We start from the raw sequence: 506,983 nt of genomic DNA on the forward strand, positions 1-506,983 counted from the left end.
ATGGCCCTCTGATTTTTTTCAAGTTCTGATTTACTACATGCTGAGTAAATAATCTTTTATGTTAAAGCCAATCACACAGAAAGTATAAAAATTACATGCAGAACCAAGGGATTTTCATACTGAAAACTGACATAATATGTACCGAGAACGCTGTAGAAAACCCAATTCAACATTTTTGCCTCTTCCTTTAAACTTAGGTACTGTGCTCAGTGATGAATAAGTAAAGATGACTGACACAGTTGGTACTTTCTGGGAGCTTCTATGTGGAAAGGCATAAAAATAATGTCATTTAAATATAAGTAATTTATTATAGGCTTTCACTGAATCCTGGCTGATCTAAGATGAAGAAGTAAGTAAATTGAAATCAGGAAACACAACATAGGAAGAAGATATTTAAGCTAAATTTTGCAAAATGAGTAGAAAAGTGTCATCTAAAATAAGCCCAGGGTATTCCAGAAATAGAGAAGCTCACACATATATTAAATATTACAATTTTTTAATCCTACATCCATTTTTCATTTGTTCCTCCTCAAAATTCTGATTTTTTTTAGATATTCACCCCATTTCCACATTGTGTTATGGGAATCTGAACTCACACACATCTCCAGAAGTGGGCTGAATTGGTCTAAGGATAATCAAATGAAAATGTGACCCAGTTCTGATCAATAAAATGAAAACAAGGTTTAGTGAGTGAGTTTATTCTTCCCACCACCCGCCCCCACCCCCCCCCCCCCCACCAGGATGATCTTGAACTCCTGGGCTCAGGGGATCCTCTTGCTTCAGCCTTTCAAAGTTCTGGGATTACAGGCACAAGCGACTATACCCAGTCCTGTGTAGTGCATTTTCTAAAAATGCTTTTCATTTTCCAAGTGAATATAAAAGAAAAAATAATCACATTTGTTACTCCAGAAATTGTTACATTTAGATACAATGTTTGAAATTTACACAGCATCTTGCCACCCATCTAAAATTAAAGCTAATACTGAAATTAACCAAACTGAGAATGGAAAAATGCTAGTTCCTTGATGATAGCTTTGAGGGCTGAATCAACCAATGTTGAAGCAAACCTATCTCTGGACCACTTTTATATAATAAAGTAAGTGTTCCTATTGTTTAAGCCAATTTTAAGCATAATTTACATTAGCTGTGGCTAAAATAATCCTAAATAGGGCAATGAATAAAGACATGTTAGTCTTCACTTTGTTGGTCCTGAGGAAAGCAAGTAGAAAGGTAGAGTCCTTGAGGGGAAGTAGTTGAAGAGGGATCAGCATGCAAGAGGCTTTGTGCTTGATGCTTACAGAGTTGTGAGCTTATGTAAGCCATGTGTAATCTTCAAAAGTTTTAAGTTTCAGATTGAAATAAAAAATAGGCAGAGTAATTAATCTTAGGGGGAAGACAGAGTACAAAATAGAAATCACCACAATAATCTGTGCACAAGAAGAGAAAGACCAAACTTAGCCAGTAGGGGCAAAGAAAGAAGGAGGGGACATATTTCAGGGACATTTTAAAAGGAGAGTCAGTTAGACCTGGGGCCAGTTAAACTTCAGGTAAAAGACAAAAACAAATGATGCATAAGTTAAAGTAAAATTCAGAGACCAAGTTAGACTTAGAAAATGGCAGCTTCAAATAATTATAAGGTGTTAAACAATTTTTAAAAATATATCTTTAATGGTCCAAATCCTGAGTGGCTTAATTTGTATTTCTTAAGCATTATGAGCCCAAGTACTTACTGAATCCATAACCGTTGATTTGTGCAATGGCGGGACCTTATCACATGGGCTGCTAATCATCCCCCAGTTCTGGCATTTTAAAATATTTCATTGAGTTCTGGCTTGCAGTTTCTGATTGGAAATCCTTTCTGGCTCTTTCATTTTGCTCTAATATATATATATTTTAAAATTTTCTCTAGCTGTCTTCAATATTTTCACTTTATTCTTGGTTTTAGAAACTTGACTATAGTATCTCTAGGTGACTTTTTTTGTTTGTTTTTATTCCTATTGGATTTCTATTGGCCTATTGAATATGTGGTTTGTTTTCTTTTAAGAATTTTGGGGAATTTTGAGCCTTTACCTCTTCAAATATTTTTTTCTGCCGTGTGCTGCTGTATCTTATATTTCTAGGAGTTAAATTACACATCTGCTAGAACACACAACACTGAGATTTCTCCATGGCACCTCTTTTTTTTTTTTTTTTTTTACTATTTTTTTTTATTACTCTGTGTTTTGTCTTGGATACTCTCTAGTGACCTATCTTAAAGTTCACTGATTCTTTCTTCAGGCCCTAGTCTGCTCACAAACTTACAAGAGGAATTTTTCTTGTTTAATATTGTGTTTTCTTTTTTGGCATTTACATTTAAATATTTTTATGGTTTTCTTTTTTTCTGATAAAATTTCCATAGTTTATATGTATTATCTACTTTTTCTACTGGAACCTTTAGCATATTAATTATAAGTATTTTAAAGATGCTGCCTCATAGTTCCCAAATCTGGGTCTGTTCAGTCTGGCTCTATTGACTAGTTTTCTTTTAAAAATGGGTCATTTTTTTCCCTTTTTTTTTGTGTTCCCACAATTTTTTAATGCATGTGAAATAGCACGCACAGAAGAACAGAAGAGTAGGGACTGAGGTACCATAGCATATTTGACCAGAATTGTGCAAGCCTCTTCTCATGAATTCTCAACTCATGAATAGTTGACTTTAGTTAGGTTTTTTTGTTGCTATCTTTAACTTTGATGAAACAGTCTCCAAATTCTTCAGGTGACTGGTTGCAGTTACCTTGTGCTTAGTATGGTACCTGGAGAGCCAATGGATGTTTTTCTCAGTATCTTTGCTCCACACTAGGATTTCCACAGTCCCTGGATATCTGCATCTCAGAGAGGACCTCTGCTTAGGCTCTTACCTCTCCCAAAGCAGTAGACTGTTATTCCTTGTTATTCCATGCTAAAGTCGTCATGGGGTTACCTATGGGGATCTCTTGGTTCTACTGGTACAGCATCAGCCTCAGGTAGGATCTATATGATTGGAACCTGTGTGTAGAGCTTTATGAGTATTCTGACTCCTGCTCTCCCAAAGCAGTCAAACTTCCTCATATCTATGGCAGATATTCAAAAGAAGAGAGCTTTCTTCCCCTCCTGCAGAAAGAGCGGACACTTCCTTATTACTGGTATGAGGTCCTGAACCCAGAAGGATTTTGTACTCCCTCCTATGACCAGACAGGCAGCTTTTGTGTCTAACTCTTTCTAAGGATCAGTGGGCCTTTACCTAGTTCCTAGGGATGGGAAGAAGTGTCGTTACCTCCTGCCAGAAGTAAATAGATGTTGCTCCTACTCCTCTCCCGGAAGTGATGAAGGTGAGAGAATTTGCTGACTCCTTCCAATAAAGATTTTGATTTATGAGAGAAAGATTCAATGAAGTGGGTGGCGTTTCACACCTGTTGTCTAATGGCAGCCTTTGACCTCCTCCTCATTAGACAACCAGGAAGAGAGAGCCCTCTCATTTCTTACTGTATCTCCAGTCATTTCTATGAGTACCTGATGGAGGCTCATGGAAAAGCTGGTACTAATTTCCTGAGTTATACACAAATAATGTCAATAAAAGGTATCTGTCTATCTATTCTGTGGAGATCTAAATGATATGAGAGGACAGGAGAGGTAGGAGAGGTGGCTCACACCTGTAATCCCAGCACTTTGAGAGTCTGAAGCAGGAGGGTTGCTTGAGGCCAGGAGTTCGAGACCACCCTGGGCAACATAGTGAGACTGTATCTCTACAAAAATAAAAAGTAAAAAGTGAGCCAGGTATGTTGGTGTTGACCTGTAGTCCTAGGTACTTGGGAGACTGAGTTGGTAGGATTGATTAAGCCAAGGTCAAGGCTGCGGTGAGCTATGATAGCACCAAGCACTACTGCACTCCAGCCTGGGTGACAGAATGAGACCCTGTCTCAAAATAAGTAAACACATAAATTAATAACATGTGAATCCCTTAATTGAGGTCATTTTGTTTCAGAATATAAATAAGAGTTTAGCAGAATATTATGTGAAAAAAAAATGATGTAGGTTTAGATGTAGATGTATATAAATAGATAAATATAAATAGGTTAATGTATATAATAGGTATATACAGTTTTTAACAAGTTCATTTGTGTGCTAAATTAGGCAAAAGTTAGTAAATATACTATTTTATCAAGCTGATTAGATTTCACAGTGAGGAGTTGTAATCAATGTCAATACACAATAAGAACACCCTTTCTCTTTTTGAATTAATATGATCAAAAACTCAGTTGAAATTCAGCAATCCCTGTGTCGCCTGCTCCCAGTGATCCTTTCATGTCATATCAGATAATTTCTAGCATCATGCTAAGGACTGAAAGCAAAAAATGCACTATCTAGATCTTATATGAGTAATCGTTCAATTTTATTTTTTTTAAACCAAAGACTTGTAAAACTTTTTGACCAATATCTCTGGTCAAACTTTTCTATGTCCTAAAACTTCTCTCTCTCAGGAATTTAAAATATCCAGGTATAGACTGTCCAGAAAGTAGATACACTCTCAAATTTGTAAGATCACAGCACTATTTCCTGGCAATCTTTTGACAAAATATATTCAGATAATGGTACATGTGTTTCAACTCCAGTAAGTTTCACATTTCTCATCAGCCTAATTGATTAAATAAATTGCTTCTATGCTCCTACCACATATGTGGCATTTTTGCTAAACATTAGTAATAGAGCTTTGAGCAAGATAGTAAAGTTTATCTGCTTATGAATTCCAAGATCTAATGAGTAAGATAATCATTAAATAGATAATCATACAATTATTTAATTATGATAGTCATGAGTGTAACAAAAGATTAGTACAAAATAATTTTCAGAGCAAGCTGTGGTCATGTAATAGAAGGGTATATTAGTTGAAAGAGAGAAAGAGAAGATATCTCCTATTCCCTATGTTCTTTCAGAATTAGATAGCAGGAGGCATAGCATAGAGAGAGCTATATCTTCAGTCACTGAGGGAGACTCCTGTTAACCTATTTTTAATATTTTCCTAGTTGAAGAATTGTTTACGGAAGAATAGATGGAAGTGTTTTCCTGGACCCAGGAAGTATCATAAGTGTCATTAAAATTATCATTTATGGAAGTAAAAAATGATTTATTCTACTCTTGGAAATAAGTAGTAAAAAAACAAAACGCCATCTGGCATTCTTCCAGTTTGCCAACAAAGTAGTCAAATTAACTAAAATGAGTCTCTCAGTTAGTAATTTTGAATAAATCACTGCTCACAGAAGTCCAAATATAAGTGGATTATTTATAAAGCAGCTCAACTAAAGAACCGATTAAACATGTTAAAGGAAATGAATCAGAAAACAAAGCGTTGTTCTGTTTGTTTGTATGTGTGTTTTAATATTGAAGCTTTTTAGATACATTTCTCTCTCTCTCTCTCTCGCTCACTTTCTCTTTCTCCCTCTCTATATATATGTAAATATATATACACATATGAACCACACACACACAAATCCGTTGTGTTAGCTGTATGTGCTCTAAAAGGTAATTAACATAACCATTATTCTATCTTTTAGCGTTATTATCCAGGCTATCCAAAACACATGTCAGAGACAAATTAAGGCAAGCAGAGACCCTGAAAGGTATCTCAGTAAACTGCTTCTGCCTTGCTTCACACACTACTATAACATTTCTCTTTTGTTCTTTAGTAAAACTGCCCAACTTTTTAGGACAAAATATTTTACACTTTCAAGACTTCTCAATGTCTACTACAAGAAATCAAAGGAAAAATGATCAGCCATTTCAAATGGGTATAATGTGTAGCCATACACTACTTCTCTTGTGTACTTTTACCTTTACTTCTAAATTTCTCTTCCTGGAAATTACTTATCTGATTACTGGATAAGTGGTTTAACTCACCCTGGTTAACTTATCCAGAAGGTTTTATAGGGTCCTATAGAACTATATAATTGTGCCACTAGTATGTACTGTCTAGGAATGATAGATCAAAGTGAATACTAGGTCCAGACATTATTACAGAATTTTTATAAAACATCTTCAATCCTTCAAATTATGCTAGGCAACAGAGAGCAAGTGTCTTCATTGTAAAGATGACAAATAGAAATATTTGAGAAAGCTGAATAAATTACTTTTGGCCACACAGTGTAGAAAAAAGAAGAAAGCCACATGTCAAATACAAGACCTCAAAACAAAATCTCAAAGAATGAAAAAGGGTATTAATTGCATGAAACAGTAAGTGTGGGTTTCTATTTTTTAAAAAGCACTCAAATCTCTAATTAGTCCCATTTTTATACAACAGAACTTCTAAAATCTATCAAAAGTGATTTTTCCAGAAAGAACATAGACTATTAATTTTTTAAAATGCATTTGAAGTGAATAAGTGGTAGAGAATGTAATGTTAAGAATAAGAGGGAGGGCAAAAATTGGGGGAATATTTTGTTTGCTTGCTTAATTAGATTTAGAATGAAGAGAGTGGCAACTTTGAATGAGACAGGGAATGCACTAAGAAATAAGAGAGACTTGAGCTCTGGTCTGCAGCTCCCAGCAAGACCAATGCAGAAGGCAGGTGATTTTTGCATTTCCCACTGAGATACCTGATTCACCTCAGTGGGACTGGTTAGACGGTGGGTGCAGCCCATAGAGGGTGAGCAGAAGCAGGCTGGGGCATCACCTCACCTGGGAAGTACAAGAGGCTGGGGACCTCCTTCCCCTAGCCAAGGGAAGCTGTGAGGGACTGTGCTATCTGGCCCAGATACTACGCTTTTGCCATGGCTTTGGTACCTGCAGACCAGGAGATTCCCTTGTGTGCCTGTACCACTAGGGCCCTGGGTTTCAAGCACAAAACTGGGTGGCTGTTTGGGCAGACACTGGTCTAGCTGCAGGAGTTTTTTTTCATGCCCCATTAGCGCCTGGAGCCCCAGTGAGACAGCACTGTTCACTCCCCTGGAAAGGTGGCTGAAGCCAGGAACACAAGAGGTCTCGCTCAGTGAGTCCCACTCCCACAGAGCCCAGCAAGCTGAGAACCACTGGCTTGAAATTCTCGTGGCCAGCACAGCAGTCTGAAGTTGACCTGGGACACTCAAGCTTGGGGAGGGGCGTCCACCATCACTGAGGCTTGAGTAGGCTCTTTGCCCCTCCCAGTATTGAGGAAGCTGGGAAGTTTCAACCGGGTGACTCACCACACTGCAGCAAAGAGTCTGTGGCCAGACTGCCTCTCTAGATTCCTCCTGATTGGGCAGGGCATCTCTGAAAGAAAGGCAGCAGTCCAAGTCAGGGGCTTATAGATAAAACTCCCATCTCCCTGGGACAGAGCACCTGAGGGAAGGGCACAGCTTCAGCAGACTTAAACATTCCTGCCTGCTGGCTCTGAAGAGGGCAGCAGATCTCCCAGCACAATACTCGAGCTCTCCTAAGGGTTAGACTGCCTCCTCAAATGGGTCCCTGACCCCCATGCCTTCTGACTGGGACACACCTCCCAACAGGCGTCATCTGACACCTCATACAGGAGAGCTCCAGTTGGAATCAGGCAGGTGTGCCTCTGTGATGAAGCTTCCAGAGGAAGGAGCAGGCAGCCATCTTCGCTGTTCTGCAGCCTCCACTGGTGATACCCAGGCAAACAGCACCTGGAATGGACCTCCAGCAAATTCCAGCAGACCTGCAGAAGAGAGGCCTGACTCTTAAAAGGAAAACTAACAAACAGAAAGTAATAACGTCAACATCAAGAAAAAGGATGCCCACACCAATACCCCATCCAAAGGTCATCAACATCAAAGAACAAAGGTAAATAAATAAATGAAGGTGAGGAAAATCCACCTTCAAAAATCCACCTGCAAAGAGGCTGAAAATTCCAACAACCAAAATGCCTCTTCTCCTCCAAGTGATCACAACTCCTCTCCAGTAAGGGCACAAAACTGGACAGAAAATGAGTTTTACAAATTGACAGAATTAGGCTTGAGAAGGTGGGTAATAACAAACTCTCCCAAGCTAAAGGAGCATGTTCTAATTCAACGCAAGGAAGCTAAGAACCTTGATAAAAGGTTACAGGAACTTCTAACTAGAATAACCAGTTTAGAGAAGGACATAAATGACCTGATGGAGCTGAAAAACACAGCATGAGAACTTTGTGCAGCATACACAAGTATCAATAGCGAATCAATCAAGCAGAAGAAAGGATATCAGAAATTGAAGATTAACTTCATGAAAACAGTGGATCTCTCTGCAGACGCCCTACAAGCCAGAAAAGAGTGGGGGACAATATTCGACATTCTTAAAGAAAAGAATTTTCAACCCAGAATTTCATATCCAGCCAAACTAAGCTTCATAAGTGAGGAGAAATAAAATCCTTTCAAGACAAGCAAATGCTGAGGGATTTTGTCACCACAAGGCCTTCCTTATAAGAGCTCCTGAAGGAAGCACTAAATATGGAAAGCACTAAATATGGAAGCACTAAATACCGGCAAACTGGTACCATCCACTGCAAAAACATACCAACATATAAAGATCAACTAAACTATGAAGAAACAGCATCAACTAATGTGCTAAATAACCAGCTACCATCAGGATAACAGAATCAAACTCACACATAACAATATTAACCTCAAATGTAACTGGGCTAAATGCCCCAATTAAAAGATACAGACTGGCAAATTGGATAAAAAGTCAAGACCCATTAGTGTGCTGTATTCGGGAGACTCATCTCACGTGCAAAGACACACATAGGCTCAAAATAAAGGGATGGAGGAAGATTTATCAAGCAAATGGAAAGCAAAAAAATGCGGGAGCTGCAATCCTAGTCTCTGATAAAACAGACTTTAAATCAACAAAGATCAAAAGAGACAAAGAAGGGCATTACATAATAGTAAAGGGATCAATGCAACCAGAAGAGCTAACTATACTAAATATATATGCATCCAATACAGGAGCACCCAAATTCATAAAACAAGTTCTTAGAGAGCTACATAGAGACTTCGACTCCCACACAATAATAGTGGGAGATTTTAACACCTCACTGTCAATATTAGACAGATAAACGAGACAACAAATTAACAAGGATATTCAGGACTTGAACTCAGCTCTGGACCAAGAAGACCTAATAAACATCTGCAGAACTCTCCATCCCAAATCAACAGAATATGCATTCTTCTCAGCACCACATAGCACTTATTCTAAAATTGACCACATAATTGGAAGTAAAACACTCCTTAGCAAATGCAAAAGAATGGAAATCATAACAAACAGTATCTCAGATCACAGTGCAATCAAATTAGAACTGAGGATTAAGAAACTCACTCAAAACTGCACAACTACATGGAAACTGAACAACCTGGTCCTGATTGACTACTGGATAATCAAATTAAGGGAGAAATAAATAAGTTTTATGAAACCAATGAGAACAAAGACACAATGTACCAGAATCTCTGGGACACAGCTAAAGCAGTGTTAAGAGGGAAATTTATAGCACTAAATGCCCACATCAGAAAGCAGGAAAGATCTAAATTGACACCCTAACATCATAATTAAAAGAAATTGAGAAGACAAGAAATAACTGACATCAGAGCAGAACTGAAAGAGATAGAGACATGAAAAACCCTTCAAAAAAATCAATGAATCCAGGAGCTGGTTTTTTGAAAAGACTAACAAAATAGATAGACCACTAGCCAGACTAATAAAGAAGAAAAGAGAGAAGAATCAAATACAGACACTTCTCAAAAGAAGACATTTATGCAGCCAAAAAACACATGAAAAAATGCTCACCATCACTGGCCATCAGAGAAATGCAAATCAAAAACACAATGAGATACCATCTCACACCAGTTAGAATGGCAATCATTAAAAAGTCAGGAAACAGCAGGTGCTGGAGAGGATGTGGAGAAATAGGAACACTTTTAAACTGTTGGTGGGACTGTAAACTAGTGCAACCATTGTGGAAGACAGTGTGGTGATTCCTCAAGGATCTATAATTAGAAATACCATTTGACCCAGCCATCCCATTACTGTGTATATACCCAAAGGACTATAAATCACGCTGCTATAGACACATGCACACCTATATTTATTGCGGCACTATTCACAATAGCAAAGACTTAGAACCAACCCAAATGTCCTACAATGATAGACTGGATTAAGAAAATGTGGCACATATACACCATGGAATACTATGCAGCCATAAAAAATGATGAGTTCATGTCCTTTGTAGGGACATGGATGAAATTGGAAATCATCATTCTCAGCAAACTATTGCAAGGACAAAACACCAACCACCGCCATGTTCTCACTCACAGGTGGGAATTGAACAATGAGAACACATGGACACAGGAAGGGGAACATCACACTCTGGGGACTGTTGTGGGGTGGGGGGAGGGGGGAGGGATAGCATTAGGAGATATACCTAATGCTAAATGACGAGTTAATGGGTGCAGCACACCAGCATGGCACATGTATACATACATAACTAACCTGCACATTGTGTACATGTACCCTAAAACTTAAAGTATAATAATAATAAAATAAAAAAAATTATGAAGGGGATATCACCACTGATCCAGCAGAAATACAAACTACCATCAGAGAATACTATAAGCAGCTCTGTGCAAATAAACTAGAAAATCTAGAAGAAACTGATGAATTCCTGGACACATACACCCTCCCAAAACTAAACCAGGAAAAAGTTGACTCTGTGAGTAGACCAATAACAAGTTCTGAAATTGAGGCAGTAATTAATAGCCTACCAACAAAAAAAAGTCCAAGACTAGATGGAGTCACAGCTGAATTCGACCAGAGGTATGAAGAGGAGCTGATACCATTCCTTCTGAAACTATTTCAAACAATGGAAAAAGAGGGACTCCTCCCTAACTCATTTTATGAGGCCAACATCATCCTGATACAAAAACCTGGCAGAAACACAACAAAAAAAGAAAATTTCAGGCCAATATATCTGATGAACATCAATGCAAAAATCCTCAACAGAACACTGGCAACACGAATCCAGCAGCACATCAAAAAGCTTATCCACCATGGTCAAGTCAGCTTCATCCCTGGGATGCAAGTCTGGTTCAACATAAGCAAATCAGTAAACATAACCCATGACATAAGCAGAACCAATGACAAAAACAACATGATTATCTCAACAGATGCATAAAAGGCCTTCAGTAAAATTCAACACTGCTTCATACTTAAAACACTCAATAAACTAGGTATTGAGGGAACGTATCTCAAAATAATCAGAGCTATTTATGACAAACTCATAGCCAATATCATGCTGAAAGGGCAAAAGCTGGAAGTATTCCCTTGGAAACCATCAGAAGACCCTCTCTCACAACTCCTATTCAACACAGTATTGAAAGTTTTGGCCAGGGCAATCAGGCAAGAGAAAGAAATAAAGTGTATTCAAATAGGAAGAGAGGGAGTCAAATTGTCTCTGTTTGTAGATAACATAATTGTATATTTAGAAAACCCAATTGTCTCAGCCTAAAAACTCCTTAAGCTGATAAGAAACTTCAGCAAAGTCTCAGGATACAAAATCAATGTACAAAAACCACAAGCATTTCTATACAAATAATAGACAGAGAGCCAAATCATGAGCAAACTCCCATTCACAATTGCTACAAAGAAAATAAAATACCTAGGAACACAACTTACAAGGGATGTGAAGGACCTTTTCAAGGAGAACTACAAACCACTGCTCAAGAAAATAAGAGAGGACACAAACAAATAGAAAAATATTCCATGCTCATGGATAGGAAGAATCAATATCAAGAAAACGTCCATACTGCCCAAAGTAATTTATAGATTCAATGCTATTCCCATTAAGCTACCTTTGTCTTTCTTCACAGAATTGGAAAAAACTACTTTAAGTTTCATATGGACCCGAAAAAGGGCCTGTATAGAGAAGACAATCCTAAACAAAAAGAACAAACCTGGAGGCATCATGCTACCTGACTTCAAACTATACGGCAAGGCTACAGCAACCAAAACAGCATGGTACTGGTACCAAAACAGATATATAGACCAATGGAACAGAACAGAGGCCTCAGAAATAACACCATACATCCACAGCCATCTGATCTTCGACAAACCTGACAAAAACAAGCAATAGGGAAAGGATTTCCTATTTATTAAATGGTGCTGGAAAAACTGGCTAGTCATATGCAGAAAACTGAAACTGGACCCCTTTCTTACACCTTATAAAAAAATTAACTCAAGATGGATTAAAGACTTAAACAAAAAACATAAAAGCATAAAATACTTAGAAGAAAACCTAGGCAATACCAGTCAGGGTATACGCATGGGCAAAGACTCCGTGACAAAAACACCAAAAGCAATGGCAATACAAGCCAAAATTGACAAAAGGGATCTAATTAAACTAAAGAGCTTCTGCACAGCAAAAGAAACGATCATCATTTCTAAAGAATGGGAGAAAATTTTTGCAATCTATCCATCTGACAAAGGGCTAATATCCAGAATCTACAAGGAACTTAAACAAATTTACAAGAAAAAAAAGCCATCAAAAAGTGGGCAAAGGATATGAACAGACACTTATCAAAAGAAAACATTTATGCAGCCAACAAATATGTGAAAAAAAGCTCGTCATCAGCGGTCATTAGAGAAATGCAAATCAAACCCACATTGAGATACCATCTCACACCAGTTAAAATGGTGATCATTAAAAAGTCAGGAAATAACAGATGCTGCAGAGGATGTGGAGAAATAGGAATGATTTCATACGGTTGGTGGGAGTTTAAATTAGTTCAACCATTGTGGAAGACAGTGTGGTGATTCCTCAAGGATCTAGGACTAGAAATACTATTTGACCCAGCAATTTCATTAATGGGTACATATCCAAAGGATTATAAATGATTCTACTATAAAGAGACATGCACACATATGCTTATTGCAGCACTACTTACAATAGCAAAGACTTGGAACCAACCCAAATGCCCATCAATGACAGGCTGGATGAAGAAAATGTGGCACATATCCACCATGGAATACTATGCAGTCATAAAAAAGAATGAGTTCATGTCCTTTGCAGAGACATGGATGAAGCTGGAAACCATCATTCTCAGCAAACTAACACAGGAACAGAAAACCAAACACCACATATTCTCACTCATAAGTGGGAGTTGAACAAGAAGAACACATGGACACAAGGAGGGGAACATCACACACCGAGGCCTGTTTGGGGGGTGGGGGACAAGGGGAAGGAAAGCATTAGGACAAATACCTAAGGCATGCGGGGCTTAAAACCTCGATGGCGGGTTGATGGGTGCAGCAAACCACCATGGCACATGTATAACTATGTAACACACCTGCACATTCTGCACATGTATCCCAGAACTTCAAATATAATTAAAAAGTTTAAAAAAAAAGTTGCTTTGGAAATGAGAAAAGACAGTATGTACATTTAGGACAAATTGGGAATAGTTCTTAAAGAATGTGGAGAAAATAAAAAGATATTTTTTAGTAATTCATAAAACAAAATTTGTATCTTAGACAGAGAGAAAGGGCAATAATATGATATGTGGTAAGAAACTGATACCTAAGGAAGAGTGAGAGAGTTCATAGTGGAGTATGTAACATATGGCAGAAGCAATAGTGGCCAGGTTTGATGACACACTACAATACAGTCACACATACTTCTGAAGTTTTCAAGGGAGAAAAGGACAGAAATATGTAAATATAGAAAATGTTTCAATCCAAAAATTGATTCCTGTTCAGATAGAACCTGCAAATCTGCTAGTAATTATCCCAGTCTTATATAAACTAGTTATAAAACATCTGTAAACTGCTGTTAAATATTCATCTTAAAATTCATAACGAACCTCTAGGCACTTTATAAAAGGGTCATCATGGTATACAACAATACACAGAGCTGATGAATACTTACATGACAGGGAAAATAGCACTGGTGACGATTCTAAGTGCTTATATCCATAAAAATTTAGACAGAACTTTGTCAAATGTACTGCCATTTTAAGAGCAGTGTGCTACTGCAAATCCTCAAATTAAAATGCCAGACATTTAGCAGCAATTATCTAATGGATTTTCACTTCCATGGATTTATTCCAAATTTTTTATTTCTAAATGAAAAATGTGTAGCATGATTTCTCTCTGGGAGCATGTGTGAAGTGGAGGCCCCCGCTGTTTTGCTTCTTTGAGCAGAGCTCAGAGAAAAGCATTTCACAGGATGATACTGAAGAGAAGGTGGAAGTGTGCGTGACTATCACTTGTTGTCACCTGAGTTGGATTTTATGTTTTAGCTGTGCTGAATAATACATGAATGGAATATAATGCATGTTAATATTCCTATGAAAGGCCCTTACTCTGCAAATGTTCTAGGTGCATTTCAAGCTAAATTAACTGCCAACCCCCTCCTTTCTATTCTCAAGCAGAAAGCCTACAAATTGAAATTAGTATTATGTTGTATATAAACCACACATTCAAGTCCATGGATTTTTTTCCTTATTAATATTAGAAGCCTCCTATACTGACAAAATAACTTGATTTTCTATTTTTAAGAGAAATAGGTAATAGCAAAATTATAAACTCTTATTTGTCCTATATCTTAGCAAGAAAAAGATGAAGTGTTAAACTTAGGAACCGTGTTAGTTTGAGGGGGGAGGGATAGCATCAGGAGATATACCTAATGCTAGATGACGAGTTAGTGGGTGCAGCGCACCAGCATGGCACATGTATACATATGTAACTAACCTGCACAATGTGCACATGTACTCTAAAACTTAAAGTATAATAAAAAAAAATTAAAAAAAAAAAACAAACTTAGGAACCGTGTTAGTTTGAATTCCCCAGAAAACCAAGCTGGAAGCGAGAAAGAATGCACTAATGCTTTCCTTGGATGATGTAAACCCAGGCCAGAAAGAATGTGGAAAAGGGGAAGTGAGGCATTGGAAGATGTGAAGCCATGTGCAGGTACATGCTACCACCCTGGCCGTTGCTTTACAATAAGCCATGAACAACGGCATAGCAGGTCATTTGGCAGAGATATCCATTTGGCCTGAGAGTCATCCACGAGAGAGAGAGAAGTAATGCAATGTGTCTCTCTGAGCCCGTCATTCTTCTGTTTCATGTTTGAAATTTGCATCATTGGGAAGTAACTTCCTTCCACTTCCATGCAGCAGTATTGGGCCCTTTCAGCTCCTGTTCCAGACATCAGTCCTCATGCTGTGTAGTGTGTTGTTTCATCCAAATCCAGAAGTGAAAGGTAACAGAATCTCTGAGCATGTGCCTGGCTACCATGGCCACCTGGGGACCATCTAACAAGGACATCCAAACACTCTTAGAAGAATGACTGGTCAGCTCCAGATAGTGAAAGCTTTGGGGCCCAGAGGAGGCAACACTGACAAATTGCAGGGACCCATTAAAGGTTAGAATCTCCACCCCATTTCAAGGATAGACTCTCTTCTGCAAAATAATAGGCTGGAAGAGCAGAGACAAAGGACACTCTCCTGAAACAATGCTGCAGGGCACATGAAACAAGTAGCTGAGGTGGTGCCATAAGCCACAGGAAGTACGTAAGATTTTAGTCTAATATGAGGACCAGTGAATTACAAACACAAACATTCATTGGCAATAATGAAGACTTGTACTGGTGAGTGAACAAACATAAGTAAAAATGCTTTCTGAATCAGCAATGAAAATAATAAGTAATATGCTAACTCTTATTTGATTTTTTGGAGTGACTGGTTTGGAGTTGTTATGTTTGTTTTACCTCTTGTCGTACACAAGGTTGATTGAAATGTTTAATATAAGAAATTATGATCAAGTATAGAAAGTAACTGTTACCTCGTGGAAAATGATAAAGTAATTCAACTACAGCATAACTAGCTTCTACTTCATATGAGATAGTAAAAACTGGATAGTCACTAGAGAAAACCGCTGTTATGAAAATTCTTTCATTTTCATCATTCAACAAATCTGTGTTGAAATAAAAAATCTGCCAGATTAAATATTTCACAGAATCCTTTAAGAAGTATTGCCACCATGTTGAGATTTTACTTCCATGCAGAAAGTTAGTTTTGTCTTCTCTAGTTGTATATCTCTCCAGAGATAAAGTTAGGAATGGAAAATTTTGTAAAAGCCTCACTTGACTGGCTCTATATTAAGCTAATATATTTAGCACTTTCAAAATGTATGTCTGTTATTCTACTATAACATTTTAGAGGCAGAGAAAAGAACTCTCAGAAAGTAGACAATATATCATAAAAAGTTCTAACAGTTGAGCCTCGTTATTTGCAGATTCCACATTTGTGAATTCATCTACTCATTAAAATGTACTTTAAAAAAATCAATCTATGGGGCATGTTCACAGTCATTAATGGACATATACAGAATGGCCAAAAAATTAAATTGCCTGATGTTGTGTGTTTCTGGAGAGGGATGAATGAGACACTCTGCCTTCTTATTTTAGCTTTCATACTATAATCTATTTAGTGCCACATTTTTTACATTTTTTGTGGGTATTTTTTTGGTATTGTGCTGTTTAAAATGACCCTGAAGCATAGAGCTGAACTGCTGGTTAGTGTTATAAATGAAAGACTGTGATGTGCCTTATGGAGAAGCCATGTTAGATAAGATCCATCCAGCCATGACTTACAGTGCTGTTGACTCTGAGGTTGTTAATACATCAGTAATATATATTAAATAAGATATCTTTAAACAGAAACACACACAAAACAAGGTTATGTATTAACGAGTTGAGAAAAATATTGCAACCAGAGGTTCACAGGAACGAACCCTGACTTTCTTCTTTCTTTGTTCATTATTCACTAATTCAGTGTCCTTGATGACTTTACAGAAAAATCTTCCATGTATAATGATAATGAACTATATTTGGAAAAGAAAAACAATCAAGAACCACATTAAGGTTATTCTAAACTCTATTTGAATCGAAAGAGAAGACTTGATTTGGGGCAAGCTCTGACACTGACAAATGCAGAATAACAGGGAGCTAAACTTCTGTAAATTCTATTATTCTTTTGCTCCCTTCATTACAAAGAGTTCTTTTGCTAACCGACAGAAAATTCTAAGAATAATCATGGGGCATGGGGGTCCAACAAGTGGCGTCCTTAGATTCAAAAGTAATTGAGAGCTGAGCATAGTAGCTCATGCCTGTAATACCAGTGCTTTGGGAGGCCAAGGTTGGAGGATTGTTTGAGGCCAGGAGTGTGAGACCAGCCTGGGCAATGGAGTGAGATGCCACCTCCACAAAAAAAAAAAAAAAAAAAAAAAAAAAGCCAGTCCTGGTGGCACAAGCCTGTAGTCCAACCTACATGGGAGGCTGAGGCAGAAGGAGTGCTTGAGTCCAGGAGTTTGAGGTTGCTATGATTGCACCACTGCACTCCAGTCTGGGTAACAGAGCAAAACCCTTTCTCAAAAACAAACAAACAAACAACAACAACAACAAAAAGTAATTGAGATAAACATAGGCATCAAACGGAATTCTAAAAGTTAGCATTGTTACTGACAAAAGCTACATAGAAGGACACACACTAGATGCACAGCTAAATGGGCTTTCTGATACTAAACTCCATATTTAAATACAATCAGCCATCCAGGCACAGGCAACACTGACAAATTGCAGGGACCCATTAAAGGTTAGAATCTCCGCCCTATTTCAAGGATAGACTCTCTTCTGCAAAATAATAGGCTGGAAGAGCAGAGACAAAGGATGCTCTCCTGAAACAAAATGAGCAAAGAGTGAAAGTCAGAGGAAAACACTGAGATAAAAGTGCATTCATCAAACAGATAATTCACTCTCTCCCCTGGAGAAGAATGAATGCTGCAGTGTGCTAGGAGTGTTATTCTTCCATGTGGAAGCAGGAAATGAAGGAGAGGCGGGCTCTTATTACACTCTAATAGATAATATTCTAGAGCCATTTCATTGCACTGTAAAAACAAATCATTAAACAAAATTCTGATTGTACAGTGGTACATACAAGTCTACTGACCTCTATAGGAAAAGCTTGCAACCACCACAGAAAGAATGATCATTTAGAAATTTTAAAATTTAAGTGTCTTAAAATGCCAAGTCCTAAGTTCATCTTGATAAATCGGATTAATAGGCTAGCTTTCATTATCATAGGCTGAAGAATTTATCCATTTATAGAAATTAATATTATTATACTTTAAATCTCTCTGAGAATGCATGGTATACCATCAGTAACTGTCATCTAAATGGAATGAGGGCTTGTCTATTTAAACTGACTAGAAATACATTCTAGAAGGAAGTTATTCTTTGTTTCAATCACTAAATTTTATAAGGTCACAGCATGAAAAAAAGCTATAGCTGGGCACTTGTGGCTTTTAAACTCCAGTTATTATCCTTGTCCCCAGTCACAATCACTGTCCCCAGTAGTTTCAGGCTACATTTTAACTGATGTTCCATCTATGTATTTAATTAATTAATAGAATAAATCCTTTGCTGATTAGTAAGATAAGTGTCTTTGCATATGACTGTAATTGCACCCACCCCACTTACACACCTTTTCTTTCTTTGACTGCTTCAGCCATGTCCTGGTTTAAAACTTCCTAAACTGAACTATCAGTGAGTTGATCATGTGCATAAACTTTTATCAAATTAGATGTTCCACAGAAATTTTTAAGAGTTCTGTTTATTATCTCTCATATTAAATTAAATGTTAACTGTTTTGGTTAACAATCCAACATACTAGGAAACAGAGATAACTCTGTAAAAGTAACAGAAAACTGGATAGAAAAATGTTTTTAGTTACTAACTTACAATTTAAAGTATGATAAAGTAATTGCTGCATAATAATTAAACTCCTGCTTCTTTAACACTGTCCAAGGAATAAATATAAGACACTAAGATATAAACCTTCTCTTTGTTATAAGATAGAGTTAAGAAGACAGGACCACATTATAGTTCATGTTGCTCCTCTGAAAAATAAAAGGAAAACAATAGCCTAGACACAGACTAGGGCTACTCTATTGTATTGACATCAACCATGTTCACTTGATATTCATGAGAACTTAAGTTAATCCAGATCTTTAATATGGCACCTAGCATCACAGAGATTATAAGGCAATATCCTGGGCTCAGGTATTGGAGAGTGGAGAAATTAGTAGTTGATGTTATTTCCTTTTTGTTCAGATCATCTCAATATTAGATTTTTTTTTTTTTTTCTTAAGTGTCAGGTGTATTAAAACAAACAAAAAAACACCTCTCAATTAAAATTGAAATAGATGGAAAGGTCCAATGAGATTTTGATAATTTAGCCCAGAATACCATTTGTGATGCTCATTGCTTGTTTTTTTCTTTGTTTTATTATACTTTAAGTTCTAGTATACATGTGCACAACATGCAGATTTGTTACATATGTATACAGGTGCCATGTTGGTGTGCTGCACCCATTAACTCGTCATTTACATTAGTTATATCTCCTAATGCTATCCCTCCCCACTCCCACCACCCCACGACAGGCCCTGGTGTGTGATGTTCCCCACCCTGTGTCCAAATGTTCTCATTATTCAATTCCCACCTATGAGTGAGAACATGCGGTGTTTGGTTTTTTGCCCTTGCGATAGTTTGCTGAGAATGATAGTTTCCAGCTTCATCCATGTCCCTACAAAGGACATGAACTCATCATTTTTTATGACTGCATAGTATTCCATGGTGTATATGTGCCACATTTTCTTAATCCAGTCTATCATTGTTTGACATTTGGGTTGGTTCCAAGTCTTTGCTATTGTGAATAGTGCCACAATAAACATATGTGTGCATGTGTCGTTATAGTGGCATGATTTATAATCCTTTGGGTTTATACCCAGTAATGGGATGGCTGGGTCAAATGGTATTTCTAGTTCTAGATCCTTGAAGAGTTGCCACACTGTCTGCCACAATGGTTGAACTAGTGTACAGTCCCACCAACAGTGTAAAAGTGTTCCTATTTCTCCACATCCTCTCCAGCACCTGTTGTTTCCTGACTTTTTAATGATCGCCATTCTAACTGGTGTGAGATGGTGTCTCACTGTGGTTTTGATTTGCATTTCTCTGATGGCCAGTGATGGTGAGCATTTATTCATTTGTCTGTTGGCTGCATAAATGTCTTCTTTTGAGAAATGTCTGTTCATATCCTTCGCCCACTTTTTGATGGGGTTGTTTATTTCTTGTAAATTTGTTTGAGTTCTTTGTATATTCTGGATATTAGCCCTTTGTCAGATGAGTACATTGCAAAAATTTTCTCCCACTGTGTAGGTTGCCTGTTCACTCTGATGATCAGTTTACAGTACAGCTTAGAGCCACTTTCTTGAATGAAGGAAATGATTGTATTGATCAAGAAGAAATCTTCTCTTTTTTAAGCTCCGCATTCTTTTCGAGTTAGATAGGAACTTTGAGATTAATAGATTCTCTGAAGACTGTTAAAATTGACCCAAAAACTCAGTTTATTAAATACTATTAATAAAAGTGAGTTAATAGACTTCAACGTTTATAAATATTTAATGCATAAAAATCTACTAGTATATTATGAATTTTCTTGTAAGCTTTAATTGAAATACTACAATATAGACAGCATTCCCTCACTGCATTGTAGTGGCAACTTTGTCGTAAGACAAGTGATCTTTTAAGTGTGGGTTTATTTACTTCTGTGCTTTTCATTCAGTTCTACTGGTATATTTACTTATATTTGCACCATGCAGATTTGATCTGAATAGATAAACATTCTTATTTTGCACTACTTCTTCAAGAGAATCATCTTGACCCCCTGAATTTGTATATGAATTTTTAAAATAACTTTTTAATATGAGCAAATTATATATAACCTACAGGGATTTTGATCAAAACTGTTTAGCATTATATTTCAATTGTGGGCGATTTGGCATCATTACAATATTGGGTATTACTATTCATGAACTATTCATTACATAATTCATGAATATATTCCTCCACTTACGTGGTCTTGTAAATTTTATTTCAATAAAATTTGTAATTTTGCATCTGTTATCCAATTTATTCCTGACATTATTTTTTATGATATCATAAATTACATTTTAAAATGTCACTTTCTGTTTGTTGCAGTATAGATAATACTTTTGGATTTTTAATATCAATTTTGTATTCATGTCTTGCAAAATTTACTTATTGATCTATACACTCTCTGTAGCTATTTTTAGGTTTATTTAGGTATGTAATCATGTTTTCTACAAAGAATGACAAGTTTATTTAATTTTTTCTAATCTTAATATTTTGCCATAATGCAATGACTGGAACATCTAGTATAACTTTTAATAGAAATAGCAATAGTGACACTTCCTATCTCATTTACATCTCGGGAAAAAGCTTTAGTATGTCATTGTTATGTTGCAAGCTTGTTACCGAATTTTGTAGGTAGCTACCTTGGGAAAAACTATTCAGGGAAGCTATTCTGTCATTCCTTTCTCTCTCAATGCCCAGGAGGATGGATGATACAAGATAGGCACATTGTAATATGTTTACAGGCCTTCACAGGTTTCATATAATTTATGGTGAATTAATCCAATCATTTTTAAATTTTTGATTCATGGTTCCCTAGAGAATATAAGGGCCAAACCTCTGAGATTAAAAAAATAGACTTGTTTCATAATCTAAATGATCCCTGCTTTCAGGAGGGCCCATTAATATTACTTGGAAACTTCATATACTCTGGGCAAAACAATACTTGTGTCAGAGTGAAAAAAGGACTTCAGTTACTTTCCTGGCTGTCCCAAACCTCTTCCTGCTTTATCTGATCCTGTTTGTACTTTTAGGAGTTTGGTACTGGATAACATTTAGGATTCCTGTGAACATAATTTGACATCTTATTTTGCTTACTATGAAGACGGCCAGAAATAAAAGATTATGCTGTCATAAATGCACATATTTATCATAAGTTGCTTTTTCTGCCTCTTTTGAAATCATATGGTTTTCCTGTTTTACTCTGTGAATGAGGTGAGTACTATTGAATGGTCTTCAAATGTTAAACTAACATTAAGTTCCTTGATTTAATTATCTCAATTGTGATATGTATGTGTTTGAATGTTTTATTGCACTCTGATCAACTTTGCCTTTTAACTGAAGTATTTAATCTGTTAAAATTTAATATAATAACAGGTATATGTGGATATATATTTGGCATTAAGTTCACTGTCCCATTTATTTTCTATATCCCATATTTTCTATTCTTTTCTCTTTCATTATTTTAATTAAGTTACTATTATTTTTATGCTTATTTTAGCTTCTTAGTTTTACAATCTTTTATTATCCCTTTGGTGGTTGCTGTAGATATTTCATAGTACAATCTTTAACATATGATAATTAACTTAAATTGACAATTTTAACACATCTCAAACAATGCAAAAATGTTACAAAATGTTAACTCTATTTACACAAATTCTGCATTGTTATTGTCAGTATATATTTAAATTGCACGTGTATTTTAAACAGAAAAGACATTATATGGTTATTGTGTTAAATAGGCAATACTTATATTGAGAAAACGCCATTTTTACCCTTTATGTTTATCTTTATTATTTATTGCATTCCTGCTTTTCCTGCAAGTCTCATTATATTGATTAACACTCCCATTAATATTTAATACAGTCAGATTTTCTGGTTACATATTATCTTGGTTAGTCTTTGTGTGAAAGACACAAAGTGTCTTTGTTTAAGTGCCTTAAAGTTGTATTCCATTGTCTTCTGTCATTATGTTGAATAATCTGTCATTAGTTTTATTTTTATTCTTTGAAGGTCATGTGACAGTTTTTTTGTCTTGCTGCCTTATATGATTTGTACTTTTGTCTTTGTTTGACAGGTGATACATTTTGGACGCCTATGTTTGATTTATCCAGATGTGCCCTGCTTAGAGTTTACAGATTGTATTACATCTATAAATTGCCATGTTTTGCCAGTGTCTTTCAAGGTTTATTAAATATTACTTCTGTCAACTTCTTTCTTATTCCACTTCTAGGATCCGAAATAGTTGTGGAATATTCATGCTCTGTATGTGTCATATATTGCTTTCAGTTTTGTTTACTATCTTTTTTTTCTTGCTTCACTTCATCTAAATATTTTATTACTGACTCAACTTTTGTTTCTCTATTCTCTTCTGCCCCATCTAATCTACTTTGAAGAATCTTTTAAATATTATTAAGTTTATTATATATTTCACTATTCAAATTTTCATTTAATTTGTTCTTTAGTAGATTGTAGTTCCCTAGAAAATTTTTCTCTGTTCTCTTTTCTATAACATATTTTATCATAGTTTTATTAAGTGCTTGTGTGATAACTCCAATATCTTGATTCCTTACAGAGCTTTTCTACTTTCTTTCCTCCTCCCCCACCTCATGATTTTGTATCTTTTGGTCTTTTTACTGTTAAATCTAGTAATTATTTATTGAATCGACAATATTGTTTAATTTTCCTACACAATATTACAGAGAATCTTGATGATATTATCTTCCTTTAGTCGTATTCAATTTACTTCTATCAGACAGATAAATAATAGGCAGGTCATTTTGATCAAGTTGACCTTGGCTTTAGGCTTTTATTGGTTGACACTACTTCCAATTTGCACTATTCTTAATGTTTACTCTTACATAGTAGTTATTATTTGAACAAAGCCTTCTGTAGTCTTGTCCAAAAGCGCGGGATATTTAATAGGAGTCTTTTATTTGGGAGGGTCCTAAAATTCAATCTGTATATTCCATATATATATATAATATATATATATATATAATATATATAATATATATATATATAATATATATATATATATATTATATATATTTGAGCAGATCTTTGTCTATCTACCTGCTGCTTCCTATTTGTATTCTAAGAGTGTCTCCTTGCATATGTGGGAAACAACAAACATGCCAGGGAGTAGTATATACAGCATTTTAAGCCCATTTCTGTATGTTTCCTCCTCTTTGAGACCTCAGCTCCTGAAATTCTACACATCTTTTGCTGCCTGGAAATCCACCTACTAAAAATGATTCAGACATGAAGCAACATACTTCTGGATTGGCCTTTATTATTTGCACTGAGAATTATACTATTCCTTAGGGGAAAGAACATGTTAACATGGGAATCACTCAGGGAATTTCTCATCACTGTGGCAGAGAACCCCTCAAGTGCTGGCTCCCTTAGTCAACTCTTATGCTTTGAAAGAGTATAATTCATATATATACTCTTATATATACACACATATACATATATATACACACATATACATATACTACTGATATGATTTGGCTGTGTCTGCACCTAAATATCATCTTGAATTAAGGCTCCCATATTTCCCATGTGTTGTGGGAGGGACTCAGTAAGAGATCATCGAATCATTGGGCAGTTCCCCCTATACTGTTCTCATGGTACTGAATAAGTCTCTGAATAAGTCTCACGAGATCTCATGATTTTATAGGGGGTTTCCCCTTTCACTTGGCTCTCATTCTTTCTTGCCTGCCACCATGTAAGATGTGCCTTTCACCTTCTGTCATGATTGTGAAGCCTCCCCAGCCACATGGAACTGAGGAGCTGTGAGTCCATTAAGCCTCTTTTCTTTATAAATTACCCAGTCTCAGGTATGTCTTCATCAGCAGTGTGAAAATGAACTAATACATATACACACACACACATATACATACATATATATGTGTGTATGCATGTAGATATATATACATATATATATAAGATTTCTTTTCATATATATATATATATATTTCTTCTGCCATTAATTTTGTGGTGAAAGACCTGGTCTAATGCAAACTATTGTGTCATGTCTGGAATCAAAATTTCTTATTGTGATAGTATTTATTGTCAAATTTTTCTTTAACAACAATATAATCAATGACTTCATAACTGTTTAAATTAAATAATATAAAAACTCATTAACACAAAGGGAGTCTATGGAAAGTGAAAGTAAATTTTTATTTTTACTCTCTTTATACTATATAATTTCTAAAATACCTAAATTAAATTGGCATCTCTGATTATGGGGAGTGGTATAGAAATAAAAGAGGAGTGATTTTTATCAATCTAATGGTATTCTTACTTCAAAAAACAATTTGAAGGCATATGACATAGCCTGTTATCTTTTGAATTTAGGATGGAATGATACATTTACTTCTTAATTTCCCCTAAAATAGGCAGGCATACCTCATTTTATTGTGATTCTCTTCAATGTGCTTTGCAGATATCATATTTTTTACCAGTCGAAGACTTGTGACAACCCTGCATGAAGCAAGTCTATCAGAGTCATTTTTCAAACTTCATGTGCTCACTTCATGTTTCTGTGTCATTGTTTGATAATCTCAAAATAAGTCAAACTTCATTATTTATTGTATCTGTTCTGATTATCCTTAAGCAGTGATCATTGATTAAGCAGAACATATGATCAGTAATCATATGATAGTATTATTACTATCATAATTGTTTTGGGACACCATGAACCATGCACACTTAAGACAGTGAACTTAGACGATAAATGTTCTGTCTGTTCTGACTGTTCCATTGACCAGCAGTTTCCCCATCTCTCATATCCTTTGGCCTCCTTATTCGCTGATACACAGCAGTATTGAAATTAGGCCAATTAATAATGATATGATGTGTTCTAAGGGAAAGGAAGAGTCAAGTCTCTCACTTTAACTTAAAAGCTGGAAATGACTAGATTTAGTCAGGGAGACATGTCAAAAGCCAAGACAGACTGAAAGCTAGGCTACTTGAACCAAACAGTTAGTGAAGTTGTAAATGCAAAGGGTTCTTGAAGAAAATCGAAAATGCTATTCCAGTAAATACAAGAACAATAAGAAAGTGAAGCAGACATATTGTTGATGTGAAGAAAGGTTGAATGGTTTGGAAAGAAGATCAAATCAGCCACAATATTCCTTTAAGCCAAAGCCTAATCCAAAGCAAAACCCTCACTCTCTTCAATTTTATAAAGGCTGAGTAGTGTGAAAGCTATAGAAGAAAAAGTTAGAAGGTGTAAGAAGTTGGTTCGTGAGGTTTAAGGAAGGAAACCATCTTCATAACATAAAAGTGCAAAGTGAAGCAGCAAGTGCTAATGTAGAAGCTGCAGCAAGTTATCCAGAAGATCTAGCTAAAATCACTGATGGAAATGGCTACACTAAACAATAGATTTTTCAATGTACACAAAAGCAGCCTTCTATTGGAAGAAGATGCCATCTAGGACTTTCCTAGCTAGAGAGGAGAAGTCAGTGCTTGGCTTCAAAGCTTCAAAGGGCAAGCTGACTCTCTTGTTAGGAGCTAATGCAGCTGGTAACTTCAAGCTGAAGCCAATGCTTTTACCATACCAAAACTTCTACAGCTTTTAAGAATTATGCTAATTCTACTCTGCCTGTTCTCTATAATGAAACAACAAAGCCTGAATGACAGCACATCTGTTTACAGCATGGTTTAATAAATACTTTAAGGCCACTGTTGAGCTCTACTGCTCAGAAGAAGAGATTCTTTTCAAAATATCACTGCTCATTGAGAATGCACCTGGTCACTCAAGAGCTCTGATGGAGACATACAAGAAGATCAATGTGTATTAACACAACTCCATTATTTAACCTATAGATCAAGGAGAAATTTTGACTTTCAAGTTGTCTTATTTAAGAAATATGTTTCATTATATTATAGCTACCTTGAACAGTGATTCCTCTGATGAAACTGGACGAAGTAAATTGAAAACCTTCTGGAAATGATTTGCCATTCTAGATGCCATTAAGAACATTAGTGAATCATGGGAGGAAATCAAAATAGTAAAGTAAACAGAAGTTTGAAAGAAGTTGATTCCAAACCTTATGGATGACTTTGAGGAGATCAAGACTTCAGTGAGGAAGAATAATATTTTCAACAAATGGTACTGGGACAAGTAGATATCAACATGCAAAAAAATGAAGTTGGAATCTTACATCACAACATATACAAAAAATTAATTCAAAATGGATCACCAACCCAAATATAAGAAGTAAAACCATAAAACTCTTAAAACATATGGATACACTTTGATTACCTTGGATTTGGAGTAGATGCTTTGGTATGATACTGAAAGCATTAGCAACAAACAGAAAAACAGATAAAATGGACTTAAATTGAGATATTTTGTACATCAAAGGATATTACCAAGAAAGTGAAAAGACAACCTACAGAATGAGATAAATTACTTTTAAATTATATATCTGATAAGGGTCTTGTATCCAAAATATATAAAGAACTCCTAAAACTCAATGAGGCAATCTCCCCTGCCCCCCGCAAAAAAAAAAAAAAAAAAAAAAAAAAAACTGGACAAAGAACTTAAAGAACTTGAAATACACTTCTCAAAAAATGTATATCCAAATGATGAAGAAGCACATGAAAAAAATGCTCAACATCATTAGTTATTAGGGAAAGGCAAATTAAAACCACAGTGATGACTTTATACTCACTGTGATGGCTATAAATAAATACATAGATAACAAGTGTTGGTGAGGATGTATAAACCCTATTCACTGTTGGTGGGAATGTGAAATAGTGCAGCTGCTATGAGAAAATTTGATAATTCCTCAAAAGGTTAGAGGTAAAATTACTATAAGACTCTCTCTCTCTCTCTCTCTATATATATATATATACGACAATTCCATTCCTAGATATATACCTAAAAGAATTGAAAACAGGTGTTCAAATACTTGTACAAAAATTTCATAGCAGTACTATTTACAATAGCCAAAAGGTAGAAACAAGCCAAATGTCCATCAATGGACAAATGGATAAACACATTGAGAACTTTTGCATATGCATAAAATGAAATGTGTACATATTATGTGTATATGCACACAATGGAATATTACAGAGTTATACAAAGGAACTCAGCACTGATACATGCTACACTGTGCATGATCCTCTAAAACATACGATATAGGAAGCCTGATAAAAAGGTCACATATTGTGTGATTCCATTTGTATGAAATAAACACAATAGGTAAATTTTTGGAACTAAAAGAACACACACTGTTGGTTTCCAGGGTCTGATGGGAGGGTGAAATAGGAAATAACTACTTAATGAGTATGAGATTTTATTTAGGGGTAAAAAAGTTTTTTTTATTATTATACTTTAAGTTTTAGGGTACATGTGCACATTGTGCAGGGTTGTTACGTATGTATACATGTGCCATGTTGGTGTGCTGCACCCATTAACTCCTCATTTACATTAGGTATGTCTCCTAATGCTATCCCACACCCCTCCCCCCACCCCCCACCCCACAACAGGCCCCAGTGTGTGATGTTCCCCTTCCTGTGTCCATGTGTTCTCATTGTTCAATTCCCACCTATGAGTGAGAACATGCGGTGTTTGGTTTTTGTCCTTGTGATAGTTTGCTGAGAATGATGGTTTCCAGCTTCATCCATGTCCCTACAAAGGACATGAACTCATCATTTTTTATGGCTGCATAGTATTCCATGGTGTATATGTCCCACATTTTCTTAATCCAGTCTATCATTGTTGGACATTTGGGTTGGTTCCAAGTCTTTGCTATTGTGAATAGTGCCACAATAAACATACGTGTGCATGTGTCATTATAGTAGCATGATTTATAATCCTTTGGGTATATACCCAGTAATGGGATGGCTGGGTCAAATGGTATTTCTAGTTCTAGACCCTTGAGAAATCACCACACTGACTTCCACTATAGTTGAACTAGTTTACAGTCCCACCAACAGTGTAAAAGTGTTCCTATTTCTCCACATCCTCTCCAGCACCTGTTGTTTCCTGACTTTTTAATGATTGCCATTCTAACTGGTGTGAGATGGTATCTCATTGTGGTTTTGATTTGCATTTCTCTGATGTCCAGTGATGATGAGCATTTTTTCATGTGTCTTTTGGCTGCATAAATGCCTTCCTTACACCTTATACAAAAATTAACTCAAGATGGATTAAAGACTTAAATGTTAGACCTAAAACCATAAAAACCCTAGAAGAAAACCTAGGCAATACCATTCAGGACACAGGCATGGGCAAGTAATTCATGTCTAAAACACCGAAAGCAATGGCAACAGAAGCCAAAATTGACAAATGGGATCTAATTAAACTAAGGAGCTTCTGTACAGCAAAAGAAACTACCATCAGAGTGAACAGACAACCTACAGAATGGGAGAAAATTTTTTCAATCTACTCATCTGACAAAGGGCTAATATCCAGAATCTACAAAGAACTCAAACAAATTTACAAGAAAAAACCAAACAACCCCATCAACAAGTGGGCAAAGGATATGAACAGACACTTCTCAAAAGATATTTTGAAGCAGATAATTGTGGTGGTTGCATGATGTTGTGAATGTACTTAATGCCACCGAATTGTTCACTTTAAAATGGTTAATATTGTGTTATATAAATTTTATATTAAAAATCTTCATTTATGGAAATATATTTTGAGGGGTAATAATTAATATGTGATGAAAATCCAAAAAACTACAGTAATTCTATAACCATACAAATTTATATGTAAGAGAAAATTTAAAATGCATTTGGTTTGAGGAAAGATGCAAACAGCCTTAGGACTGTATGTAAGAAAAGATTTCTTGTGAGGAAAATAATAAGAGCAATATTAGCTTCCAACAGAAACTTTGATTGGTATTGTGAGAAGCATAGAAAAATATCAGATTTAATATCATTCTGAGCCATCTCAGTTCAACTTATTAGTACTTATAACTCATTACAAAAAGGACAGGCTTTCCCTTGACGCCCAGGTTAAAACACAACATTTTTAGAGGGAAAAGACATGTGTGTGTTGATTTATCTATAGGTAAAATATCTTAGTAACAAATAACAGTAGAAAAATAGGAAAATAAGCCATGATTGAAAGTATTCAATCAAAAACTTTTAAAACCTAATTTCCAGATTCTGTTTTCTACGCCCAATTTAAAACCCCCAGAAATTAATAATGTATGCTTCCCAAATTACATAGATTTTATGATTACCAAAATGATTTTTACACGTATACACTCACATAATCCCATAGACACACAACCAGAAAGCAACAACATTCATTCCTAGTGAAGAACTTTCAAAGCACTATATAAATGGACTATTTCACTACTTTTGTCTAAGCAAAATTATTAAGTCAAACTAGAATTTGGCATAGATGCAGATATAACAATCAATCCAGAAACAATATATAAGAAGACTTGGATTAACTCCCTAGAGAATTCAAGCAAGATAAATTACAGGCTTCAACAGAATGCATTAGAGATATGTCAGCCGTCTGTAGATGCTTTTAAAAGGAAAGGCTTGTTCACAATCAGAGATCTGTGTGATACTAAAAGGATGCCAAGCAACACCAGTATGTCCTGGAATTGCAGATACTACTTTTATCTCAAGGGTAGAAGCAGTTGGCTTCCTGTAAAATCAGTAGTTTTTATCAAAAACATTGTTTGAAAATTTTGGAATGAAAAACAGAACAGTAAACATATTAATGCTCACATATGACAAACCATATATCATCTACATTCTTAAAATGTTTCTGAGGAGCAAGAACCAGTAGAAGAACTAATGTAGAATATTGCAACACATTTTGTTTAGGAAAACACATGAACCAAATTTTCAATTGACAGTATAATTAAGATATTCTAACAAGGCAGATAAATTTACCTGGTAATAATCTACCATACTAGTGTCTATTTAATACCCTAAATATTTTTCAAAAAAATAAGGTGTTGCCATGACTTTTAAGATATAAAATTGAGATTTAAAACTGAATGAAAAGACCACTTGAAAATCAAATCTTCTGCTTCAAGTCCATATTTCTTTCAAATAGTCACTGAAGTAACTAAAGAAATGAAATATCAGGGAAAGGTCTGAAATAAAGTATCAGGGAAAAGTCATGTAAGCCAAGAAAGCTTTTTCACTTTCCAAACACTCAGAGTATTGTATTAGTTTTCCATTGCGTGTAGCAAATTACCACTAACTTAGGGGTAATTTAAAAAGCATCCATTTGCTGTTTCACAGTTTCTATAGTTAAATATTATCTTAATAGGATTCTCTGCTTTGGGTCTCACAGGCTGAAAATAAAGTGCCAGCCAGTCTGCGTTCTTTTCTAAAGTGTGCGGTTCTTTTCCAGCTTTATTAAAGTTGTTGACCGAATTCAGTTCCTGGAGGTTGTACGACTGAGGTACTCACTTTCTTTTGGACCATCAGCCAGGTGACACTCTCAGTTTCTAGATGCCAGCCTCCTGTCCTAGATACCAGACCTTCTCTGCCAGACATTCACAATGGGACTGCTTGTTTTCTTCTAAGTCAGCAGAAGAATGCCTCTCTAGTGCATCACCTTCTTTCAAAGGGTTTGCCTAATTAAGTCAGTCTCACTCACACAAATCTCACTTTGATTAACTCAGAGTCTACTGATTAGTACACTGTCATAGGTATGATATCCCATCATATATTCATAGTTCTGCCCACTCTATAGGAGAGATGATTTGATAGGGTGTGTACATCAGGGGATGGGAATTTTGGAAGCCATTTTAGAATTTTGCCTATCACAGGTATTATTTTAGAGTTCAGGTTAGATAACATTTAGAGAATGATTAGTCAGTCTTGGATCTACTGTACTTTAATTAATAAGTAGAAAGAACAAGTAGTGATACACATAAGATTTAATTTAGTATACAGTGAGCTACATATGAGAATTTTGGCTGTGGTGAGGGGAGTTACTAAGAAGAACACCATGTGTTAGAACTTGAATACAGAGAGTATTCTGCAGCATAATTCATAGTTTTTTCATGATACTGGGGCTCTATAAAGATGGACAGGGCTAATAAAGGCAGATTATTTTAAGAGCATTCTTTTTTTATTTGCTTAAGAACTGTCTACCATCACCTCTCCCATGATAAATCTAAGAACCCCAGAATTTTATGTCTTATCATCAATTTCCTTTAACTTGAGCAATGGATCGGACAGAGGAATGAATGAAAGGAATACCCCATCTTTGGTCCATATATTCATTGGTATAGTGTCCTGTGATTGAATGGGAGAATGCAATGATTGCTAATTCTGATTCACTCTAAACATCCCTTGTTAACATCACTATGTAAATGTTTCATGGCTTTAAATCTAGAAAGATTCATTTTCATTCTAAGCTAATTAAAGTTGTCTGGTCTTTGAACAAGTTAAGATCCAATTAGATATTTTATCTAAATAAATAAATAGAATATTGAATTACATTATATAAATGTATTCTTAGGGCATATCTTGAGACAGAACTAAGATTTCCAAGTATATCTTACTTAAATTAAAACCCTTCAATCATTTCCTTTGAAGATAAAATAATGCCTTTTTTTATCATCTTACCAATTCCCTTTTAGAAAGTTACTATTTAAATGGCTAATCATCACATTTAGTTTTACAAATAGTTGTGTATAAAAACTAAAATAATAGAAGGATAATAGGATAATCTTCTATTGTTCATATCATCATTAACAAATTATAGTTTGAAATTATTTAAAAACTCTACTTCAAATTTCTCAATTGCTATATGAAAATTTAACATTCAAATAATAAACTCTTCAAATTAAAGCCCTGAAATAGTATCAGTGTACATACATGGAAATTATCTACATGTATTTAAATTTTCTAAATAAGGTAATCTTAAGATACAATAATATATTTTACAATCAATAAGATACATGGAGAAACACTGATTTCATCTTATTCTGCAAGAATATTAATTTCCTAATACCGTTTGGACCTTGTCATGATAAATCTGTGAGAGTGGAGCATTCAAATCAGTGAAAAGAAGTCCAACTTTTCACTAGTCTCTTCCAGTTTGGCATTAGCATTCAAAAGCTCTTGTGAGCAAGAAAATAGTAGTAAGTGGAAGCACAAGAAATTGCACAATTCTACATCCTTAAGTTTTGGAATAAGTGTATATGTTGGGCCAAAATGCAAAATTTTGTCAGAGTTCCCCAATCTCAAACCTCTGTCTGTTCCCAAAGTTAATGCTGCTACTGTCATGGGAGGAATCAGGGTGTGATGGTTTGTGGGTCCTCAAACACTCTTGCATTTGCCAAAGGAGTTGCCTCATAAAAGATTTTCTCATGAAATAATTTTGCTTATCATAATTTGATTGTACTTTGTGAAATAACAACACCGTAATACAGAGATAAGGTCCCAGTCCACAGTTCCTGTAATCCTCAATGATTACCTGATAGACTTCAGAGATGTCATGGGAAAATCATCAGTAGTAATCAAATTGGAAAGATTATTCTTGACTTTATAGGAAGGATCCATTTTGTTTTCATTTCCTTTACTAAATAAGAATCCATAGGCTTAGACAAAGTCACCTCCTCTAAAGGATTAGATTTCCTTTTTGCTTCTCTATTGAACTAATTTTCAAAAGGCTATTTGATTTCTAAGTCACAGTTGCTCTGTAGTTCTTTACGTGTAATGATTTATCTGCTGCCATATGCCCCTCAGATAAATTTAAAAATTGTTCCCCATAAGAGGCAGAGCCTTATATTTAACAGATATAATTGAAAAGGAACCAGGGGCTCCTTGAGAGCTCTGACTGTGCCACTGCAAGAACTCCATTTCCTGAATAAAGTCAATAATAGAGCAGCATGTGAAATCTATTCAAAGCAATATAATTTTGCAGGGGAACAAGTAGATACCAGGTAATATTTGAAAAGTACTCTGTGATCTTAAGAAAAAGGGGTAAAAACTGTACAAAATGCTGTTCCTAAGTCCAGTTGTTTACCAACATGATTTTAGGACACTATCTGTTTATTGGTGACTCCATTATTGTAGGAAAATAGCTAATGCCCTGCTCATTTGAACTTCTTATTTTATTATACAGGAACAACATTATCCATCCTGACCAATCCGCAATTAAACCATGCTATTCTATGGGGCAATGATAACTACCACAGTATAAAACCAAGGTGTGCTCACAAGCACATTGCAATTACTTTAAAATACATGTATGTGCTTTTTGTGACTTGTTCATCTCAGCTATTCAAACAGGCAAGCATGTACTCTATGATGAGGAGAATGAGTTTATTTGCATGAAAATGTAATGTTTTGTAAGAAACAAAATAATGGGATTGTTTCTGCATATTTAGTTATTCATTTGAAGAAAAAAGCACCCTCGAGACAATTGCCTATACCCATGTATAAGCAATATATGGATAGCATAATTCTAAAGCTGCAGCTTGGAAAGCAATTATTTTTATGGATTCAGGCACATAAAAATATGTAGCACTTGGTTTGTTGAAGATCATGCCTTGTGTCACTTATTCTGTCACTTTGGTCAAGCTCTTCATATCCTTTTGTTTCTTCTACCCTCCTTTTCTCCTTTTATTCCTGCCTATTTCACTGTAAAGTATTATTATTGAAAAGGAAGATTGTACAGTGAAAAACAGTGTTGGTGAGAGCAAGAATAGAATTCTTTTTTCTTCCTTAGGCTGAATTGTGAATTCAGAGTGGCATATCAGATAAATTTATAAATATCTTGTCCTAGATCTAATAAAATTGCTTTGGAACTTTTTCCAACATCAATTAATGGTAAAGCGTACTAAGAACACTGTACTGCCCTTAGTACACATTCTTCAAGAAATACAAATAAAGTGAATTTTCAGGCTTTGTCATCTGTTGTGTTTTTTGCAGATGAGTTGGTAAATTATAAAGTTTCCTTTCTTTATTAACCTGTTTTTGCACAAACAACCTCAAAAAATAGTTTACTCAGAAGCTACATAGTCATAACATATCCACTGGTGCTTGGAAAATAAAAAATTTTCCAAAGATCTCATAATAGTCACCTCTGAAATTATACTTTATACTACTTTATTCTTTTAAAACTGATAGCTGCAAATTGAACAAACATATTTTATCATTAAAAGTTTATTTGCATTTTTATTGATAACTTTTTGTATGTTTATTTAATTCCTTAATAATGATTTTATGGATATTTATTGTCCCTAAATTGTCATGCATGTTTGTGTAGAAACAGAAAGTGAATGGCAGAAAACATATTGTAAATACTCTAAGTGACTTCTTGCATATGTAAACAGATAGCTGAATTCGTTTATGACCATCACAATGATTAATTACATTGTTTTTCAAAGCCTTTAGGTCTGTTTGTTCCACTTCTCATAGTTTTGTCACAGGATCCCTGGTGTGTTGCTTCTCTGGCTGGAAACCTCTGTGGCTGGTGGATCCTTTGCCCTAGTGTTGATTTGGCCTACCGGGCTTGTTCCGCCCACTCAGCCTGGCAGTCTGTGCTTGGCTCGCACTACCAGCCTGGATTCCATACCTGCCAAGGGCAAGCCAGGAGCAGAGCAGTGAGGGGTGTGTGAGTAAACAAGCATGGGTGTCGGCCACTGTGTACAGTCAGGCACACCAGCTGTGGTGGGGTAGGCAGCTCCCTACCAGGCTGTTGCTGGACTAGGCATACCACAAGTAGCTTTCACAGCTGGCACCAGGGAACATGGTGGTGCCCGGAAGCTTGGCAACTCCAGGAACTGCAGAACCCCAAAGAGGGTGTCACAACCCTGGCTCGGGGAGCTACTAGGCCTGGGCTCCCCAAATGGCCATGGCTCTTTTCTCCTTCTCCCTTCACTCTTTCTCATCATCTGCAATGTGGTGAGCTCTTTCAACCCTACCATTTGGTGGATCCCAAGTTCTTGTCCCACATCCAGGAAGAATGAGGTATGCAGGCAAGTCGAGGTGGAACAAGGCAAAGAGCTGCTTTATTGAGCAACAGAATAGCTCAGAGGAAACCCACAGTGCGTAGCTCCTCTCCACAGTCAGGTCATTCTGACGAGAGTCCAGCTATCAGTAGAGAGGAGACTCACAGTCGGTAGCTCCTCTACACAGGCAGGTTGTCCCGACAAGTGTTGAGCTCTCAGCAGAGAGGAGACCCACAGTGGGTAGATCCTCCCTGCAGGCAGGTCATCCCAACATCTGCTCAGCTCTCAGCAGAGAGCCACATGGCTAGCTCCTCTCTGCAGGCAGGACATACCAGTCTGCTCAGCTCTCAGCAGAGAGGAGACCCACAGTGAGTAGCTCTTCTTGCCAAGCAGGTCATCCCATCATCTGCTCAGCTCTCAGCAAAGAGGAGACCCAGGGTGGGTAGCTCCTCTCCACAAGCAGATCATCTTGTCATCTGCTCAGCTCTCAGCAGAGAGGAGAACCACAGCTGGCAGCTCCTCTTCAAAGGCAGGTTGACCCATCATCTGCCCAAGTCTGGATGAGTCCAGGGTTTTTATGGGCTTCAGAGAGGAGAAAGTGTGCCCTGATTTGTCCCTGGGTGGCCAGGGGCAGGCCCAGAAAAAGCCCCATAAGTTCTCACACAGTTCGTGGAACTGGTAGTCTGGCCCCCAGGCCTCAGGCTATCCCTGGCCTGAAGGTGGGGTTTTACTGGAGAACCACTCTTTTCTGCCAAGGAGCCTGTCTGCCCTCTGCTGCCATTAACTTGTCCTCCACAGTGCCCCGTTTGTGCTGAGAGGTGCCTGCAGGCCCATGCTGAGCCACTTTTAGCCTCCCCTCAGCCTCCCTTCAGGCTTGTCAGCACCCAAAATCCAGAGGGGGCCAAGGCGGGGGGGGCTGGTGTGTCAGTGCTGCCATAAGTGTGTGCACACCCACCCAGTTTGTGACAGTGGCTGGGCACAGCCACACTTTTGCTCCAAAATCAGAGTGGGTGCCAAGAGCCAGGAGAGGCTGGGCAGTGGGAGCAGGCACTTCCAAGCCTGCAGGGGAAGGTGTACTTCCTGGGCACCTGAGAGTGCAGAGATGCCTGGGTCTGCAGCCACTGCTGGGCAGCTGTGTTCTGGAGGGTTGGGGTCCCACCCATCCAACTTGGAAGAGGGCAGAGCTTCTGCCTGTTCACATCTCCCACCAACTCCATGGAGCAAGCAGCCCTGGCCACACCTCCCCCATTGCAGCCATTATCATGGCAGTGGCCACTCCAGATGGGCAGCCACTGCCATCAATTTGGTTTCTTTTTCACAAGCTTTATGTTAAATTATTAGAAGAAAAAATAAATTATTCTAGATTCAAAACTAACCAAGTTATAAATTATGTTTTGTCATCAGTTTTTTAGGACCTTTATATACATTTTTAATGTAAGTGTGCTTTTACATATCCATTTTATCAGTTATATTAAGTTTTTGTTGTTACATCTCTTTAGTACAGAAACATAAACAAAAATTCCCTTTTCTTTTAGTTACCAAGTAAAATCTCTGCCTATGCTGTTTTTCTAAAAATCTGTACTTAAGCTCAAGCTCTTATTTGTAATTAGCAAACCAATACTATTTACAAAACAACCAATATATGGATATTTCATGCAGTATGTAAAATATAATTGTAACATCTCATGTGAGCCTCAAAACAACCTTATGAGACAATTAACTAAAAATTATGACACCACTTTATGAATAAGAAAACTGAGGAAGATAAAATGTTGTTTCTATTAAGGCCACTTGACTGATCAATATCAGAAGAAGAACACAAAGTCAGGTGTTTAGATTCAAAATTCAGTATGCACTGATGTCTGATAAGAGTGGGAGATATAAACATGAATGAGATACATCCTGCCCTCCAAGAGCTCACAGTCTTGTGTCTGGAACACACATGTAAAATATATCATATCTACAGCCGTAGACTTATGCTCAGCATTCTGTGAATGGGAGCAGATAAGAAAAGCATTTAATTCTATTTGACCTGATCTGAATGGATTGCCAGAAGCTATAATCTTGAACTCAGTCTTAAAGACTGAATAGTTCGCCAGGTAAAGCTTATAGAAATGGTATTGGGGGATTCTTGCCAAGAGAGAACATATCATGCTGGGGGAAGAGCAGTGCACCCAATTTAAGAAAGGTAGAGGAGGCGTAAAACAGAAAGCATCAGTGAACAGACTAGTGGGTTAAGGTATTTGAGAAGCTTGAGTGATTGGATTTTTATCTGGTATGTTATAAATAACTTTTGAAGGGTTTTAAGAAGAGAAGTATGACATATGCATCTTTTAGATAGATTTCTGGCAACTGTGTGAATAGATTTCAGTAAAACGAGCTTAGAGACTGGAGGTCCAGCTAGTTGTGTGTAATTGCCCAGTTAGAGATGGCAAAGTCCAGAACCAGGACAATAGGAGTAGGACAAAATAGAAAAAACTAATTCTGAATAATATTTAATGGGTAAGAATTTATTAATTATTGGATTTGGACATGAGAGACATGGAGGGCTCAAAGTTAATAGGAGAGTGGCACCTTTTATCAACTGAATGAAGGAACACATGAAGAACCAGCTTTAAGGAAGACAGTGTGTTTTTGAGGGGCAGAATTAGTGATGTTTAATTCTCATGTATAAAGACCTTTATAATAGCAGGTGAAGAAATGGGGATGTAGATTTTGAAGTCAGACATTTGTAAGTATTAAAAATGAGAGTAAATTAAATTATGTCTTTCAAGAATTACACATCAAGCAAGAAGTACAATGAGCAGAGAAAGGAAATCTAAAGAACTCTAAGAGTTAGGAATCAGAGCAGGAAAAAATGATCAGATTTAAAGAAGGGAAATAAACAGCACGGTTTCATGGAAACCAAGTAGAGTTTCAAGAAGAAAGGGGTAGGCAATGGCTTTAATTGCAGAAAAAGTTTCAGTAACTGGAAGTGATATTTGGATTTGGCAATGGTTAGAATGTTTTTCTGATTAAAAAAACACATTCAGATGTTTGTTCTTCCTTTGAATCCTCTGGGAAAATACTGCCTTTCACTAGTGCCATAGAGTCATGATTGTTTTTCTTGCTTTAATAATTCTGCAATGAAGTGTAGAAAACAACAACGGAAAGATGAGGGTTCCCTAGCATCCTCCCTGTCCACTTTGACAGTTTCCACTGTCAGTTTGAGTCCTGGAGTGGAAGTAAACCACCTACTCTGACTGTGGAATTCTTAAACCAAACCGGGGAGTCAGATGCAGTCATATCCCAACACACATTGCTCCAGGACTTCTGTCTTATTGACTTGGTCCCTGTCAACAAAGCTCTCCTGGTGTTGATATTTCCTCCTAGGAAATGTTACCACTGTATCACCACCTATTTTTGTTTCTGGTGGTTTGTGTGGTGAATATACACCATTCTTTTTCATTGCCCACCTCCTGAAACCTCTCTTTCAAATGGGAAATTTCCTGCCATGGAATCCTGATAAGTTGACAATTTCAGCTACTTGTTCTATCAGTGTTCATATTACTTGCCTGTTGTATCTTAGATCCATTTCCTTTCTTGCCCTGCTCAGTTCTTTATCACAGGAAAATACAATGGACTTCTGGGGAGGTTGGGTCAATGGAAAGCACTGATGAATGTTCAGAAGTTGGGAAGAGTGGAGAGGCAAGGCATTTTTATGTCTCTCATTCCATCTGAGACAGCATCTCTGTTGCATTTCCTCCATGACTCTAACTCCAGGGACAATGTTTTCCCTCCAGGTCCTAACATTAGCTAGGCATTTTCCATTTGCAGCTTTAGTTACAACCAGATTTTCCTCTCTTTTGAGCTCTGGCTGCACCAGTTGTTTCTCTAGCATCAGAAATATCAGTAGCTTTCTCTTGCTGTTAATCTCTGAGGCTGTCTCACTGTTCTGTTTGGCTTAGCTCTTTCATCACCTGCATTACCAATCCACTATATTAGTAAGATCAAGTGGTTTCCTGGATCTACAAACTAAACTAGGCTCTGACTACCTTGCTTAGTCTCCTCTTTAGCTGACTGCAGGTTGCCTTAGGGACCCATCAATCGGATACATCTATTCTGGAAAGTGAAAAGGTTGCTGGTGCCATAATAAAGACAGAACTAGACCACAGAGAATCTTCTCTGGTAGTTACATGACTTACATTGGGGGTTCTGGTGCCACTTTGCTAATAATGGTATACAGTGCCACATCTGAGAGTTGCAAGAGGTACAACCTGCCATGCCCAGGACTTAGTGGTAGCAGCAGCAATTTAGAAGTATGATTTAGGGCATTGTTACGTCCTCACTGAGTTTTTCAGTCTTCTAGGGAACTCTATACACCATTTTTTCAATAAATTATTTGCCTAAGACAATATAAATTGCTTCTTTTGCTTGCTACTAAAAACACTGACTGATACATATTGAATCATAGGAGTTATATTGAAACCAATGCAGAAGAAGAAAAGGCAAGGGCAATAGTTGTAAGGAATAAGCCTGATTCTGACCAGCTCAGACTATTCCAATGCAATTCTACTTGACAACATCCTTGAATCCCAGATTTAGGGACAGCAATTTGGGTTGTTCTGGGTCAGAGGGTAGAGAAGGTATGGTGCAGGGATGTCTGTAAATTTCTCTAGACACCAACTTAGTTCTCTTTAGTGTGTAGTACTGTTGCCAAGATTTGTGCATCTATCTTCAGGGCTATTTCAATGGGGTCTTGGGAGATGGTTTGACACTATTCATCAGCTAAAATGTCACTACAGTGCCCAGTCTCTGTAACATCATTCTGTTATTTATTTTTTATTTTCCTGTCTCCCAGACGGGACAGTGATCTCCTTAACAACAAACACAGTGTCACGCTGCTCCACATTCTAGGACCTGGCACAGAACAGAAATGATAGTCAACAAATATTTACAGAATACGTGAATGGATTCTGGAGAGCCAGACTGAGAAACAAAATTTTTGTTCTGTTTTGTTTCTGAAAATGCAATCATGGGATTTAGAACACTGTGTTTGAGAAGAGTACACAATTTCATTTAGTTTAACTGTTCTCTAGCCTCCCCCAGACTTCCTCCCTGAAATCTCTCTATAAGATCCCTTCCATGATTATTCAATAAAATTTCACCTCTAGGAAAACTTCCTTGTAAATAGTTATTCCTTCTTCTGTGGTATAATATTACTTTGCACTTATGTGAATTATAAGAATTATTGTATAGCATGATAGTAATGTGTCTAATTGTCTGTATCCTCTTTTAAACTTGGACTGTTTAAATCCAGAGCCATGTACTATAACACCAATTCTTTGCATGATCTCTGACACATTTTAAGAGTAAGGTTCTTCATAGGCACCTTAAAGGGGGTTGATAATGGGATGGAGTCAATGAAACTAATTTCTGCAACGGCATGCAAAATTGCACATGGATACGAGCACTTTCTTTTTTTTTTAACTTTTATTTTAAGTTCAGGAGTACAAGTGCAAGTTTGTTACATAAGTAAACTCGTGTCATGGGGGTTCGTTGTACAGACGATTTCATCACCTAGGTGTTAAGCCTAGTACGCATTAGTTATTTTTCCTGATCCTCTCCCTCCTCCAACTCTCTGCCCCTTGAAAGGCCCCAGTGTCTGTTTTTCTCCTCTATGTGCCCGTGTTCTCATCATTTAGCTCCCACTTATAAGTGAGAACATGTGGTATTTGGTTTTCTGTTCCTGTGTTAGTTTGATAAGGGAAAGTCCATAGATGTTTGAAAATGCTTGTTGAATGTAATTTGATTGAACTACCTATTAAATATATTTCTGTTTTATATTTTAATTTTTATAATACAAACTGCAATATATTACAACAATATAATAACTGATATGATGTTATTGCCATGGACACTCTTTCCATAATAAAATATTAAAAACTGGGATAAGAGAAGAGAAGGAAATACTAGGCGACAATAATCTGTTCTCTCCCATTTGTTTTTTCTCCACTAGATAAGGAATTTCCCAACACTCTGTGCTGAGATGCTATCTATTATGAAATGGGAAGGACAGAAAAGCACCGAAGTAATAATTTTGGTTCGATTCTATTGAGGTATTAATGTCACTTCAATTGGATGCTCAATTTAAAAATTGCCGAATTTTTCTTGCCAGGCTTTTTCAGTTTGCAATCTTTTATTTGAACTCCCTGGGGTCAGATGAGTTTTCAAATTTTGGAATGTTCTACATATCAAAAGAATTATACAGTGCCTTTACTGCAAATCAGACAACACCCTAGCAGAATTAGGGTAGCACCTCAGAGTCCAACACATTAATAATTCGGCAGGAAATTGTAGGAATATTCAGAGTGAGAGGGATAAAGACTATAAATAAAGCAATGTCATTTCAGCTAAATTTTGCAGCCAAAAGAGTTCGATTACGTAGTTTCACTACCAAGAAAAGTTTAGTTTTCACAGTTCAGATATCCAATTTTGGATATCGAAATTGTAGACTTGTATTGGACTTTTACTACTGGACTTTTTGTTATGAAGTTTGCATTAGAACAATTGGTCTTAAACTGTATCAACTTCAAGCTTATTAGAAATTGAGCTAATGGAAAGCTCTTATTGGCAAATAAATAGTGGGAGAAGAGTAATGAGTAAATGAAATGTGGAGAAAGGAAACACTGACATCTTAAATATTATCTGCTACAGAGATGATTTAAAGTTTTAGAGATTATGTATGTTTCGTGACATACATAAAACACACACACATGCACACGCACACTGATAACCAACAGAAAACACAGAACATTAAAGGGTATATAAGCACGATTAAAATTACTTTGGATTCATACATGTGTTAGAGGTTCATTGAGAAACTATGGGGGGAAGTGGAATATGGAACAATGAGATTGCCATGGCCCCTACCCTCATCACGCTTAATCTTCACATATGGAGATTAGATGTACACTCATGAAGCGGTTAAAAATGAAATAAAGGAGCAAGACTTTCTGAGCACAGTGATATTTAGAAAACCTCTGTTTATAGTGTGGACTTAGTAGTAAAATTGTCTTTGGCAGGCAGTGAAAGTGCAGTTTATGGGTCAGATGTTCCAGTTAAGACCTTTCGTTTCCTTGTTTTCACAGGATGATCTACTCTAAATGATATTCACTTTAAAAATTGTTGGAACAGGCCAGGCGCAGTGGCTCAGGCCTGTAATCCCAGCACTTTGGGAGGCCAAGGCGGGCGGATCACCTGAGGTCAGGAGTTCAAGACCAGCCTGGCCAACATGGTGAAACCCTATCTCTACTAAAAATACAAAAAATTAGCCGGACATGGTGGCAGGCAACCGCAGTCTCAGCTACTCGGGAGGCTGAAGCAGGAGAATCGCTTGAACCTGGGAGGCAGAGGCTGCAGTGAGCCAAGATCGTGCCATTGCACTCCAGCCTGGGTGACAAAAGCAAAACTCTGTCTCCAAAAAGAAAAAAAAAAAAAAAAAGGAAAATAAGATCCATCAATATAAGCATCCTATTAAAAAGTAATTTCAAATGAGTAGAAATAAAATATGCTAAGACTGTAAAGTGAGAAAAAGATGGAGAATTCTTTCATGCTGTCATGAACATTTTTTAAGTTAAAATGTTTTTTCAATTAGAATTGACAATAGTAAGAAGACTTCTCAAGAGCATGTTCATCAAAACATGGGAAGACAGTTTACTTATTCGTGTGTTTCATTATGACAATGTGTTTATCAATTATCAGTTACAATTTCTAATATAATAAAACTTTGTTCAGCCACATATTTAAAATGCAGGCTTAACAAAATTATTCTTGGTAATAATGTTTTCATAAAACTATTTCAACATAACAAATTATGATCATCCCTTCAACAGCATTATTCCCCAAAACTCAAAGTAACAGCAGGTGCAAGGGTCGTAACCAAATTCTATTTGTTCCTTATAGAGCAGTAATTCATGGAACTGGGATTTGGGAGACCCTATGATCTACTGATCAGTGTATTCCATCTGCTGCCCCACCAATATCTACCCTTTTCTTCAGAATATGCCACCATATCATTTCTTCAGGAATTATCCAAAGAAACCAAAGAGACAGTATTTCTTTGAGGAAACAGCAACACTATCAGCTTCCTAGTGGGTGGCTTAAGGAGAGTGACAGATGCCAGCCAAGCTTCATTATCAGAGTAATGTAATTGTAACTGATGATTGTCACAGCTTTCAGATTTTCCCCTTGGAGTGTTTCTTTCCTCTGTTGATGTCTTTTCTCTAGATTTTCTCCAGAACCTTTTGCCTTCGCAACTCACTTTCTAATTCTTCTTATTTTTATAACTCTTGTTCTTCTACCTCCCTCCAAAGTCTAGAGCAAGTATATTAGAATGGGAAATTTAAGAACCACAGAGAGTTTGAAAATAAATAAATGAATACAAACTCTTTGGATTACAGGATATTTGATTTAGAAACATTATGTAATAATATGAAATATATTAATTACTATACTTACGTTGTCTATAGAGATTAAGATATGTATAAAATGTGTGAAAGACTCTATGTGAACTAGCATTCACCACAAGGAAAAATTAGTAAACACGTTTTAATCAGATTTTCTTTCCTGTCTAGATTAAAGGCTCAGATCAAACATCTATTATTGATTGAGCTAATAAGAATTTAACTGTCTATTAAAAGTAAATAGCCGTATTCCCAAATTTGAAATGAATTAATACAAAAGAAAAAAATATAAAGTGATTCTGACAAAAGGAAGAAAAATATGAATGACATTTATAAAAAAAAGTCAGTAGTGTAGTTACTTTGAAATCACTGCTGAATGAAGACTCCATCCCCATAAATTTGGGAAACAGAAATGTTTTGGACCCCTATGAATTCAATTAATAAAACATCAAATTGAAGTTCTAAAAACTGCCCAGTGGGAATGGTTTATATAGAATTCAATGCTGAAGTGTTTTTCTCAAATAATTTCTGCTCCCCTCAAAGCGCACACACACACACACACAGACAGACACACACACAAAATATGATGTACCACTATATCACGTTATAATAGCTAACACGTGCACAGACACACACACACATTCATGGACACACATAAAACATAATGTACCACTATATCATGTTATAATATATCAGGAGGTCATTCTCTGTGAGTTAACAAAAACAAATGTAGAATTGAACACATCATTTTTCTTTGGGTCATAAATAATTTATCTTTCAGAGTTACTGCAAACTTTCATGAAATTTGTATGGCAAGTATTCAAGTATTTAACAGATGACTCACTCATAAAAGATTTCAAAGACATGGGTAAACTATGTAGTATCTTACAAGGTAATTTGTACTAACAGAAAAAGAAAAAAAGAGTGGGGTAAAGAGATGAAAAGTTATGTTATTATAAAATGTATTTTGAGAAGTATAAAAAATACCAATCCTCATTAACAGAGAGATCTGTATCTGGTGTGATCAGGTTGAACTTTTCAAATAACACACCAAAGAATCATTTAAGAATTTCTATTATCAGGGTTGGTTTTCTCACGTAAACTCAGTTCTTCCCCTAAGAAAAGGTTCAACACTGGTGTATGTACATCACAAAAGTATTTTCTAATGATTCAGGATTTGCATGTAAATAGTTATAGTATTATAATACTTGGGAAAACAGGAAGGCAAATTTAGGAATACACTTAACAAAGTTCTACTTAAAATAAATCTCCTGAGAATTTCAACATTATCTCAGCTAATTACAGATAATATGCATTTAAACTTTGGCAGTGTCTGTAGACACTTGAGGGGGTATATTGAAGCAAGCATAAAAGTTGGTCTAATCCTAATTATTTTGATATTTCAGTTGTGACAAATGCTGTGTAGATTCCCGGCAAGAACATAAAGAAGAAATGATATGACATGAATAGGTAGATAAGTTGTCATGGGAAAGCACATTAGAAATTTAAAAAAAAAAAAAAGGATTGTAATCTTAACAAACGCTAACAAAAAACAGACAATTTAATAGTGAAGAGATAAGAGCAAATAAAAACCTCCAAGCAATTAGATCCATTATAAGTGATAGTTAATGATATAACAAGTGAGTGTCAAATAGGGATCACCACAGTAAAACAAAATTTTATCCATTCAGCCTGGGATTTTGAAGCCATGAAAAACGTAGACATTGTTTGTTGTTACTGCTGCTTGAAATGATGCCTGATAATATGTAAGATGAACTGAGGTCTTTCAGTTAGAATTTGCTGGAGCATATTTGATGGTGACGGACAAACTGATATCTTCTCTTTTGACCCTTCAACTGACCTTCAAGTCCATCCACTTGAACACGACTTTCCATCAAAAATCTCTTCCTCCTCCCCTGCCTTTCCATTTGCCTTTAACATCCTCTGTTTCAGCTTCTGGCACTATATTGTATTGGAACAAATCATCAGGACTCTACATCACTCCCTTGTTCTCACGTTTTGTCAAGGTCTTTCCTGTCTTGTCTACATACACTTCATCAAGCTTGTCCCACCTGCATCCCAGGGACCGCATGCAACCCAACACACATTTATAAATTTTCTTAAATATTTTAAGATTTTGTTGCCATTTTTATTAGCTCATCAGCTATCATTAGTGTTAGTGTATTTTATGTGTGTTCCAGGACCATTCTTCTTCTTCCAATGTGGCTCAGGGGAACCAAAAGACTGGACATCCTTCACTAGATGTTTGCAGGTTTCTGTAGGTTCATACTTTAGTAGTTAGCAAGGAATATTTAAGATTGAACATTTGAGAAAGCTGCAAACTTATTAAAAATAATGTTTATAAATGAAACTTACTCATTCTTCCTTCCTTCTACAACAGCATCTTAGTTTATCTCCGAGCTAGTCCAGCAGGCCACATGTTTTTCACTCACAGATGTTCCATAGCGTTTCCTAAAACCTTACATTTTCACTTACTTCTCTTATTACCCCCATTCTGGAACTAGCATATAAGAAGTTTTATTAATAACTGACATAGACAGAAATGGTAATTCCACGGCTGGATAAAAGGCCTCAGGTGAATTTTAGCATTATCCCTTTTACAAGATGGATTGACATTAAAGGTCATTACAGCAAAGCTCTTCCACCAATTCACTTCATAAAGAAGAATGGAATCCCAGCACTTTGGAGGCCGAGGCAGGCGGATCACTTGAGGTCAGGAGTCTGAGACCAGCCTGGGCAACATGTTGAAAGCCCACCTCTACTAAAAGAAATACAAACATCAAACAAACAAACAAACATTAGCCAGGCATGGTGGTAGATGCCTGTGGTCCCAGCTACTTGGGAGGCTGAGGCAAAAGAATCACTAGAACCTCGGAGGTGGAGGTTGCAGTAAGCCAACATCATGCCACAGCACTCCAGCTTGGGTGACAGAGCGAGACTCCAGCAAAAAAATAAATAAATAAAAATAAAAAAAGATGATGAAGAAGAATTTCTCCCTAGTATATTTTAGTTAATCTATGGAACTACTGTTTTCCTAATTGTCATCACAAAGACGATTAGACAAACTTGAATCTAGTTAATGTTTTCACAGTATGGAAAGCAACAAATATTAAAAAGTTGGGAGCAACAATGACAAAAATTAGGCAGTTAACTAACAAACTTCAACTGAGAAAAATAGCCTTTATTATTCTAAAAGGCAAATACATTTTATATTATTAGTGCTTTATTAAAACATTTATACTTTAAATAATCAGATATTTCAATAAAGTTTAAGTGTCACTGCTTTCATTGATAATGAGAATCTAATCACCTTAAACATTCTCTTAATTTTTGCATTTGGTTACTCATTTTAGGTTACTAAGTTAAAGCTACTCTTTCACATAAAATTGCTTAAGAGACAGGTTTTATTAATATATGGGATAAGACTCATGTTCTTCATACGTCTAAACAGCATGCAAAAAGAAGAACATGATAAAGTACACTTAAAACATAAAAAGACTGGAAATTATAGTGACTTGTAAATCATAGTATAAAAGGAAATCTTTTTATTATTATTATTATTATACTTTAAGTTTTAGGGTACATGTGCACAATGTGCAGGTTAGTTACATATGTATACATGTGCCATGCAATTTTTGCCCTATATTCAATTTTATTCTATACAGTATCTCTAGCACGATAGCTAATTTGAATTTTTTTCTTAACTCAAGACATGGAAGCCTTGAGTTAAGAAAAAAATTAGCTATCGTGCTAGAGATACTGTATAGAATAAAATTGAATATAGGGCAAATATTTTATTCATTGTACGCTAACTAAGATGTAAAAAGCTGAAATAATAGCATATATACATGCTTCAAGGACAAATATTAACAAATGTATGTTCATATAGCAGGTAGGAGAAAATCTATAGCAGTAAATCAGTCTAGGGTTTTTTTTTTCCTTTTTCTTTTGTCTGTTATATGGCTTCAATAAAATTAGAACTCTGAGCATTTTTCCAGGGTACATATTTTATAACAATTTCTAAGTGAAGTGCAGCTGGCAAGCTCCAAAGCCACAGCCACCTTTGATCACACAAATCTATAGTCTTTATTCTTCCCACACATGAGTAGAAGCTTGCTCTTTACTGGACCAATATAAAAATGTATTAATACTTTATAATGTAATTAATATACCATTTTATTTTTATATATCCATCTCATTACCTTTGCCTTTGAATTTCCTATTCCTAAGAACAGTGCATTTAATTTAGTCACACTCAACTCTTAATTAGTTGGTTCTAATTGGCTTTAAGTTCTAATTTATAAAAGATCACAAAGTCTCTATTAAATGAATATGTTTATAACATTATGACATCTCATGCAGAATAAATTTACAATTATATTTTCTTTTAAATTTCTGAAAGGAAACAGCTTCAGTGATAAGAACGAAAAGGCCAATGAAGAACAAGTAGTGAGGCTTCAGTAATGAATGTGAGAATAAGTAACTACCAGAATCCCTGATGATTGGGCCTCAGCATTTAAAACTGTCTCTGGACATTATATTACTACTAAGAAAACATTTATTTTTAAGATACATTTCCTGGTATCAATGCATGTTTGATTTGAAGTGTTCATATTTTAAAATTTAGTGTAATGGATTGCAAAGGTGTTTACAGAGTAACTTTTTAGGAGAATAAGAAAAATAATTTTTTTTCAGATAACATGTTTGTTACCATGTTGCTTTGTATAGTAAATAATCTTGTACTATTTGGATTAGGGTATGAAATGAATAGAAATTCAAAATGTCATTCTCAATCAATATCTTATTTATCTTTAGACTCTTTCTTGCCCAAGATATAGCATAGTTTCTTGGTCATGGTAGTTATTTCCAAATATTTTAAAATTACAGTCTGTTTAGGGAGAGGAGAAGTTCATTTATTATAAATGGTCAGAAGTGGAGAGTTTTAATTGATAGCCTGTGTATCTGTGTGACTGGAATCATCTAAAAATATATCGATGAAAAAAAGTTTTCTGGTGGGCTTTTGACTTACTGAGAGACAGCTTTTCTATACTCTGCTCTGTGACTCAAGGATTGAGAATCTCAAACAATATTCCTCAGACCATCTGAAAAGAGCAACTATTACAAGGAGATTGAAAGGTGGGAAGAGGGATTCCTACTCTTTTTCCTACTTCTGTCAGCATTACACTTGCAGGAGGTTGGCTCTGGCCACCACCTTTCTTTTAGCATCCATAGTACCAATAACAGTTACAGAGCTTCCTGTTAAAAATCTGGGCACTACATGGAGTACCATGTGTCTGAGCCCCTAGAATCAATGTAACATCACTGTTTCCTTTATACTCAAAGTTCTAGGTAGTTATTGTAGTTTTCTGTAGTTATTTCTGTAGTTATTTTCCCAGGTTTACACCACTGATCCTTTATTGCTCTTTCTACCTTCCAAATCCCAAGTATACAATCCCATCTATTAAATTCTCACTACTTGAAATATCTCATATGGTTCCTGTTTTTTAGATTGTAGCTTAACGATAGACCTATGTTAGGACCTAATATTTACTTGACTGCTTTAACCAAAAGCTTATAAAAGTGGTTACTTTTTTGTTTTTATTTTCTTTTTGGTATCTCAGAGAAATATCTAAGTAATAGGTGAGCCTGGATGACTGTCTGGGAGTTAGTGTTCCATTAGCTGAACTGAGAATCAAAGCATCTTTATATCAGGGTCAGCAAACACTTTTTCTGTAAAGGTCAAGATACTAAGCATTTTATGCTTTGTAGGCAAAGAGGATATTATGCAAGTACTTTTATTACAAGAGAGAAAATAAATATCTACAAATTTTGTATTAATGATAATCAAAATTTCTGTACACTCTAATTTGAATTTCTTGCAGTTTTCACAAGTCACAAAATGTTGGTCTTTTTATTTCTTACCAATATTTAAAAATGGGAGAATCATTCTTAGCTTGCAGGTCAAACACAGTGGTGGGCAAGATTTGGCTACAAAATGTAGTTTGCTTACCATGTTCCTATTTTTGCTTCACCATGGCCCAGAATGTTGATATCTTCCCGGGATTTAAGATGGCTCAACAAAACTGTTTATATTCCAGCCAGTATTAAAACAGAAAACTTCCTTTTAGGAACATTAATTAAACGTTTTGCCTATTTTTGAACTTTATACAAATGGAAATCTATGTATTATTTTATGTTTTGTTTCTTTAGCTCAGTATTATGTATGAAAGGTTTATCTATTTTGTTTTAGGTATTAACAGCTCTACATCATTAATTTTCCTTTCTATGCAACATTCAATTATATGAATATACCACTAATTATTTATCCAATATAGCATTGATAGTATTTGGGTTGTTGGCAGTATAAGAGTATTTCAAATAGTATTTCCTTTTAAGATTGAGTAATTTCTATTATTTTATCTTTAGGTTCACTGATTCTCTCCTTTGTCATCGCCATTCTTCCATTAAATCTATCCAGTGAATTTTTTAAAAATTGCAAAAATCATATATTGTTTTAGGCCTAACATTTAAGTCTTTTAATCCATCTTGAATTAATTTTTGTATAAGGTGTAAGGAAGGGATCCAGTTTCAGCTTTCTACATATAGCTAGCCAGTTTTCCCAGCACCATTTGTTAAATAGGGAATCCTTTCCCCATTTCTTGTTTTTGTCAGGTTTGTCAAAGATCAGATAGTTGTAGATGTGTGGTATTATTTCTGAGGGCTGTTCTGTTTCATTGGTCAATATCTCTGCTTTGGTACCAGTACCATGCTGTTTTGGTTACTGTAGCCTTGTAGTATAGTTTGAAGTCAGGTAGCGTGATGCCTCCAGCTTTGTTCTTTTGGCTTAGGATTGACTTCGCACTGCAGGCTATTTTTTGGTTCCATACGAACTTTAAAGTAGTTTTTTTCCAATTCTGTGAAGAAAGTCATTGGTACATGCACACATATGTTTATTGCAGCACTATTCACAATAGCAAAGACTTGGAACCAACCCAAATGTCCATCAATGATAGACTGGATTAAGAAAATGTGGCACATATACACCATGGAATACTATGCAGCCATAACGAATGATGAGTTCATGTCCTTTGTAGGGACATGGATGAAGCTGGAAACCACCATTCTCAGCAAACTATCGCAAGGACAAAAAACCAAACACCGCATGTTCTCACTCATAGGTGGGAATTGAATAATGAGAACACCTGGACACAGGAAGGGGAACATCACACACCGGGGCCTGTTGTGGGGTGGGGGGAAGGGGGACGGATAGCATTAGGAGATATACCTAATGTAAATGACGAGTTAATGGGTGCAACACACCAACATGGCACATGTATACATATGTAACAAACCTGCATGTCGTGCACATGTACCCTAGAAATTAAGGTATAATAAAATATATATATATATAAAATCATATATTTCACCTCTAAAGTATCCACTCACTTTTTTGTTATATTTTTCTCAGTTGATTTTTTAATTTTTATTCATTGCAAGCATATTTTTTACCATATTAAACATAGTCAACATAAGTTCTTTTCTGATAATTCCACCATCTGGAACATCTGAAGGCTGATCTCATTTACTTTTCTTCTCCTTTGAGAATAGTCACATTTTCTTTTTTATTCTTATGTTAAGTAATTTTGAATTGTATCTTGGATATTGTAAGGATTTGTGATGGAGAATCTTGATTTTGTTATATTCCTCTGAAAAATGTTTATGTAACTTTTAGTAAATAATTTGATTAGGCTTAAACTGCAACCTTTGTCTCACCTGAAATGGATAGCAACCCGATTCTTAAAATGAGAATTTTTTTTTACCTTGTTACCAAGATGCCTATGTGTGTTGTTTATAGATAAGGTACAGACACTTATTGATTGTACACAGAACACAGGGTTTTCTTTCTAGGTTATCTCCATTCCAGGAATCTCTTCTCATTTTCCAGAACAACTGATAATTTTTTTATTAGAGCTTCAGCTTTACCTTTCTGTGCTATGAACATAGTCCACCCTCAGGCCAAATCCACAAAAATAGGGAGCATATATACTAGTTCCTTTCTTAAAGCTTCAACTTCCCTCCAAAATCCACCTACTTTTCTTCACTTCCTGGAGCCCTCAGGTAGTTGTTTTTTGCATTGGTCCAGAGTCTATTCATATTATATTTGGGATGATCAGTATTTTAAAGGTTTACTCTGCCAAGATGGTAGCAGAACTCCACTAATTCTAATGCTGTTTTTAGTGCAATCTTCTGCCTAACCCATCAATTGATTCTAAAATTTGATAATGATCTCCTTCATTTCTCAATCTTTTGTTATCGTTGTTGTTGTTGTTTACAGTTGGTCAGGTAATTTTTTACAAGTTCTTATTTCTTGTTTATAGTTTCTAAATCCATATTTTGCTGCTTCCAACAATGTGAAAATAATTATTTTATATTATGCATTAAATAATTCCAGTATTAACAGTTCTTAGAAATATAAATACAGCACTGGGCACGGTGGCTCATGCCTGTAATCCCAGCTCTTTGGAGGCCAAGGTAGGTGGATCACTTGATGTCAGGAGTTCGAGACCAGCCTGGCCAGCATGGTAAAACTCCTTCTCTACTAAAAACACAAAACATTAGCTGGGTGTGGTAGCAGGCACCTGTAGTCTCAGCTACTCGGAAGGCTGAGGCACCAGAATCATTTGAACCCAGGAGGTAGAGGTTGCAGTGAGCCAAGATCATGCCACTGCACTCCAGCATAGGTGACAGAGCGAGACTCTATCTCAAAATAAATAAATAAATAAAAAAGAAAGAAAGAAATATAAATACACTGTTCAATGTCAGTCATGGGGCTTTCTTCCTTGTGTGTTTTATGTTTTATTATATGTTTATATTAGGCTTTTTAAAGGGATATTATTTGAATTTTCATCTGTCATATTTCTTCTAGTTTTGTACACCCAGGGCCTCTTCAATTTTTCTGTGTGGGATTTTCTGAACCTTAAAATTTGAGAAAATTTAAATTATAATTAATGTGAGGAAGGTCTATGGTTGCAAAATCTCAGCTTTGTGTGTTTGTTCGTTTGTTTTCCCATTCTGAATCTTCCTGAAATAAACAAGTTATCTTGTCATATTCATTGGCTTTCAGGCTACATTTTCTATCGCCCCCTTCATTGACATTGTAGCCTTTTGGGGCTTTTGTTTTATATAATTCTCAATTCCAATTTGTCACTTTGTAAGAGGCCTAGTTATTGTATTAATTTCACAATAGTGCCTTTAAAACTGAAGTCTGGTTTCTAGCCAAAGCAAATGTCCAAATAGCAACTATGGTTTCCATATTTGCTTACTCCTTTGATTATATTTCTAAATTTGCGTAAGCTCAACAATTCATTTAAAGACTTTGCTTCAATTTTTTTATACCTAGGTGTTTCATAATATCTAGTCTACCTAGGTTTTTCAGAATATCTAGTCTACTGTGTTGGTAGAAGCAGAACTTCATACTTAAAGAACCTATAATCTTTAGGCTACAATAGCAATTAAGTATTTTATTTATCCCCTATAAATTAACATAAAATAATATGAAACTATTAAAATTGACCTTATTGCAAACTCTCACTAACTCAATGATTTATTCATATTGAATAGATTGCCTTTTCTATTTTCCTTACATTTCCAGTTCCTTTCACCACATAATCTTTACTTTTTTTCTGAAGCCATTGTTTATTCTTCCAATTTTTCCTGGCTCAAATATCTGTATTTATATAGAATCCCATTTCTTTACCTTCTCTCTGCAAGAGTCATTCAGCCACTTGAGCTCTACTTTCATCCTTTCTGTCTTTATAACTATGTTTTAAAAATTATTTTCATTACGCTTTTGAACACTTAATTTTCTATGTCATGTCACTGTGCAAGACAATCTTCGTGCTTCTATATCTTTTCTTGAACTTACTCTCCTTCAAGCAACTATATTCCCTTTCTTTACTATCAAATATCTTGGGAATATAGTATTCCCTTTATTGTCTCCCATTTCATTTGAAATTATACTGACACAATTTCACCAACGATTTTCTCCTTCTGTGTCCTATGGCCTTTTTCTTATCTCCTTAACCTGGCTTCAAAAAACACTAGACTTATGTTACATTAACTTTACATTATTAACTTTTTTATTTTTCCAAATATCCTTCTTACTAATCTGGTTTTTCATTTTTGTCATTTTGTTTCTAAAATGTAGGCATCCCTCAAGGTTTCAGATTTTGTTGTCAACTCCCTATCCCCATAACTCTCTATACTACATTACTTATTGATGTCTTCTCATCCTAAGGTCCAAAATGTTACCTGCATTAAATTAATTACTAAATTTAAATCTCTAAGTCCCTCCTTCTCTGACAGTCATTTAAGCAATAACTGCTTACGGTATTCTTTATTCACTCCTCTTTTAATTTTGTTATCTAAGCAGTTGCTTCGCTAAGAAAATTATACTTCCACTAAAAGCCTTCTTCCTGCTGTCATCGCTCTAATTCACATCACCTATCAAGTCTCTTTTTTTAAAAGTCATGAAAATATTAACTATTTTTTTATAATTTCAAGTTTTATTTTAGATTCAGGGAATACTAATGCAGGTTTGTTACATGGGTATATTACATGAAACTGAGGTTTGGAATATGAATAATCCAGTCACCCAGTTGGTGAGCATAGTACCCAATAGGTAGTTTTACAGCCCTTTCCCCACTCCCACTCTCCCCCTTCCAGTAGTCCCCAGTGTTTATTGCTCCCATCTTTATGTCCATGTGAACCCAATGTTTAGCTTCCACTTATAAGTGTGAACATGTGATATCTGGTTTTCTGTTACTGAGTTAATTCATTTAGAATAATGGCCTCCAGCTGCATCCATGCTGCTACAAAAGACATAATTTCATTCCTTTTATGGCTATTTAGTATTGCATGGTGTACGTGTAACACACTTTCGATATCAAATCCATCATTGATGGGCACCTATGTTGATTTCATGTCTGTGCTACTGTAATTAGTGCTGCAATAAACACACGAGTGCACGTGTGCCTTTTTGGTGGAATGATTTATTTTCCTTCAGGTATATACCCAGTAATGAGATTGCTCGGTCAAATGGTGGTTCTGTTTTTAGTTCCTTGAGAAATTTCCAAAACTGCATACCACAGTGACTGAACTGATTTATATTCCCATCAACAGGATATGAACATTCCCTTTTCTCTGCAGCCTCACCAGCCTCTGTTATTTTTTTTTTGTCTTTTTTTATAACAGCCATTCTGGCTGAAGTGAGATGGAATCTCATTGTGGTTTTAATTTGCATATCTCTGATAATTACTGATGTTGAACATTTTTTCATGTTTGTTGGCTGCTTGTATGTCTTTCAAAAAGTGTCTGTTCATGTCCTTTGCCCACTTTTTAATGGAATTACTTATTGTTTTACTATTTGAGTTGTTTAAGTTCCTTATAGATTCTGGATATTAGACCTTTGTTGGATGCAGTTTTTGAATATTTTCTCCCACTGTGTAGGTTGTTTACTCTGTTGATAGCTTCTTTTGCTGTGCAGAAGCTCTTTGGTTTAATTAGGTCCCAATTGTCTATTTTCCTTTCTGTTGCAATTGCTTTTGAGGGCTTACTCATAACTTCCTTGCTAAGGCCTATGTCCAGAATGGCGTTTCCTAAGTTTTCTTCCAAGGTTTTTATAGTTTGAGGTCTTACACTCAGATCTTTAATTCACCTTGAGTTACTTTTTGTATACAGTGAGAGGTAGGGGCCCAGTTTCATTCTTCACATATAGCTAGCCAGCTATCCCAGCACCATCTATTAAACAGGGAGTCCTTTAGCCATTGTTTATTTTTGTCAACTCTGTTGAAGATCAGGTGGCTGTAAGTGTGTGACTTTACTTCTGGGTTCTCTATTCTGTTCCATTGGTCTATGTGTCTGTTTTTGTGCCAGTACTCTGCTGTTTTGGTTACTACAGCCTTACAGTAAAGTCTGAAGTTGCATCATATGATGCCCTCAGCTTTGTTCGTTTTGCTTAGGATTGCTTTGGCTATTTGGGATCTTTTCTGGTCTCACATGAATTTTAGAATAATGTTTTCAAATTCTTTAAAAAATTATGTTGGTAGTGTGATAGCTATATATTTGAATATGTACGTTGCATTGGGCAGTATGACATTTTAATATTAATTGTTTCAATCCATGAGCATGGAATATTTTTCCATTTGTTTGTGTCATCTATGATTTCAGCAGTGTTGTGTAGTTTTTCTTGTAAAGGTGTTTTACCTCCTTTGTTATATGTATCCTGGGCAGTGTGTGTGTATGTATTGTAAATGGAATTGCATTCTTGATTTTGCCCTTAGCTTGAATATTCTTGCTGTGTAGAAATGCTACTAGTTTTTTGTATGATGAATTTGTATCCTGAAACATTGCTGAAGTCATTAATCAATCTTAGGAGCCTTTTGGTGGTGTCTTTGGAGTTTTCTAGGTAAAAAATCATATCATCAGACAAGCAAGATCATTAATTTGAGTTCTTGTTTTCCTATTTGGATGAGTTTTATTTCTTTCTTTTGCCTGATTGTGTTGGCTAGGACTTCCTATTTAGTTTACTAGTCTATTTGACCCTCTTCCCTTAATTTACTCTGCATATTCAAGTTGTTAATTTTTCAAGAATATAGCTCTGATTATTTCACCACTGTCTTGCTCAAAAACTTTATTTTATTGTTCCCAGAGTAGAAAAACTGATTGGAATCAGAGAATTCAATAATTTAAGATGCATTTACCTTCACAAAGGGTTCCCACTGATTTGCTTGAGGCCCTCTTGGTTCTAATCAAACTGCATTCAACATTTCATTCTAATATTTTAGTTAAGATGCTGAATACAAGGAACAGAAACCTGTGCAAGCTAATTAAAATAAAGGAAAGTCTGTTGAAAAGACACAAGATCTTTAAATAGAACTAAATAATTACATCCTATGAAACCTGGAGATGAGTCTTGGGAACCTATCAAAGATTGAAGCAATTTCTCAAAGCTTTTTTTGCTTCTCAGTAGCAAATGCATCAAATATAGCTTCCACTGTCCCGATTTCAGGTGATATTTCTAGGATCTCTACCATCCTACTGCTGGAACTTTGTTTCTTAGTTCTAAGATTTAAAAGGCAGACTCTGATTGGCAGCTGGGCAACTAATAGAATGATTCCAGGTAGGCTGTATGTCCAAAGAAGGAGTCACAAGCTGGCCGAGCAATCAAAACTTGTCAATTTGAGAACATATACTATGTCTCCTGCTTTGGGGCCATTGTTTACATTGCGCCTTCTACCTGTAATTGTACCCATTTCTTATTCCTCTTCTTTCCAAATACTTAAACTATTCATTCTTTAAGCCCCCACACAAATGCAATATCCACCCTGAAGTTTTTCCTGATTGTTCAACTGAAAGTAATCTCTCCCTCCTGCCATGGCTCTTTCTCTGCATCTCTGCTACATCAAGTCTTATCTCCCAAGTTAAGCTAAAAGCAGAAGCTAGAGTATCCCCTACAATGCTCAGGTCAGTACGTGTAACACAATACAGCTTGGTAAGTGTTTGCTAAATGGCAAATAGCATTCAGAAGGAAAATTAAAAGCAAAAGTACTTCTAAACCTTAAGCTGAAATGTTTTTTTTTTTTTTTCAGAAAGTATGCCATGTATTGCCATAAGTATTCCCACAAAAAGGAAAAATGATGGACATTAATCTCAGTTACACGAGAGATAGAGAGAGAGAGATGACATTTATGCCCCAGGTGGGAAACTCGCATGATAAATTTACTTTTACTTTTAAGAAGAAAAACAAGAACAAATTTAAAAATCCAATCATTTAATAAGAATTTACTGTAGAACTTAGAGGACTATTTCCATATGTTAAAACCTCACTTGTAGTAATAACATTCTTTGTTTCCTAGCAACAAAACTATTTTCTGTTAACCACGCAATTACCCTCCCCTAAACAGGACAACTGTTGAACTCTGCTGGATTGCTAATCAGTCTATTACCTTCTGCAGAGAAAGGCAATATGAACTCCAGGCCACAAGATAAGATATACAAGTATATTGCAATTTCTTAGTTTCTGCTAGTCTTTCGAGCTCTAAATTGCACAAATTTATTGTTCAGATTATCTAAGGCAAAAGTCTGTTTGCTAGGTAGGGACTGTGATCTATCATTAAGCAAAGGCTATGGAGCTACTGAAGTATGTCTGCACCAAACTGCTAAAATTCATTAAAACATTAGCATAATAACCTTTACTATACTTGAAAGTGGGAACAGAAAATTTATGTTTACTTCAAGACAGTTGCTCTGTTCCTCCATAGTGTACAGTTGATACGTATGCTAGAGTTTGTTGGAATAGTCTGTTAGCTTTTGGGATGAACAGTTCAACATGACTTGGTCTCTGCGACATTCATTTAGCTCATTTTGGCATTCTTTCTTGAAATCTTACTCCTCATCTAGGGCCCTGTCTGGTTTATTAGAGTAGCTTATATTTCTCACATATTTTGCATAAAACTTTTGAACTGTAAACAATGAATTGTATTTGTAATCTCTATACTTAAGGACTTTAACTGTGAGGCATCTCCTACATGATTCTTAGATAAAGAAAGATAAGTAGTCTTCAGTGTTTCATTCATTTATTTCTAGTAACCTCTCTATTCCTAGAGATTCCCAATAAATTGCATATTATTGTCTCTCACAATAATTTTGCTGGACATTTATGTTTCCGTGTCCAAACTGGAGTCTTCTTTAGTAGAATTATATCAGGCGTTTGTGTTTTGCCTAGCCAACATTTCACCAGGGGATCCTTTTAATTGGATTTGTCCTAGGCTTGGTGAATGAAATTCCAATGAAAGTTTTTCTTTGACTTTTTTTCCTAAGCAAGTGTTTTGATTATAGTTAATGATGTCACCAAGGGGTGACATTAGCCCCATAAATAAACCCCCACCAGTCTCTCCAAAGTTCCCTTTTCCAAAATAAGCATGTATTATAAGTACAAATGACAAGTTTGCTATGCAAACACAGCTTCTGAAAACATCCCCTAGTGCTACCCTTTTCCCAACTTAATTATTATCATTATGTCCCTTATACATATGCATTATCTTCTAATACAGCTTTCTATGGGCTGTTTTCTTTGTAGAACAGGAAGAAGTAGCATTTTATCTGAGTTCATGCCTATCTTTAGCGCCTACCAGTGAAACACACATAAACCATATACTCAATAGCTGTGTGTTGAACAAAACTATTTTTGGAGAGGTTCAAGTTTACCTTTTGGCTGACAAATTTTGTGTATGAAGTGATATGTGTGTGTGTGTGTGTGTGTGTGTGTGTGTGTGTGTGTGTTGTCAATCTGACCATTGGAGTAAATGTAACTCAGCATAACAATTTAAAAACTTTTCATTTAAAATAATGATAAAATCTATTATTTTCCCTAAGTTTAGTTTACATAGATCTTGGTCAGATGTAGCATCTTTTGCATTTTTAATATGCAACGGTACCAGTGAATATTTAAGAGAGATAAAAAGTTATTTTATGCTTCAGGATTAATTATATTACTGTGTGGCTGGTGACTTCATATTCTTAGTCCTTTAATTTTTCCTGTTGGGTAATGATATAAACCTAAATGAAAGCAAAATAGAACTTTGAGATCTTAGAAATTTACAAATTCTCTTGTGTTTGGCTGACCCATTTGTTTTATGTATAATGTTTCTGGGTTTGCTGCCTATAATGACCTCTACTTGCTCCTTCTTTTATGAGGAATAATTTAGCCCTCCCATATGTATACCTTAAGGCCCTGTTTAAAGAACACCTACTTTAAAAGCCTTTCTTATTTCTTTCTCTTCACCTTCACTTGTCTTACACTGACCAAACTGTGATAGCAAAGACAGATATTGTAGTGGAGTTGCTTTAGATATCTGTCTCATTAAACCAGAAGCTTGTTAGCATGAATGACTTAGTTTTATTTTCTTTGTATTCTTAAAGACTCAACTAATATCTAGACAACAGAAAGAACTCAATAACTGTGTGTTGTAGGTATATCACTTGATGTAAGTGTATTTTCAAAGGCTGAGTTAATAATATATGTCTATACATAAAAAATATGCATACCTGATAGCAATGATCTTTTTAAATGCCACTTTAGAAATACTATGACAGTAAGTGTCAATGGTGGATTGCTAGCTCAGGAATGATTTCTGATTTATGAATAAAACTATTCATCCTTGTCATTGCAAGGTAATTAATGTAAATTTCATTTGCATATTCTTGGCTTTTTTTTTAATTATTTAATCTTGTAATCACTCCTAGTAATACTCTGAAAAGGTGACCTTAGGAGGCGATTAACATATTTGTTTAAAATAATGGAATAATTGCTTGTTTAATAGCGTAGTGTTTCAACAAGTAAACAATTGATTAACCTAGAAAGAATGCTTCTCAAGCTGAAAAAATTAGTGTACAATGCTAATATATGTCATCTTTTAAAAGAACAAATAATAAATTTATTAAAATATTAAAGGAATCTAAGATTTGGTAGAAATGGACAGACTTGGCCGGGCGTGGTGGCTCATGCCTGTAATCCTAGCACTTTGGGAGGCCGAGGCAGGTGGATTGCTTGAGCTCACGAGTTCCAGACCAGTTTGGGCAACACGTGAAACCCCGTCTCTACTAAAATACAAAAGAAATTAGCCGGGCGTGGTGGCGTGTGCTTGCAGTCCAAGCTACTCGGGAGGCTGAGGCAAGAGAATGGCGTCAACCCGGGAGGCGGAGCTTGCAGTGAGCCGAGATTGCGCCACTGCACTCCAGCCTGGGTGACAGAGAGAGACTCCGTCTCAAAAAATAAAAAATAAAAAAAGAAGGAAAAAAGAAATGGACAGACTTCTAATAGTTGACTCCAATAAAGCATTGCTTTACCATCTTTTGTTTTCTTAGATTTTTTCCTTTGTTTTATTCCTTGATTTGTGTATCTCTTCTGTCTGAAAATTCTCACTTATACCTTAAGCTCAGCCCTGTGCTTTGTACCAATGTCTTTTACTACAGTACTTCCTGTTTCCACAGATTCTACAATCACTCTTCCATCCTTTCTCTCTTTGTTATTTCTTCGCATTCTAGTTCTTACAAAGTTGTTATTTTCACTTCCTATGATGCTTTTCATTTTTCTGGCATCCTCCATGTCACTTATCACATGTTTTTCTACTTTCTGCTGTCACATACTCTTCATTGCAACTGGCAATCTTTTTCCTCTATTTTGTGCCACTGTCCAATTCTTCTGAGCCTATTCTTTCTCATACTCAAGAAGCCTGGTTCTTTTTAAAGAAGGAGAATTCCGGCCGGGCGCGGTGGCTCAGGCCTGTAATCCCAGCACTCTGGAAGGCCGAGGCGGGCAGATCACAAGGTCAGGAGTTGGAGTCCAGCCAGGCCAACATGGTGAAACCCCATCTCTACTAAAAATACAAAGAAAAAAATCAGCCGGGCATGGTGGCGCGCGCCTGTAATCCCAGTTACTCCAGAGGCTGAGAATCCCTTGAACCCGGGAGGTGGAGGTTGCAGTGAGCCGAGATTGCACCATTGCACTCCAGCCTGGGAGACAAACCGAGTCTCCGTTGGGGTGGGGGTACAGGATGGTAAGAAGGAGAGTTCCAATTCAGTTTATCACTCTAACTCAGATTCTCTCTCTTTGAGAGGCCACATAGAATTTCACCTGTTAATGCCATAAGAAGAGATCTCTTTGCATAGGGATCTTTCATATATTTCACAGACTGGAGTTTTTTCCTCCATTTCTAATAAAAACTCGGTTAATAACGTTAAGAAAATTAATCTAGAATGGTATATATTCTATCTTCAATTACTCCCCATCCTATCTCAATTATTTTTATTTTAATTCACAGAATATAATAATCCTAAGAAGTTGTATAATGGTTTTCTATTTATTTCAATGAAATTACGCTAGTCAACACTAAATTATTTAAAATATGCTGAACCTTTTTTATTCACAACTTATCGGCCTTTATGAAAATTAAAAATGTGGGCACTACAAACACTGGTAGTCAGGTATCCTCTTGAGTGCCCAAAGTGAAACCACTTAATACTTCTCAAAGAGCTATAAAATGACAATACTTTTTCTAAGAAATAGCTTATTTTAATAGAATATTTTCTCTTTGCCAAAGCATTATTCTAAAAAAATTTAATGTATTAACTGAGTAGGTCCTCCGTACAATGCTATCAGGTATAGATTATATTTAATCCTGTTTTTCACAGATGAGAAAATTGAAACATAGAGAGCCTGAGTAACAACCAACCCAAAGTCATCCTAGATCCAGGCAGCTTGCAGTCAGGAACTACACGTAGGAGATGCCTAGAAGCATGCCTAGCCACCAACATAGTCTGTAGAGGTTGGCAGATATTCTTTGTTCAATGAATACTTATTAAAATGAGTAGACGCAGTAAGTGAATGAAGTTGAGAATATAGGCAACTGTAAAGAGGTAGGATTCGTTGGTTTAGCTTTCCTCAGTAGCTTAGGCATGCTTTGTGAGAATTTGTTTATAGAAATAATATAGGAAGCATCATATATAACTTAAATCATCTTTTCTTAATGAATTAAAAATAGAATCATCATTCAGCCCAGCTATCCCATTACTCAGTATATACACAAAGGAAAATAAATCATTCTACCAAAAAGACATCTGTACTCACTTGTTGACTTCAGCACTATTCACAACAGCAAAGACATGGAGTCAACTTAGGTGCCAATAGCAGTGGATTGAATTAAAAAAATATAGTACATATACATATGGAATACTACACAGCCACAAAAAAATTACATCATGTCCTTTGCAGCAACATGGATGCAGCTGCAGGCCACTATCCTGAGTAAATTACCACAGAAACAGAAAACCAAATACCACATGTTCTCACTTATAAGTGGGACCTAACCACTGGGTACAGACATAAAGATGGGAACAATAGACACTGGAGACTACAAAAGTGGGGAGGAAGGAAGGGGGCAAGGGTTGGACAACTACCTATCGGGTACTATGTTCATTATTTGGGTGACAATTTCAACTGAAGCCCAAACCTCAGCATGATGCAATATATTCATGTAACAAACCTGCATGTCCTCTGAATCTAAACCTTTTACAAAATTGATTAATTAAATCATCCAATGTAAGTAGTATGTAAGTTTGAGTCATATACCAATTTCATGAAAATGTTATCAATAAAATTGCAATCTTACATTGATTATAAAGTTAAATGTTAATTACATACACATGTGTTTATGCTAAAAGAGGTTTTCTACCTTAGTATTTGTTAGAGTAAAATTATTTGAGAAAAATAAATGACATAGATTTCTGATTTTAATTATGCATTGTTACTTCTTTTGGACTTCATCCAATCCAGTGGATATCCAATGCTAGTTCTTTGCACACATTACATAATTTTATCCCCCAAACCACCCTTTGTATTATTATTGTCATTAGGAGAAATGTTCACAACATTAAATATCATGCATAGCTAGAGCATGGACTATTCAGAATGCAAGCCAGCCATGAAGGGGCTGGGTTCTGAAGGGCACTTGCTGAGTCTAATCCTGCCTTTTTCATTGCTAGGTAGGGGAAATTCTGGGCAGGGCATTCTAGAGGAGCACTCAGGTGACCAGGTTTTTGGGGTGGGGCACTTAGAGGATTCAGAGCAATAATTATTTACCAACTGCTATCCCTTATGAAATAATTTTAATGTGTTTGTGCAATTAGCTGTCATTAGTTGCACAGCTGTTAAATAATCTTCTCTAAATTTCCATTAATTTTAATGGGAAAAAATTATGATGCATTTCACTCTGACCTAAGACACTCAAATAATTTTCAAAGACAGAAAAAAAATGAACAATCAAAAACAAGCCAATATCACGTAAGCTTATCACGTTGACCAAAGGAAGAAGAGAAGTGTCAATAGCAGGTGGAGGTAGGTGGATAAAAGTACTAAAGACTCATACTGGGGAAGGAAATAAATAAAGGAAAATCCAAATGACTGACTTTCAAACATTTTGGGAGGTACATGATTATTGTGCACTCAAACTGCACTTAAAAATGGTTATAACACAAAGGGAAAATACCTGTAGCACACACGTAAAGATACTAAACCTGAGATCCCTTGGAAATTCATGAAACTAGGGCATGCTCACAACAGATTGAAATGTCATAAAAGTACCTACTTCTTCATACCTCTCACCTGGTATAAGAATACAAAGCAAGCATACTAACACAGTTTATAACTGAAAATTGTTTTGTATGATAATCTCTGACCAAAAGCTGATGTCTTGAATAAATTGGTAAACTTCTGTCTCTTTGCCTGAAACTGAAGTGTTAACATTTTTCTTCATAGAGAGTATTCATTTAGTAAATTGTGGGACAGAAAAATGATTATGCTGAGATAAAGTAGTTGATATGGTTTGACTCTGTGTCCCCACCCAAATCTCACCTTGAATTGTAATAATCCCCCGGTTTCAAGGGTAGGTAGAGATAATTGAATCATGGGGGCGGTTTCCCCCATGGTGCTCTCGAGATAGTGAGTGAGTTCTCACTACATTTGATAGTTTTATAAGGGAGTTCCCCCTTCGCTCTTGCTAGGCACTCATTCTCTCTCACCCTGTGAAGAGTTATCTTCCAACATGATCGTGAGTTTCCTGAGGCCTCCCCAGCCATGCAGAACTGTGAGTCAGTTAAACCTCTTTTTTAAATAAATTACCCAGTCTTGGGTATTTCCTTATAGCAATGTGAGTACAGATTAACACAGTAGTCATCTGAAAAGTGGTACAACTTTTTAAGTGTCATTATGCCTTTTAAATATTTGAGGATTTAGCAACCAATAGAGCCATATGGGGCATACAGCTGAGTATTAGACTTGGTCATTCCTATTTCCCATTGAGGCAAATAAGAACAGTGAGAGGTTAATTAACCAAACCTCAGTAATAAAACTAGTAAGATACAGAGTCAGAACTTCAACCCAATTCTGTCTGATTTCAAAGCCTGTGCTCTAAATAGTTTTGCTATGCATAGAGTTTTCCTGTTTATGTCTGTTGCCAATATTTGAGTGATAAAAAATAATTATAGAGTTTTCTATTTAATAAATGGGTAAGCAAGTTATCAGATTTGCAAAGCTCTGTTTTATGTGCAGGTAAAGTTAGTAGATAGTGTCTGGTGACCAGAAGAATACTAAGATGACCCTTGTGACAATATTTCTCCTGCCAATACTCTCTTGCTAGCAATTAAAACTCTACTATGTAATAGTCTTCTACCAGTTCATAAACTTGACTTGGTTTAGAAATTGTCCACAATGTAATATACTCTGGGATAAATAGTAAAGGAAGTTTCTATCATACATAAACGTCACATTTGAATTAACTAACCAGTTTCTTTCCAATGTAATGCCATTGGGAGAATGTTGAAGTATGAGTCAGAAGACCTGAGTTTTTGTTCTACCTTGGTCATTTACTAACTGATTGGTATTGGTTATGTCACTTAACCTTTCCAAACCATATTTCTTTATGTAATGCAGGTAACAACGCCTTTACTACAGAACATTCCATGTGATCATGCAGGTGACAGTATTCTTAAAGCTATATGCCCCATCAACAGGTAACCTTTCAATTTTGTCATGTGAGAGTGCCATAGAATCATATTCTACAGAGGAAAGCTTTAATTTAAATACTGAAATAAGGAGAGGCAGGAAAGGTCCTTAGGTACTTAGTATCAGAGAAGGGAGCTAAAAAATTGTGAAAAAGAGCTAAAAGGAAGGGAGAAATAAAGCAAACTTTACTTATTTTACCATTTTGTTTATAGATGGCCATAAGATTTAGTGTACAAGAAAACAGAAGTAAAGCTGACTAACTAAATGAAAAATAAAATGTAAGTTCTTTTTCACAGGCTGTCTAGAGTCCATTCTTTTGTGGTTCTTATCTTGGAAATGTGGATTTATTTAAAGTGGAAATCATTCTTGCATACTGTTTACAAAAATAAATCATTTCTAAGACTAAGTTAGTTGCCAGATAGAACAAATAAAGAGGGAAAAGAAAGGAGGAAGGAAGAAGCAAAGAGGGAGGGCAGGGAGGAAACAAATTTAAATATGAATATGAAAAATGCAACTTCTTGTAGAGATTTCCTGCCGTGGACATTGGCTTTAAACTTCCCCTGCCACATTATTCCTCTTGTGTTATGGGATTTTATTTGCCAGCACACATCCTGAATGTTGAGCCATTTAGAAATCATCCATTCATAGCTTGGAAAGCAAATAAGGTCAGAACATTTTCAGAGTACAAATAAATTATGACTACCACCTTCCTGACCATCGTCATCTCTGCTGAACTGCTGAATGAATTTAAACTAATCTCTGTCAGTTTTAACCCATAGCAGATATGACCCTGAGACTTTTCTTCAATAAAAGTCAGTCGCAGCAAAATAACTTTGCTTCATTAGTAAACAGCCATAACTTCAGCAATATCTAGCTGTTAGTTAATAAGCAATGACTCTTCCTGGAGGTACCCGGAGCACAAATCATAAAAAATTGCAACCATTGCCATTTAGTTTCATTTCAACATATAACTAAAGTTAATGCTAGTTTCAGAAAAACATATAACTTACTAATATGTCTATCACTGTGCTATATTTACTATAGTCAGTGCTTTTACTTTTAATATCATAAATATCTTTTAAACTTGAGAAACAATGACAATATTTCTAAACATTACAAAATGTTAAAAATACTTGCAATGTAAACTCATGATTCTAGTGAAAAATAAGAGAATATTTTATTCACTGTTGTACATCCCATATGTTATTGTAAAGTAACTTATCCGTCAACCATAACTTTAAATGTGTTCGAGTATTTATATCTGTGAACTCTACCACTACTTTTTTCTTCTCTAATTTCATTGAAAAAAGCTTACAGATATAGATGTAACACTATTTTTAATCTTCCTTTCAATTTTGGCCATAAGATAAACTGAAGAACTGAGAACTCTTACTATGTCTAAGAAACAGCTGAGTGAGGTTGCTTTCATCTGTAATCCCAGCACTTTGGGAGGATGAGGTGGAAGGATTGCTTTAGGCCAGGAGTTCAAGACCAACCTGGGTGACAGAGTGAGACTCTATCTCAAAAAATAAAAAGAAAAGAAAAAAAAAAAAGAAAGAAAAGAAGATAAACGAAATAGTATAGGTTGTGGTAATCATTATACAATGTATGAATACATCAAATCATCACATTGTATACTTTGAATATATACAATTTTTATTTGACGATTATACTTCAATAAAGCTGGAAAAAGTAAAGTACATCTTTTATAGGCAAAAAAGAGAGACTTAGAAAGTCAGTAACATCCTATGTACTTTTTATTCCTTTGGAAAGGCAGAGGAGATATGTAAGGGAGAAAGAGAGATGTTTCAGTGTCCAAAGATGCCCTGAAGATATTGTATTAGTGATGAAAATATGAAGACATTTGATTACAAAGGCTAACCACCTGTTTAGTCTATCCTTAAAAAAGTGTCCTTACATGACCCCCAAAGCTAGAAAATGCTAATGAAGGCCTAGATTCCGGGGTATCCATTGTGTTCATACTTGACCTTTCTTCTCTCACCAATAGACCTATCAAAGCAAGCATTAATAATACATGTAATGTGATCCTTCTATCAGTATTCAGTCTTTATTTACCCACTGGAATCATTTTCTTTCTAGCAGAGTGGAACAAAACCTCGTTGACAACACAGTGACAAAATCATAACCTCCCTTGAAATAAATGTGGGCGTATTCCATAACTTACTATGAAATTGTTTTTTTCATACAAAACATATCCCTGAATTTTTATTAATTTCAAAGTAGAAATATGAGTCTACAAATATATAATTCATGTTTACTTGCCTTTCAATTATATATATGTTTATGTAAGTTTGTATGTATTATGAATGCTTACCATGCGCCAGGCTTTCTATTCAGTGCTGAGCACCTAGCAATGAAAATCAAAGTCAAAATTCCTTTCTCATAGGAAACCAAAATCAACAACAAAACAAATAATAGAATCTCATGTAATGATTAATACTATAAAACATTTCCATCACAATGAACATATTCAAATTATTAAACCTGGCTAATCACATATGTATAAATACATTTTTCTTGAATTAGGGTAAATAAATTTTATATTTAATTAAAAAACAAAAAACAAAAAATATATTTATAGTATAAAAACATTATTAAATTATTAAACCACATGGGTCATTCTTTTATGATTTTGAGTGCTTTTTTTTTTTTGAGGTGGAGTGTCGCTGTGTCACCAGGCTGAAGCAATCTTGGCTCACTGCAATCTCTGCCTCTCGGGTTCAAGAGATTCTTCTGCCTCAGCCCCCCGAGTAGCTGGGACTATAGGCACACACTGCCACGCTCAGCTAACTTTTGTATTTTTAGTATAGATGGGGTTTCACCATGTTGGCCATATTTTTATAAAAAGTTCAAATTAATATACGTAACATGTATAAATACTATCCTTCAGATAAAATACTAAATGGTTTTATTTAAAGTGTTCCCAAAATAATTTAAAATGGATTAAAATTATTATTGCAAGTCAAGCTTTTTGAGTGTGTATGTTTTGCTAATATTTGAGCAATAGGAGGGTTATCAATTTCAGTGTAAGATCTACTCAAATTTATTTTATGTTATACATGTGCCTGTACCAAAGTGGCATCTGGTATACTTCATTTTCTAGCAAGTATCATGCTTTAGGTAAAAATATACATTGATTATTGGTAAGATTTGTAACACAAAATGCCAATCATGGGAAAGTCAGCCCTTGTTGTAGTACCAGCCAGACGAAATGTTTCTGATATTTTTACATAAGTGCCTTTTGGCGCTACTCAAATCATACCCAAGTGGTGACTTCCTATTTTGCTTCCCCCCAGGATATGCTGGATATATCTCTCAGAAGAGATCGTTCACTATTAAAATAAATTGCTTTCAGCTGTGAATATTTAATTGGCAATAATAAGCAGCAAAGATGGTGTAAAATATCTGTTACTAGTTAACCATGATACAAGTAGGTTGGAATCGAGACCACGTTGTCCCTAAATTATTCTACTCTTACTTGGTGGGATAATTTAAAGAAACGTCTGACTGAATAAAAACCAAAAGTCCTGCTTCAGCTGTACAATTTAACAGGAAAATACAGAAACATTAAGCAGAAGATCCTGTTATATTCATTTGGGCTATGATGTGTAATTCAGGAAACACACTCTTAATAGGCTCTTCCAGAATACAGAGGCCTCCCATTATAGCTGGCCAGGTGAAGCTTTCTGAAGGAATGAGTGACAGATGTAGTGCATCTGCATTGACCCCTGTAGGATCAAGGGATCCATCCAGGTTGATGAGGTCTTGGTAAGGTGTTGGTAAGGTGTCATGTGCAGCACCACAGGCAAAATACAGTATAAGATACTTTTCAAGAGACTCAAAAGGGTAATGAGTGTCCAGGTGCTGAGACAAACATCCCACAGATGAGAACTGTACCCAACTGACAACGCAAATTTTACACACACTACATTAGGACAGCAGAGGGGTAACTTGCATTAGGAAAGGATTTTTCACTTCAAGTATCTTTTTAAAAAAGAATCTCCCAGGCCAAATGCAGTGGGTCACGCCTGTAATTCCAGCACTTTGGGAGACTGAGGCGGGTGGATTGCTTGGGCCCAGGAGTTTGAGACCAGCCTGGGCAACATGACAAAACCTTGTCTCCCCATCAAATACAAAGATTAGCTGGGTGTGGTAGTGAGTGCCTGTAGTCCCAGCTACTGAGGAGGCTGAGGTGGGAGAATCACTTGGGCCCAGGAGGCTGAGGCTGCAGTGAGCCAAGATCACGCCATTGCACTCCAGCCTGGGTGACAGAGCAAAACCTTGTCTCAAAAAAAAAAAAAAAAAAAAAGAGCTCCCCTAGTATACTTTGTTCAGTAACTTTATTAACAAAAAAAAAACTATATATATTTAAAGCATATCAGTTGATAAGTTTCAATATATGTATGAAATATTACAATCATGATAATAAATATATTCGTTACCCTCAAAAGATTGCTCACACTCCTTTCTAATTCATTCCACTCAGATTTACCCCTGTCCCCAGACAACCACTAGTTTCTTTCACCATAGATTAGATTGCATTTCCTAAAATTTTACATAAATGGAATCATCTAGTATGTGTATCTGTGACTAGCTTCCTTCACTCAGCATAATATTTCAAGATTAATTCATGTTTCCACATACATCAATACTCTTTTTTAATGCTGAATACTATTCATGGTATGATATGTTAGTTTGCTTTTTCATTCATCTGTTGATGGCAATATGGTTTGTTTTCTGTTTTGGACTATTAGAAATAATGTCAATATGAATGTCCATATACAAAATTCTGTATAAATATATGCCTTCATATACCACATATTTGCAAGTCACATGCAAAATAACGTGTTTTTAGAATATACAAGAAGTTCTCAAAATTCAGTAATATGAAAACAAATGGTAATATCAATAAAAGTGAACCAAAAATCTGAACAAATACTTCACTAAATAAAATATATAGATGGCAAATAAGTACATGAAAACAATACTTAAAATCATTAGGAAAATACAAATTAAAACCACAGTGCTATTAGTCCCTTATCAGACAGATGGTTTGCAAATATTTTCTTCAATTCCAGGGATTTCCCCCTTTTCAATCTGTTCATTGTTTCCTTTGCTATGCAGAAGTTTTTTGTTTGATGTAGTCCCGCTTCTCAGTTTCTTATTTTGTTGCCTGTACTTTGGGTGTCAAATCCAATAAATCATTGCCAAGACCAGTGTCAGGAAGATTTTTCCCTGTTTTCTGAAAGAAGTTTTATAGCTTCACATATTTGCTTTTAAGTTTTTAATCCATTTTTAGTTGATTTTTGTGTATGCTGTAAAATAAGGGTCAAATTTCATTTTTTTGCATGTGAATATCTAGATTTCTCAACATGATTTGTTGATGAAAACGTACTTTCCCATTGTGGGTTTTTGATACCCTTGTTAGAAATCAGTCGACTCTACATGTGTGGGCATAATTCTGGCTTCTCTATTTGGCGTATGTGTCTGTATTATTTTCACATTTGAACTTTCATTTTAGATACAGGGTGTACCTGTGCAGATTTGCTACATGGGAATATTGCATGATGTTGAGGTTTGGAATACAGATCCCCTCAACCTGGTAGTGAACATAATACCCAATAGGCAGTTTTTTTAACCCACCCTCCTCCCTCCACCATCTAGTAGTCTGCAGTGTCTACTGTTCCCATATTTATGTCCACATGTGCTCAATGTTTAGCTCTCACTTATAAGTGTGAATATGCAATATTTAGCTTTCTGTCTCTGCATTAATTTGTTTAGGATTATGGCCTCCAGCTCCTTCCATGTTGCTGCAAAGAATATGATTTCACTCCTTTTTATGGGTGTGTAGTATTCTATAGGGTATATGTACCACTTTTCTTTATCTAATCTACCACTGATGGGCATCTGGGTTGATTCCATGTTTTTGCTGTTATGAATATGTGTCTATATTTATGCTGGCACAACACTGCCTTAATTATTGTAGCTTTATAATAAGTTTTGAAATCAGGAAGTGTGATTCCTCCAGCTTTGTTCTTTCTCAAATCACTTTGACTATTTATGGTGTCTCATGGTTCCATATGAATTTTATATTATTTTTTCTATTTCTATAAAAAATGCCATTGGGATTTTGATAGAGAGTGCATTGAATCTGTAGATTATTTTGGTAGTATGGACATTTTAACAATATGGATTCTTCCAATTCATGAATATGAGCTGATTTTCCATTTATTAGGGTCTGCTTTAATTTCTTTCATATTTATTTTATAGTTTTCAGTGGACATGTCCTTCACCTCTTTGGTTAAGTTTATTCCTAAGTATTTTATTTTTGATTCTATTATAAATAAGATTATTTTCTTGATTCTCTTTTCAGATAGTCCCTTGTTAGTAGACAGAAATTCAACTATTTTTGTATGTTGATTGTGTACCCTGAAAATTTACTGAATTTGTCTTTTAGTTCTAACAGGTATGTGTGGAGGGTTTAGGGTTTTCTACAAATAAAATCATGTCATTTATAAACAGATAATTTTAGGCCAGGCACGGTGGCTCATGCCTGTAATCCCAGCACTTTGGGAGGCTGAGACAGGTGGATCACGAGGTCAGGAGATTGAGACCATCCTGGCTAACACGGTGAAACCCCGTCTCTACTAAAAATACAAAAAATTAGCTGGGCGTGGTAGCGGGTGCCTGTAGTCCCAGCTACTCGGGAGGCTGAGGCATAAGAATCTCTTGAACCTGGGAGGTGGAGCTTGCAATGAGCTGAGATCTTGCCACTGTACTCCAGCCTGGGCAACAGAGTCAGATTCAGTCTCAATAAATAAATAAATAAATAATAAATAATAAATAAATAAATAAATAAAAACAGATACTTCTTTTAATTCTTCCTTTCTGGTTTAGATGCCTTCCAAATCTTTTTCTTGCCTAATTGCTCTGGCTAGGACTTTCAGTTTTATGTTGAATAGAAGAGAGGATATTCTTGTCTTGTTCCCAATATTAGAGAATAAACTTTGTCCTTCACCACTGAGTATGATGTTAGCTGTGAGCGTGATATATATGGCCTTCATTGTGTTGAGATGCATTTCTTCTTTACCTTCATTTGTTGAGCCCTTTTTTCATGAAAGGGTGTTGACTTTTGTCAAAATCTCCTACGTTTCAATAGCAAAGAAACAAATAACTTAATAAAAATATGAACAAACAACCTGAATAGACATTTATCCAAAGAAAACATACAAATGGCTAAGATGTATATGAAAGGTGATCAACACCATTAATCATCTGAGAAAAGCAAATCAATATCACAATTAGATATCACCTTACACCTGTTAGGATGGTTACTATGAAAAAAAAATAAAAGATAACCACCATTGGCAAGGGTATGGAGAAAGGGAACCCTTCTACATTGTTGTTAGTAATGTAAAACTATACAGCCACTATTGTTAACGGTATAGAGTTTTTCAAAAAATTAAAAATAGAGCTACCATATAATCCAGCAATCCCACTTCTAGATGTATAAATCCAGAAGAATTTAAGTTAGAATCTTGTAGAATTTTCTGTGGTTTTATGTTCATTGCAGCATTAATCACAATAATCAAGATACGGAAACAGCCTAAATGCCCATTGACAGATGAGTAAATAAACAAAGTGTGATATATAAATAGGTACAAAGGAATATTATTCAGTCTTAAAAAGAAGAAAATTGTATCATTTGCAACAACAGGGATGAACACAGAAGATGTTATGCTAAGTGAAATAAGCCAGTCACAGAAGGGCAAACAATTCCAATTATATGAGCTATCTAAAATCATCAAAGTCATAAAGGCAAAGAATGAAATGATGTTTGCCAAGGGCTAGGGAAAACTGTTGCTCAATAGATGTAAAGTTTCACTTACGCAAGATGAGTAAGTTCTAGAGATCCGCTGTACAGCACTGTACCTATAGTTGACACTATGGTGTTGTGTGCTTTAAAATGTTAAGACTGTAATCTATGTTAAGACCATAGATCTTAAAACCCATGTTAAGTATTCTTACTATAAACACACACTACACAGACTACACACACACACACACACACACACACGAAATAAGAACAGAAGGAATTTTTTGAGGTAATGGTTATGTTTAATGTTCTGTGATGATGGTATCATGGAGTTATGCATATATTCAAACTCATCAAAATGTATGCATTAAATATAGGCCACATTTTCTGTATCAATTACCTCAATTAAGCTTAAAAAATAAAATTTTTAAAGACAACAAAAAAGAACCCACGGTGAGATACCTCTGCATACTTGTTTGAAAGGGCTAGAATTTAAAAAGCCTGGCCATACCAAGTGTTGGCAAGATCTGGAAGAAATAGAAACTTTATACACTGCTGTTGATAATATAAAAACCACTCCTTTGGAAAACAGTTTAACGCTTTCTTAAAAAGTGATATAATCATTTAACATGCGATTCAGCTATTCAATTCTTTAATATAATCCAATTTTATTTAAAATTATATATTTTAAGCTTCAGCATTCTGTAATTTACTTGATTCTCACTGTGCTAGAAATTAAAACCCATTCTTTTTCTGAACAGAACATTTACATTTTTGTGTGTTTTTTACTGAACTAGTGTGATAACTTCAAAGCCTTTTATCCCACATCACAACCAAGGTAAAGTTGAGAAAAAGAGAGTAATTATTAATAAACTACTCCATTTTTGCCATTATTTCAGTCAATTTGGTGAGTTAAGCATCAGAATTGTGAGAAAGGGGATCCACCATTATATTTTTTGAGAAAATAGAAAGCAGCTGTTCTCTTTTCTGTTTGGAAATCCTCCAAAAACATCTTCTAATGGATTCGGCTGTGAAATGAAGTCTACCTCTGTTCTTTTCTTTTTATTGAAACTCAATGCCATCAAATCAATGTCACAGAGAGCTCTAAGGGGCACTTGAACACTGCAATTTTGAACAAAATATGTCTTGAGAACTTTTAAGGAGGTCAGCAAAACCTAAAAATCACTAAAGACATGTATTCATCAAAACTTTTTTGCTATGTTCCAGTAGCCTACTTCGGTGTGTTCTTACAAAAGATTGCTAATTAGGGTCAGATATTTAGCTCTGCATAAAGGGAACCCTCCTGCCCTCACCATTCCCACAAACATAAGAGAGAATATCATGAAGTTGAGGCATTAGATATGTAGCCAGATGTTTTTTGAAGGGTAAAACTAAAACTAAGTTTGAAGAGAAAAGAAATCTTTTAAGGTCACATGGGCTTTAGTTGCCTGTCATTTCATTTTAAAATGACTAAGACTGTGTTATCTTAATTTGGGTGACATGGAATCAATATTTATTATGCATCTATTACTCTCCAGTCGATTCTAGGAACACAGAGATGAGTCAAACATTGTTCTCCCTCTATGGACCTAACACACTAATCATGGGATATGGAAGATAGACAAATCAGTGAATATGCAATCACAAGTCACCGTGCAGTTACACCAGACATTTGGTTTCATTTATATATTTTTTTCTTACCTAGCATCTAAGAACCTTTTCTACGTTTGAAAATCTGCTCTTGGATAAGCCTGTTTGGAAAGTAACTTCCCCAGTCAAATGGAAGTACTCAGGACTTGAATCTAGGATGCTGGATTCATTCCAGGAGTAGAAGATATACTGTCTACAACAGCCACCACTATCCAGCAGGACATGAGTACCCAGGAATGAATAACATCAACATTCTGGCTAGGCTGCTTCTGTGGTGTGACCAAGACTGAGGTCATCTGGTCATCTACCTTCTTATGGTTCCTCTCTATTTTCTGAGTTTGCTTCTCCAGACTTTGTATCAATTTTGGAAGCCACTCAAAACATTTTTTAAATGTTAATAGAGAATAATTAACAGTGATGACTATAAATTAGGTGGACAGGGAAGGCATATCTAATGTGACAACATGTAAGATGAGACTTGAAGAGAAGCTGACAGCCATGTGAAGAGCAAGGGTGCCTGCAGGATGAGTGATGTGCTAAGGGTCTAAGACAAGAAACATTGATTGTGGCATAATAAGGGAGAGGGGTTGGCAAATGGGTACTAACATACTGTTAGACAGAAAAAATAAATTGTAATGTTTGATAGAACACTAGGGTGATTATACTTAGCAACACTATGTTGTATGTTATATATTTCTAAGTGGATAGAAGAGAGGATTTGAAACATTACCAACAAACAGAAATAATAAATACTCAAGGTGATGAATACCTCAAATACTTTGACTTATACATTCTATGTATGTAACAAATACCCACATGTACCCCATAATTATGTAAAATATTATGTATCAGTGAAGGGGAAATTTTTTTAAAGAACTTTTTGAGGCTGATACTACAATGGGAAAGTAATGAGCAAGACAGAGAGGCAGAGATTTGTACAATTAAAGATTTAAGGGGAGGCCAGATCATGCAGGACTTTGTAGGACATAAGGATATTAAATGTTATTCCAAGGATAATAGGAAACTTTTAAAATAATTTCAGCAGTAGAGTAATATAATCAAATCTACATAAAAAAACACTGTGTCTTATATGTGGGGAATGGTTTGGAAAGACAAGAGAAGAATCAGGGGATAAGGTAGGAGGTAATTTCAAAAACTTTAGGTGAAAGATGATGTCAGCCTAGATTAGGAATGATAGTGATGGATACCAAAACCTTTGCAAAGGGAAGATTTGCATCATATCTTGAAATATTTCTAATTCAAGTATCAGTGCATTCGATGGTAGAATGAGGGAGGAGAAGGCTATGAAGGAAAGAGAGAAATCAAGGATAATCTAGAGATATCCCAGTGAAGAAAACAAAAAGAAAACATATGAACCTTGGAAATAGCCAAAACTGGAGGCATCTATATTTGGGAATCACCAGCTAGAGAGGCTATTAAAGTGATGGAAGCAGATAAGGAAAAAACTGTGAGATAAGTAACTTGATTTTTATTTTTTTTTTTTTCTAAAAGAACCTGGGATCAAGCCCTGAGGAACTTCAATATTTAGAATCTGGATGAGAGCAGGTAGTGCAAGAAACTGAAAGTCGTTCAAAGAGATACAGTGAAACCAGGAGAATATTGTTTCACATAATCCAAAAGAACTTGATTCATTGAGGAGGAGAGAGAAGTCACCTGAATCCAGTTCTGCTGATAAATCGAAGATTAGAAAAGAAAGTGTCCATTGAATTTAGGAATGGGATAATTGCTGACATTGAAAAGAGCAGTTCCAGCAGAAAACACGTTCTGGAAGTCTTATTAAAGAGGTTATAGACAAATTAGATTTTAAAGTGAGTGAAGTGAATCTAAATGTGTCAACTTTTTTTTTAAATAGATAAATTAAACTTTAATAAATTAGCGACTTTTGGTTATCAAAAGACACCACCAACAGACGGAAAGTAGCAAACCACCTGATGGGAGAAGATATTTACAATACATATAATCTCAAAGTATCCCTACCCAGAATAGATATAAAAGTCCTACTAATCAAGACAAAAATATATATATCACAATAGAAAAGTTGACAAAAGTCATTAACAGGTACTTTACAAAAGAAGGTTTTCAAATAATCATTAAATATGTGAAAAATTACTTCATTAGTCATTAGGTAAATTAAAATTAGAACCACTAAATATCATAGAATGGCTAAAATTAAAAACAGACTGACAATACCAAGTGTTGATGAGGCAATGGAGCAACTAGAACTCTCATGCACAGCATACAGGATTAAAACTGGTATCCCTTGGCTGGGCATGGTGGCTCACACCTGCAATCCCAGCACCTTGGGAGGCCAAGACAGGCAGATTGCCTGAGCTCAGGAGTTCGAGACCAGCCTGGGCAACCAAAAAATAAATAAATACAAGAAAAAAAAAATAAATGTGTCAACTTGAATAAAACTCAGAAACCCAATGATGAGTCAAAAAAGATAACAGTATGATAAGATATTGATATCAGTTTAACAAAGGTAAGATGACACTTTATTTATGAATATTACATATATATGGTAAAGGTTTAAACACATGGACAGGAAGGACTCACTCCCAATTTTACTATAACAATTAATCCTGGGGAGGAAGAGAGGGATATGACAGAGGAATAGAGTTTCTTCAATTTTATTTATAGTGTTTTATTTTTTAAAATCTTGTGAAAATATGGCAAAAATGATCTGAGTGACAGATTGTATAGCTTTATGGATTACTGTATATTTAAATTTTGTGAAGAAAAAATAAAATTAGAGAAGTTTGAGTAAGAAGGAAAGCAAAGAAAGAAGATAAATTCTAGAGTTAGCAAGATACTAATTATTTTACCAAGTTAGTGCCATTCCCTGATAATGTTCCACACTTCCCACATTTCTTCTTTGGATAATCTTTTTCTAAAATTGCATCACATAGATACACACACACACACACACACACACACACACACACACACACAATCTCTATCCTAAAATACATATAAATAGGCCAGGCACAGTGGCTGACACCTGTTACCCCAGCACTTTGGTAGGTCAAGGCAGGTGGATTGCTTGAGCCCAGAAGTTGGAGAATAGCCTAGACAACATGACGAAACTCCGTCTCTATAGAAAATGTAAAAATTAGCCAGGCATGGAGGCACATGCCTATAGTCCCAGTTACTCAGGAGGCTGAGGAGGGAGGATTGCTTGAGTCCAGGAGGTGGAAGCTGCAGTGAGCTGAGATGGTGCCACTGCACTCCAGCCTGGGTGACAGAGTGAGACCCTGTCTCACAAAATAAAATAAAATAAAATAAAATAAAATAAAATAAAATAAAATAAAATAAAATTTTGATACTCCCTTCAAAGCCAACTTAAACATCAACTTCTCTATCAAGCCTTCCCTTAATCTCTAAAAATAAAAAAGATTCATTTTCTGTCAATACTGTAACCACTTCATCTCTCAGACTTTATATTTATCAAATATTACTTTTGTTTACTACAGCAATATTTATTCTCATCCCCAGCCAGAATGGAAGATACGGTAAGAACCTACTAGAAGGTACTCAGTGAATTTTGTTTTGAACAGAAACCTTTATTCCAGCACATATTACTTCACTGTTTCAATTTTTAAGGAAATTCTTGCCTTACTTGTAATAAATGTGTCATATGTAAATATAAACTTATAAAGATAGAATATGCTAATACAATATGTAAATATAAACTTATAAAGATACAATACAATACAAGAATATGTCTGATGTGTGAATAAATTTAAAATACAAGGCACTGAAGTTAATGCTTTATAAAGATAATCTCATTTAGTCTTCAAAACAATCATTACACCTAAGCTCATCTCCTATCTTCACTTTATAATTGAGGGAACTGAGGCTTACGGAGGATTACCAAGCATAAGTAATTACAAAGTTTCCACAACTAGTTAGTGGAGTTTGACCTCATATTCCTGGCCTTCTAACTCTTTCTCACTCTCTCTTTCTCACCCTTTCTCTCTTACACACACACACACACACACACACACACAGGGCTCCATATCTCTTGGTCCCTTTAAATGTAGATTGGAGCTGATTTAAAAGAGAAAACTATCACAATAGCTGATCAAATGACTGATTCACTAAAGAGAGGGATTAAAATTACTTTACATCTGTTTAGTACTTTAATATCCTTTCAGATTTCTCCCATGTCCATCATTTACTTGATCCTCACAAGTAGTTATTAAATTTATTTACATGTAATACATAGAAATGAGTCTCTAACAAAGATCCATACAAATCCTTCAAATATTGCTCAGCTATTTCTAATTAACTCAACATAGAACTGTTTTTATTACTTTGCCATAATAGATTTCATCCAAATTTATTATATAGTGTATTTTCCCTTTTTGGACTTTTGGACTGTTCTGTAGAGTCCATTGCATATTCATAGGTTTATATATTTTGCTACTGGAAACAGAGTCTATGTGTGTGTGTGTATATATATATATATATATTTTTTTTTTTTTTTTTTTTTTTTGAGATGGAGTTTCACTCGTTGCCCAGGCTGGAGTGCAATGGCGCTATTTTGGTTCACTGCAACCTCCGCCGCCTGAGTTCAAGCAATTCATTTGCCTCAGCCTCCTGAGTAGCTGGGATTACAGGTATTCCACCACCACGCCCGGCTAATTTTTGTATTTTTTTTTTTCAGTAGAGCCAGGGTTTCACCATGTTGGCCAGGCTGGTCTCAAAGTCCAAGCCTCAGGTGATCCACCTGCCTCAGCCTCCCAAAGTGTTGGGATTACAGGTGTGAGCCACCACACCTGGCCTAGAGTCTACATTTTGAAAGTATTAGTTCTTCATTCCTCACTGTTTTTTTTTGAAATAAAATCAAATAATTTTTCCATAACTATAATTTAGACATTTCCTCCATGATCTTAGATAATTGGCTTTAAAAGCCTTTCAAAGTCTTTTAAAGTAGCACAGTTGGATGCTACATGTCATGGTGTCATCTCTTCTCTATATTCTTGATTTAGTTTGAGACTATCCCTCTCAACCTGAAACTCATTTTACCCTTACCCACAGCTCAGAGTGTAAGGCATCACATATGAACCTTTGTTTTATTCAAGTCCCTCTAAAATCACCTGCCTAGCAGGGATATTTTCAAGATTAAATAAAATAGCCCATATAAAAATATTACAGCAGTGACAGACACACAGTAGTTACTCAGTAAATAGTAGCTATTAATTTATTATTGTTGCCTTATAAATATATTTTAATAACTCCATCTTCAAAACTGGTATTTTCTCATTTACCTAGAAGCATGCTTTATATTTTCCTAAGCAATAATTTTCTGCCTTCCCACAATTTTCAATTCCTTAGGATTAACTATCCTTATAATGTTCTTTTCATGGCTTGGTTTTTTGTTTTAAAATGTTCCATTTGCAAAACACTTTCTTATATTACAGTAATACCTGGTAGAAATTGAACCTGAGTAGTCATTATCTTAAATTATTTTCTGCTTTAATATTAAAAAATAAAACATCATACCTAAAAACAATTCTATATCAATCATGCCAAGCTCTCTTTCTTCTTGTGAAGTGTGCTATCTTCCAAATTGTAATTATATTCCATAATACATACAGGAATACAAGATGTCCTGTAGTATAAGGATTAAATCAGATGATGTACAGGAAATGTTCAGAATCATGCCTGGGACATAATTGCTCATTAAAAGTTAGTGTCTTACTGTGGTATCAGTGCATCTGTATTAGTCCATTTCACACTGCTACAAAGACATACCCAACACTGGGTAATGTATAAAGAAAAAGAGCTTTAATTGACTCATAGTTCTGCATGGCTGGGGAGGCCTCAGGAAACTTACAATTATGGCTGAAGGGGAAGCAAGGCACATCTTACATGGCGACAGGAGACAAAGAGCAAATGGAAGTGCCACACTTTTAAATTGTCAGATCTCATGAGAAATCACAAGAACAGAGTCGAGGAAACCACCCCCATAATCCAAATACATGCCACCAGATTCCTGCCTCAACACTTGAGGATTACAATTCCAGATGAGATTTGGGTGAGGACACAGAGCCAAACCATATCGTTCACTAAAGAACTGCATCTTCTGTGGCAATACCTTATCATGCCTCCAGCCTTAATAAGGAAAGTTCTAGGAAAATCTGTAATCCCTGCTTGCAGATGCAAATGAACCCCACTCCCAGATTCTAATATCCTTTCCTATCACTTTTATTAAATATCACTGACATACTTCATCTAATAGGCCCTTCATTCTTGTGCTGAACATTTCACCTTTCCCCATCGTGCTACTGAAGAAGGCAGCGAAAGGTTGGTGCTGGCAGACTTCGGGATTTACGTGGAGATTCAAAGGGCGGCCAGGACCCTGTGGGCCCACAGGTGGCTCCTCTCCACAGCTTCATGCTATCTCTCAACTCCCAAGCTGCAACATGTTTTGTTAAATTGGCTCTTCACTCTGACTAATATCCCCATTCTCTCATTAAATCTCTACCTGTGTCTGGAAAAACAAACAGAAAAAAGTCTAATTTTTGTGTTTTTAAAGAGTTCCATAAGGAACTGAATTTTCTAAAATTGCTTGTTTGTTGCCGTTGTGACCTAGCTGTTTCTCCTTCAACCTTCCCACCATCTTGTTTTAGTCCTATACATTCAGATATAAATCTGTGGCGTTTGTCCTTGCTTTCTAGTACATCTCTAATCACTTTGCCCTGGTCTCTACAGAAAGATTTTATGGGTAGTTCATTTTTTCTCACTTTTTTTCTTTACTTTTTTTTCTGTAACATATGCTTTTCATTAATTTCTTTGTAGCTGTAAAAAACAATTTTCTTATCTAAAATTTTTTATTTAATTTCTTTCCTTGAGACTTTTCTCTATGTTTTCATCTGTGCTGCTCTTCTGAGCTCTTCACAAGTGGACAAAGAGAAACATTCTGATTCTGTCGGACCAGAAGTTTGCTATCTTACAGAAACCTATGCAAAATGTATACACTTTTGTGAAGTACATTTACCTACTATCAGTAAGCAAAAACTGTGACGTCTTTCTTTCTCCTTCAATTTCCATTTTTAAAAATATATATTCAGTTCCTATGGACCCACCTTCCTAATTTTAGATAATATTTGATTGCTATCACATATTCAAATATATGTCTTTTGATTTGAAGGAGTTATGTAATGCTTATTCTAATGGACATTATTTATAACTGTAATAGTATATTTCTTTTATTGGAAAATTTTCCATGTGATAGCCACTGCACAAAACGCTTTACCAGCAACTTCTTGTTAAACACTAACATACATTATTAATGCTCACTAATAGACAGCTTTCTGCACCTTCTTGGAACCTCTACTTCCAGCCACCCCTTGCACTTACGTAAAACTAGGTGATCAGTTGTGGCTAGCAAGCCAAAGGGTTTATGAGTGGAAGCTCCATGCTCACTTCTGCTCCACCCAGCGAGGATGCCAAGATGCTGGAGTCCCCATTAGCTGAAGTTGCTCTGTAATTGCATGGTACAGAGCATTCAACCAACTCACAGTGCCTGTGCAGCATGCATGGAAAGTACCACGTAGTTGTGTAGTGCCATTGAGATATGGAAGACTAATTCAGCATATTCTTACTAGAACAGCCCCATGGTGAATAGTGAATATTAATCTACTGCTTCTTAGATGAAACTGAGACTTAGAAAGTTAATTCTCTGAGGCTCAGTTTGCTTACATGCAAAATAGGAGGTATACAATATTACAGAGACAAAATAGTAGATGCAATTAACTAAAACCACTTCATCCACAAAAATAGCAGTTTATTGATGCTGTCGCTGTTCTTACTCATCATCCTGATTTTTTAAGATATTTTCTTAAAATAAGAAGAGTCTCTTTCCTTGGCCTGATCAGTGAGTCTAAAACCAATTTCTTATTGAAATCCTTGTCCATTTTGACACGTGGGCACTCACAAACACACATATATTCATACACACTCATATACATGTTCTCTTTACTGGAAACGTTAACACTGTATGTATATTTGTATGCCCCACCATCACTAAGTTAAAAAAGTTAAAACTTCCTATGTATCATTGAATATTCTTTTCCATCCTAATGTGATTATATTTTTCTATTTGCATTTTTATTCTTTAATTAATTTCACCTTCTTTTCCCACTTGCTTTAGCTTGTCCTTCCTTTACTCAATTTGTCAAAATGAGTCCTGTGATCCTTTGCTAGTCACCATTATCTTTAATAGTATCTGCTGAATTTATAATTCTGCTCTATATCTATCCCTTGCCTTATTTTTATTTTACAAACTTGAATACTTTCTGTTAATTTTTATTGTATTTTTTCCTAACTAAAAGAAAAGCCCAAGGAGGGTGGAGATCTTACTCACTGCCGCATCCTCAATACTGAGAAAGGTGTCTTACATCCCAGAGGGGCTCAATGAATATTTGTTGAGCAAATAAATAAATGAATTTAAAACTATAAATTCTAATTATAGTGAAATTAAATTATAACGATGTCCAAATGTTTGAGTATGAAACGCGTATTTTTCCCCAATTGCTTTTTATTTGCTCTCAAAAACTTTATTTGATCATTTAAAAATATATATTTAAGTTTTTGTTCCTTCCTCAAGATTTAAATGAGACTATTAGTTCTTAATACTTAGGTATTTAAATATTTTACTATTATTTCATTTTTATTTATAATTATGAAATGCTAATTGTAAAATGTATACTTTTAAAAGTTTGTTTTGTTTTGTAACCAGACACATAATGTACTTTTTTGAAAACTTCCATGAAGACAAGAAATAGGTTTACATTCTTTCTATAGGATGCAGATCTCTCACACCCTCTCAATATATATTCTTACGTGTGTCCAAAACACAATCTATATGATCTCTATGTAATCGTTTGTTTATTGATAGATAATCATAATATTCCTTATTTTTTATCTAGATCTTAACAATTCTGAAAAAGTTTTTTCAGTATCTCTCAGTACATTAGCAACACTATGTTTATTTCACAATTTCACATTATTTATATAAATAAATTTAGCTGTTTTTTTTTTTTTTGAGGCAGGGTCTCACTCTGATGCCCAGTCTGGAGTGAAGTGGCATGAACACGGCTCACAGCAGCCTTGACTTTCCAGGCTCAAGTGATCCTCACACCCCATCCTCCTGTGTAGCTGAGACCACAGGTGTGTGCCACCATGCCCCACTAATTTTTTTATTTTATGTTTAGTATTGATGGCATCCCACTATGTTGCTCAGGTTGGTCTCAAACTCCTGGGCTCAAGCATACCTCCAACCTTGGCCTTCCCAAGGGCTAGGATTACAGGCATGAGCCACCATGCCTGGCCTACCTGTTCTATTTTTTTAAAATACACAAATATATGAGAATGATATCTAGTTTTTTTCTTTTGTCACTGCATAATGTCCTTTAAAACTATTCAGTTTTTTAATGTCTTTTTCCTTAAAAATATAACTTGCATGTAATTATTTTTACTTTTGTTTTCCTTTTGATTTTTGAATTTTCCTATTTCTCATGTTTTTATTTTCATACTTTGCTAATTACTTTCTTCTAAATGTCTTCATTTTCAATGAATATTTTCTAGCCATTCTCAGTCTCTATGTTTTAGCAGACACATTTAGATTATTCACATTTAGCATAGCAAATGTTATATTTAATTTTATTTCTTGATCTCACTTATGTTTCTTATTTATCTGATTGGGTTTTTGTTTACTCCTTTTTTATAGAGTTATTACACAATTTGATAGAGTTATTACACAGCCTCCTCTTGTTAATCTGGAGACTTATGACTCTCCAGATTAGTTATACTCTCATTCTGAGGACAGTCAAGAACACATATCTCTACTCTTATTTGAAAATAAAATGTTAACTATTTCTCCCCAATTCAGGAAGAGACTTGGGGTGTCAATACTTCCCCGACCCCAACCCAATGACAGAAAAGAAATTGGCAGGCTCTTACATCTGCCCTTTTTCTCAGACCAAAACCTTGGATTCACTGAAATGGCTTAGAACTTTTCATTGCAGACTCTTACTAGATTTTCTTTGCACTATGGCTCCTTGACTTTCAGAATCTTCATTTAACCTATTAATGTTTCCTCTCTACTTTGTCTTTCATGCTCCTGAGGCCTCTGATGTGATTCATGTATTCGTTTGCTTGGAATCCTTGCTCAAATATTTTCTTCATATGGTTTATGTTGGCCTTATATTCTCTGAGGGTTTTTTTTTTTTCAATTTTTAGAAAAATGTTGTTACTTTTAATTTTTGCATGTACATAGTAGGTGTACATATTTATGGGTTGAGATCGTTTGATACAGGCCTGTAATGCATAATGACCACTTCAAAGTAAATGGGGTATCCATCACCTCAAGCATTTATCCTTCATGTTACAAACAATCCAATTATACTATTTTAGTTATTTTTAAGTGTGCAATTAAATTATTATTGACTATAGATACCCTTTTTTTCTATCAAATACTAGGTCTTATTCTATTTTTTTTTGTACCCGTTAACCTTTTCCACTCTCCCCCAAATTCCCATGTTGCCCTTCCCAGCCTCTGATAACCCTCCTTCTACTCTTTATCTTCATGAGTTCAATGGTCTTAATTTTTAGGACCCACAAGTGAATGAGAATGTGAAGTTTGTATTTCCATACCTGGCTTATTTCACTTAACATAATGATCTCCAGTTCCATCCATATTATTGCATAGGATAGGATCTCATTCTTTTTTTATGGCTGAATAGTATTCTATTATGTATATGTTCCACATTTTCTTTATCCATTCATTTTGTGATGGACATTAAGATTGCTTCCAAATCTTTGCTGTTGTTAATAATGCTGCAAAAAACATGGCCGTACACGTATCTCTTTGATATACTGATTTCCTTTGAGTATATACCCAGCAGTGTCATTGTCACATCATATAGTAACTCTATTTTTACTTTTTCGAGGAAGATTCAAACTGTTCTCCATAGTGGTTGTACTAGTTTATATTCCTGCCAACGGTGTACAGGGTTCCCTGCTCTCCACATCCTTTCCAGCATTTGTTACTGCTTGGTGTTTGGATAAAAGCCATTTAAACCGGGGTGACATGATATCTCATTGTAGTTTTGATTTGCATTTCTCTGATGATCAACGATGTTGAGCACCTTTTCATATACCTGTTTGCCATTTCTATATCTTCTTCTGAGAAACATCTATTTATATTATTTACCCATTTTAAATAAGATTATTAGATTATTTCTTACAAAGTTCTTTGAGCTCCTTATATATTCTGGTTATTAATCCCTTGTCAGATGGACAGTTTGCAAATGTTTTCTCCCATTTGTGAGTTGTTGTACCACTTTATTGATTGTATCCTTTGCTGTGCAGAAACTTTTTTTTTTTTTTTTTTTGAGATGGAGTCTCTCTCTGTCGCCCAGGCTGGAGTGCAGTGGCACCATCTGGGCTTACTGCAAGCTCCGCCTCCCAGGTTCACGCCATTCTGCTGCCTCAGCCTTCCGAGTAGCTGGGAATACAGGCACCTGCCACCACGCCCCGCTAATTTTTTGTATTTTTAGTAGCGACGGCGTTTCACCGTGTTAGCCAGGATGGTCTCGATCTCCTGACCTCGTGATCCACCCACCGCAGCCTCCCAAAGTGCTGGGATTACAGGCATGCGCCACCATGCCTGGCCACTGTGCAGGAACTTTTTAACTTTATGTGATCTCATTTGTTCATCTTTGCCTTGGTTGCGTATGCTTGTGGGGTATTTATTTACTAAAGAAATCTTTTCCAATCCAATGTCCTGGAGAGTTTCTCCAAGGTTTTCTGCTAGTAGTTTCATAGTTTGAGGTCTTAGATTTAAGTCTTTAATCCATTTTAACTTGATTTTTGTATGTGGCCAGAGATGGGGGTCTAGTTTCATTTTGCTGTGAATTTGGCTTGCTAGTATTTTGTTGAGAATTTTTCCATCAATAACAATCAGGGATTTTTGCCTGGAGTTTTCTTTTTTTTAATGTGTCATTCTCTGGCTTTGGTATCGAGATAACACTGGATTTGTAGAATGCATTTGGAAGTATTCCTTCCTCCTCTATTTTTTGGAATAGTTTGAGTAGTATTTGATATTAGTTTTTCTTCAAATGTTTCATAGAATTTAGCAGTGAAGCCATTGGGTTCCAGGCTTTTCTTTCTTGGAGGCTTTTAATTATGGCTTCAATTTTGGTGCTTGTTTTTAGTCTATCCAGGTTTTGGAGTTCTTCACGGTTCAATAATGGTAGGTTTTACGTGTCTATGAATTCATTCATTTCTTCTAGATTTTCCAATTTATGGGCATATAGTTGCTCATAAAAGCCAGTACTGATCATGTGAATTTCTGTGGTATCAGTTTTGATGTCTCCTTTTTCATATCTGATTTTATTGATTTGGGTCTTCTCTTTTTTTTTTCTTAGTCTGGCTAAATGTTGTCAATTTTGTCTATCTTTTCTAAAAACCAACTTTCATTTTGTGGATCTTTTGTATTGTTTTCTTTTCAGTTTCATCTAATTTTGCTCTAATATTTATTATTTCCTTTCTTCTACTAATTTTGGGTTTGGTTTGCTCTTGTTTTCTAGTTCTTTAAGAGGCATCCTTAAGTTATTTATTTCAAAATTTTCTTCTTCTTTGATGTAGCCCCTTATACCTATAAACTTCCCTCTTAGTACTGCATTCACTGTATCTCATAGGTTTTGATATGTTGTGTTTCCATTATTATTTGTTTCAAGAAATTTTTCAATTTACTTCTTAATTTCTCCATTCACTCACTATTCATTCAGGAGCATATTGTTTAACTTCAATGTATTTGTATAGTTTCCAAAATTCCTCTTCTTATTAATTTGTAGTTTTATTCCATTGTGGTCAGAGAAGGCGCTTGATATTACATCAATTTTGGGGACCTTTTAAGGCTTGTTTTTTGCTTTAACATATGGTCTATGCTTGAGAATGATCCATGTGCTAAGGAGAAGAATATGTATTCTGAAGCTATCGGAAAAAATGTTCTGTAACTATCTATTAGGTGCATTTGGTCTACAGCGCAGATTAAGTCTGATGTTTCTTTGTTCATTTTCTCTCTGGAAGATCTGTCCAATGGTGAAAATGAAGTGCTGAAGTCTCTAGCTACTATTGTACTGTAGTCTATCTCTCTCTTTAATAATATTTGCTTTATATATCAGTGTGCTCCAGTGTTGGATGCATAAATATATTTAAAATTATTATATCTTCTTGCTGAATTGATTCCTTTATCATTATATAGTGATCTTCTTTGTCTCTAATTATAGTTTTTGTCTTGAAATCTATTTTGTTTGATATAAGTATAGTGAATCCTGCTTTTTTTTTTTTTTTAGTTCCCACTACCATGATATATCTTTTTCCATGCCATTATTTTCAGTCTATGTGTGTCTTTATACATGAAGTATGCTTCTTGTAGGCAACAGATCATTAGGTGTGGTTTTTTAATCCATTCAGCTACTCTTTTTATTGAAGATTTTAGTCAATTTGCATTTCATGTTATTATTGATAAGTAAGTACTTATTCCTGTTATTTTGTTTATCGTTTTCTGGTAGGTTTGTGGTCTTCTCTTCCTGCTTTCCTTTTTCCTGTCTTTTGTTTTTTGTTTTTTTAGTGATGGTAATTTTCTCTGGTGGTATAATTTCTTGCTTTTTATATTTTGTGTATCCATTGTACATTTTTTGATTTGAGGTTACCATGAGACTTGCAAATGCTATCTTTTAGCCCACTATTTTAAACTCATGATGATTTGACACTGATTGCATAAACAAAGAAACAAGAAAAAAGTAATAGAAACTCAACACTTTAGCTTTGTCCCCTTTTTAACATTTTATCATTTCTGTTTATATCTTGTTCTGTGTATGTCTTGAAAAGCTGTATCTATTATCATCAGTTAATCTTTTAGTGTTTCTACTTATAATAAAAGTAGTTTACACACCACAATTACAGTGTTATAATGTTCTGTGTTTTTCTGTGTACTTACTATTACCAGTGAGTTTTGTATCTTCAGCTGATTTATTGCTCATTAATGTCCTCTTCTTTGTGACTGAAGAACTTCCTTTAAAGCATTTCTCGTAGGACAGATCTGGTTGAGGAAATTTCTTAGCTTTTGTTTCTCTGGAAAGTCTTTATTTCTCCTTCATGTTTAAATGATATTTTCACTGGATATACTCTTCTAGGGTAAAAGTTTTTTCCTTCAGTACTTTAAACATGTCATGCCACTCTCACCTAGCCTGTAAGATTTCCACTGCAAAGTCTGCTGCCAGACGTACTATAGCTCTATTGTATGATATTGGTTGCTTTTCTCTTGCCACTTTTAGAAGCATTTATTTTTCATTGATCTTTGAAAGTTTGATAATTAAATGCTTTGATGTAGTCTTTTGTGGGTTAAATCTGTTTGGTGTTCTATAACCTTTTCTACTTGAATATCAATATATTTCCTCAGGTTTGGGAAGTCCTCTGTGATTATCCCTTTGAATGAGATTTCTCCCCTTATCTTTTTCTCTATTTCCACTTTAAACCAATTGCTCTTAGATTTGTCCTTTTGAGGCGATTTCCTAGATCTCGTAGGTGTGCTTCATTCTTTTCTATTTCTTTGTGTTCTCTGACTGTATTTTCAAATAGTTTGTCTTCAAGCTCACTAATTCTTTCTGCTTGATAAATTCTGAATTAAGAGACTCTCATCCATTCTTACATATGTCAATTGCATTTTTAAATGCCAGAATTTCTGCTTGATTCTTCATTATTTCAATCTCCTTGTTAAATTTATCTAACAGAATTCTGAATTTCTTCTCTGTGTTATCTTGAGTTTGCTCAACACAGCTATTTTGAATTCTTGTCTAAAAGCACACATATTTCTGTTTCTCCAGGATTGTTTCCTGATTCCTTATTTATTTCATTTAGAGAGGTCATATTTTCCTGGATGGTCTTGATGTTTGTGGATGTTTGTCAGTGCCTGGGCATTAAAGAGCAGGTATTTATTTTAGTCCTTACAACCTGGGCTGGTTTGTACCCATCCTTAATGAGAAGACTTTCTAGGTATTTGAAGGAACTTGAGTTTTGTGATCTAAGTTGTATCTTCTTAAGGGGGTACCCCAAGCCTAGTAATGCTGTGGTTCTTGCAGACTAAAAGATATACTGCTTTAGTGGTCTTAGATAAGATCCAGAATAAGTCCTTGGATTACCAGGCAGAGATTTCAGTTCTCTTACTTTTCCCCAATGAATGGAGTTTCTCTCTTTGCAGTGATCCAAGCACCCCTGTGGCCACCAGCACTGGAACTGCACTGCCTTAGACATGAAACATAGCACTGGGTCTCACTTAAGGCCCACTGTAATAACTTTGTGGCTACCACCTATGTTCACTCAAGGTCCTAGCGCTCTACAATCAGAAGGTGGCAAAGCCAGCCATGCTTGTGTTCTTCCCTTCAGGATGGTGCATTTCCCTAGGCCCTGGGTCCAGAAGTGCGGTCTGGGAGCCAGAGACTAGAGTCAAAACACATAAAAATCTACTTGGTACTCCATACTACTGTGGCTAACCTGGCACTCCAACCAAAAGACAAAATCCTTCCCACTCTTTCCTCCCCTTTCCACAGAGGAGACTCACCCCATTTTACTCCTACCACAGACCCATGGGGAGTGCTGCACAGCTACTGCCACTGTTCACTTAAGACCCAAGGGCTCTTCAGTCAGCTTGTGGTGAATGCTGTCAGGCCTGAGACTCACCCTTCAGTGCAGTAGGCTCCCCTCAGGCCCAAGGCAGGTTCAGAAATGCCATCCAAGAGCTAAAGCCTCGAATCAGGGAACCTAAGAGCTCACTTGGTGCTCTACCTCTCTATGGCTGAGGTGCAAAACAAAGTCCCCTTTACTTTCCCCTCTGCTTTTCTCAAGTGGAAGGGGTCTTGCTTTGTAGCCACCACAACTAGGAATGTGATGAGTCTCACCTAAAGCCAGCAAGTCTCAGAGTCTCACCCAAAATCCTTAATGTAGTATCTGGGTATCACTGCTGTTTATTCGGAGCCCAAGGATGCTTTAGTCAGAAGGTGATGCATCCTGACAGGAATGGGTCCTTTTATTCAAGGCAGTGAGTTCCCTTCTGGCCCAGGGTGTGTCTAGAAATGTCATTTAAGAGCTAGAGCCTGGAATGGTTAGCGTCATGACTGCCCAGTGACCAGTCCTACTGTGGCTGAACTGGTATCCAAGCTGCGAGACAAGCCCTATTTATTCTTCCCTCTTCTCTCAAGGAGAAGGCAGGAGGCATTTTCCTTGCTGTGAGCTATGTTTCCTGGGGTTGGAGAGCAGTGGCACAAGCACTGCCTTCCCTACTCAGCCAATGTCTCACTAGGTTGTTGTGTCCCCCAAGTCCAGTAGCTCTAAGCTCATCACAGCACTGGGACTTGCCTAGGAGTTGCAGCCCTTGTGGCCTAGACTACCTTTCAAGTTTATTTAGAACCCCAAAGCACGTAGGCCTCTGTGGCAAGCCTTGGAGAATCTCAAGCTCTGACCAGTAGGATGGGCAATTCCCTGCTGGCTAAGGCTGATATAAGCACTCCCTCTATGGGTGGATGTCAGCTGAGTTCGGCCTGATTTTGCTTTCCACAGTGGCAGGACAGCACTGAGTTTCTACACAAAGTCTCACAATCTCTTCACTTTCCCTCCCGCAAGTGCACGGACTGTCTCCATACCAGGCAACCCCTGAGGGGACAGGGGAGGGGTGACATCTGCAATTTAAGACTGTCTTTCCTACCCTCTTCAGTGAATCATTCAGCAATATGAAGTTAAAACTGCCTACTGTCATGCTCACCCGATTCTTTGGTCCTTATGAAGGTGCTTTTTATGTGTAGAGACTTGTTAAATTTGGTGTTGCTGTAGGGGTTATGTTGAGTGGAGACTTCTGTTTGGCCATCTTGCTCCAACCCTCTCAGTTCTTACATCTTCTTACCCTGATAGGTGAATGTTATCTCATCCATGTGCGGGACGGATGCTTGCGTTGCAGTGCTTTTCTTTCAGTAGTTAGCAGATGTTTTTACACTGTGCTTTTCTCTTCTAGCATTAAAGAGAAGAAATCCCATGAAAGTTTACATTTTTTTCTTTGTGTGTAACTTTTTGTTTGAGAACTCATAAAAATTTTCTCTTTTTTTTTTGAATCAGAAACTTCAGGACGATTTGCCTAAATGTGTCTTTTTCCATCAGTCCTTCCTGGAACTTAGTAAACCCTTTCAATTAACAAACTAAAATAATTCTGCAAACCAGAGAAAACTGCCTTTTTCATTTCTTCAATTATTATAGTACTCCATTTATTGATTATTCTTCTTCTAAATTTCTATTATCTAACACTTTCTTAAGTCTCTAATCTTTTTCTTTATAATTTCAGTGACTTTGTATTTTTGCTCTGAAATCTTGGCTGTTTCTTCCGTTAGATCTTACAGGCCATTATACTGATCCTGAATAGTAATTATTCTATCCTCATCTTTCAAGATAATTTATAAATGTATTGTCATGGAAAATTCCAAAGTTGTACATAAATTAAAAGAATCCTAATAACACACCCTTTTCCATGTACCATTCATTACCTGTCTTCAGCAACTACCAGCAAATGGCCAATTTGATGTCATTTTTGTGTCAACCTACTACCTTCTAAGCCAATTGGATTATCTTCCAAAACATCCCAGACCTTATATCCTGTCACACATAAGTATTTCAGAATCTAAGGTAGTCTTATCTAAGGTAGTCTTTTATGCCATCTTATGCCTTTATGTGTCCAATTATTTTCTGTTAAAGTTCCTCATTTCTCCTCCATATTTTCCATTTTAACAAAAGCCAACTCTTCTGTGGGCTTTTTTTTCTTTGTATACACATGGTTCCAGTCACCCTGAGGTCAAGCTGCTGCAATGCTTTACCTTGTAGATATTGGGTATATTTAGTATTCCTCTTATCTGCAAGCTAAGGAGACAAAAATAACAAAACTTCTTAATCTGCTTCCTTTCCTTTTTCTCCTTGTTTGACTTCCTACTCTCTGCCTCTGGAAGCTGGCAAACTGACAGCTCATAAATCGTCATTCTCTGAAACCAGGAAGAAGCCTCTTTTCTCTTTCTTCAGCTGCAAATCAGTGGTCTGCATGTCTCAGAGTAAAGATGGGTTAAAGCCAACTGTTTCTCTACTGTGTAAATCCTTGGGGTCTAAGGAGACTAGCAGGTCTTCCTCCCATGACCACTTATGCAAGATAGAGCTACCCTAACTCTTATGGGTCAGTGAATCTACACAGGCCCCAAGACCCACAGAGTTCTGAAGTTTGCCTCAGAGCTTCATTCCCAGATTTAGTTAGGCCTAGAAGAGAACTGAGTCCTGAGCTCTAGTCCTATCCCTTATCAAAACCAAAAAGCCAATTGTTCCCACATATCTGCCATTCCCCACCTGCCTGCTAGCATTGATAGCTGTGCTGGTGGACAGATCAAAATTCATATTGGAGGGAGATAAGGGTATGCATTTGCACCACCCTTTCTCCAGAATTCCTCTTGTCCTTTATTCATGGTAGTATTTCTCAAATTGCATGAAATCCTTTGGGAGTTTGAAACATAATAAATACCTTGTGCCTATGAATCTGAACTTAAACATATATGTCTTTTTGGCCCATCAGAATATAACAATAATAATATGTGTTTTATACTGGACAACATGGAAATGTCATTTTTTCCCTAGATACAAAGTTATCAAGTCTTCACTCTATGCCACTTTTCTAAGATAGAAACTTTATAAGAAACAGGATAGGCTGGGAGTGGTGGCTCATGCCTGTAATCCCAGCACTTTGGGAGGTGGAGGTAGGTAGATCATCTGAGGTCAGGAGTTTGAGACTAGCCTGGCCAACATGGTGAAACCCTGTGTCTACTTAAAACACAAAAATCAGCCAGGCGTACTGGAGCACACCTGTAATCCCAGCTACTCAGGAGGCTGAGACAAGAGAATTGCTTGAACCTGGGAGGCAGAGATTGCCATGAGCCAAGATCGGGCCAAGATCCAGCCTGGACAACAATAGCAAAACTCTTGTCAAAAAAAAAAAAAAAAAAAAGAAAGAAAGAAAGAAAGAAAAAGAAAAGAGACAGGTTAAAGTATAAAATAAACCTCAGTTTCTGGCCTGGCCTCTGATTCTAAGAATGCTCACAATGTCTAAAAGGAGGCTTTTCTATGACTGATCACCTGCATATGGACCCCACGGGAAGATGACTTAGTCCAACACTGGAAAGACTTGAGTATTTGAAAACTATAGTATCATGAAATTCTGCAATTTTAGCATTTGGAAGGGTCTTAAAGATCATCTAATCTCTCTCTCGCTCTCTCTCCCACACACACAAACTTCTACACAACTTCTATTTTCTCCTCTAGACTAACAGAATTAGAATAATGTGATTTTTATGAAAGTGACTTATCCAAATTACCCAAAGGTCATCAATATGTGTTTTATAATGGACAACATGGAAATGTCATTTTCCCTAGATATAAACTTATCCAACTTGGTTTTCTGTTATGCTTGGTTAAAAATACATAATAAAATAACATTACATGTGTTTATATACACAAAGAAGTCCATCAAAAATATGTCTGGCAAAAATAAGTGTAATATATAAGGGAGGTAAATGTATGCTATAAGGAAAAAAAAACCCATAAAACTCATGTAGGCATTTTTTTAGTGTAAAAGAAAATAAATGGATGACACTATCTACTTGATAATATTTGAAACTGAAGTACCTAAATAAGCCGTAGAAAATCTGTATCTACTCACTTGAATTGCTATAATGCAATTTCTCAGAGGATTTATATTAGAATCAGATTGACCTTTATACCAATCAGAATATAATAGGTATGGGGAAACTACATTGAACCACACATTTCATTTTTGACTTTGCCAAAAATATGAAATCCATATTGTTTTTAAATAATAGAATTAAATGCATGTGAAATCACAACAAAATCTTAAAGAAAAAAAATTTTATCCTTAGCAAGACATATGTATTAAACTGAATGAACTACAAGGCACAGAAAGAACCATCCATTAAGTCAGGAAGATACAGTGGGTTCTTTCGGAAACAGAATTATGGCTGGGGAATCTGTGTGTGTGTGATAGGCATCTAACATTAGCCATTATTCTGTCATATCTACTTCATCAGTGAGTAAGAAATCTCATAATGTTGAATGAAATTGATCGCTGTTGTTCCTAGGATTCTGTATCAAAACTCTGATATGATATTCTTGCCAAACTACAAATCATCTCTTCAATGCCTCTTTCACAATGCAGTGTGGTGTATCTTCCAGGTTCTTTCAATGAACCAATCTGATGAATGCAAAATTGTAATCTGAAAATATAAAAACTATCTATACTAAGGTATACAGTTTTTAGAAGTAATAAAATATTTTATATCAAGTATATTACTTTTATGTGTTTGATAGGTAAGGGTTAAATATGGATATTAGTTTGTCAAATAATAATAAAATAAAATAGGTTCTCTCGTGTTAAATGCATTTTTAGGTTTCTAAGGACCCTTTAATATTAATGAAACATCGTCATCAAAAGATACATATTAATAGTTGAAATCATTTAATTTTTTTCTAATATTGCAAATAGACACTATGTCCCTTAAAAAACACATAAAACTTGGCTGGAAAAATATTGAAAACCAAAAAAAAATGCATGCCATTCCTACACATCCTATGAGGCACAGTTATTTTATCCCATAATCCATTACAACTGTACCAGTCTTTAAGACCATGGACAACCAGTGTTTAAGACCATGGACAACCAGTCTTTAAGACCATGGACAACCAGTCTTTAAGACCATGGACAACCAGTCTTTAAGACCATGGACAATTTTTTCTCATGAATCTGGGAAAGGGAAGAAAAGTGAAGCTAAGACAGAATTCTAATGCCTCCAACTGCACATAAAAGAGGGATATAAACAACAAAAGATTATGGCCACAAGGCACAATTATTTCACTATGGTATCAGGGGGTCATCGTATGAACCAATTCTAAAACACAACAAAGATTCTCATTTAAGAACAAAATCTTGGGCAAAGGAAATGCATAGAAATTTAACAACAAAGAAATCATAAAGACAAATGGCCACAATTAAACATTTAATTATATTTGTAATTAAAGAAATGCAAATAAAAACAAAAGAAAATTGCTATTTACCTTTCATATTAGCAAATATGAAAAGATTGAAAATACCCAGCATTATAGATGGCACAAAGCACTATCTATCCCACGTAGTATAAGAAAATAAGGTGCCTCTTATCCTAGAATTTTGTTACTAAAAATATATCTTAAGGAGACACATCAATAATTATACAAAGAATTTTAAGCAAGAATGTTCACAAAACATTTTTTAATAGCAGAACTTTGGAAACAACCTAAATTTCTATCAATTACGAATCTAACTATACAGAGGTATCTAAACTACATTTTAAAATGATTATGAATATTGTTTTTCCTGTAAGCCTTTAAATTTACTGCTTTCCATGTATAGATGTGCTCCCCCATACATCTATGTGCTCTCCCACATTTTCCAACACCCTTTTAGTTAAGCCAGATTATATGACTACTTATGGATCATCAGTGGTGACCAGAAGTGTTGGGTGATATTTCCGTGATGAAACATTTAACAGCCAGTACGCGACCCTCCATCACTCTCTGCCCTTGATCTAGAAACTGTATGTTCCAAATAGCAAGGCACATGTTGTCCAGATCATTGAGTCACTGCTTGGAAGATAGCTACTAGGTCCACGACAGACTTTATAAAATCAAGAAACAAACTTAAATGTGTCATTAGTGAGATTTAAGCATTTATGAGTTACTATCACAGAGACCAGCTGACTAATAAAAAGACATTTATAGCAAAAGTAGGATACTTTTGTAATAAAAAAAAAAGAAAATATGTGGCATTGGCTTAGTCATCAGATGGAAGGCAGTAGGAAAACAATTCCCAGACAGTAGTGAGATATTGATTTATGTTTGCAGTAACAAAACATTGGACAAAATTAAAGACTTGATAATTTGAAAGAGATAATGTATCTAATAAACTTGTACCTCTGGGTTCATGATCATGATTAAATGCAGCCAACAGTAAGGGTTAATTGTTAATTGACTGTGTATGACAAGATATCACAAGAAAACAATGAGCTCAGGATAGAATTAGTAAATGCACAATAAGAAATAAAAAGTAATTTGGGCTTTGCAAATTTGCAGAAGATATTTATCCTAGACCTTAAGAAGTGAAAATGAAATTAAAGGTGACTTTGAGTGACACAACAACTTGAATCCTGCATGAAGCTGGAACGGAAGGTTGTGCCCCTGCAGCTCCACCTGCACAGGCCTTTGCCCTTTCTCAAGAGCACCAGCAAATGAACACACCATACCAATAAGTGACGCTCAAGAATATAGATTTCAGGTAATTATGGCAATTCCTAGATCCTGCTCAAAGGACCTTGTCAAAAATCTAATGATAGAGATGTAGACAAAATTAATCTCAGTGAGTTACCATGGGACTAAACTCACACTCCAGTTGGAGCAAGGAAAAGAACTCAAGTCAGTAGAGGAGGAATTTCCAAGTTAGACTTAGCTAGAAGAATTATGGAGAGTTAATGATTAGAAGACAGAGAGAAGGCAGGGTAATCATTCAGTGTGTTCAACAACAGCAAAATTTTGATATGTTCATCAGCAGCAAAATACTGACAGAGATAATGTATTTGAAAAATATAAACACACATATCTAATCTGGGTTTAAAACCCCTTCCTTCAAAAATGTTTCCTGTGAATATGACTCCTATCAAAAGGATATAAAATATTATTTAGAATCAATGTTTTCAAAGAAAAGCCTTTCAAGAAACCAAAGTTTCAATGAAATTAATTAACCTAGAAAATCAACAATTGATTCCAACAGTGAGAAAATGCATACGCAAGCAAATTTTTACAAATATAGTCAAAGTAGATGTTCTAGTTATTTAGCACTTGTCTCTGAATCCCAAATATATCAGTCTTTGCTATTCTCTGTGATTCTGGAGCTAGGACTCTACAAACCACATTTATGTGCAGCTGGCTTTCTGTTAGATCTGATAAATGGGGGCACTTGAATAGTTAAGAGAGAAGTGAAAAGAAGTTTGCTTTTTTCCTGTGCACTTGCTGTTACTGGAAGCATTGTCTCAGCAATGTCTCCTGACCTCAGCAATTGCTGACCTCAGCAATTGATGCCAGTCTCCAGTTTCTTTCAGCTCCTTCAGAATCAACTTCATTGCACCCTCTTCATGGTTTCCAGCAGAATCCATCTAGGCAGCACCTGTCCTCAGAGGCTGAACTCCAGCTCTATAAGTTACTTCCTTCAAAATCTTGAAGTACTAGCAGTAGCCAGGTGTCCTCTTCTAAGAAGTTAGAGTCTCAACCCTGCTGGGCCCCTTTCCTGAAGACCCATCCTGTTATACATTCCCATTTTCTGGCTACATAGTTTATATAGATGTACTCAGCAACTGACAGAATCCCCACATTGGTTCCCTTCCTCATGGAATAAAGGCTATTATGAAAGACAGGACAAAGTGTTATCCACGGGAACTTCCTCTTCCTACATAAGCCTGGGAAATCTGCAGAGAACAGACACCAGAAGAAAGCAGATGGACCTTGGCAAATAAATATGTACTACTATAAATTTAATAAGGCAATTACACCAATTACAGCAGCTGTTCTGGAAACATTGTTTTTATTAGAGCAAATTTTCAAAGACCCTAGTACCTGGTATGCACTTATTGATTTGGAAATTGCTACTTTTTCCTTAAAAATTGTCAAAAAACATGAAGAGTAGCCTACTTTTTCCTGACATGGTCAAAAATTGTTTAGAAAAAATTAACTTCTGTTCTTTGCGTAACTCTAGTCTTCCTAGAGTTGGATTATCACAAAATCACTCAGAATACCTCCTTTCTTTGCCACATTAATATTATCATGAAAATAGGGCCTGAAGAGCAAGAACCAGAATTACCATAGATGATTTAGTAAGATAAACATAAACTAGAAAGTAAAGGAGATAAATCCCATGGAAATTCAGAGACTAATCACTTCAGTGATGTTTCTGGAATCTGGTCATTAAGACATTTCCTCTAAAGTAAAAGACAAATTGCTATATTTTCTCCTTTTATTAAAAAAGATGCACAGTGTTTGGAGATCTCTTTGAATTCTTGAAACAATGTACAGCCAGTCCTCCATATCTGTAGGTTCCATATTCACGGATTCAACCAATAGCAAGTTAAAAATATTTGGAAAATAAATAAATAATACAATACAGATTATAAAACAATTAGTATAAAAACATTACATAGCATTTGCATTGTAGTAAGTATTATAAGTAACCCCACCTCTACTAAAAATACAAAAATTAGCCAGGCACAGTGGCACGCACCTGTCATCTCAGCTACTCAGGAGGCTGAGCCAAGAGAATTGCTTGAATCTGGGAGGTGGTGGTTGCAGTAAGCTGAAATTGTGCCACAGCACTCCAGCCTGGGTGACAGAGTGAGACTCCATCTCAAAAAAATAAATAAACAAGTAACCCTGAGATGATTTAAAGTATACAAAAAGATGTGTGTAGATTATATACAAATATTATGCCATTTTATATAGGGCACTTGAGCACCCACATATTTTTGTATCTGTGGAGTTCCTGTAACCAATGCCCTACAGAAACAGAGGGATGTCTATCTATCACTTTGGAATGTGCTATTCTTACTAATTTACAAAGGAACTTTAAGATTAACAGTTTTGAATGGGACTCAGAGCAAGAGAGGGGCCTGTAGTTGGCCCAGGCTTTAATGTGAATTACTCTGCTCCTTGAGCCTCTCGACACAACAGATCTAATGCTACAGTGTCTAAGAAAAATAGGGATATTATATACAGCTCTGGCAATCCCCAACAGTACAGACCCATAGGAGTTGGGAACAAAACCATGGTTCTCTTACATGGGAATTTATTTTTTTGAGAAATACTTCCTTGCTTGCTAGGTGGTCCTGTTCCATTTCTCCTCCATGAATGTCAAGTGACAATGCTCTCTCAGCATAGACTGGGCATTATCTGATACACCAGTCCATAAAGATCAAGCATGTATGGTGGCAATTCATCATCAAATAGAAATGATTCATAAGAGATTGTACTCAAGTCAGGCAAGAAGGCACGAGAGGTGCCTACAATTCCCGCAATACCTACTGCTTCTCCATTGTCTCTTCTCCTTCACTCTACATTGTTGCAGGAAGTCAGAGACCCCAGATGGAGGGACCGGCTGAAGCCATGGCAGAAGAATGTGGATTGTGAAGATTTCATAGACATTTATTAGTTCCCCAAATTAATGCTTTTATAATTTCTTATGCCTGTCTTTACTGCAATCTCTAAACATAAATTGTAAAGATTTCACGGACACTTATCATTTCCCCAGTCAATACCCTTGTAATTTCCTATGCCTGTCTTTACTTTAGTCTCTCAATCCTGTCAGCTGAGGAGGATGTAAATTGCCTCAGGACCCCGTAATAATTGCATTAACTGCACAAATTGTACAGCATGTGTGTTTGAGCAATATGAAATGTGGGCACCTTAAAAAAAAGAACGGGATAACAGCAATTGTTCAGGGCATAAGAGAGATAACCTTAAATTCTGACCACCGGTGAGCCAGGCGGAACAGAGCCATATTTCTCTTCTTTCAAAAGCAAATGGGAGAAATATCGCTGAATTCTTTTTCTCAGCATGGAACATCCCTGAGAAAGAGAATGCCCACCTGAGGGTAGGTCTCTGAACTGGCCCCCCAGGCATGGTCGTCTCTTATGGTCGAGACTGCAGAGGTGAGATAGACTCCAGTCTCCCATAGCGCTCCCAGGCTTATTAGGAAGAGGAAATTCCTGCCTAATAAATTTTGGTCAGACCAGTTGATCTCAAAACCCTGTCTCCTGATAAGATGTTATCAATGACAATGGTGCCTGAAACTTTATTAGCAATTTTAATTTAGCCTCAGTCCTGTGGTCCTGTGATCTCACCCTGCCTCCACTTGCCTTGTGATATTCTGTTACCTTGTAAAGTACTTGATGTCTGTGACCCACACCTATTCACATACTCCCTCCCCTTTTGAAACTCCCTAATAAAAACTTGCTGGTTTTTGTGGCTTGTTGGGGCATCATGGAAACTACCGTCATGTGATGTCTCCCCCGAATGCCCAGCTTTAAATTTTCTCTCTTTTGTACTCTGTCCCTTTATTTCTCAAGCTGGCCAATGCTTAAGGAAAATAGAAAAGAACCTACGTGAATATCGGGGCAGGTTCCCTGATACTACATCTATGCCCTCATGAAAAGTTCTGATGACCTATTGACAAGGGAAGAAAGAAAAACTCAGACTTTTAGTGATGGCTCTGCACTATATTCCTGAATCAACAGGAAGTGAACTTTGTAGCATCATAGTTCCATTCAGAAGTATCCGTGAAAAGCAGTGGTGGAGAGAAATTCTTTCAAGAGAAAAATTTTGAACCATAAATACGATTTTTCAATTTGTCTGGACTAACTGGATGGCCTGAGTATGTGTCTATCCTGATGCATGTTAGAGTAGTTAACAGTCCAACAAGATTTTTAGTGACTTGGAAAGGAGAGATTAGAGGATTAGTGAGAAGGTTTGGAGAAGAGACATGTAGATGAACCATTGCAACAGGGACAGCATATAAAGATCTTTGTAGCCCATGTTAATGTTTGTCAAAGGCATTCACTGTCAAGGAGTCTTTCAAAACTCAGTTGGAAAGGATAATATGCTTTATTGTTCTCAGACAATCTCCTTCCTCAGCCACTCAATAGTTGTTCAGTGGATCATGGACATACTAAAATTGTCTATGGTGACTGCTCTTCATGGGTCAACAAATGAACATTTCCTCATCAATTCTAATCTTTATATTGCTACTATTGCTACTTAGTCTGCCAACATCAGAAACCAAAACTGATCAGCATTCCTCAGGAGTGGTAGAAAGACTGGCCAGATTCTGCTATGTGACACCAAAGAGAAGATTCCCACAAATAGGCAGAACTATGAGACTGTAAGGCAAGAGGTTGGAAGATGGATTTAGTCCCTCATAGTTTCTTTCTATTCTCATCAGCATTCATCCCAGCTATAGTCCTTCATCCCAGAAGCAATAGTTCCTAGTCCCTGGCTATTTTGATATTCCTAGGACCAGCCTGATCATAGCCCATCAAAGCTACCAGCCACAGACAAAATGTCCTCTTCTCACAGGTCTGAGCCCAAGTTTTTCAAGGATCTTCCTTTGATATTCTGCCAACATCAGCCAACAACAATTATCTCTTAAATGTGTGAATTCCAGTTTGACAAGCCCCTCCTTCATGTTTCTAGCCTATAATATCCCCAAACTCTTCCTATTTTTCCCTAGCCGTGGTGGTGATCATTTCTTCCTGCAATTATTATCTCTGTGGGACTTCAGTGTCCTTTCTGTTAAGTCTCCAAAATCTTTTTAAATTAATCCCTACATTAAATTATTTCTACACAAACACCGACTATGATTTCTGTGTCTCTGACTAGAACTAGAAAATACAATGAGAAGGTCCATATTCATAATCTTATTCCGCATCGGATGTCTGAAAATTTTTAGCGCCACCTTGTCTATAAGCATGAAAAAGGCTTTGAAAATAATGAGGTTTTTATTTCAACTATGAAGACTCAGATGATGGAGAAACTCTATGAATGTAATAATGAATGTGGGAAGGAGAAACTCTATGAATATAATAATGAATATGGGAAAACTTGCAATTTAAGTCAGCCCTCAATGATTATCAGAGAACATAAAAATACAGGGTGAAAGAGCCCTAAAAATATAATGAAAGTGATGAACATCTTCCATTTGAAATTTATCTCACTAAAAATTAGCCAACACCTACTGAGGATAAATCCAATGATTGTCACATATGTGGAAAAATCTAACTACAGCCAGCATCAACATTTATTACAAACAAAACAGAAAAAGTGTATGAATGTACTAATCGAGATAAAACTTTTCATGTGAACACATATGTCACTTTACATAAGAGAACATACACAAGGAAGAAACATATAAATGTAATAAATGTGGGAATGCCTTTAGCAAAGAGTTTCATGTCATTATTTATTGAAACACTCACATCAATGACATCTTTAGACCCAGGAAACTGGTGGTTTTTCTCAAGTACCATAATTTGAAAGGCTGCTTTTGATCTTCTTCAAGCCATAGCCTTCCATGGTGCCTGAGCCCATAGAACCTAAAAACCTGTGGCATCTGTTCTAAAATATGCTTTCTGTATCCCAGAACTCATAACCTCCTGTCCAAATAGCCCAGAGCCAATTGTAGGGCTTGCAGCCTGTTACTCAAGTTTGTCCTCCAGGAACAGAGGACATGCAACAGTATGTAATCCTTTAGGCTTATATAATGGACAGGAAAAGACTTTTGGAAAAAGCATGAATATACACAATGGAGTGCCACATGCCCTCGCAAAAGGCCTCTGACAAGTCAGGATTATTCTTGATATGAGAAGAGAGGGGGCAGGTAGGATCCAGGCCCAGAGGAATTCAGCCACCTAGTGATATCGCCTACGAATGCAAGAACCAACACACAGGCACTGATGAATGAGAGAATTAAAATAGGAGTAAAATGTCATAAACATTTGAAAGCGTGAATGTGTTCAATGATAAATCAAAACCTATTCTATATCAAAAGATTCATGCTTGGGAAAAATCTTATCAAATATGATATTATGAAAAAATATAACTTTTCTGCTAGATATAATTTTGTTATAAATCATGTTTCAGGTGTGATACCAAACTTTTTATAGAAAATTTCATACTTTTTTCATTAATAGGTTTAGTCACTGTGAAATATGAAGCTATTTAAAAAGAATGTGAATAATTTAAATGTCAGGCCATATATGTTAGACATATACATAAATTATTCTTGGAATAATAATTTATACAACAAAAATATAGCTATATTGGATTTGCTTGTTAATCCACCTAACCATAACTATGAAATTAATATTGTAACTGGATAAATTTATTAGTATTTTCTAGATTAATATCACCAGTATAGTATAATATACAGTGAAAATAAAATAACATTTAAGTACTTTAAACTGTCATTCCACAAACCTTTTCTCCTATTACTTTTTGGCAAATATAAGTAGCTCTGACTAACTAACTAAATTGTACCTTCAATAAAAATCTACCACTTTGTTAAAGTTGAAAAAAAAAGAAGTTTGAATGAAAAATACACAGCAAAACATATCATAAATTCAAAGTTTCAGGGCTAAAATTAAAGATATTGTCAAGAGGTGTTTTTGAAACACATTGTACTAAAACCTAGATTAAGGACAAGACTTGGCAGTAAAAAGATAACTAAGTAAATACTGTATCTCAGGGAGAGATTGGAGACTTATCTCCTTGGTGGCATGTGTTATCTTCCAAAGGGGAATGAAAGCTGGGGCCATGGAGATATTCCAGCAGTTGTAACCAGTAGAAATTTGCTGTATCCATTCCCAACCTTGCAGTTGTTTATTTATATTCCAGAAGGTGAAGACTAAGGATATTTGCCTTATCTTTCCATTGAATATTTGTTAACTGAAGGAATAAAATGTTTGTTTCATTTCTCCGGAGGACAAAAGAAACAGTTGTCCTTCTATATAATGTTTCAGATTCATATTTTTGGGGTTCCTCATTTAGAGTATAGATCAATGTACATGTAAGATGACAGGTATGTGTATTTCCTCACATCACCCAAGAATAGAAAATAATTAGTGAACCAAAGCAGTAATTAATATAAGTAATAATATGTTCACGCCCCAGAAACCTTGTGTCTACTTTCAGAATAATACAGATATAGATATTAAAAACTTAACTGGTTTCTTTAAGCAGTGTTTTGTGGTTCTCCTTATGGGAATCTTTCACCTTCTTGGTTAGATTAATTCTTAGATATTTCATTTTCTTTGTGGCTACTGTAAGCGGGATTGTGTTCTTGATTTGGTTCTTACTTAGAATATTATTATTGATAGAAATGCTACTGATTTTCCTACATTGATTTCATATCCTGAAACTTTACTGAATTCATTTATAAGCTCCAGGTGCCTTTTGGCAGAGTCTTTAGCATTTTCTCTGTATAAACTCATATTGTCAGCAAGAGAGATAGCTTGACTTATTATTTTTTCCTATTTTGACACATTTCATGTCTTTCTCTTGCCTGATTGCTCTGGCTAGGACTTCCATCATTATGTTGAGTAGGAGTGGCGAGAGTGGGTATCCTTGTCTTGATCCAGTTCTCAGGGGGAAAGGTTCCAGCTTTTGCCCATTCGTTGTGATGTTGGCTGTGGGTTTATCATAGATGGCTCTTATTATTTTGAGGTACGATCCTTTGATGCCTAGACTGTTGAGGGTTTTTATCACAAAGGGATGTTGGAGTTTATCAAAGATTTTCCGAGTCTATTGAGATGATCACAGGGTTTTCGTTTTTGATTCTGTTTATGTGATGAATCACATTTATTCATGTATGTTGAACCAAACTTGCATCCCAGAAATAAAGCCTACTTGATTTTGATGAATTAACTTTTTGATGTGTTGCTGGATTTGGTTTGCTAGTATTCTGTTGAGAATCACTGCATCTATGTTTATCAGGGATATTGGTCTGAAGTTTTCCTTTTTCATTGTCTCTGCCATATGTTGGTATCTGGATGATGCTGACTTCATAGAATGGGTTAGGGAGAAGTCTGTCCTCCTCAATTTTTTAGAAAAGTTTTAGTAGAAGTGGTATTAGTTCTTCTTTGTCCATCAGGTAAAATTTGGCTGCAAATCCATCTGCTCCAGTGCTTTTTTTGATTGGTAGGTTTTTTATTACTGATTCAATTTCAGACTTCCTATTGGTCTATTCAGATTTTCACTTTCTTCCTGATTTAATCTTATGAGGTTGTGTGTCTGAGAATTTATCCATTTCCTCTAGATTTTCTAATTTGTGTGCATAGAGGTAATCATAGTAGTCCCTAAGGATCTTTTATATTTCTGTGGGATTGATTATAATATCATCTTTGTCATTTCTAATTGTGCTCATTTGGATCATCTCTTTCTTTAATTTAGCTAATAGTCTATCAATTTTGTTTATTTTTTTTAAAAAAAACTATTGGTTTTATTGATCTTTTGTATGGACTTTTAGGTCTCAATTTCATTCCATTCTTCTCGATTTTAGTTATTTCTTTTCTTCTACTATCTTTGGGGTGGAACTGTTCTTTTTTTCCGTAGTTCCTCTGGTTATAATGTTAGGTCATTAATTTAAGATTTCTAACCTCTTGATGAAAGTGTTTAATGCTATAAGTTTTCTTCTTAACACTGCTTTAGCTATGTCCCAAAGGTTTTGATAATTTGCATCTCTACATTCATTTATTAAAGAAAAAAATCTTAGCTGATATTGCCTTCCTAGTTCCTGTTCCGGATAGTCTCAAATTACCCATTATTAAATTGTGAGAGAAAAATTTAAAGGGACGAAATGAAACAGATGGAAGAAGTGTGCTTATAAAAGAACTATAGATGAGATTGCTGCATGTAGAAATGAAAGTAATCTAAAAAATGGGAAGCCTTTTGAGATTATGAGTAAGTTTTACTCTCAAGTAAATCATATTGTGTCTTTAAAAGCCTGATTGTTCATTGCTTAAAACAGCTCTTGACTCTACAATCCTTGTGGAGTAGCCACAAAGGATTTACAGTAGCCACAAAGAAAATGAAATATCTAAGAATTCATCTAAACAAGAAGGTAAAAGATTCCCACAAGGAGTGGGCAGAAATTAAATTGAAAAATCTATGCAGCCACCAAGGAAAACAAAAGCCTGACATCCACTTTAAATGTACCTAAGATCGATAGAAAGAGTCTCCAGATAGACAAAATCTGGAAGCCTCAGAATCAAGGGCAAATAAAGATATTTTGTCTTCTCAGAGTCTAACCTCAGGACTCCCCACACTCCTAAGGTAAGGAATTTTCACAGTACCTGCCCAGCAGAATTTCAGAATTGTTTTACACCAGTGATATACAGTACCCAAAAGAAAAACAGAGATATTTATTGGTCACCAAACATCCATGTGTTCTAGTTTTCTCAGCCCCTTTGCAGTTAGAAAAACTGTGCTATACGTTTTAAGCAACAGACTGTAAGCAGAAAAGATATGAGTTACTTTCTGGCGGTGCAACAAAGGAATTAAAAGCTAGTTCGCTCTTCTCCACTATGGTCATCTAAGGGCCAGATGGTGTTCCTACATAATACGACTTGGGTCCCACACCTTAGAAGAAAGCTACTCTTGAGAACTGTTGAACTGATTGCAAACTTTGCATGAGTGAGGAATAAGTATTGTACTATGTTAAACTACTGAAATTTGGAGGTTTTGTTGCCAAAACATTGCCTATCCCTCCAGGTCTCCATCAGGAGCAATTCCGCCACTCCTGCCTCCCAGAGACCTTTGGCCATGTCTGAAGATATTTTTGGTTGTCACAACTAAGAAGAACATGCTACTGGCCTCCAGTGGGTAAAGGTCAGGGATGTTGCTAAATAACCTGCAATGCACAGGAAAGCCCCCCAAACAAAGAATTACGTGGCCCAAAATGTCAACAGTACCACTATTGATAAACCCTGACCATGTCAAACCTGACTAACACAACATTGAAATGGCCCATGACATATCATTCAGTGAAAAGTTGCATATTTATTCTGATAAAATTTATATACCATTTTGAGAGTACGTGAATCTCTGCATCCACTCATGCATATGTTCTATTCTTCCCATAGTAATCAGAGTAATTTTTCATTTCAAATGTAAAGCAAATCACATCACTTTCCTGCTAAAAATTTGCAAGGATATCAGTCACACTTATAATAAAATCTCTACTTTGTACCTCGGCCTAGGAGACACCTGCCCTCCTACCTAATCCAACATCATTGCTATCCCTCTGGTCCATTTTTATAGGCCTTTCTACTGTCCTTCTAACTCGCCAAGAACATTCCTGCCTTGGAGCTGGAGGATTTTGTTTTATTCCTGATCTGTTTATTTTCCAGACAGTTGACAACTCTCTCCTCAAGTGAGGATTCTGCTTCAATGTCTTCTCCTCAGAGGGTTCTTCTCTGATTACCCTTACCTGAAACAGACCCCTACCTCAGTTATCCAGGGATTTTTACTTTCTTATCATTTTGTACATCGTTTAATTTTCTGTGGCACATGTGTTACCTTTTGGAAACCAGTTTTTCTTTTCAAATTTGAAGGACGTATGCAAAGGTTGAATTTTGGAGGTGGTTCCTCTATTACATCCATAAATAGAGAACATTTGTGAGAAATTTCACATTTTGGCCTGTTATACTTCCTTGGAATCAAATGCAGCATCCTAGGTTCGTCTAGTTTTGTATTTCAATAAGGATTTCTTCGGTGAATATTAAATCCATTTGAGTAAATAAAGGAGTAGAAGAAACATTCCCTAATACCTCAAAAAGTTTCAACTTAAAGTACCAGGATCAAGATAAATACTTTTTTAAAGTCCCACAAATAACACGTGGTTATAAAATAATAAGATTTCTACCCAGACTCAAACTTCAGAACAGCTCTTAGAAACTACAAGCAGTCCTATATTCAGCACTAATGGGCTCTGAATGAACTCTAAAACAATGATAAGGAAAACATGAATTTGTCCTAATGAGAAACTCTGGGTACAAGGCATGTTTGAGATAATTTAAAAATAATGGGCATTGAGTATTAAGAAAGGATGTTAATCTTCACTAATGAATGAGACTGTATTACAATGTTATAATTAAAATGCCTGTAGTTTCTTTTTAAAATTACAAGCTTAAACAAATTATGTAAGCTTTATGGGAAAGTCCAATCACAGTGTACCTCTGAAGAAAAATCCATAGTGTATATGGGCAGTAAATGAAAGAGAACATGCTTTCCTCATATACCAGAATGAGAAATTTTCAAGGGATGAAAACAATATTGAAACTAAAACAGTGTGTGTTATCAGATTATAAACAGTTGTAATAAAAACAATATCCTAAACAAATAATGTAAAAATAAAAAACTTTCAAGTACTGTTCTTGGAATAGCTCAGTTAGTGTGTTCAGATTTTTTTCATTATGTCTAATAGGAGAGGAAAATACATATGGAAGGCTGAAAAGCATTGCAATTTTTTTAAAAAACTAGATACTATTGACAAAATTGATACAGAATTCTCAAGCAAGACCCATGTTAGCATGTCTATTAGATTTGTAACTTTAAGAACATGCCTACCAAAATACGGAAACATTTACAAAAACTACAGCTCCCTTAAAGAGGTAAAATGCCTATTTATGTAAATGATCATTCAATCAAAATAGAACAAATAATATTGAGATGATTTGTCCAAGTATCTGAGCAGGTAATGAAATCAAATTCAATAAGTCTGTAATGTGACGAAGCTATATTTAATCGATTTTTTTTTTTTTTTTTTACTTAGTAGACTTATGCCATTGAATGATGTGAATATAAACAGAATACAATAGATGCTTTCTATTAAGGTTTTATTAATGGTTTTGACATGATTTCCCCTGATATTTGACCTTCAAAATTAGTACAAATTATTTTAGATATGAACTCAATCCTAAAAATGGAAAACTGATTTTCGGATTAAGCAAAAGTTAACCACAAATTAATATTAATGGAGCCAACTGGATAAGGCTTCAATCAGCTCACATTAGCAGTGAACTTTGGGATTGGAAAGCATTGGATTTAATGGTAAACAAAGCATTTAGTTGAGTACTTACTAATGGGCAAAAAATGAGGTTTAATTACATTTGCTGATTATATTAAAATGGGAAAGTGGTGAGAAATGACAGAAGGTATTGTGCTGGGTTTTAGCAAAAATGAAATTCTAGGTGTGGGAGACAGGTAATTTAAACTAATATTGATTGGGATTCTGTCTCAGTGAGTTGATATTCAGGAGCTTGTTTTATGTAGTTTGTTCTAAAGGAGTCATTTTTCTTGCCTGAGAAAAGCAACAATGATAAAAAAGTAGGCAGATTTGGAGGCTGTTTATAATTCTATATTTTGTGAATTCATAAAACTTATTTTAATGTAGAAGTTGCTTGACAGACTTTAGGTGGTCAAAAAGGGTCAAAATGGAAGTAAAAATATAATTTGGTCATTTATTTATTCTACGCATATTTATCTTGCCTAATCTGTGCCAAGCACTGTTCTAACAGTTTAGAATATTGGTGAACAAAACAGACTAATTCCTGACACTCCATGAAACTTAAATTCTAGCAAAATTATTTCCTCTTGGGTTTTTTTTTCCTTTCCTGTTGACACCATAGAATGTTTCATAGGAAGGCATGATAGCCATCCCCCATGCTATGAGACTAGAGTCGGAGACAGGAATTAGCATTTATGCAGCATCTACTGGTGTTCTGAGTTGGATCTTAAGGGGATGCAGAGATGAAAACCACCTACAGCTGCTGGGAAGTATTTAGGGACAACAAGTTGTCAACAAGAGTTACTTGAGACTTGATAAGAAATTCTTTTAACAGGTAGATAAGGGAAGAGAGACCTAGAAGGAGAGAATAGCATATGCAAATACAGAGGGGCATGAGAAAGTATGACATATTCCATGCAACACAAAGAATGGTAAAAGATGAAGGTAGGCAAAGGCCAGATCATAAGGAGCCTTGCACAGCATGCAAATAAATTTAGAATGATAGCATTGTGAAAGGGGACTCATTGAAGGATTTGTGACAGGGAAATAACATCAGATTTGTATGAGGCTCATGCTGGTGAAGAAGAAAATGAGCCTAGGTACAGGGAACTGATAAGTCTATTGCAGCAGCCCTGGGTACAGATGAAAAACCTGTCATCCAATATGGGAGCTACTAGTCACATGCGCTATATAAATGCAAATTGAAGCTGAATGAAATTGAAAATCTAGTCTCTCAATCATATTAATCATATTTCACCTATTGTATAATGCAAATGTGGAACATTTCTATCATCCCAAGCATTCTACCTAACTTTGGACAATAGTCACCCCTTCTGGGGAAGAAAGTGAGATTATCCTTAGGGAGGAAAGAAGGGTATTTTAGGGCAAAATAACTTTAGAATTTACCCTCTGTATGTCACTATGTTTTTTATTCTTTTACGACAAAAATGTTTTCAAGTGCCATTTGAAAAAACTGAAAAAAAAAATCAAAGCCTACAGTTGGCATTTATCATGGGGATGAAAAGGAGGGAATATGGTCAAAGAAGTAGATCAAACCTCTCTTCAAGTGTTGTTGCCCATGTTTAATGCTCTCTATTTGACCTTGACTATAAAATCCAGAATTTAAAGTATAAACTCTGAATTTGTGAAATACTTACTAGCACTTACTGTAGAAAAGTTATATTTAATATGAAAACCATTTATGTCATATGATATTAAACCTTCTTTATTATTACTGGTATTTGAGGAAGAAGTAAACACTCAGTGGAATGGAATTACACTGACCATAAATTATACATGGAGATTTGGACAGAAGACAAATGTATTTACCTAATCACTATCTAGAGAGCAAGCAGATAAGCAGACAGAGATGTGGCATGGCCCTCAGCCAATATGGACACATACCAGCACAATCACCTGTCAGTGATGCCATGTTTCTTGGGCAGGGGTGCCACTCCTGCTGAGTATTTGGGGGATTCCCAGTGAGCTCAACCAGAGTAGGCAACAGGGAGTTCTTGCTCTCTAGCTGCCAGACTGCCAAGCCAACAAGTCAAGGAATCCTTCACAACATGCTGCCAAGGCAGTTTTTGCACTTGATTCTTATCTAGCTTTCCTGGTGTGGTGAATATTATGTTGCTTCTTTAGCCAAAATAATGCAAATCAAAATTAAGGGTAAAAATAAAATGAATACATACATTGGAAAAATCAGCAGGATTCAGAGCTAAATTCGAAAATGGTTTCAGATGGTTTCCAATTCACATTTCCTCTCAAAATACAAAATGCATACTTTAAAAGAAATTATTTTTAATCCTTGAAATTAAAAGATGGACCCCCTCCTAGAAGCAAACATAAAATTTTATGTTATCTGTAATAAATGAACCACTTATCAATAAACTAAAAACCTTAAGCATTCCCTAATTCCTGTCAGCTGCAGAATCAGTTGGATTTAGATTGCTTCTATAGGGAATGTTCCAATTTTTATTTTTGCTACAAAAACAAGACAAGCTAGGAATGCAGTACAGAGATTAAATTACATAGTTATCCTAGCAAAGATGTTCTGCAACATGTTTCATTATAATTGTTTCAGAAGTGCTGAAAATCATTTATATTTACCATATACCCATGTTTGCCTAAGAAAACTGGAAGTGGTATCTAAATATAGATAGAAGTATATATCATCCAGCACATTACAGCTTTTTTCTTATTTATTATGTGAAAAGAAAATAAATATTACCACATGACTATTTTTTAGTTTTAAAAAGGAAAGATAAAATATTAATAACTCAAAAGTAAATACACTTCCTGTGATATAAGTAATACAATCCAAGCCACCTGACCTTTTGTTTGAGATTAAAACTCTTAAATATGAAGGAAATATAAAAAGTATCCCTTAAAAGTAAAGTGAAAGATTGATGATATTCTCGTTATTCTAACACTATAATCAGTAGAGTAATTTTCTCTATTGTTTCTAAGCGAGACCTCTGCTGGCTTTTCTGAACAGTGTGCTGGTCCATTTTCAGTCTCTGAAGGTCAACTGGAGTTTCTGCACCTCCACAGCCCATCTTTCATATCCCGAACCCGCTGCTATCAAAGACACACACCTCAGGCCAAACTGTATAATAGTGGTTTCCAGCAGCGACAGCGGGCATTTTGGCTGGGTCTATACAGACAGCTGGATGGTGGTTCACACTTCCCCAGCAGGGCAGGTCTGTCACATAGACCTGAAGCTTGAGGAATTTTGGAATTGTGTGTCCTACTTTGGTTGATTATAATTTTCTGTGAATTCAAAGAAGTTGTACATGAAAGACAATATATATGTTTCCACATCAGTATATATTTTTCATACTGACATGAAAGAATATGTGTGTGGCTGCGTATGTATATGTAAACATATATACATATGTATGGTACATGCATATATACATTTGATTCAGTTACACAAATATATATTGAATACCTTCTGTGTACCAGTTTATATATGCTTATAAGCTGAGATCCATGATTTTTTAAAGCTCACAGTCAAACTACAATGTTGGCTACCTTCTTGAGTTAAAAGTTTGCCTGATGTAATTTTATTTTGTTTCGAAAATAGAACATAACTTGAGCTTAATTGGAAAAAAAAATGTGATGCACTAGTCAAAATAATGGGTAGATTTTCTTCTATAAAGTTTCCTATGATTTGTTGAAAACATCTGATGATAAAATCCCAATTCCCTTAAATTCATTCACAAATATGAATAGCTTTTCTTTATTTATGTACAAATCAAAGATTTGAAATGTTGTGCCGCTCATCAGTTTCACATTCATCTAGATACCTCTCTCGTTAAGACATCTGTCCAAGTAGTAAGGAGGAAATGCTTTAAAAACTTGCTCATTATTAGCCACCTTTAGTCTCACCCAGCCCAGAATTTCTCCTGAACTGAACGAAGTGCTTTTTATTCTGTATCGTTTCGAAATTGCTTATTTAAAAATGAAAAACCACAACAAAGCTGCAAATAATAAATATGACATAAAATTAGTTAAGAAAAACAGGTGATGAAAACCAAAATAAAACAAGATTTAAAATTCTATAACCCTGCACCATTTCTTTTGTCACTAAAACTTAATTTGAATACTAAGCAATATCGTGTGCCACTCTCTGTATCTAGTCTTCTCTCACTCTCTACAAGCCAAATTTCTTTAACTAGCTCTTACTCAAAAACAATCAATTATTTCTTGCTCATCTTTCTCCACACTATATTAATGAGTTGGAATAAAAAAAAAGCCTGTAAGCTGATATTCTCTAGTGTGCCACAATTTTTTCTCCATTCATAAACCACAGCATCATACAGACTAACTCTTCAACCTGTCCCCAACTCCCCACCTCTCCTTTGTCTTTCAATCTCTAGTAACATCTTCCCCCTCAAGCTCTACTGGAATCACATCACCATTCTCGAACACCGTAATTTAATAGTGATTTCTATTTCTCTTTGTCATCACATTGACTCTTGATCACATGTTCTCTTGCCTCACCCAGTTATGAAGCTCTGACTACAAATTAAGAAAAGACTTTCAAACCCACCGCCTCATGTATTTCCTGACTTCATATCTGTACCAACTGCCACAATTCTAACATGCCATAAGGATGACTCTGTTTAACTTCATGAAGTACAAACACAAATCCTTCAAATTTCACCCACTTTAATAAGACAATGTTTCTAATTATGTTAGCACAAATGAGGCATCTCTACAACTACATGTGCCAACACTCAGAGAATGAAAGCATTTCAGAGCTGAAAAGGACCTTAGAGATCAATGGGCAGGTCAGACATTCTTTTTCTCAATTAGGTTCACCACCAATTATCTCAAGTAACTTGCCTAAGGTCAGATGGGTAGCAACAGAAATGGTTCCAAAACCACAGCTTCCTAACTCTGATTCCAAAATCTTCCTTCACAGAGGAACATGCATCAAAATGGTTTCCTGTAGTTAGTCTCTCATGAACACCCACTGCCCTTCTTATTTTCATCATCCTTCCTCCTGTTTACACCATCCTCCCCTACTTCCCTTCTGTGTGTTTTTCCTTCTATTTATTGTCTCTGTCTGGCTTTCTGTTAACTATTCCAAACTTGAAGTCTTTCAATTCTCTGCGGCATTTATTTTCTTTAAATACCTACAGTGTTTTATTTCTATTTCTCCTGTTGAATTTATCATAATCTACCACAAACAAGGGTTATTTATATTCTTGTTGTATCTTGCTATTAGGAAAGCAAGTTATTTGAGGAAGGACTCATGGTTTCTTACAAGCCTTCATAGGCTTTTTGGCTCTTAATAAGTCAGTGTTCAACTGAATACAATTCCATCTATCATAGGATATAACTGGATGAGAAGCAAATTGGTTACCACTCAACAGTTAATCTATCTGATTTGCCATGAGCCTAGGGCAGTTTTTTTGAGCTCAGTATTTCTTATTTTTTGTTATTTGCTGGGCCACGATAATAAACTATAGCAAATAGCAACAGAACTTTTTCAGTCACATCCAATTCAATCAAGTTGTAGATCATAAACTCCCAGAAATAAAGCATTTCTATTTTCTTCACTTCATATTATCTGTAACAGAGTCACATTCAGAAAAGACTCAGTGTATATGTTTATGTTAATGCCAGTGCTAATGCTGGAACAGGAAGAGACTATGAAACATCTGGGTTCAAAATTATCAGAATTACATCAGTACTCCAGAATTCTGACTTATGATATAAAAATTTTACTTTGTGCTTGTTGTGATTGACAGTAAATTTTTTAAAGGAATCTCAATTTGTGTTTTCTATTGTGTCATTTTAATATTATGTAGTCATCTAAGATATACTAAAGGTGACCACAATTTTAGAATATGCATAGCAGAGATTAGTATGGAGTTGATTATCAACAGAAGCTAAATGAATAAATTATTGACTAATTTACACTAGCCTGTCCCCGAATCCATTATTTTGGAATCATCTGTGATACTTATTTCTTCCATGAGAAGAGGAATTTAGAAACTCTTATTCCATTTATTTTGTAGTGGGTGAAAGTAACGCAAGCAATTTTCCATAAGCACAATAGCTTTTCTTTTAGAACACCGTAAATCTGAAATACTTCCTGTCTGTCTTAACAACATTCCTGAATGATCATCTTAAGAGCTGGGTTTCCCATTGTGCTTACTAGTCTGTAAGCACAGCAGTTGCTTCAGTATGTATGCTACTACTGCCTCGTTCCTATATGGTAGAACCTCACCATCCCAAATAAGTCTGGGCAACCCTTGTAAGAAAAAAAAAAATACGTTCTATAATCTTTATAAACCAAAGCACTACATGTATTCAGTTCAGAGCCAGATTTTCTGGAAAGAAAAAAAAAAGTTGCCTAAGATATATTGTGTTTCAATAGCTCACATTTCTTAGATAATGAAGAGAAAATATGAAATATGTTCTCAAAGATTGACTCTTTGATAACCTATTGTTAAGTAAAATGCCTATTGGCATAGACAAATGTATTTTAGCAGATAATTTCTATCTGATTATGTTTACATTCTTGTTTGTGGGTCCGCCTATATCAACACTTACTTGTTTTTGTAACTGTCTCTGTTCTTGGTGTATGTATTACCGTACTTCACGCAAAGTAAAATTAAGTGGGGGTTACTTAGCATTTATTAATGATGCACAAATCTAAATGTACCTTGTAAATGTAAATTGACATTATATAGTTAGATCACCCAGTAAAACAAAGCCTATCTTTAAGGTAAACTTCTGATAAAAATCTACTCAAATGTTATAAAAGAGAAGTTACTGACCCAGGAGTATGAAACTTTTACACCCATGAATCTGACATAGAGGGAGTTATATAAGGGTTGGAAAACCCCTGTATCAAATGGTGCATTAAAAGTATTTATTCACCTTCAGGTAGTGCAATGTCTTTCTCCAAAAGTTATTTTTATCACCTCAGCACCCTTTGTACACATAGCCATTGAACTGACAAGTAATCCTATTAAGTAGTCAGTGGATGTTAGTAATCCAAGGTTTAGAAACGGCTACATAATAATTCATCCTAAATATATTTCATAAGGGTTAATTACAGAGCAATAATACTTGCATACAAAGAGACCATAGAGATGCAACGATGGGTTTGATTATGTCTAGAAAAGTTCTGAATAGCTTAGTGAGTAAAGCTATAATTATTTGCAGCAATATTTTTATATCTATTGCCATGAGATTATTAACTTGTGTTTATATAATGTCTTTCTTAGATTAATTGGAAATGCTCCATTTGAAATCACAGCAGTCTCTAGAGAATGCTGCTAAAATGTTTTATCCATTACAAATAATTCAAAGCCAGTTAGCTGGCCAATGAAAAAATTTAATGCTTTAGGAAGTCTCTTCTAAACACTTATGTTGGGCCACCATGCATGTCTGTATCTGGTTTTTGAATTAAACCTCCGTGTAGAATATTCTATGTTAGGCCACAACTAGAAAAATGAATAGACTCTGTGTCACACAAGCGATTACAATGATTTAAATGATCCATCAGCTATTTTCATTGTGTTTTCTTTGTGTGCATAGAAACAACTTGCTTGGAGACTGAGCTCAAAAAGAAAGAATCACCTTATATTTTAATTGTATATTTCATGGCCTTTAATACTGATAAACAATTGTTATATATACTGTTAAACAATTGTTATATAATCCCATGGGATCCTCAGAAAAATTCTATAGATCTTCACAAGTAATAACAATAGCTACTGTTTATTTAGTAACTGAAATGTTACTAAATATGCTAGGCATACTAAACATGCTAGGCATACACACAATTTTTTAACTTTCTTAACAATTGTAGTGTGCACTATAGTGTGCACCTAGACTTCCCCTTCAGGACCAAGGCATTTGTTTGCAAGCTGTCAGGAGGGTTACCTTTCAAACTACATCCTAGGAATTTCCTTTGGCCAAAGACAGCTGTCTTCCTGGAGATTACACACCCTTTTCTCAGGGCAGCCTGCATTCAGTGCTTTGTTGGTGAGAAGTTATACAGTCCTGGATCCCTTGCTTCATTTCAGGATATCTTTATTCAAGGGTCATCCCAGTTCAAGACTCCAGGAGGAATTGGCTGAGGCCTTTGTTATAATTGTATAGAAATTTAATTTCTCCTCCTTTCCTCATTTCTTCACAGATGCTCTTTCCTCCCCATCAATAACCCTCCTTCAATTGCAGTGTCTATTCACTATTAAACCTAAGACATGACTCTTGTTATGGTTTGAATGTTTGTGTCTCCCTCCAGAATTTATGTTAAAATTTAGATCTCAACTTTAAGAGTATTAAGAGATGGAGGCATTAGGAAGTGATTAGGCCATGAGGACTGTATCCTCATGGATGGGATTAGTGCTTTATGAAAGACGTAGATGAAATTAGCTAGGCCTTCCATTCCTTCAGCCCTGTGAGGACACAGTATCCACTGCCTCCAGAGGATGCAGGAAGAAGGTACTATTTTGGAAGCAGAGAGCAGTTCTCACTAGACACCAAATCTGCCAGCTCCTTAATCTTGCACTTCCCAGCCACCAGAACTGTGATATATATATACACACATATATTTATAAACTTCCCAGTGTCAGGTGTTTTGTTATAGCAGTATGAATCTAATAAGACAAATCTCAACATGGTGGATGAAGAAACTGAGGATCAGAATGAATGCAAGAAATAAGGTTCAAACCCACAGCTTTTCATTATTGCTTAGTGATGCCTGGCTAGGAGGAGGTAGATCCAAAAATCTAAGAGTTCTTATTTCCCAGTGAAGGGTTATTTTAACTCTGGGAGAAGGTAGCGGTATATCCAGACCTGATCACATAAATTCCTTAAGAATCTTTTAAAAAGGAAAGGTTTTTAAAGAGTTATCCACAACACCTCTCTAAAGTAATGATTAAATCTTTATTCAATTTGTTTATGAAGGTAGCAAATTATAATTCATTCACATACTCTTTGTTAATTTTAAATTTAAAAAATCTAACACAAAGTAGAAACTATGGAACTCATAAAGCTTTTTCACTACTTAGGAACACAAGGAAAAACATTCTATGAATAATGAAATTCTATCTCAAATCTCTGTCTTAGTTGACCTATTTTTCTTATGACATTAAAGGCAAATGTTATAGAACTTCGGTTAAAATATTTTTAATATTTGTTTTCTGTCTTCATGTTTACCTAGAAAGAGCATCGATTACTCTGTTGATGTAAGTATGTTATTAGTAGAGCAGCTGAAAATATCCTTTTCCTGCAAAGTTTACACTCAAGAGTCTAGAAACAAAAATACATTTAACATCTGATTTTGCATTTAAGTTATGGCCCTACACAAAGTAGTACTGAAAGTTCTACATAGTATACTTCCTGACAAGAGGTCATTTTCTTTATTCAACTAGAAAATTAGAGCAGTAAAGATTTTCCATAGCAATAAGACAACAATATATGATTTATTTGAATAATAAATGTGGAAACTAATACTATCCCCCCATATTAAGCAACAGTGTCATTTTTTCTACATGTCCTTGAAGCAACACTGTAACGCTGTACAAAACTTTGGATTCCTATCACTTACAAGGTCTATGTCCCTTTGTAAAACAAGTCTTCCTCTTCTACATCATATTATCTTGTTTATTCTCCTTCTAATGTTTTCAGGATCAGACCCTTGAAGCTCAACTTTTTTTGAATTACAAAAATAGGAGAAATTGTTACAACAATTCAATTATATAATTTCACTAAAAGCTGTTTAATTTGTTGACTTTTTACATAAAATACAAAATTGTGATATATGGCAGGAAATAAAATAGCAGTAGATAAGGAAAAGTCAAAATATACTATACATTCTGAAAAACAGACACAAAAATTTGCAAGATGAATTTTTAAAGCCATCTAATCACCAATCTCAAGAATATATGAGGCCGGGCACGGTGGCTCACGCCTGTAATCCCAGCACTTTGGGAGGCCGAGGCGGGCGGATCACGAGGTCAGGAGATCGAGACCATCCCGGCTGAAACGGTGAAACCCCGTCTCTACTAAAAAATACAAAAAATTAGCCGGGCGTAGTGGCGGGCGCCTGTAGTCCCAGCTACTTGGGAGGCTGAGGCAGGAGAATGGCGTGAACCCGGGAGGCGGAGCTTGCAGTGAGCCGAGATCCCGCCACTGCACTCCAGCCTGGGCGACAGAGCGAGACTCCGTCTCAAAAAAAAAAAAAAAAAAAAAAAAAAAAAAAAAGAATATATGAAAAATCAGAGATTGAACATATTCCATACAGATGAACTTGTCATTTCAATCAATTCATTGCCTAAGGTAATTATTATAACCCAAATCATCAAGAACCATGATGATAATAAAGTATATTAGATTTAGGCACAAGACTCATTCATTATTTAAATTTGGGCTAATGAGACACTTAATATACACTTTTTTTTGTTGTTTTTACTAGTACTTGGTTACACCAACAGCTGCATAGAAGAAATATGCTTATTTACTTTTATGGCATAGTACTTCAGACAGAATAAATTCAGTGGTAAAACTGTTCCAGCTCATAAATACAGCTGCTAATAAGTAGTCATTGGACATTGTAAGTCATATTGTGGATGAAGCCATCATATTCCACGTAACCTTTGCTTGAAACTTTGCTTAGAAGCTTCTACTCTAGGAAGTCTGATGAATATCAGCACTTATAATGGAACTATATGTAAAGCCTACACAAATACAATGACTGAACTGCTTGTCCTTTTTAAAGAATCATTAAAATCACTGCAATTTTAACAGCCACAAAATGAGCCTCTTAGCATTTGGAACTTTTTCACGTGCTGGAACTCTGTGTTGTTAGAAATGTTCAGAAGGTAATATAGGGTTATATGAATATAATGAGCACAGTGATTTAAGCAAGAAAAGAACATTTGTTGCTACATATTAAAGTACTATCTTTGGTTTCCTATTAGCACCACTAAGAAGACACATTTTCTAATTAGGGTCTGGGCTGTGTTGCTTGCAGGAGGTGGCCCATAGGTTGCATAAATGGAATACAAATCTAAACAGTCTTTGAATTCTTATAGGCAAAGCTAAGAAATTACTAAGAGCAAAGACACAAGAATTTCCACCACCTTTCTTGATATTGAAGACCATTTTAGGTTCATGTGCATAGAACTGGTATGTGAAAGAACATAGTTGACCCAGCTTTACTCAAGTTAAAAATAACAGGGAGTTTCTGCAAGTCTCTCTTCTGTGTATTTTACATCTTTGGTATTCAAATATGATATATGTATTTATGAAAATTACAGATAGGTGAACATATGACTTCCTCCCTTATGTCACACCCTGCACCCAGAGATCTTGGAGACTTTCCTGGGGTTACACAGTAACCAGAGGATGAAGGCAGAGGGAATACTGCCCTGTGGTTTTTACTTGTTTTTATTAGACTACTTAAGGGAATTTTCCTCCCAGTGGGCACATTTTCCAGGCAAGAAAATTACCTACATTAATTTCAGAGAGAATAAGAGAAAGAAACAAAATTACAGAGCTAGGTAACCACTGTCCTGGGGGAAATGTTTGTATTTGTCAACCTCCCAGTTGTTCATCTGTACAGGCAAAACTGTGAGAGACTTCCTCCACTTTCAACTGTGGAAAAAGCTTATCTTTGGCAGCTTTTAAATTATCAATGCTCTATACATACTCGATGTTATTTTTTTGTCTTTCTCTTCAAAAATCTATCAGGTCTGTCATGCTTGATGGCACAAATTTAAGAGGAAGATAGGAGAAGGAAAAAGAAATAAAGAGATAATAGACCTGCAGTCAACTTTGTAGCATATTCTTTTCTCCCATTCCCCTTCTGCCAGGCTAGTAAGACCAGTGTCATAAGAGTTCTAGGAAAATAAATAACATCTAAGTCCTATCTCTGTACAAGGTGCTTAGTACCTGAAAGATTAGTTTTCAAACAGGCAGTGAATAAAACAGGTGTGATGTTTAAAAATTATCCTATTTAGTAGGTATATACACAAACACATACATATATACACATACTCTCTCTCTCTATATATATATGTTGATAGAGATATATAATATATATGTTGATAAAGATATATTTTATATCTATCATATCACATATGTCATACATTTATCTCTATCATATATATCATATTTATCTCTATCATATAATGTATATCATATATATAATTCATGTTGATATATATATATATTAGAGAAAGAGAGAGAGAGGATCACAAAGAATGGGAGGAGTAACATTTGCAAAATTGAAAAATAGGAGATTTTTACCATATCCTCCCATAAAAGCATCAATTTTAAGAGCTACCTACAGGCAAGAGTATCTCTGAGGGAGTCTAGAAGTCCAACAGAGAAGTTCCAGAACATAACTGGAGCAAAAATTCTGAGAAAAGGTGCATTGAGGATAGTAAGAACAGTTTTACTTTACCTGCATCACTCTTCCTCCAAGGTGGCAAAATTCAGTGCCAAAAAAGACCTACAATTTCTCTCATAGAGGAAAGTGAGAGCACAGTAAGTGAGCACCCAGCTCCCTCAGTCATGTGGGATGCTGCCAAAAATACTTACTTTTTTCTTACCTAATTTAGATTACTGAGGTGATTAACAAAGCTGAAAGGCTGGGAAAGGCAGGAAAGGGGAAAGAAACTCCAGATTCTACAAAGAGTTTAACAGACTCCATCAGAAATCCCACCCTTAAGCCAGTTTGGATCCTTTGCTTGCAGATTCCACCAACTGGCCAATGGGCACTGCAAACACTCCACACACCTAACCTCTAACTTCCTCTAGGCCACACACCTAACCTCTAACCAAAACTCCGGGCCATTTTTCCAAGTACACCCATGGAAGACAAGTGCAAACATCTCACATGAAAAATCAGATCAAGCCTGTGGAATTGGAAAAGGCACATAAACTTGAGCGACGCATTACCCTAGGAGAACAAAAAATAAAAGGAGGCTCTCAGGACCCAGCCTGGCTTGATGGGATCAAGAGAAAGCATGCAATCTTAAGAATTCACCACCAAGAAAACAAGAGATGTGGAGTTGGTGCATCCACAGAAAATATCTGAGAGAGCCTCAGAGTCCTTAGCAGGGCTGACCAGTTAAGGCATTTCTCTCCTGATGCCAGTTACAACATTTCTGTCCTGAAAACATGACTACCTCTTCAAATGCAAAGACAGCAAAGCAAAGCTTCAAGAAACAAACAAAAAAAATTAAGGAAACAAGATGCTACTAAAAGAATCCAATAACATTATAATCACTGACCCCAGAGAAATGGAAATCCATTAATTACCTTACAAAAAAATTCAAAATAACTGTTATAAGTAATCTCAGTGAGCTACAAAAAAACACAGACAACTCAATGATATTGGAAAAAAATGCATGAACAAAATGAGAAGTTTAATCAGCATATGAAAACCATTAAAAAGAACCAACAGAAATCCAGGACCTAAAGAGTACAATCACAGGACAGAAAAATGCAGTAGAGAGCTTCAGCAGCACACTCAATGATGCAGAAGAACTAGTAAACTTGAATACAGATTATTCAAAATTAATCAGGTGTTCTCACCAAAAAAAGAGATAAGTTTATGAGGTAATAAATATGCTATAATAATTGGCTTAATTGGCCATTTCCGTGTGTGTGTGTGTGTATGTGTGTGTATGTATAAAATATCATGCTGTAAACCATAAATATATACAATAATTATTTGTCAGTTTTTTAACATGAATTAACTACTTTTAAAAATTCCAGTGGCTTTTCTTACAGAAATTTAAAAAAAAAATCTTAGAATTAATATGGAACCACAGAAGATCCTAAATAAGGCAATCTTTAACAAGAATAACAAATCTGGCAGCATCACACTTTCTAATTTCAAATTATATTACAAAGTTATAGCAGCCAAAATAGCATGGCTTGGAAATTAAAATCAGACATATAGACAAATGGAACACAGTAGAAAGCTCGTAAATAAACCTATGCACATACAGTTAACTAATCTTCAACAAAGGTGCCAACAATGTACAGTGCGAAGAGGACAAGCCATTCAATATATGGTGTTGGGGAAAACAGCATATCCACATTTTAAAAAATAAGATTGCATCATATAATAACGACTAAAAAATTTAACATAATTCCTGAAACCACAAAACTTGCAGAAGAAAATATTGGGGGAAGTCTTTATGAAATTGTTCATGAAAAGCACAGGCAACAAAAGAAAAAGTAAACAAGTAGAACTGTATTAAATTTAAAACTTTCTGCACAAAATGTCTCACTTGCCTCATAAATATATACACCTACCATGTACTCACAAAAATTTTCTTAAAATAATAAAAAATAAAATAAAAGTTTCTTCACAGCAAAGGAAATGAAATGGAAAGGCAACTTATGGAATGAGAAAAATATTTGCAAACCATATATCTGATAATGGGTTAATATCCAAACTATACAAAAACTTATACAACTCAATTACAAATATACAAATATCCAGTTCAAAAATGGGCAAAGGATATGAACTGACATTTTTCCAAAGAAAACCTATGAATGGCCAATAGGTCTATTGGGGGGGGGGGGAGGGGGGCGGTGCTCAACATTAATAATCATCCAAAAAAATGCAAATCAAAACCACAATGAGATATCACCTCAGAACTCTTTATAGGATGACTATTATGAAAATGTCAAAAAGTTACAATTGTTGGCAAGAATATGGAGAAAAGGGAACCCTTGTACCCTGTTGCTGGAATTGTCAATTAGAGCAGCTATTGTGGAAAACATTATAGAGATTCCTCAAAATATTAAAAATAAAACTATTATTGGATCCAGCAATACTACTTCTGGGTATGTGTACAAGAAAAATTAAGTTACTAACTCAAAGATGTACCATCATGTTCATTGCAGTATTATTTATAAAAGCCAAGATATGGAAAAAAAACACAAGTATCTGCTGATGGATTAATGGGTTACAAAAAAATATAATCATACCTCATCTTATTATATGTCACAGATACTGTGTTTTTTCTTTATAGATTGAAGTTTGAGACAACCCTGCATCAAAGCAAGACTATCAGAGCCATTTTCCCAATAGCATATGCTCATTCCCTGTCTTTGTGTCCCATTTTGGCTATTTCTCAGTATTTCAAACATTTTTATTATTATTATTAATCAGTTATGATGACCTGTTATCAGTGATCTTTGTCGTTCTTATTGTAATTGTTTTGGGGTGCCACAAACAGTGCCATACATGATAGAATACTTAACAAATATTTTTTGTGTTCTGGCCGCTCTAGTGACTGGCCACTTGCCCACCTCTCTTCCTCTCCTCATGCCTCACTCTCCCTAAATACACAACAATATTGAGATTAGGCCAGATTTGTAACCCTACAATGGCCTCTAAGTGTTCAAGTGAAAGGACAAGTCACATGATTCTCATTTTAAGTCAAAAGCTAGAAATCATTAAGATTAGTGAGGAAGGTGTATCCAAAGCTTGGACAGGCAAAAAGCTAGGCCTCTTGAACCAAACAGTCAGCAGAGTTACAAGTGCAAAGGAAAAATTCTGGAAGAAAGTTGGAAGTGCATCCAGTGAACACTTAAATGGTATTAAAGAGTTATTGCAATTATGGAGAAAGTTTGAGTGGTCTGAATTGAAGACTAAATCAGCCACAATATTCCCTTAACCAAAGCTTAATCCAGAGCAAGACCTTAACACTCTTCAATTCTATCAAAACTGGGAGAGGTGAGGAAGCTGTACAAGAAATTTTGAAGCTCACAGAGGTTGGTTCATGAGGCTGAAGGAAAAAAACCATCTCTGTAACAAAAAAGTCAAGGTGAAGCAGTAAGTGCTCGTGTAAAAGCTACAGCAACTTATCCAGAAGACCTAGCTAACACCATTGATGAAGGTGGCTACAGTAAGCAACAGATTCTCAGTGCAGATGAGATGGCCTTTCTTTGGAAGAAGATGTCATCTAGGACTTTTTATAGCTAGGGAAAAGTCAATGTCTGGCTTCAAAGGACTGGCAGAATTTCATTTAGAGTATAATGTAGTGGTGCCTTTAGGTTGAAACCAATGCTCATTTACCATTCCAAAATTCTTAGCGCCCTTAAGAATGATGCTGAATCTACTCTTCCTGAGCTCTATAAATAGAAAAATAAAGCCTAAATGACAGCACATGTCTACATCATGGTTTATTTAATATTGTAAGCCCACTATTAAGATCTGCAACTCAGAAAAAATACATTTTTTTCAAAATATGACTGTTCATTAACAGTGAAATTAGTCAGCCAAGATCTCTGACAGAAAAGAATAAGATTGATGTTTTCATGCTTGCAAATACAACATCCATTCTGCAGCCCATGCATGGATTAAGGAGTAATTTTGACTTTTAGGTCTCATTATTTAAAAAACACTTTTTGTCAGGCTATAACTTCCATGGATAGTGATTTCTCCAATGGATCTTGAAAGGTAAATTGAAAACCTCTGGAAAGGATTTACCATTCTAGATGTCATTATAACTGTCTTGTGATTTGTGGGAGAAAGTCAAAATACCAACATGAACAGGAGTTTGGTACCCTCATGGATGACTTTTAAGGGTTCAAGACTTCAGTGGAAGAATTAACTGAAGATTTAGTGGGAATAGCAAAAGAGCTAGAATAATAAGTAGAGCCCGAAGATGGGATTGAATTGCTGCAAACTCATGGTAACATTATTGTACATTTTAGAATAACTGAAGAAGCACAACATTTGTGACACAAAGAAATAACGAATGCTTGAGGTGATGGATATCCCATTTACCCTGATGTGATTATTATACATTGTATGCCTGTATTAAAATATCTCATGTATCCTATAAACATATACATGTACTATGTACTCATAAAACTTATTTTGGGCTGGGCACGGTGGCTCACGTCTGTAATCCCAGCACTTTGGGAAGCCAGGGGGGGCAGATCATGAGGTCAGGAGTTCGAGACCAGCCTGGCCAACATGGTGAAACCCTGTCTCTACTAAAAATATAAAAATTAGCCAGATGTGGTGGTGGGCACCTGTAGTTCCAGCTACTCGTGAGGCTGAGGCAGGAGAATGGTGTGAACCCAGGAGGCAGAGCTTGCAGTGAGCCAAGATATCACCACTACACTCCAGCCTGGGCAAGATAGGGAGACTCCATCTCAAAAAAAAAAAAAAAAAACTTAAAAGTTTTAAAAATAAAAAAAACTTGAATGGATGAGGGGTTGCTTCTTAGGTATGAGCAAAGAAAGAGGTTTCAAGGTTTCATAGAATCCACACCTGGTGAAGATGCTATGAACACTGTTGAAATGACAACAACAACAAAAAATGTTATATAAACTTAATTGATAAAGCAGCAACATTAGAGGATTTACTCTAATTTTCAAATAAATTCTAATGAGGGTAAAATGCTTTCAAAGAGCATTGCATCTCACAGAGAAATCTTTCACAAGAGGAAAAGTCAATTGATGCTGCAAACTTCATTGTTGTTTTATTTTAAGTGATTGTCACGGCCACTCCAGCCTTCAGCAACCACCACACTGATCAGCCAGCAGCCACCAACATCAGGGGAAAATCCTCCACTAGCCAAAATATCCCAACCTCCTGGAGGCTCAGATAATTGTTAGCAATTTTTTAGCAATAAAGTATGTTTAATTAAGGTACATACATTGATTTTCACCACAATGCTGTTGTATACTTATTAGAATATAGTATAATGTAAACATAACTTATATATGTCCTGGAAAACAAAAAAAAGTTGTTGTTTTTACTTGCTTTATTTAACTTGCAAATGACTTGCTTTATTGTGATACTTGCTTTATTGTGGTGGCCTACCATAGAACCTACAATATCTCCAAGTTATGCCTGTGGTGTGTGTGTGTGTGTGTGTGTGTGTGTGTGTGTGTGTGTACTTGAATACTATTTGGCCTTTAAAAAGAACTTACTGTCATTTGTGGCAATACTGATGAACCTGGAGGACATTATGCTATATGAAATAAGCCAGACATAGAAAAACAAATACTGCATAATCTCACTTATATGTGCAATCTAAGAAAGTAGAATGCATAGAAACAGAGAGTAGAAAGGTGGTTACAGGGAGTGAGAAAAACCAGGAAATGTTGGTCAGAAGGTACAAAGATTCAGTTATGCAGGAAGAATCCATTCTGTATATCCAATATACAGCATGGTGACTATAGTGAGTATTATTGTATTGTGCACTTGAGATTTGCCAAGAGATTAAATTGTAAGTGTTTTCAGTGCCAAAAAAGAAATAGTAACTATGTGAGGTGATGGATGTGTTAATTAGCTTGATGGTGGTAATCATTTTACAATTTATGTGTATATAAATACATCATAATTAAATATATATAATTAAATACATTATAATTAAATATATATAATTTTTAATTGTGAATTATACCTCAATAACAGTAAGAAAAAAGTCAAATATATTATAAAAGAAAAAAATAGTAAGAATTTGAGAACAGTTGGGGTTTAAGATAAGCTATGAATTCTGTAGAGCTTTCACAGGGCCTATGACATGGTAAAGTTGGAAGTTTGGGATTATGGGAAAACGTGAGTAAAGGAGCAGAGGAGAGAAAATGAAGAATGGCTTTGAGAAAATAATCATGATGGAAAAGACCATAAGAGCAAATGGTGCGATAAAATATTGAGATAAAAGGGAACTTATAACCGGGCCTGAATGACAAAAGGAGAAGCTTAATAATGATATACTAATTGAGAATTTATTGAAGGATGCTTATCAGAAGAACAGAACAACACATTTAAGAAGTAGCATGTGCCTATATACCATGGAATACTATGCAGCCATAAAAAATGATGAGTTCATGTCCTTTGTAGGGACGTGGATGAAGCTGGAAACCATCATTCTCAGCAAACTATCGCAAGGACAAAAACCCAAACACCGCATGTTCTCACTCACAGGTGGGAATTGAACAATGAGAACACATGGACACAGGAAGGGGAACATCACACACCAGGGACTGTTGTGGGGTGGGGGGCGGGGAGGGATAGCATTAGGAGATATACCTAATGCTAAATGATGAGTTAATGGGTACAGCACACCAACATGGCACATGTATACATATGTAACAAACCTGCACATTGTGCACATGTACCCTAAAACTTAAAGTATATATAAAAAAAAAAAAGCAGCATGTGCCTATTTCCCTGTCTTACACATATTTGGATTCTGACCACTTAAATTTCCAAAGAATATTAGAATAAGATTTTTATTAAGTATTTGCTCCTCTTTTTCATTTGTCATTAGTGATCCCCAGGAAATATGGCTGAAGATAGAGAAAAGGCATGGTCAAGAGATTGCCTTAGAATAACGCAATGTGCTCATTTTAGTTTCTTCAGAAGAGATGGTGAATAGCAAGTGAAACTGTTTGAAACATTTGAAAAATAAAGAAGAAATCTATACATTAGACTAAGAATAGAAGAACAATAAACTGAGAATGAATTTAAATTTTCTCCTTAAAACTACAAAGCCACAGCTCTAGAAAGGAGCTCTAGTGCATTCTATTTCAAACTTTGTACCTCTCCACAAACTCAGAGATGTCTAAGGAGACAAATGAGGACCTCAGTGAGGCATATGATTCTCTTGACCCCAAGAGACACATATTCAAAAGCACAGGACAAAAGGAAAATTTTTAGAAGATGCAAACTTGACTTTAATACTCCATGGACCAATTACCTATACCTGCCTACAATATTAGCCAATATCTGAGATAAATTTTCTGACAAAGTTGCAAATATCAGCAGTCTTTTGAGTTTGTTAAGAAGGAAAGGCTTATAATTAGCATTAAGAATCTTTTGAAACACTTTCCTGTGATGCTTACCTTGCCCTGGAGGACACCATTATAGTGGCATTGTCTCCAAAATACGATTTAAACCCGCCTAAGATTTTCAAAAGGCCTGAGGAATTTCTAATTATTTACAACAGGCAAAAAGCAAGCATGCACAGATGTCTATGAAAACACATGAACACAAACCTGGGCAATAAACTAGGAATGAAATCTGTAATTTTACAAATTGGAAAAGATTAATAATTAACCCATGTTTTGGAAATGGACAGAAATACTTATAAAAGTGTCAAAATGGTGCAAAATAATTCTATCCATGAGAAACCAGCAGAAATAATAAAAATATATTTTAACTTTAAGTTGAATTTTATGACTCAAAGTTGGAAACTAATTACTATGGAGTACTTGATCACTAGTCTTAGCAAATATTTACTGAGTTTTTTTAGCTTCTTGTAGTCATGAAAATAACTTCTAATTGGAGAATATAATGAAAGAAGTATAAGTTAAAATTTACATTTTTATTAGCATGTAATTGACTATTCAAGAAAGGGGCAAATTGAACCATTTTGAAACACATATACGTTTATTTTATAGCATGTTGCCTGTGTAGTATAAGCTAGAAAACAGGCAAGGACAAACAAATATCCTTTTCCAATTAAAGTTGTAAGGCATAAACTGAAGACTTGTGCATCTGCTAAATAAGACCTACTACACACTAAAGAAAAAAAATTTAAAACTAAGTGAATTTTTTTTTAAAGTTGCTTTAAAAGCATCGACAAAATAACGACAAAAATTACTAGACGATAACCTAGGAAAAATCAAGAATCTGGAGATGTAAACACAAAACTCAGAACCATATATATCCTAAGGGTATTTCTAACCCTAAAGAAACAGCTACAACACTGCTGGCGGCCTCACAGAAATAGGGAAACATCCTGGGCTTGGGCAGGGTGGAAAAGCTGGCAACATCCCTTGTACCAAACCTTCCCTTATATACTCGGCGTTTTGATACTGCAGCCAGGAATCTGCAAACAACATTTTTCCTCAACTGGCCAGATCCTTATTTGACTCCACCAATAGAGAAGGCTAAAGAGAGCCTGAAAAGCAGGAGGGGAGAGGAAACTTACTCCCGTTTATTTGCTGCTCCATTTACTGTAATCCCAGCAGTGGCTCTTTACCACAAGCTGTGGATTGCAGTCATCAGATTTTTTCCAGCAGTCCCAGAATGAGAACCAATCTCATTGTGCGCTTCAGAGGTACCAGCACTTTCCAGGTAGCATCGTCTCTTCCAAAGTCTGTGCCCCAGTTCTGTGGGGCCTCTCCTCTGAGAACTCTGTCTCCATCCTTTGTTCCCAGCCATTTCAATGTTATTAACTCTATCTTAACTCTATGTTCTTTTTCTGCTTTTTACTTTTCCAATATCTGTTTGATCGATTCCCTCATATTAAATTATCTCTGTAAAATATCTAGCGTAATCTCATTTTTTCCTAAAAGAATTTTTGACTGATAGAACTGCATACTTTAAGTTGGGACCTCGAGGAGTTACATTCCCATGGAAAGGATGAACTACACAAAAATAAGCCCTTATGTGACCCAAGTATTCATCTACTCAGTGGCCCAAGAAACATCAAGCCTTGAACTTGGGTTAAGGTGGTCTTGAAGTGGCAATACACTTATATTCACCCATACAGCAACAAATGAAAATTATCTCTGTAGAATGAGAAAACAATCCTAGAGTTCAAATTTTTCTCAATATAATTTTCAAATACTAAGCAGGTCACACAGTCAGGGATATATCAGGCACACAAGGAAACATGACACGATGAGGAAGAACCAGAATAAATGACAGAAGAAAGAACGTACGAAGTATGAATCATTAATTATCAGAATTATTAGTCATAGAATATAAAACATCTGTACTTTATTTAAAAATACAAGCTTGAAAATGTATTCAAGGAATAAGAAACACCAAAGAAAAGAGAATATTTGAAAAGTCTTAACAAAAACTCTAGAAATGTAAAATACAACAGTCAATATAAAACTTCAATATAAGACTCAAGAGAAAATTGGTAAGCTGGGAGATAGAAAAGAAAAATGTTATCTGGAATGTAGCACAGAGAAACAAAAGAATGAAAAAACACAGAATTTGGGTAAGAAACATAAAGGATACAATCAATAGTCTAACCTTAGTTTCACAAGTGTGCCAGAAAGAGACTGAAGAAAGGAAATGGGAGAAACAATCCATGAAGAAATAATAATAGCAAATTTTCCAGAATTGATAAGAATGATAAATCTACAGACTCAAGAATGCAATAAATCTAAGAGTATAAGCAAAAATAAATCCATACTTAGATCTGTTCTATTGAACACTGCAGAAAAATATAAATTTATTAGAACACCTTAAAAGCAGCTGAAGAAAAAAAATGGTTATCTTCAGAGAAATGATAATTAGAATGAGAGGTAGTTTACCAACAGCACCGATAAAATCAATAAAACAGTGGGATATTTTTAATGTGCTAGAAAAGTAACTGTCAACTTAGTAATCTATACTCAGCAAAAAAAAATTATTCAAAAAGAAAGGTGAAATAAAGGAAGAAAAATAAAGCATTATAGAGTTTACCACCAGCAGACCCTCATTAATGGAAATTTTAAAGGATGAACTTCAGGCAGAATACAATATCTCAGAGGTGTAAGAAAGTATGACAAAAATAATGTAGTAAATGGGTAAGCATCAAATCAGTATCGCTGGCCTGACAGTATTTTGTGTATATTTCTCTCCACTGTGCTAAAATCAAATCTCCATTTTATTTTCTAGGAAATTCAAACAGTGAAAAAGAAGTGCTGAGTACATTCTTTTTTCCTCTTGGCTGAGAAATCATTATTATTTCAGTTACCCACATAACTTAATCAATTTCACCTATTAAATGGCTTCACCTTTCATTCTCATTGCATATATGGTTTTTATCAATGAAGCATTATTATTTCAATTACCCACATAACTTAATCAATTTCACCTATTAAATGGCTTCTACCTTCCATTCTCATCACATATACGGTTTTTATCCATGCTTTAAAATAGAATATTTTAACAAAAAGAAAGGCAGCGGTTGTGTCTGTATCCCACTTGAAATGATAACACAGAAAATATGTACAACATGGTTCAAAGAAATATGGATTTCACTTAAAATCCCAACTAGAAATGCCCAGAGACTCAGATTTAGCTTTGGTTGGGCCAAATATGCCAATTAGAAAAAGTCCTAGTTGCTAATGTTTACTTTAACCTTATTTCTGGCATCCCTGAACTTGTGCTTAGTCAATACTTTTATGATTCCATAAATTACCAAAATATATAATCTGTTTAGCAATGACAGTAATATGAACAAAGCAATCCTTTGGATATAATACAAATATTTAGAATGAATGAGTGTGCTAGATAACTTTAGAAAAACATTCTTTCTGTGGAATATCACTAAATATTTAAATGATAACAAATGACAGAATAATAGAAAGCAAATATTTTAGTAATTTTAGAAATATTATTTGGTATCAACATTCATGACATTAAGCAAAATAATCTTTAACAACTAATGTCATTAAGCCATGAGTCATGAAGTTCTATTTGGGAATTCTTCAAATTTTGGGAGGACAAATTAAAAGCAAAACGTCAACTCTGCCTCCTCACAATTTTACAAAAAGGAAAATCTCCAAAATCATGTACAACAACATCCTTGACAAATTATCTTCCAACTAGTTGTAATAGAATTTAAAGAATATGAAGAAAAGACAAAAGTGTTAGTGAGTAAAAAAAGAATCCAAGATATAGCTTGCTCATCCATTGACCTCATTTGAAAGACAATATGTTTTATTCTTACAAGTATTACCCAAGGAGTATATTATCAACTGATAGTCTGAGAATTTATTGTCTTTACACAATAACCGTTTAAAACTTGACCACCACAATTTGATAATAAAACGGTAACAATATTTAAATTTTTGATATAATTTTTCCTTTAATCATTTATACTATAGTGGAGATGTTTGCTCATTTTTCAGCATTAGCCAATATTTTCTTTAACAAGCAATCATTTAGCAATTGACAGAATGCACATTCAGTGCTGCTCTACCTCTGTTCCAAACTATTTGTTTGACTTTAAGTCACTTACACTCACTGTTCCTTATTGTCTGCATCAAAATTGGGGATTATTTAAATTTTTAAATAAGGTTATACATGTAAAATCATTTAGCACAATGTTTAGCAAAGACTTCATTAATCTCAATTTTCTTGTTTATGTTGATGGTTTTGATTTGTTTCTTACTATATATTTCAGTGTAAGCTGACTATAAATCTATTTCAGAAGAGATCATTTGCTGGGACTAATCCTTGTTGAAGAAAATGCAATAACAGAAGCTAGTGACTTGGCTAACATAGGCTGTACTCTTACATATGTACCAAATCTATAATCAGATTCAAATATCTTTTTGAAACTTCTAAAAACTTCAGTGCTTTGCTCTGAGAGCCTTTATATAGGAAAGACACATTATATTTCCAACTTATTTGATCTAATTAAACAGTATTTTCCATTGTGAAGTGTGTGTTCTGACTCTAGATGTATAGGACTGAAATTCAAAACTGACTGAAGTATTCCATTTGTAACAGTAAACTAAAACAACTCCAAATTTAAAAATTATCTGTTAAAAACAACAGCATTTTTAAAGGGGGATAAAGATGATCAAGCATTGAATACAGGACAATTTTTTTAGAAAAGAAGATAAAACCTGGATTAGACTAAGTTGTATAAAATGATAGTTACTAGCAGTATGTAGCTATTTTAATTTAAATTAAATTAAAATTCATTTCCTCTCACACACTAGGCACATTTCAAATGTTCACAATCCACATGTGGCTAATGGCTACTATATTGCTCAACATAAATACAGAACATTTTCATTGTAGCAGAACATTCTGTTGAATAATGCTGATCTAGATGATGGTAAAATAATTTATGGGAGATTTCTCCCCAAAAGAAATAAAATATTATGAATTTAAAGAGGAAATCAACTGTTTGAAGGGTAAACACTACAGCTAAATGTTCTGTTGATCTGATGATGTTTATACAGGTGTGTTAGGACGCAAGGAGCAGAAAGAATGATAAAAACAGGAATTAGGACTTTAATATTCTAATCACTTCTCTCTGCTATTAATAAGGTCTAACCTTGGACTTGAGTATGTATGGCAACATTCAGCATTGTCCACTACCACTGTCACTATGACTGCTTTCTTCCAGCTAAAGAGAAATTGTCTATTGTAAGTCACTGGTGTTACAACTGTGCAGAGATGCCTATCCAAGCAAGAAGGATGGACTGATGACCACCAGTAGTGTGCCACATATGAGGAACACTCTTTTTTCAGCAGCAATGCTGGTAAACATTTAATAGCAGGCTCTGCATGACCAAAATTCCCTGATTTACAGAATTGTTTTTTATTTCTCTGGTATAAATTCACCTAACATGGCAGATGTCAAGCTACCAAAGTGAGGTAACTAATGCCGAGCTGTGAAGGTATGTGTGCAGCAGATTTGAGGGCAATGTGAGCAAGCTGCAGCTCACTGCTGACTTCTGCTACTCAGCCATTTCATTTCTCTCCACAAGTTGAGGCTTTTGAACTCTGAACAGCAAAAAAAATGGGATTTTTATACCAATCCTCCTGGACTAATTTAAGGCCTTCAATGAATTAAAACAAAAGAATGAAAAGCTATTAAAATCAAAATTAGAAACTCTCCAGACATCTCTCCAGCTTTAGTATAGAACACCAAACCATTAAGGATAACTCTACCTTCTTAAAGACAAGGTAGATATTCATAGTCATCTTCATCATTGTGGATGCATGAGGCTGAGGTGCACGTATGCGAATAAGCTACATAGGATACCAGGAACCATGTTGCTACTTAGCACCTCAGTATCAACTTTCTAAGAAAATAGAAAAGTCACTAAAGATTCTTTACTAAGCCTAATCCCACCACATGTACCTCTTCTGAGAACTTCAGCCTGGAATAGGGTCATAACTCCTCATCCTTGATCCTAATTAGATGCATCTTAATTTGCTTTCTACTTAACAGCATACGTATAGTTTTCCGGTACTCATGCATAATGTTTTTTTTTTAAGTCTGTTCCTCAATGTTTAGATAATGTTTAACAATCTTAGAGAAGGAAATCTTTAACCTGCATCGAACTGCTACAAGAAAATAAATAACAGAAACAACGACATAATCTATGTCTAGCTTATGCACATCTACGCAGTCCTCCTGGGTCTTTTAAGAGAGACCCAGAACTTTTTTCTCTGAAAAAGTATGTAGAAGCTGGCAACCATTTATGATTTAAATAATATTGGAGTAGAGGGTGAATAAAGATCTGACTCTGTAGATATGCAAAAGTTACAATTGGAACAATAATACACCCAATGAAAAGGAAAAATTACCCGTAATTAACAAATGACTGTTAAGTATATAACGAGCTCAATAAGCAACACATTTAGATAAGCAAAACAAGTTTTACCCAGAAATGTAAGTGCGAGAAAAATCTAAAAATTACAAAATATAATACTTATTAATCTTGACTTCCATCTTTTATTATATTTGCATTCTACTTATTCTGAACTGTTAACCAAGCTTCAGTGGTGCCTACAGTTCCTAGATATGTCCACAGAACCCTGCATCTTCCAATGTGCCTGTTTTAGATAGATTAATTCTGCTCCTATCTAACCTTCAGTAGTCTCATTCATCATTAATTACGTGGTCAGACATCCTTATGGTGACCATTGTAGCCCTGCATAGAGTAAATATGAAGTAAGCCTGTATCAACTGGGTTATTTCTTACTTAGGTTACAAATAATAATAAAGCCACATATACCCAGTAATGTATCTCAGAAGCCCCCTGAGGCCTGAGACTGTGGTTGATCCACAGATTCATTTCCAATGACTAAAGACTTGATAGACTGTCAATAACTATTGTTGAATGAGTGAACACTGAATCCTTCAGAAAATCTCTACTGCTTGTCACTTTGGGGGGAATACAATATTATTTGAAATAAGATTTTATTGAAATTAATATATTTACTAGAATGGGATAACCCTAATATTTTAATTCATCATGAAATTTCCAAAATTTGTCTGAGCATAGAAGTCACTTTATATACTCAGAGTATTCAGAAATTTACTCTAGGAAGCTGTGTTTATCAGGTGCCTCCAGTGCTTACTGCGACCTAGTGAGTTTAGCAGATATTTCTTTATCACACTTGCTCACTGTCACCAAGCCAAATGTATAAGACTTGAAAGAGGGAGGAAAAGCTCATCTGGAAGTGCTGCTCAGGCACAGTAGATATGGGTGAATTTTGACAATAGAGCAGAGTTCAACATCCAAAAGAGACCTGTGTGTCTACAAGGAGCAATGAGGCAGTTAGAGGTCAACAAGTACCCTGGATCAACTTGCCTCCTACATAGATTGTTAACGCTAAAATTTTATGCACTGTCTTCCAATCCCACAAAATTAATTCTCAACATTTTCTACCCTAATTCACTTCTTTATGTTTATATTATTTGTGGTGGCTAATATGTTGCTTTTTGTAGCCTAAATGCTTATAAATGGTCAACATGTAAGCAATGATCAAAATTTGCTCATGAATTTATGAATATCAGAACACTTGCCATGTCAGACCCAAAGCTTGAATCTAGAACAGTAACCACAATCTTTTCTGCTACAGAAGCTTTATCAGTTTCTGCTTACTACAGCTCAGATCATACCTTAGTTTTATCCAGCATCCTAACTACAGTCATATCCAACCAGAGTATCACATCTGCCCTCTTCTTTGCCATATCTATCAATATTTATTTCACTTAAGATCCATTGCTTTCCTGTAACAATTTAAAACAAGGTATCTTTCTAACAATTTTGCTTTGCTCAAGATTGTCTCTGAAAATGAAAATACTGAGAAAAATTGTTTTTGATAACTCTATAAAGAGTTGGGCAACTGTCTTTCCGTATCAGGCCTTAGGTATAGATGCCTTTAAAGGATTCTGAGATAGCAAGAGAACACCAGGTTTTGCTGTAATTACTAAAGGCACTGTTTGACAAAACTTTATTAAAGTTCAGCACTGTTTCAGATTCCTTTAGTCTCTAGACTGGTCATTCAGCATCTGAAGATAAACTTATCTGGGAATGTCAAAATAATACAGCAATAATTGCATCTAACTGATGCAGAATATAGGCATTCCAGGAAAAGCAGTTTAAGAATGAAAAGTCTACTAGAGGAGGGAGGCAATTTGGCCAAGGTTTAATTTTGCCTCACTGATTTCTCCGCAAGTGATTTTCTGCCTTACTGTTTTCAATGCTAGTAGGGTAACATTCCTGTCCTTTGCCAGAATCTCATCAAATGAAATGAGAAGACTTTTACCTGTTTGTTTATTGATTGGTTATATCAATTTCTTTCACTAATAGGCTATCTCAAACTACAGCTGGCTGCCTTTGATAATATAATCAGAAGTATGTTCCTGCCTGAAAATTAGAGAATGAATCAGATGACTTGCTGTGGTCCCCTGTCTGGCATGGGAGCTTCGTCAAATGTCACGCTGCTTAATATTTGCTTTTCAGAACAAGAAAGTAAAACGGTGCTTATTGAAAGAAATCATTTAACAGAAGTATAAAAGATATGTTAATCTAGGATAAGCTGAAATTACTATTCAACAGTTTGGTATTACCATAAGGATAAATGAAAACTATGGGAAAATTGTTTCAAGTGTTCTATTTTACCTTATAATAGATAACTAAAACAAGCTAATATTTAGTCATAAGCCAACATAAATATTAAAACAAGCTTGAAAGACATAATCTTTATCTTTGAATTACAGCAGCAAAGTTCACTGCTTCTTAAAAAATATTTACTTAAGAAGGGAGAAGAAAAAAAATCTATTTTAAATATCTGAAAGGAATCACTGGAAAATTTGAGGGCAGAGCTGGCTCAATGTGAAATTCCTGAAGAACTCTTTAAGGTCATTAACTGTGGTTTATTGGGTAAGCCTTCATAGAGAGAAATAATTTCAGCACATTAATATCAGGTTTCATTATCCCCAAGCTAAGACTGAAGATGAAGAGCTAAGCAAACAACTCAGATGATACCTTTATGGTCTTTCTGAGTGATGGAAAAATTCCCACAGAGTCAGTTAAAGTCTATTCAAATTGTTGCTTGAGGAACCAAGGAAAACATTTTGACTTCCCACCACTATTCCCTAGTTGTAGAGGCATTAAATTGAAAATCTGGTCTCAGGGGTAGAAAAAGTACTTAAATATATATATGTATATACACACGTACACATACACACACACCCACAAATACGTTATGTGTTATTTAGGAGCCCAAAAATGTATTCAGTGATCTTTGTAGCAGGTGTTATCCTTTAGCAAATCGACTGGGGTCCCACCAAAAGTTTAGATGTAAGGAGGAAGATGGGAAAGGTTTAATTTTTTACATTCCTCAAAGGGATCAGATTTAGATGAGTATCTCCTTCAAATCTATCTCCTCTTTTGTTCTTGTTTTCCTGTGATGAAAAAGAGAACTTAACAGGGTAATCAGAGGCACACACAAATCACTTATCAAGGGACTGTTGAAATTTATTGCAAGGCAGTACTGATAAATCTGGACAAAAGAATAATACTGTACTGATCTCCCACCTGAAACTGTATTCCAACATACCCCAAGCATGAAAGGCATTAAGGTGTAAGGTCTTATCCTTATACTTAATTTTGAAATATCAAAGTTTATTTTTTAAATAAGAATAAAATTATACCTTTTTAAAATTTTTTAATGGTGAAAGAGATATACATAGCTTTAAAAATAACATAATCTAAAAGGCTTTAGAATCATTAAGATCTTAATCCTACAGACTCCAACAGAATTTAGGGTATTTGATCTTTATGTTCTTTCTAAGTAGCATCTAATTTAGTAATGTGCTTAGAGTAGGAAGAAGTAGGCAGGAGAATCTGAAGGTAATATATGAAGCATATACTCACGCCTGAAATCCTTGCATTCTGTTTTGTCAAACTCTAAGGTTGAAGAGAAATGCCAGACCCAAGGTGCGTTCTGGTAAACCTCCAGACTGCCCTAAGTTCAGAAATACACCACAATGGCAATAGGAGAGGAGGAGAATCATGTTTCTAGTGAGTGTGATGAGCCCTCACTTTCTTAGGCATTATTGTCATGAGATGGTCTCTCTACACTGATCTTGAAAGCCTAGAATTGGCAGCTGTGTGTGTATAATCATAATCTTCAGAAATTATTTAGAGAATTAAAATATTTAATTCGTAATGCATAGATTAGATCCACCACTAACTTTCAGTATATCAGGCAGATGCAGAATCTCAGCAAACCGTGATTAATGTCTGTCACACCAAAAAGAATTTCACGAGCGAATGCTTGAAAGCCACTCAAAACACTGCACATCTGTTTTCTGTTAAAATCACATGCTTGCTTTTTGATTCTGCAGAAGCCATGACAGCTTTAGCTCTGCTTCCCAAGCTCATGAAAGTGCTTCTCATTGGCATGGAAGCTGCTGGCAATATTTCTGAGAAATAAGGTTCCCAGTCTTCTAGTTTCTGTGTTAGAAGAGAAATCATGAAAGGAAATGTTGTTGCCAAAATGCAATCTGACACTATTATGGTTATCATTAATATTAATATTTTCCTTTCAAAATATTGTTCTGAATTCTACATTGACTCTGTTTATTGCTCAGTTCTTTCTTCTCTGTGATTATAGCTCTTTCATCATTGCTGTTATTATTTTCTCAAATGCCTGGTAGCTCTGATTAAGCACTAACGGCCTCCAGGAGCTCTGTGTACATTGGTGGGGCTTATCTCCAGGCAGATGGGGCTTATTTCCAGGTGGTCTGTCTATGTTGGCATTGAGGCAGTCAGGTGGTTTTTATGCTGGGAACTACTAAATGCCAGTATCTTCTTCTAAGTTCATTTTCTCTGTAGCTGGGTCTTCCAGACTTCTCATTGAGCTGGATAGCCTGAATGACAGTATTAAGAATGGTGGGATCAGTACTTCAGCATTGAATATCTAGATCAAGGTTGTCCAACCTGCAGCCCATGAGCTGCATGTGGCCCAAGAAAGCTTTGAATGTGGCCCAACACAAATTCATACACTTTCTTAAAACATGAGATTTTTTGCCACTATTTTTTTTAGCTCATCAGCTATTATTAATGTATTTTATGTGTGGCCCATGACAATTCTTCTTCTTCCATTGTGGCCCAGGGAAGTCAAAAGATTACACATCCCCGATCTAGATGTTCATATAATTCCATTTTCAGTACCATGCCTCATTTCTGCCTTTTCTGCTTGAGTTTGGAGACTGTCTGCAGAGCTGGCTTCGTGGGTGTACCACCTAGGCAGTTGCACAAAGATGGGGCCTTCTAAGGATAAGGCCCCATACTTTATTTCTGTACTGTAGCCATGTTGAAATTCTTAACGGATAGCCCGAAAGCTCGCAGTGGACCTAATCTATGTTCCATAGTCCTTCCACATTTTTAAGAATGAATTTATTTGAATTAAACACGTTCCTATTTGAAATGTCTAGTGAGTTTTCTATTTTCCTGACAGAACTCAAAATATGCAGCCTTTTGAACAAGAGGACTCACATCTTTATTTTGCACTGGGCCCCACAAATCATGTAGCTGTCCTTTGCTCCGTTTCAGGCTGACTCCTGACTTCTGCAGGAACTGGAAATAGGTAGTTGCCATACTGTTCTAGAGATGGGAAATAGGATGGAGGAATGAAGAGCAGGATCCTAACTGTTCCATACATAGGCTTTCAAACAAGCAAACAAGTGGACTCCTCCTCCCCAGTATCTAACACCTCAAATTCTGGAGACTTTCTAAGAATTCCTGGGGAGTCCCCCACTATAAACACCGAGTCTGACCTTTTTTTGGTCACTAAGTCATTCATTGACTCCACTGGTTCTTACATCCTATGGTTAGGGCTACTGATATCTCCTAGTTCATTCAAGATTATGAACTAGGATGATGTATTTTTGTTTCTTTTTTGTCTTCTTTATTGTTTGGGGGGGTAATATTAGAAAGTAGAAGGGAGCAGAAAATTATTTGTGCTACCACCTTCAAACCAGAAACCCACATAATATTTTTAGAATGTTATCTAGAAACAGAAAATTTAAAAGTTTCTGTAAGCTGATCCTTACATTGAAATACATGGTTTTAAAATATGCAGCCAAAAGGTGAAGCCAACTTTTTTTCTTTGCATTTTAACTATGTCACTGGTTTGATATCTTCTAAATGTTACTTTCTGTTTTTTTATAAATTTTAATTTTATATTCCAGGATACATGTGCAGGATGTGTAGGTTTGTTACACAGGTAAACATGCACCATGATGGTTTGCTGCACCTATCAACCCATCACCTAGGTATTAAGCCCCGCATGCACTAGCTATTTATCCTGATGCTTTTCCTCCCCATGATACTCCCCAAAAGGCCCCAGTGGGTGTTGCTGCCCTCCCTCTGTCCAGGTATTCTCATTGTTCAGATCCTACCTGTAAGTGAGAACATGTGGTATTTGGTTTTCTATTCCTGCATTAGTTTGCTAAGAATAATGTCCTCCAGCTCCATCTTTGTCCCTGCAAAGGACATGATCTCGTTTCTTTTCAGGCTGCATAGTATTCCATGGTGTATATGTACCACATTTTTTATGCAGTCTATCACTAATGGGTATATACCCAGAGGAATATAAATTATACTATTATAAACGTACATGCACAAGTATGTTCATTGCAGCAGTATTCACAACAGTACAAATGTTATTTTCTAGACATTCTTTTTTTTTTTTTTTTTTTTTTTTGAGATGGAGTCTTGCTCTGTTGCCCAGGCTGGAGTGCACTGGCGCGATCTTGGCTCACTGCAAGCTCTGCCTCCTGGGTTCATGCCATTCTCCTGCCTCAGCCTCCCCAGTAGCTGGAACTACAGGTGCCCGCTACCACGCCTGGCTAATTTTTTTTTAAATATGTTTTAGTAGAGACGGCGTTTCACCATGTTAGCCAGGATGGTCTCGATCTCCTGACCTCGTGATCTGCCTGCCTCGGCCTCCCAAAGTGCTAGAATTACAGGCATGAACCACTGCACTCGGCCAATATTCTTATTTATTAAAGTCAAATAGATGACACCTTGTTGCAGAAAAGAAATATTTCTCTCACTAATCCAAGTGCCATTTGCTAGACTTTGTTCTTTCCAAACTAAAGACACTAGCCATTAGTGGCATGTAGTTTTTATTTTGTCACATACAGCTCATTCATTAAGAATGGGATTTAAAGTATTTATGATACACAAAACAAATAATTTAATAAAATAAAAATATAAAATTATGATCATGAAAACAATGTGGAAAACTTGGTAACTGTGAAAACTTAACGATTTCAACGACTGACCATTACATTAAGATCTTCATTTCCTGAGAGTCATAACAAAAGGAGAAACATTAAGCTATATAGTTATTATTAATCTTGAATCTCTATAACAGCAGATGATTTGTTCTTTAGTATATGCATCCATTTCTTCCCTAGTATGCTTAGTAGAAACCCTCAAATGCCCAAATGGAAAGGACTACCTAGTTCGCTCTATATAAAGTCATGGAGGGGTCTATTCCTCACAGGCTCTCTGCTTTTTCACACTGTCTGAGCCAGAAGCCAGCAGCTTGATGTAGGCAGTTGGTGTTCATCATGCCTTGGTCTAAAGATTGAGAGTTTTTTCTCTTCCTTTCCATATAAGCATGTATTTAACGAATTTGGACTTCTAATATACCAATAATATTTGGGTTAGTGACACACTTTCATCAATACTCCATGTATTTTCATCTATTTTATTATTTAATTAGTTATTTGTAACATGTAACAAGTATTCTTGAAACCATTATCCAAGTGAGGGCTAGAACTTTAACAATAATCTTCATCTTGCCACTGAAACCAGAGTGACCTCTCCAACTCACCCTTTATACTCCTCTGCAAACTGAATCATATATTTACTATTCCTTTGATTTTAACTTATTGAACTATTTCTCTTTAATATTATATTGCTAAGATTCAATCATGTTATCATATAGAACAGTAGTTTATTTTTACCAGTATATAATATTCCATTATGCAAATCTGTCTTCCCTTCTTTGTTCATTCATCTAATCAATATCTATTGAGCGTATATACTCTTTAAAGCATTATCAATGGAATAGGAAACAAACAATTATTTTCTAGCATCTCAAATCCCAGTCAGGTGACCAATGCTTTCATGCCTCCCAGTTTCTTGCCCTTTATATGGACAGAAACTTGTCTAGTAAACACTAAACTATTAGTATGTTCATGTACAATAGCCTAAAGCAGTTTAATATCAATAGTGGACTTTAGGTTATGGCCCCAGTGTAAAGATGGTGCTTCAGATCAGGGGAGATGTTTTTATTACCACTCAGATCTTACATCGTAGAACATCTATGCCATGTCCCTTTAACTAGCCCAGACCAGAGTAAAATCTTCCTCCTTATGAATGAACACAGAACTGTAGCTAAATTGTGATTGTGCTTATAAGATATAAGAAAGCACACAGGCCTTAAATAAATCCTCAATGCCGAAAAAGGACTTTGAATCTAGCACCCATCTTATAGGGTAGAATACAAAATTTCTGATAATATGGGTACATTTCAGAATTCATATAAAGTGAGAATGAGGGGATAACAGTATGTTCCTTTGAAACTGAATGCATCTTTCTTTTTCTCAAACTATGTAAGCAATCTTTTCATCCTCCCTCCTTTCAGACCACTCTACTGAAGAATTGTACTTTGCCTAAAAGGTAGCTCCCGAATATTTCATCAAAATTGTCCTTGCTTTTCTCCTCCTTCACTAGAGTTGTCTTTACTTCTGACTTTATCTGCTTGTATTATTTATGTTTTCAGTAATTCCCTGGTTCTCCTACACAACTCATCACCTGGTGTCTTCCCTCCCACCCTCGCCTCCATTAAACTGGCCTCCATACAGCAACACCTACTTCATTCTGAAAGTGTCTGTGGTAACACTCCAGCCCTGCCCTTGAGATTGCAGAAAGTGTTGGCTATGATGCATATGTATTTAAAACCTACCTAAATACATTTTAGCTTTCCAGGGTAGCAGTGATGTCAGGTGAACTACGTTACATATCTTTCATTCTTCACTACCATTGCTGAGCTCCTTTTCTTACTGTTATTTCCTGGCTCTTTCTTAAATCTTGCTTCTGATGCTTTTATGCAGGTCCTTTCAATTTTCTCCATCATCCCACTTTTATGCTCTCTTACCTTTTCTAGTTCTGCTTTCTCTTTCCCTGAAAACCTATTTCTTCAGGCTGTTTTCTTTTTACACCATCAGTAGGAGTGGTTTTTTTTTTTTCATTTTACCTTGTTATGTAAACACTACTTTATTAACAAAGTTTTCTTTAAAAAGTCAACACACTGGCCAGGCGCGGTGGCTCACGCCTGGAATCCCAGCACTTTGGGAGGCCGAGGCAGGCGGATCACGAGGTCAGGAGATCGAGACCATCCTGGCTAACACGGTGAAACCCCGTCTCTACTGAAAATACAAAAAAATTAGCTGGGCGTGGTGGCAGGCGCCTCTAATCCCAGCTACTCTGGAGGCTGAGGCAGGAGAATGGCATGAACCTGGGAGGCGGAGCTTGCAGTGAGCTGAGATCGCGCCACCGCACTCCAGCCTGGGCGACAGAGCGAGACTTCGTCCAAAAAAAAAAAAAAAAAAGTGAACACACCAACAATGAATATATTCTTCTGAAGGAGTATATAGAGACACAAAAAATCTCAACATCATTTGAGAAATTTGTCAAAGGTATAGATTGAATTTCTATTATCTGTGTTGGAGATAATAAAGAAATGATTCAAGTCACTATGATCCTTATATGAAAGTATTGCATATGTCTTTTTAAGATAAGGAATTTCATTTAAAATTACAGTAACATATTTTCTAATGAAAAAATGTAATGTAAGAATATATCTTTATAATTGAATCTTTATTGTAGGTAACTACAAATAAAATTAAAATTTTTAGAGTTATTTTTTATATCAGTACATGTTCATTTAAATATACTCTAACTCTAAGAAAAGGTACTCAATCCAAGTACCCTCAGAGCATGAGGAAGATAAAACTGATATAAGAATACAGCAAAGTATATATATATATATGAATTAACATATTCTTCCATAATACTGTAGACATTTTGGGTGATTGAAGGCTGCAAGCCTAAAACAGAACAGTTATGTATCCATATTTTGATTTTTGACAAAATCCTTTTGGTTATTTGTATGTGACCATGTGTATTCATTATTTTCTTTGTATAATTTTCCAACGCTCTTTAAAGTCAAGATTATCTTCTTATCCCTTGATAAATTAATGTTCAAATATATTTCATGAAGTGGTTTTACTACTTTAAGATTATCTCAATCAGGTCCAATTTTGTTCATCCTATAGATTGTGATTTTTTGTGTGTATCTAAGAATCCTTTGATGTCAAGCCTAAGAGTGTAGCTAGCACATCATTTCAAGAATTAGCAATGTATGAGTGACTCAGTTTTTCTTTATCTTTGCCAACATTTAATGGTGTCTTTTATTTTTTTTTTAATGTTAACCATTCTAATAAGCGTATAGTGATAATCTCATTTCAGTTTTAATTTGCATTTCTTTAAAGGCTAATCATGTTGGACACCTTTTTATGTACTTGTTTGTCATATGTAGAACTTTTTAATAAAATAAATGTTCAGGACTTTTGCCCATTTTCTAATTGGATTTTTTTTTATTTACTTTGGAGTTTTGAGATTTCTCTATAAATTCAAAACATGTATTAAAAATAATAGTATCATTTTCCTAAAAATTTTAGTTGTATATTTGTTATATAAAATATAACAAATATTTTATATTGTTTATAACCTGTTTTCAATTACCCCTTGTATAAGGTGTAGTGCTCACGCTGAGATTCATCTCCTTTTTTTCCTTTGATTTTTGTCTATGGATGTCTAATTGCTCCAGTTCCATTTGTTGTAAAAGCTATCCTCCCTCCACTGAATTGGATTTGCACCACTTCAAAAATTTCAAGGCGTATTTGTGTGGGTTTATTTCTGTGTTCTCAATTCTGTTCCATTTATCTTCATATCTGTCACTTAGCTAATGCCATATTGTTTTAATCAATCCAACTATATAGTAAGCCCTAACATTGGGTAAGGTGATTCCTCTCACTTAATTCTTCTTCACCAGAATTGTCTTAGCTGTTCTAGGTCCTTTGTTTTTCTATTTTAACTTTAGAATAAGTTGTTTCTGTTTGAAGAAAAACCTTGCTAATATTTTCATAAGAGTTGAATTAAGTTTATAAGTATTTGTGAGAGATCCTGTGGAGTGAATGAAAATACAAGTTATAGACTGGAAGAAAATATGTGCAAACTACATATCCAACAAGTGACTCATATTTAGAATATATAGAGAACTCTCAAAACTCCAAAGTAAAAAAAAAAAAAAATCAACTAGAAACTGGGCGAAAGTCCTGAAAAGACATTTTATTTAAAAGGGTCTACATACGACAAACAAGTACATGAAAAGATGTCCAACATGACTAGCCTTTAGGGAAATGCAAATTAAAGCCAAAATGAGGTATCACTGTATGCTGATTAGAATAGCTAAAATTAAAACACAAAATGACACCATTAAATGTTGGCAAAGATGTAGAAAAACTGAGTCACTCATATGTTGCTAATAAGACTGTGAATTGGTATGGCCACTATGAAAAAGAGTATGGGAGTTTTTTTTTTTACAAACTAAATATGCACTTACCATTATGACCCAGCAATTGCACTTTGCGTATTTATCTCAGAGAAATGAAAATGTATGCTCACAGAAATACTTGTAAACTAACGTTCCCAGCAGCTTTATCATCGCAAAAAATAAACCACCCAAGTCTCCTTCAACAGGTGAATGAACAAGGTGAGGTACACTAATATCAAGGAATATTACTCAGCAATAAAATGGAATAAACTGTTGATATGCACAACAATTTGCATGTATCTCAAGGAAATTATACTCAGTGAAAAAGCCAATTTTAAAAGGTTATAATATTATATGATTCCTTATAATTCCATATTAATATAACATATATTCCAACATTATATGATTCCATATGATTTATGAGACTTTTTTTTGAAATGTACAGAACGTATAGAGAAGGGCAGATTGGTCATTGCCAGGGATTAGAGAGGGGGGAAAGAGGGAGGTAGCTGTGGCCATAAAAGAATAACATGAGGGATCCTTGTGATAGAACTGTTCTGTATCTTGGCTGTAGTGATTTTAATTACATAAATCTATACATGTAATAAAATTGCATAAAACTAAATACACAAAATACACACACAAATGAGTGCATATAAAAGTTGTGAAATATGAGTAAGGTTGGTAGACTGCATCAATGTTAATTTCCTGGTTGTAATGCTGTACTATAGTTATGCAAGATGATACTATTGGGGTAAACTGAGTGAAGAGTACAGGGAATCACTATTCTTTCTTACAACTGCATGTGAAGCTACAATTATCTCAAAATTAAATGTTGATGAATTATAGTAGAGAGGGAAGATAGAAAAGTACTTATTTTTTAATAGACTAGAATTTATTTTATATTTAGTATAATACAAAAACTTATAGCTAAACTTGTCTCATTCCAACATTCACTCATGACAAAAACTCTTGGCAAAGAAGTAATGGAAGGAAACTTTCTTAATTGTAGATTTTCACCAAAAATGTTCATAAATTTATTTTCTGATAAATAAGTACCATTATGTTTTAGTTGAGAAACAAGACGAGGATATCAGCTGTTTTAAGGACTACTCAACACTGTACTCAACGATTTTGTATTGGCTAGACTCTAGAAAACAAAATTAAAAGCGAAAGAACAATAAAGAAATAGAAGCTTTTTCTCATTTCCAGATTATGAGGTTACTTATGTTGAAAACCCAAGTGAACTAAAGGTAAAATATGTAATCATTGATTTTAAAATTCAGCAATATCATTGCGTACAAAATCAACTGCAAAACATAAAACATTCTTATATCCAAGTAATTAACAAAGAAAATAGAGTAGAAAATGATACTGTTCTCTGTATCAACAAAAACACAAAGGTACCTAGAAATATATCTATAAAGAAACACACAGGCCATTTCATGGAAACATTATAAAGATTTTTGAAGGACAGAAAAGAAACTTTGAAGAAACATATATAAGATGATATGTATTTCTCAAATTAATGTATAAATGAAGTGTTATTTTGATAAAAATCTTAACAATTATTTATGGAATTTAGAAGTGGATTTTTAAATTAGTACAACAGCATAAAACACAGAGGATTGTCAAAATAATCCTGAAGTTGAGGAGCAATCTGGGGCAATTGTCCAACCAGATATCAAGGCCTACTTACTATAAACTGTGTTAATTAAGAGAGTATGGTACTGGCGTAGGCAGGAACAAGCACACTTCTAGAACACATGGGGAAGCCCAGAAATAGACCCATGCATCAATAAAAACTCAACTTGTGAAGAAGTGGCAAAAGTTGATATGTGGCACAGGTGGCATTACAAGATATGTGGAAAAGATAAACTAGTTTCAATACATTGCACTGGGACAGTTGGTTAGCCATATGAAAATAAATAGAACTATATTCCAACCTCACACTACAGGCAAAAATAACTTTCAGTGAATTACAAACTTAAATATGAGAAGCAAAACTTTACAACTTTCAGAAGAAATACAAGAGCGTATTTTTATACTTTTTGGATAGGAAAAGCTTCTTAAACAAGATACAAAGGTTATAAATTCTACAGGAGAAAAACGTAAGTAAATCTAACTGCCTTAAAACTTAAAACATATTCTACAAAAAACATTGCCAATAAAAATTTAAAAGACAAAGCCTTGGCCTGGGAGAAGATATTTGTCAGCTTTTAACTGTCAAAGGATTAGCATTCAGAATGTTTGAAGGACTCCTAAAACCAATAAGAGAAAAACAAATAATCACTAATTAAAATTTGAAAATTTGAAAATGCATGTAAGAAGAGTCCATTTACACAAGAGAGAATACAAAAGGAAAAAACGTAAAACCTCATGAAAAATCAGAGATGTGCAATTTTATACACACACACACACACACACACACACAAACACACACACATATAACTGTGTGGATATAGTCAAAATAGTCATGAGCTGCGTAATGATGTTTTGGCCAACAGAACACAATGCAATGGTGGTCCCCTAAGATTATAATGAAGCTGAAAAATTTTTATCACCTAGTTGTGTCATAGTGCAATGCATTACTCACATGTTTGTGGTGATGCTGGTGGAAACAAACTTACTGTGCTACCAGTTGTATAAATGTCTAATACATACAATTGTACACTTATTAAAAATATGTTAACTGTAAGATAGTTTCAGGTGGGTCCTTCTGGAGGTGTTCCAAAAAAGGGCATTGTTATGATAGGAGATGACAGCTCCGTGCATGTTATTGCCCCTGAAGACATTCCAGTGGGATAAGATGTGGAGGTAGAAGACAGTGACATTGATGGTCCTGACCCTGTGCAGGCCTAGGCTAATGTGTGTGTTTGTGTTTTAGTTTGTAACGAAAGAGTATAAAAAGTTAAAAAAGAAAGGCCAGGCACGGTGGCTCACGCCTGTAATCCCAGCACTTTGGGAGGCCGAGGCGGGTGGATCACCTGAGGTCAGGAGTTCTAGACTAGCCTGGCCAACGTGGTGAAACCCCATCTCTACAAAAATACAAAAATTAGCCGAGCTTGGTGGCATACGCCTGTAATCCCAGCTACTCAGGAGGCTGAGGCAAGAGAATCGCTTGAACCTGGGAGGCAGAGGTTGCAGTGAGCCGAGATCATGCCATTGCACTCCAGCCTGGGTGACAAGAGTGAGACCCCATCTCAAAAAAAAAAAAAAAAATAGTTACAGTAAGCTAAGTTTTATTACTTTTAAAGAAAAAAAATTATACAAATTTAGTTCAGCCTACACGTACATAAAGTCTACAGTTGACTACAGTAATGTCCTAGGCCTTCATATTCACTGACCAGTCACTCACTGACTCACCCAGAGCAACTTCCAGTCCTGCAAGCTCTGTTCATAGTAAGTATTCCATACAGGTGTACCATTTTTTAATCTTGTTTATCATATTTTACTGTATTTATGTTTAAATATGTTTAGATACACGAATACTTATAATTATGTTACAATTGCCCACAGTATTAAGTGCAATAGCATACTGGACTTTAGCACTATCTGTAACATTTTAATCTGTGCAAAATTTCTAAATAACAAATCAAAATACTAAGATTTGTTAAAGCATCTAAAGGCACAATGAAGTGGATATGACAAACCATCAAAAGAAGAGATCAGCTAGGGAGGTAGAATCCAAATATAAGCATCTTAGCATGAAACCTGGAAAATATGAAATGGAAAGTACGCCAGAAAAGATCCCCTGAGGCACGTAAAAAGTACTACAGGATCTTTATGTAAGTTACATATGACATCTGTTAAGTGATGGTTCCCTTTGCCCTCACACTGACAGAGATAAGCCGCCAGAACACCTTGCATGAAACCATACATTGTCATTTTCTCAGGCATAGCAGCTGAGAATGCCTGGGAAACTGCTAGATTCGGATTGATGATTGCTGCCTGCAAGCAACCCTTTGCTTAATTGGGGGCAGAAACAGTGTGATACCTTTTCTCCTTATCATACGGGTCACCAACCCTCCTATAACAAAAGACAGATTAACAGGAGAAAAACATAATGAATTTATTTAATCATAATTTTATGGGACATGAGATACCTGCAGAATGAAGACCCAAAGATAGAGGGAAAACAACCCACATTTATCCTTAGGTTTGATGAAGAATGGACAGTAATGTAGATAAATGTGACTGGACCAAAGGTATAATCAAATGAGAATAGACTGAGTGGGAAAATCCATCAAGGCCTGTCTTCAGATTCTTCCTGGCCTCTCTGTGCAGCATTTCTTCCTCCTGGGTATGGGGTACAACCCTTTCTGGAGTGGGGGACCTTTTGGCCTACTGTCATGCAAGATACATCAGATAATTTCTTTATAACCAGCCCTTGCACAGACAAGTGAAGGAAGGTTAGAGTAATATGTTAGGTTTTATGGCTGGCTTTGGGGGACAGATGTTCTAGTTTCCATGACCCTCCTTAGGGACAGGAATTCTGATTTCTATGGCCCAACTTAAGGAAGAGAGATTCTAGTTTCTATGGCTAGCCTTAAAGGAGAATGAGGGGTAAGAGACATGAGAGCAGGAGAAGATCAGAGACAAACTTTGCTTCTGAGGCCTCCATATGGGGTGTCATTCTCTGATCCCCAGGACTTATATGAAAAATGTAATAGCCTGTCCCATGTGGCAGCTAGGAAACTGGGAATAACAAAACATCAATTACCCCATGACAAAAACCTTGACAAGTAGGGAGGCCAATTTACCCTATAGTCACTAGAGTTGTCCTGTTCTGTCTCAGATCATTTGAATTCAGACAGAAAGACAGGAAATTTTAGAAAACCTATACAAAATTCACCAAGCTCATTACGATACTCCCCTTGCAAAGCGCCTGCATGAACTACTCTGGCTCTATGGGTATCAGCTTGAAGGCCTGAGTTATTTGCATAGTGTGGCAAGGTCTGAGAAATATTAGATTCAAACTACCTCTTGCCTCCCTCTTCTCCAAGTAATATCTTCCTGCAGTGCACTTGGTGAAAGCCTTTCCTGGAGAGATTAATGAGGTTAGGAGATGAGTTAAGTCATTTATTTTTCCATTTCATCATGAAAGGGTTCAAAGTTACCACTTTCAATAAGCAGCCAATTGATCACATGACCACTAAGCATTTCTGAGTCTCTCTCAGTATATCTGAATTTATTCGTAAGTACAGAAAACATTATAAAAAGCCTTGGATGAGGCTACATGAAATTCAATAGGCCTGATGCCTTTCTTTTTATTTATTTATTTATTTATTTTATTATACTTTAAGTTTTAGGGTACATGTGCACATTGTGCAGGTTAGTTACATATGTATACATGTGCCACGCTGGTGCGCTGCACCCACTAACTCGTCATCTAGCATTAGGTATATCTCCCGATGCTATCCCTCCCCCCATCCCCCAACCCCACAACAGTCCCCAGAGTGTGATATTCCCCTTCCTGTGTCCATTTGATCTCATTGTTCAATTCCCACCTATGAGTGAGAATATGTGGTGTTTGGTTTTTTGTTCTTGTGATAGTTTACTGAGAATGATGATTTCCAATTTCATCCATGTCCCTACAAAGGACATGAACTCATCATTTTTTATGGCTGCATAGTATTCCATGGTGTATATGTGCCACATTTTCTTGATCCAGTCTATCATTGCTGGACATTTGGGTTGGTTCCAAGTCTTTGCTATTGTGAATAATGCCGCAATAAACATACGTGTGCATGTGTCTTTAGAGCAGCATGATTTATAGTCCTTTGGGTATATACCCAGTAATGGGATGGCTGGGTCAAATGGTATTTCCAGTTCTAGATCCCTGAGGAATTGCCACACTGACTTCCACAATGGTTGAACTAGTTTACAGTCCCACCAACAGTGTAAAAGTGTTCCTATTTCTCCATATCCTCTCCAGCACCTGTTGTTTCCTGACTTTTTAATGACTGCCATTCTAACTGGTGTGAGATGGTATCTCATTGTGGTTTTGATTTGCATTTCTCTGATGGCCAGTGATGATGAGCATTTTTTCATGTGTTTTTTTGCTACATAAATGTCTTCTTTTGAGAAGTGTCTGTTCATGTCCTTTGCCCACTTTTTGATGGGGTTGTTTGTTTGTTTCTTGTAAATTTGTTTGAGTTCATTGTAGATTCTGGATATTAGCCCTTTGTCAGATGAGTAGGTTGCGAAAATTTTCTCCCATTTTGTAGGTTGCCTGTTCACTCTGATGGTAGTTTCTTTTGCTGTGCAGAAGCTCTTTAGTTTAATTAGATCCCATTTGTCAATTTTGTCTTTGGTTGCCATTGCTTTTGGTGTTTTAGACATGAAGTCCTTGCCCATGCCTATGTCCTGAATGGTAATGCCTAGGTTTTCTTCTAGGGTTTTTATGGTTTTAGGTCTAACATTTAACTCTTTAATCCATCTTGACAACAGACAAACAGAGAGCCAAATCATGAGTGAACTCCCATTCACAATTGCTTCAAAGAGAATAAAATACCTAGGAATCCAACTTACAAGGGATGTGAAGGACCTCTTCAAGGAGAACTACAAACCACTGCTCAAGGAAATAAAAGAGGAGACAAACAAATGGAAGAACATTCCATGCTCATGGGTAGGAAGAATCAGTATCGTGAAAATGGCCATACTACCCAAGGTAATTTACAGATTCAATGCCATCCCCATCAAGCTACCAATGACTTTCTTCACACAATTGGAAAAAACTACTTTAAAGTTCATATGGAACCAAAAAAGAGCCTGCATTGCCAAGTCAATCCTAAGCCAAAAGAACAAAGCTGGAGGCATCACACTACCTGACTTCAAACTATACTACAAGGCTACAGTAACCAAAACAGCATGGTACTGGTACCAAAACAGAGATATAGATCAATGGAACAGAACAGAGCCCTCAGAAATAACGCCGCATATCTACAACTATCTGATCTTTGACAAACCTGAGAAAAACAAGCAATGGGGAAAGGATTCCCTATTTAATAAATGGTGCTGGGAAAACTGGCTAGCCATATGTAGAAAGCTGAAATTGGATCCCTTCCTTACACCTTATACAAAAATCAATTCAAGATGGCCTGATGCCTTTCTTAAAAGCATTCCTATGTGTCTAACCAGCATGTGCATTCTGCAGGGTAACCTGTAATACTCTATAGGAAATACTGACATTCATGAAGCAGAAGTCCATTTTGCCTCCTCAAAGGGGCTGGCTTCAAGACTTCAGTCATGTACAGAGAATGGAAATACCAAGAAAATGTTAAGCAGAGATTACTTTTGCTCTCACAATGCCTTCAATTCTATATCTAAACATTTCTAATTTTGTCTCAATAGGTATAATTTAAATTGGTTTTTCAGAAAATATTTTAAGGAAATTTACAGACACTTTGTCATTTTCAGTACATTTTCTACTCTTCTCAATATTTAACTTAGCCATTAAATGTTGCTGATGCAAAGGTCAAATAGTCTTGAGGACCCAGCCTGCTTTCCCAATGAAAATTTCTTTTACATTTTTTTCTCCCTTACATAATCTCTACTTCACAATCAGGCTGTGAAATTCCCACTTCTTTTTTCAATGTCTTTTCAATCTTCCCCAAAAGAAAGCATGTTTTACTGACAGAAGCCTCTTTAAGATTGTTGGTTGCATACCTGGAAGTCTCTTGTCCTTTGGTTTCATAGGAATAGGAAAAACCAGTTACAAGGATGATCATTTTCCTCATACAAATGGGAAAATTCACATTTAGAATTAGAAAATCTTTAATCAGTATAAATTCTCAGTCATCACCCATTTCCATTAACCATGGGCCAGAGAGAAGGTTGTATTATCTAATAAGTCATTTGTTTCTATAACAGTTTTGACCTGTCCTATGACTATAGTTTCCCTAGAGGTTGTCTGAATTGATACAGTTCAATTTTAGGTCTTGAGTTGGTCTCTCATACTTTGTCATCTGTGTGTGCACAGCTACGGCAGATGCCGAGCTCTACCTGGGAGGTAGCAAAGCCAAAATTCCCCGATGATTAAATAAGATACTGTTAACATCCCTAATTCTTAAATAATATGCCAATATCTCTTCCTTGTCTAAGCCATAAACTCAGGAATGAACGTCCCCCTTATTTCTCCAAAACCACCCAGGAATACACAAAATAAAAGCTTTTTGCCTGTGAGATAATCAGTCTGGGGTGGGTATAGAATCTAGTATTGAGCATTTTAAGAATACCAGCACTAGAGAGAGTGAATAGTAAACTATTAATAGTCTTTTTAAAAAAATCTTGAAGCAGCAGATGATGGTTATAAAAATAATTTGAGAAAATCTTAGTTTATGCTCAGTAAAAAAATCTGGTCTTTCCTCAACGGAATATTAGGAACTTACTTTGGAGTTCCAAAATTTTAGATTTTGCTTTATATTGATTAATTACTATAAACTGGTTATTGGTTTATGTCTATACTTTATTAATATAGCCAATTCTCTGCCTTACACGTGAGAAACTAAACTGGATTGCTGCTGTTGCCTTAAGAGGAAGTTCAGTAGACATCATTGGGTATGGAAAAATGTCTGTCTTTCTTGTGTGCAATCTGAAGGAAATGGGAATTTTCTCTTATTCCCAGCAAAGGAATTTCTAGTTTTATGCTCTGTGGCACATTGTAGGTGTAAAATTTGAAATATTTAACATGGATTTACATTATTTTGTTGTAAGGTCTTTGGTCTTTAAATTGCCCCATAACACATATTGTAATCTCTGTCTGTGAGAATAGACAGGTAAGTATCTTACTTCATAGCAAAAGAACAAACATTTGGAATATATGCTAATGCACATGCACACACAGTGTTTACAAAGTCACCACTAGAGAACAGCCCCATACATACACACATAATCACTAACACTTTCAATTAAGTTGATGTTACCTTTTTAAGTCAAAGATATATGGGCATGCCATGATAAAAGAATGATAGTAAAAATTTGGAACACCCAAGTCTCAAATTTGGGTTTCAATTCCTTGATATCCTGTAAATTCTCTTTTTATCTGCTAAATTCAAGAATTGTAAAGTGAGCCAACAACAAATTTCTCATCCAGACCTGCCCTCCCATATTACCAATTCTGTTCCTAAAAGACATGAGAGTAAGGCTCTGTTTCTTAAAAATTGGTATTTAAAAGCCAGACATTTCTTGAGAGTCTCTTACATCTGACTTCCTATGAACAAAATCCTACCAACGTCCTTGTCCTTGTTCACATAGTTCAGAAAAATCATTCTCTTTTTTCTGGAAATATCACTAAGCCATCTTTCCCAGATTCCCTTGCAGTTTGGTATGTGACTAAGTCCTTGCCAAACTCAGATTATAATGAAAAGTGATTTGTGTGCCTGGCACATAAAACCCCTCATGGGCTCCTCCAGTTTCTTTCTATGTCTTCCAGTGGATACTGATGATCATAAGGCTTTAAGGGATAATGGAACCACAGTGTGGAATGGGTCCCTGAATGACCACATGCAGAAGAACCAACCCAACCTGAAGACACTCCTGGAACTATTAAGTAAGAAAGAAGTACATTTATTTTGTGTAATGTCACAGAAATGTCTAAATCCATCTGCTAACACAACCAGGTCTACTCTAATGAGCGTAATTAGAGTTGAGAAGCGTTCTTAGAATAACTTACAGGACTGTCTTTGGGCCAGTTCTATTTCCGGCACAAGACTCTCCTGTTTTTCCTTAAGAGGATAATGTATCTATTTGCCAAATATAATAACAAACCTTTTCTATGTTTCAGTCTGAAAATCAGCTGATGACTCATTTTTGGAGCTTCACATACCCGAGATATTGAACCATTTAATATAACATATATAAAAATTATTATACACATATATTATAATCTATATATTACATATTATTTTTATATTATATAATTTATATATAAAATATACATATAAAATGCATATTTATATGTATATACATATACAGAGAGAGAGAGACAATAAGAAAGATCGCAAAATGGAAACTTTCTCTTGGCAAGTCAAAATGAAAAGTGTAGCAAACTCACATGGGAAAATATACCAAATTCAGTAGGGAAAAAAACTATGTTAAATAGTTTACATGAGAACAGAAATTCAATTAGAGTTTCTAAATTAATTTCTCTCACTGGTATTTATGTTGAAGCTACAGTCATTCTATTATTTCCTTGTATGCCTTAATTGCAAGATTAGCAAGTCATTATTCACTCCTATTAAGAGTCTAAAGAGAGGGTGGTCTCTAGTCTTCAGCTGCAAAGATTCTAAATGTACTCATTAGGGAGCTGGAAGTACATGCAAAGAACCTAAAGATCCTAGGGGGAGTCGTCACCCCCAGAAGTAACATTCAAAGACTTAAATACGGTCTGTCTCACTGACATTCTCCAACACAGGTCTCTTATTCTGCTCCTTTCAGTTTCTCACAAAACTGATATCCTCTATTCTGTTGAAACATTACTTCTCCAAGATCAAAGAGGATGGGAGTCCTAAGCATACATATTTTCTTCTCAGGTCATCCAAACCCCATTCTTCCTTTTTACAAGAACAAAATTCTTCTCACCAACTTTCTCGAGCTGCTATAGTTTCTGCCTTCTTTATGAAGGCTTTACTCTTTCTAGAGATGCCACAGATAAAAACATTCCATACTCAAAACCACAGCATTTCTCTATCCCTCTCCCACTGTATTTACCTAATTCATCTACTGACTCTGGTAGAAGATAAATTCACACGTTCTCTTCTCTCACATATCTGTGTATCCCCTCTCAATGCTCACTCACAACTAATGACTTTGATTCCAATTCACTGGGAATATACAAGCAATAGGAAAAAGACTTCAATAGTCTTCCACCACCATATTTAACAACTTATCTGTACATGTGTCCATATACTCTGCTTCCTGCCTTTTGGTACAGATAAACTAATTAAAATGCATATCTCTATTTCAGAAAACTGAAATCATGATTGGGAAGATACAGTAAAGAACGTATCCAGTTGCAGTGTACGTTACTTGAATTAAAAAAGTATTTGTAAGAACTTTCTTCTCTCCATTTGTATATTAGATTTCAAATTTTCTCACCTAGTCAAGGAAATTACTCCCATAATTGACCCTGCTCTTTTATATCATCAGTTTTCCCTTTCTCCTGACCATCCTCATCAGCATATAAATATGCTGTAATTTCTCTCACCTCAGACCTCTTTACATTGACACATATCCTCTTGTATTCCAGTTACTGACTTGGATCTCTTTTTCCTTTATAAAACATTGCCTCAAAAAGAGCTAACCACACTCTTTCTCTAATTTCTCTTGTTATTTGAAACTCAGTACATTCTAGCTTTGCCCAACCTCCCCCACTCAATTAGATCTTTTTGTGTCAAGATGACCAAAGACCCCCAGTACTCCCAGCCAATTATCAGGCTTCATTTTACTTGACCTATCCAGAGCATTTGATATTGTCTTTCAACCCATCCCTTACACAATTTATTCACTTGTTTCCTGGGATGTGGCTATTTTGTTGGCATCCCTGCTACCTCACTAAAACTCCTCAGCATCTTTGGTAGGTGCCTGCTCATCTTCTAACCTCTAACTATTGGCATTTTCTAGGAATTCTTCAACTTCTTCTCTCTTCTATCTAGAGTCACCCCATGGAGGATCCTTGAGCCTTAGAGAAAGGAGAGTTTCTGCCCAGGGTGCTCTGAGCACTGGAGTCATCTAAGAATTATAGCTGGAATAATAATGTAAAAGTAAAAACAAATAGATGTAAAATAAGTAAAACAGCTTTCACTTTTCAAAACTAGGTATTTATATTCTCAAACTTTATTTCCACAGGAAAGCAGATGATTTCAGAACATACTTTGAGTGAAGAAATATAAAATTCCTATTAATTTTTATTTTTATTTTCTGGCTAAACATAAAGCACCATGTCCTTCTTTAGTAGGGTGTCTTATGTGTAGAATAGAGAGATGGGCCAATTGTAAACCCCACCTTCACCCATGGCAATCAATATAGTAGCAATGGTGAAAGAAGTATTGTGGTTATGTAAGAGAATGTAATTATTTTTAGGGAATATATGTTGAAGTATTTAAGGTTACACTATCCTACAAAGATGTTTAAATTGTTTAAAATTAGTGAGGAGCAACTAGGTGTCCATTGCATTGTTCTTTCAATTTCTTTATAGATTTGAACATTTTCAGAATGTTTTAAATGGGAGGGGGCATGTGAGAATAATAAGGATAAAGCAATAGCCTCTACTTTACTGCTTTCCCTCTACCTCTTCCTGGAAAAAATGTAAATAAAACTGTGACAATTATATTGCTTTCTACTTCAGTCCAACCTCAATGTTGTTATTCTAGGAATTAGTTTACTTTGGCTTTTTTGTCTTCTTTTATAACAATGTGTTCCTTATTATTTTCACCTATCACTTCTAAGGAAAACCAACATAGAAAACAGAAAATGTCTATTCATTGTGGAAAAAAGAAATGAATCTTTTACTTAAAAGACATCTAGGATTGGGAGGCTGAGGCAGGCAAATCACTTGAGGTCAGGAGTTCAAGACCAGCCTGGCAACATGGTGAAACCCCATCTTTACTAAAAACAGAAAATTAGTCAGGTGTGGTGGCACATGCCTGTAATCCCAGCTACTCAGGAGGCTGAGGAAGGAGAATCGCTGTAACCCAGGAGGCGGAGGTTGCAGTGAGCCAAGATCGTGCCATTGCACTCCAGCTTGGGCAACTGAGCAAGACTCCATCTCAAAAAAAAAAAAAAAAAAAGGGCATCTAGGAGCTAGGAGTGCTAGCTACTCGTGACTCCAGAAACAATATTTAATCTCTTCCCTTGCCGAGTTTTCATTCCTTTGTTTTGTGAGTGGTTTGGGGGAAGTGTGTATCACCGTGAAGTTCATGTGTAAAGAAGATACAGTAGTGGGTAGGACTAAGGAAGGAGAAAAAGAAGGTGCTAGAGAAGACTAACATATTAACAAGTATAGTCAGAGGGAAAGTGAATGAATTTGACATTTGGTAAGACTATTCATAAGCTTTAGTTTCTAAGACTACATATAGTCTCCTCAGTCATAAGGGTTCTTACTGTCCTAAACTGTTTTAATGTTCCTGAGGGAAAGGGGATATTAAAGGTTGTAAAGAGAAAGAGAAGGTAAAAAGATCTTGAGAGTGAAATAATATTGAGTATTGTTTAACAAAAAAAAAAAAAAAGAAAGAAAGGAGATGACGGTAAAGGATAGGAAAGAAATTCAGTAGTGACATTTTAAATAGTGAACAGTAAAAACTAAAACCACAATAACTTCCTCTTCCTTGGGTTAAAAAGGACTCGGACCAGGCATACTTTCCCATTCCTATTTTAAGTGATACTGAGACTAAGCAAAAATAACCTAATTGGAATGACTGTTCCTGGAAGTTAAGACCGTGAACCAACCAGGCAGCGTACTTACCAAGACTAACGGCTTACTCATGAAAACTAACTTTGAGGCCCTCACTTTTCTTCATCCATCTATCCAAAGCAATTCATTATGTCATAAGCTTTTGCTAGACCCAGTTTCCCCCCTTGAAAGATCCATCTTAAAGTGACACGTGATCAGTCCTAAATCTTATAGAGAAACCTTTCCAAATTTTCCCATTTTGAGACATTGCTACTACAAGTTTGGCAGAGTGATATTCTCCCTTACTACAGTTCAAGTGTGAGAAGTTGACAGTCAATACATGGAAGGAGTATATTAAAATTGTAGGAGTAGAGATGGCTTAGGGTTCTAAAAAGAAAAGACATTTGGGCGGGGCGCGGTGGCTCATACCTGTAATCCCAGCATTTTGGGAGGCCGATGCGGGCGGATCATTTGAGGTCAGGAGTTCGAGACCAGCCTGTCTAACATGGTGAAACTCCATCTCTACTAAAAAATACAAAAACCTGGCACAGTGGCTCCCACCTGCAATCCCAGCACTTTGGGAGGCCGAGGCGGGTAGATCATCTGAGGTCAGGAGTTCGAGACCAGCCTGGCCAACATGGTGAAATCCATCTCCACTAAAAATACAAAAAATTAGCCAGGCCTGGTGGTGGGCGCCTGTAATCCCAGTTACTCAGGAGGCTGAGGCAGGAGAATTGCTTGAACCTGGGAGGCGGAGGCCGGAGTGAGCCGACATCGTGCCTCTGCACTCCAGCCTGGGCAAAAGGAGCAAAAACTCATTCTCAAAAAATTAGAAAGAAAGAAAGAAAGAAAGATAGTTGGGAGTTTCTAAAAATATACACAGTCCTAATAGTAAAGAAAGCTTGAGACACTTTGAACAGAGAACTGCAAGAGACAAAATGTTTAGAATCCTTTCTTTCTGCGGAAAGTTGAAAAAATGCTAATTTCTTAAGATTCTGCATTAAAATTCTGTCAAAAGATTTCTCAAGAGCAGACTATTGGCCCACTTTCTCTTATAACCTCATGAGGTCTTACCATTTCTGAAAAGTGCTGAGGAGTCAACCTAGCACATTTTGGGGAAGTGAAGAAATACTTTAGTGGGACTCTCCAGGGTTCTTCCATCACCCTCCCTCTTCCGCCAGCTGCAGGGGCATTTTGCACACTGCAATTATCCCATTAACTCAACATCAAAACCTCTGAGATCATCATCTTCATACAAGGTGGAAGTCAGGATCCCAAAATATTAAATAGTTCATGGTTATTTTATATTAATGAAGGAATACCCTAATGAACAGCTAATAGTCAAGTCTTTATTTGCCAGTAACTGTAATACTAAAATATATTTTTAAACTATTACTTTTTTCTTTAAAGCGTAACTCCTAGATTCAATACTAACTTCTACCAGTGAAGAATGTTAGTTATTTTCAAATATCCAAGAAGTACTTTTAAATGTTATTCACAACGTAAGCTACAAGAAACATATTCCCAAATTGGAAATTAAGTCGATTATACTTTCTGATCATAATTTAATGAAACTAGCAATCAATAGCAGAATCACACAAACACACACACACACACCCCATGCAAACTGGAAACCTGAAAAACAAAAAGAAAAAAAAACTAATGAGTTGGAAAAATACAAATACAAACATAGATCATTTAGAATATAATTAAGATAAAACAGTATACATAAAAATTAATAAATGCAACTAAGTGTGTACTCAAAGGAAAGCTTAAAACTATTTATAGTATTTGAAAGAAAAAGTATTGAGGAAATTTACTAAGCATTTAATTCAAAATAAGAAGAAACATGAAATAAAGGAATAAGCATAAATTAATGTACTAAAACTTTAAGAAGCAATACAATGGATAAACACATAGATTAGTCAGATTAGTTCTTTGAAGAAACTGAAATAAGGAAGATCTCTGACAACCTAACCATATCCACAATTACACCTCCAGACCTTGGTCTCTCATAACAGCCTTGAAGTAACTAAGAACATTGGAAGAAAGAGAAAGAGAACTCTGAAAGAATGTTTCCTTCAAGACTCCCCAATACTGAGAGAAAAAAAGGAAAAAAAAGGAATATTTAGTCTCTAATTAGGTTCAGTAATAAATTTGTCTTTTCACTTTGAAGCAAGTTATCTAAATCGTGTATGTGTAACCTGAATAAAATCCTTCACAAAACTCTCACTTTTCCAACTGTTAAATTACTGTCTTCTTTCCCAATCCTTATTGCTCTCTCCATCTTTCAAGACACTAATATATATATATATATATATATATATATATATATATATATATATAAAATTCTTCTATAAATTAAAAAAAGTGCTACAAATTCAAAAGGTGACAATGCATGGATAATGAAAAGCAAATATCCCCACTACCATTGTCCCCAGCCACCCAAATTCTCTTTGCAGAAGAAACCAGGATTTCCAGTTTCTTGAATATATTTCCGTAGATATTTTATGCATACACAATTATATTCCTTTTTTATATGAGTAGTATAATTACCTGTTAGGTAGCAAACTTTTAGGCTTTTTTTTTTAACATTTTAAAACATAGTTGTCTCATTTAATCCGAAAAAAACAAAAGTTGCATTGTATGCAATTTCTATTGTGTAGTGACTGTACCATAGTGTATTTTAAGTAGACAACATGAGGGTTATTTCTGCTTTCAATGTTTGCTATTACAAAGCTCCAATTAATATGGATGAATCTAAAGCATGTTGCTATCAAGTGAGAACAAATGTAACAAATTCCTAGATATGTAATTGCTGGTTATGGTTATAAACGTTATTTTATTGTTGGTGAAGTTTTCTCTACTGAGGATGCACAGATAGAAGAGTTCCTGCTTTTCAAAACCTCTGTTAACACCTTTGCTTTTTGATCTTTGCCAACCTAAGTGAAAAATATTATTTCCCTTTAGTTTTAATTTGCATTTATCCTTATTACCAGTACAGCTATACTAAGTTTACAAGACATTTGAATTTATGTTTCTCTAAACTCTGTGTCATTATTTTTTTGGGTTTTAGGTCCTATGCTAATTAATTCACAAAATCATATATATTAAAGTAATTTGTTTGTGATAGGAGTTACTAATATTTTTAGCCTTTTGTTATTTATCTTCCTTTGTTTATGGTAGTTTCTCTTCCCATGCAGATTTTTAAAATATTCTTTATAATTAAATTTTTAATCTTTCCCTTTATGACTTCTGTGTTTGGTGTCAGAATAAAATTCTGTTCACAGTTTATACAAATATTTACCTAAGTGTTCACTTTAAAGACTTTGTGGCCTCTTTATGTGCTCCTCTGACTTCTATGGAGTTTACTTTGTAAAAGGGGTGAGATAGGGATCCAACTTTATTTTCATTTTCTAGAGAGCTACCTAGTTGTCCCAACAGCATAGAATAAATAATCCATCTTTTCTCTCCATGGATTTGCAATGCTACCTACATCACATAGCAAATTCCCACATATTTTGGGGTCCACTTCAGGACTTTATATTCTGTTCCAATTTAATTATATTCAGTATAATCATGTTTTATTTCCACTTTTCAGAATGTATTGAATTATTATAAAGGTGTTATCATGTTACGAGGATACTCTTCATACCTTTTTTTTTATAGAATTTCCCTATTATCGGTCAATTATTGTATATATATTTTATCACTGGCTTACTTAATAATTCTGTTGGTATCTTCATGGGGTTTCTGGACTCCAAACTTTCTTTCTTGTCAGTTCTATTAATGTCATGCCTTCTTTCTTTAAAACGTAATTCCTAGGTCAGATACTAACTTCTACCAGTGAAGAATATAAGTTACTTTCAAGTGTGAAGTAAGTATTTTTAAAAGTTAGTCCCAACATAAGCTACAAAAAATATATTCCCAAATTGGAAATTAGGAAAATCATACTTTCTGATCAGAATTTAATAAAACTAGCAATAAATAGCAGAATCACACACACACATACACACACACACACACACACACACACACACACACATATCATGCAAATTGGAAAGCTGAAAAACAGAAGGGAAAAACTAATTAGTTGGGGAAATAAAAATATACATATAGATAATTTAGACTATAAGATAAAACAGTGTTCAAAACAGTATAATTGGTGAACAGTTCAACTGATAAAACAGTTCGATTGATGTCATGCCTTCTTAATATGCATACACTGACAGACTTAATGATATCCACAGTGGGACAATCTTCATAAATAATAAGTTATTCTTTGTTTTTGTCTCAGCTATTTTAAAACATATATTTCTCAAGAATTTCTGGTGTCCCAGTTGAAAACCAAACAAAATATGACTGAATGCTTCATAAAAGAAATACAAATCACTAATAAACATTTGAAAAAATTTAATCTTGCCAGTGACCAAATAACTAGTATTACCATAACATAATTTGTTTTCCTTGTAAAATTGTCAGAGTAAAGAGAGGAGCTGCTTTTGTGTCACTATGGAAGTGTGAACTTTTGCATTTCTAGAAGGATATCAAATCCCTAAAATATCAGCATGACTTTTGGCCTATAATTTTAATTCTGTTAATTTATCCTGTAAAAATAATCAAAATGTGTACCAGGTTCTATGTACACAGATTTCAGTGTCTAAAGGTAACCAGTACACAGCAGGTCTAGCACATTTTAATTGGATAAATTTGAGTAAATATTTTTAGTGGCTTTGGAAAAAGATGACAGTAAAGCTTTAACAAAAAAAATCAGTACAAAATTGTATGTACAGCATAATCACAGAAGTCTGTGTGAGAAAACACATTAAAAAATGGATATGTACCTATACAACAAGTGGCTCTGAATTATGCTATTATTTGTGATTTTTATTTACTTTTTTCCTTTTATATTTTCAACATCTTTTGGCACAAAAAGCTATAATCATAAATAGGCAATACATATTACTAATAATGAAAAAAATATTTTCTGGTACTTACGAGTAATTACTATATGACCTATTGTATTATATATAGTTTTGTTTTGTTCTTTTGAGACAGCCTCACTCTGTCACCCAGGCTGGAGTGCAGTGGCACGGTCTCGGCTCATTGAAGCTTTGACCTCCCTGGCCCAGGTGATCCTCCCATCTCAATCTCCTAAGTAGCTAGGACTATAGGCATACACTACAATGCCCAGCTAATCTTCTGTAATTTTTTTTTTTTTTTGTAGAGATGGGGTTTCGCCCTATTGCCCAGACTGGTCTTGAACTCCTGGGTTCAAGTCATCCACCTGTCCCAGCCTCCCAAACTACTGGGATTACAGGTATAAACCACTGCTCCTAACATATCTAATATTTTTTAATATCTAGTTTGTCAGGATTGTAAATGTTCATCTACTTCTAATATTTCTCTATTAATTTGGATGTTAGTTGTATCTGTAATCAAAGATTACTATGTGTCTCTATCTACCTATCTCTATCACAAATTTTATATCTATCTATCTCTATCTATTTACCTATCTTCCTAGAATCCTACTTTGATTATTTGTAAGCAGAGGAAGATTTACTGTGAAGTTCATGAAGCTTAAGCTTCATAGCCCCAACACTTCCATGAAACCTTCCAAGGGCATATAAGGCAACCATGCAATGTAGTCACATGGTAACATAAATTCATAAGATTTTCTAAAGGAAGATAACTTACCTGTCATCAGTATAGTCTATTATCACTTTTCACTCAGACTTTCCCTTCATCACACATGGAGTGGATATAGGCATTTGGAGTACTTACCTGTTTGGAAGCTGAGTTGCAGCTATGTTTGGTTTGGGTTTAGTGGAATATACTTTTGTGATTTATGGTTGTTTCCATATATAATCTAGTTACTAACAGCTGTCTAAGGAAGAACAAGCCTCCAGGGTTGGAACACAAGGGTGCAGGGCCAGAAGCAATCCTACAATATGAATTATTCTGTGGCACCTGGTACTGGAACCACGTGGACAATAAAGGAGAAACAAAATGTGTGATTTATTGAGCCAGCATCTAGTGTAGTTTGCAGGAAATTTTTCTAAATCTTACAGAACATAAATAATAGAAATAAGAAGATATTATTCTTAATTTTACAATGGTACTAAATTTTCACACAATATTACATAATGAGTTGGGAAGCCTAAAAAAACTTTCATAAGCTATCAACCAGATTTTTAAAAAATTTCAATCAACTATGATATTCTAAAGATTGAACAATCTCTTAACTCTATGATAATAGATTGTTAATAGATGATATGATAATGATATGATATTCTAAAGAAAAGATATAATATTCTAAAGAAAAATCTATTATATCTATAATAGATTGTTAATATACGATATGATATATAATAGATATGATATTCTAAAGAAAAGATTGAACAATCTATTATCTTTATAGAAAATAATGTAAATAATTACATGAAGAAGACATCAAAGAGAATGCTATAAAATGTAAGAAAAAGTGTTACAGAGATGTGTCAGCCAATTAGTACAATCATTATTTTTCCTAGATCTTGTGATTTTTGTGATATTTGTGATATTAAATATTTTAAATATACTCTGATTATTTTCTACCTTCTAAAAAATATTTGCCATTGTACTTATTTTTGAATCTCAAATTTTGTATTTAGTATTTTTTCTTAAAGAGGGCTCTCAAATTTATGTAAGCTTCAAATCAATGCCTGGATTCACCTGTGTGGGTATCTGTGTGTAAATGTATTTTTTAAAAAGAAAAGCTATGAAAGGCATATCACATTTTTTTAAATGATCACCTCTTTGAGAATTGCAATAGAATGAGGTTTTGTGATGGAAGGCTTTCAGTTTTCATTTCACATAATTCACTTAAAATGAAATCCATAAATTATTTATTCCTAATTGTAAATTTAGTAAGTTAAATACAACATATTGCATGTCTGTGGATCATTTTGTTTTCTGTTTTTTATTTTATGCTAATATGAATTATTTTTACTTTTTCTTGTCATAAACAAAAATGTTCACATTAGATAAAAATATACGTTATTTGTTTCACCATTGGTTTTGTCTCCTTTCTCGCTACTCTTTTAGTTTCAATATAGATTGTCTTATTTTAAAAAATGCTTTTAGTACTTGCATGGTATTTTTTATAACAAGAAGTTAATTTGGAACTTGGAAAAGTAAAATCAATAGAAAAGAAGCCCAGCTCAATAACATGCTGGGGAGATAAAAATAAAACAAGTTCAGAAAATTGTAGAGAAGAGCTGACATATTTTGCATCTACACAACGTAAATACACTGGAACCACACTGAGCTTCTTCCCTTGTGTCCATGAATGAAGCCACTTTAGGATTACCGGTTTATTACACAGACATCTCTGGGTGACTGCATTGGGTAATACATGTTCGATCTATATAATTTTGGAAAGGTTTTCTACGGCATGCCCTACAACCAAATGCCCATTCCCCATAAAGAAATCATAGGGATTCTGCCAAAGTTCATCTCAAACTGACATTCTGAATACACAAACCTCTTCTGGCTAAATCCTGGCATTGGCAGGAGTTTAGGGTCACCGTGTGCTGTTTACCAGCACTTAAGAGCTCAGGGAGCAGTTCTGTCCTTGGGCAGCTTATAAATCTCAATGTCTCCAAACCTATTTCAGTCTGAGTCAGACTGAGGATCTTAAGATTTTTGAGAAGGACTTGTCCAAATCACAGGTATCCAGACATCGATGCAAAAATATTCTGAATAGGTTAAGGTTCAGAAACAATCATCAAAAGCATAGAAAATTATGCTAAGTGGAAAGTGGGAATCCTGTAAAATTCCTCTTGCAGTCATTTGTGCATATCAGAAAGGTCTAGAATGATGGATGAGACTTCTTTTTGCTCGTCTTAGAGTTGCAGCACTTGAAAGCCCCTCCCAGCCAACCCCACACCATTGGCAGAGCAGTTGAAAGTCATTACTTATTTTCTCTCTGTTCATGAAGTCCAGGTCACAAATTACAGCAAATGTGGACTATGGGTTAAGCTCATTTATTAATTTGTTTATGCACTCTTTCTTTCAACAAATACGTATTGAGTAGCTACTGTTTTTCAGGCACTGTGTAAATGCTGAGAAAATAGGCATACTTAGGATCCAATCCCTGCACTTAAGGACTTACTTTGTAAAAAGGAAGATAAATGTATAGATAACCACAGTAAAATGCCCTACGTTCTATAACAGAGAAATACACAAAATCCTGTAAGAGCACAAAGGAAGATGCAACTACCTCTGTTGGAGACATTCCTAAAGCAGAGAAAGTAACTTTTGAGCAGTTAGCTACAAGGATTTCTTCATCTGCTCACAGCCAGAGAGAAGGAATTTGAAAAGTGGGTTTAAATAACACTCACCCAGTTGTTTGCCTTGAGGTATAAATTAGTTAATTGTTAATGAGTACTTCAGTAAAGATAACACTTAAAATTCTGTGCTAAAGTAAACTTTAAACATCAAATAATATATAGAAAAAAATATTTGAGGGCAAAAGGCTTCTCTCCCTACTGACACTGTACCACATAGATTGATAATTCTGATGCCATCATCTCCCCATTTAGACATACATTTTCACTAATCTTAAGTGCCATAGTACTTTACCTATTTCGTTCTTTCATGTGGTATTTATTTTAAGCCTGAAATAAGCTATTTCTAGATAAAATTTTTAAATTTAAGTTTTATGTCTTTTTTTAAATCTTCTGAAACACCTTACCAGATGCCTGCATATAGAACTGTTTAATAAATATCGATTGAATAAAGAATACAGGAGATAATGCTGGAATTTATAAGTCATATTATTTATTAAATTTATGGTCTTTCTTTTCAGAATTGAGAGATTGATTGAAGAAGAAGTAACAAGTTCTAAAAAATGAGACAATCAGGAGGTGATGTGAGGAAGAGATGGTAACTGGAAGTATGATGGCCATGCTGAAAATGTTGACTGTCACAAGGAGAAAGATCCCATTTTATTTCCATGATTCCCTTGGAGCAACTCCAAGATCACCAAGATTTCTGCCTTAAATGTATTCTTATATCAAGTCTCACTTAAAATTTATTGTGTGTATGTGTGCAATTAATTGCAAGGATCTTTAGAGAACAGACTCCTTTGTCACTAGTCCCTAGGCACTGTGACAAAGAGAATATTAAAAGACTCAAACTGGCCAAGATCCAGCACAAAGTAGACAGACTAAAAAGATAAGGCAGGTAGTTAATCTTCTGGAAGGTGCTGCAGGTAAAGACAGGTTTGTTTGCCCAGCTTGCTGTCTCAACTCTACTTTTGTTTGATTTGTTATCTTACCCAGTGGGAAATCTATGTCTTGACATTCAATCACAAAGCATAGAAGGCCTCAGACACTAAATAAGGTTAGGCAACGAGAGAAAAACCCTTTAGTCAAACTTTGTGCGAGAACTGAAATCTGGGAAAAATTTGGCCCCATGTGTAAATGACTCTAAGTATATTTATTATGACTTGAGGAAAGGAAACACCAATGAATTGGCAATGAACCTTATTACAAATCAATCTTTTTTATCATCTTTCAATAACTCCAGAGAGATAGCAAGAAAATTGCACTTATTGCAAAAAATTATATTATATATATTACCATAAAGATGATATCGCAACTGCCAAAAACATGAAGTGCTACCAGGCAGATAGCATAGATACTACAGAATTCTCAACTGATTGAATGTTTTACATTATGTGCATTTACTTAGGTTGGTATAAATAAATGTGGTATTTTAATAGAATTAATATTACATCAGCTTGCAGGCAAGCATGAATATTTTTATCATCTTCTAAACTGCAGCCTACATGATTGGTATAATGGCATGATTTCCTTGAAAAATATACATGAGAAAGAAATTTATATGTTGTGTAGCAGATATTGTGGGGTTTTTCCTGACATCTGTTTTTCTGCCCACTATTTTTTAAAATGCACTTTAGGGGATTAATCTAAGTCAGAATAATCCTATGGGCTTTGATAAAATGTTTGGTTTAGGTTGCAGAGGCATGGAAAATATTCTGAACATAGGTACAGATTGCAAAATGGATAAATAACTAACTCCAAGACATGAAGACCCAAACAGTGGTTTCCTGGGTACTTCTAGAAGGGATGCTTACTTTTTCTTATAAGGGTTGAAGCAACTCTCTTTCTCTCAGCATCGTGGTGTATGGTTGGAAAGCCACAGGGAAAGAGCTAAGGATGAAAAGCAAAACTAAAGGAGAGAACAATCAAAGGATCACATACACATACAAAAAAAATTGAACTAAGGCCATTTAATTTTGCTTACTTTAAAGCTTGACCACCATTCAGACTTACAATAATGTGAATAAATAATTCTGCCACTGCAGCCAATCTTTCTTATATACATGCTTAATAGATAGCTACTTAAAATAACTTACACACGTTTTAGAGTTGCTTGAAAACTATCTGATCAAGACATAGTAATTGAAACCAATGAATACATTATATAAAGTAAAGGAAAGGAGAAGAGAGGAAAGGAGGGGAGAGGAGAGGAGGACAAGCGAGAAAGGAAGGAAGGAGAAAAGGGGAAGGGAGGTAGAGAGAGAGAGAAAAGTGCTGGGTCATATAGTAAGTGTACATTTAACTTTTTAAGAAACTACCCTACTCTATTCCAGAGTGATTGTACCATGTTGCATTTTTACTGGCAATTTATAAGAGATTCATTTTCTCTACAGCATTGGGTACTATCAGTTTTTTTTGTTTTGTTTTGTTTGGTCTTGAGACGGAGTCTCGCTCTGTCACCCAGGCTGGAGTGCAGTGGCGAAATCTCAGCTCACTGCAAGCTCTGCTTCCTGGGTTCACGCCATTCTCCTGCCTCAGCCTCCCGAGTAGCTGGAACTACAGGCACCTGCCACCACCCCCAGCTAATTTTTTTTTTTTTTTTTTTTTTTTTTTGTATTTTTAGTAGAGACGGGGTTTCGCCAGGCTTAGCCAGGATGGTCTCGATCTCCTGAACTCGTGATCCACCCGCCTCGGCCTCCCAAAGTGCTGGGATTACAGGCGTGAGCCACCACACCCGGCCCTATCAGTGGTTTTTAAAATTTTATTTTAGCTATTCTGATTAGTGAGTAATAATATATTTAAGTGGTTTTTAATTTGCATACTCCTAAAGACAAGCAATGTTGGATATCTTTTCACATGTTTATTCGCCATCCATATATCTTTTTTGATGAAGTGTCTGCACAACTATTGCTCATTTTCTAATTAGACTGTTTTCTTACTGTTGAGAGTAAAAGTCAAGGAAAGAAGCAAAATTAGAGAAACCAACGAGGTAAGTGAAATATAAGAAATTATAGAGACAGGAAGTGAAATAAGCTAAGATTTTCCCGCTCTTATCTAAAGGGAGAAATAAAACTAATAACTGCTAACGCTTACAATTAGATTCATCTCTCCAGGTACCGCTTTAAATAGTCTCTACCAGCAGTTCTTTTTTTTTTTTTTTTTTTTTTTTTAGACGGAGTCCCATACTGTCACCCGGGCTGGAGTGCAATGGCGCGATCTCAGTTCAATGCAACCTCCGCCTCCCAGGTTCATGCAACTCTCCTGCCTCAGCCTCCTGAGTAGCTGGGCTTACAGGTGCACACCACTACACCCAGCTAACTTTTTGTATTTTTAGTAGAGACAGGGTTTCACTATGTTGGCTAGACTGGTCTTGAACTTCTGACCTTGTGATTTGCCCTTCTCAGCCTCCGAAAGTGCTGGGATTACAGGCGTGATATCGGCAGTTCTTAAACTGTGGCTGAGGTAACCTTGGAAAATCCCCAAGACTCTCTTTGAGAAGTGGAAGTTCAAATCAATTTCTATAATAATAATATCATTTGACTTTTACTCTTACATGAGTAAATAACTCATTCAACAACTCTCAATAAATTAGGGATTGATGCTAAAAACTCTCAATAAATTAGGGATTGATGGGATGTATCTCAAAATAATAAGAGCTATCTATGACAAACCCACAGCCAATATACTGAATGGGCAAAAACTGGAAGCATTCCCTTTGAAAACTGGCACAAGACAGGGATGCCCTCTCTCACCACTCCTATTCAACATAGTGTTGGAAGTTCTGGCCAGGGCAGTTAGGCAGGAGAAGGAAATAAAGGGTATTCAATTAGGAAAAGAGGAAGTCAAATTGTCCCTGTTTGCAGATGACATGATTGTACATCTAGAAAACCCCATTGTCTCAGCCCAACATCTCCTTAAGCTGATAAGCAACTTCAGCAAAGTCTCAGGATACAAAATCAATGCACAAAAATCACAAGCATTCTTATACACCAATAACAGACAGAGAGCCAAATCATGAGTGAACTCCCATTCACAATTGCTTCAAAGATAATAAAATACCTAGGAATCCAACTTACAAGGGATGTGAAGGACCTCTTCAAGGAGAACTACAAACCACTGCTCAATGAAATGAAAGAGGATACAAACAAGTCATTCATGAGAGTTGGAATCAACTTCTTTTAAACTTCTTTTCATGTTGATATTTTAATCTCCTCCCATGAATCATTAAAGTTCTCAATGGCATCTAGAATGGTAAATTCTTTCCAGGTTTTTAATTTATTTTTTCCAAATTAATCAGAGAAATCACAACGTATGGTAGTTATAGCCTTATGAATGTATTTATTAAATAGTAAGACTTGAAATTCAAAATTATTCCTTGATCCAAGGGCTGCAGAATAGATGTTGTACTATCAGGCATGAAGCAACATTGATCTTCTTGTACATCTCCATCAGAGCACTTGGGAGACCAGGTACATTGTTAATGAGCAGTAATATTTTAAAAGGAATTTTTTTCTGAGCAGTAAATAGGTCTCAACAGTGGGCTTCAAATATTTAGTAAGCCATGCTGTAAACAGATATGCTGTCATCCAGGCTTTTTTTTTTTTTTCCATTTACAGACCACAGGCAGAGTAGATTTAATATAATTTATAAGGGCCCTATGATTTTCAGAATGGTAAATGAGCATTGGCTTCAACTTAAAACCACCAACTGCATTATCCCCTAAGAAGAGAATGAGCCTGTCCTTTGCAGCTGTAAGCCAAGCACTGACTTCTCCTTTCTAGCTAGGAAAGTCCTAGATGACATCATATTCTATTAGAAGGCTATTTCATCTATATTGAAAATATGTTGTTTAATGTAGACACCTTCATCAATGAGTTTAGCTAGATCTTCTGGATAACTTGTTGCAGCTTCTACCTTAGCACTTGCTGCTTCACCTTGCACTTTTATCTTATGGAAATGTCTTCTTTCATTAAACCTCATGAACTAACCTCCGCTAACTTCAAGCTTTTCTTCTGCAGCTTCCTCACCTCAATGAGCATTCGCAGAATTGAACAGTTAGATCCTTGCTCTGGATTAGGCTTTGGCTTACGGAAATGTGGCTGATTTGATCTTCTATCAGACCATTCAAACTTTCTTCATGCCAACAAGAGGGCTGTTTTGCTTTTTTATCATTCATCTGTTTACTGAGGTAGCACTTTTTTTTCTTAAGAATCTTTTCTTTGCATTCACAACTAGGCTGTTTGGCACAAAAGGCCAATTTTTTTTTTTTTTTTTTTTTTTTTTTTGAGATGGAGTCACACTCTGTCACCCAGGCTGGAGTGCAGTGCCGTGGTCTTGGCTCACTGCAACCTCCGCCTCCCAGGTTCAAGCGATTCTCCTGCCTCAGCCTCCTGAGTAGCTGCGACTACAGGTGCATGCCACCACACCCAGCTAATTTTTGTATTTTTAGGAGAGACAGGGTTTCACCATGTTTGCCAGGCTGGTGTTGAACTCCTGACATCGTGATCCACCTGCCTCAGCCTCCCAAAGTGCTGGGATTACAGGCATGAGCCACCACGCCCAGCCAAAAAGGCTGAGCTTTTGACTTAGCTTTTGACATGCCTTTCTCACTAAGCTTAATCACTTCTAGCTTTTGATTTAAAGTGAGAGACTTGTGACTCTTCCTTTCTCTTGAACACTTAGAGGCCATAGTAGGGTTATTAACTGACCTAATTTTAGTATTTGTGTCCCAGTGAATAGGGAGGCTGGAGGACAGGAAGATAGATAGGTAACAGCTGGTCATTGGAGCGGTCCAAAAACAGACAATATTTATTAAGTTTGTCATGTTATGGAGGTATGGTTTGTGGCACCCCAAAATTTTACAATAGTAACATCAAAGAACACAGATATTTTATAATAATAACATCGAAGATCACAGATCACTATAACAGATATAATAATAATAAACAGTGAAGTATTGAGAAGATTACCAAAATATGACACAGAGATGTGAAATGGGCCACATTGTTGAAAAAATCCCACCAATAGACTTGCCCAATGCAGGCTTGCCACAAACCTTCAATGTGTAAAAAACATAATATTTTTGAAGCACAATAAAGGTGAGGTGTAGTCAAACAAGGTATATGCCTGTATATACGAAATGGTTTGAAAAGTTTTCAGTTACAAAACTGAGGACCAAGCTGGGATTTTTTGCTCAAATTCTTGTCTAAGGGGTCTGGGGAGTCATGCCCTACAAACCATAAATTATCATCAGATGGGTTTTATCTAACGCTATATATTGTGACTTACTTTCCACCCTGACTGTGGCATAACATTATGAGACAACGATGAAAATCAAAATATTTTGCCCCAAAACATGTTTCTTTGCCATATCTTGAAACGGCCTTACAAAGCTGTCCTCTGTGGAGGAAAATCTGCATCTGTAAAGAATATCTATTAACATACCTAGATTTTTTTTCTTCTAGGCTCTCCCAATCCTAAAGAGATTAACTAAAAGTCTAGCACCTTTTAAAGATCTGGATAGGAAACATTTGTCATTTATTGTCTCTAAGGGCAGCCACTATAAAATTTTAAAAGAACCTTGGTCTCCACAATTTATCTTAACCTGAACATTTTCTTTCTATTGATCCCAGGTCTTTAGACAAACTCAACCAATTGTCAATCAGAAAATGCTTAAATTTGCCTATAGCCTGGAACCCTCCCCACCCCCAACTCCCCCAACTCCCACTTTGAGTTGTCTTGCCTTTCTGGACCAAACCAATGTATTTCTTAAATGTATTGATCGATGTTTTGTGCATAAAACCAAGCTGTGCCCCAACCACCTTGGGCACATGTTCTCAGGACCTCCTGAGGGCTGTGTCACAGGCCATAGCCACTCATATTTGGCTCAGAATAAATCTCTTCAAATATTTTACAGAGTTTGACTCTTTTCGTTAACAAAGGAAATTTATTTTTGAGTGTCTACGGGCTCTATTTTGTTTTTAAAATGTTAAACTAAACTTATAATATATTCTGGCATCCTTTTGCAGGGCTGAAGGTCATTGAAATCACATTATAGTTATTGTGAAGCCAGACAGGTAAAAGTGAAATGTCAAGTACTAAAAGGAAAGCAGGGAACTCGCTTTGTTTAGTCAATAAAAGTGATTGGACCTGATTATCTTTCTCGCCTCTTTCATTAGCCCTGGAGACACTTAGAGGTTATAACTTCAGCTGTTTCTAACAGAAGATCCAAAAAAACTTCTTTCTGAGTATTAATATTTTAACAAGCAGTTGATAAACCTAGCTTCCTAAGTGCATTTGTGAGAAAAATAAGAGAAACATGGACAGTGGCCAAACTCTTTTTTCCCTTTAGTTTGATACTGAAGCTTTTAATAATGACCCCGAGTCAAGAAAACACATGCCAATCTGCAACTATATACTCCACATGGGCCAGTCCTGGGTCTGCCTCTTTCAGTCATGACCTGTCCTCAGGAACTTGCTACTCAAAGTACCATACCTGAACTAGCAGCACCAGCAGCACCTGGGAGATTCTTAGAAAAAGCTTGAATCCTACCCAGAACTACTAAATTAGAATATGCATTTGAATAAGATTCCAGGGTGATTCTGACACATTTAGTTTGAGAAACACTGCTGTACCTTTCCCTTTCATTTACTCTCCACCAAACAACCTCACAGATCTCACCTGACTAATACCTTAGTAATGTTTAATATAATTTCTACTATAACCCAATATGTATATTCCCAAAACACTGCATGTTTTTCAAAATCATACTAAAGTAACAGGATCAATGAGAAAAACAGGATTGGTAAGACCATTCAAATTCTAGGCTACTTGGTAACTAGAGGCGCTAACAATGACCATAACTGGTACCTCCAGAGATAACTTGCCTAGGCAGACACTCAGCATGATTGGAGGCTGCTTCAAAGATATTAAATTTTTACAATAAACAAAAAAGTGGGAATGGTGACTTACAGGTGCAGAGACAATCCTAATGGAAGTGGTCCTGTGGACTGAAGAGGATGAATAACCTGCCAGAGGTAAAAAGCTGGGGTTTATCTTTCTGGAGATGGATCCCCAGGTACAAGAGCCATTTTTCATTGTCTAAAAATATAGCCTACAGAACTCCCATCTGTGTAGCCTCCAAGCTAATGGATTTTTCTTGCCCTGCAGAAGTTTCTAATACACTCTTTCTATGCCAGATCTCTTTGCCTAGGATTAGACATACAAGGACCAGCATAACTTCTTTTACGTTGACATCATTCCCATGTTTATAAATGACAGCAACTTCATAGCTGTTATAAAAACAGGTATTCTGATACTACAATAGATTTTTTTCTATAAGAGAAAAAACAAATGTCCCCATGAACTAATTATCACTAAAATATTAAGAATTCATTTTAGATTGAAAAAAGCGATGTATAGTATTCAGAAATGGTTTTAGGAATGAAATTTAAGATGTTATATATAAGATGTATTTTAGCAGAGGTTTATCTCAAAACCCCTCATACACAAGCAAACACTTACACCCTGCTGTCTCTTTTCTTCCTTCCCTCCTTTATTCTTTCTGCCTTTCTTCAACTATTATCATGGAGCATCTGCTATGTGCATGGCACTGTGCTGGATGCTATAGATAAAAAGCGTTTTATGATGGGAAGAACATTTTAAGAAAACTGTTTAGAGATCAACAGAATAGCCATAAGAAATTATCAAAGTTTTATATATAAATGTGTGTGTAACCCATATGTGTGTGTGTGTGTGTGTGTGTAAAATAAAATTCATACAACAACAAGTTACCCTGAATAGATCTTGATCTTCAAGGGGTCACCTCATGAGGGATTGCAAGTATTAGAGATGCTTACAATTAGAGATTTGATCAAGTAGGTTGTCCAGCAGTTCTCAGAGAAACTCCAGAGAGGATAGAGACTTAGAAAAGGTGTCCCAATTATGTGTTTAAAGGACTATTCTAAAATAAGAAATATTCAATGTTATAATGGGGCATAATGTTTGAAATGTAGAAAGATCAAAGTCAGCAGGCTTACAGAAGAAGGATTATCACCCAACAGAAAAACCTTACCCCATTTCTTCCATATATATTTCATCTTGCAGTTTCAGAGCATTTCCTAATAATTCACTCACATGAAAGGTAGGCAATGATCATTTAGGCCAGACACAAACTTCACCAATTGTTTGGTCTTCATGGGAATTCTGCCCTGGGTGAGGCAGAAGAATGGTGATGCAATTCATCACCCCATAGCTGCTTGGCTGTCAGAACCTCCCCTTTTGTGTGACACCATCACCATTATCTTTATCATCACTGTCATCACCAATCCGCAGCAAATACCTGTTCAAGCATTTATTATGTGTCTGACATTCACCATACTTAAGAGCTTGTCATACATTCTCTGATCTAAAACTCACAAGTTAAGATTATTTCAGCCCCATACACATGTGGGTGGGAGATGCCATACAGGGAACTGCAAGTGAGCGACTATTTTACCTCATGTCTAACTATAATCAGTTAGCAGGAAATTCTAATCCTTTTAGGTAGTCTAAATTCTGGCCTTTTGTTAGTCATTTTAGGTATTTTAAAATGAATGAATCTAAAGATATTTGTCCTAATTTTGAATTTATAATAGATGTACACCAAATTGATTAATATCTTATTGCTGATAGAATACTTTTCTATCTTTATGGGTGAACAGGAGGCTTTCCCTCAAGGATTTAAACTTGGTTATGCTGTTGAAATCATGGATAAACTTGATATCAGCTCTTGTAGGATGACAGGAATCAGGATGTACCTATATCTACCAGAAGCCCAAATTCAGCACGCATTTCTCTGTATATCTTGTCCATTTTACACCAGACAACAGTTTCTCTTCCTTGACCATGAATTCACATATATGCCCTTCAGTAAACTAGCACTTCTATTTCCTGGGCTACCAATGCACCTTACCTACTTCCTATTTAACTTAAATTACCAACATTGGTGCTACCACCTCATCTGCCAAAACTGAGGGAGTGTAGAAATTACATAGCTAAGTAATCATCATACACACACACAATCACACACTTGAGTTCTTCATTTGTCTGTGTGTGTTTGTCTATGTGGGTTTTTGGTATATATATATATACGTATATATACACATATATATATATACGTATATATACACATATATATACACATATATATGTGTATATATACACATATATATACGTATATATATATACACATATATATATATATGTATATATATATAATATGCATGTATAAAATACAATGTGAGAGAGAAAGGAAGAATTAGACCAAGAAGAATCAAGAATAAGGAAATGCAATTTAAGCTTTGTATCCAATATATTAACTTTTACCCATATAATGTTCAATAGCTTTGCATTATAGTTTTACATGATTTTATCTTAATCACCGAGATAAATCTCTTTCCAATTTTGTCCTCAATTTCTTTCTTTACTATGGAAACTAACTATTATGTTAATGCAAAAGTAACTGTGGTCTCAGACCATAAATTTTAAATTATTATAACTAGGCTCAAACACATTTTTATTAATAAAAATAGGAACCATTACAATCAACACATTTTTGCCAATAAGAAATGTTTGTTTATCCCTGTAGCATAAAAATCCGTGATTTGGGAATCAACGATCACTTAGAAAGCATTTTCTGCATCCTGATGGTTTTGGAAGCATTTTCCCCACAAAAGTTGTTGAGATGCTTGAAGAAGTGGTAGTTGGTTGGTGAGAGGTCAAGTGAATATGGCGTATGAGGCAAAATTTTGTAGCCCGATTTGTTCAACTTCTGAAGTATTGGTTATGCAATGTATGGTCCATCATTGTCGTGGAGAAGAATTGGACCCTTTCTGTTAACCAATACCGGCTGCAGGTGTTGCAGTTTTTGGTGCATCTCATCGATTTGCTGAGCATACTTCTCAGATGTAATGGTTTCTCAGGGATTCAAAAAGCTGTAGTGGATCAGACAGGTAGCCGACCACCAAAGAGTAACCATGACCATTTTTTTGATGCAAGTTTGGCTTTGGGAAGTGCTTTGGCACTTCTTCTCAGTCCAACCATTGAGCTGGTCATCGTCAGTTGCTGTATAAAATCCACTTTTTGTGCACGTCACAATCTGATCGGGAAATGGTTCATTGTTGTGTAGAGTAAGAGAAGACACTTCAAAACACTGATTTTGTTTATTTTCACTCAGCTGAGGAGGTACCCACTTATCGAGCTTTTTCACCTTTCCAATTTGTTTCAAATGCCAAACAACCCTAGAATGGTCGATGTTGAGTTCTTTGGTAACTTCTCCTGTATCAACTTCTGATAGCCAGCCACTATGCTCCTTATCTTCAAGGCTCTCTTCTCCTTTGCAAAACTTCTTGAACCACCACTGCACAGTATGTTCATTAGCAGTTCCTGGGCCAAATGCATTGTTGATGTCACAAGCTATGTCTGTTGCTATACGACCCATTTTGAACTCAAATAAGAAAATTGCCTGAATTTGCTTTTTGTCTAACATGATTTCCATCGTCTAAAATAAATATAAAATAGCAAGTAATAAGTCATTACCAAAAATCAAAGCAAGAAGTGTGCATTAAAATGATGTAGAACATACTCACATTTATTTAAGAATGTATTTCAGTATCAAATGGCAAATTTCAACAATGCAAAAACCACAATTATGTTTGCACCAAGCTAATATCTTTAAAAGTTACCAGGAAATACACATTCATTTGTATTCAGTCTAAGTTCTAATAAGATGTATTAGTCTTGGCATTTTTATATTTCATTAACAACTCTTTTCAGTTTTAATTTTTTCTAATGTGTGTTTTAAAATTTTAAGTTTTTCCAAATTTTTTTCACTTACTAAGAATAGAAAGATAATAGAGATTACTGTATAGATTTACCGACTTTCTACATATAGGACTTACCTATAGAATAGGTATTATACTTTTTCCTAAGAAAGCAAGTAAATATTTTCTACAAGTGTTCCTACAAATTAAATACAAAAATAGCTTTATAAATTATAAATTTTAATTTCTGAAATGTTGACAGAATACTTCATCTAGCAAATAATACTTCAATCATGATTGAATTCCAAAAGACAAGGTTTCTTAGTAACCCTCTAAACAATTTGAGAACAAATTTATTTAATGGAATCAACTTGGAAATTTTTCCCAAAAAAAGTAAAATTTACTAATTTAGAAAATAAAATAGAACACAATATGTTGTTAGATTTTTCCTAATTATCGTAAATCAAGTATCAGGAGAAAGCCTGGTCTTAATCTACACATTCTTACTATGCAAGATAAATATACATGATAAAGAATATAACAGTATCCTCCTTTTCTGTTTTTATCTACTTGTTTCACAGAAACAGACTCAGAGAGTAGGAGGAATTTAAGAGGTCAATTATTCCAACTTCCAGTTAATCCTTGATAAATGACCTCCACAGCATCCCCGAAGCAACAGCTTCTGCTTAAACATATTCAGTGAAAGAAAAATCATTACTCTCTTGGGTTGCTAATTTTTGTGGAATTTTCTTTGGAGGACAGCATTTAAATTCTGTGAGGACTCTACTCCAAGACCACAGATCGTTCTCTTAAATATGATCACATTAGATGAGATACAAGAAAAAGGAAAAATGTTTAACTTATAGAGTGTAAGCATGAATAGAAATGCTCTCTAGCCATCTATATTGGTAAGATACGAGATCTGATCAAGAGAGCTTAGTCTGGCTTGGCCATGGACATGTATACGTAAACTGTGTGTTGAAGTACTTTCATCTGTCAATTGCTTACTGTCATTTTCAGTTCATATAGACCACATTACAAATTTGTTATATTTCTCAAATATTTAATCTCAATTTCCTTCAAGGCAATAATATGTATGGCACGCAGATATTTTTCTTTTTCTTTTCTAAGTTCTGAGATACATGTGCAGGATGTGCTGGTTTGTTACATAGGTAAATGTGTGCCATGGTGGTTTACTGCACCTATCAACCCATCACCTAGGTATTAAGCCCTGCATGCATTAGCTATTTATCTTGTTGCTCTCCCTCCCCCTACACCCCCAGCAGGCCCCAGTGTGTGTTGCTCCCCTCCCTGTGTCCCTGTGTTCTTATTATTCAGCTCCCACTTATAAGTGAGAACATGTGGTTTTTGGTTTTCTGTTCCTGCATTAGTTTGCTGAGGATAATGGCTTCCAGCTCCATCCATGTTCCTGCAAAGGACATGATCTTGTTCCTTTTTATGGCTACAAAGAATTCCATGATGTATATATACCACATTTTCTTTTTCCAGTCTATCATTGATGCATTTGGGTTGATTCCATGTCTTTGCTATTGTGAATAGTGCTGCAAGGAATACATGCATACATGTAGCTTTATAATAGCATGATTTATATTTATATTCCTTTGAGTATATACACAGTAATGGGATTGCTGGGCCAAAGGGCATTTCTGTTGTGGGGATTTGAGAAATCGCCACACTGTCTTCCACAATGGTTGAACTAATTTACATTCCCACCAACAGTGTCAAAGCATTCCTATTTCTCCACAGCCTCGCCAGCATCTGTTGTTTTTTGACTTTTTAATAATCGCCATTGTGACGATTATTAAATCGTCAATAGATACCATATGGTATCTCATTGTAGTTTTGATTTGCATTCCTGTAATAATCAGTGATGTTGAGCTTTTTTATATATGTTTGTTGGCTGCATAAATGTCTTCTTTTGAGAAATGTCTATTCATGTCCTTTGCACACATTTTAATGTGCTAGTTTTTCTCTTGTAAATTTGTTTAAGTTCCTTGTAGATTCTGGATATTAGACCTTTGTCAGATGGATAGACTGCAAAAATTTTCTCCCATTCTGTAGGCTGTCTGATCACTCTGATGATAGTTTCTTTTTTGCACAGAAGCTCTTTAGTTTAATTAGATTCCATTGGTCAAATTTGCTTTTGTTGCAATTGCTTTGGATGTTTTTCTTTCCATTCTCTTATTTGAAAGCACCGGTTCTTGGTTCCTCAAATGTCATTATAGCAAGAGACCATATTTGCCTTGCCTCAGGTTCTCTTCCTTTCTCAAGATTCTATCATTGATGTTGTGATTATTCTCAGAACAAGGATCTTAACTATTTTAATGACTTCCTTCTTCCATAGGATAAGTCACAGCATTAACTGACTTATGAGTCATATCAAATGGAAATTTTGTTTATCTTCTCTCAGGTCTGACTTCTTCAGGCCAGTGTCTCTTAACTCCTAATGAACTGAAGTGTGTTTTCAGAAAGATTTCTCATGCCTTTTCTTAGAACTTTTAGGCTAATATTAATGAACTCCTTCTATCTCTGTATTTTCTGTTTAAACTCCCCCCACCAAAAAAATCTGGTTGTTTCAAACAGTTAATAATCAGGATATCACACTCTCATGAGGGAGATTTCTTAATACTTCATATGCCAGCCTCAAAATCATCCACTATCAGCTCAGATGTCAGCCCTGGTGCCAACACCTGTACCCAGCATGGTAATGTTCATGACTTGACCTATATATAAATGTAATGAGCCCCTCAGAATAAAGGGAAGGGCAAGTAACTGACCAGTGGTCAGCACAGCCCATTGAATATAACATATATACCAATAAAGCAAGTCAAGGAACTATCAGGCAACTTGTACATAATTATTATGTCACAAGAGCAACATGAAGGTAAGTGCTACGTTGAGAAAAAAAAAAGATTTTACATGGGAAAAATAACAGTACAGGAAAGAACAGGAGAGCACAGGCAAAGATATGAAAGCAGGAATGAGCAGTGCAAGTCTGGATGGCCAGAGGGATTTAGCTGGACTCATTAAATACTATGAGGCACTGCCTGGACCCCAGTCATTTAGCTGATGGCTCTTCTGTAAACTTCAGGCCTCCGCTTAAATAATGCTATATTCTCAGTCAGAGTGTTCATCCCTCACCACTCACTCTGAAAGAGAACCACACTTTTACTCTCTCTTATACCACCCTGGTTTTCTTTGTAACATTTATCAAATATTGCAATTATTGATTTATTTGTATATATTCTTATTTGGTATAGTGGTTAGTAAGTCTATTGCTGTGGAGAAAGATTTTCTCCGTTCAAATACTGCTTCTATTTCTTCTTAACTGAGTGATTTTTGGCAAGTTTCTCTGCATCTCATTTTCTCTTCCATACAATGGAAATAATAATATCTATCCTCATTGGGTCGTTGTGAAGATAAACTAAAATACAATCTTTACATATTTACAACTATAAACCCAGTGTCTAGTGTATTGCTTGGCACATATTAGGCACTCAAAGTTTGAATGTGATCAAGTTAGGGACAGCTTATAAGAACTACAGACACTTGAATTTCACTGTGATAAAATGAAACATGCAAATAACATTTCTTTATTGCAAGATACTCAAAATGACACTGTATTGGATATTGGACTGAATATTGATGGATTTCAAGACATGCTTTCCAAAAATATTTGAAGGTAAAATAATCTGAGAAAACTACAGAAGCAGGAAGGTCACTCTCAGACTTCTCCCATCCATCTCCCCCAAAGCAGGTCATAAAACCTAGAAAGGTCACTCCCTGCCCTTCTCCTGCCCTTCTCCCCTAAAGCTTTCCTATGACCCTCATTTGAGAGGTGGCCTTCCTATCCCCACAGGAAAGAAACATTCTTATCTCTGAAGAAACAGGGTCACAGAGAAGAATCTGAACAAATAAGCCTTGACAAGTTCCCCCTAGTTTTTTACCATTAGATTATACTTTTCTATCCAGTCATACCTCTCAATGACTACCTCTCCATCAAACCTAGCAAAAAAATACATAGGTTTGCCTGTTTTGGGGGGTTTTCATTTCTTTATGAAGGCTCCTGTGTCACATAGAACTTATATTAAATTAATTTGTATGTTTCTCTTATTGATCTGTCTTTTGTTACAGGGGCCTCAGCCATGAAGCTAAGATAGAAAGGAAAAATAATTTTTTTCCCAGCAGTATTATATTTAGCTGCTTCCAAGAAATAAAAGAGAATGTGCGGGGAGGATTATATACACTAAGCAATTGTTTCTCCCAAAGAGAAACACCAAACTAAGCAATTTCCAAGTAATGCTTATCATTAACTATTGATGATCAATGACATATTTACTAACACAAAATTAGTAGAATAATTAAAACAACACCACTTCATTTTGCGTTTTTCTACACACACACTTACACTTTCTAACAGACAAGGTACTCACTTATTCTTTCCTTCAAATTATAAATGCTTAATATTTCTAGTTTAAAGTATCTGAGGTATATGAGCACTTATGAGAAAAAAATAGCAAGTGTATAGTCAATATTACATTTCTAATTTAAAGGAACGGGGATTAGTTAAAATTAGAGATTATAAGATTACATTTTGTTTTAAATATCTTCATCATTTCTTTGATGAATGATGTTAGTAAAAATGCTAATTTAGTAGAGGTGTTAGGACATCTGTTTTCATGAATACGAAAGATTTGTAATTTCTGAGCCAGTTGGTGATGTGAAGTTGGTGTAATGTAGAAGCTTGAAGCATGCTTTAAAAAGTTTTTGAGAAATTTAAAATAATTCCCAAATATTTAGCTTTGAATATTTATTTGTTTATAATATTTTACAAATAGACCATAGAGATGGACATCAGTCCAAGCTCAATCCAAAATAACAGATATTCAAATTGGTTGTTTGCGAATCAATGAGACTTTATGGCTGGTTTAGTAGAAGCCGAAATTATGTTTGCTATTAGCCAAGACAGACTGAACAGTTCCCTCAGCTTCACTAAATTTTAAACAATCTTTTTCCTAATTCTAGACCACTGGTCATCCTTTCCTTAGAACATGTACTTTAGAAAACTTGCAATTCTTAAAATTTTCTTTGTCCCTTAAACATGTAAATGTTTTAAAAAGCTTACTGCCAGTTTCATAACACAGAAATGTCTTTCTCCAAGCCCTGAGAGCCATGTCTTGAAATGTAATCATCAAAAAAAGACAGCATCCCTACTTTCCAGATTCTGTGGGAGAGTGGGAGACTCTATCTAATTTTGATGAGAACCAATTAGCAAACACAGATGACTTAATCACAAAGAAAAACATTTGCAAGTTCAGGAATAAGTCAATGTGCAAGACACATACAATTTGTCAACTTTCCTTTCAGTAAAATCATTCAGTATTTTACCACAAGCTCACCCCAGTGCTTAGAAACCCTCCCACATTATTTTTTTCAGCACAGCACAGTTGAGTCCTAATTCTCTCCTCTATTGCAGTAACGAAAATAAAGTCTTCCTTGCTTAACTTAGTCCAGTACAGTTTATGCCTTCATACTGTGAAAAATATAGTCCCAAATAGACAAAAATGCATTACCTAAACTGCTGTTGTTACTATTGTCTATGGTGATCAGCTATAGCATACCTGGACTATTTAGATGACCCCTGGTACCCTTCTGTTAGGGAAAGCTTGTTTAAATAGACCAACTTAACTATGCCTCCTGAAAGGTGAGAGGCTTGACTGAACTGGAAGATAAAATCTTCACACCAGTTCTAGATCTCAGTATGGATTCTACCAGGGAGGAAAAATAGCAGCTCCCTTTCTTGAGTGGTGAGCCCAGAAAAGTAGATATTCTCAGTGGATCACATACCATAACATTATACTTTAGTCCAACATATTTCTAAATGAACAAAAATTCACAGAATGAGTCTAAATTACTTCATGCAGGACAAAAAAGAAAAATCCTCACTAGCCTGGACTTAAATAATCTTCACACAAGACCTGCATCTTCAAAGGTAAACACTATTATACAGAACTGTATTTCTAAGCAAAAACCTTTATGCAGCAACTCATCTCTTTGTATGTGGGTGATAATTTACTGACACTTAATAAATGGATAATATAGAAAATTGGACTCTGTGTGTTAATAACAAAAGACTACTCTGTCTTTTATTCTTTCTTATTCCTCAGACTATTAATTAACTAAAGCTACAGAATAGCCCTTGTTCTAGGAACTCCCTCTGCAGGTAGAAGAAATTTGTGAATATATTTAAAATATATGTAAATAGATTTTATATATATATATAAAAATAGATTTTATATATATATAAATACATTTCATATATATATAGATTTTATATATATATAGATTTTATATATATAAATAGATTTTATATATATAAATAGATTTTATATATATATAAATGAGGCAAATATATATTATACATAATGAGACGTTTGTCTCATTTGTATATGTGTGTGTGTGTGTGTGTGTATATATATATATATATATATATAATGTCTCAAATATATATATATAAATGAGACAAGTGAGGACAGAAAATTGTAAGCTTTTCCAAGTGCCCTGGCCTTAACTTAGCCATTATTGTTTAAAGCTACACGACCGTCTTAGTCTGTTTTGTGTTACGATAGCAGAATACCTGATATTGGGTAATTTATTAAGAAAAGAGGTTTATTTAGCTTATGGTTCTCAAGGCTGGGAAGTCCAACATTGGGCAGCCCACCTAGTGAGGACTTCATGTTACTTCACAGCATGGCAGGAAAGTGGAAGAGTGAGCAAACATGTGCAAAAACAGACCAAACACAAGTAGCAGCCTTGCTTCATAAGAACCCATTCTCATGGAAACTAATCCAGTCCTGTGGGAACCCACGCACTCCCAGGTGACTGCATTAATCTCTTCATGAGGTCAGATCTCTCAGTACCCAAACACATCTCAAAGGTCTTATAACCTCTCAACACATTACACTCTGTAAACTTAATCCTCAACACAAATTTTGGTGAGTATAAATGATACTTAAACCATAGCAATGCCTAAAAACAAATTATTAAAAGTATAACTACTGATGTTCTGTTAGTAACTAAAGATAGAAATCATGCAAAAGTAAATAATAAAAATTCAAGAGAAGTATTCTGAAAAAATTAAGCTTAAAGAACTTCATGTGAAAGAGAGTATGGTATGACCCAGCCAAAAACAGAATTATATTTAAAATTTTTAGCACTAGCTGGAGGCAGAATTTTAAGGTACAACAGTTTAGCTTCTATCTAACCTTCTTCTCTTTCTACTGATCCTGTTCTCTCCTCCTGCTGCATCACGGAAAGATACAGCCCTGGACTCACTGCCTGGTTACCTGCACTTCACTTTGAGCTGCTTATTGATTGAAAGCTCTCCAAAGCAAAAAATAAAAAATACAAAGTTTATCTTTCAGGTCTTTGAAGAACACTTTTATTTAGAGGGCACTCTTCCTCTGTACCTTAAATTTCAATAATTGGATCATTGCTGATTTCATCCATTTGTCAATAGATGTTTTATACAAAAATAAAAAGCTTACATGATTGATAATCATAAAACTTACAATCAACTGGTAAACCATAATGATTACCAATAATATACCCCAGAAAACTGTGAGATGCTTATAAAAATTAAAATGAGAGTAAAAAATTTTTAAACATACCTTAATGCCAAATAAACTTTTTTTTTCTTTTCTTTTTTGTTGCCCAGGCTGGAGTGCAGTGGCGTGATCTCGGCTCACTGCAACCTCTGCCTCTTGGGTTCAAGCAATTCTCCTGCCTCAGCCTCCCAAGTAGCTGGGACTACAAGCACACGTCGCCATGCCCGGCTAATTTTTTGTATTTTGGTAGAGACAGGGTTTCACCATGTTGCCCAGGCTGGTCTCAAACTCCTGAGTGCAGGCAGTTCACCTGCCTTGGCCTCTCAAAGTGCTGGGATTATAGGAGTGAGCCATCACACCTGGCCCCAAAGAAACTTTTAACTTTTTCCAGTTTGAAAATAAAAGTGCTACATTTCTTTTATGCTGAATCTTCCTCAGATTCAGGACTAGGGCATTTTCCTTGCATTTTAAAGACCTTAGAAAGACCTAAAAATAGGAAGAGGTACAAAATAAGATAGAAATTTGGCCTTAGGTTAATCACAATTTGAGGGACCACAGCAAAAGTTCTACGCTTTGAGGACAAGTAACAGTGAAATTCTAAGTGATGATTAGTGCTTCTTATTTAAAAAGGCAACAGGTATAAAATCCAACTTTGCCAATTTTTTTTTACTGTATTTTTATGGTTGGAAAAATTATGCTGTTTGGGAATTTTAAAGAAAGAAAAGGTAGGGGAGATACATATACTATCAAAAATATTTATCAGCTAACTTGATGGAAATTTTAACTAAAGCCAAGATTTATAAACATATACATAAAAATTAGCTGAGCAGTTATTTCTTAATTGCTTACTAAAAATATCATAAAGAAAGGCTTTTAAATAATAATTCATCATTACAGAATTGGCTGTCAGTGAATACAATAATCTCTTTCTGGAGAACAATGCATTTATTAAAAAGTATAATTTGCTGTTTCATTATAGCTTTTATCCACCTTGGATTTGAAATGCTAATCATTCATGGGTTCCTTCTGTTTTTAAATTTTAAAATTCACTACAAATTATACCAGATTGTAAACACCTGTATATTTCTGCATACATATGTATAGAAAAATCATTATTTTCTGCTCACATGTTTGAAAAAATATTACAACTATCACAGCAGTTCTGCTGATCCATCACTACTTTGATTTCCCTTTATGGTATTTTTTATGTTTTCATAATATAATAAAATATATGGTCCCAGCTTATCTAGCCTTCTTTTAGGGAGAAAGATAGTTCACCAAGTCAATTAAAGTTACTCCAGGATATGTATCCTTCAAAGTGTGAAAAAGTCTTTATCCAGATGCTAAAGTAAGCAAATGAATATTTAACATGATTTAACAGGTCCTTTTCACAGGATCCCTCCTACACAGTAATTCTCAGGCTAAAGAAAAAAAAAAGAAAGAGTTTCCTTGGAGACAATGCTGGGTAAACCAACCAACATTCTTAAGCTTTTATTTGGATATTTTTCAAATGTTTTAGAAAATTATCATAGGAGTCTATGCAGCCTACCTTATGAGAGCAAACTATTGACCAGCTCTCAAATGATTTTGCCAATTCACAGTAGCCTAAATGAAGGGCATTCATTCATTCATTTACTTATTCATATTAATCTCAAAACTCTTGATTTAAAAGAAAATTTAAGAGTAAAGAATATGTGCAGCAGGTAAAAATAGGCCTATTTTGGTGGGTAACAGCAGGAATCAAGCCATTCTGAAGGTCTCCTCTACTTAGAGGTGGACACTGACAACAGATGTTTAAACACAAACCTTGGAATGAAATAAATTATAATTCACACCGTCAATTTTTCTACCTGGTTTAAGAGAAAGAGAATAGGACCATGTATCACATTTCATTTTTCACCCCAGTAATACTTATTACCACTGTGACTTTGGGTCAACCATTTACCCCCTCTCTGTTAGCTTCTGCATCTGTAACACAGGATAATTTTGCCAACATTGGGTAATTCTGGCACATATTGACCTCATAAATGTTATTTTGCTCTAAAATTTTTAAAAAGTAATATCAATAATTTTATGGCATACTTCCATTTAAATCCTACAGCCTTCTGGGAGTTAGAGAGCAGTTGCTTCTATTCAGTACTATTAGGGTGAACTAAAATATCAGAAACATAATTTGCATAATGTCATGCATGAGGTATGGTGAATAGCACAGCCTGGATTTGAACCTGTTTCCTGAGATAAACCCAGAAAACTGCCAAGCTTCTGTTTCCTAGCTAAATGGCCATTCAGTGCTGCTACTGAGGTTTTGTAATTCATCCCAAATCCAAATTATTTGTCTAATTCTCTACTTTTGTTCATATAAAGTGAGTAACACATCACTCACCATTTTGGTACAGAGCTATTTTCTCTACATGACAGACACAACTATGATGACTCTTTTGGTTTCCTAATAGTTGAATAAATATTCACAGGTGTTCTCAGGAAAGCCCAGACAATTAAAGTCATCCAAATGCAAATACTTCTGGCTAGGGTGTTAAGGGTTCATTTAATAAAGTAAAATCCTCTGAGAAAGAAGAGAACTTTGTAGCACACAAAGGTATTGGGACATGGTGAGCAGGCAGTCACCTTCCCAGGAAGCCTGCCAGGAGCCCATCACAGGAGTTCCACATCACAGGGAACTTAGAGAAAGCCAGTAGAGGTCCAGCATTGTGCAGGGACACAATGACTTGGGAGCTCTCAAAGGCCCATGTCTGCTGTCAGTCTCTCTCACAGTACCCTATTAATTTCCTTCGCAGCACTTACTACTCTTTTCTTTCTTTAACCTTGCTTGTATATATCCCTTTTCCAGCTACCAACTAAGCTACTCTAAAAAGGCCAGTACTCACACCACATCTCTGCTTTTCACAACTGGTTCCCCAGTGCTTGCAACAGTCCTGGATACAGAAGCAGCACAAAAATATATATTTAGGCCTGGTATGGTGGCTCACGCCTGTAATCCCAGCACTTTGGGAGGCTGAGGTGGGTGGATGATTTGAGGTCAGGAGTTCAAGACCAGCCTGGCCAACATGGTGAAACCCCGCCTCTACTAAAAATACAAAAATTAGCCGGGCATGGTGGCAAGCACTTGTAGTCCCATTTACTCGGGAGGCTGAGGCAGGGTAATCGCTTGAATCCAGGAGGCAGAGGTTGCAGTGAGCCAAGATTGTGCCATTGCACTCCAGCCTGGATGACAAAGCGAGACTCTGTCTCAAAGAAAAAAAAAATACATATTTATTGAATACATGAATGGTGTTCAGAACAATGTTAGGAGTGAGATGCACCAGTCAGAAGGTGAACACTGCCGCAGGATTCTCAGCAATAACTTGAATGAGAGGCTATAGTCCTATATTTCTTGATGGGGAATATGAATACCATAAAAGACAGTCAAGAAACATAGAAAATGAAGGTTTGTGTTTGAAAATAATTCATTGTACTATATATAATTGTACTATAATAATTCATTGTACTATATATATATAACAATTCATTGTACTATGGCAATTATGTTTGTTTAAAAGTTTCAACTTGACTGTGTAGATGGGATAGCAGTATGATATCTTCATCATTTTCTCTGCCTTTTCATTAATGATCTATAATTTGACACATAAAAACATTCCATTCCATCAGAAAAAGAAAAGGTTACCAGTTATCTTTATCTGTGCAGGTAGATATTTGGAAGACATAAACAAGCTTAATTAATTCAAATTAAAACAGCCAGCCATATATAATGTATCAGGTATTGTCATTACTAGACAGCTACCAAATTTTTCTTTGTATTGCAATTTTCTGCTTCCCGTGACAATACCGTTGATACTAAAAACCTTTAACTATTGCCTAAATCACAAGTGGAAGTAATATGAATGCAAAATTCTTTCATCAGTGTCCTGCAAACCTAAAATGCCTACATTCTTAATCTAATGTTTTAAGAAATTCTTCCAACCACTGGAGTCCATACTTTGTCTCTCTTTGGTCGTAACTGAACAAACAAGATAGGGCAATTACAAGGTAAAAACTGCTAAAGAAACCAATCTGCCTCATCATTTTAATTTGACTCTTCCCTTTACAAATATTTAGTTAGTAAAGTGTTTTTCTCACCCCAAAACAGAGCCTGGAAATAAGCGCTCTTTTTAGTTAAGTTAATGGGCTCTTATCAGGAAAGAAAGATTTAGGAAATTCAATGGTGCTTCATGGACCATTCAGGAACGTTACATGTGAGAGTGGATTAGATGCTACTTCATTTGAATTACAGAGTAATTAGGTTTCTCTCTTTGGGAATAATTTCTCATATATGTTTAGAAATAATGATTTCAATGAGAAGGCCACATTTGCATGGAAGCCTCACACTGGCATTCAGACATTCATTCATTCATTGATGTATTGAGTGCCTACTATGTACCAAATATACTTAGGGCTGGGGTTTCATAGTTAAAACAAAGACATAGTTTCTATCCAAAAGGCTCTTACTATATAATAGAGAAATAGATCAAATAAACCAATAAATATAATGGAGTGTGCTACTTAGTAAACTGGGAATACACAAGGCATAAATGAGAACACATGGGAGGGTGACCTAACTTACCCAGGGCAGTGGGGTGTGAGGGTGTTCCCAAAATCTTCCGTGACAAACCGATACATTGGCTGAATCTGGAAAGCTAAGTTAATATAATTCAGGCAGAGATAGGAAGGTGAGACCTTCCAGGCACTGAGGGCAGCATGCTCAGAAAAATGGGAGCTGCTACTTCTGCCATAGATGATTGGTGCAGAGTAAGGAAGCTGTTGCCTGCTGCTGACTCTTGAAGGAAGCCACCATTAGGAAGATGCCAAATTAGAAAGCCACCACCTGCTGAATCTGGAAGCCATGTCTATAGCTATTGGCTCCAAAATCATGTTGTTTCTGCTATGATCTGCACATGCATAGTGAATGCCCCTTAACCCCAGGTTATTTCATCATGAGTCCAAGTCTTACTCAGGTGTACCGAATTTACATGTAGAACTGTACTTGCAAGGGAGTTTGAAAAATGTAGACTTTAGGTTTCTAGTTTTTGCAAAATGGATAGAGAATGAGCAATGAATGGGCCATGCTGATTTCTGTCATGGATTTTACTTAAAATCACAAGGCAAAATAATTATTTATCCATTTTAAATAGCATTTTATTTTTGAGATGGGGTCTCGCTCTGTCGCCCAGGCTGGAGTGTGGTGGTGCAATCTCGGCTCACTGCAACCTCCACCTCCCAGGTTCAAGCAATTCTTCTGCCTCAGTTTCCCTAGTAGCCAGGATTAAAGGCACCTGCCACTATGCCTGGCTAATTTTTGTATTTTTAGTAGAGATGGGATTTCACCATGTTGGTCAGGCTGGTCTTGAACTCCTGACTTCACATGATCCACCTACTTTGGCCTCTCAGAACGCTGGGATTACAGGCATGAGCCACCACCATGCCCAGCCTTAAATAGCTAATTTAAGACTGGACTATAATTCAAATATGGCAAATTCTCTTAAACATTATCAGTACTATAAAATGCTAAAAATTATACAGTTTTTAACATAAAAATAATATTCTGCTTTGATTTTCTTAAATATTCCTAGTCTTAATTCTGTATGTTTCCAGAGTTTAATAATACCTATTAGGGAGACATTTATTATCTCATTTTACCAAGGACATACTCTGGCCAATTTTTAATAATTGTTTGACCACGAATTCCAAGTTTTAAGGGGACAAGAATCCAATACTCCATGTGGCTGGCTGTCAAGCATATTATTACTTAATCTTACATTATGCAAGGGTCTATCACCCCACTCTGTGATCATCTCACAGGCTTAGCTTCATCTAATCCATTTATTGCTTTATTCTTTTCTGAATTACTTTTATATTTGTCCTATTATCACCAAAACTTTAAAGAGACTAAAATGACAGCCCATTATAGTATTAATAGCTCTCATTTCTTTGTCTGACCTGCAGTGAGCACTTCTAAGATAACTCTCTGACATTTCAGGAAGAATTCTGAGGAGTATCACTATTTCAGGAAAGGCAGAATTAGGGGACCCTGAAAATAGAGAAGAAATAAACATAGGAATAAAACTACAAGAATATAAAGCCATGAGAGGCAAGAGGAGAAGAGTTTGGTTAGATATGTTTGGACCAACAGAGTTACACAATGCCTAGGTTACACAATTTGGCCATTCATAGGTTAGTGGTGAGAGAAGCAGTTTCAGTAGAGTGTGTGAGGAGGGAGGCTGGCTTTGAAGAGAGAAAGAGAGTGACAGCTGAATGAAACATAATTTCGAGAGTATATTTTTATGTGGTTTGGTTTGGTTTGATTTGGTTTTCAATGGGGGATCACTGAACATAATTAAATGACAAATAACACACTCTGAAAACCAATCTTAATTCAAGGTGATGGATATGCTAATTACCTGATTGGATCATTACACATTATACATATTACCAAAATATCACTCTCTATCCCGTTACTATCAATAATTATTACATGTCAACTAAAAAGCTTAAAAAAAAGAACCAATCTCAATATCTATTCCAGTCTGGGAATGACCACACTAGTTATTTGGCATTTATATGCTTGGTGAACAAAAATAAACTGATTTGCTTCAGCTTTTAGGCTTCAGAAAACTCAGAAGCCTCAAAAAATGGGTGTTGTGATTACTTAGAGTCAGGGACTTGCTGTCTGTCCAACCAATCTGTTTGTTTGGCTGGTTGATTACTTTTTCACTTGTTTTTATTTTTTTCTTTTGAGTTCACAGAAAATTTTCAAAAATCAACTGTTCAATGTTAGGTATACATAACTAAAGGGAAGTCAGCTGATTTTAAGAACTCTGTGCTTAAAAGAATATCCTCCTATAAATATTGCTATCTTTCATCTAACTGAAATTTTGTACCTTTTGACCTAATTTCCACATCCCTCACACTGCAAGCCCCTGATAACCATGATTCTATTCTCTGCTAGTAATGCAGGATTTTTTGCTCCTTAGCTCAGCTAATCCAGGTTCTTGTCTCATGACCAGGAAGAATTAGGCACACAGACACCCTGAAGGGGGAAGAGGGCGGAATTTATTAAGTGAAAAGAAAGCTCTCAGCAAAGAGTGGGGGCCTTGCAAGCAGGTTTCCACCTCACAGATTGAATACCAGGACCACCACACATGAGCTGAAGAGGCCAGGATCCTCGTCTGCATAAGGCGTGAATTCCTGGTGACTCTACCCTTTCCCTCAGTGCATGTGGGCCTCTAGTCCACTGCAGGCATGCCCAGGAAAGCCCCCTGTGCAGGTTTCCTTATCTGCACAAAATATCTGATGTAAACACTTGTGGGGCGGGTCGGAGATTCTCCAGGGACCCTTCCCTATCTGCCTAAGCCTTTGTCTGCTTCTTGCCTCTATCACTACTATGAGTTTAACTTTTGTAGATTCCACATATAAGTGAGATCATTGTCTAGTAATTCTTTAGAGATCACATCAATGTCACACATACCCCTTGTGTGTTCAAGAATCTCTGGGGGTAATGTTGAATTGTTACCACTAAATATAAAACTGAATTTTTTGCTAGTGATGGTAGTAGATTAACAAAGTCTTGGCTTTGTAAGAAAATTCATAGAAAGTGGGATAGTTTTTAAGAGACATAATAGAATTCACAGCTGATAATGGGGGGGAAAGAGAGATCTCCAGAGGGACCATTAAGAACAGTTAAAGGATAAGGATGATAAAAATTCATCTATTTTAGATTTTTAGCATATTATGAATAATTTGTACACTCACTCTGGTTTGCATAGGAACTTGGATTCCAATATTATGCATGTTAATTTCCTTTTCCTAGAGAGTTAAGAAAGATAATGGAATATAAACATTTAAGAGATTATTTAAATGCTCATTCCATGTGTAGTTATTTTTTTGTTTATATGCATATTGTTTTGTAGCTGTCACCATTTTATTTAGAAAAATGAATGAGTCAACAAGAAAAAGATCTTAAGTTCCATATAAAGCTATACATTCTTAAAATCATATTTAAACCACACCATGATAGAATATCAGAAGTATTTACCTTAAATGTTTTTAAAAAGAGTATGTTAACATAAAACATAAGTGAAGTTAAACATTATGTATCTGAGACAAATTTGCAAAAAATTAGTCATTTTTGAATTAGTGGATAGTTCATGTGAGACAAAATGAAGTCATTAATATGTTACAAATAAATAGTCTTTAAAACTTTTAGAGATCTTAGATACTAAGTTTATTACTCTCATTTTAGTTCTGGAAAAAAAAAAAAAAAAAGAACTCCTGATGGGTTAAGTAATTCAACCAAAATTACCCAGCTAGTCAGTGTCACAGCTGAGACAAGAAGAGATGCCTGTTTATCTTAGGATTGCTGAAATATTTAAGTACTTAGTAAGATGAGTTGCCTATATTTATTCTAAGTTGACAAACCCTATATCTCAACTCTGGTTTTTTTTTTCCTTTTTTAATATTTTAATTCTAATATGGTTAAATTTTTGAAATCCTAGTAGGACCCCTTAAACCACTTTTGACAAAATTTGGAGGATGGGCAGGTAGAGAAGGAGGGAAAGAGACTAGAGATGGAGAGATGGAGACTGCAGGAAAGGAAAAGAAAGGAGCAGAGGAGACAGAGACAGACTCTCCCTCTCATCTCCTAACTAAAGGCAACTTCTCTTGAACACTAAACCCCAGGCCTCTCCACTAGTCAAGTATATGACTCAAGCAATCCTCTCTATTACCTTCTCTCCTGTAACACCAATATGTTCTTTATCATCAGTCTGTAGCATACATATTTCTCATCTAAAAAAGTAACAAACAAAACCCTATTGCCATAAGGTCTCCCAGTCAAAACACTTTTTTCTGCTCTCCTTTATAACAAAAATTTTTAAAGAAGTTTTCTACATTCACTAATGCCAACATGTCCTCTCCTCCAGTTCTCTCTTAAACCCAGGCTTTTGCCCCACTATTCCTCTGAAATTGCTTGCTCAAGGTCACCAGTGGCCTCCATGTTGCTAAATGCAAGTTTCCATTCTCAGTCACTTCACTAGACAAGCCAGTGTCTTTGGACACAGTTCACCACTCCTCCAAATGCTTTCTTCACTTGGTTTCCAGAACACCACCGTCTGCTGGATTTCCACCTGTATCACTGCTTTCAGTCTCCTTTGCTGGTGCCTCCTCATCTTTTTAACCTCTAAACATGGATGGAACACCCCTGATTTCAGTCCTTGGACAACTCAACTACTTATACTTGTTCATTTAAATATAAGATATGTACTGATTAATCCCAGATACCCCTAGACCTCACTGCTGAACTCCAGACTCATGTACCTAACTGCCTTCTTGATAACTACAACTGCACCTTTGGTAGGCATACCAAACTTAAAATATCCTAAAATAAATACCTAATCTTTATCCTCAAACCTCTCTCTCCTAAGTTTTTAGTCTCAGTAGATGGTAACTTCATTCTTCCAATTCTACAGGCCAAAAACCCTGAGGTTATCCTTTCTTTCTTTCTCTCACATACCACCTACGTTTCTTTAGCAAGTCTCACCACAGGTACTTTCAAGATATTTCTGATCCTACCTCACCTCCACAACAAAGGGCACGGTCCACTGTCATCCACTGTCATCACTAATCATCAGGTGAAGACTTGTATTATTGCAATAGCATCCTGGAGTTCTCCCTGATTTTACTCTTACCCCTCCCCCCAGCCCATATCTAATGTCTGTTCTTAACATGGCAGCCAGAGTCATCCTTTCAACATGTGAATCAGCTCATGTTACTTCTCTGGTTAAAAACCTCCAGTGGTTTTTCATCAAATTCAAAGCCAATTAGCCACAGTGGTTTCAAGGCTCTAATAATCTTGTCTCCGCTATTTCCTTAACATCATTTCCTACTGTCCTCCTCTCCCTCACTTGGCTCCCTAGACAGTAGTCGCCTTGCTATTCCTCAAACATTCCAGCCATGCTTAAGCCTAAAAATGTCTTCTCCTGTTTCCTTTGCCTGCAATGCCCTTTTTAGGTATGTCTACAGGCCTTGCTCTCTTACTTCCTTCATATCTTGGCTCAAATAACTGATACGGTTTGGATCTATGTTCCCACACAAATCTCATGTTGGATTGCAATCTCCAATGTTGGAGGTGGGGCCTGGTGTGAGGTGATTGGATCATGGAGGTATTTCTCATGAATGGCTTAGCACCATCCCTTTGGTGCTCTTCTCATGATAGTGAGTTCTTAAGCGATCTGGTTGTTTACAGATGTGTAGCACCTCCCTCCTTGCTCTCTCTCTTGCTGTTGCTGCTGCCATGTAAGAGGTCCCCGTCTGCCTCACACCATGATTGGAAGTCTCCTGAGACCTCCCAAAAAGCAGACAACACTAGGCTTCCTGTAAAGCCTGAAAAACTGTGAGCCAATTAAACCTCTTTTCTTCATAAATTACCCAGTCTCAGGCATTTCTATACAGCAATGTGAGAAAAGACTAATATAACATCCCCTCAGTGAGGCCTTCCCTGATCATCCTGTTTATAATTGCAAACATATCCCCAACTCAATGCACTCTATTCCCTCTAATCCTGTTTTATTTTTATCCATAGTGCTTATTACCAGTTAGCATATAAATTATGCTTATTTATTTTTATTATCTATTTGTTTCAAAAAGAGCAAATACTTTTATCCATTTAAAATGGCTATAATCCCAGCATTTAAAACCAGGCCAGGTACAGAGTGGACACATAATATCCCTATCTGACCTTATATTTGACAATTTCCCACTAAATGTGTAAAAATAACATAAAAATAAAATAAATATCTGAGGACCAAACAATAGACTACCATCTGGAAATATTCTCTTTGTGATGCTCATCTGAGTTTGTTTGATTTCTAAAATCCCTTGAGTTTCATCCACCACTGATTAAAGTTAATAAAGAACTAAAAACTACCACCAGTTAATGCAGAGTGTCATTATTCATTTATGCATAGTCACTTTTGCTTTATTTACGGCTAAGTAGAGATTCTACAATACATTTTAAAAAAATGAACAGGGTGAGCTATTTGTTTCTTACAGTGACCAGTACCAAGCTTTGGGTCTGGTCAAGGCGCTATTAAGACTGAAATGGTATAGTGTCATACACCCCAAATATAGGCATATTCTAAAAATACTATATTGGGAAAATGAGGTTAAAAGGCAAAACAAAATTCTGCATTTTCCCATTATTATCTCATATAAATTTTTGAAATATCAAATGCATTTTTTAAAACAAATTCAGCATTCTTGCTTTGCTGTTCCCTTAAAGCACTTGCTTATTCTGTAATTCAACCTGGAGTGCAGCAGAAAAAAAAGGTTACTGAACGAAGTCACTATTCATGCAAATGAATTAAATATATACATTTATATTAACTATTCATGCTAATGAATTTTATATATAGATATTCTATATACATATATATTAGGCTGAGTCAGTAAATAAATATGAATAAATTTGAAAAAAAATGCTGTATTTTTCTTCTCATCTTCATACCCTGAAAAAGACTCAGAAGACCCTAAGTACCATGTATACTCTGACTCCCAAATTTCTCTTTTCATCTCCAAAGTCTCTCTTCTTGGGCTTCAGTGTAATATATGCAACTGCCCAGGTGACATACCTGGCTTGGCTTATCAAATTTATCAATACATTTATCAAATTTATAATACCTACTTGGCTTATCAAATTTATCTTGTCCAACACTGACCTCTTTATTTTATACCCCTCATAAACCTCTAAACCTACTCCTCCATCCAGGCTTCTCTATTTCATAGTATCATCAATATTTACCTAGTTACTCAGGTCAAAAATTTTAAGCTTCCCTTCACTTCTATTTTTATCTCATATCTATTTTTTCAGCAAAGAATATACACTTTCACATGTGTCAAGTATGATGGTTAATTTTATGTGTCAGCTGGACTGGGCTAAGAGATGCCAAGATTGCTGGTAAATCACTGTTTCCAGGTGTATCTGTGAGGACATTTCCAGAAGAGATGAGCAGTTGAAGCAGCAGACTGCGTAAAGATCAACCTTCACCATCCACGTTGTGTGCATCATCCAATTGACTGAAGGCCCACACAGAACAAAAAGCTGAATTCTCTCTCTTCTTGAGCTGGACATCCATCTTCCTCCCTCGGCATCAGAGCTCCTAGTCCTTCAGACTCTGAGACTTAATCTGCAGTCCCCGGTTCTCAGGCCTTTGGACTCAGACTGAATTATACCAGTGGCTTTCCTGGTTGTCCAGGTTATAGATGGCAGAATATGGGGTTTCTGATCCTCCATCATTGCATAAGCCAATTCCCATAATAAATAAATTAATTAATGAATAAACCTCCTCTTGGTTCTGTTTCTCTGGAGAACTCTAGCTAATGTGCCAAGCCCCTCTACCTCCATTATTACCACCCTACTCTAAGATTCATGTATGGGTATTGCAACAGTCTCCGTGATAGTCTCCTGGCTTCTACTCCTCAACACAGCAGCCTGAGACTACCTTTTACATGTAGATGAAACTCTCTTTAAAACCTCCAATAACTTCCCAGCACACTCAGAATAAACTTCAAACTTTCCCAGCAAATCCTCCTTGGTCTGGCCTCTGTCCAGCTTTCTGGCCTCACCTTCCTCCCTTCCCCTCCTTGTTCACTCCACTTGAGTCTAACTAGTATTTTTTGACTGCTCCTGCAGAGTCAGGCTTGTTGTTTAGTGGTGGTTTGCATTGGCTCTTGCCTCAGCCTGTAGTGCTCATACTCAGAACCTGTTTGCAACTCACTCTCACTTCCTTAAGTCTCTGCCCAAATGTCAAAGATGGCCTTAACATTCTCCTCAGCTTGATTAAACTTTGCTCAGACTTCTTGGCTATAGGTCCCTGGCCTCCCTTTTCTTACAGCATTTACTTTAGAAAACTCACAATAATAAATTCCTTCTCTGTCCCCTTTTAAGATATAAATCTCCCAGCCTCTTTCCAGTTTTACAAGCCAGAAATATGTTTCTCAAAAACGTAGGAGTCATCCCAGTCTCTGTGAGAGTGTAGGAGCCTAACTTCGATAAGAGACAATTAGCAAAAACAAATGGCCAAGTCATTCGTCCATTAACCCCTATGTCCTCCAGTGCTTTTCCACTAGCTCACCACCGTTCTTTAAAATTCTCCTTCCTTTTGTGTTGGCAAAGGTGAATTTGATCTCTTTCCCCTATTTCCATATCTTTGACCCTATCGCAGTAGTCTCAAACTCTTCCTTTCCTATATAATCTTCTCTAGTGAAATTTTTGACACCTTCTTAGAAAGTCTTCTCTGACATTCAGGCCTAAAATAGCCTATCCTCACCACTCTCCCCGTACTTTAATCACTCTTTATACTTTCTCCTACTTTATTTTCCTTCATTGCACTTATCACTAACTGACATTTTATTACACATTTTAAAATATATATTAGTTGGTCTCTTCACTAAAATATGAGCTTCCTGAGTCCGGTGATTTTGTTTTTACTTAATCACCATCGTATCTTCAGTGCCTGCAACTGTACATGAAATGTCATATAGGCTCACAATAACTGTGTACTCATGGGAAAAAGGAAGGCAGGAAGAAAGGAAGGAAAGAAGGGAGGGAAGGAGGGAGGGAAGAAAGAGGGAGGAAAGCAGGCGGGAAGGCAGGCAGGAAGAGAAGGAGGGAGGAAGGGTAGAATTAGGAAATTTAAAATACTGAGTATAGAAGGAAAAATGTAAAAGAAAATTTCATATAACCCCCCCTTTTTTTTTTTTTTTTTGGACACAGAGTCTCACTCGGTCACCCAGACTGGAGTACAGTGGCATGATCTTGGCTCACTCTAACCTCCAACTCCTGGGTCCAAGCCATTCTCCTGCCTCAACTTTCAGAGTAGCTTGGGACTACAGGCTTGCACCAAAATGCCCAGCTAATTTTTGTATTTTTAGCAGAAATGGTGTTTTGCCATGTTGGCCGGGCTGATCTTGAACTCCTGACCTCAGGTGATCCGCCTGCCTCGGCCTCCCAAAGTGCTGGGATTAAAGGCATGAGCCACCGTGCCTGGCCTAACCCTGCATTTTACACTCTCTGAAAGCTTTCAGCATTTTGTATTGCTTATATATTCTAATTCTACAGAGTTCTCATCCCTTATAACAGGTTTTAATGTAGTTTATTTCCCCATGCTCACTACCCTCCCCCATTTGAAGCTTTGAGAGCAAGGCCAGGAAGGATGCAATGTCTCCCAAAGTAGCCCAGTCTTTAAGGCAAAAAAGCAGTCTTCTCCATTCCTTCTCTGTGAGCGACACACAAAGCCATTCATTCATGGCACTTTGTCTTGTCAACCACTCCCTCAATTTCCAGATAGACTAGGAAAGGAAAACCCACTTCTCAGTTAGCCATTTGATAGGGCTTGGCTGTGTCTCCACCCAAATCTCAAATTGTCACTCTCATAATTCCCACGTGTCCTGGAAGGAACCTGGTAGAATGGAATGGATCATGAGGATGGGTCTTTTCCATGCTGTTCTCCTGATAGTGATTAAGTGTCATGAGACCTGATGGTTTTATAAAAGGGAGTTTCCCTGCACATGCTCTCTGTCTGTTGCCTGCTGCCATGTAAGCTGTGTCTTTCTTCCCCTTTGCTTTCTGCCATGATTGTGAAGCCTCACCAGCCATGTGGAACTGTAAAGGAATTAAACCTCTTTTTTTTTTTATAACTTACCCAGTCTTAGTTATGTCTTTATTAGCAGCATGAGAACAGACTAATACACAATTCATGACACTGGATCTCAGGGGCATAGTAAAGTTAATTTGTCCTTTCATTCAACAAACATCATGGAGTCATGGGCATACGAATATCCACAAAAGCTGATGTACCTTCCCTGCCCTCACAGAGCTGTCAGAGAGCTTCCATTCTCAGGATGAAGATATATCAACAGTGATGCAACAATCTAAAAAGAGGCTTATGAGAGGGAAATTAAGGGGAGCAACAGAGGAGCCTAATCAAGTACAAGAATGAGAGAAGACTGAGACCTAAAAGATAAGTGTGAGGAAGCCAGAAGAGTAAGAGCATGTTACAGGAAAATGGGAACATAGGCCAAAAAGTAGAGGTAAAGATAGGAGAACCTAGAGGGATTTACTTCAGTACAGAGAAAAGGGGATTGACTGAGAGATAAGGAAGAGAGGTAAGTGGGGAACAGATACTACAGGGCATTGCAAACCAGTGTTAAGGAGTTTGAGTTTTGGAAGGCAATAGTAACATTGAGAATTATAAAGATACCAGTCTTTCAGTAAGATCATGCTGGCTGCAATGTAGAGTATACGTTAGGAGAGTCTAAAACTTGACAAAAAAAAAGATCATTTTAGGAATCTAGGCAGGATGGTGGCATGAATTGGAGAGTGTGATGGAAAGATGTGAATGCATGAGTTAATTATGGTAGGATTTGGATTTTAAATGTAAGAGAACATAGTAGAGGAAGAAGTTACAGTTGATTTCCAGGTTACTATCAGGTTTCCATTCACTGGGATGAGAAAGGATGAGGACTGGAAAAAGATATGAATCTCACTTGTTTTGTTCAGGGCATTTAATCATGGCCCATGTCCTCTTGCTCCCCACCAAGGTACGTAAACTCTCAAATTCCAGGATTACATAAGTTTGCAAGCTACTGTGTTCAGACTCAGTCCAAGCTGCCAATTATATTTTATAAGCTGCCTCCCAGTCATCTATTATTGATATCAAAGAAAGAGTTGCAGTTTTGAAACCTGCAATTGATGGGTGGGACCCTCCTGGTTGCACCATCAATTTCAGGCATATAGAGTTACCCTTTGAAATTGAACTTTGAAAAGAGGCCATGGACCCTCTGCCTTGTTAGCCTCTTGGTGGTATAGATTTCAAGATGCAGTTTATAATTGCATTTCACACTTGATTTTTTTTCTTCTACTTTTCTTTCTCTGATGATGTGGATCTTAGAAATGCTGTGGATGGAGAAAAAAGAAATAAGCTCCCATGGAGAGAAGACTAAAAGGTGTCAGTAACTCTTTTCTCAAAGAAGAATGCACAGCAGGGAGTTGTGCTTTTTCTCTGCCTATAGCTGGCCAGGCAACTACATCATACTTGACGGATACCTTTTAGACTCATTATTTCCTCTTTGGTATGCTAGATATTTTATTCATATTGAAGGGCTCACAATGGGCAAAGGTTAGAAAACAGGAAGGGTAAGAGTAATTGAATGTTTCATTTAGAACACAGATAGGTCAAAAGGGCTGAAAAGCGGAAACATGCTTTCATGCTGAGTCAACTTCCATAACCCAGAGGAAGTTGTTACTGAGGGACTTCTGATCAAACAAAGCTATCAGAGCTTGAGGTTTTAGAGGATGCTTATTTACATTAAAGTAATGATGACTGTCTGAATGATGTCTGCATAAAACAGAAAGAGCAAATCCAAATAAAAGTCATCAGGTCACTGTGAGTCCTTTAGATCACAGGCAGGATTGCTGGGCTGAGAAGATCCATCTCCAATACAAACACTCAACAAAGGAGTAGCCAGCAAAAATTCCCTTTGTGTCTCATTTTTATACACACATACAAAATATTAGAAATTCATTTTAAGGATGGAAAGCAGAGAGAACAAGATAAAAATACTAGCATGTATTAGATATCTAGAATTGAGTATGGATTTCTGGGATTTTAAATTTCTCAGTTTTTTTTTCTATTCATTTTAGGATTTAAGCTACAGTAACGGGAATGTGGCTATGCTTGCTGGTGCCATATGAAAGAATTTGTAAACTTGAAGAAAATTAAATTATTTTATTATAGTAACATAACAGCTCAAAAGCCCTAAGAAAATATACTAAATTTGCTCATCCCATTCCAGCTTAAAATGATTTCTTGTACTAGTTGTTCTCAAACAAAAATATGCTGGTGAAAAAAAAATTTGGATCTGTAATCGAACTGACTCCTATATATTTTTAATCTACATTTGAAAAACAATCTTGAAACCCTGAATAACAAGAAATAATTTCAGATGGCCCCAAATTGAAACAGGTTATTTTACAAATCCCCAAGATCTACACACTATTAAATAAAATAGTGACTAAATGTTTCTCTTATCTGCTAACTCTATTTCTCGCATGAACCATCATAATCATGTCCAACATGAATGCTCTCAGACTCACCATAGCTGCTGATGTATTTCCCTGATGTCATCACCCCAGGAATTATATATATCATATAATATATATAGCTCTTTCACAGAAGACTTGGAAACCCAGCATTTTATCTTCTTCTTCGAATGTGCTGATTTCACCTCATATTCAGTTTTTATTTAACATACAGATATCCACCTTATTTTCCAGGTAAGGAATGTTAGGGTGGGCAAAGCAGAGAGAGTAAAGAAGTCTAACGTCTGAATTATCTCATCTCTAGAGTAAGTTCTAGAGTAAATATTCACCTTATATTTATGATAGAGACATTTACCTAATTTTACAGATGAGGAACCTGGACACAGGCAAGTTAGAAAACAGAAGTCTAAATTTCCATCCTAGTACTCACAGCTGGATCACCTCAACTAATTCTGTTTGTATAAATCTCTGATTCTTAAGGAAAGCCTAGCTATTCTCACTGGTTAATGTCCAGACTGAGGGTGAAGCTATTTTCCCTAGCAACTGGCAGTTCTCTCTTTCTCTTCTATGCTTTCCTAACATAAACAGGTGTAAGAGGAGTGTGTGTATGTGTGTGTAACTATCTATCCTCTATACTGTTCTCTCCTTCTCTAGGTCCTTCAGTTCACTTAAATCTCTCTACCTCATGAGATTGAATAAAAAGCACCTACCCTCAACAATGGCCTTTCAATTCAGTTATCCATCTACATTCTTGAGCATTTTTTACCCAGTCACTTCTTTGAACGTAATTCTCTTTAACCCATCCACAGCATCTACTTTAATGTTCAGTAAATTTTTAGTGAATTGCTATCTATGGTAAAAAATAACCTTTATAAAACCCATATTTATGTAGCTCCTTTTTTTAAATTTTATTTATTTTATTTTATTTTATTTGAGATGGAGTCTCACTCTGTCACCCAGGCTAGAGTGCAGTGGTGCAATCTCAGCTCACTGTAACCTCTGCCTCCCAGGTTCAAGCAATTCTCTTCCTCAGCCTCTCCAGTAGCTAGGATTACAGGCGCCCACCACTGTGCCCGGCTAACTTTTTTGTATTTTTGTTACGGGAAGTCAGGGACCCTGAACAGAGGGACCAGCTGGAGCCATGGCAGAGGAACGTAAATGTGAAGAGTTCATCTTAATATGGACATTTATCAGTTCCCAAATAAAGCTTTTATAATTTCTTATGCCTGTCTTTAATTTAATCTCTTAATCCTGTTATCTTGGTAAACTGAGGATGTACATCACCTCAGGACCACTGTGGTAATTGTGTTAACTGTACAAATTGATTGTAAAACGTGTATTTGAACAATATGAAATCAGTGCACCTTGAAAAAGAACAGAATAACGATTTTTGTGGAAAATGGAAGACAACCATAAGGTGTGACTGCCTGTGGGGTCGGGCAAAAACAGCCAATTTTTCTTCTTGCAGAGAGCCTATAAGTGGATGTGCAAGTAGGAAAGATATTGCTAAATTCTTTGCCTAGCAAGGAGTATTAACACCCTGTGGAAGGAATGCATTCCTGGGGGGTGGTCTATAAATGGCCGCTCTGGGAGTGTCTGTCTTATGCAGTTGAGATAAGGACTAAAATATGCCCTGGTCTCCTGCAGTACTCTCAGGCATAAGCCTAATAATAGGGTGGGGAAAAGCTCCGCCCTGGTAAATTTGTGGTCAGACTGGTTCTCTGCTCTCAAACCCTGTTTTCTGTTAAGATGTTTATCAAGACAATACGTGCACCACTGAACATAGACCCTTGTCAGTGGTTCTGCTTTTGCCCTTTGCCGTGCGATCTTTGTTGGACCCTTATCAGTGGTTCTGCTTTTGCCCTTTGTCCTGTTCCCTCAGAAGCATGGGATCTTTGTTAGACCCTTATTATTGGTTCTGCTTTTTGCCCTTTGAAGCATGTGATCTTTGTACCTACTGCCTTTTCTTATACCCCCTCCCCTTTTGAAATCCTTAATAAAAACTTGCTAGTCTGAGACTCAGGTGGGCATCACAGTCCTACCGATATGTGATGTCACCCCTGGCGGCCCAGCTGTAAAATTCCTCTCTTTATACTGTCTCTATTTCTCAGCCAGCTAACACTTACAGAAAATAGAAAGAACCTATGTTGAAATATTGGGGGTGGGTTCCCCCAATATCTTTTTAGTAGAGACAAGGTTTCACCATGTTGGCCAAGCTGGTCTTGAACTCCTTACCTTGTGATCCACTGACCTCGGCCTCCCAAAGTGCTAGGATTACAGGCGTGAGCCACTGTGCCCAGCTATCTCCTTTATTAATAAAAACTGACATGACTAAAATAGACATGTCTGAGAATCAAGGAACTCACCATAATGATTACTGTAAAAACTAAGCAAATCAGTCATTTCCTAAGGAATGGATTTTCAGAAAATTAGCCTTATTTGTGTTTAGCATCACTTAGCCAACATGTGTTAATTCAGCCTGTAATTTCAGGTACATTATGTTCTAGTGCTTGTTTTCTGGAACATAGAAGAAAGCCTTTATTCAGATGATTGAGAGTGTTGCAAATGATAATTTAGTTTTGAGAAAACCATGTTCATACACCAGGTGAACTGAATAAAGAAGTTCAAAGGAAAGAAAGGAAGGAAAGAGGGGAAAGAAGGAAGAAAGGGAGGGAGGGAGGGAGAGAGGAAGGGAGGGAGAGAGGGAAGGGAGGGAAAAAGAAGACCTATTTAAACCTTAAAAAGGACCAAGAGGGTTAAATTGAAAATGCCATTACAAAAATTTGAAAGTAAGAAAAATCTGTTAAAGTAATCTGGTTCAGTAAAACAGACGAGTTTCAATAAAAGAGAAATGTTTTTGGACATTTTTGGTGGCCAGAGATATACTCAGATTAATCAACACCCATGAAGTCTTAATATAAATTATTTTGCAGAAAAAATGTATGAAGAGATGGTTCTAAAAGTTTGTGAAGATAAATTATCTGGCCAACTTGGAAGTGAAACAGAAGCACAAATATGAACAATTTGGCCAATGAGTTAAGTTGCATGGATGGAATTTTAGATAATCTGTGTATTAGTAAACTTTTCTATATCATTTGAACACAAATGCTAAATATTCTGATTTGATCATTAACACAGTGTGTGTGTATATATATAATATACATATATATAATCTTACTGTACCCTATAAATATGTACAATTATGATGTGTCAAGTAAATAATTAAAAAGCAATAAAAAGCAATGTGAGGCTAATACAACAATATCAGGCAAGTATAGAAGAATTGCAAGATATTAAACCATTTAAGTGAAAGAGAATAATAACATACTTTGAAGGTTATAGATACTGGTTCTTTAAATTATATTTAGTCTTACAATGTTTAAGGAAAGGAAAGATTTGGGAACACAAGATGTGAGGAGATAATCAACTACATATATGATCACAAAGAAAATATAACTTATAAATGTTTTTATGATCTCAAAAGGTATTAACTCTTATGGATATGCCTTCTGCCATTCAATATTTTGATGGATACTAACATTTCTATCAGTATTTCTATAATCTTCATAATCCCATCAGGAAATTGTCTCCTGAATGTATCCTCACTTATCCCCATTATGCACTACTTTAAACATAAGCTAAATATACAGGATTTTTAAGGTAGCCTATTGAAATAATTTCTAATTTCTCATGGACTAAATTACACCCTTGATTAATTTGTAAAAAGTGAGTTTAACTGTATTATTTTTAAGGTTTTAATGCTTTGATATAAAAGTATCACAATATCTAGCTATAGTCACACTGAAATTTTTCAATTGCAATATATACTGACCATTAGAAACTGTTTTAATTATAGTCCACTGAGTGTTCATCTTTTTTGTGACTTTGGAAAATTGAAGATTTCTTCAAAGAGAGAAGATGTTTGTTCTTTTACTAAAGTTCAGTTTGGCTATATTCTTAGAAATCTCTTGTGTCTTGCATAGGATTTGAATCGGGTTGCTCATGAAATTCTGTGACTGATATGAAGCTAACCAGTGTCAAACACTAGAACTAATCCATCACATACAGTTGTCATAGCACAAAGAATGTCAATTATCTCCCACAAAGTAACTGAGATGGCAAAATCGATCCAAGAATGTGCAGCAAATTATCTTCTAAATATAGCATGGAAAGCTCAAGTCTGTGGCATTCTCAATAGTTGCTTCTCTACAGAAAAGTAAAGTCACAGTCTGTTAGACAACATACCAGACACAGAAATTTGAGGACCTGAGTAAAAACCTTAAAAATTGGGAAAATTCCAATGTATCTCATACAGAAGAACCCAAGTACAATATAGAGGCGAAGAAAAACAATCTCACTTATAAGCTAACCTCATTTTCTGGTTGGTCCACTGAAGTAAGTTTTACCTTAGTTTTTCAATTGGAGAGAGAAAGGAATGATATCCACCAGCAGGATGATTTTATTATTACTATTACTATTATTATTATTATTATTATTGAGACAGGGTCTCACTCTGTTACCCAGGCTGCAGTACAGTGGCACAATCATAGCTAACAGCTGCTTTGACCTCCTGAGCCCAAGCGATCTTCTCAGGCTCAAGTGATCCTCCCACATCAGCCTCCTGAGTATGGGACCACCATGCCTAGCTAACTTTTTTTTTTTTTTTTGGACAGATGAGGTCTCACAATGTTGCCCCAGCTGGTCTTGAACTCCTATGCTCAAGCGATCCTCCTGCTTCAGCCCTTGTGGGGCTGGAATTACAGGCGTGAGCCACCATGCCCAGCCTTTTATTTCTGATTTATATTGAAACTGTGGGATTTATATGAATGAATGATGAAAAAAACTTGAATATAGCTTTAAGTGATGCTTCACGTAATTATGATCAATGCTCTAGGTTAATATATAAAAGAATAGGAAGATAGTTATTTGTTAAATAATCACTAAAGGGCAGATGTTTATGACTTCTATTTTAGAATTTGGTCAATTTAGTCTGAATAAAACAAGGTTGGTAACATCATTTATTTGATAATGTTTATTGAGCACTTACTATGTCAAATGCTGTGCTAATCAATGGTATACAGTCATGAACAAGCCAGAAATGACTACTACGCTCATGGAGCTCACACTCTAGTGAAACAAAATATAACTCTTAAGACAAAATATATTTCTATTATGGAGTTTTTCCCTTTTCTTGGGGGGGGGAGGTTATTACATGCCTGCTTCATTTTGTTGAGATGCCTTCCTAACTATATTAATGATAAAAGAACTTTTTCTGATGAAGTATATTCACACCTAAGCATATTGCAATTATTTTGCAATACCAAATAGCAAAAACAGGAAGTAATTGAATGAAAGCCTCCTTTTAACACAGAAGACTAAAGGATTTTATTAACAGTTTAGAGTAGAAGGCAAGCTTGTGTTTAATTCTACTTAGGTTTTAATGATCTCCATAAGAGCCTTGACATTAGAAATGAGACCCTAAAAGATCCATTGTGGATTATCAAAATGTATAAATTAGAAATTCAATGAATATGTTCAGTAAAAGTCAGGGCCAAGGCGGGTGGATCACCTCAGGTCAGGAGTTTGAGACCAGCATGACCAACATAGTGAAACTCCATCTCTACTAAAAATACAAACATTAGCTAGGCATGGTGGCAGGCACCTGCAATTCCAGCTACTTGGCAATCTGAGGCAGGAGAATCACTTGAACCTAGAGGCAGAGGTTGCAGTGAGCCGAGATCACGCCATTACATACCAGCCTGAGCCACAAGAGCAAAACTCCATCTCAAAAAAAAAAAGTCATGGGAACTACATTTCAAATACATTTTATTCATTTATCTTGACAGGTGGATAGTTAAGATAAGTTTGGTAGTATTGCATTACTAATCTTGTAGTACACTTCAGAAAATAGGTGATTTCTTTCATAGAAAATGGATAGCATTGCTGAGCAATTAAATGGGCATAACAGGGTTTTCAGATGAGCAAAATAAGAATTATTGAATCTTTATTAAACATTTATGTTCTTTTTAAATCTGCCAATAAATGACCAAGAGATACTGAACAGGTTGACTTTTCCTGGCTGTGTGGAAGAAAGAAACTAGATAACTGGTAACTGGCTATTCCATGCCAATGAGACACAAGTCAGTCAAAAAGTCATGACATTGCTGAATTATATGATGTATAGGGAGTGGGAGTGGAAGGAGACACAGTCTTTGAGCCTCCTCAGAAATTATTGTCTAAACCATTTTTAAGTAACAGAGCAACTGAATTGTACCCCAAGGGAGCAGTAGACCCAGATGCATTAATCTTTCAGGCTTAAATTAATGTTCTTAAGAACTGTGTTTAATGAATAAACAGGATCTTGTTGTCAGTGACCATTTAAGAAATTGACAAACAACCTCTTGACTGTATGCTGCTAGGCCCTTGTAGAACCTAAAAAGTTGCCTCCATGAAATCCTGTTACCCAATACTCTATCCCATTGAGAAGCAAAGTTACAGAAGGTACATGTGTGACCTTGGTATTTTGAACACTGCCAAGAGCAATATTCTCTTAAATTTTCTCCTTCTAATTAGCACAAGCTGTCTCTTGCTTTTTATCTCTCTACATTTAAGTGGAAATATGAGTCAAAAAAAGACAAATTGTTCTTTGCTCCTTTCCTAGTTGCCACCAAGACAAATGATACTCCTATAGGTTATGGGAACACTTCAAGTAGCTAAGAGCCCTTTATTACTTTTTACTAGTGCCATGTGTAATAAAGAAATGAATTAGAGGTATAGCACATCACTTAGATAATGAGCACCTACTGAATTTGAATCATTACATGTATCTTAGTCAACCATTCCATTGTTCATTCCTTTATTCTTATATATATTTAAGTAAAAGTGGTCATAGAGAAAAATATATCTATATGGACGCGGAGAGGAGGACTGTGGGTGGGTGTGTTGGGGTGGCTGTATACTCTGACAGGCAATTTGGTGGTGCAGATGCGTAAAGATACTGCTGAAAGTAATATAAGTAATGCTAACCCTTAAGGAGCATATTTACAATTAAATAATTTATATGTGTGTGTCTGTGTATATATATTTCATTCATATATATAGTATAAATGAACCATATATACATATTAATCTGAAGTATAAATTACGTGTGTATGTGTATATATGTATGTCTATATTATGTGCATTTTTAAATTTGTGTTCATACATATATATGTATGTATGAATGTGAATTAAAAAAAGATTTCCAAAGACATCGGAACAGAAATTCTGCATATTAAGATGGAGCATGGGAAAGTAGTACTAGATCTGGGCCTTAAAGGATATGAGAATTCTTTGTCCTTATGACAGCTAAATTTATGAGAAGAATATACCCTACTACTCCCCAGCTCTTTTTTTTTCTTGAGACAGGGTCTTGCAATGTTGCCCAGGCTGTCTTTGAACTCCTGGGCTCAAGCAATTCTCCTCCTTCAGCCTCCCAAGTAGTTAGGATTATGGGCACACACCACCATGCCTGGCACCTAACTCTTTACTCTGCTCCAGAAAAAAATAAATGTTGGGATAGCACTCAACCATATTTTTTACAGATGAAAAACAAAAAAAAATAGACTGAATAACATACACAAATATAGATGATGGTGTGATCTATGGTGGGGGATGATATGATGGATGGTAGTTAAGAGCCTTTTATTCTTTCTGAAATGATTTTTTTTCTTCCAGTGAAATGTCTGTGTGGTAAATGACAAATTATTAACCATTTTCTACTCTGGATGGTAAGAATATAGATGTTTAATTTATAATTTCTTTATTTCAATTTTTTTAAAAAGCAGGATAATAGAATTTCTACAGTTAAATAGAAAGAGAATGGAGAAAGCTTACAAGACACTTTGAGAAAATGGTCAAAAATTCAGCAAGACCATCACGATATATGAAACTCAGTGCAACATGATGTGTACTTTTATTAATTAAGAAATCTTGATTTTCTTCAATAAGTAGAATATATCCCTATGAAGTTTCTTTTTAGATATAGAATAATAGAGGTTTAGCTTTAGGATACTTAGTCTAAAAAAATACTCAATTCCTGAAATCTACATATATTGTGTATTGATTTAACCCAATGCTCTAGCCTGGGGCACAGAACCGACAATGGAAAAGTAATGAGTCTGTTCAAATTGTTGAGTGAGATGGTAATAAGTGATTCAACTAAGTGTCAGCAGAAAAAACAGAGACTAAAGAGGCAAAATTGACTGACTGAGCATAGTAAAGTGTGAGGGTGGAGCCAAACTTAGCTCTGAGGTAGGTGGTGATATTGAGAGAAATCGGCAAATCAGATTTTTTAAGATGGGATATGTTACAGCTTATTTGTCTTCTGCTGAGAATAAACTAGTTAAGAGCAAAAATCTGGTGCTACAGGAGAGAGGCGCCCCTTAGGAGTAATGTCCTACGGTAGGCAGAGGAGATGAAAACCAGTGTTCCGGCTGTGCACGGTGGCTCATGCCTGTAATCCCAGCTCTTTGGGAGGCCGAGGTGGGCAGATCACCTGAGGTCAGGAGTTCAAGACCAGCCTGACCAACATGGAGAAACCCCGTCTCTACTAAAAATACAAAAAGTTAGCCAGGCGTGGTGGCATATGCCTGTAATCCCAGCTACTTGGGAGGCTGAGGCAGGAGAATCACTTTAACCTGGGAGGTGGAGGTTGCAGTGAGCCAAGATCGCACCATTGCACTCCAGCCTGGGCAACAAGAGCGAAACTCTGTCTCCAAAAAAAAAAAAAAAGAAAAAAAAGAAAGAAAAAGAGAAAAGAAAGAAAACCAGTGTTCCTGTCAAGCATCTAGTCTTAGATAAGGTCACTGAGAACCCTTCCATAGTTGCTAGAGGAAACACATGTAGATGGGTCCACTGGGTGGTGAAAGCATGTGAATGTTCCCTCCTGATTATTTCCATGTTCTCGGTGAAATAGCAAGCTGGTTAGCTCAAAGAGAAGAGATTTATAGAGATATATGTTTGAGAATGAAGAAGGTGGTATGAAATCGTTATCTAGAGGAGTAAGAGAAAGTTTATGAAAGAAATAAAACAGTTGCTGGACATAGCTAGGATCCAACTTGAGGATAACGTTCACTTCTTTAAGATAAGATTGGGAAGCATTGATGTACAGTTTTTTTCTAGACGTGTGTGTGCAAAGCAGGCTGACATGACCAGAGTTGGGTTTTGCCAGGCATATAATATGTAATGAAAGAAGAGCCAAGGGGTTGAGGATGTAAGCAAGAAATGAGCATAAAAATGAACTACAGAACCTAAATTTGGAGAAAGGAAGATGAAGATGGGAGAAAGCTGAGAAAATGTATGCAGCAAAAAGATGGTATGACCCAGTGGACTGAAGATTTCAGAAAGACCAATGACTCATGGGGAGAGAATAAAGGAACATGTTAGAAAGATAGGAAGGGTGGATTGCAGAGTGGAGTACTTAAAATTGAGATTATGGATGGAAAGCTATTACCAGGACTGACAAAGTCTAGGGCACAACTGTGAGAATGGGTAGCTGATATAAGGTGAAGGACAAGATTCTAGGGAAAAATAACAACGAGGAACTAAAAACTCAAGATATTAGCAGGATTTTCTGCATGAATATTAAAATCACCAAGAATTGTGTCAGAAGTAGTGATGGAGTAAATCATATAATAAAATCTTCAAGAAATGAATAAGGCTGGTCTGGGGATTAGTTAGATGACTACAACAAACTGGGTTAGTGGGTAATCTGTTGACATAAACTTCAAAAGAAATCAGGGGCTTGGAAGGAGGAAGGAAGAAGAAACAAAGGTCTGAAGGTAGCAAGAAGAATCAGGAAAGACAATTATCCTAACTCCAGACCAAGTAGTAAGAGAGACATGTGAGAGAAAACCACCACTGTCTGAGAAGACTCTAAGTGTCCTTAATGGAGAGCCAGATTTTAGTTAGAGAAACAGTGAAGGAAATCCTCTGAGGAGAGGTTGAGTAAAAAGGGGATTTTTTTTTTTAATGACTGACTGTGCTCCAGAGAGTGGAGAAGAATGAATTGGGAGCTGAGGAGGAATGGTAGATGGAGGCTAATTACAGGATATTCCAAGATGCTTGAGAATCAACATCCACATGATGAGATGACCTGGGTATCTTGGGTTTCTTGTGTGACTGGCAGAAATTCATATATAGAATATAAGGGGGTTAATATTGGCATTCTCTAGGGTGGTGGAAGTGTCTGTTGTATCGTGTGGGGAAGAAATCACCTTGACAGGAAAACATGGAGCTCAACACATCACTTATTCAGTCACAAATGACATTGAGGTCATTGAGGAGCACCAGGAGCACATAAGGATCTTTTGAATGTTCCCTGTCAGCTCCCTCATGATGATGAGCCAGAAAAACATCAATCTTCCTAGGAGATTGTGAGCCTCTATTAGCCCCTATAGAATCTTATGAAAGCCTGCTTGACATGTTAGAACATTAATCTGTAGTGAGCAGCTATAATTTTTTTCTACCAAACACTTTTCTTTGAGATGGAGTTCCGCTCTTGTTGCCCAGGGTTTAGTGCAATGGCACGATCTGGGCTCACTGCAACCTCCGCCCCCCAGGTTCAAGCAATTCTCCTTCCTCAGCCTCTCAAGCAGCTGGGATTACAGGCATTCACCACCACACTTGGCTAATTTTGTATTTTTAGTAGGGACAGGGTTTCACCCTGTTGGTCAGGCTGGTTTTGAACTCCTGACCTCAAGTGACCCACCCATCTTGGCCTCCCAAAGTGCTGAGATTACAGGAGTGAGCTACCATGCTCAGCCTACTAAACACTTTTCTAACAATTTTCCACCTTCAGTCAGTGTATAAAGCTGCCCTGGGAGTTATGTGTAGAGCATGAGCTCATCAAACTTGAACAAAAGAAAACAGGAAGGCTATGTCCTGGAGAAAAGTATTTGGGTCTATGAACAGAAAAAAGAGACCAGATATTAAACAGCACAGTGTTGCCCAAAATAAGATAAATAGACCAGGGCTAACTCACAGAAGTCAGAAGTAAGACAAATAGACAATGGCAGGACAGTGACACGAGAGCAGCATGCCTCAGTTGCTAGTATTGAGGAAAACAGACAAGCTGGAGATGGGAATTTCTAAATCTGTTTTGGAATCCTATAGTTTTGATACTTTAAACAGGGCCCTTTTCTTTTCTGCAGGCATACTGAAACAGGCAACTACAATCAAGCAGGGATCACTAATGACTCAAAAGACCCAGGGAATCATGAACTGGGCCTCCAAATTGTGCTAATTTGATCAACCACATATTGACAACCAATGAAAGCTTAGATGGCCGAATGTAATCTTTAAAAATAATTGAGCACACGAGCACAAATGGCCTCTTCTCTTTTTCCTCTCATCAAGGCCTTAATTGGATAAACTGACATGACTTGAAACTTGACTTACTTTGTAGAACAAACAAATTCAACCAGAATGTCATTATAAATAGGACAGAAACCACAGACTGGGACTCAGACAAAGGAAGGTATCATTCCACATCCTCGAGATCTCTACCCTTACTAGTGTACCTCCTACACTTCCAGTTCAAACAATATTCACAGTCCAGGTCCCTTGTCAGATCACCAGGTTGTAGTCTTACCTCCCATTTGAGATGTTCATGTTTGTGAGAGTCATCTCAGAAAAGCTCTTTTTGCAACATCATGTGTGTTAAGGTGAATATAACAACATTAACATTTGTATTTATTTCTGTTTATATTTTCAATTTAAACATCCAAATATTGTAGGTGTTTTCATTTTGTTTTTATGTCCATTTACATACGTATATAAAAATATATCACATTGCGTGACTAACCACTTCCTTCAGGCTCATGAGTATACATTTCCCAAAGACAAGTATTTTCAATTCCTTAATGTTACAAATATCCTGAATAGCTGTTATTCTGGAAATATGTTGTTGTATTATCATCAACAGCAGCATGGAGCATAATAGATATGACTTCGTATGCTTAATTTATATTTTTAGCAATTTTCTGGTAAGCATTCTGCATTTGAACCATATTTCTATTAGATGTAGAATATTTTCCCAGGTATCAATTCAGCTAGGCCATTAGTTCCTTAATGGTTCTTTTTAAAAACAGCATAACTAACTTTATGAAACTTTTTGAATGTTCCCTCAAAAAGTGTCCATATTCATTCATCTCATATTCAAAAAAAAAAACAATGGTTACCTTTGCAAATCTGCAAAATTACTGACATACAACATACTGGTCTTTCATTGCATTGAATCATGAATCACTTTTCTTTCTTAAGGATTTAGGGGAACCCAGTATATAAATATTTTTAAAGTGTTTCTTAGAAATTTCCCAGGTTTTCCAGTGATAATAAATTGTCCTTTGGAGTCAACTTAATTCCATCCATATGTCTTAAATAACATTAAAAAAAAACAAAAATACAACCTATTTAATCCTCTCATATCATAAAAAATTACCACACTATGTTCAATATAACCTGGGCATTTTCTTCTTACACCACATACAATAGTAGTAGCATGACATATTTTCACAAGGAAACAAGTAAATTTAAGTATATTTAATGTTCCTGTTTGCTTCATTTTATTATCAATTCAAAAATTGTCAAAGCATATGTTCAGAGAAGTAAGCCATTAAATAAAGAGGTTTTGACATTATTTTTCTTACATGTAAAATTTCAGATCACAATGTCAGAAAAGATAAAAGCATATACATTGATTATCCTTATATAACTTGGTCAACTTTTCCACAGTTAGGAGAGAGAAACCAAAAGAACACTGGGCTAGAATTGGGAGGCCTAGGTTCTGGTCAGTGTTCTGATACTTACTCGTTCTATGAACTTGTCAAGACATTTTAATTACCTGAGCCTCAGTATCCTTAATTGTAAGATGGGATACTAACAACTTACCTTACTTTCCCAACACAATTGTTGGGTTAAGAATCAATTTTTATAGACATGCAGACACATAATTTATTAATAAACCCTTTATAAGTTATAACATTAAATGGCAATGGAAATAATAGTAATTTTTTCTTGAGACAGTCTCACTCTGTTGCCCAGGCTGAAGTGCAGTGGTGCAATCACAGCTCACTGCAGCCTCGACCTCCCAGGCTTACTACTGTCTCAGTGTATTAGTCCATTTTCTCACTGTTATCAAGAACTGCCCGAGGCTGGGTAATTTATAAAGGAAAAAGGTTTGACTCACAGTTCCACATGGCTGGGGAGACCTCAGGAAACTTACAGTCATGGTGGAAGATGAAGGAAAAGCAAGCAGTTTCTTCACAAGAAAGCGGGTGAGAAAGAGTGAGTACGGAACTGCCAAACACTTTAAAAGCCATCAGATCTCGTGAGAACTTACTCACTACAATGAGAAAAGCATGGAGGAAACCACGCCTATGATCCAATCACCTCTCACCAGGCCCTTTCCTTGACACATGAAGATTACAATTCAATATGACATTCAGGTGGGAACACAGCACCAAATGATATCGCTTAGCCTCCTGAGTAGCTAGAACCACAGGTGTGCACCATCACACCCAGCTGATTTTAATTATTTGTAGAGCCAAGTTCTCCCTGTGTTACCCAGGTTGCTCTCAAACTTCTGGACCCAAGTGATCCTCCTGCCTCAGTTTCTCAAAGTGCTGGGTTATAGGCATGATCCAACATGCTCAGCCTCTATGGAAATAATTATTATCACTAAAATTATTATGTGCATAAGACACATGATGAATGCAGAAGGGGAGCTATTATTAAATACTTTCCATAACATTTACTCTAACAGCTAAAAGATATTTATTTGTGCATGAATTTACAAGATTATTTAAAAAGACAATGCATTAACATATATTTAATATACTCCAAACACTGCCCTTCAATATTCTTAGCCTTTTCTCCTGCTGTCCTCTCCCTACCCCACCGAAGTTTAAGAGATTTTAAAACTGGAAGCAAGTGCACAATATGTTGTCTGCTCTTTACCAATTAGGGGACAATTTATTAATTTCATTCTCACTTGCAAAAAAAAGTCTGACAATTAGAGTCCAATAAAGTGTGTAGTAGAGATTGTTTTATTTATCATCACTCTTTGTAAATTTTTCAAGTTTATTGAAACATTTAAAATAATTAGTAAGTGTTGTCAGAATTATAAGATTTAAGTACCTATAAGACTTTGTTACAATGTATAACATTTCTTACAAGTTGTTCACAAAGCTGTTAACAGGAGGTAGGGAGTGAATTTGATTCTGTGGAAATATCCAAGGCTAGAATAGGTATACCTGGGTCAGGGTTAGAGGTACTCAGGTCAGAGAGATCACTTCATTTGCATCAGCAGTGGCCAAAGAAGACTAGAGAGTCAATAATAATAGACGGTGTATTAGTTTCCCAGACCTGCAACAAACCACTGCGACAGTAGTGGCCTGAAACAACAGTAATTTATTCTCTCACAGTTCTAGAGGCCAGGTGTGTGAAATCAAAGTGTCAACAGGACCATGTTTCCTCTGAAGGCTAAGGGAGAATCTTTTCTTAAGTAACCCCACCCAATCTCTACTTTCATCTTCATGTGACCTTTTTCTCTGTGTTCCTGTCTATGTCCCCTTTAGTCTAAGCTGGCAGTGTTTCTGCTTATACAACATTCTTAAAAACCTTGTAGGTCCAACATGTATGTCAAGGGGATCACACTGTCAGATAAGAGGTTCTTCCACAGATCCTTCCTGGATAACCAATCTCTATTCCTGGTGTCTGCTGAAACGGTCAGTTGGATCCATAAGCCACACATCTAATCTATTCAGCAAAAGATTTTTAAGTCTCCTCTTTGGCCTTCTATTTAGAGTATGCTTTCCCAACAATAAATTTTCTAATTTTAGCATCTTTTGCATCTAGGTATGTGGAGAACCTTCCAAATTATCAAGTACTCCTTGCTGTTTGCTTAGTAGTTCCTTTTTCAGTTCATCTTTTTCCTGTTGAATTTTTAAAATTAATATCTATTTATTTATTTATTTTTGAGACGGAGTCTCGCTCTGTCACCCAGGCTGGAGTGCAGTGCGCTATCTCGGCTCACTGCAAGCTCTGCCTCCCGGGTTCACGCCATTCTCCTGCCTCAGCCTCCTGAGTAGCTGGGACTACAGGAGCCCGCCACCGTGCCCAGCCAATGTTTTGCATTTTTAGTAGAGATGGTATCACCGTGTTAGCCATGGTGGCCTCGATCTCCTGACCTCGTGATCTGCCCGCCTCAGCCTCCCAAAGTGCTGGGATTACAGGCATGAGTCACCACGCCCGGCCAATTTTTATTTTTAAGTTCCAGAGTACATGTGCAGGATGTGCAGGTTCATTATACAGGTAAACGTGTCATGGTGGTTTGCTGCACCTATCAATCCATCACCTAAGTATTAAGCCCAGCATGCATTAGTTATTTTTCCCAATGCTCTCCCTTCCACCAACCCTCTGCCCCAACAGGCCCCAGTGTGTATTGTTCCCCTCCCTGTATCCACATATTTTCATTGTTCAGCTCCCACTTATTAAGTGAGAACATGTAGTGTTTGGTTTTCTGTTCCTGCATTAATTTGCTGAGGATAATGGCTTCCAGATCCATCCATGTCTCTGTAAAGGACATGATCACATTCCTTTTTATGGCTGCATAGTATTCCACGATGTATATGTACCACATTTTCTTTATCCAGTCTATCACTGATGGACATTTGAGTTGATTCTATGTCTCTGCTATTGTGAATAGTGCTGCAATGAACATATGAGTGCATGTATCTTTGTAATAGGATGATTTATATTCTTTTGGGTATATACCCAGTAATGGGATTGCTGGGTCAAATGTTATTTAACAGATGGGATCTCATTAAACTAAAGAGCTTCTGCACAGGAAAAGAAAGTATCATCAGAGTGAACAGGCAACCTACAGAGGGGGAGAAATTTTTGCAATCTATCCACCTGACAAAAGTCTAACATCCAGAATCTACAAGGAATTTAAACAAACTTACAAGAAAAAAACAAACGACCTCATTAAAAAGTAGGCAAAGGACATGAAAAGATGCTTCTCAAAAGAAGACGTTCATGGGACCTACAAACATATGAAAAAAAGTTCAACATCGCTGATTATTACAGAAATGCAAATCAAAACCACAGTGAGGTACCATCTCATACCAGTCAGAATGGTGATTATTAAAACATCAAGAAACAACAGATGCTGGCCAGGTTGCAGAGAAATAGGAACACTTTTACACTGTTGGTGGGAATGTAATTTAGTTCAACCATTGTGGAAGACAGTGTGGTGATTCCTCGAAGATCTAGAATCCTCCTGAATTTTACTACAAGCAGCAAGGAGAAATTAGGCTGCACCTTCAACACTTTGCTTGAAAATCTCTTCGATTTACTATTCAAGTCCATTCCTTATAGGTTCTGTTTCCACCCAACAGTAGAATCCAATTGAACCAAATGTTCTGTCACTTTGTAAGAAGAATCACCTTTCTTCCTGTTTCTAATAACATGTGAGCCATTTCCGCCTGAGACATCACCAGAAGCACCTTTAATGTTCATATATCTGTCAATACTCTGTTCATAATGTATTCATTTAAAACAACAGAGGCTTTCTTTATTGTACTCATCACTTCCTTCTGAGCCCTCACCAAAATTTCCTTTAATGTCCATTCCTATCAACCATCTTTTCAATGCAATCTAGTTTATTTTCTTGTTATACCTATCAAAATTCTTTTGTCTTCTACCTAATATCCAATTCAAAAACCACTTTCAAATTTTTATGTATTTATACAGCAGCTCTCCACTTCCTGGAACCAAAATTTCTATTATTTTCCTAGGGCTGTTGTAACACAAACTTGGTGGCTTAAAACAACAGAAATAGAATCTCTCATAGTTCTGGAGGCCAGAAGTCCAAAATAAAAGTGTTGGCAAGGCCACACTTTCTATGAAGTCCCCAAGGGTGAATCCTTCCTTATTTCTCTCAGTTTGTGGTGTCTTGGAACATCCTTTGGTTTGGGACTACCTGACTATAATCCCTGCCTCTGTCTTTGCATGGCCTTTTTTTCAGTGTGTCTATGCCCTCTCTTCTTTTTCTAAAGACACCAGTCATTGGATTTCAAGCCACTATAAATCCAGGATGGTCTCATCTTACAGTCTTTAATAATATCTGTGAAGACCCTATTTCCAAATAAGTTTACATTCACCAGTATTAGGAGTTAGGATTTGAAGATATCTTTTTGGGGAATACTATTAAGTTTACTTACAGATAAAAACTCATGACTTTCACCCTTACTGTGCCCCAGTTATCTTGGGATTTCTGGTTTATCACCAGATAAATGTGGCAGAGATTGTCCCATCTCCTCATTGCAATAATGCTCATCATTTGGTGTAGGAAATCCTGGTCTAGAAATTCTGGGGAATCAGGCTTTCAAACTAGACAAGAGGAAAGTTACTCCTCCCAAGAAGAGTTTACTTGATCTTCTTCATAAAAGATTTTAACCCCATGAATGTGTGAAGAGTGCATTCTAGAGGTATGGAATAAAATGGGGTGGGGAGAGGAAAAGGAGCTGGTACCTATGCTACTTTCAAGTCAAACAAAGAAACTGTATAAATAGAAGCAGTGTCTATAAGTACCTTTTCATCTCAAGATCTCAAAAGAATGCAATTCAATTGCATTTTGATTGTCATCAATTATTACCCATCTGTCTGACAAGTCTAGTTTCTTTCCTAGTGCTTATCTAGTGAACTGAAACAAAAACAGTCGGTATTATCCAAGAGAAGGAGAAATACAAACAAGATGTTACAGAATAGTATTGAAAATGACACATTTTTCTGAAGTGAACCATTTTGTTTTATAATAGTTTTCAGTAAAGCTAGTATTGCTAGCATTAAGAGGCAGATAAAATGTTAAAGCTGATCAAATGTGCTTTCATGCCACATAACAGCACCCAGATTTTAAAATGGAAGAGAAAAGGGGCTTGCATCTGGTCAATTAAAAAGAATAACATTTAGCTCAAAAATGTCACCAGGAGTTTCATAGCTAGTGTAGTAATTTTAGAAGGCCACACAATTCACTGATTTCTGAAATTAATTAGAATAATCTAATCATTTTCCTGTAGATAAATTGATGAGGTGTGTCTGCTGCTAAACCCTCACCCTTTCACATAGATGTGTAAACACAAATGAAATAAGAGACGTTAAGCAGTTTATGGCATTTTTATACACAGGGGGAGTAGCTCTGTTTCAATCGAATATGTGATAGATTATTTCTTTTTAAAATTGAAAAGTCGATTTTTTTTAATTCTATAAAAGTGGTATAAGTTTACAGAAGAGAAAAATACTAATGATATAGGAGTTTAGAAAAAAATTCCACCCTCAATCCTCTTCCCAGATATTACCATTGACAATTATAATCGTCTTCATTCAAATCTTTGTATGCACATATCAGCTTTGTTTGTGTGTTTTTTTTTTAACTATTGTTGTTTTTAGTGAGGAGTGGCAGGGTTATTTGTACATTGTTTACATAAGTGATACTCTTCTGTAATCTCCCAAAAAGAGGCACATGGTTGAAATTACATAGAAGAAGTTGGTGAAACACAAAAACTAATAGTCAGCTCAGGATTTACCTACCTCATTAAGCTTTACCTGACTCTCACTTCTCTCTCTACTCTCTTCTGCCCATGTTGGGGAGGCACCTTCCTCATGCTTCCATAGTATCACACACATATATGCATCGTTATCATCGTATCCTTCCACACTTTTTAATTATTATATTTTGTATGTAGCATCTCCCACTAGAATCTAAGCATCCAAACAAGGTGCAGTACCTAAAAGAGCTCACTGCCATTTAGGGGCAGAGCAATCACAGAGCTGCAGAAGACATTATGAGAAGCCATACATACAGCATGCATTTTTAAATGACGTCAGCTTGCAAATTGATACTCTTTGATCACACTTGTTTAATCAATTGCAATTTCTTATAGTTATGATCACACTTAGTCTTCATTTTTCACTCTTTCTCTCAAATATATTACGAGAAACACAATAGTACATGTTCCTGATTTGCCAAGCTAGTAAATTCACCTTTAAAAGGAAATGAGTTGAAGTTGGCGTGACTGTTCTTACTAAAACCATGATTACGTTTTCCACACTACAGCAAAATCCCCAGTGCCTTGGATAGTCAGGGAGCAAAGAAAGGTGGCAGGCCCTGTAATCACAAGGCCCCTGCAAAACAGTTTTCTTTCAATCTAGAAGCAAGAAAAGCTAAGGTAGTTAATCCTTCTCCTGATCACAACACAGGGACATAAAGAAAAGGCATGCCTCAGTGACAGAAAGCTGCAGCGGGCATTTTTACAGAGTGTCTGAGCACTTCCATAATCTCTAGCCTGCCGTAGGGCTGTGCCATACTTATAGAAGCAGGGACTGCCCAGGAAGTTTGATGGAAGTAATGGAATTGCTGGGTTGAATGGTAGCTCTGTTTTAAGATCTTTACGAAATCTCCAAACTGCTTTCCAGAGTGGCCGGACTAATTTATATTTCCACCAACAGTGCATCAGCTTTCCCTTTTCTCTGCAGCCTTGCCAGCATCTGTTATTTTTTAATTAGGTGGACTTTGAGTAAATCAGATTGCCCTACATAATGTTAGCAGTCCTTAAACAATCAGTGGAAGGACTAAATGCTACACAAAGTACAGCATCTCCAAGCAAGAGGTACTTTTCCAGCAGACTACCTTTGGACCTTATCTGACTGTTAGCTATCCTAGGTCTCCAGCCTACCAATACACACTAAAGATTTTGAAGCTTGCCTGACTCCATAATCGCATGAGTGATCATGGAGGCTTAAAATAAATTGGGATGTGTGTGTGTGTGTGTGTGTGTGTGTGTGTGTGTGTGTACATCCTATTGGCTCTGTTTCACTGGATAATCCTAATAAAGGAGTCTAAAGAAGTACCTATGTCACATACACCTGCTTCCAATTAACAATTTAATAAAGTACACATAATGTATTCACATTCATACACATATATAGTCTTTCTTAAATAATTTTTTCTATTGTCAAGTTTATACATACAATATTGTTCAACATAAATACTTTAACCAAACGGGCCTTGATCACAAATGTAGTCACCAAGTTGCTTCCCAGGGTTGGTAGGCTCTCTGAGAGCTCCCAGTGAGTGCTGTCTTAAAAATGCTCTTTCTTTCCAGCTATATCTCATGTCACAACTGCTCCTGTATACCCTCTGTTCTTTTGTGTAGGTTTACAATTTATCTTTAGACATGGCAAGATTAGTATGTACATATTTTTATCCTAGAGAAAAGAAAAAAAAATCCAGATGCTTAGATTTTGTCTAGAGGCTTAGATTTTTAGACTTATAGGTTTTCCATGTTTATGTATTCCAGAGTTCTAAATTTTTAGGGGATCAATTGTACTAGATTTTCTGATGTCAAATCAGCATTACTGCCATCTGTCCTGAAACACCCTTGCTCAGAATTCCCTTCCCAGTGTAATTCCAGATTATAGTATATCAATCAGTGGCACTCACTTTGGAAGGCAGAAGAAAAAGAGAAATCCATTTTTGCTGTTAGCAGTTGCAGAATTACCCACATTGACACCTGTGTTAGTCAACTCTAGCTGCCATAACAAAATACCAGAGTGGGTGATTTAAACAACAGAAAAAATATTTTCTCATGTTTATGGATAGTAGCAGTCCAAAATAAAGGTGTCAGCATGTTTGGTTTCTTCTGAGGCCTCTGTTTTTGGCTTATAGATGACCACCTTCATAACGTTGCTTTGCATACCTTGTGTGTTGCTGAGTGTGAAGCTGGTTCACCATGCACCAGTTACCAATCTGTAGTTTCTACCATTTGTATGAATCTGATGAGAGATAATATTCACACATAAGGTAAGCAAAGCAACTTTATTACTCGTAGACAGCCAGGAACAACAGAAGGCTGGAATTTGTGGTGAGCCAGTCCCTCAAGCCTCCCGAAAGCTGTCCAAGATGGATGGACTCTTTCCTGTACATGCTCCCCTTTGCACTACAGTTGAGGGACCCTGAAAGCAATACACTCTGGGTTTTATACCCTAGATATCACTTGGCTTGCCGAGCAAAGGTGTTTCAGGATATCCTATTCTAAGAAGGATGCGCACAGAGCACAGGCCATTCCGGACATTTCTTCCTTATCTCAGGATCTTGTATTCCCAGCACATTATAGTAATTTTTGAGAACTACAAGTGAGGAAAAAAAAAAGGAGAGCTGTAGTCCATCAAGGGATGATCCTGCTGGGATATAGGATAGACATATGATCAACTTGAGGGGATACTCCTAAAATGTTTTTCCAAAGTACATGCAAAAATGTTACTCCTGCCAGGATTGTATGAGAATTTTTAAACGTTGCCTTCCTGGTGACTATTCCTTTCTCTTTTAACTACCACTTTATAATTTTCAGACAATTCAGCAACCCTTCTTCATCATGTCCATATCTTGGCACTAAAGTGGGCTCCAACTACGATGCCAGATGGGGACATTTTTTAACCAGCTGTGAAATATTTCATCAGTAGGAAATTGTTTTTAAAGAATGTTGATGTGATAAGTAGTGAATCATTAAGTAGCTACAGATAACTTAGAAACCAATAACTCAACTCATTATGATGCAAATTATTGAGATTTTATTTACTGACAATTTGCAATGTCCTGCTTGATTATTAATAGATTTTTCTCCTTTCTACATATTCTTGGGAATTGATTGATCTTTCTTTTATTAAAGAGTCCCATTCTTTAATTTAATTTTCTATTTTATTCCCAAAGAACAACTGCATTTCTCACTTAAGTATGTGTTACTGAATATATTATTTTGTCTGCAATTCTTAATTTAATAATAATTCTTATATATCCATAGCACTTTCGCATTACTAGGTTTAAAGGGAATTTTAATTATCATTGCACAGGGGTTATAACTGTCCTACGATGAAATTTGGTAATGTAGCAATCATAATAGTTACCATTTATTGAAAGCACAAGTGTCAGGCACTGTACTGGACATTTTACTTACACTATCCTGATTAATTATCATAACAGTCGTGAAATGTAGATAGTAAATCAATCAGAGGTTAATTTTTTTCTGGCCAATTTCTGTTCTTTATTCTTTTACAGACCTCGTTGCAGAACCTAGCACTGCTTTGAATTTTCCAGTAAAAAAAATCACCTCATCAAAAAAACTATTGAGCATATAGATTTTAGTAAAGGTGTCATTGAGGAGAGAGAAGAGAATTTGGCTACTTCACAGGCAGTTTCATTTGTCTCATCTTTTTTCCTGATCTGCCTGACTCAGTATATTACTGTTTCCCCCTCTCTTCTCTCTCAATCACCTTGATTATGAAACGTAGTGTCCTTTTTCCACTGGAATCCTGAGCCCCATTTTTGGATTTTTATCTATGATTCAGTAATCTAATCAAAATCTCTTCATATATATATATATATATATATATATATATATATATACTTATTTATTTAAATTCAACTTTTATTTTAGATACAGGGGTACATGTGCAGGTTTGTTACATGGGAATATTGAGTGATACTGAGGTTTGTAGCACAAATCCCGTCACCCTGGTAGTAAACATAGTACCCAATAGGTAGTTTTTTTAAACCACCCCTGACCTCTAGTAGTCCACAGTGTCTATTATTTCCATATTTATGTACACGAGTGCTTAATGTTTAGCCCCTACTTGTGAGAACACGTGGTATTTGGTTTTCTGTTCCTGTGTTCATTTGCTTAGGATAATGGCCTCTAGCTGCATCCATGTTGCTGCAAAGGACATGATTTCATTCTTTTTTTATGGATGTATAGTGTTCCATAGTGTATATGTACCACATTTTCTTTATCCAGTCTACCATTGATGGAAACCTGGGCTGATTCCATGCCTTTGCTATTGTGAATAGCACAGCAATCTTCTTACCAGCTACTGAAAAAATAAAAATTCTTCATCTTGTTAGCCATAAATTTCTAATTTAACTGTAAGTAAACTAAGTTTCAAAGATATAAAATTGCCTGCTTTAGGCTACCTATGTGTCAAACAGCTGCACCAGGAATCAAATCTAGGATGGTATGACATAGACCACCTCCAAATTTGCCTTCAGTTTTTTGTTTGTTTTTTAAGAGAGCCTCACTCTGCTACCCAGGCTGGAGTGCAATGGTGCAATCTCAGCTCACTGCAACCTCTGCCTCCCGAGTTCAAGCGATTCTCCTGCCTCAGCTTCCTGAATAGCTGGGATTACAGGCACGCGTGACCATGCCCGGCTGATTTTTGCATTTTTAGTAGAGACTGGGTTTCACCATGTTGGCCTGGCTGGCCTTGAACTCCTGACCTCAGGTGATCCGCCTACCTCAGCCTCCCAAAGTGCTGGGATTACAGGTATGAGCCACCATGCCCGGTCACCATTATATTTTTGTCTGTTTTAAAATAAGGACTTTCAAAACTCCAGAAAATTTTCTAAGCGTACAAGTTCTTGGTTGATTCACTTTCTAGTTCTTCTCCAATCCTGAATCACTGTGGAACAACTTGTTTATAAAGAGTGCATTTTATTCTAACCCTTACACCCAAGGCGAGACAGACATTGTGCACCAGTAGGCAGCTATCTAGGAAAGCTCAGAGTTGTCACTGCATGTTTAAGTGACCAGTTCTCAAGGTAAGTAGAGGTCAGAAGAGTTTCCAAACAGCAAGAAAAACAACCTTACAATAGAAGGAATAACCTAAAAGCCAGTGCTATATGTAGATGATATTGTCCACAGCTTTCAGGCTATGGTTCAGAGAGATCATAAATCCAGTCTTTCTCACTTTCTTCTTTAGGATACCTCAGTAAAGGAGATGAAGCATTCATTCCACAACTAAAGATTAGGATTAAACCTACATAACCTATGCCAGGTGGGATTCATTGGCTGATAATCATGGTCAAAATCGCCTAGTCCATAAACATAAAATTCCTGTTCCTTTCTGGAGAGTACACAGTATAAAAACTGGTAGTAAGATTGGACAGCTAAGTACCCAAGAGCCCTATTTGTTTTAGTGTCACATGGGTTAGAATAAATGTAAACTAAAAAATCATGGAGTGTGGGTGTTGGAAAGGACCTTAGGCCTCCACTAATTTAGGGATCCTGAATGAGTATGTATCCATATCAAGGTGGGGTGGATCCACATGTAGTATGGAAAAAGCTCACTTAAGATCACAAATTCTTAGCTACTGTTTTAATCATTCAAGCTTAGAAAGTAAAACTGTCTTGAACTAGAGTTTGGTAGAGCCAAATGGCATGATCTTCAGAACAGTGTACAATCTTACCAAATAAAGGCAAGGGTTTTTTTTTTTTTTAAAGATTAGGAAATAACAATATGTTTAATCACCCTCAGTTTTATAGATGAAAAGTTGAAGTTTATAAAAGTTAAAGAAGAATCAAAATAAAAACGTGGCTACTTCTTCAGCCTGTTAATTTCTATTATTATATAATAAATTATCCCAAGTGTTGCAGCTGGAAACATTGCACATTTATTTTCTCAGTTTTTTTTATGGACTGGCAATCTGGGCATGGCTTAGCTGGATTCTCTGCAAGTCTGTAATCAAAGTTATCAGCTAGGGCTCGGTTCTCCTTTGTAGACTTGACTGGGGAAAGATCTGTTTCCAGCTGCCTCCAGTTGTTTGCAGAATTCATCTCCTTGTGGTTGTAGGATGGAAGTCCCCATTTTCATGCTGGCTTTTTGGTGCTGAGGAGTGTTCCCAGCTCCTGAAGGCCACACGTAAGTTCTTGCCATACAGCCCTCTCACAACACAGCAGTATATTTCAACAGCCAGCAAGGGAGAAAAGTCTCTCTCCAGTCAGCTAAAATGGGCTCATAATGAAACATAATCAGGGAGTAGCACTCCATCACCTTTGCCTTATTGACTTGGTTGGAAAAAGTCACAGTTCTCTCCACCCCCACACATTCAAGGATGAGGAATACACAAAAGCTATAGGGCACTGGGGATTGACTTAGGGTACGTCTGTCAAGTCACAGATAATTTTAAGAGTTTAGAGAGAAATTGAGATCTTCTTCCTTCACATGCTACCTTGGACTACACTGCTAAGGTGGGCAAAAAATCATAACTCTTTCCTCTGTGGTTGTTACGACTGCTCTCTGAGCTGAGCAGAGACAAGTGGAGGGGAAAGAGATGCTCTCCAAGTGAAGAGGAAGATTGCCATTTGGAGAAGTAAACGCACTGAAAACAATACAGAAATGTAGGGGCATAAGCCACCTACGCACCACTCTAGGACATACCACTCTAGGACACACCACTCTACACACCACTCTAGGACAGATAAGCAATGAAATATGAAGATGTTTATGCCCCAGAGCTATTTCTAAGAATATAGGAACCATAGCAATGCATGAAACCACACACTGATAATGCAATTGATAAGGCAATTGATTTAACAACAGAATTGCTAACTATTATAAAACTGGAAATTCAGGCAAGTCTATTGCATATCTAACCACCTTTGATACATCTTCTGCACATGCTCCACTCTGGGAAAACATTATATACATATATATATATATAAAAATATATATATAAATATATATATATATATATACACACACACACACACCCACACACACAACATACACACACACAATGTAAAGTAACAATGCTCCATAAATTTATTGTTATAAAAAAGAAAATCCCTTTGATAGCCCTTCTCCTTCGTTAAAATATAATCTCTTTTCTTTCTAAAAATCTTTACCATTTTCTCTGCACATCTGGGTCCAAAATTACTTCCTCCATAAATCTTTATTTGCTAAACCCTGTTGAAAAATAAGCATGGAGTACTAATTGTCTAAGGAATTTAAAAATATGCCTGAAGCCATCCTGGTGGCTAAGAAAAGGCTCATTTGTGGCTTCATTTGCCTATGTATTAAAAAGCAACACTCCCCTAAAAAGTGAGACAGGCCTGTCATAGGTTAGAATTGAAGCTGAAATTCTCAGAAATATGAACAAGTCATATCCAAAATGGGCTGCCTATAGCAAAGAAGTGAGACAAGCAGTTGGAGGACAAAAGAAGAAAATGTTAGAATGTGTTTTTAAAATATAAAAATATAATCATTCCTAGTTTTGGATTAAAAGTGAAAGGTGTGCAACTCTTCCTTTCACGCGAACACTTCAGGGTCATTGTGGGGTTATAAATGGCCTAATTTCAATAATGTTGTTTCACAGAGGATAGGGAATTCAGAGGAGAGGGAGAGGGTAGTCAGTGGAGCAGTCAGAAGACACCCATTTATCGATTAAGTTTCATTACATTCACCACCTTGGATAGGCTCTGTTCATGATGCTCCAATCACAATAGTAACATCAAGCTCACTGATCACAGATCACCGTAACTGACATAATAATAATAAAAGTTTGAAACATTGCAAGAATTATCAAAATGTGTCACAAAGACACAAAGTGAGCACATGCTATCAGAAAAATTGTTCTCATAGACTTGCATGATGCACGGTTATTACAAACCTTCAAACTATAAAAAATGCAGTATCTGTGAAGCACAATAAAGTGAAGTACAATAAAATGAGCTATGCCTTTCTTCTTTTTGTTGCAATAGTCACAACTGGGCCCACAATATATCCAAGGTATTCCTATAATTAAGAAGACTTCTCAAAATATGGATCCATGTCCACCATTGCTAACGCTGTAACTAACTCTATATGAATATTACACCTGTAGGTATCAGTGCATGAGAATTTGATGCCATCTTTGATTTGTTCTTTTTGTCTTTTTAAGTATCTTTTTCATAAATGACAGTCATTTAATCTAATATGGAAATAAACTCAACTTAGGACCCCTTCTTTGATCCATTGTGTTACAAATTTTAAATTATGACATAAGCCAAAGTTTTCAACAATCAAAAGAAAATTTAATCACATTGTTCACTAAAACCTATCATTAATTAAAATAGTTTAGTGAAAGAAAAAAGTTTTTAAACAGCCAAAATTAAAATAAATCTATCCTAAACATTTTTATCATCTTCTGTATTTTTATCTGACAATAATATACATAATATGTCAGAATGTAGTAACGTATATAACTGACAAGTAAATATAGGTTTCGTAGAGCTTAGAACTCAAAATTTTGAAATCTCGTGGTTCAGAATCTTGCTTGTTACGTGAGCATCTACTTGTAAAGGGTATTTTTTGGCTTCCTTACATTACATAAACAGAATTTATTAAACTATGCTCCTCAATAAGTTAACCTTTCATTTGGAAAAAGAAGGCGGAATTTAATAAGTCAAACCAGTTTTGTTATTCTTTAATCTAGACATGTCAAGGCCACCAATATGCTAACATGTTGAGTGTATCTCCAAGTGGAGGATTGACCATGCTTCATTTCCTAGTTTTATTAGTCCAGAAACTCTATTTTCACAAGCAATCTCATGTAATTGGCATTCCAAATAACACATTCTAGAAGACACTGGAAAATACACTTTGATTTTACTTATTTGTTTATAGGAACTAATAAATATTTCTGTAGTTCTAATCCTTAGCTAAATGATAATGAAAGTAAACCCAAGCTATGTAGCTTCTCTGTCTACTTTGTAAATTAAATAACCTTTCCTCCAGTAAACCTCTCTTTACCTATGTTTAAACTGTTTAAACTCCTAATTGTTCCAATCTACCAAGTTCTTCCATCACTTTTTCTCTTCTCTGATTATGAGCCTCTTATCATCTCATTTTTAACACCTTTCTTTCTTCTACTACATTCAATTTATACCTGCATACTGTCCTGCTGCTTCATGACTAGACTATGGCTAAAGTATTTATTATCTAATAAAATAACTCATAATTATTTCTAGATGTTATGAACTTCTTTATAGTTGCTCTCAAGCCTCAGATCTAGAAAGACAGGCTAAACTAAAATCGGGAGATTAAAAATATATGGAAGCAGAGAGCAAGTAACTTTAGGTAAGAGTCCAAGATAGAGCCTATAATCAATCCAAACATGCCAGAAACATGTTTTACTGCGGAGCTGGTCGTACAGTGTGGGTAGGGCCTTAGGAACCTAAACACAAGTCTTGTTAAGAAAGATGCATTTTCATAAAGTCTGTAATAACATAACTCAGTGGAGTGAGTAATATTGTAATTTAAGCCAATATGGCAGTATCAAGTGCGAAAGCGGCTTCAGAGCCAAGCTTGGGTAGTGGGTTCCTTAAGGTTATTTCAAATCCTGATAAAGAGGCAGCTGCTTCATTGAATGTTTATGGCTGGCTTTGAATTTCCGCTCCAGAGCTCTGCCACCTGGATCTCACAGTCCATTTTTCAGTGAGTTCTCAATATATGATGGCCACAAGCCAGATGGGTCTGTCAGCTGTTGTGACTCAATAACAATCCAATGCTCTGCTGTTGTGGGATTGTGAGCTCTTAGGTGTGATGCATGGATGGAAGTTCCCAGGCCACAGTTCTGGAAAACCTCACACAAACTCAGAAAGGCTATGCCATCTGATGATCTAGCAAAGTAACAAGTTTTGCATCAACAGGACTAGCATGTTGTCTCAAAACTAGTGAATGAACAATGTTAATCATGGTACAAAATGCAATATTGTTCAAAGTTAAAAACATGTGTCGAAGTCCAACAGAAAATAACTGTTATTATGAATGTAGTTAAACCATTGTGGGTAAAATTTCAAAGCAACAAAAGCGTGTTCAGCTCCCTAATTCCCATAAATCCTTTGAAAATATACTCCTTACTCAATAATTTTGTAATATGAAATAAATAGCAAACTTGATTTATAGGCTTCTCTACATTTTTTGTTGTCAGCTATATCCCACTTTCTCAGCTGATGGGAATTAATTCATAGCAGAAACACTTGGTGTACATTTCTTGTGCTCGGTGGTGGGCTTTGATGTCAGAAGCTCTGAATTTTCACAGCTTTAGGGTTCTGTTCAGTTTGAGCCTGAACATTTATTTGAAAGAAACTTACACTGGATAAATTTATTTATTATTTTAGGAATAAATTTTGTTGTGTACATTTGAAGTTTACAACACGATGTTATGGGATACCTATAGATATTAAAATGGCTAACTACAGTGAAGCAAATTAGCATATCTATCATCTCACAGAGTTAATTTCTTTTATGTGACAGAAGCAGCTAAAATCTACTTGTTTAACAAAAAAATCCTGGTACAATACAACCTCATTAACTATAGTCCTCATGTTGTTCATTGTATTTCTAGACTGGTTCATTCTACACATCTGCTATTTTGCTATCCTTTAACCTATGTCTCTCCATTTCCTACCCCTCACCCCCACCCATGGTGACTGATGTTTTATTTTGTATCTCTGTATATTTTACATATATATATATATATTCAGTTCTGGGATACATGTGCAGAACTTGCAGGTTTGTTACATAGGTATACATGTGCCATGGTGGTCCACTGCACCCATCATCCCGTCATCTACATTAGGTATTTCTCCTAATGCTATCCCTCCCCTTTCCTCCCACCCCACAACAGGCCCCCGTGTGTGATGTTCGCCTCCCTGTGCCCACATGTTCTCATTGTTCATCTCCCAATTATGAGTGAGAACATGTGGTGTTTGATTTTCTGTTCCAGTGTTAGCTTGCTGAGAATGATGGTTTCCAGTTTCACCTATGTCCCTGCAAAGAACATGAACTCATTCTTTTTTATGGCTGCATAGTATTCCATGATGTATATGTGCCACATTTTCTTTATCCAGTCTATCGTTGATGGGCATTTGGGTCGGTTCAAAGTCTTTGCTATTGTGAATAGTGCTGCAATAAACATATGTGTGCATGTGTCCTTATAATATAATAATTTATAATCCTTTGGGTATATACCCAGTAATGGGATGGCTGGGTCAAATGGTATTTCTAGTTCTAGATCCCTGAAGATTCGCCACACTGTCTTCCACAATGGTTGAACTATTTTACACTCCCACCAACAGTGTAAAAGCGTTCCTATTTCTCCACATCGTCTCCAGCATCTGTTGTTTCCTGACATTGTAATGATTGCCATTCTAACTAGGGTGAGATGGTATCTCACTGTGGTTTTGATTTGCATTTCTCTAATGACCAGTGATGATTAGCTTTTTCCCATATGTTTGTTGGCTGCATAAACATCTTCTTTTGAAAAGTGTCTGTTCATATTATTTTGAGATACGTCCCCTCAATACCTAATTTATTGAGAGTTTTTAGCATGAAGCATTGTTGAATTTTGTCAAAGGCCTTTTCTGCGTCTACTGAGATAATCATGTGGTTTTTGTCTTTGGTTCTGTTTATATGCTGGATTACATTTATTGATTTGCGTATATTGAACCAGCCTTGCATCCCAGGAATGAAGCCCACTTGATCATGGTGGATAAGCTTTTTGATGTGCTGCTGGATTCAGTTTGCCAGTATTTTATTGAGGATTTTTGCATCAATGTTCATCAAGGATATTGGTCTAAAATTCTGAAGAGCTATCTATGACAAACCCATAGCCAATATCATACTGAATGGGCAAAAACTGGAAGCATTCCCTTTGAAAACTGGCACAAGACAGGGATGCCCTCTCTCACCACTTCTATTCAACATAGTGTTGGAAGTTCTGGCCTGGGCAATTAGGCAGGAGAAGGAAATAAAGGGTATTCAATTAGGAAAAGAGGAAGTCCAATTGTCCCTGTTTGCAGATGACATGATTGTGTATCTAGAAAACCCCATTGTCTCAGCCCAAAATCTCCTTAAGCTGATAAGCAATTTCAGCAAAGTCTCAGGATACAAAATCAATGTACAAAAATCACAAGCATTCTTATACACCAATAACAGACAAACAGAGAGCCAAATCATGAGTGAACTCCCACTCACAATTGCTTCAAAGAGAATAAAATACCTAGGAATCCAACTTACAAGGGATGTGAAGGACCTCTTCAAGGAGAACTACAAACCACTGCTCAACGAAATAAAAGATGATACAAAGAAATGCATGAACATTCCATGCTCATGGGTAGGAAGAATCAATATTGTGAAAATGGCCATACTGCCCAAGGTAATTTATACACTCAATGCCATCCCCATCAAGCTACCAATGACTTTCTTCACAGAATTGGAAAAAACTACTTTAAAGTTCATATGGAACCAAAAAAGAGCCTGCATTGCCAAGTCAATCATAAGCCAAAAGAAAAAAGCTGGAGACATCACGCTACCTGACTTCAAACTATACTACAAGGCTACAGTAACCAGAACAGCATGGTACTGCTACCAAAACAGAGATATAGGTCAATGGAACAGAACAGAGCCCTCAGAAATAACGCCGCATATCTACAACTATCTGATCTTTGACAAACCTGAGAAAAACAAGCAATGGGGAAAGGATTCCCTATTTAATAAATGGTGCTGGGAAAACTGGCTAGCCATATGTAGAAAGCTGAAACTGGATCCCTTCTTTACACCTTATACAAAAATTAATTCAAAATGGATTAAGGACTTAAATGTTAGACCTAAAACCATAAAAACCCTACAAGAAAACCTAGGCATTACCATTCAGGACATAGGCATGGGCAAGGACTTCATGTCTAAAACACCAAAAGCAATGGCAACAAAAGCCAAAATTGACAAATGGGATCTAATTAAACTAAAGAGCTTCTGCACAGCAAAAGAAACTACCATCAGAGTGAACAGGCAACCCACAAAATGGGAGAAAATTTTCGCAAGCTACTCATCTGACAAAGGGCTAATATCCAGAATCTACAATGAACTCAAACAAATTTACAAGAAAAAATCAAACAACCCAATCAAAAAGTGGGCAAAGGACATGAACAGACACTTCTCAAAAGAGTACATTTATGCAGCCAAAAAACACATGAAAAAATGCTCATCATCACTGGCCATCAGAGAAATGCAAATCAAAACCACAATGAGATACCATCTCACCCCAGTTAGAATGGCAATCATTAAAAAGTCAGGAAACAGCAAATGCTGGAGAGGATGTGGAGAAATAGGAACACTTTTACACTGTTGGTGGGACTGTAAACTAGTTCAACCCTTGTGGAAGTCACTGTGGCGATTCCTCAGGCATCTAGAACTAGAAATACCATTTGACCCAGCCATCCCATTACTGGGTATATACCCAAAGGACTGTAAATCATGCTGCTATAAAGACACATGTGCACGTATGTTTATTGTGGCACTATTCACAATAACAAAGACTTGGAACCAACCCAAATGTCCAACAATGATAGACTGGATTAAGAAAATGTGGCACATATACACCATGGAATACTATGCAGCCATAAAAAATGATGAGTTCATGTCCTTTGTAGGGACATGGATGAAATTGGAAATCACCATTCTCAGTAAACTATCGCAAGGACAAAAAACAAAACACTGCATGTTCTCACTCATAGGTGGGAATTGAACAATGAGAACACATGGACACAGGAAGGGGAACATCACACTCTGGAGACTGTTGTGGGGTAGGGGTAGGGGGTAGGGATAGCATTAGGAGATATACCTAATGCTAAACGACGAGTTAATGGGTGCAGCACATCAGCATGGCACATGTATACATATGTAACTAACCTGCACATTGTGCACATGTACCCTAAAACTTAAAGCATAATAATAATAACAAAATAAAAAAAGAAAAGTATCTGTTCATATCCTTTGCCCACTTTTTGATGGGGTTTTCTTTTTCTTGTAAATTTGTTTATGTTCCTTATAGATTCTGGATATTAGCCCTTTGTCAGATGGATAGATCGCAAAAATTTTACCCCATTTTGTAGGTTGCCTGTTCACTCTGGTGATAGTTTCTGTTGTTGTGCAAAAGCTCTTTAGTTTAATTAGATCCCATTTGTCAATTTTGGCTTTTGTTGCCATTGCTTTTGGTGTTTTAGTCATGAAGTCTTTGCCCAGGCCTATGTCCTGAATGGTATTGCCAAGGTTTTCTTCTAGGATTTTTATGGTTTTAGGTCCTATGTTTAAATCTTTAATCCATCTTGAGTTAAGTTTTGTATAAGGTGTAAGGAAGGGATCCAGTTTCAGTTTTCTGCATATGGCTGGCCAGTTTTCCCAACACCATTTATTCAATAGGGAATCCTTTCCCCATCGCTTGTTTTTGTCAGGTTTGTCAAAGATCAGATGGTTGTAGATGCGTGGTGTTATTTTTGAGGCCTCTGTTCTGTTCCATTGGTCCAAATGCCTGTTTTGTTTTGGTACCAGTACCATGCTGTTTCGGTTACTGTAGCCTTGTAGTATAGTTTGAAGTCAGATAGCGTGATGCCTCCAGCTTTATTCTTTTTGCCTAGCATTGTCTTGGCTATACGGGCTCTTTTTTGGTTTCATATGAAATTTAAAGTAGTTTTTTTCTAATTCTGTGAAGAAAGTCAATGGTAGCTTGATGGTGATCGCATTGAACCTATCAATTATTTTGGGCAGTCTGGCCATTTTCCCAATATTGATTCTTCCTATCCATGAGCATGGAAGATTTTTCCATTTGTGTGTGTCCTTTCTTATTTCCTTGAGCAGTGATTTGTAGTTCTCTTGAAGAGGTCCTTCACATCCATTGTAAGTGGTATTCCTAGGTATTTTATTCTCTTTGTAGCAATTGTGAATGGGAGTTTGCTCATGATTTGCCTCTCTGTTTGTCCATTATTGGTGTATAGGAATGCTTATGATTTTTGCACATTGATTTAGTATCCTGAGACTTTGCCGAAGTTGCTTATCAGCTTAAGGAGGTTTCGGGCTGAGACAATGGGGTTTTCTAAATATACAATCATGTCATCTGCAAACAGAGATAATTTAACTTTCTCTTTTCCTATTTGAATACCCTTCATTTCCTTCTCTTGCCTGATTGCCCTGGCCAGAACTGCCAATATTATGTTGAATAGGAGTGGTGAGAGAGGGCATCCTTGTCTTGTGCCGGTTTTCAAAGGAACGCTTCCAGCTTTTGCCCCTTCAGTATGATATTGGCTGTGGGTTTGTCATAAATAGCTCTTATTATTTTGAGATATGTTCCATCGATACCTAGTTTATTGAGAGTTTCTAGCATGAAGGGGGATTGAATTTTATCAGAGGCATTTTCTTCATCTATTGAGATAATCATGTGTTGTTTGTCATTGGTTCTGTTTATGTAATGGATTACATTTATTGACTTATGTATGTTAAACCAGCCTTGCATCCCAGGGATGAAGCCAACTTGATTTTGATGGATAAGCTTTTTAATATGCTGCTAGATTCATTTTTCCAGTTTTTTATTGAGGATTTTCGCATCGAGGTTCATCAGGGATATCTGCCTGAAATTTTCTTTTTTTGTTGTGTCTCTGCCACGTTTTGGTATCAGGATGATGCTGGCCTCATAAAATGAGTTATGGAGGAGTCCCTCTTTTTCTATTGTTTGGAATAGTTTCAGAAGGAATGGTACCAGCTCCTCTTTGTACCTCTGGTAGAATTTGCCTGTGAATCCATCCAGTCCTGGGCTTTTTATGGCTGGTAGGCTATTAATTACTGCCTCAATTTCAGAACTTGTTATTGGTCTATTCAGGGATTCAACTTTTCCTAGTTTACTCTTGGGAGGGTGTATGTGTCCAGAAATTTATCCATTTCTTCTAGATTTTCTATTTCTATTTCATTTGTGTAAAGGTGCTTATCGTATTCTCTGATGGTAGTTTGTATTTCTGTGGGATCAGTGGTGATCTTCCCTCTATCATTTGTTATTGTGTCTATTTGATTCTTCCCTCTTTTCTTCTTTATTATTCTGGCTAGTGGTCTATTTTGTTAATCTTTTCAAAAAACCAACTCCTGGACTCATTGTTTTTTTGACGGGTTTTTCTTGTCTCTATCTCCTTGAGTTCTGCTCTGATCTTAGTTATTTCTTGTCTTCTGCTAGCTTTTGAATTTGTTTCCTCTTGCTTCTCTAGTTCTTTTAATGGTGATGTTAGGGTGTAGATTTTAGATCTTTCCACTTTCTCCTGTGGGCATTTAGTGCTATAAAGTTCCCTCTACACACTGCTTTAGCTGTGTCCCAGATATTCTGCTATGTTGTGTTTTTGTTCTCATTGGTTTCAAAGGACTTATTTATTTCTGTCTTAATTCTGTTATTTACCTAGTAGTCATTCAGGAGCAGATTGTTCAGTTTCCATGTAGTTGTGCAGTTTTGAGGGAGTTTCTTAATCCTGAGTTCTAATTTGATTGCACAGGGGTCTGAGAGACTGTTATGATTTCTGTTCTTTTGCATTTGTTGAGGAGTGCTTTACTTCCATTATGTGGTCGATTTCAGAATAAGTGCTATGTGGTGCTGAGAAGAATGTATATTCTGTTGATTTGGGGTGGAGAGTTCTGTAGACGTCTATTAGGTCTGCTTGGTCCAGAGCTGAGTTCAAGTCCTGAATCTCCTTGATAATTTTCTGTCTCTTTGATCTGTCTAATATTGACAGTGGGGTGTTAAAGTCTTCCACTATTGTTTGGGAGTCTAAGTGTCTTTGCAGGTCTCTAAGAACTTGCTTTATGAATCTGTGTGCTCCTGTATCAGGTGCATATGTATTTAGGATAGTTTAACCCTTCTTGTTGCATTGATCCCTTTACCATTATGTAATGCCCTTCTTTGACTTTTTTATCTTTATTGGTTTAAAGTCTGTTATATTAGAGACTCCGCGCTTTTTTTTTCTTTCTTTTTTTTTTTTTTTTTTTTTTTTTTGCTTTCCATTTGCTTGGTAAATCTTCCTCCATCCCTTATTTTGAGCCTATGTGTGTCTTTGCACTTGAGATGGGTCTCCTGAATACACCACACCAATGGGTCTTGACTCTATCCAATTTGCCAGTTTGCGCTTTTTGATTGGGGCATTTAGCCTGTTTACATTTAAAGTTAATTTTATTATGTGTGAATTTGATATCAGCATTATGATGGTAGTGAGTTATTTTGCCCATTAGTTGATGCAGTTTCTTCATAGTGTCAATGGTCTTTACATTTTGGCTTGTTTTTGCAGTGGCTGGTACCGGTTTTTCCTTTCCATATTTAGTGCTTCCTTCAGGAGCTCTTCTAAGGCAGGCCTGGTGGTGACAAAATCCCTCAGCATTTGCTTGTCTGTAAAGGATTTTATTTCTCCTTCATTTGGCTGAATATGAAATTCTGGGTTGAAAATTATTTTCCTTAAGAAGGTTGAATATTGGCCCCCACTCTCTTCTGGCTTGCAGGGTTTCTGCTGAAAGATCTGCTGTTAGTCTGATGGGATTCCCTTTGTGGGTAACCCAACCCTTCTCTCCGGCTGCCCTTAACATTTTTTCCTTCATTTCTACTTTGGTGAATCTGACAATTATGTGTCTTGGGGTAGCTCTTCTCAAGGAGTATCTTTGTGGTGTTCTCTGTATTTCCTGAATTTGAATGTTGGCCAGTCTTTCTAGGCTGGGGAAGTTCTGCTGGATAATATCCTGAAGAGTGTTTTCCAACTTGGTTCCATTCTCCTCATCACTTTCAGGTACACCGATCAAATGTAGGTTTGGTCTTTTCACATAGTTCCATATCTCTTGGAGGACTTATTTGTTCCTTTTCATTCTTTTTTCTCTTATCTTGTCTTCACACTTTATTTCATTAAGTTGCTCTTCAATCTCTGATATCCCTTATTCCACTTGATCGATTTAGCTATTGATACTTGTGTATGCATCATGAAGTTTTCGTGCTGTGTTTTTCAGCTCCATCAGGTCATTTATGTCCTTCTCTAAACTGGTTATTCTAGTTAGCAACTCCTCTAACCTTTTGTCAAGGTTCTTAGCTTCCTTGCATCGTGTTAGAACATGCTCCGTTAGCTTGGAGGAGTTTGTTATTACCCACCTTCTGAAGTCTACTTCTGACAATTCGTCAAACTCACTCTCCGTCCACTTTTGTTCCCTTGCTGGTGAGGACTGTGGTCCTTTGGAGGAAATAAGGCATTCTGGTTTTTGGAATTTTCAGCCTTTTTGCACTGGTTTATCCTCATCTTCATGGATTTATCAAACTTTGGTCTTTGCTGTTGGTAACCTATGGATGAAGTTTTTGAGTGGTTGTCCTTTTTGTCAAGGTTGATGCTATTGCTTTCTGTTTCTTAGTTTTCCTTCTAACAGTCAGGCCCCTCTTCTGCAAGTCTGCTGGAGTTTGCTGGGGGTCCACTCCAGACCTTGTTTGCCTGGGTATCACCAGTGGAGGCTACAGAACAGCAATGATTGCTGCCTGATCCTTCCTGTGGAAGTTTCATCCCAGAGGGGCACCCACCACCTGCTAGCCAGAGCTCTCCTGTATGAGGTGTCTGTCAAACCCTGCTGGGAGATGTCTCCCTGTCAGGATGCACAGGGGTCAGGGACCCACTTAAGGAGGCAGTCTGTCCCATAGCAGAGCTCAAGCACTGTGCTGGGAGATCTGCTGCTCTCTTCAGAGTTGGCAGGCAGGAACGTTTAAGTCTACTGAAGCTTCACCCACAGCTGCCCCTTCCCCCAGGTGCTCTGTCCCAGGGAGATGGGAGTTTTATCTATAATCCCCTGACTGGGGCTGCTGACTTTCTCTCAGAGATGCCCTGCCCAGAGAAGAGGAATCTAGAAAGGCAGTTTGGCTACAGTGGCTTTGCGGTGCTGCAGTGGGCTCCGTCCAGTCCAAACTTCCCGGTGGCTTTGTTTACACTGTGAGAGGCAAACAGCCTACTCAAGGCTCAGTAATGGTGGATGCCCCTCCCCCCACCAAGCTCGAGCATCTCAGGTCCACTTCAGACTGCCGTGCTGGCAGCGAGAATTTCAAGTCAGTGGGTCTTAGCTTGCTGGGCTCGGTGTGGGTGGGATCTGCTGAGCAAGACCACTTGCTTCCCTGACTTCAGCCCCCTTTCCAGGGGAGTAAACGGTTCTGTCTTGCTGGTGTTCCAGGTGCCACTGGAGTACAAAATAAAACTCCTGCAGCTATCTCAGTGTCTGCCCAAACGGCTGCCCAGTTTTCTGCTTGAAACCCAGGGCCCTTGTGGTATAGGCACCCAAGAGAATCTCCTGGTCTGTGGGTTGTTAAGACCATGGGAAAAGCGTAGTATCTGAGCCTGATAGCACCATCCTTCATGGCACAGTCCCTCATGGCCTCCCTTAGCTAGGGGAGGTTGTTCCCTGACCCTTTGTGCTTCCCAGGTGAGGCAATGCCCCACCCTGCTTTTGTTCATCCTCGGTGGGCTGCATCCATTGTCTAACCAGTCCCAATGAGATGAACCAGGTACCTTAGTTGGAAATGCAGAAATCACCCGCCTTCTGCATTCGTCTCTGGGAGCTGCAGACCAGAGTTGTTCCTATTCAGCCATCATGCCCGGGAATCCATATTTGACCTTTTATTTTATTTTTAGATTCCACATGTGAGTGAGGCAATGTACTATTTTTCTTTCTGTGTCTGGTTTATTTCCCTTAGCATAATGTCACACAGGTCTATTCCTTTTTTAAGACTGAATAACATTTCATTGCACATATATATGTACATATAGAATGTGTATATATATATATATATATACAATTACAATAGCTATAATATAATAGCTATTAGCTATTATATTAGCTATATAGTGCCCCATTGTTATTGTTATTATCCATTCATCTGTTGACAGACGTTTAGGTTGTTTCCATATTTTGGCTATTCTGAATATTGCTGCAGTGAACACAGAAGTGCAGGGATGATGATTTCATCTCCTTTGGGTATATACCCCAAAAAAGGGATTGCTGGGTAATATGGTAGTTCTATTTTTTAATTTCTTAGGAACCTCCAGATCATCTTCCATAACATTTGTACCAAGCTACATTCCCACTAACAATGTATTAGGGTCTCCTTTTCTCTGCAACCTTGCCAACATTTATTATCTCTTGTCCTTTTGATAACAGCCATTCAAACAGGTGTGAGGTGATATCTCATAGTGGTTTTAATTTTCATTTCCTTGATGAATGGTGGTACGGAGCACCTTTTTAAATACAGTCATACATCACCTAATGATGTGGACACATTCTGAGAAATGCACTGTTAGGTAATTTTGTTGTTTTTTGAACACCATAGAGTGCACTTACACAAACCTGATGCCATATGCTACTACATATTTAGGTTACATGGTATAGCCTATTGTTTCTACACTATAAACCTGTATAGGATGTTATTGTAGTAAAATACTGTAATCAAATGTAACGTAAGGATAAGTGTTTGTATATCTAAACATAGAAAAGGTACAGTAAAAACATGGTATAAAAGATAATAAGTGGTACACCTATATAGAGCACTTACCATGAATGGAGCTTGCTGAACTAGAAGCTGATCTGGGTGAGTCACTGAGTGAGCAATGAGTGAATGTGAAGGACTAGGACATTACTGTACACTACTGTAGACTTTATAAACACTGTACACTTGGGCTACACTAAACTTATTTTTACATTTTCTTTCTTCAATTATAAACTTACCCTACTTACTGTAACATTTTTACTTTATAAACTTGTTAATGGTTTTTATCTGTTTGACTCTTTTATAATAACACTTAGCTTAAAACAAAAGCACATTGTACAGCTGTACAAAAATATTTTCTATTTTTATCCCTATGCTATTAGCTTTGTTCTATGTTAAAATTATTTTACTTTTTTACTTTTAAATTTTCTTGTTAAAAACGAAGACATAAACATACATATTAGGCTAGGCCTACTCAGGGTCAAGATCATCCATATCACTGTCTCCTGCCTCCACATCTTGTCCCACTGGAAGGCCTTCAGCATCAATAACACATATGCTCTCATCTCCCATGACAACAATGCCTTCTTCTGGGTACTTCCTGAAGGACCTGCCTGATACTGTTTTACAATTAACATTGTTTTTAATAAATAGAAAAAGTACACTCTAAAATAATAATTTATAGTATAGTAAACACATAAACCAGTAATGGTCATTTATTATCATTTTGCTTTTGTAGCCTGAGCTTTTGATGTGATATCCAAAAAGTCATTGTCAGGCAATGTCAAGGAGATTTCACGTGATGTTCTCTTCTAGGAGTTTTATGGTTTTATGATTTCAGGTCTAACACTTAGGCCTTTCATTCATTTTGAGTTGATTTTTACATAGGTGTAAAATTGTGTCCAATTTTATCATTTTGCATGTGGAAATCAAGTTTTCACAGCACCTTTTACTGAGGAAACTATCCTTTTCCCATTGTGTTCTCTTGGTGCCCTTGTTGAAAATCAGTCGATCATATATGTTTGAATTTATCTGTGGGCTTTCTATCCTGTTTCTTGGGTCTATGGTTCTGTTTTAATGCTAGTATCATACTATTTTGATTACTATAGCTTTGGAATATAACTTTAAATCAGGATGTGCGATGCTTGATGCTTCCAACTTTGTCTTTGTTTTATTTTGGCTAGTCTGGTTTTTTGTGGTTCTATATAAATTTTAAAATTGTTTCTCTATTTCTATTTCTATTGTTTTTGCTATCTCTATGAAGAATGCCATTGGAATTTTGATAGGGATTGTGTTACATCTGCATACTGATTTGGGGTAGCAGGACATTTTAACAATTTTACTTCTTCCAATCCATGAGCACATGTTATCTTTCCAATTTTTGTGTCTTCTTCAATTTCTTTCATTTAAGTTTTATAATTTTCATTATATAAATGTTTCACCCCTTTGGTATTTTTTATGCTATTCTAAATGAAATTGTTTTCTTGATTTTTTTTTTCAGCTACATTTCTATTGGTGTATAGAAATGCTAATGATTTTTGTATGTTCCTTTTGTATCCTGCAACTTTACTGAATATCTTTATTTGTCATAGTGTGGTTTTTTTGTGAAATATTTAGGGATTTCTACAATACAATTATGTCATCTGCAAATACAGATAATCTTATTTCTTTCTTCTCAGTCTGGATGCCTTTATTTTTTCTTCTTCTCTGATTGCTCTTGCAGTATTGTATTGTACTTGCAGTACTATATTGAATAGAAGTGGTAAAGGTGTGCATTCCTACCTTGAACTGGATCTTAGTAGAAAACTTTCACTTGTTCCCCACTGATATGATGTTATCTGTGGATATTTCATAAATGACCTTTGTTATGTTGAGAAACTTTCTGTATCTAAACTGTTAAGAGTTTTTATGAAGAAAGAATGCTGAACTTTTGTCAAATGCTTTTCTCTGTGTCACTTGAGATGATCACGTATTTTCTTGCATTCTGTTAATATGATAAATCACATTGATTTAATTTTATATCATATTGATTAATTTTTAAAAAAGCTTTGCATGGCAGAGATAAATCTCACTTGGCCATGATGTGTAATCTTCTTGATGTGTTCTTGAATTCGGTTTGCTAATATTTTATTGAAGATGTTTGCATCAAAGATCATCAGAGATATTGGCCTGTAGTTTTGTTCTCTTGTGGTATCTTTTTCTGGTTTAAGTAGCAAAGTGATGCTGGCTTCGAAAATGTGTTTGGAAGTATTTCTGCTAGCTCTATTTTTTGCATACATTTAAGAAGTACTGATGATGATGCTTCTTTGAATTTTTGGTAGAATTCAACCAAAAAGCCACCTGGTCTTGGGCTTATAGGTTTTAAACTCTTCCATCTCTTTATTTGTTATTGATTTACTCAAACTTTCTATTACTTCCTGACTCAAACTTGGTAGGTTATATTTTTCTAGAAATTTATCAATGTCGTCTAGTTTATTCTATTTGTTGGCATAGAATTGTTCATAATAGTCCCTTATGACCCTTTTTATTTCTGATATATCTGTTATAATGTCTCCACTTTCATTTCTAATTTTATTTTTTGAGTCTTCTCTCTTTTTTTTCTTAGTTGACAGATTTGATTATTTTGTTTAATTTCTCAAAAATCCAACTCTTGATTTTATTGATTTTTTTCTGTAGTTTTCTGTTTTCTATTTGATTTATTTTTTTCTCTGATCTTTATTATTTATTTCCTTCTACTAACTTTGGGTTTAGTTTGTTCTTTTTCTAGCCCCTTGAAGCATAATGTTGGGCTATGTTTTGGGGATATTTCTTCATTTTTAATGTAGGCACTTATTGCTATCAACTTCCCTCTTAGAATTGCTTTTGCTGTTGCTGTATCCCATAGGTTGGGATATGTTGTGCTTCCATTGCCATTTGTCTCAAGAAATTTTTTAAGTTTTCTCTTATTTTTTTTCTTTAACCTTGGTTTTTCAGAAGCATGTTGTTTAATTTCCACATATTTGTAAATTTTCCAAGATTCTTCCTGTTGCTGATTTCCACTATGAAACTACAATGGTACTATTCTGGTTGGAGACAATACTAGATATAATTTCAATATCTTTTAATTTGCTAAGACTTGTTTCGTGGCCTAACATATGGTGTATACTGAAGTACATCTCATGAATGTTAAAGAAGAATATATATTCTGCTACTGTCAGATGAAAAACTCTATATGTGTCTCTAAGGTCCAATTGGTGTAAAGTTCAGTTCCGTTCCAGAATTTCCTTGTGAACCTTCTGTCCAGCTGATCTATCCATTATTGAAAGTGGGATATTAAAGTACCCTAGTATTATTGTATTGCTATCTATTTCTTCCCTCATGTTCATTAAAATTCGCTTTATATATTTATGTGATTTTATGTTGAGTGCATCTACATTTATAATTATGAAAATTGTAAATATTGTGATTACAAATTATAAATTGTCTTCTTGATGAGTTGACTCCTTTATTATTAAATAATGACCCTTTTGTCTGTTATAACAGTTCTTGACTTAATGTCTATTTTAACTGATATAAATAAAACCACCTCAGCTTTTTTCTAGTTACTAGTGGCCTGTAATATCTTCTTCTATCTCACTTTCAAACTTTATTTATCCTTAAAACAAAAATGGTCTCTTGTAAGCACAATATAGTTGCATCTTCTTTTTTTAAATCCATTCAGCCACTTTTTTGTCTTCTAATAAGAGAGTTTAATCTATTTACATTTAAGTTTTTTAATGATAGGTAAGGATTTATTGCTGCCATTTTGTTGACATTGTTAGATCACTTTTCTTTCTTCCTCTCTTATTGTTCACCTTGGTGATTTGGTGATTTTCTGTAGTGCTAATTTTTATTTTTTTTTTTCTCTTTCTTGTTCGTGTATGTGCTGTAGTTTTTTGCTTTGTAGTTATCATGGGGTTTACATAAAATATCTTATACTTACAATAAGCTATTTTTAGCTGATAACAACTTAATTTGGGTCACATCAAATATTTTATCCTCCTCATTATGATTTATAATAGGGTTACCACAATTTGCATTCTTTTGTATTGTATATTCCTTAGCAACTTATGGTAACTATAGTTACTTATTTTTACCATTTTGACTTTTAACCTTCATACTAGAGATTTGAAAGATTTACCCACCACCATTTCTGTCACAGAGCATTTTGAATTTGATTATGAATTTACCTCTGCCAATGAGTTTTATTTCATACATTTTCATATTAGTAATTATCATGCTTTCATTTCTGGTTGAAACACTCCCTTAGGCATATCATGTAAGGCAGTTCTAGTGGTAATGAATTCCCTCAACTTTTGTTTGTCTAGGAAATACTTTATTTCTCCTTCATTTCTGTAGGACAGTTTTACTAGATAGAGTATTCTTGACTGGCAGATTTTTCTTTCAGCATTTTGAATATATCATCCCATTTTCTCCTGGCCTGAAAAGTTTCTGCTGAGAAATCTGTGGATAGACTAAAGGAGATTTTCTTCTCTGTCATTTAATGATATTCTCTTGTTGCTTTTAAATTTTTCTTTGTCTTTGACTTTTGACATTTTGATTATAATGTGCCTCAATATGGACCTCTTTGAGTTGAACCTGTTTGTGGTTTGAGCCAAATGGATCTGGATACCCAAATCGCTTCCAAGACTTGAGAAGTTTTCCATAATTATTTTGTTAAATAATGTTTCTGTGACCTTCACCATCTCTTTGTACTCTGGAATTCCCATAATGCAAATCTTTGTTTGCTTAATGGTATCCCATAAGTCCTATAGGCTTTCTTCACTCTTTTTTTAAACTTGTTTTTTTCCATGGATTAGTTGATTTCGAAAGACCTGTCTTCAAGTTCAAAGATTCTTCCTTCTCCTTTATGTAATTTACTGTGACTCTCAATCGTTTTTTTCTATTTCATTCATAGTGTTCCTCAGCTCCAAGATCTCTGTTGGTTCTTTTCTATAACATCTTTTTGTTGAATTTTTCATTTTTATTATGAATTGTTTTTCTAATTTCATTAAATTGTCTATCTGTATTCTCCTGTATCTTACTGAGTATCCTTAAAGCATTGTTTCAAATTCCTTTTCAAATAATTCATAGATTTTCATTTCTTTGAGGTTAGTTACTAGAGCATTATTGTGTTCCTTAAAGCAGGGAACAGCTGCAATTTGGGCTCCAAGATACAACAGGGCACAGTGGTAACTCGAGCAACAGGAGAAATTACACCACACAGTGGTGACTCTGGACACTGGAGTGGTAGGATACAGCACTGGCTCAAACTTTGTGATGCCAAGTGTGATGATAGAAAGGACCCAGGAATGGCAGGGTACAGCAGTGACTTGAACTCCAGAGGGTAAGAAGCAGTGTAATTATGGCCTAACTCAACCACTCAGACTTCAGTGGGATAGTCCAGATTCATGGAAGCAGGCCACTGCAGCTGTTCAGCCCAGACAGTGGGGTGGCACAGCTCATCCAAGGCTCTGTTTCCCTGAGTGTAAGGCACCACATCACTCAGGTGCCAGGGGGTACCTGGTCCAGCTCTTCTGGACCAGGCTCTGGATATCTGAGAGGTCTGATGCTATATGGGCTCAAGCGCCAGTGTCACAGCTACTCCCCTGGGCTGAAGCTCTGATTCAGAGAGGCAAGGTACTGGGTTGCTTCAAGTGCTGAGGGCACAGCTACTCTGAAAGGCACGTGCATCTGGTTTCCAGGGAACAAGGTTCCATATGGGCTTGAGTGTCAGGCTTTCAGCTGCTCTCAGGGCCAAAACTGCGATTCCCTGGGGGTGGGGAATCAGATTGGTTAAAGCTGAGGGGCCTTGACTGCTCCACAGGCTTAGGTACAGCTTTTCCACTAGATGAGAGCACCTGGTCTCCTAAGGGCAAGGCACAGCATGGGCTTCGATGCTGGGGTCATGGCTGCTTCCCTATGCTGAAGCTCTGATTCCTGCGGAACAGGGAACTGAATTGGTTTGGGCACTTGGAGCACAGTTTCTTTGCTGGGCCTGTGGTTTCAAGTAGCAGGTTGAGGTGCAGCAGCAACAGGGATGGGGGAGGTAGAGTGATTCCTGGGCAGTATAGCTGGAGAATGTGGTGCAGTACTGTGTGTCTATGTGAAGCCATAACAGCAGAATCTCTGGGATGGAGGGATGCAATGGCTACTAGTCCCTGGAGCAGGGTACACTCTAAGAGGGGCTGTGGTTTGAAAATGGAACCTTGCAGTAGGAGGTTGGAAAACAAGGAGCAGGGCACAATGTGGGCTCCTCCCCTGGAGTAATGCAGCTGTATGAACTCCAGGCAGCTCCCTAAACTGGACTCAGTGCCTGTGAGGACTGTAGGCTTCTCCAGTAGTGAAGACTGCAAATGCCTGTGGTGGTGATGAGGGTCTCTCAGGGCCTCTTGCTTACCTCTTCCTTAGAGAGAGAAGGCCCTCCTGGTTTCTGAGTTGATCCCAACTCGGGGAATGGGCTGGCAGAAGCAAGGTGTTTCAACCCCTTTTCTATGAAGCCATCCTGAGTTTCCATGCCACACAGAGTTTCTGCCACTCCCTTGCTATACTTCAGCACTCTCCTTTAGTCACTCTGGTCAAAATGTAGTTATTTGTTTACTGTTTTGGTCCATTTTTGTGAGGATGGGAATAAGCATTAAGCACCTTCAATCAACCATCTTATTCTTATTGGATAAATTTAAAATTACACATGGACATGATGTTACAAATTTAACCCCTGGGGAATTCTGATGCTGTCTTTAAAATAATAAGATACATAGCATTTTCTTTAATTTAATGTCTCCAATTATTAAATACTCCTGATTTCAGAGAGATTGATTTTTTATAAACATGCATCTTAGAATTGATGAAACTTTTAAATATAATGGCTACAGATCAAAAGTGACATAATTTTTTATAGTAGCCATAGCCATTCTGACTGGAGTGAGGTGCTATCTCGTAATTTTGATTTGCATTTCCCTGATGATTAGTGATGTTGAGTATTCTTTAATATATCTTGTATTAGTCCATTTTCACACTGCTGATAAAGACATACCCAAGACTGGGAAGAAAAAGAGGTTTAACAGACTTACAGTTCCACATGGCTCAGGAGGCCTCATAATCATGGTGGAAGGCATGTAGGAGCAAGTCACATCATACATGGATGGCTGCAAGCAGAAAAAGAGAGAGCTTGTGTAGGGAAACTCCCATTTTTAAACCCACCTGATCCTGTGAGTTTCATTCACTATCACAAGAACAGAGCAGGAAAGATCTGCCCCAATAATTCAATTAACTCCCATTGGTTCCTCTCATGACTCTTGGGAATTGGGGGAGTTACATTCAAGATGAGATTTGGGTGGGGACATAGCCAAACCATATCATATCTGTTGTCGATTTGCATGTCTTCTTTTAAGAAATATCTATTTTGATATTTTTTCTTATTTTTAATCTTTTGTTTTTGTTTTTGAGTTGTTTGAATTCCTTGTATATTTTAGACATTAAATTTGCCATACGTATAGCTTGCAAATGTAGTCTCCCATTCTGTTGGCTATCTCTTGCTCTGTTGATTATTTCCATTGTTGTGTAGAAGGTTTTCAGTTTGATGTAATCTTATTTGCCTATATTTGATTTTGTTTGTCTGTCCTTTTGAGGTTGTATATTAAAAAACATCTTTGCATAGACCAATCTCACAGAGCTTTTCCCTTATGTTTTCCTCTAGCACTTTTGTATTTCTGTGAAGGATGCCATCGGTATTTTGTTAGAGATTGTGTTAAATTAGTGTATTGCTTTGAGGTATATGGTCATTTTAAAAATATTAATTCTTCGAGTCCATGAACATGAGATATCTTTTCATTTTTTTGTGTGTTTTTTTCAATTAATTTTATTAATATTCTGTAATTTTCATTTTAGAGATCTTTTACCTGCTTGGTTAAGTAGCTACTATCAAAAAATCAAAAGATGACAAGTGTTGGTGAGGATGTAGAGAAAAAGGAACCTTTACATATTGCTAGTGGGGATATAAATTAGTACGTCCATTACAGAAAGCAGTATCAAAGTTCTTCAAAAAATTAAAAATAGAGCTACCCTATGATCCAGCAATCTCACTGCTGGGTAGAGAAAGAAGAAAAACAAGTATATCAAAGAGATATCTTCATTTTCATGTTTATCACAGCATTATTCACAATAGCCAAGATTTGGAATCAACCAAAATGTCTACCAATGGATGAATGGATTAAAAAATGTGGGGTATACATACATAGTGGAAGACTATCCAGCCAAAAATAAGAATGAAATCCTGTCATTTGTGGCAACATAGATAAACCTCGAGGACATTAAGTAAAATAAGCCATGTAAAGAAAGACATTGCATGATCTCATTCATGTATGAATGATAGAAAGTTATTTTCACATAAGTAAAGAGTAGAATAATGGTTACTATAGGATGAGGAAGAATGAGGTGAGGGGCAATGGTGAGAAACTGAGCAATAGGTATAAAGCTACAGCTAGATAGGAGGATTAAGTTCTGGCGTTCTATTGCAGAGTAGGATGGCTAAAATTAACAATAATGCATTAAACAATTCAAAATAGCTAGAAAAGGTCCTTCACATCCCTTGCAAGTTGGATTCCTAGGTATTTTATTCTCTTTGAAGCAATTGTGAATGGGAGTTCACTCATGATTTGGCTCTCTGTTTGTCTGTTATTGGTGTATAAGAATGCTTGTGATTTTTGCACATTGATTTTGTATCCTGAGACTTTGCTGGAGTTGCTTATCAGCTTAAGGAGATTTGGGGCTGAGACAATGGGGTTTTCTAGATATACAATCATGTCATCTGCAAACAGGGACAATTAGATTTCCTCTTTTCCTAATTGAATACTCTTTATTTCTTTCTCCTGCCGGATTGTCCTGGCCAGAACTTCCAACACTATGTTGAACAGGAGTGGTGAGAGAGGGCATCCCTGTCTTGTGCCAGTCTTCAAAGGGAATGCTTCCAGTTTTTGCCCATTCAGTATGATATTGGCTGTGGGTTTGTCATAAATAGCTCTTACTATTTTGAGATACATTCCATCAATACCTAATTTATTGAGAGTTTTTAGCATGAAGGGTTGTTGAATTTTGTCAAAGGCCTTTTCTGCATCTACTAAGATAATCATGTGGTTTTTGTCTTTGGTTCTGTTTATATGCTGGATTACATTTATTGATTTGCGTATGTTGAACCAGCCTTGCATCCCAGGGATGAAGCCCACTTGAACATGGTGGATAAGCTTTTTGATGTGCTGCTGGATTGGATTGCCAGTATTTTATTGAGGATTTTTGCTTTGATGTTCATTAGGAATATTGGTATAAAATTCTTTTTTTGTTGTGTCTCTGCCAGGCTTTGGTATCAGGATGATGCTGGCCTCGTAAAAGGAGTTAGGAAGGATTCCCTCTTTTTATATTGATTGGAATAGTTTCAGAAGGAATGGTATCAGCTCCTCCTTGCACCTCTGGTAGAATTCGGCTGTGAATCCGTCTGTTCCTGGACTTTTTTTGGTTGGTAAGCTATTAATTATTGCCTCAATATCAGAGCCTCTTACTGGTCTATTAACAGATTCAACTTCTTCCTGGTTTAGTCTTGGGAGGGTGTATGTGTCGAGGAATTTATCCATTTCTTCTAGATTTTCTAGTTTATTTGCATAGAGATGTTTATAGTATTCTCTGATGGTAGTTTGTATTTCTGTGGGATCGGTGGTGATATCCCCTTTATCATTTTTATTGCATCTATTTGATTCTTCTCTCTACAAACCACTGCTCAACGAAATAAAAGAGGACACAAACAAATGAAAGAACATTCCATGCTCATGGATAGGAAGAATCAATATTGTGAAAATGGCCATACTGCCCAAGGTAATTTATAGATTCAATGCCATCCCCATCAAGCTACCAATTACTTTCTTCACAGAATTGGAAAAAACTTCTTTAAAGTTCATATGGAACCAAAAAAGAGCCCACATTGCCAAGACTAACCTAAGCCAAAAGAACAAAGCTGGAGGCATCACACTACCTGACTTCAAACTATACTACAAGGCTACAGTAACCAAAACAGCATGGTACTGGTACCAAAACAGAGATATAGATCAATGGAACAGAACAGAGCCCTCAGAAATAATACCACACATCTACAACTATCTGATCTTTGACAAACCTGAGAAAAACAAGAAATGGGGAAAGGATTCCCTATTTAACAAATGGTGCTGGGAAAAGTGGCTAGCCACATGTAGAAAGCTGAAACTGGATCCCTTCCTTACACCTTATACAAAAATTAATTCAACATGGATTGAAGACTTAAATGTTAGACCTGAAACCATAAAAACCCTAGAAGAAAACCTAGGCAATACAATTCAGGACATAGGCATGGGCAAGGACTTCATGTCTAAAACACCAAAAGCAATGGCAACAAAAGCCAAAATTGTCAAATGGGATCTAATTAAACTAAAGAGCTTTCTGCACAGCAAAAGAAACTATCATCAGAGTGAACTGGCAACCTACAAAATGGGAGAAAATTTTTGCAATCTACTTATCTGACAAAGGGCTAATATCCAGAATCTACAAAGAACTCAAACAAATTTACAAGAAAAAAACAAACAACTCCATCAAAAAGTGGGCAAAGGATATGAACAGACACTTCTCAAAAGAAGACATTTATACAGCCAAAAGACACATGAAAAAATGCTCATCATCACTGGCCATCAGAGAAATGCAAATCAAAACCACAATGAGATACCATCTCACACCAGTTAGAATGGTGATCATTAAAAAGTCAGGAAACAACAGGTGCTGGAGAGGATGTGGAGAAATAGGAACACTTTTACACTGTTGGTGGGACTGTAAACTAGTTCAACTGTTGTGGAAGACAGTGTGGCGATTCCTCAAGGATCTGGAACTAGAAATACCATTTGACCCAGCCATCCCATTACTGTGTATATACCCAAAGGAATATAAATCATGCTGCTACAAAGACACATGCACATGTATATTTATTGCGGCACTACTCACAATAGCAAAGACTTGGAACCAAGCCAAATGTCCAACAATGATAGACTGGATTAAGAAAATGTGGCACATATACACCATGGAATACTATGCAGCCATAAAAAATGATGAGTTCATGTCCTTTGTAGGGACATGGATGAAGCTGGAAACCATCATTCTCAGCAAACTATTGCCAACGACCAAAAACCAAACACCGCATGTTCTCACTCATAGGTGGGAATTGAACAATGAGAACACTTGGACACAGGAAGGGGAACATTGCACACTGGGGCCTGTTGTGGGGTGGGGGGAGGGGAGAGGGATAGCATTAGGAGATATACCTAATGTAAATAACGAGTTAATAGGTGCAGCACACCAACATGGCACGTGTATACATATGTAACAAACCTGCACGTTGTGCACATGTACCCTAGAACTTAAAGTATAATAAAAAATATATATATATAAATTTAAAAAATAGCTAGAAAATACGTTTTTGAATTTTCTCATTATGAGAAAATTAAAAATGTTTAAGGTAATAGATATGCTAATTATCCTCATTTGATCATTACACAATGTATACATACATTGAAACATCACATTGTACCCCATAAATATGTGCAATTATGTGTCAATTATAAATTAAAGAAAAACTGATTTATAAGCTCTCTATTACATTATTTAAAACTAACATATTTTCCTCAGGATTATCTATCTATATGTCTTTTTATATCAAATATATATATATATATATATATATATGGTTTCTGTGTTCATCCCCTATACATGTTGCCTCTAAAACGTATCTCGATTCTGTCTACATCTCTTCTTATCCACTCTTATCACCTATACCTGAGTCATAAACCAGTACCATCTCTATCTTGAACTATTAGACTGGCTACCTAACTGGTCTCCCTGTTTCCATTTTGCCTCCACAACCCATCTACCATAAAGCAGAAAACCTTAATTGGATCCTTTCAATAATCTCCCATTACCCTCACAATTAAATCTAAATTCCTCTCGACAGCTTACAAAGCTCTGAACAAATTTACATTTGCTTGTTTCTCCCACCTTCAATTTGTCCCTCAGCCACTCTCACTCTCTGTATTTCTGCTTCATCATTTTAGCCTTTTCTTAGCTGATACATCAAGGTTTATCTCCTTAGAACTTTGACCCATGTGACTCCTTTTACTTAGAGGGCTTCTCCACCCAACCTTGTTGGTGGTTGTATTCTCTTGGTCATTGTATTCTCTTGGTCCTCAGTATCTTGGCTTAGATGTTACTTCCTCAACAAGATTGTCCCTGCCATCCAATTTAAAACAAGTTCTCTTCCAACATTCTGTCTCAGCCCTCTAATTTTCCCTCATAGCACCTTTTTTATAACTGTGAATAATGCTTTTATTTATTTACTTACTCCTTATGATCTATCTATATGGAGCTATATTTTACATACATATATATATAAATAAAATAGATAACTATACTACCTATATGGAGCTTATCTATATGCTCCATATAAGCAGGGCCCGAGGCGATTTTGTTTAGAACTCCCTACCTAGTACCTAAAAGAGTAGTTTCTCAATAAATATTTATAGATAAATGTATAGTTTTGGATGCTATCACTGCTCACATTTACCACATATATCCTTTTCTCTCACTATATTATACTCATTATTGAAAACCTATTTATCACAGCCAAGAATTGCACTAAAAATTTATATGCATATAGATACATTCCTTTTTTTAAACAGCTAATATGATACGACTTCTTTTTACTATGTACTACCTTGCAGTGAAGATGAGGCCCTATTCAACTTTAAGTGCACATGTGAAAAATGTAGGATAATTATGGTATAGCAACATTTGACTCTTTCATTTTCCTCCTGTGTAGTTTTGGATTAAGATCCATTTGGACTGCATTGGTACACTGCCATGGAAGACATGAGAATAGGAAGTAAATGTAAAGAATAAAAGCCCAGAAGTAGATGCTTTGTATTCTAATCTTAGCTCTATCATTATAAGGATTTAAGATTTTGGGAAAATAATCACATTTCTTTGGTTCTCAGTTTGTTCTTTCTAAAATAGGTTTAAAAAATGTTTTTCAAGTCTCAAAAAGTATTGAAATTCTGAGACTAGTTTCATGAACTTTTCAGTTTGCTAATAATAAAATAACGATTGTCATTGTAGTAAAGGCTAGCATTTATGGAAGATTCATAATGTGTCCAGCATGATCTCATTAATCCTCACAACTTTCAGTTGAGAGTTTTACTACTGGTAATTCTTTTACAAAGATAAGGAAGCACAGAGATGTTGAGTAACTTGCGCAAGTTTTCATATCTCTAAGGGATGGTCAAGCAAGTGGCCTCGTCTAGGACCCCATCTTCTTAATCACTGAACTATGGTACATCTTCTGTAATAGTAATTTTACTCGTAATTGTTCCCTGCCAAGGGTGTTCCTAGGATGCTCAGAATTAACTTACAGGCTTACTGGTGACCTGCGCTCTCAGAAGTGTCAATTACACGTATGTGTTTATCTTGTTATGTCTCTTCAGAGCCTCAATAAGGGGAGCCTAAGCCCACTTACATCTCTTCGGTTTGGTCTCTGTAGTAGTGGTTGGTTGGTTTATGGATAAACTAGATCACATCTGCCTGGCAGTCCTGCCCAGCAGGTCTGGTCCACCCCAGCTATTTCTCAGATGTCTTTATTGATTTTTGCATTGCTTTTGGCTTGTTTTCAGCACATCACTTTAGTGTCTTACTTGACAGCCCTCTGGCCTATTCACTGTTGAATTGTTGTTCAGGAATGTGGTCACTTGCCCTGCCTACACAATAGAGCTGACTTTCTACTGTGCTCTGATCAGCTTGACACTTTAAAGGGGTGATCATATGAATGTGGTAGAAGTTTCCATGGCCGTGATTCAGTAATACCTAGCAAAATGGGTCACAGATTGCATCGATATTAACCAACCTATTTAGTTCAACTAATAGGTATAATTGAGCATTTACTATCAGGCCACCACAGAATTAGGAATACAGTGATAGATAGATAGATAGATAGATAGATAGATAGATAGATAGATAGATAGATTGACAGATATATATATATATATCCCTTAAAGAATGTATAATATTTCATGGGAAAATGTTTATTTAATAAAGATCTTAAATAACTATTAGGATAGTATAAGTTCAAGTGCTGGAATGAATGTTATAAACAATGTGTGCAGTTGGAATTTTTAAAAAGCATATGGCCATAAACAGGAGTTGATGGTGAATGCTTAATGGAACATATAAGGATATTTGGCCTACTATAGGAAGTAGTTTAGCATAGGGTTAAAAGCATGAGTAGGCCTAGTCAGAAGACTAAATTAAAATCTGAATTCCTCTATTCACTAACTGAATGGGTTTGGACATGTTACCAAATTTCTATAGATTCCAATTTAATTACTTGTAAAATGAGAATGGTAGTATTTACCTTATAAAGTTGTAATCAAGAATAAGGTGAATAATATACATATACACAATTTAGTGGTGCAATATAGATTTTACTAATTTCCATTGGCTTATATTATAAAGAATGGATAGTATTTGCATGAGAGGATGGGCCGGGAAAGAATTTCAGAAAAGGGAATAGTATGGATATGGCCAGGAGCTGGGAATGAACATAACAGGTGCCCAGGAAGGAGATAAAACCTGCTTCACTGGAATCTGTAATAGTCGAGTACCCTTAGATTCTCAGATACTCTGTTCCACTATTTGATTTTGGACAAAGAACAACACTAATGCTGCTGTAATTTACCAAGAATTTCACTCTGTCTACAAAAAGAATTAAATACTATTCTTAGTTTGAAGCATTGATTTTTGTCTGTGTGGCACATTGCTCCATTACCATTCCTGTCAGTCTTCCAAAAGATGCTCTCACTTTCTTAATACAAGTTGTTATCTCCCTGTCAAATGATGCCTCAATGCAAGGAACATTCCCAAGTTACACCAATACAGATACAAGTTTTAGCTTTGGACCACTGATAGGCTAGTAACCCAAAGGCAGGAAAAACTGTAATTTGTCTCTGCCCTTTACCTGGTATATGGTGCTCTGAATAATTTCTTTTCATTTTCATGAGATTGTCTTTGTGTCCTTTACAGTGCATTTTATCAGCAGCTACAATGAGATGTGCAATGAGAGAGTTAGAATATATTTGAGCCTTTCCATAAAGGCACGGATGAGAAACAGCAGGCTTGCTGCATAAAAGGCAGAGCTGAACTGCAACAAGCTAATCTCTTCATATTGGAAAATCACTCCTTCTTTCTTTTTGCGAACAATGGAAAATTCTTTCACAATTTCCATGGAGTCTGCAAAATGGAAATACAGTCAGACAGCCTATAAGAGAAATAGTGTTGATGTTTTCAGAAAGCTAATGTGAGCAACTAACCTTTTTATCTGAGAAACTCATAATACCTCCAGAGAGTCACATGGCTAGCAGATCCTTCCAACCAAGCTTTGCTTTAATCCTTTCTAATGCTTGCAGCATCCCTGTTCTGTCTACATTATTCCTCCCTTTTGGTCCAATGCACATAGAATGTGTGGAATCCTCTGTACAGTTTATGTTGCCAGGTATTCCATGCTTCACTGCCCTGCACCACTAAGCAATCTAATTATCCCACACTAGAGGTATTGTGGCAAAGGAAAAAGAAGGGTACTGCAAACTGTGGTGTTTTGGTGTGCACAGGCTTAAAGAGAGAAAGAGGTAGCAAGGTTTAATGGTTCTCACTCATACAATATAGAGCTTCTTGTGAGCACAGATAGTTTATCTGGATGGTACAGAGAGCATTTTGCAACTTCTGACTTAATATTCAAATGCTTAAGACTTGCACATGTTGCCACACATAACTTTGTCTATGCAATAGCAAAACATTTAGAGTAAAAGCAGAATGCAAACAAATCATCTAAAACTCTAGGATTTCGGAGATATGTAACAAAAGAGCCATGAGATTAGGTGAAATGTTTACATTCCTTTAGAATGTTTCGGCATCTCACATAGAGCCTCTGATGACTTAGCAGAGTAAAAGACAAAGAGCAGCCACCTTCTTTAGTTTCTAACTGGTAAATGTCTGCCTGCAATTTTTTTTAGGCCTTAGAAGGCCTCAAACAGACAGAGCTAGGGTATGGTGGGCTCCATTTCCCTCTCAGGCACTGACAGCGCTCAGCCCACACAGAATATCCTAATGCCACAGCAGTGCTCATAGACCAGAATGTGATCACAGACAATGGTAGAGAGACAATGGATCACCCTATCTTAATGCCACCCTTGGGAATTAAAATCCCATATTTTTTTTAAAAACTCATTTTTAATAAAGCCAAACAGCCCACTGATAATTTCTCTTTTTTGCTTAGAACACAACAACTTCTCAAATATTCTGTCTACAAGATTGGGAAGGACTGGTCATGCAACTGAACATTTGAGGGCATGTGAATATTGTGTCAGAATCTTTGCTTATGAAAATCCAATCTCTGCTGAGCCTCCAAACTTAAAAATTCTGCAGTCAAAGAAGACTTGAAAATGTATAAATCATGACTTTGCTCCTAGATATTTAGCCACAGTGATGAGGTGGTTAGCATCCCATACCACCTGCATCCTAATAGGCTATAAGCTATTTTGGTTTTTCTGAGGCTTCACTGAAAGCAAAGAGGATAGATAAGCAGAATGCTCTATCTTTAGTATTCAGGACTTAGAACTGCACTATAAGCCATCTCTTATGCCTTGCTGCCAGCACAGACTTGCAGGGGGATCCTACTATAATGAATAGCTTTAGAATAGTATCCAAAGTGTTCTTAAAGTAAGAGGTCACAGGCTGGTTAATGCCTGTAGTGCTCTTAACAGTTGTCTCTAGGTTCCTCATTGTTAGGAGTCCTGAGGTGATTGTAACTATGATAGTCATGGATAACACATGGAGAAGGTAGAGCTCATGCATGCCTTATATACTCAACAGCCATGCGCTTTGTTCTTGGCCAGTTTTTAACTATGCTTTAAGATTGTCTACCCCTAGTTAGACATATTTTTTTCTACTGTTGTCTTAGTCCTAGAAGTGTGATAGGGGAAGAGCTGACATCTGGCAGCACAGATCCTGTGGGACTTATAAAACTGACAGATGTCATATGTAAGAAGCTTGCTTTGCATTTGACACCCAATGATGTTATGAAAAAGTAATTCTTAATGCAAACTGAAAACCAGATTTTTAACATCCTTTTCAAAAACAAGTTGAAATTATAAAACATCTCTCTTACAACTTCTGTAAGAATGCTTGCTACATTCATGCTGCAAATAACATTGAAACATTTGTTATATATTGAATTCAGAGAAGAGTTCATAGAAAGCAGACTTTGGGTTTGACCTAGAGCTAATCTCTTTTAAATTGATCTTAGAGTTTCTTGCCTTGTTTTAAACAGAACCTAGGGAATGGTTAGTTTGGAAAGAAAAAAATAAGATATAGTTTCTTAATAACCAGTATGACATTTTTATTGTTCACATTCACCCTTAGCTACTTCTTGACACCCACAGGATAACAGTGCTGTTTCACAGATTCACAGTGGGGCACAAACAAGCTTGCATGGTTCTAAAGAGACACCTCTCCTTTCTGCTTCCTGGTCAACTCATGTGGGAAGGCCTGGAGCATAATTAGCGCTAATTAAGGAACCTCTCACTGTAGTGAAAACTCTTAATCTCTAGAGAAAGCAAAAGACGCCCTATAAAAATATTTCCTTCTTCCATCACATGTTAGCTTTGTATCGGGGCAACTTGACAATGGAGACCAATTGTGCAGAAGTATTAACTATATGTGCACATTTATCATCTAAATCTGCTTTCATTCAGCAAAGATGTATTGAGTGCTTATTATATGCTAAGCATCATTTCTAGTACTATGGATGGGGGAGAAATAAAAAAGACAAAAATCTCAGCCCTCAGGTAATTTTTATTCCAGTAGAGGAGACAAACTATAAGCAACAAAAATAAGTAAAATACAAATAATGCTAAATAGTGATAAGGAGAAAAAGAAAAGAGCCAGGCATGTGAAAGCAGGAAACGATTATTAAAATTTTAGGTAGGATACTTAGGAAGAATCACTGAGAAAACAATTTTTGAGTAAATAACTAAGGGAAGTGAAGAAGCAAGCTGTATTAGTTCATTCTTGCACTGCTATAAAGAACGACTTGAGACTGCGTAATTTATAAAGAAAAGAGGTTTAATTGGCTCATGGTTCTGCAGGCTGTACAGGAAGCACGGCTGGGGAGGCCTCAGGAAACTTGCAATCATGGTGGAAGGCAAAGGGGAAGCAGGCATGTCTTACATGGCAGCAGGAGGAAGAGAAAAGGGGGAGGTGCCACACACATTTAAACAACCAGATGTCATGAGAACTCACTATCACAAGAACAGCAAGGGAGAAATCTGACCCCATGATCCAATCACCTCCCACTAGGCCCTTCTTCCAATATTGGGGATGACAATGCAACAGGAGATTTGCATGGGGACACAAATCCAAACCATATCACAAGCCATGGAATTTATCTGGCGAAAGAGCACTCCAGTCAGAGAAAATAGCAAGTGCAAAATCCCTGAGGCATGGCATGTTTAAGGAATAGTAAAGACAGCCGTATGCACAGGGCAGAGCAAGTGGTGGCAGGTTGGGAGGAGAAGAGGTTAGAGGTCAGATTATGTAGGGCCCTCGGATCATTGTAAGAACTTCAACTTTTACTCTAAATGAGATGGGAAACTGGGAGAGGATTTCAAGCAAAGTAGTTACATGATCTTACCTACATTTTAACAATATTACACAGGCTGATGTGCTAAAACCAGACCGTATGATGATCAAGGCTAAGGGAACCAGGTAAGAGGCTAAGATAGAAGCAGAGGGGCCAGGTAAAAGCTTATTGCAATAAGAGATGATGGGTACCAGAGTGTTGATGGTATGGACTTGTGAGACAGGGTTGGATTCTAGATACATGCATATATATGGCTTTAAACAAACTTAATATTAGGCCAAGCTAACAATTATCAGAAAGCCCTTTTAGATACTCACAGGGCATGCAAGATACATGATGACGTCTTCTGCAAACATATGTAGTGAAAAGATCTATATAAATTCATATACATTCCCACACTTATTTACATTCCCTACTCGGGTTGCATATTTATTCTTAGTTATGCCATTAAAAGAAACATCTTAAATCAAACAAATTTGATGACTTAAATTTTGAGTTCCTCAGGAAATGCATATTAGATATACACATAATTTTGGAATACATTTTCATATTTAAGTATAATTACTAAATGGAAATTCACCATTGGCTTCTAATACCCTTAGTCTCTATAGCATTTCTCTGCCATAATTTGTGGAAAACATAAAACTCTGGTCCTCTTATACCACACCTGTCTCAGAGTATTAGTTTTTTAGTCTTAAACACAATGTTTTCAGACCTTTGTTTAGAAGTCATTGTTTGCAGAAGTGAGCTGCCTCACATAACATTACATTCCCTCCTTGGGGGACAGCTCACATCCAATGACTGGTCCATGCAGGGCACAAAGATACAGCCCTTGCTTCGATTCATAACCCTGAAAGGCCATGCCAACTCCAGAGCTACCCATGGACTTGGCCAAGGCCACTGTTGCAACTGCATCATAGTTTATGTTTTCCCTCCACCTGTCTTGCCTCTCTCAATCCCTCCCAGGCGTTGTTTCTAAGAGCACATAGCCAATAAACCTACAGCATGCAAATCTCCATCTCAGGGTTTGTTTTCTGGAGACTTAACCTAAGATATCATGACCTTATTTATACAACTGTTGCTTAATAAAATTGAATATTGAAACCACAGATACAGCCAAAGTATCAGCCACCTAAACATAATAACAATAACACGGACTTATCAAAAGGAATGACTGTTAACTAGTACTACTTAAATTTTAATTCTGATCTAATCTCCAAATTGCTTACTATATCAGTTCACGGTTTACCTTACGAAAAATACTTTTAAAAATGAGCAACTAATCTTCAAGACAAAATGGTTCACCACTGTAAAAAATATAAGTCCTACTTTGCAGACTACAGCAAACACATACAGAGAAATAAAAAGATATGTGTCTTAGAAGTCAGAAGTATATAACATAATTACCTGAGCATGCACATATCTTGGAAGGATATCAAGACAGTTGTATTTGAAATTATTCTCTAACTTCCACAGCAACTCAACCATTAATGAAATAACGAGCGCTACCAAAGTCTTTTACTGAAAGGAAAAAATGTGTGTGTGTGTGTGTGTGTGTGTGTGTTTCAAGTTCATATCTGCAGGGTGTATCTATTCATAGGTGACTATGCTTTGAAATGCTCTCTTGGCTGGAGATTCTTTCATGAAGTATTTTAAACACAAAGAAATGTTGCCTGCTATTGGAGACCCTGTATGCCACTGTCAGTTCACCTCCCTGAAAACAGAAGAGAGGTTTGTAATATAATATACACTAGTAATGGCAGTAACTGTGATAATATATGACATAGCTATAGCAATTTTAATTATGCATCACAAAATGCTTTATATATGCATAAATAAATAAATGCAAAATTAGAGTATAGTGAGTTAAAATTATCTTTTTTCTCATTTGTTTGCCTAAAAGCACCTCAAGATCAGAGAGTCTCAACATCTCTCTCTCTCTCTCTCTCTGTTTCCCTCTCTCTCTCATTTTGATTTTGAATTTGGAAGTGATTTTTTTTCTTACTGTTTTTCATGAAAACTGGGTAAATATTGTTCTTTTGGAAACTGTATGATCACAATAAATCACTGAGATGAGACACTTAACAATTCTGAGATTAACAATGTGGGAACAGTTCATTATTCCTACAAGATTTATCTTGTCATACTTGGAGCTAAATAATTTTATTTTATACTGTTAGAATGAACTAGAAAGAATCTTTTAAAATCACCTAATACAAATTACTAACTTTTCAGAAGAAAAATTCAGGCCCAACAAGATAAAGTTATTTATTTAAAGGTTATAGAGCTATTTATGGTAGGATCAAAGCTAGAAATCCAGCAATTCTTCCTTTCAGGATAATAAACTGAGCACAAATTTAGCTTTTTCCCTCACAACATACCACAATGTAAAGGAAGTGATATAAGAAGAAGTATAATTTCATAATTGTTCTAGGAATTCAGAGAGTACATCAGCAGCAGAACAGAAATGTGGAGGAATTTTTAGAAGCTATAACTGGGCTTTTCTGTCTCTTGGATCCATCTGTCTTAATGTCAAGTTTAGCCTTGTCTCTCTCCTGCCCCGTGCAATGAGACCACCTAAGAGGATCTTCCTGCTTATAAACAAGGGTGTGATTTTTCATATTATCTGCCTGCTACCCAGTAAAAAAATTCACATAAGCGTAATAAATAGATCATTCTGCCCATTTGCCCTCAGTGAATCCAGGTTTACTAGGTCCATTCAATGAAGCCTCTGAAACCACACTGCTTGGATATGGAACTAGGACTGAACCATACTGCCTACATAGTCCTGAACATAGTATTTGTTTCCATGGACTCAATTTACTTATCTGTAAAGAGCTGATAATAAAAGAACCTACTCTTTCAGCTATAATTATTTGCTGTTTTTATTATTGTCATGTATTTCTCTAAGTCTCTAATACAAACAATAAGCAGAATTCTTTAAACTGATGGACTCTAATAGATTCTGAAACCAAAGCAAAGAACTATACACTCTACAAGAGGTGCCAGAGAGGATCAGCAAGGATGAGTCTTGTTCCTCCACATAAAGATACTGAGAAACTCTGCACTAACTATAAAGAATAGGAGTAAAGAATGTAAAGATTATCAGAATAAGTAGTTAAAAAACTGTCAAAAACCCAAGATAGGACCACATATATACCCACATATAATAAGAGCTAACTATGGACTTTGTCTACAGGATAAAGTCAAAGAAGGATTATCTAAATTGGCTGATTTTTTTTGTTTGTTTGTTTTTTGTTTTTTTTCCAGACACGGAGTCTTGTTCTGCCACCAGGCTGGAGTGCAGCGGCGCGATCTCGGCTCACTACAACCTTCGACTCCGTGGTTCAAGCAATTCTCCTGCCTCAGCCTCCTGGGTAGCTGGGATTACAGGCACGTGCCACCACGCCCAGCTAATTATTTGTATTTTTAATAGAAACAGCGTTTCTCCATGTTGGCCAGGATAGTCTCGATCTCCTGACCTCATGATCCGCCCGCCTCGGCCTCCCAAAGTGCTGGGATTACAGGCGTGAGCCCCCACACCGGGCCAACTGGCTGATGATTTAAGTGATCTGGGCAAGAGGTAGACACACAAATTTTTACCAGCTCTTTGGGTAAGTCTGAGGTTAAAGACTGTTTTCTAAATTAATCATTCTTAAAGTGTGGTCCCTGGTTTAGCAGCATCGCCATCATTTAGGAACTAATTAGAAGTGAAAATTATTTGACCTGCGCTAAACATGCTGAATTAGAAACGTTGGATATGGGGCCCAGTAACTTGTGTTGTAACAAGCATTTTGAGTAATTCCAATGAATGCTTGTTTGAGAAACACTGCTCTTAGTGATATGGAGGCTCTAACTGGAGGGAGCCCTTATTAATCTGGGGATTTGGGTCAGAGTCTAAATGAAAACAAAACAAACAACAAAAGCTCCTTTGAAATCATTAGAAAAAAATTGAGAAGACTTTATGACCTTGACATAATCAAGAACTTTTTATATAAGACATAAGCAACCTAACCAATGAAAGAAATAGATTGATAAATTTAAAATGTAATAGGACAGAATAAACAGTTGGCAATTTGATTTTCTCACTTGCAACACACATGTCAGAGTCCATAGATACTTCACAAGGTTCCCTTATATTTTGGCTTTCCAGTCCAAAACTAGTTTGATTGATTACAAGCTTTTCTTTTAAAAACTTCACTCAGCCAATTAATAGATTAGTGAAAATTTGACTACTATGTAAATAATCAACTCTTCGTTATTAATTTAATAATGCTAAGGAAATGTTCTAAACATATCATTTGACTAATAATTGAAAATGACTAAGTTTTTTTAATGATTTTCTGAATATCACTTGGGCAAAGAAAAATAGGCCAGAAAATAGAGCAATTCAGGAAGACTAGATTGTTGATATTAATCTTATGAATTATGCAGAGGTTCAAACACTCTGCTACTGTGTGTGTAAAATTTGTACAGTAAATAAACATGAAGTTTACATGCTGTTGAGCTAAGGTGATCTTAGAGGCTAAGAACCAAGGATACTGGATTTCTTCTTTTTTAGAAAATGAAAAAATATATGAGAAGAAATCAGTATTTACATACCTCATACACAGAATTGATTAATGTTAATGTCACTTTGTTAAAGATTAATAATAATATGGAATAATAAATAAATCATAATAGATGAAGTAGAACTCCTGTTTGTATGTTCCTCCAGTTCTTACCTTCCCAACGTAAAAGCAACCTCTCTGCAAAATTACTGGAGATATGCTGACTATATCTCCAGTATTTATTTTCTTTTACCATTTGATAACATAGATACCCATAAATAATATATAGTACGTAACTGTTAATTTATGTTGCTGTAACAGAATGCCTGAGGTTCTTTCTGTTGCTATAAACAGAATTTACAAAGGAAAAGAGTTTATTTTTGCTCATGGTTCTGGAGGCTGGAAATACCAAAAATATGGTGCTGGCATCAGCTTCTGCTGAAGGCCTCCTTGCTGCTTTATAATGTGGAAGGCACCGCTTGGCAACAAAGGAGGCAAAGGAAGACAGAGGAAGGCCAACTCACTTTTATAGCAACTCCCTCTTGTGATAACTAACACCCTTAATTCATTAGCGCCCCCCACGAGAACTAATTTACTCCCATGAGGTGGCTATTAATCCCTTGATGAGGGCAGAGTCGCCATGACCCAAATACCCCTTAGTGGTCTCACTACTTGTCAACATTGTTACATTGAGGACCAAATTTCAATATGAGTTTACAACCATAGCAGTAACTTTCTGCAACTGATATTTGTAATTCCCTGTTATGTATTGACATCCTTTTCATGTTATCCTGATACACTCAACTTTTATATAGCATCCCATTGTTTAAATGTGTCACTCTTTATCAATTACTATTGGTAAATATTTGCTTTATATCCAATTTTTCACAGTGCACACTTTTAATGCTTTAAAAACTGCTGTCAATATCTCTATGCAAGTCTTCTTGTAAATATAGGGAAAATTTTCTCAAAGTTATAGGTTTAAAAATTTAAGCTTGAGTTCTGGGCTATCAGCATTTTCAACTTTACTAGATATTGCTTAAAGGACTAAATGGGAAAGTAGGCCCTATACATTATTGTGAGCAGTGAACATTGGTGCAGTCTTCATGATAATTTGGCAAAATATACCAAAACTGCAAATGTGTGTAACCTTTGGCTGGGAATTCTATGTCTGAAGACACATTTTAACAAAATACTTCCTCATGTATATATAAATGTGTTTTTAGAACATTATTAAATACAGCATTTTTCTAATAGTGAGTAATTAAAACAATAAAATTAGACATTCTTTGTATAACTTGCAGGGGTCTGTCCTGCAGACCCCTGCTGCACGACAGATGAGACACATACTCAGACATGGATATTCAGTGAAAGAGCAGGCCAGGGGGCTGCTGACACTCGGGGCTGAAGAGAGTTTGCAGCCCCTCCAAGCTGACAGCGCTTGCATTTATTTAGTGCAGATTTAATCGACAAAGGCTTTAAGTCAACACACCTGTGGATAACTAACCTGGTTGCCCCCACCCCTGAGAGGGCCATCGTGCCCTCGAATGATAAAAGGTTGATTTTAGGACCACATGAGTAAACAAGCTATTTATATAAACTACTCTACATTCCTTTGTATCTGTGCCCTAAGCTCTCTGGCTCCTGAAAAGAGAATCTGGCTGCCTTCAGCCAAACTATCTGAAGTTATGCAAAATTCCCCAGCCTTCCAAGAAGGTTTGCTTCTTTCTATTCCTATAATTTCTTCTGCCACACTGGCTGATCTCCCACAATAACTTTTTGTAATAAATACCATAGATAACATTAAAGTGGACAATCCCAGTTCCCTTATGCACCTATAAACACATGCTGAGTTGTTGAAGAAAAAAGACTGGATTTCAGGTCTGGTACTCTGTATAACATCAATAGTTTCTCTAGTTATCTCAGGCCTTTAGCTAAATGTCCAGTGTTTTAAGTCATCCTCTCTCTACCATATCTACTCAGGATGATATCTGGCATCTGTGGAACTTACTGTGACCTCTTAGAATGTAAGGGGATGGTGGATAGGGAGTTTTCAATAGGGTAGTTACTTTGGATGCCATTACTCCCCATAGTGAAGTCTCTACTGCATGTCCTGCTGGTAGAATTTAAAGTCCTGTGCTTCACATTTTTACAAAGACCAATTTCCTCTCTTGCTGTGGTGATCAGATGTCAATGCTCCTTGGCCCTGGAAAAACCTTCTGTTCTGTATGCTTTTCTTCCTCTGTCTCTCTTGTCCTAGACTGTATATCTCATAGAATCTATTCCAAATCAATTTGCCTCTCTTTATGAAAGGCTTCACAGATCCCCACTGTCTCTCAGTACAGCTATTCTCAGTCATTGTCAGGGGGCTGTGGGAAGTATGGATCCCATACCTGCCCTGCAAAAACTGAGAACGTCTCAAAAATTTCAAGTGTGAGCTTTCTTCTGTCTAACTAGACAGCACCATTGAATTTACTTTGATGTAATCACCCTCAGATTGCTAAAGGCATCATTTGAGACAATCCTCTTGCAAGGAATTAAATAAAGAACTCTTGGCACTTTTCTCAATTTATCTAAAACTCCTCTGACACTCCAGGTCAAAGTTCAAAGGAAGGGGATTGAGATCCAGGTGCTTTATTCCCTTCTTCCTCTGCTTCGTAGGATCTCCATTCTTCATTCCATAACCTCTGTGTCCTGGTAGGGTTCTATTTTCTCTTAATTTTTCTGCTCTCCCTTTGTCAATTTCTCTCATTCCCTGGCCATGATAGGTGGCTGCACTATGCAAGACACCCTATAATCTCAGTCTTTATAATTAGATTCTTGATACAACAAATTTAGAATATTCTCTGTATATAATGCTTGGCTTTCAAAGTAGGTGTTTTATTGTAAAATTCTATTTTGGAAGTCAGAAGCTGAAAATTTTCTCATTGAATTCTTGCTGTAACAATTTATTCCACCACTACTCCCACATACACAGCACCAAGATGGACAGAAGGATGCCTTAAACTGACTGCAGAAAAAGAGCATGTATGATAAAAGGCAAATGAGAAAAGTATCTTAACATGTTTCCACATATTACATTCATTTCCTGTATATATGCATAACAGCGGGTTAAGTGGGACCTTCCCTATAGCCCTGGAATTGACTGCTATCATCAAAACTATGGACGACATGGCTCTAATTACCTCACTTTCTTCATTTTCCAAAAAGAGACACCAATGAGTCAGAAACCTCTCTCGGAGTTTATTGAGGTGACTATGCTCTATTACTGCAACCACCTTACTACCCTCTCCTCAATCCCCCTAATACCAGACTACACAGTGGAAGAATAAGGGAGAAAGAGCAAAACAAACAAAATTACTGGAGTTGGAAGAGTCATCAGAAGTGCAGGCTCCATGGGTAAGAGGGAATGTTTATCCCCTAAGCAAAGTCAATCAATTGTATCTCCTTCTTTCTGGTCCAGAGGTAGACAATGCTCCCATACAAATTGCAAGATATAGGAATGAAAAAGAGGGGTATTTGAGCAGATCACACATCTCTCCCTATGTGGTAAGGGAGTAGAGAAAAGGGAAAGAAGAGCAAAGCCTATTCTTCCCCAATGTCCTCTCTATCTAAAAATTGGTTAGAGATGGAGGCAAGAACGTGATTAAATAGGATATGAGATTAAAGTGTTCAACTACAGAGAAGAGTGGTCTACTTTTATTTTTGTTTTTCCTTCTCAATATTTAATTTTAATAATTGGAAATGACTAGAAAGTTTTGGAATCTACGCAAGTTTTTATTAAGAAACTTGGCAACATAGTCTAGTTGATTGTTAATAATAGCAGAAAAATTAAACATTTAACATACATACTCTACTAAGCTTGGACTACTTCATGTCTAAATCTGCATAAAACATAAAAGACTAGAAGTAAGTATACCAACATATTAACAGATACTATTTCTTGCTAAAATTATGAGTGATAATTGTTATCTTTTTTTTTTATTATTTTTGAGCTGGAGTCTCACTCTGTCACCCAGGCTGGAGTGCAGTGGTGCAATCTCTGCCTCCCGGGTTCACGCCATTCTCCTGCCTGAGCCTCCCGAGTAGCTGGGACTACAGGCGCCCACCCCCACGCCCAGCTAATGTTTCATATTTTTAGTAGAGACAGGACAGTGTTAGCCAGGATGGTCTTGATCTCCTGGCCTCGTGATCCACCCGCCTCGGCCTCCCAAAGTGCTAGGATTACAGGTGTGAGCCACCATGCCCAGCCGATAATTGCTATCTTATCTGCCTTTGTGAATCTTATGTAAGTTCCACGACAAAATTTAAAAGTCAGAATAAAGCTCCACTATTTTAAAACGTACAAATGGACAAAAGTGTTTTGAGGGTTTCAAGAGTTATTTTTAGGGTATATTGCTTACGGCTTTGTCTTTCACTTAATTCTCAATATACGGAACAACAATAATCACAATTGTCATTATACATTTAGAAATTAATATTTTCTGAACAAAGTGAAACAAAAGCCATAGGACTGATTAAAACTCCAGGTTATAGAGTAGAAAATTAAGAAGGGCTGCAACCCCTTTCCCTTCTGAGATCTGTGGGAGTTCCTTAATCTTTAAGGTAATCTACCTGAAGGGAAACCTGAAGCTCAATAGAGCTTCTGTGACTGCTGGGCACAATTGCACTTTCCTATCTCCCCAAACTCCCATCTCTTTCCCACTGCCTTCAAAGCTCTCCCCATCTTGGGCAGTCCTGCTGCCTATGAATAAATGACTCATGCCACCCTCATGGCAGACAAAAGCCTCTAGTATCCCCTTTAGGAAGAAGATCATTAGGGCAATGTTTTCATGCAACTTGATTATTCCCTCAGATCAAAGTGCATTTCTGTTTTCATAACCAAAGGGCTGTCCTTGATATTCTTACTATGGTGGACAGAAAATATGCAGTGAGGCCAGGAAAAATTTTTATAATTGTAATTCCAAGGATATTATTTCTTTAATTATTATTATTGGAAGTATAATTATTTTCTGGAATACTGTGTTTCCAGATGGATTATTCTTTATCAAATACTTTAATTTTTAGTTTATCAACTTTTTCACTTTTAGTAGGTCTTATTACTACCATGCAGGGGAAATAGGATGGAGAGGGAAACTAGATTAATGACTGAATTGTTTTATCTTAAACCCCAAAATCCTTTAGGCAAAGTTATCAAAAGCGCAGGACCAAATTAATATGTAACTTATTTTTTTCTTCCTTATCTAATACCAATGTCTTTTTTTTTAGTCACTGTTATTCTATAATAGAAAATTCCGAATCAGTAAATGAAAAAGTAGATTCCTTGCTCCTAATCTTATGAAACATAATTAGATGTTAGAAAGAAAATTCTCATATTATTTGTAAAAGATATAAAAGAGGAAAACACAATTTTGCTAGCATGAGTAGTTTTATTTATTGGGAGACATTTGTTGAATTAACCTCTTCTTTTAATGGACACAATAATTTTCGGTTGGATTATTAGATTGCTTTTGTATTAAGAAGTCCCTTTGAGTGGAGAAGAATTTAAAGTGACATTTTTTTTTCCGCCCAATAATGACCCCAGTGCAGGGAAGAGCAAAGGAACAGAGACTATGTGTCATTCCTCCTCTCTCACTCCCTGAACACATTCCTGAACACATTCCTGAAGGCCCTGTGGTTTATGATGCCCTCTGACATGTATGTCCAGGCTGCTCCACCTCTTGCTGAGTCAAACTTCAGGCACCTGCAGGGTTACAGAGTTAACACCTGCATTAGTCTGTTCTCTTACTGCTAATAAAGACATACCCAAGACTGGGTAATTTATAAGCCTCACAATCATGGCAGAAAGCAAAGGAGGAGCAAAGTTTTATGCCTTACATTGCAGCAGTCAAGAGAGTATGTGCAGGGGAACTCCTCTTTATCGGGTCTCATTTGACTTATTCACTATCATGAGAACAGCATAGGAAAAACCCATCCCCATAATTCAATTACCTCACACCAGGTCCCTCCCACAACATGTGGGGATTCTTACAATTCAAGGTGAGATTTGGGTAGGACACAGAGCCTAACCATATCAACACCTTAGTTTTAAGGAAAGATACAGAGATTATCACTTCATCAGAAGTGGAATCGACAACATCACATCTCAAAACACCAGCCCTGGAAGCCCAGAAGGGGAGAGACCTCTGAACCAACAGCTGCTCCCTACCTCTCTTGGTCATTCAAAATACTTGCTTAAGTTCTTTTCCCTCTACTTTAAACAAGCATAACAAGACCACAGTCCAGTCCTGGAAGAATTTTCCTGGTTCCTGCTAAACATCCTTTCCTTCAAGCCAGGTTTATAATTGCAAACCCGAAGGCGTATTATGGCAGGAGCATCTGTGTTTTCCTGATAAAGTACAATTTTTCATTTCCCTCGGATTTTATCATCCTTGGAGGTGGGAAAGTGCTGACAATGCAAGTTGATGACTAGAGGTGCTGACTCTCTAAGTGCTATTTTTCAGAAGCAAAGAAGACAGAGGTCTAGGAATAAAAAATGTGATAAGGAAGAGCATATGGTCATGGCAAATGATTTGGAGACTAGGGAAGGAAGGAAGGCTTCAAGATGAACCAATATATCCCTACCTAACTAAAGAGAAAGATGAACATGTTTTCCCATTGTGTCTACATTTCTAGGAAAGCCTTGGTGTTTACATCCATTTCTAAGTTGGAGTGCCGCACTAGCATTGTTGCTACTACTACTATAAAGCATAAAATAATAGTAGCTTTCATTTACAGAACGTTGATTGGTAGATCAGGCTCTTTACATGTGTCATCTCAGTAATCTTCACCCATCACTATGATATAAGGATGACCCATTCCCTGTCTTCAAGAAATGGGCCCAGAAAGATTCAGTAACTTCCCAAAGACCAAAAAGCAAGTAAGTGACAGAGCTAGGATCCAACATTACAACTGTCTGAGTTCAAGTCCACTATATGATGCTGCCCAGGCTTAGTATCACCAATATCACCAAACATTATGTAATACTTTGTCCTTCAGGTTTCTGAAAGGCAAAAGAGAACGCACACCAACTAACAGACCTATCCTCTGTTTGAAACTTGCCACTATTGAATGAACATCAATGTCTTATTCATTTGTTATGGTCAAACCCCCTAAAGTGTGCCCTGCTTATGACTATGGTAATTAAACCTTCAGTCAAGACTTGCAAACTTCATTTAACACAAAACCTCTTTGTCTGGCTATGGCTGAATTACAAAGAACTGCCAGACTTCACTGTGATTTCTAACAGTTCAGTCAGTCCTCTAAAGTCAGTAGGAGTCTGAGTGTAAAAATCTCTCTCCTCCAAGATTTTAATAGTGGCATTGAAATTACAACCCCAGGCAGAACCCACTCAAAGACATGAAAACCTGCTTCTCTTTCCCTGTGCTCTCTTTAACAAAAGAGATAAACCAAAGTAAAAACAAAAGAGTTTCATCAAATCACGAGTGAATAAGCCAAGTAATTACTTTTTGGAGAGCAGGATATGGCAACTTGTAGGCACAATAGTCACATAATGTATTTTTCAAAGTGTAAAGTTCTAGGTTATGTCTATTTTTTAGGGGCATTTCAAGTTAAAAGCAAGTAGCAAATATTTTGAGCACTCATTATGTGCAAGATGCTGCACTGGTTTCAGTGAGAAACACAAAGCATAAAATTGTGTTTCCTCCTTCCTATATTTTTCATTTAGTTTTGAACTAATTGAAATAAACATTCCATTGATTTTACCCAAATAAGTCATTTTCATCAAAAAGTATTATTAAAATCCAAATTTAAGTGTATGTGTTAGAGCAAGAAAATAGAAATTGCTTCGTCTTTAATAGCTTTGAGACATGGGGGCAGGCAAAGATTTCTTAGATAGGACCCAGAAAACTTTAGCCAGAAAAGAAAAGAATAATAAATCAGACTTTATCAAAATTTAAAACTTTTGCCTATCAAAAGCACTATCAAGAAAATGGGTGAAAATATTTGCAAAACACATACCTGACCACAGGTTGAAACTACAAAGCATTCCCATAATTCAATAAAACAGACAAACAATCCAGTAAAAAGTAGGCAAAATATTTTAACAGAGACTTCAAAAACGAATATACAAATGGCCAGTGATAACCTGCAAAAGGACTCAACATTGTTAATCATCAGGGAAATGCAAATGAATACCACAATAAGATGACTACATACTCATTAAGACAAATAAAATGAAGAAGGGCTTGACAAGGCCAGGTGAGGATGTGGACTAGCTGGAACTCTCCTCTATTTCTGGTAGGAATGTAAAATTGTATAAGTGCTTTAGAAATGGGAGACCTGGAGTTTCTTATAAAAGTAAGCATATATTTAGCCTATGACCCAGCCATCTCACTTTTACATTATTTCCCTAAGCGAAATAAAAATGTAAGCCCACAAAAAATTTGCACAAGAATGTTCATAGCAGCTTTATAACAATAGCCTGACAGTAGAAATAACCCAGAAGTCCTTTAGTAGGAGAATGGATAAACTGTGTAATATTCATATCATGAAATACTATTTCTCAATAAAAAGATTGAAATATTGATAATGCAACATAAATAAATATCAAAACATGTTGAGTGAAAGAAAACTTACAAAAAAGAACATGTATTTATTTTCTCATTTACAGTAAGTTCTAGAGCTTAAGCCTAGTCTATAACGGAAACAAATAAGGACAGCAGTTGCCTCTGTGACAGTGGTAGAGGGGATTGACTGGGAAGGAGCATGAGAGAACTTTCTGGAATGATAGTAGTATTCTATATTTTGATAGTGGTTTGGGTTCTGCAGGTATATGTGTGTCAAAAATCAGGGAGTATGCACTTAAAATATGTTTTTCATTGTACATAGAATTTATCTTGAAATTAAAAGACTATAAACAAATTTGAATTCTAGCTAAAAGATATTCATGCTGAAGTGTTTAATAGAAGGTAAACTACTACCTTCAATTTACATTGAAATGCCCATAAGATGGGTTGAGGGTGAATACAGGGATGGATAGATAGGTAGATCTATGAAAAAGTATTATGTGTAATGAGGAAGGAATAATGTGTGTAATGAGAAGGGAAATGTGCATAATGAGAAAGGAAAGAACGAGAAAACGTGGTCAAGAAATAACAGCCAGAAGCACATCATTTCCTGTATATTTAATCTGTCTTATTCAATTGTTATACAGCCTTTGTCATGCATTCAACAGGTATTTAATAGTTTCTACTATGTAGCAGGCACTGTGCTAGATGAACAAGACACCCTGATTAATTTCAGTAAGTCTAGAGTACAGCGGCATTCATAGATTTAATATATACAAAAATTTTAATCTGTCACTATAACACAGTATTTTCCCAGTTTCTAAACTTGGAATTGTACTAGTACTTGGAGAATGGCCAACATTAACCAATAGTACCAATAGTACTATACTGTCAAAAGCAATTGACTTTATGTTGGTATATCTAAAATTATAAATATACAATTATACTATAATTTATTATTATTAGGCAAAGAGGCAGGAAGCTTTTTTAATTGTGATTTTGATAGAGTAGTTGGTCTATTTATGGAGGTAATGTGAGAAATATCATGATAAAATCATAAAAATTAAGATATTTAGGTAACCTCATTTAATCCTACAGCTTCAACTAGTATCTATGACTCTTAAATGCATCTTTTTTGCTCAAAGCTCATTTCTAAGTTTCAGAAACTTGAAACTCATGCCCTATTAGACACTTATACCTCAAATACTTCAAATTCAAAAGATTCAAAAATAAACTCAATATGTTCCCTCTAACAGCTGCTTTGCCTTGGTAATCCTTAGCTATCCATCAAAGTCCCAAACTAGAAATGAGAAAGTTAACCTAAACTCCTTCTTTATACTTATTTACTATTATACCAATAATACCAGTCAATCTCCAGTGCTATTTATTTTGGCCTCTAAAAGTCTTTAGAAGTTTATTTTCTTATAATGAAAATATCATCTATCAAAATTTGGAAAATACAGAAAAACAGCAAGAAATGTAATCATTCATTGTAGTGGGTACAATGCTGTGAGTTTCTGCTATTATTTCTGAATATAATGATTTATAGGAGGTTTCTTTTCTCACTTAGCAAAATATATTGTAAATAATTTAGTACCCTAGTACCCTACTTTTTAAAATGTAACATTATATCATCGCTTTCAGTCATGCATTTTGGTCTTTATAAACTCTATTTTCCAATGGCTACAAAATATATAATTATCTCATGTTCCAACTATAACCAACTACATTCAAGTTCACATCTCTTTTTTTGCATTATTGTAAAAGTTATTTTAACAAGCCTTCTCTAAATTCTATAATCTACAATGGGGTACATTTGGCATTGATATTTAAAAATGACTATGTTGCTTTCATTCTTAAAAACCTACAGTGGGACATCTGCATCTAACCAAGATGGAACAACAAGGACCTACTTTACTGTTCTGCTTGAAAAAAACTAAAAAACTGGAATAGGTATGTGTGTGTATATATATGTATGTGTATATATGTGTGTATATATATATATATATATATATATATATATATATATACCCATATGTGTATATATGGGTATATATATATACCCATATGTGTGTGTGTATATATATATATATATATATATATATATATATATATATATATACACACATATATACCCATATGTGTATATATGGGTATATATATATACCCATATGTGTATATATATGTATGTGTATATATGTGTATATATATGTACATACACATATACTTATTGTAAAATATGTGTGTATTATATATACATTTCTAAGACATGTAAAACGTATTTTCAAACATTGGACATCAGACAATATAAGACAGTTATGCCAGAGATAGGAAAATCAGAATTAACCCTATGATTGCCTCCCTTTATTGCCTAAAGAGAGTTTCCAGGCTGTGGCACAGGATGGGGAAACCCAAGCAAAGCCTGGTGGTCTTACAAAAGAAAGTAGAGGGAGCTGAGAGTTCAGGGAGGTCAGGGTAACTGAGGTTTACAGAGTGGAGTATTACAGAGGAGAGAGCTGCAAAGAGAGAGGACTCTGGATGTCTGTAGAGGAGCCTCCATGAGTAGTTAGTGTTGTTGTGTTCAGTGTATGCATAGAAAGAAACCATCCAAGGCTACGAAAAGAATGTCTGAAAGGATAAAAGGGGGAAAAATCTTGGGAGCACACCTAGATCTGGGAATAGTTATTGTTTCCATGAGCCGTAGTGGAGCAGGTAATAATTCACAGTGTATCAGGTAAAGCATTCCAAAGGATTTTGTCTCACTAGTAGAAAAAATAATAATGATAGAGTAAACATTAATCTGACCCTGTCTAACAAAGCAATACCCTAAAAATCAAATGTGTTTATATAATTGAGTCATTACCTAGAACGAAGTTCAAGAGCATTTTTATAAGAAAAATTATCCAACACCCAAAATGGTAAAAAGTACAATGTACATTGTCTAGTAATAAATTACCGAACATGAAAATAAACAAAAATATTTCCCGCATTGATAAAAACCAATAAATTAAAACATGCATTACAAAAATTATACAAATTATAGGCAGGGACATTAAAATATTTAGTATAACTATATTCCATGTGTTCTAGAAAGTAAAAAAAAAAATGAACATATTAAGCAAAGAAAGCAAAGAAACAAAAGTATGAAAGATTCTCAAATCTAACTTCTAGAGAGGAAAACTGCAATGTCTCAGAAAAGAAAAACACTGAATGGGATTAAGAATAGATTAAAGAAAAAAACAAATAAATAATAAAAAGAAATCAATAATACTGAAAGGTGGTTCTTTGAAAAGATCAGTAAAATTCATAAACTTTTAAACAGAATAATGAGTAAAACAGAGTAAATACAACAGTATTCAAAATTTGAGATGTGACATCACTATAGAGTCTACAGATATTAAAATAAGAAAATAATATAAACAAATACACACCAGAGAAAAATCAGTAACTTGAATAAAATAGACCAATTTATTTAAAGACACAAATTGCCAAAGTCCACTCAATAAGAAAAAAACAATCTAAATAGCCCTGTAAGTATTAAGAAAATGAATTTTTAGTTAAAACACTTCCCATAGGAAACTCCAGTCAGGATGGCTTCAGTGGTGGTGTCAAACAAACTTTTAGTCAACCAAACTTCTAAGGAAGATCAATTTTATACAAACAGAGAATTGAAGAGGAAATAATATTTTCCAATTTATTCTAAAAGGCCAACATTATCCTAATAGAAAAACTGGACAAAGCTACTACAAGGAAAGAAAATTGCAAACCCAAACCTCTCATAAACATAGATCAAAAATTTAATATTTTAGCAAACCTACTTTTCCAACGTATGAAAAGTCAAATACATCATGATCAAATTGAATTTATCTTGGAAGAACAAGGCTAGTTCAACATTTGAAAATAAACATATTTTACCATATCAACAAGTTAAAGGGGGAGAAAACATGACTATCTCTACAGATACGGAAGAAAACATTTGACAAAATCTTATGTCTATTCCTCATAAAAACCCTCAGGCAACTAGAAAAAGAAGAGAACTTCCTCAACCTGATAAATGGCATCTTACACAGAATAGATCATACACCCTAGTGTTAAACTGGAAAACATAAAACTTCTGGAAAAAACACTGCAGAAAAATTTTATGACCTTGGTTTAGGCAAAGACTTCTTAGATATAATATCAAGAGCACAATCCATAAAAGAAAATACTGATAAATTGAACTCAACATTATGTAATTCTGCTCTAAATGACACTGTCAAGAGAAAGAAAAGTCACAAATTAGGAGAAAAAAATGCAAACACTTTTCTGATAATGGGCGTGTATCGAGAACATACAAATAACTCTCTAAAATTAATAGGAAGAAAAAGAAAAGTAAATGAATTAAAGATCTGAATAGAAACTTCACCAAAGAAGATACATCAATGCCAAATAAACACAGGAAAAGATTTTCAACATCACTAGTCATTAGGAAAATATAAATTAAACAAAAATAATATATCACTACACATTCACTAAAATAACTAAAATTTAAAAAGACTGACTGTACCAAGTGTTGTGGGGGATTGTGGAGCAGCTTGAAGTCTCATACACTGCTGGAGAAACCATAAAACAAAACACTTTGGGACCGAGATTGACATTTTCTTAAATCACAAGCATTTATCTATCATATTGCCCATCTGTTTCATTCCTAAGTATTTACCCAAGGGAAATGAAACCATATTTGCACATAAATACGTAAGAACATTCATAGCAGTTCTATTTACAATAGCAACAAACTGAAAACAACCCAAATGTCCATCAAGAGGTAAATGGATAAACAAACTCTGGTATATTCATACAATAGAATGTTATACAATATGGAGGCATATCAAAATACTCACATTGAGTGAAAAGCCAGATCACAAAAAAAAGTCTTAAAATTTCTTTTATATAAATTTCTGGAAAATGCAAACTAAGCCATAGTGAAGTGGATTATAGTGTGGCAAGAGAAGACTTTTGAGGGTGTTGAATATGTTCATTATCTTGATTGCAGTGATGGTTTTATGGATATATAAATCTATTAAAATGTATCAAATTGTATATTTTTAAAATATGTGGTTTTATTATACCTAATAATGATGTAGAAAAAGAGTTAGAGTGAGAAAGGAAAGAAGGAAATATGGAAGAAAGAGAAGGAGGGAGGATAGAGTGAAAGAAGAAAGAAAAAAAGGGAAGTAGGATGGAAGAGACAGTAGGGGAGAGAGGGAGAAGAGAGAGAGACAGACAGACAGACCCAAATGCCTCCCAAGAGCTTTCACAATAATACCTAAAATCTTTGAATCACATTTGTGCCCTTTCAGGAAATGGCCTCTGTCTTCCCGTTGTCTCACGTCTCACAATTCTCTAACTCCTATCTATTTTCAATTCCTTTCACCTCATATTCTGTATCCTAGTTCACATTATCTCAAAGCTTGATATCCCCAGTGACCCCTGCAACTCCCATTGTCTTTGAGTGATCAGCGTTGGCTTTCCTTTCCCTGAGCTCCTATTCCCAGGCTGTTAATTGCTTCTCACAAATTCATAGCTCTGGCAAAACATTCTTCACACTATTTGGTCACTGTTGACTTGTTGGTCTCTCTTTTAATTGAGAAATCCCTGAGGAAGGAAATTGTCTTGTCCACCTCTATTCTCCCAATATTTCATGCAGTGCCTAGTACACAGTATGCACTTAACATAATTTGTTGCATAAAGGAATGAATATAATTATGCTAATGTATACTTCATCCCACTGGTGTCCTTTTAGTACCATAGCATGTTAGTAGAAAGTCTCAAAAGTAGTCATAGCTATTAACCCAACATTTGTTTCTTTTATATTGGAATAAATGGGGGAAACATTAAAACAATTTCCAAATGCACGAGACCATTCAAAAATGTTCATCATATCATGGAAAAACATTTCCCCTTCAAGGTTCATACCACCTTATTGTAGATTGATTTCCAAATAAATAGATTTCAAGGTGGTTTTTAAAATGTATGTACTGATTGACTTTTACCTATGTTTGCAACAAGCACAGCACTAACAACAATAATTTGGTGGAGAAAACTGCATGAGAAGAGTTAACTGACTGCTTCTTTATTCTGAGTGCAGAGTACTGTCTAGTGAACTCTTGAAATCCAGAATTTAGTCTGGCTGACAATTTTGCTGTGAGAAAGTGTCTGGCAATCAAGAAATAAATTAATCTAGTTCTCCAAACAATCCTCAGTGGGAATTATAGAGGAGTGAGGAGAATTCCTTTGGATGAACAGATGTTTTTATCAGAATGTTTTTCTGTCTCCACTTTGACAGTGCTTATGAACTATTCACAAAATATGCATTTACTGCAAAGAGGTACTTTGTTGCCCATTTATGATTAGGGGCCATGTTTCCTGGAATAGTCTGGAATAAACCCAGTTATACTGTTGCTGTATGATCCAAAATTGAAGATCAATATGAAAAAAGTTCAGAAATGTCATTGGACTGGATGCTAAATGTAGTTCATTGTGAAATGAACCTGAGAGTCGCCACTTAAGATACTGTTCTGGGTCATTTAGGTCAGACAATAGAAGCAGAAAAAGAAATGCAAACAAAGAATTTTCCTAACCCTGTCTTTAAAATATAGCTAAGAAACTGCAGTGAGGGGGTGTGAATTTCCAGGCACTCTGGGAAGAGGTGAAAATTAAAATCTAGCTGCTTATTCCCCCCAGAACAGGTTGTTTCCGTCTCCTGAAAAACACAAAGAAGAAATCATGCACCACATAAAGTCATATCCCTTTAAAGCTTCTGTTAGTACTAGGTTCATTTATTTTTCCCCGAGCAAGCATCCTTGGATTCAAGTGAAAAGCTTGAGGCATGTTTGGTAGATGATAATGAATGATGAAGAACCTAGCTAGTAAAGTCACAGTGGAAAATCAGAATGGTAAGTTTACTTCTACAAACATTTATTTAATAAGGACATGCACAGAAACCTGAAGGCAAAGTGGTTGACGGGAAACAATTATGATATACCTAGGGGCATCTTTCAACATCTATATCGAACTGATGGGAACTGGGGGAAAAAGGAACAGCAAATGAAATCCTCATCAGTCACTCATAAGAAACATGAAAAGTAGTAACATAAAAATATCAGACACCTCCTCCATATACATAGAGATAAAGGAAGACTTCCTTGTAGAATTTAATTTTCAGTCATGGTAATAAATTTAGAATAACTGAAAAGACAACTTTGCCATCTGAAACAGCCTATTATATCTACCTGTTACCTATTTCTGAATAGTTTTTTTAATGTTATAGCAATTCAACTGTTTCATCTATACCAGACATGATTAAAATATATAAATAAGGAATTTAAATTGCCCTGTAATGGAAGCTATGTAAGCTGTCACAGTTAAACTGCATTAAGCAGTAATGGTGTGTGTGTGTGTGTGTGTGTGTGTGTACCAATTACCACTTCTTTTTATTATGGATCACCTTTATTCCTGAATTTATGTGTCTCTCAAATTATAAGGAAAAATATTGCAGAAATGACTCATGACATTAGGCTTATTTTCCAACAACCAAAGTTTAGAGGGAAGGTAAAAAATTGTAAATGCTTAAAAGCTTTTCTGCTGTGTCAGTAGCAATTCCAAAAGCCTGTACTTTTTGAAGCATTTATTCTTTGCTCCAAAGGCCATAAAATGGCAAATTCTGAAATAGCAGCACCTTAAAGATATTTTTTAGAAAGTATAGTCTCCTCTTTAGTGGCACTATGCCTAGAAACTAGTCTTTGTTTCACCCAAAATCATGAGATTGAGTCAGGAAGGGAATAAAATGCTAGAAGAGTCTTCAAACACATACCATACTCTGAGCACCAGAATCGGCACTTTACACATTACCTTGTTTAATATTTGGAATACCCTAAGTTAAATTTGATCACCGTTTTACAGGTAAGAGGACTGAGGCCAAGTCCATCTAGCTAAAGTTGACCCACTTGGTAAATAGTGATCTGAGAGAGAAACCCAGTCAGCCTGACCTTAAAACCTAGGGTGCTAACTCTATAGCCCTTAATTAGATTCCAGGTGGTTTATGTTTCCGGTGTGGTTTTATTCTGGCAAGGCAATCATCAGATCAACTTCTACAGGAAGCCCTTCCTCACAGCTCCCAGATTGCACCTCTGTCTGCTGTCTCCCAGTGCCCTAAGCCAACCTCAATCAAAATATTGACAACATTAAATTACAAAATTAATCCTCTCTAGAATATATAATCCCCTTGGAGGTTGAAATCACAGCTACTTTTGTATCCTACACAATAAGCAGAGTGTCAAGCAAGTAGGAGGAGCTCAACAAATATTTAGTGAATTATAATTGAAGTAAGATGATTGGCTTAAATTTTCAAACTGTGTTCCATAGAACCCTAGGAATTCTTCAGGACTTGCTTGGTATGGGGGGCAGGGGGCGGTAGTGGAATTGCAGAGATAGAGTACTGAGCAGGCAGGAGTTCTGGTCCTCGTCATCACCAGAGCTATAGCCACCCCTGTTGCAACTGGAGCGCCTCTTCTTTAATATATTTTTCTATTGAACTTCCACACAATGCGTTTAGTTTGAACAGAGAAATATATGGCTAAAAAATATTTAAGACTATCAGAGTAGATGGTCACACTTTGATTTTCACAGTTCTACCATGGTTTTCTACTTTCCTCTCAAAAGTCCATAGCGGGATTCCAAGTAATCAAATGTATACCAAGCAGATACGTGACTGAAGTTGTTGTGGGAAATGGGTGTTGCTGAGTGTGGTGTACTTCATTTGTGTAATGTTTCCAGAATCTCAGGAAAGAAAATCATGGAACAATACAATATGTGAAACTCATGAAGGTTTAGAATGTGGTCATTTGAAAAAAAAAATTCCTCACCTGACTTTTAGGAATGTTAGAAGGACATCATGATGGAAAGGAGACATGAGTTACCCCATGTTTGAGGTTAATAATTGTGAATTCTCCTGCAAATCATGGACAAAAATAAACTCTATTAGAGATTATTATGTGAGGAGGCATTCCTAGGATCCTTTCTTACCGTAGGTGGTTGAAATCATGCCAAATGGAATAGTCTTCAGGAGCAACTATCCCTGAATATTAAGATCAGCAGAGGGAAAAATATAGGCAAATAAGGAAATGTTTACCTCACTTTAATGTTAATAATTCTAACTGTGCAGAACTGATTAATCATAAAGGTGAAGAAAGCCCAGAACATGGCTGGAGTTTAACCAGGGAGCAGGGGTCCAACTGGAGCTATGCTGCCCATGCACCGATCTCAGTTGCACTGGCAATGGGAGCCTGCATTACACCCCGAAAATCTATGGCTGTGACATCATGAGGCAAGCGCCAGGCAAATGATGTGAAAGATAATCACAGAGAGTCAGTTGTGGGCTGCATCTACCCTACAAAATCAGGGAATGGAGGGGATGTGTAAAGAGTTTATTAAATGTATGTAACACAGAAAAACAAGAATAGAGTCATGAGGAAGGAATATTTGAGTCAGTGCTGTCAGGAACACTTCTGAGCATAGGACTCCAGCCAATTCACCCACTGAGTCAGGTCAGAGCAGTTCAGCCAATAAGTAACGTTTTACACATCCATTTTGTAAACTACCTGGAGGAAGCCAAGAACAAGCTAAACATGACCCTTCCTCCTCTAGAGTGTGTGTAATGTCCTGAGACCACAGCAACCTCCGCAGCCTTGGGCTTAAATTGCCCTAGCTGTTCTCACTCTCCTTGAGGGAAAACAGCTGAGATAGGGCCTTCCCCAGAGGCAGGTGTTGAATGAAGATTCATCTACAACATGTTTTTTGAGTACTGACATTTGAACATTGTCATCCACATTTTACACAAGAGTGATCATACAGAGGTTAGCTGACCTGCCCTGGTCCCAGACCAGTTAAGTGATAAACCAGGATGTGAATCTTGTTAGGTTCTGACTCCAGGAGTTAAGCCTCTGTTGATTGTGAAACAGTATGTTTGGATACCACATTGCCTCCCTCTTGTTAAAGTCTTGAGTATGGTTTTGCTTTTTTGTTTGTTTGTTTGTTGGTTGGTTGGTTGGTTGCTTGGTTTTGAGATGGAGTCTTAGTCTGTCACCCAGGCTGGAGTGCAGTGGCGTGATCTCAGCTCACTGCAATCTCCACCTCCTGGGTTCAAGCAGTTCTCCTGCCTCAGCCTCCCAAGTAGCTGGGACTACAGGCACATGCCACCACATCTGGCTTTTTATTTTTAGTACAGATGGGGTTTCACCATGGTGGCCAGCCTGGTCTCAAACTCCTGACCTCAGGTGATCTGCCCACCTTGGCCTCCCAAAGTGCTGGGATTACAGGCGTGAGCCACCGCATCCAGCCAGTTATGCTTTTAAATGATGCAGAAAGCTACTGAGCCAAGAGATACATAGCCCAACTTTTGAAGACTGGACAGCTTTGTGGAAATGATTTGTGCTAATGGAGCACAAGCAAGCTCACAGTGACAAAGCTCATGCCAGCAGAGAGTGAACAGCATAATACTGAACAGTGTTGAGAACATGGGCTTTATAATCATGCAGACCTGGGCTCAGGTCCTGGTTCTGCAATTTAATCAGTGACCTTGAGGGAGTTACTTCAGTTTTCTTCATCTGTGAAAATGTTACGGGATCGCTATAAGAATTAACTAAACAAATGATGAAAACTCTTGGCATAGTGCCTGGTACATAAAAAGAGCTTTATGAATGCCAGCTATTATTATTAATGTTGCTATTATTGTATTTGCAATCATGTTTCCATATCACACATTTTTTTCTTTTCCAAGAAAACAAATTTTGCCTATTCAATCCTTTCTTATGAACCCATAGGATGCAACAGAGAGCTTAAATATATTTTATAGATGATTACTTGTCACTAGAGAATTTGAAATAGAACACTAGTGAATTAGGAAATTACTTACTGTCATAGATATGTGCATGTACTAAGATATTAATATTCTAGCATAAGAGGAAGGTAAACAGATAATGAAGAAAAAGTTAATTACTAGTGCTAATTTTCTTAGGAATGAAAATGATAATGTGGTCATGTAAGAAAATGTCCTCAATCTTAGGGGAAACACATTGAAGTATTTAGGAATGAGGTGTTTTGAGACCTACTCCTACAATATAGTCTCAGTGGGACTAGTGGGTTCTTGAACACCCTGGGAACATAGGCAGTAACAGGGTTTGCTGTTCATATTTTTTCAAGGATATTTGCATAGAGAACAGTCTTGAAAGACAGAGATAACGTCTTCCTCCGGAACAGAAGTCAAGCAGGTTTGTTTGCAGTCCTCTAACAACAGTTTGGGGCTCCTCAACTGTGACATTAACCTTCTGCATGCACAGCATTCATGTGTGCCTGTTTTTGTAACTCTCCTGTAGAATTTGGAGGACGGGGGAACCAATGTGAACCTTAAGTTAGTGCTGCCTGCTGTGCTATAATAACAATTTCTGGTTCTTGACCCAGTAGTCATATGTCTTCCACTAATATCCATGAAATTCGAGCAGGCTAACTTGTGAGTTTTCAAATAAGATAAAACCTCACTCTTCACAGTTCTTAACACATACTTTCAAATGTTTGAGCCAAGTAAACGTGTGTGCATATGTACATATACTATATATATTATATATATTTATATTATATAATATGTATTTATATACAATATATAAATATACATTATTAATATAAATATATAATATATTATTAATCTAAATATAATCTATTAATATAGAATACATAAACATATTATATATAATAAATATAGAATATATAAACGTATTATATATAATAAATATAGAATATATAAACGTATTATATATAATAAATATAGAATATATAAATGTAATATATAATAAATATAGAATATATAAACGTATTACATATAATAAATATAGAATATATAAACGTATTACATATAATAAATATAGAATATATAAACGTATTACATATAAAAAATATAGAATGTATAAACGTATTACATACAATAAATATAGAATATATAAGCGTATTACATACAATAAATATAGAATATATAAACGTATTACATATAATATAGAATATATAAACGTATTATATATAAATATATAATATATAAACATAAAGGTATTATATATAATACAGAAACGTATTATATATAATATATAATACAGAAACGTATTATATATAATATATAATACAGAAACGTATTATATAATACATAATATATAAACGTATTATATAATATATAATATATAAACCTGTTATATATAATATATAAACGTATATAATATATAAACATATAATATATAATATAGAAACATATTATATATAATATATAATATAGAAACATATTATATATAATATATAATATAGAAACATATTATATATAATATATAATATAGAAACATATATATAATATATAATATAGAAACATATATAATATATAATATAGAAACATATTATATATAATATATAATATAGAAACATATTATATATAATATATAATATAGAAACATATATATAATATATAATATAGAAACATATTATATATAATATATAATATAGAAACATATTATATATAATATATAATATAGAAACATATTATATATAATATATAATATAGAAACATATTATATATAATATATAATATAGAAACATATTATATATAATATATAATATAGAAACATATATATAATATATAAATACAAATATTATATATATAAATATATATATATAGAGAGAGAGAGAGACAAGGTCTCACTCTGTCACCCAGGATGGAGTGCAGTGGTGTGATCTAGGTTCACTGCAGCCTCCACCTCCCCAGCTCAAGGGATCCTCACCTCAGCCTCCCGAGTAGCTGGGACCACAGGCATGCACCACCACACCCAGTTAATTTTTGTATTTTTTGTAATGACCGGGTTTCTCCTCATTACCTAGTTTGGTCTCAAACTCCTAGACTCAAGCAGTTCTCCTGCCTGGGCCTCCCAAAGTCCTGGGATTACGGGCATGAGCCACCTGGCCCAGCTAGAACACAGGTATATTAACCTTAGCTATAAATCACTGAATTCTACACTTGAGCACATGGTCCCAAGTGGAAATTGAAAGAAAGTAGGCGTCCCTGGAGTTTTGTGGCCATGCAGGTATTGGGTGGCTTTTGGAGGGTTCTCCAGCTGTTGCTTCAAATATGAAATTAAGAGAAATCCATTCAAGAGGGTTTCAGCAGGTATAAAGCAGCATATAGTCTGGCTCAGCACTTAAAAAACACTCAGATAAGTATTTAACTAGATACATTATTTGCACACTGTTTTACCCTTTTCCTCTTACACATGCATTCAGCAATATTTCTGAGACATTTAGTAAGGACCTATTTTGTGCCAGGTATCACAATACATCTTATAATAACCCTGTGATAGGTGGGTGGGAGTTATTATCAAACCTATTTTGCAGTAGCACAAGGTTTAAGAATTTGCCTGACACTCAGAATGACAGAGCTGGAATGTGGAATTATAATCAATCTTGACATCTTCCAGCAGTCCATGAATTTTATAAGACATAGATCAGCAAGGTTATTAGGGTCAACTTTATACTCTTTCTGAATTAGAAAAATTTAACCTGGAAAATGTTCTTTTTTGAACACTTTTCATGAAAAATGTTATTCATACTGAACTGATGTTTGCACTATTTCATGATGAGAAATGTTCATTTAATTTAAGGTGTACTGAATATTAATTTACTGAGGTCTGAACAGAGAAGCACTGAATTGTGTCTTTCGAAATGAGAGAGATTGTGGTGTTCATTTGTCTAGTCCAACTATTTTATAATAAACCGGGCTCAGGGATGTTCAATGAAATATTACATTCAAATTTACGTAACTGCATTTCTCTTGTAACAATAAACAATAATTTTCAAGGCATGAGAAAACTTCTGGACTTACAATCAAATGTAACATTTTAATTGTCAAATTCTTTTTATCTTTTTTCCAGCATTATTGAAATGTGATTGATAAATAAAAATTGCATATATCTAAGGTATACAAGCTGATGATTTGATAGGCATATACATTGTGAACTTACAACCACAGTCAAGCTAATTAATATATATCCATCACCTCACCTATTTACCCTTTTTTTTTTGCTGCTGAGAAGTTTTAAAATCTATTCTCTTAGCAAGTTTCAAGTATTCAATACATTATTATAAACTATAGTCACCATGCTATACATTAGATCTCCAGAACTTATTCATCTCATAAGAGAAAGTTTGTACCATTTGACAAACATTTCCTCATTATGATCCAGCAATCCCAATTCTGGTATATATCCAAAGGAAATGAAATCAGTATCTCAAAGAGATATTTGTACCTACATGTTCATTGAAGCACTAGTTACAATAGACAAGATATGGAAACAATCTGATTGTCTGTGAGTGAATGAATGACTTGAGAAAATGCAGTAAATATGTACAATGGAATATTATTCAGCTTTAAAAAAGAAGGAAATCCTGCCATTGAAACAACATGGGTGAACCTCGAAGACATTATGCTAAGTAAAATAAACCAGACACAGAGAGAAAAATACCACATGGCCTTATTTATATGTGGAATCTTAAGAAATGGCAAACTCATAGAATCAGAGAGTAAAAAAAATTTTATATTATTGATATCTTCTTACTTCAGTAAGATCTATAATCCACTCTATTTTTGCAATGCATTATCTGACTTCATATCCAGATATTTAAAGATTAGTTTATTAATGATTCCTTAGCTAGTATGAACAATCTAAATATGTTCTCATTATTTAACAGTTATTTTAAAGACCTTATTTAAAGTATTAATAGTCTTTATTTATTTAATAGCATATTAAGCTTGGGGAAGTTTGTCTAAATTCTAAATCCATAATGATTTGACAAAATTCAGGTTTTCCTTTAAAATGTGAATTTAAGTGACAGCTCAGGTAATGAAATGACTAGCTACACTTAAAATCTTTCAGTTGATTTGGGGAACCCCAAAGAAAGATAAATTGAAAATATACACAGCAAAATCATTATGTTGACAACATGCCATCTTACAAGTGTTCATATGTAAAACATAGTCAACATAATCTTTTGAGCATCAGATTTTCATGAATATCCAAGTAATATCTCTTAAAAAATTTTTTTATTACTTTTTTTTAAGATTCAGGGTCTCCCTCTGTCAGGCTGAATTGCAATGATGCAATCATGGCTCACTGCAGGCTCAAACTCCTGGACTCAAGTGATTCTCCCACTTCAGTCTCTCAGGTAGTTGTATACACCTGTATTTCCTGTAACCAGTAACAAGGTGTGTACCCAGTTACTTTTTAATTTTTTTTTTTTTTTTTTTTGTAGAGACAAAGTGGTGTTATATTGCCCATGCTGATCTTGAACTCCTAGCCTCAAGCAATCCTCCCACCTCAGCCTCCCAAAGTATTGGGATTATAGGTATAAGCCACCCCCACCTGGCCAATACCTCTCACTGGATACAACTTTTTCATAATCATGAGATTTTTATCTATATACCAAATATGGCCCTTGATTTATATAGCAAAGTCAAGCTGATCCTAAGCTGGATTTTTTCACAGATTCCCTTAGATTTTAAAATATATGGTTAACTATTAAGCCATCTGAATCCTTTGGGTCTATCACATAGGTCAAACTGTCTTAAAGAGATAGAATTTATTGTCTGATTTCTGATTGTTTTCATTAAAAAGCAGGAAAACAGTGTCAATAGGTTTTTATGGCATTTAATTATTTTTAAAGCAGAAAATGAAAACTATCAAAAGTGAATATGAGGTAAGAAGAAAACCAAATATGAAGAAGACAAAGAGGTTGTGAAACATACACAATAGTTGTATCTATTCAAACAAGAAAGAAAGAGAAGTAGAGAGGGAGGAAATCTGTTCGGTTAGTCCAATTCTATTTGGATGACATGGTTAATGTCAAAAGCAGAATATAAAAAGTATAATGTTTGTCTCATACTTGTAAAAGTGTTCATTGAAGATTTAGCTACTTTATATCTAAAGGTTTTTTATTTTTAGCAATTTTAACTGAGAGACAGGGTTCTCAACCATTTTTTAAACTGCAGTTGCTTTGAACAAGCATAGAAATTTTATAAACTCTTAGGAATTTATATATACATTTTGGGGGGGTCACCTAAGTCTTAAATGAAAATCAATCTTTTCTATGTATTCCCATCAAGTCAAAAAGATTTTTGTCCAGTTTAAATTGCCATATTAAAAACAATAGATAGGTATTCCTTTTCAAAATAAAAGGGATATAATATTAATTATGCTTTTCAAACTGCATCTTGACTTTTTCTTATATATATTTTGATAAACTCTCATATATTGGTATGAATGAAATATTAGGTGCTGTTTAAGAACTGTATAACTCACAGAAATGGGATTTCTGAAAATATTACCATTCAAAGTATCTTTTTAGTGGGTTAATATTTTTATAATTTGTCCATCGGATATTATTGGATTATTATTATCCAGTATACTGTTAATAAACCAAGTCATTATATTTGAAGAAATACCTTTAAGTAGCTTTGTAAATATTAATAACATCAATAACATCATTTACCAAGGATCTACTGAGCACCTTGAGATATGTGATGTAGATGCATTGACTATTAACAAGAAAACAAAATGAAAAGAATTAACCACTAATAGGATGTATTCAATGTTTTATTAATAACACCACACGGTCCATACCATGTTGTAGAAATACAGATATTATGTTCTGGATATACAACTACAGGTAAAGAGATAGAAGAGATCATAAACTATATAGCCGAATCAACTTAATAATATAGCCGACTGAGGAATCAAGAAATTGTACTAGTTGGGAAAAGTTCTAAAAGAGTCCTCTGAATTTTAGCACCAAAATATATAACACTGAATAGATAAATACAGATATATGAGGTTTAAAAAATCAACCTTCTTGCCTTTCACCAAACTGAGGGACAGAAAATAGATTATTATATTCAACCTGAAAATAGACACATGCAATATTCTTCATTATCATTCTTGGCTCTTTTGTGAGCGAAGCACTCAGCAAGTCTTTAACTCACTCTAGTCCTCAGACATTTTATCTGAGGAATAAATCTGGATGATCTTTTCTAGAGTTTTCTTCCTACCCTCATATTATTCTGTACTTTCGTGAAGGTGCCCAGAATTCAACCTTTTCACTTGCCAAGAATCTTAAAACTATAACGAAATATATCACCTAAACATGATCTACACTTCCCTAATTTTGCCATTGGATCTCAAGTGTTAATTCAAAATTTCACAAGTTATCCTTTCATTTTGTATATTAGCCTGAGTCTATAGATGCAATTAAAAGTTCTTTATGGCTTTTATTTTGATCTGGGAATTGAGTCGATTGCTATCACTCCAACTTGGTGTATACTGTATAAATAAATATACTGTATAAATATTTACTCAAATACCGGTTTTAAAGTGTTAATTCTGCCAAATTAAAAAGTTTTCTTTGTGCTTGTCAGTGATTTATAGTGTGTCTTATCTTTCTTATCTAAGTATCTATGAAAATGAAAAATAAATGGAGGGAAATATTTTTGAAATTATTATGGTTAAATTATATAAGAGTGGAATATAGATTAGAAGATGTTTTTCTCCTATATATGAAGTATTACAGAATGTTAGTACAGGAAATATTTGGGAAAATGTACCACAGTTAGGGACACCACTTAGCACATATCAACATATGTGTCTCTTCTATTCTATGCCTTCTTCCATTAAGGGTACCCTATACCCAGGTCCTGGTGCACATTAAGGGCCCATGACTGTTTGCTGAGTGAGTAAACAATGATCTCTGTCTCTTTTTTTGTAGATATGGCTATTGAGGTAGAGAGAAATTACGTCATTTGCTATTTTGCAACAAAACCAAAATTAGAATCTAGGCCTTCTGACTCATACTGCAGTTGTACTTTTTACATTAAACATATATAAGAATTTTAACATTTGTTAGATATATAATAAAAAAGAACTTCTACATATGAGTGTTTTTGTCCAGTCAGGCTGCTATAACAAAATACCTTAGACTGAGTAACTTACAAAATTTCTCACAATAACGTAGGTTGAGAAGTTCAAGATCAAGGCAATGGCAGTGCGGGGTGAGGGTCCTCACAGACAGTGATTTCTAGTGGTGTACTTACATATGGAAGGGGCAAAGCAGTTCTTTGGGACCACTTTTATAAGAGCACAAATCCCATTCATCAGAGCATCCATCCTCCCAACCTAATCACCATCTAAAAGGCCCCATCTTCCAATACATCTTCTTAAGGATGAAAATTTCAACATTTAAATTTTGGGGGAACACAAACATTGACTATAGCAATAATAATTTTCACTTAGAGACTGAAGACCTTTTTTAAACTCACTACTTCAACTGGAAATGTAACCAATGGCCTAGTAAAGTGGCCAGGGCTTAAATCGCCAGGTTGACTGCTTAGACCTCATTACGTGCTGCTTCTCTATCTTATGTACTCTGTGGGGATGCAGCCTACTTGTTTTGGTAGAGAGCCCTGAGTTCTAATAGAGTCTCTAAAATGCAGTAGTATTCTGGAATTCTATGTGACCTGGTGGATCTGTTCTAAAACTTCAGAACTGAAAAAGACTTACAAGTCGTCTTACCTAACATCTCACCTAACACATGAATTCTTTGTACAGCAGCTCCTACACCAAGCACCCAGGTGTGACTGGAACTCCTCCAGATAATGTGTACTACCTCACAGGGCAGCTTGAAGGAAAGGAAGTCAGTTTTTGTTTTGCAGGGTGTTGGGTTGTTTATTTATTTTTTCTTCTTTTCCCAACTTTATTGACGGTTAAAAATGGTGTATGTTTAAGTTGTACAACTTGATAATTTTATATACATAAACATTGTGAAATACCCTCCATAATCAACCAAATTAACATATCCATCACCTCACCCAGTTACCACTGTGTGGGGTGGGGGGGCGGGGGAGGTTTGAGAGAGAGAAAATGAGAGTGCTTAAGATCTGCCCTAAGCTTTGAAACTAAAAGATATGCATGACTATAGAAAATGTCCTGAACTTTTTCAATCCTCATATTCCTCATTTTTTAAGTGTAGATACTAATATCTACCTCACAGATTATTATGAAGATCAGACAAAATAAATTATATATAGCTCTCTCACACACCAGCACTCAAAATATACTCATTTTCCCCACAGATGCTTTAGCAATAAATTTGGATAACATTTGCTTCTTCTTAGATATATTAGTTTCCCTTTATTTCCTAAGGTCTGTTATAAAAAATTATCACAAACAGAGTCACTTGAAACAACAGAAATTTATTCTCTCACAGTTCTGGAACCTGGAAGTCCTAAATCAACATGTCAGCAAGGCCATGCACTCTCTGAAGCCTCTAGCCAGAGATTGTCCCTTGCGTCTTCCTAGCTTCTGTTGGTTGCCAACGATATTGGCATTCCTTGAAATGTAGACACATCATTCCACTCTTTGCCTCTATCATCACATGTTATTATCCCTGTGTGTTTGTCACAAACTCCTCTTTTCTTACAAAGACCCTAGTCCTATTGGATTTAGGGCCCACTGTAACTCAGTGTGACTCATTTTAACTGATTATATCCACAAATGTCAGTTCCCAAATAATGTCACATGCAGAGGTTCCGGGTAGACATGAATTTTGGGGAGGACATGATTCCACTCAGCACACTAGAGTTGTTATTACAGTTAAATAAAATATTATATAAACTGTAAAGTACAAGTAGATTCCACTTCTCACATTTCCAATTGTTAGGTACCTTGGAGATATTGCAGGTTCAGTTCCAGACCACCTCAGTGAAGTGAATATTGCAATAAAAAAAGCCATTCAAATTGTTTGGTTGCCCAGTGCATAAAAAAGTTATGTTTACATTATACTATCGGCTACTAAATATGTGATAGCTTTACGTCTAAAAAATGTACATACCTTAATTTAAAAATAGTTTATTGCTAAAAATGCTAATGATCATCTGAGCCTTAAGAGAGTCAAAATCTTTCGCCTGGTGGAGGGTCTTGCCTCCATGTTGGTGGCTGCTGACTTATCGGGATGGTGGTTGCTGAAGGCTGGGGTGGCAGTGGCAATCTCTTAAAATAAGACGACAATTAACTTCTCTGCATTGACTGACTCCTTCATGAAAGATTTCTCCTTAGCATATAATGCTGTTTGACAGTATTTTACCCCAGTAAAACTTCTTTCAAAGTTGGAGTCAGTCCTCTCATACCCCACCACTGCTTTATTAACTAAGTTTATAGAATATTCTAAATCCTTTGTTGCCATTTCAACAAGGTTCATAGCACCTTATCAGGAGTAGATTCCATCTCAAGAAGTCATGTCATTTGCCCATCCATAAGAGGCAACTTCTTATTCATTCAAGTTTCATTATGAGATTGCAGCAATTAAGTCCCATCTTCAGGCTCCACTTCTAATTCTACTTCTCTTACTAGTTCCATCACATCTGCAGTTAATTCCTCCAATGAAGTTTTGAACCCCTCCAAGTCATCCCTGAGAGTTGTAATCAACTTCTTCCAGATTCCTATTCATGTTGATATTTTGACCTCTTCCCATAAATCACAAATGTTGTTAATGGTATGTAGAATGATGAATTTTTTCCAGAAGATTTGTCGCTTACTGTGCCCAGATCCATCATGGAAATCACTATCTAGGGCAGCTATAGCCTTATGAGATATATTTCTTAAACAATATTTGAAATATGTATGTCCTAAAATATGTATTTCTTAAATAATATTTTAAAAAATACTTGATGTATTATTTAACACTTGAATGTCAAAATTACTCTTTGATCCATGGGCTGCAGAATAAATGCTGTGTTGGCAGGCATAAAAAGAACATTACTATCATGTACATCTCCATTACAGCTCTTAGGTAAGCAGATGCATTGTCAATAAGCAGTAATACTTTGAATAAAATCTTTTATTTTGAGCAGTAGTTCTCAAAAATAGGCTTAAAATATTCAGTAAACCATTCTGTAAACAGATGTGTTGTCATTGAGGCTTTGTTACTTCATTTATCAGACACAGGCAGAGTAGATTTAGCACAATTTATAAGGGCCCTAGGATTTTTTTGAATGGTAAATTTGCATGGGCATCAGTATAAGGTCACCAGCTGCATTCGTCTCTAACAAGAGAGTCAGCTTGTCCTTTGAAGTTTTGAAGCCAGGCATTAACTTCTCTTCTCTAGCTATGAAAGTCCTAGAGGCCATCTTCTTCCAATAGAAGGCTGTTTTGTCTACATCAAAAATCTGTTGTTTACTGTAGTCACCTTCCTGAATGATCTTAGCTAAGTCTTCTTGATAACTTCCTGTTTCACCTTACACTTTCGTGAAACATATGGAGATAGCTACTTTCCTTAAACCTCATAAACCAGCTTCCACTAGTTTCAAACTTTTCTTCTGAAGCTTTCTCACTTTTCTCAGGTTTTATAAAATTGAAGAGAGTTAGGACCTTGTTCTAGGTTCAGCTTTGGCTTAAATAAATGTGGTCTATACAGACCTCTAAAACTATCTCCATACCAGCAATAAGTCTCTTTTGTTTTCTTATCATTCATATGTTCCCTGGAGAAGCACTTTTAATTTCCTTTGAGAACTTTTTCTTTGAATTTACGATTTGGCTGTTGGGTTCAAGAGGCCTAGCTTTCAGCCTATCTTGGCTTTTGACATGCCTTCCTTACTAAGCTTAATTATATGTAGCTTTTCATTTAAAGTGAGAGACAGGCTGGGTTCAGTGACTCACGCCTATAATCCCAGCACTTTGGGAGGCCGGGGCAGGAGAATCACTTGAGTCCAAGAGTTCAAGACCAGCCTAGGCAAGATGGTGAGCCCCCATCTCTACAAAAAAAAAAAGAAAAAATTGCTTTTAAATAGCCAGGCATAGTGGTGCATACCTGTGGTCCCAACTACGTGGGAGACTGAGGTGGGAGAATCACTTGAGCCCAGGAAGTCAAGGCTACAGTGAGCCATCTTCATGTCATTGGACTCCAGCCTGGTGACAGAGTGAGACCCTGTCTCAAAAAAATAAAGTGAGAGATGTGTAATTCTTTCTTTCACTTGAACCCTTAGGGGCTATTGTTGGGCTATTAATTGGCTTAATTTCAATATTGTTGTATCTCAGAAAATAGGGAGGTCTGCGGAGAATGAGAGAGGCCAACAGTTGGTCAGTGGAGCAGTCAGAACATACACAACATTGATCAATGAATCTCACCATCTTATATGGTCATAGTTTATGGTGCCCAAAACAATTATAATAGTTACATCAAAGATTACTGATCACAAATCACCAAAACAGATATAATAATTAAAAAGTTTGAAATATTGTGAGAATTACCAAAATGTGACACAGAGACATAAGGTGAGCAAATGCTGTTGGAAAAATGGTGCCAATAGACTTGCTTGACAAAGGGTTGCCACAAACCTTCAATGTGTAAAAATGACAATGCCCAATAAAGTGAAGTACAATAAAATGAGGCATGACTCTGTGTGTGTGTGTGTATGTGTGTGTATACATTATACACACATTACGCATTCAATAATTACTTTCTATCATAATAAAGTAAATTATTTACCAGTTAGATAGAGGCAAAATGAGGTCATTCCTATCTCCATATAATAAAGTTATAAGATAATACATAAAAGGGTTTATGTCTTGTATTGCATTTCAATATATAACATTAATTCATTTTAGAAAGTCTATAGTCATCAGATGTACGAGGTTAGGAATTCCAATGTGTTGAGCATCAAATTTAATTTTCTATTTGCTCATGCTGATGATTGAATTACATGGATGTGAAGGCTATTGTGCCCTTGAGACAAAGTTTAACAGTCCACTTAAACAGTTTTTTAATAGAAACTTCTAAGGAATGTTGATTCTGTCACAATGTAACAGCAGATATATATTTAGTTCAATGATTATCTACATATAAATATTTAAATAAAAAGGGATGGCATTAGTCATCTTTTATAATCCATAAGTTGGGTAATATAATGAAATCTTAGAATGGTTCACTTATTCTCAACTTGTGAACATTTTAAGTATTAGTATTTAAATTAATATTAGCAGAACAATTGAGTTAGGTGAAGTCTTTTCTTCATAGTAACCTGTAGCAAGTCAATCAATGTCACTTAAATTGCTGCAGTTGGACTCCCAATAGCATATAATTTTCACTGAGTGGTACTGGGTAAAATACACCTCAAATACTATAATCAATCCTAGGAGAGAACAAAACCAAGACTTATTTTGCAGACAAGATGTGATAACAAGAGTACTTCAAGCTTCCTGCATAGAAATATAGAAATTCATATAAATAGTAGAAGGACTACATTTTTATCATGAGCTATAACACTTTTACTTTGAATTGAAGACACATTGGGGTTGTATTTATGATATAAATATCATATAAGAAAATGAGAACTTTTTTGATTATCTAAAAAGAGAGTGAGGAAGACATCTAAAAAAAGTTAAATCTCTTTAAGTTTTCATTCTCTAAAATAAAAGAAACATTTTTATGTTCACAATTCCCTCTCTACAATGAGTTTATCAGGCCTGTAAAGCTACACTAATTTAATAGATACAGGTGGTATCATTCGCATGGCCATTTACCCCAGCCTAAAATTCTCATTACTGTCACCTGAAACTACAATTGATTTCTAACTGTTCTTGCGGCTATAACCTTTCCCCTTTGGAGTCCAAGTTTCAGATTAACCTTCCTCTAGCATGGCTTTCATCATGCCATTCCTTTGAAGAAAAATCTGCTTGTACTCTCATCACATTCAAGTCATCCTTGCCTCATTCCAACACATCTGAAATCTGATCACAGCCAGTCTCTTCAGTTTTATTTCCCATGTCTTCCCCTCAAAACCAGACAATCCAGATTTTCCCTTCTGTAGAGACAGTCTACACATTCCAATGTCTCTGCCTCTGCTCTGATTATGCTACATGAATTGACCTTTCTCCATCCAAACCTTTTTCAGACCCATTCAAACATCCTTTCCTTCATGACGCTTATCTGATTCGACTCTCTTCCTTACAACTCCTTCCAACTACAAGTGTATCTGTTACAGTGTTTAGCACATTCTGGTTTATCTTTACTGCTTATCTTTCTCCCTTACTGATCTTTCTTGTACAGTTCATAAGGAGAAGTCATGCTTGTATCACATTTGAATCATCCCCAGCAAGTAGTGGAACACCTACATGAATTAATTCAAATGAGTTTTTCATGTGATTTTTTTAAATGAAAATTCCACGGGAGATTACCATCTCAGAGAGAAAACTAATTTAAGACTCCTTCACAGATTATCAGATGAGGATGTGGAATCAAAGAAGTTTGAATTGTTATAAATGTATCTGCTCTCAGGAGGCAGATGAAGGGAAATTGTATACGGTAAGTTCTTAAATAAATACTATTGGAAGTTTCTTTAAAATAAAACCTGTATGTTCACCTTCACTTAGTAATCATAGACCATATTTCTGTATCTTCCTTATATTCATTGTTTTCTTTGGCAGATGTTGCTATAAAATACAAAATGAAGTTGAGATTTGGAAAATTTTAGGTTTATTTGATTGGTATCACAAGTTGACTTTCAGGGTGGGAAAAAAAAAAGAAAGAATCTGCTTTAGATACAATTCCAAATAAGACAATATAAAAAGAAGTAAGAATAACCAATCTTTCTCCCATTACTTATTTGTGAGACATAGAGAAGAATCTAAAATAAAGCCAGAGTTAATGAAATGCTTTTAAAGTATGTTGGAATGTTTGAATACAGTCCCTATAAAATACAAGTTGCACTTCTTGTCACCTGGCCTTCACTCAAACACTTCTCATTTTGTTAAACTCTCTTTTCAGCTGAACCGCCTGATGATAGAAAATACAACTTTACATTCTGCCAGTGGAATTGCTTGGCACCAGAATTCTAGCTGGATATTCCCCTGTGGGAATCTCACTTTTTGTATGCATTGTTAAGCATCTTACTTTGTATTTAGATAAAGCTTTTATTTCACGACTGCTTCGTTTCTCTTCTTTATGAAATCCAGGTAGTGTAAATCAGCTCTTTTGACTTGTACATTTAATTAGAACAGCAGATAAGAAAAGGTATTAATAAAATCCTCCTTCTATTAAAATAGAGGTCAACAGTGGCATATTACTACTCCATAGAGAATATAACCAAATTTAAAGTGGGGAGCTGTTTGGCAGATATTAGGCTCTGGAGAACAATCAAACTCCTGTAAACTTCCTTGAAAAAAATCTCATTATATAACAGAAAATGTAGAATGAGAAAGCGTTTTTAGATTTAAACTAATTAGATTATGTCTTGATGTTTGCCTCTATTACTCATAAAAATGGTTATCCATAAAAAACCTAATTGCTTTCTTCTTATTGCATCTTATACTATTTATTTGTTTGGAGGACTTTTTAAGAATTTTCTTTTGCTGTTTAGGTACATTTGGTTTCTCCTTGATTACTAGCAGCTGCCCAGGACATTAACATGAAGTCTCCGGCCTCAGGTCAGTGAGTTGCCAACCTACCACATTACCATCCTTGGAGCAAACACTGGGCAATTTTAATTCACTCTAAGATCATAAGAGTGAAGTGACTACCAAAAAACAATCAAATTAACTGGAGAATAATGTCCAACCCTAAAGGGATAACATTCTCCTTTGGTTATATCCCAACCTTGATTTTGCACAGTTCCAGATACCATTTTTTGACTATTAATTCAATAAAGCACCATTGTTTAGCATTCCTTGTTTCCTATTATTCAGTTCTTCATTCCTGTTCCTTGGGCTCACTCCTCAAAATAATCAGCACCTAATTCTTTGTCTCAAGTTTTCTATTAGGAAGAACTATGCTAAGACAAATACTGAATATGCCACAAGGGGATATTGTGTACTGAACTTTATAATTTATTTTTCCATAAAGCTGTTTTTTCTTTTGTTGAGACAGGATCTCACTCCGTTGCTCAGGCTGGAGTGCAGTGGTGCAATCATGGCTCACTGCAGCCTCGAACTCCTGGGCTCAAGCACTATTTTTTAAAAGAACGTCTCATCTCAGGTGTTACAAAGAATACATTAAGGGAAACAAAGAGCCAGAATGAGCTGTTCCAATACAAAATAAAATCCAGTTCCTTGTTTTGACTCCTCACAAGAAAATGTGAGGCAGAAATATGACCTCTATAACCTGGTCCCAAGTTCTCTCTTCAAACTCAGACCGTATCCCTCTGTTTCCCACTTCTTTACTCCAGTATTTCTGTTCTTCTTTATCTTTAAACATGCCATACATGTTCCTACCTCTGAATTTTTCCCATCCTGTTCCCTGGACTAGCAACAGATAATTGTCCGGATCATGGCATGACTCATTTTTTCACTTAATTCAGGTCTCCATCTAAATGTCACCTCAGCACGAATGCCTACCACAGTATCTAAAATATCACCTCCAGTCACTTTCTTTTATACAGTTTTATTTTTGTTCAAAGCCCTTCTCACTATTTGAAAACACTCATCACTCTCTTGTTTACGGGTTGCCTTCCCCCATTAGAATGCGAGCTTCAGAAGGGCAGAGCTTCTGTTCACTGCCTATTACCAACACCTGGGAAAATCTGTGTGTCTTTGAAAATGTGTGTGTGCTCTTCCTCATTCTTATTTTTCTCATTTTTTTATAGAGCAGGGAAAATGCAATCCCAAACCATTTTGGAAAACACTGCTCTCTATTCCTTAGCAATTTCCTTAGCATACCATACTGCCTTCACTTATCTTTCTTTGCCTCTTTGGTTTTTCCTCCTCACATTCACCTGGAGAATTGTCAGTCCCACTTCAACACTCAGATTCAGCATCATCTCTCCATGAAACCACGCCCATGGCCCACCCAGGTGGATGCTCTGCCCTGTGTGTCCTTTGCTCTGTGTGCTCACTTATCTTAAGGCATGTCACTTTATACTATAAAGGCTTGATTGTCAGGTGCGGTGGCTCATGCCTATAGTCCCAGCAATTTGTGAGGCCAAGGTGGGTGGATCACCTGAGGTTGGGAGTTCGAGACCAGCCTGACCAACATGGAGAAACCCCGTCTCTACTAAAAGTACAAAATTAGCCGGGAGTGGTGGCGCATGCCTGTAATCCCAGCTACTCGGGAGGCTGAGGCAGGAGAATCGCTTGAATCCAGGAGGCAGAGGTTGTGGTGAGCCGAGATCGTGCCATTGCACTCCAGTCTGGGGAACAAGAGTGAAACTCTGTCTCAAAAAAAAAAAAAAAAAAAAAAGCTTGATTATATGTCTGTGTCCCCTCCTGACTCTGAGTTCCTTGAGGACAATGACTCTGTCCTTTATCACTCACAACATCTTTAGTACTTATCAACCTGAATAAAGACACTAGAAAAAATTAATTCTCAATATGTTGGGTTTACTCAAGAATTAGGAAAAAGTATTATAATCCAGACACCATTACCGGGCAAGTGTTCTTCCATACACGTCTTATCCGAATTACTGCAGTGCTAAAGAATGTCTAGTGGTAAATTTCATCAAAGCAGAAGATGTGTGAAGGACATGAAAGGGTTTCTTGAGGGATATTTTACAAGTCCTTGGAAACAGCTCTCATCTCAGATATGCATGAGCCTTCTCTCTTCGTGCCTTCCTGACCCTATTTTGTCTGAATCTCACAAAAGTGATTTCATCCTGGTATATGCAACTTTCACAGTACATAGAACAGTGCCTCCCTCAAATATTTTTCACCACCACCATCCTAGTCTGACACATTGCATGCTGAGTGGAATATTTTTGAAGCTGCTATGTTTTCTTTCCTTACCAGACTTCCTAAGTTATGTCTCTGTCAAATGCGGTCTGTCTCATAGGATCTTTAATGTTACAATTGTCTTTTTTTTTTTAATTCTGTTTTCATACTTTAAGTAAAATGAGCTGTAAATAATACAGCATATTAATGGACGGACTTAACAGCATTTTTATATGATCACTTTGTGCCACCTCTGGGGTTTCTTTATAGCAGGGACTGTACCAACTCAAAGAAGCTTGCAGTTTTGGAAGCTAGAAGCCCCTCCACTTTGCTCACTGCAGCCAGTGCAGTCTTGTACAAATGTGAATCTGACAGGGTCACACACTCTTACTAGCTACACTGCTTCCCTTCACAGCCTTTGCCAGTGCAATTCTCTTTCTGGAAATGCTCTTTCTTCCCTTGCTTCTTCCCTTGACACATCTCTACTGATTTTCCAATTTCACTCAGTAACTATTACCCCTCTATTATACACCTTTACAGCACCAACCACCTCTCTTTCAGGCATACTTCACATTTGTAATTTTACTTTGATCATACGATTAATGTCTGTTTCTCCCTACAAAGGTGAGCTCCCAAAGGAAAGAGACTGTTGTTTTTATTCCCCTAGCACAGGGCAAGGCACATATAAGTAGTCAATAAATATTCTTAGCATAAATGAATGAATACCCACACAAAACTGTGTGGGCATTCATAACCTAACCAAGTTTCCAATATACAACGTAAGGGTTGCTAAGGAAAAAGAACCCTTTTCAGTCAGCCCGAGAGGATTTTGGTTTCTAAAGTAGCCTTAAATTCTTATAGAGTTTAAAAAAGAAGTAGCTTTTTGAACCTGATCATTTTTAGAATGCTAGCCTAGGCTGTAAGTCAAAGGGAGAAAGCTTTATGTTCACAAACCCCAAGGGGTTAAGGGCACGATCCAGGGAACCTGGAAGAAAAGCCAGCCACTGAAGCATGAAAAACCAGGTGTAAAAGAACTTTCAATTCAGGTCCACTTGTTAGGAATTCTAAGTTTTACAGTCCTTGATCCTCCCTGTATCAGATTACTTTGTAACTCAATTGTTTCCTCAACTCAAAAGAACTTGATCTTACTTTTTTTTTTTATTCAGGTGTTGAGTGAACTGAAAGATAGAGAATAAAGAGATTAATTAAAGTGAGATAGCAATGGTCAAGTTCACTCTCTGCTGAGTGTATCACCCTCATCTTAAATCTTCTTAAACCACACACAATTAATGTGAAAGCCTGAGGGCACTTGCATGGAAAGGATAATGGGCTGAATCTTTAAATGATATAAAGTTCTTAATCCAAAGTCTCTCTGCTTTATTGGTTTATGTTAACACTTTACTGATTAATCTTGTGATGACTGAAGCTGTTTCTATTCAGGGAAATCAAATTGACGGTTTGATCTATTCTATTTTTAGTCATTTTAAATTCTCGGTCACCACACAATTGATTGAATTGACTGAACTATAATCTAAATCTTAAAACTGCAGAAAATACCAGATTGGTCATGATGTAATCCAATAAATATTACAGAAGTCACTAGTTTCTATAACATTTTCTAAATATTTTTATAAGTAGTTGCAGACAAGATACATATACAACTGTAGAAGACTAATTTGTAAATTACCACATGTACAACTATGAGAGACTGGTCTGTAAATTACAGTATTTCCATACAAGTGCTATTCTGATGCTACCTATAAAATAATGTTTTTAGAGACAAGTTAGTGACAATCTCACACAATAAGGAAAAAGGCAGGAGACAAAACTATATAAAAAATATAAGTCGACTTTTTGTGGGAGAAAAAATATATAGGAAATGTATATTTGTATATATTCCTGTGTATAAACACATGCAGGAAATATATATGTGAAAAGAGACTATATATGTGAAAACAGGAGATACATTTATTATATATGTATGTTTATGTGGGTGTGTATATATTATGTATATGTATATTATGTATAATATATACACACCCACACAAATACACATATATAATATATACATTATATATACCCACACAAATATACATATTTATATGTATATGAAATATGAGGGAATGGTAAAGAGATAATTATAAAGGCATTTTTTCTTCCATCTTCATACTTTTTCCTGTGTTTTCCAAGTAGCCTATACATTTTAATAATTAGAAGAAATCAACATTTTTAAAAATTAGATTTATGGCTTTCAATGAAGAAAATCATCTTCAGAAGTTTCTCATAATTTGGGGTAGTCTTGTTGTAGAGAAATGGGGAGGAAGAAAAAGATATACCACCCACAATCTCCTGCCACTACTAAAATCGTCTCTCTCTCTCCACCCTCCACCACACACACAATGATGCTACTGTAGGCTCAATGCCTTGACATCTAAAAGCTATGCTGTGTCACTATCTGTAACTGCAACACTCTAACCATGTATTTTTAGCTGCTGATAACCTAGAACTGATGTATCATTTGAAACTAGCAAAAAGCCCCTTTATTTTTTACTCTAAAGGCTTCTGGAAACCAAGACACCGTGGGACCTCCATTAATTGTGGATGAAGAAAAGGCACAGGAGAGAAAATTTAAAAAGACCTGTGTAGCTCCTCACGTAGCAAAGCCTACCTTATTGTGAAGCCTGCATCTGTGGAAGGGGATTTTCTACAAAGACCATCCTCCCCAAGGATGGGAGAAGCCAGCCTATATGACGTGGCCTGGCACTGTGAGGGTTCACACAGAGAATCTTCTCACTCAGCCTCTTCCCAGGGCTGCAAACACTTTTAGGGAATCCATGATGAATTAAAGAGAAAATTGAATTGATCCTGAGGACATTCTGCAGGGCAGGCTACAACGTTTGCAGGGCCCAGAATACAATGAAATTGTGGGTCTTCTTGTTCAAAAGTAGAAAAAAAGTGCTACTAATGATGCTAAAGTATAAAGCTTTTGCTTTTCTTCCTTTTCTCTTGGTTTGTCATGGTGTTTTGTTTGCTGTTGAATGTCATTCAAATTTTTTAAAAAAATAAGTTTTCAATTATTAGCATGAATTTTACCATTCCTCTTTATATTGCATAATCCCTATTTCAAATACAAATACATGAGCATTCAAACTCATGCAGAATCCACCAAAATTACCATAGCTAGTGCATGCACAGGCATGTTGTTCTTAGCAAAACAGTGGAAATACTGCACAAAATTAATTCAGCTATTTTTATTTCACTTCTTGATATGTGCACATTCTACCAACACTCTACTTTTAGCTCACTAAGGAGTAGAGACAGAGTGATAGGGAAACTATAGGCTGCCCTATTTCCCATTCCGTCTGTGTCATTTTCAGGCTGTGTGGTTGTCTAATACAGGGAAGTAACTCAAGTAAGTAAGGAAATGATAGGGTTCCTTGCTTATTCATGTGTCCTAGAGCACCATTTCCTTCTTTTTACATTTAAAGCAAATTCTGGCTTAAATAGAAAGCTTAGCATCTCAGGGCTATCAGTTCACCTGCTTGCACAGTCATAGATACAACATGCTTACCTTGTACTCGCCTAACATCCACACATGGTGGGCCCACAAGAATTCTGTGCTCATGGGACATCAGAAACACTGATGTACAGTAGCAAATACAGTAGCCAGAAAGGTAAGCATATATTTTGTGCTTATCTCCTCTGCCTACACATATACTCCACTGTCCCATCAAACTTATCTTACAGAACACAAGTTTAAAGATAAAACTGTTAAGAATGTCAAAATAACAATGAGCATTAAATCAATTTCAGGGCCCTTCTGATCACAGGTCCTTTTTGGCTATACAGACTGCACATCTATGACCCAGCCCTGACATACTGCTTTGGGTTTTAGCCATAGCACTTTCAAGCCTCCTCAGCAGCCTGATGTCTACTTAACTAATTAATGAAATTAAGTTTGCCAGACCCAGGGACAAACAGCAGGACATGTGCACCCTGAAATCTACAAAAAAAGAAAGTGGAACAAACTCTCACCAAATAAGGAAGCTAACCATAATGATCTGATATTTACGTAAGGTTATAAGATTGACTATTCAGCAAAATCCTACTTTACAATTCACGAATTAAGCCAGTAGCGGAAGAGTGATTAGAGAGCAGCAAAGAAGAAAAGTTTGCTCACTGATTATTTCAGATGCAGTTCCTGAGATTGACTGGGACACTAATTGGAGAATCATTAAGTGCAAAGGTACAGTCTTACATATATCAATGGTCTGTTTTCTTTCTGGTTGACAGAAATGAACAATTCCAGGAATCATGCTGAACACTGTAATCTGATAATTAAGGAAGAGCTCAGTGGAGCAACGAAAGGAAACAGGAAAATTAAATTTAAAAAGAAGCCGATGAAGAGCCAGGCACCAACTGACTCAAAATTGTCCATTTAACATGTTCTTAAAGAGAAACTGAAAATGCTCTTTATAAACAAGATTTAGTGGTATCAAAAGAGAGCAGCTTTTCTGTAAAATAATACCAATGTTGCCAAGGCAATGCATTTCTTAACCAAGCAAGTTAATATTGCTTCTGCCTACTGCTTGGCTTCAAAACAAGCAAGGCCAGTCTTATACAGTGATCAAATCCAGTGCACTTTAAGTGAATTGTGTAGATGTACTCTGTAGCCATCCACATATATAAGGTGACTCTCATATCAATAAATTGGTAAAGTAAGATTAACCAGAAGTTTTCTGCTGGACACTGATTTGGTATAATTTCTATAATTTAAAATTTCTACAGTTTCTCAGTTTGGCCATTTTTCTAGTGCCCCAATCCTCCTCTAGCCTGAGGTCCCAATAAAAACCAGAGTTTATGGACTCTCTCCTAAAAAACTATCTTCACCTGAGCTGCATTCTGTTACTCATGCCTTCCGGTGTAATTCAGTCTCCAATATTCACATGTGGGCCAATCTCCATTGGTCAAACGCCACTTGCGTGAGTTACAAATTGGACACCACCATATACCTCTAACTATATTTCCATTGCCATTATCACCAGATTAGAACTCTGGATTCAGTTGGCCCAACTCTGAAATCATTCCTGATATTATAACTTGGACAACCCAGCTCGCAATTCTAAAATCATTCTTTATCAACTCCTGCGTTTTCCTCAGACCTTTAATCCACTAGTTATTGTCATTTAAAACTGGCTCATTCTCTTCTGTTGGCACCAAGTTGTTGAGAACTTAGCAAATCTCCAGCTTAAGTTTATCTGAGATGCTAACTTAGTTTCGAGGTCACTCCAATGTGGCACCCCAGCATCTGTCATATAACCCTGTTCCTATCCCAAATCCTAACTCCGGAATTGGGGAGCGCTCTCCTCTCTCATAAATACTTCTTGTGCAGTCAACCTCTGTGCCTTTCTATTCCATTGTAAATAGGAAGAGAAAAAATAGTACAACTGTAAGAACTGAGAATTATTACAAAGGTTCTTTATCTCAAAAATTATTCCAATCCAAGTGCCAAAATACTTACAATATCACATTGTAATTAAACTCAATTCAACATAAATTTCTTTAGTCACTAACTAAAAAAGACACTATGGATGACTCTACACTTATTAAAGACAAATAAGGCATAGTTCCCGCCCTTGAGGAGCTGACAGTTCAGTTAGAAAGAAATAACATATATTAGACTATATTTTGGTTACTTTTATGTATGTGCATAATAGAAATATTGATGAAATGCTATGAAAATATAGATTAAAGATAATTTTCTTTGGGTTAATCTTTGCTCTCTTCCAGACATTATTTTATTCAAATTATTTCAAGAGGTAATATACCAGTCATTAGAGCTATCAAGACCCTCACTCTCCTCCAAGCTGTGTAGTAGAAGGTGATAAGAGTCCTGGGAAATATTAAAGCAAAATAAGAGGCATTCATAAAATATTCATTAATGTATTCATTCATGCATTCAATATTTATAAATCATCAATTCTGTGACAAGTACTCTACAAAATACTGTGCAGGATGAGAAGTTCTATGAGGCATAGTAAATGTCTTCAAAGGTAACTCATGTTACGTTTTCCTTGATGTTAAGAAGCCAAGTTGAGACTTTTGTAATTTAGAGTTTAATAGCTCAAATTTTAATATTTCAGGCCTTCATCCATATTCTATTGTACAACAAATTCTTATAGGTCTAAAGGAGCATTACACATTTTATTCAATTGAGTCATCTATATTCCTGCTTATTCCTCCTGTAGGTAGTTGCTCAGCTTCATTACTCCAATAACTTTTTTTTAAGAAAAGAAAAAAAACATTGATTGCTTAGACCTGTATTTCACAAACAGGAGCTACAGCTGCTTACATCAGAAAGAATCACTTGGGTTACTTATAAAAATGCAGAAAATCTGACTCAGAATCTCTGAGGTTGAAGGCCAGAAATCTGCATTTTTAATAAATGCACAAATGATTCTGATTAACAGTGAAGTCTGAGAGCTTCTATTCTGATACATCTTTACCTTCGCCTTATACTCTTGAGGACATAGGTCTTTCTATTTTTAAATACTCTTCTATCTCCTAGACTTCATATCTCAGCTCAGCTATCCCTTTGATAAACAGACTTTCTCTAACTACCCCAAATTAACCAGGTGTCACTCAATATTCTTCTTTTATAAAACCCAGTTCCTTTCTATCAAATAACTGATCACATTATTATACATTTGCAGATATTCTGCTTGAAACATAGTTCTGCCACTCTAAGCTGCATAAGGGCAGAGACCGTATCTATTTACTTTGCCATTATATATTATCTCTTAGCACAGGGCTTGGTACAGAGTAGATGCCTAATAAATTATTCAGTGAATGAGAAAAAAAAATGGATAGTAATTACCTTCACACACATGAAGACGGAACAAAAACACTATATAAAATAATATGCAGAATATGTAACAAGTTAATATATGGTCAATTCTATACAAGTCATAAATCCTTTAAGAATTTAGGAGGAGAGAATCAACGTGCGCTAATGTGGTCAGGAAAGTCTTACAAGATGAAATGAAAGCTTAGCTGGGCCCTAGATAGTAATTAAAATCTGCAAAGAGTGAGAGAAAGACAGAATTCATAGACAAAAGTTCAGAGGCCAGAATCACAATGTCTCAGTTAAATTAACCCAAGATTTATTCCAATTCAGCACATTCTGTTTATAGATAAATGTGGTAAGGAATTTTTTATTTTGATTGATTTCCTTGTCCTTGGAGGAACAGTCCATAGAAAAGCAATATTCTAAATTTCTCATGGTTTTATTGATCCCACCACCAATTCCTAGAAATAATAACTCTGTGAGTTTCAAAGTATAAAGAGGTTAAAAGAGCATCAAAATGATATCAGATATCCAATCAGACATTACAAAACCTGGCAGAAGTGATGTAAATATTGAAACAAAATGTACATCCAACGTATCAGGGAATCAAATCAGAATGTAAAAAAGTTGATGCCTCCAATACAAATCAGTAATCTGGATATCAATCTTCCCCATATTTGAAAAACGTGAGTGGCCAGTCTACTTTTATTTCCATTCCCATTGTTTTCCTTTACAAATGCAAAGAAAAAAGGAATTTCTAAAAAACATTTTCAATTAAATGATCAGTCTACTAAACAGTCTCAACTTGAAGAGATGCAAATATAAAATGGTTTTCTTCTCCTGTTTGTTACCAAACACATTTTATAAGTTCTCCCTTTACGTAGCATTTATGTCACTTTCAGACATTAAAAGAAGTCTTATGCATTATCACTGTAAGTCCTTTCATACATGCACACATATTATTTTTAACTAGGAAATTATTCAATTTTAGAAAAAAGATCAATTAAAATTGCTCACAAAGCTTCTGCCACATTAAAATCAGTAAGTTGGTCTTGCCCTCCCTCTGTAACAGCCAGAACACTGGTGGGAAGAGAGGATGTATAAAAATATATAAAACAACTGCTCTAGGGAATTGAACGCTATGATCTCTGACAGAAGGAAAATACGTGAGATAGGCTTTTCAATCTTCCTGGGTTTTGGCCTGAAGGAACATCATGACCCACAGCACATGGTGGGGAAACTGAGCACAGCCTGGGGATCTCACTGAACTCACTAGGCAGAGATCAAGGTTTGGGTTTGCTGAGGCCACCGGAATTTGCCAGGCAAAATACAAAAAGGAATAAGATACAGAGAGGGAGACTTCCAGAAACTTTCATGGGGTTTGGGGGGGGTCCTACAATCTGTTTCTAAATACTAAGCTGTGAAACATAGGATTGGATTTCAAAGGCCAAGCAAAGAGCCAATAGAGAGCTATAAAATGAACAATTCCCAGAGATCAAACTGGACTGGAAGGCACTCAAGTATTAATCAGCCAGAATGGAGAAACCTCTTCAGAGTACAGTAGAAGTAAAGCTAAACTAAGAAAGCATACTCTAGATAGAAATGAAAAATTCACTGAACAAACTTAATAGGAGATTCAACAAGGCTAAAAAGAAATCAGTACATATGACCACATAGCAATAGAAAATATCCAAACCGAAGCACAGAGAGGAAATGGCTAAAGGGGAAATAAACAAATCCATGGTGACCTTTGGGACAATTTTAAATGGTCTAACATATGTGTACTTGAAATGATGAAAGGGATATAAGCAGGAAAATATATGTGAAGGAATAATACCCAGAGACTTTCCATATTTTAAGAAAACTATAAATCTGCATATCCAAGAAATTCAGTCATTCAAAAGCAAGAAAAAAATGAAGTATGAAGTAAACTACATCAAGGTAGTAAGGCATAATAAAAAAGAGCAAACCTCAAAGCAATTACAGAAAAAAAGGCATATTCCATGCACATGAAAAAAGACAAGAATGACTAGGGACTTGTTAAAAAATAATGCTAGCCAGAGGAAAATAGAACATCTTCAAAGTGCCATCAAAACACACAAAAATAAATTGTTATCATAGAATTTAAAAATCAGCAAAAGAAATATTAAGAAAAAAGTCATTTTCAGACAAATAAAAGCTGAAATACGTGTCGCCTGCAAATATGCACTTCAAGGAATGCAAAAAATGTTATTTGGAAAGAAAAAATAATGATTTCAAATGGAAATTTTGATCTGCATAAAGCATGAAGAGCTTCAGAAATGTTAATTATGTATGTGAATATAAATGACATCTTATTCACATGTTTTAACTTATTTAAAAGATAAATAATGAAGAAATAGTAAACTATTACAGGACTATAATATATGTAGAAATAAAAGGTAAGACAAAAATTACATAAAGGATGGAAGATGAAATTAGAAGTAAACTTTCTTAAGGTTCTTACAATATATGTGAAGTATTATTTTGAGATAGCTTCTAATAAGATGAAGAAGCTAATTGTAAATCCAAAAACAATTAATTTTTAAAAATGAAATAAAGGCCTGTAACATAATTCAATAATGAATATAAAATGAAATACAAAAACTACTCAATTCAAAAAAGGCAGGAAAACAGGGACAAAGGAGCAACAACAAAAAGCAATGGTACAAATAGAAAATAAATATTATTGTACACTTAAACTCAGCTATATCAAATTTTACACTAAATATAAGTAGACCAAACGCACCAATTAAAAGGTAAAAATTATTAGACTGGGTCAAAAGCAAGACCAAGATATTTGCCTGTCTACAAGAAATGCTTTTTAAATTCAAAGATGTACATAGATTAAAAGTAAAAGGGTGAACAAGGGTATTCCCACAAAAACGCTAATCATAAGAAATCAAGAGTGGTTATATTAATGTCAGACAAAGAAAGTCGTTTTTTGTTTTTGAAATGAAGTCTCACATTGTTGCCCAGGCTGGAGTGTGGTGGCGTGATCTCAGCTCACTGCAACTTCTGTCTCCCGGGTTCAAATGATTCTCGTGGCTCAGCCTCCCAAACAGCTGGCATTACAGGCATGCACCACCACACCTAGCTAATTTTTGTATTTTTAGTAGATACAGGTTATCACCATATTGGCCAGGCTGGTCTCGAACTCCTGACCTCACGTGATCCACCTGCCTAGGCCTCCCAAAGTGCTGGGATTACAGGCATGAGTCACTGCTCCTAGCTAAAAGAAACATTTTAGAACAAAAAAATTTACCAGGAATAAAAAAGAGAAATTCCACAGCAATAAAAGGGGTAGGCAGGTTAGCAAGAGGACATAATTTGTACCATTTCTGAATGGAAATTTAAACACTTTTTCTCTCGGTAATTGTTAGAAATACCAAATTTTAAAAAATCATTAAATACAAAGAAGAATTGAATGACACTTTTAAGTAATGTGACCTAATTGGCATTCATAGAATATCTTTTCCCAACAATAGTTCAAATACGTATGTAACATTCACCAAGATAGGTCGATCATCTTCTGGACCATAAAAGCAGTTTCAATAAATAAAAAGACTAAACTCACACAGAACAGGTTCTCTAGGTATATATAATTAAGTGAAAAATCAATGTTTATATCTTCATGGAATAGTGCCAAATACTTTGAAAATTAACAACCTTCTTCTAAATGACCCAGGGGTCAAAGAAGAATTCATAGTTAGAGGATATAAATAAAGTGGTCCTTAAAGGGAAACCCTTAAATATTTCCATTTAAAGTAAAAAAGGTCTAAAATCAATTATCTAAGCTTTAATCCTAAAAAGCTTAGAAAGGAGCAAATTAAGAAAATAAAAATTAAGGAAATAATAATAATAATGGAAAATTAATGAGGTTTATTATTTAGAAAAATCATTAAAACTGATAAACGTCTAATTAGATAAATCAAGAAGAAATAAGGAAAGCACAAATTACCCATGGCAGTAATAAAAGGTGGCATATCACTATGGATTTTACTGACATTAAATATTAGGGGAACATTTTGAACAACTTTATGCCAGGTTAGCATAATAAATAAATTCCTTGAAAGATATAATTACCAAAATTGAAACATGAAGGTATCAAAGATGTGAATAGCCACATACATATTAAAAAGTTGAAAGAATAGTTAAAATCTTTCCCATAAAGACACTTCAGATTCACAGTTTCACATGTAGTCTATCAAAAATTTGAAGAAAAATATAATAACAATCCTATACAAATTATTTTAGAGAACAGAGGAGAATGGAACACTTCCCAAATACTTTCATGATGTTAGAATTACTCTAATACCAAAACCAGACAAGAACATTACAAAAAAAGAAAATTACAAACCAGTCAGTGTCCTTTTAAAAACATCAAATCGACTGCACAATATATAAAAAAGATACTATATCATGACAAAGTGGCATTTGTTTCAAGAATTGAAAGATGTCTTAACAATTAAAAATTAATGTTTTCCCCATATTAACAAAATAAAATGGGAAAATATGATGATCTTCATAAATGTATTTCTCTGTACTTAACACCCATTTATATAAATTTGGTATTAATAGCAAACTAAGAATGAAATAAAACTCCCTCAACTTGACACAGGGCATCTATGAAAAGCCTGCAGTTATCACAAACTTAATAGTGAAAGACTGAATGATTTTCCCGTAAGATTGAGAACAAGGCAATTTAAGTTTGTTCTCACCACTTTTATTCCACATTCTACTGGTGGTTCTAGTAAATACAATTAAGCAAGAAGAGAAAAAAAAATAAAAGCATATGAAATGGAAAGGGAAGAAAAAACTGTCATTAATCTCAGAAAACAGGGTTGTTTATGTGGAAAGAAAACTATAAAACAGGTACTAAACCTAAAAGAATTTACCAAGGTTTTAGTAAACAAATCCAAGAAGCAATTGTAACTCTATATGATGGAAAATAAAATTTTTATGTTTCCTATAGCATTCAGAAACATGAAAATATTTACAGATAATTTTTAAATGCCCAAGGCCTCTACACTGAAAACCATAAAACATTGCTGAGATGTACTAAATGAGAACTAAATAAATGAAAAGACATATCAATGTATTGGATCAGTATTGTTAAGACTCAACATTGTTAAGATGTCAATTCTAGATAAAACACAAACAGTTTTAAAGAAATTGACAAGCTGGCTTCATAATTTATAAGGAAATCAAAATGACATAGAATAGTCAAAACATTTCGGAAAAGAAGAATACATTTATGCTACCTGCTTTAAAAACTGAAGAGGATTTGTACCACCTGATTGCAAGACTTATCAAGAAAATATGGCAATGGCATAAGGATTTTTATATTCATCGTTGGAACAAAACAAAGTTCAGAAATATACCTAAATAGCATCCCATTCAACAACAGTTCCAAGGTAATTCAATGGGAAAAGTCTAGTCTTATCAAAAAATGATTCTGGAATGAGCCATTCTAAGCATTAATTCAAAATAAATCACACACCTAAAACTGTAAAGCTATAAAGACTTTGGAAGAACATATAGGCATAAGGTAGGCAAACAATTATTAGAACTCATAAAGTACAATGAAAAAATGATAAATTGGGATTAATCAAAGTTAAAACCTCCATTCCTCAAAATACAACAGTAAGGAAGTGAAAAAATATTCACAATACATATATCTGATAATGGACTTGTATACAGAATATTCTAAAAACTCTCACAGCTCAAAAGTAAGTCAATCCAATTCAAAAATAGAGAAAAGATTTGAACAGATTATCATATCACAGGAAAATACTTGAATGGGTAATAAGATCATGAAATGGTACCCAACATGATTAGTCATCAAGGACATGCAAATTAAAACCATCCAAAGATACTATTAACATGGCGAAATGCTAAAATTTTAAAGATTAATGGTATCTATCAAATGTTACAAAGAATGTGGAACAACTATAACTTTCACGTATTGCTGGTTGATGTGTAAACTCACACACCATTTTTGGCAAATATTTCGACAGTTTTTTATAAAGTTAACTGTATACATGACATACAATATTGCTATTCCAGTATATTTACACAGATAAATGAAAGCATATGTTCACAAAACACTTGTATATGAATATTTATGGAAACTTTATTTATAATTGCCCCAAACTGGAAACAACACAAATATCTATCACTAGGTAAATTATTAAATACATTTTGGTATATCTATTCAAAAGACTACTGTTCAGCAATAGAATGGAATAAATACTAACGTAGGCAACAACATTGATGAAGCTGAAGAACATTACGCTAAGCAAAAAAGACAGACACAAAAAAACAGACACTGCATGATTCCATTTAAATGAGATTTTTGAAGAGAAAAAAAAAAAAACCTATATTGTCAGAAAGCAAATCAACAGTTGCCCAGGATCTGTAGTAGAGTGAGATTTACTACAAAAACAGATGAGGAAATTTGGAGGATAATGGAAATATTATACATATTGATTGTAGGAGAGATTATTTGGGTGTATATATTTAGGAAAACTCATCAAATTGTATATTTAACATGATATATTTGTTGTAGATCAGATTTACTTTCATAAAGTTGAATTTTTTAAGCCTCTTAATAACCCCCACAGCACAGCACTCTCCTCCTAGGTAAAGGACTCACTGTTTTAACGTATCTTTCTTTAACCAATATTTCTCTAGTTTTGTCTCTTGGTTATAAGCTAGATGGCATGGCGAGTGACTTTCTCAGAAAAGGTTTTTGCCCTTTAATCAATCCTTGAAGAAATATCTGGCATCAAGTTTATGTTTTCTACAGATATACTTATCTCTTCGTCCTTCGTTTGGGAATTTACCTTACTTCTCTTTTACGCATATTTAAACTTATTTTTTAAACATACACCTTGGTATACTTTGTTTAGGAATTCTTTCCAGCCATGATCCAGAGGAGGAATCTTAATAATTAGGAGGCATCATTCGCACCCCTGCAATGGCAGCTGTTAGTTCGGTAGCTTTTCCAAGAGGGCCAAATCAAGCTCATTGAGAAAGTTAAGTGAATCTGGCTACCTAGAAGAGTTTAAGGAAGCTGCAAGCTTTCTAGATCAAATCACTTACTCTTGGGCAGTATAGGTATGGTAAATCCCCCTGATAAAGAAGAGATCAAGGACTTACACTGGTGAGTGGAGGCTACCAAGAGAACCAGAGCCTAGACAGCCTTAACGGGACATAATGCCGAAGTCAGCACAGCTAGCCAGAATGGAGAGCTTGTACAGTGTCATTCTTCTCAAACATTTTTACAGAAGTAAAACAGAGCTCAAAGAAGTCTTACACAAGTATAAAAGGCTCTTGATTTATTTTAAAAGTAATTGTGGGCTGAGCACAGTGGCTCACGTCTGTAATCCCAACAATTTGGGAGGCTGAGGTGGGCGGATCACTTGAGGCGAGGAATTCCAGACCAGCCTTGGCAACATGGTGAAACATGTCTCTACTAAAAATAAAAAAATTAGCTGGGCATGGTGACGCATGACTGTAATTCTAGCTACTTGGGTGACTGAGGCACAAGAATTGCTTGAACCCGGGAGGCGGAGGTTGTAGTGAGCCGAGTGAGACGAGATGGCGCCACTGCATTTCAGCCTGGGTGACAGAGCAAGACTGTCTCAAAAAGTAAAAAAATAAATAAATAAATAAATAAATAAATAAAAAATAAAAAAAAGTCATTATAAAAAAGGGAATGTGTATTAATGTAAAAATGATTTTTAGATTTTTGTTATTGAATAAAAATGACAGTCCAAGAAGATGCACCATGCTTATCCTGTGGCTTTATGTACTTCCTGGTACAGCACTGGATCTGTCATGAATACACATATTGTGCTCATGGGCTTTTCAAAACCTATATGTAACAGTATGAAGTTGAAATGGCTTAGCCCACAACTAATGAAAATTATTAAGGATCTGATGAAGGTTTTAAAAGTTTTAGAGAGACTTATCTAGTAGAAGGGTGGATTAGAGGGGGAAAAAGTGAGATAAGGGAGATCAAGTAGGAAACTATTGCATTACTTCAGCCAAAACGGCAAAGTCCTTTGCTAATATTATTTCTTGGAAATTTGAAAAAGTCTTCCACAGAACAATTTGGGTACCAAGAAAAGACTCACAGATTGTATTGTTGGCTATAGGCAGACGTTTCACCATTGGGGTTGTGAAATATTCCCTTTTTCTTCCATCTTGAAGAGGAATGCTCACAGGAATTCCTGACAAAGACAAATGGAAATACGTGAACATCTCTGAAAAGCTAAAAATGTGACTCCCTTTCCACTGGTATTTGAAAATAGATGTTTAATATTTATTTAGTGGTGGCAGTGAGAAACAAATTTTCTTTTAATAAATATCGTACAGTTCCATTTAAATTTAAAATAAGTAATTTATTATATGCATTGAACATGGAATAGCATTTTAAATATTTGAATTGTCATCAGATTGCAATTTTTCAAAGCAGATAACATCTTAAGGGGCAGAATAAAGATACTTAAATTAGTAAATACCATAATGCCATGCAATATTCAGGTTCAAATTTTGAGCTAACTATAATTATCAAGGAACTGGCCTCAGGGTTTGGGGAGTACACTATAGTTGTATAGTGTAACCTGCAAGAAGAGTCACAAAAGTACTCCTTAAAGATACATTGGCACCAGTGAGAGTGATTTTTCCCTTGTTTGTTCACTTAAAGGTGATAACTTTCTTAGGAGTAAAACTGTCCACTATGGAAATCTGAATTAATTGGCAGCATTTTTAAATTATTTCTCTAATGTTTAAGAGCATGTCTTAAAATGGCTACTTGATTGCATCACATCTCCAACTGTCCCAACTTTGAGCACCCTTTTGGTCCATTGTGTTGGGGCAAAGAGTCCAGTGTGAAAAGAAGTTAAAGCACTTCTGCCTATAACGTCTTTCTTATTAGTGTCTTTTAAATTTTTTTGTCTGTTTGTTTTTGTATGTTTTGGCTTGTTCTTAGGTTCTTTCCCTGCCCTTGTAGGTCACTCCAATGGAAGGATAACAGAGAGCTGGAGTACAGTCTACAGAAAGGGAAGCATCATAAAAAATACTTAAACTAGACTTCAGTTCTTCCCAGAGGCTCCTCCTGGCTCTCCCATCATGGAATCCACTGGTTCTCAAACTTTAGTGTGCATCAGAATCACTCGGAGGGATTGTTAAAATACTGATTTCTGAGCTTCTTTCCCAGAGTTCCTGATTCAGTAAGTCTGATGTGGAGCTGGAGCTTCTGTGTTTTTAACAAGTTCCCAGGTGATACTGATGTTGCTGGTAAGGGACCACACTTTGAGAACCAATAATTAACCAACTCATTAGAATTAGATTTCCACAGAGAAATTTTGAGTCGAAATACAAAATATTTGTAAGTTTTTGTTTTGTTTCATTTTTCCTGCCCTTCTCCTTTGTAATTCTCCTTTTCTAATAAACCTGCAGTGGTGGTAGGATGCTGGTTGAAGAATCATGTAAGAGTTCTAGACACTGCTTTATATCTTTGAGCCTTGGAGACATGAGCAACGTTAGGCAACGTAGGTTTTTTGACTCCCCTCATAATAATAATAACTATTATTATACAGTATATGTAACATAATACATAATTATTATCATCACTCCTTAACTTCTAAGACGCAACATTTGCAGTTCATCATTTTTATTTATTTATTTATTTATTTTTGAGACAGAGTCTTGCTCTGTCGCCCAGGCTAGAGTGCAGTAGCTCACTGCAACTTCCGCCTCCCAGGTTTAAGCAATTCTTGTACCTCAGCCTCCTGAGTAACTGGGGCTACGGGCATGCACTACCACACCAGGCTAATTTTGTATTTTCAGTAGAGATGGGTTTTGCCATGTTGCTCAGGCTGGTCTTAAACTCCTGGCCTCAAGTGATCCTCCCGCCTCAGCCTCCCAAAGTGTTGGGATTACAGGCATGAGGCACGACACCTAGCCATATTGATTTGTTTATTGTTTACTTCTGTGAGTGTTAAGAAGTTGGAATCAGTGATTCCCTTAAGCTCTGTAGAGGAAGAATTCAGTGAACACGGACAAACCTTACATTCTGCCTTGTACAGCAAGAACATCATCAAGATACATTCAGAACAACTTTTGTGCAATTTATACAGGAATAGCTGTCATCATCAGATAAGTATCTAAATGAAAAACAGGAGTTTAATGATATTAACATATTAAAAAGTATAGAGAAAATGAGAAATGAGTCCAAGAAAAATAACTTTAGTCCACAACTGTACACAATATAAACTGGGTGGGGGGAGCCTATTTAGAGAAAGCACATAGATTTGATTAATCAGCTTTAGAAGGCAAATAAGTATGTAAAAATAGAAAACTCTGGAAGATTAAAAAATGTAGAGATTTTAAGAAAAATATAGGAGAAGTTAAGCAAAAGAAAAAGTCCTTTGCAAACAACATCACTACAAAAGGATGATTTTTTGAAGATTAAGACTCAACCCAATCCTGAGTTAGTATCAGTGCAGTATCAATCCAATCCTGACATTTACGTCCCACACAAATTATGACTTGAATTATAATCTTGAAGTACTATGAGATGCTCATTTATAAAAGAAGGATGAGATTACCTTTATTATATTTTACTAAGCTTAAGTGAATATTAAACTTAGAAAATCATTCTACATACTTTCAGAGCGATTTACAATAACCAGAATTGAACCAAAAGAATATTCTGCTTAACCCATAATTAATCAGACAGGAAGGACATAGAAAGTAGTTCAGAGAGAAGTTACTGAACTCAGACTTCCTGGATGCTTATACACTACACACTTACTTACAGTTTAATCTAAGACTCAACTGACACATCTCTGAAGTGGAGCTAACAAGTTAGCACCAACTTCAAAATTTTGTTGGAAGATTTAAATTAGATAATTTTTGTGAAATTCTTATGCTGTGGGCACATGGTGAGAGGTCAATAAATATCAGCTGTTCTATTGTTACTAGTAGTAAGTGTCATATTATTGTGGTTAATAAGTGTCTTAGATTTCTATTGCTGCAGTAGCAAATTACCACAAATTTGGTGGCTTTAAATAACACAGATTTATTGTTTGTTATCTGCTTGTCTCTTCCACTTATAAAGACTCCTGTGATTTCATTTTAGGCTCTATCTTACCAAGTAGAAAAATTCCACACAGCATTGCCTCTGACCAAGGCACTCACTTTACAGCCAAAGAAGTGTGGCAGTGGGCTCATGCTCATGGAATTCACTGGTCTTACCGTGTTTCCCAACAACCTGAAGCAGCTGGATTGATAGAACTATGGAACTGCCTTTTGAAGTCACAATTACAACACCAACTAGGTGACAATACTTTGGAGGGCTGTGGTAGAGTTCTCCAGAAGGCTGTGGATGCTCTGAATCAGCATCCAATATATGGTACTTTTTCTCCCATAGCCAGGATTCATAGGTCCAGGAACCAACGGATGGAAGTGGAAGTGGCACCAGTGACCATCATCCCCAGTGACCTACTAGCAAAATTTTTGCTTTCTGTTCTCATGACATTATGTTCTGCTGGCCTAGAGGTCTCAGTTCCAGAAGGAGGAATGCTGCCACCAGGAGACACAACAATGATTCCATTAAGCTGGAAGTTAACATTGCCACCTGGCCACTTCGGGCTCCTCCTACCTCTAAGTCAACAGGCTAAGAAGAGAGTTACAGTGTTGGCTGGGGTGATTGACCTGGACTATCAAGATGAAATCAGTCTACTACTCCACAATGGAGGTAAAGAAGAGTACGTGTGGAATACTGGAGATCCCTTAGGGTGTCTCTTAGTATTACCATGTCCTGTGATTAAGGTCAATGGGAAACTACAACAACCCAATCCAGGTAGAACTACAAATGGCCCAGACCCTTCAACAAGGAAGATTTGAGTCACTCCACCAGGTAAAACCACGACCAGCTGAGGTGCTTGCTGAAGGCAAAGAGAATACAGAATGGGTAGTAGTGGAAGGTATTAATCAATACCAGCTACAACCACGTGACCAGTTGCAGAAACAAGGACTATAATTGTCTCGAGCATTTTCTCCTTATTTTATTAAGAATATGTTTGTGCCTGTATACACTTGCATAAGAAAATATCTTCCTTTTCTTTTCTCTTTCCTTTATCATGTGACATAAGATTTATTGACTTCATATCAGCATTTAAGTGTTGTTAACTTTATGTTATAGCATTTAGGTTAAGGATTAGCGAGCTTCCAGTTGTACGAAGGATAGCTGTATTATGTTAGGTGTAATTATGACCTTATTATTGTCTTTATTTGGAGATTAAGTATGATTTCAAGAGATGTATATGGGTTCAAGTTGACAAGGGATGGACTTGTAATGGTTAATAGTAAGTGTCAACTTGACTGGAATGAACAGTGCAAAGTACTGTTTCTGGGTACATCTGTGAGGGTGCTTCCAGAAGAGATTAATATTTGAGTCAGTGGACTGGGAGAGGAAGACCCACCCACACCATCCAATCAGCTGCCAGCGTGGCTACAAAAAGCAGGAGGAAGAAGGTGGAATAAGCTAGCTTGCTGAGTCTTCTGGCTTTCATCTTTCTCCCATGCTGGATGCTTCCTGCCCTTGAACATCAGACTCTAGGTTCTTCGGCCTTTTGACCCTTAGACTTACACCAGTGGGCTGCCAGGAGTTCTTGGGCCTTTGGCCACAGACTGAAGGCTGCACTGTCAGCTTCCCTACTTTTGAGGCTTTGGGACTTGGATTGAGCCACCAGTGACTTCCTTGCTCTTCAGCTTGCAGAAGGTTTATCGTGAGATTTCACCTTGTGATCATGTGAGTCAATTCTCCTTAATAACTCCCTTTCATATATACATCTATCCTATTAGTTCTTCCCTAGTCTTATCCTCCTCTGACTCTCTTCTGCCTGCCTCTTCTACTGTAAAAGACACTTGTCATTTCACTGGGCCTACCCTGATAATCTAAAATAATCACCGCATCCTACATCTTAATCACATCTGCAAAGTTCCTTTCGCCTGTAAGATAACATATTCTCAGGTTCCAGGAATTAGGGTGTGGAGATAATTAGAGGCCATTATTCCACCTACTGCAATAAGTTACTCAGTACATCCCAATAATCTAGTATTCTAGTTGAGGTTTCATCAAAATTTACAGAGAAGCAATACAGTTATCTAAGCTACTTACATTTCAAATTTAGCCACAACAGATTACTCTAGCCCTCTCTTTCAAAAAAAAAAAAAAAAATCTACTGTAGGGCATTAATTACTTTCAGTAAACACCTACACAGCCCCAACTTAATTACAATCTTTCTACTTATATTTTATTATATGTGGATTTGTGTTTTTTTAATTAAAAAATAATGTATTCTGTCAAAAATGCAAATTAAGTCATAAATACCAACATTGATTTTACAAGAAATTACTAAATATCTTTCCTTTGATTACAAACCTCAATAAAGATATTCTGGCTTTAGAAATATTAATTCACTAATCCCATTCACTCTGGATTTACTGAAAGGAAAACAAAAGTATTTCAAAGGGCTTGCCACTGTGATGGACATTTCATTTAGCAAGTAGAGAAAGAAACAGATTTTTATGCTTCATGTTGTTCCTATTTATACATTCTTTTTCTTCTATTCTAACTTTTATTTTGGGTTCAGAAGTACATGTGCAGGTTTGTTATATAGGTAAATTGCATGTTGCAGCGGTTTGGTGCACAGATTATCTTGTCACCCAGTTATCAGCATAGTACCCAATATACTGTTTTCTGATCCTCACCCTCTTCCCATCTTCCACCCTCAAGTAGGCCCCGGTGTCTGTTGTTCTTTTCTTTGAGTCCATGTGTATTCCGTGTTTAGCTCCCACTTATAAATGAGGGCATGTGATATTTGGTTTCTGTTCCTGTGTTAGTTTGCTTAAGACAATTGCCTCCACCTCCATCCATGTTGCAGCAAAGAACATGATCTCATCCTTTTGTTGTTGTTATTGTTGCTTTAAAACTTTTTTTTAATTTTATTATTATTACACTTTAAGTTTTAGGGTACATGTGCACAATGTGCAGGTTTGCTACATATGTATACTAGTTCAACCATTGTGGAAGTCAGTGTGGCGATTCTTCAGGGATCTAGAACTAGAAATACCATTTGACCCAGCCATCCCATTACTGGGTATATACCCAAAGGATTATAAATCATGCTGCTATAAAGACACATGTGTACGTATGTTTCTTGTGGCACTACTCACAATAGCAAAGACTTGGAACCAACCCAAATGTCCAACAATGATAGACTGGATTAAGAAAATGTGGCACATATACACCATGGAATACTATGCAGCCATAAAAAATGATGAGTTCATGTCCTTTGTAGGGACATGGCTGAAACTGGAAACCATCATTCTCAGCAAACTATCGCAAGGACAAAAAAACAAACACCACATGTTCTCACTCACAGGTGGGCATTGAACAATGAGAACACATGGACACAGGAAGGGGAAGATCTCATCCTTTTTATGACTGCATAGTATTCCATGTGTATGTGCACCACATTTTCCTTATCCAGTCTAACAATGATGGGCATTTAGGTTAATTCCATGTCTTTGCTATTGTGAATTCTGATGTGATGAACATACATGTACGTGTGTCTTTATGGTAGAACAATTTCTATTCCTTTGGGTATATACCCAATAATGAGATGGCTGGATAGAATGGCAATTTTGTTTTAAGTTCTTTGAGAAATTGTCAAACTTCTTTCCGCAACAGCTGAACTAATTTACATTCCTATCAACAGTCTATAAACATTTCCTTTTCTCTGCAACCTTGTCAGCATCTGTTATTTTTGACTTTCTAATAATGGCCATTCTGACTGGTATGAGATGGTACCTCATAGTGGTTTTGATTTGCATTTCTCTAATGATTAGTGATGTTGAGCATTTTTTCACATGCTTATTGGCCATATGTATGCTTTCTTTTGAAAAGTGTCTCTTCATGTCCTTTGCCCACTTTTCAATGTGGTTGTTTTTTTGTTTGTAAATTTTCTTAAGTTCCTTATAGATTCCAGATATTAGACCTTTGTCTATAAGATGCATAATTTGCAAATATTTTCCAGCATTCTTTTATTAAACAGTGAAATGTATCTATAAGATATGGCAAAACCACCAAGTAGTAAAACTTGTATGAATTAATCAAGCATTATATAAAAACAAAAAAACCTATTCAAAGATGATCAGGCACCATTACACTAAAACTTAAAATTGGTTCTGTAACCTGATTATACAAATATATTCTTCTAATTAGGGTAGATTGATGAAACCCAGGTATTTAGAATGAGTACTCAGAAAAAAAAATGGTTCAATTAATCAACTCACAACCGCTTCCATAGTTCTTTGTACTGTTGATTCTTCTTTATGTGAAAAATTACTCATGAACAACTCATATAAAAGAAAAGTGGCATCCATAAATATGATAGCAGAATATATATGGCAAAAAATATTCAGCAATTTACTCAAAGGAAAGCTGTTTTATTACTACTTATTTTATAATAATGTTCTTGGTACTGGACAAAAACAAAACAGAAAAGCATGATCATTTTGCTCTTGACAAACACTTATTTTTGTATCTAATATTCACAAAAAAGATGAGTATTTGAAATTATGTATAATTAAATGATAATCCATAATCACTCACCATTAAGTAAAACATATGTTAATTAGAGAGTCTAAACTAATTGCAGGCTGTCAGATACATATGAGTAATACAAATTTCTTATTTTCATAATAGTGTATAATTACGTATTTCACAATAGACTAATGGAATTTCAGGAGCCATCACATTGTATGGTGCCTACTTGTTAAACAACACGATGAATAATTTAGAAAGAACTGTTTCCTCCTTTATGCTATCAAAAATGAATTAAAGCCAAATAAAATTCAGGTCCAGAAACCATAGTCACCTTATATCAGTAATCTAAAGAAAAAAGAAAGATCAGGGTGATTCTTTGTCAGGATGATTTTTATTTTTTAGTAAACGTGTAGTGTTCAAGGACTGAATATTGGTATGAAGCACATCCCTATTGGAGCCTATCCAATAGGGTTTATTGGTTGAAGTACCAAATATACTGACAAAATAATAAATTCATCAATTTTAGTAGTAATTGTCCAAAACACATTGAAAATCAATTATTGGTTTCTTCCTTACACCATATTTTGCTTCTGAACAGAATTAATGCAAATGAGAAGGGCAATAATGTGGAGGAACAAAAATAATATTGTCACACTTCTATCATAGGTATCTTTGGCATGGGCTTTTTTAGCCTTATATCAGATTCCAAAAGACATTACACTCCAAAGGCCATAGACATTCTCAGCTCAGTGGGCCACGAGATGGAACACTGAATGTGACAAGCTCAGTCCACAGAGTCAGTACTCACACAAGCCAGGGTTCTACTGATGACCCAGAAATCCAAGTTACTTTATAAAAACCACAACAGCAACATTGGGTTTTCCATACCCTTGTCATTTTAGTCCTATAATACCATAATAACACAATAAAACTCAGGCAGTACCCACATTATAAATTAAGATCTTACCTTTAGCCATAATAGCAGAAGTTAGAGGCCATCATTCTTTTATCAACATTTATTTAGCACCTACTAAGTTTCAGCACTGGGATGATATACTTTCATTTACTATTTAATCTTATCACATGTTATTTCATTTAGCCTTTAAAGGGGAAAGTCTAAGTTATTTTGCAAGTTAAACATACCAACATTTCTATTTTACAAGGGAAAGTTCAAGTATTTATGTAATTTTTGATTCTTTAATTATTCTAATAATCCCTCCTCATCTCTGGTTTTTATTTTGCCTAGATAAAAATGGTCTATGTTTCACCTAAATTCTCTTAGAGGCAATCATATTTTGTTACTAGTGATACTTGTATTGGTTTTAATTGCTAAGTATTAAAATTATCTTTTTTAAGAATAAAAAGTCAAACATAAAAATAAGAAATCAATCCCTTTGGTCTCGACACATTAGTTCTAATTATTAAGTCTGTGAAAATACATCAGCAGTTCTTTTTTTTTTTTTTTTTTTTTTTTTGAGACGGAGTCTCGCTCTGTCGCCCAGGCCGGACTGCGGACTGCAGTGGCGCAATCTCGGCTCACTGCAAGCTCCGCTTCCCGGGTTCACGCCATTCTCCTGCCTCAGCCTCCCGAGTAGCTGGGACTACAGGCGCCCGCCACCGCGCCCGGCTAATTTTTTGTATTTTTAGTAGAGACGGGGTTTCACCTTGTTAGCCAGGATGGTCTCGATCTCCTGACCTCATGATCCACCCGCCTCGGCCTCCCAAAGTGCTGGGATTACAGGCGTGAGCCACCGCGCCCGGCCAGCAGTTCTTTAATGTAATAACAAATAGAAAATATTTGATATTTTCTGACATGCGAGAGGGAAAGAAAATAGGAAAGTGTGTAATAGGGTATTTTTTTTTTTCAGCCAATCTCAGCATTAGTTAACTTCCTGGAAAGAAAAAGTAGGCAGAAATAGGGGAGCTATTTAATGATAATTAGATGACAAGCTGGGATTCTCAGCTTCTAAAATAAACGAGCCCTTTCTCCAAACCATCTGGGAGCAACCAAATTGTCCTTGGTGTTCCTACTACCACAGAGACTTGTCACTTCAAAACAGAGGGGAAGGGCCTGAAAACACATACATGAAAATAGCTCACTGGACTGAGAAATCGTGCTGCAGCCTTGTTGACAGGTCTGAGAATTACAGTTAGGTCATTAACAAGGACTTCAAACTGCAGGGGAAGGATCAGCTGTCATCGTGGCTCCCCCTGTAGGGCAATGGCACTCATTAGAATGAGGTGATTGCATTTCTACTGGGCCTTGACAGGCTGTCCTCAGATACCAACCTAAGACTCCCTCTCTTGTTCATCATTATCAGCAAAAGTATCTGATAGTTTTCCCTCCTTGAGCAGATGTGTAAACTAACAGGAGAATACGGCCTGTCAAAATGACAATGTGCATTGATTCCTCTTATCTTGATGTCTTTGGGAGGACAGCTTATCTCAAATTTACAAAAGAAGGAACTCCGTATCAGTGTTTCTTCTCAGTAAATGACAAGGGCAGGCCTGGTGTATAACTAATTGCCTGTTTCCAAAGCAACATTTAAAATGTAATACAAAGCATTCACCCACTATAAACTGATGAGAGACTACATTTGCTTTTCAATAAATAAAGGCACATTATTTAGAAGGGATTAAAAATACTGTTGCTATTGCAAAAGTATAAAAATATGCATAATTTAAGTGAAATTACAGCATTATAAAATAACTTTAAGATAAATACTAACCTATAAGTTGGTAAAATTATATATTTACCCAATTAAATATATTTGTGGGCTACAAATAATACTAAGATGTATGTTAGCCATGAGGGAAATTTTTTTCTAGACATATATTGGGATTGCTTTAGGATACAGCTCTTAGAAATTCATAACATTTTATTCCTGTACTCTTTACTTTTTCTCTATTTTTATTTCTGAATGCATAAAGGTTGGGACAGTATCATATTTTGTATCAAATGTTGAAAGCTCCCTATTATTTTATAATGTAGGTATTTAATAAGAGTGATTGACCAATGAACAAGAGAAAAAGACAAAATTCAACTCACTGCCTACCACCACCTTCCAGCCATCCCTCCTATACCTATTCTAGAATATAGTGTGAACCTGAAAATTGGAAGGGGAAAGTCGTACACCTGAAAGAAAAAAATAAAAGTAAGTATTATTTATAACTAAGTCCATATTCCCCAAAATGAGCAGCTAAAAATAATACCCTGAGTTCTTTTTCTTTCTTTCTTTTTTAACTTTTATTTTAAGTTCAAGGGTACATGTGCATGTTTGTTACATAAGTAAACTTGTGTCATGAAGGTTTGTTATACAGATGATCTCGTCACCCAGGTACTAAGCCTAGTACCCATTAGTTTTTTTTATTGATCCTCTCCATCCTCCCACCCTCCATCCTCCAACAGGCCCCAGTGTGTGATTTTCCCTTCTATGTGTCCATGTGTTCCCATCATTTAGCTACCACTTATAAATGAGAACATATAGTATTTGGTTTTCTATGCCTGCATTAGTTTGCTAAGGATAATGGGCTCTAGCTCCATCCATGTCCCTACAAAGCACGTGATCTCGTTCTTTTTTATGGCTGCATAGTAGGATGGACTGGGCTCACTCTTTCAGCCCTCCTGCATCTTTGAATCCAGTTCTTAAGCTTAGAGCCTAGAAGCAAATAGCTAGAGAGGAATCATCTATAATTATCTAGTTGTTATGTCTGGGGTATCACATCCATTCTGATCTTGAAGTTTGGATCCATGTTGAAATCAATCTGAACTGTTTGACTCATAGTAATTACTAAGTATGTAACAATGAGCAATCTACAGTATTTAATTTCCCTGTATCTCAGTTTCCTCACCTGTAATGTGGGGATAATGGTATCTATCTCCAGTGTTGCTAGGAAAATAAAATGAGATATTCCACATAAAGTTCTTAAAACAATGCCTGGTACATGGTTAGTTTTCAATAAATGACAGCTATCTTTACAGCGAACACTATTAAATTAAATAATGACTAATAACTATGGTTCAGGCCAGTTCTTCAAAATGGACACTACACATCAGGTAAACCCCATTAGTAAATTATTTTCTGGGATTAAAAAAGATAACCCACTGCCGTAAGATTTTGCACACGTCTCCAAATATGATCACTCTGACTTCTATGAAGTCAAATAAACTCTGAGATCCTGGCTGAATTCTATTCAGACAAATCAATTCCTCTGTTTAGATGATATGTCCTTGAAATGTGTAGCCTCGAAAACAAAAATATTTAGAAAAATGTGGGCTTTGTTGTGATAATTCTCTTTTACAGAGGAAGGGCTGGAGTACAAGAAACACATAACTTACTCTGATAGAGTTGACGCATGCTTTGAATTTTGAGTGCTTTATCTCTATTCTTAATATAGACTATTGATAGGTATTCCCAAATTTATTTGCTAGCTAGCTGTGTAAATAGAAAATACTACATTCCTCCCAGAATACCGGATTTTAAAATTAGAAAGCTCTTCTCCACCTGCCTTCCCACCCAGCCATCCCCCTTCAAAAAAGAAAAAAGGGACCAAAATTATTACTTCAGTACCTGTCTGTCAACTTCAGAGTGAAGGAAAAGAGGAAGCAATCAATGTGACACCAAGTAAATGGTTCATGCCCCCAAACATCAACCGAGTCCCCCATGTGTGTAACGTATAGTTTAGATTGGCATATCAGACTTAAACAAACCGGAGATCTTAATGGGTATTAAGTTTTACAATAATTTCAAGGACAAAAGTAATCAACAGACTCAGACACAGCAGAAAGATCAAGGGCTTTAAGGGCAGTTCTCCAAGTCCTATCTTCCCATGCGAAACATGGACTTCTGGCCCAGAATAATAGATGAAATCTCTAAAAGTGAAGTCTCCAGGGTTACCTCCTATTGCAGCAGGAGTCTTTAATTGTGAAACATCTCCATTTAATATCCTAGAGAATTGTAGAACTTACATGGCATTCTCCAAGATGACATGCCTCATAGATTCTAAAGTCTTTCAAATAATTCATTAGCCAGGGAACAGTACCACTCTCAGACTCAGCCAAGCAGGGACCCTGACCTAGGACCAGCTCCTCAGGTGGTCCTGGAGGGCTCTATGCTTTGAAATCCCTTCACTGAAATGTTCTAAGTCCTCCTCTACAATTTTGTACTGTCCGAAGTTAGCTTCTCAGGCATGGTACCCTGAAACCTCACACCCCTCCAGCAGAGTGCCTTCAAACCTGTTCCTGCATGGATCCTGGTCACCAGAAGCACCTGCCTCAAAATTTTCAGAGTCTCTCTCTGATCACCAGGGCTGGCTTAGACCAACTGTGCTATCTCATCAAGGTGTTACTTCCCAGCACCAGATCCTAAGTGGGTCACGTTGCCAGAAATACTGTCCTCAAAAATGTCCGAGTTCCCCTCTGGTAGTTGGAACTTCCTGGAGTTGGTAGTGCTTTGTAGTTAGGGTGCCACATGTGCTGTGCTTTCCATTTCTTCTCTTTGAGGCACTCTCTGATCCTCTATATTATACGTGAAATTGACCAGTTGCCTGGAAGAACTCTGGGACTTGCATCTTTGATATTGCTGTGTGGTTCAAGGGCACGGTTCTAATTCAAGAAAATCAGCATTAAAAGCAGATTACTCCCAATAGAAAGCCCTAATATTTCTTTTATTAGATCTCATGAGATTCAGTCATAGAATGTGCTTACACACAGATTTTTTTGTGGTTCTCACTCATGTCAGACAGAGGACAAGTTCAGGACTCCGGATTTCTGAAAGTTCAACACAAACCCTTGGGGATAAGCCATTTGTTTGGGCCTGTATTATCAGCTCTCACCTGTGCATGTACTGACAGTGGTGCTCCCTATAGTTTTAGTACCCAAGAGTGGTGGAGGTGGTGGCAGGCATCCCTTACCCTGTGTACCTCCCCTCTAGTGCTAGCACTCAAGGCAATCACTCTACCTCTTCAGCAGGCTCCACACTTCCAAGGTGGCCACATCTATCTCTTCTAAGGATTTTTTTCAAGCATTGCTTTGCAACACCAGTGGGCAATTTTAATTAATGACCTGTCTTACCTCCAATTAATGTGGTGATGTCGTGTTCTCCAGGGTCAGTCTTTTTTTTTTTTTTTTTTTTTGAGACGAAGTCTTGCTCTGTCACCCAGGCTGGAGTGCGATGGCGCAATCTCGGGTCACTGCAACCTCTGCTTCCCAGGTTCAAGCAATTCTCCTGTCTCAGCCTCCTGAGCAGCTGGGACTAAAGGGGCATGCTACTATGCCTGGCTAATTTTTGTATTTTTTTTTTTAAGTAGAGAGGGGGTTTCACCATAATGGTCAGGCTGATTTCAAACTCCTGATCTCAGGTGATTCACCTGCCTCAGCCTCCCAAAGTGCTGGGATTATAGGTGTGAGCCACCGCGCCCGGCTTCTCCAGGGTCAGTCTTAAGCAGATCTGGACAAAGGACAAATATCCCTTGTACAAATGAGATCCTTCTTTTTGCTCTGCCCATGAGTCCCTTGCTTTTTACTTACTGTTGTTGGCGAGTGGAAAGCAGAGATGTTATCAACATTGAAAGACATTACGTCATAGGAACGCAGTGATGATTGCCTGAAGAGTTTAACATGGTTGGAATATGTTCTTCTATATTTATGCTATAACATTCTAAATAATACATTTAACATAACCAGAAAATATGTTATTATTCATATTTTCTTGCATACACTGTGAAAGACTTACATTTGTGGTCATCACCCCCAAAGCACAGTAATAACATTTGAGACAGTCCTTAGAATTCCATATTCATGGGTGGTATGATGGAGAATGCAGCACCCTGAGTAATAACATAATCGTCACTAACAAGATGGCATTAGGGAACTATAGAACCAAGAAGATCAGTGGTGTTTCAATACAAATAGGTTTGAAGATCCATGACATTGTGAATAATAACAGTAAAGCTACATTTTTCTTGTGGTAGAAAATATAAAATTTGCCAAGAAGGACACATTTGACAAGAAAGCACATGAAGAACATGGCTCCTGGAATTGAACAAAAAGAAAAGATGACTGGGCATTATAAAATATTATAATGTGCTCTGATCAGAAAATAAGCAAATATTTCAGTACCACTTCTCTGCTCATTATTATACATTTTCGTCAATATATCTCTATATTTTACATATATGTATTAATTTTGTAATACATTATATATTGAATCAAATTGTTTGTACACCCCCAGTGCATCTCCAGAAAATATTTACCTGGGGCTTCAAATGCCCTAGGGGCAGTCCTGTAGGGAACATCCTCATAGGAATACTAAACAGATAAAGTCTCTTTTCCTTGGGTAATATTATTACTCTATATACTCTAGGTTCCAGTTGACAAAGAGATTTGATGGGATCACCTGCCTTTTTTTCTTTCCCCTTGGGATATCACACAGAATAGAACACAAACAAAACACAGATCAGCTGCTTCAATTCCTTTAATTTTGCAAAGAACCCCTTAAAACACTGCCTATGTTTGGATTCCCACTTCACTCCTTACTAGCTGCATGACATCAGTTATTTAACCTCTTTATGTTTCAATGAACAGTACTTATTACATGTAAAGCATTCATATGTTTCACAAATATTTATTGAACACTCACTATATACCACATAATTGTCTAGGTGGTTGAGAAACATCAGTAACAAAAGCAAAGATTCATATCTTTACGAAAATTCTTCGGAACTTCTTCCCATCATCATAGCCTTTTTCCTATATGCTTTGTAAGTTTTTTCATCTTTAAAGAAAATTCTGCTTAAAACGCAAATATTCTACATGGAAAATACAGTTACACATACCAAACAAGAGCCTAATTATTAGTAAGTATCCAAGTAAAGCTCAGTTGGTAACTAAAACCACAATAATGAGATGCTGGTCAAGTCTCATCAGGTTGGGGCAGTGGTGCACGAGTAAACTGGTGCAAAAGAAAAGTTTTCATGTGTAGATTTTGCTGATTTCTATGAAATATTCCCAGTGTGGCCATTTTCAGGTTACCAACAGTAGCTTGCAACCAGCTTGCAAAATTCCTGAATTTTTAACAATCAGCTCAACAGTATAAGTTGGTCTCAGCTTATCAACTGGGTTGGGAAGAAGTGGGCAGTAGGATCAAAGCAAAGCAGACAGAAAGGAGATCCAGCAGAAAGGTAGACATTATGTCAAGGAAATTTTGTCCTATACACAAAAACACATAGACTGGGTTCTGGTCTTCTCCACGCCTTTGCATTCCACACGCAGATGAGTTTTTAAATTTGCTAATAAAAGCATTCAATGTTATTTAGAAAAAATAATAGCTAAAGCAATCCGCTGACCTTAGCCTTAACAAAAGCACTAATTAACCACCTAGTAAAATAATGTCAAAAGAAGGTAATATTCATCCAATTTAAATAAAGTGGTAATCCTAATGTATTTCAGCACTAGTGAGAGTGTATCTGACATATTTTGACTACTTTGGACATAATATTCATACACAGGTACACACAAATGTATACACACATAGCAAACATCACAAAGCATTTACCATATGCCAGGAACCATCTTAAGAATGAATACAACTTCTATGAGGGCAAGGATATTTATTTTAGCCATTGATGTTTCTCAACCATCTAAAAGACTGTGTGATTCATGGTATATAAATATTCAATAAATATTTGGTAAACAAATGAATGCTTTACTTATAATAACTAATCTGAGGCAAAAAAAAAGGTTCAAATAACTGTCCAAGTTCATGCAGCTACTAAGAAGGGGAACTGGAATTCAAACACAGGCAGTCTTTTAAGGGGTCTTTGCAAAACTAAAGACTAGAAAGAGGAAGAGAAACAAGTGTGAGTTGCCAGAAATTTAAATGGTAGAATGGTTAGCAGATCTAAGACCATTTAGTTTAGAAGAGACAAAACTCAAGTTAGAATTGTTTTGACCTAGTGAAATATTAATTGTTTTGATAATATTGCCCAGTACCTCAGGGTACTACCTGGAATAGGAAGTGAGACAAAGAGGAATCTAATATAATAGATTCCAGTGAGTCAGAATTTCAATTCAAAATAAGAAGTTTCTGGGAATTATCACTGTCCAACAATGCAGTAGAACAGAGAACAAACAAGTGACCTAACCTCTCCCGACTCCTTTCATGGAAAAGTATTCAGGCAGGGGACAAAGACATGGTCCTTGCGTGAAGTGGGAAGTTAGACTACATGGCCTCTAGGATTTTCCCAGTTCTAAGATTCCTTGTTTAAAATAGGGACAATAATTCAATAAATAAGTCATGAAGCATCTTTGCCATTTCATCTACAACTAAACCACAAATAGGCTTAAATATATGAGAACATTTTGATATATTTGTCTGGTTTGAAACTGTTCTATTTTTTAAATCAAAATGAAACTCAACAATTAGACATAGACTAATAACTGGAGAGAATAACGTTTGCAAATCAACCCCACCTATAAAGTCTCCAAATCATCGCATATTCAATAGCATCTAAAATTTTAACCTAACTAATATTTCAGGAAGTACATAAATTCAATAAGAAATGTTTTTAATCAGTCATTTATTCATTAACATGTCTCCAAGGTATGGAAATTAGAAGAGGTTTTCTTACAAAGATCAAGGGGTAATATCCCATGGTAGCAGGTCAATGCATACATATGAGTTTCTTATTTCTCAGTGGATCCTTCAGAAAAATGCATTGAGTACCAAGTTGTAATGTAGAGGTTATGCATAAAGCTACTGAAAATGATTCATTATACTCTCAAGCATTAGCCTTGGGGAGCCTGGCATATGATAAATAATAAGAGCATTCTATGGAAAAAAACCTAGAGCACTTTTTGTAGTCAGAATCTCCTCTGGTGATTTGATTTTTATTTTTGGATGTTCTTTTGGTACCATTAAGGCCAGGATCTCTGTACCCTTATGCAAGTTAGAAAAAGGTCCCTCTTGGGGAGACCAACTCCAAAACACAACTCTTCCTCTGACTATCTTCCCCTTTCCCCTTCCGATGGTCATGACTTGGCAAACAGAGTCTGAAGTAGGTCCTTAAGCCTCAGCCAGGCACCCTTATGAGGGTATGATCTAAATAAGTATTTGTGGAAGCCTAGGTTCTTAGTCTATTTGTGCTGCCATAACAAAATACCACAGAATGGGTAATTTATAAATAATAGAAATTTATTTCTCATAGTTCTGAAGGCTGGGAAGTCTGAGAGCAAGGTATCAGATGGTGAGAGCCTTGTGTCTCTGCTTCTAAGACGGTGTCTTGTTGCTACAACCTCTGCAGGGAAGGAGCACTATGTCCTAACATAGGAGAAGGGTAAAATGGGGTTCCTCCACCAAACCCTTTTATAAGGGCACTGAATCCCATTCATGAGGGTGGAGCCCTATTCAATCACTAAGCCCCCCTAAAGGCCACACCTCTTAATACTGTTGCACTGGGGATTAAGTTTCAACATGAATTTCAGAGGGAACAAAATCATTCAAACCATAGCATCTAGCTAGATATTTAACCATAGAATGGTCCTGACTCTGAAGAGTAGATTTAAAATAAAAGTTTAAAGAAAAACAGCCTAAACCAATTCATTAACTCTCCTATGCATCACTAGGACCACCTAACAAATGGGAACATCCCAGAATCTATCAAAATGTTATCACGTATATATCAAAATGTTCTCATATATTTAAGCCTATTTGTGGTTTAGTGGTAGATGAGATGGCAAAGATGCTTCATGACTTATTTATTGAATTCATCCCAGTGAATCTCCAAATAATTATTTTTTACATTCCATTATCAAACCTAGAACTTCTCACAACTGGTGAAAACTCAAAAATTGGCCAGGTGCAAACTACTTTTGCTCAGGATTAAGGCTACTTTTGCCTTTTAATCCCAATAGCTGACTTGCTCTACTGGAGTTGAGGTAATCCAAATTTACTACTGATTTTTTTATTTTTCTTTCAAACCTCATTTTTTGGTCTTTTCTTGATCTTGAGTACTAATGATACTCCAGATATTGTTTGGACCACACCTTCCAGACCTTAACCTTCCTTCATGCTCCTGATAATTAATCAATTATTTAATCTTTCAACAACTATTCATTAAGCATATGCTTGGCACTGGGCTATGTTAGGAACACAAAAATAATTAGGATGAATTTCTTACCCCCAAAAAGCTGACTGACCAGTAGAGCATTCCTGAAAATAAATATTTTGATAAGTATTAAAATACAATCTGATAAGGTCAAAAATAGAAATAATTAATCATGCAGAAAATGAAACTGAAGCCCAAAGAGAATTTGGTCACCTGCTGAAGTGACAGAACTGAGGCCAGAACCCAGGTCTCCTGACCCTAATCTGGTGCTGTAATCACTACTTTCTTATAGCACAGTTGTTTCTATTTGGTTAATTTACTGATTAAGTAATTCCTTCATTTTCTCAGAAAGTATACTTTCTGAACAAAACTACAGATTATTGTAGCAAGAAAACTATGAAATCAACATAGAAATTGTAAACCCAGAATTTGCAAATTAAATGAGGAAGCACAGAGAAAGAGAAAACAAGGAAAACTAGAAATGAAGAATTAAAATACAATATAACTTTATAAAATGAATGGATCAGATTACATTGCATAAATTTTCCACACCTTTGCCTACAGTTTGTGACATTCACAGCATACTATTAACCAGGGTTTTCTATTTGACAGATATTATAATAGGTCATGTTGAGCACCTAAATTTGCACATGCATTTCTTATTTTGACATTAAGTATTTTTCTTTTATGTGCCATGAAGACATAGGAATACTTTGTACATTTTATAATTGTAAACATAGTTCCATTTAAAAGTAACAAAAAGTATCATATTTTTTCAGAGTTCAGTTTTTGCAAAGTTCATATTAATTTGAGCCCCTATTTGGTTAATGACCTTTACCTTTTAACTGGTCAACCAAACCAGAAATAGAGAAAAGTCATCAGATCATCTCTGGGCACATCTCCAGATCCCATCAACTATGTGGATCCCCATTTGAAACAACCCCCTACACTTCAACTAACACAGCTTTTATATAATTTTCACCTAGGCTATGGCAACTGCCTCCTAAAATGCCTTTCCATCTCTGGCCTTGAACTCCTCCACTATGTTGCTACAAAGAGTAATTTTATACAAAACAAGTCTCCAGGACTTAAATCCCTTTATTGGTTTCCACTTGCTAAAACAAAACAAAACAAAACAAAACAACAACAACAAAAAAAAACAGTTCAATCTTCTGTATATGTTCTTCTTGACTTTACCTCTGTCTGCTTTTCCAACTTAATCTCCCCCGCTATCTTCTTGAACTCAATTTCTAGCCATAAAATCTACTTAAATTTCTTCTAAATTTACCATCTTTGAGAACTCATGCTTATTTACATCCTGTTTCTTTTCATTAAAATGACATTCTTAACCTTACTTTCCTAACAAACATCCATTTTTTCTTGCTTATCTTGGTGTATACCATTATTGTAGCATTCTTTAAATGAATACCGCTTACTTGTTGCCAAATATTTCTTCCCTGTTAGCTTATGAAATTGTAATGCAAGAAATGTGACTTGTGCATCACTGCATTCCCATATTTTAGTATAAGGTATGAAACAGAGCACCCAACAAGTGGTAGTTAAATTCAACACACAAATATTAGAGTGATTCTAGGGAAGACTGGACTTTTTAGAGTTTGAGCATTTGAAAAACCATATCAGAGATAGGAAAGAACTAGGTGTTCTGGATTGTCTGTTGACACCCTGATACAACTTCTACTATTCCCATTCAAGTCTGAAAACTTTGTTTCACAAAATTCTCTCCCTGTGTGTTATTAGATTAAAATTTGCCAATGAGAGGACTTCATAAATTATTTGGAAGGCAGAAGTGAAACAGAAGCCATTATTCTAAGGAAACTGTGGAAATCAAACATGATGACTCCAGTCACTGTGGTACTTCCACAGACCTCTCACGGGCTCCCACCTTGTGGTTTCACAAACGTCCTATAAGCTTTTTTACTCATGCCAGTGCCAGAGCTTAATAATGATGTGATTAATGGAAGTCTCTCTGATCCTCCAGTTGCAGGCCTCCAGACAAATCTCCACCAGCTACACACAAATTTGTGTACACATGAATTCTTACTTATAAATTTGATTTACACTTATTTCTGTCATCCTTGTAGTCCCTCAGCTTTTCTGAACAAACCCAGACTGACATAGCTTTTGGCACTAAAGTGGATCCAGGGGTACAGAATATTAAAGATGGGAATCTGGAATTGGTTCTAAAATGTGATTAGATTTAAAAGCACTAATAACCTCATTGCCAGTAATAAATAGGATACTTATAGACCATGATATTTGAAAACTAATTTCTTGCATTATCACCTGGAGTTACCTGGAGTTGGATGCCTATGCTTTGGGTGACTATCTTAGTTTATGCTGCTATAACACAATGCCATAAACTGGGTATCTTATAAACAACAAGCTTTAATTTCTCACAGTCTGGAGGCTGGGAAGTTTAAGATCAAGGCACAGCAGATTTGATGTCTGGTGAGGACCACTTCTTCACAGATAGTGCCTCCTTATCGTGTCCTCACATGGTGGAAAGAAGAAGGGAGCTTTTGGGGGCCACTTTTATGAAGGCATGAATCCCCTTCTGGGGGCTCCAATCTCATAACCTAATCATTTCCTAAAGCCCCTATCTTCTAATACCATCACCTTGAAGATAGGAGTTCAACATATGAGTGTTGGAGGAACACAAACATTCGGACCATACCAGCGACCTACTGCTACCCACTATTTTTTTTTTTTTTCTTTTAGACAGAGTTTTGCTCTTGTTGCCCAGGCTGAAATGCAGTGGCACAATCTTGGCTCACTGCAACCTCTGCTTCCTGAGTTCAAGTGATTCTCCTGCCTCAGCCTCCCAAATAGCTGGGATTACAGCTGCCCACCACCACACCCAGCTAATTTTTTTTTTTTTTTTTTTTTTTTTTTTAGTGGAGGCGGGGTTTCACCATGTTGGCCAGGCTGGTCTTGAACTCCTGACCTCTGGTGATGCACCCATCTCAGCCTCCCAAAGTGCTGGGATTACAGGTGTAAGCCCATGAGCCACCGCAACCGGCCCACTAATTTTTTAATTAAAAAATTTATAATCAAAATACAGATTATAAGGACAAAGAGGAAAGAGGGCCGGACATGGTAGCTCACGCCTGTAATCCAAGCACTTTGGGATGCTGAGATGGATGGATCACCTGAGGTCAGGAGTTTGAGACCAGCCTGGCCAACATGGTGAAACCCCATCTCTACTAAAAATATAAAAATTCGTCAGGCATAGTGGCGCACACCTGTAATCCCAGTTACTCGGGAGGCTGAGGCAGGAGAATCACTTGAGCCTGGGAGGCAGAGGTTGCAATGAGCTGAGACCATGCCATTGGACTCCAGCCTCGGCAACAAGAGCAAAACTCCATCTCAAAAAAAAAAGAGGAAAGAGATGGTTGCCTGTTTTAACTGTACTAGAAAAAGCAAATGATGAGGTCAGGGCTTTCTATTTCTATCTTGAGTTCTGAGTAATGAAAGTGAAATATCTACGACTATCCTGAAAAATATACCTTATAACTTTTAGCTGCAGGTTTGAAGTTTTTGAAAACGAAACCCAAAGTCTGATACTACATGTGATTAATTAAAATGCAAATCAAATGTATGGCTCCTCAGATTCTCTTACAGTACTTTATCTATAACATTGATGGGGAAAGAATGAGACCCTAAAGATTGGGATAGAGCTATTTAGATAAATTGCAATGAACACCCAAATTCCACTCAGTAGAAACCTACGCTGTCAGAGTAAACTCACCTTCCCTTACTGAAGAACCTGTAGACTTATGGAAGAATGCTGACTCTCAAGTGCCACCCCATCAACTCTTTTGCTTCTAAACCTATAACTGAACTCAAACCTTAAGAAAAATACAAAGTCTAATCCTGGAGGATATACTATACACACAAAAGAATTTTAATATTTTGACAATTTGTGTTAGTGAAAACTAGAAGAATATCTTTGGGAATTGATTGTAAGAGTGTTAGAACAAGGAGAAAGAAATACACTGTTGGATTCAGCTAGGTTTATTTATATGAGTGCACTAACAAGTAATTTTGGATTCCATATATTATTTTGAATTGTTAGGAATAAGTCTAATAGCCTTGTTTTATTCAGGGTTTCCCAAAGAGACAAAACCCACAGAAGATTGGTAGATATAAAGATTAGATAGATGATAGATAGATAGATAGATAGATAGATAGATAGATAGATAGATAGATAGATAGATATAAAATTTATTAGGGGAAATGACTCATGCTGTTATGGATATTAAGTCTCAGGATAATCTGACTGTAAGACGGAGATCCAGGGATGCTTGTAGCATGGCTCAGTCCAAGCCCAAAGGCTTCAGAACCAAGGAAGACAATGGTATCATTCAGGCCAAGTCCAAAGACCTGAGAACGTAGGGGACCAATGGTGCAAGACGCAGAGTCCAAAGTCCAGAGCACCTGGAGTTTTTATGTCTCAGGGCAGAGGAAGAAGGGTGTCCCAGCTCCAGGAGAGAAAAGGGGATAGAGAGAGAGGGAGAGAGAGAGAGAGAAGAGAGAAGAGGGAGAGAATTTGCCTTTCCTCTGTCTTTGTGTTCTATCCAGGCACCCAGCCAAACGGATTGTGCCTGCCTTCATTGAGGAGGAAAAATCTTCCTCACTCAGTCCATCAACTCACATTCCATTCTTCTTTGGAAATACCCTCTCAAACACACCCAGAAATAATGCCTTACCAATTATCTAGGTATACCTTAATCCAGTCAAGTTGACATCTAGAATTAACCATCACAGGCTTGTCAGCTGATTGACTGTAACTGAGTCCCTGTGGTGGCCAAAGTGATCTGAAGAAGGCAGTATCCAAAGGCTTAGGGAGACAGGGATGCTAGAGTGGATTTTTTTTGTGTTCCACTACTCATCTACTCCTTCTCGAAGTCTTTCAGAAATACATTCGGGAGGATTAAACGAGCAACCTTCAAAGGTTCTTTAATGGTTTTTGTTTTTTTTTTTTTTTTTTTTGCATGCCAGGAATGACGCTGGGAGAGGTATCAGTGGAACAGACTCCTAGAAGACAACGAGAATGGTGGGATTCTGAAGTGGCAGGGGCCATATGATGCAAGTAATAGTTACTGGCACTAATTGACAAGGTCAAGGTGGGCATTGTTACCATAATACACAACAATCATTGATCTGATAGTAGTCAGGTAGTATGACCTACAGAGATCTTTGTAGCTAAATAATTATAGTCTTAGGACTAATACAGGTGAACAGCCTACTAAATCAAGTCTACTTTGATTTTTATAAGCAAAATTGTTAGGACTGGTAGATGGAGCCCTGAATTGAATCACTACAATAGAGTCATGCTCCTTAACCACTTCCCAGACTTGAGTGGTTTGTAGACTCAGAGCAGCTTAAATGAAGAGAAGGTTTGAACCCTTTGAGGAAGGATACTGCCACACTGCCAAAAATGTATGTGGTAAAATATCCATTTAGTCTTTTCCGGAAGAACCTGGAACCATTTACCAGGGTGCTTGTGCTTTAGGGAAATAAAAATAACTGAACATCTTAGGGATTGCTAGACACTGCCTTTGAGCTGACACAAATTCTTGGAGACACAAAACAGCAAAGTGATTCACCATTCAGAAAGGGGATGTACGAAAGCCAGGCGATTCATGTCATTTTGGCTCAGCCCATCTACAGTGGGTCCCTCAAGCCACCTTGTAGTCATGTTCCTAGTTCTAAAATGAAAAGTTGGAATGGATACACTCAGCAATGTGGGCTTCCACTTGCCAAGGTTAATCTGGCTACATCAATATTGAATGCCCAACCTGCCAACAGTAGAGACAAACTGTGAAGCCCTGATACAATGGCATTCCAAAGGGTGACCAGATAGCCATCTGAAGGCAAGTTGATTACATTAGCAAATTTCTTTCATGAAAAGGGCAGCCATTTGTTCATACCAAAATAGACATGTATGCTGGATCTGATTTTGCCTTCCCTGCCCAACAGTTTTCTGCTGGTAAAGAGAGCTTAGTTTCCAATCAAATAAGGCCTCTACAGGGAGTTAAAACAATGGTTACATTAAACTAGAAGCTAAGAATGCCACCTTGTCACTATAAACACCTTTATGCAAATAAACTGGAAAATCTAGAAAAAATTGATAAATTCCTGGACACATACCCCTCCCAAGACTAAACCAGGAAGAAGTCAAATCCCTGGATAGACCAATAACAAGTTCTGAAATTGAGGTAGTAATTAACAGCCTACCAACCAAAAAAAGCCCAGGACCAGAAGGATTCACAGCCAAATTCTAAGAGGTACAAAGAAGAGCTGGTACCATTCCTTCTGAAACTATTCCAAACTATAGAAAAAGAGGGACTCCTCCCTAATTCATTTTATGAGGCCAGCATCATCTTGATACAAAAACCTGGCAGAGACACAAGAAGAAAAGAAAATTTTAGGCCACTATCCCTGATGAACACCAGTGCAAAAATCCGCAATAAAATACTGGCAAGCTGAATCCAGCAGCACATCAAAAAGCTTATTCACCATGATCAAGTCAGCTTCATCCCTGGGATATGAGACTGGTTCAACATACCCAAATCAATAAACGTAATCCATGACATAAACAGAACCAATGACAAAGAAACACATGATTATCTCAATAGATGCAAAAAAAAGGCCTTCAATAAAATTCAACACCCCTTCATGCTAAAAACTCTCTATAAACTAGGTATTGATGGAACGTCTCTCAAAATAATAAGAGCTATTTATGACAAACCCACAGCCAATATCATACTGAATGGGCAAAAGCAGGAAGCATTCCCTTTGAAAACCGGCACAAGACAAGGATGCCCTCTCTCACCGCTCCTATTCAACACAGTATTGGAAGTTCTGGTCAGGGCAATCAGGCAAGAGAAAGAAATAAAGAGTATTCAAATAGGAAGCGAGGAAATCAAATTGTCTCTGTTTGCAGATGACATGATTGTATATTTAGAAAACCACATCATGTCAGCCCAAAATCTCCTTAAGTTGATAAGCAACTTCAGCAAAATCTCAGGATACAAAATCAGTGTGCAAAATCTCAGGATACAAAATCAGTGTGCAAAAATTGCAGGCATTCCTATACACCAATAATAGACAAACAGAGAGGCAAATCATGAGCAAATTCCCATTCACAATTGCTACAAAGAGAATAAAATACCTAGGAATACAACTTATGAGAGATGTGAAGGACCTCTTCAAGGAGAACTATCAACCACTCCTCAAGGAAATAAAAGAGGACACAAACAAATGGAAAAACGTTCCATGCTCATGGAAAAGAAGAATAAATATCTGAAAATGGCCATACTGCCCAAAGTAATTTATAGATTCAGTGCTATGCCCATCAAGCTACCATTGACTTTCTTCACAGAATTAGAAAAAAACTACTTTAAATTTCATATGGAACCAAAAAGAGCCTGTATAGCCAAGACAATCCTAAGCAAAAAGAACAAAGCTGGGGGCATCACGCTACCTGATTTCAAACTATACTACAAGGCTACAGTAACCAAACAGCATGGTACTAATACCAAAACAGATATATAGACCAATGGAACAGGACAGAGGCCTCAGAAATAATGCCACACATCTACAACCATCTGATCTTTGACAAACCTGACAAGAACAAGCAATGGGGAAAGGATTCCCTATTTAATAAATGGTTTTGGGAAAACTGGCTAGCCATATGCAGAAAACTGAAACTGGACCCCTTCCTTACATTGGTTTTTTTTCTTTAGAGCTTGTATACTTGAATTCTTTTCAAATTACCACTTTAATATATGTTTGAAATCAGTGAATACAAAGGTGTACAAGAAAAAAGTTTATCATCTGTATCATGACACTTCCTCTATTGCACCTTCCTGAGATAAGCCATGTCAACAATATGGTGTGTATCTTTCTAAACATTTCACTTAGTTTATTAAAACTTACACGAGACTTTGCATGCATAGATACGGTTGGTTTTTTTTAATTCCCTTTGCTTTGTTGCTCATTTTAACATAATAAAATCATACTGCAAATAGGATCTGCAACTTTGGCAAAATATTTATGTAGATATAAGTACATATTATTTTTTACTATTTTCCACAATTGAAATCATATTTGACATACTTTCATACATTCTGCTTTTGTCATTCATAAATTCTTTAGATCAATTCCTCCAAGCCAACTGGCATAGCTCTAATTCATTTGTTCATTTAAATAACTAAAATAAATCATGGTTTGGATATTTTATAATTTATTTAGGCATTGCCCTAGCACTGAGCAACATATTGCTACATGCCACTAAAACAATGCTAATAAAAACATCCAAAAGAATATCTTTATTTGCTTTTATTTGTGTAGGATAGATATGCAATAGTGACCTGTGAATTGTCTAGGGCTAAGACTTTTTATTTTAGTGATTGCTGCCAGGTTGTTTTCCAAAATAGGTACAACAATTCATATTTCTGTCAGAATATATATGAGTACCCAAGTTTGTTAATATTAATTTTGAAGGTTTGTTGCTTTTGTTTGCACTTTCCTAACCATTTATTTAATAATTTTGGTGTGTTTATTGGTCATTTGGTTTTTTGTGAATTGATCACATTTCTAGTGGTTTGCTTCTCTTGTCTGCCTTGTCTTTATGTTGTCTGTCGGTAAGACTTTTTTGTTTCGTGCGGAAATCTTTATCTCATCTCTCTTTAAAATTTTTTTGTATTGTACAGAGATGTACCCCTTACTTCCCATCTAGGCTACAAATAGATAGTTCTGCAATCTGTTTTTTTTAATCGATTTTGTCCGTTGTACTTTTTGCCATACAAAAGTTTTATGTTTTTACATGCTCAAACATTTTCAATTATACAGCTTTCAGTGTAAGCTCCATCATGCAAAGAGCTTGGAAGCCATCACTCCCATTCTTTCAAGAAAAAGCAATACAAATTGAAAATCAACAACTTTTTCTGGATCTGTTAGAGAACTGGAGTTGCAGACAAACCATTACCCCCAAATCTGGAGAGACAGGCAGTGAAAAATATCATAGATCAGAAACTTGAATGTGCATTAAAAGAAGATGGAAGAGGAGGAGGGAGGAGGAGAGGGGAGGAGAAGGAGAGGAGAAGGAGGAGAAATAATAGTGGAGGCAACTATATTTTTATTTTTTCCCTTTTTTTTTTTTTTTTGGAGGCAGGGTCTCATTCTGTCGCCCAGGCTAGAATCCAGTGGAGGGATCATAGGTTACTGCAGCCTTAAACTTCTGAGCTCAAGTGATCCTCCCACCTCAGCCTCTGAAGTAGCTGGGGCTACAGATGCTCATCACCACATCCAGCTAAATTTTTAAATCTTTTGTAGACACAGCTTGCTATTTTGCCCAAGCTGGTCTCAAATTCCTGGTCTCAAGTGAATTTCCTGCCTCCACTTACTAAAGTGCTGGGATTATAGGTGCAAGCCACTGCACCCAGCCTATTTCTACTTAATTGATCTAAAAGATACCTATTTGTTTAAAGCAATATTAGTAACAATGGGTAACTAAAATAAATAGCATTGAGGTGACAAGGGATAAGAGTTACCTGCACTACATCTGAAGTAGTATAATGCTATTGGAGGTGGTCTTTGATTAGTTAAAAATTCACATTGTAAACTCTAGGGCAACCACTAAAAAAAATTTTTTTAATAAAATTGATATGCTAAAAGAGGAGTTAAAGTAGAATAACATAAAATGCTTCATTACACTCAGAGAAGGCAATAAAAGAGAGGAGAGGGAGAAACAAAGAACAAAAGCAACAAATAGAAAACAAATACAAACATGATAGATAGTAATCAAACTACATCAATCATCACTTCAAAGGTGAATTGTCTAAATATACCAATTAAAAGACAGATTGTCAGAGTGGATAAAAACACAAGACCCAACTATATGCTGCTACAAGAAACCTACTTTAAATATAAAGATTCTGATAGGTTAAAAGTACATGGATAGAAAAATATATAGCCTGATAACACTAATTGAAAAAAGCTGGAGCACCTATATTAATTTTGGACAGAACAGACTTCAGGAAAGGGAGATTATCAGAAATAAGGAGAGGCATTACATAATGATAAAGATGTCAATTATCCAAGAAAACACAACGGTCCTAAACAGGTATGCAATAACAAAATATGTGGTACCAACTAATGAAATTAAAAAGAGAAATAGACAAGTTTTTTTTTTCCAGTTTGAATTTTTCCTGTTTCAGTGCAGAGTATCTACGAAATTTAGATAATGGGAATATATACAGACATTCTTTAATCCCTAGATGAAAGATTTGATGTACATAGTAGTGAGCTGATAAATGTTTAACAACTGACTTCAGGTGGAGGAGGAGAAGAAACCCTGATTTGTAGAATTTGATGATGTCTGCAATATAAATCCTCCCACCATGGTCAGTTTCAAGCTATCAACATGATATTCCTGAATATGTTGTTAGGAAGAAATGCACATAATTGTCTCAAACGAGCTGTTATGAGGCAGACTCTATCATGCTACTGAATATCTGAATAACTTGCTAAGATACTTTTCTTTTTTAAAAAATAAAATTGTCATTAAAAATTTCATGAAATTAATTTTTAATATATGATGTGAGACAGAAGTTCAATTTTATTTTCTCCTAAATTAGATATTCACCTGCACCAGCATCATTTACTAAATTAACCATTTTTCTCATATTGAATTGAAATAGCAATTTTGTTATGATAAAAAATTAATATACACTGTGAGCTATTTCTGGATAGTATTTCACTGTTGTACTTTTTAATTTGCTAATTCTTGATCCAGTCATACCAATTTTATTATAGTAGCTTTATAGTTCTGCTTTTTGGAAAGGCAAGTGTTCTATTATTACTTTTGTTTTAATTGTCTTCAAGAATTGATACAAATTGTAAATCATATGATCCAATCATTAAAAATAAATTTCTAGCTGTAATGCCATTAAATTTACATATAATTTGGATAACAATGACATTTTCATAATATGGTATACGTTTTTGTTAAAAAAATCTTTATTACCTTTAAGTAGTTTATCCTATTTTTATCTTAATTAGGATTCTTACTAGGACTCACTGCTGACTTTTATCAAAGGACTTTTCATAATCTATTGGTATGATTATATTATTTTTCTCCAACAATGGAGTGATAGTTTGCATTATGTTCACAGAAATACTGTTATTAAACCTCCTTTGCATAATTGGATTTTCTTTGATAACATATTTTGCAACTATATCCATCAAAGAGTTTTGTCTATAGTTTTCTTTGGGGTATTACATATATTATTTTTTATATTCAAGTTATTCTGTCTTCATAAAATAATTCAGAACTATTCATCACTTTCAATAGTCTGACATAGTTAAGTAACATGAAATTCATTTTTTTAAATTTAGATACAAATTAGAGGTAACTCCACCTGTCCTCATGTTTCATTTTAATGGTAATCTTTAATCACCTGAATGACTTTTATAATCTCTTTTATGTTAATTCATTTAGTCAAGAATTTTTTCCCTTAGAGGTTATGTTTGATCATTTCCTTTATTTAAAATATCTTGACAGAATGCCAAAGCTTTTTACAATCTACTAATTCTCAATATTTGCATTATTTTGCTTTGTTACTGTTATTCTTTCTTAATCAGCCTAATACAGCATTTACCCTTTACCCTTTTTTCCCCATTGTACTGTTATCTTTTCTTTGTTTTTGTTTATATTTCACTAATTTCAGCTTTTATATTTATTAGTTTCCTCTTCTAAGTTTCCTTTTATCTTGTTATACAATTTACATTTGTTTGAGATAAATAGTAATATTCTATTTAGTTTAATGAAGGCATTTAAACTTATTTTCTTTTGATTACAGGTTTCTCTCTGTGCTTTATAATTTGTGATGAGATGTTTTCTTTTTTATGACTTTCTTGCTTGTAAGTAATTTCATTTTTACATTTTGTAATTCAAAGGTTGTCTAGAAGCAGGTTTCTTCATTTCTAAAGAGTTAGAATTTTTATTATCATTTATTAAATTTTATTATTTACTTTACATTTTATTAAATTTTATAAAAAACAACTATGGCTGTAAAAAGTTTTCTAAGTAAAAACATATAGTTTTGTAATTGTTCATGGATACATGCAGATGTATATTATCATTTCATATATATGTATATGATCTTTACATCTTAATGAAGTATTATGTAATATATATGTATGATTTCATTTAATTTTTATGCCTTTACCAAAATGTGTATGTTATGTGTTTTTGACTATAAAATGGGTATATTAAAATATCTCATCATAATTTTACTTTGCAAGATAGTCTTATATTCAGACTAGTTTTATTCTCTGTCAATTGTAATGCTTAGAAATATAGAATTGTGTATGTTATGTCCTCTCCATGAATCACATTTTTATCATTTTCTACTACTTTCTTTGTAATGTTTAGTATTTTTAATTTATATTGCACCCTGTCTAATGTTAATATTGTTATTACTGCTTAGCTTTTTATTAGCAGTTGCTTGATTTCTCTTTATCCATTTTCTTTATTTTCAGTCTTTCTTTATCACTTATTTTTTAGTGTATTTCCTGTGATGCGTCTATTTCTGGGTTCTGGGTTGTAGTCCAAACTGAGTCTCTGACTTAAGGGGATCTGAAGCCATTCATGTTTAGTTTAGTATCTGATATACTTGGTTTTATTTCTTCCATTTTAATTTATGGTTGACTGTTTATTATTCTTCATGATTTTCTATTTACAGATCTGTATGTTTGCTGATATAAAGTCACTATTTCATGTATCTCCTTTGTTTCTTTGAAAGTTCTTTGCTTTTCTACAAAGTGTTAATAATAGGATCCTAATGAAACGCATCATTGAGTACTTATTCTCAACTGTTACATGAAAACAACACAGCCACCATTTCTCCTCCAACAATGTGCCTTCCCTCAGGCCCAAAAGATGAAACTTGTAAAATATCTTTACTGCTTCACTCTAAATTACCTTTGGAAAAGGTTTTTACTTTTTTATTCCTTTTCCTACCTCAATTTATTGAATTTGACAAAATCCCCTACTTCTTTTGGTCCCAGACTATTTTTAAATTTTTTAATTGCTGCATCATTATTTAACATTATACACTGATTTATCTATTTACATACATATGAGAGGAATTGGTTCATTGCTGATTAGTGTTTTCTCTCTTTTTCCCTCTCTTGATAACTCTCTTGAGATTTTTTTGTCACTTGGTAGGAATCCCTTCCAAAGTGTTTTGCTTATAAAAATTGGATGTAATTTTAAAATACTGTATATCAGCAAATATCTTCCTTTCTCCTTACAGATGAATGCTATCTTGGTTAGAATAATGGATTCTCAGGTTTCAGACCTTCTCACTCATGTCTGTAGTTGTCATTCCATGGTCTTCTAACTTCTAATGTTACAAATGAGATGATTGATTGCTGTCTCCTTCTCTTTTTAAATAACTTATTATTTATGTTTGGAGGCTATTTTCCTTTTATTCTTAAAATTCTGAAATTTTACTAGGATATGCCTGGTGATGCTTAGAAATATAGAATTGTTTATTTGTACATAAAAATAGTATATATAAATATAGAATTGTTCTATAGAAATATAGAATTTTACCAGGATATGCCTGGTAAAATTCCTCAATAATTCTCCCCACAAGTAAAATATGTATTTAGGGTCCTTTTTGAGCAGAGAGGATTCTTCTTTAATTATTTATTTGCTTACTGATTACCTTGCCTCCCTCTTCCTTTTTTTTGTGAAACTGCTATTGGTCTAATGACTATGTCTTCCTTGTTTTTAAATTTTACTTTGCATTTTCTTGGACATGGTCTGCTTATAAGACACATCGTCACACCTTTGGGTCTACTTTCCCTTCTCAGCACTCCCCAGTGGATTTTGATAGGAATGAAAAAACAAGAAACATGAAAAGAGGCAATATTCACCAAAAATTGATGTTCTCCTTATCCAAATATCCAGATATTGTGAGAAGCATCCATGAGTTCTTGTTGCAAGGTCCTTTCCGTTACCTTCTTCCCTGAAGGGAGAGGTATATGTTCCAGTTTGACTACTTATCCCTCAGCTCTCACCCCCAATGGTATATCTTCCTACATCTCTCTTAGGGGATTATTCCCATCCATATCAGCAGTCAGCTGTCTTAAATAACATACCTACAAGATGAGTCAAACTCAGCTACTTCTTCTGTGCCTGCTTGACACATGAAGAATTCCTCTACTCATACTACATCAAGCAGTCGGAAAGCAGCCTGCTCTACAGTTCCAATCTATACCCACTGTCTCTCTCCAATTTTCTTTCCATTTCCACATCCAGTAAGATATGCACAGAAAATAGTAGAATGTATGCTGCATAAGCAGACATGCAAACAGGAAACGAGATGCCAGCCTCCTCTTTTGATAGGCATTTCTAATATCTTGACAATCATTCCTCAGAACCTCCCTCACTTAGTTGTATGGGAGTTGTGGTGGAAGGGGTTATAGAGCAAGCCCCATCTATGGAGAGAAGGAAAAGACTCCTAGGCCGACCATTTATTGTACTATGGACTTACGCCTCTCAGTGCTGTTTGCTGCTTACAGAAACTAGGAATAGGAATAATATTTGAGGGTAATACAGTGATTTAGCTTCATTACAAGCTTTGAAGGCATCTATGGCCCGAGTTGTTTAGTGCTTACTGGCTCTTTGTCTTCATCTTTGGGTACCAGTCTCCAGAGTCTTATTCAACATTCAATTCTACTGCTTAGCTTCTATTAATTTAAGGTTGAGACGGTTATATACTGTGAGAAATACATGTCAGCCTTTAAGCTACCTACAAATAAAAGCTGCTCTACTACTTGCACTATTTCTTTTTTCCCTTTTGTGTTTGGATGTTAACAAATTCAAATAAAACGTGGGACAGCACCTAACATTCCAGTAGAAAAATTTTCTCCATCCCAAAATTACATAACAGACTTATGAAAAACTAGCACTGATAAAAACAATATACTTTTCTTCATACAAGTAAACTCTGGGCCCCTATTTACTCATGCTACCCAAAACAGATGCTGTCACCTACAAAGACCCATCTCATCGGCATTGTAAATAAACTGGGGGATGGTAAGCACTTGTAATAATCACAATTGTGAGCTATTCATGAAATTCATTTGTTATATATAGCCCAAGAATGTTGTGCCTAATTTTTCAATGTCATCGCTATCTCTACAAGAGTTGTCACAGTGCAGTCTTGTATTAGCTCACAAAAATCATCTGTCTTTTCAATGGACTTTTTAGTTCACAGCAGGGGGTAACCCCATTGTTGTACTATAATGTGTTGCACTATGAAGCAATCATATAAAACTAATTCTAGGCTTCTGTCTTTATCACATGCAGCAGTAAAACAACTAATTTGCTTAATTCTAGGAAATACAAGAGGAACATTGTCTGTTCAAAGCAAAGAGAGTGGAACTGAATATAGGATAATAAGAAATGATTGAAAAAGCGGGGCCGGGCGCGGTGGCTCACTCCTGTAATCCCAGCACTTTGGGAGGCCGAGGCGGGCGGATCACGAGGTCAGGAGATCGAGACCATCCTGGCTAAAACGGTGAAACCCCGTCTCTACTAAAAATACAAAAAATTAGCCGGGCGTAGTGGCGGGCGCCTGTAGTCCCAGCTACTTGGGAGGCTGAGGCAGGAGAATGGCGTGAACCCGGGAGGCGGAGCTTGCAGTGAGCCGAGATCCCGCCACTGCACTCCAGCCTGGGCGACAGAGCGAGACTCCGTCTCAAAAAATAAAAAATAAAAAAAAAATAAAAAAAAAGAAAAAAAAAAAAAAAGAAAAAGCGGGGTATATTTATGTTGGCAAGAAATAAGACAAGGGAAATAATAATTGTGACAAAATATTTTACACCCACTCTGTAGAAGAGAAAATGCATTTTAATCTGTCTGTGTGGCTCTGGAGGAAGAGATAACGGTCAAAGAATGGGGGTTAGAGAGGTGGGTTTCCCCACAACATAAGGACTTGTCCTACAGCTCTCCAGGAGTCCTCAGAAAACTCAGAGTTTGGCCTATTGTAAAGCTGAAACAGAAGGGACATTTCTTCATGGGAAGTTTATTACTGAAATGCATGAATGTTGGACTAGAAGACCCATAATCCCTTTGACTCTTAGCCATGATTTTATGGTTTGCTTTCCCTTCTTTCTTAAAAAATTAGTGTGAATTATTTACGACACACCCCGGTGATTGCTTATGTCTTAAAATGTAGAGCATTAATAAAGTAGTAGATACCCCCCTGTATGCTTTTATTCTGACACCTTACTTCCCTTCAGAGGAAACCATCATCCTAAATATAAAAGGTATTATTCTCACACTTTGTTTTGTATTTTTATTGCAGACACAATTATCCCTAAATGATGCTTGGTATTGGACAGCATGTTTCTAAGCTTCATGTAGAAGATGTCATACTTCATATAAATACTATCATACTTTATGTACTCTACTGAGTTTTGTTTTTTTCTCGGCATTTTTTATTAAATTCATCCATACTTGTATAGACAGCTCTATTGCATTTATTTTTACAAATTTATGGAATTCTATTATATTACTATAGTTTAATTTGTTGTTTATTCCCTTGGCCTATAATTATTTTCAATTTTAGGCACTTTAAGTAATGCTTCCATGAACGTTCTTGTCAATGTTGACAAATGCAAGAGCTTTCCATGGGGTATGTAAAAGGGTGATTAATATTTCCTTCCTTGTATTGGTGGGGTGGGCTTATGGACACAGCATATAATTTTCTTCAAGTGTATTGATTTTGGCTCAGAATCTCTTCAGTTTCTCCAGTTGTTTCCAAATCTTTCATCTTCCTCTTTTACTTTTTCTTTCTCTTTTTTAACCCTTCTCCCTCTAGTCCCAATCTTCTGTGTTATGAATAAATAAGATTCCTTTTCTTCTACCTACATTGTCAAGTCACCACCAACTCACCAGAGCATCCCCTTTGCCTTTGGGTGTTTGTGACAATGAAACAATTGGCCTGTGAGGTAGGACAAATTTCTGTGAGCTTTATTTCTTTTGCTCTTCTTGCAATATTGACTCTGCATATCATCCAAAAATGCTATTCAAGACTAGATGCCCATGGCTTAAGAGATCTTGTTGGCCAAATGACACTTTATAGAAACATTAAGGTACTATATTTATAGGATTTAAATTACTGTGTTTCCAAAGGAAGTCCTTGGGAAGAAAAGATAGAATTCAAATTTTTTGTTCAATTTTTAAATCTGTTTTTTTAAGAGCAAAGACAAAAACAAAAGTAAAGCAAATGTACACTGCATAATTTAAAATAGTTTTTGATATCAAGCTAAATATATCAAATGAAATCCCTATTACTCTTCCAGAGAGGCCTATGTTGATGTCTCTGAGGAAGGCCTAAGGAATTCATAAGCCAACTACTATGTAAAAAGAATACCTGGAGAACAACTCTTAAAACCCAGCTGGCAAGCTGCTTGTAGTCTGAAGTATGTAAATAAAAACTTTTTATTTTTTCTTCTTGTATTACAAGTACTCCTCTGAAATATACAACAACTTTTAATTCAAATGCAAACATGATCAATTAAGTGGACAACTAAATAATAGAATTAATTCAAATGAAGGTTAAATTTCACTCAACTAACTGAATTAAAGGAGATTTCCTTTTATGAGTTTATGGAAATCATTCAGTTTTTTTGTTGGTTTTATTAGAAATTGAACTTGAACTGAATAAACTGAACTTGAATTGATGAAAACTAAATTTTTTATCAATATAAAAAAGATAAAATGGAGGAAAGTAGACATGTATTGTTTTGTTTAAGACCTTCGGTTCCAATAACGTAGCTAAAGTAAAGGCTGGATGTGTAGGTTATTAAAGGATGCATGTGGAGTACTGGGTGGGATAGAATTTCATGAGACAGAAACCAGAGTAGACTTGGGCACTCCAGACCCAAAGCAAATCGAGAAATCCCACTAGTAGAGACATATAGTATTAACTCCTCTTGGTATCTGTCCCAAAATTCTTCTTCCTAACCATAATGCAACCTATATATTATAAATTTTCAAAATCTCTGTTGAACTAACGGCTTCTTCTCTCTCATCCTTTGATTTGTCATCATTTCTTATATTCCTGTTCTCCCTTACGACTTTTGCAATATACTCATTCAGCTTAGTTTCCTCCCTGTTCATGACATTAGTCTCAGAAAACTTCCCATGTAAAATTTCGATGAGGTAGAATATAATTGACCCAGTTACCTATTTGTGTGAGGCCACATGATGGTCTCCTGAGCGGCCTTTTTTTTTTTTTTTTTTTTTTTGAGACAGAGTCTTGTTCTGTCACCAGGCTGGAGTGCAGTGGCATGATCTCGGCTCACTGCAACCTCTGCCTCCGAGGTTCAAGCGATTCTCGTGCCTCAGCCTCCCGAGTAGTTGGGATAACAGGCACGCACCACCATGCCTAGCTAATTTTTGTATTTTTAGTAGAGACAGGGTTTCACCATGTTGGCCAGGATGGTCTTGATCTCCTGACTTTGTGATCTGCCCGCCTTGGCCTCCCAAAGTGCTAGGATTACAGGTGTGGGCCACCTGAGCAGCCTATTAACTGGCTGTCCACCACCGGCCTAATTAGCTGTGGCAGGAAGTAGGGAAAGAGTCATACTGTGGAAAGCGAAGCCATATAGCACTGCCCTTCCCTAGTGCTTAAGTATTAGGTTGGTGCAAAAGTAATTGCGGGCCATTAATGACCAAAATTACTTTTGCACCAACCTAATATCTTAGAAGTATGCAGCCCCTTCTCATGTAACAGTGCCCTCCCCTTCAGTTGTGAGAGCGGAACATGATTGGACTTAAAGTTGGGGCAGGATTAGATCCCTACATGGATCAGTTAGAAATGTTTTTACTGTGGTAAACTGTGACCAGTTTGCATTCTGAGCAGCTGACTCCACTGATATGTCAGCCACTAGTCACTATGGGATGCAATTTTAAAAATGCAACTTATCTCCATTGCAAGGAAAAATAATAACAAACAACAATACATGTTGCTCATATTGTTGAGCATCTATGGAGTACTGTTTGAGTCAGGCAAGTTGTCAGCATTTTGCTTGCAGTTTTGATGGTTGATCTGCAGCCCCTGGCAACATGCAGGAAGCATGGCACAATATTTACTCAGTACAGGAGAGAACACTTTCCCCTTTGTCCTTATGCACTCTCTTTTCCTTGGGGATTTTCTCCTCTTTATTTAGCATTTTCCTCCAAATCTCCAGCATCTGCCTTCCCTGATTGATTCAGCCTGCAGACACCTACATCCAGTTAAAACTCTTTGTGGGAGATAGGAACTATCCCCAACCTTGTTTGTCCCTGGAACTAGATTAGGAGCACGTGCAGCTTTTACTTCAATGCCCTGGGAGTCATAACCTCCCACCATAATCTCCTCATCCTTGAAAAGAACCCCCTGTGAAGAAATAAAAATAGATGGGCCTGTAAATCCCAGCACTTTGGAAGGCCAAGGCAGGTGAATCACCTGGGATGAGGAGTTCAAGGCCAGCCTGACCAACATGGTGAAACCCCATCTCTACTAAAAATACAAAAATTATCTGGGTGTGGTGGTGGGTGCCTGGAATCCCAGCTGCTCAGGAGGCTGAGGCAGGAGAATTGCTTGAACCCAGGAGGAGGAGGTTGTAGTGAGCCAGATGGTGCCACTGCACTCCAGACTGGATGACAGAGCAAGAGTCTGTCTCAAAAAAAGAAAGGAAGGGAAGGGAAGGGAAGGGAAGGGAAGGGAAGGGAAGGGGGAGGGAGAGAGGAAGGAGGGAAGGAAGGAGGGAAGGAAGAGAGAGAAAGAGAAAGAAAGAAAGAAAGAAAGAAAGAAAGAAAGAAAGAAAGAAAGAAAGAAAGAAAGGAAGGAAGGAAGAAAGAAAGAAAAGAAAGAAAGAAAGAGAGAAAGAGAGAGAGAGATGGAGGATGGAGAAGGGAGCCCCTGGAGACTTGTCATCAGGGCAATATTTAAGTCAGCCATACGGTATGATTGATTGCAAAGGTTATACCTGACCCACGGAGAATGACTAAGGGCTAGATCACTGGATTTCCAAAGTCTCTTGTAGGTGAGAATTGTATTCAATAATATCACCCACTCAGGACATTAGAAAACTTTTTGTTATCATTTAAACTAGAAAGAGCCCCTACTAAAAGTACTCCCTGGACCACCCACTAGGGAAATAGGAAACTAAAAAGATAAAGCAGAAGATTGTTAAATAGAGAGAAAGGAACTTTTTAAAATGCAGGTAATCACTCACTAAAAGAATCTCAAAATGACTGATTTATTTTGAATATTCAAGACCTTTATTTATGTTGATAACAGGCTTAGGCAACAATCACAGTCTCCTTTAATGTAGGCCACCACTCAATAATAGCATAATTATGCAATTCAGTATATCCTACCTAATGAAAATACAACTGAACCAGCTTACAGCTCACTGTGATTTTTGCAGTCAGCTCTACACTTGATGGATTTTGTGGTCAGCTAACCATGTATCTTCTCCTGGCCTCACTACCATACATACAAGGAACAATATTCATAGAAACAGTTACTTAAAGTACAAAATCTAAATATTGCTGATGCTTTTTACAAATATAAATTGCAAATTTAAAATTGCTATTTAGAAAACAAATTCATTACTGTAAACAGGCAAACTATGAATGATTACACAAAGAGAACAAAAGCTTAATTTAGATAGGATTTAGACGTAGAATTCTCTTAAATAAATAAACAATGGGGGGCAGTTCCAAGATGGCCGAATAGGAACAGTTCCAGTCTACAGCTGTCAGCATGAGCGACGCAGAAGACGGATGATTTCTGCATTTCCAACTGAAGTACCGGGTTCATCTCACTGCGGATTGTCGGACAGTGGGTGCAGGACAGCGGGTGCAGCGCACCGAGTGTGAGCTGAAGAAGGGCGAGGCATCACCTCACCCAGGAAGTGCAAGGGGTCAGGGAATTCCCTTTCCTAGCCCAGGAAAGGGGTGACAGACGGCACCTGGAAAATCGAGTCACTCCCACCCTAATACTGCGCTTTTCCAACAGTCTTAGCAAACGGCACACCAGGAGATTATGTCCTGCACCTGGCTCGGAGGGTCCAACGCCCAAGGCGCCTTGCTCATTCCTAGCACAACAGTCTGAGATCAAACTGCAAGGTGGCAGTGAGGCTGGGGAAGGGGTACCCACCATTGCTGAGGCTTGAGTAGGTAAACAAAGTGGCCAGGAAGCTCAAACTGGGTGGAGCCCCCCATAGCATAGGGAGCCTGCCTGCCTCTGTAGACTCCACCTCTGGGGGCAGGGCATAGCCAAACAAAAGGCAGCAGAATCCTCTGCAGACTTAAATGTCCCTGTCTGACAGCACGGAAGACAGTACTGGTTCTCCCAGCACACAGCTTGAGATCTGAGAATGGACAGACTGCCTCCTCAAGTGGGTCCCTGACCCCTGAGTAGCCTAACTGGGAGGCACCCCCCATTAGGGGCAGATTGACACCTCACACAGCCAGGTACCCCTCTGAGACAAAACAGTCAGGGGAACGATCAGGCAGCAACATTTGCTGTTCACGAATGTTCACTGTTCTGCAGCCTCTGCTGCTGATACCCAGGCAAACAGGGTCTGGAGTGGACCTCTGGCAAACTCCAACACACTTGCAGCTGAGGGTCCTGACTGTTAGAAGGAAAATTAACAAACAGAAAGGACATCCACACCAAAACCCCATCTGTATGTCACCATCATCAAAGACCAAAGGTAGATAAAACCACAAATATGGGGAAAAAACAGAGCAGAAAAACTGAAAATTCTAAAAATCAGAGTGCCTCTCCTTCTGCAAAGGAACACAGCTCCTCACCAGCAACGGAACAAAGCTGGATGGAGAATAACTTCGATGAGTTTAGAGAAGAAGGCTTCAGAAGATCAAACCTCTCCAAGCTAAAGGAGGAAGTTCAAACCGATGGCAAAGAAGTTAAAAACCCTGAAAAAAGATTAGATGAATGGCTAACTAGAATAACCAATGCAGAGAAGTCCTTAAAGGAGCTGATGGAGCTGAAAACCATGGCACAAGAATTACGTGATGCATGAACAAGCTTCAGTAGCCGATTCGATCAACTGGAAGAAAGGGTATAAGTGATGGAAGATCAAATGAATGAAATGAAGCGAGAAGAGAAGTTTAGAGAAAAAAGAATAAAAAGAAATGAACAAAGCCTCCAAGAAATATGGGACTATGTGAAAAGACCAAATCTACATCTGATTGGTGTACCTGAAAGTGACAGGGAGAATGGAACCAAGTTGGAAAACACTCTGCAGGATATTATCCAGGAGAACTTCCCCAGCCTACCAAGGCAGGCCAACATTCAAATTCAGGAAATACAGAGAATGCCACAAAGATACTCCTTGAGAAGAACAACTCCAAGACACATAATTGTCAGATTCACCAAAGGTGAAATGAGGGAAAAAATGTTAAGGGCAGCCAGAGAGAAAGGTCAGGTTACCCACAAAGGGAAGCCCATCAGACTAACAGCCGATCTCTCCGCAGAAACTCTACAAGCCAGAAGAGAGTGGGGGCCAATATTCAACATTCTTAAATAAAAGAATTTTCAAACCAGAATTTCATATCCAGCCAAACTAAGCTTCATAAGTGAAGAAGAACTAAAATCCTTTACAGACAAGCAAATGCTGAGAGATTTTGTCACCACAAGGCCTGCCCTACAAGAGCTCCTGAAGGAAGCACTAAGCATGGAAAGGAACAACTGGTACCAGCCACTGCAAAAACATGCCAAATTGTAAAGACCATCGAGGCTAGGAAGAAACTGCATCAACTAACAAGCAAAATAACCAGCTAACATCATAATGACAGGATCAAATCCATACATAACAATATTAACCTTAAATGTAAACGGGCTAAATGCTCCAATTAAAAGACACAGACTGGCAAATTGGATAGTGTCAAGACCCATCAGTGTGCTGTATTCAGGAAACCCATCTCACATGCAGAGACACACATAGGCTCAAAATAAAGGGATGGAGGAAGATCTACCAAGCAAATGGAAAACAAAAAAAAAGGCAGGGTTGCAATCCTAGTCTCTGATAAAACAGACATTAAACCAACAAAGATCAAAAGAGACAAAGAAGGCCATTACATAATGGTAAAGGGATCAATTCAACAAGAAGAGCTAACTATCCTAAATATATATGCACCCAATACAGAGCACGCAGATTCATAAAGCAAGTCCTTAGAGACCTACAAAGAGACTTAGACTCCCACACAATAATAATGGGAGACTTTAACACCCCGCTGTCAACATGAGACAGATCAACGAGACAGAAAGTTAATAAGGATATCCAGGAACTGAACTCACCTCTGCACCAAGCAGACCTCACAGACATCTACAGAACTCTCCACCCCAAATCAACAGAATATACATTCTTCTCAGCACCACACCACACCTATTCCAAAATTGACCACATAGTTGGAAGTAAAGCTCTCCTCAGCAAATGTAAAAGAACAGAAATTATAACAAACTGTCTCTCAGACCACAGTGCAATCAAACTAGAACACAGGATGAAGAAACTCACTCAAAACTGCTCAACTACATGGAAACTGAACAAACCGCTCCTGAACGACTACTGGGTACATAAAGAAATGAAGGCAGAAATAAAGATGTTCTTTGAAACCAACGAGAACAAAGACACAACATACCAGAATCTCTGGGACACATTTAAAGCAGTGTATAGAGAGAAATTTATAGCACTAAATGCCCACAAGAGAAAGCAGGAAAGATCTAAAATTGACACCCTAACATCACAATTAAATGAACTAGAGAAGCAAGAGCAAACACATTCAAAAGCTAGCAGAAGGCAAGAAATAACTAAGATCAGAGCAGAACTGAAGGTGATAGAGACCAAAAAAAAAAACCTCCAAAAAATCAATGAATCCAGGAGCTGGTTTTTTGAAAAGATCAACAAAATTGATAGACCGCTAGCAAGACTAATAAAGATGAAAAGAGAGAAGAATCAAACAGACGCAATAAAAAATGATAAAGGGGATATCACCACCAATCCCACAGAAATAAAAAACTACCATCAGAGAATACTATAAACACCTCTACGCAAATAAACTAGAAAATCTAAAAGAAATGGATAAATTCCTGGACACATACACCCTCCCAAGACTAAACCAGGATGAAGTTGAATCTCTTAATAGACCAATAACAGGCTCTGATATTGAGGCAATAATTAATAGTCTACCAACCAAAAATAGTCCAGGACCAGATGGATTCACAGGCTAATTCTACCAGAGGTACAAGGAGGAGCTGGTACCATTCCTTCTGAAACTATTCCAATCAATAGAAAAAGAGGGAATCCTCCCTAACTCATTTTATGAGGCCAGCATCATCCTGATACCAAAGCCTGGCAGAGACACAACAAAAAACAAGAATTTTAGACCAATATCCCAGATGAACATTGATGCAAAAATCCTCAGTAAAATACTTGCAAACCAAATCCAGCAGTACCTCAAAAAGCTTATCCACCATGATCAAGTGGGCTTCATCCCTGAGATGCAAGGCCGGTTCAACATACGAAAATCAATAAACGTAATCCAGCATATAAACAGAACCAATGACAAAAACCACATGATTACCTCAATAGATGCAGAAAAGGCCTTTGACAAAATTCAACAGCATTTCATGCTAAAAACTCTCTATTGATTAGGTATTGATGGGACATATCTCAAAATAATAAGAGCTATTTATACAAACCCACACCAATATCATACTGAATGGGCAAAAACTGGAAGCATTTCCTTTGAAAACTGGCACAAGACAGGGATGCCTTCTCTCACCACTCCTATTCAACATAGTGTTGGAAGTTCTGGCCTGGGCAATTAGGCAGGAGAAGGAAATAAAGGGTATTCAGTTAGGAAAAGAGGAAGTTAAATTGTCCCTGTTTGCAGATGACATGATTGTATATCTAGAAAACCCCATTGTCTCAGCCCAAAATCTCCTTAAGCTGATAAGCAACTTCAGCAAAGTCTCAGGATACAAAATCAATGTGCAAAAATCACAAGCATTCTTACACACCAATAACAGACAAACAGAGAGCCAAATCATGAGTGAACTCCCATTCATAATTGCTTCAAAGAGAATAAAATACCCAGGAATCCAACTTACAAGGGATGTGAAGGACCTCTTCAAGGAGAACTACAAACCACTGCTCAATGAAATAAAAGAGGATACAAACAAATGGAAGAACATTCCATGCTCATGGGTAGGAAGAATCAGTATCGTGAAAATGGCCATACTGCCCAAGGTAATTTATAGATTCAATGCCATCCCCATCAAGCTACCAATGACTTTCTTCACAGAATTGGAAAAAACTACTTTAAAGTTCATATGGAACCAAAAAAGAGCCCACATCACCAAGTCAATCCTAAGCCAAAAGAACAAAGCTGGAGGCATCACGCTACCTGACTTCAAACTATACTACAAGGCTACAGTAACCAAAACAGCATGGTACTGGTACCAAAACAGAGATATAGACCAATGGAACAGAACACAGCCCTCAGAAATAATGCCACACATCTACAACCATCTGATCTTTGACAAACCTGACAAAAACAAGAAATGGGGAAAGGATTCCCTATTTAATAAATGGTCCTGCGAAAACTGGCTAGCCATATGTAGAAAGCTGAAACTGGATCCCTTCTTTACACCTTATACAAAAATTAATTCAAGATAGATTAAAGACTTAAATGGTAGACCTAAAACCATAAAAACCCTAGAAGAAAACCTAGGTAATACCATTCAGGACATAGGCATGGGCAAGGACAATGGGAACAAAAGCCAAAATTGACAAATGGTATCTAATTAAACTAAAGAGCTTTCTGCACAGCAAAAGAAACTACCATCAGAGTGAACTGGCAACCTACAGAATGGGAGAAAATTTTTGCAATCTACTCATCTGACAAAGGGCTAACATCCAGAATCTACAAAGAACTCAAACAAATTTACAAGAAAAAAACAACTCCATCAAAAAGTGGGCAAAGGATATGAACAGACACTTCTCAAAAGAAGACATTTATACAGCCAAAAGACACATGAAAAAATGCTCATCATCACTGCACATCAGAGAAATGCAATTCAAAACCACAATGAGATACCATCTCACACCAGTTAGAATGGCGATCATTAAAAAGTCAGGAAACAACAGGTGCTGGAGAGGATGTGGAGAAATAGGAACACTTTTACACTGTTGGTGGGACTGTAAACTAGTTCAACCCTTGTGGAAGTCAGTGTGGCAATTCCTCAGGGATCTAGAACTAGAAATACCATTTGACCCAGCCATCCCATTACTGGGTATATACCCAAAGGATTATAAATCATGCTGCTATAAAGACACATGCACACGTATGTTTATTGCGGCACTACTCACAATAGCAAAGACGTGGAACCAACCCAAATGTCTGACAATGATAGACTGGATTAAGTAAATGTGGCACATATACATCATGGAATACTATGCAGTCATAAAAAATGATGAGTTCATGTCCTTTGTAGGGACTTGGATAAAGCTGGAAACCATCATTCTCAGCAAACTATCACAAGGACAAAAAACCAAACACCACACGTTCTCACTCATAGGTGGGAATTGAACAATGAGAACACTTGGACACAGGAAGGGGAACATCACACACTGGGGCCTGTTATGCGGTGGGGGGAGAGGGGAGGGATAGCATTAGGAGATACCTAATGTAAATGACAAGTTAATGGGTGCAGCACACCAACATGGCACATGTATACATATGTAACAAACCTGCACGTTGTGCACATGTACCCTAAAACTTAAAGTGTAATAAATAAATAAATAAATAAATAAATAAACAAACAATGGGAGAAATTTTGAAAATGTGAAAAGTAAAAATGGCTACAGAAAATATTTAACAGAAAATTCTCCCCTAAACCTAAACACTTATCTAACGATTAAGTAAAAATAAAATAAAATATAATTAAAAAATCAAAAAGGCGACATCAACTGCAAACATTCAGTACAGCACTAAAACCTGAGAATGTCACAAGTCCTGTGTGACTTCACAGAGCACTCTCTGAAATCATTACTGCATATGCAAAACACTATCTTTTTTTACTTTATGGGCAGTTTATTTCTTAAATCAACAATAGTAACATTCATTGAGTTTATTTGAACTTATACATCCTACATATAAACTGTAAGATATTTTGAAGAAACAAAAATGTGACCCTTTAATTTTTCTCTTCTAAATAAAATGTTGTGCCTTTAGAACAAATTAAAATAGCGAAGACAGCTTTTTCTTCATTATGAAGTGGAATGCACACACAAATACACACAGAGATATGTACATCCTCCTGGTTCTCCCTTTCTCTCACATTAAACATCTAGTATTGTAGTCACTTCTCAGTTCTGACTTCAAAATACATCCCAAGACCAACCACTTTCCGAACCTTCACAGCTTTCACCCTGGCTTCACCCACAACCATGTTTCCTCCAGACTCCTTCCAGAGCCTCCTAATTGTTCTCCCTGTTTCCATTCTGTAGCTCCCACCCCATATCAGTCGTAAGGTGATGTTTATAAAATAACCTTCAGTTCATGCTGGTTTTCTATTTGGAACCCTCCAGTGACTTCCTAGCACATTCAGAATAAAATCTGAAATCCTTATCCTAGTCTACAAGTCTCTGCATAGTGGGATCCCTGCCTACTTCTCCAACCTCATCTCCCACTATTCTCTTGGCTGTGTTCACTCCACCCAGGAAGCCACACAAGGTTTCTTGTTGTTTCTCAATAACACCAATTATCTTCCTGTCTCAGGATCTTTGCACTCCCACTATTTCCTTCAAAAAACATAATACACAAAATACACAAAATAGTTACTCCCACTATTTCCTTCAAAAAACATAAAAGAGATTTACTGAGATATAATTCATATACTACACAATTCATCCATATAAAATGTACAATTCAGTGTTTTATAGTATATTCACAGGGATATATAACCATCACCACTATCAATTTTAGAACAGTTGTCCCCCTAAAAAGAAATCCCATATTCATTCACAGTCACTCCCTACTTTTCCTAGCCCTAGGCAAGAATAAATCTACTTTCTATCTCTATATGTTTTCCTATTCTGGATATTTTATATAAATGGAATTATACAATGTGTAGTCTTTACAACTGGCTTCTTTCCCTTAGCATAATGTTTTCAAGATTTATCCATGCTATAACATATATAATATTTCATTCTTTTTCTTGCTGCATAATATTCCATCATATGGACATACCAAATTATATTTATCCATGTATTTGCTGATGGATATTTAGATTGTTTCCAATCTTGGGTGATTACTTATAATGTTCCTATAAACTGTATGTCCAAGTTTCTGTGTGGACATAAGTTATCATTTTTTCTTGGGCATTGTATTAATCTGTTCTCACACTGCCAATAAGGTCATACCCAAGACTGGGTAATTTATAAAGGTAAGAAGTTTAATGGATTCACAGTTCCACATGGCTGGGGAGGCCTCACAATCCCAGCAGAAGGCAAGGAGGAGCAAGTCATGTCTTACATGGATGGTGGCAGGCAAAAAGAGAGAACCTGTGAAGGGGAACTTCTCTTTATAAAGCCATCAGATCTCATGAGACTTGTTCACTATCATAAGAACAGCATGGGAAAGACCCATTCCCTTGATTCAGTTACCTCCCACTGGGTCCCTCCCATGACACTTGGGAATTGTGGGAGCTACAATTCAAGATGAGATTTGGGTAGGGACAGAGCCAAACAGTATCATTCTGCCCCTGGCCCCTCCCAAATCTCATATCCTTATATTTCAAAACCAATCATGCCTCCTAACAGTCCCTCAAAGTCTCAACTCATTTCAGTATTAATTCAGAAGTCCACAGTCCAAATTCTCTTCTGAAACAAGGCAAGTCCCTTCCACCTATGAGCCTGTAAAATCGAAAGCAAGTTACTTATTTCCTAGATACAATGGGGGTAAAGGCATTGAGTAAATATATCCATTCCAAATGGGAAAAATTGTCAAAAACAAAGGGGCTAAAGGCTCCATGCAAGTCCAAAATCCAGCAGGGCAGTCAAATCTTAAAGCTCTAAAATGATCTCCTTTGACTCCATGTCTCACATCCAGGTCACACTGATGCAAGAGGTGGGTTCCCATGGGCAGCTCCACCTCTGTGGCTTTGCAGGGTACAGCCTCCTTCCTAGCTGCTTTCATGGGCTAGCACTGAGTGTCTGCAGCTTTTCCTACAAGCTTTGAGCCCTATTCTCACAGCTCCACTAGGCACTGCCCCAGTGGGGCCTTTGTGTGGGGGCTTCAGCCCCACATTTCCATTCTGTACTGTCCTAGCAGAGGTTCTTCATGAGGGCCTGCCCCTGCAGCAAACTTCTGCCTGGACATTCTGGTGTTTTCATACATCCTCTGTAATCTAGACGGAGGTTCCTAAACCTCAATTATTGACTTCTGTGTAACTGCAGGCTCAACACCACGTGGAAGCTGCCAAGGCTTGGGGCTTGTACCCCTCTGACACCATTGCCCAAGCTGTACCTTGACCCCTTCTAGCCATGCCTACAGCAGCTTGGATGCAGGGCACCAAGTCCCCAGGTTGCACACAGCAAGGCGGCCCTGGGCCCAGCCCACAAAACCATTTTTTCCTTCTAGGCCTCTGGGCCTGTGATGGGAGGGGCTGCCAGGACAGGTTCTGAAATGCCCTGGAGATATTTTCCCCATTGTCTTGCTGATTAACATTTGGCTTCTTATTACTTATGCATATTTCTGTAGCTGGCTTGAATTTCACCTCAGAAAATGAGTTTTTCTTTTCTATCTCATTATCAGGTTGCAAATTCTCTGAACTTTTATGCTCTTTTTCCATTTTAAAACTGAATGCCCAGCCTGGCCAACATGGTGAAAGCCTGTCTCTATTAAAAATAGGAAAAAATTAGCCAGGCGTGGTGGCACATGCCTACAATCCCAGCTACTTGGGAGGCTGATGCAGGAGAATTGCTTGAACCCAGGAGGTGGAGGTTGCTGTGAGCTGAGATCACATCACTGCACTCCAGCCTGGGTGAGAGAGAAAAACTCTGTCTCAAAATAAAATAAAACTGAATGCTTTTAACAGCATGCAAGTCACCTCTTGAATGCTTGGCTGCTTAGAAATTTCTTCTGCCATATACCCTAAATCATCTCCCTCAAGTTCAAAGTTCCACAAATCTCTAGGGCAGAGGCAAAATGCCACCAGTCTCTTTTCTGAAACATAGCAAAAGTCACCTTTACTTCAGTTCCCAACAAGTTCCTCATCTCCATCTGAGACCACCTCAGCACGGATTTCATTGTCCATATCATTATTAACATTTTGGTTAAAGCCATTCAACAAGTGTCTAGGAAGTTCCAAACTTTCCCACATTTTTCTGTCTTCTTCTGAGCCCGTGAAACTGTTCCGACCTCTTCCTATTACCCAGTCCCAAAGTCACTTCCATATTTTCAGGAATCTACAACAGCACCCCACACTACTGGTACCAGTTAACTGTCTTCGTCCGTTTTCATGCTGCTGATAAAGACATACCCGAGACTGGGTAATTTATAGAGAAAAAGAGGTTTAATGGACTCACCATTTCACATGGCTGAGGAGGCCTCAAAATCATGGTGGAAGGCAAGGAGGAGCAAGTCACATCTTACATAGATGGCAGCAGGTGAGGAGAGAGAACTTGTACAGGGGTTTTATAAAGAACTCCTCTTTATAAAACTATCATATCTCATGAGACTTATTCAATATCACAAGAACAGCACAGGAAAAACCCACCCCCATGATTCAATTACCTCTCACTGGGTTCCTCCCATGACACATGGGAATTGTCGGAGCTACAATTCAAGATGAGATTTGGGTGGAGACAGATCCAAACCATATCAGGCACATACCAAGTAGAATTGATGGTTCATATGGTAACTCTATCTTTAACATCTTGCAGAACCACCAAACTGTTTTACAAAGTGGCTGTGCCATTTTACATTCCCACAGGAATAAAATTAAAAAGACTGAAAATGCTAAATGTTGACAAATACTTGAAGAAACCTGAACTCTCATACATTGTTAGTAAGATTGTAAAATAGAAATCAACCCGGTAGTGTCTCATAAAGTCAAACATACAACTACCTCTATGATCCAGCAATTCTACTTCTAAGTACTTCTCTAAGAGAAATCAAAACAGGTATACCCCCCACCACACACACACATTCCTTTTCATAGGCTCCAAGACTGTACATAACGGTGTCCCTGCCTTCTTCTCCAACCTCATCTTCCACCATTCTCTTGGCTGTGTTCACTCCACCCAGAAACCCACACAAGGCTTCTTGTTGTTTCTCAATAACACAGATAACACAACACATTGTGTGGGTATGGCGGGGAGAACCTGTTTTTATTTATCTTAGGCAAATGGCTTGTACAAGAATGTTCATAACAGCTTAATTCATGATAACCCAAATATGATAACAGTTTAATTCATGATAACAAATGACTTGTACAAGAATGTTCATAACAGTGTAATTCATGATAAACCAAACCAGAAGCAGTATCAATGGCCAACAACAGGAAAATAGATTAAAGAATTATTATATATTCAATGTCCATTAATATTAAGAAACAGACATGTATCATGTTACACATTATATGATGAATGACCAACAAGAATAAACCTTAAACACTGGTAAAAGCTATCAGAAATAAAAATACCTATTGTATGAAGTACATATTAGATGAAGTTCTATAACAGGGAAAACCAATGTGTGCTGAAAAAAATCAGAAGGGTGGTTGCATTTCGGGGGAAGGTTTGACTGGGAAGAGACATGAGGAAACTTTCTGGGATAATGAAAATTTTATGTATCTTGACAGACTGTATGTTCCATATATGTGTATTTGTCAAAACTCATCAAATTATGCACTTAAAATCTGTGCATTTCACTAAAAATAAATTATACATCAATTTAAAAATTTAAAATAAACATATATGTATATGAATAATACATGGACTGAGAGCAAGAGACCAACAGTATGTGCCAGGCACTGTGGGCTCCGTGTAGACACTGCTCTGCATCCTAATAGAGCTTGCATTCTGCTGGGGGATATATAAAATCATGAAATATCTGATATTCAAACCTCAATAGAGAATATGAATGAATGACATAATTTTGGTCCTCTAGGAAAAGGAACTGACAACCCTCTTCTTTCATCTATCACTCTATAACATCAGTAAAAATGAGCGTAGACGTAACTGAAGGCAATTCAAAAAAGGAGAGAAAGAAAATACATGGTTCTTTTAAACATTCATTTGTCAATCTATAGATAATTGTTTCCTACAAGTGAGGACTCCTGTAAATGACATCCTCTGAATCTGAGCAAAGCAACTGAAAAAAACATTAAAATAAAAGTAAGAAGTAAACGTATGAGCTTAGAATATCATAAATTAGTGGGGAATGAGCAGGCTGAGTTTACTCTTAGAAAATTATACCAGTTCATTTTTAAATCAGTTCATTAAAATGCAAAACATTAGCCCTATAAAATATATTTTATTTCAAAAATATACTCAAGCAATGTTTACTAAGAACACAGCTATGCAGGAATTTTTTAAGTGTCTCAAAGACTAAAAATCAAAGACAGTGATAAATGAGAACTCATCTTTGGGAGATGTGTTCTGACGGGGGTACTGCAAGGGTAGTATTCAGTCCAAAAATTAAAAATACTTATTAAGGAAGTGGAAGAAATTAACACAAATTAGATTTGTTTTAATACTAAAGTAGGAAATGTTGAAAACATGAGTAAAGACAAGATATTACAACTGGTTGAGGGAGAGTAAGGAGCTTAGAGAAAAAATAACAAAGGAACCGTTATTCTGGTTGCTTCTTTTCAATGAAGAATGATGCATACTGAAGATTTAAGAGTAACCATAAGTAATTTGTGACAGACCTGGGATTCATGTCACTACAAACTTGTAAACAATGGTTGGACTTCTTCCAAGCTATTTCTTTAATAGATTCTTGCTACTCTAGCATTTTCCCTGCAGGGAGAATGAAGAAAAGCACTTTGATTTATCTTCTGAAATGGCCATAGATGTAATCATTGCCCTGCACTAGGTGCTAAGTATTCAGTCACATCTCTGAGGGGAAAAAAAGGAATAAATAAGTGATGGACAGCACGTGCTATTGCATTCTGAAAAAAAAAACAAACTGGTGAGCACTTCCACAAATCATCTTGAACTACCCATGCAGATTCTGGATCTCATCTGGTCTAGGGGACTAGCCTTACCCAAAAGCAATGAGGAGCTGATAAGGTAGAATATTTTTAAAATTATGCCAGATTCATTTATGTGTAGGAGTACTTGAAAAGATCTTACACAAATAGCATAGTAAGAGAAATTTATAGTGTCCCTGGGGATGTATTGGTATTAAAAAGTTACACGGATCCACAGAAACCATAGAATCCCATGACTTTCCAGGTAGGACAGAACCAAGAGCCAACCCAACCCAATTCCATGAGTTTTATAAGAAAATTGTGCCCCTACAAAGTGAAGGGACTGACATAAAAGCAGAATCACAATTTAGATATAGATCACTTCCAGCCCAGAGCTCTTCCCATTATCCTCCACTGCTCTCAAATCACAACCACTCCCTTGGATGGGATTGAGTAGCCATGCTGTCTAAGCTACAGTATCCACTATCTCTGCCTAATTCATATCTGGTCTTGGTATTGAACTATAAACATGAAAAATCTGTTGATCTCAAGAGAATTAGATGAAAATAAAACTAGTAGCACAATAAGAAGCTTAAAAGAAAAAACTCAGATTAATGATTGATTAAGAAGAAACAAAGGACTGAGTATATAACACGTAAAAAATATTCCAAAGGTTGAATACTCTGGAACTAAAAGTAAAACAATAAAATAAGGTTGAAGACATGCATAGTTTTTTCATCCACTAATAGACTGTGCAATAAAATGGTAGAACCAACCCCACTTAACCTATTCAAAATAATTGAATAAACATGGTGATTAATGCTTTGATTATAATAAAAATATTCCTCTGTGCTTGGAATTAAATATGCTATAAAAAAACATTGTTAATATTCAATCAAGTTGTTCTTAAGTAAAAGCTAAGCATCTTCTCATTAAAAATTTTAATATTCAAGTCTTGAATATTTTCATGAAAATTAGCAATATAGGGCATTGGTTGAATCAGGAGACACAATGTTTGTGTCTCCCTAAATTCATATGTTGAAAACATAATCACCAATATGATGTTATTAGGAGGTGGGGTTTTTGGGGGTAATTAGATTATGAGTATGGAGCCCTGATGAATGGATTTAGTGCCCTTATAAAAGGGATCTGAGAAAGCTCTGTCGCCCTTTCTGCCATGTGAGGATACAACAAGAAATAGCCATCTGCACCCCAGAAGAGGGCCCGCACTACAGCTCAACCATGCTGGCACTCCAATCTCACACTTCCAACTTCTAGAACTGTGAGACATAAATTTCTGTTGTTGATAAGTCACCTAGGATACTATTTTGTCGTAACAGCTTGAACTCAAACAATGTTTCTATGTAATTAATATCTAGAACCATTGGAATTGACTTAATACCTGCATAACCAGAACTATGGAATTTCATTTTTCTTTAATACTGCCATTAATCTGTCTTTGTTATATATTAAAGTGCCTCAGGTTCAAAGGTCTCTTCCAGATCATTCTAAGGCAGCTGTGTAGGACTGAGGGTAGTTCATATAATATAGGGATAGGGAGAAAAAAAGTTGTTTCCTACTTCCTTCTACCCACTGGAACTCCACCACTCTCATTCTAGTTTGAAAATAAGTAGAAGACAAACTCAGCATCTGCTATTGAGGTAGATTATTTTATAACCATTTTACAGATGAGGAAATTGAATTGCAAAACATAAATTATCTTTTCCAAAGTTAGAGTAAGTAAGAGATCTGATCTGATTCTGAAGCACATGCTCTTCCATTACATAATTATGACTCTCCATAATGCTAAGATGGATGACGGGGGGCAGGGGGTGGTATATTTAAGAGAACTGTGATAACTTTGACTTTGTTCAGTTGAATTATCTGGAAAAAGTATAAGTAAAAGCAACAAATGAGTCAGTGAGAAAGATCATGACCTTTCGAGCCAAGCAGACAAATTTAGAGTCTAGTTCTGCCACTTACTGGCCATGTTAAATGGGGCAAGTATTAATAACTCAACACCTTCTAAAGTCTCTGTTTCATAACCTGTAAGAAGCAGTACTAGCACCTCTTCCCTCATACCACTGTTGAGAGAAATAAATCTAAAACACTTATCACTATGCTTAGTGCTACTCATTCACTAATGGTAAACTACTTCCCACTTTGCTTTTTGGTTAATTGTTTTCAAATCAATATTGCTGTAATTCTTGATATATTTTTCACATTTGCAGAAAACTTGATCCTTCTAAGCAACATTTAAGATGAGATGGAAATTATTTGACCTATTAGCATAGGGTTAAAGTCATCTTCTCCTTTTCTAGACTTTTCCTAAAATACATACAGGTCTCTTAAAAGAAATTTAAGGTCCAGCCATCTACATTTATAACTACAAGCCAAAGCCTCCAACATGATTTAATTTTTACTAATCATAGTCAGAAAAACTATGTAGTAAAGACCCATTATTACTTGAAAGATTAAACTAGATGGTCTTCAAGTTTCTTGCTAATTTTTTGTCTTAGACTTCTGATATACATTGGTACACAAATGCAATGTATTTTGAGGTGTGGTATCCCAATGGCCATATATGTGTCTATCATGCAGTAATCCACAAAGTGCAAATGGCATTAAGTAGGCTTTCTGGAAAAATGTATGATTTTTCTGACCATGCAAGAGGCCACATCTCAAAAATTCAAAACTTTGATTCAAGTAGAAAATATCCTGTTCCGATCTGACCTCTTATTTCACCTTTGAACTTAAAATCCTGCTTATATATTACCAAGATATCAGAAATATTTTGCGATTGTAACATTAAAAACAAACCAACACAAAAATCACTAGCCCTTTGATGTTTATACTGAAAAGGATTGCAATGAATTTTAGTAACTTGAAATAATTATGTTATTAAATTTTGTATTAGTCAGTTTATCACAACAATGTCTGATTTTTCTCAGTAGACTGCAAACTCATAAGGGGAACATCCTCTCTGCTCTGCAGACATTAACAACAGCACTTGGCGTATAGACAGATTTCAAGAAGGAATTTTAAATGAATAAATGGATTTTTTTATTTTGCATCCTTTCTATTTTTGTATCTTTTCTATTCTGGGTAGAGGTAAATATGGTGTTCCTCCAGTAGCTATTTTGACCATTCATGTATTTATCTGTGAAACCAACTTGTATCTATAACAAGTTGCAAAAGCTTTACAAGAAATTTTGTGTAAATGATTACTCAACAATTATTAGGCTATAAGTACTAATAATAAGTACTCCTATTTAACAGGCTTTGAGAATTAACAAAGTATTTCAAAAAATGCATACGAAAGTATACATATAGTAATAATGAAGGCTACCATTCATTGGGCACTTATTGTGTAATCAGGCCTTGTGAGATGCATTACTAATGAGTCCTACTTTGCTTTTGAGTTTCAAAGAGAGTAAGTGACTTGCTAAAGGCACAAAGTGTTTAATCTGTCTAATGGTTTCTACCTAAAGGTGGAAATTCTGTTTTGTTTTGTTTTGTTTTGTTTTGTTCTGAGACAGAGTCTTGCTCTGTCGACCAGGCTGGAGTACAATGGCGCAATCTCGGCTCACTGCAACCTCCACCTTCTCAGTTCAAGCGATTCTCCTGTCCCAGCCTCCTGAGTAGCTGGGATTACAGGCACTTGCCACCACGCCTCGCTAATTTTTGTATTTTTAGTAGAGACAGGGTTTCACCATATTGGTCAGACTGGTCTCGAACTCCTGACCTCGTGATCTGCCCACCTCGGCCTCCCAAAGTGCTGGGATTACAGGCGTGAGCCACCACACCCAGCCAAGGTGGAAATTCTTAAGAGGGTATCATGGGCACTTTGGGCTGGCCTCGTACATTAAGTCAGGAAGAAACTTCAAAAGTTCCTAACCTGTTCTTTGCTATTTGTAGGTTCCTCTTCTTGAATCCTGTGATGAATTGTGGGCTATTTTCAGCTTTTGATGGTTCTGATACTTCAAGCATCTTCTCTCTTTAGATAACACTCATTTGCAGGCTGGTGACCATGTAAACAGGTTCCAATGTGGTTACCTCTGACTGTAGTCCTTCTGGACCCAGCGGACTTCCAATTTCCCTAAGCCATGTGCTTTCCTTGTGGAACGTGGTTAGATTTCCAACTTCAGGGGAACTTGTTGTGCTGTAAAGATCACTAGATTACAATGGCATCTACCTTTCTTTATCAGCTCTGCTTTCATAATGACCCATTGATGTCTTAAATAACATCTAGTGCCTCAGATACCCAGGGCCCAAGTGAAACATTAATCTTTGATATGTAAATGAAATGATAGAGGCATCATCTCAAAGTTAACTGGAGTCACAGCGTATTACTGTTCTGTTATATGTCCAACTTTTTTTTAGTGAGATTCATTCTTCTGGGATCCAGCATGAGTGATTGTGTTACAGTGATGACACAGAGGTAACCCATGGAGGCTATCCTTTTTAAGAATCCTGAAAGAATCTAAGAATCTTGGACATGAAGGTATTTTTATCAGTTAAATGTCTGTATATTATTGGGGCAAAAATGCTGAAACTATATCTGCTGTTGAAGTCCTTGGTGACTCCAGATTTAATAGTTTATTTTCCTCTACCCTATAAGCTAGATACGTAATCCCAGGGTCATAAAAAATATGAAGATAAACAAAAATCTCTTTGATCATATCTGATTCAACATATAAACTAAACCCATTGAGCTTAATTAATGCCCAAGGAAGTTCTGGAAATCTAGAACTTTATAAAATCTATGTCTGCATTTCCCTAAAGATATTCCTCAGAGCTTTTGTGAAGGACTTTTAAGGGACTCTTTCAGGATTTATTCATTGTTTTATGTTTGTTGTTTTATGAACTCTTAACTCTTGCTGTATAAGATGCTCAGGTTGCTTTTTGTTACCATTTGAGGTTTGGATGATTATAAATATATAGAAAAGAACTCAATGGTCTTAGATGGTGTAGGAGAACTATTTCAATAGCACTGCCATACATGCTAAAAATGGATTAGCTGAAAAATTATAATAAAATAATAATTTATATATTTCATGAGTTAAAAGATGTTTTCATATAGGTAGGATCCTGAAGCTTCTAGAAAGTTCAGATCTTATAGGCAGAGAAATCTGCCTGACAGAAAAGTATATCTAGCTGATGGGTTGACCTGTGCAGTAAACCACCATGGCACACATTTACCTGTGTTACAAACCTGGACATCCTGCACATGTACCCCTGAACTTAAAAGTTGAAAACAAAAAGAAAGTCTTCTTGTCTAAATGTATATATCTTGTGATATTTTTCAGCTGACAAAGTAAATTAAGTTTCTAGGGTTACACAGACACTAAGTGGCACAAGGTTGGTCAACCAAGATTTTACTGGAGTCCTTAGTGAACTGTTAAAATGGAGTGAAGGAAAACAAGTGGAAAAATTACATTATGCTACAGCAACAATGAGCAGTAAAAAACTAAGCAATGAGTATAGATTACCATTTTCTAACATAAATAGGTCTTAATAACCATTGAAGATGAAATGAGATGACGTTAAACTTTTTGTTTTATTTGCTGATTTTTAAAAATTTTCTTTTGGAACAATTTCAAATTTACAGAAAACTAAAGAATTATTCCCCCTTTAAATCATGTAATAAGTTCCCAATCTGATTATTACACCCTAAACATAAGGTCATTCTCTTATATAACCACAAAACAACCATCAAAATTGAGAAATCAGCATCTATAAGGTACTCCCATCTGACATTCAAATCCCATTCAACTTTTAACAAATGCTCCAATAATATCATTTCAAACAAAAAACATCCAGTCGAGGATCACATGTCTTTAGCTGTCATTTCTCTTTAGTCTTAGTTCATCTGAAACAATTTGTCTTGCCTTGGCTTTCAAGGACTTGACACTTTTGAAGATTACAGGCTATTTTTTAGAATGTTCCTCAGTTTGAGTTTATCTTTCTATTTCCTCATGATTCGATTCAGGCTATGCATCTTGGGCAGGATTATCACAGAAGTGATGATGCTGTGCCCTTATTGCATCTGCCAGGTGGTACATGATTTTAATTTTTCCCATCACTGGTGATGTCACCTTTAATCTCTTGATTAAGGTGGTATCTCTCTGGCTTAGCCACAGTGAAGTTACTCTTTTTATAATCAATCAGTGTTTTATTGGGAGGTATTTTTTGACTATATTATATCCCATTGATGAACAAATGTCACTTACTTATATCAATATAAGCTAATGTATTCCTATTTTATAAAATTAGTTATGATCTGTACTACCATCATTTTTTTTTTGGTGCTCAAATTTTGTAATATTTGGCCACTGAGAGCCCCTTGAACCTGGCTTCTCTGTTCTTTGACATGTCCGTATCATTCTTTGAGCAATTCTTGCTTTCTAACAAAACAAAATCCCCAGGCTCATCTTATACCTTTCTTTCTCCTAGCCCTGGAGACAAACGTTTTCCAGAGTCCTGGTTCCTTTTAGTAAATGGTATGTAGAAACCAGATCATAGTACCCTTTCTATTGTAGTGTTGATGCTCAGGCTCTTAAACCCTAATTTCCTGTGCCAAGTTATGTCTCTTTCTTGGATAACTGATGGAGGAGCATTTACCATCATCAGAGAAAATATCCTGCCCATTCATTGGAGCATAACCTTTCCTTACGGACAATTTATTCAACATCAGTACTTTCTTCATCAATCAAATTTATATCATACTGTGCACTGGACATTAGCCTGGTCTAGTTCCTTCTCTCCACTACTCCTCATGCCGGGGCACCTGGTACTCATTCCATATTCTTTCTACAGGTGTCTGATTGCCTTGATTACTTATCTTCTTCCATAACCTCTTGAATGAAAATTCACACAACTCCTCCACAAATAAACAATACTTTGCAAACCTGGGCATTATACATTTATGTAGCCCCCCCCCCGCCCCCCGCAAAAAAAAGTTCTAATCTCCTCCTAACACATAAACAAACACAGAGAAAAAATCTCCGAGATGTTAATCTGCTCCAGCAATACAGAACAATTTCTATTACCAACAGAATGCTTAATTTTTCTGTCTAAAAAAATATCAGATTTGGGTTAATAGTGTTCTGTTCTCCACAGGAACAATAAATGAATGCTTGCTTTATATATAATAAAAAGGTCCAATTAAACATTTTTTACAGAACAAAAGAACATTCTATTTTGTAGGTAGAGAAATAAAACTGCTTGCAATTTTGAAATAACAGAGTTTCTAGTCTTTATTTTTCAGGTTTTAAAAAACTCTGAAGGCCAACTATCTCTGTCAGGATACCCCACAGCACTTTTATGCATTTTAAACATAAAAAAGGCACAATATTGGCCCATATTTAGTATTCATTCAGGACAGGTTGCATCATTTTAATGTGGCAGAGAACTAAGCATATTTACAGGTTGGGAGGAAGAGCTCATGGTGTGGGAGTGGCTAGGTACAAAGAAGGAGAGCATGGATGCTGAAGCAGGTTTCTGCAGAGATGCGAGGGCTGGGATGCAGAAAGTAAGTGGAGAGTTTGGCCCCGGCCCGTAGGAAAAAGGCTTCTTAATCTGAAAGGAGAAGGGCAAAGATGAAGAGAGTGAGAGTAGATGCAACAAAACTTGTGGAGATGATGAAAGGTAAGAGGTTAAAGTATTTCTTCTTGATGGCCCCCATTAAAGGGCCGTTAAGCTTCTCAATAAAGTTGGATGCATGGTTGAGGCATTACAGAAGAGTGGTGAAAATTTTAAATTATGTGAAAAAAAATAGGTACCCTAAGCCAGGTACACAAGGTGAAGCTATGGCCCATCCAAGGTTAGAGGCTACAAATTTGTAGAGTACAAATCTGCTCAATTTATAATTTTCTTGGGCTGCAGTACAGGTGTCAAAAATACCAAAGGCAAGGTGACTACAGTCAACAACAATGTACTGTACATTTTAAAATAACTAAAAGAGTATAATTGGATTATTTGTAACACAAAGAAAGGATAAATGCTTGAGGTGATAGATATTCCATTTACCCTGATGTGATTATTACACATTGCATGCCCGTATCAAAATATCTCATATACCCCATAAATATAGATACCTACTAGGTATGCACAAAAATTAAAAATAAATAAGATATCAGAAGCAGACAGTTTATCCCAGAACCCAGGTGTTGCAGGGTAGGCACAGACTTGGATGAGGGTGACTAAAACATTGGATTTGGGTAAATGGGAAAGCAAATGAATTTCTGAATAGCATAATAGATTGGATGAAGGTGTAGTATGTAATCTAAAATCTGGACATACCAGTAAAAGAAGGTGGATATAATGGGACTAATGGAGTGAAAAGCTATGAAGGAGTAGGATATTATACCTTACAATTTCAGTGAGATAGGGGTTATGGCTGATAACCAGGGCCACAGTGAAACAACAGAAATGGATTGGGGATGAAAATTACTAGTGTTAGGAAGGTCAAGAAAGTCTGATGGAAAAAGGTTGGATGAGCTGCTCACTTGGACCTAGACAGATGGTAAGGCTTCGGATGAAGTGAAAGGCTGTGAACAGGTGTAAAATCTTTGATACATTTGAGGTGAGCAAGAACCCAATATATATGAGTAAACACATAGAAGGGGTAAAGTATGCCATAACCAAGTGGCATAAACATCAGTGAAGGAGTGGTTTTTACAGGAATGTTGAAGAGAAAGGACTTGTAAACAGCATTGTGGAGTTAGGAAAATGCTGAGAAGATGACCCTAGGAAAACGAGCAGCTTTCACAATAGAGATATTCAGAAGAAGCTTTGCCCTTTAGAGAGAGCTGGGTTCCAGGGAAGGCAAGAAGTCAACTGAAGATATTGTGAGTATGTAGGAGTGTCTTCATCACTGATTGAATTTTCCAAAAGAAATGATATGAAAGACTGTGGAGGAATAAACCAGCAAAATGGTAGTTCCAGAAAAAATGAGCACAGGAAATGGAAATAGAATTCTGAAAGAAGAAAGATAAGTAAACAGAGCTACATTTTCGATAGTAGTCAGTGATGACAGAATGGCAAGGATATGAGAGAAAGTGCGATTCCTAGCCTTAAGGTTCTAAATGTAATTTGGGTATAGCATTTTCCCAGTAGTGATTAAGCTGAGCCACCGGATAATGTCTGAGGCTTCCTCAAGTGAGTGTATAGGAGTCTCTGCTCAGACAATTAAAGCAATCCCTAGAGTGTTTTGAAATGGAAAGAGCTCTGGATCCCCTGAACTTGACAGCATGTGAAGATGTTGTGTGGTGTATGACTTGCCATTCACTGGTGAATTGCAATTAATCTCCCCCCAGTTCCATCCCCAGGCCACTAAAATCTCTTGGAGAACTATATGTTGCCAATAGAAGATTGGGAGTCCATTCTGACGTGATTGGATGATTGAAAATAATACCTCTGACAGTAGCAGCTGTGGCTTTAGCAGTAAGAAACTTAGTCAAGTAATCCTTTCTCTTGAAACTTTTTCCTTCATTTTCAAATTATCTTTCTCTGCTTACATAATACCTTATGCAGATATGGAGTCATGATTTTTAAGACTTAATGCCTGTCCTAGCTATAAGACAGTTTAGCCAATAAAAAAGGCAGCAAACATTTCATTCCAACTTTGCTGTCTATTGGATTTTATTTATTACAGGTCAAATGACTTACGGGATTAGTGAGAAGGTTGAAGAAACAGACTCTAGTTTGGCTCCTAGGAATGACTCCCAAACAACATTGCAGAATAGTATCATCAAGGTAACTTCTACATTTGCTACAATCAGAAGCTGCCCCTGTAATTAAGATGTTGCCAGGATAGCCACTAGCTCCGGAACCATACTTATTTTTCCAGGGTTATCCCAGACTCAACAGATTCCAATTCAAGTCCCATGAAGGTACATCTAATTGGGAGATTTCATGTCACATCCTGAGCCCTAGCATTGAGGGGATTCTTACTTTCCAGCATCTGAAGTACAGATGGCAGACACTAGAAATAGAATAAATTGGATATTGAATGGGCCAATATCTACCACAATGTTCTACCCATATTTTGGTAATAAGATTGATGATTATTCCATCAGGAAATATTGTCTCTTTGACCAGTGACTTCCAGAGATTACACTCCCCATTCTTATTGGGGTATTTCCTGAGTAGTAACATGCCCTCCAAATTGGAAAGTGCAAGGAGGAACTTTAAGTTCAAATTTCCTACTCTAGCTCAAGAGATGTTATTTATGCAAGTAAGTGACATGAGAGGGAAATTTGCCATTTACCTGTGACTCCCATCCCCAGGTAACAGTAAATAGGTTCCGAGAGTTTATTTTTTAGCATAAAGGACCAACTACAACCTTCCTAGCATCTGAAAACTGATGGTCATGAGACTTGGTTCTAAGAGACAATAAAACTACATTTGCCTCAAACAAGTAAGCATTAGAAATCAGGCCATTGGCCTAGAAGTGTTCATGTATTCCAAAACCAGTATTTTTTATTTTTATTTTTATTTGTTTTTGAGACAGAGTCTCACCTTGTCGCTTGGATACATTGCAGGTGTATATATTCATGGGGTACGTGAGATATTTTAATACATGTATACAAAGCATAATACGATTTCATTCCCATCCATGTTGTTGCAAATGACGGGATCTCCTTCTTTTATGGCTGAATAGTACTTGACTGTGTATAACTACCACATTTTCTTTATCCATTTGTCTACTGATGGACACTTAAGTTTCTTCCAAATCTTGTATATTGTGAATAGTGCTGCAATAAACATAGGAGTGCAGATATGTCTTGGATATACTAATTTCCTTTCTTTTGGGTATAAACCTAGCAGTGAGATTAGATTGCTGGATCATATGGTTGTTCTTAGTTTGTTGAGGAACCTCCAAACTGTTCACCATAGTAGCTGTACCAATTTACATTATCAGCAACAGTGTATGAGGATTCTCTTTTCTCTACATCCTCACCAGCATTTGTTATTGCCTGTTTTTTTGGATAGAAGCCACATCTTAACTGGAGTAAAAAGATATCTCACTGCAGTTTTGATGTGAATTTCTGTGCTGATCAGTGATGTTGAGCAATTTTTTATATGCCTGCTTGCCGTTTCTATGTCTTCTTTTGAGAAATATCTATTCAGATCTTTTGCTCATTTTTAATTGAATTATTAGATCAATTCCTATTGTTTAATCCATTTTGATTTGATTTTTGTATACGGCAAGAGAAAGCAGTCTAGTTTCATTCTGCTGCCTATTGATATCCAGTTTCCTCAGTATCATTTATTGAAGAGACTGTTCTTTATTCAGTATACGTTTTTGGCACCTTTGTTGAAAATGAGGGTATGGATTTGTTTCTGGGTCCTCTGTTGTGTTTCATTGGTCTATGTGTCTCTTTTTATGCCAGTATGATGCTGTTTTGGTTACTATAGCTCTGTAATATAATTTGAAATCAGGTAATGTGATTCCTCCAGTTCTGTTCTTTTTGATCAGGAAAGCTTTGGCTATTCTGTGTCTTTTGTGGTTCCAAATAAATTTTAGGATTTTTTTTCTATTTCTGTGAAGAATGTCATTGGTATTTTGATAGCGATTGCATTGAATCTATAGATTGCTCTGAGTAGTATGGATATTTCAAGAATATCAATTCTTCCAATCCATGAACATGAAACATGGAATATCTTTCCATTTTTAGTGTCCTCTTCAGTTTCTTTCATCAATATTGTATAATTTTCATTACAGAGATCTTTCACTTTTTTAGATTTATTCCTAGGTATCTTATTTTATTTTTTTGTAGCTCTGTAAATGGGATTACTTTCTTGACTTCTTTTTCAGATTGTTCACTGTTAGCATATAGAAATGCCATTGATTTTTTTTTTTTTTTTTTTTTTTGAGTTGGAGTTTCACTCTTGTTGCCCAGGATGGAGTGCAATGGTGCCATCTTGGCTCACAGCAACCTCCGCCTCCTGGGGTCAAGCAATTTCTCCAGCCTCAGCCTCCCAAGTAGCTGGGATTGCAGGCACCCACCACCACGCCTGGATAATTTTTGTATTTTTAGTAGAGATGGGGTTTCGCCATGTTGGCCAGACCTGATAAAAAGTGATCCTCAACAAAATACTAGCAAACCAAATTCAACAGGTCTGTAATTTTCTTTCTTTTAATGTGTCTTTGTCTGGTTTTGGTATCAGGTTGATACTGGCCTTATAGAATGAGTTTGGAAGTATTCCCTCCTCCTCAATTTTTTTTTTTAGTTTAGTTTGAGTAGGATTAGTATTTGTTCTTTAAATGTCTGGCAATTTAAAGCAGTGGTGAGGCCATCAGGTCTTAGACTTTCTTTGCGGGGAGACTTCTTATTAGGACTTTGATCTCATTACTTGTTATTGGTCTGTTCAGTTTTGAGATTTCTTCATAGTTCAATCTTGGTAGGCAAAGCCAGTCATTTTTCACAAAATTCAGGTTTGAGTATGAAGGTGCTTAGTTTCAGGCACAGTCAATACAGTGCAAATGATTGAAGCTAAAGCCTGAAATATTGAGGGATATAAAAGAAACAACTTTAACACATGTATGTGAAGAGGCTATAAATGGTAACGTTTCTGGATCTTGAAGCAGAAATATGTAAAACAACTCTTATGTACATTTTGGACTTGTTGTATTATATTTTAACATGTTGTCCTGATGAAGTCTTAGGGTAAGACCATGACTATGAGTAGCAGTTGGAGCCTTTTTTGAATGGTAGAAACATTCCCAATATCAATCCTCTTGAAAAGAGATGGACTATCAGACAAGGATATGAAGCTCAGAGAAAATACTGTAAAGGAGAGAGCATGTAGTGCTGACCCAAAGGCCAAATTCAGTCAATAAACAGGTTCTATTCAACCAGCCCCATGTAGGAGCCCACAGGTTATTTTTTATTTTTTTGCTTTCTACTCTATAATTTATTTTATTTTTTTCACTGAGTTATTTATCTAGAAACAAACATTTCTAGATTATGATACTTCATATTTAAAAAACTTGTTTTCCATCTTTCTTGGAAGTTCTTGCAACCTGGGTCCCACATTCCGTAATGATAACAAAGAGATCTGAGACATTGCTCTCCACAGTTTGCTGGGAACTCACCACTCCTTATTGTCTCTTTACCTGGCACACTTCACTTATTTAGATTTTCTGACAGGTCCCTGTATGCATCTGAGTTGGTGATTTCTTTCTGAAAGTGTCAGCAAAAGGAGATCCCACCTTTTGTTAAGCTTACTCTCTTGGGCATGGCCTCAAAGGACTGCAGAATAGAACACCTATCTGGTAGAAGAAGTGAAGCTGGCAGAGAGCTCCGCAGGGAGATAGCCAATACACAGGGCCTGATGCATTGGGGGGCTCAATAAATTTATGTGGAAGGAATTATTACATAAAGCAAATAGAAAAATAAAAATGAGAAAAACAGACATTTTTAGTTGGTTAGTTAACAACTTCACTCATTTAAAAGGTGATTAGTTTTTCTTTCGGAATCTGGATTCTGTTCTTATTTGTAGAAAGTTTTATGTGTTAATTATTGCCTGTAATAAATAAAGCATTATAATAAGTGTTATGAGAATACACATTTAGATTAAATAGCACTTCTCCAAGAAGCTTAATCAAAACATATCTATAAAATGGCCAAAATTATCCCTCTTGAACTTTGTAGTAAATAGTAATTAAAAAATAATTCAACGGAGTTCTATTTATGCTACTTTTATTAAGACTAACCATTTGTTGGTTTTAAATTATATGCCTCCTTTTATTAAAATAAATAACATGCTGACATAAATTAAAATGCTTTTGAACATTACAAATATATTTAAATTTCACACTTTTCTGTTTTATGGTAGAAGAATTAGCCGAATCAACTCTTACTTGCACTGATGTGCAAAATGCAGAGTTTTCCTTAATGGAAAAGATAATAAAAATGAAGCAGCATTTTCCAAATATTAATTCCTACTACGATGCTTACATATCCTTGAGATTAATTTGAATTTAATCACAAGCAGTATAGTCATGGGTAAGAGCATAGATTATGAAGTCAAGCTGCCTACCTTGCGTGACTCAAAATGATCTTGAGCACGTCGCTTAATGTCCCAAAGCCCTAGTATCCCTCTGTACAGAGCAGGTCAGAATACCTATCTGAGTCATGGTAAAGGTCAAAAAAAATGACAAGTAAAGATCTTAGTACTTACTATGTGGCCACATAAGTATTCTGTAAAGTTACAAAATACTGATGAAGGTATCAAATAAATATTTCTAGGTCACTGAACAAGCCACCGAAAGTCAGATAAGAGATGCCAAAAATGCCTAACTAGAATCCTCTAAAGTAAGAGTGGTTTTGTTTTTTTCCTGGAGAGTTTAGAAAATACAAATATTTTAATACAATTAAAGAGTTTGTTGGTTTATTTTATTTTACTTTTCCTCTTTAAGTTTGGCCTCTGAATTTAATTTTATTTCATAATTAGGTAAAATATGTAGATAGTTCAAAAGTCAAATCTACAAAGGAAAATATATTGAAAGAAGTCAAACTAGCTCTGTCTGCTCCTCACAATAGTATCTATCTCTCCCTCTTTCTTAAACAATAACACACTATACACACAATTTTTACCGAGGTTGTTTTTTCTGAAGAATATACCGTGGAGATAGCTCTGCAGCAGTACATGAAGATATTTCTCATTCTATTTTATAGCTGCTTAATACTCCATTGTGTGTATGTAGCAGAGTTTATTCAACCAGTCTCTCGTTAATGAATATTTGGATTATTTCTACTTTAGCAAATAGTGCTGCGATGAATAGCCTTGAATATACATGAGAGGATCTTAGGTTGGATCTCTAAGATGATTTTTAACTTAACTGAAACTTGAAGACATCCTGTAAAGTTTGAGAATTGAAATGCATGAAATACTGAATTAATACCTAGATGATAGGCCTACTCTTGGCCTTGTAGGTTATTGAGACAGTATAGGAAGCTGTCTTTGCCTGTGCAGAAAATTACGTCATTTGCTGAAGTTTTTTGTTCTTTATCAGCTATTTGTTATTGAAGATAGCTTGCATCTGTCTTCAGTAAGATGTCAGGAAGCTTACTTAGCAGAAAGCTGAATACCATGAGCTTATTAAAATAAGTTTACATGGACCTTCATTGTATTTCTCCATTTTAACATACATAATGAGAAGAAAAATATTTTAAAGACGGTGTTTTCCCTACCCCTCCTTTCTTTCTCCAAACTGTTAACCACTTTGGTAAAAGATCCTTTTTTTATATAGCTTTATGAGATATAATTCACATACCATAAACTCCATTCATTTAAAGTCTGTTGTTTAGTGTGTTTTATCATGTGTACAGACTTGTACAACCATAACTACAATCTAATTTTAGAACATTTTTGCAACCTCAAAATGAAAACCCCTATCCATCAGTAGTCCCTCTGTATCTCCTACCAGCCCTGGATAGTCATTAACCTACCTTCTGTCTCTATAGATTTGCCTGTTAGAATCAAACAATATGTAGCCTTTGTGACTGACTTCTTTCACTTAACATAACACTTTCAATATTCATCAGTATTTTAACAAAAATCAACACTTCATTGATTTGTATGGCCAAAAAAAATTCCATTCCATAGATAAACCACATATCCTCCTACCCCTAGACCTTGGCAAACAATATTCTACTCTTGGTCTCTTATGAGTTTGACTGCTCTAAGTACCTCATATAGGTAAAATGATACCATATTTATCTTTTTGTTACTGGCTTATTTTACTTAGCAGAATTTCCTCACAATTCATCCATGTTGTAGCATATGTCAAAATTCCCTTTTTCCTTAAGGCTGAATAATATAGGCCATTGTAAGTGTGTGTGTGTGTGTGTGTGTGTGTGTGTGACATTTTACTTAGCCATTATTTGTCTGTGGACACAGGTTGCTCCCATGTTTCAATTATTGTAAATAATGCTCCTATGAATATGGGTATACAAATACCTCTTTGCAAATATGCTTTCAATTATTTTGGTTATACACCCAGAAGTGGGATTAATGGAACATATGGTAATTCCATTTTTAATTTTTTGAGGAACCACTATACTGTTTTTCACAGTGGCTATAACATTTTGCATTCCAACAACAGTATACAAGAGTTTGCAATTTCTCTACATACACACCAATATTTGTTATTTTCTTTTTTTTATAATAGTCATCTTAACGGGCTTGAAGTAAAATGCTTTGTCTGCATCAATTGAGATGATCATGCATTTTCCCTCTTCATTCTGTTAATGTGGTATAGTATATTTTTAGATTTTTGTATGTTGAAACATCCTTGCATTCAATTCCAAAAATAAATTCTACATGCTCATGCCATATAATCCTTTTAATACATGGTTGGATTTGGTTTGCTAGTATTTTGTAGAGGACAAACATGGTATCAATGTTGTAAGGGATATTGGTATGTACTTTTCTTTTCTTATAGTGTCTGTCTTAGTTCATTCAGGCTGCTATGACAAAATGTCATAAACTGGGTAGCTTATATTAATAAATAGCAATTTATTTCTCACCATCCTGGAGGCTGGGAAGTCCAAAATGATGATGCTGTCGGATTCAGTGTCTGGTGAGACCCTGTTTTGTGGTTCATAGATGGCACTCACTGTGTCTTCATTTGGTGGAGGTGACAAACTATCTCTCTGTGGTCTCTTTTATAAGGGCACTAATCCCATTCATGAGGCCTCCACCCCATGACCTAATTACCTCCCAAAAGTCCTGACTCTGAATACCATAACCTTGGGGGCTAGAATTTCAATGTACAAATAGGTTGTTAGGTTTTGATTTCTAGGATTTTGTCCATTTAATCTACATTCTAAAATTTTTCAGCATGCAATTGCTCATAGTACTCTTGTATAATGAGTATACAAAAATCATAAAGGGGAGACATTACAACTAATTCTACAGAAAAAAATTTTTATTTTTATTTTTATTCTTTAATTTTTATTTCTATAGAATTGGTTGTAATGTCTCTCCTTTGTGATTTTAGTAGTTTGAGTCTCTTCCATTTTTCATTAGTTCATCTAGCGAAAGATGTTAACTTTGTTAAATTTTTCAAAAAACCCAACTTTTGGTTTCATGACTTTATCTTCTTTCTATTCTACATGTCATTTATCTTTGCTCTAATCTTTATTTCTATTTTTCTGGTAGCTTTGAGTTTAGTTTGTTCTTTTTCTGGTACCCTAAGTTGTAAAGTTGGGCTACTGATTTGAGATCTTTTCTATTTTTGAATGTGAGCATTTATAGCTATAAATCTCCCCCTTAGCACTTCTTTTGTTGCATCTCATAGGTTTAGTATATTGTGTTTTCATTTTCATTAATCTCTACATATTTTATAATTTCCATTGGTTGTCTTTGATCCATTGGTTGTTTAAGAGTATGTTGTTTAATTTCTTCAATTTTGGATACTTTTATCTCTTTTATCGATTTCTAACTTTGCTTTGTTGTGGTCAGAGAAGATACCATATATAGTATTTATCTTGTAAATATATTGAGATGGTACTTTTGGCCTAACACCTGGTCTATTCGGGAACCCAGTGAGCACTTGGGAAAAATGTGTATGCTGCTGTTACTTTGCAGAGTGTTTTGTACATACCTGTTAGATCTAGTGGCTTATTAAGTCCTATGATTTCTTATTTTATTCTGTCTGGTTGTTCTATCCATCATTAACAACAGGGTGCTGGAGTCTCCAACTACTATGTAGAACTGTCTATTTCTCCCTTCAGTCTGTCAGTTTTTGCTTTATATATGTGTATATATAGATATATATGCTTTATATATATATATGAAGGCTTATATTACATACATGTTTATAATTTTTATACCTTCTTACTGTTTTATTAATATATTTATTAATATATAATATCCTTCATTATGTCTTGTAATCTTTGCTGATTTAAAATCTATCTTGTCCGATGTATAGCCACCCTTGCTCTCTCGGTTACCAACTGTGCCAAATATCTTTTTCCATTCTTTTACTTTCAATCTATTTGTGTCTTTGGATCTAAAATGAATCTCTTGTAGACAGAATATAGTTGGAATATTTTTTATCCATCTTGCCAATCTGTCTCTTGATTGGAGAGTTTAATGTATTTACATTTAAAGTAATCACTTCTAAGAAGGGACTTACTTCTGTCATTTTGCTGTTTGTTTTCTATATGCCTTACAGTTTTTGAGGTCACTTTCTAATTTCCCCATGTATGCAGCTGCTTTTGAATGCCGTAGTCTTTGGTGTCTGATTCTCAGAAAGCAAGAAAAAAAAAAAGAAGAAGGAAGTAAACAGGGCACTGGGCTTAAGTCCCCTGGAAGCCACTGCAGCTAGAGGTGGAGGAGTTTGCAAAAATTACAGGAGGTGCAACAACAATGAGTACCACCTCTTTGACTGTAACTCTTTTGACTAAGTCCTTTTTAGCCACTCTGGCTCTCCCAAGTTGTGTGAAGGTTGCTCTAGGAACATGTATGTGTACAGCTGTTTGTCAAGGGGTTGGAACTAGGAGATGAGTAACTGCTACTGTGCTAAGAGTTGAAATTTGTCCAAAACTAACCACAATTTACCATCCAATTCTTCCCCTGAAAGTTGCAAGCCTTTAATAGACTTTACAGTTCCAAAACAGTTATATCAGATTCTGTCAGTGCAACTGCTGTCTAGGTAAAGAGATGGATTCCTGGTATTTCCTACTCTGCCTTCTTCCCAGAATCCTGCCATATTAAAGTCTACTTTGTATGACTTTTGTATTGTCACTATTAGTTACAGCTTGCATGACATATCTTCTCCCATCATTTTACTTTCAATCTATTCTTGTCTTTGAATCTCAATTTATCTCAAGTATTGAATCTCAGTCTTTCTCATGTACAACCTATAGTTCAGTCATGTTTTCTTAATCCACTCTTCTGTCTGCCTTTTCATGGAAGGTTTTTGTGTATTTATATTTAATATAATTACTGGTAAAGTAGGATTTATGTCTGCCATTTTGCTATCTGTTTTCTATATATCTTTGTCTTTCTTGTTTCTTCTCTATTAGTTCCCTCTTTGGTTTTTGAAGAAATATTTTTTAGTGTCCTATTCTAATTCCCTTGCTGCTTTTACTATATTTTTTTAGTTATTTTGTTAGTAATTTTCCTAGGGATTACAATTAGCATCTTAACTCAATCTAGTTTATACTGATACCTCCATTTTCTCCTCCCTCCTTTTGGTATCATTGCTATACCTGTTATATCTGTATACATAATAAGTCCATCAACACATTTTTATAATTATTGTTTTATGCAGTTGTCTTTTATATCAGATAGGAGAAGAAATGTGTTACCATAAAATATATTTATACTGTTGTTTATATATCCCTATGTAGTTACCATTATCAATGCTTTGTACGTCTTCATGTGGATTTAAACTACCATTAAGTGTCCCCCAAGTCTTGACTCCTTTATATTTCCTTTAGCTGTTGCTTGAAAATTAAAGATTATTTTTGAACTTTTCCCTCTAAAAGAAACCAGATGTTACTTTCAACGTTCTGCTTAAAAATCTCCTGAGCCAAGTCTATCGGTTACTTAGGTATATCTTATATTTTCCACATAACAGCAGGTAACACGTATCTACCACTACATGTAACACTACAATAACAGGTATCTACCACTACACACAGCAAAAGTCCCCTTTCCTCTAGCTTTCAATAATATGTTACTCCCCAACAGCCTCCATAAGGATTTCTACCAAGACAATCCCCTTATTACAAATATCCATGTAACTTTTGTATTGTTAGTACCAAGTGTATTGGTACCAGGTATTGTCGGCACCAGCAGCAGTGTCAAAGAGAAGTGGCTTATCTATAACAGTCTATGAAATGGAGCATCCCATGTGTGCCAAAAAAATTATACATGTGATCATGGAATAAGGTCTTTTCTAGGGATGGAGACAATAAACCATAAAAATGTGATTTATTACTACTAATGTGACATTAAATGTATCCCCTGCATGGCAAGCAATAGGATACTTACTTTAATAAGTACAATAAATATTGTTTGACTTACAAAGATTCTTCTTTGTTGAGATAAGATAATTAGTTTGTTCTATGGGCCATTATTTCTTCAAATCTTCACAATTATCATTAACAAAAGTGGATAAGTTAAGTAATTGAGAAAAGTTGAAAAGGAATAGGAAGGCAAAAAAAAAAAAAGAAAAGAAAAAAGAGAGAGAACCAGACAAGGTAGAGTTGGCACTCCTAGATGGTTTTGCTCAGCAAAGGCAATTTCCAAGGAATCTCTTTATTCAACTCTCTATTCATAACTCGCTGAAGGTTGGATAAATAAAGAAGTCCCAGAAGTTTGAAGAAAGAAAAGTTAAGTAATAGGGAATAGGCTTTTAAAGTAAGTTTCAGTTTAGATCTGCAAAAGGAAAGAAGAGCTAGGGAAAAACTCTGGTTCAATTGAGGCCTAGTTTAAAATATACAAGTTTGAGCCTGGAGAGACTGATAACCTGAAAAATAGGAATTTTTCCTTAATTTCTATATTTTGATGTCCATTTTGTATTTCACAACAAAGCACAGAATGCTCCAAAAATATTACCAAGGAAGGCCTTCAAAATGCCTAGAAAATAAGGCAAACAGGAACCTCTCCTTGGACAGTTCAGAGATGTGGGAGTTAATCATTTCAATCCAAGGAGGTGTCTAAGGAGTATGATACTGGTTTTTCTCACCTTATCTATCTAGTACTGGACTTATGAGGAAAACTCCAATATAATGAAGTCACTCAACAGAAATTATTTTGATCCACTGAAATGTTCCAAGAACCTGGGTCTATTTGAGGATATCAGAGTTTATTTAGGAATGAAATAGACTTGTAAAGACATCATTATAATTCATTCTAATAAGTACCATTATATAAGAATATGCAGTGTTAAGAAATCACACAAAAATGGTAACAGAGCTGCCAAGAGTTTGGCAAAAACATAGACTCAATTTGAACTGAATCCTGACAAATGAGTTCAACTTAAAAAGAAATGAGGCAGATCTATATATATTGACCAGCAACATTGTCCAAGGCATACTGAACAGCATGAAAGGCAAGTTACAGAACAAAATGTGTATTATGTTCTTTCTCCCGTAAGAAAAATATTGTACTTCATGTGTACACTTACATAAGTATGTATTTATACATATGAAAATACATTTAGGCATATGTCTAAAACAACATAACCCAACAAGTAATAGTAGTTACTTCTTGAAAGGGGAGGGGAGGGGAGAACATAGGGGCACTATAACAAGATTCCCCTATGCTCCTACATTTATAAACAATTAGAAATTTTTTCAGCATATAACTGCACACATTATCTTCACAGCCACCCAGTTTCAGTCTTCCAGGGGTTATCATTTGCATTGAAGTCTAAATGAAGAGCTTGCTTGCAGGGGCTGTGCAGTATATCGTTCACATAAAATACCAAGTGAATGATGCCCCAGGAATTGTGAGACTTGTCCATGATAAGTGGAGTCACTGTTTTTCAAATTTCCGTGGCCTTAAAAAACAAAGTCTCATCAAGTAGTGAGGATATAGAAGAGAAGAGGCAGTGAAAATAGCAGGCCCAAAGCACAGCTTACAAGAGAACTTCAAGTGTTCTTGAAAGTGAGTAGTGAGGACAGGCAATCACAGAAAATGAATCTCTAAATATAGGTCTGGGTCATGTTATGAAGAAATTTCAACTTTTTTGTTTGGGATATGTAATCAAGAAAGTGACGTGGTCTGATTTGATATTCAGAAAGATAGCTGGCCACAATGTGGAGTTTTAGTGGGGAGAAGTGGAGCAAATGTGGTAGAAAGAATGGTTAGAAAGCTGTTGCCATAGGGGAACAAAGATGAGGATAGGCACTAAGAAATAGTGGTAGAGATGATTGGGATAAGTCAAATTTAATCAATTTTAATAGATAATTGAATGTAAGAAGTGACAGAGATGTCAAGGATGACTTCAAGACCCCAAATCAAGATTTCAAGCAAGATATCTGAGAAAATGAAGGATCACGCTGACTTGCATGCTAAGTCGTGGAGTTCCTGACCTAAATCATATCTTGGGTCAGGAATGGTCTCAAAGCCTCAGGTGGGGTCGCGCCTGCCAGTGGGCACTCACTAATTGGTCCCACATTAGATGCACTGAGTCAGATAGGTCATTGCATTGTGTCATAAGCAGCTTACATTTCTCAGTCTTATTCCTAAAAATATTATAACTTGGTCAAATTCCTTACTAAAGTGTGTCTACAGTAGTTCCTTAATCTGACAGTCATGAAATCCTTTAAAAGAAACAGCACATTTCACTTGATTGAACTTATTCTCCATAAACTAATACTGCCTCTTACTAATATGTTATTTCCAATAACTCAAAACCCATTTAAAAGTTATTAAATCATTTTGCTATATATTTACATTAGGATTCTTACTCCACAATTTTCCAAATTATTCTTTTCCTATTAAAAAAAATAGAGCAGGATTTGCCTATTTTCTGCCTCCGGAACATTTCTTATTCTTTTTGATTTATCAAATACCAACAATCATATCTCCAGGTTTTCTGGAGATTATGTATATAAGACATCTGCATCCTGAACTTAAGATGCACGAGTGAGATCTTTAGGACTCTTACCTTAATATTCTGCATTCATTCCCTGAGGCAGATATAAATTTAACTTATTTGAAACACAGCATTAGAAAGCCAGTTTGTCTGGATTCCAATAAGCAAGCTGGAGAGCAATAGACGATGGGATTAGGGATGGGGAAGGGCCAGATCATGTAGGCAAATTAGCATAAACTGAAAAACTAGGCATATCTAGAGAGCCATCAAACCATTACATCATTTCAGTTCTGTCTGAATAAATGAGCAATCAAGTCAACTCTCAATTTTATACTCCCATGCTGGTTTGCTCACTATGCATATACCTAGCATTAGATAGTAACAATAACATTAAATATTTATAGAGGTTTTTTTTACTAAGTACCAGGTGCTGTTAAGTTGTTTACATACCTAATCTCATTGATTTCTCATAATATGCCTACAAGCCAGTATATTAGCATTCACTTAAAGAACAAACTCCATTCTAGCTAGTTTAAATGAAGAATTGTTTCATTATAGAATATTATATAGCTTGCATAATCATGGTAAGAGTTGAAGAAACAGATTCAGAGTTGAGTTTAAAGGGAACAGTTCCAAAAGCCACACCATAAAATCAATGCTGCCTCTTCTAAGATCAGAAAGCCATTGGTGCCAAAACTAACACTGGTTAGGAAGTCACAACAGCCAGGTGGCTGCCACAATCAGAGAACTTCTATCAACCAGAAGCTGCTATAGCTGCCAGCTTATGAATGTTCCATGCTAGCTACATCTGCACTAGCAGAATGGATGTTTCATGTCCTGCCTCTTGACCTCTACAAAGCAAATGACTAGACATGGTGAACTCTGCTTAATCCTACCACAGAACAAGCTAAATGCCTCTACTACCTCTTTACCAGAAAAAAAAAAAAGCAAAAGCTGCAAAAATACATCATCTGCCTCACTTTAGCCTTTCAAACCTCAAGACAGTTCATTGTAACTTATTCGGACCCATAGCTGCAAGAATGAGAGTTGTAGTGCTTTTTAATTAACCTCCTTAGTATGTAATTACCAGAAAACAAAATTCTCCCATTATAAATGTAGAGTTCAATGACTTTTGAGAAATTACAGTTATGTAGCTAATTTTCAAGATGTATGTAGAACACAATCAAAACATAGAACACGCTCACTGCCCTAAAATGTTCCCTGATTGTAGTCATTTGCTTTCACGCTGCTAAAAAGACATACCCAGGACTGGGTAACTTATAAAGGAAAGAAGTTTAATTGACTCACAGTTCCACATGGCTGGGGAGGCCTCACAATCATGACAGAAGGTGAAGGGGAAGCAAGACAGTTCGTACACGGCAGCAGGCAAGAGAGAGCGTGTGCAAGGGAACTCCCCTTTATAAAACCATCAGATCTCATGAGACTTATTCACTAGCATGAGAACAGTATGGGGGAAACAGCTCCCATAACTCAATTATCACCACCTGGCCCCACATTTGACACGTGAGGATTATTACAATTCAAGGTGACATTTGGGTGGGGACACAGCCAAGCCATGGAAAAAAGGATAATCCTTCCCAGTGTTCCTTCCCAATCATTGTTCCTTCCCAGTCAATTATTGCCTGCCATGACATGCCCCAGACAACCATAGATCTACTTTCTATCACTACAGTTTTGGCTTTTCCATAATATTATATAATACAATTATATCTTACACAGTCTTGTGTCTGGCATTTATTCTTAGCATAAGGCTTTTAAGTTTACATGCTGTTGCATAAATCAATAGTAGTTTGTTTCTTTTTATTGCTGAGTAATATTCAGTCACATGGAAATAACACAATTTGTTTATCCATTAACCTAAACGGACATTTAGATTGTTTCCAGTTTGGGGCTACCAAGAATATAGTATTATGAACATTCACTTATAAGTCCATAAACATATGTTTTCATTTGTAATGAATGAACTCCTAGAAATAGGATTGTTGGGTCACAAGTACACATATGTTTGTATATTTAAATTTATAAAAATTTGTCAAACTATCTACCAAAGGAATCATACCATTTTGCATTCCCATCAGCAATGTATGAGATTTGCAGAAACTTTATATCCTTAGCAGAACTTGATATTGTAATTCTTCCCCTATTCAAGCTAGTCAGTGTGTGATATGTTCCAATTTAATTTGCAATTTCCTAGTGATTTATGATGACGAATTTTTATGGCATTTTCATATGTCGGTCACATAACTTTTTGTGTGACGTATCTGTTCAAATGTTATGTTCATTTTTATCATGTTATTTGTCTTCTTAGTATTCTTCTGAAAATGTTGATTATATATTCTAGATAGGCGTCCTTTGTTATATAAATGATTGACAAATATTTTGCTCCAGTCTATGGTTCGTCCTTTCATTTTCTTTCAAAGAGCAAAAGTTTGGATGATTTATCTTTTTTTTTCTTTTTATGTTTCATGTTTTTTCTGAGTTCTTTCTAAAAGACCTTAGCCTAACCCAAGGTCACAAAGTTTTATCTATGTTTCTATCTAGGGTTTTATCTCCTATGTTTAAATCTCTGATAAATTTTGAGTTAATTTTTTTTTTTTTTTTTTGAGATGGAGTCTCGCTCTGTCCCCAGGCTGGAGTGCCGTGGCGCAATCTCGGCTCACTGCAACCTCCACCTACTGGGTTCAAGCCATTCTCCCGCCTTAGCCTCCCAAGTAGCTGGGACTACAGGTGCACACCACCACGCCCAGCTAATTTTTGTATTTTTAATACAGACGGGGTTTCACCATGTTGGCCAGGATGGTCTCTATCTCCTGACCTCATGATCTGCCCGCCTCAGCTTGAATGTAATATAAAGGAAATTTTGAGGTTCATTTTTGTGAATATGCTGTCCAGTTGTTTCACACCATTTGTTGAAAAGATTATCCTTTTTTCCATTGAATTGGCTTCGTATCCCTGTTCAAAATCGGTTGAATATATATATTAATGGGTCTATTTCTGGACTATATTCTGTTCCATTAATCCAGATCAGTGGTTCTCAAAGTGTGGTCTGACTCCCAGAGATCCTTTCAAGGGTCCTTGAACTACAATTTATTTTCATAATAATACTAAAACATTATTTACTTTTTTCTCTCTCATTCTCTCAAATGTTCAATGGATGGACTTTTCTAGAGGATTATGTGTGATATTACAGCAAATGTAATGCAGAAACAGAAATGAGAATCCAGCTGATAATAAAGAGCTATTTTTAAAATTTGCAAAAATATAAAATAATGCTACTTTTCTCACTAATTTGGATGTGCATCTGGGAATTTACAGTTATTTTTATGAAAATGTATAGTTCAACAATGAGATTATAGTTAAAGTGCACATTTAAAATAAATAGATAAAATTCTATGTTTAAAATTTATTTATTTTTTAAAGTTAAATATAAAACATGTGGTAGATATCAACATATATAACCCATATAACTCATATAAACAAAAACTTGACACTTCATTGGAGTGTAAAGGGATTCTGAGAGCAAGAATTTGAAGAAACACTGACATTTATTACTCCTATGCCAATACCATTCTGTATTGATTAATCTAGTATCACAGTAAATCTTGAAATCAGATCATGTCAGCCTTCCAAATATGACATTCTTTTAGAACATGATTATATTGTTTTTATTGTTTCTTTTTAAAGCAGCTTAAAAATATTAGATAACACAAATTTAACTTACAGTTTTGTAGGGCATAATCAAGTTGTCCACATGGTTGTGTTCCTTTATGGAAACTCTAGGGAAAAAAAACAAAAAACAGAACTATTTCCCATTGGCAAGTTGTTGGCAGAATATAATTCCTTGTAAAGACTGAGGATCCCATTTCCTTGCTGGCTTTCAGTTAAGGGCTGTTCCCAGCTCCTAGAAGCCACATTTATTCTTTGGTTTGTGGTCTCATCCTGCACCTTCAAAACCAGCAAAAGTTGGTTCCCATGTTTCAAATCCCTCCTCCTTTTCATGTCTCATCTATCTGATGCAACATTGAAAGGTCTCCTGCCTTTAAGAACCCATATACACAGAGCCATCTGGATAATCCAGGACAATCTCACCGTCTCAAGGTTCATATCATTAGCCACAATTGCGAAGTCACTTTTGCCCATGTAAGATAATACAGTCACAGGTTCCAGGAATTAGAGGATGGACATCTTTTTTTGGGAAGGTGGTGATGGAAGGTATAATTCTGACTACTACAATTAATTATATTATTCTAGATTCTTTGCATTTCCACATAAACTTTAGAAGCAGCTTGTCAATTTCCACCAATAAAAATCTGCTTGGATTTTTATTGTGATTTTGTTGAATTTCTAAATCAATCTGGAGAGATTTTAGTAGAGGACTCCATTTTTTTACATCTTCTTTATTTTTTCTTGGCCATGTTTTATAGCTTTCAGTGTAAAAAATACAGTTTTTGCACGTTTTGTTAAATTTTCTCTAAGCATCCCATATTTTCGGATACCATTATAAATGTTATTTTAAAAATTATTCATTGCTAAAATGTCTATTAAAACACTGTTGATTTTTGTGTATTCATTTTATAACCATTGATCTTACTAAACACTTATTAGTTCCAGTAGCTTTTACGTAAATTCATTAAGTTTTATTTTAGTCAATTGTTTATCTTCTATTAAAATCAATTTTATTTATTATCAATCTTTATGTCCCTTATTTCTTTTTCTATTATTTCCATTTTGTCAGTTTTTAGATCACATATTTTGAAACTCTGTTATTAGACAGTGTGCTAGGTAGGCCATTCTTGTATTGCTATAAAGAAACACCAGAGATTGGGTAATTTATAAAGAAAAGAGGCTTAATTGTCTCATGGTTCTGCAGGCTTTACAGGAAGCATGGTGTGGGCCTCTGCTCAGCTCCTAGGGAGGTCTCAGGAAGCTTATGATCATGGCAGAAGGCAAAGGGGGAACAGGCATGTCAAATGGCAAAGGCAGGAGCAAGAGAGAGAGTGACAGAGCATGGTAGGGGAAGTGCTACACACTTTTAAAAAACAGATCTCATCTCAGGAGTACTCACGATAACAAAGACAGCACCAAGTCATGAGGGATCCGCCCCCATGATCCAAACACCTCCCGACAAGCTCCACTTCCAGCACTGGGAATTAGAATTCAACATAAGATTTGGGTGGGGACAAATATCCAAACTATAACAAAAAGTTACACGTTTATATTTAATTGACCCTTTTTAAATTATGAAATGTCACTTTTTATCTCTGGTAAAATTCCTTGTTCTTAAGTCCATTTTGTTATTACAGGAGATACCTCAGTTTTTTTTTTTTTTTGGCTATGGTTGGCATAATGTATCTTTCACCATTATTTTCCTTTTTATCTATTTTTCTCTTTACATTTAAAATGGGTTCCTTTAGATAGAATATAGTTGTCTTACTTTTTTATCCAATCTGACAATCCTTTGTCTATTTTTAATTAGAATGCTGAGACCACTTACTTTTATTATGATTATAAATGCAGATATTTTACATGTACTATTTCACCATTTGTTTTTCTATTTGTCCCATCTGTTCTTTGTTACTTTTTCTCTCTTTTCCTTCTTTTGGATTGTTTGTTTATTATTCTACCTATCTCCATTAGTGGCTTATTTTCTATACATATTTTTATTTGTTTGTTTTAGGGGTTTGTTTTTACTATATAGTTTAAAATAGGCACCTTTATATTTTTACAGTCTATCTTCAAAAATAACGGCTATAGTTTATGCCATTATTGCAGTATACTTCTATTTCCTCCCTCTCATTCAATTTTCATTGAAATTGCTGTGGCTTTTTCCACATGCACTGATTTACATGTGTATTATAACAATGTGACTGTGCTGCTGTTGGGTGAAGTGTTCCATAAATTTTACTTCTACATGTGTTATAAACCCCACAATACAATCCTATTTTTGCTTTTAATTTTTTTATCTTTTAAGAGATTTCTACCATGAATTTAAAACAATCTTTATTGTCATCCACCCAAATTTTATCTGATACCAATTTTCTTCTGCCTGAGAAAATTCCTCTAACATTCATTGAAGTGCAGGTCTGCTAGCAAATAATTCTTTGAGCTTCCAATTGTTTGAAAAAGATCTTTATTTTGCCTTCATTTTACAGTAATATTGCCTTCATTTTACAGGTATATTTTCTGGCTACTTTTAAGATTTTGCCACTATCACATTTTTTAAAAAATTTTGCTTATTTTGTGCCTTTGTGTAGCCATATGCATTTTTACTAGGCTTGCGATTCTTTGAGCTTCTTGGATCCATGAGTTCAAGTTATCATTATCTTGAAAAGAATTTTGGCTAGTTTTTAAGGGGAATGTTTCCAGCTTTTGCCTATTCAGTATGATGGTAGCTGTGGGTTTGTCATAGATGCCTCTTATTATTTTGAAGTATGTTGCTTCGATGCCTAGTTTCTTGGGGGTTTTAAACATGAAGGAATGCTGAATTTTATTGAAGGTATTTTCCATATCTATCGAGATGATCATAGTTGTTATTGTTTTTAGTTCTGCTTATGGGATAAATCACATTTATTCATTTGTGTATACTGAACCAACCTTGCATCCCAGGAATAAAGCCTGCTTGATCCTGGTGGATTTGCTTTTTGTGTGCTGATGAATTTGATTTGGTAATATTTTATTGAGCATTTTGCATCTATGTTCATCAGGAATATTGACCTGAAGTTCTCTTTTTTCCTATGTGTCTCATTTGGTATCAGAATGAGGCTGGCCTCATAGAATAAGTTAAGGAGGAGTCCCTCCTTCTCAAGTTTTTGGGGATAATTTCAATAGGATTGGTATCAGCTCTTTGTTTGTATGTCTGGTAGAATTTGGCTGTGAATCCATTTGGTCCAGGGCTTTTTCTGGTTGGTAGGTTTTTTATTCCTGATTCAATTTCAGAACTCATTATTTGTCTGTTCAGGACTTCCATTTCTTCCCGGTTCAATCTTGGGAGGTTGTATATTTCCAGGAATTTATCCATTTCTTGTGGGTTTTCTAGTTTGTGGGCATAGAGGTGTCTGTAATAGTTTCCGAGGGTTTTTATATTTCTATGAGGTCAGTGGTAATGTCACCTTTGTGATTTCTGAGACAAGGATGTCCACTCTCACCACTCCTTTTCAAGATAGCACTGAAAAGTCTAGCCAGAGCAATCAGGCAAGAGAAAGAAGTAAAAGGCATCGAAATAGTAATAGAGGAAGTCTAACTATCTCTCTTCACAAACGATATAATTCTATACCTAGAAAATGCCATAGTCTCTGCCTGAAGGGCTCCTAGAACTGATAAACAACTTCAGTAGTTCAAGGATGCAAAATCAATGTCTAAAAACCAGTAGCATTTCTATACACCTACAGCATCCAAGCTGAGAACCAAATCAGGAATGCAATCCCATTCACATTAGCCACCAAAAGAATGAAATATCTAGCAATACAGCTAACCAGGGATGTGAAAGATCTCTACAAGGAGAACTACAAAACACTGCTGAAGGAAATCAGAGATAACACAAACAAGTGGAAAAACATTCCATGTTCATGGTTAGGAAGAATCAATATTGTTAAAACAGTCATACAGAACAAAGCAATTACAGATTCAATCCTATTCCTATCAAACTAACAACATCATTTTTCACAGAATTAGAAAAAAAAATTCTAAAATTTATGTGGAACCAAAAAAGAGCAAGCAATTCTAAGCAAAAAGAATAAAGCTGGAGCCATCACAGGAGAGTTCCCTCATTCCCCTCGCAGAATGTGTGATAGAGGTGTGGCTTGCTCTGCTGCTCAAATCCCTAGTGGAAGCATGCAGATGGGCAGATGCAAAAGCTGTGGGGAGTGCTTTTGGGCTCTAGCCCCATGGCTGCATCTGGGGTGGGTGTCTACCACTCCCAAAGCCCCAGCGGGTGTGTGTTACAGTGCGTTCTTTCAGCTTTGCTGTCTGCAGACAGCTTGTGTTAATCAGCTCAATAGACCCTCTGCCTTATCACAAGGGCAGGGGGCCAGTGTGACAGCCTGAGTTCTTGCCCAGTGTACTGGAAGAATTAGATCACATGTGGGCTGGAAGGATGAGTGCAAGGTTTTATTGAGTGATGGAGGTGGCTCTCAGTGAGATGGATGGGGAGCCAGAAGTGGGGGATGGAGTGGAAAGGTGGTCTTCCCCTGGAGTCGGGCCACTCAGCGGCCAGACTCTTCTCTGACTTCCCGCAGCTGAAATCCCCTTGGTATCCAGACGTCCTTCCTTTCTCTCTTTCTCTGTCACAGCGTTTCACCATTGCAGGTCTGACAGTCTGCTCCTCTCCATGTTCAGCTGCTTGTGTGTGTGCCCACTAAGGTCTCAGGTTTATATGGGCACAGGATGGGAGGCATGGTGGGCCACAGTAGTCTTGGAAAACGCAACATTTGGGCACGAAAACAGAAATGCCTGTTCTCACTTAGGTCCACAGGCACGGGCCTGAGGGTGGAGCCCTTTACAGGGACGCTGCCCTTCTCTATCCAGCACTTCCCTGGCCCCACTCCCATATCACCAACTTCAAACTATGTTACAAGGATACAGTAACCAAACAGCAAGATACTTGTATGAAAACAGAGATATAGACCAGTGGAAGAGGTCAGAGAACCCAGAGATAAAGCCATACACCTACAACCATCTTATCTTCAACAAAGTTATCTAAAATAAGCAATAGAGAAAGGACTCCCTAATTCAATAAATGGTGCAGGGATAACTGGCTAGCCATATCCAGAAGATTGAAACTGAACCCCTTCCATTCAGCATATGAAAAATCAACTCAAGATGAGTTAAAGATCTAAATATAAGGCCCAAAACTATGAAATATCTAGAAGAAAACCTAGGAAATACCATTCTGGACATATTCCTTGGCAAAAAGATTTTATGATGAAGTATCCAAAAGCAATTGCAACAAAAACAAAAATAAACAAGTGGGACCTAATTAAGCTAAAGAGCTTCTGCATAGCAAAAGAAACTATCAACAGAGTAAAGAGACCACCTACAGAATGGGGAAAAAAATGCAAACTAAAGGTCTAATATCCAGAATCTACAAGAAACTTAAATCAACAAGCAAAAAAATAACTCCATTAAAAAATGGGCAAAGGACATTAACAGACACTTCTCAAAAGAAGACATACATGTGCCCAACATGTGTATGAAAAAATGCTCCACATCACCAATCATCAGAAAAATGAAAATTAAAACCACAGTGAGATACCATCTCACACCAGCCAGAATGCTATTTTTTAAAAGTCAAAAAATAACAAATGTTGGCGAGGTTGCAGAGAAAAGAAAACGCTCACACACTGCTGATGGGAATGTAAATTAGTTCAGCCACTGTGGAAAGCACTTTGGAGGTTTCTCAAAGAACTTAAAACAGAACTACCGTTTGACTCAGCAACCCCTTTACTGGGTATATACCCAAAGGAATATAAATTATTCTACCAAAAAGACACATGCACTCATATGTTCATCTTAGTAGTATTCACAATAGCAAAGACATGGAATCAACCTAGATGCCCATCAACAGTGAACTGAATAAAGAAAATGTGGTATGTGCACCATGGAATGCTACACAGCCATAAAAAAGAACAAAATAATGTTCTTTGCAGCAACATGGATGTAGCTGGAGGCGATTATCCTAAGCAAATTAACATAGAAATGAAAAACCAAATACCACATATTCTCATTTATAAGTGGAAACTAAACATTGAGTACTTACAAACTAAAAAGGAGAACAATAGACACCAGGGCTTGCTGGAGGGTGGAAGGTGGGAGGAAAGTAAGGGTTGAAAAACTACCTATCAGGTAACTATGCTCATTACCTGGGTGACAAAATGATTTGTACACCAAACCCCAGAGACATGTAATTTACCCATGTAACAAATCTGCACATGTATCCCCTGAACCTAAAATAAAAGTTAAAGAAAACAAATTTTGGCCAACATTTTCTTCAAATATTACTTCTTCCCTCTGCCCAATCTTTTCCCCTCATTACCCTTTCTCCTTGAGCCTCAAATTAAATGTATGTCAGACACATTGATATTTTCCCACAGGTTGCTGATGCCTTTTAAAATTTTGTTCAATTCCCCATCCCCCATACTTCATTTTCAACTGTATCTACTGCTATGTTGTCAAATTCACTGGCCATTTTTTTCTGCCCTGTCTAAAGTGCTACTAATACTCTGTAGTGTATCTTCATTTCAACTGCTGTATTTTCAATGCATTATGTTCTATTGGGGGTCTTCTTCAAATTCTCATTTACTTCTTAATAATGTTTATTTTTTTCCTTTTATATCCTTGAAGAATTTATAAGATAAATAATAGCTGTTTTATGGTCCTTTTATGTCAATTTCATCATCTCTGTCACTTCTGGATCTGTTTCTATTGATTTTTCTCTTGGTAATGGGTAATACACTCCTACCTCCTTGCATGCCAGGAAATTTTTTCACCAGATGCCAAAAATAGTGATTTTTATTTTTTTTTTCAGATGGAGTCTTGGTCTGTCACCCAGGCTGGAGTGCAGTGGTGCAATCTTGGCTCACTGTAACCTCTGCCTCTGCCTCCTGAGTAGCTGGGACTACAGGCATGTGCCACCATGCCTGGCTAATTTTTGTGTTTTTTTTCAGCAGAGACAGGGTTTCACCATGTTGGCCAGGCTGGTCTCAAACTCCTGACCTCAAGTGATCTGCCTGCCTGAGCCTTCCAAAGTGCTAGGACTACAGGCATGAGTCACTGCACCTGGCAGAAATTCTGAATTTAAAGTTATTGAGTTTTATTGTATCGTTTTAAGGACTGTCCAACTTTGTTCTGGCCTACAGTAAAGCGCCTTTCAGTTTTAGATTGATCTTTTTGTGGCTTTAAGTCTTGTTTGTTTTTAATTGCTTATTTTGGGGGTTTTGTTGTTGTTATTGTTTCTCTGGCATTCACATGTCTTCCCTTTGGGATTATGTGTCTCCTGAGATCTCTATTCAATGGCTCATGTTTTATGAAGTTTAGCGACCCTGGCTGGAAGAAATGCAGGGTATTGCTAGTCTTATATACTCCTGGATTTATTTGGCCTACTGTTGCAGGATCTTTAGGGTGTCACTTTTCTAGCCAGAAGGCTCTGTGGCCAGTGGTGACCTTCCTCAAGTTTTGCTCAGGCCCACTAGGCTCATTCCACCCACTCAGCCTGGTAGGCTGCACTTAGCTCATGCTATCAGCCTGGATCCCATGCCTGTCAAGGGAGACTGTGTGGAGCAGCAATGGGTGTGTGAGCACATTCTCACTTATAAGTGGAATATAAGTGGGATCCAGCCACTATGCAGTCAGACATGCCAGCTGCTGCAATGGGGCGGGCAGCTCCAGGTGTCAGCATGGGCGCTAGCTCTCCACAAGGCTGCAGCTGGACCAGGGGCACCACAAGCAGCTTCCACAGCTGGCACCAGGGAACACAGTGGCACTCAGAAGCCTGGAGATGCCAGGAACCACAGGGCCACACAGAGGGAGTCACAGCCCTGGCTCAGGGAGTTCCCAGGTCTTGGTTCCTTGAAGGGCCACAGCTCCTCTTTCCTTCTCTTCAACCACAACGTGGCAAGCAAGGGGCATGTCTCAGCCTTATTTGTGTTACAGCTCATTTAGCTTTATTCAGTGGGTCCTGAGTTCTTGTCCTGTGCCCAGGAAGAATGAGGTATGCAGACAAGTAGAGGGTGAGCAAGACAGAGGAACTTTATTGAGTGACAATAACTCAGAGGAAGCCCTGGAGTGGGTAGCTCCTCTCAGCAGGCAGGTTATCCTGTCGTCTCTGCAGCTCTCCGGAGAGAGGAGGCCCTGGAGTGGGTATCTCCTCTCTGCAGCTGGTCATCTGATGTCTGCTGCTCTCAGCAGAGAGGAGGCCATGGAGTGGGTAGTCTCTCTTGGCAGCCAGTCTTCCCAATGTCTGCTCGGCTCTGGCTGAACCCAGGGCTTTTGTAGGCCTCAGCGGAGAGGAGTATGCGCAGATTGGTCCATGGGTGGCCACAGGCAGGCCTGGAAATGGCATCACAAATTCCCACTCCAGTCCATGGGACTGACAGCCCAGCCCCCTGCCTTCAGGACCTCCCTGGACTGAAGGTGGAACCTTACTAGGGACCTGCCTTCTTTCACCCAGGAACCTGTCTGCCTTCTGCTGCCATTTATGGCACCCAGGCTGGGGGTGCTAAGGGATGCTTGTAGGCCAGCACCAAGCTGCCCTCAGCCCTCCATCAGCTTCCTATGTATGCTCACCAGCACTCAAAATCCGGAGGGGGCCAAAGCAGCAGGGGCTGGTGTGTCAGCACTGCCCCAAGTGTGTGCACACCTGGCCAGGCCATGACAGCACCCAGGCTCACTCAGCTCTGACTTTGCTCCAAGATTGGAGTGGGGGCTGACAGAAGGGAGAAGCCAGGCAACAGGAGCAGGCATTTCCAAACCTGTGAGGGCAGGGGGGCCTTCTCATGCCCCAAGAGTGCAGGGATGCCTGGGTCCATAGCCTGGTTTGTGTGGCTGCAGCTGGAGTTGGGGTTGGAGCTCCTGCCTGCTCCATGGAACACGAGGCCTGGGTCTGCAACCACGGTTTAGGCGAATGGATGCACCTGCATCTGGGAGGGTGGGGCTGCTGCCTTCTCCCAGACCTGAGAGCACAGGGGTGCTTGGGTCCACAGCCATGACTTGGGTGGCTGCAGTGGCAGCTGGGGAGCTCCTGCCCCAGCAGGGAAGGGGCAGGGCTCCTGCTTGTCCCCAGCTCCCGCCAGCTCCATGGAGCATGCGGCCCCGGCTGCGCTTCCCTGCTGCAGTAAGTGTGATGGTGGCAACTGCTCCAGATGGCCTGTCGTCTCCATCATTACTAACTTCCAAGTGTTGGTTTTTTTGTCTTTCAGTCTCATGAAATTTCACCTCATGTTTACACGAATCAGTATTCAGTCAAAAACTAAGGGGACTCCTCTGGATCTTGTGCTTCCTCTGAAAGCCCTAAACACGTTCTCCTTTCTAGATTTGGCCTTGCAAAGTATAGCTGCCTTTGCCTCCCTGTACCTAACTCTACCTCCTCAATTGGGTAAGGCCACCAGGCTTTCCTTGGTTCCCCTCCCAACACTGTGGCCTGGGAGTCTTGTCAAGCGGTAAGCTAGGGAAATTGTAAGACTCACCCCATTTGCTTTCCTTCTCTCAGACTCTAAAGTGGCTACTGTCTAAATTAGGAAAACAGGTTTTTTAAATGTTTTGTCCATTTTTCTAATTGTTTATGACATAAGAACAATATCTGTAAACATTAATCCTTCATGGAAAGAAGCAAACAAGCTCAGAAATACCATTTTTAGTCTTCAACGCTATATAAGGCAGATCAGAAGGAGATTAGAATTATATCTGAGTACCAATTCACCATATCTATCCACATTATCCCCATGCTGCAAAGAAGAATTCTAGGGCACAATAACTCACAGAGATAGTAAGTGGCAGAATTAGGATTAGAAACACAATCTGATTTCAGAGCCTCTGTCTTCAGTCATTCTTCTCTATTTCTTTCTTAATTCTCAACTATTTTCATCCATCCATGCCTGACTGATTCTTTACCATTTTGGATCTACTGCTTGTATATCCAAACCCAGTCTGACAGAGCAGAGGTAAGGCCCTGGAACACTAGACAAATCATAAAACGAATAACCACTCTTATAGATAAATAAGAGAAAAAAATAAATCCATGGTCCTTTATCATCAGGTCAACCTCACACTCAAGAAAATTGCATTCCTCATTGTTGCTCAAGATATAGCCCCTCTAAATGAAGCTCTCAGCATCCCATTCTCCTTTCATTTAACACCTTTTCCTTTTATTTGCAATTCTCCTTGACTTAAAATAACCAAATAGTGCTGTCCACATTATTACTTTTAGAATTAATGAATAATTAGGAATAAAACTTCATGCAGTTTAATGTCTGGGCTGAGGAACCCTACCCTAGAAAAATTTTTATATAGCTGGTAAATAAAAGTGGCATTTAGTTATTTGTCACTACTGTTTACTTTCCCTCTCCCTCCAACAACCAATATTACTCAATCTTTGGAATCACGGCTTTATAAATCATGTAAGGCAACACAGATTCTATTTATAAACAACTCTCAAAGGCCATATTGTGTCCCCCGTTCACATGCCAAACTCCCACGGAGATCTAGCCATGTGCGGATCAAGGTCACACCGTGGATAATATTCTCGCTTTCATCTCCATGTGAGAAACTAGAGTGGAGGCATAAGTCTTTTACATCAGTAAAGTTCAAGCTCCAGTGTAACTGAATAGGGTCCAAGGCCAAACACAAAGGCTGATTTTTAACAGAATTGTTGCCATGGCTTGGTCACCTCCCAAATGTGCATGCATATCAAAGCAACAAGCACAAACTGATTGAGACTGCTCAGATCAGAACTAACCAAAGGATTCACTCACTCGGAATCCAGCAGAATGACCGTCTTGGAGCTGTCAAACAATAGGTTATTGATCATCCAGAATCAATAGCTATACTCCTACCTCCCTCTCACCCACTCACCTCCAAGCTGAGCAGATGCAGGCAAAATACTATAGTTTAAGCAAAATAGAAGCCCATGAAATTGCGAGTCTTAAACCTGCTTCCTGCAAAGGTAATTCTCTACAGTGATTCTTATCTTTCAGTGTCTTGGGTAATTACAGGATTTAGAAGCTTTATCCTAATTTGTCCGTTGTTTGTATCAAGCAGTATATTATTTTCTTCTCAAGCTACAGGAATCATAATTTCCATGCCACTGTTGTTTCGAAGATAAAATATATTCTTTATTACCTCAAGCAGCACTTGATGCACTATGTTTAACAAGTATCCTAACAAGTCAAGCAGAGGAGAACCCATGATAATGCGGATGTTTCTGTGCATTACACACCCAGGTGAAAAGGTGAAGTCAAGTGTACAGTGTCTCTGAATTTATGACAAGAATTCACCACCTCCACTTGAGAAAATATCACACAATCTCATTCTCCTCTTTCAGAGCCAATATTAGAGGTGATGGCCCATTTTCGGTCACAACAACAACAAAATGGTTGCACTGGTTTTAAATAAGTTTGCTAAAGATTGCAAGTCAATGTTGTATTGTCCTCATTTTTTTTCTCTTTATTTCAATAGTTTTTTTTGTTTTTTTTTTTTTTTTTAGCCTCTGCTGTTTAATGCAGGCTGTATGCCAAAACCATCTTAGAAAGTCTGTTATGCCAGATGTCACCCTTTTGCCCTTTCGCTCTATCTGCAGGTTTTCTTTTAACAACAGCTGAAGCCCAAGTTAGCAAGCATGCATTTTTTTACAGTAAAAGAGGTATTATGAATAACACCTTTTGTATTTTGGATCACACTCTCAAAGAGCACAGCACTTTGTTCATGCACAACATCTTTCAAAAAGGATTATTCATGGTTCTTTAGATTTAAAGGGAGAACTTTAAGGTTTTGGCAGTTTAAGATCAGTTTTTTTACCCACAGTAGAAGCTGATAGGTTTGTTTGCCTTGAAACTGATCATTTCTGGACAAAAGAAAAAAAAAAAAAAAAGACTGAACTCTACGTAAGCGCTTTATGTCTGCTCTCTGTTGTCAAAACAGACGTGTAAACAGTGACATTGCCCTCCAGGAGAGCTAGCTCCCTTGTAAACAGACCTACTCAACAAAGTGTGTCATTCAAACAAAGCATTGGGTGGGGTTTTCTCCACAACAGAGAGAAGAGGCCCTCAGGTCAATGATTAATTGAGGCAAGGGGGAGTTTCTGGATAAGTTGTTGGGCCAAGTTCAGCCTCCCATATGTTTGCATACTTTGTCAACTTTCACCTTTGAAAGTGTTTCTGTTTGGAAGTTGGTCAGCCACTGTAACGGCTAAATGTAATCCAGTCAGAAAGTAAAACATTAGATATTCTATATTTCGGAGAATTTAAAAGATTCCCCCCAAAGGAGAGGAAGGGAAATTCAGGGCAAAAAGAATTCCTTCTCTCAGGAAGAATCTGTTCTAAGCATCCAATTCTGAGTTTCATGAAAATTTACTTCTACCCATCTCCACATTTATTTTATACAGCGGAAAATCTATTTTATACAGCAGAAGCCTAAGCTATAAAATCACAACATTCAGTATATAAGGTCACAGATATTGCTCTTTTAAAACTGAAAGACACCTTAGAGATCATCTAGGGTTAACCTGAGAAAGTAACAATACGTATAGAATGAGCTGGCTTACTGTTTTGTTGTTGTTGTTGTTGTTTGTGTTTTTTTTTTTTGAGACAGAGTCTCGCTCTTTCGCCCAGGCCGGACTGCAGTGGCGCTATCTGGGCTCACCGCAAGCTCCGCCTCCCGGGTTCACGCCATTCTCCTGCCTCAGCCTCCCGAGTAGCTGGGATTACAGGCGCCCGCCACCACGCCCGGCTAATTTTTTGTATTTTTAGTAGAGACGGGGTTTCACCGTGTTAGCCAAGATGGTCTTGATCTCCTGACCTCGCGATCTGCCCGCCTCGGCCTCCCAAAGTACTGGGATTACAGGCGTGAGCCACCGCGCCCGGCCTGGCTTACATTTTTTAAAACTACCCAACAGCCATTAGCTAATGCCCCTAACTGGTACAACAAAGCCATACGTGAGCAAGATCTCAATAAAAAAGAAGAAACACTGAAAAGGAACTAGCCTTTTCATTTCACACGTGAGGAACATGAAACCTAGAGATAGGAAATAATCTCCTCAAGGTCGAATAAGTGGTCTCTTCCCTTCTTCCACACTTTTCCCACGATACCACAACTACAGATCATTTTGTGAGGTGGTTCTGGACAATTAGCAGTGCCACTTTGAATCACCCTTCAGAGGAAAGCCATGAGGTAAGGGACATAAATAGGCTGATGTTTATCTACCACCAAGATACCCTCCAGAGAACACTCCTGGGCTAGCAGTATGGCCCTGTACCCAATTCACCTGTGCTATATAGACCCAGATATAAAAGGTAAAAGAATGAATTCTGCTGATTTTTTATCTGAACAGGAACATTTTCTTTTCAGTGCAAGTCTGCATATACCCTATTAAGAATCAAATCTCAACTAGATTAACTAGAAACTTACAAAAAGAAAAAAAAAGTGAGGCCCAAAAGGAACTTAATTGACTTTAATTGAAGCACTTGCAGTTACTTGAGCATTTATAACACTTTTGCTAATCCTAAACCAATCTTCAGCTTCCAAAATCTCAGTCACCCATTAAAGCTAAATGCCACAAAATATAGTTTGTTAAGCATATCCAAACCTGTGTTCATGTCAGTATCTGTGTTTCTTAAGCCAGCTGTCTAAGAGAAAGAAGTGCTGTCTTTAATCTGATTCTATTCACGCTGTAGTATCTAATCTCTGCTGAGGCGGAGCAGCTTTACATTGGAGGTGAGAAGTTGACCCACTAAAAGGTCTCTGCTCCTCCCATACACTTTTGCACAGTCACTGGTTCCCAACCCTGGCTAAGTTTTAGAATCACTTGAGGGAGTCTTTAAAACATACAACTTCCTGGCCTACAACCCCAGAGATGCTTATTTAGTAGGTGTGGGCTGAGAAAGCTTTTTGATTATTTTTAATTAAGTTCTCCAGGTGATTCTTTTGCAGCTAGTGTCTTTGAAAACCAGAACTGTAGCTCTCTCATGAGCAGGAAAGGTGTTTATCCCCACTGAGCTCTTGTTTGTATCCATTCATTTCATCCTTACCACTTTCTAGTAATTGTGACCATCAGAGAAAGCACCATGCATCAGAGGAAAAGCAGGGAAAACAAAAGTTGAAAAAGCAACAAACCAACAAAATCATATATCGTAGGACCTGGAAGGCATTCCAGAGACAATATTCCCCAAAGAATGAAAACTCTTGCACCTTCAAACTTTGATTGACTTGCCGTAGGATGTATGTGACTTCTCTGATGACACTGGATTGTTATCTCCTGGCCCTATTAGTACAGTGGTGTTACTGCCTGACTTTCCTATAGACAGGGCCCCCAAAATGTACACCTATAGAAGGCCATGTTCACATAGTTGTGCCTCAGGGTTTTCCATTTACATAGACCATAATGTGAATATCAGAACTTGGAGTTGTACTCACCTCGTGGCTCTGACCATACGCATTCGAGTTCTTGATTTCTAATCTCGTCCAAGCCTCTTGTGTTTCATGTCTGGAAACTGAAGTCCATAGACATGATGGGACTTACCTAAGATTATAGAGCAATATAGTGTCAGAGTTAGATAAATACTACTTCTTAATTCATAAGAACAGGTACCTGGGTCAATGCAAACACCACACTCAGCAGTCCCAGCTCCAGAGGAAATAAGGACAGTGTTGAGATTAAAGAGTCCACCCAGGGAAGATAAATATCATGCCACAAAAGTCCTGCCACTGAAGTCTCCACTTCCCAGAGTCCTACAGTCAATCTGAGGGGATCAAGAGCAATGAATTCAGCTCCACTGCAGTAAATGTTCCCATTCCAAGAGATTTGGGTACTTGACAGGGAAGGCAAGGGAGGCAGCCATGTCACTCAGTCAGAAAGAAGAGATGATAATAACTTGTTCCATAGGTTAAAAACAGAGATTATTTTTCCTAGGACTTCCACTTGGATGTTTTGGTCTTCATCATCATAGAAGAAAAATACTCATATTATGAAGTCAGAAGTATCTTAGCAGATTCTGAGGGACAATAAAAGGATTAACTGACCAATGGAAGAGTAGCCCTCTTGATGTCTTTGGACAAGCTGGATAGGGTGACTGATTATGAGGTACACTGTGTTTCTACTGAAGTATGAGATGTTGAGGGACATTTCTCCATAGGTGTCTGGTGTTATGAGAAGAGGCACTTAGTCCCAAACTATCTTTTCGAGGATATTTGTAGAAAGAACACACTTGGAAGATGGTGATAGTATCTCCCTCCAGAGCAAGCAGAAAGTTTATTTACTGCCCTGTATAATAAAGATAATGTCTTCTGGCCAGGTGCGGTGGCTCATGCCTGTAATCTCAGCACTTTGGGAGGCCAAGGCGGGCAGATCACAAGGTCAGGAGATCGAGGCTATCCTGGCTAAAACGGTGAAACCCTGTCTCTACTAAAAATACAAAAACATTAGCCGGGCATAGGTGGTGCACGCCTGTAGTTCCAGCTACTCAGGAGGCTGAGGCAGGAGAATGGCATGAACCCGGGAGGTGGAGCTTGCAGTGAGCCAAGATCTCGCCACTGCACTCCAACCTGGGCGACAGAGCGAGACACCATCTCAAAAAAAAAAAAAAAAGATAATGTCTTCCTCTGGGGAAAAGGACAGGCAGGCTTACTGTCCCTTATAAAATATTCAAGTTCCCTAACTCAGGATTCCTCACCTGTGATGCAAGCCCCCTGTGTTTACAGCATTCCTCTGGATCTCTTTGAATTACCTACATGGGACAGGGAGAGGAGAGGAACTGATGCAAATAGGATGCTCATTCCACTTGCTATTGTTATAAGTAATAGAGTCCTCTGTCTCTGACCACAAATCACACATCTTCTGCCAGTATCCATGGAACTATAGCAAGCAAACATGTTAGCTTGCAGGTAGGGTAAAATCTCAGACACATCACAGTTCTTGAGACAGGGAAAGTCTTCAAATTCAACACACAAAACTGGATTTTTTTTCACTATTGTATGAAAATAAAAAGACAAATTTCTTTTTATTCACACAGATAGTACTAATAAATAAAATTAACATAGACAAATAGTAAGCTTTTGTTTTCTATTGATATGTCACAAAAATACCAGACTACTTTCTGAGACATACTAGGACCAGGCTAAAATGTAAAGAAAATAACCAGGACCTGCGTTGGATTCCAGAAAGCCCAATTAGTAGATCAAGGCATCTAGCTGAGGCAACAAGAAAGTACTTGGTGCAGAGTCAAAAGGGGTAGAGGAACCCAGATTATCAGAGGAATAGAGGGGCAGCTGGTTCCTGGCAAGACAACAGGTAGTAGCATTGTAATGTAGAGGATTGGTTTCAAGAAACATAACCTCTCTCATCTATAAATTGGGGAACAGGATAGAGATTGGCCAGCAAGAACCAGACTATATTAGTGGAACAAATTCAAGTTGGGACCCCAACCCATGAGAGAGACTAGAAAACTGAGCAGGCTTACCAGAGAGAAACAGATTAGGGGAAAAACTGAAGTTCAATTGTAGAACTGGGCTAAAAAGACACAAGAAAAACATGGAGAATGTTGAGCAACTCAGAAGCTCCATAGCCTTCCGGGCCATCCTTGGCCCACCAGATGTTAGCATGAGACTGAGACTTCCAGCATCTTTCTACTCCATCCTGAACTGCCTTAGCAATTGACTGAGCCTGGATCTGCTGCTGGAGACTTCTATAGATTCAGTATGAAGATAAAGACAGAGGGAAAGAGGCAGCATACTGAAAAGTAGCGGCTGAAAATGGTTGTTGTGTTTTACAAAATATCAGATCACTAAGCCACTTGACAGTCTATCCAATCAGATGAATCATGCCATTTTTGTCACAGGACCAACCACTGTGACACTAAATTGGAAAAATTTGTACAAGGTTTAGATTTGACCTATGGAACATATGGCTGTTTAGATGCTGATGGAAGTTGATTTTTGCTTTTTTGTTTTTGTTGTTATTGCCCCAATACAAATTCATTCTTTAGACTTAAAACCCACTGGCCCATAAGTCCTTTGGTAAAAGGCTGGGAGAATCGTTACAACATATATTTGTCATGGTGTTGCCAGGTCCTTCCTCTTGGAAACCTAGCCACCACTTCAGTCAATGAATTCTAGGTCTGGAAAATGGCTTAGGTTTGGAAACTGGATACAGAGTATGAATTTTTATTGGGGAATTTTCTCTCAGTCTCTTGCCCATTCATTCTTACTTCCTACCCATCAAATTCCTTGCTATTATGTATATTCATGAGAACCTATTGGCTATCCATATGTTTTTTCCCTGAGAACGTCATGTCTATTGATCATCTTTACAATTCTTTGCAGGTCAAGCCCACTTGGCTGCCCCTTCATGACATTTGGAGGTTAAGTGCCACCACCTGGCCTCTATTACTTTAGGGCCCTGTCATTCACATTGCTATCATCAACAAGTCAATCTCTATAATAGTGTCTCCTACCATCAGTCCTGCTTTCCAGAGGAAAGCCACCACTGAATCTCTTGGTGATGCTTGTTCTCTTATCATCATCACATTCCTGATGACCTTGGTGAGTGGTGTGTCCTCTGGGACTTTCCGTAGAACATAATCCTCTAGCAGGTCTTTTGGCTTCACATATTATAGCCATTCCAATATGCCCACTTCCGGGGACATTTTAAACCTCTTGCTCTGCCCTTTACTATTGCAACTGAGATATTTCCATTTCACTCAACATGAACAACGACTTTCTCTAGGTTTTTAGGAGCAACTAAGAAGTAGTTTGCACCATTTTCTGAAGTCCTTGTCAGTGTTGCATGTTGCATCCCAAGAGAGTTCTCTCAAGTCAATAAAGTCTTCTTTATTCGGTCTTATGTTTTGATCCCTGTGGTCCAGCACCCTCAAAATCCAGTCCCGTGGGTTCTCCAGCAGCTTCTTCTAGTACATACTGGCTAATTCTTGCAGTCCTTTGGAGTATAGCTCCATTCTCCTCTTATGAGACCCAGCATGTCCCTAGCTGGGCTATGCCGCAACTTAACCCCAGCTATTGATTGGGCAGCCAGGAAAAAAAAGTAGGAGCAGATGTCAAGAGGGATTCTTGCAGCCTAGAGGGGCAGAGTGTCTTTCCCTGGGAGAGTGGGTTTGGTTCCAGTTGGTTTTCTGTTTTCCTGTAGCAAGAAATACTGGCCTCTTTATAAGCTCTACCAAAGAAGCCTTTTGGACTACATAGTTTTTAAATTATTTGTCAACTGTCCTCAGCTTTTTATTAACACTTTGAAGTGATCAATAAAACTCAATAATGGGCCAGTTCCGCTGACTTTGTATACACTATTCTCCCTACACAAGTTCAAAGCATGAAAGCCTGAATCATTGCACAACATCGTTGTGTTTGGGCACATTGTTTCTCTTCACTTTCCACTGAACAAATTCCTATTTCTCATGAGTTTGGTGGCTTCTGGTGGTTGGTTCCCACATGCCTGTACTTTGGGCTATGGGGTTCTTGGGATTGTGGTGATGCCTAGTATTGTTGCCAGCATCAAACATGGCTTTTTGCTTTTGTTTTCTAGTCTCTCTGTGTTTTTTTTTGTTTGTGTGTGTGTGTGAGTGTGTGTGTGTGTGTGTGTGTGTGTGTGTGATGGAGTCTCGCTCTGTCGCCCAGGCTGGAATGCATTGGTGGGATCTCGGCTCACTGCAACCTCTGCCTCCTGGGTTTAGGCAATTCTCTGCCTCAGCCTCCCGAGTAGCTTGGATTACAGGCATGTGCCACCACACCCCACTAATTTTTGTATTTTTAGTAGAGATGGGGTTGCACCATCTTGGTTAGGCTGGTCTTGAACTCCTGACCTCGTGATCCATCCACCTCGGCCTCCCAAAGTGCTGGGATTACAGGCATGAGCCACCGTGCCTGGCCGTCTCTCTGTTTCTATATGAGGATTCAGATCCAAAAATTATGTTGCCATTGATGCTATCTTCCCAGAATCAGGTGTGAATTTTATTTTTTAATCTATATTTTTTAAAAGTAAAATGTAGAATGCAATGAGAAATTTGATATCTGCTTTAGCATTTACACTGAATCAAGCCTCAGAAGGAATGTTATCAGGAAAGAAGATATTTAAGACAGAAAATTAAATCACAAGCTATCAGTTTTTCTTAACCCAAGAAAGTAATGTTCCTGAAACTGATTCAAAGAATAATGAAATGACCTTGTGCCTTTTTCTACCTGTCACATTCCACAGCTAATAATAGGAAGTCTGAAAGTCACAAATTACATAGAAATGGGAGACTAAAGAATACATACAGTGGCAAACAAAAAAAAATTCTGGATTTGCACAAATGTTCATTTTGAAAATGGAAGAAAGTTTATGCTTGTTATTTCACACAAATGGATTCACCTAACCATAATTAAAGGTTCTAGCCAATTAAAGGTGTAATAAAACCACAGATAGCTGTAAAATGAACAGAAGAACTCTCCTGAGGGTCTGGAAACTGAGGGTTGATTACAGCTCTCTGTCTTCTTCCATTTTTGAGTATTTTCCCCTTTTTAAGCATTTTTCCCTTGTGTTTATGGCATGTACAATCAGACGTGCAGCAACTGTAATTCCCACACAAAATAGGCTTTGGGGACCTGACATGCCTTTCTTCTCTCAGGTTCTCACTTCCAATAAGCAGTCTTTCAATCTGGGTAGGTCTCAGGATGGTTCAGTGGAAGGTGAAGTTTGGCAACACTAAGCAGACCTCTTTAAATTTTGACTCCACTCTTTAAAAAAGAGGCTTTTTAACAGAGAGGTGTTGGGCAAGTGGCTTAACCTCTCTGAGCCTCAGTTTCCTCTTCTGTAAAATTAAGTTTATACAAGTCACCTTGGAGAGATAGTGAAATAATTCAAGATAAAGATTTAATCTTCTGACATTTAAGAAGTGTTTAATAAATGTTTATTATTATTGATTATTTTATAACCCATTAGTTTGGAAAAAATATTATCTACAGTATCCCAAAATTGTTACTATCTATATGCCATTATAAAATATTATATTTTTCTACAGAAAAAGTCAAATCAGCTGGCTCTTTTCTTGCCATGTAGACACAGACCTCCTGGGGAATCATCAAAGCGGGAATAGATTTAGACTGTGACTCTGAATTTTGGAAATTGTTTGTTTTAGACTGGACATGAAGAGGTTACAAAAACAAAATAAAATGGGGAAAAAAAGTCTTCTGCCCATATTATCTCTTTGAAACATTTGAAGAACAGATTCAGAATTTATATAAAGGAGGAAGAAAACAACACCACCACCAAAGGCTGCAGGTATCTTTTTTTGTTTTTCATTCCTCTGAAATATAGTCAGCCTCTGTATCTGTGGGTTTCACAACCACAGATCAAAAATGCAGCTGGGCCTAGAATGGTTGAGTCTGTACTGAACATGTACAGACATATTTTCTCTTGTCATTAGTCCCTAAGCAATATAGTATAACAGCTATTTGCATGACATTTACATTATATTTGGTATCATAAGTAATCTAGAGGTGATTTAAAGTATATGTGAGGATATACATAGGTTACACTATGCCATTTTATATAAGGGAGTTGAGCATCCATGAATTTTGGTATCCTGGGGTGTTCAGGGTGGGGTGCAATCTGGAACCAATCCCCTGTGGATACTGAGGGATGACTATACTAACAATTTTATCTAAATGAAACTGATAATCCATGTTTCCACTGAAGCATTCCAACCAAAATGCTCAAATATGTCTATTATTGTTGAAGTTTTGGTTTTCAGTTATTCTGTTTTTTTTATAGAAGTAATTGAACCTCATGATTAAATTAGAAATTTATGTTTAGATTTACAAGATAGTATACCAATTCAAAATTATTTTATAGAAAGTTCAGGTCTTGTCTGCTGTTGCTACTTTTGTATGTGAGTGTGATATTTTTAAAAGAGAAAGCATTAGAACAGTATTTATCTTGCCAAGAATAAAAGTCAAAGTCATAGCTGCAAGAAGGATATTGAACTTTTTGTTGAAGGCCAGCTGCCAAATGCAAATTAACACCTACGAAGACATATCTGACAATTTCTTTGAATATTACTACTTTTCCACCAACCTAATAATAAGTATGAACCTAAAGCTTGATAGGTGTTCATACAAGATATAACATGTATTTGTGAATATAATATGGTAGTAAAGATAAGTATCTTTTGTAGATTTTGAGAGAAGCCTGTGGATTTTTATATTTTTATTAAATAAGTCGATAAGTAGATATTGAGTCCCCACCCCAACTGTGTAGTAATTAGAGGTATCTAATGAGAAACGGATGGCTTTTTCAGGCAATAAGTTCATTGAGAGTGAAAAGTTTATTTAAAAGCTGGATGTCCATCTGTTAGGGGACAAATATATCAAATAGATTTCCAGCCCTAATTGAATGGTAGATGTATTAGTCTGTTTTGTGTTGCAGTAAAGGAATACCTCCGACTGGGTAATTTATAAATAAAAAAAGGTTTATTTGGCTCACGGTTCTGCAGACTGTGCAAGCCTGGCACCAGCATCTGCTCAGCTTCTAGTGAGGCCTCAGGAAGCTTTTACTCAGAGTGGACGACAGAGGAGGAGGAGGCATGGCACATGGCAAGAGAGGGAACAAGAGAAAGACAGGAGGAAGTGCCAGGCTCTTTTAAACAACCCAGCTCTGGTTCTAACTAATAGAGCAAGAACTCATTCATTAGAGAAAAAACACATTTATAAGGGATCCACCTCCACAACCCAAACACCTTCCACCAGGCCCCATCTCCAACACTGGGGATCACATTTCAACGTGAGATTGGGAGGAGACAAACATCCAAACTGTATCAGTAGGGACTGCCTAAACCTCAATATGGAGAATAATTCTGATGCTACATCTAGGTTCATTAGGAACACATGCCGTAACCTCTTAGCAAAGTACGTACAAGACACAAGAGTGGGGCACGTTATTTATTCACCATTCCTGTGTAGCACTGATCTAGGTAACCACTGTTAACAATAACAAACGTCATCAATACACAATATTAATAAATTAATACCATATGTATTCTAAGCACTTTACATGTATCATCTTGTTTTATCTTAACAGCCCTCTGAAAGATGTGCTGTTATTATCCCTCTTCTGTATGTAGAGAAACTGAGGAATAGAGACATTAAATAATCCCCCAAGTGTGTATTAAATGGTAGAGGTGTTACAGTGGGTAGCTAGTCAGGCATGAACAGGGCAGGAGAAGGCTCACACACACACACACCAGGAGTGTCAGGCAACCATTAGGTGATGGTCGAGCAGTTAACTGTCTCTCTAAGGTAATAATTGGTCACAGCCAGCTCCAGGGAAAGGCAGTCTCCCAATAGATAGAAAATACCTGAAACTGGTGATCAGCAGCTTCCTAATAAGATCTCAGGAGTTGGGCTACTGGGCTCAAGCATGTGCATTAAGAGGCAAAATGGCAGAGTTTAATAGGTATATGACCTTCCTCTAGGAATGCTAGACTGGTAAGGAAGGAACGCCTCAAGTGAGCATGCGTACAACTCCAGTAAACACACTGCACATGCATCCCCTCCCAAGTACCAGCACACAACTATGCATGTGGACAGCCCACCCCAAGGAAAGAGTCAGGAGAGAAGTAACCCAAGACCCTGGAAGTATCCCAACATATAAAACTCCAAGTCAAAAGGTCGAACTGCACACTTGATCTCTCAAGTCACCCGCGTGGCCCTCTTCCAAGTGTACTTTACTTCCTTTCACTCCTGCTCTAAAATTTGCCTCGGTCTCTCCTTCTGCCTTATGCCTCTCAGTCAAATTCTTTCTTCTGAGGAGGCAAGAATTGAGGTTGCTGCAGACCCATACAGATACATTCTGCCACTAACAGAGGTAGGATATGAGTCTTGTTCTGCCTGGAATCAAAGCTGTACTCATTAGCCCTCAAAGAAGTCATGTTAGGCCCTGCCTGGCTCCCACACTCATGATAATAGAAGTAAACAGGAAGCTAAGGCCACCAACTACTTGCCCTGTTTCATTGAAAACCGATGTCCAGGAATTCAGGGAACAAACCCAACACTCATCATTGAGCCACATTTGCTATGTTTTATCAGCCTTGGCGTGCAATACTCTTAAACAGACCCCTATCTTCCAAAAAACGTAGGCCCCCTTTCTATTCTAGAATTGGCACTCAGATCCCTCTCCTGTTCCCTGTGCCTAAGTCCCCTAATAAATTGTCTCATATACTAGGCCCTTGCCCTGGGCCTCACCTTCTTCTTGCTAGGTTCTTACCAACACCGAATCCTGGACCCACACCCAGTGTCTACGGCCACTGCAGCTAGATCTGTGTTCTTGCCATCAACCCAGAGGGTGACAGAGCTCACAGAGCCCCACATGCCTGGTTTGACTACCCCACACAGCAGATAACTCAGCATCCTGGGCTCTGAGCCAAGGAGTGGTGAGATAACCCCTGAAGACACTTCCAACTCTAACATTCTACCCTGTAAGCCTGAATACTCAGTCATAAGCTAAGAAGATATTTTTTTAATGTTAAAAAAAAAAAGAAAGAAAAGAAAAATAGGTTTAACTTACAGTCCTAGGTTGTACTGAGTCAAGGCCAGGGTATCGTCTTAGAACACAGAGAGTTGACAATTAAATAAACACGAAGAATACCAGGCTTCTCCCCGGGGCCTGGGCAGGGTTAGACAGTGAAATAAGCACAAGCCCGGGCTTGTCAGCCTGGAACAAGGAGGCATCTGCCTAGAGTTAGCCTAATATTTGCTGAGTAACTCCTGCATTCTCTCACCAGGAGGCACAACATCTAGAGACAGCACCAGACAAAACTGAGATGTCAATAGAGATCTTCAAAGTCAGCGAATGTCTCCTTCTCTCCACCCTTTGTCCTACTTAGTGAATTATCTGAGATCAGGAGTTAAACAGACTTGGGCTGAAATCCAAACTCTGCTATTTACCAACAATGGACAAGTCATTTAAACTCTTTGAGCCTTAACTTCTCAACCTGTAAAATGGATATGATGCCTATCTCACAGCAATGTTGTAAAGATTAAATGTTACTAGCATGTTTGGCACCCTGTAGGATTTCAGTAAAAGTTATTATAATTCTTCTTTCCTTATCCCCTGCTTCAGCCCAACCCTTTAGTACCAGAGATCTTCCTACTGTCTTTAGTTACTCAAAGTTTCCCATGCAAATTTTCCTCCTGTCACTTTATATTACTTAGATGGACAAACTCCTAAATCACCTATTTTTCCTCCCTACTTACTACCTGCCAAAATGCTGATAACTTTAATGCTAATGAGTAATCTTTCATAGTAAAAACATTATAGAGAAAACCTCTTACGGTTTTACTGGCTTCCCAAACACTGCCCTAAACTTCAAAGAGTTTAAAGTCCAGAAGGTAGAAAAAAGGACCCCAACCCTTAGCAGAGCACTACCACTTTAATCCATCTTATTTATTACATTTCTGGATTAAGCTTTCATTTAGAATATGTAATAGATTCTCCCCATTTTTAAAAAGTGAAAGAAGAAAAACTCCTGCTTTATAATATTAGGGGGATCTTCAAGTCTCATGAAAACCCTAATTCACATTAAATCTATTTTCTCTAAATCTGGCTTTATTAGAAAAGCCTGTTAGTATCCATTATTGAATAATGCCATCTCCTTGAATGAATCAAAGAGGGAGAGCCAATATAGAATCTTAAAGGTATCAGAAAATAAATCTATTTTCATCAGTCCACTGCAGCTTTCCAGTGGCCCTGTGTGTAGCATGTCAGATGCCCTCATTCTTAGAAGTTTATTATTTTTAGATTGTGCCTAATTTAGATCCTTCTACAAAATTATGACCCACTTCACCATCCATGAATTTCTACTGGGAATGTGCAAGTGGGAAGAGTAGAAAGGATGGGCTTTTAATGATGTGGATATTCGAAATAGGTTGTTGAATGCTTTTTTCTAATTCAAAATGAAGAAAGATTTACAAAAAACAAAACCTCTACTACATATGAACATTAACTGGCTGTCTGCCAAGTCTTCTAGATTCCCTCAGAATAAGAGCCCAATATGGACAAGGGGAAACCACTCTCCGTCAGGTTCATGAGGAATACCTGGGCTCTGATAAGTTCATTCTCAGTGTATGTATGTAAAATTAAGATGATAGAACATGACATTAAAAGGTGATAATTATATATATGACTTCATTAATGAGAAAAAAGGGTTTCTTCACTTTCAATTAATCATGTTATATTTTATTGCATAATATTATACACATTAGTAAATGCTGAGTCAATATCTTAGATTAATTCCTGATGACAATAAGAAAGAAAATTGATCAGTTACTCTTAGGCACGTACAGTGATTTTTCTCAGTTCACTTGGAAGCAGGTATTAACTTATTACTGCAGTGGATGAAGGAGTAACTTAATGACTGGGAAAAAATACGGTGATGGAGTATTAATAGTAAAGTTACAACATTAATTAAAATGTAAATAGTATATCTAATTATTCATGGTAATTTACACTAAATTTAGCAACTTCTGTGTGCCTAAAACAAACATAGAAGGGGACCTCTAAATTCCTTTTCTTTTCTTTTATACGGAAACTGAAGTCTCCAAAGATTAAGAAACTTGCTAAGGTCACATAGCTAGTAAGTGGTAAGGACACTGTTTTAGCCTGGGCCTTTGTGAATCTAATCTTGTTGCTGTTCTGAGAGCATGCACTGCTGTTTCCTGTGCAGTCCCTCCTCAAACTGTCCACTATAACTCTATCCATGGAATCACTCCCTCAGCCATAATATAGTTGGGTCCATTAAGTAGCCTGAGCCTCTGACCAAAAAATATTCTTGTTAAATAGCTGAGATGTCACTCTGGACCTTCTGCAAAGGAAATGGTTTCCTTTTCTTCTCTTATTTGGCTCTGTCTTCTCCAGTCTTTCTGTCTACAAACACACCAATCCCACACCATCACCGTCACCATCTCACACACACACTCAGTTTAAAAATCTTCCCCTTTCTTGCTATCATCTCAAACTCAAGTTCTATTTTTTTATCCTTGCTACTAACCTTCTTTCCAATAGTCTATATTCATTTTTTCTATTCACTCCTAAATCTCTTACATTCTAACTTCTACTCCCAATGCTTTTTCGCACTGTACTTTCAAAGCCTTTCTTTTTACCAAATTTAAGGGAAGTTTCTTGGAATCCTCATCCACTTGACATTTTTGTGTCTTGGGTAGACATCTCCTTTTTCTCCAAACCCCTTGTTTCTCTGGTTGGTTCTCATGAGACTGTGTTAGTAGGTTTATCTTGGTATGTTCTCCTTCTTCCTTGATGGGCCCCACATGAAGATGATCCCCAGAATTATGTTCTCAGCCCTCTTGTCCCTATACAGTAGCCCATGGTGATGTCATTCCCTGCAAAGTCCTTAACTATCACTTCTCAGGAGATGATTCCCAAGCTCATTGCACTAACTTCAGCCTCTCTTCTAAACCTCAGACTTGTATTTCCAGCTGCCTTTTGAACATATCTAAGTGATATGTTAATATCCAAACCACAAACTCGGTATGTCATAAATCTAATTCATCTTCTCCATGAGAAAAACTTAACCTGGCTTTGTAATATTTCCTCCTCAAATAAGATCAAATTTTGGAGTTACCCTTGACTCTTCTCTTTTCACAATGTCTTGTAAAAATCTGTTTTGCTAAGTCATATAAATTCAATTTTCTCATTGTTTATCTCTTTCTAGCTTCTGTATTGGCCTTTCTACCATTAGTATATCCTTTTCCAAATCTACTGTATACATTGCTGTTAGATAAATCTCTCCTAATCACAGCATCAATAACAACATCAATCATAAACATTTAATGATCATCTACTTTGTACAATGAGCAACATCATTATCTTATCAGATTATCATAATTCCTGGAGGTAGGTACTAAAAATCTTTATTTTTATTGTAGAGAGGAAGATAAATGTTCCAAGAAATATAATCTTGCTCAAGGAAATTCATCACATAAAGAGCAGGCTATGGATTTACATCCATGGTCTATCAGATACCCACGCTCATGTACCAAATCATCTGCCTGTCAAAAGCTTTCAAGGGCTCTTCTGCCTGTTTTCCTTTCCTGTCACTCCAGTTCCCCATCTGCAAAGTCCCAATAAACCTTCCCAGCGTGGTTTTTCACTGATGCCCTCTAAATAGCCTACAATTGAATCCAATTCTAGTTCAGCACTCCCAACCCTTTCAATTCATTGCAATCTGTAATCTCTGTTTAGACTCTACCCAATATAACTCTTTTATCAAGATTCTACCTCTTCTTTAAGACCGATCTCAAAGCCCCATCCTCCAGAAAGCCCTTCCTTGTTCTCTGTGTTAAGTGAAATCTCTCCCTTTCTGAGTCTGTGCAGTACTATTTTTGAGATGAGAAATTTCTCATTTTGTGCTTTATATTATTTTTATGTCTGCCCCTTTTATATCCTTCAACAAAAGGTAAATTCCTTGAGAACATGGACTCAACCTGACATATCTGGGTGTCCTCTGTAATTATTGCACCAGGGCCTCTGGAAGTGTGCACTAGACAATGCATGTAAGTTCTGTTCAAGCTCTGCTGAACTAAAAACCAGAAGTCCTAGGATTCTGAAGCAAATGGGCATCTGGCCTAGTTCCTGATTTTACTTTAGCTTTCTTTTCATAAAACAATTCTCTGATCTATTTAAAATCTCAATTCTAATTCTACTATTTTTCAGCATTTCTTTTATCCCAAAGGAGACCCCCTTCCTCAATGAATAACATCACTCCAGTCACAGAGTAAAGAACTGGCACTTTTATTCCAAAGCACTCTTTACATAAAGCCCAAAATAACCTTGAACTCTCAATTTGCCATTTCCTATTGTGCTTCTTTCCAATGCAGTTAGCAAATCAAAGGGAAACCATTTTTTAAATGCTTATCTTTTAGGTTGTTCTCACTTGGATGACAATAAGACACCATGATATTTTTTTTTTACTAGTCATGTTCTTGTTGCAATGCAGAGCCCCCACTGAATTCTTCTGAATATAGTTCAGTTATATCTTTTGCCACTTAACATCATTTATAATCTCTATAAATAATTCTGAATTAAGTATGCAAAGTATATTAAAAATATCACTTTCATCTGCTTCTTACATAATGCAAAACTGTTTTTCCAAACAGTGCAGTGTGTCTTTTACTAGAGCAGTGCTTTGCCTAAATATAAACATGGAATTTAAGAATACTCCTATGTGAAATTCCTCATTTTTTTCTACTTTTTATTTATTTTTTAGCACACTCCAGCCTCATATATAAAATTCTTTAGATGACCTGGTTCTTGTGAAAGCAAGAACACACACATCATTCTGCTCATGGCATTTTTATGTAAACCTACTGTGGTGAATCCAGACTGAGTGTTAAAAATGTTACTCAACCCTCAAGCTCTAGCTGTTTGTATGAATGGATGGGTCATTTGGCCAGGCTCTCTTATTACTAATATCCACAAGTAAATGGGTTTATTAACATGATAGTTACTTATTAGTAAATAAACAAAATTATCAAACTTGTAAATATTATACTTAATTTTTCTTTTTCTTTTTGTAACCCTTATTGGAGGATCAATTTCCTTCCATAAAAGTGACGTTTCCTAAAATATTGCATTATATATTTTCATTTCCTAATGCTATTGAATTTACTAATATGATTCATCATTTTTAATCAATGAAATTGTGTTGTGGTTTGGCTAAACAGCAACTAAGGTTTAATTAAGTTTTTAGCTTCTGTGAAGGGAAAATCATCATTCTTATAAGGAAAAGAAAAATTGACCACTTGGGAGATTTTAGGAAATTAAAACATGCAACAATTTGACTGGGCATTATTTCTTTGATAAGCTTTTCCAACATATCAATGTAAGAGCATTACATTTTTCAACGTCATGTTAATATGCAAAGAGGAAACAATGATTGTCCAAATATTTGATGTGTCTAAATGACTCAGTCTCTTAAGCCAAGAAAATGAAAAGAACACCTGTTTCACGTTTCTGTTGTAAGAATCATGAATGACGTATCAAAATTTTTGTAACTTATAGAGTTCTATAAAGATATGAAAGACATCCTTTTCATCAACCACTCTGTACAAATGAAAGTTCATTATATTTAGATTTTTTTTAGGCATCAGTTTTTTGTTTTTAATAAATTGCTATTTCCAACAAGATCTTTACCTTTGTCCAGACAAAATGAAGAAATACATACTTTTTTCTTGGAACTTTGAATAATATTTACTGGTATATTAACAATTATATTTTCTGAAGGACCAATTTCATTAAATGTATATGTCAAGCTGCCTAGCGGAAAATAATTTATATTACCTGGAGAGGTAAAATAAATCAAAAGTCAGGTAGTCCAGTGGTCTACTGGACAGGCTTTTGAATCAGAGACCCAAGTTCAAATCATTTCTCTAGGACGTATAAGCAGTGTGACATTGGCCAAGTTACTTAATGACTTTAAACCTGAGTAAATACCTATCCCACAGGATTGTAGCAAGAATTTCTGTAAAGCACTTAGCCCAATACACCCAATAGATTGTAGCTACCATACAATTGTGAAAAGCAATGTATTTGTTTCCAACACCATGTTACTTGTTTCTCAAAACACCTCTGTAGAATGCATAAGGCAGGTAGAATACATTGAAGACTTCTACAGCTGGATCAGTAACAGAAATCTGCTAATCTCCAGACCTCCGTATCCAACAGGTACAGACCATATCTTCTCAGATATGCTATAAGCATGTCAAACTCTGCAAGTTAAAGACAAGTTCATTGCATTACTTTAAAATAACCTGCATTTATACCTCTATTTTCTCTTTGTGAATGGTTCCAGTATTCTCCCATCTGGCCCAGATGATTTGGGGAATCAGCCTTGACTTCAACTCACTTATCTCAGTGCCAATCCATCCAGTCACCTGGACCTGCCCATCTACCTCCTTAATTTCCCTTAAATAATTTACCTTCTCCTCATCCCACTGCAGCAACCTTAGTTCAGGTCTTCACTGTTCCTCTATTGGCTCCCAGCTGGTCACTCTAACTTGTCTTAGCAACCTCCCCATGCTGCTACAAAAGTGATCTTTCTAAAATGTTCACTAACCCCTTCATGATTTGCTTCACTCTCTTCCTCTACTCACATTCTTTGTTCAAACTATATGGAGTTAATTTGAACTTCTCCAGATACATCATATTATTTAATGCCTCTGTGACTTCGTACCTACCACTGCCTCAATCTAGAATACTCTTCCACCATTTCTCATTAATTCTGTTTGTCTTTCAAATCTCAACTCAGGGACTTTCTCCTTCATGAAGACTTTGCTGACCCCACCAAAGTGTCTTAATTACCCCTTTGGGCACCAGTTGCCCCTTGGGCATTGTATCTATTATGAAATTCTGCACAGTGCTTACTACTCTATATTATATGCCCTTTAGAGGCAGGCATCAAGGTTTTTTGGGTTGTTTGCTTATTTGTTTGTTTGTTTGTTTTGTCTCTGTCTCTAGCCAAGAGTATGACAAATGCATCAATTTTTATATATCATACATCAAATGTCAAAGGAGGAAAAGAAAATAAGCTAAGGAAGTCTAAAATACTGGTGATATCTCATAAAGTATTCCCATCAGTTAGCTCCTATAGGAAAACAACACCAGTATAAAAGAGCCAAGAAATATTTATCTTACAAAATCCCCTTTAGACACTTTATTTGGAAAGGTAAAAGGAATTTGGTGGATAAAGTAGAAACCGTAATGCAAGATGGGTTAAAAGTGATTCTTTTTTATTGTTTTGATGAGCAAGCTTTTGTTTTTTTTGTTTGTTTGTTTGTTTTTTGTTTTTTTCCCTTTGCATTTGGATAAAACTCTTTAATTTGGGAAAGGTAAAATGCCAAATATCCAATAATGAAATAAAGCTTACTAATAGAGACATAGTCATTAAAACAGTGAATTCTAAATGTAATGTGGAACCTGATGGTAAGCATATTTCTCAGATTATTCCAGACGTTGGAATTTTAAAATACTATAAGTGGAATGAATACTTTCGTACCACATAGGAGGTATCTATTCATTAACTGTAAAAACAGTGACTAATCATTTGCAATAACTGCACCTTTATGAATTTGTCTTTTCTTAATTACTAACATTCCTTTGAAATGATGAATATGAAAGAAACATTCTTGAGTAAGATCCTAAAAGCCTACTTAGGTCTTTTAGATAAACAAGACATGATTTTTCATGAGATCTAATATCCACTTTTTTTCCTCAGAATGGTAGCACATTGAAATCTGAGCAACCATATAAATTCATACTTATGCTACTTATTACTAAGGCAATGGTGTTTTCTGCTTTGTACTGCAATGTAAAAATAAATTCTTTTCTAAATTTTTGATTGTTTCATAGCTTAATGGAAAGTAGCCTATGTCAAATGTTACTTTTGTTTATCTGGTAGGTTTGTACAGAATAGCAAAAATCATTGATGTTTCTTTTGCATAAAAAATCTTTGGTTTCAACCGAAAATAAAAAAAACTTTGGAAGTATAGTCTACCAACCAGATTATTTGCTGGCTTTTTTTGATACAGTAGATGCCACAGCACAGCAAGATTCTATTGATATCTAACAGGAATGTAAATAAAAGGGCTTGCCAATTGGAAGCACTGTAGCCCAAGGGGCAGGAACATGTGACTGTGCATACATGTGCATACACACATACCTACATGCATAGCTCTTGACAGCCCAGAAAAAACAAGAGAACTTCCCAGGTCCCTTTTGATCCCTAACTCTTCCATTGTAAAATCTAGTGAGATACACTGCTAGTCTGTCTACTGTGGACTCCAGCTTTCTGTCTTTTTCTGTGCCCCTTTCTTTAAATCTCTCTATGGTTCACAGTTCAGAATTACGTTTAGGCTCATTCTAAAAACCACTAGAACCCCATCTCTTGAGGATGAAGCTGAAAATATGGGGCAAGGGTATGTTATAAAATGTTTGAATATTAATCTTCCACACTAATTCCAATTTTTAATCAATTACTATGTGCAATCCAAGAACTTTGATCCAAGAGTCTTAAGTGCAAGGCACATCTGAGAGACTGTCAGGTCTTGATATACAATGAGAGTCAGTCTGGCCTAATGGGAAATGAGATTTAAACTGGCACATATTCTTATACATGGAGACTGTAGAATAAGACAGGAACCCCAATAAATCTAACTCTCAATCATACTTACCTCCAGAAGATTTTCCCTACAAAATCTCATGCCTGCTAGCCTCATGATAGAAGCCACACCTATGGCTGAATCTATGGCAATTTCCCCAAGGACAATTAAGTGAGGCTCTAATTAAGGAATCACCTAAACCTGACTTGGGCTCAAATAACCCTTATCTGAAATTGAATAAACAAATTCATACCTTAAAATAGCATGGGATAATTTAATAGTAAAGGTCTAGCACACTCCATTGAGAACTAGTCAATGCCAGGATTATAGCGTCACTTGGCATTTGGTTAACCTTGAGAAGAGAAGGAGACTTTTTTTCTATATAATAATCATTAATGGTATTAAAATTATTCAATGCTATGTGTTCAAGCCACTTACTGCTGGGGTTTCTGGGATTCAGAACCCTTTGGAGGTAGACTAGTATCTGAGGGGAAATTACATGAAACCCCCAAAAAACCTGTGAGTTGCTTTATTGAGTAAGGTGATAATAGTGGGATAAGAAAGACAGTAATGAGAGGGTGAAGAGAGAGAGTGTATAGGGTCACCAAACAGGAAGTCAAAAGGCTAGAGTTCTAAATAATGGCATGACCTTAGCCGAGGCACTTCGACTGTTGAGTATTTATTTGCAACTCTTCAGAAAGAGGGGACTGTAACTTCCATTTCTAGCAAAGGCCATTGAGGAAACTTTCTCTCTACTGGTAAGTGGATATACAGGGTACAATATAACTTACGAATCATGCTTGAGATTTTTTAGAGTGGTGAAAAGAAAGCAAAATTCTCAGATAGCAAGCAAGAAAACAAAGTTGAAAGCCAGAGTGGCAGCTCTGGAGTCTCAGGAATGGCAGGAGGTAACTTTTTACTCCCCCATGGGACACATTAGGAGACCTTGGGTGTTGAGGAGAAGTAGGTATTAAAATCTTGCATAAATCTAGGCCCCTCTGAGGGTTGCAATTCTAGTAAGGAAGGCCTAATACATCCTCAAACCTACAGCTCAAGGAAAAGACAAGGAAACTGCTCTGTATCCTGGCTCTAGATGAAAAAATAAAAGCCTTTAGAGAGAATTGTAAACTCTAGTTTTATGTTTCTCATGAGTTTGGAATGCAAATTTACATTAGACATGTGGTGCAGGAAACTCCAAGGCCAGAAATTGATAACAGCAACAACAAAAATGGCCCTGTAGTGGTGCTACACTCAAGCCTGCCTGTAGCAGAAATACATGCAAAACTGCTGTGGAGGGACCTTTCACCACCCAGCTTTGTAGTCATCCCACAGAGAAAAAACAATTTTCCTCATTGAAAACTCAAAATCACGTTCAAAAATTTCAAAGCCCCAAAGGAAGCCTTCTGCAACAAGGGGCTCAGCATACACGAAAACCAGGCAATTAGTACCCCAAGATCTCAAATTTTAGAACCATAATTTAGTGAGGTAATTATGCATTGGATTGTGTTCCCCCTCAAAATTCATATGTTGAAGTCCTAACTCCAAGTATCTTACAATGTGACCTTATTTGGAAATAGGATCATTGCAAATGTGACAGGATAAGGTCATGCTGAAAAGAGTGGGAACCTAATCCAATATGACTGGTGTTCTTTTAAGAAAAGGAAATGCAGACACAGAGTCAGACACACACACAGGGAGAACAGCACAGGAACATGGAGGCAGAGGCCAGAGCTATGCTTCCACAAGTCAAGGAAGGCCAGAGATTCCAGCAAAGCACGAGCAGATAGATTCCTCCTCACAACTTTCAGGTGCTGACACCTTTTTTTCAGACTACTAGCCTTCAGAATTGTGAAATAATAAATGACCATTGTTTAAGCCTCTTTGTTAAGCAGCCCTAGAAAATCAATTCAAAAATTATAAAGTAGGTGATATGGTTTGGCTTTCTGTCCTCACCCAAATCTCATCTTGAATTGTAATCCTCATGTGTGGAGGGAGGGACCTAGTAGGAAACAGTTGGATCATGGGGGCCGTTTCCCCGATGCTGTTCTTGTGATAGGGAGTGAGTTCTCATGAGATCTGATGGCTTTTGTAGTGTTTGGCAGTTCCCCCTCCCCATCTCTCTCTCCTGCTACCATGTATGATATGCCGTGCTTCTGCTTTACATTCCACCATGATTATAAGCTTCCTGAGGCCTCCCCAGCCATGCAGAACTGTGAGTCAATTAAACTTCGTTTGTTTATAAATTAACCAGTCTCAAGGAGTTCTTTAAAGCAGTGTGAAAACTGACTACTATAGTAGGTATGCTAAAAATGAGTAAAGAGATGCAGAAATGTTAAAAAAAAAATACAAGAAAAAAAGACATTGCAAAAAAATAGATGTTGCATAAGGATAAATATAGATGTTCTCAATTAAAATCTCCATAAGCAGGTTAACCATTATGTCAAGCACAACTAAATAAACTCATTTATATTGATATATTAGTGAGGATACTAGCTAGATTGCAGCAAGAATGATAAAGAGATTAAAATTTGAAATAAAGAGTATAAAATGATAGGGTCTAATATCAAGCCAAATAGGAGACACAGAAGGAGAAGATAGAGAAAATGGAGGATACTCCAAGAAGTAACAATAAACAAGAATTTTTCAGAGTTCATGAAAAATATCTGTCTCCCAATTGAAGAAACTTTACTTGATCTAAGGTAGAATAAATAAAAATAAATTCCCAACAATATGATTATAGGGAAACCATAGGAGATCTAAAAGCAGCTAATGAGAAAAGATAATTCACTTAAAAAGAGATAACAATTAGACCGACAGCTGACTTAACAACAGCAGTGGAAGAGGACAGCAGAAAAAACTAACTTTAATGTGCTGAAAGATAATTAACTGTCAATACTAGCATTCTACATGTAATTGCCTAAAGGTTGTATTTCTGAAAGAAAATTGAATACAAAATGAAAGAAGCAATAAGGAGCAAAGGAATTAAAAGCATGTAAGTAAATTTAAATCCAACTATAATACACATTTGGTTGAACCCTATTGGTAATTACATGTGATTTGATTTACTTGTAATGACTAACTTTGAGGATGTTAAAAGTCAAATGAATGGGTGTATATATTTGACAATATTCACCCAATTGTACACTTAACATGTATGCATTTTATTTTATGTAAATCATGGCCCAGAAGTTTATTTTTAAAACAAACAGAACCGAAAAGGTATATAACAACAAATTAGATAAAGGGAAGGATGATGTTTTAGGCATTCTAATATATTAAATTGTTAGAGAGGAGTATAGGGATATGGCTAACTTTAGATTGTATCAAGGTGCACATGCACATTGAATATTCAAAGGTACTACTAAAAGAATGATGGGAAAAGAATGTAAGTCCTAAGGGTAAGGGATGGTGTGCTCTTCATTCTTCCTTTGGTGTGACTTTACAAAAGTAACACAGGCATGGAAATCTTGCAGCAGTAACCAGTCAGGAGGAGTCACATAGATAATCTGGAAAGCCGTTATTAGAAAGTAACTTAAATGAAAACAAAAAATAGAGAACAGACATACAGATACTTGAGGATATGCTTACAGGTCAGAAATCAAGAGTTTTTTTTTTAAGATAATGAAGGAGAAACGCCAAGCAATTCACGATCTCACAGAACACAGAAAATAATAAGATGCAATAGGGCTGGAATAGGGACATTGTTGCAGTTTGGTATTAAAAAAGTGAAAATTAGGAGAATGCATAGGTGCCTGTAGACAAAGCAATTTATTGATCACAGTTAATAGATACATGATTACAAGAATTTGGAGAAGGAGAAAACTTCTGTAAATTTCTAGGTCAGTTTCTTTATTTAACAGATGAATACACAGGGGTCTGGAGAGGCTAGTAATTCATGCTACAACATTTGTATTCCTGAACAATCAACTGCTACCATATTCTTTCGTCCAATAGTAATTACATTTTTCACACCAGAAACAAAGATTTATGTAACACCTTGAAAAATACGTTTGAAAAAATGTGCTATTCAGGACAATTATTTCAGTTAAGATAGCTAATTGGGTACTTACAGTAGTTAGTGTATTTGCACACTTAATTAACTATAATTTATTTAAAAGTATTCTAATATGAAAATACTGGGAGAGGCATTTGAGGCTTAAACTATTCTTTTAAAAAGTTTTATTTTTGTTCATTTCTTTTGCAGTACCAAGTAGAAGTAAAATCTTATTCCATTAAAGGAAAATCATCAAGTGGAACTAAAAATACAAAATGAAAAAAGTGAGTAGGGATAAAATGTTGAAACTAAATAAAAACAGATCATTTGCCACTCTTTCAAAGATTACAAAAAAAACAATTTAATCTAAGTAAGGATAAGTTTCAAATAAAATATAATAATAATAGCTGTGTGATATGGTAGAAAGTGTTGCAAACGAAGACTGTCCAGATTTTAACACCACTTTATCACTGACAAAGTCCTTATGTCGCTTGATCTCAGTATTCTCAACTGTGCAACAGGATTTTGTGGTTACCTTCAAACTCTAAAATTCTGAGATTCTAATGAATTACAGATGCTCTTCAACTTATGATGGGGTTACATTCTGACACACCCATAATAAGTTGAAAATATTGCAAACTGAAAATGCGTTTAATACAAATGCACTTCTACCAAAGATCATAGCTTAGCACATCCTACTTCAAATGTGCACAGAACACTTAAAAGTAGCCTACAGTTTGGCAAAATTATCAACATAAAGTCAGTTTTATAATAAAGTGTCGAAAATCTCATAATTGTTATATACTGTGCACTGTAGAGTACAGTATCAGTTGTTTACCCTTGTGACCATGTAGCTGACTGGGAGCTGTAGCTCACTGCTGCTGCCCAGCATCACAAAAGAATATCGTACCTTACATTGTAAGCCCAGGAAAAGATCAAAATTCAAAATTGTATGCATATTCGAAGTACTGAATGTGAGTGACCTTCACACCATCATAAAATTAAAAATTCCTGTCAAACCATCTTAAGTCAGTGACCGTGTGTAGTTTGATTAAATGAAAACACTTTTCACTGGGGCCAGTTTATCACCTAATAGGTCTGGATCTTCATTCAATCAACTTAGATGGCCTATGTATCCACCTTTGGTTTATGGTAACATGTGCTTATTACTAAATGCCCAAATATTATCTGTGGAGCTAGGAAAAGCAACTGGAGGTGTGTGCAGCTGCAACTGACATATATGAATGTATTTACTCTACCAGGTTGGGAGGTAGGGAAAGCAAAAGCCTCATTATCTTCCTATTTAAGAAACAAACCCTGTAAGGAAGTGCCCTATACATAGTTATTGAATGTTTCATGCCCAGATACTTAACATCTCTGGAATCTGCCTCCTGCTCTCCATTCTTACTGCCATGCCTTAAGTCTGGCCCTGTCAGTTCTCACCCAGAGGCTATAGCCTCCTAATTAGTCTTGCCCTCCTCCCTGCTTTCTCTTTTTCTCTACCAAACCATTTCTCTCAAGGCTATCAGAAGGAGCATGAGCATATCTAAATGAGATTGTGTAAAAGCCTTCAATGGCTGCCCAATACTTCCAAGTAAAGTCCGAAATCCTTAGAGTGGCATCCAAGATCATTAAAGATCTGATTCATGCCTATTTCTCTAGAGTCATCTCTTACTGTTCCCATTTCTTTTTTTTTTTTTTAATTGTACAAGTCAATTCTTTATCCATTCCAAACTATTGCCAGAAGCAGTAAACTTGCACTCACTGCTGCCTTCCTGAGAGTCTCTGCTTTTTCCATTCTGCGTATTCCTTTTCCACTTGGTTTACTCCTAGACTTACCTAATTCCCTCCCTGCCATTTATTTAGGTAAGATGTCCAGAGTACTGTGTGGATACTTATTGGAACTTACCACACTGCACTGTAATAGTTTACTTTTTACCATTGGACTATAGACCCTTGAAGTCAAGAACCACATCTTATTTATCTGTATTCTCTGTAGCTACTATAATTTTTATCTGTGAGATGAATATAAGTAATATTTCATAAACGAATAATTATCTACTTCAGTACATTGTCACAAGATGATCCCTCCTCAAACACAAAACTCTTCACACAAAACCCGGAATACTCAGATTTAAATATTTATACCTTTGTTGCAACTTCAAAAATTCTAAGTTACATATGTATGAATAATGGGTTATGGCAATAAAAGGTTATAGCAATCTGAGAGAAATAAAATGAAAAACATAACATGTGGATAAAGAATATATTTTCTGAAATAGAGCTTTTCATGGAAACTAAGTGACATAACCTGAATACTTCCTGATAGTGAATAAAAATTTGTCAGTAACTATTATTATTATATTAATGTATAGCCTTTACTAAAAGGGTGATATGTTTCATTCTATTGTAAAATGTAACAATATTGATAAGGATGTCTTCAAAATATTGTTTCATTAAAAAACACTAGTTGTGAATAGCAGGTGGAGAACAGTGCCTGTGATTTTAAGATCAAGAGTAGATATGATTTCACATCAATTGTTCTGAGTTCATTACATTTTTAATTACAACAAAAGAGGTTTAATTGGCTCACAGTTCTGCAGACATTACAGGAAGCCTGCAGATAGTGGCATCTGCTTCTGGGAGGCCTTAGGAAGCTTCTAATCATAGTAGAAGGCAAAGGGAAAGCAGGCACATCGTGTGGTGAAAGCAGGAGCAAGGATTGGCAGGGAAGGTGCTGCACACTTCTACATAAACAGATCCTGTGTGAACTCAGAGCTAGAGTTCACTTACCACTGAGGGGATGGCCTAAGCCATTCATAAGTAATCAGCCCTCATGATCAAAACACCTCCCACCAGGCCCCACCTCCAATATTGGGGATTACATTTAAACATGAGATTTGGGTGGGGACAAACATACAAACTATATAATTCTGCCTCTGGTCCCAAAAATCTTATGTCCATCTCAATTGCAAAATACACTCATGCCTTCTCAACAGTACCCCAAAGTCTTAACGCATTCCAGCATCAACTCAATCAAAATTCCCAAGTTCAAGGTCCAAAGTCATAGATGGAGATGAGTTTCTTCCACAAATGAATCTTTAAAATCAAGACAAATTATTTACCTCCAAGATATTGGGTAAGCATTCCCATTTCAAAAGGGAGAAATTGGCCAAAAGAAAGGGGCTACAGGCCCCATGCAAATCCAAAACCCAGAAGGGCAGTCATTAAATCTTAAAATTCCAAAATCATCTCCTTTGACTCCATGTCCCATGTCCAGGGCACACTGGTGTACAGGGAAGAATAACAAGGCCTTGGGATAGATTCCATGCAAGGAGTAGACTCCATGTCCCATGTCCAGTGCACACTGGTGCAAGGGGTAGAATCCCAAGGCCTTGGTAGATTCCCAAGAATCCACCCTTGTGGCTTTTCCATGCTGAGGTTGCAAACTACTGGTTATTCTACCATTCTGGGGTCTGGAGGATGGTGGCCCCTATCCCACAGCTCCACTAGGCAGTGCACCAGTGGGAACTCTATGTGGAGCCTCCAACCACACAGTTCCCTTCCACACTGCCCTAGTAGAGGTTCTCTCTATGGGTGCCACCCCTGCAGCAGGCTTCTGTCTGGACACCAAGGCTTTCTTATACATCCTCTGAAATCTAGGCAGTGTCTGGCCTCCTTTACTTTCACACTCAGCATGCCCACAGGATTAACACCACATGGAAGTCACCAAGGCTTATGGATCACACCCTCTGGAGCTGCAGCCTGAGCTGTACCTGGGGCCCTTGAAGCCAAGGCTGTAGCCAGAGCAGCCAGGATATTAAGGAGCGGCCTCCTGGGTGATACAGAACAGTGCTGCCCTGGGCCTGGTCTCTGAAGCCATTCTTTCATCCTAGGCTTCTGGACCTGTAAAGGGAAGGGCTGCCTCAAAGGTCTCTGAAATGCCTTTGAGGCCTTTTTCCCATTGTCCTCGCTATTTGCACTTGGCTGTTTTTTAGTTATGCAAATTTCTCTAGCAAGTAGTTTCTCCACAGCCCTCTTGTGTTCTTCCCCTGAAAATATGCTTTTCATTTCTACCACATAGTCAGGCTGCCAAGTTTCCAAACATTTGTGTTCTGCTTCCCCTTTAATTATGAATTGCAACTTTAAGTCATTTCTTTGCTCCTATGTCTGAACATAGGCTCTTAGAAGCAGCCATGCTACCTTTTAAATGCTTTGATGCTTAGAAATTTCTTCCACCAGAGACACCCTAAATCATCACTCTTGAGTTCAAACTTCCACATATCCCTAGGGTATGGACACAATGTAGCCAAGTTCATTGCTAAAGCGTAACATGGGTGACCTTTGCTCCAGTTCCCAGTAAGTTCCTCATTTCCATCTGACACCCCATCAACGTGGACTTTACTGTTCACATATTACTTTGAATGGCAAAAACCACAGTTACCTTTGCACCAACCTAATACTATTAGCATTTTGGTCACAACCATTTAACCAGTCTCTAAGAAGTTCCAAACTTTCCCTCATCTTCCTATCTTCTTATGAACCTTCCAGCTTCTTCTAACCTCTGCATGTTACCCAGTTTCAAAGTCATTTCTACATTATGAGGTATCTTTATAGCAATGCCCTCCTCAGTACCAATTTTCTGTGTTAGTCAATTATTGCACCACTGTAAAGAACTACCTGAGAATGGGTGATTTATAAGAAAAGATATTTAACTGGCTTATAGTTCTGCAAGCTGTATTGGAAGCATAGCAGCACCTGCTTCTGCGGAGGCCTCAGGAAGCTTCCAATCATCGCAGCAGGCAAAAGGGGAACAGGCACATTACATGGCAAAAGTAGGAGCAGAAGCTGTTCATTGTTGTTGTTAACACTGAGTTACATGGCTTTGTGACCACAGTAAAACTTTCCAGAAATGTTAGCTATCCATTCAGTAAAATAGCCAAAATTTATTAAGCATTTATTATGTGTCCAACATGGCTCTAAACATGTTACATACATACTCATTTATTTCTCATGACACCCTACAGGGTAAGTAAAGTTATTATCTCCATTTTACATATGAGAAAACGAAGGCACAAAAAAGTAAGTGATAACAGTCATATAACTAATAAGTGGAAGAGCCAGCAATAGACCCAGTACAGTCTGGCTTTGGATGCAATAGTCTCTATACTACCCTTCTTCTATTTTAACAGATAAGGAGTATTGAGTGTATCTACCTCATGAAGCTGTTGCCAGAATTAAGTAAATACCTGTAGTATATTGCATTATTTGCTCCAATTCTTCAGCCTTCCCTGTCTCCATGTTCTTTACCACATGTCTTCAGTGTCTTTCTCTACAGGAATAAATTTTTTCCCTACCCTTTGACTTAAGTGGGCCATATGACCTGCTTTTGCTAATAGAATTGGGAAAAAGTGATGGTGCCTATTGATGTACTTATTCTCTGCCATCACCCTGGGAGAAACATGCCCAGAGAAGAGCAGCCCCTGGTCCCAGGAGGAGGATGACAGAAACATGATACAGAGCTGCCCAGGTGAATGCAGCCTGGATTAGCTAATTCCAGCCAATGCTCAGATAAATGAGGTGAATAAATGTCTATTTTTGTATGTCTCTGAGAGTCTGTCATTGTATACTGCACAGCAGTATAGAATACAATACCTATAAAATTATGTAGACCAATGGCTGGCGTATGGACACTTTCTATAGGCATTAGATGTAATTATATTCTGCAGTCTCTTTGTCTTCGTGGTTCTGTTTTATACAAATGATTCCAAAAGAACACATAGTTCATAATTCTGCTTTTTAACTTTGAGATAAGAGCACATAGGTACTGTGTAGCATTTTTTACTAGACTATAACCTCCTTGAGGACAGGAAATCTGGATTTTTAATTTTTTATTCTCAGTTCCTCAAACAATGCCCAGGGTAAGGGCTCAATAAATGTCGATGAAAAGACTATTTTTTTTCTGTTTCTCAATTCAAGCTTTTCCAGGGTTAAGCTACTATTTCATAGAAAGATAGGACAAGCACTTTGGAACCCAGTTAGCCACATACTGCATCATATCCATAGTTTCTACAGGATAATCTTTTATGTTAAGTCTATTACAATGAATGTATTTTATTTCTTCAGTAATAAATTTCCAAAGAAAATCAACTTTGGGGTTCTAATCTGTTACTGAAATAGTAACTTGTTGCAAAGAACTAAAAAACACCATTGGATGAGTCTATCGTGCTGCCACCAGTTACAAGGAAACAGACATGCCTCCTAGCCTGCTCACCAAGTTAAGAATCTCAAACTACGCCACCCTGCCAATCTTTACTCTTTTCAAACACTAATAAAATTATACACTATATCTACCAGCTCTATCTACTATGACTATATCAAGTAGAAATTTACAAATAATTGCTGGAAGCAGCATACCCCCTGCTTCACCATCTGTATTTGGAGTTACCAGAGGAATTACTCTGCCCAGGCCCTTTGAGGTTCCTGGAGGTCCCCTCCTATCTAGACCCTAACTATCCTAGCACTCCCAAGGATTTTTGTTTGCATGTCAAGCTTCCAGTTCCCAAATCCACACTCATTTCTACCTTGTTGGGTCTGCTCTGGGTCTCTGATTCTCCATAACTAGTAAATACCCCTAAATACCTGCAATTTAGTAGGGAAAAATAGCAAAACTTCCCATTTCCTTTCCTTTAGCATTTCTTTTTCTTCTTTCATCTATTTTTATTTTCCTCCAGGAAAATAAATTTTAAAAATTGCCTTACACTGTTCATGGAAGCCACTAGCAAACACTGCAGTACTCTTAATGGTGATGATTCTCAGTTGAAATATTTAATTATCCCCTTTCACCCCATACACACACAATACAGGCCAATGAATCTCTACAACTATGTTGTGTTACAGAAGTGATGTGAGCTGCCCTGGCAGACGGACAAGAAAGAAAGTGAATACTATTTCAGGTACCTTTATTTCCTTCCCTAAACCTGTTAAAAGTGTTATGTATAAGACTTTAAAAACTATATGAGTTACTTATTTCACATGTTTATTGCTGACTTTTGTTGCCTTCTCTTAAGCTAAAGTTCTGTCTTATGAGGCGAATCATATAAACAGTGAAGTTTTAAGAGTTCTTCTATGAATAAACCCTGTAAAACCACCAAGAAATTAGCATTACTCAAAATTCTTCCAAATATCAGTATTTTCATCATCCTACTCAACTATTTAATAAAAAGCTCATATTCAAGAGATACATAATCAGCATAATATATATATTTAAAACAAGAATAAAATATGAAAGGTCTGCTTTCTTTCTGCATCACTGATTTTTACTGTTTCCTTTACCCTCAACTTTAAGGTATGTTCAGTTCCATATAATTACTTATGTAATATGCATTTATAAAGTGCTTGAACATTTTAAAAGTAAGTATCAAGAAACTATCAATGGTAATGTTTTAAAGATGCTAAAAAATTATTTTCACCTAGGCAAACCATATAAACATCCAGTTTTCTTTAAAAATTTCAATAGGCATCCGTAATTAGGGGTATTTCCTGATTTCCATCCTAAAGGAGATTGCCTTTTTTTTGTTTTTTTTAGATGGAATCTCACTGTGTCACCAGGCTGGAGTGCAGTGGTGCAATCCCACCTCACTGCAACCTCCGCTTCCCGGGTTCAAGCGATTCTCCTGCCTCAGCCTCCCGAGTAGCTAGGACTACAGGCGTGCGCCACCACGCCCAGCTAATCTGTGTATTTTCAGTAGAGACAGGGTTTCACTATGTTGGCCAGGATGGTCTCGATCTCTTGACCTCGTGATCTGCCCACCTCGGCCTCCCAAAGTGCTGGGATTACAGGAGTGAGCCACTGCGCCCGGCCCAGACTGCCTTTTCGGTGAGAAGAACAATTTGTGGGGTTGAACTACCTGATGTCAAATAAGAATTACAGCAGGAGTTAGTTATATAAAAATAGTTTCCCACAAATACTAACATAAGAAATATCAAATATCTTGTCATATTTCTAGTATTAAATTTCTTTTGCTTTTACAGTAAATTGTTTGGAGGATATAAGGTTTACTTCTAAGGAGATAAAAAGCAATTGATGCTTCCTCAAAATAAAAAAGTTGACTCCAGCCATGTTTTTATTTGTTGAGAAATATTCTATATCTACACTATGGGATACAGACTAACAGTTATTTACCTGTCTATTGAGTACTTGTCACCTAGGAGTCATCAGTAAGTTGCATCCATTAAACAAAGAAAAGTCATTCAACCAGCCATCTGGAGACAACATGGTAAGCAGAATTCTAAGAAGGCTCCCAGGATTCCTGCATCATGGTATAACATACTCTATATAATGTCCTCCTCTTGAGGGTGGGTGGCACTATTTCCCTATTGATTTTCTGTATAGATGATCTGTCCATTGTTAAAAGTGGAGTACTGAAGTCTCCAATGTTATTGTATTATAGTCTACCCTACCCTTCAGATCTATTAATATTCGTTTTATATATTTAAGAGCTCCAATATTGGATACATACATATTTAAAATTGTTATATCCTCTTGATAAATTGACCCCTTTATTATAATATAATGTCCTTCTTTGTCTCTTTTTATAGTTTTTGACTTATAGTCTATTTTGTTTTATATAACCATAGCCATGCTCACTCTCTTTTGGTTACCAGTTTCCTGGAATATTTTTTTCCAAACCTTCATTCTCAATCAATATGTGCTCTTAAGGCTAAAATGAGTCTCTTTATCCATTTAGCCACTGTTTCTTTTAGAGAATTTAATTTATTTATGTCAAACGTAAGTATTGATAGGTAAGGACTTGCTACTGGCATTTTGTTAATTTTCTACCGATTGTTTTGTAGTTCTTTTGTTCTTCTCTTCCAATTTTGCTGCCTTTATAATTTGTTATATTGTTGTAATACTATGCTTTGATTCTTCTTTATCTTTTTTGTATCTACTAGACTTTTTTGCAGTTTTCATAAGGCATACATAAAACATCTTATCGTGTCCTAATTTAAGCTGATAATACCTTAACTTCAATTGCATACAAAGACTCTACAATTTTACTTCTCCTCACCACCATATTTTATGCTATTGATGGAATACTTTATATTTATTTCTATTGTATATCTTTTACCAATTATTTGTAGCTATAGTTATTGTAATACATTTGTTTTTGAACTTTTGTACTAGAGTTAAGAGTGATTTACACAGCACCTTTACAGTATTAGAGTATTTTGAATTTGACTATGCATTTGCTTTTATCAGTGAGTTTTATATTTTAATATGTCTTCATGTTGATACTTGTCATCCTTTTGTTTCAACTGTAAGAGCTTCCTTTCATATTTCTTGTAAGGCCAATCTCATGATGATAAGCTGCCTCATCCTTTTCTTGTTTTCGAATTTCTTTATCTCTCCTTCATTTCTTAAAGACAGTTCTTCAGTGTATAGTATTCTTGGCTGGCAATTTTTTCTTTTAGCATTTTGAATGTGTCATTCCATTCCCTTCTGGTTTGCAAGGTTTCTGTTGAGAAGTCTACTGATAGTCTTATGGGACATCCTTTATATTTGACAGTTTCTTCTCTCTTGCTGCTTTGAAGATTCTCTCTTTGCCTTCGATTTTTGATAATCAGATTATAATGTGTCTCAGAGTTTCCTTTTTAAATTGATATTGGTTAAGGTCTTTTGAGCTTCCTGAATACGTATGTCCATATTTCTCCCAAGAATATGTCCATATTCCTTCCAAGGAGTGTTGATGGGTATGGCTTCCTTCAGGTTTCTGGGAGGGCTCCTGATGGGTCACTGGATGGATCCCCGGGATGTCTGTATGGCTCCAGTTTGTGCCTGAGACAGGCTGTAACTGAATCCCTAGATTCGCACAAACAGATTTTTGTTGTGGGTAGGTGCAGAAGGAGGGAAGATGAGCAGGTGACCTCCTATTCCACCATCTGCCCAAAGTCATCTCTCATTGATTTTTAAATTTGTGCTTTCTCCAAACTCTTTTTCTAAAATTCAGTTCATGTTTCTTTCTAACAACCCCAAACCTTAATACTCTATCAATTCCCTTTTTCTCCTCTTGTATTATCTATCTCTGTGAACTGCCTCCTTCACCACACCCAAACCCCATGTCAAGGTAGGAATGTAGGAGCCATCCTAGACTCATTAGTCATCAGAGAGGTGCAAACTAAAACTAACAAGTTATAAAAACACTCGAATGTTTAATCATGCCACTGTTAAGAGAACATTGGGCAACTGGGACCCCTATACACTGCTGGAAAGCAAATAAAATGGTGAAACCAATTTGGAAAATTATTTGGCAGTTTCCTTTTTTTTTTTTTTTCGACTTGGATTTTTTTTTTTTTTTTATACTGTAAGTTTTAGGGTACATGTGCACATTGTGCAGGTTAGTTACATATGTATACATGTGCCATGCTGGTGTGCTGCACCCACTAACTTGTCATCTAGCATTAGGTATATCTCCCAATGCTATCCCTCCCCCCTCCCCACCACAGTCCCCAGAGTGTGATATTCCCCTTCCTGTGTCCATGTGATCTCATTGTTCAATTCCCACCTATGAGTGAGAATATGCAGTGTTTGGTTTTTTGTTCTTGCAATAGTTTACTGAGAATGATGATTTCCAGTTTCATCCATGTCCCTACAAAGGACATGAACTCATCATTTTTTATGGCTGCATAGTATTCCATGGTGTATATGTGCCACATTTTCTTAATCCAGTCTATCATTGTTGGACATTTGGGTTGGTTCCAAGTCTTTGCTATTGTGAGTAGTGCCGTAATAAACATACGTGTGCATGTGTCTTTATAGCAGCATGATTTATAGTCATTTGGGTATATAACCAGTAATGGGATGGCTGGGTCAAATGGTATTTCTAGTTCTAGATCCCTGAGGAATCGCCACACTGACTTCCACAATGGTTGAACTAGTTTACAGTCCCACCAACAGTGTAAAAGTGTTCCTATTTCTCCACATCCTCTCCAGCACCTGTTGTTTCCTGACTTTTTAATGATTGCCATTCTAACTGGTGTGAGATGGTATCTCATAGTGGTTTTGATTTGCATTTCTCTGATGACCAGTGATGATGAGCATTTTTTCATGTGTTTTTTGGCTGCATAAATGTCTTCTTTTGAGAAGTGTCTGTTCATGTCCTTCGCCCACTTTTTGATGGGGTTGTTTGTTTGTTTCTTGTAAATTTGTTTGAGTTCATTGTAGATTCTGGATATCAGCCCTTTGTCAGATGAGTAGGTTGCGAAAATTTTCTCCCATTTTGTAGGTTGCCTGTTCACTCTGATGGTAGTTTCTTTTGCTGTGCAGAAGCTCTTTAGTTTAATTAGATCTCATTTGTCAATTTTGTCTTTTGTTGCCATTGTTTTTGGTGTTTTGGACATGAAGTCCTTGCCCATGCCTATGTCCTGAATGGTAATGCCTAGGTTTTCTTCTAGGGTTTTTATGGTTTTAGGTCTAACGTTTAAATCTTTAATCCATCTTGAATTGATTTTTGTATAAGGTGTAAGGAAGGGATCCAGATTCAGCTTTCTACATATGGCTAGCCAGTTTTCCCAGCACCATTCATTAAATAGGGAATCCTTTCCCCATTGCTTGTTTTTCTCAGGTTTGTCAAAGATCAGATAGTTGTAGGTATGCGGCATTATTTCTGAGGGCTCTGTTCTGTTCCATTGATCTATATCTCTGTTTTGGTACCAGTACCATGCTGTTTTGGTTACTGTAGCCTTGTAGTATAGTTTGAAGTCAGGTAGTGTGATGCCTCCAGCTTTGTTCTTTTGGCTTAGGATTGACTTGGCAATGCGGGCTCTTTTTTGGTTCCATATGAACTTTAAAGTAGTTTTTTCCAATTCTGTGAAGAAAGTCATTGGTAGCTTGATGGGGATGGCATTGAATCTGTAAATTACCTTGGGCAGTATGGCCATTTTCATGATATTGATTCTTCCTACCCATGAGCATGGAATGTTCTTCCATTTGTTTGTATCCTCTTTTATTTCCTTGAGCAGTGGTTTGTAGTTCTCCTTGAAGAGGTCCTTCACATCCCTTGTAAGTTGGATTCCTAGGTATTTTATTCTCTTTGAAGCAATTGTGAATGGGAGTTCACTCATGATTTGGCTCTCTGTTTGTCTGTTGTTTGTATGTAAGAATGCTTGTGATTTTTGTACATTGATTTTGTATCCTGAGACTTTGCTGAAGTTGCTTATCAGCTTAAGGAGATTTTGGGCTGAGATGATGGGGTTTTCTAGATATACAATCATGTCGTCTGCAAACAGGGACAATTTGACTTCCTCTTTTCCTAATTGAATACCCTTTATTTCCTTCTCCTGCCTGATTGCCCTGGCCAGAACTTCCAACACTATGTTGAATAGGAGTGGTGAGAGAGGGCATCCCTGTCTTGTGCCAGTTTTCAAAGGGAATGCTTCCAGTTTTTGCCCATTCAGTATGATATTGGCTGTGGGTTTGTCATAGATAGCTCTTATTATTTTGAAATACGTCCCATCAATACCTAATTTATTGAGAGTTTTTAGCATGAAGGGTTGTTGAATTTTGTCAAAGGCTTTTTCTGCATCTATTGAGATAATCATGTGGTTTTTGTCTTTGGCTCTGTTTATATGCTGGATTACATTTATTGATTTGCGTATATTGAACCAGCCTTGCATCCCAGGGATGAAGCCCACTTGATCATGGTGGATAAGCTTTTTGATGTGCTGCTGGATTCGGTTTGCCAGTATTTTATTGAGGATTTTTGCATCAATGTTCATCAAGGATATTGGTCTAAAATTCTCTTTTTTTGTTGTGTCTCTGCCTGGCTTTGGTATCAGAATGATGCTGGCCTCATAAAATGAGTTAGAGAGGATTCCCTCTTTTTCTATTGATTGGAATAGTTTCAGAAGGAATGGTACCAGTTCCTCCTTGTACCTCTGGTAGAATTCGGCTGTGAATCCATCTGGTCCTGGACTCTTTTTGGTTGGTAAGCTATTGATTATTGCCACAATTTCAGCTCCTGTTATTGGTCTATTAAGAGATTCAACTTCTTCCTGGTTTAGTCTTGGGAGAGTGTATGTGTCGAGGAATTTATCCATTTCTTCTAGATTTTCTAGTTTATTTGCGTAGAGATGTTTGTAGTATTCTCTCATGGTAGTTTGTATTTCTGTGGGATCGGTGGTGATATCCCCTTTATCATTTTTTATTCCGTCTATTTGATTCTTCTCTCTTTTTTTCTTTATTAGTCTTGCTAGCGGTCTATCAATTTTGTTGATCCTTTCAAAAAACCAGCTCCTGGATTCATTGATTTTTTGAAGGGTTTTTTGTGTCTCTATTTCCTTCAGTTCTGCTCTGATTTTAGTTATTTCTTGCCTTCTGCTAGCTTTTGAATGTGTTTGCTCTTGCTTTTCTAGTTCTTTTAATTGTGATGTTAGGGTGTCAATTTTGGATCTTTCCTGCTTTCTCTTGTGGGCATTTAGTGCTATAAATTTCCCTCTACACACTGCTTTGAATGCGTCCCAGAGATTCTGGTATGTTGTGTCTTTGTTCTCGTTGGTTTCAAAGAACATCTTTATTTCTGCCTTCATTCCGTTATGTACCCAGTAGTCATTCAGGAGCAGGTTGTTCAGTTTCCATGTAGTTGAGCGGCTTTGAGTGAGATTCTTAATCCTGAGTTCTAGTTTGATTGCACTGTGGTCTGAGAGATAGTTTGTTATAATTTCTGTTCTTTTACATTTGCTGAGGAGAGCTTTACTTCCAAGTATGTGGTCAGTTTTGGAATAGGTGTGGTGTGGTGCTGAAAAAAATGTATATTCTGTTGATTTGGGGTGGAGAGTTCTGTAGATGTCTATTAGGTCCACTTGGTGCAGAGCTGAGTTCAATTCCTGGGTATCCTTGTTGACTTTCTGTCTCATTGATCTGTCTAATGTTGACAGTGGGGTGCTCAAGTCTCCCATTATTATTGTGTGGGAGTCTAAGTCTCTTTGTAGGTCACTCAGGACTTGCTTTATGAATCTGGGTGCTCCTGTATTGGGTGCATATATATTTAGGATAGTTAGTTCTTCTTGTTGAATTGATCCCTTTACCATTATGTAATGGCCTTCTTTGTCTCTTTTGATCTTTGTTGGTTTAAAGTCTGTTTTATCAGAGACTAGGATTGCAACCCCTGCCTTTTTTTGTTTTCCATTTGCTTGGTAGATCTTCCTCCATCCTTTTATTTTGAGCCTATGTGTGTCTCTGCACGTGAGATGGGTTTCCTGAATATGGCACACTGATGGGTCTTGACTCTTTATCCAATTTGCCGGTCTGTGTCTTTTAATTGGAGAATTTAGTCCATTTACATTTAAAGTTAATATTGTTATGTGTGAATTTGATCCTGTCATTATGATGTTAGCTGGTGATTTTGCTCGTTAGTTGATGCAGTTTCTTCCTAGTCTCGATGGTCTTTACATTTTGGCACGATTTTGCAGCGGCTGGTACTGGTTGTTCCTTTCCATGTTTAGCACTTCCTTCAGGAGCTCTTTTAGGGCAGGTCTGGTGTGATAAAATCTCTCAGCGTTTGCTTGTCTGTAAAGTATTTTATTTCTCCTTCACTTATGAAGCTTAGCTTGGCTGGATATGAAATTCTGGGTTGAAAATTCTTTTCTTTAAGAATGTTGAATATTGCCCCCCCCCCCCCCCACTCTCTCTGGCTTGTAGGGTTTCTGCCAAGAGATCTGCTGTTAGTCTGATGGGCTTCCCTTTGAGGGTAACCCGACCTTTCTCTCTGGCTGCCCTTAACATTTTTTCCTTCATTTCAACTTTGGTGAATCTGACAATTATGTGTCTTAGAGTTGCTCTTCTCGAGGAGTATCTTTGTGGTGTTCTCTGTATTTCCTGAATCTGAACATTGGCCTGCCTTGCTAGATTGGGGAAGTTCTCCTGGATAATATCCTGCAGAGTGTTTTCCAACTTGGTTCCATTCTCCACATCACTTTCAGGTACACCAATCAGACGTAGATTTGGTCTTTTCACATAGTCCCATATTTCTTGGAGGCTTTGCTCATTTCTTTTTATTCTTTTTTCTCTAAACTTCCCTTCTCGCTTCATTTCATTCATTTCATCTTCCATTGCTGATACCCTTTCTTCCAGTTGATTGCATCGGCTCCTGAGGCTTCTGCATTCTTCACGTAGTTCTCGAGCCTTGGTTTTCAGCTCCATCAGCTCCTTTAAGCACTTCTCTGTATTGGTTATTCTAGTTATACATTCTTCTAAGTTTTTTTCAAAGTTTTCAACTTCTTTGCCTTTGGTTTGAATGTCCTCCCGTAGCTCAGAGTAATTTGATCGTCTGAAGCCTTCTTGTCTCATCTCGTCAAAGTCATTCTCCATCCAGCTTTGTTCTGTTGCTGGTGAGGAGCTGCGTTCCTTTGGAGGAGGAGAGGCGCTCTGATTTTTAGAGCTTCCAGTTTTTCTGTTCTGTTTTTTCCCCATCTTTGTGGTTTTATCTACTTTTGGTCTTTGATGATGGTGATGAACAGATGGGTTTTTGGTGTGGATGTCCTTTCTGTTTGTTAGTTTTCCTTCTAACAGACAGGACCCTCAGCTGCAGGTCTGTTGGAATACCCTGCCGTGTGAGGTGTCAGTGTGCCCCTGCTGGGGAGTGCCTCCCAGTTAGGCTGCTCGGGGGTCAGGAGTCAGGGACCCACTTGAAGAGGCAGTCTGCCGGTTCTCAGATCTCCAGCTGCGTGCTGGGAGAACCACTGCTCCCTTCAAAGCTGTCAGACAGGGACATTTAAGTCTGCAGAGGTTACTGCTGTCTTTTTGTTTGTCTGTGCCCTGCCCCCAGAGGTGGAGCCTACAGAGGCAGGCAGGCCTCCTTGAGCTGTGGTGGGCTCCACCCAGTTCGAGCTTCCAGGCTGCTTTGTTTACCTAAGCAAGCCTGGGCAATGGCGGGCGCCCCTCCCCCAGCCTCGCTGCCGCCTTGCGGTTTGATCTCAGACTGCTGTGCTAGCAATCAGCGAGATTCCATGGGCGTAGGACCCTCCGAGCCAGGTGTGGGATATAGTCTCGTGGTGCGCCGTTTCTTAAGCCGGTCTGAAAAGCGCAATATTCGGGTGGGAGTGACCCGATTTTCCAGGTGCGTCCGTCACCCCTTTCTTTGACTCGGAAAGGGAACTCCCTGACCCCTTGCACTTCCCAGGTGAGGCAATGCCTCACCCTGCTTCGGCTCGCGCACCGTGCGCGCAGCCACTGGCCTGCGCCCACTGTCTGGCACTTCCTAGTGAGATGAACCCGGTACCTCAGATGGAAATGCAGAAATCACCCGTCTTCTGCGTTGGTCACGCTGGGAGCTGTAGACCGGAGCTGTTCCTATTCGGCCATCTTGGCTCCTCCTCCGGCAGTTTCTTACAAAGCTAAACACACATTTATTCTATTGCCTAACAGTTCTACTTCTGGATATTTATACAGATAAAATGAAAACACAGATACACAAAAAGACTTGTACAAGAATGTTCAAGCAGCTTTATTCATAATAAAGCCTGTGTTAGAAATAATGCTAACCCACATACCCATCAACAAAATAGACTTAAAAAAATAGACCTGTTATATTCCCACAATAAAATACTTCTCAGCAATAGAAATGGAAAAAGTATGGCTACGCAAAACAACATGGATGAATCTCAAAAACATGTTGAACAAAGAAAGCTAGATACAAAACACTGTATATCATAATGATTCCACTTACATAAAGTTCAAGAATAGATAAAAATTATCTATCATAATAAAAATCTGAAAAGCATTTGCTTCTTGAGAGTGGAAAATTTATTGAACAGAGGGACACTTTCTGAGTTGATGGAAATATTCTACCTCTTGATAGGGGTGTGGGTTAGACAGGTGTACACATTTATCAAAACTCATAGAATTATTCACTTGAGATACATACATTTCACTGTATGTGTATTTTACCTCCAAAAAGTAGTATTTGAAATTACTGACAGAAGTTATTTTCTTTGTTCCTATAAAATATACAACAGTAGGGAAAAGGAAATAGTAAACTGCTCTTGATTATTTTATTCAGAAGGTGATATTTCCCATCTAGGAGATCATCATCTTGAACACACTGAGAACTCACAAATTCTATTTAAATGTTTTGAATCAAGCACTTTACTCTCACTTCTTTAGGACAGTAATATTTACCAACCCAGAGTCATTTTTCTTAGTGTCACTGAAAGCTTCTATTTTTAACTTTTGGTTTCTAAGTTCCAGGGTCCATTAGGGACAGATTGAAGAAGCAAAAAAAGGAATAAAGCACCAGATGTAGGAAAGAAAATAAAATGCACTGACAGTCTATTTTTTTTTCCTTGGAACTAATACTGCTTTCAATAGCACCAGATGTCAAACAATCTACCAGCCATCAAACATGTAGTCCTGAATCCTTAGAAGTAAAAAATACCAAACATGGGATTGACTAATTGTGGCCACAGCACCTCAGGACATAAATATCCCTCAGTAGAACCTGAAACAAGGTTGGTTCCCCACGTATCCCCTCCAGATAGACAAGGATTCAGCTGCAATGAAATGATGGTCAGAGTTCATGGAGAGTTGTCCATGCTGGAAATTGTTGAGTTTGAGTTTGCAGTTGACTGAATCTGGGCGTAATTGCAAGCCAATTTGTATGAAAGCCAAGCACAAACAAAAAATACCTGGTAATCAGTGATGGCCAATTCAACTTGGATCATACCCCAGACCTTGTCACCACTTGTTATTCATTTAAAAAACCATTAAGACTGTAAGGTATGTTTTATTACTGCCTATATTTGTTCATTCCATGTACCACCATCTCATTCTATTCATTACCATCTCCTCTAAAGCACTGCATATCATTACTAAAAAGAAACTTATTTTCTTGCTCCAAATAACTGCTACTAGAAGCTTATATGTTTTCAATTCCTGGACAAAAACATTTGTCCCTCACCTTAACAAGTGCTTACTTATATAATAAGTGATGAAAGGAAGTAGCACATATTTTGAATCCAATAATACAACGTAATTCTGGGACACCACAGAAGAACCAATCTTGAGTTTAGCCCGGAAAGCATGACACCTTTATTTGGAAGGCCCTCAAAGCACCCTGGAGATGTGGATCTTCATGCACATAAGCTATAAATATCTTATTATATTGACTAAAAACATTAACATTTCTCCAGGGAAACATGAATTTGGGGATAAATAAAGACTTGAAATTGCCTCTTGTAAGTTCAGGTCAGGATTTTTTTTTTTTTTTTTTTTTTTTTTTTTTTGAGACGGAGTCTCACTCTGTCGCCCAGGCTGGAGTGCAGTGGTGCCATCTCGGCTCACTGCAAGCTCCGCCTCCCAGGTTCATGCCATTCTCCTGCCTCTGCCTCCCGAGTAGCTGGGACTACAGGCACCCAACACCACACCTGGCTAATTTTTGTATTTTTAGTAGAGACGGGGTTTCACCGTGTTAGCCAGGAGGGTCTCTATAGCCAGGTCAGGATTTTTTACAAAAAGAGTTTGCCACGAACATTTAAAAAATCTTTTCACTTTTCAGAGATTTTTGAATTTTGGATTTACAAAAAACCTATGCTAGGTATTTGTGTTTGGCTTTTATTCAGATTGGCTTGCACTGTTAACTCCTCATTAACTCTGATCATTATTTTCTTGCGGTAAAATCCTGATATAACTGGAGGCAGCACATAAAAAAAAACTAGCCTTGTTTCAGATTCTTCTAAAAGCTGTGAATTTTCATTTTTGTGATCTGATGAAATAACAGGAAACACACTAAAACTCACCGTAGAGGTGAACAAGAAACTTCTTACACAAAGATTTCCAAACATATTTAGGCTACAATATATTTTAGCATGATAAAGAGTTCCATGGACTCTTACCCTTGTCTGTTTGCTAATACTCTCTCAGCAATTCCTCCTTCTACCAAAAAAAGGAAAGAAGAAAGAAAGGAAAATTTTACCTAAATAATAAAAAAAAAAAGTCTGTTATCCTGAGAAGCCAGAGTGGCTATACTTAACTTCTCATGCATTCATTCATCAACATTTTATTGAGTACCTTATAGATGCAAGAAACTACTATCCCTAGGAATATTACTATAAGCAAGACAGACAAATACCCTGTGCTCACAATGCTTGCCTTATGGGAAGACAGGACAGTGGAGATGAATGAATGGAAAATAAACAGCGAGTAGATAATTAGAGAGAGTGATAAGTATGAAGTCCATAAAAAGGTTAGTGATAGAATAGAGATTGACAAAGTGGAGGTACACTTTGGATAAGCTGGACAAAGAAAACCAACAGTGTATTAAGATAGACAACAGTGTGCTAAGGATGAAAAATAAACAACAGTGATGAAAGAAGATGGATGAAAGAGAAACAACAGTGTACTAAGCCAAGAGCCAAGCTTTCCAAAGAGGGAATTTCAAGTGCAAAGACAAGTATGAAAGAGTTTGATAAATTTAAAGGCCAGAAAGGATGGTCGTGCACCTAAACAGGAGTGAGTTAGGGAGACAGAACTACAGCATGTAACTAACAAGGTTGGTAGGAGTCAGATCATGGCCTTGTCAACAATGTATTTTACTCTAGGTAAAACAGGAACTCGGTAAAATGTTTTAAATAGGAGAGTTCCATAAATCTACATACATTTTTAATCACTTATTTTCGTATGGATATTGGAGGTCATACAGAATAAAAGGAAGAAAACATGTTAGAAGACTGTTGCAGCAGTTTTAGTGAAAGATGATGGTGTTTTAGGGGAGAATGGGATGGTCTGGGGCTGATGCAGGGGGAAGTGGGCAGAGAAGTGACAGGACTTGTTCATAGACAGATGTAGGTGGTACGGAAAAGAGAAGAATTGATAGGATTTAGGTTTTAGGATGAGCCATTCAGTGGGATAGTCTTGTCTGGAAACAAAAATCTGTGAGCTATGGGCATAGATAGCTTGCAGAGCCCTAGGAGAGAATGAGATGAGATAGGAAGAGACAATAAAAAGAAAAGAACCTAGGACAATGCCCACAGGCTCTACAATATTTAATGTTCCAGTTGAGAAAAAGAAGCTAGCAAAAAGTGAGATAGGAGAAAATATGAAAGTGTTATCACAAAAGTCAAGAGAAAAAAAGCGCAGACAAAGAACAGAGTGGGAAGTTAAGAAATGGTCCAGTGTCCATTAGATCTGACAAAGTAGCCAATTATTACTTCAGTTAATAATTTAATTATACTCTTACATCACATAAATACTAGCACTAGACCCAACATTTCCATATTTCTGTAAAACCTCTGCGTGTGTGTGTGTGTGTGTGTGTGTGTGTGTGTGTGTGTGTCAGAATCTAAGTCTTCAGAGCCAGAGCACTGGCAATGTAAATGCAAGCAATGCCAATTTCTATCTGAACACGAGGAAAAAGGACATCTGACCCAACTTTACCACCCAACATCACACATCCTTACTAGAGAGACACAGTGACTCAACCAGGCTCTGACCTAGGACTTAAAGCGGATCAAGGTTGGGATCTACAGAATGGAAACCAAGAGAAGGAAACCTTCAGGCTATAGAGACAAGCCAAGCATATAACAAAACCATGCATGACAACTGGCTGGGAGAAGAGAAAGAAAGGGGCACCAAATCAGGACAAGAGAAGGCAGTGATCAAATCAAATAGGTAAACCAGAGAGACTGGTTGGAGTGAAGACATGAGAAATGTCTTAGGTTCAGATCAGTCACCTTTCAAAACAACAAAATCTTTGCCTACCCTCAGGGTTGAGTATATGTACATAGAAACACCACTGCTAAGATGCTGCCGTTCTGATGTCCCCTATCCCCTTGCTGGGCCCAAACTCACTAAAACTCTAGCCTTTCCTCCTTTTTCTCCTTCCCTGGTGCCCAATTCAAGGAAGTTGAAAAGCCTAGGTGAGACAGCTGGACATTTGTCCACCAACGTGCTCCCTGTATGTACAGTGCCTGGTGTCTGTCCTCAGATCACTCTCTAGGTGGAAGCATTTTCAGCATGAAAACCTTAAGCAAAATCATGGCCTGAGACAGCCAACCATACTTCTGTCAGAAATTGATGGAAAGCCACTCAGTAGACTTTTTTTTTTTTTTTTTGGTCTAAACTAACTCTGGGACTGAAAGAAAAGTTTGACATTATAAATACAACCTAATCAAAAAGATTATTTCAAGTTCCCAAGTTTTCACATACACAAATCATGTATTGGTTCCTCTAGGAGAATTTATTGCCCTAGTCTAGAAGAAATTTTAATACAGCAGAACCCAGCTCTTCAGCATAATTTGGTATTATCCACTCATCAACTCACTCACAGGCAGCCTCGCCTTGGGTCTCCAGAGCAGACAGCCAGCATAAGGTGGTGCCAATAAGTTAGAACCTTGTTTACTCTCAACAAATATGTGTTTTCAAAGGTGTGTAGTTGATTACGTAAGTTCTGTAGTATAGCAGTCTCCCATTATCTGCTGGGTGTATGTCCCAATACCCTCAGTGGATGCCTGAAACCATGGATATTTCCGAACCCTATATATACTATTGTTTTTTTTAACCTATACATACATGCTTATGATAAAGAATTTATAAATTAGGCACAGTAAGAGATTATCAATAACTAATAATATAATGGAACAATTATAACTACATACTGTTCATACATAGATTTATTTTTACCAAAGATCTTAGCAACCTCAGCAATTGATTTTTTTTTCTTTCCTTATTAAGTTGAGAATGTTCACCTTTTCATTTAAAGGAAGCACTTTACAGCTTTTTGTTGGCAGCTCTGAATTACCAGCATCACTCTCTGGGCTTTCAGGCCATTATTAAGTAAAATAAGGGTAACTTAAACACAAGCACTGCGATATTGTGACAGCTGATACGATTACCTAGACGGCTACTAAGTGACTATTGGCTGGCAGCATAGACAGCATGGATCTGCTAGACAAAGAGATAATTCATATCCCGGGCAGGACAGAGCACGGTGGCACATGATTTCATCATGCTACTCAGAATGGCATGCAATTCAATACACAATACACTTATGTATTGTGAATTTCTGGTATTTTTCATTTGATATTTTTGACCATAGTTGACCACGGGTAATTGAAACCACAGATAAGGTTTAGTTCAGATACATGCAAATCATAGTGAAACAAATATTTAATAGAAAATTTCTTGGGGTAGAGAGTTGTTTGTATATTAACATCCTGCTGTGGTCACACACATGTACCACACACATATACAAGTATATTTCTTTCCAAAATGTTTTTTTTTCTGTCTTTTCTTTTATATTATGTGCATAGAATCCTGGTTTCCCCAAAAGAAAATCAGGACAAAAAGAAAAGAAAGATGAGGCAAATTAAATGACATTTCCTCTCAGAACCTCCTTCTTTCTGCTTGTCAGTATTTCCCGATTTCCAGGTGGACTCTCTCATGCCCATTTCCCACGAGCACCCGAGTCTCTGAAGATTTATTTTTATCCCAGATCACCTCGTGAGGGAAGAAAATAAACAGAGGATGATTCTAGAAAGTTTTATAAGCTGAGTAACCAGCTTAATTTAAATAAAATGTGTATAAATATTCCCATTCAAGTTTTCATGGTGAACTCTCCATTACATTAGGAGTCATTAAAAATTCCATGGCTTCAAAGCTGATTTTGCTCTAAGGTGCAGTAACCCTGTTCAAAGTGAAGACAAAACCATTAAGAACAGGCAACCCAGGATGGGCTTCAGAAAGCTTGTTTCAGTTTGGCTGAACACTGCAAGGACTCTGTGCAGTATGAGAAGATAATTTATGATAAAATGTAGACTAAAAGGCATGCTGTTATGAGGTACCAGATGGACTCTGTGTTAACTCTTCAGAGAGCAGTACACACAGCTTGGCAAAGTGAAATTGCTAAAGAAGAAGTAAAAGAGCTACAGAAAATTGTGAGTGCTGTGTTCCTGGAAGAAAGCGACAAAGTGAATCCGGATGTCTTAGTAAGAAAGAAAGAGATGAATAAGGAGAGTCAAAGGAGCAGACCTTTCTGGGGCAGTCTGTCAGGAAGGTAAAAAGGCCATCATGAGAAGTGAAGTTACAGAAAAAAACGAGACACCATGTTTGGGAAAATAAGCCCCAAACAACCTACATTTTTTTCTCTAGAAAGGCTTTTGAAAAAATTACATGTCATGACTTGAAAGAGAATCAGCTGTATTTTTAGGAACCTACAATGTGATTCTTTAAAATTTGTAAGTATCTGCTATAAACAAAAGCCATAAAGAATACTCACAAATGTCTGCAGCATAGAAGAGCCAACAGATAGTGTCAAATTTTAACATTTGGCTTATATTTTACTTGTTAATTGGATATAGTATTTGTACATACTCAAAAGGATGCATAAATAATATATTTAACAGAGAAGTAACACTTTAATTATAATTCAGAATTAAATTCTATTAAAGCAGTAGAAACAATAACATTAGCTACCATTTACCAAGTGCCTTGTTTCAGATATAGGCCTGTATCAGGCATTATGCCAAATGATTTCTACATTATATCATTTCACCTTAAAATTTCCCTGAGAAATGGATATTGTTAGTCCTATTTTAAGTATTAGGAAAATCAGACACAGAAATTTAAAGAGCTTTCTCAAAGTCACACAGCTGTCTAAATCTAAAGACTACATTTAACCATTACATTATACTACCTCCCAACTGCCAAATATTTTAGGCACAATCAAGTTGCTTAAAATGTCAAATTGATGTATTCTTTTAATCCAGGATTTTCTATTCTATAGGGCCAATGTGATATTCTAATGTAAAGATATATATTCATGCATGCACAGTATCTTTCACATTTAGTTGAACTGACGTAATTTATTGGACACATACCATTTTGAAGGAACTATGCTGGCATCTGCAGTGTATATAATGAAAATTAGCAAAAAGTCTCTGTTCTAAAAGAATAACAATAATAACAATAGTATCAGGATGCTGTGCTGGAATTCTATCTCCATTAACTTAGGATAAGACACCAAAGACTAAGAACGAGAAATAGGTGCCAAAGTGCCCACAACCCAAATGCTAGATTACTGATGACAGTAATGGACTGTCCATTCTCAGCAAAGAGGATGGAGCCCAGTTTGTAGCCGTCACTTAATAACTGACTCAGACAAGAAGTTGATGCTAAGATATTTAGATGAATGGTGGTTGGGAAACAGGATTTTCACCCCATCTAAATTATAACCACCAGATTACCTACTAATTACAAAAGGAAAGATAACTACACTATAGAGAGATCTGGTAGATACCACCTTACCAAGTGTTGTTATAGAGCTTCCCCAATATTGAAGAAAATTGACATTATATATCCCCTACTGTGATGCCACAGAAGGGACACACAGTTATCTATGTAGGACTCTTGACAAAAAAGTTTACTTGGAACTTAACATGAGAAAATAATAAGTCAGATCCAGATAACTGGCCTTCAAAAATATTAATGTCTTAGAGCAAAAAAGAAGAGCAGGAAGCGGGCAAGAAGGGAAACTGTCCTAGAAAGAGAGTAAAGAAGACCAAAGTGATCAGACAACTAAATTTGGTGAGTGATTATTTTTATTATTTTCTGAATTTTCTTTTAAAAATATAGCGATGAAGAATATTATTGGATATTTAGAAATGGAAATGTAGGCTGTATATTATGTAATCGTATTATATCACTATTAAATTTCTTGAGTGTGAAAACGATCAAGGGCATCCTATGAGAAGAGCATCCTCATAGATAGAAGATACATGTGAGGTATTTAGGACAAAGTGTCATGATGCCTGTAAACTACTCTCAAGCAGTTCAACAAGATAAAAATGGAGATAGATGATGTATTATGTAATAAAGATTATATAATATATAGAAATAGATATTCTTATGTATAATATGTCACAAATTAATGATACTTTGTATATAACATATAGTGAATAACTATTGAAAATATATTAGTATACAAGTATACATGTAAATTGTATAATATATGCTACATAATATATACTAAATAATTCACTAAAAATATAGAGTATATAGCATATACTATATAGTATACCATGCAGAGTAAGATTATAGATTATATAAATTAATCTATAACTAATATAATAGAGCTTTTAAGTTAAATATATCTAGTTATATATAGCTTAATAGAATATATATTTAGTTAAATATATTCCATATTATATACAATGAGATTATGATATATTTTATATAGATTATATAAAGACTCCATAGAGATATTATATTGAGATATATATATTAAAAGATTTATAAAGTAGAAATATATAGAGATTTTAAGTATATATGAGGGTGTGTGTGTGTGTGTGTTTGTATTTTAAAGAAATATAGTGACATACCATTGGGCTGTTCTTTCTACTTCAAAAGGAGATTCTCTCCTACTCACCTTCATCCAAATGAAGGAGCTTAAAGAGATCCACTGAGATAGGCTGACATATGTTCCTAGGTGTGTAATTCTCTGGGAGACTTTAAAGGGGAGTTGTAGATGGAGCAGCATTGAGAATGTACTGACCTAATCACCAATGGTGCAAACATTCGTAGTGCTCTTGGAACAAATTTAGACCTCACAAAGGACCTTAAAGAGGATCAAAAAAGCCCTAACAGAGAGGGTGGACCTACCAGAATCTCAAAATCTCAGATGGATGGTTGTTCTAACGTGGGACTAGAGAAGACATTGCTTGAGTCAAAATAAACAAAAATATACAATATCTCTGTCCTCATAAGGCTTACAGTCTAGATGAGGAGATGGGCATTGTCTTGTTCGTTTTCTGCTACTTTAACAGAATACTACAAATTGGGACATTTATAAAGAAATGTGAAAGAAATTTATAAAGAAGTTTCTTTATAAATTGTAAATAAACTAAACTATAAATAAAATGTCATTTATAAAGAAAAAAACTTTACTTGGATTATAGTTTTGAAGGATGGGAAATCCAAAAAGTAGCACTGGTGTCTGGTGAGGATCATTTCATGGCAGAAGGTAGAAGTGGGCACAAAAGACAGACAAGACAGAGAGGCACCAGAGACCAAACTCACTTTTCAACAACCCACTCTCATGATAACTATTCCACACTTGAGGTAACATTAATCCATTCATGAAGGCCCTACCCTCATGATCCAATCACCTCTTATTAGGCCCCACCTCCCAACACTGGTGCATTGGGGATTAAATTTCCAACTCATGAACTTTGGAGGGGACACATTTAAAAGGGTATGTTAATTACCAACCTATACCTTTTTTAAGCTCAAAAGCATGTGCCAGTCCTAGAAGATATATACAGTGGTCTTTTGGAAGTGGGGATGTTCTTGTAGAGACCAGGTTTGATGTTACTGAAGAGCAAAGGACGAGAAACTGAAAAAAAAAAAGAACACATTGAAATAACATTTTATTCCTGCAACCCTGACTTCTGATGAAAACAGGATGGTAAGTAGTGTAAAGAAGGGATAGAAAGCAGGTTCTAAGTGGCCAGCAAATGCACCTTAGATACCCTTTAATCTACAAGGCTCTGCTGTGACCCACAATTGGAAATTAAATTGGTCTTTCATTATTGTGTTAACATATTGTTTCAGAGAATAATTGAAGCTTTAGACTTAGTAATTTCTGATGCAACGATTCCAGGCCTGATAAATATATATTATATGGCATGTCAAAGAAAAGTCATACCAGGCAGAGTTAAAACAGGCAAGGAAAATTTTATTCAAGATTATTACAACGGGGGAAGAGATTGAACTCAACTCCACGGAAACAGGAAAGAGAATTTTTAAGCTCTACGGTGAGTTTGTGGAAAAGCACTGAAGGATGTTAAAGGCAGAGTGAGTCAGCATGATTAGGTCATCTGTGTTTGCCAGTTGGAGCTTCTTGAATTTAGTCTCCTACCTTCCCACGGAGACTGAGAAATGGGAGCATCATCTTTCTTGATGATCACATTTCAAAGGAATGGGTCCCAGGTTCATGAGAAAGACGTTCCTGGGTTGTAGAAGATTTACATCTCAAACTGGGCAGAGAAAAAATTTACAATAGCAGATTTTTTAAAGTAAACACGGTAAGGAAAGAGAGACCAGAGACCTAGAGTCAGAAAGAAACCTGTCTAAAGTTCAGTCAAGGTGAGGGGAATGGTAAGTCTGTCTTGGTCACTCATGTGGTGCAGAAGCTCACTGGTGATGGCTGCAGAAGACTCCTGAGCAAGTCTGTCCCTGAAGAGCTTGAAAACCAAATTTAAGAAAAAATAGTTTTTTCAGATTTATTTCTCCAGGCACATTCATGACATGGCTAGTAGCCAGAGACTAAAAGCCCCCATTCAGCACTTCCACTGACTGAGGCAAAGCTTTTAAACTCTCACTTGGCTCAGTTAAAATGGAGATTGAGCACTGTTGCTTCATACTTCACAAAAATGTAGTCAAGATTAATAGGTAATATTTATAAAACCTTCCTAGGTATTTTTGATGTAGAAAAAATAGCATTTAAGTACAAATATGTTTCCTATAAATTACAGATGAAAATATTATCAGCATGCTTACAAAGAGCCAAAGTAAATTAAATCTGAAGAAAAAAAAGAACCTCAACTAGTATTTTATGAAGACAATATTTGCACAAGAGCTTCATTATATAGAATTTCTTTGTGGTTGTAAATGAAGAATTGTCATAAGCTAAGTATTGTACAAATAACAACAGAAGAGCAGCACCGGATCTAGAGTATTCACATCAGTTCTGTGAAATGGAATTGGCTTTATTTCTGAGGTCTTGTTACAAATTTCCTATATTTTTAATTTGAATGAAGCATACTAGGTTATTTTTCTGTTTTTTAAAAATAATATGTGGCAAATTATAGACAATTTAAAGTTACAGAAATATAGAAGAAAATAAAATATCCAATTGTCTTGCCACTTTGGAAAATAACCACCCATGGAAGTATTTACTTATAATCTTTTTGTTCTGAAAATATTTCTCCCAGAGTTCTAATCACGTGGCATGATTTTATATTGGTACACTATAAAATGGTATACATTCACTTTTATACAAAATTTGAAAATAGGAATTTTTAAGAACCTCACTTCACAAATAAGGACTGATAATATTTTTATTAATCCCATGTAGATTTTTTTTATCAGGGTCAGCATTGCATTTTTGGTACCATGTGTAATGTTCCTTCCCACCCCCACCTTCCATCTACCTCCTCTACCCTTCCCACCCTCAATCTTTCCTTTCTTTAAATGTGCCTTTTTTTCTGTCACTTTTGTCAAGTGAGACCAGAGGGCTTAAATTTAATAAAGTCCCCTTGTTAAGGGAGAGCCTGTTTTTAGCCCATGTGCTAGTGCATGTAGCACATTTTATTGATTCCTTTAAAGTATTATTATCTCAAGGACACTTACTGGGCTTAGATAAACTGTGATATGTTAAGGAGCTTGGTCATAGGATAAAAATCTGTCACTGGCTTATTTACCACTTTTTATTAATTAAATAGCATGACCCAGGTCATTCAGTCTGTATTTGAAGATGGAGAAAGTCATTATTCAAGGTCTTTCACAATCAAAATGGTCTTTATGTTGTTCTGAACAACTTTTGTGGGAAGAAGAGACACAGCAGTTTGTTTAGTAATTCTGTCTACAGTGTATCATACTGGTAGCCCTTTTGGTGCCTCCAGGAGAAGTAGCAAATGGCATCCTTCCTAGGTAAATGAATTACAGTGGGACACAGCCCTGGGGCCACAAGACATGGAATTCTCATGAAGAAAAGTCACCTCATTGACTTTCTCCAGGGAGGAACAGCTCCCTGCTAGGGTGTACCTTGTGAGAGAACCAAGGACCAAATTTCAGTTCCCTCTTAACATTTTAGTCACATGTGTGGAGGCATAACCACTCAATTCTAGGCAGCAACCCTTGTGTTCATGACACCTATAAAAATATGCAGACATTTCTTTATATATTTGTATTTATATACACTTACCTATTTATGTATTTATGTATATATACTGCTGATAGTTACAACCAAATTATTTTAGGCGATCTTCAAAGAAAGCAAGAGATTATACCTTAACTATGAAATCAATCACATGATTTAGCACTTAAGGTATAAAAACATGTTCAGAATCCAAAGGGGAATGATTTAGTAAAATACAGACCACAGATTTGAATCCAGATTACAGAGTGATCTGACAACTCCTAATCTGATCATATATCTTAATTTAGTATCAAATAAGAACTCAAGTGAGCTTGATATTCTTATATTTAAGTTATTTAATTTCTGAGTAAGCATTATGTTCAGTGGTCTTTAAGAAGATTATATGGATAATAGTGGATAATATATCTTCCCTCCTCAATCTTTGCATACCTATTGATACTTCCTTTTGCCTTTACATATAAAAGACAATCACTATAGGTTAAATCATCCCCATTCTCTCCCCCAAATTTAACTTTTTCCAAATATTCTGTTTTATTTATTATTATGCAAGTCACATTGCAGAAGAGCAGTCTAAGGTCCACCGGATTTGTTTGTTACGTCGTAGACAATAATAATCTAACTCAATAAAGGCTTAATTTTTTTCTTAATCTTTCCTAAAAACTTTTAGTGGTATAGGTTTAGAGATGTATCTCTTTCCTTAGATTTTTACATTAGTTATGGGAAGTCTTTTAAGTTTGCATCCTCAGATATTTTATTTGGTTCAGTAAAGATTTTTTTATTATATTCTTAAATATTGTTTTTATTTTAATTCAGAAATACCTTTACTTTTTAGAATATGTCTTTGTTCTCTGTTATTCTGCTATTATGATCTCTATCATGATAATCTCTTTATTCTTTTCCCTTATATTCTTGGATAACTTCACTTTTGTTTTATACTGATTGTATTTCCAACAATGCCATTCTACTATGCATAAGTTTTAATTCTGCTATTACATTATTTCTTTGTAACACTTCTTCCTTTGCTAACCATCTCATTTTTTACCTCATTTTGTTCCACTTTTTACAAAAATATCTCCTTTCCTTCAAATACACTATTGAAGCAGGACATTACTATTGTTGTTTTTCTAGCTCCTGTGTGAATTCTAAAAATCAGTCCTTTTCAGTGTTACTCTTCGAAATAATTAAAATGCTATTCCCATTCTCTTATTTTGCAGATCTGTTGTTGTGTTTGCTGTCACTTGTTGCTCTTTTTATAGACTCAACTTGTTTATTTGTTTGGAATTTTATCCCTATGTAATTGCCTGTATGCTTTTTAAAAACTCTACCCAAACTTAACATTTGCCAGCAGACAGGATAGACAATGCCTGTGTTCAATATCCGTTTAGGTGCTTGTGGAACATCCTTTCTCTGATTTAAAGTCAGAAGACAAATTTACGAGCCCAGGTTGTTTTTTGATTTTCAGTGTTTAGCAGGCATTCATCTATACATTCTACCATGCTAAGCATAATTTTCTCCATGCCAATTTTTTCGATCTCTAAAACCTTTAAATTATGAAGTACATGAAAACTCAAATCCTCAGCATACAGTGCTACCAAGATTTTTATTATTTCATCCCCTACCTAGAGCACCATATCTGATGTGGTTACAGCTGCCAAGATGCTTAAGGAGTTACCAGTCTTCCCTACTTCCCACCCTGTTTATTTGCTGAAATTAATTTCCAAATGGATGTTAGAAATTTGGAGTCATGAAACAGAGAACAATGCCCTGGTTACCTTAAAAAGCAGCATCTTCTCCACTGGCAGCCGTTTGCTCACCTTTTTGCTTGATCCGAGCCTGGTCTAAGAATCTAGAAACTAATATTGAGAAAGAGAAAGGATATTTCTGGCTTCTATTAGGTAAATGGGTTGTTCTCTTTATTAGGCAAAGCCCAGGCAGCCATCAGTTGTTTTTCTCTATCCAGTTTTATTGCCCTTATGGTTAGTGGAAATGGAGTGAAGCAATCAATTGCCTGTCAGCTTTCACTTTTTCGATGGTTGTGAGTGTTGATCTTTTCTAAAAATTGGCATTTTATTCCTCTGCTTGTTCCTAATCACCAGTCTTATCATTGCTCAAGCTAAGCCTGCATCAAAAGCCTCAGTTAAGTGTCCTTGCTGTTTCCAAGCCTTGCTGATGTTGTCTGAGATTTTTCTAAGGTCAAATGATAATCTACTAACCAGAATCCCCCACAACAGAAAGCTAGGATTGTCAGCAGTTTCATAAATAAATGAGTCACCAGAGCTTATTTCTAACCCTTTTTATACCTGGAATTCACTTAAATATTGCCATATAAGGCTACAATAAATGTAGATAATTAGCGTAGAAGGATACTGTGCACAGGCACATGGCCTCATGAACACATACACACACTCTCTGTGTGAACACACACATCTTGTCATGTATGAACACAAGCCAGTCCTTACACGTGAGCGTGTACATGGTCTCACAAATGAGCATATCGATAGCCTCATGCATGAACACACAGGAATAAAATGGTTCAGTACAATTATACCACAACTGAAAAAACAACATAAATCCCATCAAAGGCAAATACAAGGTGTAAAATATAACTGAGAGGAAAAACAAAGAAATGACAAGAAATGGATATGTGTGGTGCGGAAAGTAATGATCCAATCATTTTTACACATATCGTTTGTTAACTTCATAATAATCTGACAAGGAAGGTACCAGGAATCAAATGAATTCAATTAATTATCTATTCATGAAATGTATCAGTTACCTACTATGTGCTAGGCACTAGCACTGACACTGAGGCTCAGTAAGGCAATTACTGGTAAACTATTCAGTGATATTGGTGAGTGCCAAATTCAAGCCTAACGATATTGCCCGTGTGTTCTCCACTACCCCACACTAAAGTACAGGATTGATTTATTCTTATTTTTTCCTAGAACACTATTTTTGCAGAAGCTTTTGTATAGCTAATTTAAATAGAAATATAATATTTCTTTACATAGTGAAACTCTGAGTTAGTTCATGATGCAAAGTTTCCATATAGTTTTTCCATATCAGAAATTTTGAGTAAAATGTATGTTTAAAACACTAGCTTGGTAAAGTGATAATAGTGGCAAGGTTTCTGAATATGTCTGAGTCCCACCACTCTGCATAATAACTGACAGAACAGCTAGAATAATAAGACCAAAAGCCCAAACACTACTTCCAGAAAAATGTAGCTGCAAGGCATCCTCCAAACCTAAAAACACAAACTGGGAGCTACAAGCTACCAGTACAACAAGATCCATGTGGCCTCGCAACTGTAAAAGAAGAAACAGAAAACAAGAGGATTTCAGATGGCCATGAGACCCAGAAAACCAACAGTGCTAACTAGAATGCTCAATAGGCCACGCTGAGTACAGCAGCCAAAAATGGGTGGGAAGTTTATGGGCTCCAATTTGCTGGGTAATGGAATAGAACCACAATAAGGTCAAATGGTGGTGGAGCAGTGTGGGCCTTTTAAACTCTGGAAACTAATCAGCTAAAACTTCCTTTCAGGGCAAAGGTTAACACTGAGGAGAAACTGCTGGAAGTAGAATCCAAATTAAGTAAGAGAAGAAACAGAGACCAGATCCAGGTGAAAGTGGGCCTCCACATTTTGGAAAGTACAGGGTCATTCATATATATATATATATATATGTTTTTTGTTTCTTGTTTTTTTTTTTTGAGACTGAGTCTCACTCTGTCACCCAGGCTGGAGTGCAGTGGCATGATCTCTGCTTACTGCAACCTCTGCCTCCCAGGGTCAAGTAATTCTCCCACCTCAGCCTCCTGAGTAGCTGGGATTACAGGCGCGTGCCACCACACCCAGCTAATTTTTGTATTTTTAGTAGAGACGGGGTCTCACCATGTTGGTCAGGCTGACCTCGAACTCCTGACCTCGTGATCTGCCTGCCTCGGCCTCCCAAAGTGCTGGGATTACAGGCATAAGCCACCGTGCCCAGCCCAGGGCCATATTTTTAACACTGTGAAAATAACAGGAGAAGGAATTCTGAAGCTGTCAGGTGAAGAAAATGATTCTGATCCACGTCTCCTTATAAGAATAGAGAAAAAATAATCACCCTGAAACACGGATAACAGAAAAGGATTATAATAAAACAGTATTCAAAATCTATGTTTCAGAAAAATAGAATAAGATACACAAAAAGATCCTATAAACAAATAAATAAACCTCAGAAAATTTGCCTGAAAATATGAAAATTATAATCTAATACTTAAAAATAAACTATAATAAATTAAGAAAACAATGAAATATTGACAAAAATATGATGCAGAAAAACTTAGAATTTATGTTATTAGAGAAAAGAAAGACTTGAAAAGATAGCTGGGAAAATATAGGAAAGATTTAGAAATAAAAGGAAAAGATTTCCAGATCTAAAGAATGAACTAGAAGAAACACAAGAATGAACTTGAGATAATATACTAAGAGAAATAAGATAAATGGAAAAATTATGAAAGTTAAAATAAATGAAGATATATACAAGATACAAGAGACAGTGACAGACACAGAATAAGTAAAAGTAAAATCATATATATATATATATATATATGTATATATATATATAGGAAGGAAAACAGCAAAATGCAGTAGAACAAATACAAAAAATTTTAATCCTACAAACTTGGAAATAAACAAAAACCTAACTTGAAAAGAAAATTATTGCTTGAAACTGCAACCAGAATGAACAACACAGAGACATATACTAATAATATGATGAAACGTAAAGAAAAATAAAACGAAATCCACTGGGTGCCAGGCAAAAAGACCAAGTCACTAATAAGGGCAACAGCAGATTGTCAGCTATTTTTTCCCAGCAACATTTCATGATGGAAGACAATATAGCAAAGTATTTGAGAAACTCAGGAAGAAAATGTGAGCTAATGATTTTATATGTAGCACAAATGACATCAAGTATAAAAGCCATAACAAAACATCATGAAAATTTAAGAATTCAGAGAATATTGTGCCCATAAACCCTTCTTCAGGCATTTAACAAGAATGGGATTCTGACAAACAAAATGACTAGAATGACAATGATGTTAGGACCAGTGATGAACACTGGATAAATATTTACCTGAAAAACTAAAGCAAAATGGCAATTATAATAGAGAAATTATAGTATGTCATGGCTATATATTCTTACCGTTATCATCAAATGTAGGCCAGGCACTTTGGCTTACGCCTGTAATCCCAACATTTTGGAAGGCCAAGGTGGGAGGACTACATGAGGCCAGGAGTTTGAAACCAGGGCAACATAAACAAAACGCTGTCTCTTCTAAAAATAAAAATAGGGCCCGGCGCGGTGGCTCACGCCTGTAATCCCGGCACGTTGGGAGGCCAAGGCGGGTGGATCACAAGGTCAGAAGATTGAGACCATCCTGGCTAACATGGCGAAACCTCGTCTCTACTGGAAATACAAAAACTTAGCCAGGCATGGTGGTGGGCACCTGTATTCCCAGCTACTCAGGAGGCTGAGGCAGGAGAATGGCCTGAACCTGGGAGGCAGAGCTTGCAGTGAGCCGAGATCGCGCCACTGCACTCCAGCCTGGGGGACAGAGCGAGACTCCATCTCAGAAATAAATAAATAAATAAAAATGAAAATAAAAATAATTTACGTGGGCATGGTAGCACATACCTGTGGTTCCAACTACCTGGGATGCCAAGGTGAGAGGACTGCTTGAGCCCAGGAGTTTGAGTTTACAGTGAGTTATGATCACGCCACTGCACTCCAGTCTGGGTGATAGAGAGAGACCCTGTCTCTAAAAAAATAATAAAAGTAAAGACTGAAGTATATGAAATTAATGATTAATCAAAATTAATTTTCAAAATTAATGATTGTCTTATGTTTATTAACCAAAAAATTAATGCTTTACATTAAATGTTAGGAAAGAATGGGGAGGGAGGAAATAGGCTATTTGCTACTTTTAATATTGCTTGTGATAGGACACTAAAAGACAACATTCAGAAAGAAAAGGACTACAGTTATTGTATAAGAATATTAGTATAAAATAAACGTTAGAACAAAAATACCAACTTTCCTAAATACCAAATAAAATACTTATGGAGAGATCAATAAAATATTTTCAAAGTGATTATCTATACAGTAGATAAGGAATAGGGCCAAGAGGACAAGACTTTTCTGAACATACCTTGTTTATATATTTGACTTTGGAACAATGAAAATATTGTAAATAACTTTAATATTTTTTAAAAGGAAGTTATAAAAGTTTAAAGCAACACAAAACAAATTAACCCAACTATGTATTGAGTTTGTAGCATAACTTACCCTATGTGTTATTTGTTTTCATATTGCTATGAAGAAATATCTGAGAATGGGTAATTTATAAAGAAAGGGTTTTAATTGATTCACAGTTCTGCATGGCTGGGGAAGCTTCAAGAAAATTACAATCATGGTGGAAGAGGAAGCAAACACCTCCTTCTTCAAATGGCAGCAGGAGAGAGAAGTGCAGAGCAAAAGGGGCGAAAACCCCTTATAAAACCATGAGATCTCATGAGAACTCACTATCACAACAACAGCGTGGGGGAACTGCCTCCATAAATCGAATCACCTCCCACAAGGTCCCTCCCCAACGCTTTGGGATTACAATTCAGATTAAAATTCAAGATGAGATTTGGGTGGGGACACAGACCCAGACCATATCAGCCTGTGAAAATTATTTTAATTGACTTTGAAACACCACAACTCTACTATATATGCTAGGTGAGATGTAAACTAAGTACAAACATAACTGCAAACTTTTTTAAACTTTAGTCATCGTATTTTTGATGGCAGTGTTTATGTTTTACTCTGTGTCCATTATGTGTATATCATGAAATAAAGCAAATGAATGATTATACTGGTTTCTTTGTGAACTGAGATTTTCAGCATAAGACAAAGGAAACACATATCAGATCAATGCAGTTAAGTAAAAAAAACCTTATAGCACTAAAAGTGAGTAGAATATGTCAATATCAACTTATGATATAATTTAGTAACCAAAAAACCTCGGTTCACTGAAAAACCCTGAAATGATGACCAACCTAATAGCAATAAGTAGCTTATATCACAATAAGCAAATAACAACTCCTACCACCCAGGTTGTTACTTTTAATACTATTTCCAATAATTCTGCAGCAATGACTGATTCCAGATCTTTGACATAAAATAGGCTGACACTTCTTGCCATGTAGAAAATTAGAAAGCTACTGAAGAATATTTCAGATGGGTTAAAGGGTCATAAAAGCCAACTTAAAGAGGCTTCTGCTGGCCAAAGATGGGACTCTTGAATATCAATAAGTTTAATTGCATCTATGGATGAACACATTAAATATATTTAAAATGTGGTAGATAACAACTAAAAAATTCACTGGTCATATTTGAAGTATAATGGGAACCAATTTGTTATTTTGAAAATTGCAAATATAGAGAAAAAATAAAGCAAATTGTATCTGTATACAAACTGTATATACCTCAGGATATCTAAACAGTTGATGAAGAGATGTATTTCTTTATAGAAGTATCTCAGCGAATAAATTAAGTAGGAGTGATAGAATTTTAATATTTCAACATCATAATTATGTAATACATCTATAATAAATAATAGTCAATAATAAAAAAGTCAGCCAGGTATTTCATGCTTCTTGACAGATGTACAACATATTACCTGAAATATTCTTGTCAAAAAATTAAATCTGATCAAATCTCTAGATCTTACTGCCAATTTATAGGCAATAGGACAATGGAATGTGTTAATTGATATAAGATGCAATTAGCAAAATCCAGACTATGGAAAACTGTGCAAGATAAATCAGCTGATTTGTTCAGCAAAGAGACTATTTAAAAAAAATTGAAGATGGAGAGGATACCTATATGGCAAAAGAGACTTCAAAGTTTTATCGACCAACTATAATGTATAAGCCTTACATGAATACTGATTTAAACTAATAATCTTTTTTAAAATACTGACATAGTCAGAGATTTTCAACCTTATTGGATATACAATGCTCTTGGAAAATTATTATTAACTTTTAGGTATAATAATAAGTCTCTGCTCCTGTGTCTTAAATAACCCCTATCTTATTAAGGTATATATTAAAGTATATGTAGATAAAATCATAAAACATTAAAATATTCTGGGTGGGGACAAAGGAGAGTGAGTAGGGTAGACATAAAACAAGATTGAGCATGACGATAAATGATGAAATTGAGTGATGCATAGAGATTTATCATCTTATCCATTACAGTTTTATATATATATACGTATATATACGTATATATGTATATACATGTATATATGTATATATGTATGTATGTATAAGTATGTATATATGTATGTATATATGTATGTATATATATATGTATATATGTATGTATATGTGTGTATCACAATAGCAAAGACTTGGAACCAACCCAAATGTCCAACAATGATAGACTGGATTAAGAAAATGTGGCACATATACACCATGGAATACTATGCAGCCATAAAAAATGATGAGTTCATGTCCTTTGTAGGGACATGGGTGAAATTGGAAATCATCATTCTCAGTAAACTATCTCAAGAACAAAAAACCAAACACCGCATATTCTCACTCATAGGTGGGAATTGAACAATGAGATCACATGGATACAGGAAGGGGAATATCACACTCTGGGGACTGTTGTGGGGTGGGGGGAAGGGGGAGGGATAGCATTGGGAGATATACCTAATGCTAGATGATGAGTTAGTGGGTGCAGTGCACCAGCATGGCACATGTATACATATGTAACTAACCTGCACAATGTGCACATGTATCCTAAAACTTAAAGTATAATTAAAAAAAAAAAAGTATGTATATATATGTATATATATGAGATTTTGCATAAGTATCTTTTCAGTTAGAAAAGAAAATAAAAAATAATACCTAGTTTTGGAGGGGAGTATGAATCTCCATATTAAACTAAAATGAATGTTTTATTTTTCAACTGATATTTCAGTGTTTGAGTAAAAATATTATGAAGCTTTAAAATGTTTGAAAAGAACAGCCTTAGGTTTAATTATAGAAAATTTAAAATGGAAATTCTTACATCTGTAACTGGTCATTAACCTATTTTGTTTTGTTTAGGGATTTTTCTTCTGGTCATTTAAAATGAAACACTTTCTTTAAGACATACATACAGAAATATAGCTAACTAGAAAGCTCATGGCTTATAATTTTAACAAACATCTTTTACCCAGAGAAGCAAATTTCTTAAGTATTATATATTTTCTCTTCAAAAGCTTGAACAGCCTCAAATAAGACACATCATTGAGATGAAAATTGATTTTTTTACATATAATTGGCTTTTGCCCCCACCTCTACATTACGTTATAGGTTTTTTTTTACTTCAAAAAATAAACATAAAAACATTAAAGAATGAATTTTTAAACAAGACTCGACTTCAACATCTCTGAATTGGAATTGAAATACATCAGATATATGGTAACAAATTAAATTAATTTAAAAGCAAGAAAAATAATCATAAACTCAGAAGGCTCTATATTTTATGCATTCCTGGAAGACTTAACCCACAATTACTAAAAATTGAATAAACGTTCATTTATGAGTTTATTACACTGTATTGAGGAGTCATTAACTTAGCTCGGTACAGCAATGTGTTATGATATGACTGAAGCTGTGATCACAGTGCTTGATGGAAATAAAAGTATCATTATACTCTCCAGGAGCTATTTATTGCTAATGTAAACAAGAATAAGAATACGCATGCAATAGAGAAGACAGTAAATGATAGGCAACTATCTAATTTAACTATAACATTTTTCTGAGAGAATGCTGACTCAGAATTCAAGAAACAACTCGTAAAAAAAGAGCAAAAGTTTTCAGCCATTTCACATATAACCAAATATGAGGGGGAAAGATTAGTCGTAAATATGGACTGATTATATGGATAATCTCCAGTCTCCTCTCTAACCCAATGACTACATAGCTCAGAGAATCCAAGTCATGCTGTCTTGTCAAGTTTCTCTTGTGACGGAAGCTTTTAGAAGACCTAAAAGTGTTGAATGTCAATTCTATAATAATTTAATACAGCATGGGTTCTCCCTTGGTAGAATATAAAAACTAAAAACATACCACTTTAGATCCAATCTCAAATTTACCTTTTAGGGAAGACTGTGTGTGTAGTACGTATTGTGACGTGCCACCCAGATCCCACTGCAGGAATAGGGTCTTGATCTCTCAGCTTCTGGGATTGCTCCTTTGGCAGCCAGCCCTCTTAGGGAATTGTCTTGGCTGGAGAGAGCCACCTCACCCAAGCCCATGCCCTATTCCTGGGACAACCCTCATCCAATGATTGATCAACATGAGGACATAAAAGCCTGGGGCCACATTGCCCTAACTCAGGACAACTCTGAAAGACCCATCCCACTTTAGAGCTCCCTTTGGGCTGGCTGAGACCTCCAATGAGGCCTCATGATAGCCCAACTTCTACCTCTGACCAATCTTGCTTTCTTTTCATCCCTCCCTGTATCAAGTATGGCCCCAAGAGAATTTCCTGATAAACTTCCTGTACCCCAATCTCTGAATCACAGTCTGCTTCTCAGGAATCTGTGATGGTTGGCATCAAAAACTTGAGCGGGGAGAGGACAAAACGTAGACAAGACAAAACAACATTCTATAAGTCTAAGTGGTTACTGAGTTGAGATATGTCCAAGGTGTCGTTTATACAGCATTGCAGCTTTGAAGGCCAAAGATGTGACTAGATAAATTTTATTCAGAATGGAAGTCAAGAAAGTAAATCAGTTTCATAGTTGAGTAGCTCCACCATGCTATACAGTTTCTTTGTCACTGGTCATACAAATATAAAGACAGAACTCCTATTCTCAAAGAGGTATAGTTCAACCTAATGTATGACCATGTATTAAGATCAATATATTATGATACTGTTTAGATTGGGAAACTTTTAAGGAAGTTTGGTCACTCAACATAAAATATTGAATTTGCAAAATACCACCGGCTAATCTAATTGTGTTGGCAGAAGATTAAAGGTGTTTTTTTTCTATTTTCTAGGTCCCCACTTGAATCACTATAATTATTGAAAATAGCAGCTGATACGTACCAATATAAAACTGAAGACTTGCTATGACCCAGGAACTCTGGGAAGCATGTTATGTAATTGCATCTGCCTTCCTTGCTGGACTCTAAGCTCCTTGAGGACAAAGATGTATCCATTGTGCCACTTCTACATTCTCCAAGCCTAGCAGAGAACCAAGAACTAAGGGCTCAAAAACATGTGTTGAATTAATTAAGAATATCACAGCAAATCCTCTGAAAAACTCAGAGATAAGTGACATCATCATCCTTATTTTATAGATGACAAACCTGAAATTTGGGTCAAGAACACAGAGCCTGTGGGTGACAAACAGCAATCCAAACCAACAATCAGATTCCCAAACTTGAAAACTCATCTACTCTGCCTCACTGATCAGTTTGTTTGCCCAGTTTCACCATAAAAGAGTAGGTAAGATGGGGAGTGAGGAGAGAGACACAAGGAAAAACATCTCTTGCTTGAGACACCCTCTTCTTTCTTACTCACTTGCCACACATTCTTTAAGGCTTATTTCCAGCCCAAAATTCTCCAAGAAATCTTTTTGGACCATACAGCTCTTTTTGTTTCTTCTGAATACCAGCAGCCCTTAATATCCATTGAAAAGAATTAAAAAACTACCCCAGCTCTCCTGCATAGCTCATTCTTGTTAAGTGTATGGAGTCCTCTGAATTTCCCAAAAGCATGATAAGGTCCTAAGGGCAAGGTACCCAATTATTTTCCCTGTTTGCGGAACAGCACACAGCACAAAAATGAACACATGGTTTAGGTTCTTTGTAACTACCTAAGGTCAGATCAGCTAGAGTGACTAGTTAATGATATACATAATATCAGTATCAGACCAGGAATATCCTTCCTCCTCTCATTTGTAAAATTCTCTCAAATATCACCCATTAAAACTGTGGACTTCTTCATCCTTTTTGTGTTCATTTATCTAAAGTGCTAGACAAGCCAGGAGAATGCCCTGGCCAAAGAAAATTAAAGGAAGAAAAGGTTATGAGCTTTTTGCTTCCTCCCATGCACACTTTGCTTAATTCAGGGAGCATTTGGTTTTTATTCCATGAGAGACCAAGGACTCCCACTTCAAAAACAACACAATGATTATGGCCAGCAAAATTCCTATAAAAGAGAACATAAAGAAACTTCAGAGACATTTAATTGATCTACAGTAAGAATGGGCCAGGATTTTTACACTCTGGAAGTATTAGGTAGAACTGTAGTTAAAATTATTTATTTTATTACAAGAATAGTACAAGGCTGTCTTTATGCCAGAGTAATTATCCAGTTAATTGCCCTAGAATGAGTATAACCCAGTTTCCAGATACATAACACACATTTTGCCAAATGTGACTTGACTTATGCCAGCAGCCTGCAACAGTTTTAATCTCAAAAGTTGCCAGGGAACTTAAAGGACACCCACGGGAGCCTGGGGCAAGCCCAAGACTGCACAGCAGGAAGCACATGGAAGGGGAAGGAAGAAAAGGAATGACTATCAGCTGCTGGGACCAAGGAGTCCAGGAAAGTAGAACAAGGAAGGGATGTGAGCAGAGGAAAACAAGTAGAAGAAAGGAAAAAATAAGTAAATGTGGTGAAGAACAATGGCCTTCTTTTTGGCATTAACGGAATAAAATATGTTTTGGGCATCATAGATGTTACTGCTCTTTTTTGAGAATTAAATGAAGTATATAATGAGCTAGGCAAAGTGCCAAACATATAGTAATAATTTTAGGATGTTAGGTGTTTTTTGTCCCCCAAAGGGATGTTTGTTTGTGGGGGTTTTTTGTTTTGTTTTGTTTTTTGTTTATTTTTTGAGATGGAGTCTGGCTCTTATCGCCAAGGGTGGAGTGCAATGGCGCTATCTCGGCTCACTGCAACCTCCCTCTCCCAGGTTCAAGCAATTCTCCTGCCTCAGCCTCCCAAGTAGCTGGGATTACAGGTGCACACCACCACACCCAGCTAATTTTTGTATTTTTAGTAGAGACAGGGTTTCACCATGTTGGGCAGGCTAATCTCAAACTCCTGCCCTCAGGTGATCCTCCTGCCTTGGCCTCCCAAAGGTGTGTTTTTTATAAGTACACAATTTGGCCAATTAGGCAAACAATACTGACAATGTTTCTTTAATTACTGGGAAAGTCTTGACTTAGTCTGTTTCCAGAAAAAGGCTTGTATTAGTAGATATATAAAATACTCCATCTGCTATCGTAAGTCATGCTGGCACTTCATGTATGGGAATTAGTTTTTAGTCCTGTACCAAATGAATTTGGAAATCAAGGTTACCCATGCAAAGTCCCTTGATTTATATAAGATTATACATCCCTAATTCCAACTAGACTCTTGTTTACCTTATAGCCATTTCCTGCCTCTAAGTTGCAATAGTACATACAAAATAAATGGAAAAATAAGTTCTCAAACTTCATCAAAATATTAAATAAATTTCCAAATTTCACTGGAATCACAAGGTTTTAGCCCTTTCATCTGAGTCCTTTTTATCAGAGTTATTACTAAGGAGTTCAATGGACTTCATTGAGTTCCTATCTATATTATTTCTCCAGTCTGAGATAAATATATCAATGAGTGCTTAAATGGCCCAAAAGTGAGCAGCAGGAGGAAAGGGAAAAAATCAGAAAGCCCCAAGCTTTATCAGCTATATAAGCAATCACTAAATAATTGAGAATTAAACTAAGACAGTTACTGATAAACATATGCTGGTGTTAAACAGGAGTTAAAATGGCACCAAAATTTGCCCATCTTGTGACTTTAAGCATAGAATTTACAAACTCAACTCACTTACCGTACAAACAGAGGAACCGTTGGTGAAGGGACATTCTGCAATACCACCACAGGTCCTTAGTGACTGAACCAGTACTAGCAATGGTCTCCTAACTTGCAGGGTTGAATTCTCCCTTCCATTCGACCACAGCTATCTCAGAGATCTTGAGGCAGGAGAATAAGGTCTGGAGGCAGGGAATTGAGAGCCAATTCCCGCTAATTTCCTAAAGCTGGATCATAAAAACGAAAATACCGGGGTCTGGGGGCAGGTAGCCTAAGGCTAATTTGTGCTAACGTCCTAAAGCTGGATCAAGAAACACCTGGGTCTGGGGTCAGGGAACCTAAAGCCGATTTGTGCTAACTTCCTAAAGCTGGATCAAAAAAGAAAAAAAAAAAAACCATTTCCCTACGCCCCAGTAACAAAGGATCAAAGGCTACTCCCCTACAACACTTGCTGCCCACTATGCCCCAGATGGAAAGAGAAAGTGCCTCGGATGTGGGAGGGGAGGAGGAAGCATGGACCAGCCCTTGATGTGCATAGGGCCCCAATCCGCTCCAGCCTGTAATTGGCCATGGGCTAAATCCTTCACTCACAGGAGTAGCCAATTGAGACATCAAAAGTGGGTACTTAAATGCCAGAAAACTTTGTAACCAGGGCCCTTGAGCCACTTGATGGCGTGCTCCCACCAGGTGGAGTGTTTTCTTTCTTCAATACATCTTTACCTTTGCTATTTCATTCCTTTATTTCCATCCTTTGTTACTTTGTGTGTTTTGTTCAGTTCTTTGTTCAACGTGCCAAGAAACTGCACATCTCACACTCAAGGCCTGCCTTCCAATAACAGTCTGAAGTAATCGCTCCTAATCAATTCATTATTGATTTTTTTTAAGAATGTAAATATCTAACACAGCCTCTGGGACTTCAATGGCAGTCAATACACATTAGTTCTCTGGTGACCCTTTTCCATTCATGCCAGTGGCATCTATGATGTGTGAGAGAAGAAACTGTCCCTGGAATTGTTCTGTATCTTGAGGAAGCTCCCTGTGTCTACCCCAGAAAGCAGGAGCAAGGCTTGCCTCTTTATTATTTCACCAAAGCAGAGAACCATTCACTGGTACAGAGTTGTGTTCACTTTCCACTCAGAGAGAGAGAGACAATTAAGAAAAGGGATTTGCATGAGGGATGTCAATGATCTGTTTCTTATTGTCAGCTTCTGTACCTTTTTCTCTCTTTTTCCAGTGCTTTTTTAATGCCATATGTAGGCAAATTACAAATAAACAAAACCAAGAAGAAAAATGTAAGCTGTGGGCTGATGACATTGCTTAGCAAAAAATGAGTCTCACACACAGGCGGCTGCACTCCAGATTTCAATTTAATTCACTTTCCACAAGCAACAAGAGCAAGAATAATATGCTTCAATGTAGGGAGATCAGAGAAGAGAAGCTTCACTGCATTTTGAGACCGAGAATGACTGAATGAGGTGGCAGTGGTGGCAGCCGCTGCTCATCACAAGATGGAGAAAGGCTGGAAAATGAAATGGAAGTTGAAAGTGGTTGTTGTGAGTCAGGCTCCGACTATGGTGACCTGTCTTGCTGTGAGAATACACATGGAAACCAGCCTTCCACAGAGCCAAACATAGACATGTCTGTAATCTCTGGACACTAAGAAATAAGCTTCTTACAGACAGAATCTGGAAAGATGTCTGCCAAGAGTGGGGATGCAGGGACTAGAAAACAAAAGCAAAGCCCATCTTTCACTGGAGCATGTCTGCACAAACATTCTGCTGACTGACGATAGACATACAAGTTGTGAATACACTTAAAATGTATGAGTGTGAAAAGTGTCTACATACAATTATTATCTATTATTTACTTGTTATTTATTTATTATTTACTGAAATCCTACTTTGTCAGGCATCAGGCTAAGTGCCTTATTACATTATGTGATTCATTCTCCATAATAACCATTTGATGTAGAAGCTATCATTTTCACAATTTTTCATATGGGGAAACCAAGGCCTAGAAAAGAAAAGTTCTTCCTTGGCAAGTAACCATTTTTAAAGAGAAAAGAATTTTATCCCAGAAGAAAACATTTTATCTCTGTTCATGTGAATGAAATATACACATATATTTATATTTACATCAAAGGTGAGTAAAACTTTATGAAAAATAAAGTTAGGCTTTACAAGCAGTTTGGCAGGATTCATTTAGATGCTTTCAGTAAAGTTTATGTGCTATATCAATTTCTGTACCTAGAAAAGGAACAAAATGTTTTTGTTATTTTCCTTCCATTGATTAAAACAAAATAACAAACAAAAAACACAACTGAACCTAGACTGTTCATCTGCTGGGACCTAATCTGAGCTTGAAAAAAAAAATTTCAGAAAAATCAACTTATTCCACCACATCATTTGTGCCAACTACAGTGTTAGGATTATCCCTGGAAATTTCAAGGAGAAAAGTATGCTCCTCCCTCAGGTACCATTTGCAGAAGTCACTCATCTATCGATTCCTGATGTTGCTGGTTTTAGCAAGATAAGACTCCTAATCCATACACTGAATGTTACTCTGCCAGAGATGAAATAGCTTTAATGCCAACAAAGATTACTGTGATGTTAGACTGGAGAAGATTGTGTTGTTGGAACTACAGCATCCCCAGGAATACTTGCCATCTTGTGTAAATGCTATATTGAAGCCAAACATTGACTCTGCCTCTCATTCTATTCAGAAATCTAAGGGCATAGCAATCATATTTGTGTGCTTAACTCTGGTAAAAGGACTTTGTTCCCATTATAAACTACGGTGATTTTCTTTCAACTAGCCTTTCCCTAATTTAAATAATGTATTTAGTTGTTCCTAAGATGCTATCAATTGTAAAATGCATGATCCATCAGCTTTTTTCAATATAGCTTTGCAGAAGAAGAAATGCTACATTAAATATACAAATCCATATAAGAAGTACACTAGTGTCAGAAAACATTTTAATGTATAAAATATGCATTGTAGAATTGTGTATTGTGTATATATCTGTATCTATCTACATATATATATAAATAATGTCACAGATATATATAAACCTACATTTATATATACATAAATATATGAAAACATATAATATAAACAAGCAGCAGGAAAAGGAACATCATGGAAATCTTATATTTATGCCAATGTAAACACACATTCCAGTTAAATTTACTCATTTGACATCACATAGAGACCATGGCATCTGCAGAATTGAAGTGTAACCTGTACTCTGCCTTAAGTAGAAAGAAGATGGAAAGCCATCTGCTCACAATACTCGTTACTGTTACTAATTATTAAGAGAATATTATTTTGTTTGTTTTTACAAAAAAAGTGACAACACTGGGATCAGAATTTTTTTTCCTTGTATATCATGTACTGAGACCTCAGAACAAGCAATGCTAGGGCAGATTCAGAATGTTTTAGGTAAGTCAAGACACAGGAAAGAGCTCCCCTCAGTGCTTAGCAGGAAATATCTAGTGTAGACAGCAAGGCACCAACAGAATGGGCACACCCAGCCAGGCAAGATGTGGAAGCATATACCCTTTAGCATACAGCAGAAGGAGCTGGGACCTAATCACACCAGGGAAATATTTGCTTGCAGTGACCTTCCTCACATTGCATTCCATGTGTCCTCTTTGCCAGTTGCTCTGAGGTGTATCTTCGGGCCTCCTCAAAGTTATAGGAGGTTGTATGAGTCTGTTTTCAAACCCTTATAGACAACTGCCTGAGACTAGGTAATTTATAAGGAAAAGAGGTTTAATTTTTTCACAGTTCAGCATTGCTAGGGAGGCCTCAGGAAACTTACAATAATGGTAGATGGTGAAGAGGAAGCAAAGTACCTACTTTACAAGGCGGCAGGAATGAGAAGTGCTGAGTGAAGGGGAAAGAACCCCTTATAAAACCATCAGATCTCATGAGAACTCACTATCATGAGAATAGCATGGGAGAAACCACTCCCTATGATTCAATTACCTTTACCTGGTCGCTCTTGACATGTGGGAATTATGGGGATTATGAGGATTACAATCCAAGATGAGATTTGGGTGGGAACACAAAGCCTAACCATATCAGATGTCAAATATAATTTATGCAATATACAAAGATAAGTAAGACACCCATTACTGCCAAAAGAAGTTTACATTATGTCTGTGTGGATAAAGCAGATATAAAATCAAGATGATCCATGAAAAGGAAAACTAGAGTCTAAGGCAGTTCACGTTAGGAAAGTATTACAATCTGTGGGAAAGATCAGGCATCTCTTCTTTCTTGGGATGAAACTTGAAGATCATGAAATAATGTGGAAGGAGAGCATTAGAGGCAAAAAGAGCAGCCTAAATGTTATACCATAGGAGAGAACCACACAGAGCATGTCCTGGGAATGGTGCTTAGAAACATGCACACAAACAGTGGGACAGTAGAGCTATTCATAAGTGACTTTCAACACACCTTGGTGGTCAAGAACACAGACCATATTTTAGTGGTTAGCAAGTCAAGACTATCCTTACTACCAACTTCTTGATGGCAATTAACTGTCCCAAAGAGTCAAAGTATTGAACCAAGTGAAGATCAGAAAATATTTACTAGCCCAGGCATGGTGGCTCATGCCTGTAATCCCAACACTTTGGAAGGCCAAGGCAGGTGGATCACTTGAGCTGAGGAGTTCAAGACCAGCCTGGGCAACATGGCGAAACCCCATCTCTACAAAATAAATACAAAAAAATTAACTGGAGGTGGTGGTGTGTGCCTGTGATCCCAGCTACTTGGGAGGCTGAGGCAGGAGAATCACCTGAGCCTGGGAGGCGGAGGTTGCAGCGAGCCAAGATTGTGCCATTGCACTTCAGCTTGGGTAACAGGAGTGAAGCCCTATCTCAAAAAAAAAAAAAAAAAAAAAAGAAAAGAAAAAAAAAAGAAAAAAGAAAAGAATTTATATTTATTTGCTAGAGAGCTACCTTTCTTTTGAAGAATTCTGGCCAGAATCAGCAGTCTTACTTGATTTTATTATTGAATCTTTCCTCTCTAAAAAAACAGCATCTGATGCCGTAGGTAAAAATTGCTATACTTGGCATTCATACATTCAGGACAACCTGTAGAAGAAAAACTGTAGGGAATTAGGAAAAGCCACTTCCTTTATAGTAAAAAAGGGGAAAAGTATCCTTTTAAAATGTTTTAAAGGAAAAGTACCCTTTTAAATTTTTTAAAGAAAAATTATCAAATTCAATAATGGAATTTATCTGACAGCTAAACAGGTAAAATATGAAGAAAACTGGAGACTTAAGTCAGAGGTTCTTTAATTGAGCCTAATTGAGTCTGTTTTCTTTTTCTTTTTCTTTTTCTTTACTAATCCCATCTCTCCTTTTAAATGAATTTAGTCAATGGAGCATAAACACAAAGAGGGATATTATTCATTCATTTAATGAATTGCTAAGTATAATCACCTTCTGCAGAAAGTCCTTTAAGTTAGATTTATGTTCCAATGGGGTCCTTATAGTTGTCAATGCCCCCTGTACAGAAAGGTAGGTTGATCTTTGAAGTGAAGAGGGCAGTAATGTGGGAGTCAGGGAAATCTGGGTCTTAAATTCCAACAATGACACTCATTGTGTTTTAGCAGGTAACTTTATTTCTCTAAGTCTTAGGCCCCTCATCTGTAAAATAGAAATAATAAAATCTCTTTCATAGCATCATTTGAGGAGTAAATGAGGATGTTGATAAGTGTACCCTAGAGCACCTAAAACATTGCTTGGCTTGTGAAAGGAGATATTTGCTGAAAAACAACTCATAATACAGTGTCAGGAGACAATTTTCCATGGGTGTTGTGCATTTCTGCATGTCTTCCACACAGAGGCACTAATTGCCCTTCTGTCATGACCACCTTGCAAGGATATTTATATACTGAACAGCTTGGAAGATAGAGATGGTGTCTTCCTGCAGAGCAAAGGGCAGGTTTGCCTATCATCCAGTATCATAAACAGAATGTCTCCCTCTGGGACAAAGTTTGGGCAGATTATCTTGAGACCATCATGAAAGATTTGGGCTCCCTAAGCTCAACATACCTCTCCTGACGCACAGCCTATCAGTGTGCAGGCATCCCCAGGTCATTCTTATATCATCCTGTGGGAACTGGGCCGTAGGAAGTGGCAAAAGAAAATGATGATACTCTGGCAACTGCTATTCCTGTGAGCATTACTATATGATCTATCATATAACCTTGCCTTTTATATCTGATCTAGGAGTCTTATGCATTTTGCCAGCTTGTGTGAAACTGTCTTGCAGGAAGGATGAAATCTAAGACTATAAAGAGTTTTTAACACGAAAGACTCAAAACCTAATCTAGCTCCAAAATATTTCCCCATAGATTCACCCTGTGGACAGTAATTACTACCACCATATCCAATATTTTGATTTAGAAAAGTTCCCATAAATTTGTACATGTATTAGCTCTAAGAGCTACCGCAGTGAGTCATTAATGCTTAATTGCTAATTGGCTCATTGTTTAGTTTGTGAAACACTTAGCAAATTCCAGATGTAATAGAAAATAGGAGGGTAAATTTGAATAGACGTTCTAGAACTGATAGGCCAGAGAGATTTCATCCCGGAAAATAGCACTTCTTTCTGGTGCACTTCTGGGGAGCAGAAGAAGGGAAATGGAGGAAGAGATACATTTCTACTTTTCCTCAAGCTTCATTGTATCCCGCAGAAATAAAATATAAAATCGATTTTAAATTTTAAATATAGAATCATATAAAAACGGTAGTTTTTTTCAGTACTTTCATTCATAAGTTTTACTTGGCATTTGTTAAATGTGTCGTAGTAATTTGTATTATCCCTTACTCCCCTACAACAGTGTGCAAACTCCAGCAGCAGGAAATATAACATACCGATTTTGCCTACCCAACCCTTGGTGACCCATACTCCCAGCTTCTTCCGAGTCTATCCCAGAACTCTGCAAATACATTAAATGTACTCAGTAAATACTGTGTGAGTTGTATTCTCCTCTGTTCAAAGAAAATACACAAAATTATGAATTTATACTGTGGCTGTCAAACAACTCGAGGAAATCAGAATCTCATAAGCAGCATGAAAAATGAGCCAAATAATTTCAGGCTATGTGGAACATTTAAAAATCTTATGTGTAGTATTCACAATGTTAAATGAATTTATTCAACAAGCATTTTATTAATGGCTATTTAGCACTTTTAAACTACCTTCCATTAATCACTTTCTAAGCCAGTCCCTGTGAAGAAAAACATGACTGTTTCATTTCAATTATTGCTTTATTTAGGTGGCAATTATTTAGTTTCTTTTTTTGGCTTAACCATGTGATAGGTTGAGAAGAAGGTTGAGAAGAAGAATTTTTTTAAAAAACCATGCTAATTCTCTTATTACAGAGGAATTTAAGAGTCAACACACAACATCCAAACTTACACATAGTGAGATTAGATGGTGGCTGTTCAAATAAATAAGATAATGTGTACAATGGTTTTAGCATGTGGAAGGGACTCTATAACTAGTAGCAATTACTATTTTGCCAAAAAAAGCCAATCCCCAAGGCCCCTTTCTATTGAGAGTTTCAACTCTTATTGAAAAAAATCCATTTTTGAAAATTAAATACTAAAAACCTTTTCATTAACCTATCAAATATTTAAAGTAGACTGTACTTAATAGTTGAAGGCATTTGAGCTCATGAAAACAAAGATTTCATGAATTAAACATAGTGAAGATTTGGGGGGAATATTGATAACTATGCCCAGGCAATCATACAGAATTAAATGTGTTTGTCTGGAAAATATGGATGAATTGAAATATGGCCTACCCCCAAGTTATACTACCTGAACATTTGAGATAAGAAGATGAAGATGCTGACTTTCTGTCCCTCAGGTAGGCCCCCTACGCTGCTTTGGGTGTTTTGGTCCTAGGAGTGTAACATTTTATTTCTGCCAAAACTAATCTTTCAAGGCCCCCCAATTCTTTTCAAGCATTATATGTACATCTCCAATTTCATCCTGTGCAATTATATCCACCCAGTAAGCAAAGCTACACACTACAAAGCTTGTTTGCTTTTAATCACATTAAATACTCAAACCAGCCATCCTAACAAGAAAAGAAAAAAATATTTTCCTGCATAAGCATTTTTTTAAAACCTTCAGATATCAAAATTAAAGGTAAATGCCTGTACAGTCCATTAGTACTGCTTAATTGCTTTTCCATAATGAGCAACAGAAGATTATTGCTCACCTGAGACTAATATGAATTGCAGCTGATAGATTCATAAGTTGGACTAAAGCAGGTGATGCCCACCCCAACATCATAAAATCCAAAAGACGAGAGAGAGAGAGAAAGCAAACACTTATAATATCTTTTCAATTCACAGAGTTTGTCTCATTTAATCAAAGAAAAATCAAGATCATGGGTTATAAAGTTATCCTATCTCTCCCTGTTCTTTGCCACATATAACTGCCTCTTCAGTCAATATGCCATCCGTCCATCCATCCATTCATCCATCTAGAGAAAAGTCTGTTCACCCAAGCTAAGCTGTCCATCTGTCCTCTGCATTCTGTCCCCTTTCTCTTGTACACATTAGTCCCATCAATTATATTTCATATTTTCTGTTCTTTCAAATTCTTCATCCCCACCAGCTGCCTCCTTTAAACCTACAAGTATGTTAAAAATTCCTTCACATATGCTTCTTTCTCCCTTCAAGTTAAGATAGGTCCTACAGCAACTATACCACCCTCTCTTCCTTACCCACTTTCAAGTCCAAACTTCCTAAATGGCATACAAATCTATACTTCTCCAACTTCATCTCCCTCTAGAATTTATTACAATTTGATTTATCCCACCCCAGATTCTGAAATTTCTTTGAAATGATTTTCTATTTATCAAACTCAATGTACAATGGTCTATTTTTAGTCCAGAAACTTAATGGACTTATTAAAGCATTTACCATGTTAACTCCTTTCTCCTTAAAAATGTGTCTATTTTGGCTTCTATCCTTGCTTTTGTCCCTTCTGACTGCTTCTTCAAGTTCCTGTCATCATGCCTTTAATATTGGCCTTTCTCACCAAACCATTCTTCACCCAATTTCTCTTTTTATTCAAATCATCCACTATGGGTATTTAATGTTACCACCCATAACCTACTCCTTCAGCCTCCTCTCTCCATCCACGATATCACCATCTTTCCAATCAGTTAAATTTGAGATCTCAGTGGCACCTTCAGCTTCTCCATTGACATTAACCTTTCACATCCAATATGACACAAAACATAGTGGCCTTTGAAGTCAGAAAGACCTGAGTCTGAATTACAGTCTGCCTTCAAGGAATTTAGAATTCTGTGTCTTGTGTGTGAAGGCATGCAAACATACATGGGATTAACATATACACTAATGGGTGAGTACTCACAAATTAAAGTGGGAGCCCAGGAAAAATTATGCTTCAATCTGCCTGAGAAAGGAGGCATCAGGGATATTTACCATGGAAATGTCTAATTTGGATTGAAATTTAAAGACTGCTAAGGAGTCGGATAAGTGGAAGAAAGAATGAGACAGCTGAGAGAAAAGCAGAAGTAAAGTCTAACGTCTGGGAGGGGAATGCTGCCATTAGGGGAGGGAGGCAGAAGAGACTGGAACCTCTGGCAAAGATCATACTGTGATGAGACTAATACACCAAGGGTGATGGCATTGCTGTGGTTGCTGGGAAGCCACAGAGATTTCTGAGGCAGAAGACAGTCCCATTTGCATGCCCAAAAAACCTTCATGGCTGCATATAGTTTGGATTGGAGACAATAAAGACCTGAGTAAGAGAGTTAAATCATAATATTGATTTATTCAAATAATATTAATTTATCCAGTGATATTAATGGATATCACTGGAGATAAACTCAAGGTAGGGATGAAAAAACTTAAAGTAGAAACAGGGTCTTCTTACGGCTTTGATTTTATGTAAATACTGAAGATTCTATTATTTCAACACTTTGAATAAGCATATAATTCACTGCCTCTGTCTTTCTGTTGCTTATAAGAAAGCTGCAAAAGTAAAATGTGGAAGGAAAGCAGGAGAGAGGGAGGAAATAAAGAGGGAAGAGAAATAATAGGAGGAAAGAAAATAATACGAGCAAAAAGTGCAGTGGACAAATATAGGATGCAAAACAAGGGAAAAATGGAGACGGGGGAGGGTATTCTTTTTAAATAACTGAAAAAATAATTTAAAAAACGTTTCCCCTCAAGATTTTGTGAAAAATACAACTTAATGCCATTCATGAGTTCAACACAGTTGCTTTCATCAGCCTATGTGTTATTGACATAGATACCATAAATATGCTTTCATTTTACAAGATAAGACAATAAATTCATGGGTCTGGCAGTCATGATGATTTATCCCTCAGGTTAGTTTTGCTCTTCTTTGATCATGCCACAATTGCTTAATTAACCTGCAGTTAAAAGGTTTTTAGGAAAAAATGTTCATTGTGGAAAAAATTTTCTACGTTCCAAACAATATTCGAATTACCAGTGAGAGTAGAAGCTTTCTATGAAAATCATAAGTGCCATATTAAGTATTAATGTGTTAGATGGACCACATGTGAAGGCACTGCGTTAATAGCATCACTTAACCTGAATACTTTATTCCACTACTTTAACCTTGATACTAACAGACTTAATATATTCCGCTTTTGTTTTCAATTATCTGTTATGTCCTGCAATGGGTTTATTGGAGACACTGTGAAAACCATTACGACCCCTCAAAGACATAAGGCAATTTTCTTCTCACCAGGATATTTTGAACAAATTACTCTCAGTTTTAACATGAATAAGTCTATGAATTTTAGTTCCTCAGATCTGAAATAATGGAATTCAGTTATAATTCCAACTGCAATTATCATATCATGTCAATAAATTGAGATAAAATCCTACAGAGGTGAAAGCTTTCTGTCTTTGTATGGTTTTACTTTCTCCCTTTTGCTTTTTTTCTTTTTTGGCCCCAAGCCTAGGGAGCACTTTGAAGTGTAATTATTTTGTAGGGTACTTGAAATAGTTCTACCCTTTGAAAAGAGTGTGGTAGCATATCGTCCGTGTTAGCATTACAAGGCATTGCTACAGCTTGCAATAATTAAAGGCTGTTACCGTTAAGAATTTTATGATTAGTCCTATTATGGCTCATTGAGTTTAAGTTTTGAAATTTTGTACTGAGTCCAAGATTAAAATGTTTCTTAGTCATAAAATGCATTTTAAAGATTAATTTGGACATCTCTCAAAGTCCTTTTGCTTGTTTTCCCCATCCTGGGATAACATAATGTCTTTTCACGGCGTGGTTAATGGTAATGCCAAAGGTTTAAGCCCAGTATAAGCAAATTAGCTTCTCTATTCTCATGTGAACTCCTCCTCCCACCCCAAGATGTTCCCAGGAAAGGAACCTCTTCATAAAATAAGCTTTAGACTCAACTCAGCTGCCAAAGCAGGGCCATAAGTATAGTGTATCCAATACTGGAAGGCCAGTTCTAGGAGACACTGCTTCTAGAAGTCTTTTGGCTGAGAGGTATCCAAACTAAGTTGTGCTGTTACTCTGAGAAAATATAAAAAGATGTATTCAAAGAGAGTGGGCAGGATAAAAGAGACTAGGCTCTTTTTATTTCATATGATTCTTTTTCTTTCTTTACCGCTTGTTTTAAATTAGATTTTTGTATTTTTATATGTACTAAAAATGAGTTATGGGAATTGTAGAACTATAGATAAGAAAACTGGGGCTTAGAAAAATAAAGTAGCTTAACCATGGCCACAAGGCCAGTGATAGGCCAAATGAGTATGACACAGGCCTATGACTTTGCATCCCCTGATGTTAAAACCACTCAATCCTGCAGAAAATCCCGTCTTTCCCTCCTGGATGACTCCCTGCTTCCAGACTCATGCCCTCCAGGATCTTTTCTACACAGTGCAGAGCTCTTTCTAAAGCCCACCTCTGAAAATCTTACTCCCCTGATTTTAACCTGACACTCCCAAATTAAGAATGTAGATTAACCACTTGTGTTTATTTTCTCTCCTTGCAGATCTAATTAAAATTCAGTAGTGAAACAAAACACCATAAACCAACAAAGACAGTAAGAGAGGGACCTTCGGCAGATGAGAAATATCCACAAGTTCCTGAAAGATGCAAACGAGGCACAGAGGTGGTGAATGATAATAGCCTAAAGCATTAGCCAAATTACCTTATAAGACCCCAGCTGACAGACCACTTAAGGATTGGGACATCCTAAAAATGTGAGAACGCTAAAGTAGAAAAAAGCAAAAAGAGTAGAACGCTCTTTAAAGAAGGAAATATTCTTACAGTCAGGATTTGGTCGTATAATTAATATGTACATATTCTTCATGTTGTAAACATAATTGACATCACCAAAGATGATTTTATTATTGGAAAGGCAGAGCATGATGGAAGAGATCTACATTCTTCCTATTGTTAAAGAAAAATAAAAGTGAAGGCCACAGTTTAGACATAATTCGAGGCCAACAGCCCAATAACCACACCACCAAAATTGAAGTCATCCTAATTTCCCCCAAATGCTAGCTCTAATCGTAAATGAAACACAAAACATAAGCTTTATGTCCTTGTCAGCATGATTCAGTAAAATTAAACCAATCAACTATAGAAAAATCAGCTTAAAAGGCTCTGCTTGCCTTAAAAAGAATATTAATGCATAACAGCCAATCACAAAAAGGTCAAGATACTTCCTCCTTTATGCTCCATAAACTGAGCTGGAACTGCTGGAAGGTCATCTTCCTACCACTTGGATTGAAGTCTCCCTCATCATGATCTGTACTTTCTCTTTTTGTATAACAATAAACTTTAAAAATTCTTCTAATTTGGTGTGATTTTATTTTTGACACTATCATAGCAGGAAGGTAATTGATTTCAAAATTTACAAGTCAAGAAATGGCGATAAAAGCATATTATTTAGAGACGTGGAGGTAACTATCAAAGAACAACTGGGACTGAAGGATAGCGAGAGAGTTAACTTTTATTATAACCCTTTAACATTATTGGATTTTTTTTTTTTTTAAAGACAGAGTTTCACTCCTGTTGCCCAGGCTGGAGTGCAATGTCGCCATCTCGGCTCACGGCAACCTCCGCCTCCCGGGTTCAAGCGATTCTCCTGCCTCAGCCTCTTGAGTAGCTGGGATTACTGGCATGTGCCACCACGCCCAGCTAATTTTGTGTTTGTAGTAGAGACGGGGTTTCTCCATGTTGGTCAGGCTGGTCTCGAACTCCTGACCTCAGGTAATCCACCTGCCTTGGCCTCCCAAAGTGCTGGGATTACAGGTGGCAGCCACCGCGCCCGGCCTTATTATTGCATTTTCAAAACCAAGACATTGTTACTTCTAAAACAGGAATAAAAGCTAAGAAAAATTTTTAAAAAGCTCATGTTCTTCACAGGCACTACAGCAAGATGCCTGAGAAATAAAGCAAGTCCTACATGAAAGATTCATTTGCGTTTCCTCCCATTCTTCCCATATTTCACTCCTGTGTTCAACTATGCCAGAAACAGAAAACTAATGTTCTGGGACGCAAAACTCAAAACTCCTGCTGCTATGATTGTTTTGTTGTTCTTTTCTTTTGTAGTTATGATAAAATGTGAGAACATACAATCACAGCCCTCAAAAACACTACATGAAGGTAAACAAAATATTTCAGTATGAGTAGATGGACATTACGTCTAAATTCATTTGTTGTGAACTTTCTTCTTTCCATCAAGATGTTAAAAGTCCAATAGGATGATCGAGAGAAGAGCTTTAACCACAGAAGATAAAGGACAGGTAGGAAAGGAGGGTGGGGAATGAAAATACAGCCAGTCTGGAAGGGAAGAGCCCAAAATCCTGTGCTTTAAGAAGAGAGTAGGGTGGAAGTGGAGAGCCACATGCAGCTCTGGGACCCTAAGAGAATGGGCATGATCATAAAGCTGGCACAGTTCTTGCCCCCCCCCCGCCCCCCAAAAGAAGAGAGAGATGGTTACATGAGGAGTATTCTATTTCTTCCTTTTTTTCTTCAGCTTTATACTTGAAATTTGCTAGGAGGGAGTTCAGTTTCTTAAAACAGGGTCTAACTCCCTCACATATAGGAGGCTCATAGAATAGCCATTCAAGTTCCTAGGCTTCAGAGTCAGTAGAACTGAGTTTAGACCATCCCTTCACTTACTGTCTCTCTGAAAATTTTAGGTGACCTTGGGAGATACTCTCTGTGACTATCATAGGCAAATATTTTTCGCAAAACCTCATTTTTTCTTCTATAAAATGACGAGATAATAATAATATCTGCCTCATACAACTGCCCCACTATCTTGCTAATCAGATCCAGATATACTAATTGAATTTTTCTATCAAAAATATTATCAGATAGCTTAATTTCTGTGGAGCTGAACCTAGATTGGGTTATAAAATTAGTTTGTTTTGAAAACTGTGTTAACACTTTCAGGTCTGTAAAATGTTTGCTTGTATCTAGCAAAGAATAGCACAATGGTCATCACGTCAAAATTATTTTTAGAGCTGGAAGCAGAGGCTCACGTTTATAATCCCAGCACTTTAGGAGGCTGAGGAGGGAGGATCGTTTAAGCCCAGGAGTTCAAGACCTACCTGGGCAACACAGGGAGAACTCATCTCTACAAAAATTAAAAAAAAAAAAAAATAGCCAGGCATGGTGGCATGTGCCTGTGGTCTCAGCTACTCAGGAGGCTGAGGTGGGAGGATTACCGGGAGGTCAAGGCTGCAGTGAGTTGTAATTGCACCACTGCACTCCACGTGGGCAACAGAGCAAGACCCTGTCTCAAAACAAACAGAAAACCTTCTTCTTAGAAGGCCTATGAAATTTAAAATCCATACTAACAGTCAGTATTAGCCTGAACTTATATACAACCCCCATCAGAAAAGAAAGAAGAGAAACATGGAGAGAGAAAGATTGAGAGAGAAAGAAAGACACAAAGCTAGTCTATTAAAGCAGTGACTGCTATCCAAGCAGTTCTATTGCTGATCACCAGGGAAGGTGGAGCAGCTGGCCCTGCTTAGCCTCTGTAGTGAATTAAATCCATCTGTTAGAGCTCTAACTAGCTTGATGAGATTTTAGACTCTTTCTATCCCACTACCACCCCTGTAATTCATACTGATCAAATTCCCAATCAAAAAATTATGAATTCATACCAGCTGACATTCAGAATTCAAATACTATAAAAAGTTATTTATTCTGGCTTCAAGACAAAAGACTAAATAAGGCTTAGAATGTTATAATTATACTTCAAATGTCATTTTTAGATATACAGAAAAGTAGTCATTCTTAGAGTGGTTAATGCACCAAACCAGGCTATACTCCATGACATTTTATGTAAATTGTAACAAGAAAACAACAGAGATGGATGACACTCTAAAACACTGCTGAAACTGTATCAATAAAAAACATATCAAAGAAGTTATATTTTCTGCCAAACATATAAAGATAGTAGCACCCCACTAATTAGACCATATAAACTTGAAGAATTCTTCCAGATATAAAAGGCTCTTATCTGTACATAATGGCATTTTTAGCTGAGGGGCCCAGTGGGTTTCTCTGGTCATTAATCCAGAGTAGAGCTAGAATAAGCCTCAGCAAATGAGTCTTCTGCAACACCCTTATGTTCAATCAGATCTGAAACTTTTAGAATTATATGGTATATTGGGATGATGGTATTATCTTTGCCCAGACCAGTTGTCTAAAAATCTTATAAATGGGGTTTAAATTTTTAATGTTAAAAGCCCAGGGATAAATGGAATCCTTAAGCATCCTAGAAGATCTGGTCTGCAAAATAAAATGTTGAGCTTTTGTATAGACTAGGGTCATGGAGGGTAAAATACTTGAAAAAGAAAAGAACACAATATATGTTAAGATCTAAAAAATCAGTGCAATTATTCTCTTCATAGGTAGAGAAACATAAAAAATTATAGTCAGGTCTTCAAGGGAGTCATATATACAATGAGTTCACTCAGCACAAATGGTCAAGAAAAGAAAAATTTTCATGCTCTCTGTATTTAGAAAATGGGTTAGCTATATTCCAGTATTAAAAATCAAGCAGGCCGGGCACGGTGGCTCATGCCTGTAATCCCAGTAGTTTAGGAGGCCGAGGCAGGCAGATCACGAGGTCAGGAGATTGAGACCATCCTGGCCAACATGGTGAAACTCCGTCTCTACTAAAAATACAAAAATTAGCTGGGCATGGTAGCTTGTGCCTGTAATCCCAGCTACTTGGGAGGCTGAGGCAGGAGAATTGCTTGAACCTGGGAGGCTGAGGTTGCAGTGAGTTGAGATCGTGCCCTTGCACTCTAGCCTGGTGACATAGCAAGACTCCGTCCAAAAAAAAAAAAAACAAAAACTGCACCTAAACAAAGAAGCCAAAGAAGCACACATTAGCAGCCAAAGACAAGGTTATCAAATTCAAGAAGAAATTTGGCATTTAAATATGGGGATAAGTATGACTAAGGTATGAGCTAAAATCATGGTTGGTAGTCTAGGTCTGTTGTTAGCAATAAATTTAGTTTCATGTTATTTGTGGGAATGCTGGGCATTAAAAATGCACCTCTCATTGCTCAATGGCTTTTCAAACTACATGAAGACCAATTTGATTTTCTTGCGATCATGATGAGTCCCACGCAGTGTATAGCTCATTGGTCCCTCTCTTTGGAGCCCTTAAAAGTCACTTCCAAAAATCATTTTTCTTTTGAATATTTACAAATCTATATGTTAAAGAAATCAACTTCCATATGTTTTTCTTCATGCATAAATTTATTAGAGACTAAAAATTTCTTTCAAAATTTGATTTAAACTCCCAATCTTCTTTAAAATCCTGGTTAGATAACCAACTTCCTTAAAATTTGGTGGCAGGTATAGTAATAATCAACTTTGCTCTCTTTGTTCCCAAATCAGCCCTCATTTATCAGCAAAGAGGTTGTCCTCTGTGGGCCTTTGTCAGCTGCACTCTCACCCCAGCAGAAATGGGTCTTTCCCTCTGGCTCCATCATCAATTGCTCACCGTTATTTTCTGGCACACCCACATCCCTCTACATGCAGTATCCATCACTCGCCTGCTTGAAGCTCAGACTGATACTCTGTCCTTCCCCAGCTCTGCCCTGCCAAGCAGGGACACTGCATCATCCCCCCACTCTCTCTTCCACTGGCTTCCAGGTAGGCTCAGCCAGTGGAAGACACTGGAGAATGACTGGAGTGTGGGAGAGGGGAGAGGCCAGGGCATTGCTCCCTCTGCCTCAGGGAAGGGTGGCAAGCCCTCCACAGCAGCTGCATCTTCTCTGTGTTCACACAGTTAGTTGGATGGCTTCTCCCTCCCTACATGGCTAAGCACCTTTCAGACAGCCCTCACCATGGGTGCAGCTCCATTAAACTGCTGCAATTGTGGGTTCTGTCACATCACGTCTTCCTGTGTCTCTCCCTTCGTAGTAGTGGTAGTGCTTCCTATTGTTGCTAAACTGTAGGTTGCCTTACCATTTCATGTTTGGCTTTCCAGCTCTTCTAACACCCATGTAAATAACTTTCTTCATTGAATCCCCTCTGTTAGAAATACTTAGAATGGTTTCTGGTTTCCTGACTGTATCCTGTCTGACATGTGAAGCTGTGTTTCCCTTCTTGGCTGTGAGCTCCTAGAAGCCAGTGGCTTTACTAATGTCTTTGATCTGCCATTCTGTCTCCAGTGTGATCTCTCTATAATCTATTTGCACAGAGATACCAGTATTATCTTTCTAAAGTAAAGATATTATCAATTAATAATTTTTAAAGAAATCTTCACTGGTTCCCTATTGACCATGACATTTTTCAAAATATTTTTCCTATTTCTCAACCTGTTCTGTAATGAATTATAAACTGACAAAATGTATTTTTAAAAACAAAAAAATGACTATAAATTAATCATCACTATAGAAAAAGTAAATACATGGATTACACTAGACAGAAAGTTGGGATACAGACATACAGTTATGAAATTTGGCTCCACTTTGGCAGCCATAAAAGGGAGACAATCAATTACATGACTGTCTTTCAGAGGGACAGCAAAGTGTTCTTGGCACTTCTCTGATGGAAATTGCTCACCTTATCAGAAGTAAGGGGAAGTCAAGCAAATAGGACTTAAAAATTTCATGTAAAGAACGGGTTCAAAGTTATTTGAAAATCACAGTTCATGAGGGTGGATGAATTGCTTACTATTCAAACAATCTTTCATAGTTTCTATTGGCCTCTAAAATTTTAACTAATGTGAACAGAGAAAAGTTGACTTGGCATAGTTACTAATGTTAAGAACAGATGCATGTTGTTTAAAGACAGAATAAACAGATAAGGCTGAATGACATTACTTGATTTAAAATGGGGCATTTGACTATGACTCCCTCTTGAATATGTGGTCTTTCTATATCATCACCGAAATGGCCAAAGGAATGCCTTCAGGCAAGACCAAGATATTCCCCCCAAATTAACAAATACATTACATAAAAAGAGTCCTGGCCAGGTGCAGTGGCTCATGTCTATAATCCCAGGGCTTTGGGAGGCTGAGGCAGGAGGATCACTTGAGGCCAAGAGCTGGAGACCAGACTGAGCAACATAGCAAGACCTCGTCTCTACAGAAATCAAAAAGTTAGCCAGGCATAACGGCATGTGCCTGCAATCCTAGCTACTTGGCAGGCTTAGGCTGGAGGATCACTTGAGCCCAGGAGTTCAAGGCTACAGTAATCAATGATGACACTACTCCACTCCAGCCTGGGTGACAGAGCAAGACCCAGTCTCTAAAAAGAAATAATAAATAAATAATTTAAAAAGAGTCTTAGGTCTGTTCCAGCCATGAAGAAATAATTGATCAAATTCTCAAAACTCCGTTCTACAGTGAGTAGCCCACAAGATTATCCAAGTAGGATTAATAAATTTTCTGCTAACACCATAGAAAATAAGTCTCACATTTTCTTCAATAAATATCTACTTAGGTGAGAAAATTTCCTGTTGAAATTCCAGGAAGAATTAACAAGAAAATATACTTCTTAACAAGCAAACCAAATGATTTGCTATATTTAGGGTTTTATTTATTTTTAATATAAATTGATTAAATTGTAGAGACTTCTGCCAAATGTAATGTACCCAGCTTTAGAATAATGGATTTTAAGCCATTCCTCCTAAAAACTGTGTTATAGTAAAATCCATTGTGTTGAATCTAATTCTGGCTTGAAAAGTAAAAAATAAAAGCATAAGGGAATTTTTTAATTGCCCAAAGTTAATGAGTGTGTTCGGAAAAGAACACTTTCATATCCAACTGGTAGACATGACAGTAATAAAACCTCTCTGCTGAGTTATTTATCAATGGATATCAGAAGTCTTAATATATGTATGTACCTTTTGATTGAATAAGATCAATTCTAGGAATTTGTTTTAGGGAAATACTTATGGAATTGTACAACATTTCTACACAGATGTTCATCACAGCATTGCTTCCAGAACTAACATTTTGGAAATGAGCCAAAATAAAGTTATTAAATAAATGATCATACATTCCCACAATAGAATGTAATGTAGCTTTTAAAGTTACATAGTGAAATAATTGAATCCTATTGAAACTAGCTCTCAGTACATTACAGAAAGACACTTTTGATAAAGAGACTTCCAGTAAAAAATGGCAGTGGCAGATTGAACACTACATTTGAATCCACTCTTTGTTGAAAGTTTAATACAATAGTAAAGGGGTTTTTTAAAGGAATGAACCCACAAAGACAAAGGCAAGATGAAAGGAAACAGGAATAACATTAGTTTAAATGTCGGAAAGCAGATGGACATGTAGCCATTGACTTAGAAGATCCAAGAAAAGCTGAGCTCTAAGTCAGCAATGGGAAGAACCAATAAGCAACTTGCTTTCCATTCTATTCCAAAACTTGTAAAAGCCTCAGAAATTAATGGCATCAGGTACTTAAGAAAATGGTTGTAAAGGAGACATTAAACATAAAGTTTGAAAGTTGAGTTAAGAAGCAGTTAGGGAAAAATGTTTAATAACAAAGTAGAAAAGGAAAGCAATCAGAGGCAAAGCACCAAGCTTTATAAAGATGCAAATTTTTTTCTAAAATTTTTTTATTCCTTTTATTTTTCTTCTAAAAAAAGCTAAAAATATGCATTTTAAAAAAAGTATTAGAAGTCATTAGATATCTAGAGACTATTTCAGATCCATGCAGCCAGCAACTACTCTTCTCCTACCCAAGAGAGGACTGGGGACTTATCCTCTGGAGAGTAAACAACATCTCTGGCACAGTTGAGGGTAAGGGAACTATGTTGAAAAGATTAAGTGAAGGTTTATATAATGAACACAGAAATTAAGCCTAAAACTTATAAGAAAGTACAAGGAAGCCCAAATACCCATAACAATCTTTAAGAACAAAGTTGTGGGACTCACACTTTCTGATTTCAAAACCTATTACAAAGCTACAGTAATCAACACACACACATGCACACATATATATTTGTGTATATATAATTGAGAATCAATGTATCTATTGTCAATCAGTTTTCAACAAGGGTATCAAGATCATCTCCTGGAGAAAGAATAGTCTTTGGGAAAATGGTGCTGGGCTAAATGAAACTCTACATTCAAAAGAATGAATTTGGACTCTTACCTTATAACACATGCAAAAATTAATTCAAACTGGATTAAAGATCTAGATGTAAGTGCCAAAGCTATGAAACCTTTAGAAAAGTTAACACAGGTGTAAATTTTCTTAACTTGAATAAGACAACATTTTCTTAAATATGACACCAAAAACATAAGCAACCAAAGGAAAAAATAAATAAATTGAACTGCCTCAAAATAAAACTTTAGTATTTCAAGGGGCACAATCAAGAAAGTGAAAATTCAGTCCACTGAAAATATTTGAATACCATACATCTGTTAAGGGACTTGTATCTAGAATACATAAAGAACTCTTACAACTCAGTAATAAAAAGATAAATAACCCAGTTCAAAAATGGGCAAAGGATCTGAATAGAGATTTTTTCAAAGATGACATAGGAACGGCCAAGAGGAATGTGAAAAATGGTGTTCAACATCAATAGTTATTAGGTAAAGGCAAATCAAAGCCATAAGGAGATGCAACTTCCCATCAACTGGGATGCTTAAATAAATTTTAAGAAAGCATGATAGTGCTTTTCTAAACAAGTTTCATAAACAAGTGTCTATGAGGATGTGGAGAAATTAGAACCCTTACACATTGCTGGTGGGGATGTACAATGTTACAACCACCATGGAAAACAGTAGTTTCTTGTGGCGCTACATATGCAATTACTACGTGACTTAGTAATTGCACTCTTGGGCATTTCTCCCAGAGAAATGACAATTATGTTCATACAAAAACCTGTACCTGGGTCTTCAAAGCAGCTTCATTCATGAAAGCCCAAAACAGAAAGCATCCCAGATGTTCCTCAGTAAGGAAATGGTTAAGCAAACTGTGGTGCATACATACCATGATATCTTACTAAGCAATCAAAAGGAAGCAACTATTGATACATGCAGCAACAACTTGGATGGATCTCTAAGTAATTATGCTGAGTGAAACAAACTTACCCCAAAGGTTACATATTATATGACTCCATATTTATATAATGGTTTTGAAATGACAAAATTTTAGAAATGGAGAACAGGCTGGTGGTTGCTGAGGGTGAGGAAGAACAGGTAGGAGGGGCAGAAGGAAGAGGGTGTGGTTATAAAAGGTGTTTATGTAATCATCATAATAGAAATATTAAATTGATATAATCAAAATTAAAATATACCTAACTCAAAAGGATGGAGGAATGGAAACTGTGGATATTTAGTGGGGGGTGGGACAGAGTGAAAGAAAACTAAATCCCCAGATTTGAGAGGGATTAGTTATTTCTGTGATATTAGCCTCCATTTTCAGTAAATGTTGAGCAAGCATCTCTACCTTGTCAGGCAACATGGTAGGCTCTGGGGACATTAAGAAAAATTAGATTGGCCTCTGCCCGTAGAAGCACATAACTACTCTTCAAATGAAGAATATTTAAATACCTTCGATAAAATCTTGAATCAACCTTTGCTCATGATTACAAATGGTTCCTTCTTGTAGGAAGTGCAGCTACAAATGTTCCAAGGGATAAAGAAGAAGATATAGCTGGGGAACAGATAGCTGTGTTTTTTTGATGTCCCTGTAGACTTCACAACGAGGAGTTCTCCAAATTATTTCAGGCAGGATATATTTCCGGTTTTAAAAAGAGAAAGTCTTTCTCCTCCTAGAGACAGAGAAACAACACTGTCATAAAACACTGAGAACACATTACTTCATGTTCACCATAGAAGCACTGAAACAAAGTTTTTCTGACTATATAGGTTAAACAAAAATGACCTATTCTTCTATTCCAAATGGGAAATAATAAATGACTGATAACCAAGGTCTCAGCCAATAACCTCCTTTCAAATCAAAAGTTGATATATAATGGATCTTAGTCTCCTCAGCATATTAATAATGACTATATTACCAACATTATAATTAACGTTATATTAATAATAATTAACAATGATAACGACATGTACCATAAAATGTTTTTAAATCTTATTCTTTTCTAGATTAATTTCCTTTTTTCTCTTAGGGTCTAAATCAACTCCTCATGAATCACACCCTGCCCCACTGTCATATCAGCAATTTTAACTTAAACAGAAAATTATATTAATTGCTTTGGATCAGATCACACATTACATTCTCCCATTTATATACTCTCCTTTGACTTCTCTGACAGTGATGCTCTCAATGAATCCTTTTCATATATAATAATAGGGCTTCCTCAGCTGAGGGCATAATACCTCCTGGATCTGCCTGACTGACAGATGAAAGTTTGGCATGTTCTTAAGAGGAAATGGACATGTTAATTAGCACAGTTACTCACAAGTGCTTTGGAAACTATGCCCTAAAGTTGATGACTATACTAAACGTTGATGGGAGATTCTTAGTCTTAGAGTAAGGAGACTCTTTGAGTCATGGCACTTCTTATTAGAAATGGGGAAGTCATGTAAAAGCCCTAAATCCTTCTACCCAAGAATCTCAAATCACAGATTTTTAAGCTTTTATTTCCCACTCTGGGCCTGAAAGCTGTTAAACCAGCTGGGTAGTGCAAAGGCAATTTAGTGGAGAAAGGATCGTTTTTTCAAGAAACGGTGCTGGAACGAATGGAAATTCATATACCAAAAAAAAATGTACATCAGTCCATACCTCACGCCATATAAAAATTAACTAAAAAATAGACAATAGACCAAAATGCAATACCTAAAACTATAAACTTCCAGAAGAAAACAAAGAAAAAATATTGCTACTTTAGGCAGAGCTTTCTTAGATACAATATGAAAAGCATAATCCATAAAGAAATAAATCGATAAATTGGGCTTAAAAATAAAAACTTCTGTGTCTTAAAAATCATTGTTGAGAAAGTAAAATGCAAGCCACCAACTGGAAAAAATATTTTCAAAACATCTCCATCAAAGAACTCGTATATAGAATATATGATGAACTCTGGCAACTCAATAATAACATGGGGAAAATCCTAGTTTACATATAGGCAAAGGATTTCAACAGGTATTTCAACAAAGAAGGTATATGGATGGTGGAGAAACACATGAAAAAAATGCTCAACATCGTTGTTCATTAGAGAAATGTAAGTTAGAACCACAATAAGATACAATTGTACATACACTAGAGTGGCTAAAAGTAAAAAGATTGACCATAAGAAGTTTTAGTAAGAATGCAGAGAAATTGGCTGTCTCATACACTGCTGGTGAGAGTGTGTCATGGAATAGCCACGTTAGAAAACAGTCTATAGTGTCCTAAAATTTAACCATACACCTACCATAGCTATTCCCCTCCTAGGTATTTACCTAAGAGAAAAGAAAGCATAAGTCTTTACAAAGACTTATACATGAATGTTCATGGCAGATTTACTTGTAAGAGCCAAAACCTGTTAACAACACAAATGTCTATCAACAAGTGCATGAATAAACAAACTATGGTGTATATATATATATATACATATACACAATGGGATACAACTCAACAGTTGGTTTTTATTATGATTTTTAATTGACATGATAATTGTACATATTTATGGGGTACAGTGTGATTTTTGATACATGTATACAATGTGTAATAATCAAATCAGGGTAATTAGCATATTCATCACTGCAAACGTTTACCATATTTTGTGTTGGGAACATTCAAAATCTTCTAGCTATTTGAAAATATGTAATAAATTGTTGTTAATTATAGTCACCCTACAGTTCTATAAAATACTATTCTATCTAGCTGTAATTTTGTATCCATTAATCAACCTCTCACTATCCCCTCCTCCACTCTATGATTCCCAGCCTTTAGTAAACACTCTTCTACTCTCTACTTCTCTGAGAACAACATTGGTAGCTTGCGCTTATGAGTGAGAACACTCAATACTTTATGTGCCTGGCTTATTTCACTCAACATAAAATGCTCGGCCAGGCACAGTGGCTCAGGCTTGTAATCTCAGCATTTTTGGAGGCTGAGGCAGGCAGATCATGAGGTCAGGAGTTCGAGACCAGCCTGACCAACACAGTGAAACCCCATCTCTACTAAAAAAAAAAACAAAAAAATACAAAAATTAGCTGGGTGTGGTGGCTGGTGCCTGTAATCCCAGCAACTGGGGAGGCTGAGGCAGGAGAATCGCTTGAACCCGAGAGGCAGAGGTTGCAGTGAGCCAAGATTGCACCACTGCACTCCAGCCTGGGCGACAGAGCGAAACTCTCAAAAAAAAAAAAAAAAAGAAAGAAAGAAAAAAAAACCTCTAAGCTCATTCATGTTCCTGCAAATGACAGAATCTCATCTTTTTATAGCAGAACAGTATTATATTGTGTATATATACCATATTTTCTTTATCCATTGATGAACACTTAGTTGAATTCCATATCCTAGCTATTGTGAATAGTGCCGCAATAAACATGGGAGTGCAGATACCTCTTTGACATACCTATTTTATCTCCTTTGGATATAAACCTAGTAGGGGGCTTGAGAGGTCATGTGATAATTCTATTTTTTGTGTTTTGAGGAAACTCCATACTGTTTTCCGTAATGGCTATACTAATTTAAATTTCCACTAACAGTGTAAAAGAGTTCCCCTTTTTCTGCATGCTGAGCAGGATTTGTTATTTTTTGTCTTTTTGATAATAGGCAGTCTACCTGGATGCTATGATATCTCATTGTGGTTTCGATTTGCATTTATTTCCCTGATGATTAGTGATGGCAAGCACTTTTTCAAGAACCTGTTGGCCATGCCTATGTCTTCTTTTGCAAAATGTATATTCACCTCATTTGCCCATTTTTTAAAAACTGGATTATTTGATTTGATGTTGTTGTTGTTGTTTTGTTGTTGTTTGAGTTCCCTGTATACTCGGGATATTAATCCCTTGTTGGATGAATAGTTTGCAAATATTTTCTCTTATTCTACTGGCTGTCTTTTCATTCTGTTGATTGTTCCCTTTCCTGTGCAGAAGTTTTTAGTTTGATGTAATCCTGTTTGTTTAGTTTTGCTTTTGGTGCCTGTGCTTTTGATATTTTATCCATAAAATATTTTACCCAGAACAATATCCTGAAGACTTTCTCCCACGTGTTCTTCTGGCAGTTTTATAGTTTCAAGTCTTCCATTTTAGTCTAATTCACTCTGAGTTGATTTTTGTATATGGTGAGAGAAAGAGGTCTAGTTTCATTCTTTTGTGTATGTATATCCAGTTTTCCCAGCACCATTTATTGAAGAGACTGTCTTTTCCCCAGTGAGTACTCTTGGGTGTCTTTGTTAAATATCAGTTCCCTATAAATAGGTAAATTTATTTCTGGGTTCTGTACTCTGTACCATTGGTCTATGTGTCTGTTTTTATGCCAGTACCATGTTGTTTTGGTTCTATAGCTTTGTAATATATTTTGAAGTCAGATAGTGTGATGTCTATAGCTTTGTCCTTTTTGCTCTGGATTACCTTGGATATTCAGGGTCTTTTGTTATTGCATATGAATTTTAGGATTTTTTATCCTTTTTTTGTGAAGAATTGTATTTTGATAGGAATTGCACTGAATCTATAGATCACTTTTGGTAGTACAGGCATTTTCACAATATTAAATTCTCCAATTCATGAACATTAGGTGTATTTCCATTTGTTTGTGACCTCTTCAATTTCTTTCATCACTGTTTTGTCATTTTTCTCATAGAAATCTTTTACCTCCTTGGTAAATTTATTCCCAGGATTTTTTTGTAGCAATTGTAAATGGGATTGCTTTCTTGATTTCTTTTTCAGTGAGTTCATTATTGGTGCCTAGAAATGCTACTGATTTTTGTATGTTGATTTTGCATCCCACAACTTTACTGAATTTATCAATTCTAAGACTTTTTTGATAGAGCTTTTAGGGTTTTCTCTATATCTGATTATGTTATCTAAAAAGTGGGACAATTTGACTTCCTCCTTTCCAAATTAGATGTCCTTTCTTTCTTTTGCCTAATTGCTCTGGCTAGGACTTCCAGTACTATGTTGAGTAAGAGCAGTGAGAATGATTGCCTTGTCTTGTTTCAGTTCTTAAAGGTAAAACTCACCTTTTTGCCATTCAGTATGATACTTACTTTATTGTGTTGAGGTATGTTCTTTCTGTACTTACTTTGTTGAGAGCTTTTATCATGAAGGGAAGTTAAATTTTATCAAATGTTTTTCCTGCATCTATTGGGATGATCACATAGATTTTGTCCTTCATTCTGTTGATATGATTTATCCCATTTTTTGATTTGCTTATGTTGAACTATCCTTGTATCCCTGGGCCAAATCCTACTTAAGCACGGTGAACGACTTATCTTATTTTATTTATTTATTTTTTTTTTTTTGAGACGGAGTTTCGCTCTGTTGCCCAGAGTGGAGTTCAGTGGTGCTATCTCAGCTCACTGCAACCTCTGCTTCCAGGGTTCAAGTGATTCTCCTGCCTCAGCCTCCCCAGTAGCTGGGAATGCAGGTATGTGCCACCACACCTGGCTCATTCCTTTATTTTTCATAGAGATGCGGTTTCACCATGTTGGCCAGGCTGGTCTCGAGCTCATGACCTCACGTGATCTGCCTGCCTTGGCCTCCTAAAGTGCTGAGATTACAGGCATGAGCCACTGGGCCTGGCCATGAAGGACATTTTTAATGTACTAGTGGATTTGATTTGCTAGTATTCTGTTGAGAATTTTTGTGTTCATCAGGGATATTAACCTGTTGTTTTCTTTTGTGTGTGTGTTCTCTTCTCTAGTTTTGATAGCAGGGTATTGCTAGCCTCATATGAGTTTGGAAGAATTCTCTCCTTTTTAATTTTCTGGTAAAGTTTGCAAAGTACTGGTACTAGTTTCTTAAATGTTTAGTAGAATTCAGCAATGAAGCCATCAACTGTAAGGAGGCTTTTCATTACTGATTGAATCTCATCACCAGTAACTTGTCTGTTCTATTTTTCTTCTTCTTTTTATGGAAAATTTTGGGAAATGTGAACTAATATACAATGACAGAAATCAGATCAGTAGTTACCTGGACATGGGTGAAGGGGTGGTACAGGAGGTAATCAGTGGTTACATGGAGATGGGTGTTGGGGTTGTATAGGAGGGTCCGGTGGGGGGTATTATGAAGGGGAACAAGGAAACTTTGGGGAGTAATGGATATGTTCACTACCCTTCTCAAGGTAATTGTTTCACTGATTTACACATGTGTCAAAATTCATCAAATTGTAGACTCTACATATGTACAGTTTATTATATGTCAATTATACCTCAATAAAGCTATTTAAATAAAGGTAAGTTCACCTTTTACTAATTGTAACAGAGAGCTCTCTGGAATTTACTTTCTTTATTTGTGAATGACAATAATAGTTGAGTCCCATGTACCCTCCAGGTTACTAGAGGGATCAACTGAGATGATTTTAAAATGATCTGCAAATTGCAAAGAGCCATCCATACAAAATATACTATTTCTGTTGACATGATTATTATTAATTTCAAAAACCCTAGATGATCAACGAGCAAATCAGTGATTTCTGGTGGAAAAGAGGCATGTGGACAAATGTAAAAGGCCTGAGAAGCAGAGAATTCAGTTTGGCACACTTGAATTCTGAAGAGAGCCAGTTACCCCACCAACCTTTGACTCATATTAGTGATTTTCTGTCCTCAACTGCCAACATTAGTCCTTGCCACCTTAGCTCATTTCGATTCAAACATAAACTGCACTTTTATTTATTTCATTTCTCTTGTCTTTCTCCCAGGAGAAGTGTATAGAAGGAGTGGCCAAGACAGTTATGACAAATAAGCAGTGAAACCCAAGTGGCCTCCATGGTCCTCCCTACTACCCTGAGCCAAGTCAGTTTAGCTGAAGACCCCTGCTCTTTCAACAGTTCTCTGGCTGATACAAATTCAGAGCACTCATCAAGACTTTTGTAAATTCTCTCACAAAATCCATGCTCATGGGCTCCCCCGGCTTCTGGACCCTGGCAAGTGGATGTAGTGTTTCTGTCTATAACAACATCTCTTGAGACATTAAAGTCCCATCACTGGTTTCCACTAAAGACATAGATCTATAGGTCATGAGTTTTGTAGCTCTTATTGGAGAATTGAAGGTCAATCACAGCAATTACTTTACAGACCATAAAGCCTTTGTCGTCTATCTGTACCTCATACTTTCTCCTTGCACGGTTCTGGCAGCTCCAAAAACTTCTTTTCTAGGTAGAATAATTCTCCCTCAGAAGCCTCGAGACTCACACATGCCAAGGTCTGTGGACCTTTCTCCTACCACAGGCATAGATTGAGGAATTTTTCTAGTAAAGACAATTTCCTCCTAAGAGAATTCTGGTACCAGCTATTAAGAAAATAACTATTTTTAAATTTCAATTGTTACTGTAGGATGTTAAGGCAATTCAGAGTTAGAAATTATATAATAATGTTCCCTAGAAACATATTCAAAACAGCCTTGAGCCAAATAGAAGGATTTGAAGTTCTTTGCCCTTTTACTTACAAAGCATAGCCTCGTTCCTTTTTCCAGGTATATTTCCATTCCCTTCTAATCTATGTGCATTTCTTAACTCTCATTATTTTTCTCAGAAATGTTTAACTGAGTCTTTCATGTCTCAGGTAAGGAAGGGTAACAATTATTTAAGGTGTGACAGGTCCCATCTATATTTTTAAAGGATAATTGTGTAGAATTGGCTGCAGAGTGTTTGGCATTTTTTGGGCAAGGTACCACTCTTTCATGGGATCTGAGATTATAATTATATGAGCAATTTACCTCTTTATACATGTAAAAAACACAATGAATTGCAAGCAGCATTTTATTAGAATCATGTATCAGCCAGATTCACTCAATTATCACGTAAAAATATATGGTCAGAAAAAGGGTCATTGATGTGCATATCTTCTATATTTAGATAATTGAAGTCATATGTCTCATGACTTAAAATCAAATTAAAATATAATACCTAAAGAAAAAGGCACATTTTCCCCTAGGTACTAGCAGCCGAAGATAGGTTAGATGAATTCAAGGTGAATGAAGTTGGTACTTATTTATAGAGATGAATTTGATTTCATATTTAAGGTTATATAATAGTTTTAGAGCTAGTATTATGGTCCATAGTCTGAGGTCTGGCATTAGCAGTGAGTTTGGTCTTATGTTACTTGTTGTTTGAAGTGCGCCTGTAATTTCTCAATGCCAGTGAGCTATATGAAGGTTATATAATCTCTATTTTCCAAGTACAGAAACAAAAGTTTCAGGTTTGGTTGTGGAACTTCTCTTGAAAGTGAGCTCA

The 506,983-nt window shown here is 36.4% G+C and overlaps 4 long non-coding RNA genes and 1 pseudogene across 5 annotated transcripts, besides 6 other annotated features; 4 read left to right on the forward strand and 1 right to left on the reverse strand.

Annotated features, from left to right (window-relative positions):
* On the forward strand, positions 102,999-103,650 carry LOC100419782 (zinc finger protein 717 pseudogene; annotated as a pseudogene).
* Positions 204,972-205,266: an enhancer, noted in NCBI's record as "tiled region #14344; HepG2 Activating non-DNase unmatched - State 24:Quies". NCBI's record gives its function as "activates a minimal TATA promoter and a strong SV40 promoter by Sharpr-MPRA in HepG2 cells {active_cell/tissue: HepG2}" and the evidence as "EXISTENCE:reporter gene assay evidence [ECO:0000049][PMID:27701403]".
* LOC105375451 (uncharacterized) lies at positions 247,946-421,817 on the reverse strand. Its single transcript, XR_927863.3, has 5 exons — positions 421,689-421,817; positions 412,556-412,661; positions 398,160-398,214; positions 319,911-320,006; positions 247,946-252,390 (listed from the first exon to the last, which is right to left on the reverse strand). It is a non-coding gene; the product is annotated as an uncharacterized LOC105375451 (long non-coding RNA).
* LOC105375450 (uncharacterized) lies at positions 323,474-346,983 on the forward strand. Its single transcript, XR_927862.3, has 3 exons — positions 323,474-323,701; positions 330,390-330,552; positions 343,526-346,983. It is a non-coding gene; the product is annotated as an uncharacterized LOC105375450 (long non-coding RNA).
* Positions 409,480-410,081: an enhancer, noted in NCBI's record as "NANOG-H3K27ac hESC enhancer chr7:110162437-110163038 (GRCh37/hg19 assembly coordinates)". NCBI's record gives its function as "activates a minimal SCP1, AML or CMV promoter by ChIP-STARR-seq in primed H9 embryonic stem cells {active_cell/tissue: H9 hESC(primed)}" and the evidence as "EXISTENCE:reporter gene assay evidence [ECO:0000049][PMID:30033119]".
* Positions 410,082-410,683: an enhancer, noted in NCBI's record as "NANOG-H3K27ac-H3K4me1 hESC enhancer chr7:110163039-110163640 (GRCh37/hg19 assembly coordinates)". NCBI's record gives its function as "activates a minimal SCP1, AML or CMV promoter by ChIP-STARR-seq in primed H9 embryonic stem cells {active_cell/tissue: H9 hESC(primed)}" and the evidence as "EXISTENCE:reporter gene assay evidence [ECO:0000049][PMID:30033119]".
* Positions 421,065-422,264: an enhancer, noted in NCBI's record as "MED14-independent group 3 enhancer chr7:110174022-110175221 (GRCh37/hg19 assembly coordinates)". NCBI's record gives its function as "activates an origin of replication core promoter dependent on BRD2, BRD4, P300/CBP and CDK7 cofactors, and independent of MED14, by STARR-seq in HCT116 cells {active_cell/tissue: HCT116}" and the evidence as "EXISTENCE:reporter gene assay evidence [ECO:0000049][PMID:35650434]".
* On the forward strand, positions 442,330-460,941 carry LOC105375452 (uncharacterized). Of its 2 annotated transcripts, none has more exons than XR_927864.3 (3): positions 442,330-442,567; positions 458,773-458,862; positions 460,888-460,941. It is a non-coding gene; the product is annotated as an uncharacterized LOC105375452 (long non-coding RNA). The 2 variants fall into 2 exon arrangements; XR_927865.3 differs by lacking the exon at positions 460,888-460,941 and adding an exon at positions 460,562-460,616.
* Positions 460,932-461,226: an enhancer, noted in NCBI's record as "tiled region #11752; HepG2 Activating DNase matched - State 24:Quies". NCBI's record gives its function as "activates a minimal TATA promoter and a strong SV40 promoter by Sharpr-MPRA in HepG2 cells {active_cell/tissue: HepG2}" and the evidence as "EXISTENCE:reporter gene assay evidence [ECO:0000049][PMID:27701403]".
* Positions 461,003-474,380, forward strand: LOC124901723 (uncharacterized). The gene is made up of 3 exons (XR_007060474.1): positions 461,003-461,090; positions 466,763-466,841; positions 474,312-474,380. It is a non-coding gene; the product is annotated as an uncharacterized LOC124901723 (long non-coding RNA).
* Positions 477,436-477,986: an enhancer, noted in NCBI's record as "NANOG hESC enhancer chr7:110230392-110230942 (GRCh37/hg19 assembly coordinates)". NCBI's record gives its function as "activates a minimal SCP1, AML or CMV promoter by ChIP-STARR-seq in naive H9 embryonic stem cells {active_cell/tissue: H9 hESC(naive)}" and the evidence as "EXISTENCE:reporter gene assay evidence [ECO:0000049][PMID:30033119]".

This window comes from Homo sapiens, chromosome 7 (assembly GCF_000001405.40).
Source record: "Homo sapiens chromosome 7, GRCh38.p14 Primary Assembly".
Lineage (NCBI taxonomy): Eukaryota > Metazoa > Chordata > Mammalia > Primates > Hominidae > Homo > Homo sapiens.